Source organism: Ursus americanus, chromosome 14 (genome assembly GCF_024610735.1).
Source record: "Ursus americanus isolate L20-20 chromosome 14, mUrsAme1.1.p, whole genome shotgun sequence".
Taxonomy (NCBI): domain Eukaryota; kingdom Metazoa; phylum Chordata; class Mammalia; order Carnivora; family Ursidae; genus Ursus; species Ursus americanus.
Genome location: NC_142140.1, coordinates 22,724,940 through 23,301,655, shown reverse-complemented (window position 1 = coordinate 23,301,655; position 576,716 = coordinate 22,724,940). Strand labels below are relative to the sequence as shown.

General features: G+C 39.6%; 1 protein-coding gene and 1 non-coding gene across 2 annotated transcripts; both read left to right on the top strand.

Moving 5' to 3' along the window:
• Positions 1–181,308: 181,308 nt before the first annotated feature.
• On the top strand, positions 181,309–537,532 carry TAFA1 (TAFA chemokine like family member 1). The gene is made up of 4 exons (XM_087866864.1): positions 181,309–181,531; positions 427,179–427,319; positions 530,735–530,859; positions 536,412–537,532. The coding sequence occupies exons 1-4, from the start codon at positions 181,519–181,521 to the stop codon at positions 536,427–536,429; spliced, it is 297 nt and encodes a 98-aa protein (XP_087722990.1). The 5' UTR covers positions 181,309–181,518; the 3' UTR covers positions 536,430–537,532.
• LOC123777779 (U6 spliceosomal RNA) lies at positions 201,011–201,113 on the top strand. The gene has a single exon (XR_006775721.1). It is a non-coding gene; the product is annotated as a U6 spliceosomal RNA (small nuclear RNA).
• Positions 537,533–576,716: the final 39,184 nt, after the last annotated feature.

The window sequence follows — 576,716 nt, the reverse complement described above, 5'->3', positions numbered from 1 at the left end:
AATTTCTGTAACCTTAATGGAAAGGTCAAAAGGAGTATTGTACCTTGTACAGTTTAACCACTAATTATTTTAATTATTCCTTTAAATAGTCATTTAAAATGAGACTATTCATATTCATATGCAGGTCATGACTTTTCTGAACAGTGTATTTTAATCTTATGGGTGAAGAGCAAAGGGTATGAGCAGAATGTCTTTTAAACATGTAAGCCGTCTTTGGGGGAAGACCAAAAGATAAAAAAATCACCTAAAACAAATACCAAACAGTATGGAAAACACTAAGATCGCTAAAGAAAAGGAAACATTAAATGTAACTTTTCTTAGGCATTACCGTATTAACATGTTTAGCAACCTACATGGCTTTTAAGTTCCCAATGAATGATAACCAAAAGAAAAAAACCCCTGCTAAGTGTGTTATTGGTTCTGTTTTACAAATGAAGATATTGAAATCCAAAGGAATTAGAACAAATAATTTACCATATCACACAGCTAATGGTTTTCACATAAAGGATTCTAATTATTAAAAAATAGAAATGCCATTTTTTAACTGACATAGACATGCAGAGGAATTTAGCGAAGGCAAAGCGATCAACATAAATGAGGAAAGGGATTGTGATGACAGCAGGAAGATGTCCTGGAGGAAGTGACCTCAGCAAGCAAACTTTACATTAAAGGGATTCTTGGGGATATCTCACGACATTGAAAGCTTAAGGTTCAAATGTTGGAAGGTGATTCATACTTAGAAAGGAATATGAGAATTTGCCAAGACAGAAAAGATGTTGGCTCAGGATTGTAAGTTCTGTGATGAGAAGAGGAAGGCAAGCACTACTTAAATTACTCTTGATACATTTTTTTTATAAATAAATAAAACATTTTGTCTTACTCAGCTTGGGCTGTCATGACAAAATACCATAGACTGAGTGACTTAAACAAGGAGGTGCTGGCAAGACAGGTTCACTTCTGATGCCTCTCTTCTTGTTTTGTAAATGACCATCATCCTCCTGTGTGATCACACGGATTCTTGTTTGTGAGCTTGCACACAGGAGACGGACAGCTCTCTTCATCTTCTTAAAAGGCAATCCTAATCAATCCTAACAGATTAGGGCCCCACCCAAGCTATCCCTTGTACAGCTCATTTATCAATCCATTCCTAGCCCCTCGTGGTCAGAAGTAGCCCCATGGACATTACCTCACACTTCCAGAAATCAAGTGGCTTCTGGTAGGAATTTCATGACATGATGTCTCAAAAGTTTTCAGGAAGGAAGCAAGAGGGATATGAAGCGTGGCAAAAACTTCAGAAAGGAATTCCTGGCTACTTAATGATGTTGAAAGGTAAAGGATAAAATGTTAGAAAGGGATCCACCCTTGGAAAGAAGTGAGTCCCTGTGAACTTGTACAATCAAAACTTGGAAGAAACCATCATCATATCAGTGACTGGAGTGGAAGAAGGAGGATATAAAGTGCTGTAAAATAGGTATCACATATATTATCAGTGATTATATATATGTATATATTATCTCTAGATTTCATAAGAATATGACTATCAAAGGTGATTAGATGAGCAGAACCTGAGATTTCTAAATTAAGTCTGTGGGCCCTGAAATGTCTAAAGTCATCCCAGGCTTGTAGAATCCCCTGGCTCTCAGCAGAAGCGAAAGCAAATTCTCCATGGTGCATAGTATCCTCAGGGTAGCCACCCACATTCCCAATTGATTCAGATCAATCCACAGGAAATCATAAACCACCATAAGTGAGAGTCAGCAAAAGCAAGCAAGCAATCTAATTGAGATACCTAATTATTTGATATAGGGATATCAGATATAGAATATAAATTACTGTGTGAACACTTTAAAAAAATGAAAGATGCAATAAAATGAGTAAGCAACTTTTGAAGTTATCAAAAATAACCAGATATTTGATAAGTAAAAGTCTATTTTTGCCTCTGGTATGCCCAGCTTTTTAACATTGGAACTGTTCTAGAAGACAAAGGTACATGCTTTCTATGTATAAATACATACAGAAAAAATTATTTGAAAGTCTATTAGGAGAATGATATCACCAAGATGGCAATGTTGTTGCTCCTGACTTTGCTCCCCCCTCGCAAGAAGGACAACTAACAACTATTCAAAAACAAGACATCGCTGAAAGAATCCTAGAACACAGGGGGTGAGACTAAAGCACCTTGCATCACAGAGAACAAGGCAAACTGCATTAGAAGGGTAAGAGAAGCAGCTATATGTTGACCCCATTGTTCCTCCCCAGGCCAGTGGAGCACCATGTGGAGAGGTCTTCCTTGAGCCTTCCATGTCTCAAATTCAATTCAAAAAGAGAACCCATGGTGTACAACCAATAATCAGCATTGTGGCTTGCTTTCCAGCAGTCCCTACTCTGATCTTGCACCACAGGAATTGCAAGGGTATCTGCAGGGAATCTGATTGTGACAGAGAGGGGCTTACAAGTAACAGTACTTGGATCATACCTGCAGTACCCAAGTTATAATCCCAACCAGCAGCTTTGTTCATCTATAGAGCCAAGTTGAGAGCTCACTCTAACCAGGGAAGTCAGCAAAGCACAGACGTGCCTGATCAGCCCTGGAGGTTTGCCCGTGTCCAGGCAAGAAGCTGAATCCCAGCCCCATACACTGTGGAAAGTGTCTTCTGGCTCTCTCTCACTAGAAGGGCTGGCAACTTCTGAAAGCTGTGTGGTCCAGTGGTGCTTGAGCTAAGAGGTGGGAAGCCAGAGGCAGATTGTTCGAAGGGCAAAGCCAGTACTAGATGTGAAGATTTCCCATGTGATGCACAAACAAGGCAATTAATTCAAAGCCTAGGCAAGGCTTACACTCAGCTCCTGCTAACTGGAGACCCTGTCTGGGAAATTCAGAGTAGCCTGGAGTGGCCCTTCCCTCTTCCACCCAGGCAAGAGTACTGGGACATAGCCCCTACCTGCTGTGGTGTCCTTCACCCTATCTGACCAGAAGGTCTGTTGAGAACTCCTGGAAGCTGTCTGACCTAGTGACACAAGCTGAGAGAGGAGTGAGCAGAGCTCATGGTTTGCAGTGGCCATGTTTGGCTAGGGTACTGAGAGTGCAGTTTAACTGAGTTAAGACAGCAAACAAAGAGCTTTACCAGCTTTAGAGGGAACATTCCTCAATAAAATAAAGGCCATATATAACAAGCCCACAGTTAGGATTATACCCAATGGTGAAAGGTTGAGAGATTTCCCTCTAAGATCAGGAGCAAGACAAGTGTGCCCCCTCTCACCACTCTAACTTAACATACTACTAGAAGTCCCAGCTAGAAAAACCAGGCAAGAAAAAGAAATAAAAGTTGTCAGAATTGGAAAGGAAGAAGTAAAACTTTTTTCTATTTGTAGATGACATGATTTTATAAATAGAAAATCATGAAGAATCAACCAGAAAACTGTTAGATATAGTCAATGAATTCCATCAAGTTGTAGATACAAAAATCAGTAGTGTTTCCATGCACTAGTAATTAATTTTCTGAAAAAAGAAATAAATCAATTTCACCTGCAATAGCATCAAAAACAATAAAATGTTTAGGAATAAATTTAACTAAGGAGGTGAAAGATTTCTACTCTGAAAACAGTAAGACATTGATGAAAACACTGAAGATGCAAATAAATGGAAAGGTATCTTGTGTTCATGGATTAGAAGAATTAATATTGTTAAAATGTAAACAGTACCAAAAGCCATCTAGAGTTTCAGTGCAAGCCCTATCAGGATTCTGATGACATTTTTTATAGAAATAGAAAAAAAAGAATATTAAAATTTATATAGAACCACAAATGACCCTGAATAACCAAAGGAATCCTGAGAAAGAAGAACCAAGCAAGAGGCATCATACGTTCTGATTTCAAACTGTACTATAAAGCTATGGTCATCAAAACAGTATGGTATTGTCATAAAAACAAATAGTCCAATAGAACAGAATTGAGAGCCCAGAAATAAACCAAGCGTATATAGTCAACTAATATTTGACAAGGGAGCCAAGAATAATGAATGGAGAAAAGAGTCTTTTCAGTAGATGGTGCTTGAATAGTTGGATATTCATATGTAAAACAATTAAATGGCACCCATACCTTACACCACACACAAAAATTAACGTGGATTAAAGACTTAAATGTAAGACCTGAAACCATGAAATTTCTAGAAGAAAACATAAGAATAAAGCTCCTTGACATGCGTCTTGGTAATGATTTTTTGGATATGATAGCTAAAGCACAAATAACAAAATGAAAAAGAAGTATCAAGCTAAAAAGCTTCTGCTCAAGAAAAGAAAACATCAATAAGGTGAAAAGACAACCTATAGTATGGGAAAAATATTTACAAACCATATATCTGATAAGGGGTTAATATCCAAAATATACAAAGAACTCAAATAAGTAAATAGCAAAAACCCCCAAATAACCCAATTAAAAAATGGGCAAAGAAACTGAATAGACCTTTCTTCAAAGAAGACAGACAAATGGCCAATAAATACATGAAAAGGTGTTCACCATCACTAATCATCAGGGAAATGCAAATCAAAGCCATAATAGATATCACCTCACACCTGTTAGGATGGCTATTATGGAAAAAAACAAAACTGTTGGCAAGGTTGAGAAGAAAAGGGAACCCTTCTGCAGAGTTGGTGGGAAGGTAAATTGATGCAGCAGCTGTGGAAGACAATATAGAAGTTACTAAAAACTATTAAATATAATAACCATATGATACAGCAATGCCACTTCTGGATATATATCTGAAGGAGTTGAAATTGAGATTATCAAAAGCTATCCACACTCCCATGTTCGCTGCAGCATTATTCGCCATAGCCAAGACATGGGAACAACCTACATGTCCATTAACAGATAAATAGATAAAGAAAATGTGATGTGTTCATACAATGGAGTATTATTTAGCCTTAGAACGAAATCTTGCCATTTGTGGCATGGATGAAACTGGAGGACATCATGTTAAGTGAAATGAGTCAGACATGGAAGGCCAAGTACTACATAATACCACTTATATAAGGAATTTAAAATAGTCCAATGCATAAAAGTGGAGGTGGTTGTGAGGAGCTGGAGGAAGGAGGAAACAGGGAGGTATTAGTCAAAAGGTACAAAGTTTCAGTAATGCTAGATTAGTAAGTCCTCAAGATCTTGAGTACATCCCGGTCCCTGTAGTTAATGATGTCATATTGTATACTTAAAAATTTGCTAAGAGGATACATCTTATGTGTGTGGTGTTTTTATGACATATAAAAATAATAATAAAGAAAGAAGGTGTGAAGACACTTTTGGAAGTGATAGGTAGGTGTGTTTATGGCATAGTGATTTCATGGATGTACACTTACCTCCAAACTCATCAGGCTGTATGCACGAAATATGTAGAACTTTTTGTATGTCAGTATACTTCAATGAAGTGATTAAAAAAACACTTTATATAATTTTCCACATTAATGTGTTTAGGGATAAAAACCACATGATTTCAGTAGATATCAAATAAGCATTTAATACTTTCCACACTCATTTGCAAGAAAACTTTCATTAAATTATGAATAGAAAGAAATTTCTTTAATCTCTTAAAGTGTACCCGAAAACCCCCCCAAAAAACCTTACAGCAAACATAATTCTTAATTGTAAATCAGTAGAAGCATTAACTTTAAAACTAGGAAATAAGCCAAAGATGCTACTTTTACTGCAACTATATAATCCTATACTCAAGGTCCCAGACAGAGCAGCAAGAAGAGTAGAGACACCAAGAGAATAAGGATTGCAAAGGAAAAAAAAAAAAATGCTCTCATCGTTTTTTGGCATATAAATATAACAATACAATTTAGCAAGGTGGGTATAATACCAACAATAAAAATTTGCATTTATATACACCAGCCAAAAATTTATAAAACATAATTTTGAAAAGAAAATATTGCATTAGCAACAAAGAATATGTGGTTCCTAGGAATAAATTCAACAATAAATGTGCAAGACTCATGTGGAGAAAATTCTAACATTTTATTAGTTTATTTTAAAATGTAAATTAAAATATGTAATTATTTTATAAATAGGGTTAATACTGTAAAAATGTTAATTTCTTCCAAGTTGATCTATAGATTAAATGAAATTTTAATCCGAATCTCAACAGACTTTTGAGAAAAGCTTTACAAGCTTGTTTTAAATTTTAATGGAAGATCATATAGCCAAGAATAACCAAGAGACTTGTAAAGAAAAAAAAGAGAATGGTGAAAGTATTAACTCTACCAGATAGGAAGAATGATAATACATTTAGAGTAATTATCTTAGATTAATATGATAGGCAAATTGACCAATGGAACAGACTCAGAAGAGCCCCAAAAGAAGCCCAAATTTTTATGGCACTTTCATAAATGTTAGGGCCTTTGCAAATTAATGGAGAAAAGATGAACCTTTCAGTAAAGGGCGCTGGAACAATTCATTATTCAAACAGAAAAACAAACAAACAAAAATCAGCCCAGCAGGATGGGTTTCCTACACATGCCCATAAACAAAATCAGTGCTTGAATTAAAAACTTAAATGCAAAGGTAGTAGTATTTAAAATTTTAGAACATAATATTTAAAGTATCTTCATAGCTTTAGGATTTAAAAAAAAATTAACACAAAATTGTTAACCATTGTATTAGTTTCTCATGACTGCTGTAACAAATTACCACAAACTGGCCGGCTTACAACACAGAAATTTGTTCTCTTGCAATCTAGAATCTTGGAATCTAGAATTCTGAAATCAAGGCATCTGCAGAGCTGTATGCCTTCCACAGCCTCCAGGGAAGAATCCTTTCTTGTCTCTTCCAGTTTCTGCTGGTTGCTGGCAATATTTGGTATTCTTTGGTTTGCAGTGGCAGCGTTCTATTGTCTGCCTCTGTTGTCATGTGGTCTCCTTCTCTGTGCCTCCTCTCTTTCTGTGTCTAATTTTTCCTCTTATAAGAAAGACTAGTGACTGGTTTAGGGCCCACCCTAATCCAGTGTGACCGCATCTTAATTTAATCATATCCACAGAGACCCTATTTCCAAAGATGGTCACATTCATAAGTTCTGAGTGGACATGAATTTTGGGGAACACTATTCAACCCAGTTCAACCATGAAGGAAATTATTGATAAATCTTTTGACTATTTTCTGTAAAGAGAATGAGAAGATAAAAACTGAGAGAAGATGTTAATAATATAAATAATGGGTAACTTTATATAAATATACTATATGTAATATATAAATAACTGGTATGAATCAATAAGAAAGATAACACAATAGGAAAATTGGCTAGGGTCATGAATATGCAGTTCATAGAAAAGAAAACAAAATGGTAGATTGTCTAATGAATATATCCAAACCTTCTTAGTAAGCAAGGAATTTCAAATTAACATCATAATAAAATATTATTTTACTTATGGGATCTGACAATACCAAATGTTGGTGAGAATGCAGCATAATATATCTAGGAATAAACGTAACCAAAGAGGTGAAAGGCCTGTACTCTGAAAACTATAAAACATTGATAAAAGAATTTGAAGACAACACAAAGAAATGGAAAGACACTTCATGGTCATGGATTGGAAGAACAAATATTGTTAAAATGTCTTTACTCCTGAAAGCGATCTACAGACTTAATGTAATCCCTATCAAATTACCAACAGAATTTTCCAGAGAACTAGAACAAAAAATCCTAAAATTTAAATGGAAGTGCCAAAGACCCCAAATAGACAGCAATCCTGAAAAAGAAAAGTAAAGCTGGAGGTATCACAATTCCAGACTTCAAGTTGTATTGCAAAACTGTAGTAATGAAAACAGTGTGGTACTGGAACAAAAATATAGACATAGATCAATGGAACAGAATTAAAAAAAAATTCACACAATTATATGGTCAATTAATCTTCCACAAAATAGGAAAGAATATCCAATGTGAAAAGGACAGTCTTTTCAACAAATGGTGTTGGAAAAACTGGACAGCAACATGCAAAAGAATGAAACTGTACCACTTTCATACACCATACACAAAGATAATATCAAGATGGATTAATGACCTAAATGTGAAACCTGAAACCATAAAAATCCTGGAAGAGAGTGCAGTCAGTAATGTTGCTGACATTGGTGACAGCAACGTTTTCTAGCTACATCTCATGAGGCAAGGGAAATAAAAGCAGAAATAAACATGTGGGACTACGTCAAAATAAAAAGCATCCACACAGTGAAGGAAATAAACAATAAAACTAAAAGGCAACTTACTGAATGGGGAATCTTTGCACCTGACATGTATGATAAAGGATTAGTATCCAAAATATATAAAGAGCTGATAAAACTAAACACATAAAAAGCAAATAATCCAATTATAAAATGAGAAGACATGAAGAGACAGTTCTCCAAAACGGACATCCTGATGGCCGACAGACACTTGAAAAGATGCTCAACATCACTCATCATCAGGGAAGTGCAAATTAAAACTACAATGAGAAATTACCTGATACTATTCTGATGAATGGCTAAAATTAAAAACACAAGAAAAAACAAGTGTTCGATAGGGTGTGGAAAGATAGGAACTCTCTTGCACTATTGGTAGGAATACAAACTGGTGCAGCCACTGTGGACAACAGTACGGAGTTTCCTCAAAAACTTAAAAATGGAACTACCCTATGATCCAGCAATCACACTACTGGGTATTTACCCCCAAAATACAAAAACACTAATTCAAAGGGATCCATGCACCCCTATGTTTATTGCAGCATTATTTACAATAGCCAAACTATGGAAACAGTCCATGTGTCCGTCAATAGATGAGTGGATAGGGAAGATGTGGTGTATATATATATATAATGGAATATTATTCAGCCATAAAAAAGAATGAAATCTTGCTGTTTGCAACAATATGGATGGAGCTAGAGAGTCTAATGCTAAGTGAAATAAGTCAGTCAAAGAAAGACAAATACCATATGATATCACCATATGTGGAATTTAAGAAAAAAAAAATAACCAAGGGAAAGAAAGACAGAGACACACACACACAAACCAAGAAATAGACTCTATTATAGAGAACAAACTGATGGTTACCAGAGGGATGATAGGTGGAGGGAAGGGTGAGATGGGTGACAGAGATTAAGGTGTGCACTGGCTGGGATGCATGGAGTTGTTGAATCACTAAATTGCACATCTAAAATTAATATAGCATTGCATGCTTAAAAAATAAAATAAAAAATAAAAAGAATGTAACATAATAGAAACTCTTATACTTTACTAGTGAGATGGTTCATAAGAGCATTATTTTTAATAGAATGACGTTAGAAATAGCCCAATATTCTTTGGTGGGATAATAGCCATATGGTGATATATTCACTAAATGTACTATTGTACAACAATAAGAAATGAATTAACTGTAGGTACACATGACAGAAAGTTGAGGGTTCAACCATGCAAAACTCATTGATATGTACATATACAATCGATATGAGTTTTAAAAAGCAAGGGAATGATAAATATAAAATTCAAGATAATGGTAACCTTCAGGGAAGAGGCAGAAAGTTAAGACAGAAAAGGAACATACAAAGATATTGGTAATATTCTAGTTTTGGGTGGTAGGCTCATGTGTGTTCATTTTATTAGGCACCCTACAGGAGATGCATGTTACATATGCTTTGTGCGTAGCAAATAGTTCATGATATAAATAAAACAAAATTCGTATTTTTTTAAATGTTATGGTATGGGAACCCAGCTATATTCAACACTTTGTAACTAACCCCATTTTCACTGCAGGGTTGCTGGGCCAAGATTTAAGCAGTGATTAGAATGTACTGGCAAATCTTATAGCTCCTGGAGTCCCACTGTCTGTACCAGAATCCTGACCCTGCATTTATTAGCTGTAGGATTTGGGGGAAGTTTCTTAACTTCTCTTTACCTCCATGTCCTTGTCTTTAAAATGAGGATAAAAAGGAGCCCTGCTTTACAAGGTTGTTGTGAAGATTATGTGAAAGAAAGGGGCAAAGCTCTTAGTACACGGTTGCTTGAACACATAGTAAGTGCCTAGTGAATAGGACAGATGTAGATTAGATCAGAGGTCTAAAATGTGGTCACAAACCTGCTCTCTTGCACTTCTTTTTTTTTTTTAATGTTCAGTTAGCCAGCATATAGTACATCATAAGTCTTTGTTGTAGTGTTCAAGGATTCATTAGTTGTGTATAACACCCAGTGCTCAACCCAACATGTGTCCTCCTTAATACCCATCACCTGCTCACCCCATCCCCCCACCCCCTCCCTTCTGTAACCCTCAGTTTGCTTCCCAGAGTCCAGAGTCTCTCATGGTTTATCTCCCTCTCTGATTTCTTCCCGTTCACTTCTGCCATTGCCCTGAGCAGGCCTTGCCTGTAGGTAGCTGCTTTTCTCGTTGCATGGACTCCAGAATAAACACGCGAGCCCAATGCGTGATAAGGAGACAAGGTCAAGTGGGCCTGCAGTCTGAGGCAGAGCTGGCTGTCAAAGCCCAACCTAGATGCACCAATATCCATCCAATATGCAGTTAGAGAACCGAGAATAAGTGATTGTTTTTGAGGCTGGAATTCTTCGAGTATTTTGTTTGCAAAACTATGGGCATCTGGGTGGCTCAGTCAGTTAAGCATCTGACTTTGGCTCAGGCTATGATCTCAGGGTCCTGGGATCCAGCCCTTAGTTGGACTGCCCCCCTCAGGGGGAGTCTGCTGCTTCCTCTCCCTCTGCCCCTCCCTGTGCTTATGCTCTCCATCCCGCTTTCTCTCCCTCAAATAAAATTTTAAAAGTAGTTGACTGAAACGTGAGATACTATTATTGTTTTAGTAATAATTATTAAAGGAGTTCACTGATACATGCGATGCTACTGTTAAAATAATAATTATTATTGGTATTGAACATTTCGAAGATAGCCATCCCTGGATCTGCAGGGTTTATCTCCCTCAAGTTTTACCTAGACAGGTTCGATTTAGTGCCTTAAAACACTGGGAATTTTTAGTTTCTATCTTGAGCAGCTGCCTCGAGCATAAATATCTTGCGCTCATTGACCTTGTTCCCCTCTTGTAGCTCCAGAACGCGTAGACTGGGATCAGCTTTGCTTCGGCATGCTGCCATTGTCAAAAAGACCTGACAGTAGAGAAGAGACGCACCATCCCTGGTTCAGTAAACAGCCTTGTAACTAGCTCCTTGACATCTCTCGTATGAATGTCTCCGTTATTGTTAGAGCATCACACAGTTCATAAAACACCCGTGCACAAACTGTCTTACCGATCTGCATTGCACCCTGTCTGGTAGCCAGGGACAGGATTATGTTGCCTCCTGTGTAATGAAGGGCCCTAATCTCAGAGCAGTTACAGTGACTTGCCCAAGGCCACAGAGCTTTTAAATGGTGCAACTGGACTCAAATCTGCAACTTCTGATGCCAAATACTGGCTTTCTTTCCCTGCTTCATAGATGCCTATAATATGTCCAATTTTCTTGCTGGAGAATATACACTTTTCAACAGATTGTGTCACCAGAAGATCAGACCATTCTCTTATATCACACTGGGGCCATGGGGTTTGTGCTAAGGCAGAGGCGGCAGCAGCCTGGCCTTCCTGCATCAGCCGGGGGAAGTCAGATAAACATGCAGATTCCAAAGCAGTACCTTCTGAGACTCCAGGTCCTTGTTGATTTCTCAAAAGATCTGAAGGTAGGCTCTACAGATAGGGTTAGGGACAAATCCTCACCTAAAGTAACTTAGAAATACCTAAACTCATCAACTATCCCAGGCATTAATGAGAGATTGCAGAGTCAATGCACCGAGCCCTCTTTCCATAAACTTATTTGGAAATTAAGGTATCATGTGAAATGAATTGATAAATGAATTTAACATATTTTCTTTAAAACTTCGGCATGAGAAGGGGAAAAAAGTAATGGAGGCTTTCCAAGGGATTGCCTCTGTTAGAACGTTATCAGATGTTCTTGTTGGCGAAATTCTTTTAAGTAATGTTGCATTATTTTATATCATGCACCTGATTTTTACCAAGTGAGACCGTAAGAGTTTCTGAAACAGTTTTTTGTTGTGGGAAGAGAACCGGCTTCTGTGATTCAGTATTAGGGGTGAAGGCTTGGTCATTTGACCACCTAAACTGCTGTCTCATTTCCACAACTTGCTGGTTGAGTGACTTGAACAAGTGACAAGATCTCTAGACATAGGTTTGTTTGTTTGTTTGTTTCTTTCTTTCTTTTTTAAAGATTTTTAATTTATTTATTTGACACAGAGAGAGACAGCCAGCGAGAGAGGGAACACAAGCAGGGGGAGTGGGAGAGGAAGAAGCAGGCTCCCTGTGGAGGAGCCGATGCGGGCCTCAATTCCAGGACCCTGAGATCACGCCCTGAGCCGAAGGCAGACGCTTAACAACTGCGCCACCCAGGCGCCCCCATAGACATAGGTTTCTTATCTATGAAATGAAACAACTAATAAGACCTTCCTTGTAGTTTCTATGAAGATTAAACAAGATAATGCAAACACAGTGCTTAGAAAAGTAACTGGAACTCCTACGTGTTCAAATGCTAGCAATTTATTGTTCATTGTTTCTCAAGCAGACATTAGCTGAGTGTGACCTTTGCAAAGAGATTTTATCTGTGTCAGTTGCTTCATCTGAGCAGTGTATGATACAGATTGTTTTACCTGAATGTGATATGGTGGTTAAGAGACTGGATTTGAGTCAGATCGCTTCGGTTTCAGATTCCTTGGGCAAGTACCAGAACATCTCTAGGCTCTGATACCCTTTTTTCTTAAATGCTAAAAACAAGAGAATCTACCCTATACATTGTTTGGGAGATTGAATGAGAAAACGAATGGAAAACACTTAGAACAATGCCTTACAGGTGCCAATACTTAAAAAATGGTAGCGATAATACAGCAGTGAGGGAGTTGGAATAAAGAGCAGAAGTTTATTATGCTTGTCTCCCCTGGTCTAAAAAAGAGTTGACTCTCTAAACCTCTAATGAGAGTATTTTGGAATCAAGCCATTGACATCTTTGTGCTGTTAGTCGCCTGTCCCTGGGTTGTTAGTCTCTGGCTCCTGCTGTGTAGCTTGGCCTGCCCTTGGCTTCAGGCCCTCCCTCCCTAAAGGGGCATGTTTGGGGCTGAGCCAGAGTCCACACACACACACACACACACACACACGCACGCACGCACGCACACACACACACACACACACACACACACGGTCCCACAGCTCACAGCTGCTGCCAATATGTTGCTTAGAACACATTCTCCTTCAGAGAGTTCCTCTTAGCTGTCATTCCAGAGGTGTTTGGATGGAAGATGCCCCTCAAAAGCCCCTGCCTCCTGCATTAGAGTCTACGTTTCTGGCAATTCTGGAATTCCATTTCTGTGCCTCCCTTGTGCTAGCCCAGCCATGGTATTATCATCTCGAGCCCCTTATCTGCACCTCTTTCATCCCAGCCTGTAAAAATCCATGCTTATCTATCTTTAAAAGTCTAGCTAGAAACACTTCTTTCTTCACAATTAATCAGAATTTCTCTCCTGCACTGAAACTCATAACCTTTCAAAAAAAAAAAAAAAATCTGAACTCTCTACCATGACCTGTGAGATTCTATGTAATCTTGTGATCTGTTCTCGTCTCCTCTCTGGTACCATCTCCTGCTTCTATGCTTCAGTCAGACAAGCCTTCTGTCTGTTCCGTTAGGATTCCAAGTTCATGATCACCTTATTGCCTTAGTACTTACTGTTCAACTCTGCCTGGAAAGCTTTCTTCCAAAATCTTCATCTTTAAGCCCTCAAAAAGGACTTTCCTGACCTCCAATAAAAACCACTTTCATTCTGGTCACTCTTGCACAGTGGTTCAGCTGGAGGTGACTCTGCACCCCCAGGAGATACTTGGCAATGTCTGCAGGTATTGCCGGTTGTCCTAACTGAGAAGGTGCTACTGGTATTTAATAACCAGGGATGCGCTAAACACCCCACAACAAATAATTATCTGGCACAATATATCAGTCGTGCTAAAGTCGCAAAACAGTATCTAGCATGTTGTCTTGTTTTATTTTCTTTAAGGAATTTGGCATTCTTTGAAACTATCTTATTCACTCATTCTTTTTCTGGTTTTACCTATCTCCCGATTTAGGACACAAGCTCCATGAGAGCAGGAATCTTGTCTGTCTTGGTCAATGTGGCACCTCCAGTGTGTTATGATGCCTGACACTTGGTAGAAACTTTAAGAGTTTTAGTCGAATTAATAAAACAATCAGTAAATAAACTCTGGCAGAAATTTACCATGTATAGTACTTAACCACAATGGGTCATGCATGTGTGTGTCTGTGTGTTGGTTATTTGTGCTTGTTCTTAGATTACATGGTTAGTGGCAGGGATATGACCCCATAATGACAAGCATGATGAATAAACATAGGGTGGTTGAAATGAACTCATTAGAAGGAAGTACTCAAAGTAAGCATACTTTGCTTTTCCTGTATGTCTAAGTTTCTGTGTAGCAGGCCTCTGTATCATGGGCTGCGGGTTTTCTTTTCTTTTTTCTTTTATTTTTTAAATTTTATTTATGAGAGAGAGAGAGAGAGTGAACAGGGGGAGGAGCAGAGGGAGAGGGAGAGAGAGAATCTCAAGCAGACCCCATCCTAAGCATGGAGCCCGACGTAGGGTTCGATTCCAGGACCCCAAGATCATTACTTGAGTCAAAATCAAGAGTCAGATGCTCAACCAACTGAGCCACCCAGGAGCCCCTGGGCTGCTGGTTTTCTTAACTGTGCTCTGCTGAGTTTGCTGCAGTGTTCTTAGTACATTTAATTCTGATTTTATTGATAACTGTGTTTTTAGCTACCTAAAAAATTAATAAAACCCAACATACATTCTCATAATTTCTGAGAACACATTAGAATTCCCAACACCAAACTTTTGAAGCCAGGTTAACCAACAACTTTTATCCAGACTTTGGAATATCACCCCACACTCTCTGACCTACACACCCTACTTCTGTGCGTATGAGGTGTTTGAAATCCTGAGAACATGTTAATGAATTGGGATTAATTCTAAAGCATCATTGTATTAAAATTCAGAGGTGCACTTACCTGCTTTTTGACAACCAGGCAGGTGAGAGCAAGCTCAATGAAATGCCAGTGATGTCTCTTTGGTATAGTTCTCCTAAGAAGAGAATGGCACACAGTGTGGTGATAACAATGTGTGTAATATGCATTAGCACTGTCCTATTAAGCAATTATTTTAAGCGCTAGAGAATGTGGACTTGGGCTTTACTTGTTGTCATGGAATTGGAGCACTATGCACCCCTTGTCTGAAAGGCAGCCAGCCAAGTGTATGGCTGCGAGGCCTGATAAGTCTTCTGTGCGTTCATCACTGCTACATTTCTCCTGCAGTCTCTGTAAGCAGAAGACTAGATGCATTCCTGCATTCATAAAAACAGGGAGCTGCGCTGAAGGTTTCCCCCCTTCCTCTAGGAAGGAGGGCAAGGAATTCCAGAAGATCATGTAAGATCCTGGGTATATGAGATCAAGCTTGCTGATTGTGTTGTTTAACTTTTCTATACTCCTACTAAATCTTTCTCTGCTTGTACAAAAGGTACATCATCCTTTGCTGATGGTGATCTTGCCTATTTTTCATCTTGCCGTTGTCATTTTCTACTCTATGTATTTTGAAATTATGTTATTAGGTTTATACTAGTTTAGAACTGTATACCTTCTTAGTGAATTAAATTGTTTTTATGCTTAATATTAAATGGTTACTGTTTGTATGAAATTATTGTTCTTGTCCTAAAGGCTGTTGTGGCTAGTATGATTACTTCTATTACCCACCGTCTTTCAGTTAACATTTACCTGATATATCCTTTATCTTTTAACCCCTCTGAATCTTTAGATTTATCACCTATAAATGGCAGCTGCCAAAATTTTAGAAAACAGGCAATTTTGTATAACTAGACTAGAGAATTTGCTAGAAGGTTAAACCCATTTACAATTCATATGATTTCTAATATATCTGTACTTACTGCTGTCATCTTATTTATTCACTGTAAGTCTTGCTTTTCGTTCATTCTTTTTTTCCCCTTCTTTCTTCTCTTATTTTAGATTGATGAAATTTTGTTTCCTTCACTCCACTTTATCCCTTAATTTGTTTGGAACTTCTTGTCATATATTATTGTAGTAATGACCCATGCTGTTGTAACTGGCCTACCTATCTTAATGACATCTGAAGATAATCAGTATCTTTATCACCCTGCTGAATAACAGGAGCTTAGGGCAGTTTACTCAATCATCTTCCTCCCAACCTACATATTACCATTTTCTATGTTTTAGTTTTAATCCCTCCCAAATTAGACAATACTATTACATTCTTTACTGTTAATGATTTTTTATTTACCCACATATGTGCCAGTGTCTTCTCTCACATTTCTTCCTGCAACTTAGCCCTTCCATGTAATATAATTTTCCTTCTGCTTGATATACACCTATTAGAGTTTCTTTTAGTGAGAATCAGAGCCTTCAATAAATCACTCAGTTTTAGTGGTATGACTCTTACTCTCAGAAGAGTATGTGTGAGCAAACCCTTGATATTATTAATGATTATACCTTGAAGTAAATTTGACTGTTTTTCCATTTCAAGTTTTTGAATGCTGTAAACTAAAGAGAATGGAAAGATCACAAGTGGAGCTATTTAATAAACAGAAGCACAGTCATTACTATCAGGTTGATGGATGTTGTCATTTTTCTGATTAAAATTGGTCAAAATCAAGACCTTCTTATGGTTTATCCTAATATTATAGCTAGTCACATGTGACTATACAAATGCAGAGAAAACGAGACCCCAAGATTGGTGATAATCTTACTTATTTTTCAATATTTTAATTGATCCAAACTGCCTTTTTATTGGTGGACCTTACAAGAAAATATAAATTTGAACATAAAATTAAGCTAATAAAATATCACTTTAGTTCGTTTTACATTTTGAGGTTCTACAAAATATTTCATTTGAGAAAATAATTCCTTTAAACCGAACCAAAGGATGAAAGATGTATTTTATCATTACACATATAATCTTTACCTGTTTAATATTTTTTGCTATAGAACCTTAAACTATACTGTTATCATTTTGTAAATAAAGAGTAGGTATTCTCTGCTTATCTTAACTGACACAAACTTTTAGAAAAAACTTCTACAAAAATGTGAGTTAATGCAGACTTTTTCTCTCGTGGACCTATGCCTGACATTTCTCTCACCAAAAGTGAAGACTAAGTACAATTTACATTTTTAACTGCATCTGAAATTCTGTAACTCCTTTTACATACATACAGTGATGTACTCTTACTTAGAAGAGGATTTGATGTTTGCAATAAACCAGTCTAGACTAAGTGAATTATTATCAATCTGGTTAACAACAATAATTCATTGTTAAATTAATTGTTACACTGTTAGTTCTTAAAATTTCCTGTTTCCTGGTAAAATATAATATCTCTCTGGTTTACCTGCTTTTGACACAAAACGTTGGCATAATGATTTATTATGATAATATAGTCAAAATGACCTTTTTTGCCTATAATACACTTCCATTTCATATAGCTCCTGGAAATATAAATCATCACCCCTGTTATGCTTTTCATGTTACTTCCTTTATCTTTTCATGTATTTTTTAGAACTAAAGATCTAATTTTGATGAAAAAATAAAGAAAGGGCAACTGTTAAGCAAATTCAATCATTATGTAACTGGTCAGTAATTCTACTTTTAAAAATTTTATAATTTAATGATTCAACTAAAGCTTTATTTGTTAGAATTATTCTTTTATGGAAGGATTATTTAATATAGATTTTAGTTTAAAAAGAACAACAATGCCGATATCATTATCATTATCACCAATATTATCTTAAAAATAGTCATAGTCACTATTCTTTATATCGTATTCTTCTCTACAAGTTCACTTAAATTATTTCATTTAATCCTCAAAATCTGATGCAGGGAAGTAAATAGGACATGTAATACTCATCATCTTAGAGATGAGAACAATGAATTATATGCATTTTAAGTGACTTAATCAAGCTAAGACTTGATTCCAAGTCTTCTGTCTCTGCTTCGTGCTCTTCTCCCTCCCTCATGCAATCCCAATACTTGTGAAACCCAAACCTATCACCTGGAACAAGCAGTGAAATCTGTATAATGTATCGATACCTTATCGAAACAACCCTTGAATCTCAAAATAGAAGTAAATATGTGATTTTCATAGGTTCAACTCTTGTCACACCTTGGATATTAGCTATAGTTTGGATAGACTTAACCCTATACAGTCTGACGTGATAGTCACTAGTTATACATCACTGTTGAGCACTCGAAATGTAGAGTCTCAATGGTTGTAAATACCAGCAACACTGGATTTCAAAGACTTAGTATGACAAAAAGGAAGGAAAGTATCTCAATAATTTTTAATATCAATTACATGTCCAAATGAAAATATTTTGGATTTAATGTGATTAACATATTAAAAGTGATCTCACCTATTTTTTAAAAAATTCTTTCAACGTGGTTATTTGAAAATATACAATAAAATATGTGGCTTACATGCATGCTTCACATTATATTTTTATTGGACAATACTGTTGTAGAGTTTTCATTTTTCTTGGGTATGTTCCCCTGATTTTATTCTTTATTTAGTATGTTTTCCCTTTTAAAATGATTGAGACTTTTATGCCAGTATTTAGGCCTCATATTAACATAATCATCTGTTTATGTCCTGTATTTGGCACTCTACACTTTATTCTAGACCCTGTTATGCTACTTAAAAATTTATTAAGCCTTCCTAAATATTTGAAATGACTTTCAAATTAGAATTTCAGGTGTGTTCTAAAAATATAATGTGTTGTAAAAAAAAAAAAAAGTATAAAGGCAAAGAGAGAAGGTTAGATTACAAATCACTTTTATCCTGTAAAGATAGGAGAAAACTGAATGATAAAGTAAAATTAATGATAAGGTAAACTTAATGATAAAGTAAAATTTTACTGAATAATTACAGTAATCACAATAAGTTCTGCCTGAGTTTCTTCTCTACTGTAAATGTAATATACTTTCCCTATGTGTATATATATTATATATAATGTATAGTAAGTTCTCATATTAATTATAATTGTATGCTATATATAACAGGTACAATTAATATTAAACATATATAATATATATTAGGATCTTATATTAGGGAGAATATATACATATGTATAACTTTCCCAATATGTGTGTGTATGTGTGGGTTTATATACAAGTATATGCATATATCCCCGTGTTTTTCAAGGAACACTTGAGTTAGTGAACATACAACACTTAAAAGAGGGCCTGCCATAAGCAATAAGTATTAGTTTTTATTTTATTATAAATTTTGATTGAAAAAACCTCACATTTCAATATATTCCCAAATGAGCCATGGCACCAAAGAACTTCACAGCAAATATGATAGCAATTATTAATAAAAGAAAGTTGGAGAAACATGTCAAAATACTTTCTTGTCCTTCCTTTAACCTAAATATCCCTTCACTTTTGCAATCATAGTCTTCATATTTCTATTGTTCTTAAAATTTCACTACTGAAGAGGAAATGATAGATTATTACTTAGTCAAACTCCCTTACTTAACAAATGAAGAAGATGCCACCAAAAGAAGTTAAGAAATATGTCTTGCACTCAAATAGTAATTTAGGAGATGCAAGAGACATCTTATCAAGCAATTGCCACAGGTCAGGGCTGTGGAAAAACTTTGAAGACAGTATCTTATTTAATCCTCATAAGAGGCAAGCACAATTAGTACGTGTCCCCTCGCACAGGTTTGAAAATGGGAGCTGGAAGAAATTGAGTTGGTTGTCCAAAGTCACACATCAGGAAGACTGACAGCCAGTGGACAAACCTTGTCCAAAACTTGTGGACTTGAACTTGTGTTATATTGCTTCCCTTGTTAGTTATTTTATTTGTTCGTTTTTAAAGCAAAGTGACTAAACAAGGGCATTACAAACTAATTATCCCTGGTCAGTCTTGGATGAAGGTGAATTTAGGGCAGTTGTCCCCTCTAGACTCTCACTGGTAACAAATGACGACAGGGAAAGGAGGCAGCCCAAGACCCCTGCATGGAACTGCTTGACCTGTTCACTTCAGTGGGAATGAAAACACGGGATGAGAACTTAACAGGGTTATGATGGACAAAATATATAGACACACTTCCTTGAGGGACATGTAAATTGATATAAGGAGCAAACAGAGATGGAATGTGAAATAGGTTATGAAAATGACTTTCTGCTTCTTCCCTGTCTAGAGACAAAAAAGCTTAGCTTGAATTTTTCAACAGAATCATGAAGTTATAAAAACAATCTTTGGATCTTTAGTGTGACAGAGCCAGTGTTAATGGATTAAAATAATTTTAAAATTGGGTGAAGTCAATCAATTTAATTGCTTATTAAATGAAAACATCAACTTTTCCCTTTATTATTACACTGTTTTAAAATTTATCTTAAGTAATTTATCTGAAGTAATATGAGGTCTACTGGGCTTAAGGATTGGAACAGTCAAATTTGATTTTGGAGATGACATAAATTGTTCAGGTCCTTCCAGCTACCACAAATTCTCCACAAATAAATCATTCAATCCTAAAGTGAGGGAGTGGAAGGAAGAGTGGAAGATAAAATTTATTCAACCAAAAGTTTTCTTCTGCTTTACTGGATCCAATGAGTGCAAAATAAGAGTTCTGGAAGAGTCACCTAAGTGGCTAATCCTGGTAAGAGTGTCTATTCGTTTCCTATTCCTCTTACACCAAATTACCACAAACTTATGTTTTTAAAAGGGAAAGGTTTTTTATCTCACAATTCTGTACACCACAACTCTTACTGGACTGAACATCAAGATGTCTGCAGGACTGGGATGCTTCTGGGTGCTTTAGAGAAGAATCCATTTCTTTGCCTTTTCAGCTTCTAGAGCCTGCCTGCATTTTTTGGCTTGTGGCTCTGTTCCTTTATCTTGAAGGCCAGCAATGTAGCATCTTCAAATCTGTCACTAACTGTCTGTCTGACTGTCTTTCTCTTGCCTCCCTTTTCCACCTACCAGGACCCTAATGCAACCAGCCTTCACCACAGAAACACAATTGCCTTGGACCGTCCATTTCTTTCCTGTGACCAGACATTCCCCATCCCTCTCTTCTTACATCTCCTACCACCAAGTATTGGTAGCCACAGGTCCTACTTTAAATTAGTGTTGTTCTCATTCAGACAACATACCATTTTATTGTACACCATCATCACCCAAGAAACTTTATTTACCAGGAAACAGATTTTTCTGAGATATAATTTGTTTGGTCATCTGTCCTCTTGGATCTTTTGGTTAACCTGCACTCTTGGAATGATGCCTTTGGATTATTTCTCTTTATGATGGTTATGTTTTACCACTGGTGTCATTCATTCTACCCATATGCTATAATTTTTGCTATTCATAGACCTACCTGGCTGAATCCTAGTTCCTCATTTCCATCTTGCCACATGTATAATTGCTCACAATGTCTGTGTGTATACCAACGCATACAATAAATATCTGGGTGTATACATATGCTAACCATATCTGGGTACATGGACAGACACGCACAGTATCCGAATGTGTATAGAGATACACATACATGATTATATGTGGTGTATGGAGATAAGTCTTTGGCAAGAACACACTCACTTAAGTGAAGAATAATATCCAGGAATTGTACTATCTGTTCAGAAAATCTGAAAGATGAATTATGTGGAACCAGTTGTGGTCAAATTACATGGATAGTTGTTTTAAAAGACATTGGTTGACAGAGGACCAGTCTCTCTCTATAAATACCAAACCCTGGTCTCTGAGACCAAGACAGGTCTCACTGACAGAAGGTAAATCTTATCACAAGATCCGAGGGATATTTAATCACCAGTGAGTCAGTTCATAGAAGCATGTAGTCTTATATTAAAATGGATCACTACTGGTGAATTAATGGTAGACACTAGATATTATTTTATGTACTTAATCACTTAATATAAACCATGTTGTGAAAGAATTAAGCCTATAAGCATTATAGTCAGATTCAGTAAGTGGTAATTATTTTATGTTCAAATTTGGTAAATAATTTGATAAATCTCCTACCAGAATCCTGTGGAATTCCAAATAAATCAGTAGATTTTCAGTTTAGCTGTTTAGTACTCGTAATGAATTCTTAATGTCTAACAGCATCTACGGTTTACATTTGCCTGGGGTCTCTAAAACTTTATGAGATGAAATGATTTTTCTGGTCCATGGTGTATGGTTGTCATAGAATTAAAGTGTTTCATGAATTTCATATTTGAGTAAATTACTTCCATTCTTCAGTCTCTCGCGGGAAAGGAGAAATGGGTGGAGCTGCATTTAATGGTATGCTGTCTTGTCTAGATTGAATTTGTTATGAATTACAAGGGTCTCAATTGTACTCTCATGTGTCCTTAAAACAAACCACAAATTCTATGGGACACATATTTTGTTCTTTGCTGAACATTGAGTATATAAATGATGATTTAAGGGCCATGAAACTAAAGTCAGTATAAGGCTACAAATAGTATGTTAATTTTGTTTAGAAACATAAAAGACAGCTTGTTTTGAATATCCTTAAAAGTTTAATAAGAGTGCATTTCAAGGCACTATAGAAAAGCAGCTCACAGAAAAATAAATATGGATCCATTAGCTTTTGCTAAAATGTACCCAGATATCCAATTATGAAATTCTTGTAAAGTCAATGATTTTCTCCTTTTAGGATCACTTAAAACAAGTGGTAAGAATTATATTGTTATATAAATAGGGAGCATTCATGTATCTCAAATGGATTTCTGTCTAAACCTGGGAGATTGGAAAACTTAAGCATGAGTCTATTTGAATACTCTGGAGAATTCATCAGGAGAAATCAAAACAGCAGAGAAGAGTGAGTTGGCTGGCTGGCCTCTGGAGAACATTTTCTCTGAACTCAGATAACTAAGTTCCTTCAGCCAATCTCTACCGAGATCCTATTAGGACTATACTTTGTTCTAGGTACTGGGGCTGCAGTCCTGGACATGGTAGGCAATATCCCTGCCTGGTGGCGCTTATCCTCTTTGGGGTGACAGACAAAACTCAGAAACAATTTATTATGTAATATATTGTCACAGAGTTATTTATGGCGTTATGAGGAAAAATCAGGCAAGGTCAGGCCTCATGTTTAACTTACCTCACAAGGAACTTTATAAGTTCTATTTGCACAGGAATTTAAAGCTGCTTCTAAAAATACACAAAGCACAGAATAATCACATAAATACTTAAGGAAGTTGGGCATAAGGTTAAGAAAACTGTTATATTCTGGGGTTAAATTAGATTGTGGAAATGTAGATCTTATAGTCTGGTACAGTGGCTGCACGGGAGCCACACACTTGGTCCGAAACCTGTTGTTTCAAGCAAAGAAAAATATTCAAGCACTTTGTTAGATTGGCTATCACCAAAACGTGAACACCATCCAGGGGTTCATGAGAACATTTTGCTGACCGAGAAAGATTTTCTGGCATGGAATGGATACCATGCCATAGAGTAGATGACTCTTTGATATCACTCAGTGAAGATCGGTGGTTGACTACTTGAGACCAGCTTGACAACAGTAATTAAAGATCAAATTATCTCAGCCTCAGTGTTCATTTATTCTTGGACTTGGTGTGTGTGTGTGTGTGTGTGTGTGTGTGTGTGTGTGTGTGTGTGTGTGATGTGGGGAAATCTCTTAGACCTCTTTGAGAATTTAATGACAGCTGTGGACTCTGTCCCCTAAGTATGTCCGCCCATAATTTGGCACACAGTATCAGGATGTCAAGGAGTTTCTGAAGACCAAGCGAAAAATCCCAAGATGCCCATTTTCCTTTTATTATAATATTAGGAAAAAAGGAGAAACATACTTAGTGTTGTAGGCTCTGATTTAAACAAATTTTCATGTGCAAATATCATTTGGCCAGTTATTAATAGAACCATATGTTTTGAAAATTAAGATCTTCTAAGAAAAGTTAAGTAAGCAAGACACCGGCATCTCTGCCAGTATGTTAACAGGTTGGACAAGCCAACTCTCACATTGCACCTAAGTCCATTGCCATTTATGTCTACGCTGTCTAGGTGTCTCCTTTTTTCTTTCTATTTTATTCACTTTTATATTTTTAAGCAACATGGAAAGGATTTCTGTGACAGTGTGATATCTGCTTGTCAGTACGATTTCATATCCCAGGAAATTGAATTAACTAGCTAACTAATAGAATAGAATGGAACACAGTTTAACAAAATCCCTCTAGTTTAGCCAAAATTGAAACTCAAATCACAGAAAGATCTGTCATGGCAGTGAAAACAAGAAGACCAATCCAGATGGATAAATCTCTTAATTGCAAAGCATCAGTTTTTAACACTTTGGTGGGGCGCCATTAAGAGCATTTCAAATAATTTCACCTACAAGGACTTATTTGACCAAATCTACAACACTTACAGGCCTGACCTATCTAAACAAAATTAAATTAATCTGAATAAAAATGCTCATTGTGGCATGATATAACTTTACCCATTATTTTTTAGCAGTTCATTTTCTATTTGGTCTTGTTTTTCCATTTTCTTCCCTTCGGTATTCAAAACCTGTATTGGAAGCCAAAAAAACAGAGCGTGGAGGAGTCATTAGTTACCATGGAAGAGAAGTAAGGTCTCTGCATGGGGCACACAAGTCTTTGGTACTCGAGTGGTGGTACAAGTTAACAAATTGTAAATGCCTGCTTCTGTTTTAGAGTTCCACCATGGTAATACCCAGTAGGAGAGAAAAATACATTTTATTAAAAAACATAATTTCCTTTAGTGTAAATTCCTCTTCAGGTACATTACATAAGCCCTTGTTTTATGTAAGTGGATCTTTTGATATACAGCGGGTATGTTTCTTGAAAGTTCAGTACCCATGAGACATTTCTAACTTGAGCTCTGTTTTCACAGAGAATTTGACTACATGTTCAGAAAACTTTTAATTTGTGACTTGCTAGTGTGCTGATCATTGCTTAAGAGAATCATAAACTATAATCAAATAAATATATCATTGGCAGTACTAGTTTGGGAATATTCTCTAGGGTTGCCCATGTGTGAAGCAGCTTGAGGCAAATCAGTGCCTGAGATTCAAGGTGTCTTCCCTTATGACTGTTAACTTGGGCATGTATTCAAGCCACAGTTAATGTTCTGTCCCTTGGTATATTGAAATGTTGTCACTTCATTTTCCCAATCTTTCATTTGCATAGTATAACATGGGGTAAAAATAGTGCATGTGGCATAGAGCTGTGATAAGGATTAAATGAGTTGATGTATGTAAAACACACATGGAACAGCTCTGTATATAGACTGCACTCAATAGAGCTAGTAATCCTGAGGATCATACGCTTTCTCTCTCGATTGGCAAATTCATAGATTTCTCTTTGTATCTCAGCTCAGTCATAACTGCTTTGAAGGATGGCATCCTATCTTTCTGATGGGTCCCAATTTTGCACACATACTTTCATGAGTATCTTTTTTTTTTTTTTTCTGTAGTCCACCTGTGATTGCAAATGTGATGGGTGCTTCCTATGATGCTAAGGCTTCCTACCTAAAATGCCTCCAGGATCGCTCTGCTCTTCTGCCTCCAGATTTTTCCCAAAGCTCTGAACAGTTCTTAATATGCAGGGAAGGTAACACCCACGGCAAATCTCAACCACTGCAGGGTGAGAGTCTATATATAAATGTCTCAATCGCTCTGGTTTTGGAGAGACCCATTTTGAGACACATTCCATGTGGTTCTCAGGTGGTCCCAGGTAGGAACGAGCCTAGTTTCTTATAGCCATCTCCAGTTCAAAAATGCTGCTTCATTGGCTTTTTCTGCTCCCATTCTCCCTGCTTCCTGGGATCATCTCTCAAATAAATCAACCAAGACTTTGTCTCAGGCTCTTTTATGGCAGAATCCAACTTGACATGCAGAATGGAGCTTATATTTTCACTCAGGCCACCTCACCTGTAGTCTCGAAAATTGGTGAAAATTCGTTCTGTTCTTTTTTGTGTGCTGCAGTAACAAGGAGATAAACTGAGAAATCTAATTTTATTTATATAGAAAATCTATAAACCTAAGTAGATTTTCTTGAAATTTTTTAATGAATCTCCACATACTGAGTAAATACATTCTTAGGTATCCAAAAGATGCTTACTTTTTAATCTTATTAATCTTTCTATCAAAGAAAAAGTTCTATTTGTAATTTTAATTATATCCTCACTTGTCTATTTTCTAGGTTTGGGTATTGGGGCAGTTGTGATTTATGACCAATGAGTAATTTCATGTAGAAGCTGTGAATGAATGGAATCTATGGGAGAGATATAAACTGAAGGAAAGGAAAAGAAGATAAATTTTCACCCTGTGGCCAGGCTGATTGATCAGTCAGCCCAACGATGACTTCTGCTGTTCACCATTTGGCCAACTGAACCGACCAGTAATAGAGCATATCTTGACTTCGAGCTAGACAGTTCAAACCCCAGTTACCTACACCTCTTCTGCAAAATCAGTTTGTGTTGCTGCGTAGCTATTTTTCCATATCCTGTGTCTGTCTGTCTATCTTTGGCTATTATGAATGCTTTCTTTCACTTCTTCCTTGGAGGGACATGTATGAGATTAGTAGTTATTTTTCAATGAGCAAATTAATTAAGATAAGGATTCTTGCAACCCGATCCCCCCTTTATGGAAACTTTGATGCAACAATAATCCCCAAAGGGATGAATCTTAACCAGTATGGCTTTCATCATGCAAGCTAATAGCTTGTAGATTGGATTTAGCTGGAAGATATGTCAGTTTGACCTACACAGTGATGATGATGATTTTAGTTTTAATTACTTGTCATTTAAAGATCAAGGTGGGCTTTTTTATGCCTATTTTATTTTATTTTTTAATATTAATTTCAGTGTAGTTAACATACAATGGTATATTAATTTCTAAGGTATAGTGATGCAGCATTTCCATATAGTACTCAGTGCTCATCCAGATAAGTGTACTCTCAATCCCTTTCACCTACTGCACCTACCCCCCATGCACCTCTCCTCTGGTGACCATCAGTTCAAAGACCAAAATGTTTTAAACAAAAATGAATACTTCGAGCTTCTGAAATGTTGGAAACTAACACACCCAAGTCTCTATTCCTAGGATGCACACATAGCCTGGAGCTCAGTACCAGATGTCCTTCATCTGATGGTTTGACGTCACCACGGTCCCCCATACATGGCCACTTCTTGGTCCTTGACTTCTGTTTCCCTTGTTCATCTGCTTCACTCATGTATGCTATCAGCCTACCTCCTGAAAGATTTGAACTTGGGTCAAAGTTTTAATATTAGAGAGAACACAAATTAAAATAACTTTCCTTTTTTAAAGCCAACATAAATCTAGGATTCAGTGGTGCACTTTAAATCAGCTAATTCTAGAGCTTACTGGGACCTCATGATTTGGACCAAACTCCCTTAACTTACTGATATGGAAATCGAGAAACAGAGAAGTTAATTTCTACTTTAGGGTCACATAGCTAATGATAGAGTATGTCGGAGCTCAAGTGGTCTTCATTAGACTTGGAAGATGCTTCACTTATTCTCTTGCAGTAGAAAGGCCATAGGCTATGTCTCCAGGACTTTGGTTATTTTAAAAAACTATCATTTTTTAAGTCAAGGTATTTTTTAAAAACCCAATTACAAAACTAAGAATGTCTTTCAAACAGCCAAGAAATCAAACCATTATGTTTTGAAGCAGTCTGGGTAGATGTCATGAGCATCTTGTCGAGACGATAGATCAATAGGAAGGTGAGAGCACACCCTGTGTGAAAAAGGAATGTGTTAATAGAAATCAAATGTTTTAAAAAGGCTGGCTGTATTCTTCTCTTCTAAATATTACTTTTTTTGGTCATTATTAACCTTAGTATTTTGTTTTATTCTTCACATTTGAAATTTCTTCTACTGTAAGATTTAGGCTTTATATAAAAAGATAATATATTTTCTAATCTATTTTAAGACCTTCTTAAAGGTCACTCTGGGAATGATCTGAGAGCTTTAACAGGACATATGTACTCCAGTCCTCATTAGCTACTCAAGCAAAAACTCTTAAAATTCAAAGAATTCTGGGTTTGTATTAGGATAGAGGAAAGGGACCCTTTTCTATTTCACAAGCAATCCAAGAATTCAAAATTCCAGTGGATGGCCTGCAGAGCCCATTAAAAATTTCAAGATGTGACATGGCCTTGATTGCTGAATTGGCTGTGCATGGAGGTGAGAGGAGGGGAAGCTAGTGCCTCTCAGAGGTAATATAATCCATATTAAATAAGAGCTGTTCTCTAAGAATGCCAAGCTTTCAAGATACCAGGAAACTTAGGTCTCTTGTTTATGTATTTGTTTTCTGTGAACCAACCCACATGCTTCCCCTCCTCCAAAAAAACCCAAAAGAACAAAACACCCTGGGTCATATGTAACACATACTAGTTTATATCTAGTTTCAAATATGTGTTTCACATTATTCTAATACTCTCATAACTGGTCTCTCTGCTTCCACCTGTTAATTATTCTCAACCCATGAGCACAGTGTCCTGCTACAAAGGAGGTCATATCGTGTCACCCTTCTGCTCTAATCTTGCAATAACTTGTATCTTACTCAGAACAAAGATCTAAGTCTTTATGATGCCCTACAACCATGATTCTCAAAGGGTGGTCCCTGGACCAACATTATCAGCTTCAGAAACGTGTTAGACATGCATATTCTTAAGCCTGACTCCAGATCTACTGAATCAGAAAGGCTGGGGGTCTGGGAGGTCAACAATCTGTGTTTTAACAAGTCCTTCAAGTAATTATGATGCCCAGCTAAAGTTTGAGCACTATTGTAGTTACAAGACTCCATGGTATTTAGATCTCATTAACCCTGGACTTCATTACACTCCCACTCCTCACCCTACCCCAGCCACTCTGGCCTCCTTTTAGCCATGTGAGTATACTAAATCCACTCCTACTTCAGCGCCTTTGTACTTGTTGTTCCCTCTCCCCCAGACAGCCACACAGGTGGCTCTATCACTAACCTCAGGTCTTTTCTCAGATGTCATCCTCCTAAGTGAGGCACCATCCCAGCCCCCCACTATGTTAGTTTCCTAGGGGTGTCATTACAATGTGCCACAAACTGGGTGGCTTAAAACAGATATTTATTCTCCCACAGTTCTGGAGGCTAGAGGTCCTAAGTCAAGGTGTCAGCAGAGGCACGTTGCCTCAGAGACCCTGGATAGAATCCTTTCTTGCCTCTTGCCTCTAGCTTCTAGTGGTGGTCATAAATCCTTGCTGCCCTTTGGCTTGTAACTGCATCACTCCAACCTCTGCCTCTGTCATCACATAGCACCCACCCTCCCTGTGTGTATTGGCATTGTCTTCGTAGAAGGACACCAGTCGGATTGGATTAGGAGCCCACCCTACTCCAGCATGACCTCATCTTAACTAATGACAGCTGTAAAGACTATTTCTAAATAAGGTCACATTCTGAGGTACTGGAGGTTAGGACTTCAGTGTACCTTTTTGGGGGGATGTAATAGAACCCACAGCACCCAATCTATTAAAAATTGTGCACTGCCCACATCACTGCCTCTCTCATTTCTGTCATTGGTTTCTTGTCTTGCTGTTTATCACCTCTTAATAACCCTGTGTTTTAGTTGTCTATTTGGTTTACTCCTGACTCCCTCCTCTGGCAATGAAGTTCTGTAAGGTCAAGGACTCTTGTCTGTGTGGTTGGCATCCTCAGAGTCGCCACAGCTCTTACAACATTCATGGTACACAACAGGAGGTCAAAAAATATTTTTTGAATGAATGAAAATGAGGCTGTGAACATTTTATTATTAAGAAGTCTGATGATTTATCTTTAAAGCACAAAAAACAATCTCTGTTTTTTTTTTTTTCTCATCCCTTGGATGCTAAGTATGGAGAAAACTGTATGAAAGTATCATAAGAGAAAATCCATTCTGAAATTAATGGTAAGCTTGTGAGTGGACAGAGATTTCAATAAGGGGGGAAGAGCCAAGGGAAGCTTTAGGGCTGGGGGTCTTATTAGGTTATTAATTAAACTGGCAACCAGGAACAAGGCAATGGGCGGGTATCCAAAGTATAACTGGTGAAATCAGGGCATGGAGTGAAAGTCTCCTACACTGAGGTCTCTTGAAGTCATGAAGCCTCTATTCATTCATTCATTCATTCATTCATTCATTCAACAAATACTTGAATATCTAAGTGCCAACGTCTGGGCTTACAGCATGGCTGTAGGATTGGGTCTCTGAACTTATGGACACTGCCCTGTTATATGGGATTAAACATAAGTGAGAGCATAGTTGTACACATTGGCCTTTTCATGGGGCAAGGCCTGCTTGAACTGTCTTTGTACCCACCCCAAAGAAAATCAAGGTCTAGGCACAAAATAATACAGGCATTTAGTGGCCAGGTAGGAGGTCACCAAAATAGAAGCCTGGATTGGAATTTCAAAGGTAAGACTGCTCTTGCTCAGGACTTATTATTAAAGTCATTGCCAAAACTCCCCTAGAGTAATAGAATTAAGCGAAGGAGCTGATTAGTGAAGTAAGTTAAAATGTGAGGTTTTAATCTTGAACCCAGGTTTGCATTTCTGGTCTGCTTTTTATGAGTCATGTAACTTTGGAAAAGGTACCTACCTGTCTGAGTCTATTTTCTCATCTCTAAACTGGCTTAATCTTTCAGTGTTGTGAAATTAATACAGATAAAGAATATAAGCATTTAGCACAGTGACTGGTCCACAACAGGCACTAAGTGTTAAAGGAAAACACAAATCCAGATGTGGAATATTTAAATTTGGTGGATCTCTGCTTCCCTTTAGTGGCATCTGGGAATAAAAGAGATGGAGCCATAAACACACATGGAGCCAGAGATCTGAAAATGGAAAACATTTTCAAGAGATGGTCAATGGTGTCAGGAATGACATAGAAAATTATAAATTTCTCTTGTATTTTGTTTGTAGGGGAGTGTCTGAATTTGATCAGTTATAGAATTTGGAATGACAAATTTAAGGCGGGGTTCCTGACACACCACAGGGCCATGAACCATAATATTAAAGCATATATTTTCATCCTGGTATTGTTAAAATTAAGCAGAGTGGCTTTGGAGACTTTCTCTTTAGCAGCCTGCTTAACCATGTTGCTTACAAAAGACAGCAGTGAATTGAAACTGAACAGTAAGCTGTGCTCTCGCCATCTGTCTTGAAAGAAGTATGACATAGGAGAGGCTGTCATTCCCACTGTTTGTGAAGCAAAACCACTTATACATTTTTCCAGCCTTGGGTTGAGCACTCTGTGCAGAGTTGGAACCAAACAATTAAAAAGGGCTCCGAAGGTTATTTCCAGGGCTTGCATTTCAATAGGAATGCTTCTCCGGTGATGTTTAAGCTGTTTAATGGTAATTTACATTACTTTACTAGATTGGGCGAATTAAAACACTGAAGATAAGATACCCTCTTCCCTGCTCTCCTGTCCTCTGTTTTTCCTTCAAGTTTCCTCCAACTGATCATTGAAGTTTGAATAGGCTGTAGACGTGACCTGACCCACCAGTAAGTAACTACCATGGTCTTTGCTTTGCTAACGTGGTGACTTTTAAAAAACCAAACTGGTAGCCACAATCCAGTTTGAAGCTGAGAATAATAGCACTGTTTTTAAAATTCTGGACCTAGACCAAGTGTCCTTTTTTAGAGCAATTACGTCATCGGTATTTTAGAGATGGAGACAGGGAGTGAGTGAAAAGCCCAAGGACCCTCCATCCTCCTTTGCTAGATTCTCCAGCATGCTGTCAGGGTAGTTTGCTGGCCCCCTTCTGACTAAACGTAGAGATCTTTTCTTACAGGTAAAGCATTTGATATACATTTTTCCATTCTGGAAACATGAACAGTGGCCTTTTTAGGTCAGATATATAGGTCTACATTATGGATGGCACACAGTGCCTGCTTTTATAAACTGATTGCTGTTCTGTCCTTGCTTACCCTAGAGCAGAGGAGATGTTCAATCCAAAGAGGCATATTTCTGCTAAATAACCTTTGCTCAGCCTTACGTTCGTTATAACTTCACAGCATGTCTACAGCATTGGATTAAACCAAGTTTGGCGTCTATTTGGTAATTCCTTGAGCAGTAGATTTTTTTTTTTTTAATTTAAAGCAATACAGAAGAACTCTGCTTTAGTGCCAGTACCAGGGGGACTGTTTTATGAGGAGACATAATTTGACTTAGAATATTCCCCTTCTTCTAACAGTGTGCTGTATTTTAATAGCGCTCCCATATATTATGCAAACGAAACGTTTTACAGACTTGTCACAGATGGCAGTTGGAAGTGACTATTGGACGATCACTCCATACCACCCTCTTCTTAAAAACAACAAGCTTGATTTGCCTCCCCGTGGTCCCTAAGTTGAAGAGCATAAGCCACAGAATTAAGAGAGGAAAAAAAAAAACTTCTGAAGACTTAAGCAGGGGTGGAAAACAGAGTTCTTTAAAGAATGACTAGGAAAAATTGCCTGCCGGTGTGGTTCCTGAAGGAGAGAATTTCATGCCTCCACTAATAAGAATGATTATTTTTCACTATATATTATGCATTGTGCTCGGAGGAAGACGAGAGGACAGGGAAGCCAAGTGTTTGAAAGTGTTGGGGGCTATTTATTTCCTACAAAGTTGAGTGTTTCTCACTAACGAAATTGTGGGTCACATATTCCCATTCTAGTCTTTTCTTTTAGGCTTTCCCAGCAATTTTAGAGCACCCCCTAACAGCATGTTTCCTGGCATCCATTTTTGGCCGCGGGTGCCTTTCACACCTCCCCGTGCAAACAGCTCATGGCCTTCTGACCTCTATTTCCCGAAAGCAGAGCCTTTCCCCCATTTTTAAATATTACTCCTGTTTCTAAATCTGGTCACCATGATCATTTCCATGGAGTTCAGCTTATCTATTGAATGAGTCACACTTTGTTTTAGTGAATGCGATGCAGCTAAAAGAAATCCAGTTAAGCTAGTTCAAGTAGAAATGGGGGCTCTTGATAGCACACAGAAATTTCATAGACCTAGGGGACAGGAAATACTGTAATGTCAGGGCCTCATGGGAGATGAAACTGGAGAGTGAGTCTGGATCTAAACAGCCCTGGGCGACTCAGTAGTCATGGAGTTGACAGACTTCATTCAAATTCTTTGTCATCAAAATGCTTTGGCAGCCTTTCCCGTGTCCTTAATTTTTGGTCCTGCCGCCAACCCATATCATGGTTCACAGCCCCAAATCCAAATTCCTTGGAAGCAAATCTGTTGGCCTGACTCCTTTTCCCCTTTATTTCCCAGGTCAGTGGCCCACCTATGTTTGATCCTTCTTTGAGTTAGGTGTTTCTTTCTGGTCTAGTCAGATGCAGCTGGATTGGGGTGCACTGGGGTGCGGGGAGAGGATGGAAGAAGAGTCACATACTGTTGGAATATCAGAAGCTATGACCGGTGACAGGTAGTTTGGGTGAAGGGTGTGGGTCTATCTTCTAAGACAGGTAGTCACATTTGTTCCCAGGGATCATTGTGGGATAGACTAATAGACTAAATAGACCAGAGGTAGAGTTATCTGAAGAGGCTAAAGGTGGGCAAGGTGTTTTTCACTTATATCAAGAGCATATTGAGTAAGCATTTTTTATTTTGCTGAGTCTGTTCCTTACAGCAATTAAAAAATAAGAGACTTAATACACACATCTTGTATGTGTGTGTGTGTGTGTGCACGCGTGCTCACACATGCTTATACGTACACACATACAGTAGGAACAGAAGAGGAAGTAGTATAAACTTTTAGTGCCCAGAGAGACCTTACAGATTCCCTGACCGAACCCACACATTTCACAGATGAAGAAATCCAGACTCATAAAGTTTACATGGCTAGCTTAAGGGCACACAGCTATTAAATGGCAGAAAAGAAACAGATCTCTTGAGTCCTCACTCAATGAGCTTTATAACCCAGTTCTATTATATTTTTGTCTCCAGAAAGAAAGTCTTTATTAATTTAAACTGGCCTAAATATATATCATACCGTGTCATCGCATGGTTTGCTTATTACCTCTCCGGTCCTAGCTCAAAGGTCGTCACTGCAATGGTCTACCTGACAACTGCCTGAAGTCAGTCTCACTCTTTGTCCCCGCCGGGGTTTCTAGTGCAACATTGTTTTCATAGCTTTATTTCACTTACCCCAGTCTTTAATCACCTCATTGATTTGTTTTCTCATTTTTCTCCTTCACTAAAATAGAAGTTTCCATGAAGAGAAAGGTCATTTCCCTTCTTTACATCTGCATCCCCAAGTTCTGCAACCCTGCCCAGCATAGTAGACACACATAAATAATGAGTCACACCTGTATACATTTAATAAATATAAATAATTTTAAAAATAAATATTTGAGGGAAACACATAAACACTTTTCTTGTCTCCTGTTCCTGATTTTTGAGGTCATGCAAAGTTTAATATCTCTCCAAGATTAAATTTTTCTAAAGGTCTCTACATATTTTTGTATGCCATGTAACAATTTCAATCTGAAACAAAACCTGGAATTCATGGCAAAGGAAGCCAGCAACATCTGACTCAGATGTGACTTTACCTGTGTGGGTGTATTCCACATAAACTGTGAGTGTGTTCATGACAGAGTAACTTGGCTTCGAAATGCTGCACCCCAAATACTCTCTTTGTTTGTGAATGTTCCTGTGACTATCTGACAGTAAGAACTGTTCATTCTTATTTCTGGCTCTTGGCAGCCTACAGATGCTTCCTGTTAGTGCTCCTGGCAGGTTACTGGTGGGGCTTGTTGTTTATTGCCCTATCTATCAAGTCCTATTTATTTTTAAAATAAACTTTAAGTATACTGTAAACTCCCTTCACAAGCAGATTTTTCCTCCTCTTTTACACTTGACAAGACTCTAAAAGGAATAGTAACTCTGTCTCATAAATATTTGAACCTGAACCTTTTAGGAAAGAATTATACTTAAGATACTCAAGAACAGGAACAGTCTTCATCTAAAATCTCCCTTATAGCTACTCATTTTCTCCCTCTCTCTCCCTCTCTCTTTTCTCCCTCTCTCTCTTTTTCACTTGATCCCTTATTTTTTTAAATTGTATTATCTCATTCCTGCTTCTCTGTTGCACTTCCCTCCCCTCAGCATCCCACCCCAACTCCAATTCTCTAGTCAAAACCACCATCCATATCTTGCTTAAACACTGGTTATATATTGTAAATGTGTTTATCAAAAAGATTTAAATGCTTGCTATTTACAAGTTCATCAGGCCTACAACTCTTTCTTGGTCCTCCATCATGCAATCTACCATTCCTTTCATTGGTAAACTCTAATATTTTCTAGCATGAAGCTGATGAGAAAAGATAGTGACAAGGTATAACATAAAAGAGCTTGGAATTTAGAGTCATACTTACTCAGGTTCGATTCAAACACTACTACTTGTTAGCTGTGGCTTTGAGGATGTCTCCTAACTTCTCTTACTATATTTCCTCATTGAAAGGTGAGGACTAAGAACCCCTATCTGGGTAAATATTCCCAGCATTCTCTAAATATTTCCAGATCTTCTGAACACATTCCATCAGGGGCTTTTTTTTTTTTTTTCAATTTAGGCATAGTTATATGGCTTGTGTTGGCTTATAAAATCTGAATGGTAGTGACATGTTTCACTTGCGAACAGAAGTTTTTAGAGGCAGTGTGTCATTTACTATGGTCCCCTTTTTCAAGGAATCGAATATAGAGATATGTTGAGGAGGATCCTTTACTATCTGGGGCCTTGGCTGTCAACAATAAGCAGGGTCTTCTGCTGATCCATTGTGGGTATTTGGCATGAGATGTTGGGCTTGTTTATTACTGCAGCAAAACTTATCCTATCCTGACTGATACATTCGCTTTGCAAGGTTGTCTGGAGGATGAGTGACAATATCCCTAAAGTAGCAAGGTAAAATGCAGTCCATAAGTGGTAGCTGCCCTTCTCAGTAACATTATTATCCTCACTGTTACCACTGTTACTTTGTTAGATAATACGTGTTCTTTCTAATTCTGTGTTTTGATTTTTCCCATTATCTTACTGTGCTATAAATATGTATTTGCATTTCTGGCCATTCAGTAAAGTATAAAATCTTTGAAAAGGACAAGATATTTTATGCATCCTTGTTCAGGCATTCTCAGTGAGGTATGGCATCTGCTCCAACCACACACTACCATAGTAACCTAAGAGTAGCTACAGATAACACATTAAAAAAAATGGGTATATTGGTGTTGCAATAAAACTTAATTTATGAAAACAGGAAACAGGCTTCAGTTTGCTGACCCCTGATTTAGACTAGTCCTACTCTCCTCCTTCCTTTGGCTTTCCATCTCTCGTTCCTCATTTGTCTCTTTCTCATCTGGGTGGGCCCATACTACCTGCTGCCACAGGCAGATTTTTAGCTCATTGCAGACAGAAACAGCCGCCAGTAGCCACAAGCCTATGTCATATGGGAAGTCAATCTCTTTCTCCCTAGCATTCTTCTTGGGGAGTACGTCCAAGTCAGACCAATCTCTGTTGACGGGCATGGGAATTCCTGATAGGGCAGGCCTGAGCCATCTAACTATCCCTGTGATTAGAGAATGGTTGGGGTGCTGTGACTAGTGAGCCTTTCAGTACCAGCAGGGTTAGGGATGGGAGAAAGAGGGTGCTTGGTAGACACAGCAGGATGCTCCTTACAAGCCTCTTTTCACCGACATATGCAGAGAAGTAGGAAAGAACCAAGTTCGGAGGGCTATCCCTAACCGTTCCTCATTGTGTAGTACCCTTGAAACTTTATAGCCAGTCTCCCTGGTTATTCCTCAAAGACCTGTTGTGTGGTCCGGAAACAAAAGCACTGGTTGGGGTTTCTGAAGGATTGGATGTGAGAAGCAGGAAAGAGAGCAATCAAGGAAGACTCTTAAGTTTCTGTCATAAGCACTTGGGTGAATAGAGGTACCCTGCATTTAGATGGTTAAAAATCATTTCTTAAACTGTGGGAGGCAGGAGTTGGGGAAGCAGTAACATGGATAATCCCCAATTGGCTTGTAAGTATTTTTCTAATCTGAGAAAACTCACAAAACTTTATAAAAGGTAATAAACAAAGCAATAGGATGGTATATGAGTCAGGAGTCTCTGGAAGCTCTCCAAATTCCTCTCTGCAACATGGGGAACATCTGCAAATTCCTAATATGAGATGTCATAATAACGGAAAAAAAACCTTATTCTTATTATTCCTGGCCACATAAATTCTGCCTAAAAGGCATTACTGGCTACCACAGATACGTGTTGGGCACTCAAAAACTGAGTCATTTTGGTATACCCGTACTTCCTCTATTTTTACTTGGCTCAGAAAATTTAATGAAATTATACAAATCCCTGAAATCTAATATTTTTATGTGATAAGATTGTGTAAGAGGAGGGGGTGGAAGAGAAGTTTGGAAAATGTAGTGACAGATGGCAAGTGGGCTCAGGCACATAGTGTTCCTATATATAGGGGAGGGGACAATCTGGTTAATCAAGGGGAGGGGGGAGCATTTTTAAATTTAGATTCAAGTATTTTATATATTCAGCAACATAATTTACTGAAGCAGCCTAGCTGGATAGAACTTTTAAATATTTTTTGGTTGGGGGTGGGTTGTGTGATACATATTTTCAACAGTTTTACATATTCTTTTATGACGTCTGCATTTAAAAATCAGATGGTATCTACAGGTTTTGAGTATGTCTTTTAAGAGAGTGCTGAGAATATCTATTTCTAGAGAGAGTTCCTTCCAAGGAAATGTAATGACATTTTAAAAAATTAGGGTCATCACAGCTAATTTAGCAACACTGGAAAATTAAAGCAAATGCTCACAACGACGATAATTTTCTAGTTCAGTAGAATGAACAACTGATTGGCAATGGGGACACTGGTGATTGAGACCTAATTCTAGGTAACATAAAGCAAGGTAAGTTGTGTCACCTTGCACAAGTCATTTCAGTGCTTTGGGTCTTAATCTTATCTTTGGGATATTTTAAGTTTTGTTTCCATTGTTGGAGGCTGTCTCGTAATGCTAGGATCTTTTTGGTTCCACGTAACAGAAAGCCCTACTCAAAGGGCCTGAAACTATCACAGGGTAAGTCTAGTATGGGTTGGGTGGACTTTAAAGATGGTTTGATTAAGCGAAGGACATTTTTACCACTTGCACTCTTGGGTTTCCATGGCATCAGCCTCGTGCTAAGGCTGGCATCCCTTTAGGATCTCCCAGTGCCTGTCAATGACTTTGAGTCCATGACATGCTTCATTGTTCAGGTCTGGACAAAAAGAGAAAATCATTTCCTGAATGCATCTTAAAGGAATGGAGAAGTGTCTTTACAAACCTGTCCTCAAATATCGTTGGCACAAACTGACGTTTGTGCTCATCTCTGATCATGGCCAGGGAGTGGGGCTGCCCTGAGCCATAGAAGAGACTTCTCGAAACAGCAGTTAGCCCAAGCAAAAGGATTGTGTCTCACTGATTGAAAATCAAGAAGGGATGATGTATGTAAGGGAGGCAACCATGAAGTTTACTACCCATTTCTTGTTTAGAAAACCTAAGGTTCACCTAATCTAGACAGTTAAATAAGAACTATGAAAAAAAAAAAACACCCAAATTAATAATAGAGGTTTAGATTATAATTATCACATCAAGCACTTAGTAAGCATTCAATAAAGATGCATGCATTGGGCTAAACTTAAACTAGTTAAACACAGAGAACATGCCTCGTAGTTGGCAACTAATTAACAGAAACTGTAGGTATTTCTGGAGTTGCTATAGTGACCAGAGGTCTACTGCAGTAAGTTTTTGTTTTAGTACAGTCGTTTTCAAAGTTGGCTGCAAACTGGAACCACTTAGGGAGTTTTGAAAACTACCGTTGCCTGGGTCCCAGCTCCAGCAATCCTGGGTGTGATTGGTTTGGGGTGGAGGTCTGGACATTGAGAGCTTTTAAAACTCCCCAGTTTATTGTAGTTCGCAGTTAAGACTGGAACCTCCGGTTTGGGGCACCTAAGTGGGGGCATGCTCAGATACATTCTACCCCCTAGAGTCACATCCAAGTTTCCCTTGAACTCCTTTTTCTAATTCTCTTCTCTCCTACTCTAAACTAGTAACTACTAGATTCTCCTCTCTAAGCGGGACTCCCAGAGATACCACATGGTCCCCATTACAGTATGAAAAAACCTGAATGTGAGGGTGGAAACCAAGAGTGGGGAAGGCCTACTGTCAATATGGTGTGTTAGGAGAAAGGGACAAAGGGGTGGAAGAGAGAAAACAAGAAGCAGTGCAAAAAGCCTTTCTCTCTGGCACTGGGATGTGGTTGGTGATGCACATTTAGGCATTCTCAGACTCAGATTCCCACGCAAACACCCATACACACACAGACACATCATCTGAAATTCTTCCCTGCCTCCTCCCTGCTCAGCCCACTGCCAACCGCTTGCTCAGAATATTGCTGCAAATTCATAGAACACCTAAAACATGAATAAATGAGAAATGGCTATGTTTATTCATTCACTCACACTTTCATTTACTCATCTATTCTATAAATATTTATTGAGCACCTACTATGTGCCAGGTACATTGCCAGATGGTGAGTGAACAGCAATAAATAAAACAGGAGCTTATGGCACATACAAAGGCCCAGCATCTGGAAAGTATTCGGAACATGTGAGATGGCATAATGATTATCTTGTTCACCAGTTCTTGAGTTCTGTTCTTTGTGCCTTATTCATTGAATGGCTACCTGCTGGATGAATGAATACCTGAATGTATTACTGAGAAAATACCAGAGAGACTGGAGTTTGGTGAGTGTAGGAGTGGGTAGGGAGGACCAGAATGATATTTAGGTTGGAAATATGGGTATAACTTGGTTATGCTGGCCTACAGCCTGTGGTTTCAAAACAAAATCAGACATTATATTCTGTTCATTGGAAAACTATTGCCTATTTTCAAACAGAAAATGATAAAGACAGGGAGAGTCCAGAGGGATTAAAAAGAGCCATTTGGACAAAGAATAGGTTGTAAGAATATTGCACAAAGAGGGAACAAGATGTGCAAAAGCTGGGAGCCGAGAAAGGAGTGCTATGTCCGATGAAGAGAAAGGCACCATGCTTTACTTGAAGATATAGAGATGAAAGGTAGTCTAGTGGAGAGACAAACAAGTAGACAAATATTGCACAGAGCAGCAGATGCCGGAGCAATTACAGCGGGCACTGAATCTTCTGGGACTGCAGAGGAGGAGTGTCTAATCTAGACTTGGGAAGCCAAGAAATACTCCATGGAGAATGAAGTACCAAAACCGAATCTAAAAAAGTGGGTTGATTTAGGAGGTGGAAGGAAAAGAGGAAAGGTAGGTAGAAATGGAAGGAGGAACAGGGTGTTTCACACAGAAAATGTTGAATCTACAAAAGCATAGAGAACCACTTTAAAACTTAGAGCTTGGGGCACCTGGGTGGCTCAGTTGGTTAAGCATCCAACTCTTGATTTCAGCTCAGGTCATGATCTCAGGGTCCTGAGATTGAGCCTAGAGTTAGGCTCCGCCCACACAGCCCTGGGTGTGGAGTCTGCTGGAGATTCTCTCTCTCCCTTTCCCTTTGCCCCACCCCCCACTCCCGCTCATGCTCTCTCCCTCTAAATAAAATCTTTAAAAAAAATTAGAGCTAAATCTTAGTGATACATATAAATCAAAGGTAATTTTAAGAGTTTATACAGACTTAGTGTCAGGCACTCTGGTACATACCCTAACAATAATCTTTTGACTTAGGTATCAAGGAGGCGATTTAGGGGAACTTATTTGCATAAGATCTAACAATTAGTAAGTGGTGCGGCTGAAATCCAGAGTCTGTTCTCTTAGCTTTTCTATTATACTGTGTTACTGACAAAGTCAAAAAATAAAGAAAAGGAGGGAGGCCCAAGGAGATATGGATTATTTTTATATGTATATGTATAAATACACACACGTGCTTCTGTTTTTCTGTATTTTTTTTTCTATTCCTGGAAATTATCTTTTCCCCATAATTACAATTCAAACTAGAAAAAAAAGAGATAATCAGCCATATTGATACTAAAACAAAGACCAGTAAATAAATTTACTTGAAAACAGATTATATACAAACTTAGGGTGTCAAGAAAACTTAATGGGATTTAAGCCCATACCAGGAAAAGAGGATCTATGTTTGTCTGTTGTAATTAACCACTGGTACATGTAGGATTCTTTAGGAAAAAAACACAACATTCCTACAGTTAATTCTTTGTCTTGTATAGCAGGAAACTTACTGGTACAATAGTAAGATAAACCTAAGTTTACAAGCAACAAAGGGATGTGAAATATTTAGAAAAAGGAAAGTACTTTAGATTCATTATGTAGATTAAGATCATCTTTAGAGCAATAGTTACTGACACTGGAAAATGTGATATTTTCAAAGAAAAAAAGCAAATCATAAAACATACATTAAAGTACAATTTTAGAAAAGCAACAAAACCAAATAAGGATGTTTGGAAAAGTGCATGTACACTTAAATGTGAGTATTGGTAACTTTTCTGTGATAGGTTATAGATGACTTGGAAATTTTCCTATTTATATCTTGAGTTTTCTGCCTTTTAAAAATATGTGTATGTTACATTCATTAAAACAAAACAAAACAAAACAAAACAAAAAAACATAGACCCTGGATGGAGTCACTTACGCTAGGCCAAATCACCAAACCAGGGCTTAATACCTAACCTAATTGCAGTTTCAACCTTTCCCAAAAATGTAGTCTTAATGGAGTCAGAATTTTCTGGTCAGCACCAATGAGGTAATCTGTCACAGGGGTCTTCTCTATCCCCACCCCACAGGAAGATGAGGTAATCTACCTAAAAAGACCCCTGCCCTTTCCCTAAGGGAAGGTGACTTTGCCTGAAACAATCCTTCCTTTTCTTTTGCTAATAACTTCTTTGCCACCCTCCTTCTTATAAAACCTTCCATTTTGGACACCTCCTTCAAGTTCCCCTCCACTTGTTAGATGGGATGCTGTGAGATTCATGAATCACTTAATAAGGCCAATTAGATCTTTAGATTTACTTGGTTGAATTTTGTTGTGTAACACTTCATATGTAGAAAAAAACCCATCAAAGTACTTCAGTCCTAAAAATACATATGAAAAGATTATTAGCTTGAGTCAATGCTATAGTTGCTATAATTATGTCTTCAATTTCATTCCCTTTTTCTCATTGTCCTAATTTTTCTTTAGGGACCACACCTGCCTCATTCCATGCATCTCTTCTGGAGGAAGCTGATTTCTTTCTCTATCTGGGCATGAGCTATGCGGTGTGGCTCTAAGCCTAACAATGTGCTCTTGTCCCGCTGGCCAATGTAACCAGCTCAGCTGGTAACAAGAAGCAACAAGTGACCCAAGCTGAACTAAAAAGATATAAGAAGTGATTTGCTTGGGGAAGCTAAGAAAGACTCTTCCTTGCTCATCTGACAGAACTCAAAACATCCCTTTCTCTTGCTATTATGTGGATGAAGAAGCTCATAGCCCAGACAGCTGTTGGCAGCTATGTTTGATCCATGGTGGGGAACATGCCTTAGAATGGACAGCTTGAAAGGCAGAGAGAGAGTTGAAAATGAGCTAGGTCCTTGAAGGCTTAGTGGAGTTATTGAATCAAAGCCATGGAGTTTGGGAGGTGAGCCCCACTTGTGAACTCTCAACCTTTAAGAAATCATACATCTTCTTTATTATATACTCTAATTTGAACTGTTTTTGTTGTTATTTTCTGTTAACTGAAACCAAGAATATTCTACCTCCTTCTTTCTATGTTATCCTTGTCCTGGAAGGTTACTATCAGGTAATCAAGATCTTTCTTCCAACTTACTGAAAATTATTCGATGTCACTGGTTTTATTTTCCTTAACCTGGCTGGCATATTTTTGAACTGTGCTATCCAATACGGTATCTACAAACCATACGTATCTACTTAAATTGAAATTAATTAAAATTAAATTAAATTAAAAATTCATTGCCTCGGTTGTACTGGCCACATTTCAAATGCTTAATAGCTACATGTGGATAGTGGCTACCATCTTGGCTGGCACAAAGAAGATTTCCAGCATTACAGAAAGTGCTACTGGATAGTGCTGACTGAGAGAGAGAGAGAGACAGAGAGACAGAGAGACATTAAATGAAGAGACTTGTGTTCTAATGTCACCCAGGCACTAAACTCACCATATTCCCTTGGGTAAGCTTCTTCCCTTTCTTAAGTCTTATTTCCTCTAGAGCAGAGAGGTTGGACTAGGAGATTTTGGTGGAGGGTCTCTTCTAGGTTCAATATAATGAAATTCTAAGTGCTTTCTTTTAATTTTTAACATTTGTAGACTTTTCTTTATTCTTCAGGAATCAGCTGTGAGCTCTATCATCAGATGGTATTCGGATATCAAATACTGAAAACCAGGGCTAATAATTCAAGACGGTTTCATTTCTTCTCTTCTAGAGAAAAAAAAAAAGTCCAATACAAATTTAGAAGGCAGATGTGTATGGGTTTAAACAATGTATGGGCCAATTTTCTTGACTTAGTGTCCTAACAGTTGACCAACACAGGACAAGGCAGTCATCCAGAATATATCACCACTTTATAAAAACATGCTTTTGGCTACCAAAAGAATTGGCAAATGGTACTGGGGAGGGCACACCATCTACTTATTTCTAGAGAGAACAGTTCATTGTGCTTGCCATCTTGATAATGAACTCATAATTTACTTTTGATTGATTTATTATTATTCATTTATTTATGTAAACATTTGAGTGTATTCTATAAGTCAGATACCATATGTATGCTCAATTCTGAAGATAGAGTAGTAAATAAGATACTGGTTTCCCTTGCTGTCATGACTCTAGTAAGGAGATGACACAAACATCAAGCAAGTAATTCCAGAAATAGTAATTTACAATGGTGATGGAGGCTATAGAGATGATATCGTGAGGGCTACAAAAGCATGTACCAGGCAGACTTGATCTCTTTTGGGGCAGAAGACTACCTGGAAAAAGTTTCTCTGTCCCATTCAAAGGCCCAAGAGAAGACTGTAGTAGGAGACGAGAGTGAGAGTGTTATAAAAGATGAGGCCAGAGAAGTGGACCAGCTGATGCAGAGTCCTCTCAACCATGGGCATGAATTTGGGCTTTATTTTAAGCTCAATGGAAAGCCAATAAAAGGTTTTTAAATACAGGAGTGGCATAATCAACATGCACGTCAGACACATTCCCTCTCACTGCAGAGTAAGGACGGATGGGTGGGAAGTGAACATTTGAAGGCAAGTGAACTAGTTAGGAAAGTATCATCATAGTTCAGTTGAAAGATGATGGCAGTCTAAACAGCGTGTTTGAATGAAGAGGGGAGAATGGGCAGATGTAAGGCATAGACAGAAAGTCAAATTAATAGGAGGTGATAGGATGTGGGAGGTGGTGGAAAGGGAGAGGGGAAAGACAGTCTTCATTTCTGGCTTAAGCCATTGGGATTAGGCAACAGTGATGATGAACTATGAATGTGCAAGTTTTATGAAACACAGAAATCATGTTTTTATTTTTACAATTATCATCAAAGCAGTCATTTTCACGACCTTTATGTGCTTATAATATATGTTCATTTTCTTGTAATAGAGAGTCCACTTGGTCTCTAACACAACAGTTTATTACTTTGATTACAGAGAAGAAAGTGAAGCCGTTGTTTCAAACTTCTCTCCGTTCTAAAGAAGGATAAAGAGGATGAGAAGTGGAAGAACAAAAGAAATTACCTTATTCTTTCTTTCTCTTCTGCCTGGAAGACAGACAAGATAAGCATGAGGAATTATAATTGATAAAGTAATTGTAGAGATAGGCTGCTGGAGGTGAAAAATGAGACTGCAACATGAAGGTTATCTTTCCTTCCAGCCTGAGAAAAATTTTGTCTTCCATTTCCCTTTTCTTGCAGTTCCTGAAAATTCTGCCTTATGTATCCAGATCCAAATATAGAACAAAGTATCACTAGTTTTACAGAAAATGATTTAGCCTCTGTTCATTCTCTGTTACTATTAATGATTCTTATTCCCTCCTGAACAATAGCTTGGCTTTTTTATTTGTTTCTTTGTTTGCTTTTGTTTTGTTTTTTACCTTGTGGATGCTATGGATTTTTAAGAAATAGTTTTTCTCTTCTTAACTTCACTTGATAGTAGTAAAAGGAAGCTTAGAGTCCAAATAGTGCCTCCCATGTATCACTGGATGGTTTACATTTCATATTCAAACTTGACATCAGGCTCGCCTTTGTTTACTTGGTCTTTTCTCTTTATCACGTAAAATGTATTGTTTCTTGCTAATATTGCTTGCCTATAATTTCTTGATTAGAGTTTAGGTTCTGGGAATCTAAGAGAAGTCTGAATCATAGTCCTTCAACCTTATTAGAGGTGTGACATTAGCTCAAATACTTAACTTCTCTGAAATCTGAGTTTCTACCCATAAAGTAGAGATCACTGAAATATAGATCTATTAGCACTTTTGTAAGTGTTAAATGAGACACTGAATGTAAAGGCTCAGCCAGGGATTGATACATAGAAGAGCCCCCCCAAAATAGGTATTAATACAATAGCACCATTATCATCATCATTATATACTATTAATTATATTATTATTATATATTATATTATGTATTATATATATATCTCCTCAGTCATCATCAATATTATATATTATTATAACTCCTCCCTTATTGTACTTTATCTGCTTTCTCTTCATCATGCTTTTCTTCTTTTAGCTTAAATATATTTTGAAGCAATGCAGGTATAGACCAGAGAAATAAGGCAAGTATATGCACATCATTTAGGCCCCAAAGGTAAGACTGACAGGCTAAGCATATTGCTGTGTATCTGGTATAGGGCTCATAGGACTGCTTGTAGATTAGAAAATTTCAGGTGAGTCCTAGAAAAAAGAGTAAAATAACACAAATGATTTGCATACACAAATGGGAGAAAGATAGGGTAACATTATTACTTAGCCAGGGGAAAAGGTATATTGCCTTCTTATGAGCATGACTTAAAATAGGAGTTGTCAGCCAACTGATAGGTAGCCCCAATGACCAAAAAAAAAAAAAAAAAAAAGAAGAAGAAGAAGAAGAAGAAGAAGAAATTGGGCTTCAGTGCTACAGGAGGCATATAGATCAGAGAGAAGGTGCTGTGGCAATGATCCTTTCATCCCTGCCTCCATTTTCATTAGCCAATTGAAATGAAACAAGAAAAAACATCAGGGTTGGGAAATCACAAACCAAAATGTTATTTCAAGAATATGATTTAAATGGTGTACATGTAAGCCACTTTAATTTGCATTGGATTGGAACTTGGCATGTTTCTTAGTCCAGATGTAATTTATTTAAATTTCTTTAGTTGTTTTTCAATTTAGAAATATGCATAGACACAAAATGTTGCATGTCTCGAATTTTTTTCCTGCATATTTGTGAATTAAAATTAGCCAAATTATTATTAAGTGGACTGGTCTTAAGCTGAAGTAAGATGGCTTTTATTTCTTTTTTTAAAAAAAGATTTTATTGAAAGAGAATGGGGGAGCATGAATTGGGGGAGGGGCAGAGGGAGCCAGAGAAGCAGACTCCCTGCTGAGCATGGAGTGCCATGGGGCTCAATCCCAGGACCCAGATCATGACCTGAACCGAAGTTAGACTCTTAACTGACTGACCCACCCAGGTGCCCCTGATGGCTTTTATTTCTAATGCCAGGAAATGAGAAGTGTGGTAATCAGGAACACGAGGGATTTTCTTGTGGTACTTTATGCCTGGATGGGGGAGTTAGCCCCTTCAATGGGTTTCCCAGGTAACTTAATAACACAAAGTATCTGTGAGTTTTTTATTATTTTTTTAAAGACTTTTATGATCATTTGGAGAGGCAGGGAAGAGTCACACTCCATAGGATACAGTTTTCCACCAAGAAATTCACTTTGGGCATTTGTTCTTAGTCCTTCTCTTCCCGAGACACTAATATATTTCTGTCTCAGTCTCTCTGCCCACCACCATTTTCTTTTCCCCTCCTAGTTTTCTCCTTGTTACATCCTCTATCTCTATCTCACTTTTTATTATGCAGGATGATTTGCTAAATATTCTTGGCTATTTAAAGATTCTGAGTGTTTTGGCTTTTACCCCTAGTTATTTTCATTGGGCTTTTCTTAGGAATAGAAGTGGGTTTCTCCATGGGACAGAGTTCTAATGAATAGACTTTTCTCTTTCTTACATAAACAAATGTGCATATACACAGATACTGTGTTTGAAATGTGTATCTTTAGGAATTTGGCTTGAATCATGGTTCGAACGCCCAACTGCTTAGGTATCTTGAAGTAATGAAACTGGATGGGCTAACACAATAGTGCTGTAATCCTTCACCTTTTGAAATATTGTGCCTGCATGACAACATGGCTGAGTGGGACATAGCCGTAAGCCACATGAGTGATCAGTCTATAACCTCCGGCTTATAAGAATCCTAAGGGATTCCAGCAGCAATAATCAATGCTTTGGGTTTATTGTTGCTCTGATTTAAAAAACCTCCAATGGATTTCTATTACAAGGGGCTCTGAAAAAGCAGGAACTTAGTTTGATGTGCATACTGCTGTCTCCTCAGAGCTTAGGGCGGTGTATTGAATTTTTTATTCAATTAATACATGGATAATGCAATTTAAAGTCCTCATCAGTCAGCGTAGACTAGGTTATGCTGCAACAACAAATAGCTCCCACTTCTCAACGGTTTGAAGAATAAAATTTTTCTTATTCACTGTGTATATCCAATCTGGGTTGGTAGGGGGAAGGGGGGGCCTGTGCTCTTTGTGCTCATTCAAGGATCGAGGCTGATAGTGCTACTAGTCCCTGTTCTGGAGACAAAGGAGGGTGTTTCTTCAACAAGTAAATGCTCCAGCCTCAGAAAGACACCATCAATTCTGTGGATATTTCATTGGCCAGTACTTTATGGTCCACTCAACCATAAAGGAATCAGGAGACACAGTCCTACTATGGCCAGATGGTGGAAAGGCCACCTTCTTTCAAAGGTGTGATAGTAGTTTGCTGTCACAAAATAGTTGGGAGAAGAGACTACATCACCTTAAATGCCAATATTTCTTGATGCTTGTATTATTTAGGACAAATGGTCATTGGCTGCAGTACAATGGATTACAAGGTATTTGGAAGAAAAACATGGAACTATGTTGATATTCTGGTTCCATCACATACATATATAGAAAGTCATGTAAGCCTGAGAGAGCGAGTCTTTCTTCCGGTCTTTAAAAAAAAAAAAACAATGCTTATCTGAGTGCCTTGAACATAATCCTTTAGTACGTCTTTCAAGTTTATTAAATTGAATTAATTTGTAGATAAGTAACTATATTTGGCTTTAATTTAATCCTTAGAAAGGAAGAACATAATGGTTAGTTTTTCCAAAATGGTAGCCCTTATTAGTAACGTCCTTTTAATTTGAATGCATTAGGATAGCAAAACCAAAACCAAAAAAAAAAAAAAAAAAAAAAAAAAATCACAGGGCAAAGACTATCTTTCACACTTCTATATTTCAAAAGCCTGGAATGTACTCAATATATACCTATTGAATGAACAAATAATACTTTTTTGAGACTATCTTAATAGTAAAGAAATGAGAAAATGTAAGGGTTAATTTTGAGTGGTGGTTTTAACCATGAATTTTTTTTCATAATAATAGTTTTATTATATTGTTATTCACCTTACAGTACATCCCTGGTTTTTGATGTAAAGTTCGATGATTCATTAGTTGCGTATAACACCCAGTGCACCATGTAATACGTGCCCTCCTTACTACCCATCACCAGCCTATCCCATTCCCCCACCCCCTTCCCTCTGAAGCCCACAGTTTGTTTTTCAGAGTCCATAGTCTCTCACGCTTAACCATGAATTATTTTTTTAAGATTTTATTTATTTCTTTGAGAGAGAGGGAGTGTGTGTGTATGTGTGTGTGAGAGAGAGAGAGAGAGCATGAGCAGGGGGAGGTGCAGAGGGAGAGGGAGAAGCAGACTCCCTGCTGAGCATGGGATCATGACCTGAGCCAAAGGCAGATGCTTAACCTACTGAGCCACCCAGTCAGCTGCACCATGAAGTATTTTATATGAGCGTCTAAGACATGGGCTCTCGCACCAGATCATTGGAGTTGGAAACCTGCTCTATCACTTACAAGCTATATTACCCTGAGCAAATTTCTTAATCTCCCTGTTCCCCCGGGGTTCCTCATCCATGAAATGGAGATAAGAATAATAATATTTATCTTATAGGGTTAGTAAAAAGGATTAAATTATACCTTATAAGCAACATACTATAGAGTAGTGCTACTCATGACAAAGGTTTAATAAATGTTAGCTGCCGCACTGCTCTTATTTGTGTCTTGATACTGCACGGTCGGTGTACGATTTCTGCATGTATCACCAACACAACAGTGATGAACCACAGAAAGCAAACATGCACCACTAACTATAACTTTGGTGTTGTTATGTGTGTGATGTGTGGTGTGAAAGACCAGTGGGGAAGACTGACACAGCTGCAGGGGCTCTCACTCTTTCACTCCGCGTAACGTGATACAGGTGGTGGTTTCCAAAGTCGCACAGTGGCATCAACCGTTCTTTATTTTTTTTAAGATTTATTTATTTGAGGGGGGAGAGGGAGTGTGGAGTCCGACGTGGGGCTCAATCCCACCACCCATGAAATCGTGACCTGAGCCTACCCCAAGAGCCAGAGGCTCAACCCACTGAGACACCCAGGCGCCCCGCTGACTCTTCTTTGTAACGCCTGTGCAAGGCAGGGGTATCCTGAGGCATTTCAAAAGGTTTGTGAGGAGGGAAAATCATGAGAACCACCTTGATTTTGAAAAAAACATGAAAGACTAGAGCTATGACAGTGGAGATCGCATCGATCTTGTTCTCTGCCTTGTCCTTAAGCATCTAACACATAGTAGGTGTTTATAAGCAATTCATGAAACAACTGAATGAGTATTTCCGAGAATCAGTGCTCATGCCACCTGTAAGCGAAAACTAGGTCACCTTACGTGCATCATTAATGTTTAGATACAATCACACTCTAGTTCCAAAGAAAAGAGTGTCCGAACCATAGTACTAGAAACAAAATGTTCAGTTTCTGAGTGTTTCCTCTCACCACCCCAGCATGTTATTGGAGGGAGAGGAAGATTTTTAAAAAGCACTTTGAGCATATTTCTTTGTCAAAACCCAGTCTTCGATACTGAAAATGACATGTTTCTATTTATTAAACATGTTCAAAACCTCAGAAGGTTTTTATTGGGCTTATGCATATAAGCATCTATATTGTATTCCAAGTATGCCATATTCCCAGATTTAGCTGCCAAAACAATCGACAGACTTAAATTTGTATAAACCTAACGATATTTTTGGTTAACGTACTGGTTCAAAGAACATAAAGAGGTAAGAAATGGCCTGTAGTTCACTTTTGCATTTACTGTTAGAAGTCTAACACCCATTAACACTATCAGTATTTTGCAGAATGCTTTTTCTTTTGTTTCTCCTTCCCTCTTTACTCTTGGCAAATGAACGGTGTCAGTGAAAGCTCTAACATAACATACCAGGCAATATAGTGTTAAAGTGCTGCTTGAGTTGCTCAAGAGTTAGTGGGCAGGCATTACAATTCACTGTAGCTGTAATAGAGGGTAATGTCACTTTAAGACATGTGATACTTTACAGAGGAGGGATGTATTGAAACAGACTACTGCTACTTACAGCACCGTATAGCAGCCCTGCTCCTACATTTTGCTGCCTTACTCTGCCCCGAATGCACGGGACTGGGGATGGTCCGTCATTAACTGTAAACTGATTCTCATCAGGATCACTTCAAAGGTCTCATCAGGCAGAGGTGACGCCAGGAGATGATTTAAAGGTGAAAATGACAAGGTTTCCACCCCTCAAACCTTGGCTCCTTTTCTGACAATACAGTCTGAATGAACCCGATGTCTTCTTTACTGTGGAAATAGCATTGGAAGAGAAAAACATATTTTTTAATCCTGATAAAGAAGATTATTGGGAAGCTCTTTAAAAAAAAATCTCCAATTGTGCACAGATGGATTTTAGAAAGTGTTAGAGCTTTCCAATGAACACTAATAGAGTACTCTGCTCTTGGCTGGATTTTTCAGGTAAGAAGCCTCTTTAAGGATTTAAGATTCAGAAAGCAGATTTGTAACCTATTCAGTCATATCTAGAGAACTATATAAGGCTGGATGCATTATTTGGTGGAAAACACCTATTAACATAGAGACAACCTCTTGGTAAGAGAGTGAGCAATGAGAATGATATGCAGGAACCTTGGAAGTGATGCTGAGAATTAAAGAAAGTTAAATTAAAAAAGGAAAAAGAAGGAAAATACTGCAAATGTGAAGTCACAGTAATCTTTTTAAGTGCTAAAAGCTATGGGGGTGAAGAAATGAGCAAGAGAAAGCAGAGCCACTGAAAAACTGTTAAGTTTTGGTTGTGGTAGGCTTTTTTAAAGTTTAGATGAATTTCTAGTGCATTTTAACTGAAATTCACAAGTAGTCAATGCATGCCACAGTCACCTCTATTTTATCTTTCTATAATTTGTAGGGTATTTTGAAAAGGCCCCTAAACGCATTCATTTCAAGATTCACAGAAGGGGTGTTGCTATTTATCTCTACTGAAGAGAATGCATCTATGTTATACTGATAGTTCTGAAGACAATGAGGCTAGATCTGTTGTGTACCAAAGTAAACAGTGGGCAGTGAAACTAATTATAAAGTGAATGGTCCATCTGAATCACAGAGTGAGGCATGAAAGGCACCATGCTGTTGCAAATAATGTTTTCCTACTTTGCACTTAATTATGGTTGTCACCATTTGTCTATTATAGTCCTAAACCCCTCTTAAAGACTGCATCTCTCTCCTAAAGCCCATAAATTATCTTGTATTATGTCTGTATACACACACACACACACATATAATGTATATTTCTGCTTTCTGAATATCACAGTTTTTGAAAGAGGGCCAATTTCCATGAATAAAGAAACCACGCTGGAAGGTCACTAGCAGATTTAAATGTACAGTTGAAATACTTGTAGTGTATAATTTGACAGCGGAAAATTTTTTTAAAGGAACAATCTGGGTTCCAAAGCTCTCTCTAAGAGAAAAGAATATACTTAACTGGGTTCCTGTATAGAAAATGCTTCCGTATCACTGGCTGAGTAAGGATGATGCTTCAAGTTTGATTAATTTGGCAATATGAAATGCAGCATAAGGTGTTGTTTGAGAAATCGGACAATATGTAGCGCAGTTGAGCCTCTGTTGCTCCTAAGATCCTTATAGGTGCAGATAAGACTGTCAAAGTTTCAGCGCCTGAGGAAAGGTATCCGTTCATCCATAAATACATACACCACCTGCGTATGCACATTCATCACCACTACACAACAAATGCCACAATGGGATCTTAGGAGGCAAAGCAATATTGTAAATTATGGCTCGCTCTAGGATAGAAGCATAGATCTTGCATCTGAAACTCATTCTGGCTGAAGACAATTCCGTCTGATTTTAAGTCCAGCCAAAAAGACCGGTGCTATCAGGAGATTACAACATGCCTCTGAGAGATGATTACTTAGTTTAGAAGACAGCAGAATGATTAAAAATTCATGACTGTAGAATTAAAAAAAAAAAAAAGAATCCACTCTTCCCTTTCAGGCTTATGTCAGACTTACAATGAAGTTAGAACGAACAGGAGTATGCAGCTTTTCAATGCCTGAAATAACTATAGTTTAAAGATCATTGTGTAAAACAGGATGTATAGTCAGGATACTGTGTTTCAAACTGCCTAACTGATAGTCAAGAACTTTAATTTATTTATGTGTTTTGGCAGTCCTTGGAGTTTGGCTTTGCAGAATTTCACAAGGAATTCATGATCTCCTGGAGAAGGCTTTCCCTCAGTCCCACTTCATGGCATGACCTCTGCTGGGTTATTAATCGCAGCCAGCAAAGTAGCAAAGGGGACATGACGTCTGAGACCCTCCTTCTCTCATCAGTGGGACTGACTGAGCTGGGGGCTTGAAGCTGGGGGTAATCCTTGCTGTCTCATGTTCTCTTTAGAGAATGGCAATGGTCTCTGCGATGTCCTGGGTGCTGTATTTGTGGATAAGTGCTTGCGCAGTGCTCCTCTGCCATGGATCCCTTCAGCACACTTTCCAGCAGCACCACCTGCACAGACCAGGTAAGTCGGGAGCCGGCTACACTGCAGCCTCCAGTCTCACCGCTGTCACCTGAACAGATGGTTGAATGTAAGTGGCGGAAAGTGCTATAGAGTGTGGGCAGCTTGCCTCTGAATTCCAAGACACATACTGTTGGCTGGATGCTTTGGGGAAAGGTGAGGGGGATACTAAAACGCCTTAGAGGTATTGCTATGAATTTCTCAGGGAAAACACGGTTTTCTCTAAGAGTCTCCCTCCCCCCTTCCTCACACCTTAAAGAAGTGAAGTCATTGGTTTTTGGATACTTTGGCCAATAGCAAAATACTCTGCTGAAGGTGGGATAACTTGCCAGACTTGTTTTTTTATTGAGGCAAAATAGGATCTTTGCAACCAAAAAAATAATGTGTATGTATATCCCTGGGATATCTTATCTAGTGTAGATACTATAATCTCGGTGTGTACGGGGCTAAGAATTTTGTGGGGATGTCAGTGCCAAAATTAACTTTGGAAGTAGTTTGTTAATGAAAAAGAAATTTAAAAGTAACTTACTATTTCTCGTCTGGTTTAATTTGTCTCCTTTCCTTTCTCCCTTCCTTCACTTTCTGTTCTTCCAGTTTGTTCGGTGGTATTTCTCTCTCTCTCTCTTTCTTGGCACTTTCAGGAACAAGTTCCCTTTAGACTTACCCCCCCCCCCCAATTGAATTTTGATTTCCGGACGCATTTTGCTTTCTTCGTCTTTTTGTTTAAAGTATTACCCTTCCGTGGCCTCACTCTTCAGTCTGGATTTTTTCTCCTGCTTTGCCTTTCTAATTACTGTCCCCCAGCTCGATTGTCCTTACCCTCACCAGTTCTCTGAAAAGATTCCCTTCCATATTCTGTTTAGTTTCAGCCTTTGCATATTCGTTTACCCTCCACCTGCGCCCCCTCCCCCATCGCCAAGTCCGGGCTCTGGGGAGTAGTTGCGCGGCCAAGCTCCCGATCTTCAGTTCGGAAGTGCTCCCAGCCCTCCATCCCCTCTCCAAATTCCTTCCTGGCCTCCTCCCATACGTTCGGCTGGCTCCAGCTGCGCGGTCCAGCGTCCACGCCTTTGCCTTTTCCTGGCTCCGCAATCGGTCTGGGCACCAATCCTGGCTGGTCTGCACAATCGTCCAGCAACACCTCCCGGGGCGTTGCGTGCTGCCTCCCCAGGCTCTGCTTCCAGGCTGCGGACCGGACGGAAAGAGCGAGGGTGCAGCCCGGGGTCCTCCCGCGCGCACGCACCAGGCTGCGGGGGAGCGCGCGAGCGGGTTCGCTGCAGGAGCCCGGGCCACCCTCCATCCCAGGCGTGGGCTGGGGGGGGGGGGTGTCAGAGGGGGTGGGGGCGGGAGGAGGGGTCGGGCGGCCTCAGCCCCGGGCTGCGTCAGGGCCCCAGCCAACCTCACGCCCCACGCCCTGGGTCCTGGAGGGAAGGCGAGGGGGCGCTGGTGCCCCTGCAGGTGGGCATGGAAACCGCTCTGCAGCCCCTGCTGCGCGCTTTGTATTTCTGCCTCGTGGGTCCTCAGCCCCGAGAGGGTACCGCCAGACTCCGAGGCTTCGGTGCCCAGGTGGAGGGAGAACAAACGTGGGTTTTGGAATCTCCGATTTACCTCCAATCAGTTAATTACCAATCTGTTCAGGGAAAAATGTCTGATTTGTTACAGTCATACAAATAACGCGGGAATCTGCATTCATTGTAATACTTAACAGAAAGAATTCGTAACAAAAATAACTATTGTGAACGTTTCAGGCGCACTCTCACGTTGTCTTAATCCGTATACAAGTAGGTGTAATCGCCCCTACTCCCCCCACCCCCCGCACCACGCGCACCGCCCCCAATCCTTCTGTTGCCCAGGAGACTGAAGTTCTGAGGGATCGGGTGACTTGTGTGAGACCGCACAGCCAATAACTGCCATTGGAAGTCAGGTCGGTCTGATGTCACCTCCCTGGCCTGTTTCCCAAGGAGGGAATAATATCTCCCGGGGCACAGAATACTCACGCCGAGTAGTCTCTTGGAGGGGGTGTGAACCGGTTCCCATAATTTGTGAAAACGTCCAAGTTATGCTAATGCAGGGCCTCATTTCAACCGCAGACCCCTTCTAAAAGGGGGCCATGGGGGAACTTGGTGAGGGGTGGTGGCCCGTGGTGATGACAGAGCTCAGGACCGGCCCTCATCTCTGTTACTTAACCTGAAGTGGATTGACCTGGGGAAAGTCACCTTTCTTCTCTGGGCCTGGTTTCCCACTTAGAGATATTGTCCGGGTGTAAATAAAATAATTTTTGTGACAGTGCTTTGTAACCTGTGAAGTTCCTCATAAATATCAGTAATTCGGGCATCTGCACTTAATAGACTACAAAGGTATACGTTAAAGGTGCTGAATGAGTAAAGTTTTGCTGTTCACACAGTTAACGATCCACCTAGGACAAAACCTGGTTTTAATCCCGTGACTGTTTTTGTTTTTTTTTTTAATTATGCGATATCTGGTCGGAATATATCACTAACCGCTGCGTGTCTTATACACTCCACGTGTGTAGTCATGAAACGGGGTACACTTTGCAGTGAGCTTTCACTTAGACTATCTCTCTTAATCAGTTAATACAGGAGATTTGTTTTGGTCAGGGATAGTTATGGCTATGCCACTCGAAATAAGGAAACTCAAATCTTTATGGGGCTTGTTATCAAAATATTATAATTTCAAACTGAGGAACACATCATTAAGTTCTGACTAAAATTGAATTCAGTGTTTGTTTTCTCCACTGTCTACAAGTAGAAATCGCTTATTATCACCAATGCATGGTCGAGCTGTATGTCAGCTACCCCAAGAAATTGTAGCACCGAACCCAATTTCAGCCCCAAGGGTTTATACATTTGAGACCCATTCAGATTCATTGATGGAATTAAGAAACTATATGTACTCCTTTCTAGATGTGGAAAGATTAAAATGATATCAAACTGGGAAGTCCAATGGTTCTACGTAATAGGTCTATTCAACTTTCTTGGGTTTTCAACAATAGCTGCAAAGATTAAAGGGTTAGATCTTGGACACAGCAATATTCTAGATTATTGCAGTCAGAAATGCAATCTCCTTTAATGCAATCTGGTTTGATTTTAGGAGGAAATGTATGCTTTTTTTTGATGAGAATTGTGATGTTTCCCTTTGTGGGTCTTACATCTCCAGGGACACTAATGAAATGTGTATGGAAACAAGAGAGAAATCAGGGCCAGTTATCTGTGACAATCCACCCCTCAATGAGCAAATAAATAAATAAATAGCTGGATAAATGAGCAAAAAAGGAAAAACATAATCTCATTTTCTCAAATCAGTTAAAACAAGTGACATGATGAGAAAAAATGAGACACCAGGCAGACCCTGAGCTTTGCCACATTTGCCTAAGCTTGAAAAATCGCCTCTTTCATAAAGCAGGAGCGGGCGGACACCGCATGCATACCAAGTATCTGGGAAATGTGAAAAATGACAAATCTTTCCCTCAGAGCCCTGAATGGGGGGAGAGTGAAGGCTTTACAGCTGCCTCCTCACCTGCTTAGGAACGGCTGGCCCCCTCTTGCCGGCCTCTTACAGGCAGCTTTGCCATCCCCTACACAGTAAGATTGATGGTGTTCCCATCCCAAGCAGCCAATTTCAGTCTCTCAAGAAATAATCCACTACACTGACAGATGAGTGGAATTTGACGCGATGTTCCCCTCATCAGACTGAGACGCACCTGGATGGCACTAGCCAGCCGGGGTCCTGTCGGGGAACCGGTTAGAGATCTGGGCCAATTTCTGCTGTCAAAATGTAAAATTGGGACAATGTTTTTGTGAGGCCGTGAATCTGAGATCTGTCTTCTCAATGCAGTGGGTTAGTACACAAACAGAATGAGAATATGTTAACTAGAAAACAGACCCATTTTAATAGATTCCCCTGTAGCCCCTAAGTACTTTCTATTTTTCATATTTATGGTATTAGGAATGCACCATTTATTTTCACTTACTAGTTAAGAAGGATTAAACCAGTCAATCACATGGAAGTGAATTTTAAAATTGCGCAAATGAGTAAAACGTGCCGTAGATTAACAGATTTGTAATTTCAATAATTTAATATTTGGCTAAATCAAGTTTTTATTTTGGGAACGATGTAGGAAATTACCATAAAAACTTGAAGAATACTCGCGCCTTATATATATATAAATAGTAAAGCTAGAAGGGGACACATAATTTCAAAAAGACAGATTAAACAATGAAAACCCAAAAGCGGTGTGTTTCCTTGTTTCAGGTCATTAAAACAGACAGCTTCAACTCTTTAAAAGCATCCGGTGTGTAACAGGTGAAAAAAGATGAATGGTTTGCTGGATGTAACTTTCTAATTCAGAATGAGTTTTTCCCTCTTATGGATATATGAATTATGACAGTGATTTTAATGGTTACTTAATTTCGAGTGTGTGGGTATGTGTGTGCGTGGGGGGTTATTCTTGAAACTTAATAAAATATGGATCATTTCAAAATACTTTAGTAAGAAAAGATCCTTGGGATTCTTTAGTAATTTAAAATTATAAAGATAAATTACATGAGACAAGAAGTTATAAGTACCTAATGAATCATTTATTCTTGAGTTGCTGCTATTGTATTGACTGGTGTGTATGGAAATGATACACGGAAAGATTACTCTGAATAGAATTGTCTATGTAACTGTATTTGGCCTGATTTAAAACTATATTAAGCAAACTATGTATTTAGAGGTATTCATTTATGACTTAATTATGACATAATGAATATCACCATCCATTTAAAAGTGTGATTTTTTTGTTAAAATATTAAAAAGCATTCTTGTATATCTTATCTTTACCTTATTATTCGATATTACTTTATTGAAAGCTGCTTAAGGAATATGCATTGGAATACCAAGGCGCATTACAATAAAGGATTGTTTTACAACTGTAGTATAACAGAAATCGTCAGAACGACAGTGGTTGCATATTGGCTTTTTAAGAATTCTTACCAGTACTGGATTGCTAAGTGTAGTGAATTGACCTAAGGATTAGAGCAGACAGGTTGTTATTTGGTGTAAGCTGGTGCTAGTGATAATCCATTTATCATCTGATTGATGTTATTGACCTTGTCCGAGAGTCAGAGTGCAGCTTTGGACATTTGATAAGACCTCGAAGTATCAAAACCAAAGAGAGACGCAAATAAATATTTCCTGTCAATCCCCTGCATTTATAAGAGCATTATTACAACGCTATACAAATATTGTTACTTATGTGAGCCCGAGCCTATGGCCTCAATTGGTTGTTAAGGAAAATAGATATTACACCACACTGAAAACAAATATTTAGAAGTGGCACAAATGAACATTAGCCTTCAATTGTTAATTTCTTAAAGTTCATTTAAGATGGCAGCTTGAACTTTTTGAGAAACTCTTCCAGTTTTAAACTGTGTGAAAATCTCGGAGCTTGAGTATGTAAATTGGTGCACCATTTTTTGAAAACAGTTTGGCAGCGTCTCCCAAAATGTAAACTGTGCAAATCCTACGCAATTCCATTTCGAGACGCTTAGCCTAAGAAAGTGATTGCACAGGTGTGAAAAGTGTATGTAAAAGTCTAGTTAATTTAACGGCAAATAATTAGAGGGGGGTTTTGTCTACATCAAAAAGAGACTGGGAAAATAAATTGTTGTACACCGCACAATGGAATTCAATGTAGCCACTGCAAAGAAAGAGATGTATTTATGTGTACTCTTAAGGAAAGATGCCCATGGTACACTGTTGAGTGGGGAAAAGAAAAACAAAACACCAAGGAACAGAATACACAGTTTCAAAATAATTTTGGAAAACAAATATTAACACAGGAATAGAAAGATGTCAGAAGGGCTATAAACATCCTATACATAGTATCAGCTCAACCTGGTGGTAGGACTAGAATGACTTGGCCTTTTTATTTCCTATAGTTATGTGGTTTTTATTTTTTGTATTTTTAATTTTTTTAAGATTTATTTATTTATTTGAGAGAAACAGAGAGCGGGGGAGGGGCGGAGGGCGAGAATCCCGAAGGGGACTCCGCTCAGTGGGGAGCCACAGGTGAAGGGGGCTTGATTTCAGGACCCTGAGATCAGGACCTGAGCCAAAACCAAGAGCCAGCCAGTTAATCGACTGAGCCACCCGGGCGCCCCAATTATATGTTTTTAAGCTTTGTTTTTAATATGGGTATATATTACTTTTTCATAAAAAGCTGAAAATATTAACGATAATTTTATGGTAAAATTAGAAATGTATCAAACAGTGTTCTCAGTTTAAGGAGAAAGAAAGAAGAAGAGGTAGGAAAGTATTATGAGGCCCTTTTCCTTTTAAGAGCTTTAATCCAACAACATGTCTAGGCCAGCATTTTCCAGTTCAGAAAATACTGTACCCTCAAGATGCTGCTTGGAAAAAAGCTATTAAGTATTGGGGAAGTACTCATTGTCTGGTACGTTCTCCTCTTGGAGATCTGCAGTGCATGAAGTGTGTACAGGTTCTGGAAAGATTTGCAGATAGGAAACCTGATTGTGTTCAACTTAAATTTTCCAAACTTTTTTTTGTTGTTGTTTAATTTGGGCAATGTCTAAAGTGCCTATTTTTAGCATATGCATTGAGAAGTGTGAGCCACAGTGCTATCCATCTTCTTATCTCTCACTTTTAGTAAGGAACTTGACATATAATAGGGGCTCAAAAAATATTTGTTATGTTATTAAGGAAAGAAAGAATGAACGTTTTGGTAAAATCTCGAACTCTCCCTCATTAATTACTGCCTGTGTGTGGGTGCGTTTGTGTGGATAGGTGCCTATGTATCTGTGTGCGTGTTTATAACCTAGGGATACCACAAACGGAGGGTGGTATAAATATTAAATTGTCGGTAAAACATACGTATATATGTGTGCATTTGTGCAGTATCTTTGTGTAGCTATTTACTCTATTTACTATTTGACAGCAGTTCCGCTAACCAAAATAACCCAAAGAATATGTTTACAAATACAGTAAAAAGTTAAATCCCTAAGGTCTTCAGTCACCGCATGAGTTTTTTTTTCCTATAGATTTAGGAAATATTATAAGCATGGTCTTAAGGGACTGAAGAGAAACTTCTCTTAGCAAATAGGAAAAGGCTTTCTGCTTTCAAATTTTTTGATATCAAGAGAAAAATTTGCTTCATCTTTGTAGCAGGGAGAAATAACAACAGGCAGCAATTTTTCCTTCCTTTGGGGTAGCAAGAAAACGAATTATTTTGTTAACTAGTTGTGTAAACGAATTCGATTCTCTAAAGTTAATGTCCTCAAAACACTTAGGGAACCCTGGTGGCCTACTATTTCTTTCTCCTTCCTCATCTTTATATACAAAGGTCCAGAGAAAGAAAAGCGAATTGCTATAATCACAGCGATTTTCTCTCGGAAGATGGATAGATACGCTGAGTGATGGGACTATTCATTAAGCGGATTCTTCCTCCACTCAGGGAAGGAGTCAAACCAAACCTCACCCGGAGTCTAGAAGGGAGGAAGACCTCCATGCTCAGCCAAGGTCATTGTTCTGCTGATGTGATTACCTGTATTTACCTTTCCCTCACTAGACCTTCTCTTTTAGGCATGCTTCCACGTCACCCAAGAATAAATGCGAACTACCCAAGTCTGCATACATCCAAAGGATTTTTTGGTTCCCCCGTGGATAGAGAATGGATGGATTGAGTCATAGGCTTTGAAGTGAATCCAGAATGCCAGCTCCCAGGTTTAGATGAGCCACTTCACAGTGAGATGAAAAAACACTTCGATGCTCTCGAAATTGATAATATGTCTTAGATTCAGGTCAGCAGGCCAGTAGGTCACACTTCCCACTGAATGAATGTTGTGTAAGTATTCAATAAATATTTTCTCATCCACTGAGCAAGAACTTCACATCCTTTAAAAATGCAAATACTGGCAGAAAAGCACCACATTAAGCCTTTTTTATATCGAATGGCAATGAGGAAGGAGCATCACAGTAGGGGTAGGACACTGGGGCATTCGGGATCTGACATCAATTGTCCATTGCAAGCTTCCAGTAAGAGGGTAGAAGGAAGCGGTGGTTTTCATATTGTGCACAGAAGTTCCAAAGAGGCCATCTACGCATCCCGCAAACGTAAAGTATATTCTTGCCCATCATAGATGGACAAGGCAAATACCTTCGTGCGCCAGCCGGTTAACAAAGATGATTGGACCAGCCTGAGGACAACTCTAGCAGCTGAAGAGCCTGTGTGCATCGAGAGGGCACATGGCATCCTTAGCTATGCCTGAGATAGGCTCAGTGTGACCAGATCATCCCATGGTTCAAGGCAAGCTGGAGACTTTGAATTTTATACGTAATTTCCTTATCTTTTAAATGTCAAGTGGGCCAAACACAACTTGACTCAGACCTCTATCCCACCTGTGGGCTATTAGTGTGTGACCACAGACAAGATTATCTCCAGCTCCCACATTTTTTGATTTCCAATGAATTTATCAAATCCTTTTATGCAAGCAGGATAGAGAGAGGTGAAGGCAGTGGGGCTAAAAGGGGGAATTTTTGTGCACATCCTGTCTTGGCTTGTTTTAAAATTATCCCTGTGGTTTTGTCCCGTCCTGACTTACACCCCAAAAGCTGAAGTGCTGAGTGTCTGGGTATTTTGTATACAAGCTACTAACTGTAAACGGAGCTACTAACAGAGTCTGATAATCAAAGAGCATTTATATAATGAATCCGATGGCCTGAACAGAGGTCTCATTTGAATCTTAGTTAAAAATAAATTAATTTTCCTTTAAAGTTTGGCAGAAAGACTATACTATAAATGTAATGAAACAGAGGGAAGCATCAGGCAGCATAATGTTGCCTGGATAAAACCCTTAATTTAATACTTTATTAAAGTTCTCAAAATCTAGTCTGCAGTCCACTAGTGGGTTACAAATTTATCTTGAAACTCAACATTGTTTTTTTTTCTGTTCTTGTTCTTTTCAGATTTCACGTGCATTTATTTTGTATATGAGTACAGTCTACTTATTAGTATACCAACTGAATTATCATTCTATTAGAATGACATGTAACGAAGGTTTACTGAGCTTCCTTAATTCAGTATTCTATTAAGAAAACTGGCTGCCAGCTCTTGGAAACATTGCAAAGTGCCTGCATGCAAATAATTAGAATTCATGCAATTTTGGGAGGGATAATTTGTTACCAGTGTATCTTGAGTGTTGTTTGAGTTGTTGGTGATTTTGAATTGCTGTGGTCTCTGCGTTTTAATTATAAATTAGTGTTGGTTTAGTTTCATCATTATCAATTAAATTTGCTGTGGGCTGTTTCATTAACCCTATAGTCTATAAGGATGCATATTTGCATATTTTGAATTTTAGATTTGCGAAAGAATAGACTTTAAGACATTCCTGAATTGTGGTTCAGAAATGCTTTACCTCTATCCGTATTGGAAAACATGTATATGTAATCACTCTCAAACTTACTTCTATGGTGACACTTTTATAATGACACTGTTTATATACTGCCTGTGAACGTATGCAACATAATTCTCAAGGTACATAACATATTTGGTTTATTCTTATATCCATAGGGCATCATTTTATAGTATACGAACATGTTAATAGGCTCATCTTATTTTTTTTTTTAAGATTTTATTTATTTATTTGACAGAGATAGAGACAGCCAGCGAGAGAGGGAACACAAGCAGGGGGAGTGGGAGAGGAAGAAGCAGGCTCATAGCGGAGGAGCCTGATGTGGGGCTCGATCCCAGAACGCCAGGATCACGCCCTGAGCCGAAGGCAGACGCTTAACCGCTGTGCCACCCAGGCGCCCCTCATCTTATTTTATAAATATAATTAGTGATTCATAAATATATTTTTCCAAGTATTTATTAACTGAGCATTTTTCCACTGGGAAGTGGAAACAGATAGGAATTGGGTATTTTACCTCCTTGGTGTTCTATAGACAGAAAAGTTTGAATACCACTATCTCATGAAGAAATTGTAACAAGAGACCAGCCCTGATATAACTCTAAATTAAAAAATACGTGGCATGGTAAACAATAAAAATAGAACCATTTTTTTCCTGAAATATAATAAGATATAAGACAGGAGAAGGGGCTGTTTGGAAGCTCCTAGGATGAGGTCTTATTAGGTGAATTGTTTTTGTAGCTTCTTATATCTCTTTATCTGATGAAAATGCAAGATGCCGTGTACTTTACATGTGCTTGAGAAACTAGGTCACTGGGTGAACATTTGTAGGGCAACATTTTTGACAGCGACTCCCAGGATCGTTTGGAAGTAAGAGCAGATTTATGGCATACAAGCTGCCAATCTCCAGCCCTCCATCTATCACAGGCCCAGGTAATCAATCACAGTGATTGTTCCTGCAGAGCCAGATGTGATTTCAGAATCTTTCTCAGTCCCTCTCCAGGCCCCGCCTATCAATTGATTGACATTGGCGTGCACGTTCGGAGTCTTTGACCATCTCCATTGTGGGTTAATTGACTGACCATCTCCAGAATCTGTTCCCTATCCAAAAAAAAGTACACGCCATAAAATATTTCACTGAAAAATAAGAAAAGTGAACCAATTGCAATTAAGTGAAAATTTAAGTAGCCGCATGTGTCTCCTAACTACTTTTTACGATAATGCAGCTTTAGACAATTCTGTCCCCTTGTGAGAGTTATACAACTCTCTATTTCCTCTAGAATTTTTTATTCCTTTCTCCATTCTTCTGTATTTCTATGTCTAAGATGCAGAATGGCTTCTGATAGGAGCTCTAACAAAACAGGGTGCTCTGTGATCATAAAGCATGAAGCCACTTATTCTGAACAGAGTGGATTTGGGAAGCCCTCATGAAGGGGAGTGATTTTGTGTTGGGCTTCGTGTTGGATAGGAAGTCAGCTAGCAGGAGAGGATGGAGGGTGACTGGTTCAACCAAGGGGAGCAAAACACCTAAAGCTCGAGGCAGGTGGTAGGGGTACGGCAGGCTCATGACTTGGATGGCTATTGGCCTTAAGCCAGTTGGAGAAAGTTTGTATTATTCCAATTAAAGGGGAGGCAAGATTTATTTTCTTTGTTACCGTTTTGTAAACTAGGGGCTGCCTTATCAGTGTAGAGCGATGGTCGCAGGTGGAGAGCTGGGTACGATGGAAGGAAAGAGTCCCAGTATCTACAATTAAAATCTCTATGGAAAGCAAGTCAGCTAATTAACAAAAATCCAGCCACTGTACTCTGGCCAGATTCTCCGTGTCCCATAAGGTCTTTCACCCCTTTGAATTGTTGTTACCTTTGTGTAATAAAAGACAAAATATGTTACTACTGCCGACTTTAAAAGTCTGGTTATTATAGTAGAGAAAACCACATATCCCTAAATCAAAACCTGAGGATAATCATTTCCACTTTTAACATACAACAAATGTAATATTTGTTATTCGACAAATATTGATGGATCACTTAGTAGGTGCAGCGAACTACCCTCTCACACTAACGGTAGTGATGCCACTTTATTCTAATCACTGGTTTAACCCTGAGTTCCCCACTAGACTGTCAGCTCGGAAAGGGTAGGGAGCCAGCAGTGTTGCAGTGCCTGACACAGAGTCGGCCACATGGTGAGGGCCAAATAAATACCTGCCAAATGAATGAATGGACGAAGGGCCCTAAGCATTTGATGTTCCATTGAATCCTCACAATAAACGCGTGAGGTAGACCAGCTTTCCCTTTTGCCAATAAAAAATATCTTAAAAAAAAAAAAGTTAATTGATTTGTTCAAAGTCATCTAGCTTGAGGGGGTGCAAATTGAGAACTTTTCCAGCCTTGAATAACAGCTCAGTTTCCTGAGTGTCAGCGGTGGGTAGGCCCTAATATGGGCTGATTCTTATAACACGGCATATGATCTATACTACAACCCTACATGGGTGCTACTATTATCTCCATTGTACAAAACACCAAAAAATTGTGGATAATGGTAAGAAAGCTGAAAGGGAAACTTAGGTTTGGCATTGACTCTCAGTCAGGTGCTCTTTCCATCACAACCAAGTACTACTTTAGCACTTAGGAACATCAGCAAGCTAGTCCTGGTTTGTTTAGACTTTATTTTTATTTTTTATAATAATTTTTTATTATGTTATGTTAGTCACCATACAGTACATCATTAGTTTTTGATGTAGTGTTCCATGATTCATTGTTTGCGTATAACACCCAGTGCTCCATGCAATATGTGCCCTCCTTAATACCCATCACCGGCCTATCCCAATCCCCCATCCCGCTCCCCTCTGAAGCCCTCAGTTTGTTTCCCAGAGTCCACAGTCTCTCATGGTTCATTCTCCCTTCTGTTTACCCCCCTTCATTCTTCCCTTTCTTCTCCTACTGATCTCCCTGCTATTTCTTATGTTCCATAAATGAATGAAACCATATGATAATTGTCTTTTTCTGCTTGGCTTATTTCACTTAGCATAATCTCCTCCAGTCCCGTCCGTGTTGCTGCAAATGTTGGGTAGTCGTTCTTTCTGATGGCTGAGTAATATTCCATTGTATATATGGTGAGTTTAAATTACAAAACAAGGGATGCCTTGGTGGCTCAGTCGGTTGGGCAGCCAGTTATGATCCCAGAGTCCTGGGATGGAGTCCTACATTGGGCTCCTTTCTTAGCAGGGAGCTTGCTTCTCCCTCTGCCTCCCACTCCCCCTGCTTGTGCTCTCTCTCTCTCTCTCTGACAAATAAATAAAATCTTCTAAAAAAAATAAATTACAAAACATATTTCTATGTTGAGGGGCACTGTTCTGTGTTAGCAGGCAACTGTGTCTTGGGCACTTAGCTTGGCTATATCATGCAATAATTTTGAGTCGTGTGGCTGGCTGAGTAATGCTTTGTCTTAATGTTGCCGTGCAACAGGCCTGGCTGAAAACATGCTTTCTTTCCTTTTTGGGTAAGAGCACCTCATTTTCAAGTATTTTTTTTTTTTACAGTCTCCTGGTTTTCCTTTTTTTTTTTTTTTTTTTAGATTTTGGAGACCCTTTTTTGTGCTCCACATGACAAAGCAACAACATAGGATAAATCCACATTTATTAGACTCGGTCTTAGTGTAGATTTTCTGTTTTACTTCAAATGAAGTCACAAATCATTCACACTGGAAAAGAATTATCCCTAACTGCAATTTAACTTTTTGATAAGATTTTTTTGGCATTTATTATGTTGAGATGTTATAAATTATCTAGAATATTGTAAAGAGGGCTGACCTTTCTAGTAAGTGGTTTGATCATTTGCAGTAGTGTCTTTTTGCTAAAATATAGAATTTGCTGTCTTCCACATTAACCTGGCTAGTTTCATGGCCCAGTAACATGCTAGGTAGAAATTGCTTATAGAATCTGATCTGAAGTCTCCCTTTTAAATTTGTCTCACCAAAATAAATCTCTCTGTTTTTCCAGAACTATCCCTGTGGCTAGCGATGGCAAATTCCTGTTTCATAGCATAACTTTTCTTTGGTTATACCACTGCAGGCATTGCTAATCAACCCAGATTCAACCTCTGAATCCTTCCAGGTCTAACACTTCAGTCATTGAGTTGTTAAAGGAGATAGAGATGATTTCAAAAACAACCACAACCAGCCTGAAACAATCATCATTTAGCATCTATTATGTCGCATACTGTACAAAGTGCCTTATATGGACGTAGCTGTTTAATTTTGAGATGAACCATTCTGTCCGTTAAGGATCTAGGCTGTTTCTATATGTAATTTAATTCACCTCTCAAGGTGGGCCATGTTCTTCACGTAAAAATAATGATTTAAATAATTAAACAAGTTAATACACGAGGAGTACATGGAAAGTTTCCCGCAACAGGGTAAGTACCCTTTAACTCAGGGTAAGTGTAGTGTCTACATACATTTTTGAGAATTGGATAGAGTTGCCAATGGGTGTTTCACCTGACTTCACGCTCTTTGCCACCAGCTACTCTTGGCACAAAGAACCTATACAGATAGGAGCATCTTGGTGGTGATCTCTGATTTCATCTTATTTTATTTTTCTTTTCCCTTCCCCTATGATCCTCTGTTTAGTTTCTTAAATTTCACATATGAATGAAGTCATGTAATTGTCTTTCTCTGATTGACTTATTTCGCTTAGCATAATACCCTCTAGATCCATCCACATAGTTGCAAATGGTAAGATTCCATTTTTTGATGGTTGAGTAATATTCACTTGCATACACACACACACACCACATCTTTTTTATCCATGTATCTGTTGATGGACATCTGGACTCTTTCCATAGTTTAGCTATTGTGAATATTGCTGCTATAAACACTGGTGCCCCCTTCAGATCACTACCTTTGTATCTTTTGGGTAAATACCTAGTAGTGCAATTGCTGGTTCGTAGAGTAGCTCTGTTTTCAACTTTTTGGGGAAACTCCATACTGTTTTCCAGAGTATGGGGAACCTACATACTGTACCAGCTTGCATTCCCACCAGCAGTGTAAGAGGGTTCCTCTTTCTCCACATCCTTGCCAACATTTGTTGTTTCCTGACATGTGAATTTTGGCCATTCTGACCAGTGTGAGGTGGTATCTCATTGTGGTTTTGATTCGTATTGTCCTGATGCCGAGTGATGTTGAGCATTTTTTCGTGTGCCTGTTGGCATTTGGAGAGATGTCTGTTCGTGTCTTCTACCCATTTCTTGACTGGATTATTTGTTCTTTGGGTATTGAGTTTGATAAATTCTTTATAGATTTTGGGTATTAGCTTTTATGGCTAATCTCTATGTAATGGTTAACCATGAGTTCTAAGTCAGCAGGAACAGGTCAATACTTAGAGCACCCTTCCTTCCAACAGCATTTTCGTATGTAATCCATGATGAAGGGTCTGTAATCAGTAAGTTTAGTAGAGTCTGTGTGATGCCAAATAACGGTGAAGTTTGGGTAATTAATTCAAACATCTGTCCAATAACTCATTAACAGGAAATAGTCCAAAAGTCAGCATTGGTGCTCTGTGATTCTCAGAATGGATTATATCCTTATTATAACCATATTAAAAGAGCCATTGGTCAACTGAAATCTGATAGTATTTATCTATATTTCCTCAGGTGTTTTTTTTCTTTACATTAATTGTGTTCTTACAGTAACCTATGCACTCTTTATCACAGGGCCATTGACTACTGATAAACACAGTAGTACCTTAATGTTCACGGGCTTCATCCCAGGGGGCCATTTATGTGTCTCCATATGTGTACTCCATATTTTCTACTATGAATACAAAATATATCTTTGGGTATTAAAGATTGCCTAAGTATCACAAGGTCTGATATTCTGAGACTTAACAAAACAAACCAGAAAAAAAAATGAAGTGCCATGGTTAGTTTCTTGTTCGAAGACACTAGGGAATTCAAGTTAGTGTGAGAGAAGAGCCTATATGGTTAGAGACATGGATTAAAGATATTGTAAGATGATGATAAATTTGCAATTAGTGTTCCAGAGTCCCTTAAGAACTATACCCAATAGGCGAGAGCTCTCTTCTGAAGAGGTCAAAGCCTCACAGAAGCCTTGCTCTGTTATTTGATAAAACTGTATTATCTCTTTTTTACTGTCCTCATTAGCATACTTCAAAACTGCTGTTAAGTATTTCTTCTCTGGCAAGCAGAGCATGGAAGTAATTTTCCAATAGTGTAAAGGATTTATTAATTTTAATCTTTTCATGAGTCTCTTTATATTCAATTGTGACATTAATAGGTTGCCAAAACAAACTAGAGTTAATTGTATTTAATTAAATTGTTGAAAACAAGTAAGGGTAGTTTATTATTATTGTAAGCAGAAAGCTCTATTGATGTACCTGCTTGTGTGGATAAGATCTGGTGTAAAGTTCTTTCTTCTGGGTATTATTCATCCACACAAAGCAGGATAAAAATACTGATTAAAGAGAGTTGTCATTATAATAGAATATTTGGAGGGGAAGCTTCACATACTATCTATAATCTTAAACCCAGTGCTCAGTAAATGTACTGGGGTTCCAACCAAGGAAGACAGTCTTTTTACTAGGTTGCCTGAGGGGCTCCAAGACCATCTTTTCACCTCCCCATCTTTCCTTGGAGGAGTTGTTCGATGGTGGGAAGAGTCTAGGATCTGGCTCAAGGCTTTGGTGAAAAAAAAGTGCTTCAGATGAGACCAGAAGAAATAGGAAGAACTGTACCAACAGTTAGGGATGGAGTTCGGGCAGCAAAGAATTCGAGGCAAAGATAATAGCATCATGAAGGCAGACACATAATCCGAGGAAGATCGCAATATCAGGGAAATGGCACTCCTTTGTCATGGATTAATGCATGCAAATATTTTGAAGACAGAGTAAAAACTGACTTTGGAAGAAAAAAATATACAATTTAGCCTTAAAAAATTAACTCCTTAATTGTATCTAATGTATATATACATTCAATATAGATTTTTCTTTAGTAGTTATGATGTGCCTGGCATCGTGCTAAGATGCCATAGCATTTCATTAATCCTTACACTTAACCACCGTGAAGCAGCTACTCTTATTCTCTTTTTTCCACCAATGAGGGAAATGATGTTCAGAGAATTTAAATAACTTGCCCAAAGGGAGCAGGTAGTAAGTGTGAAGCCAGGATTTGAACTGAGGTAGTCTGGTTGGATTCCAGATTCCGAGCTCTTAATGACTATACTCCTGAAATTCTTAACTTCGGCCAGTATTGTTTTCATTGTGATGGAGAGCACTGAGATGGAAGTAAAGGCCCCTCAGAATTGGCCAGGTGATACTAGGGTAACCAGTCATCTCCAAATCTCAATGGCTCAAGGCAATCTTATATTTTAGCAAAGTTCATGTCTGACTCATGATGCTGTTGCCTGACGTGGTCTAGAAGCTTGTGCCCCCTGTTATCTTCAATCCAGAATTAAGAGCAACATCTATTTGAAATAGTATTGTTTCATGGCAGAAAAAAGAGAGAGCTTTGGAGGTAAGATCAGCAAATAAACCCTTCAGCCTGAAAGTGAGACATGTCATTCTGCTTACAGCTCACTGGGCAGCTCTGGGCATATGGCTCAACCCAACGGTAAGGGGCCACAGAATGGGCACCTATCACGAGCCCGGAAGGCCAATAGTGGGAGATATCGGGTGTACAGCATGCATGGCAACCAAAAAACGGCTTAGTGGTTAGGTCATGATATTGTCTTTGTTATAGTGCTCTTCCACTCTCAGATACCCAAGTTTAGATATCTTAGCTCATGTCAGTATTTGGAGAAGGCTTTGAAAAGTTCAGTCTCTCAGTCTAAAAACAAGAGGATGATTCCGTTAATGAGTCCAAAAAAAAAAAAAAAATCAAAACACAAAGTGACACCAAGCATCCAGTTTTGTTTTGTTTGTTCACACGGAGCGGACTTTTGAATAAGTGGGCGTTACCAGGCCCAGCTCCGTAGCTGAGTGAACGTGAGGCAAACCTTTGAGACGCTGGGAGTTCCTGACCTTTTCTTCTGCTGAGTCTCTTTCCCCCAGCAAACACCTAAGGTTCTCGCTTGCTCCTTCTCTCCTTCCCCCCCTCCACCCTCTCTCATTTGTATGAAGCTAATCTGTGAACTGATTTTCACTGCTAAGAATGGTCGCCTGTGAATAAAAGGTCACAGCGTTCACTACTACACTGTCTGGGAGGCTGTTGTTTTGTTCCAATGAAACTTTTATAGGGCATATTGAGTTAGTAGGTGATATTTTTACAATATCCTTGGTATTTTTTATTCTTATTTTCATTTTAGTACTGTATCTGTTTCTAGTTGTCGGGCACAGAAATCAGTTATGGATCAAATGCACCCATTTGTCAAGGATTAATGCATATAAATGCTTTGATGACAGCAAAAGACAAAGGCTTGTGAGGGTGGATGCTGACTTTGGAAGAAAAAAATTAATGAAGCTAGGAAAAAGTGATAGCAGGGAACATTGCAGTTTTAGGTGCTAAATGACTTATTTTCAAACCCTAGGAGTACAGTAATATTATTCCTCTCCCCCTTCTTTTAATAAAGCATTATCATAATCCATAGTGACCTCTGCTGAAGAAACATTTTAGGGTGAGTTAGGTTTCCTGAGAGCTGTTTTTTAAGGTGCAGGGTTTCTCCTTATTAGCTAAAAAATAAAAAAAGGCTGTGCTGATGGGAAGAAAGAGCTGTAATTCACTATTGTGAATCTAGAGAAAGAAAAGAAAGAACTAGGAAGACTAGCTTGGTCCATCAACACTTTATCTGTCACGAATGTCATTAACATGGATGGTTTAGGAAGACAACGCTCACATAGCAGGGTTAGTTTTGTGAAATGTGGTTTCAGTGTCTGACCTCCCACCTCTTGGAAGTGGGATAAGGCTAAGTCAATTATTTTGTCAAGATTTTAAAGGACTTTCTAGATTATCTCCTTGCCACACCTGCACACACACACACACACTCCCTCATACATCGTTAAGATATACTTAAGTAACTTAAGAGTTGGAAATTACTTTAGCAAACATCCAGACCAAGCTGTCATGAGACACTTTACTTGCCTCAAAATACCCCCTGCCAAGTGGTTGTTGATTCACTGGTTGAATCTTACCACCATACTGATTTAGGGCATGCTGAATTTGGACTTGTTCTCTGGCCTAGGTAAAATACTTTTTTTTTTTTTTAAAGATTTTATTTATTAATTTGACAGAGAGAAACAGCCAGCAAGAGAGGGAACACAGGCAGGGGGAGTGGGAGAGAAAGAAGCAGCCTCCCAGCGGAGGAGCCTGATGTGGGGCTCGATCCCAGACCGCTGGGATCACGCCCTGAGCCGAAGGCAGATGCTTAACGACTGCGCCACCCAGGTGCCCCAAATTCTTTTAATTATAAAACTGATCTACCCCTGTCCCAAAACCTCTTCCTTTCATAGTTTCCTTGATCTCAGTTCATAGCAATTCCTTCCTTCTGTTCTTCACATCAAAAGTTTTGGACTCTCTCTCAACTCCCTTTCTCCAGATTTCACACTTAATCTATCAGCAAAACGATTTCTCCTAACTTCAAAATATATCTAGACTCCAACCACTTCTCACCACCTCCACTGCTGTTCCTGGGCCAAGCCACTATTCCCCTGAGGTGGATTATTACAGAAACCTATCATGGTGTTACACAATCCAAGTTTCAGCTTCCTGTCACTAGAAAGATCATCAATCAAGAGAGGAGTTTGACTGGAAAGGAGTTTGAGCTTTATTCGGGACGCTGGCAACCTGGGGAGAAGGAGGACTCTTGTCCAAAAGCCAACTCCGAGGTTTCTGCCTGGCCCAGTGGTTTTTAAAGGGGTTTAGGGCAGTTAATCAGCAAAGGGAGTGCGGTGGCCTGCAGCATTTCTTGATCAACATGCCAGCTACAGACGTTATTTCGGTGCCCCGGGCTTATGTGAGGGGGTCCGGCTCTTGTTTCCCCGATGTGTAGGAGGACTGTTCTTCCCACAAAGGAGGGCAAGGTCAACAGATACACAAAGGGAGGTCAGGAAAATCATTTGTATGATCTAAAAGAAAGAAAAACATTTTGCTGAAAAAAATTGCTGGGCTGATCAGAAAGCCAAGGCCGCTTCCAACGGACAGGCTGGCCTCTGTGGCCTGGGAAAGTTCTGATCCTTCATTCCTCAAGGCCAGTGGTCTACAAATCTCAAAGAAAGTAAATTATTTCTGTTACATATCAAGGGCCTTAGGTCAGCAAGTAAGGAGCATGTTAGCTTGGAGTAAGTTAACCCTTAAGATAGGCTGGTCTGCTTTTACTTGTGCCCCCCTACAGAATATTCTCAATGGTAAGGTTAATAAGTCAGTCAGATTTTGTCACTCATCTGTCCAAAACTCTCAGTGGTTTCATATTTCTGTCAGGGAAAGTCCATGGCCCTGCACAATGTGCCCCCATGCTTTCTCCATTATTTTGGGGACAACTAGTACTGTCTTCTTTGCTATCTCTCCTGCATCCACACTGGACTCCCTGCTGCCCCTTCGAAGATACACACATCTATGTTCGTTGGCTCTTGTCTGCCTGCAGTGTGCTTCCCCAGATATCTGCAAGGTCCACATTCTCGGCCCCTTCAACTGTCTGCTCAAATATTGCCTGCTCTGTGACCTCTCAGCTGACCACTTTATTTATTTTAATTTCACTCTCCTCTCCGGTCTTAAGATCCCCCAACCATGTTCTACTTTCTCCAAATTCATTTGTTGACTTTTAACATACTATATCATTTGCTTATTTATTAAGTACAATGTTTGTCTTTCCCCATTAGAATGTAGGTTCCATAAGGGCAGAAATTTTCATCAGGTCTGTTCCCTAATGCATCAAAAGGCACAAGAAGTCTCTTAAGAAATACTTGTTGACTGACTGACTGACTGACTGAATGAATGAATGAATAAAAGAAATTTTAGGGCCTCATGAGTTAGAGACCATTTCCTCTGTTCCCCATCAAATGGTATATAATAAATATTCATTTTTTGCCCCCACAGCCTTCAGGTCTCCATCGAAAATGAAATTCTTTTCTAGCTTCAGTGGTCTGGTCCCCTGAACTGGCATGACTCTGTTGGCCATGGCGGTGAGCATGGGGGTTGGTCTGAAGCTCATAGCCTGTGGCCAAACCTTGTGACAAAAACCTGAGAAAGTAGGAACTTATCCTCATTTTTCAGATCAGGAAAAAGAAGTGCAGAGAGATTATGGAAATTGCCCAGTGTCATTTGGCAAATGACAGAGCTGGATTCAAACCCAAGCAATCTGAATCCACAGTCTGGGCTCCTAACCACTGTCCTATACTCTCACATGTGTGTACCTTGTTTCTGGAAAGGGGTATACAGTTAACTTGTGATATCACTCATAAGGAAAATTAATAACATTCTCAGACCCCATGGAAGGCACTTTCCTGAATTTCCTCTAAGACATAGAAAGTTTGTTGTCTTTTGTGTTAGTCTGTTTCAATACTGGGTAAGCTAAAATTATTAGCTAGATTTCTGCCCCTGATACTTAGTAGAATCTGGAGGAAATTGGGCTTAGGGAAGAATATCTGGATTGTTTTAAATTCTATGGTGGGAACAGAGCAAGCTCACTTTGTCTTCCATAGGAGAGCCTTTCGGATGTTTCTCCTTGGTTATTCTTTTTCCACACTAATTGATTGTCATATGAAATGGTGCAGCTGTGGGCTGAGATAGGACTATCAGTTGTGGAACCCCAGTTTTTATTTAAACAGCCCAAGGTCACAATAGCTCTTTCAGCAGCCCTGCCTCCCTGCCAGCTCAGATTGAATTTATCATCAGGAAGAACCCCCAGGTCTCTTTCACACATGCCACAGTGAAGACACATCTTCTTCAAGTCTCTGTTTTCACAGCTGGCTATTTGGACTCAAGCGTGGCCTTTAAATTTGTCCCTGTTACTTTCCATCTTGTTAGATTTCAACCTTCATTTTGTGTTATTGGAAACTTGAAACATTCCAGTTCTCTCATCTAGTACATTAACTGGACTTACCAGCTTAATGTTTTTGAATGAATAGAGAAATCTACAAGTTAAATATTAAAAAAATTTAATTTCTCACTGGTTGTTATATGCAACTGATGAATCATTGGACACTGCATCTAAAACGAATGATGTACTATATGTTGGCCAGTTGAATTTAAATTAAAAATACAGAAAAAAATTAATTTCTGTCCATCAACAGATGAAAGGATAAAGAAGATGTGAGATACACACACACACACACACACACACACGCACAATCAATATGGAATACTACTCAGCCATCAAAAAATGAAATCTTGCCATGTGCAATGATGCAGATGGAACTAGAGGGTATTATGCTAAGCGAAATAAGTCAATCAGAGAAAGACAATTACAATATATTCTCACTGATATGTGGAATTTAAGAAACAAAACAGGATCATCGGGGAAGAGAGAAAAAAATAAAACAAGATGAAATCAGAGAGGGAGATAAACCATAAGAGATTCTTAATCATAGGAAACAAACTGAGGGTTGCTGGAAGGGAGGGGGCTAGGGGAATGGGGTAACTGTGTGATGGACATTGTGGGGGAGCATGATGTAATGAGCACTGGGTGTTACGTGAGACCTCTACCTCTGAAGCTAGTAATACGTTATACGTTAATTAATTGAATTTAAATTCAAAAAATAACATTAATAATCAATTACATAATCAACCAGTATATTGCAAATAAACTTAAATTTTAAAAAATTAATTTCTAAACATAAATCAAGCACTACCACATTCCAGGAATGGAGATAGTATGCCACTAAGCCTTCATTTTGTGAATTTAAGATGGTTTTCAAGCTGCTTCTTCCACATGTGACCTACAAGATGGAAATTTAAAAATATTATTTAGAGTCTCTGATTGTTTTAGAGTAGTGGAGTGTAATAGAAACATAATGAGAACCACGTATATAATTTAAAATGTTCTAGTAGCCACATTTTAAAACATTTAAAAAAACAGGTAAAACTAATTTTAATAATACTTTCAACTCAGCATATCCAAAATCTTATTTCGTTGGTTTCCCGTGGTTGTGGTAACAAGTTACCACAAACTGGGTGGCTTAAAACAAAAGAAATGTATTCTCACACAGTACTGGAGACCAGATGTTCAAAATCCAGGTGTAGACAGAGCCACACCCTGGGAGCTCTTGGGGGAGAATTCCTCCTTTGCCTCCTCTAGCTTCTCCTGGTTATCGGTGTTCCTTGACTAGTGGCCACATCACTGCCATCTTTGTTTCCTTACTCACATTGCCCCCTCTTTGGTCTGTCAGACCTCTCGGCCTCACTTTTTACAGGGCACATGTCCTTGGATTAGGGCCTATCAGGATCATCCAGGATAAGTGCTCCTCTTGAGATCCTTTTTTTCTTTCCTCTCAAGAGTCTTAATCACATTTGTTTTGCCAATAAGGTACTATTCCCAGATTCTGGGGATGAGGACAAAGGCATATCTTTTGGGGCACCACCATCCAGCCCACTACAGTGATCATGCCCATATGTAATCAATATAAGGACTTGTTAATGAGATCATTCTTTTTTTCTGTACTAAATTTCTGAAATCTGGTGTGTGTTTTATACTCACAGCACATCTCAATCCAGGCACTAAATTTTCAGTGGACATAATTGATCTCTATTTAGATTTTATAAAATTTAGAGTTGAAAAAGTTGATTCACATACTTGAGTTCTCCCAAGCATATTTAAAAGTTTTCTGGTAAAGGGCACCTGGGTGGCTCAGTCAGTTAAGCATCTGACTCTTGGTTTCAGCTCAGGTCATGATCTCATGGGTGGTGAAATCAAGTCCCAGAGTTGAGATCCGTGTTCGGCAGGGAGTTTGCCTGTAAATTCTTTCCCTCTGCCCTTCCCCCCTCTCTCAAATAAATAAAGCTTTTTTTAAGAAAAGTTTTCCAGGGAGAAATCAAATATTAGTTTTAAAATTTAAATTAATTAAATTAAAAGTTTATTTCCTTGGTCTCACTAGTTACATCTCAAGCTCAGTAGCCAAATGTAGCTAGTGGTTACTCTGCTGTACAATTCAGGACTGAAGTTTACTTTAATTATTAAAATTTACTGATAATATATAATAGCTTATGTAATGTAATGCTGACTTAGCCTTAACTGGCATGAAGTGTTGTCATTTACAGTGCAAGTATTTGTGAGTACCTACAGTGTGTCAGGACCTGGGAACATGGTAATAAACAAGACAGGACCCCCTGCCCCCTCACCCCCCCATAGAAGTTCCTGTAGAACTCACATTGGTTTTCTTGCCTTGCCTATGCCCCAATTGTCAGATGTTTGTATGGGATGGTAGATAAGGAAACCAATGGGAAAATACATCTGAAGACATTTGGCCAAGAAGTCAGTTTACTTGGAAGTTTAGCACTCAGAACCTCAGCAGAACCATCAGGCATGATCTGAATACCCTTCTAAGTTCCTCCAGTTAACTTCTTTTCAGGGCGTTAACTTGGTGTTTTGTAAGATGAAGAAATAAGAGAATATATTCAAAATGTCAAGACAGTGACTGTAACTGGAAATAAAATGGATAGCATTATTAATAATGGCAAACAGTAATGTCACATCAGTAAAACAAGTTATAAAGATAAAACAAGTTCATGCTTTTTTTTTTTTTGACCAACACACAACTTAATGGAGTTTTAAGCCATATATCTTTTATATAGTGCATTTTGCCTGAGAGGTTTCCCAAATAAGATGCTGATTGTTTGCTCTTAATAGCAATCCTAGGCTGAAATGTACCCTTCTTAGGATGGGAAAGGATGTCCCCTTTTTAGTGGTTTTAAAAAGACCACAAGTCAGCTCATATATTACATTATAGCAGCTTAGATTCAATACCAGAAAGAACTGCACCAACAAAAAATACTGTGGCTGTTGAGATGGTCAAGTTACTAAAACACGTTGCTGATATTTGGCCAGCAAGTGTCAGTTCTAATCTTTGAAACTGTTTCCTCAGTCACTTCAGAAGTTCCCAACCAGAATCAAGTCCCAACAAATTTTTAAGAAAAAAAAAAATTAAGAAAAACAATTTTAAGAAGAAAAACATCCTTATTTAGGAGTAGAAACTAGCTTGTCTCCATTAGGAATATTTTAATACAATCATTCTTTGGAAAAAGATTAATATTCAGTATGGACTGGGGTCTGGAATTATCCATATTGAGAAATTGATGTTGAGGTCATTTTCCTACGATGTCTGGTGTGACGAGTGTCTTGTCCTACCTGGAAGGCTTTCATCCTCCCAACATTTGTGTGGTGCTGAGCTAGAGTTTTAGGAGCCAACAAAGAAGAAGAATACAAGTAGACCTCACCAAAGGTCTTATGATGTAGTGGGCAATGCCTAAAGAATGAACAATAACACCAGGCAAGGAGAAGTAGGTGCTGAATAAAGGAACGAGGAAGAGAAGAGTCATCATACTACCTGGTGTTGGGAGGAGAGCTCTTTGGTGGAGTAGATGGCAGGGGAGTGAGCCCGGAAGAAAGGTAAGAAGAATAATTCCATGTGTCAAGTTGTTCTTATTTGGATAGGCTTGCCATAAATCTGAATGCCTTGCACAGGGTGGCCAATAATTTAAAAGAGTTGTGAATAAATGAAACAGGTGATTTGAAAAGTTTTATTTAAAAAGACACTTTAGGGGATGCCGGGGGCGAGGGCTCAGTCGGTTAAGTGTCTGACCCTTGGTTTCAGCTCAGGTGGGTCATGAGATTGAGCTCCACATCAGGCCCCATGTGGCGTCTGCTTGAGATTCTCTCTCCCTCTCCCTCTGCCCCTCCCACTTGTGCCCTCTCTTTCTCTCTTTCTCAAATAAATAAAGGAATCTTAAAAAAAAAAAAAAAAAGACATATTAGGCTTCATTGTGTAAACGTCCATCCCAAATAATGCCGAGCTAAACTATTTTTGTCAGAGGGTTAGTTTCAATGACTTGTGTCTTCGGTTAGATTTCCCATGGCCTCTATTTTCAGTCCTGAGCTAAATACTGCTTGAGTCATATCCCATTGTGATAAACCGCGCCAGAATCGAGGAGCCACGGTTTTCATACTTAATCTCTAAATTATACCTATTTGTATTTTCTTATAGATTTTCCTTCTCTAAGCTCTAGGGTTTACTTACTCATTGTACACACTAAAAATTGAGTCTTGGTATTTTTTTTTCTCAGAGATTTCACTGTTTTTAATCTTAAGCCTCATGCAGGTACCTTTATGTCTTTTCAGATATTTGGGGGGTTCGAGCAGCCTCATCTTTGCAGAACAAACCGAGAACTTGCTCGGTCCGTACCTGAGGTTCATTAGTCGTAGCTCTCAAGATGCTTTCGAGTTTTTACAGTGCTTCAAAGGGCAGACAAGTGCTCTCTCTAAGTGACTAAGTGCACGGAATACTGACAGGAGATACGCAGGAAGATGTGCTCAAATTATCAAATGACAGCAGATTTAGTCTACTGTTGTTTTGACCTCTTGCTCTTCATCTGTCCCTCTTTCTGTCCCTCACCCCATGTGAGTTGTGGATATCTAGCTCCCACCCAAAAGCCCATCCCATCCCAGGAACACATCCCAAAGAAATACTGGTTGGATGGCAAAAGGTTTAGAAGGTAACATAGGCCTTTGCTGACATAGCTTTGGAGAGCTAATACAAAGGTAATTACACCTTATAAACACAGAGAGAGACTTTGCTAACATCTTCCTTTTCAGTGCAGTCCTCCCAAAAGCCATCTGTGTCCTTGTCCATGTTTTTCCAAAGCCCAAACCACTCCTCTCCCTGTCACCTGGTCTGCTTCCTTCCCCACACCCCTTGGCCCTCTCTTTCTTCTCCTTCCCCCATCCCGGGATCCTCTGTTATTTTCTTCAGGGCAACCTTAAGCCATTTCTCAGGTATAGAAATCTATTCCTCTGGAGCTTAACCCTCATACCCCCCTGCCCATTGCAGCAGAATGATCTTCCTCAAGACCCACACACATACCCAAGAACTTGGGGGATGTTAACGCTTGTTAATGAATCATTGGTTCTGTTGCTCTTCCTTCCTCACCTCTTCACCCTTATTCCTCTGTCTTCCCCTCCTGATTTTTCTTTCCACCCCTTTCCCTTTCTGTGTGTGGTACCTTCTCATTTCTCCCAAAATTTAGTCAGAAGAAAAAACATTTATATGTATGCTTTATATAGACAGTGAAAATATATATTTACTATAAAAATATATATACATACTAAATTTATACAATAATATGTATAATTATGTGTGTGTAATTACACAAAATACTAAATATATATGTATATAATACTAAATACATATACTTAACAGTCATTTAGGAAGGTAATGCCTGGTTGTGAAACACTTTTATGATAATGAAAAAGTGACTAAATTGCCTTCAATTTTCAGCAAAAATTGACAACATCTCTTGTAATTTTCCACATTTTTCCATTGACCTAGTTGCTGTTTGATTGTATGAAATTGGGGACTCGTACATTTTTCTATGTCTGAGCTTTCATACTCACTTCCTTTTCTGCCAACTTGCTCAGCTGTTCCAATCTTCACCTTCTCCCTGTCCTCACAGTTGGGGACTGTACTTTTACTTTCAACACCTGACATATCTGGAACAATCTATCTCAAAGTCATTCATCTTTATATCTTTCTTTTAGGAGCATTGGATTAGTAGTGGCTTATTTTTAAATTTTTTTTATTTTTCGCATGTGTGTTTTTTTAAGGCATTCACAATGCAAGTATTTAGCTTCTGACATGGGTATTGACTTTGCATAATATGTGAGATGTTTTTCTTTTAAACAAGAACATTCTCCATCCAGTTTTAATACTCCTTCTGATAGCATGGTGCTTTTCTATGCATATTAGCCAATACTAAAGAATTTTTCTTAAATAGACCACTTTATTCCTTTCTAGAGAAAGTAACTGGAATATGTTTCTTCGTCAAAACCTCTTTATTAGAGGACATCTTTATCAGTGTATAAATGCTGGAAATATAGTTTACAACCTCCATGGGGTTAGAGTAGATGGACAAATAGACATTATGTTTGGGTTTCCAATAACACCTTTCAATTTAGAGTTTCCTGTACTTTTCGTATCAGTCCTTTCACAGTGGGGTGGGCAGGTAACAGTATCACTGTCAAACAAATAAGAACATGACCAGACAAAAGAGGAGCAAAGCAATGTAGTCAGGAGCAAACATAGTCCTTGCGATTCCCCCCCCCCAACATAGTCTATAGACCTTTGACCTATAAACTAGAAGCAGAAATGACCTTTGGAGGTATAGCACTGCCTACTTGCTAACCCCTACCTACCTCTAGTGCCCATGACTTAATTTGTAAATTGAGCCAAGTAAATAGTACCTTGAACTTATAGCAAAAACGAAGCCTTGTGATTTTAGCATAAAAGAAGACTTAGATCCCCTAGAACTCTTCCTTTACTGGATAGATAATGATATTAATTGTGAGGATAACGATAATCAGCTTGAGAGTAGTAATAGCTAGCAAGCAACACTGATCATGTTCCAGAGTGCCAGCACAACTCTGATCTCCTTACTCGTGTACATTCATTTAATCCCCACCGTACGCTTACAAGGTACGACGGTTATTAATCCCATTTGACATAAAAGGATCCTGCAAGACGGTTCTTCAGATCTTGCCCAGCCACATCCTATGCCTCCTACATGGCGGGGAGCAGCATTTGAGCCCAAGTAGTTTGATTCCAGAGCCCAAGCTCTTGAAGATGACCTTGAATTGACTCTACTCCAGCTTGGCCTGAAAGAGTTTCTTGACAAAAGTGCTCCTTTCTGCCTTTAGTTCTTGTGTTCCTGGCCCTGGAAAATGAGAACGTCTCTACTATCCTTGTGTGTCCTTGATGAGTAAGGATTCCTTTTGTTGTAGGATCTAAGGTCCAAAGCTCTTCTGTCCCTGTGCACCTGACAGTTTGGAAGAGAGAGAGCCTAGGAACTCTATAGGTTGGGGAGGACAGGGATGCTGGAATGAATGTTTAGCTGCACGTGTGGGTGTGCAAGTATCTGATACTGTCTCTGAAAGGAAGAGTAAAAGAAAATCTATACTCCAAAGCAGGCATGGTAGTATCTATTCATTATTGTGTATACATCCATCCATACGGTGGTACCCAGCCTGGAGACATCTTAAGGCTTATTCACAAATTCTTTCTATATCTACCTGCAGATTATGCCTCTGGGTCACCCCTCCAACATTCACAGATAAGCCTGCTGAGACAGTGGACTTTGGCTTTCCCTTTATTCCACAATGACACTTGCTTGACTTGTTTTGTTTTTTAAGTCTTTAAGTATAATCCCATTCCCAGCTCTCATCTCATGTCAGACAAGATTTTCAGAAAACAAGCATCCCTTGGATTTGTCATCTAAAATCAGACCTTTCTTTCCAGAGATGCATGGTCCAGTCCAGCCTGTGGTCTTATCAGCCCAATGGCTGCAATTTCCTACATGCAATGTGGGGGCATTTCTCACTTAGCACGAAGCTTCTATTTCCTTTATAATCAGGTACTCTATTTTTAAACCCCAGACTCCCTTTGTATGTAATTTCCTCACATGTTTCCTTAAATTGACTATTTAACATATTTGCTAAAAAGAACACTGCCCATTATAACTATATCACCACTACTACTAACTTATTTCATCAGACCATCCATAATTTTTGTTTACCTGTTTAAAAGTCCCACCTTCTCTTTCCGAGCGTCCAGGATCAAAGAGCCTCTGACTAGAAATGACAAAATCCAAAAAAACCTGGCCATACCCAGTGCTGGTGAGAATGTGGAGCAACTCCATGGAAATGAAAAATGGCACAATTTCTTCAGAAAACAGTTTAGCAGTTTCTTATAAAATTAAACATCCGCTTTCTATATGACTCAGCAATCCGACTTCTAGGTATTTGCCCAAGAGAAATGAAACTTATGTTCACACAAAAACCATACATGAATATTTATAGACGTTCTCTTCACAATCATTAACAAGGAAGAAATACTCCAAACACCCGGTAATGAATGAGAGCACGTGAACAGCCCTGTGGCACGTACATCCACGCAATGGTAACGGCACAAGGCATCACGCCCAGAGAAAGAAGCCGGACATGAAAGGCACCATTCCTGCTTGATTCTGTTTATAGGACATCCTGGGATAGGCAGAATTAGAGAGACTGAATACTGGTCAGTCGTGTCCAGGCCGAGGCTTGGGAGTAGGCATGGACTATGCAGGAAATTTGGGGGACTGATGGAAATGCTCTATAGGGTGACGGTGGTAGTAGTTACTTGACTGGATTTGTCAAAACTCATAGAACAGTTCACCCAAGGGGATGAATTTTACTGTAAGTAAACTTTAAAATAATGAATAAAATATAAAGCCAAAAGATGTCCTGGCATATTTATAAATTGAATACATGTTCTGTGTGAAGTCATGGAGCCTGTCACCTCTTTATTTGGACCTTCTGTCTTTTGAGTTGGGTAAAAGTCTATGAGTCTACCAATTTGAGGGAGCGGCAGACGCTCTTTGGAGGTAGTTGACATTCAGATAGGGAGGGCGTGGCAGATTGCTGCAAGGTCAGGCTAGTTGTACAAGCATTGGTGAGGGCGGACCACTTACCTTTATTTTCTTCATCTATCTGTTCTGCCCCCAAATCTCATCCCTTTTCTCCCAACTAAATGTTAGAGCATGAAGTCTGCTTTGTGGATTCCCCCAAAAGGTATTGACTTCTAGGGCAATCCCTCCCATTCCTTAGTTGGTATGGTGTCCAGAAATCCAGAAAATTATATAACAAAACCATTTCTTCAAAGAAGAAGAACCTGGAGGCACCTGGGTGGTGCAGTCGTTGAGCATCTGCCTTCGGCTCAGGGCGTGATCCCAGCGTTCTGGGATCGAGCCCCACATCAGGCTCCTCTGCTGGGAGCCTGCTTCTTCCTCTCCCACTCCCCCTGCTTGTGTTCCTTCTCTCGCTGGCTGTCTCTGTCAAATAAATAAATAAAATCTTAAAAAAAAAAAAAAAAGAAGAACCTAGTCTGTTGTCATTCCAAAAGCAGTAAGATTTTGAATACTCGTCTGTCACATTGAATTTCGTTTTTATTTTTTCATTTGTACAATCATTCATTTACTGAGCACTTATCCAGCACCACTGAAGTGCCAAGTCCTGGGTCAGGAACTTAGGAAGTAGCACTAAGTCCTGCCCTCGAAGTCCACAGTCAGGTGGAGTGGACAGATGAGTGCCCGTTCGATGCAGCATGGTGACTGCAGCGGTGGCAGAGAGCTGGGAGGGGCAGTGATTAATTTCTGGCGGGGGGAGGTCAGGGAAGAATTAACAGAAATCACCGTAGCTACACTAAGTTTTGAAAGATGAGTATATTTTTTTTTACGGGCAGAGCAAGGTGGGTGAAGGGCACTCCCCGCAGAGGGAAGAACAAGTAGAAGGCACTGAGGCAGGAGCAAGCAGAGTGTATTCCGGGAAATGCAAGTAGCACAGAATTGCTGGAAGGTGACATCTAAAGGCGCTTGAGTCTGGAGATGATGCCGAAGACTTGATGGCCAGGTTTGCAGGGTCGTGTATACCGTGCCGAGGAATTCGTACTTTCATCTTGCAAGTCTGTGCTGGGTAACCCACAAGCCACAGGTCCCATATGACTCTACAGAAGCCCGCAATCTCGTTTCAGGTTGAAAGATTTGGAGAGCTACCCTCTTGTTGTTGTTTTTCAAAAACATCTAGGTATTAACTTTTTATGTGTAAACAGCTTCACCCTTTCCCGATGACATTCTTGTATTCAATAAAGGAGGTAATCCATTTTTGGAAGAATTTACAGTACTTGCATGAGATTTGCTAAAAACTATTTTCAGTGTTAGTGGGAAAACATTCAGCCCGTAAGTATTCTAATCTTTTCCTGTGGTGGGTGGAAGGGATCCTTTTAAATGGTTTTCAGAGGGGGAGAGACACAGTGAGATTTACATTTTAGAAAGATCACCCTAAAGGCAATGTGGAGAGGGAAGGTCTCTGGCAAGATATATTTTACAGCTCTGGAGTCTCAATTTTAAGCGAATCCTTTTTAAAACATCTTGTGGCCAGACAGGACAGAGGAAGAAAAACATATCCTCACTGTATGCCATTCTGGGCAAGTGGGAATGCAATCCCCACAAATTTGTGTGGTCTCTCTCCTTCTCTCTGACACAGACGAATAAGGAAAAGAAACACAAAGAAAACCACAAAGAACCTTTCCATATAATTGCATAAAAGCCTGATGTCACTTGAATTATTATATTATACATGACTGTCAACGGATTGTGCCATTAACAGACCACAGAAGCAGCAGTAGGAAATTCCAGAGCAATGCTGAATTTCGCCTACCGTATATTTAGCTTAATGTACTCTTGTTTTGCTTTGTGGAATACTTTACCATATTTTATCATAATTTTAAAGACCATCATTGTCACATTTAAGAACAATAGATCACGGAGTCTGAAAAGTCTTCCTTATGCCTTTTTAATGAGTCACTTTGGGAAGGTGATGGGAAAGAATCGTTTTGGAAAATTGAGACAAATAATTAAAAGCTTTCGAAAACCAAAGTTTTGCGTCACATGGCACTCCGGTTCATGTTGGGAAGGGCTAATTTCGGTATAAACAATGGGCAGGCCAATGAGCTCAGTGTAACAACTTATGAAATGCTTTGCTTTATCAGTCCTCTGTTCTGGACTGGAAGCTGTAGGAGGCCAAGGGCATGTCTCTCTCTCTACTCAGCTGAACCCACAGCTTTTGGACCAGAGGACGAAATCTAGCAGAAATACGGGAAGTAGAAATCACAGGAATGTATGATGCTGGGATGGCTGCAGTCTTGACCTAACCACTGGGTGCTTCAAAACACTGGTGAGATGAAGGAAGGGTCCGCTAGAAACTGCTATGGGTCAGAGGGAGATTGCTCAAACCTTCTGAGTTACAAGTCCTTTACAGTAGAGGCCGTCTCTTAAAAAAAAACATTGAAAACGACACACAAGGGTCACTGCTTACAGGGAAACATTTACATTAAATGTGGAAAAATAAACAACTCTAGTTTCTTGTTGATGTTTAACCAAGATGCTTTTGAATGAACCTCACACCCAGACGTCATTACTGTGGCCATTTCATTCTATAACCTCGCATCTTCGTTACAATGAGTTCATGTATTTGTTTTTGCGTTTTCATGAAAATGGGATGCTATGGTACCTACTTCTTCGTGGCCTAATTTTTTCTACTGATCTACAAATATCTGTCTACAGTTCACATATGACTTGCAGTGTGCAAGATTCTGCATTAGTATCTTACATCGACAGACTGTAAACTCTAGATGGGCAGGAACTATGCCTTCCTGGTCCTCAGCTCTGTAACCCGGGGCCTGTGTCAGCACTGGTTGGTTGATGGCTACTGTTTTTGTTTGGTTTGGTTTGGTTTGGTTTGGTTTTGTATTCTTTGCATGGTTTCTTATCTTCTGAATATACCATCATTCATTTGTTTAATCTTCTATAGTTAATCTCAAGCTTTTCAAAAAAACTTTTATGTGAATTCCGGTATAATTAACATACAGTGTTATATAAGTTCAGGTGTCCAATAGAGTGATTCAACATTTCCTTACATCACCAGGGGCTCATCATAAGTGACACCTTCATCCCCATTACCTATTTCCCCCATCGTCCCACCCACCACCCCCTTGGTAATCATCGGTTTGTTTCCTGTAGTTAAGAGTCTATTTCTTTACTACTGTCTCTCTCTCTCTTACTTTTTTCCCTTTTCTTGTTTGTTTCATTTCTTAAATGCCATACATGAGTGAAATCATATGGTATTTGTCTTTTTCTGTAGAGTCTTAAACCTTTTTTTTTTTTTGAGTCTTAAACTTTTAATGTTTTCACAGGAGCATCTATGAATCATTTCACTCATATCAGTATTAGGAATTATACATACAGAATAATACATAAATATATTCACCATGTAAAACTGGAAACATTACAAGTAAGGCCCAAGTACTCGTTACCAACCACGTTACCTGGCAGGGAGGGTCATAGTTAACAGTGGATTTGAAGCTTTCTAGATCACTTTCTCAGCCTTTCCATAATATATATGCATTCAGAAGAGTATATACTGTTGTCACATGAATGTATTTTATGTAAGTAATATAACGTTATTCTTATTATTCAACACATTTCTGCCCTCAATGATTATGTTGGATTTCATCTTTTTTTTTTTTTAGACTGTGTTTACTTATTTATTTGAGAGAGAGAGCACACATGAGTTGTGGAGGAGGGGCAAAAGGAGAGGGACAAGCATCCTCCCTGCTGAGCAGGGAGCCCACAGGGCATTTAGTCCTAGGACCCTGAAATCATGACCTGAGCAGAAGGCAGATGCTTAACCGACTGAACCACCCAGGAGCCCCTGGGTTTCATATTATACAATGATGGACAATTCATTTTTCTTCCTTCCTTCGTTCCTTCCTTTCTTTTTCTCCTTCTCCTTCTTCTTCTTCTTCTTCTTCTTCTTTTAATAATCCCTATACCCAATATAGGGCTTGAACTCATGACCCCAAGATTAAGAGTCACATGTTCTACCACCTGAGCCAGCGAGCTGCCCCCTCTTTCTTATTATTTTAAACAAATTTTTGGTGAAGAGCTGCATTCTTCCAGAAGCACACCTTGAAACAAGGATCGAGGGGCAGATATTTCATTTGGAGGTGATTGGTGATCTCATTGCAGGAAAGACCACTAGGAGAGTGGCGAAATAAGACAGGAAAGGGAGGGAAGCCAACAGTGTTGCTTCCATAGCAGATCATTGTTTGGGACAAGGGAGACTCAGTCCCATTGTGGCCTTTTGGGGGATTGTGTAGAGCATGACTTAGAGAAGTCCTGTGAGAGGTATGACGCTACCAACTCCAACTTCTCATTGGCTGTGGGTTACTCTTGGGGTACTGACCGCACAGCACTTCTGACATGCCCTGCGATTGGGCTGTGCAAGCCCCTACGCTCATGTCCATAGGAAGTTCTCAACTGGGGGCTCACCATAGGAAGCTGGGGTGTGCGAGAACATTGCTGAGGGTGTAGACAGGGAACAGAGAACATCTGCTACAAGATCCATGTGCCATCTTCTTGTGCATTTGTGTCCACATTTTAATAAGGATTTGGGGGGAAACAATTTCAAATTATTCTTTTAACACTTTTACCTGGGCTCTGTGTCTTAGTTCCTGAGTTTTCTTATGAAAAACGTTCACTGCAAGGCAATCTTGCTCACCTGCTCTATTGTTCAGTTCCACGCATAATTGTTTTATTCCTCTTAAGCGTCCTCTCCTGCTGAGTCAGCCATTCACTTTAATTGTCTTGAAACATTCTCTGGCTCTCCTAATAAACAATCCAACTCTGTAACATTTTCCCAGGGGAGGGTCACTGCTCCTATAGGTGGCTTTCAAGTGAATTAAGTGAAGAAACCCAGTCACTGCTTTAATGACTCTGAAGCTGAATGCAACCTGTGTGTCCAAGAAAATGTCTTTTTTTTTTTTTTTTTTTTTTTTTTAGCACTAAGCGGGATGTGTTTTTGCTGGTGCTCCAATGGTGGATTAATGATTTACCCATAGCTGCTACAGCTTCATCTTGAAAGGGTATGATGGCTTCCTCCAGTCCAGTGGCTCACAAAGCGTGGTCATCAAACCTACAGCATCAGTGTCACCTGGGAATTTGTTCAAGGTGCACATTCTCGGACCCTCCCTCCCTCCACATCTACCAAGTTGGAATCTCTGGGGTGGGACTTAACGATCTGTTTTAACAAGCGCTCCAGGAGATTTTGATGAGCACGAAATGTTCAGACCCACAGTTGTAGTCATTTATAATTTACATATGTCCAAGTGTTTGTGGCCAATTAATTTGTATAAGATAAAATTTCTTTTTTTGAGGAAAAGAGCAAATTCCTACCATTTTTAACAAGTTTTTCTTCTTTAATAACACATCACTAATGAAGGTGCCAGTGCCCTCAGTCTCTTCAAATTTATGGCTTATGCAACTCGGCAAATACAGAATATTATTTTGAAAATCATATTAAGTCAATGCCTCTGTTTCTTCCAATACATCAAGGATTATTGCAGTCATACAAATTGGTTATCTCATGATTATATCTTTTAAATTATTTTCATAAAATGGCATGATAATATTCGCAAGTATTATGGCTAGTAATTATGAAGGCATGTGTTTCTCTCTAAAGAAATCTATAATTCAAAACCAAAAAACTTTTATTCCAGTCCTCCCCTTCCTTTCCTTCCTATGTCATTGTTCACCCCATAGTGCCTTGCTGAGGTTCCCCTACATAACACACATTCTTCTTACTTGTAAAATAATCTGGTTAAAAAATAATGAAACTAACTTATTCGGTTTACCAAAATTCAGTTTGTTTCATTATTTTTTAGCTGGATTATTATAACTCATATAGATTATTTCATGCATCTTCACTCTATCTCTGTGAAGGACACATTTTTTTGTCTCCCATTTTCCCAATAGGAATAACCTAAATGTGGAGAGCTTCAGAAAATGAACTTGGATTGAAAAGTTTTGGAAGCTAACGTTTTGCTTGTTTCATCATTTGGTCTTTGAAAAACATGTATTGAGTGTCTGCTGGGTTAGGCATTATGGTAGGTGCTGGGGCTGTGTGGGGAAATAAGACAGACGCGAGCAAGCTTCCAGTCCAAAATGGGCAAAACCCGTATTCCCTGGTACTCTCTTCTCCGCAGACCAAGATTTTCCCAACGTTCTGTAAGAGTTGAACCTGTTGCTTCAAAATGTATCTTATCGGGAAGTTCAATATCTAGAAGATAAAATTTGAGTTACTCTAGTGAAAGAGAGTGTAGTGAACCCAAGAATGTATGGCCCATTGAACAGAGACATGGTTCGGAGTCTTCTAACCTAGCTCTGGACCTTTTATATAGCATGGTTTGACAGGAGATTGTAAACATCTATCACAGAGAGCTTTTGCTGGACACCATCAGTGTTGTCATCATATTCACAAATTTTGAATTATTTTCCAGTATTACAAAAATTCAGAAAAATCTAGGGCTCCAGCCTTTCCAGAAAAATTGGCAGCTCTGGTTACAGGTAACCTTCGTTTTCCCATAATTAGCTGGAATTTATCATAGACCCCACCACTCCCAGTTTTATGATTGCTCTTCTCTTATTCTAATTTATACCACCTGCCTTGAGTTTGTAGGATGTTTTGTTCATAGTCTTACCTTCCTATCTGAGAACCTAAACAACATGTACTATTCACACTTATTTGAGATGATAATAATCCTTTACATTCGTCTAGTTATTACATTCCTCTGAGTTATGCACAGTACATACTGTTTTCAATTCTAAATAATGGAAACATTGATTTTTATGTGTTTATATTTAAATGGCTATCCTAGTGCATAACCTAGATATAGGTGTATACTCATTTAATTCTCACAACACATCTCTAAGAAGAAAACTATTTTTCTCCTGCTTTACAGATGAGAGAGATACAGAGGCTGGTAACTTTGGTTCGAGTCTCCAAAACTTCAGGTGTACATGAATTCTCACTTTAATCACCACTTATATTGTGCTATTCTGAGTTTAGGTGTTAACAGGAGAGTGCAGTGTTTTCTATAAAAAAAAGTAGCAAGTTCTGACTTTTGCCCACCATTCACTCTGTACTACTTGCTGGAAGGGGAAGGCAGTGATGTGGAGGGAAAGAAGGGATGGCTAAAATTGTCTTGTCAAAAATTTCTCATTTTTGTTCACTTTAAATCCACCCAGTTCCCTCCTCTGAATCTCTTTAAATTCTTCTATTTGGGGTGAGTGAAGAAGTGTTTTTTTAAGAATTGATTGAAAGATTAACTTTACAAAAGAATTTCCCTTTAAAAGTAGAGAGCTCTCCAGATAGAATAGTCAACAGTATTGATTTTCTTTTTTTTAATAATAATTTTTATTATGTTATGTTAGTCACCATACAGTAACAGTATTGATTTTCTAAGAAATTATTCATAAATTTTTATTTTTGGTGAAATATGTATATATGTACTTTAATGTATTTTTATGAAAGATAATGAAGAGACAAGCCAAGCCAAAGCACACAAGCATTTAGTCTATTTCAAAAGCTACTCATTTCCTTTAATAAATATCAGAATTCTTCAAAGTAGGTTGGTTTTTCTTTTGCTACTGAAGAAAAAGCTGAATCTACAACATGAAAAATAAAAATGCAAGTTCATTATTCATAGAATTTTCTATGAGTTCTTTTTCTCTGGCCTCTAAAAGTAAGGCTAGAGTTTTGCTTTTCTTTCCCCTCTGAATCCTTAAAAGAGGCTGGGGCTGCTTGTAGGATTTAAACTATTTTTTTTCTCTCCTAGATTTCTTTCTTCTTGGGTCATTCTAATACATAGGCTCTTTGATGTTGCTTGCCAGAGTCAAAAGCTGCCTACATTGTTGCTGATGGAATTTATTTTAGAGTATGTTATTTCTGAGAGAAGCATATGGGAATTCTTCAAGAAAAATTCATTCCTGTTTTCTGATCTCGAACCCCTTCCCCCTCTTTCCAGCCACCCTTTTCACTCAGACATAAAGGTGAGAAAATTCATAGCCCTGCATTTTAGGATTCTGCTCTTTGAACATCCTGTATGACAAACATGTCATGCCTTAGATTTGGATGGGAATCTTTTTTATCAGTTTGCTAGTTCCTTCATTTAATAATTCATTCCATTTCTTTCTACTTCAGGTGCTCAAAGTGTTATGTACTCCTCCCTTTTGTCACTAATGCCCATTATATTTTTGACTTTATTTTTGGTTCTCTGATTACTACGTCATTCTTGAACCCTGCATCTGCATTGTAAAGTCAACAAGGGTAGGGACTTCTGTCCTTTCATTGCTCATTTGGAAACCCTAGTATCTAGTGAAGTGCTTATTAAATATTTACTGAGTGAATACAGGGGTAAGCACATTCTGTGCTCAGAATGTAAAATCTGGGTAAAATCTGAACCTTCTAGAGTGAGCTGGGGGGCCCTGGATAATACAGCCTCCAGTATTTTCCTTGACCTCATGTCCTACTATTTTCCTTCTGCCAACTTTCCTCTAGTTTTGAGCTGTGTTCTCTTATGGTTAAAGAAGCATACATACTCTCTTCAGGGAAATCTCATTATTTTACATTGATATTTTGATACTGACAGCTAGATAAGAGATAAAAAGGGAGAGGAAGTATGGTGTTTAAGAAACAACATGGAGTTTTGGAACTTAAAAGTTCAAACCATAGACCAGCCACTTACTAGGTGTTAGACTTTGAGCAAGTTTTTAAAACTTTCTGGATCTCATTTCTGAGTCTCTAAAATGGGAATAAAAATACTGTTGTTTTGGAAATGTTGTGAGGATTACACATAAAATGGCAAAATGCCTGGCATATAGAAGTTTTTGAGATAGTAATCATCATACTCAGCTAGTGCTGAGTACCAAATACCACATAATCACAAGGCATTAAATATTGGCTTCCCCCCCCCTCATGTTTCTGTGACTGGGGGCACCTTACAACTTATCTTAGCTGGCTCACTTATGTTACTAGGAGTCAACTGATCTTGGCTGGGAGATTTTCTCTGAGCTGTGGGACCAGCCAGCTCAGTTCACTATGTCTCACATGAACACTAGAGAGGGGAAAGATATCACGGGTGATTTGTATTTCTTTTGTATCATTTATTATTTATTATTCAGCTCCCAAATGATCTCTTAAGTCTTTTTCAACTCTCTAATTATTCATTTTATTAGTTTTCCAAGTCTTATTCCATTTTGAAAATGAAGTGCAAAATTAACAAAGGAGAACATTCTTGTCATGAGAACACCTTGTATCCTAGAGAAGGTCTCATTCACACATGATTATGAACTGTAAATAATCTGAATAGTGTTCTAGTGATATTGTCATAAATCAATTACTAAAGTTTTGGGAATTAGTTTAGTGACAGGTTTTAATTAACTTGCCCCATTGGCAGCATATTTTCCCTAATAAGTTTACAGTTCCTTTTAGATTTATAGTAATTCCTTCATTTTTTCTCTTCTCTCCATTACTTATGTAAGCTATATTCCCACGGAGGATACTCACTTTTGCAACCACAGTGTTGGATGGCATACAGTTATTTGGCAGTGGTTTTCAGGATTTGAAACAAATCCATATCTTTATTTAGTTTCTGTACTACATGAAAAACTGAAATGCAGGTCTAGATAATTTTTTGGACTTGTCACCTACGATAAATAAGTTTATATTTAAGTGACTGATTGCAGAGTATAAAATAATTCATCCTCAAAACAAAGACGTGGTAAATATACCCTTGAAAGTATTATAGCTTCCTTAATCCCAGAATTTACTTCTCCTTCAGATAACTCTGAAAGGGTGTGACATGGGAACTATCCCCTCCTTCAGCACAGGAAGCTTGTGTACACATTCAAGAGGGTGTCATCTGATGGTGACATCAACTCACATACCTAAACCCCGGTATGAAATAATTCTGAAACAATCTTCCAGTTGAAATAAAACACACAGAAAATACGAGGGAAAAAAATCAAGAATGGGCTCATCACAAAGAAACAACAGAGTAGTCCACTGATTTTTCCTGGAAGGCCACAAGGGAAAGTTTCTTTTATATGGGTAGCAGGTACTTTTAATAAAGACTGAAAACCCTCATCTCTGGAATGCACTAGAATTAACAGATTCTGGTCTTTCTTTTGGAGTGCCATGTAATTTCACAGGATTCAAACTGCAGTGGGAGAAATGTCCCTTTCTGGTAGCAGCCAACTGAGTTGTTTAAACAATTTGGTGACAAGGAACAGAAACTCACTCAAGTAATGGAGACAGGGATATATTAGATATATAGATATATTAGAAAAATTTACATATAAAGAACCACAGAATAAAACAACCAGGGTTCAGGAAGATACCAATTACTGGGTGATTCTGGATTTATAATAGCCCTGCAAACTTGAGAAACCTAAGATTCTGACTCCAACACTTTATTTCAAGAGAGGGGGACTCAGTTACTGCCAGGGCCACTCAGATTATGTGAACGCGTTAAGTTAGCCAGGTGTTTATAAGGGATGATGGCTGCAGCAGCCATCTTTTGACCATGAGGCAGACGCCAAGGTAATTGCAGAGAAATCAACCCAGAGCCTAGATGTCATAAAATCACTAAGGTAACAAAACTTTGACTGCCTTATTTCCTTTCTTCCCACTTTATGAAATATACCTGCTGTTTTTTGAGTACCCTGTTACTGCCAAATAGAAGCATTCTGGTACCTTCTCTCTGAAAATTATTAATACTGAATAATATTATAGTTATGGTTATGCGAATGTATTGGGCAAGACAGATACACATGGGATTTATGAACCTTGCAGATGGGCTTAAGGCAGGGCTGCCACTTACAGTTACATAGATTTTTCACTGAGCAATTCTAGGGAGTACCAATCACATGGTCCACAATGTATAACTCCTATGTGTTGACCCTGGCTTAGTTCCTCATTTTCTCTTTCTAACCACTCATATTCCCAGAAATTTCCTTTTTATAATACATAAGTTATTTAAAGAAAATAAACCCCAACTCTTTGCCTAAAGTGCCTAAGGTAGGAGCAAGTGGGGGTCTCTAATGAAGCAGGACTTTTCCCCTTGGGAGGAGCTTTTACTCAGCCACCAGGCAGGATGTATGCATGACGGGCAGTGTGATTTCAAGGCCTCTCATTATATGAGGACTGTAGGCTGCAGATGAGGAATTATGGTAGTGGAAGGTCAATCAAATGTATGGTTTTGTTGTTTGTTTGTTTGTTTGTTTTAATCCCTAAGAGAAAAGAGAATGGTAGTCTGTTTTTCTACACTGAAGAGGAATAGAAATGTGATTTGTGTTGGTGGGCACACAAGAATTCTGCATCTCAGTAATAGGATCTGGACAGAGCTTTCATATCTATAGAAGGCCTGGGGAAATGGTAATTCTGATTGTTTACTTGGAGCTTGAGGGAATACTTTGGGTAAAGGCTGGTAATGGAGCACAAGCAAAGAGAGTATATAGATGTTACTTTCTAAGACTAGAGAGAGGGAAGTTTTCCTCTGTCCTTCTCTCTTGGGTATTGGCACAGAAATTGAGTATCCCTCATAGATAGGGAGGGGAAGAAGCTGAGAGAAGGCATTGTGTGTGTGTGTGTGTGTGTGTGTGTCCCCTGAAATGACTTTTATCTCTCCCCAAATGAACTCTGAGATAGCGTTCATGATTATTTATTTCTCCTGCACCATAGAGAAAGGAGAGCAGAAATATCCAGATTCCCCCCAAATAGCTATTACTTTGGAGTGTTTTGTTTAAGAACGTGGACTCAGACCCAGATGGCCTGGTTCAAATCCTGACACCACCAATCACCAGCTGTGTGAATTTGGGGTAGTCACATAACCTCTCTGGGCCTCCGTTTTCTGCTAAGAAAAATGGCATATTTTGATGTTAATTCCCTCAAACACAGACTCTGACATAGTAATTCAAGTGCAAACCGTTTATTTGGGAAATGTTTCCGGGAAACATGGGTTGGAAGATGGGGAAGTAAGAGAAGGAAAGGAGAAAGTCAGTAAAGGATGCTTTATCAAAACACTGGGGGGAACTGGGGACTCAGGTTGAGTGCAGAAGAGACCTCAGATTTATCCCAGTCCAGGAGAAAACTCTAAGAAATTTATCACTAAACCTTGATGGTTGCTTATGTGTCATTTATTTCCTGGCACTTCCCAATCTCCCTGTGCTTGGGCCAAATATGTTCCCAAAGCAAGGGAAGAAAAGCCCTCAGTGTGTAGATGTGAAAGCCGAAGGAATATGGATATGGATACGGGCTGGATACTAACAGCATCTGCGACAGCGCATCCTAATACATAATTGGGTTCCTCTGAGCATTAGATGAGTTTACATGTGCGTGCTTAGAGGCATGCCTGGCACATAGTGAGCTCTAGCTCTGTACTGGAGCCGTTCCTATTGTTGTGCTCAAAACAGCCCTGTGGGTAAGAGCCAGGGTATGGAATTGGGCTGGATTCAAGTTCTGGCTCTAGCACTTACCACTTGGGAAGCCAGATTCTCAGTCTCTAAAGCAGGGGTGGGCATCAACAAACTTCTTGTGTAAAGTCTAGGTGGTAGTTTTTCATCTTGGTGAGAGCCCTATGGTGTCTGTCTTGACTACTCAACTTGCCTTTCTAGAGTGAAAGCAGCTTCCGAGAAGACATAAATGAATGAGTATGACTGTGTTCCAGTAAAACTGTACTTTCTAAAACAGGTGGTGGCTTGGATTTGGCCCATAGACCGTTGTTTCTCCCATGAGCCAAAGTGTCTGTTTCCACCGCTGTCTCATGTGAGATAAAGAACAGACCTTACTTCACAGGAGGCAGTAGAACATGGACATTAAAAGTAGAGGCTGTGTCAGTCTGCCTTGTTTCGGACCTCAGCTGGTGTACTTTTTGCTTTGGTGACTTTATGCAAAGCACTTATTCTCTCCAACCTTCATTTTTCTCATCTGCAAAATGGACATGATAAGAATATCTGCCTCCTAGAATTCTTGTGGGGATGAGATGAATTACTCCACATACCAGGCTTAGCATAGTGTGTGGCATATGATCAGAACTCAATAAATGTTTCACTACATTCATTTTGAATTCTTCCACTGCTCTGCTTTTTCATTGGAAGAATCCACTGGAATTCTAGGGAGGAAAGATAACAGGACAGTTCTTGAGATCCTTGCTAAGATTTGGATCTGGCACAAATATTGACTAGTTACATTTGAATAAACTATTAGAACTGCAAGGGCTTAGATCAGTAGTTCTTAAAGCTAGAGGTGATTTGCCTCTCGGGGGTCATTTGGCAATATCTGGGGATTTGTGTTTGTTCTAACTAGGGGAGAGGGGACTCCTGGCATCTTGTGGGTAGAGGCAAGGATACTGCTAAACATTCTACAATGTGCAGGATAGTTCTGCACAACAAAGATTTATCTGGGCCCAGATGTCACTAGTGCTGAGATTGAGAAAATCTGGTTTAGATTGGATATGTCACTTCTGAACTTTTACTCTCTAACATTTGGTACTGTGCATGTCACAATATTTCACATGATTTTTAACTTGTCATCATGATTTGTCAGTTCACAGGCTTCAAAAAGATGCATAGAAATATTTTGTCAAGATAAATAGATTTAGGTGTGGAGTATAATTTTTTTGAATGACACTATCGTTTTAAAAAATACACCAGGTGCCTGGGTGACAAAACCACATACTTCATTTTCTTCTAAAACAATTTTAACTGTTGAAGAATCTTTTTAACAATACAAATGATGTTCTTTACATTCTGTATCTTTCTATCAATCTAGGATAGCATTTGAGATGATAAAGGACAGCCTCCCAAATCCATCATCTTTGTTGTGATTTAAGGAAGACTTTTCTCCATAAATTACCAAGGTATCTGGCAATGAGAAGTGTGCAAGGCTATTATTTATACCTGTTTAACTCTCAATATTATGACAGCAGGATTTTTGAAATGGACTATCCCAATTCAAAATGCTTTTTGTTCTGAATTTCACCACATTGGAGTGATTGTTAATAGCTCTTCACTGTCGAGAAATCACCATGAACTCTTATTTTTAAGTGTTGAGATCTTCTCCCAACTTGACAGAGGAATCTGCTAGAGATTTTTTTATTTTAAAAAATCTACAGCTCTAAATAGGCTGTCTCCATCAATACATCCCTTCTCAATGACAGCATCTTGTTTTTGGCCTCAGCTTGTACCTGAATCTCCCCATATTTGCATGACCCCTTAGGCTTTCCAACGTCCTTACACTTTTCTAGCATTCTCCCCTAGTCCATGTGGAACCTTTGGGCTATGAAGAAAGGCATCTTTTACTCTGAGGAAATAATCTCCATAAAGCAGGACACAGAGTTTTGACTGGGAGATCTTAAAATGTGTACAATTTGTACACTCGTACAGGGCATTCCTAAAAGTTATGTCGTAACCAGACTTGTCCCCCAGCTTTCTATCCTGTGGGATCATCTGCATTTATTTTGTACGTTCACTTATTTGATCATTTATTCTTCCAGCCAACAAATATTTGTGGAGTTCCTTCTCTGTGCCTGACGTAACAGTGAACAAGACAAAGTCTCCTATCAGGTTCTGCATTGTGTCTAGCATTACCTAACTTTCAAAAAGGTAGAACCATGACTCCAACACAAATACAAAATGAACACACATCAAAGATTTTATTTAACTCATTAATTAATGAGGGAGCCAGTTATATTTAACAACTGGTTCAAGTGAGAATTGAATTTCCGAAGATTTATCATCTCCACTGCACCAGATTCATTTGTGTTGCCACAAGCAGGGCTCCTTTGCCTTGCTCTCTAAAGAAAACATTGATTTCACCAGCACCATCCATAAATTAACTTTTTCTTCTCAGAGTTGCAAAATAGACTGGTGAAAGACGATGAAAGGTATATACTCCCATAATTGGATTATCATTGGAGGATCCCTTAGACATCATCTAGCATTCTACAGCAGTTAGCTTTAGTTCATTAAAAGTCTTCACAATTTCCCCTAACCCTAGCCTAGACAACTTTCAAATATACAAACATTTCAGATAATGAGGACAGAAATAAATGACAGAAATAAAGTAGTGTGCTGTTGAAAGAGGGTGCTTGGGTGGTGGGTGGGACCTTCTTTAGACAGCAGAGCCAAGGAAAATCCCAAGGAGAATTGTTTCAAGTAGTACTCCGAGTAGATTGCCTATTTAAATTTAAACAGATGGGATAAGGACCTTATTCTACAGGTGACAGTGTCCATGTTTAAGGCCTGAGTAGGCTGCCAGTAGAGGTTCCTGGCACTTTTTCCAATAGCAATAAAAACAGAATCATATCTACCAACTAGTCTCCTACATCTCTGTGCATTCCTCCTCCCAAAATTTGCTGTCCCTATTTTAATGTATGTATTTATTTTACTTTTATCCAATGGAATCTGTTTCTGCTCTTTATTTTGCAAAATTTTATTTTACAGTAATTTGTGTGGCATAGGATTACCCAAATGGCAAATTAGGCTTTGAGCAACAAAGGGAGACCAAAAAGGAGAAATTTTTTTTTTTTTAAATAATATTATATTTTAAAAAGTAGCCATCAGATAAAAGAGAACTTTGTCTAGACTTTATCTATTTGAAGTTTTGGCATGATTTTAATTTTGATTAAGGTTTGCAAAGCCAGGGTTTGCAAACTACGGCTTGTACGGTTTGCAAACATGGGCCAAATATAGCCCCCTGCCTTTTTTTTGTAATTAAAATCTGATTAGGTAACAGCTACTCTCATTTGTTTACATATTGTCTGTGACTACTTTCACATTACAGCAGCAGAGGTGACCATTTGTGATGGAGACTGTGTGACCTGCAAAGCCTAAAATGCTCATTATTCAGCCCTTTGTGGGCAGAGTTTTGCCAGCTCCCGAGTCACAAAATTGGTCGGAATTAAGCATTTCATCCATTTGTTTGTTTGTTTATTTATTTATTTATTTATTTAACAAATATTTAAAAGTAGCTACAATGTGCCAGACAGTGTTCTAAGATCTGTAATCACAGCATAATGGGAGACACAGTTTTATGATTCAGAAGCTTTTAATCTGATACTAGATTATTTTGTTTTCTTCTTTAATTTTTAAGATGATAGGTGAAAGAGTGTGCTGCAAAATTTTAGTAGTGAGGTATTTGCCTCCAGGTTTTGGTCTGGGTGCTCCCAAAAGCCGACTCTCACGTAAGGATTTGGGTGTGAACATTTTATTTGAGCTGTCAAGGACACACCCCCAGAAAAGGAAGGGAAAGCGATCCATAGAAAGTGTATTCCTAAATCACCTGCCACATCGGGTGACTGGGACTTAATCCCAAGGGGAAACTCTGGGAAATGTGTAAAACACATACCTCAGAAATGGCCCACCCAAGAGACAAGAGAGTGGGAATGTTTGTACACAAACTCTCAAGAGTCATTAATAGTGGCATGCTTGTGTGTGTGTGTGTGTGTATGCGGAAGTGTGAAGTGTGTGTGAGGTAGGAGGAGGGAGTTTTAATTTCTTAGCATTTGTGGCTTTCCTCTGGTGGGATATGCCTTGATATCTAGAAACTCTCCCTCATCAGGGGTTTTATTTTGCTTCCCTCCCTTACCTCTCAAGAGCCATTACCAAGCATGTTTATCCAGTTCCCGCAGGTACTTATTAGTCAGGTCCTAAAACTCCATTGCCGAGTAATTCTTTTCTTCCTGAAACAAAGTTGGTACTCTTCAGTGACGCTTAGCGCTTGTTACTGACCCATGTGGGAAGATGGGGCAGGTCTCTAAGAAAAAAAGTATATCATCTTGCAAGGCCTTCTCCCAAGCGAGGCCTCTGCTTGGTCTCCAGGCAAGGAAATAACATTACCTTCTATCCATGGGACATGGGTGACTTCTGCATCCCAGAGGTCCAGAGGAATCAGAGAGTTCAAGTGTCTAGGGTGCATTTACCCCAGTGAACCTATCCCATATCTCATGGTCCCCCGTTTGCTCCATGAGCACCTGCCTGTAACAGAGCAGGCTTGTCAGGGCTGTGACTTAAACATTCCCTACAATGATTCTTTTACATCAGATCCTGGTCCTGATTTCAGCATGATCTTCCCTCAGCCTGCAGAAGATGAGTTTCTTTAAATGGTATTGGAGAGAGATTATGGCTTTCCCATTGTGCCTTGGCTTGGTGTTCAGCTCACTTGAACTCTGCCATTTTCTTTTTTTAGCTCACTCATGGTACCTGACACAACTACCCAATTCCACGGCCCTTCATTGGCCATTGCCACCATATCTCTCAAGTGTTTGAGACATTGTGCAAACCAGTGTAGCCTCTCTTATCTGTCCCATCCCAATGCATCCTCAAGGGAGACTTTTAGCAATTCTGGTATCACAGCACACCATTCCACTTGCTACCAGCAATGGTGATTGTGTTACCATTTTGCCACTGAACAGCAGAAGTCAGTTCCAGATTTGTTTCTTAAGATGACTTTGTGTTCTAACAACGGTGACAAACCCATCCCTGTTTGTCTAGCAGTGTCTCTGGTTGTAGTACTGAAAGCTCCATGTCCTGAAAAAGTCCTCAGTTTCAGGCAGATGTAGGATGGTTTTTCCTGCACTGCCTTAGTTTTAAAATTGAAAATCCCCCTAAATCCTGAGCAAACCAGTCTAGTTGGCCACCCTATTTCCAACTGTCTTATTGCCCCCCAGGTGGATCCTGAGGTTGATCCAGCTTTGTTTGGGAGATGCAGAAAATAATATGATATGTTGAAGGGCAGATAGCCAGTCAAGACAACATTAGTAAGCCGGGTACCACTGTGAGCAGTCAGATCCTACTTCCATGGGAAATTGGGAAATAGGGCAAAACACATGCACCAGCAATTTCACAGTAGAGAAGGAAGGACATTGGGAAGTTGACATACCAGTTCCTCAGAGTCCTTGGGAAGGGCTACTCCTGAAGTGTGTTAAATTCTGGGTACTTCTAGCCTGTTCGCCAGGGTCATGGTATTCTTATTGTAGTTTCAGAAAAACAAAAACAAAAAAACATTCCGGCCAGGGATGCAGAGGTTGGCAGCTGGTATTTGACTGGAGACACTGAAAGATCTGGAAGATACGTGAGGCAATTTAACATTGGGTCTTCCTACCCCTGGCAGTACTTGGATCCACTGATGACCCATGTTAAGTTGACTTCATCATAGTGAGGGGGTGGCTGGCCAAGACTCACAACAGGAGGTTGAATGGGGAAAAGCTACAGTCCTGTCTGTTAGACCTGAGCCACAATTTCTGTCTGTCATCTCTTCGCTCTATCGTCTATTTTAGATTGCTCTCACCCTTGGCCAGCAATCCTGTCAGTCTCTATTTTCCCCCCAATGAAGGTAGAGCATCCTTTCCTGGGTCAGAGTCAGCGTATAGTCTATAACCCTGAATTGGGAGCCAGGGATAGAAATGCATAGTTTGCAGATTTGCCACTGTGATAACTCACATAGTGTCTAATGTTTTATAGCTAGAGATGTTACAGTTAGTTATATCTTGTGGCCAAATCCCTTGAAACAGCTCCTATATCCACCCAAAGCCAGCGCCCTGTCATTAGTGTTGGAAGAGGTGATACCATGTACATTCCTCCCTCATTCTGTTGCTGACCACACATCGTTTTACTAGCTTGATGAAACAGCATCAATTTTGCCACCTCACTTAAACATGGATCTTTGTCCAGAACAGATGGTAAGGATGGAATCAATTTGCTCCCTTTCCATTTTTATATATTAGAAGCAGTTCTTTAGTTGGTTGTAATGTTATAACTTGGCCATTGCAGGTGTGGAAGGCAAAATAATTGCTTTCCCAAAGATGTTCGCACCCTAATCCCCGTAACATATGAATACATTTCCTTACATGGCAAAGGGAACTGTGCAGATATGATTAAGGATCTTGACATGGGGGGGGGGGGTACCTGGGTGGCTCAGCCGTTAAGCATCTTCCTTCGGCTCAGGTCATGATCCCAGGGTCCTGGGATTGAACCCCGCCTCGGGCTCCCTGCTCAGCAGGAAGCCTGCTTCTCCCTTTCACACTCCCCTTGCTTGTGTTCCCTCTCTCGCTGTCTCTTTCCGTCAAATAAATAAATAGAATCTTAAAAAAAAAAAAAAGGATCTTGACATGGGGAGATTATCCTGGATTTTTGGGTAGGCTCAGTGTAATCACAAGTGTCCTTGTAAGTGAAAGAGAGAGGCTCTAATCAGTGTCAGGGAAGGAGATGTGAAGATAGAAGCAATGGTCAGAGTGATATGATTGTGGCTTTGAAGATGGAGAAAGGAGCCATGAGCCCAATAGTGAGGACAGCCTCCTCCAGCAGGAGAAGGCAAAGAACAAATTTTCCCCAAGAACATCCAGAAGGAACACAACCTCTCTAACACCTTGATGTTAGTCCCGTAAGACCCGCTTCAGACTTCTGACCTCCAGAGCTGTAAGAGTATACGTGTATGTTTTTAAAACCACTAAGTTTGTAGGAATTTGTTACAACCACAATAGGAAACTAATACACAGGGTATAAGAGCTCGAAGCTATGGAGCTAAAGTGGAGGCACTGATGTTCGGAGCTAAAAGAAGAGGCATGGATGTTTCTTTTTCTGGTGGAATTCTAGTGCAGATATTAAAAATCCAGTAACTGAATTCACATTCCACGGCTCTACCACTTAATTGCAATGTGACCTTCAGAAAGTTATGTAACAGTTTCACACCATGGTTCCGTCATCTGTAAAACGGGCTTTGTAATGGTATGTCGCTTATGTCATTGTTATGAACATTGAACAAGATCAACTACATAATGCATTTAGAAGACTTCCTGGCATGTAGTAAGAGCTCAGAAGCATTGACTATCAATGTGGTGACATCATAAGGATGATTTTATGCTTATGATGATCTCATAATTCACAGAACATTCTCGTATGTATTAGTTTAAGCTTCAGTCAATCCTGTGAGATTGTTTCCCGCTTCTCTCCCTCACCCTTTTCTACATAGACTCAGAGGATCTGGGAAGGGAAAATGGATTTGCACAAGGTCTCCGAGTCATTAACAGGCACAGTTAAGAATACCTCATAGCCCGGTGCTCTTTTTCACTTCCGGTTTGATGTCGGGAATATCATGAAATGAGTGCTGAATTCCAGAGCTGAAGGACAAACATGTGTGCCTGAAAAGTGGTGTGTGCACAGCCTCGCAGGCTGAGTGTCTTAGAATACAACTGCGAACCGTGTACCGATACCTAGTTAGACTTAGAGACTTTAGAGTTTGATTACTTTTAAATGAAAAGCCCATTGGGGGGAAAAAAAGGCTCATATAATTTTCTCTGCTGCTCCATCTCGGAGTATAGTCACTGCCTGGAAAGCTAAGGTCTGGTGGCAGAAAAATGCCCCCCGTTGAGAAGTTTCGGGATCAGAGGCTACCCAGTGATTGCCGAAGCTGGAACCAAATTGGGGAGATGTTCACTATTATATCCAAAATCCACACGTGCTGAGTGAGTAATACATAATTGTGCCTGTCACTTTCAGGGTGTGAATGGTATCAAAGTGCCTCTTCCTGCAACCTCATATTTACTACAGGAGCTGAGAAAAAGTTTTGGGGAAAATTCATGCTAATGGCTTGAAGCACAGGACCATGCAATAAGGACTATTGGACTAGATGCCATTTCTAATCATAGCAGGAATAGCTAATGCTCGCTGAGTGTTTGCGAAGTGCCGGGCACTGTAATCCTGCTATGTAAATGTATATAAATACATTTATTCCTCACACCGACCTTGCAAGGTGGGGACTAGTAGTTATCTGGTTTCATACATGAAGAGATGGAGGCAGAGAAGCTAAGTAACTTGCTTAAGGTCACTGAGTTAGCAAGTGGCAGAAGTGGGATTTGAACCCAAGTGACCTGGCACCTTTCCTACTCACTAGGAAGTTACGTTGGAATGTAGAGAACAAACCTCAGAGACCTCAGAGAACAGCACGGAGGATAGATGAGGTTTTTGTTTGTTTCTTTTGTTTTGTTTTGTTTTAGAGAGCGAGCCCAAGCAGGGGAGGAGGGGCAGAGGGAGAGAGGGAATCTCAAGCAGACTCCACGCCCAGCACAGAGCCCCACGCAGGGCTCGATCTCATGACCTGGGGATCATGACCTAAGCTGAAACCAAGAGTCAGATACTCAACCGACTAAGCCACACAAGTGCCCTGAGGATAGATGAGTTTTGAAAGCAAGAAGAGAGGATGCTGGGTAGAGAGTACAGACCTGGTGAAGGTACCATCAGAGTGTCCCTAATCACTGTGGAAACAAGCGGCACTCGATATATGTTTGTGCAATGACAGAAGGGGGCCTGGGATGTAGGGAAACAAATTGAGAGAAAAGTTCCCCCGGATAATCTTTATTCCACAATTTACCAAGGGCCAGCCCTAACTAAATAAATTAAGATTCAGAGGAAATAAGGTCTTTGTAAAAAAATGTGCTTGTTTGATTTACTGACTCCGTTGGGAATTATTAACCTAATTGCCATGGTGGAGAGAATGTAATTGTTTTTACTTATAAGAGCACCTGGGCCTAAATTGCTGGGTGCAAATAAATCTATTTCTGTGAGGCAGCAGAGGGCTTCTCGGGCTTTGTTCCTGGCTTCCTCATCTGGGCACCAGGTGAACCGGCTACTCACATCCTATTCAGGAGACTAAAGTGGGAGAATTTGTTCTGGATACTTAAGAAAGTTTGCTCCTTTGCTCATCACGGCTTGCCCAAGCAACACCGGGAAAGGAAAGTTTGTCTTTGATGCCTCCATATTGTCCTGTAACCTACATGCTCCACTGCCTCAGAAGTCCATCACTGCAACCGTGTGTGTGTGTGTGTGTGTGTGTGTGTGTGTGTACATGCATACCACAGCTCAAATTACCTCAGTCTTCCTTCATCTGGGCTCTTACGCCTGCTGATTGGACTGCTCACGTGTAGACACTGGGTGTACAAATGGCCAATGCAGCTTCAAGTCGTTGTTACCCCCAAGATGGGGGGGGGTTTACTTCAAAAGATATTGTTTGAAGCTATGACTCCTTCCCTTAAAAGGCTGAAGCTGGAATGGTAGAATTTCAGACAGAAAAGCTGGAGGGTGCAGGAATATTCTGGACCAGCAGGTGAGATGATGGGCCTTTCACGAAAATGGAGGGGTTGTATTTTTATAATAAACTCCCTTTTTGCATATGAATAGTGTTTTCTGGCCCCTGTGAATGTGGAGAAAGCCTTTCACCAGGACTGCTCCTAGACCAGCTCTCTCTGGGGAGGGGGGGGCGTCTTTGTCATGGATGTCAGGCCCATATGCCTTAGAGGAAAGATAAAAGAGTTGGAGGGGCGGGCTGGAAAGAGACTGTATAATTTTATTGAGCAATATTTCTTCTTTAAATGGGCTCATGGATAATTCAATTAGCTGGCTTTTGATTGCTCTTCTTAGCAGGAAAGCTCTATATAATGAAAATGTGGATTCTTCAGGTCTTACTGTCACAGACCATCTTGTCAGGATGGATGATTCAACTTGATCCCTCAGTGCGTTTTGACACAGGTTCAAATTTGTACTGACTACATGTTTCTCTTTAGTGTGCCTGTGCTCGCACATGCTCTCTCTCTCTCTCTCTGGATGTTTTTTTCAGCTTTGTTTGGAGAGAGAGTTAACAGCTGTAGAAAATAAATGTCTATTTCAACTGAGTGGACAGTAGCCAGTGAAGAGACAGGGAGACACTTCCCAGCAGGAAGCTCCGTGACATGGTACGTGTGACTCTGTCATTCTCATCAATGCTCTGTACAGATGGCATATATCTAGAACTGCAGAATTGGAGGACATTTAAATAAATGTCTCCGGTGGAAAGAGGTTTTGCAACTTGATGATCAAAATGACCTAAGTAAATTAAAAAAAAAAAAAACCCAAAACAAAAAACGATGGTGCTTGATAAATTTCTCTGTTCATGTGGACTTTCCATAGCAAGAATTGTACATTTAATTCCATTCCTGTGCCTCAGGTGGGTAGGAAAAGCAGAATAAATCCTGAGAAAGGAGACTGGATAAGTTCAACGTGACGGGGTCGTTTCTTTATGAGAAAAAGTTACAGCGGCACGGTGGGAGTCAGCGTAGGGATACTAGTTCTGAGTAGAAATGGCATAGCCATGTGCCAAATTAGAAAGGGGCGAGGCATGATCCATGTGACTTGTTTATCACATCCTTGAAAACTGAGGGTTTTGCTCGAAGCTTGAAAGTGGTGACTTAAGACTAGAATAACGGATGCATTTTGCACAGGCCATGAGCACTATCGATCGCGTGCAGCAGCTTGGAAGAGAAGCAGATTCCAAAGAAGAGCAGATAAATAAGTGAAGAGTAAATGTAGTTGTTGATTAAAGTTACATTAAGAACATTCAGGAAACATCTCTATTTTTGAAGATGAGGTCATCTTTCTCCACAAAACACCCTTCAGGGAAGGAGGGGGAAGTGGAAGCCCTGTTACAGCAAAATTTCTTTCTTTTTACGTTCCCTGGATGTATTGCATTTATCCGTCATCTAACTGGCATTTTCCTCTTTATGGGCAAAGGTAAAAACGATACCTTCAGCAATATAGTCTCTCCTCTCAAATTCATGGTAGCAGTTCCAGTGCCTCCAGCAAACACATAGTAGGCACAAGAAATTGATACCTTATTTTGGAAGCTGCCAATTTATCTTTTGCTACTACATTTCTAACAGTCAAAACCCCTTGGTTGACTGTCACTTTTTTTTCTTGAACACTTCCGTCTTTGTGTAGATTGGGTGGTCTCAAACCAAGATGCTTCAGAACAGGCCAGGGAGGCAAGTCATATGGAATATTGAGATGAATCGAGGGGACTTCCTAGGGAATGGTGGGGACTGTGGCAAACTGGAGGTCATATTCCTTTGTGAAGGGAGGCTGCTGCTACTCACTTTCAGCCAATAGTTGCCATGTGGGGCTGTAGACCCAAAGTTGTGATTCTATACTAATATTTTCAAGAGATGCCAGAAATATGGTCAAAGAAGCAAAGGTTTCTGCCATTTGAAATAATGTATAGGCCCTGAAATACAACATTGTGACTTCTAAAGAATAATCTGTTGAGGGGGAAATCAATACCAAATAAATAAACAGCAACAGCAAAGCATCAGCAAAACAAAAAGCAGGTTCTTGACCCAACCAACTCAAATAAAATCAACAAGTAATTAGCGTCTTTCTGTATGTGTAGGCTTTGTCCACTGAAAAATCTAAACCATAAGGCAAAATATGTACTCACTTCTAGGCGCACATTGAGAATAGAGGCAAATATTTCAGTTTAGAGTAGAAAAGGATGATTCATAGTGGAGGTAATATTTGACTTATGATTTGAAATATGAGTATTATCTGGTTAAGAGCAAAAAAAAAAAATAAGAGGCAGTCCTAATGAGTTGAATGAAGGGAGGGAAAGCCCCATGGTACGAAAAGTTTCCATCTTCCTTCTTGAGACAATGGCAGAATTACTTTGATTTGAGTAAAAAGCTTATGAAAACAATTACTTGAAGGCACTAGTTTTTGAGAGTTTTAAATGGCAGGCAAACGTGTATAGGCTTTATCTTCTAGTAGGTGGTTGCCAACTCAAATGTCCACAGGAGCCAGGCAGGTAACCAAAAAAGAAAAAAATATTTCGGAGGTGGGGAGGGCACTGTATCTAGATGAGAAACAGACTCAAGTCCAGTGGATTACTGCCATGGGGAAATGCAGTGCCAGCCTTGCCCGTGAGGAGTCTAAAATCTGGGTTTTTATTGGAAGTTATGGTTTTTAAATGTTGGCAGCAAATTCCCATTAAAAAAGTGTGAATCAAAGCTTATTTGGAAGCTCATATGTAACATGAACCTAGAGCTGCTAGGTGTGGGGGTGAGGGGGATGAAGGTTACTCATGTCCCAGTCCTGAGTCTACATTCTTTCCCTTCTTGAGCCAAGGGTGGGTCTTTCACCTAGAGTGTACATTAAATATAAGTGCTATCTGTAATGGGAGACCATTGAAGATATAATAAACTTGGCATGCCCTATAATTACAAATATGTAAAAAAATGCATGCACATGGACAAGAAGCATAAAATGAAAATAGTTTTTGTGAGTAAAAAGATGATTTCATTTCAAATGTTTCCTAATTATAGTGTAAAATTTAAATTAGGAAGACATTAATTAAGAAATCTTTTTAGAAGTTTAGAAATTTTTTTCCTCCAAATCAGTAGTTTAAACCTAAGAGCATTCAGGAGGTATGTGAACCTGAAAAAAAAAACATAATTACATCTTTATTTCTATTATCCTCTAATTGAGGTGTAGCATTTCCTTTCATTATGAAATAGTTAACAACCACAGAAGCATAAGCTGTACCTCTGTGACTTTGTCACCAATCCAAATCCCAGGTATTTTCATAGTGTTGAAATGCCGATGGCTTGAAACGAAGCTTATTACTACAGATACTTCGAAATCACAGTTGTTAGCAGACCCGCGGCTGGATCATGCTCTTCAGTGCATTAATAAAGAAGCACATATACAATTCTACTATGTCACATGTTTATAATATAATATTTCACTATAATTAGTCCCCTTTTTAATCCCATATCTTATTTTAAGGTTTAAAAACCTTACTCTGAGCAGGAGTTCATTGGCCTCACCACGCTTCCAAAGAGGCTCATGACATGGAGAAAAGTTGAGAAGCCTTGCTCTAAACCAGTGTAGCCGTAGATAAAGAAGGGACTCAGCCTAGGAGGAGTGACGCTAGGACGGCTTTCCCTTCTGCAAGCTTTCCTACTTGGGATAAGGACAACCCTTCCAATCAGAGTTTCCTCATAGGAATTCAGGAGTAGTTGGAATCATTTATCCCTACGACACAGAACAAAAATGAATTTAAAAATAAAGCTTTTTGAAGACGTTACCGTACCGAACTGCGTTCTTGGGTTCTCTCAACAATGGAAATTGACAAGAGGTCTTAATGGGACCTCCAGGCAAGGCTTTGCTGGGACCTGTGCTTGGGTACAGGGAGCCAAGGGCGCAAAGAGAAAAGCCCTCAGGCTGCTTCTCCATGGAGAGCTCTGGAGCGGTCCTCAGAGGCCTGAGAGTCTTAGGCAGGAAAGGGTGCTGTCTAAACAGGTAGGGATGGGGATTTCTTTTGTGCTTGTGCACTTAAAAGCCAGGCTTCTTGATGCATCCCATGCCTCATTAACATGTTAAATCTCCACTCCTGGGTGTGATTTTTAGTGTTCTACTGAGAGGGAAAGTAGGTGAAAGGTCAGTGCTGGCGTCCATCTTGGCACAGACTGGTTTGGTCTGGCTTTGGCAGTCAAGGTTCCCTTTATGTGAATATCCTACTTCCACATTCCATGAGATCTATTACTTAGGAGGAAGGTGGCTCAGCAATTTCTTCTATCGACCTAGCCAAAGACCAGAGTCCAGTCCCTACTCTATCTCAATTACATTGCAATATGTAAAAAACAGGGTCAGGGACAAGTTGGAATTGTCTGTAGCCCATCAAAGCAAAGAGAGAAAAACATGATGATGTTGGACCTAAAGATGTTCAAGCTGGATCATGTAAAAACCATGTAAGAGCACATTTTCTCCAAAAAGAAAAGCATCAACATTCTGGCTAGTTGCTGGGGGACGGGGAGGACTCTCAGCTCTTTGAGAAAAACTATCTTCAGAAGCATGTGTTTTCACCTGTGTGGTGATTAAAGGACAGAGTTTCCATCTCCCATGGAAATGTACTGACTGTGACCAAATTAGCTCTGAATTTGCTATTATTTAAATGCAGTTTCTTGTATTTATTAAAATGAAGTGACTGTCATATTGAAATTGAAAAGGAGCAGTTGCACATGCAAATTATTTCTAAAGTTCAACTGCTGCTAAATGAGTCGCGGTGCTCCTAAACTTAGAAATGCTTAACATAAATTATGACCTAATTAACATTTGCATGGTAATCCGGACTTCCTACAGCTTATTCTGCTAATTAACACATGACAAATGAGCACACATTAATATTTTATTGTAACATAACTTGTCCAAGAAAGCTTCTTAACTCCTTGGAAAACGTTTTGTGTGGGTTTTTTTCTTTTTTCCATTTTTTTTTGCCTGAGAAGTATCCTATTGTGGTTTATGCCATTATATAATTTTGATGATAAAATGGCTTCGTGTTGTAAATTTCATAAGAGACACAAAGGTGCAAGCTCTAGGAGTGTCTTTTTTTTGTTTGTTTAAATTCTTTTTTCCTTACTCTCTGGAAATACCTGCATTTTGAGAAAAAAATTGCCTTGATATGTACCTCTTAGCTAGTTATCACTTGCCATGGTTAAGTGTACATTATATACTCATGATGTTGTCTCCTAGAGCTGGGGGGTCATGAGGAAATCCAGACCCATCAAGGGGAGCAAATGGATTATAAGGCTATGGATTTTGTACTTTGCAAGTGGCTTCCTGTTGGTCATATATTCAATGAGTTTGTGTCATCTTCTGTCAATTACAGTAGCCCTCAAATGAGTTAGGGAGGTGCTTTCATCTCCAATAGGGACAGAAAGCAAGTATCAGTGTCCATTGTAACCTTGATTGTTGTTGGGTTGCCGTTTTTCCGTTTTGATGAGTTTTCCTGGCATATTATAGGGGTTTTGGTTTGTTATAATTTCTTTTACTTAGGATTTTCCAAGAATGATTGCAAAGTGTCTTCTTACCTGAGCATGTAAATTTGAGCATGTGCTCTTTGAGCTCTGCGAGAAGATTTTTGAAACTAGAATGAGAGGAATGGCTGTGATGGGCAACGTCCTGAATGTTTTGGAAGCACATTACAAGGGCACCTCATAAGTGATTGAGAAGGTGCCTAGTGTCTTGCCCTCTGTTTAAAGATCTCTTTGAGGTAATTGAGTAACCTTTCCTGCTTAATGCTTGAATCATAGTCATGGTCTTCCAAACTTATTGCTTTTGAAAAAAAAAATTTAAGGATTCATTTATTTATTTTAGAGAGAGAGTGAACATGACTGGGGTGGGGGGGAGAGGGAGAGGGAGAGAGAGAATCCTCAGGCTGACTCTTCACTGAGGCAGAGCCTGACGTGGGGCTCAATCCCAGGACCTTGAGGTCATGACCTGAACCAAAACCAAAAGTCAGATGCCCAACTGACCAGGTGCCTCTACTTTTGAATATGTTTTTACCCACACTTCTGTGTTGGATATTTTCCCTCGCACCAACTAATTCTTCAAATTTGGGGGTGTCCTATAGTTCAATTCACTTCCAATGATAACTATCTAGAGTTAACACAGACCTCACAGGTTAAGGTAGGACTACCCCCACTTCACATACTAGTCGCAAGTTCCAGGCCTCCTGTACTTCTGATTAACTGGCTACAGGTCAGAGTTTCCTATGGTCCCCTCTTCCAGGATCCACAATTTGCTAGAATGGCTCACAGAACTCAGCGAAACACTTTACTTACTATTACCAGTTTATATACAAATGATCAGCCAGTTAAAGAGGTACTAAGGGTGCGTTCCAGAAGGTTCACAGACACAGGCGCTTCCATCCCCATGAAGTTGGTGTGCCCCACACTCCTGGCACAAGAATGCATTCACCAATTCAAATGCTTTTGAACCACGTTTTTAAGGGATTTTTATGGAGGTCTCATTACCTACACATAATTGATGAAATCGTTGGTCATTGGTGATTGAACTCAGTCTCTAGCCCCTCTCCCTTCTTTGGAATAGGGATTTGGGGCTGGAAGTTCCAACCCTCTAATCATGCCCTTAGTCTTTCTGGTATCCAGCCTCTATCCTAAAGGTATCTACGGGCCCTGAGCCACCAGTTATCTCATTAGCACACAAAAAGATATTCATCACTCTGGATATTTCAGGGGTCCAGGGAACTCTTGTTCCAGGAACGAGGGATGAAGACCAAATATATATTTGTTATTATATCACAATATCATGACTGTTGACTTCCTTCTACTTAGAACTCACAAAAGATCCAATTAAAGTGCTGGAGAATGCAAATTGTGAGTGGAGACGTGTATGTGTTCCATTTAATCTATTAATAATATGTATGTGTGTGTGTATTTCTCTTTATGTGTCGAGGGATAGATATAGACGTATATACGTACGTGCATATGTAATTATATAGATGCACATATATGTATATATCTATGCATCTATCTATCTAAACTGGAAACAACCCAAATGTCCATCAACAGGTGGATGGAGAAATAAACTGTTTAATATTCATACAATGGGATACTACTTAACAATACAAAGGAATGAACTATCGATACATGCAACAACATGGGTGAATCTCAAAATAATTGTGCCAGACAAAAATGAGCACATACTGTATGATTTCATTTATATAAACTTCTAGAAAATATAAACCAATCTACAGTGATAGAAAGTGGATCAATAGTTACTGGGGAGGGGGTTGTAAGGAGAGATTTTAGAGGGGCAGGAGGTAACTATCTTGACTGTGGTAATAGTTTCACAGGTGTGTATATATATGTATTAAAATTTATCAAATTGTACACTATTTACAATTCGTTTTATGTCAGTGAAGCCATATATGTGTCTGTGCATTTGCATGTGTGTGCACGTGTATTCCCATTTCTGCAAATAAAGAATATTAGCTCCTTGGAGACAAAGGATTTTCTCTTTTACCAACTCTTAAATTCCCATCACCTAGAATTGTCTCTGACACTTAGTAAGTGCTCAGTAAATATTTGTTTAAAAATAAATAAATGCAAAAAATAGGTATATACCTCTCTGTAGATATAAATATTCTGTTCCTTCTTTTGAATGTGTATTGTCTAAAAATTATTGTCATTTTTTTTCTTTCTCTCAATAGAGTAGGAACATTTCCAGGTGGCTCTGGAAAATGTAAAGCAAACAAACAAACAAAAAAACCCAGGTGATGAAGAACGGAGCAGCACCCAGTCACACGAAGTAAACAGGTAGAAGAAGAATCCAGCTGTAGGTTGAAAGACAAGATTAGATAAATATTTCATGAGAGGAGCTGACCACAGAGAGTTAAAGTCCAAGTTTCAGCAGAGGAAACCTCTGTGATTCTAGGAACTATGTAAGATTATAAAAAAGCATCAAGAGGTAATAGTAAAGGCAGGATAACCTGGGACCAAAATTTGATGGATTCAGGGCAGAGAAGAGAAGAAAAATACCAGGGAAAGAACTGGAACTGAGGAGGAAAACTCAGAGGGTGTTGACAAGCTATATGCCCTTCATGATTCTGGATTTCTGTCAGTGGAAGAGTAACAGGTTTCCTTGAGGCACGTGGTCTTAAAGGAAACTTAAATAAAAATAGTCATTGGTACAGAGTCTTCAATATGGTACCGGGCAAGATGGTCAACACCACATAGAATAATTGGGAAATAAATTTTCTGGTTAGATTTGATTTGGAATGAATGGCACAGAACTTCATAGTAAAATAATTTTTTTTCCCATGGTACTGGCCAGGATTCAGGTTTGAGGATCAACAGTGAGATTATTATTAACCCAAATCTACTTTCTTATGATATCTACATTTAGGTCCTTGTTTTACAATCTGTAACCATCCTAAATATGTCTTTTAAATGGGTTGCTCTGAGCCATGTTTCTTGTCTTATTCTTCTGCAGCTGAATTTGGATACTAAAGTGCGTGGGTTGGTAGGTAATAGAAGCACTTAGGTTTAGAAACAAACACATTGCCCAGCACATATTAGACATTTACACTATTTGTAGAAACAATGGTTTTATAAAATTGTTTTTATTGTGTTATTGTTGCAAGTTTGGAATCTGCATCAATATTAATCATAAATTGTTAAGCATTATGGTCATCCATGAATGAGCTTTCCTTCCTTTCTCCCCTCTTGCCTGCTTGCCTGCCTTCCTTCCTTCCTTCCTTCCTTCCTTCCTTCCTTCCTTCCTCCCACTTACACAATGAGCATTTATTGATGGACAGTTCTGTGCTACATATTGTGACACAAAGTTGAGTGAGATCCTGGCCCTGCCATTGAATCCCTGGCAGAAAGACAGATGAATAAACAGTTATAAATAGGAATATAATCCTTCTAATAAAGGAATTAGGAAATGCTTAAACTAAAGTGTGGCGATAGGAATGACTATTTGTTTGTGACCAGCATCACACTGTCTGTTGCTTCTTCTGATAGTTGCCATCCTCCCAACTCTTCAGATGGCAGCAATGCCTATGATAGCCAGGTGATACAACTCATTGCAGGTCTCCTGGCTCTGGTCACTGGCTACTAGAGATTAAAAGCTAACCTATACTAGGCAAACACTTCTGAATTAAAAATAGTTTTAGGGGTGCCTGGGTGGCTCAGTTGGTTGGGTGTCTGGCTGTTGGTTTTGGCTCAGGTCATGATCTTAAGGTCATGGGATTGAGCCCTGCATTGTGCTCTGTGCTGAGCATAGGGCCTGCTTGGGGTTCTCTCTCTCCCCCCTTTCTCTTTGCCTCTCCCCCACCCGTGCTTGTTCTCTCTCTCTCTCTCTCAAAAAAACCGAAAAAACAAAAAAAACCCAAAACATTTTAAATCGACTACTGGGGGTGGGGGCGCCTGAGTGGCTCAGTCGTTAAGTGTCTGCCTTCAGCTTGGGGCGTGATCCCAGGGTTTTGGGATCGAGCCCCATATCAGGCTCCTCCACTGGGAGCCTGCTTCTTCCTCTCCCACTCCGCCCGCTTGTGTTCCCTCTGTCTCTGGCTGTCTCGCTTTCTGTCAAATAAATAAATAAAATCTTTAATAAATAAATAAATAAATAAATAAGTAAATAAATAAATAAATTGACTACTGGATGTCAGGTAAGTTAAATAACTGGTTTCAATATGTGATGCATATACAGTAACACAGCATGGAAGGAGATTCGAGACTGTGCAATACCATGCTCACAATGTCATTTTGTCCATCAAGCACTTTAATGCACTCCCCATGCGGTTAACTTTATTGTAGATCTTCTTTTGTAGAATCAGACACCTATTTCTAGCACAGACAGATTCCTCTTGTTTATGTAGCTGGCTATTTCTGCTGTTCTGAGTCTTGAGACATCACAGTATGACGATGCTGATGGCTCTAAGCTTTTAAATCTTTAATCACTCCAATTCCTGTACTCGGGGTCATGTTACTTAAGTAGGCGCCACTATTCTCAGGAATAGAGCTGCTAAAATAAAAACGTATCTGTGTCTTTTCTTCCCCTGTGGTTTAGCCAAAACAAACCCCAAAGAACATGAAACTGGAAACCACAAACTTCTTATTTCCTCCAAAATTATTCTTTGCTCATGAAAGAACCCATGTGTTATGGTTTTAGTAACATGCTTGCTGTCTCCCTTTTTCCACCTTATTTCGTAGTAAATGGCAAAGTTATTCTTGTGTATTCTCTATGGATCAAACAATAACAAAGAAGCAATAAAGATAATAGTAGCTAACACTTTGAGCATTTCGCATGTGAGACTCTACAAGCTAAGTACCTTACACACATTATCTCATTTAACTCCCCCCATTGTTTCACCTAAGAATACACTATAGAGGTTGTCTGTAACGCAGATTCTTGTCTCTGCCCTTAGAGATTTCAAAACAGTAGGTCTGGGGTTAAGTGCAGGACTCTGCATTTTTTGGATGGTTTTAAGAAAAGGAGTAACTTGAACCCCAAAGTTTTTAACACATATGTTGGATCATTCTGATGAAGGTGTTCCTAAAACTGCCCTTTGGGAAACAATGGTGTATATGTCATATAACAGATAAATCGCTAGGATGGAAAATAAGAGCCTGGGTCTGCCAGTAACCGTGTCTTATTAGCGGAATAGGTAGGGTAATAACTGGTAAATCAGGGAAGGCTTCCTAAAAGAGGTGAAATGAAGTGGTAAGGAAGGGAATTCTGGAGCCAGGCAGCCTGAGTTCCCATCCCAGCTCTGCCACTTGCTAGTTGTGTTACCTTGAATAAGTTACTTTGTTTTTCTGTGTCTCAGTTTCCCCTTGTGTAAAATGGGGATAAATATAGTACTTGACTCATGTGGTCATTGGAAGAATTGAATGTGTTAATACCTGTAATTTGCTTAAAACGGTGCCTGGCACATTGCAAGTGATATTTAATTATTTCCTCTTGTTATATTTTTGTTATTCAAGGGTATAATCCTTGAGCTGAGGCTTAAAGGATGCGGAAGAGTCTACCAGGTGAATGACCAGATGTGGTATTAGCAGGTAGCGTTTCCAGCAGAGCAGACATTATGCATAAAAGCATAGAGATGAGAAACAGCCTCATGTTGCTAGAGGAGAAAATCTGGAATGTGAGGCTAAAGAAGGAGGCAGGGTGACGGGTCCCAGAGTCCCTGGGCTTATATTGTGGATTTTAAAGTGATAGAGAAGTTTCACAGAAGTATCACCGAGCGGTATTTTTGATAACACTGATGGCTCTGCAGAGTTCAGGTTTGAGGGAAACAGGTTGACAGTCGGGGTGTCTAGTAGGAGGACCTGCAGGGATCCAGGTGACAGATGGGGAAGAGATGGAACATAGACACTAATGAAAGGTTGGAGGGAGAATATTTTAAAAATATTTGGGAGATAATACTCGTCTTGATTTTATGGGGACAGTTAACAAGAGAGGGACAAAAGTCAGGTTTCTGTCTTGGGAATTGGGTGAACAACAATGCCACTAACTGAGATCAAGCAGAAGGGAGTGTTTGCAGATTCAGTGAGTTCAGTTTTGGGCTGTGGAGTTCGTGGTACCCATGTGATGTCCGCATAAAGACATGCATTTTCATCTAGCACATAGCATATAGCAGCTGGACATTGTGAGTCTAAAGTTTGAGTCATTGGTTTGGTCTGAAGCTTGGAACACATGGCTTGATACATACAGAAGCTCTGGTAAAGTGCAAAAAAAAAAATAAAATAAAAATAAAACAAAAAAACCACTATAACTGTAAGGCATTCAGAGCAGTGCTATCCTATTGTCATTTTCAGCAATAATGAGTTTACGTTAGAATACAAAGATCTCCAATGAAATTTCTAAAAAGAAACACAAGACTCTTTCCCCAGTTCATTAGAAGGATTTCTGAAGAGAAAACACTGTGTTCAGTGACATGCATTTAAATTCTAGACCTCCAAAGGAAATTCTCAGACAGACCATCCTTGTTCTTGGTTAATTAGAAAATAAGTAGATAAACCAGCAGAAGAGATCTTTGGGTAGACTTCTCCATTTAGTGTGGGCTTCTGGGAAGATCGCTTATACCTATGGCTTTATTATAAGAAGAAGGCATGTTTATGGATTTGCAGAATATTAGAGTTAGAAGCAGCCTGATATTGTATTACATGTAAAAAAAAAAAAGAAAGAAAGAGGTCCCCTGAGGCTGAGTGCTTTGCTCCAGATTTCACAGCAAATACATGGCAGGATCAGGTCCTATGAGTGAAATCCTGAGGACTGGGGCAGTGTTCCCTACAGACTCTCATTTTTCAATATTGAAATACATATATCTCTGTACCCTTTAATTCTGTTCTTCCGTTTTCCCATGTATCTTACAGCGAATGAGAACATAAATTATGAATAAATATAGTACTACTGGAGTGGATATGTTGGCTTGGGAAAGTTCTTCTCAGCAAAACATAGTATACTAGTTTTAAACTGTCCCATAAGATTTGGTTAGAAAAGTTTGTTTTGGGGAAGCGCCCAAATGGCTCAGTAGGTTTAACATCTGACTCTTGATTTCAGCTCAGGTCATGATCTCAGAGTCATGAGATCAAGCCCTGCGTTGGGCTCCATGCTCAGCATGGAGTCTGCTTGAGATTCTCTCTCTCCCTCTCCCACTATCCCTCCCCCTCCACTTTCTCTCTTTAAAATAAATAAACAAACAAATAAATCTTTTAAAAAAAAAGAAAAAGAAAATTCTGTTGGGTTAAAATGTTTCCATATTTAAAAGAGAAATGTCACATCCTCCTACACATTCTTTTCCTGAGCATGTATTAATTATAGTAGTGGTACTAGCAGGAGTGGTTAGTAGTAACTACAGTTGAATGGCCATAGTGGAATTCATAGTGACGGTGACAGTGATGGTGAGGACGATGATATACACTTACTAAGTGCTTTCTGTAGGCCAGATGCTATATACATAAGAGGCTAGACATATATAACTGAAAACTTAAACATTCAAATTCAAATTCCTGGGATTATATCCCAGTGCAATCATTTCCCAGCTATATGACTTTAAGCAAATACTTCAATTCTTGACATCTCAATTTCCACATCAGTAAAGATAAGGAAAATAAGAAGTGCCTGTATGACAGGGATGTGGTTAAGACTAAAATGGAAAAAAAAAAAGTATATAAAGCGTCTGGCAAAGCTTATAACCCTAACTCTATCAGGGAGGCTTTATTATTATCTCCATTATACATATTTGCAAACTAAGGTTCAGGGAAGTGAAACAATCCACAAGTCTGTCTTATGGTAGAGCTGGAACTCAAATCCAGGTCTATCTGACTCCCAAGCTTGTTCATAACCACAATTTACATTTTCTTTGGATAAATTATTTCAGTCTTGAATCTTGAGTAAGATCTACTTTAGGTTTCTCTGCATTTGTTATCCCAGGACATTTTCAACATCAGAATGTTCCATACAATGTTTCATTTATGAATCCTCTGGAATTGTTGCAGTCGGATGCCTTCGTTGTAAGGATTAGTTTTTTGGATCATGGGTGATTGGTCTTTTCTCAGGAAACTGACAGTCGACAAAAAGCGTGCATTTTGCATGCAAGACTAGATAAAGTACAATCAAAGAAGATAGATCCAGGGTCGATAACTACTGTTATTGGAGCAGTATTTAAAACTCTAAATTTCACTCTTTGTTTTGTTGTTGCTAACAATATTGCATTGAGACTGGCCACACTGGATCCTGCTTTATAAAGATTTCATAGTTACTATGTTTCCTACTAATTGGCACTGGGGTAAAATTGGCTGCTTTTTGACTTTCCACGGAAGTCTGGGACCCCTGTGACTCTGACTCTTAACTCTTAGGCTAACAGACTATTATAAGTCAACTTCAATGAGGTTTCTTCCTCTCTGTTCCCTTTCCATAAACTGATTCAGAAACCAACTTGGACTGATTCAGAAACCAACTTGGTAGTTTGTGATAAGAATATCGAACACCTAACTAGGATGTTACATTCAACTCTGTGATGAAAAGATTGCTTCATTACCATTGTAATGAATTGTTTTCATGTTACCCCATTTTAAGTACCAAAGACTTTAACAAGGGGGGTGTTAAAAGTAAATGCTGTTTTATTACTCACAGTGAAGAAGCAACAATTAAGATTTTGTCTAAGTAAGTTAACCTTCTCACCCTTAGACATATTCCAAGTGTCTCAAGCAGGTGGAAAGGTATAGCTGATGTCAACATAACTGTGGATGGACCAAGAACCGCTATCTTTCATTAAAAAAAATATCCTTTCCAATCATCTGAGAAAAGTCTCCATAAGCAGAATTAAATGATCATTATAGAAATGTGAGCTTTTTGTTGTGATTCTACTGCCGTTTAAATATTCTTGGTGTAAGATGAATGGAAAGCTAGGACTTGAGCCCGGGTGTTTGACTCTTGGTCTGCTTGTCTTTAGGGATCAGAGTTTGACAAAAGAGAGCAAGACTCCAAAGCAGCCCACACAAAAACCCAGAAGCCATAGGAGTCTTTGCATTATTCCTATTTCTTAATTAATTCCTTATTTTTTGTGACTGATGCAGTTTATGTAAATCTTAAATATAGGAAGCACATCAATGCTGTGGTCATAAACCTGAACTTTGCTGTCCGATAAACCTGGGTTCAAATTCGAAGCATGACATCGTCTAGTTTTGTGACATCAACTAAGTAATTCATCTCTTGAAGTCTTGTTTCCGCATCTGTAAACTAGAGCCATTGATAGTGACTCAACTCTTTTGGTTGTTTGAGGACTGAAAGATGGAATTCAAGTGAAGAAAATGAAACAGTCTTAGAGCATATTCGATGCTGCTGCTGATGGAGACGATGATGATGATGATGATTTCCTTTGTACAGTGTGTGCTGATTTGTTTCTGTCTGCCTTTCCCACTGAACAGTGAATGCCTTGAGAGTAGGACTGAATTATATCCATGTGTGTCCTCAGAGACAGTTTTGGCTATCTTGAAGGCAAATAAATTTAATACATACAGGAGTGAGTTGAATGAATTGAAATTTCAGAGCAAGCAAGGTCCAGCTTGTCATTACTGATTATGGAGCTGTTTGACACTGAGACCATCACTGCCCCTCCTGGCTTATCTATTTTTTTCCATATATAAAGAAGGGATATCCTACCTGCCCTTCAGAGATGCTGTAAAAATGCATTTAACACTAAATGCCAAATTGTACCTTAATTTGTGAAGGATTAATATTTAATATTGATGGCGTTCATAGCCTACCATTTCACTTTTTTTTTTTTTTGTAGTTACAAAGTGCTGCAGTATAAAAAAGCCCAAGTGAAAGAGTGTGAAGGTGATGCCCTATGTCATGTTCATACCCAATGAGAGAGTGCCTCTCAGATCAGAGCAGGGCTCTACCTAGCAAGAAAAAGCATTCCGAGCAGTAAGAAAATTAACTGAGGCACTTAACTGCACCAAGCCTCCAAACCTCACCTATTTCTAAACAGTTACATATTTTAGGTGACCCTTTTCTATTTGTTTGAATTATCTTGACTTTAATCACTTGTTTTCCATAGATTTTATGTGAAAATCATTTAAATTAAAATTATATGTCAAAAAGATTGGAGGTGAATACCCCACAATGATCATTCTTTCCACACTTAATGCAATGAATCTGCAGCACACATACACCCCTGCCTGAACAGATGTGGCCAACATGGAAAGCTCTAGCCTCAGGTCTTGATCTTTATTGCAGAAGCTGAGCAATAGTTCTGATATTTGAGAAAACCAACATCTGATCCTTGATGAAATTCACAATTCTCCCTACTGCCCTGAAGGCATTTTCTCTCTTCACAAGAGGCACAGCCCATTTATTTGCAAATACTAAAATGGCCAGTCATTAACCAAGACATCTGGAAGCAGCTGGATTACCTGATGTTCTGATTTGATTAGTAGTCCAGGATGAAAACTTTGGAAGGTCACTTCCTCTCCTATCCTGAAGTGTTTTATAAGCTCACAGACACTTCCAGAATGTGGCCCAGGTTGTTGAGGGCACTGGTCAGAGACTTCATCTAGAAGAGGGGCTTGACCAACGTCAGGTGCCCATGACTGTGTAGAGCTCCAGATCTGTTTGGAAGTTCTTGGCGATGTGAGTTATTTCCGGTGGCGGGTGGGGTGTCCATCACAATCAGCAGACCTTCGTGACTTTCTCTTTGCCTTTTCATTTCAGCAGTGTGAGCTGCGTATTTTATGTGTCTCCACGTCCTGATTGTTATGGGTGTTTCTGATTGTTGCCTGTTAAAACAGCATTCTTGCTTCTCATTTGCAGTTATTCTTTAGGAACTGCATAAAAAAGCATTCTGACTATAATTCCCCTTCAGATTTCAAAATTTATTTCTGACCTGGTGGCTTTTTCTTTTTAATTATTCTGTAATGAGAATTTGGAGAAGGGAAGATGAGATATCATTATTTACTTCTAATTTAGCCTCACGAAAAAGCGATGGCAGCTTGATGCGAATAATGATTTTGAAGTTGTCACACTTGTGGCCGCATAGTCTATTGTGACGTAAACCCATTTTCCCAGACAGTAGCCCAGTGGAGAGAATTCTTTAATGTTATCAGATAACAAAAGGCTTTAAGTAGTGTTCTCCTAAATGATTTAGAAAAGGAATGTTTCCCCTTGATCAGGACCATTGAGGTTAACACGAGGTGTTAGAGCATTATTTTGCTTACAAGATCATCCTTTTATCAAAATAAAAAGGGTCTTCAACAAGACACCCCACAAATCCCAAGACAACAATTACATTCTTGAAACTGGAAATCTTGCATGTTTGCAGACATTTTAGAGTTTGGCATTTGTGGCTTTTCGCACACTATGAAATATTTATGCATTGTTCAAATAACCCTGCTTAGTTACCATTGGATACCTACTGTTGTACAGGAATTGCATTTAGAAAGGAATTCAATCTGATTTGCAAAATCCATAAAGCTTTCATTCTCAGATACTTCAGTAGAAATCCTTTTGAGACAATGGTTGACAATGCTGGGAAATAGATGTTCATTTGCTTTGGAGGGCTTTTTGTTATTGTGGTCATAAAAGAAAATAATTACTCTCACTATTTTGCATTTCATTTAGAGGACATGACGTTGCCAATAAAATTTGACTCCGTGTGCTAGACATGTTTTAAAACAAGGATTGATGTTCATACAAGCAATTCATTTTATTAACAGAAAAACAGATTTAGAATTCCCTGGAACTCCCTAGTCACTCAGAGACTATGAAAGGGTTTAATATAACTTTAGGTGTTCTGTAGTTTTAGTAGGTTTTCAGAAACAAAAAAATAGATTATTTATAACTATCACCTCAAGAAAACGTCTTAGAAAAAACCCTTTTGGATTTTTTTGTCTTGTTTTTCTTTCTTTACATATCACCTTTTCATCCTTGCTTCCCTCCTTCTTTTCTTACTCTTTCATTCCTTCCCCTCTTCCTCCTGCTCTCCCTCCCTTTCTCCTCTTCCACCAACCATTTTCATATTTGAAACATAATATTATATTAAACATAAACTTTTCATGGTTTGTTTTTGTAATGAAGCAGCATAGTTTGACTCTCTTCCAAACCAGTAAATACATTTCTACTTCATGGGAGTTTTATTTCATTGTATAAATGTTCCATAAATTATGTATCAAATCTCTTACTACTGGGCATTGATATTGTTTCTAAGTTTTGTCTATTATAAACATTTTTGTGATAAATGGTGTTCATGCAATCATTTATTCAATAAGCACGTATTGTGCTAATACTACATGCCAGATTCTGGAGCTATAACGATAGTAGACACAGCTCATGTTTCTGTCTTCCTATGCTCCCATGATAAAAAAAAAAAAAAAAAAAAAAAGATTGTTTAAATATAGTTTGGAGTAACAATATTTATTTTGACTGGGGCAGTCCTGATCATCAGTTAGAAGGTCAATACTTTTGGTTATTATTTTCCAAGGTCATTAAAAGATATATAAATAACATTGTAATACAGGCCTCGAAATAATATGTACTCACAGGGCATCCATGGCTTATATTCACTTAACTAAAAAAAAATATAGCAGCTGTGTTATCTGACTGTCTCCACAGCCCGAGTCAAATGGTAAAATCGGGCAAAAACACAGACTTTATCTTTCCATTGATTTTGGTTTTATTGATTGCTTGTGGTTTTGACATATACAGAGGTTTCCACTCATAGCCACCAGGTAGGTGGAGACAGTGTGACATCATGTATATAAGGCACTGGCCAGGAGCCGAGAATTCTCAATATGATATTGAGCTCAACTGCTTATAAGCTACTTAACCTTTGGAGGTCGTCAGATATTCTTGAGCTTCAGTTTCCTGCTCTGTAAAATGAGAACATATTACTAAATAATTTCTCAGTTTCTATCAACCTAGCAATCTTTAGCCTGTGAGTTTTTCGATATTTCTGCTGGAAGTTACCACTGAAATGGTCTGAGCTCCTAATTGAATACTGGTTCCATCAATCCGAGCTATGCTGAGAGATAGGGATGACAAAATAATAAATACAAGGAGAGCTTTGAGCCAAGGAGTGATTTGATATTTTAAATTTTGAAAGATTATTATCACTATGGGTGTTTGAAGAGACGACAGAAAGTCGCATGTAGAAGTGGAAAGACCCTATGGAAAAAAGCAATTCTGGTTGACAAGGTGAGAGATTATAGTTGCATCACTGGAGATGGTGAGAAATAGTCACATCCTGGCTCCATTTTGGAACTAGAGCTGTTTGGATACATGGATGGCTAGCATGTAGGGTGAGAGGAAGGAGATGTTCTGGGTGACTCTGTCGTTGGCCTGAGCAACTAGAGAGATGCTGGTTGTCAGTCGCTGAGATGGAGGATACTGAGGGAGCAAAGGTTTTCATGGGGGTAGAGAGGAGGGTTGTCAGCATTCTGGTTTTGTACATTCTGTGTTTGAGGTGCTTATTAGACATGTAGCTGGAGATATTTAAGTGGGAACTGGATATATGAGTCTAAAACCAAAGAGAGAGCCCAGAACTGGCAATTTAAATTTGGGGATTATGAGCATGGGCTAAATGATCTTAATCAAGGCAATTATCTTGCTATGCCTCAATTTAATCATTTGTAAGATGGATATAATGTTTTTTTAAATAAAGATTGAGTGAGGTAATATGAATTTTATAAAATTTTCAGCACACTGTCTTGTATAGTAAGTAGCTGGTGAATATTAGCTCCCCCTCTTTGCTATGATGTTGCATGGATGGATGGATTGGTGATGAACTTATTAATCCATATGAACACTTTTAAAACCCAATTCAGAGGGTTGGCCCATCTTGGAGAAGATGGAAAAAATGTGTATTCATGTAGCTTCAGTGTAGGGTTTGGGGGATAGAGGAGAAAAGGCAGATCTTAAAATTTATTTAGATTAGAAGTTGAATAAATATGGGCTATTAATTACACTTTTTAGGGAAACCAAACCATGAATCCCAGGGTCCATATTATCATGGTTGACTGTGCCAAATCTAATCTTTGTGGTTGAAGTGCGGTCTTGACCCTCCTTGCCTAGATGGGAATGTTAACGAGAAAAGCCTTGTATAGTCCTTGACGTGCTCAGAGAGAATCATTTTAATAATTCAGCCAACTGTATTTACATGGTCCCTCGATGTCTGGGCTAGGCCTTGTTAGGAATAAAGGATAAAATATTAAAGAGAGAAATATAAACAATACTGGCTTGAATTACAATTTCTAGTTAAAAAAAACATGTTCATGACTCAGAGAAGCTATTATATGTGTGCTCTCTGAAAATGAAATTGGCTGGCTGACCTCTCAAGAACCCCTCATAAACGCTAAGTGAATATTTCACCACAATGACCAAGACTTTGGAGTTGAGATCAGCAGCCTGAGCCCATCTACTCACTAAGAATTCCCTCCTTCATTCAAACATCAAAGCTGCGAAGAGCCATTAATGGGAACCAGACATCCTACTAGCTGAGAATTTTAGTATTTTTGGAGTTGTGATGGCAGAGTTATTTGTCATTGGTTGATAACTCAAGAGTCTTCACTTTAGGGGCGCCTGGGTAGTGCAGTCGTTAAGCGTCTGCCTTCGGCTCAGGGCATGATCCCGGCGTTACGGGATCGGGTCCCACATCGGGCTCCTTGGCTGGGAGCCTGCTTCTTCCTCTCCCTCTCCCCTGCTGTGTTCCCTCTCTAGCTGGCTGTCTCTCTGTCACATAAATAAATAAAATCTTAAAAAAAAAAAAAAAGAGTCTTCACTTTAACACATGAAACAAATCCCTGCAAGACATATGTTTCATTTTTATAAATTAAACATTTATTTTGAGATAGTTATAGATTCACATACAGAGAGATCCTGTGTACCCATTACCCACTTTCCCCCAGTGGTAATATCTTGCAAAATTATAGTTAATATCACAGCCAGAATATTGACAATTCATTTTTTCGTTAAGATTTGGGATCTTAAGATTACATTGAGACTTGAATCATTGGAATTATAAATGTAAGATTTGAAACTACAACTAAGGACATGCAAAGACATCTTAGCTAATGCTGTTTTCCTATTTTTTATGCTATGCTGTTCTCCTCCAACTGTGACCCTATGGGTCTGGATAGGCCTCCTGTTTCTGCTCTGCTAGGATTGTGTACCTCTTCTTTGGTGACACTCAGCTCGCTAGTCACCCTTGTTCAGTATCAGCTTTCCTTTGTGACTATAGGCTCAGAGGGCAAAAATTGCATCTTCTATTCACAACTGTTTCTATGGCACCTGGCAAAGTGTCTGACAGCAGGCTAGGCTGGATGAATTTTATCTGGATGAGATAATCAGTTAATCTAATCAGCAACAGGTCATAGAAAACTAGGACATTAGTGGTGATGCTACGAAAAGTCGGTGTCAGCAAGACCTTTGCTGCTCTGAGCCCAAGTCTGTTCTAAGATGTCTATCCACCAAACAGCCAAAACTTGTACGCGCTCCGACACGTGGGAAAAATTAGTATTCTGTGGAAGAATCCAGTCTGAGTTAAATATCAATGAGCCAGTTCCTGAAATGTCTTAAAGTCCAGTCTGAAACAACAATCTACTCCAGAATAGCTTTCTTGATGAACACTTTTTTGGTTCTCTAATGTTGTTCTAATCAGCTGGACAATCGTAGCTAAATGACTTTCCCTCTTAAATGACAATATAAGTTAATGTTCCTTTTTTTTTTTAAGATTTTATTTATTTATTTGACAGAGATAGAGACAGCCAGTGAGAGAGGGAACACAAGCAGGGGGAGTGGGAGAGGAAGAAGCAGGCTTCCAGCGGAGGAGCCTGATGTGGGGCTCGATCCCAGAACACCGGGATCACGCCCTGAGCCGAAGGCAGACGCTTAACGACTGAGCCACCCAGGCGCCCCTAAGTTAATGTTTCTTGAACCCTTCTTTGTGGTCACCCAGGGCACCCACAGGCTTCTCTCTAGGGATGATGGAACATTGATAATTGGGCATTTTAAATAGCTTGGCAGGTTATCTGAACCAAATAGTCTGATTAAAAAAAAAAAAGTATACCCTAATGGCTAGAGCTGTTGACATGTGGTATATCTTAAAAGTTTTTTGTTGAAAAGTTTGATTTTTGGAGTCTGGACTAACTGGCTGACTTTTTATACGTTCTCGTGTCTTCACTGTTGCAAGCTATTAAGATTTAATGTAATGATCAGTGTCTGATTTGAGTGAGACCTTCCAAGATTTCTCATTCGGCTGGGTGCTTTGTTCCTTGGCACTGAACAGTCCCTTGGGATAAAATGATGAACCAGTTAGACATGGTATCTTTCTTTATAGAGCTTATTTTTCTAGTATAAGGAACAAATGAAATATCAAGCAAGCAGTCCACTTAATTAATTATCAATTTTGATAAACTACTGCAAATGAGAGAATAAATGACCAAACTGAGAGAAGGGAAAGCAGCCCTGAGAATTAGATTTTCTGTGTTGAACATAAGGAATTTCACAGAACATCAACATCAGGAAGGCCTTTCTGTGACTATAATTAGTCGAGACAATGACTGTAATCATTTTTGAACACAGACAAAAACATGAACAAACCACCAAAATGACCAAGTTACTATGACTGACTGTTACTCCTTTACCAATTAGTTTGAGGCTTGTACTGTGTTCTCATCTTCCAGCTAAGAATTATTAACATATCCATATCACAGAATTATCCCAGCTTCCTGGCTGTCCAAGGCAGAGCAAAGTCCCATTTCTTTTAACTATGTCTAAATTGCCTAATCCCAAATTCTTTAATAAGTCCTCCTTAACACCCTCCTCCCTCAACTCACTTACCCATGGTATTCCCCATGGAGTTCTCCCTCCTTGCAATAAGTCAATAAACTCAACATTTTTCAATTAAAGGTGTGTTCCTGTTGTTCTTTGGCTTGAAGGCATTGACAAATGAATGAAAGACAGAACATTTTTCTGATGCCTAAAGATTTCATCACTAATTGCTTTGCTGAGTCAAGATTCGGAGTAAGACCTACTAAAATGTAAATAAACATGAAGAGGGCAATAGCTTACTCAAAGTAACTTGTTACAGAGAAAAACAAAGTTCCAGAGGCCCAAGTGATACTCAGAAAGGAAGGCTCTGGGCAGATGGAGATAAGCATATGATTTGGGAAGAGGGCTACATGTGTCTAGGTAGACATGAAGAATAGGGACTGGCATGGGGAAAGATTTAAAATTATTCAAAGGAGAGTTTTAGGCAGATGAGTGATCTCTTGTAAATGGACAAGAAAAGAAGAAGCAAATTGAGCCATTTCTGCTAGTAAATTCTTCCTTCTATCTGAGGTCAATCTTTCTTTGGGCTTATTAAGCAGTTTTCCTTGAAGAGTTTATAGATGTATCAACAAACAAAAGAACACTTTTTCCTCCTCCCCGCGCAAAACAAACAAAAAAGCAAAACAAACGAAACATTAGCTCTCAGAAATCATAAATGGAAACTCTTAGGATCTGGACACCTACCAGCATAGCAATTGTACTCCCCAAATGTGCCAAAATGAAATCAGCTGGCCCCACGTGCATACAGGATAAAGCAGGATAAATCATAATTGCTGAGTCAGTAGCCCTTTTACCCAGGGATCAAGATTTATACCCGACAACTCAGCGTTATTGTCTCCAGCTGAACAAGGTTGCCTCGGAATAGCTTAATTTTAGGGATTTCATTCACTGCGAGTTTTAAGCAGTCTCTTTCAGATTAGCTCCATCTCTTTTGGATAAATATTCACAAATTAGTGGTTGAACGTCACTTTCATATATGTTTATTTTCTCTCAAAATTTTCCCTATCCTTCCTCAAAATCCAAGATGGCATTAGGTATAGATAAAAACCTTTTCTATGCTCATGGTGATGGAGGAAGGAAATCTGGAGTAAGTATGAGTAGCAGGACTGTCACCTGGGTTTTTATTTAGCTCCCTTAAGATCATTTTTGTCCAGCCTGGAGGCTGAACATCTTTCTTTATGTGTCTTTCAAGTTCACAGCTGGTGATGAGTGTTTTTCTCACCCGGTGGGTCATAGGGGCTGTCCTTTCTGCCTCCCATTTCTCATGCTATAAATTGGTCTTATTTGGCTTCTGATGGCTCAGGAGTTCTCTTTGCATCAGGCTCCCTCACTTCAACTATGAGAAACACCTTAAAAATTATCCTGATGTTTCTGCGGTGGTTTCTTTCAGGCACCATTTGTTGTGCCCAAGAGATACTTTCAGATTTTTTCTGTATCATAAGGGATCCATGAGGCACCATGGTGGATTCTAGGGAAGTGGGTCAGTGTGATGGAGCCACTTTCTGACTAACTATGCCATGTGGCCATTCATATTGTGTGGTAGCTTCCCCATATCAGAAAGGTACACGCTGCTAGCAGCACTTTCCTGAGCTACAGCTGAAAGGCTACTTATAGCACCCTGTGTCAATATATCTTATGCTTTTATAGCTTCCCCTGAGGTTTGATCACCAAAGGTGGAAAGGGCTTGATGAGAAATAAGAACCCTAGTTTCTGACCTCCCTGGAAGCATTCTCTATTCCCCCACTTAGATGAGAGCTTATATTCTATCTTGAGTTTTGTCTACCCTGGACATATAGAAAAGCCCTATGCATATGGTCATCAAACTTGTCTCTTGATATGGAAAGGGAGTATTGAGATTTTTTTTTTTCTCTTTTGACAGGGTTCTGTCAGAACTATTATCTTGTTATGGACTCAAAATAAATCTAATTTGACAGTCAACATGAAGCATGGATTTTGTTATTCTAGATGGTGCCTGCCCTTTCTCTGAGGCACTGAAACCCATTAGGGGAGGGGAGGGAGACCAGAGTATGGTGATTTAAGATGAATGAAAAGTACAGCAGTTTAATTTTTCAAAAATATTATACTTATCAAAACTCTCATTCATTCAGTCATGATTTCCAAATCTGATGGGTTCATGGGTGTTTAAATCATTCATCTCCTCTGGAGCAATGAATCTTTCTTGGACATCCTAAATATTTTTTTATTCAGTTTATTACTTATTTTCCTACTTCTTCCTTTAGAATATAAGATCCGCAAGGGCAGGAAATTGATGTTTCTTTGGAGCTGGGAACTTAGGAAGGTCTCATAACTGTTTGTTGAATAGATAAATGATGAATGGATAAAAGAAACAAACTCCCTTATGCCCATTTAGCCACAAATACTAAAAAGAGTCAGGTCTTGGTTATAGGTGAGAAAGTATGTTGTCTTAATAGTACTCATTGAAGAATGCTTAGAAAGCGTCAGATACTGGATTACAATGTGGAACAAACAGACTTGCGTCAGTTCTCATGGAAGGAGAGAAGGGGAAGACTAATTTTACTCCTGTGTCTGCCAGTTACTAGCTATGCCAATTTTTTAACTGTCATGAACCTCAGTATTCTCATCTGTACAATGGAGATAGGATTACCTATCCTACAGTGTTGTGCCTGGTGTATCACAGGTACTCACTGACTCTTAGTTTCCTTCTGTTCCACTCCCCCAGGTATGAATCTAGAAGGTGATATGGAAAATCAGAGAAAAAAATTGAACAAGGACTCTGGTCCTCAACAATAATTGGAAGCTGCTTTCGCTCTTGCTGACCATTTTTCTCTGGTTAATGAGGAGTCCCCTTGTAGAATAACCGTTGGTAGTCCCAGAGAATTACTCCTACAGCAGAGTGTACAAGGCCACCCATCACAAGAAATGGGCTGTGACCCTCTCAGAGGCCCTTACCCTTCAGTAGCTTGGCCTCAGGCAAGGGGCGTTCTGGTGCCTCATCTTTAAGCCAGAGAGATCTGACTGGCTGTTTTCCAAAGTGTGTTTCCAGCTCCCTGGATACTCCTGTGCTGCCCACATTTGATACAGCTCTTAGGTTCTAAACTCTGCTGCTTACACTTTCTCTCACTTCTCACTTCCCATGAGAAAAAATGCCTGGATCTTGATACCAGTTCAAATGGAAACATGCCTGAGTTAAAGTGACCTTACCATTAATGAAAATCTTTATCAATTCAAAGAGTACTATTCAGAAACATTTTTGCAATGAGATAACTTTCCCTGGTGCTATCCAAGCTTTTGGGCACTCACACTTGAAGAGCTTTTTATATTAGTCTTGGAACTCAGTGGCTTTTCATATCATGGGTATAATGTCTTATTTTTTAATATCAAATCCCTCCTTCCCTAGTGGCATGTTTTTACTCCATAGAAATTTCACCCTAAAATTTCTGTGATAGCTATCCACAAATATTAAAGAATTTTTAGCTCCCCAGCATCCAGGCTGAGAAAACATTTGTAAACCATGGTCCCTGACCTACAGCAGATTATCAGGTGGTGATGATGATGATGATGATGATACTGATGACGATGATAGTAACAACAACAGTACTAATAGGTAACATTTATTGAGGACTTACTAAGTCTTAGACACTAGATTAAATACTTTCTGTGCATTAATTAGTTGAATCCTGGCAAAATTGCCTATGAGTTAAGTACTATTAGTATCCCCATTCTATAGATGAAGAAACTGGGCTCAAAGAGGCTGAATGACTTGCCAAAGGACTAGCACAGACTTCAGAGAATTCCCTGCCTCTAACTGTGCTAAAAATGTTTTGGATACATTATCTTACTCTGTTCTTCCAGCAACTTTGTGAGGTAAGAGCACCAGCTATGTTTTCCAGCTGTGGAAACTAAAGCTCAGGGAGGTTAGGTAACTTCCCTAAGGCCACCCCTTTGTAAATGCCAGAACTGGGATTTGGAACAACAAATCCTCTACTTTTAAATTCCAGATTCAACTATTGCAGGAAAATGGTGTTTAACAAAGAAGACACTACCATTCACATGCCTAAATAATACACAAACATATGTATATACCCTATACCTTCAGAGAATTGTAATCACAAAGCACTTGTATATAGCTTAGAAGTGAGAGTTTGGAAAAGTTATTCTGAGAGATAATGGTGAAGAGCGATCAGATGGATTGGCAGGTTTTGATAACACCTAATTCCCATCTAGCAGGTGTCTGCCCGCAGGCACGCTCAGCAGGTAAAATGGTGTCTGGGGACCCACGTGAATGCTTCTTTCTGTAAATGTGCCTTTCTGTCTACACTGTGCTGAGGGATTCAATAACAGATGCTCTGAGATTATTCTTATTAAAACAAAATAATTGTCTTTTGTCGCCATAGATGCATTTCCCATCCCTGTGTTCACCATGAGCACATCCTAAGAAAAATGATCAGCTGATACGCAAGCACAGTAGAGATCATAATGGGGGTATAACCCAGGGTTGGGTTTCTCATGATTATAATTACAGAATCTCAGCCTCATTAACATAGGTTTTTGCACATAATGCTTCTTTCCCATAATAAACCTCATTTGAAATGAACACTTCTAAGCCTCAAGGCCACAACAATTATGTTCCGGTTGAAGAGCAATTAGTTTCTACTTAGGTTTGAGTAAACAAAATAAATGATTGTCTCTGTTTGTTTTCCTTCACAATCAGTGTTTGATCCTGTGTTCGTTGCATGGCATACCAATACTAAACATTTCTCATTTGTCCTAAAATAAGCATTGGATGAAATGTCTCATTGTGTATAGTTTGAGTTTGTATTCTGTTGTCTCACGACAATTATTCAGTGCTTTGAATCCAAGTAGATTTAATTATCTCATTTATGCAGTAATGATAGGGGAGGGAAGGCAAACATGTTCCCTGCCTTTATGCAGCTCACATTCTGACCAGAGGACAGGGTGGACTATTGTATCTGCCTTTTTCAGTGCTGTGCCCGGTGCCTGGGACTTAGTAAGTGCATAGTAAATGCTTGTCCTGTGAGTACATTCCCAGGGAAGTGTGGTAAGGGCTATGATAGAGGGACTACCGGAGAGCCATGGAAATGTATGGCACTAGACGGGTGTCCCCCGAGGAAAGGAATAGAAAGCTGAGATGAAAGCTCTCCCTGCCATTCTTGACAGCCTCCCTGAAAACAAAGTCTCACAGCATGGTGGTCCAGAACATGCCTCCACTGTCAGGTAAGTATGGGTCTATATCCCGTTTCCCTACTTGCTATGCATGAAAGTGTTGGCACGTATCTTTCCCAAACCACAATTTTCTCTTTTGTAAAATGGTAAACGATTCACGTGATGCTTTTAGTGACAAGCACATGTTAAGCAGTCGATAGCTGTGATTGCCATTAACCATGAAAGACTGGTTGGGTTCTCACTGCACAGAATTATGCTATTCCTCTCAAAGGAAACTTGGAAGTGTCTTAACAGAATCATGATGAAAGTCAATAATTGAATGCATCAAATAGAAAAAGGAAGAAAACATCCCAGCCTGCCAACTTAAGACATTTTAAATGTTGACTATATTTTAAACGTTTCTCTTACATTCATCCAAATGGCTAGTGCTAACTTAAGAAGAGCAGAATTTTCTATTACACTGGGCTACTTCCTCACTCATGACTTGGAGGTAGCTACTGGAATTCCAGGAGTTTCAGTTCCCAAAGCCATAAAATGAAAAGATTAAAAATAAATTTATAAAGGCATTAACTTCTATAACTCAGCGTGTTTTTAGGAGATCTATGTCTGCCTAGCGTCTCCTTCATTAGTTCATCTATTCACAAATAATTTTTGGGCACTAGTTACATGCAGTGCATCATGCCAGTCACGTGATGACATATAGACCTTGGAGGAGCACATGGTAGGGAGGTGTAGGAAGACAAGCACGTGCACAAATTAATGCAAGGGAGGATAGTGAAGTTCTATGAAGAGGTATACCAAGAGTGATAGGTATATGGCAGGAGTGTCTTGGGTTAGCATGGGACTGTCATGTGCACCAGATGGATCCTTGGTTTTCTATATAAAACCCAAATGGATCCTTGGTTTTCTATATAAAACCCAAATGTAGGGTTTTATACTGCTTGTCCGTAGGTTTGCTATGCGTGGTTAGACTGCATTCAGTTCAATTCAATGCTAACCATTCCTTCATAGGTCATCATTGGTGATTCCAGCTATCTGTTTACCAAGATCAATCTATTAATATGCAAAGGGATATTTCCTGATACTCCTTTCAATGAATCAATAAAGGGCTATTTCTTGAGCATGTGTTGTGTTTCAGGTTTGCAGCTCTGAAATCAGTAATGAGTGAGATTTCATCCATCTTTTTAAGAAGCTCCCTGTTTAGGAAGTGATGTAGGAAAAATGCAGATCACTGTAGCCCAAGTCAGAATACAGTAAAATCATAAACACAAAATAAGGCTGGGAATCAATGTATGCCTGAATTTTCACACCTTACCAGTACCATGTGTTTAGTTACCTGCCCAACCAGACCCTGGAGGCACGGGCACTGTTTTGGCTAAGGGAGAGGAGGCAGGTGAGTCCCTGAAGGCAGGTGAGATCTTCAAGGCCGTGGATGCCAGGCTGCAGAGGTTATCCAGTAGGAGGAGCCCCATACATTTTTGAAGCAGGGGGAAGGGGGGCACAAGCTAGTAGGCAGCCCTGCCCAGGGCTTGAAGGAAGGTGGAGACAGAAACACAAGTAGGAAGTGGTGTTGCTGCTAAGTTCTCCCGAGGCTGGTTTCTCTGAGGGGATCCCAGGCATTTCAGAGAAGAGTCATTTGAGGCTGCCCACTTCTCCCAACATCCAAGCCTCAAACAGCTCACGTGGCTCTGTCTATGTCACCAGTTACTCCTGAGGCATCCCTCCAGAAACCCAAGGTCACAGATCTCAAAGTGGATGTCTCTGAGGTAGAGAAACTTGCATCAGGAGTGCTAAGTGGGCCTACAGTTTTTTCTTTGTAGGGTCAGACGAACTTTAAAAGCAAGTGTTTTGTCAAAGACAAAGATGCATCCCAGACTCTATTTTACTTTCTAGGGATAAAAAGCATTATAGTACCTAGTAACTTTTTCTCTTCTATTGACTATATTCCCCATGTTGTACCTTTTATTCCCGTGACTTATTCATTCCATCACTGGAGGCCTGTATCTTCCCTTCACCTTCATTCGTTTGCCCATCCCTCAACCTCCCCCCTCTGGCAATTTTTTTTTTTTTTTTTGGATTCCACATATAGGTGAAATCATATGGTATTTATTTTTCTCACTCTTATTTTACTTAGTATAATACCCTCTGGGCCCATCCATGTTGTTGCAAATGGCAAGATCTCATCCTTTTTATGGCTAAGCAATATTACGTGTATATATACATAATACATAATATTATATGTGTATATGTGTATATACATATGCACACGTACCAATCATATTCATTCATCTATCAATAAACACTTGGGTTGCTTTCATATCTTGGTTATTGTAAATAGTCCTGCAATAAACATAGAGGTGCATGTATCTTTTCAGATTAATGTTTTCATTTTCTTTGAGTAAATACCCAGTAATAAAATTATTGGTTCATGTGGTATTTCTATTTTTAATATTTTGATGAACCTCCATCCTGTTTTCCACAATGGCTGCACCAATTTGCATTCCCACAAAAAGGGTACAAGTGTTCCTTTTTCTCCACATTGTCACCAACACTTGTTATTTCTTATCTTTTTTATTCTAGCCATTCTGACAGGTGTAATGTGATATCTCATTATGGTTTGACTTGCATTTCTCTCATGATGAGTGATGTTGAGCATCTTTTCATGTGTCTATTGGCCATCTGTCTGTTTTCTTTGGAAAAATGTCTATTCAGGTCCTCTACCAATTTTTAATTATATTATTTGAGGTTTTTTGGGTGTTGAGTTGTATAAATTCTTTAAATAATTTGGATATAAACCCCTTATCAGATATATCATTTGCAAATATCTTCTTCCATTCAGTAGATCGACTGAATGGATTTTTGTTTTGTTGATGGTTTCCTTTGCTGTCCAAACTTTTTTTTTTAATTTTGATGTAGTCCCCGTAGTTTATTTTTGCTTCTGTTTCCCTTTCATTAAGCCTAGTAACTCTGTGGCATTTTGAGTCTGGAGGTTATCATGGCTTTAGATGGAAGTGTTTCCTTTCTTTCCCTCTTTCTAATTCATTCTGGGTAGAAACATCAAGGTTGGCTTGAACTGTGAGACTGATGGGATCTCTTAAAGTTTAGAAGGCTATAAACTCTCCCATGATGAAAGTTCTAAAACCACTTTCCAATTCTGTAAATACCCTATGCTTAGGATTTAAAAGCCTGCTGTTTTACTACCATTTAATTATCTATTTCTCAGGTGACTGTGATATTAGTTATGCAACATCCTGTAGCTCTATCCAACCATTCAATTAGGTGTAAAGCAGGATTTTTACACAACCCTAATTAGTAGGAAAAGTGGGTAGAGACATTAATGTCAGTTAACTAATAATATGTATAGAAAGCTGGCTCTTAAAATATTTTGCCCATAAGAGATTGAGATATATATATATATATATATATATATATATATATATATATATATATACACACACACATATATATATACATATATATACATACACACACACACACACACACACACACACATAAAACTTTAGGTGAGGCTGACTCTTGGGTGAGTATTCATTAAAAAACAAGACAAACAAGGGGCGCCTGGTTGGCTCGGTCATTAAGCATCTGCCTTCAGCTCAGGGCGTGATCCTGGAGTCCTGGGATCGAGCCCCACATCAGGCTCCTTCGCTGGGAGCCTGCTTCTTCCTCTCCCACTCCCCCTGTTTGTGTTCCCTCCTTGCTGCCTCTCTCTCTCTGTCAAATAAATAAATAAAATCTGTAAAAAAAAAAAATCACATTCCTAGAAATCACTTTAAAGAAAATGAATTACATTTACATTTTATTTATTTTTACACAAATTGCATTGAATTTTTAGAGTTGGAGTAAGGAACCTTAATATTAAATCAGGGGTATGCAAGCCAGAGCCTGTAGTCCAAATCTGGCCCACTGTCTTTTATAAATAAAGTTTTATTGAAAGACGGTGAGGCTCATTGTTTACGTATTATCTGTGGCCGCTTTTGTGCTACAACATCACAGTTAAGTACTAGTGATGGAGATCATATGACATGTAAAAAGTGAAATATTTACTCTCTCGTCCTTTGTGGAAAATGTTTGGGGACTCCTGCTCTAAACAGTTGTATAAACTGAAATGTTGGTTGATAATACAGCTCAATAATTCTTTAGCGTTCCCTATTGTTGGAGACTTTCCAAATGGACAAAAGCACACCTGTGTCAAAACGATGTTTGGACTCTAAAGTGTTCAGCCAGTTAAAGAAACATGTTTTATTTTATTGCCACCTGAATTGTTTTGAAAATATTTGTAAAAATCAAGGTGAGTTATCTCAACCCTATGGTTGCTCTTTAAGCAAGAACGTCTATCAAATGTACTTACTAATGGGAAATGAAAGGCTAAGAAAACCATAAGAGGTTTTGTGATAAAACCCAGAATCAAGTATTTACTTTTATCTCTACAGCAGAATTAAAATGGGAAAAGATAAACACCAAAGTTCATGCGAGAAATATATTTTTTCTAAGTAAACAAACAAACGTACTCATACCTGTTCCCCACTAAGGTCCATTTGCAGAAGCCCATCTCTTGTATATAAGGGGACAAAGTGATGTTTTCCTATCTTGATTAGATTGTTGGGTAATGTCTTTGCAAGAGGCAGAATTTCCCTTGTGTTTGAGCTGCCTCCCTATGTAAGCCATCTACCTGGTGTTCACAGATTCATTCCCTAAGGCCTACTAGACAGGATGTCAGAAAAGATGTCAGTTCAGGAGACAAAGTACAGTAGGGAAAACAATTGTCACCTGGTAAATTTGGTGGATAATTCAATCACAGTATTGGTATGTAATATTTTAACCCCAGGTATGACTTTTTTTGAAAGGAATTTAAAAAATGCCAAAGGAATGCCTTTGTGATTAACTTTCACATACAAAAATTACAGGATAATAAAAATGAAAGTAGATTTTTAAAATGTTGCTGAAACAATTTGAAATTCATGTGCAAAAATAGAAACTCTACTCATACCTCGCACCATATACAAAGATTGACTTGAAATATATTAGAGATTAAAACCTCTGACTATAAAACTTCTAAGAAAGTGCTGTCCAGAAGGAACACTGTGCACTGGTGAGAATACTCAGTAGCTGCACTGGTGGATAGGATAGTCAGTAGCCAATGGGATTACTGAGCACTTGAAATGTGGTTCATTTTAATAAGGAAAAGAAGCCTTAACTTTATTTAATTTCAATTCACTTGAACTTAAATTTAAATAGCCACATGTAGCTGGTGGCTATTGTATTGGACATCTAAGTTTCAGAAGAAATTACAGGAACAAATATTTGTAACTGGGGTTAGGCAAAGACAGATAGGATGTAAAAGCACAAACAATAAAAGAAAAACATGACAAATTGGACTTCATAAAAAAATTTTTTAAATTGCTTTTTAAAAGATAGTGTTCAGAGAATGAAAAGACAATTCACTGGGAGGAAATATTTACAACCAAATATTCGATAAAGGACTTCTATCCAGAATATAGAAAAAAATTCTCAAAATGCAATAATAAGAAAACAAAATGGGCAAATTGTTTGAACAGACATTTCAACAAAGAGATACAAAAGTTAAATAAACACAAGAGAATGTGTTCAACATTAACCATTAGGGAAACTCAAAACCACCATGATATATAATATTACATACATAATGAAATGGCTAAAATATTTTTTTATAAACCTGAACGATAGCAAATTCTGGCTAGAATGTAGAGCAACTAGAACCTTCATATATTTCTGGAAGGAATACAGCACGTCACATGTATTTCGAACTCCATGTTTGCTAATACCATGTTGGAAAGCTTGAAATAGGCCAAGGTGGGAGTATTTACAGTACAGGAATAGACAAAGGCTACTAATAAGAGATTGGGGGGGCAATTATTAAATATTTACCATTATGGCTCTGCACATAGCCTAGCAATTATAGTCCTAGAGAAATGAAAATATATGTCCTTCCAAATACCTATACATTGGGATTTATAGTGGCTTTATTCATGATTACCTGGAACTGGAAACTAACAAGATGTCTATAAATTAGTAAATGAAATGAGCAAATTGTGGTACATCTATAAATGGAATACTACTCGGCAATAATGCAATAATATAGATGTATCTCAAAAGCGTTAGGCTAAATGAAAGCAGCCCGACATAAAAGATGACGCTTTATATGATCCCACTTATGTAACATTCTGGAATGGACAAAATTATAAGAACACAAATCAAATTAGTAGTTTTAGTGGCTGAGAGTGGGGGAAGAGGATTAACTACAGAGGGATACAAGGAAAGTTTAGGGATGATGAAACTATACTATATATACCTCTGTCAAAATGTATTGAATTATTCACTTAAAACAGGTGAATTTTATTGTGCCTAATTACACGTCACTAAGCCTCACTTTGAAAAAGACAGATTTCCTATGGGAAAATATCTGTGCTGTACTTTTTTGATCTCTTGCAGAGAGACTGTTCTGAAAACTTAAATGAGAGGACAGTTAGTACAGATAAGAGAAGTTGAGTGGTTGATAAGCGTTTCTCTCTCTTGCTGTCTTTGTCTCACTTAAAAATAAAACCACAAACATGAATTAAGCTAAATATTTCCCTTGGGACCCAAATCCACAATGTTTTATTCCAATAGGCTTCACATTGCTTCAATTCTTTGAGCGTGAAACTTACCAGGCGTGTTATAATTGCTATTAATCCATCAAGTGGGTTTTCAGGAACATGTCATATCTTATGTCAGACTAAAGAGCTTGGGATTTTCCTTCTTGGTCAAGTTCCTAGGAGTGGCTTGATTTCATATGATTTCTGATACTCAGACAATAGCATCAAATAACAAAGTCTAGTTTTAAATCCAGGTTCAAAGGGCTAAAGTCTTTTAGCACATAATTTAATGTCTATTCCAATTTACCTCTTGTGTTTCTATTGATTTTACTGCAGCTGTTGGATGATTCTGTCCTAGCCATTAGGGTACTAATTCTGTTAAACACTTATTAAGAACTAAATTACCTATTCATGCCTCACTTTGGTGACAGAGTGCTAAAATGTACGGGTGAAGAAATACAGAGATTAACAAGTTGGTAGGATTCTTTTCTAATCATATAATGTCCCAATATTTCTGGGCAAGTTTTTCAAGGTTTTTGTGTCATTGAAAGTAAAACCAACTTTAGTAGATGATTATTGTACAACTCTATAGGATGGATGTGTCAAATAGTGTATGATAGCTTATTATTTCTGTGCTCTAAAGTTTATTTTATATTATAAAAAGTAAACTTGCTTGAACAAAGGCTGTGAGAGCTGTCTTTGAGTGCAGTGTACCAGTTGAGTTGACTTGTAATAAGTAATATTATTTAAATGCATCAATAGTTCCTAGAAAAAAAAATAGGCCAAAATATGTTCAAATTAAGGAACTTTGCTCTCTGGAAAGTCAAGTGTGATAAAGCCAAGAAAAGGTAATGGGAAAAAATGTCTGATTTGAAGATTTTTTTTATGCAGTAAAGTTAAGCATTACCATATGCTCTAGTCACTGGCTGCTGTGCTTATCTGTTGGGCTTCATGTATCACAGCATTGTCTGGTAAGTGGTGAGTTTCCTGGCAGAGCTTGCCAGACTGGACTTGAAGTGAGAAGAACAAATTAATCTAGACAGCATAAAGATTTACAAGTGCATTGGTAATTTTTGACACCTTGAGAATAATGTCATTGCTGATTAGATGAAGATGTAAAAATACAGCTAAATGATTGACCAAATTAAATAGGATATAATTTTTAAAACTGAAGTAGTTTTGTTGGGCTTTTGCTACTATTCATAAAACATAATACATAAGTAAAGTATTAGAACATGGTAGGAATTTAGAAGGAGAAAATAATAGTCTTTACCCAATGCCAATTTCACTCTGTAGACACAACCAATGCATATATGTGTATATATAATGAGATATTTTAAAAATTAGAGCTTTGTCATAGTATACATCTATTTCTACATTTTTAATGGATAATTTATCATTCACTTTTTCCATAAAATACCTCTAGGTCTTCCTCAGGGCAGCATATAATTAGGCTTTAAGATACATTATAATGTACTTAACCCAATCTCTCTTAAAGAATATTTAGACTTTCCATTTTTCCCCCTTACAGTGCACATGTTTGTACCCAATTATTTGCTCACTTAAGTGACTATTTCTTTGAATATGTTGCTAGAAACAGAATTATTTTAGTTGACAAAGTGCTATTTTCTTGGGAAGGAAATAAATTGGGTAATATCAAATGAGAGGTTTGGAATGAACTATAAAAGGAGAGAAAATCAGGTTGCTATATGAAGGGTGAATTCATAAGGCCATGACTGGATTAATGATTTATGTGTGACATCCAGAGCTTTGTGTTTTCAGCTTCAGCAAATGTATTTAAAATATCTTCTATGTGCCAGCATTGTGTCACATGCTTTTATGTGTAATTTCTTTTTTGTTGACTTAGTTTTTTTATCGATTATGACATTCAAGCAGTCTCCTCTCTAAAAAAAAAGGCATTTTCACATGATTTTTGACTGAAGTTTGTTGCATGAAATACAAAGAATACTTTCTAAGAGTGGCAAATACTGTGAAAAAAATTAATGGAGTAATGCACAGGAGAGTCACTGAAGGAGGGGAACTTTCATTGGGATCTTAAGGACATCGTGGATGGGAAAACATTCAAGGAGAAATTGAATGACCAGGAGGAGGCAGCCATGAGATAAACCAAGGAAATTGTTTTGTTTTTGTTTTAGGGTTTTGTTTTGTTTTGTTTTTTTCTGATGGAGGAGACTATGAGTACAAAGAAACTAAGGAAGGAACTAATTTGGGTTATTCATAGACCAAAAATTACTCTAGTATGTCTAGAGAGACAGGCAGGGGCCAGACGATAGAATACCTTGAAGAAGTAAGAAGGTAAGAAGTTTGAATGTTAGAGAAACAAGACACTTCAAGTTCAGTGGGAAAGCTGTTGGAGACTTAAACTGGGAGCATCATAATCTAATTAATATAATTATGTGGCTGTGTTTTAAGTAAACTCTACCCTCAACGTGGGGCTTAAACTCAGAACTCCAAGATCAAGAGTCACATGCTCTACCTACTGAGCCAGCCAGGTGCCCCTATGTGGCTGGTTTTAAGTGTTTGGTGAAATGACTAAAGAAAGCAAATGTGGAAAGAATAAGACAAGATGGGATGATAATTGAGGTCATGCAGGTAAAAGGAGATGGTGGCATTGGAAACTGAGAGCAGTCATGAATTAAGGATATATTTTGAAGGTAGAATACAGGACTCACTGATAAACTGAATGTGGAGTATGATAGAAAGAGGTAAATTGTGGCTATCTTTCAGTTTGAAAGAGGAGGTTCTCAGACAGAAAAGGACTTTCAATAGCTCCTAGTACTGGAGAGATAGAAAAAGTTGGAGTCCAGAACCTACTAGAGGTAGAGTCCATTACAAACCCTTTTTGCCTTTTTGTCTGGAATCCTGAAAGGTGGCATCCTGGGAGTAAAGAGGAGACATAGGACAGGACAAATTTAAAGCATGTAACAGGAAGTAGGTCATTTTAACCGAAATATATCAATAATTGGATTAAATGCCCCAATTAAAAGGCAGTTACTTTTCAGATGCTTATTTCTATAAAATAACTGGCAGAGAAACTCTTTGAAACACTAACCAAATAAAGCTGATGTAGTCATAGTAATATCAGATAAAACAGCTATCAGGCAACATTACCAAAGACAAAAGGTGGAATGGCATCATAATAAAATATTCAATTCACAGAGAAGATACAGCAATTCTCAATAGGAACATGGCTCAAAATATAAAAGGAAAATGGTTACAATCATGAGCAGAAATAATTATATAATCATAGTGAGTGATTAGGAACTTGTCTCAAATGTATTTTTTTGATAATCCATGTCCTTTTCATTTATTTTCCATGCTATTGTTTCAATGAATACATCCTGTGACATGCCTATATTCTGTGCTTGACTCTTTGCTTCTTCCTAATGTTGTTTACCTTGTTTTTCTATCCCTCTTTACCCAGTAAGTCAGTAGGTAGTTCTGGAGATGATATGACTCAGGTTCAGTTTATTTTAGACTACATTTCTTCCTGGATGGTGCTATATACGTTTTACTACAACTTTTCCTGAGGCTTATGATTGATCAGTGGCTTCTGGTGAATAGTAGAAAATTTCAACACTTTTTGCTCAGTAATTAATATAACAATCAGAACAAAAATTGAAAACTCAGTGGATATATTTAATGTTATACCCAATAACTGTAGGAAACATATTTTTTTAAAGATTTTATTTATTTCAGAGAGAGAGCATGAGTAGCGGGAGGGACAGAGAGAGAGGGAGAAGCAGACTCCCCGCTGAGCAAGGAAGCCTGATGTGGGTCTCTATCCCAGGACCCTGAGATCATGACCTGAGCCAAAGGCAGACATTTAACCAACTGAGCCACCCAGGCGCCTATATATATATATATATATATATATATACTCTTTTGAACAGTTTCTGTTTGTTTATTGCCTATTTGTATCCGTCAGTTGTTGCCGAGGGACAAACTATTCCATAACTTAGTAACATAAAACAGACTCAAAGAGGAAAGTCTGAGCATTTAAGCATTAAGTATAATATCTACCAGTGTTTTTGATAAAGATGATGTATTAGATTGTAAACACTGTCTTTTTTGTTTCTTCCCACTCATTCTCTCAATCTCTCTCCCTCTAGTCCTCTCTCTCTCTCAAATAAATAAATAAAAATCTTTAAAAAAAGAGTATATATAAATGACCAATAAGCATATGAGAAGAAGCTCAATCTTGTTAATCATCAGAGAAATACACCACTACAATAAGACTCTTACCAGAATGGCTAAAATTAAAATTTAACAATGTCAAGTGCTGATAAAGATTTGGAACAACTTTAACATTCATATGATTCTGGCAGAAATGTAAAATTACACAAATACTTTGATAAACAGATTAGCATCAGCTAATACAACTGAAAATACAAATACCATATGGATCAGCAATTTCAGTTTCAGATATACATTTAAAAGAAACATGTCCATCTGAATACTAAGAGACATACACAGAACTTTTCATATCAGCATTATTTATAATAGTTTAAACTAAAAACAACCAATATCCATCAATTTATAAATGGATAAATAGTGATATATTCAGACAATGGAATACTATATAATTATGAAAAAGAAAAACAGCAATTAAAAACAGCAATATGATGAATCACATATGTTGGATATTACACAAAAATATATAAAGAATATATATTATATTATTAATTGTAATATTATAACATAAAGCTCAGAAATAGGCAAAGCTAACCTATAGTATAATTTATAGTTCACCTGAGATAAACGTATAAAGAAAAGCAAGGAGTCATAACTTAAAAAGTCAGGATTTTGATTACATTTATCAGAGAAGGGGGAGATTGTAAGTGCCAGAAGGCAGCCAAGAGCCATCTGGAATGCTGGCAAAATTTTATTTCTTGGCCTGAGTGAAGGTTACATGAAGGTTTGCTATATGATAATTTGTTATTACGGTTATGTCTTATGCACTTGCTGTAAGCATGTTATATCTCACAACGAAAATGTTAAGGAGACAGGCATTATGGGAGTTCAAGAATAGCAGTTGTGAAAAATACTACTAACAGTGTGAATCTGCTGCTGATAAGCCAACAAGCCTGTTACTGTTCCCCCTGCTATTACCGCTACTACTTTGTCTCTGAATCAATAGGCTGGTTGACCAGATGGCCGTAAGTCCTCCTTTATTAGCATTCCACAATGTTAAGTGTTAAAGTAGAATGTTGCTGCAGCAGCGTTGACACATAGTCCAAATAATGAGCCCCAGAATTGGTGAGAGATGACATCTGACGAACCAGGTTGAGGTTTTGATGCGATCTGAGTAGCAACCCACATTAGCTAAGGCACCCCTTTGAGTGCTTTGCTCCTTGCTTCCTGAGCAGCTTCAGCCATGCTGAAGGTTGTCCTTGTCCCTCAGTTTTACAGACTTGTCAGCAGAAAACACAGCAGGATGCAAATCAGGAGATGCCTATACCTTAGCAGTTTATTCCTATGTGCTGTTTCCATATCTCATTTTTTATGACAAGAAGATTGTGGGGGTTTTTGGTTTTTTTTTTTTTTTTTTTTTGTAATTCAAAGCCTGTTGAGTCTATCTGGGGATGATTCAGAATTGCTTATAATACTTGTGTAACATGTGTCCTATTGTTACCATAAATATTTCTGGTAAAAACAAAATTTGAGGACAAATTACCCTCTGGTATTGATATATAAAACAACCCTCTGATAAAAATACGTCAGTTTGAGAAATTCTTAAGGAATAACATGGAATTTATACCATACATAGAATGCAAACATATTTACTTTCTTATATAAAAGAAGTATAAGTATCCCATTTGCTGTGCTTCTTAAAAATGTATATTGGCCTTTGGGTGTTGAAGACCATAGTTCATTATTAGAACATTGATTCAGCTTTGTTATTTCTCTGTTTGTCTCTCAATGATATTAATAATAATCGAATTATTACCAATCATACTTGCAGAAACAAAGTTTGTTTGGCAGAGGTCTCACCTGAAGAACTTTTTAAAAAGTAACGCTCCCCAAGCTCTATCCTAGAGGTCTACCTAACTAAAAATTTTCCCAAGTGAAGCCCTATAATCTGAGTTTTTGACACATTTTTCTGACAATCTATTGAATTGCCAGATCCAAAAACCTTTAGTTTGGAAGATGTTGAAACAATCTGTCTTTAAAGAAAATAGCTTCATGTCACTTAATATCATCTGAAATGTATATATGTATGTATGCGTGCGTGTGTGTGTGTGTGTGTGTGTGTGTGTGTGTGTGTTTGTGTACTTCCCCCTTGCTTCTCTATTGGAAGGTAAGATTCCTGAAAACAAGTCCTCTGGGCTTACTTCAACATTATCTTCCAATATATAGAACAGAAATTAGCAACTATGGCTATGGGTTAAATCCAACCCACCTGTGTATTTTTTTTTTACAAATAAAATCACATTGGAACACAGAATTGCCCATTGATTTACATGTTATCCATAGCTGCCTTCATGCTACAGTGGCAGGGTTGAAGTGTTGGAGACAGAGACTGTCTGGCCTACAAAACCTGAAATATTTACTATCTGCTCCTTTTCAGAAACAGTGGCTGATCCCTGGTCTAGAACAGTGGCTACAATATAGTGTGTTCTCCATAATCATTGATTGTTGAATGAATGAAATAATCACTTATTAGTGTCTCTAAGCATCTCTCTTTTGCCCAAATAAGTTTCTTTTTGGCTGTTACTCCTAATTAACTGTTTTATTATACTGTGGTCTCTCTTTGAAAACTTCCTTCTCTCATTGCATTATTAAATGCCTTTCATTTTCTCTTGGCGCCAGTTTGGGGTTTGGGTTATGCTCAAGTACAATGTGATATGGAGTATGTGAATCGACTGAAACACAACCTCTCAGGAGCACATTAATTACATAGATGAGATTTGTTCCAGCTCTCTCTCATTCTCAGAAAAGTGGCGATAATATATCAGAGTATGAGTTAAATGAAAAGTCAAGTTAATAAGGATGGAATGTGGTATATTAGAGTGGGTAATATGATTTGTTATAACCCCCAGTTGGATTTAATCCTAGGTTATCAGCATTCAGGTATGAAAGTACACTACCTTTAAGAGATAGTTAACAGAAAGTATAGTGGACTGGGCAGTGGGCTCCTTCTCCAAGTTAATATTCTTCAGTTTCTTCTTTAGTAACTCAAAAAAGCTAGGTTACTTCATGTTTGTAGTTCGTTATAATTGTATTGCTTTATAAATACAAAACTTGAGAATAGGAAATATAGTAGAATCACCGTATAGTGTTAGGGTTTGGTTTCAAGGGTTTTCATTACTTCATGATGAAAATTTCATATAGTCAGAACTTTGATTTTTCCTTAAGTGACTCATCAATTCTTTTTTTAATAGTGGTAAAAGGCATATCACATAGAATGACTCTTCCTAACCATTTTTAAGTGTGCAATTCAGCCAAGTTAAGTATGTACACATTGTCGTGCAACCGATCTCCAGAACTTTTTCATCTTTCCAAACTGAAACTCCATACCATCAGCAACAATTCAGTATTCCCCTCTCTCCTCAGCTCCTGGCAACCATCATCTACTTTCTGTCTCTATGAAGTGTACTGTTCTTCATATCAGTAGAATTATATAGTGTCTTTTTGTCAATGGCTTATTTCACTTAGCATAATGTCTTCAACGTTCATTCATGTTGTAGCATGTGTCAGAATTTCTTTCCTTTTTAAGCTGAATAATATTCCATTGCGGGTATGTACCACATTTTGTTTATGCATTCATCTGTCAATGGATCCTTGGGTTGCTTCCACCTTTTGCTATTATGAAAAATGTGGATATGAACATGTTTGTATAAAGATCTCTTTTGAGACCTTGCTTTCAATTCTTTTAGGTATATTATACTCAGAAACTGGAATTGCTGGGTAATAGGGTATCTCATTTTTAATTTTACAAAGAACAGCCATGCCATTTTCCATATGATTACACCACTTTACCTTCCCAGCAACAGTGCCCAAGGGTTCTAATTTCTCTTGCCAATACTTGCTATATTCTGTCTTAAAAAAAAAAAAAAAAAACTAACTATCCTAATGGATATGAAATCATATCTCACTATGGTTTTGATTTGCATTTTCCTAATGAATAGTGATGCTGGGCATCTTTTCATGTGCTCATTGAGCTTCGGTGCTCCTTCTCGTGAATAGACGATATCTCTTCAAGTCTTTTGCCCATTTTCTAATCGAGTTGTTTTTCTGTTGTTGAGTAGTAGGAGTTCTTCATATAGTTTGAATGTTAACCCCTTACCTGATATCTAATTTGTAAATATTTTCTCCTGTTCTGTTGATTGCCTTTTCACTCTTGTCCGTTGATGCACAATTTATCATTTTTATGCGGTCTAACTTACCTATTTTTACTTTTGTTTCCTCTGCTTTTGGTGTCATATCCAAGAAATCATTGCCAAATACAATGTCAAGAAGGTTTTCCCTTATGTCGTCTTCTAAGAGTGTTGTATTTTCAGCTTGTATGTTTAGGTCTGATACACTTTGAATTAATTTTTATGTATGGTGTATGGTTAGGATCAAACTTCATTCTTTGTGCATGTGGATATCTAGTTTCTCCAACATTATTTGTTGAAGAGACTGTCCTTTGTACATCACAAAATCTTGGCAACCTGTCAAAAAGCATTTGACTATATATGCAAGAGTATTTCTAGGCTCTGTATTTTATTCTATTGGTCTATGTATCTGACTTCATGCCAGTACCAAACTGTTTTGATTACTGTAGCTTTGTAATACATTTTGAGATCAGAAAGTGTGAGACATCAGCTTTGTCCTTCTTTTTCAACATTGTTTTGGCTATTCAGAGTGACCCATATAGTTTAATATGCATAGTTTTTATAATCCTATAAAGTACCTTTATGTCTACTACAGTTAGAGGTTAAAAGAAAGGAAAAAAGGAGATCCATGTGTAAATGTCTGGTAGGAGTTTTCAATCCATTCTTCTTTTAAGAGAACTGTGATATCCTTAACCCCAGGGGGTGAGTGGAGAATATTCAAAGGGCCCTTTTTGCTTGCAAATTTTGCCAGTCAGTTTTCACAATGCCTCCACAGCCTTAACATTTATGTCTAGATCTGTTTACACTACCAAGAGTAACAGCGATGATATTGGCCTCATCTTACCTGAGGTAAGGTTTGTAACTTTTGGGTAATGGGCCATTTGAAGATACCACTGTCCATCTTCATGTGGCAGGTATTTATCGTGGGCTTGCTCTTTTATGGAAATTCATGGAAGAAACTTGTATTTCCGTGACTCTTTGGGGGTGATCATTCTAAACTACATCATAAAAGATATCCTCAGGAGACTCAGTTCCCCTAAGAGACTAAAAAGGATTACATGAAAAAGAGTTAATACACTTTTCTCAAGCACCTATCAACTTTAGGAATATGAGGGTCTGGCTCCATTTTTTATTGTCAAATGCCTGAAAAGTTATTTTTCTTTTCCTTTTTAGACAGAAACAGAGTATGTGACTGGGGCGGGGGGTGGGGTAGCTGCACTGCATGCTCAGTGGGGAGCCCAACATGGGGCTTGATCCCAGGACCCTGAGATCATGAACCAAGCCAAAATCAAGAGTTGGATGCTCAACCAACTGAGCCACCCCAGCACCCCTGAAAAGTTAATTAAATTGAAGAACGTTATATGTAGCTTGTGTTGAGAGCTAAATTGCAAATTCAAATCCTGCATGGAGTCAATAGTGTCTTCTTCTTCCACTAGCTTTTCTTTTTTATCTTAGCTATTTCCCATTACTGAGTCAGCAGTATTGGGATGACAAGCCAGGGTGTAAATTTCCCCAAGTCTTAATAAAGAAAAGTATATTTTAGTTCCCTTGCTAGTAATGTTTGAATATGGGCTGAAACATGCTTTTATAATGCATCTCATCCTAATTATTCATAGGACACAATTTGATTTAGAATTTTCAAATGTTGTACATGAATATAGATGTACAGAATGTAAATAATGACATTATATATATATCCTTCTCTCACTTAGGACATTCTGGCTAAGTAATTATTAAATGATAGAGAAGAAATAAGAATATTTTCCTCTGTTTTTAAAAACCCTAGCAGAACTCATTATTCTGTGTCAGTGGATCTTTCACATATTCAAGCTTATTTTTGGTGTTCCAAGAAATCTGAAGTTCACTAACAAGGTTTTTGAAGAACACTATTGAACTGAATGTACAGGCTGTAATTGAATAGGAACAGTGTGTGTCTGGAGTGTGAATGAACCAGCTGGGATACTAAGTTCTCCATGGTGTTCCTAATTCAATAATCATTTGTTTTCCAATTCTCCCAAAATGAAGCAGTGCTCATGGTTGAATATAAAAATTCTAATATAAATGGACATAATTTATTATTGTGTTCAATATCATGGCTTTGTCATCTAGATCAATTAAAATACAAACACTGTGATTTTTTTTTTTTCTTCGTCAAAGATTTTACTTATTTATTTGAGACAGAGAGACAGAGGTAGCAAGAGAAAGCACAAGCAGGGAGGAGAGGGAGAAACAAGCTCCCTGCTGAGCAGGGAGCCCGGACTCGGGGCTCAATCCCAGGACCCCGGGATCATGACCTGAGCTGAAGGCAGACACTTAACCGACTGAGCCACCCAGGTGCCCCCAAACACTGTGATTTCTAACAAAAAACAACAATGACTTAAAAGTAGAGTGTCCTTCCTTCCCTTCAGAAGCTTCAGTACGATTCTCGATATGAATTTTGTAGGCAGTCATCATTTGGAAGCATAGTGGAAGACTAATTGCGGGATGCTTACAACTATGTTTTAGTCCTTTGTAACCATTATTAATACCAGCTAATGCTTCTATAATACTCGACATGTGCCAAGCACTCTGCTAAGCCCGTAGGTATACAGTACCTTTATAGTCACATCTATCTCATGCAGTAGGTATCCTTTGTATCTCCATAAAGAAGAAAGCTGAGGCCTACTAATAAGTCATGTCCCTGGGCTTCAAAGTTCATTTCATCCAACTCCAAAGTCAAATTTTTATGATGCTTTTACTCTGTCTGGGGCTCCTGTACAACTATTCTCTATATTATTTAGTTCTGAGGCTTTCTGTATAGTTTAACTTTCCTAATGATTTTGAAAATTTCTTGTTCAATTATACAGCCAGTCTTTCATCTCCTCCAAGGCAATGACACCAATAACGGGGGGGGGGGGGGTTGTCCTTATAATGTATAGATTTCATATATATAAAGATTTTATGTATTTATTTTTGTGTATGTGAGAGAGGGAGTATGAGCGGGGGAGGGGAGGGCAGAGGGAGAAACAGACTCCCCGCTGAGCAGGGAGCCCAACGTGGGGCTCCATCCTAGGACCCGGGAATTATGACCCGAGCCGAAGGCAGATGCTTAACCAACTGAGCCACCCAGGCGCCCCTCATCATATTTATAAATGCACTGGCCCAGAGGGAGTTCTGTCTTCTATGCAATGTAAGTTACAAAAGATTAAATAATTACATATGTCCCAGGAGAAGTGCAGGTTGGAATGGAATCGTAAATGAGATGACAATAATAGAATGAAAAGATTATATGGAGCTAAACAGAATGTGCAGCTTAAGCAATCCACATGACAGGAACACTTGCTCCTGTATGAGGAGAGAAAATGAGTTAAATAGGAATCTAGGACCATGTTCCGATGAAAAACCAATGTCAAGATAAATCTAGTAGTTTGCCATTGGCGTATTTCATGTGTTCATTGTAAAATGCAAAGCCTGGAAAAAGCAAGTTGCTTAAAGTTCCATAAACAGCACTTGAAATAAATGAGAAATTTATTAATTTTTATATTAAGACTTCAGTTGCTTTTATTCACCTTAACTTACTTCATGGCATATATAAATATATATGTGTGTGTGTATGTATGTGTATTTTCATGACTCACTGAAATTTCATGACTCACTGGGTAGTGGGGGCTGACCCACTGAAATAGCAGTAAAGAAAATAATGACGTTTGGAAACTTCTTTTTCAAAAATACTTCTTTAGATTCCTTCCTGCCTCCTTTCCTCCCCTCCTTCCTTCTCTTCCTACCCCAGACAGCTCTCACATAAGAGTTTCCTCTTGCCATAGGAAAATGTGCTATTTCTCTCCCTTGGCAACTCTCCATCGTGCTCATTTTCAGGTTCACCTCCTTATATGCTTAGATGCATTTTAAGTGCAGAAAAGTTAAGAAGGTAAGAGGTACTCACTGGGGAATAAGGTTGACAAGAAGCAAAGAAAGAGTGGGCTGCTGCCTTTAGTATATCATTTAAAGGTTTGCCAAAGGCTGTTCTTTGCTTAAATATTTCCCAGAGTGCCTGAGGGGGATGTTGTCTAATAGGAAGAGATGGATGAAGGGACTCTAAAGGGGAAAAGGGAAAACAGTTATTTCTTCTCGCACAATTTACATAGGACCCCCTAGAGGGGTCCTGCCCAAGAAAATACAGAACTTTTCCTATTGTATGCCCAAGACAATATGGTGGGTGATCAGGTCTGCAGTGGGACCTCCAGGTCTGGTAAGACTTCTTCACTTGTCTGAAATGGCAGAGGTCTGTTCTTGATAATAGTTTTAATTAAATAGTTGAACTTATTTCATTCAGCATGAATTCATCTCTTCCCAATTAGCACAGTAGCTTGGTCTGGGGTTGGATTAATAACCAAGAGGCATAACAGTGTTTCTACTGGAATTATTTCTAAATCCATATAGTTGTTCACCTGAAATTTGGTTGTAGATTTAATAATAAGGAGTGATTATTTTTACTGATGCTATGGGTTACCTTTGCTTTTCTAACCAGCTATGCTATGAGAATATTTATACAACTTCTACACTCTAATAAAGAATAACACTTTTTTTTTAAGTGTGTTTGATTCACTGGAAGCTTCAGGAATCCTATCCTTGAGCTCTCTTGGGCTTTGACATAATTTCCTTACATCAGACCACTGGACAAGTCAATTGTGAGGGTCAGGAATCTGGAATCCTTGCAATATTTGCTGATTTGCTGACCTATGTTAATCACCATGCATAGAGAGTTGAGTTTTTTTTTTTTTCCTGCAATAAGCTAATGTTGCCTTTGGCTTAATTAATTAAAATTTTAATTGTGCTGGCTATAAGCTTCACCACTCAATGGTAATAGGGGTTTTATAATTAGTAGGGGCTAAAAAAAGGAGTGACGCTTCTTTATTTTATTTTATTTTATTTTATTTTATTTTATTTTATTTTATTTTCTGCTCCTACTGCTCTTAGCAGTTGATATAGCCTCTGGCCGTCTATGCTTTCTGAAATACTTCCTTGGGTAAGATTTTCTGTTGATTGGCTAATATGGGAGATACCTGCACAGACTCTGCCCAGAGATATCCCTATGTGGTCCATGGGGATGCCTAGTAGGTTGTGATGTCTCTGAGACTGTCTATAAAATTATGTGTATATGTGGATTTGTGAGGGAAGTCTGTTCACAGCCGCATGTACTTTTAAAAGGAACCCAACTCTCTAAGTTAAGAGCATGGGCTCCTTTCATAAAGGGTATATTGCAGTGGAGGAAATAATGGTAATAGCCAATGCTTTCCATGTTTAAGAGACTGTGCTGCAGACTTTACAAACATTACCTAGTACATTAGGCACTTTTATCATACCCATATTGTAGGGAAGAAACCCAATGCTTTGGAGAACTGATGAGAGTCAGGATTCAAACTGAGGAAGTCTGAATTCAGAGCATGTGCTCCTAGCACCTTCCCTAAGCAAAGGTTCTGGAACCTGCTCGATCACTAGCCAGCTATGGTGTACCACTACCCAAAGGAATGGGACTTTTGCTGTCTTGGAGCATCTGTAAATATGGGTAAGGGGGTAAGGACATGGGGGGGTGGGTTGAGGTTGGGGTCTTAGTGGATGAGCTCTGTATGTCTTTTCAGTTCCAGAATAGAAACAAACCAAGTCTGCCTCCACCAGGCATTGACTGAGGCTCTTAGGATCTCTGAATGCCTTTGACTGTGTGCAAGAAATAGATATGAAAAGGATGCAGATGATTGGAATGAGGGGAAAATGCTCAGGCTTCCACTAGGTTTAGAGAAACAGAATGACGTTGAAATCTGACTGCATGGGTTTGAATCTTCGCCTTGAGTCTCATTAGCTATTTCACCCTGGGCATATCGTACAACTTTAGTCACTTCACCTGTGTAATGGGGATCGCCATCCTCGTCATCATCATCACCATCACCACCACCACCATCATCATCATCATCCTACGTCATGGACTTAGTGTGAAGATGGAAAGAGATGATATATATAAAGCACTTAGAGCCTGGTACCTGGAGAGAGTCATTTGTGCTGCTATTGGTTTTTTGGGTTTTGTGGGTTTTGTTTGTTTGTTTGTTTTGCTGCTATTATTATTACTACCATTTTTTGTTATTGTTTTGGAAATGAACATTTAATATGCTGTGAAAAGGGACAGTGAGCGTCCTCACCAAAGCTGTTTGTTTGGTCTGTGGCTGTGGTCTGAAAGATGTTCTAAATGTGCTAGAGAGATGGGGTCCCTGCCTGAAGATGTGTATAATTTGAGAGTGGAAGCCTTTTGGCTTCTTAAGCTCACAGACAGGATCCTAACAAAGGGCCAGCTCATGAAGCAGGCCCTCATTAAAAGCTCCTTGAAAGAATGGCAGTCACTGGGTTTGGGTGTCCCACGCTGCATTTCCCCAGCTTACCTGTCGTTTTAGCCCCAGCTATGGTGCGCGGTGCCTCGGGGGCTCAGATTCCCTTCACGCTGGCAGCCCGTGCCGCAGGTGCGTTCGATTTTCCTCCTGCTTTCTGCTCCAAGGTCTTCTCCAACCCTGAGGGAGTCCACTCAGCCTGTGTGTAAGGGTCCCCCAAACAACCCTTTAGCCGAAGGGGATAGGGACTGGTAGGTAAACACTGCAGCCTTCCAACCCTCCTGGCTGACAATTCTAGAAAGTGCTCTGTGCGCTTCTCAGAGGCCCCAGTGGATTCTCAGCAGTCCTTATGGCCTACAGCAGAAACCTTCAAAACACACCCTGATATTTGACTTGCTCTTTATTGTATCACTCTCCCTGTCTCCTTGCTCTTGTCTCACCGAATTACTTTCACAATAAACTACCTGCAAATAAGTCTTTATCTCAGGCTCTGATTTCTGGGACCCAAACTGAGACACATATGTTGTTCTAAAACCCTAATGCCAAAGCCAATGTCATTGTGCAAATCTCCTGTAAATTCCATTTGTTTTTTTCACCGTTGAGCTCCTGGCGCCTAGCACACCCTAGGCACTCAGCCAATGTTAGTTGAATGACTCAATCAGTGAACAAATAAATAAACATGCTTCTTAGACCTTGATAATGAACAGATCCGTTGTGCACTGCTCAATTTTCTTTACTAAATGCTGTACCAGCAACAGGTTGTCAGAATCTTCCTTGGAGGGCCCTCATGTCTTGCCTGGTTACTTCCATCTTTAGTCTTGGCAAGTGTGCCGTTCTCCACGGCAATCCTGAAGGAAAACAAATGGTGAATTTGATGGTTATCTCTGTTTTCAAAAAATATATATTTCTAAAGATACACATGTTTTACATATCAGCAAATATCCACCAATTTTCTGTTATGGGCTCTGCCCCTGGCTGGGATAATAGAGAAGGATGAATTGCAAGAAGGAGCTTATAGATGGAATGCATAGTCAAGAATACATCATGAGACGGTATTTAGACACTAGGAGGTTATAATCTGAGGCCCAGCATGTTAGATGGCGGTTCCTTTGACTCCATACCTCACTCACTAACAATAGTGACACAGCAGTCCTCACAGGCTGACATGAGAATGTAGAATGTTCTTCACTGTGCGGTCATGTTCCTGTTTCATAACATAAGAGCAGTTTTTGTGAACTCTTCAATAGGATAGGCTCCTAATTTCTGCCTTTCTAAAAGGAGAAGATTTGAGTTTTAGAGATCTGATCCACAGAATCCAATGAACTCAGTGTTTTTGAATATTGGTTTAGAATAAGTATATCGCTACCTCTCCTGAAAATACAAAATGTGGACAACAGGGCTCCACTGCAAGAACAATTAATATAAACTGAAAACTCATGAATGAGCTTTATTAACTGATTTTTGCTGGATCAGACCACAAGCAAAATTCAGCAATCAGATTTCTGGAGGTCCTGAATCTGGTCACTAAAGAAGAGGAGGTCTTTACAGATAACTTTTCAAAAGCCAGTGAGTCTTATTTAGTGATTAATAAGAAACTATTAAGGCCATTGACAGTGTATGAGGGACAGAAAATGGATAAAAGGCAGAACATTTGAATGAAACTACCTAAAAGGGGCAACACTGGGAGGTGTTAAAGACCTCAGCTAGCTGCCACAATGGCTTTTGCTTAACTTCTTGTTAGTTTTAAAACTACTTTTACTTGGAATGTGAAAAACATAAACAGGTAAATTGGACTTGGGAGAAATGAAGGATGTCTGGATTCAAGAAGAAGTTAAAAAGGTATTAAGAGGATCTTGAAGAATTAGGTGAATGGGTTTGGGGGGACTATGACATTGTTGCTGCTGCTATTGATAGTGGTGATGGTGGTGGTGATGGTGATGGTGCTGCTGATAGTGGTGGTGACGGTGGTGATGATGATGATGGTCATGGTGATGGTGGTGACGATGATGGTGGTGCCAATGGTGGTGCTGATGGTGGTAATGGTGATGGTCCTGCTGGTAGCAGTGGTGATGGTGATAATGATGATGATAGTGATGATGGTGGTGACTGATGGTGGTGATGGTGATGATTATAATGATGATGGTGATGATGATGATGGTCATGGTGATAGTGGTGATGATGATGGTGGTGCCAATGGTGGTGCTGATGGTGGTAATGGTGATTGTCCTGCTGGTAGCGGTGGTGATGGTGATAATGATGATGATAGTGATGATGGTGGTGACTGATGGTGGTGATGGTGATGATTATAATGATGATGGCGATGATGATGATGGTCATGGTGATAGTGGTGATGATGATGGTGGTGCCAATGGTGGTGCTGATGGTGGTAATGGTGATGGTCCTGCTGGTAGCGGTGGTGATGGTGATAATGATGATGATGATAGTGATGATGGTGGTGATTGATGGTGATGATGGTGATGATGATAGTAGTGAGAATAATGATAACTAATGTTTATGGTCCAGGTACTCTACTTTTCCTTAATGTTCATAATCACTTACTGATGTAGTATAGAGATGATGATGATGATGATCGTGGTGGTGGTGGTGGTATTAAAGCTGAAGAGACAGGCTTAGAGAGCTCACAGTAAGTAGTAGAGCCAAGACACAAACTCAGACAGGCTGACTCCAGACACTTTATTCCACACAGTCATTATACTAATCTGAGATCCTGTGTTCCAATTTAAACTCATCAAGATCTGAGACCATCCAAATTCAATTCTGAGCAAGACCCTATATCTTACTGCTAAGAGACTTAAGAGTGTAATGAACAGAAAGCTGCGCTCAGATCCTAAAGTTAATGGCTAAGAGGCAGGACGTCAGCCATAAATTTATCAACCAACCAACAATTTTATTAAGTAGACAAGCAATTCACAGGGGGACTGTGAACAAGATTATATGGCGTTTTAAAGGTCAAAAACTGGTTTCTTGTAGATTTAACTAAGGCAAGAATAGGTGTGATTTTAGATTAATAGCTTTATTCATAATCAGAACAGACCCCCTCCACATACATGCACAAATATTCCTGATCGGCTACCATGTTCTCACAATCTGTTTTCTCCATGCTTGTCCCCTCCTGTTATTATGTGGGTACACTCCACGGAGAGGAAACCTGTGGTATTTAGAGCAATATCTTGGGAATCATTTAGACATCCAGAGTTAGACCTTTCTCTCTCACTAGGATTCCAATTTTCTTCAGATTGCTCAGGCTCAGTGAGTTAACTCCAATCTGAATACTCCCAGGAAAAAAAATAGTCTTTTACTCAAAGCTGATTTGTAGGAAAAGATAGTTTCCCTAGATTAAGTGAAAATGTGCAGTTTTTGTGCTTCGTCACTTAAACCTTGACTTTGTCATCAACATAAATCATGCTTATCAAAACTCTGAAAAGGGCAAAGTTTTTCCTCGTCTTTTGGTACCCAGCATCCCTTTAGGGGGTCTTTGCCCCTTAAAAATCCCAAGTTATGCATACATACTATACAAAATAATAAGCAAGGACAAACATTTAATAAGGACTCCTAACATGCCAGGAGCTGAGCTAAGTACTTGTATTGTCCCATTTCATCCTCATAACAAACCTAAGAGTGGATGGGGGCATTGTTATTATCTGTCCGGTGCAGATGAGTTAGGCAGCACTCAGAGAGGTTAGGTGACTTGCCTAACATCACACAGTTGGTAAGTGGGAAAGCCAGGATTTAAACCCCCGTGACTGTCTTGCCTTGCTCTCTGCTGCTCCTTGTGGTTAGAATTAGAACAGAAGCCACACTAGTCCGTTGTGGAATGAGTAAGTCACAGCATGGGGAATATAGTCAATGATATTGTAATAAAGTTTTATGATGCCAGATGGTAGTTACACTTGTGGTGAGCAGAGCGTAAGGTGTAGAGAAGTTGAAGCACTATGTTGTACACCCAAAGCTACTGTAACATTGTATGTCAACTCTATGTTGACACACACATATATGTATTTTTTAATGAGCCATTGGTATAATGGTTAGACATACACAGGTTGGTTACACATCAGTTGCATGAACTGATGCAGGTTACTCAACTTCTTCAGGCCCAGTTCTCTCATCTGTTAAATGGGGATCAAAATGGCTACTTCACAGGTTTCTTCTATGGATTAAGGGAGACCGCATTTAAAATGTCTTACTTAAGCATCTCTTTTCTTTTTATTGTGCGATCAGTATCTTATATTTTTGGTACCTAGGTAAGAGGCTGGCTCCCTAAACTGATAATTCTTCTCTGAAGCACTGATAATTATTAGTGTGAAATACATTCTCCTTGCTTGAAGATTCTGAATTTTAAAAGGTCTCCTGGTGTCTCAGTAATAGTCTTTTACATCTTTATAATACAGTGTTTGTCAAACTGGGTTCCATGGCAGTTGCAACCAGGTGGTCTGAAAGAAAAAAGAAATTCCTTCTTGAAATAATTTTGGGAAATACAGTGCAATATTGGCAGTTAACATACTCGTAATCATTAAAGGCTCTGATAAGTCCTGCAATATAAAAGCCTATACCTATTTGACTATGCAATGTTTATTTTCATATTTTTTTTTTGGAACAAACATGTTTTGGTTTGGGAAATATTGGCATGGAGGCTAGAAGACTTTATTTATTATTCATTAGTTAGTTAAGTCCTCACAATAACCCTGCCAGGTAGCCAGGGCAGACATTTCCCTTGGAATGTAGAATGCATTGCAACTCAGGCTAAAGAGTTGGCCTATAGCAAAGCAGCTGCACATTCAGGAAGCTAAAGCTGGAAGCAAAACTACCTAAAATCTCTATCTTGAATTAGTTTTGAATATAACCCATTATCTTTTTAAATTATTTAATTCCAGAAATTTCAGGTACTTGAATACCTTGCTGCTGACATTTGGAGCAGTGAAGCCTTTGGGCAAAAGGCACAAGTGGTTCTTTAAGATCAGCTCAAATCCTCCCACCTAACTCCATCTCTCGTTTTGTCACATTCATCTGAACCATGCAGGCCTCTACAGCAGCTTCTTAACTAGTCTCCCTCTTTCTCTTATTGCATTGAATACAAGCCACAGCACAGTGTGGTGCTCTCCCTTACAGTGCTCTAAAACCTTGCCTTTGCTTAAACTTGCTAAACCTCAAGTTTATACTTCAGCCTCCAAAGCTCTTCTTATCTGGCTCCTGTCCACTTCAACCTCTCCTTTCTCAGTTTTTCTATCTAGTCATATTTCTGTTCCTCGAGTATATCGAGTTCTTTTCTGCCTCAAGGCCTTTGCATCTCTGTTCCTTTTGCCTAAAAGACTCTCTACAGTAGATCTTTGTAGAAATGGTTGCTTCTCATCCTGGGTATCTCAGCCCAAATATTACCTCGCCATAAACCTTCCCTGTCCCCTCTCCAGACCATTCTAGCCCACTGCACTGTCTGTTTCCTGCATAGCACAGTTTTGTTCTTGTTCATCCATTGTTTGACTTGTTTGATGTCAGCCTCTCCCCATAAAAGGCAAGCTCCATGAACGCAGAGTCGTTTTCTGGCTGTTCACCATTTTATCCTTAGTTTCTGCATTATGCCTGGCACATAATGGGCTCTTAATAAATATTTTAGGAAAGGGCACCTAGGAGCTGCCGTCTTTTAAGCCTCTTACTCTCGGTTTCAGCTCAGGTCCTGATCTCAGGGTCATGAGATCGAGCTCCACATCGGCCTCCACACTCAGCAGGGAGTCTGCTTGGGATTCTCTCTCTCTTTCTTTGTCTCCCCCTCTGCCCCTCCCCCCATGTGCTCACTCTTTTTCTTTCAAATAGGTAAATAAATCTTGAAAAAAAATTTAGGAAATCAATCCATGTGGAATGAATGAATTGGTCAATCATGGTGTCTCAGGGTGATTATTTGTACCAGATATGACTAGTCACACATGTGATCTTTGAAACCATCGTGAAATAGTGGTTATTTTTTTTTTTTTTTTTTTTTTACTCATCAGTGCCTCTGTTAGAGTTCCTCTTGGGAGATCCCACATTCTCCCACACTCTGGTTATGTGTAATGTCATCTCTCTATAATCATCCCTGGACACACACTCATCCCCAAAAGGAGAGTCTGGCTCTAAGGTGACTGTCAGAACTGTTCGAGCTGGCCAATTAGTTGCCTCTGTTCTCCCCGGAGGAAGAGCGTAGGTTAATTGCCTTCACGTCTCACCCTTCCTGCATCTTTATTTTTATTTTTAGACTTCTCACCACCATGCTGCTGCCCTTCTTCAATCTGCTGCCGTACTTATTAGTGCTGCTCTGAGGTAGATTAAGCAAACTTTTTAGCTGTTGCTGTGGGCTGTTAAATCCATAAAGAGTGAGGACAGGATTCAGCTACAGGCTGAGTTGGGTGGTTTGGGAATCTTACCACATGGGGTTGGGCTGCAGAAAACCTTCAGCATTCAAGCTCATGCCTTCACATCACTGTAGCATTGTGGTTCAAGTCCAGGTTTTAGAGCCCCAGGGCCTGGATGGAATGACAAGGGATGGAGACATTTCTGATGTCATAGTGGTAGAATTGGACCCTTGGAGAGTGTAGGATTGGGACTGGACCTCAGAATACGAGTGGAAATTAGTTGAAATGACCAGAGCAATGATGATGACTGGAGAGAAAATTACTGATTGATTGATTGATTGATTGATTGATTGGAGTAAAGGGAGAGCTAAAATGACGGTCCCTGTGGAATTGATTTCTGATTGAGTCATACAGCCAAGGCCATCAATATTTACTGATTGAGTACATCTCATGAAGCTGATCCTATGCCAGGCTTATTAATCGATAACCTTATAGAATCTACCCAACAACCAGATGAGACTCCATTCTTTTACTCACTTAGCAGTGGGGGTACTGCTGCAAAGGAATGCCTTCTAGAATGGCGTATGTGAGAAGAAAGAGTAAGTATGCAAACTTGGCCCTGGGGTGTAGAGGAATTTGGAGATTTCAAAGGCAAATAGATCAGATGGTCTAAAAGGGAATAAGGACACAGTGAGTGTTATAGAGGGAGGGAGGAGCTAAATCAGAAGACCAACACTCAAGTTGCATTCAGACTCTGAATGAGTTGAATTTGTGCAAAGACCTCTGATATGTGTGTGTTTGTGTGTGTGTGAGTGCATGTGTGTGTAAAAAGCCATTTCTTTGCCAATTTAAATATCCACACACCTCCTTTGTTAGCCCCTGTCATTTAAAGAGGTAAATTGAATTCTGGGTTGTTGTTTTTACTTGTTGTCAGTCATTGTCAGTGGCCTGCTGGAATCTATTCAGAGTATATTTTCTTATAGTTAAAGTGTTTAAATTGGGTTTAGGTTTTTTAAAAAGAAAAAAATGACATCCAAAAAGTTAGACATTCCTTGGCTCTTCTAAAATATCCACAGTTTAAGTAAGCAAGTGACTATAGACACTGCTGTTTATCTAGAAAAGTTCTGGGCATTGGGGGAGACATAAAAGGAGGCTCGCCAACCTCCAGGAGATTATCATCTTATTGGGAAGACAAGGGCATGAATTCTGACTCCTTTTTCTTTCTTATTCTAACCCCATGGAGCTTTTAATTGGGGCCAATTTTGACTTTGTAGAACAGAAGCCCTAAATAAAAGTGACTGAAATAAGATACAAGATAATTTTCTTTTACATAACAGGAAACTAGGACTGGAAGGATCACTGTCTTCAGGTATGTGACGTTTCTTAGCCCATGGTTTCTGTCTTCTGAGCTGCTTGATGACTATGACTTGTCACTTGCCTTTCAGCCATCGGAAGGGGGCTAGGCAGTAAGGCAAGGCGGGCAAAAAGGACAAAAGACACATGCTAGCCAAATAACACCCTTTTAAAAAGCTTTGCTGCAAACCTTACCCAAAGCTTTCGATTACATCTCTCTGGCCACACCTATCTGTACGGGAGCCTGGCGAGTGTGGTTGCTTAGCTGGGCATGTCGCCACTTGTTAGTAAAGAGACAGGGAGAATGGACTTCGTATAGTCATTGAGCAATGCCTGCCATGATACATCTCCAGGTACCCAGTCGTGGCCAAACATATCCTATCATTTCTTCTCTGATATTGGTCCAGTACTCTGCGATGGGGCACATGCTTTGCATGGCTGAGGTCCTGCATTTGAATTTGGGCATTTCCTGATTTTCAGGCAGCATGAAGGAAGCAACAGAGTCTGCAAGGGTCTACAAGACCCAGGTTCGAACCCTCGATTTGGCTATAGTGTGAAGAACAGGCTTTGGCAGGTGGCCTCACCACTCTTGAGCCCTGTGTTCTTGTCTGTAAACCACCATGGAATTACTTTGAGGATCAAACACAGTTATGAATAGAAAGGATCTAGCCTTGTGCTTGGAACATAATAGATACTTAAGAAATGGCAGTGGTGTCTGTTGCATGCTCAAAGCTGGAAGCTGATTCTTGAATGATTAGACCATGTGGGCTTGCTGAATAGCAGAATTTATTTATTTAAACAAGTCTTATTGAATCACAACCACTGTTTCTTCGTTCCTTTCAAAATATCAAGATTTTCTTTCTGCTTTACATTTACATAACTGTAGGTATGACAGATGTGTGTTTCATGCAGATTTAGGGTATGGGGGTATACCTCATGTGCACCTAAATAGATTTCCTTTCCTTGAAACCTGGGCTGTTATGTTGAAATCTATTAGACTTCAACCTAAATGTTACTTACATATTCTTTAAGCAATTTTTAACCAGCAGAGAAAAAGCCTGGACTTCAGAAAGGTGAACTTGTATATATTCTTCTGATTTTTTTTTTTTTTTTTTTTTTTTTTTTGGCTAATGCCTTTTTTTTTTTTTTTTCTTCCAAGAATAAGAGAAGACAGAAAATGAAGGCAGCTCATGATGGACCTTTATTTTCTTCACCACAGGAGATGTCTGGAGTTAGAATTCTGTGGGTCTATCCAGCTCTCAGTAAACCCAATCCATTGAAACCTTATTTATGAGAGGGAAAGGCTTTAAACAAAGGATTTTCATTAGGGTTCTATTAAATGTGACAGCGTCTACATGCTTTTGAAGTACGCTTTGATTTCAGTCCACATAGCCAGCACACAGCACACAGCTCTTCAGGAAAGCAAGGCACACCCACCAAAGGACAGAGCCTTTCCCGAAGACCAGCAGAATCGTGCTGTATTTAAATTCGTGGGGGCAGAAATTACGATTGCTCTGGGTTGCTGCAGCATTTCTGCTGACAAGCCGCATGCCACTTCTCTGTAGTGACTATTCTTTACCTGGAACAGCTTCTCCATGGCAACCCCATTCACGGACTGCATTCATTACGTCTCTCTTTTGAAAATGAGCACGTTGGGAAGGAAATGAAATATCTATGTTTTGAGTTCCTAAATGGAGAAAGGGTGCAGGAAGAACAACAGACACGAGGGGGTGGGGGGAAAAGCAGAGGAATGTTTTTTCTTTTTCTCAATTTGCCTCCTTGGATGGATACACATCAAAAAAGGAGTAATTAAAAATCACCTGGTAGGTTGGATTCTCTCTTCCATCAGTAAGCATCCTGATGAGATATGGTTCGGATCGATTAATTTGTATGTCAGTTGATACTCAGTTTTGGCCCAGTGGTTTGCTGAAATTTCACAGGATACTTTCATTCTGCTTTTCACCGTTTGTTAAGGACTGCCATCAGCCACTCAGGCCCTGAGGATTTGGCTGAGGGGAAAATCTCATAATAGTGTTTTCAAGGATAGAAGTTTTCAAAAGAGAAGAGTGAAAGCACCAGAATGATTTTTCCATTATGTCAGGGGTTTATTGTTTTCTAAACTTGTTTCTCAAGGTCTAGAAATAAGAGTCCTTTGTAGGAAGATCTGTCTTTTCACATGGAATATGTTAAGAGACTCCAGAAGCAGAAAGAAACAAACAAAATAAACAAAAACCCTTAAGCAGTCACTTCAAACTATTTCATATAAATATCTTGCTTTTTTTCCCCTTCCAAATCTTCTGTTTTTCATTGTTCCTTCAATTTTATGATTAAATGAAGGAGCGAATGTCCCATCAGATTACATTCAGCCAGAGAGAGTTTGATTTTAAATCAAGAAAGCATATCCCACATTGCAGCATGCTTGTAAGTAACAACAGCAGTAGGACGTGGGACTGTGCCATCCTGCCCAGCAGAAAGCCTACACTACAAACTCCATGGTGTACATTCACTAGTATTGGTTATTGTTCTACTGTTGTTATTACCAATAGTTGGTTTCCATAATAGTGAGGCTGCATTTCATCCGGAACTGAATCATTGCAAATTTTTTCAGGTGCAATGAGGATGTATTAGACATTGCTGGAAGTTGCCAGGACTGGTCAAATTGAGTCTGTAAATGCCATCATCCAAGGGGGAAATTCTGAATGAACCAGGATGTGAAAACTCCTCCGCTCTGTGAATTACTGCCCTGAGTGTGACCATGTAGAACCAGATTGTATTCGTCCTATGTTTTAGAATTGCACTGGGATACCTTTAGAATTCTGGAAACCACCAACATATTTTAATTGTTAATGAGTTCCATTGGGAAATGAATTTATACTACGTTATTACATCTATCATTATATATATTTATTTATGTTAACACATGCAAACATTGACATACCAAATACCAGGTCAATTAACCTGAGAAATTAATTGTACATTTAAGTAGCAGTAAGAGAAGAAATATGCACTGCTGGAAATTAGAGTTGGGGATTGGTTCTGTAAAGTGAACACTGTTTCAATAATATGTGGGGATGAATAATTCCCCCTGAAACACCAAAGCAATAATGTACTGTAAGCATTGCTTTTCTCTGCAGAATTTGCCAGGAATTCAGTGGGAGACAACATTATGGGGAAATATTGATTCACTGTGGGCACAATGAGTCTTGTTATGATAAAGACAGAGTCTGTGGTCTTTTCTCAGCTTCTTTTTTTTTTTTTTTTAACTAAATCTATGGAGTTGCTAATTGTAATTGGGACATTTAGATTGCTTGTTTTTTTTTTTTAAGCAGTATGAACTAGAAAGTTTCTTGGGCCTCAACAATTTTTTCATCACCAGAACACCCTGAAAACAACAACAAAACAAAACAAAACAAAAACCTTGAGCTCCTACAGTTATGCCAGACCTGACTTCTGCATTTTGATAATGCCCGGAATCTGGTATAGGAATCCCTTCCAATCAATAGCAACCCTTGTCTTCTCTGCGCTTATCTCCCGTTCTATCTTAACTCCTGTCAATACAGGAAATTCACCCCTTAGTGGTTAAGAGAACAAGCTCTTCGTCAGTGGCTGGCTCTTCTGCTTCCTTGCTGTATGTGATCTTGGACATACAGCTCGTGTTTTCTTATTTGCCAATGGGGATAATAATGGTACTTAACCCCTGGGGTGGTTGGCAGGCCGAAATGAAGTAATGCATGTGAGATTCTAAAGAAGTCCTCCCTAAATACTAGGTGACAACCCACACTACTTTGCTGTGGAAACTTGGACTCAGTTTCACGCTTGCATCTCAAGTTGCAGCAAATAAAACATAGTAGATATGAGTGAAAGCAGTCTCAGGTTCCAGCCTATCCCATCATTTCTACTCACATCTTAGGTGGGAGAGTAATTTGGAGACAATAGCTCTTGACATTAATCATCAGAATTGATTGAAAAGATAGCAGATGATTTGGAAGCCCAGTGCTCTTCTCTGCTCATTGCGTAGAAAGGTGAGGGGCTCCTACAGCTTTGGAGGAAGAGGACAGGGCCTTTTTCGGAGGTGGCTGAATATGACACTCTTTTGATAGATTATCAAAGCAAATTTCCTCTTCCAGAAACCCTTTCCAGATGAAACTACTGCATTTTTCAATCAAGAATCATACCCTTTCCTCTTCAGTCATCTTGGATGTTCTGCACTCCTTTTGGATTGCTCATTTCTTAGTGGGGGAAGTGTATATACCACCAACTCTCCCCCACCCCAACCCATGAACAGGTTTTGAGTGCCTATTACTTGTGAGGCCCTGTGCTGAATATTTTCCTGCCACTTACTAGAATTGTCCCCTTGGTTGTTTCCGACCCTCTTGTGCTACCATCTGAAAAATGGAGATTATAATGGTACCTACCTCATGGAGTTCCGTACAAAGGTTGAGTGCATTAAGGTACATATTTAAAATAGTGTGGGGCATATTGAAAATGTGCAGTGGACTGTAGCTAGTATTACCATGATTACTATTTTATAGAAGAGGAAATAGTCTCAGGATAGTAAGACAATTTGCACAGGGTTTTAGAACCCATTCTGCCTACCTTTAAAATCTTAGCCTTTAGCCCCTTTACTGCTCTGCTTCTAGCATCCACTCTATACAACTGTGAGTCCAAGTCCTGTCATCCTTCAAAGGTTTTTACTGTCGGTTGGAATGACCCTCATGAGCTTCCGAAGAAACATACCAGACCTGTGTTCGAGAAAGACATTGCAGAACCATCCTAGAACAAGCTCAAATTTCTGCTTGTCCATGGGGTTATCCGACCATGGATTTATGTTTAGAATCTTACAGCCAAGCTAAGTCTCCTTTTTTTGCTTTGATAGAAATTAGCTCTATGGAGTCTGAAAATAACTTAAGTGAGGAAGGGGGGGGCAAAAAAAATAAAATAAAAAACCAAAGGGGAGCCAAAGGTGAAAGGCTAGCAGGAACTTGTGAGTCTACTTTTCCCATGTAGCCAGCCTGCTACATGAGAGATAAGCAACATGCAATATGGCACCTATTTCCAAAGAAGATATTTTTTTAAACAAACTACCCCCCACATGGTGTTAGAACTCATGACCCTAAGATGAAGAGTTACATGCTCTACCAACTAAGCCAACCAGGGGTCCCCAAGGAAGACATTTTTAAATGAGACTTAAACAGCTCACAAGAAACCTTTCCGTCTAGCTGTACATAATCAACTCTCATTTCAACGCTTGTTCAATGCAGTTCCATAACCAACCAAGAGTATAACAGGAGGGAAGCCCTTTATGAAGAAAGAGAACATAGGTGGTCAGCAAGTGCAGTGCATGCTGCTGTTTTTGCCTGACTGGCTCTATTTCTCGTTTCCCTGGTATATCTTCTGCCCTCTCCCTCTACCTGGTTCAGAGGTGTTGCCAGCCACAGGCATAGACACCCAGCCCAGCCTGACCAAAGCAGATGATAGCCTCAGCCTCAGTGATTGAGGAAGACATATTTTGGTCTGCTGGCCTTGACAGTGAGAGGATATATGTTTGGAGCTCCTGGGAGTCACCCCTGCAGAAGGCCTTCCTGAAAGTAAAGCCAATACAAAAGGAAAAACAAAGCCAAGAGAAGGAAAGACAGAGTCTCTATGGTCTCTTTTGACCAACTGGATCCCACCTGGCCTGAAGCTTTACACTGGGCTTCTCATCTGTAATGACCGTCCATAGATGTCTTTCTGTTTGTTCCTTTAGGCAGTTTTAGTTGACTTTCAATCACCTGCCATCGAAAGAGGTCAGTTCAGTGAAGTTTATCTTCACTTTGAGATGCCTGCTCTCCCAGGTCACTTTTACTCTCTTGTGAGCACTTGTGAGCATTATATGAGATTCCATCAGTTGTCCCTGAAGAAACTGAGGTCACTAAGCTTACTAACTCTTGAGTTCTGCCTTTCTATCTCTAGATTAACAGAATTCCCTAGATCCTGCATATCACATTGGAAAAAGATGAAAAGTTTTCTAAGACAAGGATAATAGAGATTATTTCCAGGATAGTTCTTTTTCATACATGAAGAAATACTAATAATTAATAGAAAATGTCTTTATATTTCATCCAATCCTCTCAAAATCTAAAAAGAGAGGTATGATATCAATGTCCATTGCATATGGGGAAAAGCAGAGCTTGGAAAAGTTAAATAAGTTGCCCAAGGTCACACAGTTAATGGCTGGTATACCTAGGATTCAAAACCAGATAATCTTATTTTCATGTGACAGAAAGAGGAGCTGGAACCTTGTAACCTTCTTCATACAGGGGCACCTTTAATCCAGACCCCTTATGCTTTGATGTGCAGCTCAGAGCTCTTCCTTCAATTCTGTTTCCATGGTGCACCCTGCATCTACACTTCTTGAATGTTCTTGCATTTGCTGGGGGTGGGAAGTCTTTCTCCAGACCTCAGCTTCAAATGCTGCCCACCCAACCATCTGTGGCAACAGATTTGTGTGTTATCAATTAAAGTCTAAAGGAAGTTTGTGAAACCTCCTACTCTAACAGGATGGGCTAAAGCAGTTCCTGTTAAAACAGAAACGGGTTGTGTCTGTGATATTGGTAGTTGGTAGGTTTCCAGGAGCACTTTAAATACACCCTGTGCCATGAATCGCTCAGCTCTGATACTCTTTAAGACTTTCCTTTCGGTGGTGGCTCTTTTCCAAGAAGTGGACCACTACATAACTAAATAGGGTTGCCCTTGTGGAAAGCAAAGCAGCATCTAGAAGTGGGAGAATCTGCCCCTACGATTTTCACTTTGGGATTCACTTTGGAAACCACAGTTACTTTTTATTCTACAAAATCTTCACACATATGGCACGCCATGCCCCAATTACAGTCACAAAGATTCCTTGGTTTCAACTATTCTGGAAGACTGTCCATGTTTTTGATATGCCTCACCCAGGGAATGCCAAAATATCAAGTACACAAAAGAACCTATGACTTCAAGAGAGACCACTTCTAGCACATGCCCTTAATGTTGTGAAAATCCATCTAGGAGTTTTTACATAACCAAATAGATTAAATTTTTACATAGAGATTTTCAGAACATATATTTAGCAACTACTATATACCTATTTCTGTGGTAGACCCTGGGGGAATAGAGATCAACCATATATGGTCTCTGCCATCATGGAATTTACTGTCCGATAGCAAAGGCTAGCCAGTTGGTAAAGGATGAATTCAGCCTGACTTTAAAGGGAAAAAAGAAAAAAGAGTTCTATATATCCTTTAAACGTCTTAAGAAGAAATGTGTGTCTGAAGCATAGAACTTTAGTGCCATTATGGGTAGGTACTTGTATGGACAAATATCATGTTATCTACCTATCCATCGATACTCTGACAGCAATATGCAAAGAATAATGCATATTCTTCCCTCTTCTGCAAAGTTTCTCAACTTCAGCATATTCAATTTGGGGGGAGATAATTCTTTGTCATGGGGCTGCCTTGGGGATCATAGAGTGTTTAACAGCATCCTGGGGCTCTACGTTCTAGCTGCCAGTAGTAAACTCCTCTCCAGTTTTAAAAACCAAAAAAAGCTTCCAGACATTGTCCCATGTCCCCTGGGTGAATGGGTGGTTGGGGAGGAGGGGGAGCAAAACACTTTCAGTTGAGAACCAAAATCAACAGAAGGTACATAAGAATGGAGAGGTGTTTTCATGTATTGATCCACAGAACCACCTGTTTTCCAATATTCTCTAAAATAGAATGATCTTGTTCTATTATGGTCCATATTAATGGAAAAAGGTGAGTCGTTCCTGGAGACAGAGGGATGGACCAACTGACCTCCCCAAATCCCTGCTGCCCCTAGAATTCTAGGATGGTGTTTATCCACGACCTGGCCTGATTCCTCTCTCTCCCTGTCCCTGTGCCTGTACTAATGACAGTGCTTGTCAAGCAGTCCCACTATCCACCAGGCCCTTTATGTCCATAGGAAGCCTGGAGGAGACTTTTTTCTTTCTTTTTTTTTTTTTGAGAAAGCTTGGCAGAAACATTTTTTTTTTTTAAAGAGAAAGAGGAAAAAAATCAAATTTAAGGCCTGTGGAAAAATAACTTTCTGTGCTCTTAGGTACCAGAATCAACCATTTGTTAGAATCAAATGTCTGCTAAAGTGTGAAAAATTGTTGGAAGGCATTTTCTAAATTTTGTTATTGTTGTTTTATCAATTCATTTCTGTAAGCCTTCTCATTTGCTGTCTGTCGGCTGTCCAGGCCAGGCTGGCCAACTGAGAAGGGGACCTACCATCTTTTATTCTTAAGGTCCTGACATTTATGGTTGGGAAGATGGCTACGCTGTGGTGGAAGGAGCTTAGGACTTGGAATTTTTAAGACCTGGTTTTGAATCGTATCACCGTCACATCTAGGTTTCGAGATCTCAGATTAAGTTGTTGAATTTCTGGGACTTACCTTGTCCTACACATGTAGGTGGTAAAACTCTCTCTCCACTGGACTACCCTGAGGATGAAACGAGGGAGTAGCTATTTGCAGATATTATAATGCCTCTGGAAATTATTTGTTACTATGATCAGACATTGTAATCATGTAGCAAATGCTGGTTTCACCGTTGTCTACTTGCACAGCGTTCTTAATTTTGAATTGGGCAAAACTAGACTATGTCTCCTAAGAACATAGTCTAGCCACACATTTTATATTAATCTCTCTCTTCAGATATGATCCCTAAACTCTCCTGTAATTTCCCACCTCAATAGTCTATCCTACAGATTTTTTTAAAAATCCAGTTTCTCTGTAGTAAGAGCATGGTGTCGGAATTAGATCTACAGTCCAATCCCAATGCTGTCAGTATCAACTCCTTGACCTTGCGCCTGACATCTTTTATAAACCCATAGCAACCACCATTTCATCAAAAAGTGAGGATAATGATAGATTATATCTTAGAGTGTGGTCATATTGATAATATAAAATAATGACTGTAAAGTGACATCAAGGTGCTACACTCTATTAAGTTCTCAAAAAGTGTTAACTAGTATCGATGCGCTTGAATCAATTAAAGCTCTTGGACAGAACTGATGTACGAAGTTGCTATACTGCACGTGGTATAGTGTCAGTTTTGAAAATATTTCTTTGGATGAACAACCCTCGGGGACAGTGTGACCTTTACGTTTTTCGTGACTGATGCCCCCTGGAGTTGTGCAGCCACAGTCTGAGCTTTCCCTGTCTGTGCGTGGCGTGCTGAAGGTAAACCTATGGTTGACACATGGTGAAGTTTTCCTCAAAGCCAGAATGATGAAACCCAACAAGGGTTGGAAAAAATGGTGGATTAGAGCAAAGGTTCTTAAATTTTAATGTGCATATGACCCCCTGGGAATTGTGCCAAAATGCAGATTCTGCTTCCTTGGGTCTGGGGTGGGCCCTGAGATTCTGCCTTTCTAATAAGCTCCCCAGGATGCAGTGGGGTCGGGGCAGGGACCACACTGTGTAGTGAGGCTCTAGACTAGGAAAGTTGTCTTGATCCTATCTTTCTTTAGATGCAGTCCTTTTCCTTAATAGGTGCCTATAGCTCCTGCTAGATGCACTTCTCTCCCAGAATTCATTAGATCAGTATGGAATAAGAGGCCCAGGAAATGTTCAACACCAAAAGCACTCTGGACTGAAAGAAGTTTGCCAAACACGATCAACTAGAGCTCTCCATCTTGAAGAAGCACATGATGCAGGAAGGTGTTAAAAATTCTGAGAAACCCTACTGTGAAAAAACAAACAAACAAAAACCTTTTACCTGGTTTAATGTAGAATTTTCCTTACATGTTTTCCAAGTGTCTTTAGACCAGGTCAATTACATCAGAGACTTGAGGGTGCAACCTGGGGATCAATAGTTTTTAAACTCTCTCCAGAAGATTCCATTGTATCATGGACACCAGACACCATTGGGTAGGAGGAGGAAGTTCTGCTGACAGAGCACACTTGGGGACAACTCAGCAGTTGAAATAGTCTATCTGAAAACACTTTGTGATCAGATGCTGAGCATGAGAACTCCTGGAATGGTTGGCCTACATTTATTCCATAGGTTTCTTGTTTAAACAGACTTACAAGACTTAAATCAGGCTGGGAAAGTCGGGACACTGGAGCTGACAGACTGGGTGGAGAAAGAGCGTGAGGACTTTTAAACACTCCCCAAACCATCCATGCTATTGAGTGCATGTCTCCATCTGTGTCTACTTTGGCTCAGACCTAAGAATTTCCTTGCAACCCTGGAACTATTTGAGAGAGAAATGTTTTCCATAGCTACATTGGACATAAGTTCCACTCCTGGCTCTTTTACACCTCAAGCTAGACTGTTAGCAAAGACAGTGAGCTCCTCTGGGTGTCATGTTCCTTGGGTATCAAATGGGGCTCACACCTGCCCTGTCTGCTTCTCACACCTGTTGTGCAAATTAAATGTGAGCTTACAGAGAAAACCCTTGGTAAACTATTATACCCAATGCAGATAGAAGATTACAAGATATTTTTATTGTGAAAGAAAAGTGTCATCTTCCTTTCTGAGAATTAGGTAAATGGTCTGGTATCTTGGGTTATATGCTGCAGAAATTTGAGGAAAAGCAGGACTCTGCACTTCAGTCTTCTTTAAAAAAAATCTTTTTTTAAAAAAAAGATTTTATTTATTTGACAGAGAGAGACAGTGAGAGAGGGAACACAAGCAAGGGGAGTGGAAGAGGGAGAAGCAGGCTTTCCGTCGAGCAGGGAGCACGATGCGGGGCTCAATCCCAGGACCCTGGGATCATGACCTGAGCCGAAGGCAGATGCTTAATGGCTGAGCCACCCAGGCGCGCCTGCACTTCAGTCTTCTTGTATTTGACTTCTGCCCAGAGCCTGGTGCAAACTGGCTCTCTGTGGAAGAGTCAGGAGAAACTTTGTTATCTGGCAGGTCTAATTAATTGCTGCAGATCGATTTGTTAATCATTGCTTCTCTTATAGATGACTTATTATTTCTAATGAACAGATCACACCCAAAGATGGCTCCATATGGTGCTACAAATTTACCCAACCACTGATAAAAATATGACCTTTTTATGACCATTTGAAGTAACACAGCAGTCTGTACCTTGCTGGAAGCCTTACGTACTTAACCTCCCGCTTCCTTGTGGTCCAATGAGCATTTTCTACCTGCTGGGCTCCTCATTAATGGGCAATAAACTTCGCCACAAGTTCAGATGAGTTTGTCTAAGAAATTTTATGTTGTCGTTACTGTGTATTTGCATTGTTCCTTTTTTTTTTTAAATATTTTTTTTTTATTTGACACAGAGAGACAGCCAGTGAGAGAGGGAACACAAGCAGGGGGAGTGGGAGAGGAAGAAGCAGTCTCCCAGCAGAGGAGCCCGATGTGGGGCTTGATCCCAGGACTCCAGGATCATGCCCTGAGCCGAAGGCAGACGCTTAACGACTGTGCCACCCAGGCGCCCCTATTTGCATTGTTCTGTCTTCCTAAATTTCAGTGATAGAAACCCACACCAAGGTAGACCCATGACTTCTCGTGTGTGAAATGAGGGGAACTTGAGAAAGTGCGTTCTGGGGAACGTTACAGAGCTTTCAGGTAAGGCTTTGGGCTGTGTCCCTGTAGCTTGCCAGCTCTGTCTCTGTCACGTCGTCTGCTGTGTCCCTTCCAACTCGGGCAGCCTTTAATGCAGCCTCCTTATTCACCCTCAGCAAGTGGCAAAGAATTCCGTGTGCATTCTGATTAGCCCTCTTTGGGGAGGTAAAGCTAAAACAATGCACAGGACATGTCTTTATAGGAGGGGTTTTTAGCAAGATTACATTTATTTGTGTCCAAGATACCTTGTAAAAACCTAATCCTGATGGTATCTGAATCAGAATACCCAAATGATAAAGAAAGGGGGGTAACCAGAAAGGGAGTGAAGCATGAGAGACTATGGACTATGAGAAACAAACTGAGGGCTTCAGAGGGGAGGGGGTGGGGGAATGGGATAGACTGGTGATGGGTAGTAAGGAGGGCACGTATTGCATGGTGCACTGGGTGTTATACGCAACTAATGAATCATCGAACCTTGCATCAGAAACCGGGGATGTACTGTATGGTGACTAACATAATGTAATAAAAAAACACTTAAAAAAAAGAAAAGAAAAAAAAAGAAAAAATAAATTAATTAAAAAAAAAAGAGTACCCAAATGAGAAAAAAAAAAATTCTTCTAAATAAGTTAGAAGCCCAAGATGGGATTTTTACACAAAATTAACAATATTAATTTATTTTGTCCATTTGAGGTAAAGTTGCTGTTATTACTATGTCTACTACTGGCTGGAAAGTTGAGTGTTTTTGTGTATCAGGAATTAAACTAGGTGCTTCACATGCATTATCTTATTGTCCTACGAAACATGTGTGACAGGCGATGTTTTTAACCCCATTTTATGGTTCTGGAAGCTGGGGCTTAGAGAAGTTAATGGTTAAGCATTCACTAAGCTTACTGCCAGCCATTACTCTATGCATTGTACATATAGTAACTCAGTTGGGGTTTTTTTTTTGTTTTTTTTTTTTAACTTTACTCTGGGACCGTAAGTTTTTGTTTCTTCAGTTTTTTTCTGGGATATCTTTTTCTTCCATGCAACGTCCTCTTCCGGTTTAGGAATAGTCTGCTCTTTGCAGTAAGGAGCATCTCCGAGCAGTAGGGAGAGCTCATGGATGCATTATTTCTGACCATGAACCCCGTGGGTTCCACACCGCGTCTTGGGGGTTTCGTTCACCTGGATGTGCTCAATGACCAGAGAATCTACATCTAAACCCTTCAGTTCAAGGGCATCTCAGTGGCTCAGTGTTTAAGTGTCAGACTCGATCTCCATTCAGGTCATGATCTCAGGGTTGTGAGGCCCCTGCGTCAGGCCCAGTGCGAAGTCTGCTTGGGATTCTCTCTCTCTCTCTCCACCTCCCCCTGCTCACTCTAAATAATAAACAAACAAACAAATAAAATCTTTAAACTAAGTTCAGCATGACTCTCTGTATTTATAAGCATGTGCAGTAAAAATTCAGCACTCTTTTTGGGCCACCGACCCTGCGTCCAGCCACACTGTTTGGCCTGGGCATGCCCACCAACTCCACCATTGGAGCGATGGAATGGCCCAGATTGCTCTTGCAAAGTGACATCCTTCAGACACTTGGTGGCTTTTTGGATATGCACACCCTTCGTGGCATGGGCAGTTCACGTTTGTTCTTAAAGTGAACACAAAGACTTGAACCTCTTGATTATTTGCGTGATTTGGTAGGGTTTTCTGGGTCAAGTGAATAGCGAACTATTTTCAAGGATCTCCTCAGGTCCCTTATCAGAAGAGATATATGAACTCCATCTGAATGAACTCAATCTAACCTAAGGATCTTGTGAGGTAGGCACTTTTGTTAACCCATCAACGGATGAAGAAACCGAGGCATAGAGTTTCTAAACACTTAGCTCTCGTTTCTAGATTTAGATAGCAGTGTCAGAATTGGACTCGGCTCCTGCGTTTCTAGAGCCTGTGTGTAGGCACACTTCCTTATTAACAGGGAGCCGGGAGTGGGAGGTGTGGGAGGTGGAAGTGGGGGCTGGGTTGTGTGCAATACTTTGGTCCTTTACCCTGATGTCCAGCCCCACCTAAAAACTATAATCTCTTTCATTTGAGATGCTGTATGACAAATGAAGCAACATCTCTAGCGCTGGGAGGCAAATGCTGTAATCATCTGCATGACTTGATTCTCTATTCCAGTAATATGAAAATTGTCAATTACGGATGAATTATGGATGCGACCGATACCTGTAATTTGCGGCTGCAGTTTCGTAAACACGTGCGGCTGCCTTTAATTTTATTTCACCAGGCGTGTGATTCATTAACACACACCTGTAGTTACCAAAGCTACAGAAGCACGTGAAGCCGGGTTCCGGTTTCCACTGTTGATGTTTTGTACACCTCTCTGTTCAATTACCACACTCGGAGTGGAGAAAGTGGTTAAAAACAGATGCATCCCAAGAAGGAGCCTAGCGATTATCCTTTAAAAACATACTCGAATTCCCACTTCAGCCATTGACTTCAATCATTGCTTTATCAGCTGAAACCCGGGCATTTTAGAAAAGGAAAAAATTGTAGAATTGATTTTTCTGCAACTGTTATGGCAGCAAAGGCTAATCAGTAAAACGTGGATTTTGCAGATAGCCAGTGGTGATGCTTAACATCCGTGGGTGCTGGTAGATACTTGCTACTCCACCATGTCCCTGGGCAAAGGCCACTCAAGTCCTCACCCGTGAAACGAGGGAGTGCAACACTGACAGACAGGAAGGGCTTGTTTTAAGCCTCCTTGTTCTTTTCCCCAATGTATTGAAATGGATAGGTTGGGTTGTATATGGTTATTACTCCTCCACACTGTCATGTTTGTGGAAATATCAAATGTTTTTTTCTGCAAAAACATCCTCATCTTGCCAATTATTTTTTAAACAGGATCTCCAGTAAAACCACAGAAATAATGATAATAATAATATTATAATGAATAAAAATAACAATGGCTACATTTTAGAACATAGATCATATGCCAAGCCTTCTATTAGACATTTTACACCGATGATTTCATTGGGTCCTCAACATAATCTAACAAGATTGGTTTCATTTTTTCGCAACTTCTACACTAGAGCCTGCTTGCTGTTTTCCACAGCAAAACTTATATACCCTATGTCTCATTGCTACAAGGTCTTCTATGCTGCTGGATTCTAAGTAGTCATAATTGGTTTATCTGAGAAGCTAACCCATGTAAATGAATTACCAACAGATACTATTTATTGGAGCCTTACTGATATAAGCTCTGTGCTAAATTCTTTACAAACATTATCTTGCAAAGCCCTTTATGATGGCTTTATTATCTTCATTTGTAAATAGGAAGCTGAAGCAAAGAAAGCTTTTGCCATTGTCCAAGGTATTGTTGGTAGGCAGCAGAAAGACGATTTGAAATTCATTTGTATATGACTTTAGTCCCTCAGTTCTGATCTGCTTGTCATAGTACTATTTCTTGAAATGTGGCTACCTGTATCAGAATCATCTAGGTTGCTGGTTGAAAATGCTGAATTGTGGAATGTTCGAAAGACTTCCTAAATCAGAATGTATCCACACACGGCTTAGGAATCTGAAATTTTAAAAAAAATGTTCCCAACTCTTCCTGGAATGCCTATAAATTTTATTCAGGTAAAAAAGCTCGTACTTTTTGGAAAGTCCCTTTAGAAGTAACTACTACTATGGTTACACTGGGTCAAGTTAGTGAGTGAGACAATTTTGGACAGCCAAAAGTAAATGACTGAATATACCACCTCCATGAAAATTTTTTCTCAGCTTCTACACTGGGAACCGGAAGCTAAGTGACTCATCAACAGGACGGCTCATCTAAGAAATGGGGTCTCTGTGATGTAAACCCAGCATGACTGGCCCTCCTTCAAAGCCTGTCCTCCACATCAGGATGCCATCCAGATTTACCCCTTATACAGATATCCTCTTTATGCCTTCTACCACGTTCACCGCTAACGTCCTTGGATAGCCATACCTGTTATACAAGGTGCAAAATGTTCTGTGATACTCTCCCAGTGTCATGATTTTACACTTGGTGCTTTTAGAGAAACCCAGTTCAAATAAGATGAAGCACAAAAGGGGATTCATTTGATCATGGGCAGTACAGCCAGACCCAGGTACTCAAACACGATCGCCATGAATCCCCTTCTCTCCATGTTTTGGTGCTCCTCTCCTGGTTTTGGTTTCATTCTTAAGTAGCTGCTTCCAAGTAGTGATGAGGTGGTCCTTACCACCTCCAGGCTTATATTCTGCCAGGTTAGAACTTCTGGTGGGGAGAATACATGTTTCAACGTGATTCCTCCAAGAACCCCAGGACTTAGACACAGATTACAACCATAACCTCCCTGAACCAAACAGAAGATAGCGGGGATGGCAGGCTCCTCAAGCTTGGCCAGACTGGATCCTGTCCACAGTCCCGAACCTGGGAGGAAGAGGCAATGAGAGGCAGAATCATCTACCCATGATCCACATGAACTGAGAGTGAGGGAGGCTTGGTTCTTAAAGGAACGTTGGGTCATGATCCTACAAGCAAGGGGAATAAATGGTGAGCGGGAAAATCAATGGATATCATTCTCGCCCCTGAATGGATAAAATGAGCTGTACTCTGTTCACGCTCAGCTGTCATTTTCTCCCAGATGATTAGATGTAGCATAATTTTCTTAGCAAATATTTTAAAATGTCACCAAATCTAACATGATCCAGTACTCTGTCAAGTATGTCTCCATATAGATCCATAGTGAACTCTTCACATCAGACCCAATTAGCGTTCTAATGGAATTTATCTCCCAGATGCTTCAAATCACAGAAATGGATAAAGTGGTTTATTACAGGTCACAGGACACTTTCAAGGACCAATTAGAAACCACTGCAGATTGGGGAGAACAGGAAGGTCATGATAAGAAACTGAAAAAGTGGGAAGATGAGTGGCTGGACAGAATGAGACCTTTGTTGGGAAAGCTGAAAGATACGGATAGAGATGAGGGTGTTTCTTAGACCTAATTTGAAAAGCTTGTTTACAGTTTTGAAGGACTTTGAAATTGAGCTCTCAAAGACAAGTTTATTTTGCTTGTTCATGTTTTATTTATTTTAAACCTCCAGGTATTGGCGTCATTCATATTTGCAGAGAGGACATCATGGAGGTCGTTAAGAGTCAGATGGTGGTCTGACCAATCTGGGGGCGTTCTCGTGGTGAGACAGCCAAGGGACAGTCATTCCAACCTTGTCATACTTTTTTTTTTTTTAAAGATTCCATTCATTTATTCGACAGAGATAGAGACAGCGAATGAGAGAGGGAACACAAGCAGGGGGAGTGGGAGAGGAAGAAGCAGGCTCATAGCGGAGGAGCCTGATGTGGGGCTCGATCCCAGAACGCCGGGATCACACCCTGAGCCGAAGGCAGATGCTCAACCGCTGTGCCATCCAGGCGCCCCATCAACCTTGTCATACTTCTTAATGAATCTTGTCATATGACTTCTTGAGGTAGTTAGCAGAACAACCCATGGTGTAAGATACTTGCCTTCTGTTATTCCTTTTGCCTACATACTACTTAGGTTGCTGCATGGAAATTCTAGCTTTTTGTAGTGATAAAGCCATGAACAAATTCAGGTATGAGTTGCACTCTATTCTTTATTTGTCTTAAATCAACTTGAATTCTCTTTTCCTATCCTCCAACTTTTAGGGCTGATGAGAAATTCTATGTCAGGCATTTTATTAATAAGAGTAATTATAACCTTTATTACTCAGGGATCCTGTATCCTTCCATCCATTCTCAGATTCCCTTACTGCATCCTATGCATGGAGTCAGCTAATGAACAAAAAGAAAGAGCATGACACATCACTTGAAGGGTTTTAGAGGCCCGGGAGTTGTATACATCATGTCTGCTCATTTTCCATTGGCCAGACTGAGCTGCAAAGGACCCACCTTAACTATAAGGAAGGCTGGTGAACGTAATTTCCCTGTGTCCAAGAAAAAGAAATAGATTAATAGTACTCAGCCACTTCCTACTATATAATCTTTACTGGGGCCTCCTTTTGCTTCTAGATTATAGTAAAATCTAGGTAACTGGTTGCAAAATGGGGCTTCATTAGCCTGTTATGATTGCAGCTACCAATCCTCCCATCCTCTTAAACTCTTGCCATTTCTTCGAGGCTCATGTTTTTCCTCTTTCGTGCCCCTGTGGGGTTCATGCTGAGGCTGGAAATCATGATGCCCTTGGTTCATCTTTCTCAGGGGAGCATATAGCTATCTACCTAATGTTTTTGCTAGTATTCTAGGCTTTACCGGAGAACACATGTAAATTTCCCTGCTCTGGAAATTCACAGACATCCTTTCTTTTTCCTGGCTGGGGGTGCTTCTCCTCTCTCTCTCCTTGAACTTTTGCCATTCTTGAATAATTTCTCCTCTGCAGCCTTCTCTCCTGCCTGCCCTCTGCCCCTGCCCCGTATTATCTCTCAAACCCACTTGGACATTTAGTTTGATTAATGTTTTCAGCCCTACCAAGATTCCTGAAGCAAGAAGCATAGAAGACCTTGGCTATCATGGAATGAAGCTAGGGGAAAATACCAGGAGAAAAAAATATAAATGATAATTCCACTTACTGATTTTGCCATAAAAATGTTAAGATGTCTTGCTAATATCATTTATGTATATCCGAGCCATGCCTGCTTGCACTTAATCATTGAAGCAACCCTATAAACATTTCTGTTTATTTGAAGATGTGGAAACTGAGATTTGAAGAAGTTAACGTTACTGGTTCCTGGACACACACCTCATTAGGTATAGCCGATGACAACAGCTCATGTACCACAGACTCCAAATTCTGAGTCATTTACAGCTATATCGCACTATAGTTCCTGGTCAGTGGGGGAGTTCTGTGACAGAGCCTCACTCGAAGGTTCGCATGTCTCCTGAACTTCGCAAAGGTTAGCAGGCACTGGCGGTGCGTGAGCGTTTATCAAGCATCAGCTTTATGCCAAACGGCGCAGCAGTGAATGCGTATGTTCTGTTTTGCTTCCTTTCTCCAGCATTAATAATATGCCTATTTTACAGATGAGGATGTGGAGGCAGAGGTTATCCCTCAGCCTGTTAATGAAGGGTGGAGCCAGAACTCCAACCCTCATCCCTACAGTCCCATTGTCCACAATCTACTGCACTGTCCTGTACCTCACAGAAGACCCATCGCACCATGGCCCCAGGGGGAGGCCCCCTCCCTTGTGGGCTAGGAGAGGAATAGCCTCCCTTTTCAGTCTTGGGCCACAAGTTAAAATTAACACATCGTTTCATTAACAGTGGGTAAATAGGACAGGTCGGCTGTGCACGTGATATATGAGGATTAAGAATGATCCAAATCTGAAGAAAATACAGAAACCTTATTCATTACTTTTTTTCTGCATTTGCGGCAGTCTGCCATATCCCAGGTTCCTGAAGTCATTTTGGGGGAGGGGAATTAGGCTTGAACAGGTTAAAGTTATGTAATTAATTGCAGTCAGCTTCAGTTACAATTACTAATTGATCCCAGCCTAGCACCTGGCAGCAGTCACGAGCTCACAGCGATGGCAGGCAGGTGGCTGCAATAATTAGGTTATTACTTTTTTTTTCCCCCCTGCAAGTACCTGGTTGGTCTAAACCCCAGGGTCAACCAGGGTGCGTTTGGGTCAAGGATACCATTTCTGATCCCGAGTTCTTTTGAAGGAACGAAGAGTGGTGGCAGGATAAGGTAGTAGCTGAGGGTAGGGTGAATAAAGCAGAAGCACCGAACTGGTGTTACTGACCCAGAATCAAGGAAGAGCATCCGGGATCCTCAGCTGAAGTCTGGAGGAAGGGAAAGACTGTTAGACCAGCAGCCATTGTATCTTCGAGGTTTGGACTTTCTGGCTTACTCTTGCTGACCGGAGTCTCCGGCAAACAAGGATGAAGAGCCAAGGTAGGCATGTATTCTGAATTTTTAAACCATGTCCTTTGTGGTCATAATCATTGGATTTGAAACCGGAGAGAGTTTCTTGTTTGTTTGCTTGCTTGCTTGTTTATTTTCCTCTGGATTTGCTTCTTACTAAGTGTGAGGCTTGGGGTAAATGACATGACTTGCAAGGCCTCAGTTTCCTTATCTGCAAAATGGATAATAGGACTGTCATGTCCACTAAATGAGAAAATGCATGAACGTGACTTGGGACGATATCTGCTGTACACTGAATTGATTCTTTGATGTTATCCCGTTTTATCTGTATTGTATCCAAAAGAGGAAACCGTTCAGGAACCTAGGTTTTGAGCTAGGATGTTTCACGATGAATAAGCTTTGAAATGATAAACATAATCTTCATTTTCATTTCTTGAGTAATAGTAGCTATGATCTTTTGAGTATGAATTATGTGCCCGGGAAAACATTTAATCCAATGCCAGCTTTATGTTTTCCTTCACCTTGAGAGAGCTACTAACATACCCATTTTTACATGAAAAACTGAGGCACAGAGAGATTGTGCAACTTCCATGAGTTGTATGCCTATTTTTAGCTAGTAAAAATAGGGAGTTAGAACTGAGATATATGGGTTCTATCATCATTAACCACTGTGCTCTTCTGACTTCATAAACCCTGAGGGAAATGTTCTCACGTGTTTTTTGTTTTTGTTTTTCACTATTAACAAACTTTTATGTTGCAGTGTTAGGTTATCTTAGCCTAGCCCTTTTATTTTCATTCAACTTGATGCATTCAAAGCATATTCGGAAAGGGCCTGGGAAAATTATTTTTTTATTACATTTATCTTTTATGTGTTAGCTTTTTTCTATTTTTGTTTGTGGTTTTTGTGCTTTAAAATATGTTCTTGAGCACCCCGTTGAAACCCATGCTGAGGTCAGTATTCAGTGGCAGGTAGGAAACTTTCCTAGGTCCATGATCTTAGATGAGAAGGTAGAACATTGTCAAGAGGTATTAAAAATAACTGCAATGATAACGTTCACCACTTTCTCAAAAATATCTGATAAACTTTTTTTTTTTTTTTTTTTTAACTGGAAACTAATTTCTGCCAACTGCTGTAGAGAGGAGGGGGAAAAGTCTTGCTTGGAAGGCACCCTAACAAGCGGGAGAAAAATATAGTTTGTTTATTTTTAAATAGTTTCGAGTCCTTTGGGACCTTTTTTCTAATCAATAGAAATGACAAAGAAATCCTATGGTCTCATCTCCCAGGTTTTATGTTTCCCATTTATTTAACCAAGATAATAAAAACTCTTATGTGCTCTCTTTAGTCATTTCCAAACAGGGCTGGCTTCTTTAGTTTATCTCCTCTTTAGAATACCTCTGCTGCAAATTTCATTTTAGAGCTGTGTTTAGCATCAGCCACTGCTGGGTGGATAGCCAGACATTACCTTTGGTTTCCTTACTAACAAAAATAAGGCTCTTCAGTTTGAAAGTCGCGAATGGTGATCATGAAAAATTGTGTTGTGTTTTTGGCTCACGGGGAACCCCTGAGAGCTGGGCAGCTTTCACATTGCGCCTCTCCACTGTGAGATCCATTCTCTCCACCTTAGACTTAACAAGTTCCAGGGATCAATCAATACCTTGCAGTAAGCATCAGCTGAAATTAATCCCTGTGATGAGCCTTCCCCCCAGCCCCCTTGCAAAGTCTGCCCTGAAGAGCCACCCACATAGCGAAGCCCCAGACAGACAGCTTTGCTGGATCTCTCTATTCTCCTGACAGCCTGAGATGGACAGGAAATAGGCTTCAGATTTCAGCGAATCTTTACTCCTGAAGTTGCTCTTGTAGCATTGCCGGCTGGGAAGTGCCTGCCGCTTTACTGCGTGAGCCCAGAGGCTGGCTTCCCAGCATTCCACGGGAGTCCCTACTTTTTATTGCTAACTGCGCCGCCGTCGAACGTGTGATGTGCACAGTCTCGTGGGCACGTCATCTTACACTAGGGTCGATTTCAAATTCAACTTGTCACGTGTAACTCGTATAAATAACTCATCAAGATGATGCAAATTTATCTTTAGTGAATCTTGACGACCTGGATACTGGATACATTGTGGTCCTATTGATGCCAGTTGGAGATGGGTATGAGGGCTCATAAATCCAAAATCTTACCTGCCGAGTTTTCGGGGTTAAAGTTTGTTTACTCTTTCTTGAATTCAACATAAGATGAAGTCATTGCCTTGCATAGAGGGTCATGTTGTGTGAAAATTACAGCGTTTAACCCTGGAATCATAGTCTGAGATGAGATGGCCTACATTTGAGAGGAGCCCCCCGAAATTTGCAATCAAATTATTCTTTCCCTTTTTCTTTTCCATTTGCACACTCCTTTTTTCTTTTTTTTTTTTCTCCAAGTAATCACTTTTGATTTCATATAATTTAAATAAATGTATGCTAAAACCTCATGTATGTATTTTGTATCAGGACAGGGCATTTTGCACATAGGTAAGAGAGAATCCTGCAGTTGGAATGGGGAATACCTGCTCCTTTACAAGTCAGCCAAGCCAGGGAAGAAATCTCAAACACCAGGAAAGGACCTCCCCTTTTTTGCTCAATCACCTATTCATTCAACAAGCAATTACCGAGTGCCTCCCATACTACCAGCATTATTCAGTTTGCTGCGAAGAAGTGAGACAGATACAAACTCTGGTCTCAAAGAGCTCCCGGTCTTGTCTGGAGAAGGGAAGGGTTGGTAGACAGCAAAGAAGCCACATAACTAAAAGGAACCTGGAGGAGGACTTAATAAAGGATGAGAGTAGACAGCCCAGGGGTGTTAGAAGAGCCCCTTGAGACCTACGGTTTTAGTCCTCTAGGGTAGCAGTCAGCCAACAATAGCCCTGTAAACCTTACCTGGCCCACCACTTGTTTTTGTAAATGAAGATTTGTTGGCACACAGCCACGCTCATTTACATAAGTATTGCCTATGAGCAGCTGCCTTTACACTAGAACAGAAGAGCTGAATAGTTGCAACGGTGGTTGGATGGCCCATAGGGCAGAAATTCTTTACTATTTGACCTTTTCTAGAAAATGTTTATCAGTCACTGATCTGGAGGCAACAGATATCTCACATCACTTTTGATTGATAAGGAGCTGAAGGAAGAGCCATTAACTTCGGTTTCATAACTTTGGTACCAAGGGTTCCCCAACTCTTGTCTGCCTGTGTTTCTTAGTGAACTAAATCAGTCTATTCACATTAGGACTATCATTTTTCCCACCTGAATCAGTAAAAGCTAAGTTTATTTTCTCCTTCCCCTATGGCTTAAAAGTGTGGATGCTATCAGTATTCTGACTATTAAATTACTTCATTTAAGTATTTTCTGGTCATTCTCTGCAAGTTCCATTAACCGTGTATATACCAATCTGACATAGTGAAATTCTGAAAACACTCCAAGAGGAATATTTTGAGCCCAGGCAAGAATCAAAGAAGGAAATATAATATACTCTTGCCTGAATGATTATGTTATCGGGGAAACCTAAAGTGCTTTATAGTAAGCTCTGTGTCCAGACTCAGAATGAGGAATGACAAAATTTTTAGATAAATTGGTTTGTAAAATATTTATGTGCACTTTAGTGGCATAGACAGGAGGTAATCTGTTTTGTATTGAATCAGCTTAGGACAGAAAAAAAGCAGAATGTTAATGAGATTTTTTAAAGCCACTTTTAAATGCATGTTGGCAAAAGACAAATAGTCAAGACTTTTAATTTCTATAAACTTAATGGCTAGAGAACAAATAAAGCTTTATTAACTTAAATAAAAGTAGCTTTTCTTTCAAGGGCATAGCAATTTATTTTTCTTTCTGTGTAATCTTCTGAAGGACTGCTCTCGTCTATGTATTGATCAGCCTTTTCCAGTGGGTTTAGTTGGATTTTAACTAAGTATTGTTGATTTTTGGAGGGGGGAAAAAAAAAGCATAGGATGACTATAGGGAGATAGAGTGGGCAAACATTGGATGTGGGAGTTAACCAATAAGCATCCTCATACCAGTGATGCTATGGTCTTGCTGTACAACCTTGGGTAGACACCACAACCATGAGGACTCACTTTCTTAATTACTAAAGTAAAAGTCGGTCACCCGTAATGTAAAACAATTCTACCACCCCTTCTGTTGCTGTCATTATGGCAGCCATCACTAGCTGATCCCTGTACCTTCTTTCTCAAATGAGCCAGTCTCAAAATTTCTCCCCATTCAGTATTCTGAACAACTAGTCTCAAGAAATAGGAACTGCTATATAAATTTAAATGATTTGCCAATAAACAAGTAGATGATGTCTGGGTTCTACGATGGTGTGTAGAATTGTAATGTCTTTTCTTATGTATTTTCTGTAGTTTCACCTTCTGGTAATAAACCTACATTTTAAAGTTTGCACATTGTTAAGATACGGATAGAATCCAGAAGAGTGAATAGTTACTGGTGGTTCTTTGGGGGGGGGGGGCAGGAGAACAATAACATTACAATGAAAGTTTTGATTTTGCCATATCCTGACAAAAATCTGGAAGATATGGGTGATAGAGCCATTATAGTTGTTAAAATATATTTAACATTGATCACTGCCAAAGTACGAGTCTTGCATGCAGCTCTACTTAAACACTATATATACTCTGCTTGAAACCCGGTGCATAATAGACAGCCTTGCCTAGTGTTCAAAAGATTGTGGAGATAAAGAATTCAATCCCCAGGTGTATTAGTCTTGGTATAATTGTTTTTATTATATAAGCCCTATTTTGAGATAAATATTTTTGTTTGTATTAGAGAAGAAAACAACTTTTTACTTGTCATCTTTAGAGATCTTGCTTTTCTCTGGTCCCAGTTTTTTGTGATGGGGAGTAGGTGGGTGTGGGGGGGGATCCCCTAATATGCAATGGAAAAACACAAGCAGATGTTCACATATCAGAAGGTGTCCCTGGAACTTCCTGAATTCACTGCTATGACCCAGAGGTGAAAGGCACAGCCTCTATATTTAGGGAATCAATAAAATTTGTCATTTCATGGCGAAAGCCTGGACTGGGCTATGATGTCACCACTATTACATGAGTATCGCGTGCTTCTCTTCACTGTTGCATGCTTTTCTACCCTGGTAACCTGAGTTAAAGAGTGTATTTGTGAACTGAAGAGGGAAAATTCTCTTCAGTTCTTCCCCATGGCTCTTGAGGTACATGCTTGCTGATTTTCCTGATTCCCACATTGTTCAGTGCTTATCTTGGAGGATTGTCAAGAGAATTCTGTGAGTAATGAACATAAGATCCTAGCAGAATACCTGGCAATAGTAAGTACCCAGTAAATGATACCTGTTACTTTTGTGATTTTGCTATTCCCATCTTTTTGTGTGTTTTAAATATATCTTCTGCAATGAATATTAGATGAGTATTTCAGTTCAGCTCAATTAAGATTTAATGGCTTCCTTTGCCCCTGGATCTACGATTTCTCTGGCTCACATTGACACCACTTACTAGCCAAGCTCCATCATGTTGAGAAAGTTATTTAAGTTTCCTCAGATGTGAAATGGAGATTGATAGTGGTATCTACTCCTCAAGTTGTGGGGGGAAATTAAATCACATGGTACAGGTACAGTGTCTCAGCATAAAGTAAGTGCTCAGTTAGTATTGATATTATGTATCCCCCCCTTTCTTAGATGAGAAAATGAAGGTTGTTAGTAGTATTCCAGTGGTCTACCAGTTGTCATTGTAACCACTCTCACCCTTGCTCTTATAGTTTCCGTTTTCCTGCTTGCTTCCTTTTGATGGCTTCCCTGATAACTCCACCATAGTGACCCTCCACTCATAACCTCTTTGGTATAAATTACTTTTTCACCTACTTTAAAAAGAGCTTTTCTTTCCTATTTGCTGTGTATGTCTTAATAAGGCTACAAAATATCACAATTTGTTTAAAATGAGAAACAGACCTTATACTTAGGTTCTTTTCAACTTCTAGAGCCTCGCATAGAGACAGCCTCCAAGAAAATATATTTTATTTAATTAATACCTCAGGGCCCTTCGGCAAACACATAGACATAAAATCAAAACCACTCAGTCAGAGGAATAGAGCAGTGGTTCTCACCATCTGCATTCTTAAGAATCATCCATTGTGCTTCATATCAATGCAAATTCTCATCATTCTTCCTGATGCACTGGGCCTGCAATGAGATCCGGGTAACTTTATGTTTGTTACCCTAGAATTGCGTGCCCTAATCCAGTAGCCACTAGTCACACACATGGTTTGTGTTAGTTTGTGATATTCTGACATAGCAGCCTGAATAGACTGAGTGGCTGAGAAATAACAACTATCTATTTCTAAGAGTTCTGGAGGCTGAAAGTCTGCAATCAGAGCACAAGCATGGTCAGGTGAGGGTCTTCTTCTGGGCTTCAGACTTCTTGTGGCTTCATATAACAGTTGGGGGCTAGGAAATCTCTCCAGAGCCTCTTTTATAAGGCACCAATCCCATTTCCTAGGGTGTCACCCTCATGCTTCCGGCACCTCACAAAGGCCCCACCTGCTAGTAGCATCATCTTTGGGGATTAGGATTTCACCATATGAATTTGGGAGGAGCATAAACTTGCAGACCATAGGTTACTTAAATTTTTAAATTAATTTGACCAAAAACCAAAATTCAATTCTTCACACTAGACAAATCTCAAGCGTTGAATAGCCCCACGGGGCTAGTGACTACTATATAAATATTCTCATCACAGTAAAAAGTAGATGAGAAAGTTCTGCCCAGGACTGCTTTGATGAACAAGAGCCTTCACTTATACATTAAGAACTGCAGGAATAAATGTAGAGCCATGAAAATTTTGTGCTATAATTATAATTATTAAACTATAATTATGTCTTAATAATATTGGTAATCACAGCAGCTACAAAACCAGAAGAAACACCGCAGCTGCCATTGTCTTGGGAATATTTTTGGTGCTACCAGATGCATTATACACATTATTTCCTTCAAGTCTCAGAGTTCATATGAGTTGCTATTACTCCTGTTTCATAGACACTGAGGGTGAAGTAACTGGCAGAAAGCCACTCAACTAGTAAATAGCCAGCTTGAAGGCTGGGCCTGATTCTGAGACCATACCTCTCTGCACGTCATCAGCTCGCTCTACCCACCTATCGGCATTAAACTGGCTTTAATGTCTGAAATTGGTGCTGTACTTTGACTATGTTAATCATTCTAGAAAAGTATGCTAAAGGCTGAGTCAACCTGATGATCCTTAAGCTGAGGCTTCAGTCTTTCATTTCATTGACGCCCCCAGCCTGGGCCGAGTATCTCATTTCTGCATTCCCGTAGTCATCTCTGCTTACTTATCTCTCTCTTGCATAATTCACACTGGGCTGAAATCACTTGCTGTGTTGACTGTATTTCCCTTATAAACGTTGACATTCTTGAGGATAGAAGCTGGATATCGGTCCTCAGCGTATTTTACCTGGTAGAGGGTAGATGCTAAATACATTTCCGATAGATGAGCTAATTAAAGAGACTTAATTCTTGCCAATAAACTGGGACATCTACTAGAAGGATGGGAATGACCATGTAAGCACTATCTAAATCTGCCAGGGGCTGTACTAAAGAAAATCCTTCTGGAACAAGTTAGGCATAAAGAGATGAATCCAGTCTGAAGTTCCATAGCGCAAATTCTTAGGTCTATAAACTGTATAATCCTTTTTAAATCTCCTGACCTTATCTCCCAATCTTCCATGTATGCAAATATCTCCTTTCTGCTGACCGCTGGTGAAATGTTTTAGCTGGGTTGCTGAATGCTCTTCTTCTTTTTTATTTTTTAACGGATATGCTAATCTCAGGAATGATGCATTTCAGCTCTAACACCATTAAATTAGTATCCCATTGCCTTGCTGCAACTTACTGCTGAGTCAGCACTTCTAGTACAATCTCTCTTTTCCAGGGTTTCTAATTTGGTCATAAAAATTCAGAGTAGAAACTTGTCATAGGAAGTCCTGCTTCTGAATGGCATTTTTTTTTCCCCAAACAATCTTAAAATACATTGTTTGATGCATGTCAACTATTGCGGAGTTTACAGATATTCAAGTGGAATTCTGCAAAGGGCCTTTGAGGCATTTTAACTTAAGTTGTTATTTGGAATGTTGACACTTCATCATGGGGGTGTCATCAGGCAAGTTTTGAATAGATCCCTTTGTCCTGCCTTGGGTAATTGCCCTGGGCATATCATGTAGGATATTTCCAATTCTTGTAAACAACAAATTCTCCTTTTGTGCAGCACTTCTTTTTTATTACATTCTCATTCCCCTTTCCATTCATTTTTGCTCTTGGTTTTTCACCCCACGATCTCATCTACCACATTCATTGTTTTTGCAGTGTGGGTGTGTGTGTGTGTGTGTGTGTGTGTGTGTGGTGCAAGAAGCGTCTCCATGGGGAAATTAATATCTAGTACTTATGGTCAGCTCGCAAATGTTCCCATAGACTTAACCGCTTTGTGGATTGTCTGTATTTCTCCTCTGATTCCACTTTTCCCATCCATCTGAAATACAACAGATTGACTCCTCTCCCCCGCTCCAATGCACAATTAATGATTGTAAAGGCCTTTGTAGATTCTCTGAAGTATAACCTTTTGGGAATGTATTTTGTTCTCCAAACGTCATAAAATATCTTTATAGCCAATTATTGAAATACTGCTCTACATACGCCCCTACCGTGAAGTACTAGGATCCCTTTCCTTTCATACTGTGAATAAGCAAAGAGTAGTTGTTTATACGTGAACTCTCTGTACACTTGTTCATAATGGATAGTGAAAAGGTTTAAGTTCAGGCCATAGTGCAGCAGCCTAAAAGAGAATGTGAGCACAGATGAGATCCCAGGAGTCTGTGCTATTTTGTACATGGAGACCCATCAACTGTTGGAATTTTAGAAGTTCACCTTCTACCTGATGAGTGACTCTCTGAATCAACCGAAACTGCTAACAGTAGAAAATATTGGTAAATTTGCAGCAACCTCTCTGGCATGAGGTGGGAACCCTCAACACCCTTTCTACTATTAGCAAAACTGAGTAATCAGCAGCAGGGAGACTCCCACACACAGATTCTGTCCCCTCCAAGCCTGTCTAAACTCCTGTATTTAGAAAAAAAACTTTTTTAAGGTAACACCTCGGTCTTATGCTGTCTCAGGATAAATAATTGTACAAGCTGGCCAACTAGCTTTTGAATATAAAGTGCATGGATGTAGCTAAAACAATCAGCTTAGTTTTTATTTATTCAAGAGCATCTGCTCTATGTCAGGTACGTGGCTCTTTTCTATAGATGCAAAAGGTAAAGAAGATGTGTCCTGTACTCTCAAATTACCTACAGTCCGTTATGCAAAACAGATTCCTGACCGGCAGCCTATAGTACATTTTAGAATTAAAACAAGGTCTATTGGGGCGCCTGGGTAGCACAGTCGTTAAGCATCTGCCTTCGGCTCAGGGCGCGATCCTGGAGTTCCCGGATCGAGTCCCACATCGGGCTCCTCGGCTGGGAGCCTGCTTCTTCCTCTCCCACTCCCCCTGCTTGTGTTCCCTCCCTCACTGGCTGTCTCTCTGTCACATAAATAAATAAAATCTTTAAAAAAAAAAAAAGGTCTATTTATTCAGTGAATATTCATTAAGTGTTTTCTGTGTGCTGGACACTATTCTAGGCTATGGGAATAGACTGATGAACGAAATAGACAAGAGCCCACCCTCCTGTCTCCCGGGAAAGACAGTCTGCACCAGTAGTCATGCTTTGGGGGCAAGTGGCTTTGTTTTGCTCACTGCCATATCCCCAGTACCTAGTACAGTCCCTGGTACATAGTATGTGCTCAGTAAATAATTGGGAACTTGAATAAAAATAATCATGCATAAAATGAGGCTACAAGTGCCACTTCGCATGGCAAAGTGATCATGAAGGACTAAGGAGGGACCAGTTCATTCTGTCTGTAGCAGCAAGAGAAGTCCAGCCTAATCTCCAGTTGTTCGTAGGAGGTGGGAGAGTGGAGAGAAGGACAGCAGTGATGCCAGATGGAGGAAGGAAAAATCCAAGCAAGGGCAGGTGAGACAGACCATAGTGCATTCCAGACCCTGAAATTCAGTGCAACCCAAGCTCAGAGACTAGACAGGTGGATTGGAACTTGACGGTGAAGGTCTTACTTGCCAGGGACAAGGTTTGGCGATCCTAAGGACTAGTGACGCCTACAGATTTTTAAGCAGAGTGGATCTTGAACCCGTCTGCATTTCAGAGTTCCTCCTTTCCCGAGCCACCTCTCCCACCATCGTTGGGAGTTTTTTTTTTTTTTTTTTTCCCCTTCCTGTTAGTACATTTTGTCCTTCACCTGTCAGCCAATCAGATGTGGCTTACCATTCCTTTGAGGTTTCGTCAGACCAGTCCTTTACAATGAACAGAGTTAGACCCCGTGTCTCCTTATTTAGATAGTAACTGAACAACTTGGCATTTTGAGACCGCTAGCAAGGAGGAGCCACCTTTCTGGAGCAGCTAAAGACATGCATTGCCTAGTGGGTGAGAGACTAGCAGCACAATCCGTAGCATAAAGAAAGGCAGCAGAATCCGACTTCCCACATTAAAAATTAACAATGTGCGGTATACAGCAAAGCCTGCCACACTCCTCCCTTGTGCAGCTCGAAACGGGAGAAAGCACCCTCCCCGGAGGATGAAAAGGGAACATTTTTATACAGAGGTGCCAATTTAATCATCAGGAAGAGGCTGGAGGTTTAATTGCCCATTTGTGAGTCCTGAAATCCCGTTATAGGCTTGTGTAAAGGCCAGGGGAAGTACATCCGCCACCAAGCCTTACGCAGAGTAGACATGCAGCAAATATCTTCTGAATGATAAATAAGATCAAGGATGTAAACTAGCCACCTCTGGCAGAGGCCTCAGCAGCGAGAATATTCTTAATATCCTTCGCAGAGGCTTTACAGTTTTAAAGGCCTTAAGGAATGCTGCCAGTTTTGTCTTCAGCACTCTCCAGCACAAGACAGCAAATTTCACCACGATTCACACGGGGTACTAGGAATGTTAAGGGAACCATTCAAGGTCACATGGCCAATTAGTGTTGTGGTTGGGTCTTGAACTCCAGTCTACTGAATCAATGTGTAGGATGTTCCTTCTGTGCTCTAAGAGCTTACGTCCCCTACAGCAATGCTCTCCTTCCCGAGGTGTGTGGTCTTAGATGACTGCTTCAAAATCACCTACGAGGAGTTAAAACACAAACTTGAAGGCCTCACCCAATCAACCTCTCTTGAGGTAGGAGCTTCAGAATTCTTACCACACAAGATTTTGAGAACCACTGCTCCAAAGAACACCTAATATAGGCTGAGATACTTAACGAAAGTTCCAGAAGTCTAAATGACTCCCTGGATAAAGCTTAAAAAACAAAGGAGAATCCATGTAAATATTTCTAAAATAAACTGCAGTGTCAAAGTTGGAGGTAGGACTAAAGGTCAGTTGCCATGTCACTGGTCAGTGGACAGAATCCTGTATTTGTTACTCAGTTTTTGACTGCAAATTTTTGAATTTTAGGGAAAATTGATAGCTATTATAAATTTGAAAGTTTTTGTTTATTTGTTATAATAAACTTTATCTTCAATTTTCCCCCAGTTTTATTTATTTTCAAATACAAGATAAAATAGGCTTGATTTGTTTAGTTCAATAGGAATCACTACACCTTGTTTTAAGTTCTATTCCTCTCAGCCTGGTTGCGTTTACTGTAACGATAGCTTCTTTAATCTCAAAATTTGATGACTAAGTGTGTGCCTGTGAATAGACTTAGCACTGTTAGAGAGAATCATTGACTGAAGTTTTAGAATGTTCAGCAGATAATGTTGTCAACTGCATATTCATTCCCAGTGTATATTTATTTTTTTTTAAAGATGTATTTGTTAGAGTGAGGGAGAATGCACGTGGGTGATAGTAGGGGAAAGGGCAGAGGAGGAGGGAGCGAGAGAATCCTCAAGCAGACTCAGTGCTAAGTGTGGAACCCAGTGAGGGGCTCAATTCCAGGACACTGAGATCATGACCGGAGCTGAAATCAAGAGTTGGAAGCTCAACTCAATAAACCACCCAGAGTCCCTCTGTTGTATATATTTGCCAAATTTCAAAGCAAGTAGTTAAAAACTTTACATTTCTGGAGAGACTCATTTAGTTTTTTAATTTATTAAAAAAATATTTATTTCCAACATTTTTTATATAAGTTTTTATTTTAATTCCAGTGTAGTTAACATACAGTGTTACATTAGTTTCGAGCATACAATACAGTGATTCAACACTTCCATACAAAACCTGGTGCTTATCACAACAAGTGCGCTCCTTAATCCCCTTCCTCTATTTAACCCATTCTGCACCCACGTCCCCTTTGGTAACCATATTTATTCTCTATAGTTAGAGTTTGTTTCTCAGTTTGTCTATTTCTTTGATCATTTATTTTGTTTCTTAAATTCCACATATGAATGAAATCATACAGTATTTGTCTATCTCTGACTGACTTACATTGCTTAGCATTATACTCTCTAGTTCCCTCTGTGTCTTGCAAATGGCAGGATTTCATTCTTTATGGCTGAATAATATTCCGTTGTATATATACCACATCTTTCTCCATTCCTCTATCAGTGGACACTTGGGCTGCTTCCTTATCTTGGCTATAGTAAATAATGCAACTACAAACATAGGTGTGCATGCATCCCTTTGAGTAAGTGTTTGTGTATTCTTTGGGTAAATAACCAGTAGTACAATTGGTGGATTGTAGGATAGTTCTCTAACTTTTTGAGAAAATTCAATATTATTTTCCACAGTGGCTGCACCAGTTTGCATTCCCACCAACAGTGCAAGAGGGCTCCTTTTTCTCCACATCCTCACCCACAGTTGTTGTTTCTTGCGTTTTTGATTTTAGCCATGCTGACAGGTGTGAGGTGCTATCTCATTATAATTTTGACTTCCGTTTCCCTGATGATAGGTCATGTTGAGCATCTTTTCATGTGTCTGTTGGCCATTTGGATGTCCTTTGGAGAGATGTCTATTCATGTCTTCTGCCCATTTTTAAATTGGATTATTTAGGGTTTTTTGGCTGTTGAGATGTATAAATTCTTTATATATTTTGGGTCCTGACCCTTTATTGGATATGTATTGCAAATATCTCCTCCCATTTAGTAGGTTGCTTTTTAGTTTTTAGTTTTGTTGATTGTTTCCTTCACTATGCAGAAGGTTTTTATTTTGGTGTAGTTTCACATCTTTATTTTTGTTTTATTTTCCTTGCCTTAGGAGACCGAGCTAGAAACAAGTTGCTATGGCCAATGCCAGAGAAATTACTACCTGTGCTCTCTTCTAGAATTTTTATGGCTTCAGGTCTCATATATAGGTCTTTGATCCCTCTTGAGTTTGTTTTTGTGTATGGTGAAAGTGGTCCAGTTTCATTCTTTTGCATGTAGCTGTCCAGTTCTCTCAACAGCATTTGTGAAGACTGTCTTTACCCCCATTGCATATTCTTTCGTCCTTTTCTGAAGGTTAATTGACCATATACTTGCGGGTTTATTTCTGGGTTTTCTATTCTGTTCCATTTATCTATGTGTCTGTTGTTGTATTGCTTTGATGACTACAGCTTCGCAGTATAACTTGAAGCCTGGAATTGCGATGCTTCCAGCTTCGCTTTTCTTTTTCAAATTGCTCTGGCTATTTGGGGTCTTCTGTGGCTCCACACACATTTTAGGATTGTTTGTTCTAAGTCTGTGAAAAATGCTGTTGGTATTTCGATAGGGATTGCATTGAATTTGTCGATTGCTTTGGGTAGTATAGACATTTTAACAATATTTGTTCTTTGAATCCATGAGCATGAAATGTCTCTCCATTTCTTTGTGTCACTTCAATTTCTTTCCTTTGCATTTTATAGTCTTCTACCTCTTTGGTCAGGTTTATTTCTAAGGATCTTCTCATTTTGGGTGCAGTTGTAATGGGATTATTTTCTTAATTTCTCTTTGTGCTGCTTCATCATGAGTGTGTAGACTTGCAGTCGATTTCTGCACATTGATTTTGTATCCTATAACTTCACTGAACTTATTTATCAGTTTTTGTAGCTTTTTGTGGAGTATTTCAGGTTTTCCGTGTATAGTATCATGTCATTCGTAAATGGTGTTTAAGTTTTACTTTTTCCTTAACAATTTGGTTGCCTTTTCTTTGTTTTTGTTGTCTGCTTGCTGTGGCTGGGACTTCCAGTAGTGTGTTGAATAAAACTCATGAGAGTGAACATCCTTGTCTTGTTCCTGAGCTTAAGGGCCAAACTCTCTGTTTTTCCCCATTGAGTATGATGTTTGTTTTCGGTTTTTGATATTTGGCCTTTATTATGTTGAGGTATATTCCCTCTAAACTTACTTTGTTGAGGGTTTTTATCATGAATGAATGTTGTACCTTGTCAAATGTTTTTTCTGCATCTATTGAAATGATCGCATGGTTTTTAATCCTTTCTCTTATTGATTGATGTATCAAGTTGACTGATTTATGAATATTGAACCACCCTTGTAGCCCAGGAATAAATCCCACTTGATTGTGGTGAATGATTGTTTTTATGTATTTTTGGAGTTGGGTTGCTAGTATTTCGTTGAGGATTTTTGCATCTCTGTTCATCAGAGGTATTGTCTATAGTTCTCTTTTTTTTGTGGTGTCTTTATTTCCTTTTGGTATCAGGATAATGCTGGCCTCATAGAATGAATTTGGAGGTTTTCTTTCCTTTTGTATTTTTTGGAATGGTCTGAGAAGAATAGGTACTAAGTCTTTTTTAAATGCTTGGTAGAATTTGCCCGTGAAGCCCTCTGGACCTGGACTTTTGTTTTATGGGAGTTTTTTGATTACTGATGGACTTTCCTTGCTAGTTATCAGTCTACCAAATTATTTTGATCGGTTATAAATGCTATGTGGCTAATCTCTATTCCAGTATAGGAATTAAATTCAGAAGACACTGGTTTTCCTCCAAATCCGGGTGGCAGATTATAATTATGGTTACTAAATTCTGGTATCAAGGGTTTAGCTAAAAATTATTTATGATATTTGAAGTTATTTTGCTACCATGAGGTTGAGAGTCTTTTTACAAAAACTTAGGTCAAGGAATCTAAATTTGCTTTTGACCTAAGTAATTCAAATAAGTATATTTTCCTTAATATCAGAGAAGGAATTTATTGGGACTAATCAATGGACAATTGTGTTCTAATTTCTGAGTCACAGCCAAGAGTCCCTATCAGTCCTGATCCCCTGTTAGGGATGTTGGATATAATCTCTACCTTTTCTTAATTCCCAGAGTATATAATCTTTCATTTATAACGTATCACTTGCAGTAGTATTGTCACTGGAATGTCGACCTCTTCCTCTATTGATAGATTTGTGCTTCTTTAAGGGAAGGGTCATGTTTTTTAACATTTTATATCTTATACAGGGTCTCAGGTAAAATAGATATTATAGTAGTGGACCTCTATCATGTTCTCAAATGATTCGTGTCTCCATGTATTTGTGCTCAAACAATCCTTCGCCCATTTGGAGTGGAACTGAGGCCTCTAAATAAAACCCAATACAAAGTTACTAGCTTTGTAATTGAATCACCTTGGAAGAGTCTTTTAGACCCAGTCAATAGCTGACTGCAACATAATGGAATCCAAGCTGGAATCACCCAACCAAGCAGTTCCAATTTTCTTTACCACAGAGACCACATGGCAATTGTTGCTTGATCAGGTAGCTCTGAACATCTGTTTAATAGATAGGATTTTTATGACTAATACATGATAATCATCGCTGTAAGTCAATAACTTTTGGGTAATTTGTTACCCAACAATAGAAAATAAATACAAAATTTTGTGACCGAAGGCAAGAGCATGACATGAAAGATTCAAATTATTGGATGCAGGCCAAATGTCATAATGATCATAGTGTATATCTCATTCTATTGGTTATATGAAGATTTTAAGAGGGAAATTAGTTTTTAACTAGACTTTAGAAGAATAGATTGTGGTGGTGAGGTAGAGAAAAACAACTCATATTTGCGGTAACTTCTTAAAAGATTGAAGGCTGGCTACCTTCAGTGGTTGGTCAGAAGATTTGATATCCTGGGAACGAGAAAGTATGTTAGTTGCAGAAATGGCAAATTTTGAAGGTTAAGAAAGACCTGTCAGGGAGCCCTTCCAAAATGGTGGAATAAGGACCTCTAAAAATCCACTTCTCCACAAAAGCAATAACAATTACAAAAATTCTCTAAATCAACTTCTATAGAAATTTGGAAATAAATGGAAGGCTTTTTAACAATTCCAGCAGCACTTATCCAAGGAAAGCAGATGAATATCAGTAAGAAAAGCCAGCTTTGTGACATCTTAAATCGCCTTATTCCCATTTCCCTGTCCCAGAAACATAGTAGCTGTGGAACCAATAACCTCACAACCATGGTGTTTGTGAAACGCAATAGTCTGTCAGGCACGGGTTGGAGCAAAAGCAGTTTGGGTTCTAACAACCCCATTTCCAGAGTATTTTCATTATTTTTCTTGTCCAGTAGCTCCTTCAAAAAACCAATTCTCAGGGCTTTCTTTTACATAATCTAATGCAGATTTGTCTGTGAAAACAGCCTTATCCCCAGAGTATTTGTCAAAACAATCAGCTGCAGTCATTTAATCCTGAGGCAGGAATACAAGTGACTGACGAAAAAACTTAAAAGGAAGAACTGAGAAATGAGATGTCCATTTTAAATGCCCCAGCATATTTAAAATGCTCCAACAAAGCCCCAGATGATAACACACATGTTCGGCGCTGTACTAATGTCAGAAATAAACTGAGAAGGCCCTAAACTGTTTAATCTCTGGCTCATAATGAGACTCAGCACAGAACAAGAAGGAAAAGCTAATTCAGAGTTATAAAATGCCAAAACACTGAAGGCAGGTCCCAAGACACACACACATACTCAGCAAAGACTGGGAGACTTACTGATTCAAGTTATTTAAGGAAATCTCCATCCAGTCACTAGCTGACAACTAAGTTAATCAAGCAGAGATGTGAATGGCTACAAGCACACACACAAAATTGAGACTTTACATAACTAGTCCAGGAAATTCATTAATTCATCACTAATAACAATAGCAGATGTTATGAAGGTGTGGTAGGCGGAACGATGTCCCCTCCCCAAAGATGTAGATGTTCTCATCATCAGGAGTTGTGAAATCTGTTATGTTACCTGGCAAGGAGTTAAATTAGCCAACAGTTGGTTTTGAAGACATTATCTTGGATTATCCAAGTGGTCCCAATTCAAACGTTCCTTGAATGTGGTAGAGGAAGGAAGAAGAGTTAGTGTCAGAAGGATAAAATGTGGAGAAGATTCAAAGAGCTACTATGCAGGCAGCATCTAGAAGTTGGGAAAAAAGAAAATGAAAGAAAACAGATTCTATCACAGAGCCTCCAGAAAGAATGTAGTCCTGCCAACACCTTGGTTTTAGCCTAGTGAGACCCATTTTGGACTTATGACCTGCAAAGCTGGAAAATAATAAGTTTGCATAGTTTTAAACCACTAAATTTGTGGTAATTTGTTTCAGTAGCAATAGGAAAGTAATATGGGGTCAGGGAAGACATGCTTTGCAAAGTTGCCAGAGTATATATTTAAAATGATGAGTTAAAAAAAAAAGAAGAAAGTATAAACCATACCCTGGAAGAGAGCCAGTCAATAGAAACTACCTCAGAGGAGGCACAAATGTTGGACTTAGTAGACAAAGACTGTAAATAAGCTTTAAAAGCTCTTAATGAACTAAATTAAAAGTGTTTAATAAAAATTATGTCTAAGGGATTAGTGAGAAGTATGAGAAAAATGTTTCACTGAATTGTCAATAAAGAGACATTGTCAAAGAAAGAAACAAAAAGTCTCCAGTTGAAAAGTACAAAAAGTGAAATTAAAAATTTACTTGGGGGTGGGGGGGTGCCTGTGTGGCTCAGTTGGTTAAGTGTCTGACTCTTGGTTTTGGCTCAGGTCATGAACTCAGGCTTGTTAGAGAGCCTTGTTGGGCTCCGTGCCAGGTGTAGAGTTCGCTCAAGATTCTCTCTCTTTGCCCCTCCCCACTCGCTCTCGGAAAGGAAAGGAAAGGAAAGGAAAGGAAAGGAAAGGAAAGGAAAGGAAAGGAAAGGAAAGGAAAGGGAGGAAAGAAAGAAAGAAAGAAAGAAAGAAAGAAAGAAAGAAAGAAAGAAAGAAAGAAAGAAAGAAAGAAAGAAAGAAAGAAAGAAAGAGATTCACTAGAGGGGATCAGCAACATAACTGATCTGGCAGAAGAGAGAACAAACAAAACTTGAATATAGGTCAATTTAAATAATCCAGTCTGAACAGTTTAAAAAAGAATGAGGAAAAATGAACAGAGCCTCAATCTGTGGGAACCCCATCACATGCACAAATATACAGATAAATGAGTCAAGTAAAGGAGAAAAAGAAAAAAAATTGAATAACTAATGACCTAAATATTTTCAAATTTGATTTAAAAAAACATCAATTAGTACATTAAAGCACTTCAGTGAATTCCAAGGAGGATAAACTGAAAGAAACACACACCTACACATATGTTCAAATTATCAAAAGACAAAGAATAAATCTTGAAAGCAGCAAAGAAAAACAACTCATCATCTACAAGCCTCCTTAAAATGATTAATATCCCTTCTCAGAAATCATGAAGCCTAAGGGTACCTGGGTAGCTCAGTTAGTTAAGCATCTGACATTTGATTTTGGCTCAGGTCATAATCTCAGGGATGTGAGATCGAGCTCCTCATTGGGCTCCACACTCAGAGGGCAATCTGCTTGAGATTCTCTCATTCCCTCTACCCCTCCCCCCACCCCTGTAAAATAAATTAAAGAAAAATAAATCAGGAAGCCTAGAAAGTAGTAGGATGATGTACTGAAAGGAAGAAATAGATAATTCAATAATAATAGAGACTTCAGTCTTCAATACCACCCTATTAATGGATAGAACAATAAGGAAATAGAAAATTTAAATATGCTATAAATCGGCTAGATTTAATAAGCATCTATAGAACATTTCAACGAACAATAGAATGCACATTCTTCTCCCAGGTACGTGTGGTACATTCTCCAGGATAAATTATATGTAGGCCCATAAAACAAGCCTTGATAAATTTAAAAGGATCAACAATCATAAGTTTATTCTCCAGCCATAAGGTAGTAAAATTAGAAATCAGTAACAGAAGGAAATTTGGGAAATCCACAAATAAGTGAAAATTAAACAACATAGTCATAAGTAGTCAGAGGTCAAGGAAAATAAAGCACTGATAGGTTAGACAGTAAATTGGGATAAATAAAAATGAAAATATAAAATACTGAAACTTGTAGAATGTCACAAAAGCAGTTGCTTAGAGGGAAATTTATAGAAATAGGTTTTTATTTAATTTAAAAAGAAGAAAGATTTAAAATCAACAGCCTAATCTTCCACTTAAGAAACAAGAAAAATAGTGCTTCCTTTGGCAGCACATACACTAAATTAGAATGAGACAGAGATTAGCCTGACCCCCGCACAAGGATGCTATGCAAATTTGTGAAGCGTCCCATATTTAAAAAAAATACATATATGTGCAAGTGAAACCAAGTTAAGTAGAAGAAAGGAAGGAAGATTATAGTAGAAATAAATGAAGTGGATAATAGAAAAACATGGGAGAAAATCAACAAAACTTTATTTTTTGAAAAATCCGCAAAATTGACAAACATTTACCTAGATTAACCAAGAGAAGGAGAGAAAGCTCGCATTTCAAGTTACCACAATCAGGAATCAAAGACGGAGGGGATATCACTAATGATATTACAGAGATGAAAAGAATAATGAGAAAATAATATGAATAAATATATGTAAACAAATTAGGTAACTTAAATAAAATGAAAAAAATCCCTAGAAGACACAAACTACTAAAACTGAAGAAATATTGAATATACCTATAACAAGTAAACATTTTAAATCAGTAATCAAATAATTTTCCACAAAGAAAAGCTCAGGACTAGATGGTTTCACTGGTGATTTAGTAAATCTTTAAAAAAAAAAAAAAAAAGAATACTACTAATAATACCAGTGGTTCACAAAGCCTTCTAAATATAAAAGGGAAGGTAATGCTTCCCAGCTCATTATAGGAGTCTAGTAGCATTATGATCCCAAAACCACACAAATCTCAATATCCTTAATGAGTATAGACATATCTTCATACAAAATACTCGTAAGCAGAATCCAGAAATATATAGAAAGAATTACACTCCATCACAAATTAGAATGTTTCCCTAAGATGCAAGGTTGATTTAACATATGAAATGCACCATATTAATAGACTAGAGGACAATGTCACATGATCATCTCCGTAGATGCAGAAAAAACATTTGACAAAAGTCAATACCCTTTGTAAAACCAATCAACAAACTAGGAACATAAAGCAACTTTCTAAACCTAATAAATTATGTCTGCAAAAATCCCACAGCTAATAGCACACTTAATGGTCCAACACTGAATGCTTTCTTCTCTAAGATCAGGAGTTAGAGAAGGCAGTCTATTCTCACCACTTCTATCCAACAATTGTTTTGGAGGTCCTAGCCAGGGAAGTTATACAAGGAAAAGAAACATATATCCAGATAAGTGGGAAGAAGTAAAACTGTCTCTATTTGCTGATGCCATGGTCTTGATATAGAAAATCCTATGAATACCAAAAAATCTATTAGAACTAGTAAAATATTGTTAAAACTAATAGGTGTTTGACAAAATTCCAGAATACAAGGTCAACATAAAAAGTCTATTGTATTTTTATATAGTAGCAATGAACTCTCAAAATTAAGAAAGCAAGTAAATTTACATTAGCAAAAAAAATAATAAATACTTAGGAATAATCTTAAAAGAAGTGCAAGACTTGTACCCTGAACATTACAGAACATTGTTGAAAAAAGTTAAATGTCAAAGTTAATTTGAAAGATCATATGGTCATGATTGAGTTAATGTAAAGCCAAAAATACTTTCCAAATTGATCTACACAGTCATTGTAATCTGTCAAAATTCCAGCTACATCTTCTACATTTTGAAAAGCTGATCCTAAAATTCATGTGGAAATGCAAAGAACCCAGAATAGCCAAAACAGGATCATGTGTTTCTGGCATGAGGATGGAAATTATTATATATAAAACAGATATAATTTTCATCCTTATGCTATATATATTTCATATAAATCCTGGGGGGGGTGTGTGTATGTATGCAATAGTAATGAGAATCCAGAACTAACTCTTACATTACAGTTAATTGATTTTGACAGGTGTGCCAACCCAGTTCAGTGGGGAAAACAACTGTCTATTCAACATCTGAATAGCTTCATGCAAAAGAATGACATTGGACCCCTACCTCACACCATATGAAAAAATAATTTATAATGGATTACAGAATTAAATGGCTAAAACTGTAAAACAGTCTGAAGAAAATGGAAGTAAATCTTTATGATCTTGTATCAAGCAATAGTTTAGTAGATATGACACAAAAAGCAGAAGCAATGAAAGAAGAAAAATTGAATTTGATTTTATCAAAAAACAAGAATTGGAAAGGATATTGAGAAACAGGAATCCTTAAACACCTATATGTTGCTGGTTGAATTGTAAAATGGTGCAGACCCTTAGTAAAATACTTTGGCAATTCCTCAGAAAAAAATATTGTTATCGAAGTATTATTGGCATACAATATCTTATTAGTTTCAGGTGTACAACAAAATAATTCGGTATTTTTATACACTATGAAATGATCTCCACAATAACTCTAGTTATCATCTGTCACCATACAAAGTTATGACAATATTACTGACCATATTCCCTATATTCATTAACATCCCCATGACTTATTTATTTTATAACTCTGTTTGTATCTCTTTGTTCTCTTCACCTACTTTGCCCACCTCCCCAGCACCTCCCCACTCTGGTCACTAAGTTTGTATCTTGTACCTATGAGTCTGTTTCTGTATTGCTTATTTTTGTTTTTAGATTCCACCTGTAACTGAAATCATATGGTATTATTTTTGTCTGACTTACTTCACTTAGGATAATACTCTCTAGGTCCATTCATGTTGTTGCATATAGCAAGACTGCATTTTTATGGCTGTGTAATATTCCCTTGTATATATGTATACCACATCTTCTTTATCCATTTGTCTATTGAGGGACATAGGTTGTTTCCATATTTTGGCTATTATAAATAATGCTGTAATGAACATAGGGGTGCATATATCTCTTTAATATTTTTGTTTTCGTTGGATAGAAAAACCACAGTTGGAATTGCTGAGTCATACTGTAGTTGTATTTTTAATTTTTTCAAGAATCTCCCTATTTTTTTCCATAGTGCCGACACCAGGTTGCATTCCCACCAACAGCGGATGAGAATTCCCTTTTCTCTACATTGTCACCAACACATTATTTTTTGTCTTTTTGATAATAGACCATCGGATGAGTATCAGCTAATATCACATTGTAGCTTTGATTTGCATTTCCTTGATAATTAGCGATGTTGAGCAAGTTCTCACATACGTGCTGGCCATTTGCATGTCTTTTGCAAAATGTGTATTCAAGTCCTCGGTCATGTTTTAATTGGGTTGTTTGTGTTTTAGTAAGTTGTGTAACTTCTTTATGTATTTTGGACATTAACCTCTTATTAGAAGTATGATTTGTAAGTCTTTTCCCATTTAGTATGTTGCCTTTTTGTTTTGTTGATGGTTTCCTTTCCTGCGCAGTAGCTTTTTAGTTAGATGTAATACCATTTGCTTATATAAGCTTTTGTTCCCCTTGCCTGAGGAAAGAATCCAAAAAATATTGCTAAAGCTAATGTCAAAGAGCTTACTACCTATGGTTTCTTTAAGGAGTTTTATGGTTTTGGTCTTATATTGAAGTCTTTAATCCTTTTTTGAATTTATTTTTGTATATGGTGTAAGATAGTGGTCCAGTTTCATTCTTTTGCATGTAGCTAACGTGTTTATTTCTGGCCTCTCTATTCCTTTGATCTATGTGTTTGTTTTCATATCAGTACCATACTGTTTTGATTACTTTAGCTTTGTAGTATAGTTTGAAATCAAGAGGCATAATGCCTCCTCCTTTGTTCTTCTTTCTCAAGATTGCTTTGGCTTTTTTGGGAGCTTTTGTGGTTCCATACAAATTTTATAATTATTTGTTCTAGGTTTGGTAAATATGTCACTGGTATTTTGATAAGAATTGCATTGAATATATAGGTTGCTTTAGGCAGTATCTACATTTCTAAGATATTCTTCCAGTTCATGAGCATGGTATATTTTTCCATTTGTGTTGTCCTTTAATTTCTTTCATCAAAGTCCTACAGTTTTCAGAGTGCTACATCTCACAGATTTTGGAAAGTTGTGTTTTCATTTTTATTTGTCTCAAGGTCTGTTGTGATTTACACTTGGATTTATTCATCACCCATTGGTTGTTTAGTAGCGTGTGGTTTCTTCTCCATGCATTTGCATTTTTTTTTCCTGGTTTTCTTCTTGTAATTGATGTCTACTTTCATACCATTGTCATTGGAAAAGATACTTGACAAGATCTCAGTCTTCTTGAATTTATTGAGACTTGTTTTGTAGCCTAACATGTGATGTGTCCTGGAGAAAGTTCCATGTGTACTTGAAAGAAGTGTGTATTCTGCAGTTTGGGAATGAAATGTTTATATATATATATCCAGTCCATCTGGTCTAATGTGTAAAGGCCAGTGTTTTCTTATTGATTTTCTGTCTGGATAATCTATCCACTGATGTTAAGTGAGGTATTAAAATCCACTAGTATCATTGTCTTACTGTAAATTTTTCCCTTAATGTCTGTTAATATTTTCTTAATATATTTAGATACTTATATATTGGTGTTACATAAATATTTACAAATGTGTTATCTTTTTCTTGAATTGGCCCCTTTATCATTGGTAATGTCCTCCTTTGTCTTTGGTCACAATCTTTGTTTCAAAGTCTATTTTGTCCGATACGAGTATTGCCACTGTAGCTTTCTTTTTATTTGTTTGCATGGAATATATTTATCCATCTCTTCATTGTCATTCTGTTGTTCTTTAGATCTGAAAGGAGTCTCTTGTAAACAGCACATGGTATATAGTTGTGTCTTGTTTGTTTTTTTATCCATTCAGCCAAATTTTTGATTAGAGCATTTTTTTCCTTTTACATTTAAAATAACTATTAATAGGTATGTACTTATTGCCATTTTGTTACTTGTTTTCTGATTGTTCTTGGAGTTCTCTGTTCCTTTCTTCTCTTGATCTCTTCCTGTGTGGTTTGAGAATTTTCTTTAGTGTTATATTTGAGTTCCTTTCTCTTTGTCTGTCTGTTGTAGATTTGGGGTTTGTGGTTACCATGATGTTCATGTATCTTGACCTACACATATAGCAGTCTGTTTTAAGCTTATAGTCACTTAACTTCAAATACATTCGAGAAGCACTACATTTTTACTGTCTACACACACACACACACACACACACACACACACACCTTTGTTATTGATGTCATATTTTGCATCTTTTTATTTTGTGTATCCCTAAATTACTTAATGTAGGTATAGTTGATTTTACTATTTTTTGTCTTTTAACCTTCATACCAACTTTTTAAGTGGCTAATCACTGCATTTGCTGTATATTTACCTTTAGTAGTGAGATTTTTTTTTTCTTTTGTATATTTTCTTATTTCTAGTTTTGGCCTTTTCTTTTTGCTTCAAGACGACCCGTTAACATTTCTTGTCATGCCTGTTCAGTGGTAATGAGCTCCTTTAGTTTTTGCCTGAGAAACTCTATTTGTCCTTTAGTTCTGAATGATGATCTTGCTGTGTAAAATAATCTTGGATATAAGTTTTTCCCTTTTAGCACTTTTAATATATCCTGCCACTCTCTTCTAATCTACAAAGATTTGCTGAAAAATCAGGTGATAATCTTATAGGGCTTTCCTTGCATATAACTCTGTTTTTCTCTTGCTGCCTTTCAGATTCTCCTTTAACTTGTGCCATTTTTATTGTATCTCAGTATGGATCTCTTTGGGTTCATCTTATTTGAGATTCTATGTGCTTTTTGAACCTGTATAACTATTTCCTTCCCAAGGTTAGGGATACTTCAGCTATTATTTCTTAAAATAAATTTTCTGCCCCTTTCTCTTTCCCTTCTCTTTCTAGAGCTCTTAAATGTGAAAGTTAGTATGCTAGATGTTGTCTCAGAGGTTTCTTAAGCTATCCTATTTTAACACTTTTTTGTTCCTTTTGTGGTTCTGATTGAGTGATTTCCACTATTTTGTCTTCCAGATCGTTGATCCATTTTTCTGTGTCATCTAATATGCTGTTGATTCCCTCTAGTGTATTTTTAATTTAAGTTACTGTATTCTGGTTCATTCATTTTTATATTTTCTAACTCTGTTGGAGTTCTCACTGTGTTCCTCTAATTCTTTTCCCAAATTCAGTGAGCATCTTTATGACCATTACTTTGAACTCTTCATTTCATTAGTTTTCCCATACCTCTGGGATTTTTGTCTCATTGTTTCATGGAGAACATAATCCTCTGCTCATTTTGCTTCACCTTCTGTGTTTGTTTCCGTGAATTAAGTGGTGAAGCTACCTCTCCCAGTCTTGAAGGAGAAGCCTTCTTAGGAGCATCTTCTCTGCAAAGTGTGTTCCTAGAGCTAGAGTGTGTGTAGGCTGGGGAGATCCCAGGATGCATTGCATTGGGGCCAGCCTGGTGGGTCAGCTGGAGCTGGTGCAGGTGCTGTCCGGGGGTTCCAGCTGAGCCACCCCAGTGCCACCCTAGCAAGACAGCTGGAGCTGAAGTGGGCACAGTCTGGGATTCCTGGGTCTCCCTTTGTTGGAGCCACCCTCACAAGATAACTGGAACTGGAATGGACAGGGGCTGGGTTAACCTGAAACATACTTCGTTGGGGTCAGCTTTGTAGGACAGCTGAAGCTGAAGTGGGTACAAGCTGGTGGGGTCTCTAGGCATGCTGCGCTGGGGTTGCCTTTGTGGGTAGCTGGATCAGGCACACTGTGCCAGGGCTTCCTTAATTGGATGGCTGAAGCTGTAGTGGTCATTGGCCCTGGAGGTCTTGGGATGACCATACCAGGGCTGCCTTTGGAGGATGGCTGGGCCTAGAGTGGGCACGAGCCAGGGGTTTCCTGAAGTGTGTGTTCTGTGGCTGCTCCAGTGAGACAGCTGGTGCTGGTAGAGACATGAATGAGGGGGCCCCAGGGTGTGCCATACAAGGCTTCTTTGGAGGGACAGCTGAGGGGGATGTAAAAAATGGTGCTCATCAGTGCCTCTGACCCCAAAGAGTTCCAATAATTTACTGGTCTCTGGCAGATGCTCTAGGGTTAGTAAATAGATTTCCTTCACTTATGGTCTAGTTGACTTTAAACTCCATTTTTTCCCCATCCCCCGTGGTGCGTAAGTACATGCAGCTTCCTCAGTGATATCTCTCCCTATTGCAAGTTGTTGCACTAGGGTTGGGGTTCCTATTACCATGTCGCCCTCTGTTCCAACCTTCGCTGTGTGGACCCTCTATCATTTGTTGTGCAGAAGCTATTGAAATAGCCCTCAGTTGTCTTCAGGGGGTATTGCTCAATATGTAGGTTCAAATTAGGTGTGTTTGTGGGAGGAAGTGAGTTCAGGTCTTCCTATACCACCGTCTTGGACTGCCCTCTGAAATGTTATACATAATGTTACTATGTGACCAAGCAACTTCGCTCCTAGTTAATACCCAAGAGAACTGAAAACACATCCACTCCAAATCTAATACACAACTATTTATAGCACCATTACTCATAATGGCCAAAAGTAGAAACAGCTCAAATGTCCATCAGCTGCTGAATGTATAAATATAATGTGGTTTATACATTAGAAGGAATATTATTTGGTCACAAAAAGGAATAGAGCGCTGCCATATGCTTGAACATGCATAAACCTTGAAAACATTATGTTAGATGAACATAGCCAGTCAAAAATGCCATATGATGTATGATTCAATTTTATGAAATGTCTAGAATAGGCAAATGCATAGAGACAGAAAATAGATAAGCAGTTTCCAGAGCCTAGAAGTAGGTAAGAATAAGGAGTGACTGCTACACTAATTTTTATGGGGCTTTTTATTGAGGTGGCGATACGTTCTAGAATTAGGTAGCACTGATGCTTGTACAACTCTGTGAAATATACTAAATACTACTGAGTTTTAAAATTAAAAGTGTGAATTTTATGGTATTGAATTATATCTTAATAAAGCTATAGTATATAAAAAAAAGGAAAACTTTTTGAATTATTAAGTAACATGTCATTAAAACTATAGTAATTTGGGTTAAGGGAAGTAGTCTTAATTCATGAACCAGAACAAAACTAGGAAATCATTGCCCCGATGTGTGCATTGGGAAACATACTTCAGTTAAAAATTCTCAGTAGACATACCTCCCTGCCCTATCAATTGGGGCAACTCAGTATCATGGTAGTGCACTGTTTCTGGACCAACAACAAGGAGAACCTAGCCTGAATTATAGTTCAGGTTCTGAGGGCAAGTGTACGTGAGCTATTCGACAAGTAATTTTATAGTTCTGGAGCAATATATAGGGTTCGAATTAGACCATCGTTTGAACAGTCTACCTCAGGGCAACGTCTTCAGGAGTATAAAAGATAGTACATGGTGGAATGAGTAGGAGAGTCTAAGAGAATAAAGGGACCCCAACCAGAGTAAATCTGATTTTATCTGTTTTATTTATTGTACTATGTGTTGCTCTACTAAAAAGTTTAAAATTCCCCAGACTAAATGTTTTGAAAATGTTTTTAAGCTGTATCACTCTAAAGGCTCTGTATAGGAATTTCTATTTAAATACAGTCCTCTGTCTTTCAAATATTTTCTTTGAAACCCCTGCATTCCTCCCCTCCCCAACAAAATTACATTGTGCCTGAAGGTAGACTATAAACTATCTGCGGTGCCACAAATTTTGAGTGCGTACAATTCCAATTAGGCTATGTGTTGCTATATTATTTGATTGATTCAAGTGTAGTTAACATGCAGGGTTATATTAGTTTCAGGTGTACAATATAATTCAACAATTCTATACCTTTCTCACTGCTCATCAATATAAGTAAAAATGCCATATCTTAAAATGTCACAGTCTTAATCTCCTTGATGTATGTCACCCATCCTGCCATCCACTTCTCCTCTGGCAATCCCCATTGTCTGTGTTTAAGAGACTCGTTTTTTGGTCTCTTGTTTGTTTGTTCATTTGTTTCTTAAATTCCACATATGACTGAAATCATACGACGTTATTCTTCTCTGACCGACTGACTTCATTTAACATTATGATCCTAGGCCCATCCACATTGTTACAAATGGCAAGATTTCATTCATTTTTATGGCTAATACTACGTTATGTGTGTGTGTGCACACGCCACATCTTCTTTATCCTTTCGTGTATTGATAGACACTTGAGTTGCTTCCGTATCTTGGCTATTATAAATAATACTATGATAAACATAGGGGTGTATGTATCTTATTGAATTAGTGTTTTTATTTTCTTTGGGTAAATATCCAGTAGTGGAATTACTGGTTCATATGGTAATTCTATTTTTAATTTTTTTAGTAACCTCTGTACTATTTTCCACAGTGGCTGCACCAGGTTGCATTCCCACCATCAGTGTAAGAGGATTCCTCTTTTTTTTTTTTCCCACATCCTTGTCAACACCTGTTGTTTCTTGTGTTTTTTGTTTTAGCCATTCTGACATGTAATGTGATATTGTGGTTTTAATTTGCATTTCCCTGATGATAAGTGATGATGAACAACTTTTCAGTGTCTTTGGGCCATCTGTATGTCTTCTCTGGAAAAATGTTATTCAGGTCCTCTGCCTGTTTTTAATCAGATTATTTATTTTTTTGGTGTTGACTTCTTTAAGTTTTTCATATATTTTAGGATATCAATGCTTTATAGGATGTATCATTTACAAATACCTCCTCCCATTCAATAGGTTGTCTTTTTATTTTTTTGGTGGTTTTCTTCCCTGTGAAAAATCTTTTTATTTCAGTGTAGTCCTAGTAGTTCAATTTTGCTTTTGTTTCCCTTGCCAAAGGAGACATATCTAAAAAAATGTTTCTATGGCTGATGTCAAAGAGATCACGATGTTTTCCTCTAGGAATTATACTATTTCAGATCTCACAATTAATACATTTTGAGTTAATTTTTGTGTATGGTATAAGAAAGTGGTTCAGTGTCACTTTTTTGGATGTAACAACCCAGTTTTCCCAACACCGTTTGTCAAAGAGATTGTCTTTTTCCTATTCTATATCTTTCCTTCTTAATTGACCATAAGAATGTGGGTTCATTTCTGAACTCTTTATTCTGTTCCATTGATGTACATGCCCATTTTTGTATCAGTACCATACTGTTTTGATTATTACAGTTTTGTAGTATGTTTTGAAATCTGAGATTGTGATACCTTCACCTTTGTTCTTCTTAAGATTATCTTGTGATTTTTTGTGGTTCCATAGAAATTTTAGAATTATTTGTTCTAGTTCTGTGCAAAATGTTGGTGTTTGGAAAGAGAAATTGCATTAAAGTTATAGATTGTTTTTAGTAGCATGGACATTTTAACAACATCAATTCTTCCAATCCCTGAGCATGGAGTATTTTTCCATTTGCTTGCATCATCTTCAATTTTTTTTTAACATTTTATAGATTTGAGAATGCAGATCTTTCACCTCCTTGGTTAAGTTTACTCCTAGTATCGTATTATTTTTGGTGCAGTTGTAAATGTGATTGTTTCCTCATTTTTCTTTAGCTACTTAATTATTGCTGTATAGAAATGTAAAGATTTCTGTAAATCTAATTTGTATCCTTTGGTTTTACTGAATTCATTTATCAGTTCTAGTAGTTTTTTTGGCAGTCTTCAAGGTTTTTTTCATAATATATTTTTTTTAAAGTCAATTCTCTTCCCAACATGGGGCTCAAACTCACAACCACAAGATCAAGAGTTGCATGCTCTACTGACTGAGCCAGCCAGGAGCCCCAAGGGTTTTTTGTTTTGTTTTGTTTTTTATATATTGTATTATGTTATCTGTAAATAGTGGAAGTTTTACTTTACTTTACCAACTTTTATGCCTTTTATTTCTTGTGTGATTGCTGTGGCTAGGACTTCCAGTACTATGTTGAATAAAAGCATCAAGAGTGGACATCCTTGTCTTGTACTTGATCTTAGAGGAAAAGCTCTGTTTTTTGCCATTGAGTATTACATTAGCTGTGGGTTTTTCATCTGTGGCCTATATTATGTTGAGGTATGTTCTTTCTAACCCTATTTTGTTGAGAGCTTTTATCATGAATGAATGTACTTAGTCAAATTCATTTTTTTTAATCTCCTGAAATGATCATATAGCTTTTATACTTTCTCTCGTTAATGTCATGCATCACGTTCATAGATTCGTGAATATTGAACCACCGTTCCATTCCTGGAATAAATCCTGCTTGACTGTGGTAAATGATTTTTTAACATATCGTTGGATTTGTCTTGCTAATGTTTGGTTGAGGATTTTTACATTTGGGTTCATCAGAGATATTGACCTGTTGCTCTCTTTTTCACAGTGTATTTTTCTGGTTTTGGTATCAGGGCAATGCTAGCCTTGTCGAATGAATTTGAAAGCTTTCCTTCCTCTTCTGTTATTTGGAATAGTTGGAGAACAGGTATTAACTCTTCTTGAAATGTTTGGTAGAATTCACCTAGGAAGCCATCTAGTCCTGGAGTTTTGTTTATTAGGAGTTATTTTATTACTAATTCAATGTCATTGCCAGCAATCAGTCTATTCAAATTTTCTATTTCTTCCTGATCTAGTTTCACAAGGGTGTATGTTTTGAGGAAATTATTCATTTCTTCTAGGTTGTCCAATTCATTAGCATATAATTTTTTATAATATTCTCATAATCCTTTGTAATTTCTGTGGTGTTGGTGGTTACTTCCCCTCCTTCACTTCCGATTTTGAGTTATCTTCTTTCATGAGTTTGGCTAAAGGCTTATCAGCTTTGTTGCTCTTTTGAAGAGCTAGCTCTTGGTTTCATTGATCTGTTATTTTTTAGTCTCTTTTTCATTTCTTTCTGCCATAAACTTATTTCCTTACTTCTGGTTTGGGCTTTGTTTGTTCTTCTTTTTTCTAGCTTCTTTGCATATAGGGTTAGGTTTTATTTGAGATTTTTCTTCTTGAGGTAGGCCTGTTTTGCTATAATCTCGCCTTTTAGAACTGCTTTTGCTGCATTTCAAAGATTTAGAACTATAGTATTTTCATTTACATTTGTTTCCATTATTTCTTGATTGATTAATCCATCATTTAATAGCATGTTATTTGGCTCCCATGTATATATGTTCTTTCCAGATTTTTTTCCTGGTGATTGAATTTCTAGTTTTATAATGTTGTAGTCAGAAACAATATGTGATATGACTTCATTCTTTTTGAATTTATCAAGATTTGTATCCTAATATGTGATCTATTCTAGAGAATGTTCTATGTACGCTTGAAAAGAATGTGTATTTTGCTGTTTTAGGATGGAATGTTCTGAATATATCTGTTAGGTCCATCTGCTCCAATGTGTCATTCAAAACCACTATTTCTTTGTTCATTTTCTGTCTGGATGATCTATCCATGGATGTAAGTAGGGTATGTAAAGTCCCCTACTGTTATTATATTACTGTCTATTTCTTCCTTTATGTCTCTTAATAGTTGGTTTATGTAATTGTTGCTCCCATTTCAGGTGCATAAATATCTGCAGTTGTTATATCCTCTTGTTGGATTGTTGTCTTTTTCATTAGGTCATGTCCTCCCTTGTTTCTTGCTACAGTCTTTGCTTTAAAGTTTATTTTGTCTGATAAAAGTATTGCTACACCAGCTTGCTTTTTCCTTCCATTTGCATGATAAATGTTTTTCTATCACTTCACCTTCAATCTGTGTCTTTAGCTCTGATATGAGTCCCTTGTAAGCAGCATATAGATGGGTCTTGCTTTTTTATCCATTCAGCTACCGTATGTGTTTTATTGGAGCATTTAGTCCACTTACGTTAATAGTAAGGACTGGTAGATGTGTACTTACTGCCACTTTGTTATTGGTTTATGGTGGTTTTTATAGTTATTCTCTGTTCCTTTCTTCCTTGCTCTCTTCCCCTGTGGTTTGTTTGTTTTCTTTAGTGATATGCTTGGATTCCTTTCTCTTTATTTTTTGCATATCTATTACATGTTTTTGATTAATGGCTATCACTAGATTACATGTATAACACGCATATAGCGGTCTATATTAAGTTGGCAGTCACTTAAGTTTGAGCCTTATATAAAAGTCATATATTCTTACTTCCCCCTTCCCCACATTTTATCTATATGATACCATATTTTACATCCTATTATTTTGTGAATTCCTTGACTGATTTTTATAGATATAATTGATTTTACTGCTTTTGTGCTTTATTTTTTATTTTATTTTTTTTTAAAGATTTATTTATTTAATAGAGAGAGACAGCCAGCGAGAGAGGGAACACAAGCAGGGGGAGTGGGAGAGGAAGAAGCAGGCTCATAGCGGAGGAGCCTGATATGGGGCTCGATCCCATAATGCTGGGATCACGCCCTGAGCCGAAGGCAGACGCTTAACTGCTGTGCCACCCAGGCGCCCTGCTTTTGTGCTTTAACCTCTGTATTTGTTTTATAAGTGATTAATCTAACACTTTTATTATGTTTGTATGTAGTTGCAATTTCTTTTTTTTTTTTTTAAGATTTATTATTTTTAGAGAGAGAGACAGAGAAAGTGTGCCTGCGAGCAGGGGGAGGAGCAGAGGGAGAGAGAAACTCTGTGCTGAGGCCAGAGCCCGATGTGGAGCTCCACCCCACAACCCTGAGATCACAACCACAAGATCACTGCCTGAGCCCAAACCAAGAGTCAGAAGCTTAACTGCGCCACCCAGGTGCCCCCCCTCCTTTTTTTCCTTTCCTAATATTCTTAGTCTGGCTTATGGCCTTTTCTCTTCATGGAAAGAACTTTCTTGAACATTTCTTGTAAGGCTGGCTTCACGGTGATGAACTCCTTTAACTTCTGTTTGCCTGAAAAACTTTTGAAAAGCTTTTTCATCTCTACTTCTATTTTGGATGATAGCCTGGTTGGGTAGAGTATTCTTGACTGCAGGCTTTTTGTTTTTGTTTTTCTTCCTTCTGGCATTTTGAATATATTATGCCACTCTCTTCTGGCCTGCAAAGTTGTTGCTAAGAAATCAGCTGAGTGGCTTATGGGGTTTCCCTTGTTTTCTTTTCTCTTGCTAGTTTTAAAATTCTCTATCACTACTTTTTGCCATTTTCATTATTATGTGTCTTGGTGTGGACCTCCCTGGGCTGATTTTGTTGGGAGCTCTCTGGGTCTCCCGGATCTGGATATCCATTTCCTTCCCTGGGTTAGAGACATTGTCAGTTATTATTCCTTCCAATTAGTTTTTTGCCCCCTTTTTCTCTCTTCTTCTTCTGCAGTCCCTCTGATGGTAATGTTATTATGCTTGATGATATTGCTGAGATCCCTTAACGTATTCTTTTTTACTTTTTTATCTGTCTTTTTGATATTTGGTTAGGTTGCTTTCCATGAATCTGTCATCCAGCTTGCTGATTTGATTTTGTGCCTCTTATAATCGACTATTGATTCCCCTAGTGTATTTTTAATTTTGGTTATTGAGTTCCTCATTTCTGAGCAGTTCTTTTTTATGTTTTCTATCATTTTGTTGAAGGTCTGAGATCCTCCTCACTTTTCTCAAATCCAGTAGGTATCTAAGACCATTAATTTGAAGTCTTCATGAGGTATATCACTTATCTCCATTTCATTAGGTCTTTTACTATGGTTTTGTCCAGTTCTTTCATTTGGGACATATTCCTCTGTCTCCTCAACTTGTCTAACTAACTCTCCATGTTTGTTTTTGTGTATTAGGGAAGTCATTTATGTCTGCTGATATTAAAACTAGGGACCTTACAAAGAAGAGGTCTCAGGGTGTCCTGTAGCACAATGTGCCCTGTTTAGCAGAAACAGGCACTTCAAGGATGTTTCTTCTTTGGGTTGCATGTGCCTTGCTCTTTGTCTGAGCCACATTTGCCTTCAGTCTGGTTGGATGCAATGGCCCCTTTGCCTTTTCTGGGCTGGGCTTGGTCCTTCTGTTGTGAAAGGACCACTCTGGGGCCATCATGGACTGAGAGTTGGGTGGTGTCAGTAGTCAGACCAGATGCCTGCTCTCAGCCTGTTTCCTGATGTTGCACTTGCACTGAACTGCAGGGTGCCCTCCATGCGTTGTCCTCTGAGAGGCTTTTGTTGGTGGGTGGCCTGCAGAGAAGCTATCTGTTGGGGCTATGGTCACACTGACCAATAGGGTTCTTTCCCTGCCTTGTCTCCAGAGAGGCTTTTGTTGGTAGGCAGAGACAGCAGACAGGCCAGATACCTACCAGAGCTGCAAATGCACTGATTGGCAGGCACTCTCTCTGTAGTGCTGGTTATAATTTCAGCTGCTGGGATGATAGTGTAGTGGTATGTGTGGTTATATTACCTTCTCATGGCAGGAGTCACTTTGAATTGGTGGCGGTTCTTTCCAGGGCTACTTGCAGGATGAGACTAGGCAGGAGTCAGTTTGAATGGATTCCTGCTAAACAGGATGGATTGGGTGGGACAGTCCACAAGAGAACACAGGGGCAGGGTATGTGGTATTAGCAAGTGAGGTGGTGAGTGTTCTTGCTGGTTCCTGCAGGTGTCTGGGTATCTAGGCTGGGAAGTTGGGAATATAAATGGTGCCCTCCAGCTCTTTTGTTCTTGGAGAAGTCTTGTAAAGATCCCTGCTCCTCCAGAATACATTCTCAGATGAGTAAATGAATCTCCTTTCTGTAAACCCCAGACACTTTTCAAACTATTTCTATGCTATATCTCAGTGGGGTTGTTATATATGTTTAAAGTGGTAACTCCATTTCTTGATGCTCTTCAGCTCTCCCAGAGCCAAGCCCACCCATTTTTAAAGTACCTGGAGTTAAGCCCCACTGGCTATAAACACTCATGAAGTTAAGCACCACTGGTTTTTGATGCCAATTGTCATGGGAACTTGTCTTCTCAGTGCAGGCCCCCTGTGTATGGGGTGCTTGGGGGTTCTGTTCCTCTGTGCAGGCCCCCTGTGTCTGGTTTGCATGTGGTGTCCCTTTTATTCGTCATTAGTTTCCCTGGGAGTTTGGTGCCCAATTGCATCTCTGCCCTTTCTACTTTTTTTTTAATTCTTTTTTTATTATTATGTTCAGTTAGCCAGCATATAGTACATCATAAGTTTTTGTTGTAGTGTTCAACGATTCATTACTTGTGTATAACACCCGGTGCTCATTACCACACATGTCCTCCTTAATACCCATCACCCAGTTACCCCACCCCCACCCCCTCCCTTCTGTAACCCTCAGTTTGTTTCCTGGAGTCTAGAGTCTCTCATGGTTTGTCTCCTCTCTGATTTCTTCCCATTCAGTTTTCCCTCCCTTCCCCTGTGATCCTCTGCTCTATTCCAGTTCTCAGGATGCAGAGAGAAAGAAGACACTGTCAAGAAGCCTAACCTCTGAAATTGTAGCCAGGCCTTTCTACTCTTTTTGATATGACCTCCTTTCTATGATTAGCAGAGGAAAGTCTCTTCCATTATTCCAGGGTTTGTTTTCTGAGTTCATTGCACTGATGTGACTATTTTCTAGGAGTGTCCGTGGAACAAGGTGAGCTTAGGATCTCCTACTCTACCATCTTCCCCATCCCTCTGTATTGCTGTATTACTAATATTTCATTTGATATCGTGTCAAAGTTGTGAATCACACAAGCCATTCAAGAGCCTCTTTGCAAATACTTGAGTGGCAGTTCACACATAGAAATATATGTGTTTTCTCAAGTTGGAGATGTAATTCATCTAGTAAATATGACCGAATATATATTCATTTCTATAAGGTGCTTAAGTGGCCTCTTCACTTTCCTGTGTCGATTGATGTTTGAATTTCCCAGTACAATGAAATAAAGATTCATATTTTGAGTAAATCCTGAAAGTTTAATAGCGGTCTTATGTGTCTATTGCTTTGCTTTGTTTTGTTTTGTTCTCAGAGTAGAAACTGGAATCTGTAGTCACAGAATGGGGCCTAACATCTTCTATTTTCAAATGAACTAAAAGTTCAAAAGTTATTGCTTTTGAGCCAACTCTCCTCCTTAAGATTTTCCTTAAAGGTGATGCAACATCCTCATGTGGCAAAAGAGCATAGTTGGTCATCTTAGGATACCAAATTTGAAACAAAGAGAACCGGGGAAATAGTATATTGTGAGGTTCTTTGTTTTATTTTTATCTAGATTTTAAATATAATGGGGTCTGTGTATTTAGGGGGTATATTTTGAAGTCCTCAAACACTTTAGAAACTTGTAGGATTCAAGTCTCCTTTTCCTATGAGAATACATTTAAAGAATGGGAGATTTGGGGGCGCCTGGGTGGCTCAGTCGGTTAAGCGTCTGCCTTCAGCTCAGGTCATGATCCCAGGGTCCTGGGATTGAGTCCCACATCGTGGGGGGGGGGGGGCTTGCTCAGCAGGGAGCCTGCTTCTCCCTCTGCCTGCTGCTCTCCTTGCTTATGTGTGCTCCCTCTCTTTCTGACAAATATATAAATAGAATCTTAAAAAAAAAAAAAAAAGAATGGGCGATGTAAATCTATAAATGTTGGCTTTCATGCTGCTTTTTGTCTTCGTAGCATTAACTTCTGAGCATTCTTTCCCTAAATTAGCAATGTGGTGTGTCATATTGGTTGTTTGCCTTTCTTCATGGTATTTTTAAGCTACTCCCCTCAGTTCCAAAGTCCTTGATTTTTCAGAAGCTTTTTGTTGTTTTTTTTTTTTTTTAAACAGTGCTAGAAGGAATAGTTAAAGAATGTTTAGATAACAAGTTACAGAATTTTTAATTTTTTAAAAAATCATATCTCCAACTTGTAAGAAAACACATATTTCTGGGTGTGAATCTGTTACCCAACATATTTTCAAAGTGATTTTGAATGCTATAAAAACAGTATAGTGGTAACCCAAATCTCTTTTAGAATTCATTCCAAATAAATAGTGATATGGACCAGCAGCTTGTGAAAAATGCATAATCCAAGGCCCTACTCCAGATATACCAAATCAAAATCTGAATTTTAACTGGATTGTACTGCATAAGCACATTGCATCTTGAGAACACTGGTTTTTATGGAACTGAAAAATGGTGGCTGTTACTTCAGTTTGAAAATCAAATTACTGCTGTTGATGACGATAGAGGAAAGAATATAAACATAAATACAGTTTATAGGTAATTTTTTCTCCTTTTTAATCTTGATACATTTTTAAATTGGGGAGATTTATATTATTTCAAGTGTCTTCTGTAATGGCAAATGCTATTGCCATTGTGATTTCATATACATTAAAATTAACATAATTCATATCTGCACTAAAAGCTACACACACACATCTACTAATAATCCATTCCAAAAATATCCCACTGAACCCTGACCAGTGTGTTTGTACATTTAGACAATGCTCCTTCTGGGATTTCCAGGCCACATAAAATAGCAAAGAGTTCATTAGAACGATGTCACCAGCATAGCGATAATTAAGGCTGTATCAGCAGTTTAGGGGTTTATAACTCTGCTGTAAAGTTGTGCTCTGGGATGAAAGTCAGCACAAAAGCTCAACCTGAGAGTAGGTTGTTTGCCAGATCTGGGAGGAATGTGGGGGAAATTGATTTCATTGTTTCTGATTCACTATCTGCTCATCTGATTCTTGGTGGCATTTGAATGAAGATGTTTTATGGACTGGTAATCATGGAGAACTGGTGTTTTCACTGATGTCTTCATAGACTTTACTCAAACTGTAACAATTACAGTAACTCAGATGGTGTCACTGTTTATATTACATAAATGGGGACAAATATGCATGGAAAGCTATTAAAAGGGAAAAGGAGTAATTCTAATTAGGCAGAAATGGTAACATATTTCATCAAAGGAGGATACAGCGGATTCCTAGGTTGCCTGTATATTTCTGCCAGGGAGACACCAAGGCATGCTCCTGTGAACTGCTCTGGGATACTTAATTGGTAAACAAACATTGATGCTCAGAAAAGTTTAGATCTAGCTCTTTTAGAAAACCGATACTCACATCTGATTTATCTTGAATGTATCTGAAGAGCCAGTGGCTAAAGGGATGTCTCACTAAGTGAAACAGTCCTGGAGCTCTAGGCTTTTCCAGCTCCTTTGCCGTCGCTTTGCTCTTTGGAAGAGAGAAACTTGCCATCCTGAGATTTCCAGCTATGGTAATCAAGAATATAATAGGAGTGAACTCCTATTATAGTCAATTTGTGATTAGATACATTGTCATCTTGGGTACACGTTTAAATGTGGTTTTAGGCAGTTATCTGGAATGTAGTCCCCGTATAAATAATTAGGAGCCCCCGATTTTCAACAGGGGATTTAATATTAATGGTGTGTGTCATAGTTACAAGCTGGAACTCCTGAGTAAGACAGAACTGGGTTCAGATACTGTTACTGCTCCCTTTACTATCTGTCTGGGCTTGGGGCAAATAGCTTCATACTTTTGAGCTTCTGTTTCTCTTTCTAAAATGTGGTGGTGATTATAGTAGCTACTTCAGAGGATTGTTATAAAATTTAAAAAGATATTCTTGCAAAGCACAGTGTCTGGTACATGGTAGCTATTACTACGTTAAGTAATGTAGTGGCCTAAACAAAAAGGCTTTACAATTTGTCATTTATTGATTGATTCACTTACTCATATTCCACATATTTATTAATTGTTTTCATGTGCCAGACACTCTGATTAGATGCTGGATACAACGGTGAACAGGGCAGCTAGAATCTCTTTCTCACTGAGCTAATCATCTGGTGGAAAGGATGCAATCAAATAACCATGAATTATAATAGGTGTCAGAAATGAAGCCAGTAAAAGTTTAAGATGAAAAGTAACAATGGGAAGAGGGGCATGATAATTAATTCAGAGTGTTCAGAAAAGGCTTCCAGCAAACAGTGTCTATAAAGCTAATAACCGAAGGACAAAGAGTGCTTGGAAGATGAGCTCAGGGAAAAGCATTTCTGTTGAAGAATCGTCAGCTGTGTATGTCTTGAGGTAGGAAAAGTTTGGTATGTACAAGGATATGAAAGAAGGCCAGCGGCTAGACCATAAGGAAAATGAGGTGGAATGATGAGATTAGCTCAGAGAAGAAAGCAAGGGCTAGGTAGCTCTGAGCTTTGTAACCCAGGTGAGAAGTTTTGAGTCCGTTTCCAATGTAGACAGAAGCCCTAGGAGAGATCATGTAGTCAGGTTGACAGCTTAGAAGGAGCTTCAAGCTGCCCTATGGAGAATGGCTTGAAGAAAATCAACAGTGTTTCTCTAAGCTTCCTCCTTAGTGATCAAAGGGAAAATTTCCAAACTTCCATATCTGGGGCTATTTTATAGCTGACGAACTCTGGGACATTACATGTTTTCATTGTCCATGCATCAGGGACTGGGGGAGATGGTGCTCAGAAGGCATTTACTTGGTAAGTAAAAGCAGCTTTTTATAGCAGAACCACTCGAGATCACATTTACTGTTGTTTGGAAAATCACCTCATCATTCATAATTTCATTAGGTCATAACTTACTTCCAGGAAAATTATATTTTACATCTCCCTACTTTCTTTGCACAAAAACACCACTTTGGGTATTTTTAAAATTTAAAATTCAAGGACATGTGCCAGATCAGCGTATTTCTCTGATTTTCTCCTCTCTAGGTGGAAAACATTTTTAGGCATGTTACAACAGAGTACTACCAAATGACCTTCAGAACTTAATTTGAGGGCATAAGCATCACAGAGTGAATGTGGGAGTCTCATTAGGATTTTTGTTTTGCACCATGTTTTTTCTGCTTATTTGGTTCGTCTTTCCTTTTTGCTCATTTTACTTGGGCATGTATTTTTAGAGAAACTGACTTGAGGGTTTTCTTTTTTTGCACTCCACGTGTTGCTGAATTATTAAATAATAATGTAATAACAAGCACTTATCTAGTGCTCTATTCAAGGACTTCTTATTTGCAACTCCGCCCCTGGAGAACACTGAAGATGGTTCCTCTGTAAACTTTCCAAAGTAACATCAACTACTCTGTCTCTTCTTGATGCACCCCAACGATGCTGGAGTTTGCGTTTATTAGTTATCAGCTAAAGGAGTTGGATGATACACATCTGTGAAGTAGAAAATTGTTTCTCTTGAATTGGGTTTGAAGTCTAATAAGGCAACTTTGCTTAAATGCATGCTTTTTAAGTGCGGAAGGACAGCCTTCTACGTGTCCTCTGTCTTCCTCACCCATTCATTTGTGTGTTTATATGAATGCAAATAGATTGTCAACCATGGGTAAACCCTGTAGGCAAGTGAACCAGGGCACGTCAAATTCTGGCATCTGATTACGACTCGTTCCTGCCTGGAACTGAGAACGTAGAATATCGTAACTATAAGACTCCGAGTGAGCGAGGCACACTGTAAGCAGAAATGGCAGAGGAGCTTGAAGAAAATAAAAGATGAAGATTACGAAACAAAAACCTATAAGGACGTTTTGTTTGGCCCACCTGTGTTGTCCCAATATTTGAAATTTAGAGGATTTTAGACAGAGACTAGGATTCGCATTATCCCTTGAAAAATGAGTCATTTGGCAAAAGTGGCTCCTCATTCCTGCTTAGCCCAGATCAGCAGGAACTAAGTAGTGTTTGCCTTTCAAAGAGGAGGCACACGCCCCCTTGTTTGCTAGGGTTCCTGCCTCTCATTATATCTTTTAGCATCTCACATGCTTTAGTTTTTTTACAGTCCTTGCTGTACACCTGTAGCCTTCTAAGTGTATGGTCATCAGAACACTAACATCACCTATGTGGAAGGTAGCTTCTGCATGACTTCCCCCATTGGCTGCTCTTTGTCATGCCCTCGTGTGATCCCCTCCCTTTGCACATGGGCTGGAGCTAATGACCATCTTCTGAAAAAACAAAGTTCAACAAAAGTGATGGGCCTTTCTGAGATTAGGTTATAAAAGGATGTGACTTCCATCTTGCTGGCATTCTCTGTCTCGCCTTCTTAGCTTGCTTGCTTTCATGAAGCAAGCTGCCATGGTGACAAGGCACACCAAATAAGGAAGCAAGGGTGACCTGCGGCCAAGAGCCAGTCAAGAATTAAGGCCCTCAGTCCAACACCCCATAAGCAACAACCACACAAGTGAGTGTGGAAGCAGATCCTTCACCCGTTGAGCCTTCAGATAAAACCGTCCTCCTGGATGATCTCTCAGCTGTAGCCTCAGAGACCCTGAAGCAGAGGACCAGATGAGCTGTCCCCAGATTCCTGACCTAAAGAAACCGTGTTGTGTTAAGCTGCTAACATCAGAAGAACGTGTTGAGCAGCAATAGATAGATAATATATCGTATTACTTCAGAGAAAGATGGTGCTCTGAGTAGCCCATATAAGAAACTTTCCTTGGGATTACAGAAATCAAAGCAGTGAATTTTCTAATCCCATGACTGTGATTTTAGCATAATGACTGACGTTGGAGGTACTCAGTTGCTATGAAACAAAAGGCTGCCAATGGTGAGTTAAGTGTCACAGGAGACTGTTATACAGGAACGTTGTTCATATAATATTACTTTCTCAATATCATTTGAGTAGCTCTCCTTTTAAGCCCCATCAGATGTGCTTCCAAATATTCTGATGACCAAAAGTATGTCTCAGATTCAAAAAGCTTGGACGCTATTGACCACACCAGGTTCTCAGAATGCCAGACTCCGACAGGACACTATTAGAAACTGCAGACATGTGGGGCAGGCTCCTCTCAGTAAGCATCAGGTGAAGAGCCGAGGTCGCAACTCCTTTATCTGTAAAGTAGGGTGAAATCTAAGTTATGAAAGAAGCAGGGCAGGGCTAAGGCACCGGCTTCACGGATCGCGTTGGGGTTATTTTCTCATAGCTGGGGTTTTAGTGGGATTAGTGGGTTACTCAGTATCACTTTCTCAGGTGGCAAACAGGGTACTGTGCATTTCTGTCTTCAGGAAGCTGTGTAAAAGCCCCCAAATGGTACCTGTTACCGTGTTCAGGTTAGAGATGAAAATTAGTAAGAGCGCTATGCGTGGCATCCTTAGCTTCTGAGATTGTGATATTTAGGTTTTAAGTGCTACAAACAGTGCAGCAGTATCTTACTCGAAACTATTTTGACAGGTTAACGTATTCAAATACCGGAGTGGAAATTAGGAATGACGAGTGCTGGGCTGTTGCTTCACCTTGTGCCTCAGTGATGTCTTCATTTTTCTGCTTCTGTATAATACTGATTCTTTTCAGATTACCCTGAACATCCTTTTAAAGTCCTTAGTAGTATTCACATACACATAGTTCAATGTGTGTTTTAATGTAATTTCTTGCAGCCCTTAAACCTTTTCTTTGTATAAACTTTGCATTCCTGTAAACTGTATGTAAAACATAATGCTTTATGCATTATATACATGTATTAGTAATGTTGGTGAATTTAATTTCTTATTGGGTAATAATATCATGTGTTATAAATGTTTACACTTTATGCATATGATGGTGATAAATGCCAGTTGGATTTAGTTGAAAATAAGAAGAAATATATTTTGTTATCTAGGTCCAAGCAGTTAATAGATAAAATGCTAAAAACATAAATCATCAAAATTACATTTCTCTATTATGTCTTGTTTCAATAAACCTTCCCAAATAATTATCCCATTATAAAATCTTTGCAGTATTCAATACATTTGACCTGAGAGATGTGTATGTAGTTTTATTATCAATCAGTAGCATCACCTGGCCCTTGCTTCTGGTCAAAATGGTGGTTTGAGACAGCTTTCACTCTTCAAAAAATCCATTGACTAATCTTGCCCAAGTTCACTTTTAAAGTTTTCCCAGGACCACTCATTGTCCGTTAAGCATGCAAAGTAGATCAAAGGTTAATGATTCTTAATTGGGCTTCATTAAGTGATAATATAAGATCTCGAGCTCCTCATTATGCTCCGGGATTGGACAGCAATGTCATAACATCAGGAAATAATGAACTAGAAGACATGCATTATCATGCATTAGAACACTCCAGCAACTGATTATGTTTCAGATACATTGTCTCATGTGAGATATAAAGTGAGGTGCATATTAATAGCTTGGTCAAGTTCCCATTTTGAGAATGAACTATAGTTTCAGTATAATGAAGACTTTCAGATATGAACTGTTATGATTTGGGAAGACTCTATTTGAGCCTGTTTACGCTTTGTTCCTATTTATTAGCTGCCCACAACCATGAGAGGCAAGGTTATTTGATCATTCCACCACTTGCGCAGTCCACTTGAAACATAGCTTTTTAATCATGCATCACTTTTGAATTTAAGTACTGTCCATTCCTTCTTTCCTGTGTGGCAATTTCAAACCCACTTTGGTAATATACAAGGGATTAAGATAACGTATTGGCTACTAAGCACATTTTATTTAGATCAGAATGAGTCCTGTAGTTTTCATTTTGCTCAGAGAATGGGAATCCATGCATACTGAACAGTCATACTGTAGTTAACATGTCAGGGAAAATGAATGCACAAATGCATAGTGTAATTCCATGTGCTTCAGAGATAACCACAATGAGGGATAATGAGCCAACCTTGGTCTTCTGTAACGCAAAGCTAATATACTCAAAAAGATATTGCCCTTCATCACAGTTTAATGTAATTGCTCCTAATCCGTAACCTGAACAATAAACTCAAACATCTTATCCAAACACTAACATTAAGCTCCCTGTCTCCAGGATGTCAATATGACATTTTACATTCATATGCCTCAGAGAAGAGCTGGAAAGCAAAAAGTACCTCCTATACAGTGTTCTTCCTGAGTTTTGCTATGAATTTCTGTGAATAAGGAATCAAATGACTGAGTTGATGCTAACACTTATAACTCAGATGATTGACAGAAGATGGCTATGGTGATGAAATAAATCACTTCTAGAAGATACATGACAGCAGTCTCATCCTAAATCCTCCACAAAAGCAAGTAACAGATTTGATGGGCCTTGCAGGGCTGGAGGCTCAGAAATTTGTTAGAGTTCATATTTTGGAAACACTGCGGCTAGAAGCTATATCAACATATTTTCCACATTTAAGCTGGTCAGTTTTGCGTGTGCACGCGTGTGTATGTGTGAGCCTGCGTATAAGAAAAACAGAATGAGAGTGATTTTATTTTTGTAAGTATAAAAATTATCTTTTACCCCAATAAAATAACCTGAAATGTTACAAACGTATTTTGGGGGATGTCTTTCCTTCTGTCTCCAGATGAGTACTATTGATTAGCTCCTATATATACTGGGAATCTGGAAGCTCCCGTTTGTTAACAAAGCAGGTGCTGAATAAATATTGGGTTTGAGTAAATGAGCAAAGATTAACTACTCACTCATGTGGAATTATTCTAGGAAAAGAAAGATAATAGGTTTAAAGGATATTGACTGTCATCTGTGTATACTTAACCTTTCTCAAAGTAACATGTGGACCACTATTTTACTTGTAAAAAATGTTGGTTCCTGAACCCAGTGTGATGAAACAGATTCTCAAGGGTGGAAACCTGGGAAAGTGTGTTTTACACATGCACCCACGGAATCATCATTCTGCATTCTTCATTTGAGTAACCAGTGGTATAAATTCAATTTCCTGTTTGGGATGCTCTCCCCCCCACCCCTTCATCAACTTGATAAATATTTAACTCGGATATGTGACAGGAACTCTGCCCAAACACTTTCGCATGAAGCCGCCAGACTGTTTGGGTGACAGATATCTGAACACACAGCACACGTGCACAAAAACTAATCCCTGTTGGGGCAGCAGGAAGGGCAGCCCTGAAGATGTGGCATTTGAAGGGCCCTTTAGGGATGTATAGGAGCCAGTCAGGGGAAGGCAAAGAAGGGAAGAGACAGAGAAAGGACATATGCAAATAAAGAAAATCCAGAGTCAATACAACCAGGGTGGATTTGAAACCTAGAAAGACTCAATGGCTGGAAAAGGGAGTGGAGGATGGTGGCATAGAAGGGGTGGAATGGAGGTGGGAACCACCTGTGTTCATGGGTCTTCGGTACGTTCATACCACTTTCATGGCTTTGCCCCCCTGGGCATGCTTGTACTGCCTCTATTCATTTCTTTTCTTAAATGTATTTGTTTTAAAGAAAGACTTCATACTGCTATGTGAATGCAGCACTGGCACATCGAACTTGATTAGAAGGTCACTTTTAAAATAAACTAAACGGAAACAGAGTTAGGTTGTTAAATTCTAACTCAGTGTTGTCACCATCTGAAGATATTAAGCAGGAAGACTGTTCTTTGTCAAAAAGGGAGGGGAGCCGGTATTAGGAAGGAGGTAAAGCTAGCCTAGCACCAATATGAGACTTTCTCCTTGTAAGAAGATTGAGAAACAAACTTTGTCATCAGGCAATCCATGGTTATTTAGTGCCTGAGCCATGTACCAACCCTTTGGAGTAGAATCCCTACCACCTTGACGGTCTTCTATAATACATTTCCTACTCTTTGGGAATAATTATTTTAAATCATAAAGATTTTGAATTTTGTCCTAAGGGCAATTAGAAACTGTTGGAGGACTGTGAAACCGTTCATGGTGTGCTTCCCTAACTTGTCCACTGAGTACCCGGAACAGCCTGGAGCCAAAGCAGGAAGCTGAAAATATCTTTGAGTTTTCAGGCTCTGTTTTCAATATTCAAGTGTGATTTTTGTGCTCTATAGCCTCCTACAACTGCCTCTCCTAATAATAATGGACCCTTGGGTAAAGCTGGTTGCACTAAGATGTGAGAGCAGCTACTAGGCTTTTCTTTATTTTCTTTCACCATCTGACCCCTCATCGCTCCCACTGGGATAGGCACATAGTAGTACACAATGAACGTAGGTTAATAAGCAGACACATCCACTGTGTTTATAGTGTGGCTTTTCGTGGCCTCCAACACATGCATTTTTAGGGTTGAAAAATCATAGATTTCATGTATTTCTTTCTTTCTTATACTGAAGGAAAATATGTTTGGGAATTATCAATAGATTGAAATTCCTATATTTCAAATATGCTTCTAAAAACTATCTGATGGCTTCAATTACTAAGGAAGCAGGGCTCTGCATTCTCATTACTCCATTTAACCAATGCAATTCAGGTTTTGTATTTTACAAGTTGGGCTCTGGGTCACATTTCCATTGCTGAGAAGAATCCTTGTCTCATCCCCACCTGGAGCTAGAAAAGATTGCTGCTTCTTCCATAGGTGTCTCTACCCTCCTATTGACCCTTCTTCGTGCAGACAGTCTGCCAGAGCTATTTCCTTCTCTCCTTCTTTTTTCTTTTTTTTTCATCCTTCCATTCCTCCCTGTCTTTCCCTTCCCTTTTTCCCCACTTCCCTCTCTTTCTCCCTGTTTCCAATTCATTAATTCATTCATTCATTCATCAAACATAATATGTGCCAGACTTTTTTACTAAGTGCTCAGGATGTATTGAATTGCTTTAAGCTGCCAGGGAAGCTCAGACTTTTGAGGATGACACATTAATTTCCCACATTGCTAGGAGGTGGCCCCTTAAAAAACACACGACTATGTTGAGTCCATAAAATACACTCCTAAAAATCATCTGTCCTACTTTCCTCTGTGGGTAATTAGCAGGTTTTTGAAAGCATGAGAAACTTGTTCAGACAATGAATCAAGCCAGTTTCCTTCATATCCACCCAATCTTCAGGTCTGCACTCTGTTTCAGGCCAAACTTTTATGGAAATTAGGAACATCTGTGCAATAATGAAGCCCTGAGTCCCATGCTAAATTCATCTTGCGTATCATTATTTGGTGTGGATAAAGAATAAAACATGAGCATTGCTTCTTTGTCTACTCCCCACATAACTTAAAATCATTTTCTGTGCATAAGCAGCCTTTCAAAGCATCTTTACGATTTTTATTTACGGAAGTATCACACACAAAGAAGTGCGCAAATTACACATGTAGAGCTTACAGTATCATCACAATGTGAACATAACAGATCCTTAAGGAAAACATGACCGGTGACTCAGAAGCCTCTCACGCCTCTCCTGTTTACCTTCACTCCTGGCCAAAGGTATGATCTTAACAATACCCTACAAGTTGGTGTTGCCTACTCGTGAACTTTTGATGATGGCCTAATACACTGTGGTCCCATTTGTTCCACAGTATGTTTGTGAAATGAATTATATTAACTGATATAGTTTATCACTGCATGGGATAATTGTATGCCCATTTCTAGAAATCCTCTGTACTACTGAACTTTAGTTTGGAGCTATTATAAATAATGATGCCATGAACTTTATTGTATGTGTTCTGGAAACATGTATTGCTCTTGGGTACATATTTAGGTGTGGGATTTGGGGTCACTATATGCAAAGCATTAGTTTAGTTTTAGTAGAAAGTGCCAAGCAGTGTTTCGACGTGTCTTACACATTTATATTGATGCTAGGAGCAGTGCATGATAATCCTCTGGGCTTGACATTCTTGCTAGCACTTGGTTCTGCCAGTCTTTTTATTTTTTTTACCATTTGGGTGAGTATTCCAGTGGCATTTTGCCTTTAATTTGCATTTTATTAATCACTAATGAAGTTGAACACTTGTTCATGAGTTAGTGGCCTTTGGGATATTCTGTTTTGTGAGGTATCTATTTCAATTTCTTGCCCATTTTACTGTGTTGTCTAGCTTTGTCTCCCTGATTTATATAAGTTATTTTATATTCTGGATATAAGACCTTTGTTATCTGTATTATGTGTTCTGTTCTCTAGACTGCCTTTTCATTGTCTTATGGGTATTTGCTTGCTTGCTTTTAAACTTAACAGAAATTTTTAACTTGAACATAGTCAAGTTTCTAAGTACTTTTTTGCATCCTGTTTAAGAAATTCTCAATTAGGGCATACCAAGTTTCATGCTGCCTAACTTTCTAGAACATTAGTAAGAGCAAGTTTGCACAGCGATTTCCCATATCAGAGCTTGCTTAATTATTTTAGTCATTTGGCTTTCATAAGGAATTTTTAAATGGATTGGACTTTCTCTAAATATTTTTCTGTGAGCCTTCTGAAACTAGTATCTGTTAGACCTGTATTAATGTTTACAGAAGCAATCCTGGCTCTTACAGTGCAGTCCTTGTGTTTCCGTTAAGCATTAAGTGGTTTAGAGAGAAAGGACAGTAGATTTTCTTAACTCCAAATTCCATGTTTCTTTGCATTGAGGATAGAACCATGGATAGGTAAGAAAAGTTGATATTTTGACACTGACCACCATTTCATATGATGGTTCTTTTAGTTAATTTTTATTAATCCATGTAATTTTGATGAAGTATATTCTTTGTGTCCTGTTGTTTCTATTTCCTTAATAGATAAGGGACTAGGTGGCATAAGAATGGCTTATGACCATGCTCAGGTCTTTCTAGATCTAGGCTGTAGTCATAAATTTTAGACAGTCTCTCAAGTTGGATCACCACTAGCGATTATATTCTCAGGGATTGTTTGCATCATTTGAAATCCATGGAGAGTGATTTAAAATCTTGGAATGTAAAATTGTAGGATGGAAGTTGTATGAAGGTGGGATCTATGTCTTATTCATCATCATCTTCACAATGGCTAGACAAAGAGTAGGTGCTCAATAAAAGTTACTCCAATGGAAGAAAAAAGAGAAAGAAAGAAAGAAAGAAAGAAAGAAAGAAAGAAAGAAAGAAAGAAAGAAAGAAAGAAAGAAAGAAAGAAAGAAAGAAAGAAAGATGGATGGATGGATGGATGGATGGATGGAGTAGACACAGTAGCTAGCTCTCTGTGTCCCAATCTTGGCTCTTTCAATTTAACATACTCAACCATATGCCACTGTTTCCTGGCACAAGAAGTCTTGCTCCAGAGAGCAAATTTGTTTTAAATGTTGCTTCATAATGACCTTTAATAACATTCAACCCTGCACTTGTTCTTATTAACTCTATTTCATAAATTCCTGGCTCTGTACTCCAGGTTTAAATATCAGCTCTGGGTTGGCAACCAATTTCAGTTACCCTTTTGCATATTTCAATATGGCTGCCCACTCACAGCCCCATCCAAAATGGTTTTCATGGCCTCATTGAGAGTGTCTCACTCCCAACACTGGCCCTGTAGAAGTTCACAAACTGAGCCCACAACAGTGACTCTATTAAGGGAAAGAAAATAAAATTAGAGAAGGTATATTTTATATTCAGATAAAAACAGCTTGAATGATGGCTGGTCCACTTAATTATTTATTATTATTATTATTATTAATTATTAATTATTATTTAATCCCCCGAGCCTCATCTCTCAAATGAGGGTAATAATTATACCTCCCTCATACGGAGGTTTTGAATATGAAATGAGACAATGCAGGACAAAGGTCTGGCACAAAGGGAGCTGCCATTGCTATTGCTCTTGTACTTCTGTAATTCTTATTGGTATCATTGGTGATACCACCAATCTACACTAGGAATTTCTCCTGGCATGTGAGTGAACTTTGGAGACCCATTTACAGAGGAGAAGGTTGCTTGGTGAGAATGAATAAGAACAAAGGAAACTGGTGAACTCCATAGATGTTCGTATCAGACCCCAGGGGTCAGATGAACTCCTTCTCCACTTGAAGGAGATTCTGTCAAGAGGACTGCTGTTGTATGGAATCAGCCTTCTTTCTCCTTTGAATGGTGTCAGAAAGAGAGATACTAACAAATTCTAACATTCTGTTTCTTTTTTTTTCCTTCAGTGTTCATTGTCAGTCATCAAAATCTTCTTTTATGGCTATATTATACTATAGTGAAAGAAATGATTAATTCGATCACAGCGTATCTAGGATTCACTACATTACGGCTTGGCAGTCTTTCTGATATGGGGAGGCTGGCCACACTTTTGGATAAGCTTTAAGTGATACCAACATGTCATTAGGAGAGCATTTGCAAATATTTCCTGAAGATGCTGCCGCTCACCCATCTGAACTTGATTTGTATGAGTTCTGTTTTCCGAAGACAAAGTATTGAGCTGGGAAAAGTGCCCTCTTAAAGTCCGTCACCCTAAATGAGTTGGAAGGGGTTTGTGAGAGCAGAATAGGAAATTCACCACAGGAGCTGTTAATAAATATTTTTAATATATCTTTTTGAGCCAGGAAAATATAAATTTTTCATTGATTCCTAATTTAATATGTATCTGGGACTTCCTCAAACAAAGTAATACAGACTTTGAATAAGACCAGAATTCAAATGCAATAAATAAAGCATATATCCCAAGACACAGTTTAAGCAAATACCTTTCACTTCACGTTGACACCTTAGTGCTTTCAGGTACTGCCCATATTGCGGTACTCATGTTTTAGAGACCTTAAAAATTCATCAGCATCGCCCGTTGAATTCAAAACCTTGGTTTCAGCCAGTGTGAGGTGTGGACTTCAAACATGCCCCTGGGAAACCCTATGTGAATGGTCTTCACGCTGCATTTAAAGAAGGGACTGGTGATGTTGTTTTATGATTAGTGTATAGTGTGTTTATCTTGTTGTCTAGTTTCTTTTGTTTTGTCATTCTGTTCATTGGCAAATACGTGATACTACTTTTTTTATCCATATGCTGTACTTTCTCTTCTAATATCCCTCCTTTGGAATCCCCAACTACTAGGCGAAGAGCTGAGTACACACTCAGGGTAGCATGCATCATTAATTTAGACCTTAAAAGTGTTTCTCCCAAGACACATAGGACTATTATCACGGAACCATTTATTAGCCTGTTCAAGCAGTGAAAAACCGTGATTATCATCAAAATAAAGTGAATCACTTGCACGGGTAAGTTGACGCTAAAACTTGTGGCTTCCCTAAAGACCCTAAGCCAAAATTGTACCCAGTTATTTTTGTCTTTGTGTCTCTATTCATTTGGCTTTGGTGTTGTTACCTGTAGAACTGATAGAGTGAGTCTCTGAGGAAATGCTATGGAGAGGTCAAGTTCCATATTAGTAAGTTGGACTTATCAGCTCAGCCTAATTCTGTAGTTGTCACAGATTTTTTTATTATTATAATTATAGCAAAGACAGTAGAATCAAAGAAAGGGAGAGAAGACTTTTTTTCAGTGGGGCCAATACTGGGCTTAAGGTCCCAACATGTCAGGGAAATTTGACATCATGCAGGTTGGAGGCAAATACTCATAGAACTCTAAGCCAAATGATAATGTGCATTTGGTTTTCACCATGGTCAATTTAGGGGTCCTGATTGATGTAGTCATTATCCAGGACCTGATCTGATGCTATTGGAGTAATCTCCCCAGTCATAATAGCCATCGAATGAATTACTTGCTTCCTCTTGATTCAACCATTAGGTGAATTGTCATTGTAAGGTTTCCTTCCATGTTCTTGGTTTCTCTCCTTTGCTTTGGTCTCCCTTTTGTTCCCAAGGCCCTGCATAAATATACCATTAGCTTTAATTCCAAAGTATTTGTTTTCTGAGCTATGAGAATTGTCATTCTAGCCCAACAACTATTTATTGAGTGACTAGTACGTGCCCTATGCAGGGGCTTTAAGAGAATAAGCAACAAAGCTGCTTTTCTCATTAATCACTACAATTAAAAGTAAACAAATGTCTGGGGTGCCTGGGTGGCTCAGTCGTTAAGCATCTGCCTTCAGCTCAGGTCCTGATCTCAGAGTCCTGGGATCAAGCCCCACATTGGAGTGTTCCCTGCCCAGCAGGGAGCCTGCTTCTGCCTCTCCCATTCCCCATGCTTGTGTTCCCTCTCTTGCTGTCTCTGTCTCTGTCAAATAAATAAATAAAATCTTTTTTAAAAAGTAAACATGTCTTTTAGTTATAAGATGAGTAATTTCTGAAGACCTAATATATCGCACAATGACTAGCATTAATAATACTGTATTGTATACTTGAAATTTGCCAAAACAGTCTATGTAAAGCATTCTTACCAAAAGAAAAAGAAAAGTAACTTTGTAGGTAATGGATGCATCAAATAGCTTGATTGTGGGAATCATTTTACAAGGTACACATATATCGAATCATCCTATTGTATATTTTAAATATATTACAGTTTTATTTCCCAATTATACTTTGATAAAAGCTGGAAAATAATAAACAAATGTTATTAAAATTATAATGAGGATTTTAGTAGGGAAGCAAAGAGCCTCCTTTGCTGGGGGCTTTATCTAGTCTAAGGAAATACAAGATGTTCTGGAGGGCACGGTGGATCATCTGAGACCCGACGCTTGACAAGGAGTTCACTCAGAGACAGAGGGACCTGGGATATAGTTGAACAGAGGGAACAGAGTGTAGAGGGACCCAGAGGGGTCCAGGATGGCTGAAAAGCAAATAGTACAAAATATGGTAGAAAGTATCTTTGGGATGAAATGGTAGGTGGGGACAAACCATTCAGGGCTTCTTAAGCCTCATTAAAGATGCTGAGCTTTATCCTGTGGGGAATGAGAAGACATTGAAGTGTTTTAAGTATGAGGAGTCAGACACAGGACCTATCTCTTGCTCCTAAATAAAAAATAAACATTAGTATATGTCAGGATAACAGAGGATTTGGAGAAGACTTAACTCTATATATCACACTATTAACTATGGTGCTTGGGGAGTGGGATCTGCCAGGAGAGAGATACCTTATTTTTATTTTAGATACCCTATCATTCAAATATAGATTACTTTTGTATTAAAAAAAGTGTGTTTTTTTTAAGATGTCAAGTTAAAGAGAAAGAAAACCATTGTGTCTTAGCTTCAACATTTTCAACAAAAATGTCAAGAAAGGCAACAGCAAGTTAAATAGAATTAAGGAAAGAAAACTTGTCCCAAACTGTTACCTTTGAAACTTAACCAAACAGCAAGAAAACAAACAAAACAAAAAAACAAACTATGTCTTCTTCCGATGAGACTTCTTCCCTCAGCACGAAGTGGTAGCCAATAGTTTCTTGCACTGTCAAGGACAGGGACTTTGGCAGAGTGTTATTTGTTGAGTCTGCTGCATTCTTGAGAGTGTGGCTTTCATTATTATTTTGAAGACAACATTTTCCCCCAGGCAAAAAGATCTCTGAAGTGATTATGTGAGTCACTAGGAAAATAGGATTTTATTTACAGAAATTCTGTTTTTCCCAAGTTTCTCGGGTTACCTAGGCTTTAGAGTTGGGTTGTAAAAAAGGGAATAGATCTTCTCTGTATCTGTTGTATATGGTAGCTGTGTTAGCCAGCTTTCCCTTCTAACACTGTGAAATAAGCAACCCTTTGAATCCCAGTTTCTTATGACTGTAAATATTTATTTATAGGTTCATGGGTGTACCTTTCATTATGATTCAGTTGGGCTAGGATGAATTTGGTTGTGATAGGCTGTATTTCAGGCTTTGTGTCAGGTTCACTTTGGCTTTGTGTGTATTCATGCTGAGACTCGGGAAAGATTGTTACCTCTCTGGGGTATGTTCTTCCTGTGGCGAAGGGCTAAAGCTCAAGCCAACTGGTGGAATCTTGCAATGCCTCTTAAACCCATGGCTTAGAATTGAAATACTATCATTTCTGCCCACTGCAAAACAAGTGAAATGGTCAAGCTCAAAGTCAGTAAGATAGAGATGCATACTCCGCCTCCAATAAGGGGACTCACTACCAGGTTACATGACAAAGGGCATGTACAATTCTATCACAGGGAGAAAGTGAGACACTGGGAATAATAATCCAGTCTACCTTGGTGGCTAAAGTATCATTAAATGGGAGTCACCTTTGCTTTCTCCACTTAGACTATGCCATTATACAAATTGGAACTCTTCAACCACTATGGAAAAAAAAAAAAAAAACTAGAGAATTATCTCTACGGATACACTAATAGCGGACTTGATGTCAGTTGATTAAATAGTAAATCCTGTGCTACCGTTATCAAAGATACATTGTACTCAAAGAAAATTAAATCATATGATTAAGCAGTTGTTTTGGGGTTTTTTTTTTTTTTTGCCACATAATATCCACTTAAGGTATTCTTCAGGGATAAAGAATAGTTGTAGGCAGTAAATCAGTTAGAAATTGTAAAACTAGAAAGGAATCATTTCCAGAAATGATACAACATCAGGAGCCTGTATCAAAAAACAAGCTTGTCATTTTTAGCTAATACAGCTAATTTCTTTTTTTACCAGGATTGAGGTTGAGTTAGAAGTAATAAAGTAATAAAAACAAAGTAATAAAACAGAATAATAAGTCAAGAGTACTGTTTTTGAATGGGAAAACATGGGTAGACTCTAATAGTACTCGATACATTTAGTTTTCAAGTTCTCATTAACAAAGTGATGCTGCTTTTAAAAATGGTAACAAAGTGGTCAGGACTAAGAGTCATCTTACAGGCTAACTGCGTTTAAAAAAAATGGTTCCATTGTGTACATGGACCACATCTTCTTAATCCATGAGAGACTATAGACTCTGGGAAACAAACTGAGGGCCTCAGAGAGGAGGGGAGGGGGGAATGGGATAGGCCGGTGATGGGTAGTAAGGAGGGCATGTATTGCATGGAGCACTGGGTGTTATACGTAAGTAATGAATCATGGAAATTTACATCAAAAACTAGGGATGTAGTGTATGGTGACTAACATAATATAATAAAAAATTATTATAAAAAACAAAAAAAAAACAAAGTGTACAGAGACTTTTTGGTTTCAAAGAGACTTTTTAAAAAGAGATTTAAAAGACAACAACTAAGTACAGTGAGTGGAACTTAATGTATATTTGGGTGAAGCTACTTAATAAAAGGATCTTTTTTGGACAGTTGGGACATTTGAATATGGACTAGATATTAAATGATGTTACTATTTTTGTTATGTATAAAAAGGACAATTGTGATTATATAAAAAAAATTCAACACATAAAATACCAGGGAAAAAAGTAAATGCCTTAAATGCGCTTTAAAACACAGAATGGATAAGTTGTGTTGTGTGTCAGCCATGTATCCCATGTACCTAGACGCCCTTTTATGACATTTTGCAGAAATATTATTTACCTGCAGTGACCTCCAGTTATGTCCCAGAGGTTTCGATTGTGATTTACAATTCACTGTGCAAATGGGGAAGTCAGGATGGCAGAGTGGGTAAGAGCCAGACTTGGGAGAACTTAGTTAGGATTTGTCACTCTCTGTGCCTCAGATGCCTTTTATGTACAGTGGGGTAATAACAGCACATGGGTGTCAGGGCTGTTAGGAGAATTAACAGAATGAATACTTAGAACACACCTAGATTATCTAGCACATAGTTAGTGTTTCTTAATAAATAAATGATTGTTAAATAATAGAGCTTATAGGTTAGGTGGAGGATGGAGATGGGTCCTAAGTGGGAGACCTCCTTTTGTCCTTTTCCTGCTGTAGTGGGTTAAATTCTGTCCTCCCAAAAGATACATTGAAGTCCTAACCCACAGTATCTGTGAGTGAGATTTTGTTAGGAAGCAGTCTTTGCAGATGAAGTCAAATTAAGATGAGGTCATACTGGATTAGAGGTGGCTCCTAAATCCATTGACTAAAGGGTATCGTTAAAAGGAGAAGACAATTTGGAGTCACACACACACACACACACACACACACACGGAAGAAGGCCATGTAAAGATGGAGGCAGATCTTGGAGGGATGGAGCTACAAGCCAAGGGATGACAAGCATTGGTGGCAAGCACTAGAAACTAGAAAGAGGCAATAAAGGATTCCTCCCTAGAGCCTTTGGAGGGACCATGGGCCTGCCAACAACTTGATTCAGACTTCTAGCTTCCAGAACTATGAGAGAATAAATGTGTTAAGTCACCCAGTCTATGGTTATTCATTATGGCAGCCGCAGGAAACTAATATGATAGTTATGCAACCAGGGGCAAAGTACTTCAGCGTATGGAAACTTCATTTTCTCTGCTTTAAAATGATAGTGGCAATGGTAGCTGTCCCATAGGGTGTCAGGTCTTAAATGTAAGGTGTCTAATACAGAGACTTGCGTATATCAAGTATTCATTACAGGTGTGGCTTTGTCGCCGTCATCATCATCAATAATGGTAATTTCCTTCTCCTAGATTTCTCTGCAATAGTCACTCTTTGAGTCCAGCCACTTCATTTCCTATAATCCTGTTTAAAGTACATGTGTTCCCTGTATTCTAATCTATGTCTGGGCCCTCGTGTGCTTTTCCAATGTTCTCTTGATGGCAGAGGAGGACGAGGGTGTGTTTGAAGGGGTTGGATTGGGACTATAGCCTGAAATAGCCCACAGCATTTGGAAATGTTCTTTCGAGCTTCTACTAAAATTGGGTTTGCCCTGTAATTTATGTGCATTTGCTTAGATATAAATATGGGTGCTCTGAATTACAACCTAAATTGCTTAATTTCCTTCTAAATCCTCAAGGGGAAAGTTTATGCCCTGGGAGGATATGACATAGGCTTCTTATTCTTATTTACTCCTCTAGTTTCAGTACACTGCTACAAACATCTGGGCTTGTTAACATTTTAGTTAAATAGAGTTTGAGAATTTCTTATGTAGAGATGCTTATGACTATTTCTTAGCTGGAATTCCACATATGATCTTTCCATCTTTAAATACTAGTACCTCGAGACCAGTAGTTCTCAACCAGAGGTGATTTGCCTGCCACCCCTCCCCCCCAAGGAAGATTTGACAGCTGGAGGCATTGTTAGTTGTCGTAACTGAGGATGCTACTGGCACTTGTGGCGAGAGGCCAGAGATGCTGTACAGCACCCTTGATGTACAAGACAGCTCACACAGCAAGAGATTATCTGATCCCGGATGTGAGTATTGCCAAGGTTGTGAAATCTTGCTCCAAGCCATGCCCAGAAGGATCATGTTGTGCTTGACTGTATCAGGCCATACAGATTTCTACTTTGCATTGAGGTCATTACCATATAACACTCGATTATTTTTTCCCCTGTGTCTCCCCCCACAGGTCAATATCTTTTGTGTTTTGTGGTTCCCTTTAGCTCTTAGCACTGACCCTGGGAAGTGGTAGATGCTCAATAAATGCTTACGGATGGGCTCTACTGCTATGAAAAAGTCTTGCACCCAAGTCACTCTGCCACTCAATGATTAAAAAATATGTATTTTTCTGTCTTCCTATGGTTCAAATAGCACCGGAAATACATAGGATTTCAGAAATATCATGGTTCTTAGAAGGTGAGTTATACATCAAAGAGCTGAGGGGAGGGGGGGATGATTCTCCAACAAGGGCAAGGGAAGCCAGTTTAGAAGCAGGGACCTGGTTCTGACCTTCTCACTTGTGTGTAAACAGTTCTCACCAGGCCCAGAGGTTGCTCTGTTCCTCATAACTTAATACTTTTCCCTAGGCTCTCAAAAGGGGTAAAATGGTAATGCATTCCTCCTATCAGTGGGTACCTTTAGTTCATTGTTCTGCACTCCCATTTCTCCTGGAACCATTCCCTAATTGCCTCAGCCTCCAAGAATACTCTCATCAGACCCTCAGTTCTCACACTGCAATTAAAGCTGTCATCACGTCTCACTGGGGTAGCTTTTTGGTATGTTTGCCTTTCTCTCTCGACCATGAACTTCTGAAGGGCTTGGATCTTACTTATCTTTATTCTCCCAAGTACCTGGAATATGGTAGGTGCTTGGAATGTATTTGAAAGGGTGAATGAAACTTGGTGATAGTAAATGTATGAATCAGTCAGTTTGGATGATACCTCTATGGGTCTGTATTTGTACTGACACGTCGGTTTCCCCATGTACCATCCCTGTTATTTTAGCTGAGGAAATGCAGTTGGTGTTAACTTAAGGAAAAAGCAAAGGGAGGTTTATCACCTCAAATATTTTCAAAGATCCAGAGTGTAGTTGCATATGGGGAGCAAAAATGATGTGGTGAAATTTCTGTCTTTCATTCTTCCTCCTAGTTCTGCTTTCCTATGTTACATTTCCTATATGATTGGAACCAGGTGTCACACCTGCTGTTTTCAGCACTCCATGTCTCTGTCCATCTCATGAATGGGCTTTCTCAACCTGGTGGGCAAGACAGCCACCATCGATCCCTGCTGAGTAATCACGCCCTGTACTTTCTTTAAAGAAGAACTTTAATTGCTTCAGTTTGGGTCATTTACCAGCAACTGAACCAATCACTCTGGCCACACGGGTTGGATCATTTGATCAGAGTTAACCATAGGACCCAATCTCTAGCTGGGGGAGTTAGAGAGAACTCCAGCCAGCTGCGTGGAATGGATTTCAGAGAAGAAAGAGGTATTTCATCACTAGGAGTAAGTGCAGAAAGAACCGTGAGACAAGAAAGCAGAGGGAATGCCCAATATATCAGATATCCTATCACAGATTCAACATGTGTTGCTTCTCTCTTTTTTCTGCAAGGCCTAGAATCAAGCTTTATACCCCAGCAGTAATTGGTGAGTATATATAGTCATCAACTGAAGAAAATGTGTGATAATTTACTATGTTAGGTATTGCCAACACTCTGGTTTATTTAGAATGATTTGCCAGCAAAGTGCATGAAAAATACCGTAGCCCATAAATAGAACATTTATGCTCTGCTGAAATGTTTCCTGTAGCATACTGCATTGCTTTTCTTAACAATACAATGGTAAAATTTAGGAGGACTAAGTGAGTATGGTATGGATTATATGCTTTCATTAGATCAGGTGTATTTTTGGAATTACCTGACTTTTACCTAGTACGTTCTATGACAGTTCGATCAGAAGGACCAGCTCCTTTGAGGTTGAGGGAATGCAATGAGCATTGCATCAGGCAACAATCGAAATTCAGGACCATGGTGACTTTATTCTCCATATCAGTGGCAACATCTAATTATAAAGAAGGAAATGTCAGTGCCTTTTTAAAAATAATTGCTGGCAGCATGGTTGTATTAAATCTAACTTCAGTTGACAGGGACTACTTAAAATTATTTTACAAAAATGTGCAATCAGACAAGGCATAAATATATCTTTGTCAAAACAGCAAGCAAGAGCTCTTGTTTAAAAACTTAACAAATATTGTACCTTCAGGCTTTGATGGTACACTAGGTTCCAAATGCACTGGTGAAAGAAAAGTATTTGGAGAACTAAGATCTGGAAGTTATATATTGTTATTTTGTATGCTGGGCTTAATTGTTCCTGAATATAGTGGATTGAATGTTCCCAAAACTTGAATTACGTGTAATTAAATATAATGTAACTGAAGTTTTGCTAGGATGTTAGCTCAGTGGGTGCAGGAATTTTTGTCTCTTTCGTTCAGTACTGCATCCTCAGGGCTTAGCATGTAAAAGTTATCCAATAAATATTCATGGAATGAATGAATGGTGATTAGTCTTTAAAAATCCTCATGTTTCCCAACAATGTAGACTTAAATATTGGACATACATTTCCTAGAACCATTCGTAACATATATCAATTTATCAACACATAATTAATGAGCATCTACTTAATTGCAGTATAGTATTCAGTTCTGGAGATTAAATAACGTGATTTCTGGAGATACTAATCAAAATTCAATCAGGAGCTATTCAAATTATCTTAAATGAAGAAAGGGAGCTTATTGGATTATGTTTTGGGAAGTCCAGGAAAGTAAATATGCCCTCAGGTATGGCTGGATCCAGAGGTCCTAAAGATAAAACCTGGATCCTGTCTCTCTTTCTATATTTTTTTATCTCTACTTTCCTCTGGGTTGCCTTAATTCTTATACAGTGTCTCTTCACCTTGTATCGAAGGTCACAGGAAGGCCCAGTTTCACCAGGCATTACAAGTAGCAATCCCAGAAAAATCAGTCCATTTCTCCATCCTCTACATCCATATGAATTCCAAAAGTGACTCTGGTTATCTCTCTTTCATGATATTGCTCATTTCTGTACCAGTACTTGGGTCTACAGGAAGAGAGACACTCTGACAGATGAGCTTGAATCCTGTGCCATCACTGGGGCAGGGAATATGTAATTGGGACTGGCAGCCTCTGGGACTACCATGAAGTAAAAAAGAGGTAGATCCCAGACAGAAGGACAAAGTAAAAGCAACAAGCACAGGGCAGGACAAGATAGATGTCCAGATGTCCACTACATTCCCTTAACAAGCTCTCTGTATAGAGTTTGATTTCAGTGGTGAACTTTTCCAGCTCCCTTCTGAGCAAGCTGAAATGGTCAGGCTGAAGTGATTTGCTCAAGGTCATCCAGTGAGTTAATGACTAATCCGTGAGATAACTAACATCTACAGTTTCCTGGTTGAGAGCCTGTTTCCACTGTATCATTTGGGCTCCCAGATGCCCTATAAACCCACTTCCTTTTTTCCCCTTCACTTCAAACATAAGTATTCCCATTTAGTAAATCATATCCTATTACAGAATTATAAAGTACATTGGTCAATTGAATTTCCACATACGGGATAAAACTGACCTCGTATGTCACGTGTGGGGATTCCGTAACTTGGGTAAGCCCGAGAAAACGAACCATGACTTGATAACACTGCAGTACAAGGATTATGTGAGAGAGGATTTCTTTGAACTTATTCTGTAAGATACGGGTGAGTTTTAGACATCACCCTCTTCCTGAGATGATTAAAATCAGTCCAATAACAAGGGTTTGTACTTGATGAGCTGGAACCCTTAGTCGATAAACCCAATGGAAATCATTGCAAGGATCGGGGCTCTGGCTGCGTTCATTTCACAGCCCCTTTTCACACAGCTAGTACCCTCTGCGATAGTCTATACTTGTGAAGAGGTGAATGACAGTGAAGGAGTATAGGAAATGGAAAAGAATATCGGGCTGGGAGTCCATCAGGGCTCTGTGACTCCGGGCAAGGCACCTTAGCTCTGAGTCTCACTTGCTAACTCTGTAAGAAGTGGGTATTTAAAGCATACGTGCTAGGTAGTTCCATCAGTAACTGGTAGTTTACATTGCTCTCATCAGGCAAGGGTGAACTTAGCCTGGCATTAGAGTCATGGAGACTGGAAAGGGTCCCTCGATAATCTTTTCTTCAAACCACTATATTTGTTGGTAATTGATGTGAATTTCCAAAGGAACAGATTATAAGTGAAATACAAATTATTACAAGCTGTGCCCCAGAAAAAATAAAATTACTGTTTACCTAAGCATGTATGAAGAAAAAAAACGGCAATTATTCCTAGAATTTGTCCCGCTAACATGAATAAGAAAATACTAGGTAGCAAAATACTAACCTGGAGAAAGGGGAAAAATTAGATATTGTTCAGATTTTCTCTTCATTTAAATTGAGCTTTCTGGAAACCTGTAAAACATTCCGTGGTTAAAATGCTCTGGAATCCTTCACAGGGGAAGTGAGAAGTGGTCGTCCTCACACAGCAGCCATATGATGAAGGGCATGGCTTCAAATTTCCTTTTCATTCCACATGCCACCTGGAGATTGGAGTGATTTTACATGTTTTCATTCTTTGTTCTGTGTTTTAATTTAAAACTGCAGATGTAGACATAACGAACCAGCCATCTTTGTTGAGTGGTAAAGAAATTTGGAGTAGGGTTTAAACTATGTCTAACATGATGAGGTAAGAAAGAGATACGCTGTGTGTTAAAGTAGGATAATGGCTGACTTGAATTTACTTCTCTGTCACCATAAAGAATATGATATTTTCTTGGAAAAAAAAGTGATATGACAACCAATGACAGATAATAGCTGGTTGACAGCCTTAACATAAAATAAATGTTAATTTTTCTTCTCTTTACTATGTCTCTGATTTGTCATGAAATGCTATAAAATATGTGTTGATAATAAGGTACTCATGTTTTATAAAAATACAACAATTTCCAAATGACATTATTCAGGGCTCTTTCAGTCTTAGATCGAAAAATCAGCTTAAATTGGCTTAAGCAAAAAAAAAAAAAGAAAGAAAAGAAAAAGATTTATTGATTCATATATATGAAAAAATATATATATCTTCAGGAACAGTTGGATCCAATTATTCAACATCACCATTAATCATGCTCCAATTTCTAAGCTCTGCTGTCCTCTGAGTTGGTCTTGTTGTCTGGCAAGGTCTTTCTGTGTGAAGACAAGAGAGCTACCTTCCAGCCCCCCTGTCCGGCCCCAGTTCCTGATTCACATCCTTTCACCTTAATTACCTTGAGCCCAAGAAAACTACTTCTTTTTCAAGTGGTTCCAAACACAATGCTGGCGTATCTCATTGGACCAACTTGGGCTACACCAATTCTAGTTTAACATCAACAAAATCCATAAATTTTGTGTACATAGTATGTAATAAAGGTTTATGGTCAAGGTTAATACTAAGGTGCATGACAAGGACTACCCTAATTGTTACCAACCTGCATGACAGTTTTTAGAAAACAGGTCTTTTTCAGCCCCATCTTAGCAAAAATTGAGGATACTGCCTACTAGTGAACACTATGGGGTGACTTCCTGGTAATCAAGATCCATAAATTTAATATAGTCTGAAACTTTCCTATTCTTCAAGCAGGGGTCCAAGATCCTACACATTATGATTTCTTTGTGTTTTCCAAAATAAATATTAAAATGTCACGGTTACTTAAAACCGGTTCTTTTTCTATAAACCAGCAAATAAACTCATAAGAGTAAAAAATATGTTCACATGTTACAGGGCTATCTATGCAGTAGAATGTCACTACCACTCGGATTGCCTTTTTTTCTTATTGCCTTTCTGAAATAGCAAACTCCATAGAGCAGACCATGGTCATGAGCATGTCATGCTAATTCTCAGGGCCCCACCCTAGACTTGCTGAATGCAGAACTGTGGAATAGCAGCAGTCTGCATGTAGTCGAGCCATCAGAATCAGTGTGATTCTGATACACACTAAGCTTTAAGAACTACCAATTGGGAACCCATAAGCGATTGGTTGTCATAGTTTTATAACAATAACAATTCCATACGAAATTTTCTTCTGATGGGACTAGCACTAGCAGCAGTAGTAGTGATTAGGAATCTCTTACTGTATGCCAGGCATAATGCATATCTCATTCGATGACCACAGCTCTTGAGTTAGGCACTCTTAGTAGTCGCATTGTATAGAAGAGGAGATTAAGAGAAAAAAGGTGCTTATTTAGAGTCATACAGCTAGTAAATAGCAACACTTCATTTTATCACCCATCACATTCTACAATTGTAGCACTTGGAAAGGTACTCTCTCCAGGTAGCAATGGAATAACTGTAGACTTCATACTCACTTTAATATAAACTCCGCCCATTTTTATTTTTAGCTGTATGAGAAAAGAAAAGATGGAATTATTATCATTTTTTTTATCTTAAAATATTTTCCATGGTAAGATACAACTTGCCAGTCACTGCTGTGCAGAAGATATGAAGCTTGGGAGCTATCCCTTCTATCTGTCTGGACCTGTGCACCAGTACAACCCAGTCATTTTACTTCAGTCACCGGTAGCCTCAGTAGAGCCCATCATGTATTGGAAACATTAGAGCACACCATGTTGATTGGCTCAATGGTGTAACCAACAAGGTGGTAATAGCAAGCAGAATCAAGACAATATGTCTGGGCACCGTTTTCCTCTTGGCCCCGTGTCCTTTCTGGGTCCACAGTCTGAGGGAACACGTTTCTGTGCAGGTGGGGTCCTGCCAGATTTGAGGGAAGAGCTGAATCCTTTCTGCATCCTGCCTTTCGTGACTCTTAAGTCACAGATCAGGAGAACCTACTCACTTAATTTGGATCCTTTCATTTAGGGAATGGCTGCCTCTTGAACTGAGCTCAGCCACAGAAAGGCCACATTCTTATTTTGAGAATAAAGCTGTGTCTGTTCTCCCTGAACAATATCATAACCCCTAACTTTCAGTGTCCCGGGAAGCTCATCTCCCTATAAGAAAAAAGAAGCAAGGCAGCTCTCCTGGTTTCAGGTACAAGCCTATATACCTGTGCTGCCCTTCTGTGCACAATGCCCTCCAACCTGTCTGCCTTTGTGGTAACCATAGTTGAAAGATGGCTCCCAAGATCCCCACTCCCCGGTGTGCATGACCTGAAGAAACTCCTGCTCTTGAATATGACTAAAACTTATCTCATTGGGTGACCCTTTAAAAGAGGGTGGAACGGTCAGAGACAGAAAAATCAGAAAAATCCAAAGCTGCAGGGACACCTCCTACTTTTTATGCCGTTTAATGGATAGGGCCTGAGAGTGACCTCCGGGGGCTGAGGTCCTCTACCAGCATGTAGGGAAAAAAGGGGGAGACCTCAGACATACAGCTGTAAGGAAATGAGTCCCATCAGAAACTTGAGGGTGCTTTGCAACAGATCTTTGCCTAGTCAAGCTTCCAAATGAGGGCATAGAGAGCCAGTACCTTGATTTCAGCTGTGAGAGACCCTGAGTGGAGGACCCAGCTGAAATGTTCCAGCCTCCTGACACACAGAAGCAGCGAGATGATACAGTGTTTTAAACCCCTGTGTTTGTGGTGATGTGTTACGCAGCAAGAGAAAACGAATACAGCCTGAAACATGCTTAGCCCTCCATCCAGAATATTCCATCACATAGCGGTGATTTCCAAGACTGTTACACAAAAACTAGATAATGTAGTTTCATAGCAAAGGAGAAGCAACACAGAAATGCTGCGATTCTCATAGACAATTAAGTTAAGGGGATAACACATCATTTTGTCACTGTCCCTTCTTGCTTCTTAACCGGTTTATTTGCCATCTCCTGCATGCGGTATTATCTGTTCTCTGCCATCTCAGCCCCTGAGTTTCTGGCTTCCAGTGTGTTCACACATTGATTCAGAACTGCAGTAGTATGTTTTGTTTCTGCAATTGTTGAAATATTTTCATTGTATCATTAAAACTGCAATATCCCATGGGGCGCCTGGGTGGCACAGCGGTTAAGCGTCTGCCTTCGGCTCAGGGCGTGATCCTGGCGTTGTGGGATCGAGCCCCACGTCAGGCTCTTCTGCTGTGAGCCTGCTTCTTCCTCTCCCACTCCCCCTGCTTGTGTTCCCTCTCTCGCTGGCTGTCTCTATCTCTGTCGAATAAATAAATAAAATCTTTAAAAAAAAAAAAAACTGCAATATCCCAAAGACCTTTTTGTCTTTGTTGTTCATGTTTGTGGTGTTGGAGAACGGAGTATTTTTGTTTCATAATACAGACACAACTAAGAGCAAAAGTATAAGCTCCAATACAATTTATATCTAATTTATTGTCTCAGATTGAAATTCAAGAATACACAGTCCAAATTAACGGATATGAAACCACTAGTAACAGAAATTCTGGGCCTGTCTTTTAAGCCCATATACATCAGTTTTAATTTTTTCCTGAAGTATTGACTTAAAGATGATTTGAAAGCACCAAAGTTCATCACAAAGATCTATTTTGTTTTTCATTTGCTGCCCTGGGTCTGTAAAGACCTTGCATTTGAGAGAAAAAGAAAGGGAGAAAAAAAAATGTAACTATCTCTCCTATTACCACCAAGTCCTATTTTGGAAGAATTGTCTATTATTTAACACCTTCCATTTGTTTTACCTTAGAAGTGTGATTCCATTATCAGAACCTGAAGAAATTGAAACTAACTTAGAAGGCTTTGTCACAAGTATCTTGACTCTAGTCAGGAAAACTAGGCTTGTCACGGGTCTTCATTTTTAGGGTCTTTCCTCTAAAATGAAAGGTGATCTATATAGATGACAACTCAGGGGACCATCCCGAGAGTCCAGGTATTATCAGCAAGATCATCGGCATTCACACACATTAATTAGGCCCTTTTGTGATCAGCTTTGCGTGCTGACTAATGCCTTCACTTTCACTTCTTTTTGTTTTCTTTCATTGTTCTAATGTGTCAACTGTATCTACCCTTTGGCCTGGCACAATGAAGAAAGCCACTTTTGATGCCCAGTGCGTCATGGCACAGCTCCCCAGGGCTCAGCAGGACAATAAATACCCACGACTCCCTCTCCATGCACATGCATCTATTCTTCTCTAATCCCATTCAGATAGCTAACCTGCTGTTGCTGCTACTAGCTGCCGTTAGTTACCATTTTTGTAGTATTTTTTTTGTTCCAGACCCTGAGATAGTATATTAGTTAGCTATTGCTGCCTAACAAATCACCCTGAAACTTAGATGCTAAAGCAACAACAAACATTAATTATTTCACCATTTCTGTGGGTTAGAAATCCAGAACTGAATTAGGGATTTCTAGTTCAGGGTGTCTCATGAAGTTGTAAACAAAATAGTGTGTAGGGCTGCAGTCATCTGAAGGCTTGATGGTGGATCCCATGCTGAAATAACCCACACACCCAACCAGCAAGTTGATGCTGGCTATTTGAAGAAGGTCTTAGTTCCTTACCACTTGGCTCTCTCCATGGGGCTGCTGGAGTGTTTCCACAACATGGCCGCTAGCTTCCCTCAAGGCACAGGGCACAAGGGACAGCAAAGCACTCATAGCTTTAGATTTTATAACATAGCCTTGGAAATCATACACCACCATTTCTGCAATATTTTACTGGTTGTGCCGGTTAGATTGACTCAATGAGAGGACTTAACAAGAGCATGAATCAGGTGGTAAGAATCAATGTGGAATCAATGTGGCCATCTTGGAATGTAACTATTAGATATAGGTATATCACATAATTTTTGCTTACAAAGTTTATTTTCTGTATGCTAGTCTCAACTACCAAGTATTTTTCCTGCCTTGAAAGATGTGACAAAGAGAATGGATTCTGAGCATATTGACTAATGCCTTAATTTCATGATGCTTATCTCTGAATCTGTCTGAATCTCAGTATTTAAAAATAATTACTTCCATATTAGTATTTGCCAGTCACCGTTCTGGGCACCAAGGATACCGTGGAGATTGAGGTAGGCAAAATGCCAGCCATCATGGAGCTTATAGCCTAGGCGGGACAGACCCTAAACAAGTAAATAGCTTTGTAATGAAAATGAATGAGCACTGAAATAGGAAATAACTGGAGAGTGGTGGTTATATAGGATAGGGTAGCCACAGATGAAGAGAGAACATTCAATCCAAGACCAAAAAAGCATGATTAAGGAACCTGTGATGTAAAGATAGGGAACTGTGAGGGGTGGGGGAACAAGTCCAAGGAAAGAGCGAAGGCAGAAGCCATTAGGGAAAGAATTTGGCCTGTTAAGGAACTAAAAAAAAAGATCAGTGTAGTTAAAGCACAGTGAGTGGGGAGGAGAGCGACAGGAGATGAGATTGGGGAGGAAAAAAACGAAAAAAGCCAAGTCACATGAGCCTTGTGGGTCACTTCTAAATGCAATGGCAGCCATTGAGCCATTGACAAATTTTAGTAGAGAAGCAAGGTGATCTTCTTTATGTTTTGGTTTGACCACTCTTGGCACTGGGTAGAAAATGGATGGTCCATCCCACCTGCTGTTACTTTTGTTCTTCTTTTTGTTTTCTTTCATTGGTTCTGCATGTGCACGCCCAGCCCTGTGGCTGAAGTAAACATGGAGCTGCTAGATGGGCTTGCAGCACACCATTCCAGCCACAGGGGGAGCTGTCATCTTTAGAAGCTCTTAGCCTATTCCACATTCTCTCTCAATTACCTTAGCGTTGAACAAACATAACTTTCTAAGGGTGGTATTTGTACAAAAGACATTTTAGGCAGAGAAACAATAGAACATAAACCTAGTGAGGTTACCAGTTTCTTTGCACTTCAATAGGTACATTGGTACCTGATTCTTTTAGATGGTATGACCAGTTATAATACTTTATTGTCAGTTAATTGAAAAAAGGCAAATCCAGCTAATATAAGTAGAAAATGAATTTACTGGATGACTACCAGGGGACTTGGAAAATTGAAGGGAATGTTGGAAAAACATCTTTTAGGAAACATACACACACACAGAAATCAGTACCTGGCCATGATTTAAGATGTAGGATCTAGTTCACAATTTCTTCACGTTGTCATTTCTGGAATGAATGGACTCCACCACTTTTTACTGTTTTTCTTTCTGCATCATTCTCCTTAACAGTAAAAATCTTGAGAGCTCATTAATGTGGCTTGATACTATGTAGTTCTGAGGAATAATATTCCAGAAGGAAATCAGGGTGTCCTTACCAAAAGTGATACTTTCCCTTTACTTTCCCTTCTTCTACCTCCAAGCTCCCTACAGGGTGAGGCAGGGGAGGATATTGGATGTATGGGAGATATTAAATCTTAGGGGAAATTAATCCTGAGATTCTATCAATCTCACACCCAGCGAAGGCGATGCCCAACTTACATGTTCAGGGTTATTTGATCAGTAAATTATGAAAAGTCATATACCACATCTTTCTGCATAATAACCTCCAGTGTAAGAATTATACCCATGGCAAATGTTTGAGACCAGCAGAGCCATCCAGAAAGTTTTGCTTAAATCTAGAAGAGCCTTTAGCACATTCTTCCAATATTGAATCAATTCAACCTTGACTTTAATAAAAAAGTATTTGACATTTGTCCATCCTTACCTCAGATGGGTATTATTATACAGAAAACATATGACATATAAAAAAGAGTTAACTTCAATGTAGATCTGTTGTTACCATCATCAGCTGTGTATGTATGTGTCTACTGTGCTACTCCTTTGGGATGGACTGAAGCTGTTTCTCAGTTGATTCTGACTCTCCTATTCAAACATATTAGCATTGATTTCTTGGATTAGCTTGTTAGAACAGATCTGTCAGGCTATCAGTCCTTTCCTTAGCATACATCGACAACTCAACATTCAGCATGGTCCAGATGCTTCTGTCTGTCCTTCTCATTCCTTTTAGTCATTTGTAGAATACAGTCAAACATACTGGGAGCAATATAGCTTAGTTACTAAACTGAATAAGAATCAAACTCTATGAATAGAAACCGTGATGCTTTGTCACTCTCCTGGCCACATGGCGTAAGTACAACTTTTGGGTTAGTCTTCCAAAATTTTCCCACCCAATGCCTTCGGTGCTTTGAGGTCTTTTCCTTTACAAGAAATTGGCATGATGAAGCTCTAGCCTTTTAACCACACAATTTCTATTGGGTAGAAGAGCTGTGTGCTTCGGAGCAAAGGCTCTGGGTTCAGTGGGACCAGAACTCAAATCCTTAGGTCATTCTTCCTCACTGTGTGACCCTATGCAATTAAGATAATATCTCTGGGCCTCTGTTTCCTTTAATTATAGTAAAAATAACTGAGGTTAAGTAATGTAATATGTGTTAAATTCTTGTTGCTGTGTCTAACACACAGCAAGAGATCAAAAAATGTTTTAAATTGCCAGCAGCAGCTTCAGTTTGTCCTTACAGTGCCTTGCAGGATGTTCCCAGGCTCCTCATACACAGGCCATCTTTGGTGATTTACTGCATTCATAAGAGAATCCGTTGCACCTGCCTTTTAAATAATAAATGCCAAATGTTTTCTTTTGAAGGTGGTAAGGAAAAAGAGACCCCAAAGAGCAAGTGGGGACTTCTCAACGATCTTAGCTCAAGTGTCTTAATAAGGGAGAAAGTTATAGTTTTGCTTAGATGTTCCATATATCATTGCTGATCTGTGAAATGAAGGGCACTCCGATTTCTGCACTATTTAATCATATCAATATAAAGCTCCATAAAACTACTTTATATTCAGTGCCACATCTTTAGTCCAGTATGCCAGGGAGGTTTCACTCTGAATTAGTGTGGTTAAAACTGAAATCAAAACCTGAGATAGTAAGCATGCCTAAGAGGAATATTAATAACAGCAAAACCAAAACAATAATAATAGAAAGATTGCACTCGACATGCCCAGAGTACTTTCCATGCATTATCTCATTTAATCTTCACACCAAATGACATAGTTCTAAAAAATTAAAAAAAAAAATGCTGAGAACATAGGGTTTGGGGGTCAGACAGAGTTGAAATTCAGGTTCTATGACCTTGGCCTGGTTATTTTTCACCTCGCAATTTTGCCATCTAAAAAAAGGAGCGTATAATTCTTGAAAAATGGAGACTTGGATAAAATGTAGATTGAGTTGGGTTTGATGGTAAGTTTTTAAATACAATACCAAAAGTATGATCCGCCAAAGAAAAGACTGATAAACTAAACTTTATTAAAAATAGAACTTTTGCTCTGGGACAGACTTAAGAGGATGGAAAGACAAACAACAGAATGGGCGAAAATAAATGTAAAACACCCAGTGAAGGACAGCAAGCCAGTAGAATGGCTTAAATCATAAAAACTGATAATAACGATTGCTGGGAAAGATATGGAGCAAATAGAATTCTCATTCGTTGCTGGTGAGAATAAAAACTGGTATAACCACTTTGGAAGACAGTTTGACAATATCTTACAAAGCTTAACATAATCTTATTATATGATCTAGCAATCATGCTTCTAGATATTACCCAACTGACTTGAAAGTTTATGTCCACACAGAAACCTGCAGGTAAATGTTAAAACAACTTCAATATGTGAATGCACAAACTATGGCATATCCATACAGTGGAATATTATTCGGCATAAAAAGAAGTGAGCTTTTTAGTTCTGAAAAGACATGAGGAAACTTAAATGCATATAGCTAAGTGAAAGACACCATTATGGAACGACTACAGGATGCATGATTTCAACGTATGGCGTTCTGGGAAAAAATAAAACTTTAGAGAGAGTTACCAGATCTTTGGTGGCCAGAGATTCAGGATTGAACAGATCACGCACAGGGGATTTTTTTAAAGCAGTAAAACTATTCTCTGATACTGTAATTGTGGATACATGACACTATGCATTCGTCAAAACCCACTGAAATTTACAGAACAAAGAATAAACTTGAGGGGCGCCTGGGTGGCACAGTCATTAAGCGTCTGCCTTTGGCTCAGGGCGTGATCCCAGTGTTCTGGGATCGAGCCCCACATCAGGCTCCTGTGCTAGGAGCCTGCTTCTTCCTCTCCCATTCCCCCTGCTTGTGTTCCCTCTCTCCCTGGCTGTCTCTGTCAAATAAATAAAAACAAAATCTTTAAAAAAAAAAAAAAAAGAATAAACTTGAATGTTTGCAAATATAAAAAAATAGTTCAGAGATCAAGGGAATCCCAGGTGAATGGAGACCGTGACAACAACAAAACTAATCATATTAAAATATATGAAACAACCTCATTGAAAAGAGTAGAGAAACACAACACTGACATGTAGTCCTGGAAATACATGGAGTTTGTAAAACAAAGGTAAAAGAAATTGTACGTAAATATGTACCATAGTTGATAAAGGTATATCCCAAAGGAGCAGGGGTTAAATGTGTATACATGTCGGTGGATAAACACATAAAAACATCCCTGCAGTAACAGTGAGCACACTTAGCGTCCAGATCTTGGTTGCTAATACTGTGATCTAATAAAAGGATCCAGGGCTCCTCGCAGAAGTGGCTCATTCAAGGACTGGGACAGAAAATAGACAAGATGAGCCTGGGGCATCTTGCAGTGCCAGAGAGCAAGCAAGTGCACACACAAAAAGTAAACACCCCACTCTGATGGGGTCAAAGGGACACAGGCACTAACTGAAAGAGCTCCCAGTGAAGAAAACTGGGAAAACAAAATACAGTGGTAGTGGGTTATAACCCAAGGTATAAAATAAGTATCCATGAACTCATTCTGATGTCAACCAATGAACACAGAGATAAATGGAAAGCAATAGACAAATCCATGCAGAATTCTAAGTAATTTATTAAGATGTTCCACCTTCAAGGAGCTAAGGCATAACTCCCCATTCTTTAAGGGTAGGTTGTGCATAGTGACTTCCTTCTAAAGTGAACAGTGTGAAAACAGGGGGCAGGAGGTAAGACTAACTTTGCCAGTGGTAAATCTGGCAAACGGTGCCTCAGCCAGGTGATTAAGGTTAACATCATCAGGGATGCCATGTTGATAGTAGGTGTCTTTGATGTAATGAGAGGAAAATGATACTTGGGCTCTGTGGTCTTCCTCTTTCAAATCTTAATCTCAGTCTAATCATGAGAAAGACCTCAGATAAATCTAAACTGAGTGATGCTCTACAAAGCATATGGCCAGTACTCCCCAAAACCGTCAAGGTCATCAATAACAAGGAAAGTCTGACAAATTGTCACAGCCAAGAAGAAACTAAGGAGTTAAGATGATTAAACGTAATGTATCCTGGGTGGTATCATGGAACAGAAAGGGGACATTAGGGAAAAAACTAAAGAAATGTAAATAAAGTGTGGGCTTTAGTTAATAATAATGTATCAATATGGAATCATTAATTAAAACAAGTGTACCACTCCAATGTAAGACATTCATAGTTGAGGAAACTGGGTGTGGCGTCTGTAGGAGGTCTGTACTATCGTCATCGTTTTACTGTAAGTCTAATATTGTTCAAAAAAAAGAATTTGTTTTAAAACTGGAGAACTGGTATGATAGTTAAGATAATGCATCGTTCAAACATTTTACATATATTGATTTATTTCATTCTTACAACTCTCGAGATAAGTGCACTTACCTCTTGTAATCTTCTCAATAATCCTTTGTGGTGCCTAATACGTGTTAGCTTTTATTATCATTATCATTTTTATTTTGAAGGGTATTTGGACTTGAAGACAATGAATACCCTTCAAGGGGATGGGCGAGCCTCAGAGATGATATGCCGAATGCTATGTACTTGCATGGCTTTCTGGGAAGAGTGTCCAAAGCACTCACCATGTCTTCAGGTCATGTGGCAGATGGCTCTTTACACAATATGTTCCCTGGGGATGTCATCCGCATCCCTCAGAATTTGTTGCTTCAATTTTCCAGCATTAATTCAATGTAAAACATTCTAGCCTTTCGGGCCCCAACTGTAGAAACTCAATGAAGGGTCTCAAGATTTCCATTTCTATTTAATTAAATACTTGTAGACTTCAGATTACCTTCTCCACATCAAATGACAAAATAGCTTTAAAATATTAATGGTGTTCTAAAGTCTCAGCTTAAAGGATGTCTTTAAGAGGATCAGATGTGACATCTTAATATACAGGTTAATTCATGACATTCTTTTAGAGGGGAGGTTTTATTCTTGATGATCCAGATCTCTGGTTTGTTGTGATTAATTCCCAAATTACCACATGTGGGTGGGGGAGGAGTAGCAGCTGCGCCTGTCAGTGGGGGCATTGCTCTTACCCCCAGTCTGCCGCAGTACTTACCACTCTCGTTGCCTTGAAGCTTTACATCTTCTATCTTTATGTCTTTGTTTAAATTTCATATACCCTATAGGTATCCGATTTATGAAAGTTAGAAATAGTAGGAGCTCCTGTCAAATATTGGAAGCACATCCAGATAGAAGAGAGAGAACTTATTCTCGGGAGTGCCAGAGAGTAAAACTTCCATAAAGGTTAACATTTACACAGAGCTAAATTTCTCCTTAATTAACCTGAGGAATGTGCTGACTTGTGGGGTGCTTAGATCTCTGCCTACGATCCTTGCTGAAGAGGAGTGTCTGAGTTGGGGTGGATGGAATGAATGGCCCCTGAATCTCTTTCATGCTTTAAGAGTGTACAGTTGTGTTTCTCTGGTACCTTTAGTTTCCTGCTGCCCATGACCATCACCAATACAACTTCATCTTCTCAGCTCTGAATGTGAAATCCTTTTGAGTGTCCTTGATATTGCTGAAGGATTTCTAAATAGTACTATTCAATTCCGAGGCATTCTTTTTTTTTTTTTTCAAAATTATTTTAAACCAAGATGTTCTCTAAAAGGATTTATAACTTACCATTAGAAATCCTCTTCATTGCATTGTAGCCCTTTAGGATTTTGTAGGGATTACTAAGGGGATTTCTTTTTATCACTAGGGAAATATGGCTGCAGCTATTATGTCTTAAAAAAATAAATCTTAGGCATAGCCTGACAGTGAGAAATGAATTTATATTCCTCTCCAGAACAGGTTTCCTTATAACCCAAAGACATCTTAAAAAGTATTTTAATTTGACGAGAACTATAGTAAAATAAAACCCAGAGGAGTTAAATCCACCTGCGAATGTAGTTTACTAATGCAGACATTATTGAACATCAAAACATAGTTTGGAATGTACAAAACTCAGTCTTTTGTGGTGCTCTGTCACTCTTCCTTTTCAGCTCTACCCACAGCAATTGCACACAAATACAGGTGTCTTCCTCTTGTCTCACTCTATCTAGTCCTGCCTCTACATGCAAGTCCATTCCACTAGCCCGTCTGCCAGGGGTCACTCTCAGGAGCTCCTCTCCTCACATACAAGGCTGTTGCGCTGTCTGGAAGTCCTGGAGAAAGCGATCTCTCATGCTCACCCTTTAAATGGCTCACCTGATTTGGTCAGGTTCATCCAGGATCCTCTCCCTTTTGCTTAACTCCAAGCCGACCGACGGATAACTTCATCAAGGGAAAGCTCTCCTATCATATTCACAGAACCTGTTCCCACTGAAAGGAGGAGAGTCCCTAGGGTGTCCACATCAGCGTGTAGGAACCTTGGAGGCCACCTTCAATACTGCCTGTCACAGACAGGTTCCAGTCGTGGCTTCGCATTAGTTATGAGTCTGTGGATCATAGTTCGTTACCAGAACAAAGAGGAGAGCTTGTACATGCTGGGCAAAAAGACACAAGAGCTACCACAGTCATCAAAGCATGAAAAGTTTTTGTCCTCCCCCATCATTTGTGGACTTAATATCATAAGCCAGCTTACAAGTTTTATAGAGCCCCACTTAATTATGCGAGTCACAGTAGGAACTCTGGCAGAGCACAAATTAGACCTTAGCAGCAAAACATTCTTAATTAGAAAAAAATGCCATTTAGCTTCTAAATTCAGTTAATTTATTTACTCGGCAAGACGAAATATTGCATGATCACTGGAATGGGTGCCCTCAAAGAGCTTATACGTTTGTGACCCAGTCATGCAAATATTGTCTGCAATACCAGGCTGAATTAAGTCTGTGCTCAAGTAAAGTGAGATCTGAGATGGCAGATGAAGAAGTGATTAATTCAGGCTGAATTGATTCCCACAGATATGGCGGCATTCGCACTGAGACTGGGAGCAGAGTAGGGTAAGACATTTAATGCTTGGTACAACTTGAATGTGCAGAGATGTCATTTCTTTAAATAATGTATAAATAATATGGTGGTCTTCACAAGTCCTTTATCCTGTCAGTAGTGAAGGAAAAAATAACTATGGGTAAATCTCCAGTCAAGATAACAGGTCTGTGATCTTTTAGTTCATACAGTCTCTTTAGGATGAGTTCAGTCTCATGTATAAGAATTATCTGGAAAAAAAAGGGCTCAGTCTCTCATTTTCACCACCACATCTGAGATATTCTCCAAGGTGGCACCTGGGTGTGTGGGTGAAGAGGTATGGCTTTCTCAGTCTTTTGGTGGAGAAGATGTTGAGGTCCTTGGGTCATGGATTTCTCTGGCTCCTGTCCACTGAGTAATGTCCCCTCATCTCTCTTTAGTTTATGCACTTTGGGGGTGGCTAATGGTATTGTTGACTTGGTCCCTTGGCATCAGTGGAGCTGGTGGTGCTTGCTGACTCAGCCTTCCTTCATCTCCACTGATAACATGGATGCCTGTGCCAACTGCCTGTAACCTCCATCTAGACCCAGCATCTGTGGTTTGCTTACAGCCCTAGTGACAGAGCTGCCTTCCTCTTCCCTGTCGGAAGCCCTCTAGTCATAACCTTAGCAGCTTCTAGTCTGATCTCTACCACAGCAGAATCAAGAGTGGATCAGGAAGGCTAAACCTCAGGACTTCCCTCTGTGTGCTCTGTGCGACACAACACAGCCTCAGACAGACATGGGAAATGGCTCAGAAGGCCATCTTGTTCCAGCACCAAATGCCCTTTCTCGTTTGCCCACTAGTTAACTCCATTCGTTGGGCTTTGGCCTAGAGTGAAGAAAATTGGGACCCAGCTTTTCTCTCCTTCTCCTCCCCTTCCTCCTTCCCATTATTTCCTTGGACCTGAAAAAAAAAAAAAAAGAAAAAGTGGGTTTATCCCTACTCTCTTCTTGTCTGGCTCTTCCTCATGTAAAACTATAACACAGAGAGACTAGATTGGCTGTTGATATGTTAAATGAGAAATAAAATAATTTTGCTTATAATTTCTCAAGAAAATAGCCTGGCTTGTAAGGCAATTGTTTTGCAACAGCATTGATTTTTTTTTTTTTTTTTGAGCTGTCAGAAGCAAAAAGTTACCTTTCTCCTTGTCTTGCTTCTGTCCCTACATTCCTAATACCCATTCTCTTCTACTCCAAAACAGGTGGATGCTCTGGAACAGCGGGGTAAAAGGAAAAAAATCAGTGATGCTTTCGAAAATCATTTCAAAGAAGGTTAAGTGGTAGTTGGGGCAGCAGAGTAGGTAGGTGGAATGGAATGAGCAAATACACAGTAGGGAGATTGTCGAGGGCTGTGACGCGCAAAAACAGGGTATGACTTTGCCATTTCAATTAGTTTAATCTCTTCAGATACGCCATTAAAAGTCATGATATTTGCAATAAATTGGAACACAAAAAAGAGTTACCTATGATGTAGTAGCAGAACTCACGGTGTACGTTGAAATGTACTTTGTCCAACTTTGAAATGTACCGAGAACGACACCTGGGAGGTGCTTGGGGGCCAACTCGGGAGCGTCTTTTCCCTCAAGATACAAAACTGCTGCTCTGGAGGAAACCAAAAACCCTCTGACTTTTTCATTTTAACTTTCATGATTTTATTGAGAGGGAGAGGAGTGTGGGAGAAAGCCTGACTCGTTGAAGGTTGCGCTTCTGATTCGCAGGTTGAAAGCGAGCGCATGCGGGGCCCTGTGTTTTAGAGCCGCGACACGCGGAGGGAATAAAGGTGGAGGTGGTTATCCTGCCGTCTAAAGCCGACTTTCTCTGGTGTCCTTGCGAACGAAGTCGGCCTTGAGATCACTGTGCTTTTCACAAGGTAAATTGCGCGCCAGAGAGGAAAGCACTGTAGTGTCTTTGCATCTTCTTTTCTGATAGTGTTTACTTGCAGGGTTTAAAGTAAGGCAATTTGAGTTGGTCTCTTACCTAATTGTCTCTGTCTGACAGCTTCTGAGTTCTGTGAAAAGTGGGGCTGTTTCCTCTACTTCTATACCTTTCACCCTCCCAGTGCCTCGCCTAGTTTTTGTTTTTTGGTTTTTTCCACCTGGAGTGTATTCAATATCTCTTTGATCTGTTAATTCGGTTGAATTAACTTCCCGGAGTTTATTCGTGCACGATTTTTCTTCCCTCTCAAGGTGGCGGATTAAACACTTCTGCTAACGGAGGAATCATTGTTCTAAGTCGTGCCTTAAGAATTCTTTCTCTCTCTCTCTCTTTCTATCTCTCTCTCTTTTTTTTTTTTTTTTTGAGGGCTAGGGAGTATCATTTTTTAAAATACAAATCACATTCTATTGAACACCCTTAATTATAGCATTTTCTCATCCTTCCAACCTTCATTTCCCTTTCGAAAGAAAGCAAGTCTTTCACACCCAAGTTGAGTGACTGAGGTAGGGGATCGGGACAGCCGGTTCTCTTTCTGGACCAGATAATCAGTGTGATTTCCTTGAGGGCCTATTAAAAGATTTTTAAGGCAATTTCAAAGTACTTAAGGGGGAGCTAACTTACCAAGCCTCTCAGTATTTCCACATACACTTAGAGGGAAATCTCTGCCAATAAGCGATCTGGAGTTCCCACCCGAAGTTTGTTTGTTTCAATAAATGAGCACTTACTATGTCCTGGACACCATGCTAAGCATTTTAAATATATTGTGTTATTCAGTCACATCATCCGGTATTTACAACCAAGGTAACTTAGCCCTAGAGATGAAGCACTTAGGACCATTGCTAATTTTCCTTAGTGTGTGTATATATACTTACATGCACATTTCTTATCACTGTCATGCTTCTGTAATAAAAATATGAGTCTTTGCAGAATTGCACCTACAGAGGGGTGGATAACATGCAATTCTTGGGAGACCCTCCAAGTTCCCTAGGTGATGCCCCAAGTATTTAGTCATCCAAGAGTTTTCCCCTTCCCTGTCGATGGGATGAGGAAGTTTAGACAAATGGCCATATTTTATCAATAATGGTTATTTACCCAGAGCCGTGACGAATGCTGGTCAGGGCAAATGTAATTCATGACACAGCTAAAGTTGTTAGCAGTTTTACACTGAAATTGGCGATTGATCAAAGCTGACTGACTGGGTTTCACCCTGCTGTATTTTAACTTCGGCATTTAACATGGAATGCCAGGCCACACGACCATGTTTATGTGAATGCCCCAACATCAAATATATTAATTTGACTAAACCTTAATCCATTGTTTTCTTTGTCCAGAATGCAGTTAATGAGAATAAAATTTATTGAGCACAAACTTTACAGCCATCAACCATGCGAATCTTGGCAAACTGCTAGTATTTTAGGGTGTTTTATGTCTCCCTCCCTGACCAATGTTTTCTGGTTTGCTGCTCACATTCAACATAAAATCTAAAGTATTTTAGAAAGGTTTAAATGCTTGTCTGAATCACCTTCAGTAAATAAAGGTAGCTGTAGGCAAATTGAGGACTAGCTGATACTGAAGAGTGAAGGCGAATACTGGCTCTGACCTCCTTCAGGTCGCGTCCCTGCCCTCACAGCACTCAGAACTGCCTGCCAGCTTGTTTTCCTTCAAACCTAAGAGCTTATCTGATCCCCCACTCTTTAGGGTCCAGGCTCCGACAGAGGAAATCCCAAAAAACTAAATAAACGTTAATCGTCTTGTTTTTAAAATTTTTCTAATCGAAACTGAAGGGCTACTAATTTAACTTTAGTTTCTGTGGCACACCCTTTGGGATTCTACAAATCCAGAAATTAGGTGTTAAGTTTGAGATAAGAGTTTGTTTCTTGAAAACTTTTTAGCCTGTGACTTTGGACAGGAGGGACCGTACCACAGTGTGGTAAAACCAACGAACAACCCACATGGGACAGACGGCCACTGGAGTCACTCTTCTGGATGAGGTTCATAGGCTTTTGTGTTGGGCAATTCCCTTCATTGCTCTGGTCCTCAGTTTCCCCTCCTTTGAAATGAGGCATTTAGCCCAATGACTTCTGAAAGACTTTCAGTTTATATGAATAGTCAGGAATAGAAAGAGGGGATTCCAGATTTGTAGGAGGTAAGAGAGTGTAAGACATTGCTGAGGGGGGCTGTGACGATCTCCGTGGTATTTTGCATTTCAGAAACCCTTGGCTCGTGGCACGATATTTGTTGTTGGGGTGGAATTTATTCCTCTGCATTTAACCTAGTGTAGTCTCACATGTAAAAGGAGGCACAAGTGGGAAGTTTTTCAACAACCTGTAATGTCTAAGCAGGATCCCGTGCCCGTATATACATAGCAACTAATACAGGGTCATCTATTTAAAATAAATTGACCCACACCAAAGGAACCATTGAGAGCAACAGCTCAGATAGATGGCCTTAGAGTTCCTGCCTGTGGTGGCAATATGGTGCCACAGGAGGAGGGCCAGCTGGCGACCTTGAGGAGGTCACATCTTTAAACATGTCCGCCCTCTCTGCCTCAGGGCGTGGACACCAGTAGAGACAGGACATACATAATCCCTGAGCACTTACTGTGTGCCGGGCTCTGCCCCAGGCAGCCAGCATGCAGAGTACATGGCGGCAGGGTCAAGAGAGTAGGTTGTGGACTCTGTCTCTCCAGGTTCAAGTCCTGCTTCTACTTTGACTAACGGAGAACTCCGGCAATCTAGTTAACAGTTTGAAGCCTGATTTTCCACATCTTGCATTCTTCTTTGTCTTTATTCTTACCTGGCAACTTGTAGAATCTTGAGCGAGTTTTCAAATGTCTCTGAGCCTCAGATACCCCACGTGTGAAAGGGAGGCACTAATTCTGCGTCTCCGAATTGCCGTGTGCATTGCATAAACATAATCCGTATGAAAATACTTTGAAAACCGTACGGCAAGATGGAAAGGGAAGATATTATTTGTTATGTATAAATTTATAGCATATAGTTGAGACATGACTGAAAAAGTCATTTTACAAAAAGGAGATCACAGTGCTTATTGGGCATGTAGTGAGTAGGAGAATTGAAATTCGGGTCCTGTTTTCAGAGTTCAATTTACTCAGGTTCAAAGAAGGACTGATTGGTAGAAAAATGTGATTTTTTTTTTTCCTTTTTGGTCTCAAGAGGTCTCCATTTTTCCACTATTTTTTATTACTTTTTGATCAGACAATTAAAAACAAAGGGTCAGGTTATAGCTCAAAATGAGATGATTTTGCATCGTGTACAAATGCTTTTTGCTCACAGGCAGGCTGATGCGCTCAGAAGTGTGTGACAGGCTTTCATGCCCATTAACAAAGGGAAAGGAAAGACCGTATTATCACAACCACAGGGTTTCTGTCCCTCTGTTTCATGTTCAGATAAATGATGCCATGCTTCTGAAGGACATCATTTTGTATGGGTTTGGGAATGATCGTTTCAAAATGGGTACTTGGGGGCACATGGGTGACTCAGTCAGTTAAGCGTCTGCCTTCAGCTAAGGTCATGATCTTGGGGTCCTGAGATGGAGCCCCACATCAGGTTCCCTGCTCAGCGGGGAGTCTGCTTCTCCCTCTCTCCCTCCCCCTGCTCGTGCTCACTCTTTCTCTTTCTCAAATAAATAAATAAAATCTTTTTTAAAAAAATGTTTACTTGGCCTCCTCAAGTATTCCCCCACCATGTCTTCCCATCTCTATCATGCCTTTCTGTGAGGTTCGAATATTGGAGACCCAAGTTTTATTCAACAAAAATAAAACCTGAGATCTATAGTCCTTGACGTCAAGGAGCTTGTAATTTAAATGAGAGAGGAGGCTTAATCATTTCTTCCCCCTCCCTTCCCATGACGTTCCATTGGACAGCCCAGTTTACAAGATAAGTAGATGAGTGTTCTATCCCTTACGACTCTCAATTGTCCTGAGGTGTAAGCAGAACATGAATTATTGTCTTTCTTTTAGAATCTAAAAAATTGAAGCTCAAAAGTGATTTGCCCCAAGTCACAGAACCAGTAATGCTCAGACGGGTCACTTCCCAGCTCAGCCCCTCCTGACGCCAGGGCATCTTCATTACACCACACCCGCCACGCACACACTGGGGAAAACAGTTCTTGGAAAAGGCAGCGACTGCCCATGAGTGCCCCCAGGAAGTGGACTAGACTTTTGGAGGAACGAAGGGTACCGGACTTCATCCGTAGGTGCTGCGGGGCACATAAGAGAAGCTGATCTGCTGTCCGTCACTTAGAGAACATTTATTGTGATGGGGGAGCCAAGATCCACACGTGTGGAACAAGGGGCTGTAAGCCTGGAGTCAAGTAGTTATTTTTACTGGTGAAACTTGGTCTTTAAGTATTTAACCAATTTTTTTTTTAACAGGAGGCAAACATTTCCAGTTGGTGTAGCTTACACGCAAACACTGCATGTGTCATATGATCACATGTAATACATCTAACAGAGGCAAATTTTGTGTATGTCATATAGAAAATAGATACTTTTTAAAAATGTAGATTAGCTCGTATCCTAGCAATCTCTGTTTAGGTATCATCTACTGGGGTAGAACTAAAAATAAATCATATGTCATTAGATAATCTCACAGTATATCCATTAATTTCCCTTCCTGCTAGAAAGCAATGAAATTGTGGTTTGAGCTTGTTAAGAACATTACATGAAAAATGAGGAGAGGGAATAAAGACAGATTAGAACATAATCACGGGCACTGGAATTCAGCCAGGTCCTTTTAAGCCTTGCCAAGCTGGAGACCGCCTATCTCCAGGTGAACTTGAAGCATGAGTACTTCAAGCTCAGAATGCCACCTCCCACATAGCAGGACTCCACACCACAGTATTGGGGGAAATACCGAATCAAAGAGGACCACCATATGCAAGGGGGGGGGGAATTAAATGAAAGTCTGAATGGAAATGGAAAGTAGAGGTGATCACTTCTGTATTATAGAAGAGAGTGTTGTGGTTTTGTTCCAACTTCGGTCAGAGATATTAACTTTCTCTCTGCAGATCTGGCTTAAATCCTTAGTGAATTCCAAACAGGGTGTGAATTTATCACTCAATATTGGGAGCATCTGGGGCTTTTCATTTTATTAAAATGATTCTTTTTTTTCCCACCACAGATGCTCCACGGAGCAAGGCCTGTACATTATAAGTGAAAAGTGATTCCCCAAAAGGAAATCTTTTATCACTAGCTGTAACTTAGAGTTGCACACATGCTTTATTTTGGAGGCTGCCTTGTGGAGAAAGCAGCAAAGGGTTGAACTTGGAGACAGGTTGACAAGTGAATAAGCATCCAGCTTGCAGGTGGACCTCCTGGATGCGGACTAGAACACAACCTAATCTAGCGGGTGAATTTGAGGTTGGCTCATTTGTAGAAAAGGGGACAAAAAAAAAAAAAGTAGTCACCCGTGTGGATAATTGTGAAGATAAAAGAACATCATGGATGTAAAGCATAATCACATCACCTGATAGGTTGTAAGCCCTTCATAAGTATTAACTAGTACTATATCTAGGTTGCCTCATAACCTGACCCAAAAACATTTCTATAGAGAGGGCACGTGATGGGATGAGCACTGGGTGTTATACACCACTGATGAATGATTGAATGCTACATCTGAAACTGATGATGTACTATATATTGACTAATTGAATTTAAATACATAAACAAAATTAAAAAATAAAAGATGAGGGGTGCCTGGGTGGCTCAGTTGTTGGGCATCTGCCTTTGGCTCAAGTCATGATCCCAGGGTCCTGGGATCAAGCCCCGCATGGGGCTCCTTGCTCAGCAGTAAGCCTGCTTCTCCCTCTCCCACTCCCCCTGCTTGTGTTCCCTGTCTTGCTGTCTCACACTCTGTCAAATAAATAAATAAAATCTTTAAAAAAATAAAAATAAAAAATGAAATAATATAGCAATGATTACCAAAAAATACATCATTAGGATATATTTTCTGATCTAAACAGCAGGACCATATGGCTCTGTACTTAACTACATTTTTTCTGGCTCCATTGGTATGTCAGTGTGTCAGTATACACACGTTTACTGGATTTGAAAGCAGCAGTTCTTGGCTTCTTGGTAAAACTTGCTGGAAATAAGCCAAAACTTGAATAAAACCGTCTGATCTGATCTGATGTCAGACTACTTGAAAGGGACTAGCCCAGGATGGTATCTCTCCTCCAGCTTCTCTGAGTCTTCCTCATAGATCTAAGGTTAATTGAAGTTTGAAGAAAAGAGGAGAATTGGGGAGAAGAAGGAAAAGGGACACTGTGAGGGTAAACGTGAAGGGATTGCCCCCCCCCAAAAAAAATTTTTGAGCAAGATACTCTCCCTCCTCTACTCTCGAGCCACCCACTCCCTGCCCACTCCAAATATGGCATCTGATACAATTTTTCAGGTGACTCGATATTCTTCACATTCTAGAGATCTTGGCTACTGGCTTTAGATTTTTTTTTTTAATATTTTATTTATTTATTTGACAGAGATAGAGACAGAGAGAGAGGGAACACAAGCAGGGGGAGTGGGAGGGGAAGAAGCCGGCTCATAGCAGAGGAGCCTGACGTGGGGCTCGATCCCGTAACACCGGGATCACGCCCTGAGCTGAAGGCAGACGCTTAACCGCTATGCCACCCAGGCGCCCCTGGCTTTAGATTTTTGACCCAGATAGGCACAATCATCTTGGCAACACTTTGTGTTAGAGTAGATTTGAAAGTCAGACTGAATATTTCCTCACTGGTCTTCTTCATTGGCAGTGAAGCAGATAATTAAGATTTCCTATTGCTCTTTCTGATTTTTTTCAGCGTTCAAAAGCAACAGTTTGACCTATGTGAAATAAACATGTATAAGAAATCCTTATATGCTAGCTGAAAAACACGTAAGTTCTTACTGAAATAGCTTACTCTAAAACAGGAAAAATGCCTGCTGCTCTATGGTCTGAAACATCTCCTAGTCATTCTCACTCATTTGTGGTTGAGTTGGGGACAAATACCCCACAGTCACCAAAGCAGTAGCACAAAATACCTTTTTTTTTTTTTCCAAATGATACCAAATGCTTTTCTGCTGTAGAAAATGTAGACACATAGGCTAGAACGACAGCATGGCCAAACTAATTGTCACGTAGACAGTTGAGTTTTGTTTTGTTTTGTTTTTCCACAGGAGGAAGTAGACTAATAAAATTGTAATCACTGTCATGTGAGTTGCTCCCAAGATAGATTCATTAGACCAGAATATAGATGTTCATTCTTGCAGGTCAGATCTGTGTCACGTTTGAACTCCTCCACTCACATGTGCATTTTAAAACCCGTAAGTCCTCAGTTTCTTCATCTGTATAATAGAGCTATTTATAGTACATGCTTCAAACAGCTATTGATGAAAACTAAATGTGGTAATGTATATAAAGTCCTTAGAATAACATAGGAGATAAGGCAGTGTCTTCATAAGTAATTAAGTATCATTCATTCATTCTTTACTGAGTGCCATCTCTAACCACAAGAATCTTACCATATTTAGTGTATTTTTCTCAAAAACAGTAAGGGGCTGCTTGTTTATATTTTTAACTTAAGTATATGTGTATGGGTGTGTTTGTGTATTTACACAGAAATATGCCAAGTGGAAGGTTCAGTGCTTTCCACCAAGCCCAGAGATAGCAACTTTTGTACACATAGATTTTATCTGACGTTTTATTATGAACATTTCAATATCCAGAAATGCAGGAAAATTTAACGATAAACACCCATGACCAACAACCAGCTTGCACAATTAACATTTTATTATATTTGCTTTATCGTCTATCAACACATCCATTTGTCATTTCAAACCATTTTATTTTTGCTAACAGTTTTATTGAGATTAATTTAATATACCATAAAATACACTCATTTTAAACACACGATTTAATGATTTTTAGTAGATTGACAGAGTGCACAGCCGTCACCATACTCCCAATTTTAGAACATTTCCATCATCTTCAAAAAGATTTTTCAGACCCATTGACAGTCACTCCTTCTTCTTACCCTCAGCTCCACACAACTACCAGTCTGCTTTCTGTCTCAATGCATTTGAAAGGCCACAGTTGTAGCCACCGTAGCATGGATTTATGGGGTGCTCCTATGCTATGGTTCCCAGGATTACAAAGCTTTTTGAAGAAACTGTCCAAGACCAGAGGGACCTTACTTTATTTTTCACGAAGCAGAGGTTATATGACACACAAAAATAGTCCCCTATAATTTTTGTTATCTTTCTGCTCATTCTAATTCCTTGTACCTAGAGCGCAAAATCATTCCCATTTTATGGATACAAAAAATAAGGCAAGAAAGAGGAGAAGGAGGAGAGACTGAAAATGGCCAGATAATGCTAAGTGAAATAAGTCAAGCAGAGAAAGACAATTATCATATGATTTCTCTCATCTATGGAACATAAGAACTAGGAAGATCAGTAGGAGAAGAAAGGGATAAAGAAAGGGGGGGTAATCAGAAGGGGGAATGGAGCATGAGAGACTATGGACTCTGAGGAACTGAGGGCTTCAGAGGGGAGGGGGGTGGGGGAATGGGATAGACTGGTGATGGGCAGTAAGGAGGGCACATATTGCATGGTGCACTGGGTGTTACACGCAACTAATGAATCATCGAACTTTACATCAGAACCCAGGGATGTACTGTATGGTGACTAACATAATATAATAAAAAAACATTAAAAAAAAAAGAAAAGAAAAGAAAATGGCCAGGAAGCCAGGAGAGTCCTGCTGTTCATCACTTCACTAGCTGCTCGGAGGCTGGTTTTGCTGAATATCGCTGTACCTGTGTGGAACGTCGCGGGGTGGGGGAACAGAGACTGATGATCCAGCAGCTGATATTTCTGTGGGTTATCAGCCGGGGTGGTAATTGCTTGAACAGATTCCCCACTATGGCATTTGAGAGTGCAGTCAAAGAACAGCAGTGGCAGGTGTTTGGAAACTGCATTTGGAATTGGCCTCCTACAAAAAGGAGCTAGATGCTGACTTCGTGGGTGATGCGGGAAGTCGAAGGCGTTCGCAGAGGGAAGTTTCTGCTGTGGCAGGCTTCCAAGCAAACAGATTTAGGTTTCTTTGACATTAAAATCCCCTAAAGATATACAAGGATGGGGAGCAGGCAATTGGAATGCCACCCTCACATGTTGAGAATCTTCTTTTTTGGAGATAAAATTGTCAATCCTCACCCAACACAGAGTATTGGGAGTTGTCAACTCTGAGTGCAATTAAAGTATAAGAAAGCACCGGTGCTTCCAACAGGCTGTATAGCCGCCGTTCCCATTTTTCTATTTCCAAAAAGATTGGCTTCTGACTCATTCACAAGTTGACACTGTTCTGGGCTCCTTTTTCATGGCTTTCACCTGGCCCACCAAAGTTCTGCTTGGCTTTCCAAGATCAAGTCTTCCTGGCTTAGGTTCTTCACCAATAGGTTAATTTTTCCCATATTTTATATTTTTTGGATGCTAGAAAAACAAAATGCAAAACAAACACAGTGTAATTGGTGTTTGCAGTCATTGTACTTAGATTTTCTCCGATGGTTCAGTTCCTGAAGAGCAAATGGTTAAGGGCAAAGTATTAGAACCGGTCCTTTTCATTTCACGTGGTGTAGCTTGAGTGTCTCTTTGGTGTAACTTGATTTGAATTTCGGATGCAGTGTCCATGCTCAGTAAACACCCTTGGATGAGTGAATGAATGAATGAGTGAATAGCATAGGTAAATACTCTATTGTCTTGAATAAATAACTGAGTCATTCCTGACTGTTCCCCACTGCACATACACACCTTCCTTGGAGTTGCGAAGGTCTTGCTCTGAAAGGGCAAGATGCATTTTTATCTCAGATCAAGGTGAAGGAGCTATTTGCTGCTTCTCTAAGGATCATAAGTATTCTACTGCCTCTAATATTGCTATCTTGTAGAAAGACTTTGAGTTCCGTTATTTAGGTAGAAATCTTACTCAAATCCAAATAAGTGAATTATTTTGAGTTAAACACTTCCCCCTCCTACGTCTTGCCATATTAGTCATGGAAAGCACTTTAGAGATCATGCCCTTACAGGCTGGGGCTCTTCAGGAGTAATTACTTTGTCTCTATTATATTGATAGCAACTCTAACACCTACCACCTATGAAATCCTGGGCATGTTAATTAATTTCTTTGAGGACCAACTATCTTATCTATAAATCACATATAATGATTCAAACAAATAGGTGTACCATGAGGATTAAATATTGGCTTATAGGTTAGTACTCAGCCAAAATAAATAGCACCTGCTGGAAATAGAGAACTTTTGTTTATCTCTATCCATTACCTATTTCCATTTTCCCCAGAGAGTCTGGGAAGTCCTTACAACTTAGTTGGTGCTGACCACACCCATGCTCTGTGGATCAAGCATTCCTGGCCATTGAAAGCTTCCTGTGACCCATAGTAGTCCACTAAGACTCAGACCTGGGATGTTCATACCATATACTGGCAAAGAGAAACTGCCTTTCAGCGGGAAGTAAAGCTGGAAGGATACAAATCTGGAGCTCCCAAGAACGACCTCACACAAGCTTCTTGAGAATGAAGTTAAAGCAGAGAAGAGTAGAGTTGAGATATGGCAAAGAGAAAGATGGAGTCCTTACTACATAGGTTGACTATCTTATAGCTGTCTCTGAAACTAGAACTATTCAAGAACTTTTCCATTAAGAGCACTATAAATTTCCCTCATTTGTATAAGTTTGTTTGAGTTGGGATTTGACTGCAATCTGCAATTGGGAGTCTTGACTAACATACTGCTGCAATTATGAATAGTGAAACCACCACAATATCACCCTCTTCTGCCAATCTCTTGTATAAGGTTGATGCTCAGTAACGGCTGAATACCTGAAATCTCCTAGTTAAGTAGAATAGAACCAAGGGAAAGGATCACTTCGTAAGAGAAATGAGAATTCTGAACCATCTAATATTCATATGTTTCACTCCTCAGGGCATGCTGGGTGGTAGTCTAAGCTTTTTGTTTAAAACACACACATGCTGGTGAGATTGTCTTGGTTATAGGTTGATCTCGATAATTCATAATTGTAAAAATATATTTCCATGAACTAGATCATTCAGAATGGAATTTTGAATTATCATTTTTGGAATTAGGAAATGGCATTCTTACCTAGGCCAAAATATGGGGCTAAGACCAGTTAAATTCACTCCCTTTCATTATTTGATAATGAGTGGCTGTGACCATAAAAATAAGATGTGCTGACAGCAGATATTCATGGACCCAACTGAGGAGTCTGATATTAACCAAGTACACGGTGGGGGAAAAAACAATAAGGCCGAGTTGTTTAAAGCATCTCTGTTGCACCAGATACTTCAGTTGAAGCCTCTTATATTCAGAGTGAGCTAATATTGTGCATGGGAAATTGTTCATCTTAAAGTGGATTTTAATTATTCCTGAAACTAAGTGTCAATTAGACCATCCCTGTCTGGTCACATAAAAATGGCTTCATGAAATGACATCACCACTGAAACTTCTTCCTTGGACCTCCCAGCCGAGTTGTGTTGGGAGAGGTAGCACCTTCTCATGAGATCATGATCAAGGAATCACTTGTGGGGGGAAATTGACAGCACAACAATAGGAGCTCCTAAAATGTGTGCTGGAATTACCATGGCCTCAACAGGAATCTCAGAGATGAATTAGCTACTCTAATCAAAATTAGGTTGTATTCACTAAACAGTAAACCATCAAATAATATCACAAGCATATGTTGGCATTGTGAGATGGGATATGTAACACGGACTATTGATCCTCAAGTAGCTAACGGATTGCCAGTTGGTTTATTTTATTATTATTTTTTGAAATTCTGCTATTTTTATTTTACATTCAAGTGTGAATATCCATAGTTGTTTTTTTTTTTATGTTCAGTTAGCCACTGTATAGTACATCATTAGTTTTTGATGTAGTGTCCAGTGACTCATTAGTTATGTATAACACCCAGTGCTCAACACAACACACACCCTCCTTAATACCCATCACCTGGTTACCCCCTCCACCACCCCACTGCTCCTCTGAAACCCTCAGTTTGTTTCCCAGGATCCGTAGTCTCTCATGGTTCATCTCCCTCTCTGATTTCTCCCCCTTCAGATTTCCCTCCCTTTCCCTATGGTCCTCCGTGTTATTGCTTATGTTCCACATATGAGTGAAACCATATGATAATTGTCTTTCTCTGCTTGACTTACTTCACTTAACATAATCCCCTACAGCTCCATCCATGTTCATGCAAATGGTGGGTATTCATCCTTTCTGATGGCTGAGTAATAGTCCATTGTATATATGGACCACATCTTCTTTATCCATTCATCTGTTGAAGGGCATCTCAGCTCCTTTCAGTTTGGCTATTATGGACATTGCTGCTATGAACATTGGCGTGCATGTGCCCCTTGTTTTCACTACATCTGTATCTTTGGGGTAAATACCTAGTAGTGCAATTGCTGGGTTGTAGGGTAGCTCTATTTTTAACATCTTGAGGAACCTCCATACTGTTTTCCAGAGTGGCTGTACCAGTTTGCATTCCCACCAGCCAGTATAAGAGGGTTCCCCTTTCTCCACATCCTTGCCAACATTTATTGTTTCCTGTTTTATTAATTTTTGCCATTCTAATTGGTGTAAGGTGATATCTCATTGTGGTTTTGATTTATATTTCCCTGATGGCTAGTGATATTGAGCATGTTTTCATGTGTCTGTTAGACATTTGTATGTATTCTTTGGCAAAGTGTCTGTTCATGTCTTCTGCCATTTTTTGACTGGGTTATTTGTTTTTTGAGTGTTGAGTTTGAGAAGTTCTTTATGTATCTTGGATATCAGCCCTTTCTCTGTAATGTCATTTGTAAATATCTTCTCCCAGTCCATGGGCTGCCTCTTAGTTTTGTTGACTGTTTCCTTTGCTGTGCAGAAGCTTTTTATCTTGATGAAGTCCCAAAAGTTCATTTTTGCTTTTGTTTCCCTTGCCTTTGGAGAAATGTCTTGAAAGAAGTTACCGTGGCCAATGTCTAGAGGTTACTTCCTATGTTCTCCTCTAGGATTTTGATGGATTCCTGTCTCACATTGAGGTCTTTCATCCATTTTGAGTTTATCTTTGTGTATGGTGTAGGAGAGTGGTCTGGTTTCATTCTTCTATGTAGTTGTCCAATTTCCCAGCACCACTTATTGAAGAGACTGTCTTTTTTCCATTGGATATTTGTTTCTGCTTAGTCAAAGATTAGTTGACCATAGAGTTGAGGGTCCATTTCTGGAGTCTGTATTCTGTTCCATTGGTCTATGTGTCTGTTTTTGTGCCAATGCCATACTGTCTTGGTGATCACAGCTTTGTAATACAGCTTGAAGTCAGGGATTGTGATGTCCCCAGCTTTGTTTTTCTTTTTCATCATTCTGTTGGTGATTCGGGGTCTTTTCTGGTTCCATACAAATTTTAGGATTGTTTGTTCCAGCTCCTTGAAAAATGCCAGTGGTATTTTAATAGGGAAGACACTGAAAGTGTAAATTGCTCTGGGCAATATACACATTTTAACAATGTTTATTCTTCTAATCCGTGAGCATGGAATGTTTTTCCATCTTTTTGTGCTTTCCTCAATTCCTTTCATAAGTGTTCTGTAGTTTCTAGAGTATAGATCTTTTACCTCTTTGGTTAGGTTTATTCCTAGGTATCTTATGGTTTTCGTTGCTATTGTGAATGGAATCGATTCCTTAATTTCTCTTTGTACACTTACATTGTTAATGTATAGAAAAACAACTGATTTCTGTGCATTGACTTTGTATCCTGCCACATTGCTGAATTGCTGTATGAGTTCTAGTAGTTTGGGGGTGGAGTCTTTTGGATTTTCCATATAAAGTATCATGTCATCTAAGAAGAGAGAGCTTTGACTTCTTCTTTGCCAATTGTAATGCCTTTTATTTCTTTTTGTTGTCTGATTGCTGAGGCTGGGACTTCTAGCACTATGTTGAACAATCGTGGTGAGAGTGGACATCCCTGTTGTGTTCTTGACCTTAAGGGAAAAGCCAATTGGTTTATTTTAAGTGCTGTCCACACATCAAGTGCAAATGGATAACTGGGCATGGAACTCATGTACTCATGAATGTAAGTCATGACATTCTGGGAATGCTACATCCTTGAGGCACACTATCATAATAATAAGCATGTATTTGAAATCTGTATTTTTCTTACCTTTTTTTTAATTTAAAATTTCTTTTTGTTGGTTTTTATTCAATTACAAATATATCTCTTACTCATTGTCAAAAAGTAAAAGTATATCCAAAGTCGTTGAATTATTCGTAGGGGTCCAATCAGAAAAGAGAAACCACACAGTAACTGGAACAGGAAGTTCAATATGAAAATATATCATCTGTAATAGGAGATTGGAAAATCAAGGGATTGGCTATGAAGATTTAAAGAAAACCCTAAATAATACTGGAATAGGAGATAGAATGAGCATTCACTATGCTTAGTGCTCAGATAGATCACCTAGGAGAACCTCTCTCCCGCAGGCCAAGATCTAGACCTTGTTGGGTTTCAAGACCTTCTTAATTTTACCAGCTAACTTTCCCTATTGATTACATGCACTGGGTAGAAGAGAAATTCAGAATTTGCTACGAAGAGGGACTGGCAACTTGATGCCAAATGTCAGGTCATGTGTTTCCTTCAGGTGAATGGCCCAGGAATAAAACTTTAATTTTCATATGCATAACACATTTCTATGATCCATTAATGCAGCTAATGTTTGAAAATTTCATTTTTCTGACAATGACAACTTGGTAGGGGGTTAAATGAGACTTTAATAAAATGCTGGCAGAAAGTGACTAAATACGAAAGGGAAGAGTGGAATTGTTTTGTTAATTCTTTCCTTTGCCAAATTGATGGCTGATGATTAAATATTTTGTAATATCTTAACAGAAACACGGACACTGAAGGCAACTATGATATTAAATCCAGTTTTTGGTCTCTCTTCTTTCCATGGCCCCAATCAATGCATACCTAATTTTATGAGAGAAATCTTACCCTGAAGGAAATGTTACCTTGTTAATGAGTATTTAAATCCATAGATGAAGGTTCATTTGCCTCCATGGATACTTTAGTTCGAAACATGTGAAAATTAATGGTCTATGGAGTTCTTTTGGGGTCAAAACTTTAAAGCATATCCCACTTTTTAAAAATTTATGCTTTATTTAGGCTGATTTCCAAGAAAGTTTTCCCAAATGGAAATACTTTAGCTAAACCTTGCCTTTTGCATATTACATTTTTGCTGGGGACTGACTTTGTGAGGCACGGACTGGGATCACAGTGAGAATGTGTATTTATACTTCTTTGAGCCAAAATTAACTTTTCTGGATACCATAGTTACATGGGAAGTAAGGAAATGCTCTTAGTGTCTATTCTCCCCTTTACCCCACTTTCCATTTGTCAAGAACATGATATTAATAAGAGGAATGAAGAAAAATTAGGGACCAAAAAATTACGGTATAAGCAAATATTAGAAAATGTATCAATAACTTATGGGAACTCAGGAGTCCTGAATCTAAACTCAAGTAGTTACTTACAGTTAAGGTGCTTGGGTTTCTATTTCTCGGTTAGCTGTGCTGAATTTCCGTTTTACGGTGAAACAGTTAACCATTCATTCTTCCTTAGTGTGTGGCAAGAGGATATATATTTTTTTCCTATTTGTTGCTTTTTATCCAGGAGAGGCACCTGCAATTCCATGTGACTTACCCCTCCCACCCAACCCTAGCTCCAAATAAAAACATTAACCCTGATGATGATATTACTAGTATTTGGAGTGGGGTCCAAGCCTTTCAGAGAGCTCTCAAGGCACACATAGAAGGGTTCAAGTAGTGTTTGGTGTAACTTCTAATCTCTCAGAGGCTTAGTTGCCAAAACAATTAGCAGGTTTAGTCAGGGGGAAGGAAGCAGTCCATCTGCTTCTTTTGTGCCATTTAGAGCAAACAGCCAACTGATCACTGAATCCCTCAGACAATTAGTCAGAACCATTTGCGGCCCCCATGTCCCCATGGCAACCTCATTGACACATGCAGAGATGAGAAGACAGATGGTTTTGTTGGAAATGAACTTGCCTTTTAAATATATAATAGCACCTTATAAATAAATAGTGCTTTACCACTAAAAGGCTTTCTCATGCATTCTGAAATCTGATGCTCACAGCAGCTCTTTCGTAAAATGAGTGATTTTACAAATGAGACAACAGAGAATTAAAGAGGTGAAATGATCACCCAAGTTCATACATGAGCCAGGATCAGAACTTTCCCATCCCTGGACTGCCAATCCCGTGCTCGCTTTACTACACTTTGAGAAACAATGGCAGGAACAGGTTGCTCTTGGATATTGTATGCCAAATGATCTAGGAATACTCCCTATCATCTCCTCAACTAGCCCACCCCGCTGTATGGTGTCCCTTTAAGAGACAGATGAACAGGGAAGTTGCTTAAGAACATACTAGCGCGGGCTTCACGGGCAGCCAAGCACGTGCAAATAGCAAGTCAGAAGTTTTATTCATTAGGGGCACCTTAGGGATTTTTCTTTCTCTTTTAAATACAAAAGCAAGTCTCAGGCTATTGTCATTGGTCCACTACCTGGGACACAGGAAAGTACAGCAAAGAGAGTGCCAGAAGATACATGAATGAGAACATCCCGAAGCTCTTCCTTCTTTGTTATCACTCCAGCTGCACGGAGAAACAGTCCACTCATGTCGTGGCACATCGTATGACCTTTTACTGCACAGCAACCCTGCCCACTGGTAAACAGGGACCATTCTGTGACCTAGACGTAGCATATCATAGAGTTTGCCCCATCGAGTGTGTATCACTCTCCTCTGGTAGGGAGCGAGATAGACAGGGAATCAGGAGAGACAAAATCTTGGTCTGATTACTCCTTTAGAGTTCAACATGCCTTCTGAACCTGATGGGCATTTCATAAAGAACTTTTTCCAAAGAATTCACAGACAGTCTCTTATTGATTTGTACTGCCAAGAAAAAAAAGCAGATTTGCTTCTATTTCTCAGTCTGGGCTTTGTTGCACAAAGACAAAGCAACTCAGCCATAAATAGAGAATTGTAAGAAGTATTAAAGACTTCTGAGTTTTGGCCAGCCTTATCTGTCAAAGAAAGCTTAGAGGCTCTAAAATCACCTCTGGGGGCGCCTGGGTGGCTCAGTCGTTAAGCGTCTGCCTTCAGCTCAGGGCGTGATCCCAGAGTCCTGGGATTGAGCCCCATGTCAGGCTCCTCTACTGGGAGCCTGCTTCTTCCTCTCCCACTTCCCCTGCTTGTGTTCCCCCTCTCACTGGCTGTTTCTCTCTCTGTGTGTCGAATGAATAAATAAATTCTTAAAAAAAAAAAAAAAACTTTTTTTAAAAAATCACCTTTCGTGTGGATATTCTCATATCCTTCTTTGGGGGGAGGGGGGGAAGATCTCCACAGATACAAACCATCACAGAATAATTTTGGCTTGCCTTCTGGAAATTATAGTACGAAATTTTATGTCTTCACAATGGTTAGGTCAGTTATGAGAGGTGTAAGGAAACGTTGGGGGTGAAAATAATACTTATATTTCTCATAAAATTGCCCATTAGAGTAGTTATTTCATATAAAAACTTTTGCTGCTTGACCCTATTAGAACACAGAATTGGTAAACTCTCTTTATTATAGATTTAAATAGAAGGAAAAGAATACAGTGATTACTTGGTGATTTTCTCTGTTATTCTTTCGGATACCCTGAGAAGACACAATTATCTTCCCTGGTTATTTTTGGAAAAATATTGTGATGTCCATGGGATTTTTGTTAAGGCTCTCCAGACTCAGTATGTCATGGGAGAAACTGTTAAGAAGTCCATCTCCACATGACTTTTAAAGAACTTTTTTTCAGCTTACGAATGAAATAATAATAGAAAAAGTAATAGAACTTTAGAGTGTGACCCAGAATACAACCCTAAACTCCAAATAGATGTGCTTCTCCAAGGATGTAATAATTCATTTCCCATACCATGGGTTGGGTGGGACGTTACTGTGTCTTCATTTCCTTTGAGCTGATTATTAAACTTCCTTATGACTCCCTCAGGAGCCAGACCCAACTTCATTCTTCTCTGGGGGGCAGACAGCTCGGTGAATGAATGAATGGACAGAGGAAAGGGTATGGCAGGCACATGGGCATTGCACGCAATTTAATGCTTGATACAAAGCTTTTATTTTTTTTCCTCTCTAGCAGAAGCCAAACCCCAAAAAGCGCATTGATTTTGGAGCCAAAGCCAAAAGCAAGGCCAACAGAAAGCACAGGGTGTGAGAAAGACATTTTTTTTAAAAAACTGGTAATTGGAAACTCCCACAGCCTTGGAAATTATCTGAGTAGTGAAAGTTTGGATACAATTTTTAATTTTAGAAATAAAAATTTGGATCCAGAGATTTTGTTTTGCCATTCTGTCATGTTAATTGTGTGGGGGGTTTTTTTGTTTTGTTTTTTTTTATCCTAATAGCCCTGGATTTGGGCCTGGCCCCTTTCTCTGTCTGAACGTGCAGTAATACAGGCTAAGGCTAGGTTAGTAGATTGGCAAGCTGGATGCATTTTAGAGTAGCAACTGGAAACTGGCAGATTTCTTTGGCATGAATGAGCTTAGAGGAATCTCTTGTTAAGGTCTAGTCTCTATCTGTACTCTATGTTAAGTGTCCCTATAAAGCAATGAATAGGTAAGAAAGTTGTTTGTTTGTTTGTTTGTTTTTAGAGAGGGAAGGGGAGCAGAGCCAGAGGGAGAGAGAGAACTTAAGCCCCATGTCCACTGCGGTGCCCTATGCAGGGCTTGGTCTAACGACCCTGAGCGGAAATCAAGAGTCGGAGCCTTAACCGACTGAGCCACCCATGCACCCTGATAAGAAGGGTTTCTAATAAACCCCTCCATTCTCGTGTATACACAAGAATTTCTAAAGTCCTCACTGATACTTTAAAAAGTTTGCTCTGTTCAAATATTCTTCTTAGCAACTTCTTTGCACAGTTTGTTTAGATAGCAAATCCCTTTTTTCTTAAATATTAAAATAGAGATATGTAAAGCAACACTCTAAGTTATTACAGGCTCTAAATTAGTGGAATCTAAATTGATGAGGTTTTACTGTACATTAAGTATAGTACATCTCTAGCACTTGTGCCTAATGAATTTTTGCTCTTAGTAATTAGGTGTTATTTAATTATAGTTAGAATCTTTAATATCACCTAGTTTAATCACCATATTAAAAACTATTTAGAGAGTTGACGTGCTTTGCTAACATCACAAATGTAGTTATAGAACCGAAAATGTGATTTCTTTTTCCTATTTCCACGTTACTGGTGAGAATTAAGTGCAGGCATATATTGCTACATAAACTGTAATTCTGATGAGGACTACATGAAATATATCACTGTGTTGTATGTAACACTTAGCATATGGTAACTCTTGAGGAGTGTTGGGAGACGTGTGTGCATGTGCAGTGGAAGAAGTGTGATGAAATAAACCTCGTTTTCCATGTCTTATTGCCTAGCAAGTATTTTAAATGACTCTCCTTCCCAAACAGCATGGGTATCCATGGGCTTCAGGTATCACACTGGAACTTTAGGTAAAGTGCAGGGGATACTAACACCAGCATAGTTTTCCTAACTTTCTATTTCGAAATAATTAGATTCACAGGAAGTTGTAACAAATTGTATGGGGACGTGTGATGCACCCTTCACCCGGCAGCTTCAGAGCATTAACCTTGTGCCTGGTTGTAGTACAATAGCAACACCAGGAAACTGACACTGGCGCAATTCACCAAGCTCATTCAAATTCCACCGGTTACACCTGCACTCATTTGTGTGCGTGCGTATGCATATGCGCATGTGTCCGTGCGCATGCGTACGTGAGCACGCATGTGTGTGTAGATCTATGTAATTCCATCAGATGTGTAGCTTCATTAACCACCACCACAATGAAGATACCTTATTGTACTGTCATCACAAGGCTGCCTTGTGGCCCTCCCTTATAGCCACACCCACTTCTTCCTCTCATTCCTAGCGGCCTACAAGTGCTAATCTGTTCTCTATTCTCTAGTTACGTTATTTCACAAATACTCTATAAGTGGAATCATGCAGTATGCAACTTTTCGAGCAAGATTTTTTCCATTTGGTATAATTTCCTTGGGGTTTACCCAGAGTGTTAGATGTGTCTATAGTTCGTTCCTTTTTATTGCCAGGTAATATTTGGAGATAGAGAAATGCCACAATGTAACCATTTTCCTGTTGAAGAACATTTGGATAGTTTCAAATTACTGGTTTTTAAAGATGCTATGCATATTCCGATGAGAATAATTTCTCATTTCTCTGGAAAAAAATAACCAACAATGCAATTTCTGGATCATATGGTAATTCCTTTTTTATGTTTTAAAGGAACTGCCAAGCTATTTTCCAGTGTGGCTGTACCATTTTACATTCCCAGTGGTAATGGATGAGCAATCCAATTTCTCTGGATCCTCACCAGCGTTTGATCTAATTACTGTCTTTTATTTTAGCCATTCTGATTGGTGTTCAGTGATACTTCATTGTGGTTTTAATTTGCATTTCCCTAATGGCTAAAGATGTTAAGTATCTTTTCATGTGCTCGTTTGCTGGAGGTATATCCTCTCCGGTGAAGTATCTGTCATACTATTCACTCATCTAGTTAGAGTGTTTGGTAATGTTGAGTTTGGGGAGAACTTCATCTATTGTAGATTATGTCTACTATCATATATGTGATTTGCAAATACTTTCTTTCAGCCTCATCTCCTTAAAGCTCCTTTGTAGAGCAAAATCCTCTGCTGAGCAAGTTTTTAATTTTGACGAAGTCCAATTTCACAGTTTTTTTGATGCCAAGTCTAAGCACTCTTTGCTACTCCTCGGTCCTGAAGATTTTCTTCTGCTTTTTCCTGAGAGATTTTGGTGTTTTATGTTTTAGATTGAAGCCCATGATCCACTTTCAGTAATTTTTATAAAAGTTATGAGGTTTATGGTTAGGGTCCTTTCATTTCCTGTTATGTCCATTTACTATGGCAAAAGTTTTCAATATCGTAGAAAAACTTAATCCTCATCCATTGAATCATAGCATGACTTTCAAAAAGATACGTTGTCCTTAAGTAAATTATGTGTCCCCCCATGGTAATAATTAGAAATTTTTTAGAGTTCACTCCATGCTAGGCATATTTCTAAGCATTTTACTTAAATTATTAACCATTTATTATTTTGCAATAAAAAACCCATGTGGGCAATATTTTTATGTCCATTTTAGAGACAGGGAAACGAAGGTTTGAAAACATTAACTGATATGCCAAGATCACAAAGGTATTGTAGTACAAAGATAGAATTAGAACCAGGTCTCACTGATCAAAACCCCATGTCAAGCTTAATACTAAAATGCTTCTTCCCCAGAGGAACCTCGGAATCAAGGTTTTTCATCTCACAAGCCCTCATTATGTTGTTCAGCCAGGATTGATGACTCCTTTAGCAGACCCTTCACAACATGTTTCTGTAGCTCAAGAAATCAGCTGGAAGTTTGGAGACCGGTCATGAAACTGAACCAGGCATTTGCTATATTATCTATAACCATTTTAGAAAACGAAATGATGTCTTCATCCAGAATCATTTTTTAAACAATACTCTTTACCCCACCACTAGTTAAAACCAGAGTATCTAACACATCTTTGCTCTTTTTTTATTCAGTTTGTATTTGACACAACTTCTTCCAGAGTCATTCTGATTTTTAACAAAGGTCACGTAGCTAAGGATGACTTCCTGTATTTATTGAGTCTCTAATTCCTTTTTAAAATCTTGATAGGCTATTTTCCTGGACATTAACCTGTAGTAATGATTTCTTTGTGATTTACATGTTACACCCTCAATTTACATATATTTCTAATGCGCCACTTTTCATTTCATGGAGGCTTGCTTAGATGTTGCCTATTAGAGTAAAGTGAACCAAAGGGTCACCTAGTGCCATATGTTGCTTGGGAGGAAATTGGTAGGAGGTTTTTTTGTTTTTTGTTTTTTTTTTTATTGTAGTTCTCCTTTTTTTCATAAACATTTGGTACTTGGTCACCTTTTGTAAATAGAAAATCTTGTGGGTAGAGCAAAGAAATCAGAAGATGAATTGTTTTGCTTCCTCTACTGATGACTTACTGAATGACCTTGAGCAGCCTCCAATTCTAAACCTGCCCATCTTGGCGAGTGCAGATCACAAAGGAAATAAATGCTTTGCTCTTGAGGGTTAGCTTTTATTGTTTTACTGCTTTGTGCAATGTATCGGCTGTTTCTTTTTTTTTTTTTTTCTTTTTTTTTTGGAAGCAAGAGGAAGTATGTGGGTCTTTTACAAGAGCCAAGGGAAAGCCCATGTAAAGCAGTAGGCAAGACACAGACATGGGTAAACCTTAACATGAGACAGTTTGCAGAAATGGAAGCTCTCTGAGGACAAAGAGTCCGTGTGTTTCATTCCCTGCCCTGTCTCCAGAGTCAGCAATGGAGTCTGGCATTCTCCTCTGTCTGCTCTTTCAGTTCATGTTTCCATACCTCTGTGTGACGCTGGGAAGGTAGTGACATCAGCCAAGGTGACTTGGAACCTCACACTCCATGCTAAGGCAACCACCCAAAGCCCAGCCATCTGTTGCCTTCCTTGTGCCTAAACAAGCCTCCCAAACGGTCCCAGCCTTCCTGGGGAAACAAAATTGGAACAAGAGGGAAAAAAAAAAAGAGTTTGGGATAATCTTGGTCAATCTGTTTTCCCTCTTTGGTCTCAATGTTCTCTCTGTAGGATGAGGTAATAACTGCAGATCTCAGTGGTCTGTTGTAAATATGGAATGAGATTATACGCAAAAGGACTTTCCAAATGGCAGAGCACTGTTCCTAATCTAAGGATCGTTACTGTTGCGTAACAGGGAGTGGTCCACAATTCTGCTTCTGCTCACATTGACTGGTTCAGATCTTAACTATAATTCAGGATTGAACTACTTGGAAAATGGGCAAGTCTTCATTTTTCCCATGAGGGAAAAGAACAGGGGAAAGAAGAGGTAACTCTGAGGATCCTGAAGGGTAATAAAGATGAAAACATGGCATTAGGAAAAACAAAACCCTGGAATTAGGCCACTTGCGCTCAAACATCAGCCCTACTGTTTATTGAGCTTCTTGTTGGTTCAGTTTCTCTGTCGGCTAAACACCATAGGACAATGACTCTTACCTCATGGGGTTGACATAAGAATGAAATGGAATTACATAAAATTATTAGTAAAATGCCTGGCACTTCATAAACTGCACTGCATCTGAGCTACTATTAAAGTTTCCAACTACCCTCTGTACCTCTTACCGGTTCTCTCTCCTTCCTCGATTTTCTGGATTGTGAAAGAAGGGTGTAATTAAAAACACAGAAAATTTTATTGTGTATCGTCTTGAAGAAAGTCCACCCGGAATACTCCCTCAGATACTAACGAAATCTCTTTGCTTCATATGCATCCTCTGGGGAAGAGTCTCTTTTTGCTAGGAATTGTCTAGTTCTTCTCCCTCTGCTGTAAGGACAAAAAAAAAAAAAAAAAAAAAAAAAAACCACAAAAGAACAAAACAAACAAAAAACCCCACAAAAACAAAACAAAACAAAAGCTGAAACATGGGAGGATTTTTTCTTGTCTCACATGTCACCAGAGCCAACACCTGTCGTGATTCCAGCCTTGGTGAACTCCAGCAGACCTCCTCACATTCGGAACCTTGTCAATTTCAGGGTGATTTTTGCCTGAAGCCACTTCAAGTCGCTGTTGCTACAGGTGCTGAGGGACCTGGAGGTGACAGGCTGGGCAGGATCCATGCACACTGGGGCCCGTGTTCTGCAGGGCTGCCAGCTTGGTGTGGGCAGTGTTTCATTCTCTCCCTAAGCCCTGCCCTCACCCTTTTAATTTGCATTTCCTGGATCCTTTCCTTTTTCCGCAAGTTCCTTTGAGCCAGTGATCCAAACGCAGCCCTGCCTGGGAGAAAGGAATGCCATCATGTCTGATTTAAAACAAAAACGCCCAGTAGCATGGCTCATGGCTCTCTACCACAGAATGTGAAGGGGAAATTCTTGCCACTGGATGATCGAATCAAGTTCTCGCGGGCAGCTTGCGCTCTGAGCTCTCTGCAGTGTTTCTGCACTGAGCCCCAGTCAATTAGCCTGATACTCTTTGTCTTCATTTGTGCGGAAATGTGTAGAAATTCTGTCATTGCAAATTATGTAGTGTAACTTTGGAAAGGTGACTTAAAGTCTCAGGCTGTGGTTTGTATCCTTTAAAAACTGAAGATAATTTGAATATCAAACTACCCTAGGCTGAAGGGCAGAATTAAGGGTGACCCCATCTGAAATACTTCGTTGCAAAACTGTTGGGGGAAAAAAACATGTCATTTTAAGATCCTTTTAAGACCTGGATATTCAGAATCAGCTGAATGTGAGCTTTGAACACATGACTTTTAATGCATGCTTGTCAAAAGAATAGCTATAATCACTGTGAAACACTAAAAATATTCATTGTCATAATTTCTAATAACATTTATACAGTGGTAATATCACACAAAGCTTAATTTGGAAAGTCTGAGGGTAGGGCTACTTGTTTTAGGGCTCCAAGAAATTCTCAGTTTGGTTAATACAAAGCCCTAACAAGAACCACTAAGTGCAAACACTTGATAAAGCTATGTAATTGCAGATCATTAGTGGGGAGAAGATTTCAATTTGCCTTCAGGCTTGACATTTCTAAGAACAAAATTAAATTATTGAGAAAAGATTAAGGATGAGATAAATCAGTTGGAAAGAAAAAAGTTTATAAAATGACTCAAACCAGACATCAAAATAAACATCTTATTAAATTTGGCATGTCTGGTTAGGAGATAGCCCCCACACAAGCCAGCTGCCTTCAGAAACCCAATTCACATTGGTTTAAGCACCCAAAAAAGAAATAAAAAAAGTAAAAATGTAGTAGCTCAAGTGAGTACAATAATCCAGAAATAAAACCAGGTCCAGGAACTCGGTGATGTCATTAGAACTTGGTCTCCCCCAGTCCCCGATTCTGCCTTTCTTACTTGGGTTTCACTTACTGGGCAGAACCTTGCTGTCAAGTGAAGATATTTCAGGAGCTCCAGGCTTCATGTCCATCAGCTCAGCACTTCCACTTGGGGGAAAATGTCTTTCACAGGTGTATCGGCGATAGCTCTGAGATGGAGTTTACGTTACCTGGTATGGGTCACACGACCATCCCTGGGAGCTTCACAATTGCCCGGGCTCGATGTCAACATTGCTTGTCCCTTGTATCAAACAGCATAAGAATAAAATAAAGGTGTTTCTCTGGAGGACATTGAGCTTCTGTTACCAGCAAAGGTGGACTGGCCACTCGGGAAACAAAAACAACATGGTGTTCTCAACCACCCATCTGCGGAGGCTGGATTTGAAAGGCATGGGGTGGAGGAAGGTAAAACTGAGCAACTTGACCCCAGAAAGGAAAGCAAAACTGAAAACGAAAAATGAGAAAGCCCCCCCTCCCCCGCCCCTCCAGACCCTGAGATCTACTTCACCACTAGACATAAAGCAGCCGAATTAAGTTGAGGCTGCCAAAGGCCGAGAAGGCACACCATCGCCCCAACATGAAGCCCTGTCTAGGAGCTCTGTTGGTATTCTGTGAGTGCTCTCTAGGGCCGGATGCCGAGCCTCCAGTCCAGTGTAGGCCTCCTGAATAGGATGCATGGGTTTCAATCCATGTCCTGCAAAGGCACGTACCTGAATGACACCAAACAATGAAAAATGGCTCTCTCAACGCTTTTTTTCAGGTTTTTCATCTCCTAAACACATATTGAGACTATGAATATGAAATCATACAAGCAATTCATTCTGGAGAGAAAGTATTTCAGTGAACAACCATGTCCTGTCATTACATCATTGCATATAGTCCTCTCCTTGCTTCATTGCTCAATGTAACGGTTCTAATCTGAACTTCTCAAGCTGTTAACTGGGTAACCCTGGGCAAAAGTGGCTCTCTGTTTGCTTATCCATTCCATGGGGATAATAATAACACATACCCCTTCAGAGATTTGTTACCTCAATACCCGACAGACAGTAAACACACTTTGTGATTATTGTTCAGGCATTTTGGCATCATTTGGAAACGGTCTCAGAATTAATGAGATGTATTTGCTTATAATATTCCGAGAAGGTATAATACACTGATGCTCAGTATTAGGGACCTGGAAACCAGACCAAGAGTTACACTACTCCTAGCTCAACCTGGCCTCTGGCATGGATTTTATCCTGAGGGTGACCCCTGCCTTGTCTATCCAGGCTCCCTAGGAATAATCCATAATACCTCCTATTGTCAAGGGACTAGCTCTGTTCCCAAAACATTGATGGACTTAGTAATATGTTATCTTGTATACTTTAAAATTCCCATCTCTTATTTCTTTTTCAGGTAGCCAGCCCCAAAGGCAAAATGAAAATTGCTTGAGTGGGGATTGAGACAGGGATTCAGAGAAGAAAAGGAATTTTCTAGCCAAACTGGGCAAGCTTAAGTGATCCCTTGGTCATTTTTCTGGCAGTTTTCTTCTTCCCTGGAGCCTGACCCGGCAGGACAAGGATCTATTTTCAAGTCAATTACTATTCATAAGGGGCATAATTACACAAAAATCAGAAAAAGAACCTTATTTCTCTTATTGTAATGGAATGGTAATTTTTGAAAGAGCTCAGTACATAAGATAGAAATGGCATTTGCTTTCTTTCGACTTCTCATTGCTCTTAGTTTAATACCATACCATGCGCAAATCTCCAACTTACCAGCAAAGCAGCGATAAGTGGCAGCTTATAGATTATCTTTAAGCAAGAGAACAAAAGAAAAGAAAATAGTAGTTTATAATACACCACAGTGGCCAATCAACTTCTCACCGAATTCAGATGATAGGCCCTCAAGAGTTTGGGTGGTGACAGTGGGTACAGACTGAGCTGCTCAGAAGCCTGTTTACCATCTGAGACTCTAAGCTCCAGGGCTCACCCCCAGTTCCCTGCCTATCTTGATACCACCTGTTTTTTTCAGCTACTTTTGTTTGTTTGTTTGCTATGGCTATGTGCTCAGTGCTTTACACAGACGGTCTCATTTGATCTACATACCACTTCTCTGTTAAAAGTTCTACTCTTCCCTTCTTTTGTCGCTTTCATTTCATTCATTCATTCATTCATTCATTCATACCCTCCAGTGAACATTCACTGGAGGCCTACTCTAGACCAGGCAGTATCCTAAGTACTATGGCTGTAATGATGAAGAAAAGAAACGCCTGCATTCTGGTGGGGCAGAAAGATATTGAGTGAGAGGAGAAGAGCTGGTGGTGGAAGAGGAGTCAAGAAAATGAAATCTGAGCAGAGACATAAGTGAAGCAATAGTGTGAGTGAACTCAGGGGAACGTGTTCCAGATGTAGAAACTGTCATGTGCAAAGGTCCTGGGGAAGAAACAGTGTTTGTGAAGAACAGAGCATGGTCTCTGTGGATGAAATGTGCTTAGAGAGGTAAAAATGCTAGGGCCCTGTAGGCCAGATTTCTTTCTGAGGACAATGGAAAGCCATATATGGGTAAGGTAGGGGAGTGATATGCTTTAACCTGTGAAAAACTGAAACTAAAGGGACGATACATAACTCACTGATAGGACACATCTGGGAAGCTCGTAGCCAGGGTAGAGGTTCTATGCAATTCCAAAGCCTTGATCATTTATAATCGCAGCATAGATTTTTAGTTACTCAACAGATACTTTCATATATATGTGCTCTTTAATGACTTTATTGATAAGCTTAGCTTGTGAAACTAACTTCCTCCTTCTGTTGACATCCTCTCACTCAAAATTTCAGCTGGCTTATTTCTCATCTGTTCCTTCACCTAACTTATCTTCCATCTCCCCCTCCAGTCACAGATCCAGTGAGTTATTCCCTTATAAAATTCACAGGCTATAGCCTTACTTTTCCATAGGTCCTGCTCTTCTATCAGCCTCTAGCTCTGTATACTCTATCTTCTCAAGATTTCTGGCCCGTCAGTAATCTGTTATGAGCCTACATTTCAATCCCATCCCTCCTTATTCCTCAGTATCTCAAGTTGTTCATCTGCAGTTGATATGTTGACCATGGCTCTTTTTAAAGATGTTTTTACATACAAATTAGATTCCTAGATTCTCTTTTAGAAGATCAAAACTTAACACCGTAACTATGTTCCCACAGGTTGAAGCAGAACAGTGAGTGGCTGCCCATTTGGTGTATGGAATGACCTCTCCAGGTCTCCATAGTCCACACTGTTCTCTCTAGTCAGCCATCCACAGACATCACACATAACCTGTCTGGTCCTTGTAGGCATTGACACTAATTTTGGCAACAGATAAAAATACTAGCTCTAAGTACTTTCTGGACTCAAAATACTAGGTTGAAATTCCAGCTCTACCACTTACTAAACTTAAAATGTTTACCGGTTACTTAATATTTCTTTGACTTCTCTGCAAAATGTAGGTAATAGTGGTACCTACCTCATACCCCTGGTGTGATGATTAAATGAATTAATACATGCAAAAACATTTAGAACAATGGCTGGACATAGAAAGCACTCAATAAAGGTTGACTTTTGAGGTTGCTATTTATAATTCTTGCTCTATATCAGTTAAATTGGCATTGTTGTCACATTGAATGTGCCTTTTACAGTCTCATCTCCCTGCTCTTGTGTACCTTCACCATCATTCTCTAATAGCCTATCCAGTCTACTGTGATCACTGACTCCTATCCATCTCTTATGGTCTACTGCCAATCTGACCGTTTGTGAAGCCTTCACTGGCCACCCTTGCTGGGCTTCTTTTCTCACTACTTCCCATTCCTCTGGCTCTGATTTTCTGTGCTACCCATTGTACCCTCATCTACTCCTTTGCATTGCTTTTTAACTGTCTTGTGTTGATGTTTTCTCTCTCTAACCAGATTGGAGAATCCTAATGGAGATGTATGCCTGGTGATGATTGGGTCATGTTTCAATCTGCTGGCAAGTAGTTGGCATCAATACTCTACAATACAACATTTATTTTCCAAAATCTCATGAGGAAAAATTTATCAGGATACTTCTCTTGGCCAGCAATACCAAGTTAGAAGTTCATGTTTCTCTTTAATTAGTGGAATGTTGAAATAGGTAGCCAGGTACAAATAACATGGTTGTTGCATTGAAATAATTGTTTCACCCCTACTAATAGAGGTTGTTGCAGGTTGGAGATCCTTACTGTGTGACACTAGGTCCAAACTGAAGCTACAAACCTAATGGGTGATTTTGTAAAAATGACCAGGGAGTCTGTTTATTTGGAGTTCCGAACATTATATAGGAAACTGTATATATACATACAGAAATGAGTGTGGCTTGTATTGGGCCTTGGTCTTCAACATGGCTAAAAGATACAATATGAGAATTCAAGATATATTAGGTTATGTGATAGAGATAATGAAAATAATTGCTGAGAAAGTGTGGAAATCAATTACGTCAAGATTGAACCATTGAAGATGACTGTTAGCAGAGATGGAAGATGCAAAGTGTATTTTTGCATAAATGTCAGTGAATTTCTGCCTAAAATTCAAACCTCAGAAGAATTTTTTAAACCTGGAGGGAGGATACTTATGCCATCATTTGCATAAGTCTCTGAAATAAAACACTATTCCATATGCCATCATGGAGGGGAGTAGGGCTATAATTACTGAGGCCACTTTCTAAATACTACCGCTGAAATCCATCCATACGGGAACCAAAGAGGTCCTTTGATGGATAGTTATTACCTCTGTGGAGGAAAGCTAAAGATTTGTAGGAATATTACAGATCATTCCAGGTTTTAGCAGTGAGTCTACCACAATCAAGTCCTAGTTTTCTGAAAGTAGTGACATTCTAAAATGTTCATGTCTTACTCTTGCAAGGACCATGGTGTCTGTCAGGCAGGCAGAAGAGAGTAGTGAGATCATTTGATTGATCACAGAATACCAAATTAATTCTGCTGGCAGCCAGGCAAACCCACAATGCCAGCCTACACAGTGAAATGAACAGAAAAAGTAATTTGATCCCCTGGCCAAAACTAGCCCTGGAAGTGGCAGCCACTTGACCCCGTTGAGAAGGTGGAGAGGAAAGGAATTTTGTAATGAATTACTTGTCACTCAAAGATATTTGGTTTTACAATAGGAAATAATAACTCCTCCAAAGAGTGGCCATTTTGCAAACAGGAAGCAATAAAGAAGTTATAGTGAAATAGGTGAAGAATATTCACGTGTCTTTAGGTCATCTACAACTCAAAACTATTAGATCAAAGTAGAGTGATTCAATCTGAGAAATGTGACTGCGTAAAGAAAGAATAAAGAAACTGTGTGGTTTTGAAGTGACCTTCTACTACATATCATTTTTGTTTTATGAGCTTTGTCTTACAAATCTATGTATTGTAAATCTGGTTTATGTCCAACTTAGAATAATGTAATCCATTTACATTTATTGGTTTGGTTCTGATTGCAAGTAATCATAAATCTGGGTAATGCAAAACATTGACCAACTCTTTGTTGTACCAAAGAAGTCTTGAGGACCTTTTTAAAAGGCTTGGTGTACAATCAGCAGTCACCAGTACTTTTCCTTAAATGTGACATTTATTGGGAAGGAACCTTTATATTCCACTTTATTTCTGGTAGTGCGAGGTAATTATTGTCTATAAGTCCATTCAGAGGATGCCGTGATCAATGGCTGCAACATAGGGAATGACTAAAGGAAAACTAAAACCCATGCTAGACATCTTTATAATTTTTTGTTTGTTCATTTGCCTGTTTTGTCAAAGATAATAATTCACTTGTTGAAGGGACCCAGAGCTTCTTGAGATTTTCTTTTGTCTAACATGTCTATAGCAGAGATGGTTGGAGACAAGCTGATAGAAAGTGAAAGACTACTTCAGTTTCTCTGGCTGGCAGACAGTTAAATATGACACAACTGAGATTTCTGCCTTAACAAACATGTTTTTATTAAGAGAAGTGGGGTTAATGAATCCATTTACTAATGATTCATTCGGTAGTGAATCTATTTACTAATAATTATTTCTTTCAGAACAGTAGCTTTAATTGCTACAGTACGTACTATTTATCAAAGCCAGAAAATTGAATTATAATATTTTCAGGATATTAGATTCTAATATCAGGCCAGCTGCCTACTCCTGCTACCTTTACCCAAGTTTTCTGAAAGTAGTGACATTCTAAAGTGTCACTACTTTCAGAAAACTTTAAGCTGGGGCATTATAACAACTCATTCAGTTATGGAGTAGAATACAAGAATTTTTATTCTCGCTTGGTCTCGAATGACCTCTGGCAGGACTTTTTGGGGCTTGGTTGTTAAAGAGTTTCTGCATTTTTAAATATACTTCTTCACTTCTTCCTTCGGCCCCAGGAGAAATGCCAAATGTTTTATCAAACCAAAACTCCCTTATTACTGAGGTATGTCATACTGGTTCGGAGCATGGACATTAGCTGTGAGACCAAGGTATTGATTGAGTACTTAACATGTTTGTACCTCAGCTATCATATCTATAAAGTGAGGAAGATAATTGTACCTATCTCCTCACATTGTACACATTTTTTTTTAAAGATTTTATTTATTTATTTGACAGAGATAGAGACAGCCAGTGAGAGAGGGAACACAAGCAGGGGGAGTGGGAGAGGAAGAAGCAGGCTCATAGCAGAGGAGCCTGATGTGGGGCTCGATCCCATAACGCCAGGACCACGCCCTGAGCCGAAGGCAGACGCTTAACCACTGTGCCACCCAGGCGCTCCCACATTGTACACATTTTAAATAGTGCTTGACCTGTGGTGTTATTTATGTGCTGTTACTGTCTCTTTAAGAGAATAATGTCTCCATCTGTTAATTAGCAACACTTGCTGTTAAAAGTCTGTGATGTCTGGGGGCACCTGGGTGGCTCAGTCAGTTGAGCAGCAACTCTCGATTTTGGCTCAAGTTATGATCTCAGGTCATGAGATCAAGCCCCACATCAGGCTCCACACGCAGCATGGAGTCTGCTTGAGATTCTCTCTCTCCCTCTTCCTTTGCACCCCTCCACCTCCACTCATACTCGTGTACTCTCTCTCTCAAATAAATACATAAAATCTTTAAAACAGCAAAGTCTCTTCTATCTATCATAAGAGATAAAGACATCATTGAAAGCATTTGTATAATTGTTTTTGAATGTTTTAATGTATATAGTCTTATATATAATTTAATGTATCTGGCCTTGGCATTGTAAAGAATGTTTTTTGCAGACTTTGGGACAGGAGGACAGCAAATTCAACTGGAGGGTTAGTTATAATATAAATCAAGCGGGGTAATAGGGGAAAAGAAGAAGATGGGAGGAGTTTTGATGTTCGTTTGTATGTTTATCAAGTAGGTACAACTACTTCTCCCTCTCCCTGCAGCCACCATCTCTCGTCCCAATTTTTACACTGGCTACATTGGTCACATCTCCCAAATGAATGCCTCTCCCTCCTCTAGTCTGTTTTCCACACTGCAGCCCACATGATTACTTAGGATTGTCTACCACCTCCTGTCACTCCCCTGCTTAGCGTCCTCACTGGTTGGCCTTTGGGTAAATAGAAAGCATCAAGCTCCTGCCTCCCTCTCTAGCTTCATCTCCTGTCCCCCCTCACTCAGTGTCTCTGACCATGCCATCCTTCCCCCAGTCGTTCAACACATGAAGTATTTCTAGCCACGGCACATGTGCACATGCTGTCCTTCTATGTGGGACACCTTCCCTTCACACTTCCTACCTCTCATTCCTGCTCATCCTTCAGATCTCAGCTAAAGATAACTTTCCTAGAGAGCACTTCTTTGAAGACCAGCCACCCTACCCCAGAATTTAAATTAGTCTCCTTCATCATTAATCTGTTTTTCTGACAAAGCATACTGACCTTTTCCTTTGTATAACTTACTTCAATTTGTAGTGTTACCCTTCTCTATGTGTTTGCTTAACATCTGTCTTCCCTAGGAGACAATTAACTCCACAAGGGCAGGGACTGTATATCTGTTTTTTTTTTTTTTCTTTCTTTCTTTCTTTCTTTCTTTTTTTCTTTTTTTGCTAAACTCTGTATCTGAATACCCAGGATAATGCCTCAGACATGGTTGGTGCTTAATGAATAGTTGCCGAATCCGTGATGCATGGGCAAATGAACACCCACTGTGTGCCAAGCACTGAGCTAAGTGCACAATACTCATGATTTTATTTTCTCCTCCAATAACTTTTTGAGTTAATTACCACTAGAATTGCCATTTTGCAAATGACGAAATTATTTATCTTCATAGAGTGGGCATAGAAGGGAACATTTGGTTCCTCTGAAAATCGGCTACCCTTCCCCTAGAATGTGGAGTGAACTGAATGACTTGCTTTCAAAGAATAAAGTATAAATGGAAGAAAAACAAGTAAAAATGGTATCTGTATTTACAGTGGATAAACCTGGAAGGCGCTGCCTTAACCACGTGATCAAGGTTAATATAACCAATGGCAAGGCATTGATATCCTGCACCCTTGACATAATGAGATAGGAAAGATACTTGACCTGGTTGATATCTGTCCCCAAAACTCATAATTCTAATTTAATCATGAGAAAGCATCAAACAGACTCAACTTTAGGGACATTCTACAAAATACCTCTTCCCAACTCTGAAAATCATGAAAAACAAGGAAAGATGGAGACATAGAGATAAGAGGAGGCAAAGGAGACATAGATACTAAATACAATGTGTGATCTTGGAGAAGGAAAGGGACAAAAGTGAGAAAAAACCTGGTGAAATTCAAAGAAAGTTCTAGTTTAGTCGATAGTAACGTACCAATGTTAATTCTTCAGTTCTAACGAACAAACGGTGGTTATATAGGATGTTAATATTAAGCCAAGCTGAGTAAAGGGTCTATGAGAGCTCTCTGTAGTAGCTCTGCAACTTTCTGTTAGCTAATATAATTCTAAAATTAAAAAAAAGTTAAGAGGCCAAATTGGGTTAGAAATCAGGACTGATGGTTAACTGGTATACCCTGGTTGTTTATATTGCCAAGATTTAAGTCGATGTGGCATGTTGGTCGGAATTGGTCAGAACTCCTGTATGGCACGTGATTGACTATTTTGAATATTGAGAGTATGTTATACCATCTCTGTTCAAAACAAAACAAAACAAACCTATCATGGCTTTCTGTTTTAGAGTATTTTCTTTAAAATATTTTATTTCAGAATAATAAGCTGTTTTGTGACTGTAGTCATTTTGTTTCACAGAGTGGTTGTCATGGTGAATCTAGTGTTCAGCAAGTATTTCCACATCAAAATTTCTGATAATGCTAATTCCACAGAGCAAGAAAGACCAGCTGCTGATGGCATGACTTCAGAGTCTTATAACTTGATACACTGATGCCTAATATTGGAAGCCTTCTAGTCCAGCTTCATTCAGGGCATGTTTTGCTTCGGAGATCATCAAAGATACCCCAGCAGGTTTCCATGCAAAATGCAGCCCCGACACCAGCAGCACCTGGGAGCTTTTTAGAAATTAGGAGTCCCAGATCCTACCGCATATTCACTGAGTCAGAATCTGCAGGTTATCAGTAAGGTCTGAGGATCTAATGTATAATGTAGTGATGACAGTTGATAACGTGGTTATGTATAATTGCAATTTGCTTAAAGAGTAGAACTTAAGCGTCTCACCAAGAAAAAAAATAAAGGTAGATAGGTGAGGGGATGGTTATATTAACCTGATGGGAGGAGTCCGTTCAAAGGGTATACACACACCAAATCATCATGTTGTATATTTTACATATCTTGCAATTTTGTCAGTTATACCTCAGTAAAGCTAAAAAAAAAAAGGCGTTAAGATTTTATCGATAATTATTAAGATCTGCTATAATAACATATGTCTCTTGTATAAAATTAGCATGTGATGTGAAAATGTGCATAAAATTTGGGGGCATTTTTATGTAATATTGAAGTTGGAAACTCATAGGCTGCTTAGCTGGCAATGCAAGAAACATGTTCAATTTAGTATAATTTCCATCATTCCAATTTTTACTTTCACCTCATCATGGTTCTATTTAACTTGAAAGCTTCTACAAAAAGGATCTCATCAAAAACCCTTTCTGAGGCTCTGTTCACTGAGATCTCAATCTCCTATTTAATTTTTCTCGACCATTATTAACATGTGTTGATTTCATTCTCTTCGTCTTAATCATTTCTTGCTAGGAAATCTAACCATAGCATTCTCGCTGTGTATTCCAAAGGGGCCCGGGCCCTGCTGCTTCCAGCATCAACCTAATTTGAGAGGCCTTTTCATGTGACAATGACTCCCCATCATCAAGGGCAACACGTTCGTTAATTAAAGATGACTTAGCCCACTCACCCAGCATCCTACCAAGACCAGCCTGTTGACTCCTGGCAAGGTCTTGGCCACATCATACTTGATGTTTCCAGTGGGAATTTCTATGAATTCTAAAATCTCGGAAAGAGGTTTTGATCTGTCCCTCTGGGGAGAGGAACTTTTCAGGGGCACAGATGTAATGTGAAGCCTGAGCTAACAGAGTTCATCGCCAGGCCTCAGAAAGATCACATGAACATGAAAAGCACGCTTTGCAGCCAGTTTGAAGGAGCTGTCCCTGTGAGGCTTGCCCAAGAACTGGCCCAAGACAGCCAAGTCCCTTCACTCCCATGGTCTGCGAGCACTGCTGAGGGACAAAGAAGCTAAAGCAGCCCCGTAGAAAAGTCTGGACTTGGCTGACGAAGGTGCCCCTGCCTGAGTAGCATTGGGCTGTCTCTCCAGGACACTTCCCATCTCTCACACCTCTAGTATGTCATCTTAAAAGGTATATGCCTGCAAGTCAAAGTTATGAATATCAAAAAGAAAAATATTACACAGTCAGTGGAATGCTAACGTGAGTTTCTAAATTGACTGGCGCCATCCGATGAATCTCTCTAAACACAGTCAGCAAGTTCTCCTTCCTTTTGCAAGGGCCAGGCTGCAGCACTTAAGGACCTAAACCATTTCCTTTGTGAGGAAGGATAACATTCAAGATAAGTGGTCACTGCTGGGGCTGAACTGAGACAGAAGCAGGACATCATCTTTCTCACGCGGCTCAATTTCATTTACAGCCAGGATGGTCATTTACGCTTTTATACCATGTCCTAAACGTGTCCCTGTGGTTGGGAGAGAGTGAAGTTTGATTTGGGGCTTAACAGAATGAGATGGAGATAGAAAAAAAAAAACTTTAATTGGAGAGATCTGTATCACATGGGTTGTGAAGTTGAAGGTTTTATCCGAAATGGAATTCATGTCCTTTCCTCAAAGAGGAGGCACGGATGGGCTGACCCTAAGTAAATCTCTACCTCCCTTCACAATCGCGGTTAGCGAGACTGACGTTCGACTCATTTTTTTGTGGTTTACAAAGAGCTTTCACGAACAGAAATGCGTTTTATCTTCATACCTCTCTGGTGTACACAGTATTGTTATTCTCCTTTACCAAACTTGTTCCAGGCTTGAAATTCGACTTTTCTAGAACACAGGGCTGCCAGTGATTGGATATGGATGGGGAGCAGGGGTCATTCCAGGAGACACAGGAAGGGACGACGCCCAGAGGTGGGGATGCAGTTTCTAGATGCCTGGGGAGGTGCAGAGAGTGAGAAATCAGTGCCGAAGAATCTGGCCACCTTTGTCGGGCAGCTTATCAGTCTTCTGCCACCATCCTCCCAGGGGATGCTGCCCGGCTCCCACGGATAAGAGTGTGGTTTTAATTGGCATTTTGCCATAATCTGAGGCTTTGTGTCCCACCTGACTGGTTTTTAGTGGGGCACATCCACTCTGGGGCTTAGTCAAGCAAAGGAGGCTTCTGTGGTTAGATATATGTAAGTTTCTCCTGTGAGACTTTATTGATGACATCGGGTACCAGTAAAGACAGATTTCCCAGCGACAGTCTTCCCACATGCAAAGGATCCTCCTTCCCAGGGAATACGTGAACAAAGAGAAAGCTGAGTTTCTCCTCACAGTAAACATTTGTTCCCACCCCTTTGTGTAAACTGGACCATTGGAACTCACAGATTAAGACTTATCTGTACCCATATTTATATACTAAGCAGTTTACATGCATTACTTTATTCAAACAAAATAGTCCCGTGTCAGGGTTCTGGTGGGTATTTTAGCCAGGGAATTTGAGTTCCAAAAGCTGAAGCAACTCACACCAGTTTTAGAACAAATCGAGTCTGAAAGCAAAACTTGAAGTGTAGCTGTGGGATCCTAGAGCCCGTGTACCTAGCCGTCTCAAGAACTGTCCCACCCTGTAGATGGAAAGCTTTCTATCACTGCCCGGATTGAAGTGGATTTGTGTGGTAAATTTCTGGGGCCTTCTCTTCATGAAAGGATCATCGATTATGGCAAGATTTCTCTGACAAGCCCTGGAAATTTTGTTCTACGTTGCACAGGTTGCTTGAAGGATTTCTTTTGAGTATTTAAGGGGTGGGGGTGGGGAGAGCCAAGGCTTACGTTTCTCTCTGTACTTAACTTTTCAATTCCGCCTTTTCTTTTCCTCTGAATGCTATTTCTATGTCTCCTCTTATTTCTTCAAATAAGTCGTCTGCCTTAGGAAGACTACTAGCATGTGCTAAATCTCGGCTAGACAATTGTCAGATGTTATTAAGGCTGCCAGATGCCACTATGAATACGAACTGGCAAGGATAACTCAGTTCTGGAGTTTTTCATAGTCATGAACTCATTAGAAGAGCTGTAGTCCCTTGCCGCCGGCCGTCCAGACAATGCGTTTCACTTGTTCTTTGTGCTGAAATTTTCTGACTCTGTGTACAAGGTAAGAGGTGAGCCATATTTTCAGAATCATTTTTTCGCTCACTTTCATGACACCGGATCCAAAAATAAAGTTCTACAGCATTTGACAGCCATAACGTGGCCTTCTTATTCTGAGAAGATGCCCAAAGTTTTGGCTCGAAAAGATAATGTTCTGTAAAAGGACAGCCAGGTCAGGATATAAGAAAATGAGAGGGGAGAGAGCACCGCTTCAGTTTCAACAAGGAGAGATATATTTTAAGGTGTTGCCTCAACATTGACATTTTGAGGTTTCGTAGATCCAAACCAGAGACCAAAACTGCCTGGCCCCAGTGACTCGCGCACTGTGGGTCTGAGAAGTGGAGGGGGGTGGGTGGGCAGTTCAATTGTCAGCTCAATATTAGAGTCCCTGAGATATTTTCTTCCTGTGCTACTTGACCTCTCTTTGATGGGCATTATCAGCATTTTCCCCCCCACTGGGAGAAGATACGGGAAGAAAATAAAAGGTGAAAGGGATAGAAAGGAAAAGAATGAATGAATAGTGGGAAGAGGCCAGACTCCCTGACAGTGGGAGAGGAGGGTCAAATGAAGCCCTTTGGTTTTCTTCCAGAAACCTAAAAATACCCACCTCTTGCCTGGTGGACATTTCTCCTCTGTTTTCCTTACACATACGCTGTAGGGGATGTTAATGTTGCTTAACTGGCTTGCTCCCAGCACTTTCCCTGCTGTCAGAAAGAAACCAGTCAGTTGGGTAATCATGATAATTAAAAAAGATGTAAACTTTCAGAGTGGCTGACACTAACTCATTACCCTAAGCTGTCTTGCCTGACTGAACTAACATCAATTCTAATACCCCATTACGTTAGGCACGTAAAAGTTTCCAGCTAATGTGAATATTTCTTCCTCCCTTGCCTTCCTCACCTTACACTTTCCTCCCTCGCTCCTTCCCTGCCCACCCCCCCCCCACCTTTCTTCTTTTCTTCCACATCCATCAGGCTCCCTCCCATTGATGTTCTTGCTGCCGGTCTAGGGACCGCACTCGAGTAACCTGGTCCAGACCAGTCTATTGCAAATCTGAGTATACATGTGCACCTGGGGGGCTTACCGAAATGCGGATTCTGATTCAGTAAGTCTAGAGTGAGGCCTGGGATTGCACTCTTCTATCAGTGTTCTTGGAGACGACTAGGACGCTGACTCCGGGATTACGCCCCGGCAAGTTTCAAGACAGGGGTCCACTCCATGCTAGTGCTGTTAGAGATAACCCATGTTTAACAAAGCCAAAGTCCCTGCCAGAACTTGTTGCTCAGATCGTCATTGGGTGCAATAGTTCCCATGTCAGCCCTGGGAAGTCTGAGCACTTGCCCCAGTGCTGAAAGGCCGGCTGCAGGGGGACCACATCCAAATGTATTCTTCCCCTCTGCTGTGATGCAGCAGTGAAGCGGCTCCTAGCCTCTCAGTTTTAGCAGAAGTGGATTTGAATCCAGTCTCGATGGTTTGCTAAGGTAACCTCTCGAAGCCCCAGCTTAACTAAGGACGAAACTAATAATTGCCTAGATGGGTTTGTGGGTGGCCTCAGTAAAGGCTTAGAATACAGGAGTTTGAAGTGCGACCCGTTAATATGTTGAGGTGATTCTTGTCACATTTGGTGTGCCTGTGTTCAGTAAGATGAGAGAACATTCCAAAATTTCTAACATTGTCTATACTTGGAGTCAGGAAATATTTAGTGTGATCTTATGTGCAAAGTTAGACAACTCTCAACGTTTAAACACGTGTCTTGATGTTTTTATGCAACACTGATTCTCCTGTCAGTACAATCATTTGGAACTTGATCTCTGTAGGTATAAAGGATTTTTCAAGAGGAACAGATTATCTGTGGGCCAAGTATGACAATAGAATCTGGAACTACTAAAAGATCCAACCAAAGTATCTTTCCACTTGGCCTGGAGCTTTTATCCTTAGTGTTGATCCTTTGGACGAAGACTCTAGAGGAAAGGTCAAAGGTAATTTCTTCCTGGGAGGTGTGGTAGACCCACCCACCAGCAGTTATGGGCCATGTTATGGATTAAACAGCAAAGGAAAGTCAACCCTCAATTCAAAATTCATTAGGGAAGCACATGGGAGCCTTTTGGCTTAGATGAGCTATTTAGAAAATGAGCTCAAAATGGTGAGAAAAGAACAGAACTTATTGTCTTTATCGAAGACTTCTTAAAAACATTGATTTTTTTATCTACGTTAATCAAGAGTCTGTTGAAAATAATAGAAACCCAAGCAAAACAACTTATGCCCTCCCCTACTTCCCCCCCAAAAAAATGGAGGTGAAATCTTTTGGGTTGAATTACTGCAGCTCACAAGGACACAGCTGGTTTGAGACATAGCCCGATGTCAGGCAGACAGTTCCCTCCCCATCTCTTGGTGTTGCTTGCTTGCTTCTGAATTGGTTTCAGTCTCAGGAAAGATCTTGCCATGGGTAGCAAGGATGGCCACTAGCTACTCCAGGTCTACTTTCTACCAGGTCATAAAATTCCAAGGAAACACAGAACTCCTGCTTCCCAAGAGAACCCATGAAAGTTCTGAGATCAATTTCTTTAGGCGTAGCTTTGTCACACACTTGTCCAGGAACCAATGATGTAGTCCCAGGAATGGAACTGTGTCCTTCCAATTGGTCAAGGCTGGGCCACACATACCGCATCCGTGAAAATATGATAAAGATAATGTCCCTGGTAAAATCAGGGTGTTATTCCAAGAACAAGAAAGAATGAATTGTGGGCAGGCAAGAGACTTGATTTCTAAGAACCAAAAGGGAATAAAGGCGATCTATTCCTTCAAAGAACTTGGAAAAGAGATAGAGAGTCTAAGCCTTTGAATGAAAGAAGATGAGCATTCCCCGATGTCTGTCAGAAACAAGGTATTTTTTGCAAATACTTGACAGTTTCCAAAGGGTTAAGAGTCAGAAGTTGGGAGTGGGGGATTAAACCCACCTGTATCTTGTCACTTAGAAGATTTTACTCCCACATAAACTCTGTGTGTGTGTGTGTGTGTGTGTGTGTGTGTACGTGCTTGTGCGCGCATCAATGTACACAATGATACAATGAGCTTATTCACCTCAGAAATGGGGATGTGATGGCAGCCAGAGGGTTTTACTCAAATGATTGAGATGTGGCTAAGTGATTTTCAAGTACATAGCTGTTTGCACTCCGTAACTATAAGTAGATGCTCAGGGGAAAATTCTCTTTCCCCGATCCTATTGACTTACGGAGATGTATGAGGAGATCCAAGCTCGGAGCACAGTGAAATATGGCTTTGTATTGCATTTGCTTTCTGCCAAAGATAAAAATCGCTTTACATAAAAAGAGCCTTATTCTCACCAGGTGATAAGCTGCTTTTTTGTCATAAAGCACAGCACTCTGGAAAACCATATCAGCTCCTATGGTCCACTGGAGTGCCCTTCCAGGAGGGACGGACTAGGGAGCTTAACACCATCTACTTGGCACCAGTATTCCCTCAGGTTGTTCTCTGGCTTGGGGGCCGGCTTTGCCTGCAAAGCCTCAGCTTCCTCATCTCTTCAGTGACGACAATAAAGTAACCTAAAGCGTGGGGAGTTATGGGGGCAAAGTAAGATTAAACCCATCATGGTGCGCCAGGGTGGCTCAGTTGGTAAAGTGTTGCCTTGGGCTCCCGGGGTCTGGGGATGGAGCCCAGCATTGGGCTCCCTGTTCGGCTCAGCGGAGTGGCTGTTTCTCCCTCTCTCTCTGCCCTTCCCCTGCCTGGTGCGCTCTCTTTCACTCTGTCTCTCAAATAAATAAAATCTTAAAAAAAAAAAAAAACTGTTAAACATATAACACGGGACATGGCATATTATAAGGACACAAATGATTGGTGATGGGTTAGTATGTGACTCTTCGGTGTATGGGAATGCAGTACATGGAGTATAATAATTCCATGCAAGTCAGGCAAAAGGTACCTTCATTCTATTTTTTGACAGACTGGATTAAAAACACACTACAAATTGGCTTAAGAGAATAAGCAGGGGTTTTTTGTTTCTTTGTTTTTTTTTCTTGTGACACAGTAACTCATCTGTTTTGACTACAGTTTCCTCTTCTACAAAATAAAAGATTCCAAGTACAGTCTTCAGGATCCTCTCAGACTTTAAAACACAGAGATTCTCAGTAAGAAAAATGTTGGTAACTTGCTTTGGTTTTTGTGCACTTTAAGAACACGGTGACTGTTTTTGAAACGGAGCTAAACTTTACACCAGGCTAAGCAATGATTTGGTAGTGGCTGAAACTGCTAAAATATTAAAATTGCATTTCCTCCTCCTATAGTTGGGTATGCATTGGGCCAGAGGTCAGAGCTTTGGATTTAAGTCACATTCATGTTTTTGTCCTACAAGGATGGACTCAGTGCCTGCTCTGTCCTTTGCTCTGTGCTCAGCACAGGGGCTATATTTTAATTGGGGGGAGGAGGTAAAAATAGGTGACAGGAAATAATAGCAAATTATACTACATGTTATGGAGGAAAGAAAGAGAGCAAGAGGAACAGAAATATTGCTAATGGGGGCAGCCTCATTTTCCTATAGCAAGGCTTCTAAAAGATGAGACCTAGGCTAAGATACAGAGTAAAAAGAATCCAGCCACACAAAGGACAGAAAAAAGGGCATTCCGAGCAGAGGGGAAAGCAAGTGCAAAGGCCCTGGGTTAAGTAAGGTCTGGATATATTTGAAGAACTGAGCAAGTATGGCTGAAGCAAGATGAGTCAGGGAGAGAAGATCATATGTGATTGCAGAAACGAAGGGGCCAGGTCATTTTGTAGTGTTGACAAGAGCTTGCATTGTTTTTTTGTTTTTGTTTTTGTTTTTTCATTGAGGCACTCTTGTTCCAAGGGACTAGAATGATCTCAGTTATTTAAAACCTCTCTTGCTACTATAGGGAAAGAGATTGGAGGGTGTAAGAGTAGATGCAAGCAGTTAGGAAGCTGTTAGAGAAATCCAGGGAGGAGACAAGGAGGGGCTAAGATAGAGGTGGTGGGGATGGGAGTTATGACAATATCATGCACAGGAAGAAATGTTTCAGTCTTAAGAGTGCCTATGTAACCTGTTTGCATTGCTTTCCGTCTCTGGAACTCAGTTTCACTATAACAAGAACATGTAGAATGCAATCTCTTAGGATTCTCCTAGATCAACATTTTATTCTAGCTTATAAATATCTCTAAGCCAGATGAACCCTTCCATCAAATCTGTTTGGCTTAGGTCAGATGCAGCGATTTGCTCTGACCAGTTTCCTAGACATTCCCCAAGGCAAAGATGTGGGAATATTGACGTACCAAAGAATAAGAAAGTAGTGTAGATCTTACTGAGAACTGTGGGGGTTGGATGGCCTCGGAGCGGTGTTATTTTCTTTCTTTTACAGTTGGAATGGCTTCAGAATGGTCCACTCAGGTGCACAAATGAATTTCCAATTCCAAATTCAGGCTATAAATTTCATAAGTCCAGATTATAGATTAATTACGTTTCACTCCATGGTGTTTAGAATGATGGTTTTCACGGAGAAGTGCAAAAGATTAAAAAGAGCTGTGATGCAAGTTTTATTAAACGAGAAATTAGAAAGAAAGAATTCTCTAAACCTCCCCCAGTGTTTTTTCTTTCTGGTGTTCAGATAAAAATGGTAAATTAATAGAAGAACAAAACAGGGTGCGATGCCAATACATTCAGGAAAAGCCAAAGTTCATTTCTGCTTGCAGATTCAAACGCTGCTGGCAGATCAATGTGAGCTGCGCGGTGCGCTTTGCAAAACTCATTCTGCAACTAATATCCTCAAGGACAAGGCACAGCCTGCTTTGCTGCTCCAGGAATTTGTCTGGATTGCTGTGGAAGGCAGTGTTTGGTACGGGGAGGACTTTGGGGGACTGTATAGTTACGCTCCCCATAAATCGTATCATCACAGACCTCCCAAAAGTAGAAAGGGTTTTAGCGTTTGCATTTTTCCCCACGTAGAACTGTGTGCTGTGTATGTCACCAGCCTTGGTCAGAAGTTCGATTAAGTGCTTCTGCTTCAATTTAATGAGATGATGACCATGTATGCATGCTTGCTTTCTCTTTTTTCTCTTTTTCCCTTTCTCTCTGGCTGAGTTCGACGCTCTGGAAGTGATTCTGTTAGCAAAGGACCTTTTTTTACACTTTTGGTTGTTATTGTAGAATTAACATTTACTCCACATGCAATTTGTAGAAACACAGTAGAGGCGGGTCCATAAAGTTAGTATTTCTTGAGAAAAGCAGACAAGGTGTTATTAAATATTAAATATTTTAAAACATTTAATATTTTAGGGACACCTGGGTGGCTCAGTTGGTTAAGCGGCTGCCTTCAGCTCAGGTCACGATCCCAGGGTCCTGGGATAACGTCCCGCATCGGACACCTTGTTCAGTGGAGAGCCTGCTTCTCCTTCTGCCTGCTGCTCCCCCTGCTTGTGCTTGTGCTCTCTTTCTCTCTGACCAATAAAAAAACAAATAAAATCTTTTTTAAAAATCTAAAAAAAAATTGTAAAAATGAATAAAACATTTAATATTGTAAAATAGTTTAAAATATGTATTAAATATTTTATTTCTTCAAAACCAGTTTTAGGGTACAGGATGGAGTAAGTTAATCCATCTAATTTGCTGAGCACATACATAAAGAAGGAATTATGGCAGGCCCTGCGGTGACAGCAGCAACTCGGAAGCCAAGGGTCCTGCCTTCGGGGGGCTCACCGTCAAAAGAGAAGGCAAGCAAAGGAAGCCAGTAATTCAAATGTAGTAAGTGGGAGAAACATGGAGGGCAACTTTGTGGATAGTGGAGGAAGTCATGCTTAAAGATAACTGTTCAGAATGAATAGCTGTTAGCCAGGAGGAGGTGGGAAGAAGTTTAGGCAGAGAAAAGAGAGTCCAAAAGCTGGAAGACAGCCTGTTCTTTTCTTTTTTCTTTTTTTTTCAATTTATTTATTTGAATATAGTTGACACACAATGTTACATGAGTTTCAGGAGCACAACAGAGTGATTGACCATCTCTATTCTCCATGCTATGCTCCCCACAGGTGTAGTTACCATCAGTCACCAGAAGATGCTATTACAATATCATTTGACTCCATTCCCTATGCTGTGCCTTTTATTCCGGTGGGGGGGGGGGCAGCATGTTCTGATGAAGGAGCAGAGCAAGACCAGTGTGGCTAGAAAAGAGAAAGAAGGAAGGCAGGAGGGTCTCCAGTAAGACCACCATGTCCTCGGCTGTTAAATCATCTGAGGCCTTGGAGAAATGTGAGACGTTTTTCCAAAAGTCATAAAAAGTCACCATTGGAGAGACAAACCCTACACAAGTGAGCAGGAAGAACATGAAACAGGGCAATGAGACACAGAAAGCTTAGAGGAGATAGTAGCTAGGCTAATCAGGAATGTCTCTACGAGGAGGTGACATTGGAACGAAGACCTAAATGGCATAAAAGATCCAGGAGAGAAGAGATACGAAGAAAGGATATTTGTCCAGGGGAAAAGTTAACAGTGCAAAGACCAGGAAGCAGGACAGTGCTGTTGGTTTAGTGGATAGTAGGGAATGGTTAGCTGGAATTTGGACCTGAGTCCAAATTAATCTCACTGGTCCCCAGGGCCATCACCCGTCTGGGCTTCCTGCTTCTCGAGATGTAGAGGTGTTTTCTCTTTCACCATACTGTAAACACCCGGGCATAGGAACCGTATCTGTTCATTCATTTCTATACACTCAGTGCCTGGGACAATGTCTAGGGCTTATTAGGCACTCAGTAAAAATTTGTTTCACAAAGGAATCTCTAAGATGAAGTGGTCATACATCTAGTATTAAAATTCTAAGCCTAGAAAGAAACAGTTCAAATGTTGGAAATCAGCCAATCTAATAACCCAATTTTTAAGAATCTAGAAGTCAAAGCAATCAAATTACTTGTATGGGGTAGATACAACCCAAGTAACAAGATAGGGGGGAAAATGACATAAAGCAGGGTTTCTGAACCTCAGTACTATTAGCCTTTTGGACTGAATGGTTCTGTTCTGTGCATTGCTTAGCAACATTGCCAGCCCCCGTTCACTAGGTACTGGCAGCACCCCTTTCATGGTGACAACCCAGATTGTTTCTATATATTGCCGTATGGCCTGGTTAAGACCACTGATGTAAAGTCTTAATGCCATGACACTTTCTAAGATGTTGGGGAAGTTGTGCCACCCAGAGGAGTTACAGTTGATTTGTGTGCAAAGTTTTCTCGAGAAGTATAAATGTGTCCCCTGAATTGAAATACTGTAAATCATACATGAATTCTTAGCAGCTAAACAAAGATGCTTAATTTTTTATTATTTTGTATGGTGAGTGTTCAGACATCCATCACTGTAAAAGAAACCACTTTCAAATTTTTTCTTTATAAATATGTAATATAATTGTAGAGTAAACCTCCTTTATCATTCTGATGGTGGATCAGACTAATACTCATCTTGTATATTGAGTTTTATCAGGATTTTATTCTATTTTTTAAGTAGTTTGGGGAGGGAGGGAGAGAGGAGAAAAAGAGTTGATTTGCAATGTGTTGTAATCTGTGGAATAACACAGTGCCACTTTATCATTAAGCTGTACCATACAGTTTTCCTGTGCAGTTTTAATAATTTTTAAAAAGACCTTTTTTCCCAATCTTAAATATTCAAAGAATATAGGCAAGTATAAAAAAGAAAATTAAAATCATCTATAATTCCCACAATCTAGAGGCAACTATGTATATTACTCTGTAATAGATTCATTTATTCCTTCATTAAACTATGTGCCAGACACTGTGCTAAGGCTAGAGATTCATGGGGGACCAGATGTACAAGGTACTTCTTTAGGGGAAGCCTATTTGCATATGTATTAGTATGTATGTTCTCCCTCTACTCGGACCAGATGTACCTGGACACCTGGCTTTGGCCAGGAACTGTTTGGCTTTAAGTGACAGAAACCTGAAAAATATTAAATTAACTAAATTAACATATTTATCTTATTTTTATAAGAAGTTTAAAGGAGAACCACTCTGGACCCATTCGGTGAGTCCACACTTCCACTGGGAACCTAGACTCCTTTGGTTTTGCATTGTGCCATCGCTAAGCATGGATCCATTGGTCCAATGCTCACAAAACAGCTGCTCCTTATTCAGCTATTCAGCCGGGTTTTGAAATGGAAGAAGGGCAAAAAGCCCAAGGAAGGGCCTTGTGAATCTTATCCCATAAGCAAGCTCTCTCAGAACTTCAGAATTTTCCTAGAGACCCCTCTTTCTGTCCCCTGGCTAGGACTGTGTCACATGGATCAAGATACAAAAGGTGAAAAGAGTTGTACAAAATTGTACGAAGTTAAAAGTGATACACGCCTTTCCAAAAGTAGATGTTTTCTTTTCCCGAGGTAAGCATTAACTGTTTAGAATTAGGCTTCTTTATGCTTGCTTACGTGTATACAAAGAGAGTCACACACATTAAAGCTTTTTTTTCTTCCCATTAAAAGAGTATGGTAGGCATTTTCATCTTCTCAACAGTCTAGCATTGGCAACCTTCCAGATCAGTATGTTTAGACTTAAGCCAATTAGAAATAATAATTGTACTGTAGTCCACATGGCAAACATATCACAATGATTAAACTGTCCCATCATAGTAGACAGACTTTCTCCAAATTGTTAATAAAGCCCCAGTGTATATCTTTGTACTATATCCATACACAAATGGATGACTTCTTTCGTACATAAGCTTTCTAGAAATAGAATTACTGGGTCAATATGTATGAAATATTTTTAAACATTCTAATATTTACTATCAAGTTGCCTTCTAAAAGGTCCTGATCATTTATACTCCCACCAACAATATATGAGAGTTTCCTTTCCCACATTCACATCAATGGATGTTATCAATACTATTAATGTTTCCTAACTACATAGGCAGTAATGTATTGCTGGATGGATTTAGTTTAAAACTTTTTATTATAGGGGCGCCTGGGTAGCGCAGTCGTTAAGCGTCTGCCTTCGGCTCAGGGCGTGATCCCGGCGTTCCGGGATCGAGTCCCACATCGGGCTCCTCCGCTATGAGCCTGCTTCTTCCTCTCCCACTCCCCCTGCTTGTGTTCCCTGTCTCGCTGACTGTTTCTCTGTCAAATAAATAAATAAAATCTTTAAAAAAAAAAAAACTTTTTACTATAAAGCATTTCACATATACTCAAAAGTAGAATGAACAGTTAAAAAAAAACAAAAAAAAACAAAAAAAACACCTCTCATTACCCATCATCCAGCTTTAACAGTTACCAGTATGCGGCCACACTTGTTTTATCTGCATAGGGTTTAATCCTTTTCTTGTTTTTCTTGTTTTTCCTGCCATTTCCCTCCTCCAACTTTTTTTTTTTTCTTGTTCATCTTTTAGTTCTTTTCCTAGTACTGATTTTGATTTCTTCAAAGTCTTATTATTTGGTCTTAAAGCATCCTATCCATGAGTCAAGTTTTCTATCTATAGCAGAGATAATAGACATGTGGCATGAATCTCATTACTTGTCCCTTTCTGTACCGTGGTAGATATTATTAATCGAGCAGTACATCTCTTTGCAGTAAGCCCAAGTGCAGCCTTACAACTCTTTAACATCGTGCTTTAGATCAGTGGTTCTCAAACTTGAGTATGTATAGTATTACCTGAAGAGTTTGTTAAAAAAAAACAAACACAAAAACAACAAACAAACATTCCTAGATCCCTCCTGCATAGATTTTCATTCAGTAGGTTTGGGGCAGCACCTAAGTTTTTGCATTTCTAATGCTGAGGGTGCCTGTCTATACATTTTTCTAGACCAAGCACTTTTTTCTAGACCTGAACATTTTTCTAGACCAAGCACTTCTATTGTGCATATGAATCACTGGAGATCACGTTCAAATGCAGAATTTTATTCAGTTGGTCTGCTGCATAGCCTGAGATTCAGCTTTTCTAACAGGCATCCAAGTGTATCGCTTGTCCTTGGACCAAATTTCAGTATGTGTTTCTTCAGCGGCCACACTGTCAGAGATGGCTTATGAAGTGAATCAGTGGTCTGTGCCTGAGCTAGCAGGAAGGGCTTTCTTGATCTCAGAGACCTGAGTACCACTACATAGACTAAGCCCAGACTGGCTGCAAAATAATCAACTGGGAGGCTCTTCTTCAAATTTAGATTCCGGGTCCCTCCAGTGAGAAACTGACCCACTGAGTTTGGAGCGGACCCTGGGAATTAATTTTTCAGACAGCTCTTTTGTCTATTTGGGGGCACAGGTAAGTTTTGGAGCTACTGCTTTCCATGCCATAGATGATCACACAGGTGTTCTTCCTTGGATTCATCTGGTCCCTTTCCAAACCATCCATCTTTTCAAGACACATGTATTTGCACTGACCTTTTACATGATGATGCCACCTGCTGTGGGCCATGCAGAAATGAATCAGGAGCTGAATCGGAACCGATCCTACCTCTCTAGATCTGAAAACCTGGTGAAAGATGCAGATATAATAACACATAACCTCTATAGGAAGTCAGAGAAGAAAAAGATTGCCTTTCTTTCTGTTTACTCCTTTTTAGAAGTTAAATTTAAACATCTACTCCACAGGAAACTCCCCTTTCAAGAAGAAATCTCACAAAAGCATAAAAATGCCAAGGTGATGGCTTTCCATGTAACATTAAGTCGTAATACGGGTTTTGCACATGGGCCATAGTGCTGATTATTAGCTAGGTTTATAAGTATAACAAAACATGTTGTTCATTACACAGTATATACGACAGTAGGAAATGAACACCACCTAGAGAACCATAACTTTGTTCATTCTTTGACTTTGGGGGAATTTCAATTTGTAGCCTTAATGATATACAACTGTAGTTTCTGCATTTTAAGTAATGTGCCAATTGCAGTCTTGTTTTCCGAAATTCTCATTCTATATGGCTTTCTATACAGGGTGTAAAAATTACGAAATGCTAATAATGTAAGTGATATGTTCACCATCTGCTGGGTGGTGCTGTTCACTGCCATTAAGATTCTGCAAGAACCGCTTGAGAAAACAGAATAATGAAGAGGAAAAAGAACTGTAATCAAGCATAAAAGGACTTTTCAAAGAGGGAACTGAGATATCTTTCAGTAGTGACCTTTCTAACACTGATGTTGGGCTGGGACTGTAATTGTCCATCATTCTTTTCAATGGTCAATACTCTGCTCACCGCAACTCATTCTTTCGATACCATCGATCCCTTTAACAACCTTGGCTGGCAATCACTCTTTGTAAGTTACAAAGTTAGTGGCATTCTTTCTGCCCCGTTTTGTGGTTCACTGTTAGACAGTCTCAGCATTCTGCGTGTTGATGAATGCAGCCGGATCAGTGAGTTAGGAAATTCCACAAGTGGTATAGAGTGGTTTTTAGGCAGGATATTGTACTAATTAAAAGGATGCGTGGATATAAACTGGCAGCCTCCCATCATTGCTAGAGAACCCGACCTCCACTTTTAACGGAGTTGGCCATGCAGATTCTCTGGATTTGGTCATCTCTCCCTGGTTGCACAGCAGGATGGTTAGAAATATTTCAAAGCTGCTGTGGAACTTATTTCTTATTCTTTTGGAGTATTCTTAAGGAATAAGAAACCCATACAGTTTCTACTAAAATGTTTTATGAGGTGTTAGCATTTTCAAGTTTATATACATTGTCCCCTTCAATTCTTACAACAGGTCTGTATGATAGGCGCGATAAATGTTTTATTTGAGGTTTCACAGATGAGTAAGTCGAGTCTCGAGAAGGTTAAAGACAAGAATGGTCCCAACCTGGCTGCCTTACGCATTACAAAACAACTTAAAGTGCCACAGAAAGAAATGATGTTAGGACACTAAAACCTTCATTTTCTGACTCGGTACTTTTCCTATTATACCATTTTGCCCTTGACATAATCTTTATACCATATTAAGGTTTGATTTTTCATGTTTTTTAAGTAAAAAATCCTGAAAATACGCTGTGACATCAAGCCCTGGAATCGGTTATTTACAATGTTTTGATTGGAGGGAACACCTATTTCCATGTTAACCATTCTAATGGAGCATTTATCTGCTGCTCTGAAAGGAAAACGGGGAGAATGCAATTATATTTAATTCTATTTATTTACAGGACAATAGTGATATAGGTGAATTGCAACCAACTTAGAGTTCACGTTCAGATTTTTCAATCCTCTGGGCCATTGTTCACACAGAATCTGTCATCGGCTTGAAAATTCAGTTACAGGCGTGGAGGCCTTGTATTTGATGTGATCGTTCTGTTGGAGCAGATGAATTTGAATTTGTTTTTCTTCCATGAGAAGGTTTTACTTGGGATGCCTTAAAGAGTGAATGCATCTGTGCACCAGTGTTCTACCTGTTTTATTTCCAGTAGAATACATTGTCAATACTTCTGGTCCACCCAAGTGGGTGAATTCACTTTGCTCTCTATTCCTGATGGTGATGATCACGGACCAGTACCGAGAACTCACTGTGAGTCAGACACTATTCCGAATACTCTATGTATACTTGTGCACAATCCTCCCAGCAGCCTTGCTGGGTAGTTCCAGTAATTATCCCCATTTTTAAACATAAGGAAACTGAGAATCAGGCTAGTTCAGTGACTTTCCCAAGTTTGCACAGCAGGTAAATTGCAGAACTGGACTTCATTCACTGGTTCTCCAGTTCCAGCACCCATCCTCTTAGAGACCAGATTATGTTGCCTTTCCTGGTATTATAAAGCAAAGCTGTGGACATCTCCATGTTTCTCTTCTGACCTTGGTGTCCTGTGTGAACTTAAGATCAGATGTCTGACATTACTTGGATTCCTTCTCATCAAAATCATTCTAGGGGCGCCTGGGTGGCGCAGTCGTTAAGCGTCTGCCTTCGGCTCAGGGCGTGATTCCAGCATTCTGGGATCGAGCCCCACATCAGGCTCCTCTCCAGGAGCCTGCTTCTTCCTCTCCCACTCCCCTGCTTGTGTTCCCTCTCTTGCTGGCTGTCCCTCTCTCTTCAAATAAATAAAAAAATAAAATCTTAAAAAAAAATCATTCTAAGCACCCCTTTGTGCAACAGGATAATGAAAACTATTTCCAGGGCATTTCCAATGTGTAGGCTACCTCTTAAACTCTAAAGATAGCTGTTTCTTAATAACGTAAGATGACAGGTTATACCCGTCTTTCCTACTTACTTTCCTAATTGTCTTTGCATCACATTTAACACTTACTAGGTACTAAGCACTCTTAGCATGTTATGTATATTAACTGACTCAATCTTCAGCATAGCCCTTGTGAAGTAGACGTGACTGTGTCCTCATTTTACAATTAAGGAGACTGACGTGGAAAGTCGAACTAGGTTGTCCCAGCTCTAACAGGTGGTTCAAAATAAAGCTGGGATTTAACTTAAGAAATTTGACTCTATTCTCTCTTCTTTAGCTTATCTTCAAAGGATTCATTCATGTTTACCCATTTAAAGTCCATCTTGGAGTACCACTGTCACAGGAATCAATGACACACTTTATAAAGCTAGAGGGTTTTGTTTGGTTTTGTTTTTCTTCTATTGAGGTATTGTTGACATATAAGATTGGGTAAGTTTGTACAATGTATTGGTTTGACACATTTATTATACTGCATTGTCACTTCTTTTTTATGTTGAGAACAGTTAGGATGTAGTCTCAGCAACTGTGAAGTTTATAATACAATATTGTTGATTATAATCACTATGCCGTGCATTAGATCTCCAGAACTTGTTTACCTACTAGCTGTAAGTTTGTACTCTTATATATCTCTCCAATTCCCCCACCGCCCAGCCCCTGGTAATTACTGTTCTACTCTATTCTAGCCTTGTTTTTACAAGTTCAGGGGTTTTTTTAGATTCCAGATATAAGTGAAGTTATACAGTGTTTGTCTTTCTATGTCTGATTTTTCCCAGCATAATGCCTTCAAGGTCCATCCATGTTGTTGCATATGGCAGCTCCCCCCTCTCTCTTCTTGAGCAATATACTTTTAAATATAAATCAGATCATGTTACTGACAAACCCAAAACCACTCAGCAGTTTCTTTCACTTCAGGGAAAATATAAAGCTAGAGGTTCTCAGTGCCCTATTAGGTTATGGATGTGTCACAAAACAAACAAACAGAAGCTCTAATAGCATTTCAAAGAGCCATTTGTGAATGATTCATTGCTTAATACAAAATTGAGAACTTTCAACATTCCCTGAGTCATGACATTTTAACGACCTTGGATTCTGATGCTTTCTCTTGAGTGTGAGAGAATGGAATATAGTTAGAGCCAACTCATGGAACCCAACCGGGTACATATACAGGCAGCATAGCCTGCTCCCTGGAAAGCACCATCTGTTAGGATCACAGCAGCATGAAGCCTGGAAAGAGCTGTCCCCAAACATTTCATCTTTGAAGGGGGTGTTGGTCTTCATTCTCTAGTGAGTGAAGTATTTGCCCAGTATACACGATTTCATGGGCAAGCTTCCCCACCTTTTCTTTCACTGGGTCAGTCTGAAGTATATCAAATTCCAGGTTAATTGATTCTGGGTCTACTGTGGCTAAACCATGGGTCAGCTGGTTCATGGAAAAAAGTCTTCGACTTTGAGCTTGGAAGTAGATGAATGGGTTCAGTTTGTTGTCCGGTATGTACTAGAGCTTTGGGCATATATATGTCAAATTTCTCTGAGCCTCAGTTATACTCATAATCCATAGGAATAAAAAAAAGTCATATTGTGTACACATTTTACCTTTTGGTTGATTTTAGAAGATAACCTTCTTCCTTACAGCTGTGATTCCACTATATTGTAAAATTGTCAGGACAGCAGACAGACGTAATTTACTGTATGATCGCGGAGGAGTAATGCTCAAATGAGCAAACCCTGCACATAAGCAGGAATGCTTGAGACTGAGCTGTCATACCTGTTTACCACTGGAGTTTTTTTTTTAATGTTTTTTATTATGTTAGTCACCATACAGTACATCCCCAGTTTCCGATGTAAAGTTCGATGATTCATTAGTTGCGTATAACACCCAGTGCACCATGCAATACGTGCCCTCCTTACTACCCATCACTGGTCTATCCCATTCCCCCACCCCCGTCCCCTCTGAGGCCCTCAGTTTGTTTTTCAGAGTCCATAGTCTCTCATACCACTGGAGATTTTACAACTAACGCAAAAGGTCAAAGAGTCCCGAATCTGTATATATCTTTCGTTCTTTCTTTTAGTCTAACATACTGATTCTCAAGCTTCAGTATACGTAGGTATTACTATTTAGGGTTACAGACACCAAGCCACTTTGCCCTACTCTGTGGGAAATGCAAAGGATTTTTATCATAATTTATGCATACTTTTAATATTATCTCTAAACTTAATAAAATCTCCATCCTCCTTGTAAGATAAAACTCCATGGCATTACTGTATTCCTGGGTGCATTCTGGCCCCGGTATTCACAGTGAAAGCTTCTAAATGCTTCTGAGCCTGAGTTTCATTTTCAGTAAAATGGAGTAACAAAACCCACCCTGTCCTGATCTATTTTAGTGATGGCTGAATTAGTCAAGACTATATCTACGTTAAGGGCCTTGCATACTACCTGACCCATTGTAGGTACTTGACCAGTGTTACTTGCCTTCCCTGCTCAGCCCTCCCTACCACCAGAAAGCAGGAATGAGTGTTCTTTCCTAGGTTTAAGGGCATGCAGCCGTTTTCATTTGCCACTAACTTGCTTTTATACATTGTGTAGCTGCATAATTGGCAAAACGCTCACTTATTAGTTGAATCTTCTTGGATGAATGGTTGTGCATTTTCACACATCTTGGTAGGTAAATACTGTAAGTACTGAGATTTTCCTAGAATACCTGTTGCTCCATGTGATGTTATCTGTAACTGGCCAGGTTGACATTAGGCTTTTGATATCAAGTCTTTATAGAGGCCCACATCTGCCAACGAATTTTGAAAGAGGGAAGAATTTGATGAGATTTGAGTCTTTCTATAATTTTTTAGCCCACCAACCTTAATTATACTTTATTGATGTCAGAAGACATCACTTGAAAGAGCGTGTTTCTACTGAAGTCTAAACACTTACAAAAGTTATTGGACTAATTTTTTTCAGCACTTTGGAATTAAAAATAAATGCCAGCACTGTACATTCATCAAGCCCCGCAACAAAATTTTCAGAATGGTCAAAACTTTAAAAATTGATAATATTAAGTGTTGGTGAGGATGTGGAATAAATGGAACTTTCATATTTTGCTGGTGAGACTGTCAAATAGTAAACCACTTTAAAAACCAGCAATCATTAAGGAAACCTATGCCTCCTATTACCCAGCATATGTTCGTAAGATATGGATGTCTATGTCCTCCAAAAGATCACGCAGATTTTTAGTATCTTTATTTACAATAGCTGATACTGAAAACTATCCCAATGTCTATCAACAAGAGAATGGGTAATCATGATATGTTCATATGATAGAAGACTACACAGCAATAAAAAAGAATAAACTACAAATACATTCAAAAGCATGGATGAAACTCAAAAACATTAGGATTTATGAAAGAAGTGAAGTACAAAATAGTCCATAATGTACCGATTCATTAACATGAAGTACAAGGACTGGTGAAACCAAACTATGCTGATGGCAGTCAAAACAGTGTTGGCTTCTGGGGGTAGCTGATAACTGGAAAGGGGCACAAGGAAATATTCTGGGGGATAAACATGTTCTAACTGGATGGTGCCAATATTTGACATACACACACATATGTGTGTGGGTGTGTGTGTATAAATTAATACATGTGTTAAAGATTTGTAGATCTTGTTATATTCCCTTATGCATCAAAAATTCCAAATAACCTATATATTGTCTTAGAAGAGATTTATTAATATATGTCACAGGAAATTAGTGACTTTTATGAAAAACTTTCTGAATAGCCTGTTTCTTCAACAAATATGTGACATGAAAAAAGGGAGTAAGAGGTAACTATTGCAGATTTAAAATTATTGAGTAGACTTATCAGTCAAATGCAATTTATGTGGATTTTGTTTGGGTCCCTTTTTTAACTGAAGGTATTTTTTGAGTCATTGGGGGAAAATTGAACAGGAGCTGGTTGTTAAATGATATTAAGGGTTTATATAATTTAGCAGGGTGGGATAATGGTATCATGACTCAAGATAAAATGGTAGGGTGTCTGGGACTGGCATTAAATATTTCACCCAGTAAAGTAAGAGCAAATAGTTACGAAACAAGAATAAGGCCCAAATGTTGAATTTTAGGAAATGAAGTCCACTTTTATGACTTAGGTGACTGAAACAAGTAGTATAAAAATAATTAAAAAGTGTCAGGATGGGATGAGGGCTGAGTTGATGAGTCTGTTTTTTGAACCACAACTTGATGTATCAGTGAGCCCTTCAAGAGGAGAGCGCCAGCTCTGTGGGCCAAGAGCTCATCGCTGAAACCTGAACCGGAGAGAAAGATGTAAGGATCTTCAGTCCTTCTATTTGCAGCTCTGGGTTGGAAAGAAATCAGACAAAGAGAATATTTTGAGTGAGCCAATGAGCTGGCAGAAGCTGAAGACCCTTAATATACAAAGAATAGACAAAGGGAATGGAGAGCCCTGAGCAGGCTAACAAGGATGAAGGAGGGTGACCTGGGAGGGGAAAAAAGGCAGAAAGCCCAGGAAATTGAGGAATTGCAAAAAGCATCTTTTGAATTTCATTCTAAATATTTTCAGAGCACCTCTTCTCTAGCCACTGGAATTGAACCATTGAGAGGTCGTTGCTGACACCTTCCCGGGGCTGTCCCCCTGGATTGTTAGGGGACCAGGGGGCAGACACAAAGTTGCAGTAATACAGGGCAATTGAGACACTGAGTACTACCTCTTACCAGAAGGGTAGGTAGGAGAGAAAGAAGAGTAAGCCCATGAGGAAAGTTTGAAGCACTCTCTACCCTTCATGCTGATAGACCAAGAGGACCCCATCTTCCTGGGAGAGCCAGGCACCCTGGTAGCACGCTTCTAACAGCTCTATTCTCCATGCTCTGCAATCAGAAAAGAGGCTCATTGCATTTCAAGCAGGAAACTCAGCAGTGGCGGGGCCCTGCAGTCAACCACACTGGCAAGAAAAATGCCAGGGAACAGCCATTTCTCTGGCCTAGACTTAAAAGTGACCTGCTTTCATATTTCCTTGGGCTCTGCACGCGCAAGTGGAGACCCTATTTGCCACATCTCAGCCCACAGTTAATTTACTTTCCTCTTATTTTTCCTGATTCCTTGAATTATCACCTTCCTGAAAACCCGTGTGCATAATGGAAAAGCTGACACCAGCCAGAGTGGAGTGTAGCAGCCCAAATGAGGTTCCCATTATTCCCCTATTACACGGGGAACAGGCTTCTCTTTGCCCTTCATTCATCACCTGCAAACTATGAAAAGCTAATCGAGCCGCTTTGTTTTAATGGCAGCTGTTCTGCCCTGACCTGCACTGGTCTCCCACTCGGCTCCAGGAGCAAACAGATGAGTTCCATTTGGAGCTGAAGTTATTGTGCATGAAAATCACAGTTAGGGGCAACGAGATTTTTTCTTTGCCTTCGTGGGGCAGGAAGCATGAAGCACTGTTCTCCTTCCCTTGAGGTCCAGACAGGACACCTGGCTAATGGGTGAGACCTGCGAGACCGTCTTACAACACTTTTCAGACTGAAGGACCTCAGCTTTGCATGGTCCCTCCAGCTAAAGTCTTCAAAGACCCCTCCTGATGTTCCCATGTGCATTTTAAGTGTGTTCATCGTCTATCCGAGGAAGTGATTTCAAGAGTGAACGCTTCCTAAGAAGCCCAGCTTCCCAGCCTGGTCACCTACTACATACACTTTAAATTAGGACTGTTTATCACCCCTCCCTCCACCGCGCCCTGAAGCAAGGCCCATTTGTGAGATCTAATCATGCCTACGTATTTGCTTAGATAAAGGACATCTTTGGATCTTGTACCGGGCACATTTCTCGTGTCTGTACGATTTTTGTTTGGTGCTGGGTTCTGTCTGATGTTGTTCGGGCAGGGGGGTATTTTCCTGAGGGCCCCAGGGTGGTCAGAGTCCTCTGATTCATTTATTTTTTTTAACACCAACTTTCAGAGGACACTGCAGCAGAGAGTGTAGACTCCCTTTCGTGAAGCTCTGTCCTTGGGTTCTGAAAGCTTTTGCTCTCATTTCCCATTACTTTTCTCTCTGGTCATGGATGATCTACCCTCTCCTTGCAGGGCTGAGAGTTCATGGCTGTTTCTAATTCAGAATTAGCAGATAGAGAAAAATATGCTCCTTGAGGTAATAACTCTCCCGCATTTGCTGCTGCTCCCGTGTCACGGTGTAAAACAGGATGTGGCTCTAGGCCCACGTGTGATGCCCGACATTGCCACAGGCACAAAAAGAACATTTATTTTTTTAAGCAGCTTTGCTAAGATGGAGCTATCCTTGGGCTCGTATTTGTGTGGCATCTAAAGGAGTTGGGGAAAACAGAAATGAGGCAAATAAAATGCAGATCGGCTCTGGGAGACTTCCATTTCGTTGGCTCAGCTTCCTGGAGAATTGGCCCATGGAAGATTATGTCGCCATTTGCGCCGAGTTAGCGTGGCTGTTTGTCAAGGGAGACTAGAATTCTTTGTATTTGTATTCTTACCTAGCTCCTGTTTTTAATGACGTCTCTTCTCATTTCTCATCCAGGCATTTTTCCCCGTCTGCTCTCAATGCTAATGTCTCCCCGTCCTGTTTTTCAAATTAAATATAGTACTTAAAATATTAATACCACTTGCTCTTTGATTCTTTGTTTATTCATCTTATGCAAAACGCAACAGTGAGCCCTCCATCTGTATTAAATGCTACTCTATGGGCAGATGCAATGACTTATTAATGACTGTTCCATGATACGGAGAGCTAGGGCTTTATGTAATCATGCAATTCTTATTCAAAATGCTCCACTGGTGCTATCCTGTAGGGAAAAAAATGAAATATGTCTATCTTTTCAAAGAAAGAAATGACTTGTCTTGTGAAGACCATTGTAGAGATAACGAAGTATTTAAACTAGGCCAAGTTACTTGAGTCCCTAAGGAAGTCAGCTCATGTCTTAAAGTATTTGGGTATGTAAATTGTTGTAACATTTATTGACATGGAAACCACATACCACAAACATATAGCTCAGTGAATTATCACTAAGTATATAGCCACTGCTGGGGCCACAAAATAGTCTATTTTTTAAGGTGTCATGTTCACGTCTCTTCTTTGGGTTGTTTCCACTTTTTTGTATGATTTATAGCTGTTGTTTCTATACATTCTTTGTAAGGACTAGATATGAATTCTCTGTGTACTCTATGTGCTAATAAAAGCCCACTCTGTAGGCTGAATTTTCTCTGTTTTATTGGTGTCTTTTGATGAATAGAAGTTCTAAATTTTATTGTGATACAATTTATCAAGATTTTCTGCTACGGCTAAAGATTTTTGTAGACTATTTTAAAAATCTCTCCCTATCCCAAAATCATAGTCTCGCATGAAGGTAGTCTTCACTTTTACTTCCCAGATTTACTGCTTGCCCTTCAGAGTGAGATCTAGGTTCACCCCAAAATTTATTTTGGGTGTTAGTGCGAGAACCATAGGAAACCACTAGCATATCCTTAGAAGAGGCTCAGCATGGCTAGTTTATATTGGATAAGGACCTTTTTGGCTTTTGTAGGGAAGATGGAGAAGAGTGGAAGGAGGGAGAACATTTTGAATATTCTGCCTCAATAGTTCAGGCAAGAAATGATGATGGCTCGGAGGTGAGCAGTAACAGTGAATGTGAAGAGGAGTGGTTGGATTTGAAATATGTTTCAGAAGGTGAGCCTTCAAGTTTCATGGGTGGTGAGGAGGAAAAAAAAAAAGAGAAATTAAGGATGCCTCCCTAGTTCTTGACTTGAGCTATTGGGTGAGTGATGGTATTACTGATTATGATTGTGCAAACAAAAAAAAAAAAGGAAGAAGGAGAAGAAGAAAAGGTTTGTAGGGCAAACAAAGTGGGGGGAAAAAAGGTTTTATTCAGGTTCTATTTGAGATGATTCATCTGAGTGGAAATGAATGAATGAATGTGTGAACCAGTAGACTTGTACCTGATAAGCTGGCAAGTCAGTGGTAGAACCAGAACACCCTACGTTCTAAAAACGTGTTTTGACCCTACGTTTAGGACTTTTCTCCATTATAGGAACATAACCCAGAGAACATACCAATGAACTTCTTTCAAAGTATTATAGGAAAACAAAGTAAGATCTTCTGGTCAAGTAATTTTGGATAGTTTTTATACTAACTCCCTTGATGACTTATTATACACATAACTTAAAATTTGAGGAAATTCTGCAAGGAAGCAATACTACTTTATTTAACTTCGTATTTCTCAAATTCATTTTTCCACTGAAGGGTTTTTTGAGGAAGACCTGTTAATATTCCTCAAAACTAGTATTGGTATTCTGTGGAACCATTTTCGGGAAAAGTTTTTCATCAGTCTGCTGTCATATGGACACACACGTACACACTGGAGCCTCACTGCAACACTGAAAAAATCAGCAACTGGTAAACATTATGCTTGATCAAATTTGTCTATTTCTGCAATCTTATGCAAGTGTTAAAATGTCTTTTAACTGCCCTTTGTGAAGGGCAGTTCCCCCGTGTCATAATAATTGAAAATTAAGAAGTTACAGAGTCATAAGTAAATTGTCCCCTTTGAACCTTTGTTGATTGAAGCTGCATATTAACCACATCCCATTCAGGCAGCAGTAGCAAGAACTATTCTGAATACCAACTGCTACAAGATAACATAACAAGCTTTGACAGCTTCCTAATTACCTGACTACCCAGTAGTTAAAAACACTTAAATACGGTAGTAATTCTCCTCTTTGCACATAAGTCAAAAGGGATATCTAATTTGCTTTTTAATTGATATCTATATTGCCGCTTTTAAAAGAATGTACACTCCCTGGTATGTTTAACTATTAATTTGTAACCTTTGATCTGCATGTGAGAAATAATTATAAAAAAGAAATTACTCGTTATCAAGCACATGGATGTCAAGCATAGATAAATCTCAAACTGCCACCCAAAATGGATTGAACCATCTTTTTTAAACAAGCTCTCCTTTTTTTCCTGAAGACCTAACTCACTTTCAATTTAATCTCAATTTCAATTACATGTTGTATTTCACCCTAAGCTTTTTTTTTCTCACCTGTAAAATAGGGAAAATAATGGTTTTAGGGTCATCATGAACATCAAATGCAAGTGATGCATGTAAAAGGATTAGAGCAGAATCTGGCCCATATAAAATGTTCAAGGAATGTTAGCTCTATCCATCTCAGTTCTAAAGACTTTTGGGCTTGACAACAAGATGGGCTCCACATACATTTGTCCAGTCGAAATAACATTAAACTCACATTGAAGTTTCCCTTATTATATTAGTAGACTAAAAGATATTTAGAACCAGAATCATACACCATAAGATACTATCTCATCTTAGACACAATTGGCAATGTAATTATGAACAATTAATGGACCTAAAGACATCTTTGAGAACAATGTTATAGCTTCCATGTATACAGTACTCTTTACCTGCCTAGTGCTGTGCTAAGCCCTTTATAGGCATGATCTCAGCTAATCCCCATAATAGCCCTATCAGGTGGGCAGTATTTTTGGTCCCATTTTATAAGAAAAACAAAATTAGGCTCAGAGACTCTAAGACCAAAGAGCTAGTAAGTGGTGGAGGTAGATTTTGACCTAAGTCTTTTTGCCTGCAGAACCCATACTCTTAACCACTCTAAGTACTACTGTTGAAAGAATCTCATAGAATACATCATTGTGTAAAGGAAGGAGTGAGAGCAGAGGAGGACCTGCATGTAAGGTAGTGCATATCAACGTAACATGTCCATTCCCTACAGGGAGAATCTGGATCATGTTTAAAGAATTTGCAAGGTATTATCACCCAAAAGGATGTTTGTGTCCCTAAAACCACAAGTCCCACTAGATCGAATACTTCCTTCCAAATAAATACATCTGTTTAGAGAATCCTGAGTTAGCTGCTCTACAAGGAATAACAGAATTAAAATGCTTCCCCTGCCTTTAAAATGCTAGTAGTCTAATGAGATAGTATGGTAGCAGGTGTATAGTATTTTTTCCATCAATATATGGGAGGTGGCTGCATGAACAGGGCATTTTAAACCAGAAAAGAATATAACCACTTGTAGAACACGAGGCAGCACAACCATTCTTAAGGGGAGTGAACTAGGAGAATGTAGACGTTTGTGGGAAGTGTGTTAGAAGAGATGGCTCTTCATCTGGGTAGGATTAAAATAGGTAAACGAATTGGACAGTTTAGCTACTTTTGAACACAAGAAGATGAGTATGGCATGTACTCATCATTCGTTCTAAGGAAACTCAAGGTAGTCAGCCTTTCTGGAGGTAGATCCACTAGGATGTGTGAAAACCTAAGTTCCCAGGACAGGAGTTTATATTTGATGGAAAGGAAGCTTTTCAAGATTCTTTAAGAAGTTGCACAATTCCTTTGGCCTGTGATTTGTAAGGGTGCTAACAATGGTTGCAGAGAAATTTACCTTTAAAATCTTTAGAACATTATTTCTGTGTTTTTGCAGATAGGGTTTCAACTTTCATTTGTGGCGTATACTCTTCCCTTATCATTTTCTCTCCCAGCCACAATCAACATGGGCATCAGTTATAGTTCCTTTCTGTACACATTACAGCCAATGTGGTATATTCTTACTGTTCAATTAAGCATATTTAGACCACATTTAGTTTATCTAGAGATTGGAAGAAGGACCAGGCATCTGTCCACATTTCCCATACCATCTTCTCTATGGCTTTTCTTCTTGATCTTCTTTCGCTCGTTTACCATACGTCTTTCCAGAAATGTTTCAAAACTGTTGAGATTCTCATATGCATGTAGTTTGGGTTCCATGTGTTTTCATGAACTTTTGCTTCTCTCTTTTCTCCCATCTTGTGAAAAGCTCCTAGAAACAATGATCACATCTCCATTCTCATCCACAGTTTACAGTAAGAGGCATTTCATTGACTAATTCCCTTCTCTTCCCTCATGAATTCCAAAAGCTACGTGTTCAATCTCATACCTTCTTTAAACTGTTAGCATAAAAGAACAGCTTTCTTTATTTTTTTTTTAAAGATCTTAGGTTTATACTAACAATTGTAACCTGATAGCTAAAAAATAGGAAGATTGAATTCTCTGTAGTCCAAGGGTGCTTAACTCTTCCTGGTTGATTGGGTGCTTTAATTGTATAATGAAAGTTATAGATCCCTCCCCGGGGCGGGGGAACCATATAGAGACAAAATATAGGAACAACATCAAAATCTTCATAAACTTTCTGATATTCATCCCCAAACCCCGGATTAAGAATCCCTATTATCAACCCCTTTCGTTTTCTTGGTATTAACTAGAATCTAGGTTCACAGTATATATTCAAAATCAATGGCTAAGGGCTCAAACCTCAACCATGTCTCTTTCTAATACATGATCGTGGGCAAACTGTCCACTCCTAGTCTCGTGGTTAATGTAAGCATCTACGTCTTTGGGTGTCTGTAAAGGATTAACTGGGATATTGCATATAACAGGGTATTGCTTATTGCCTGGCACAATGGGCTTAATCAATGTTAGCTATTATTCTCATCATAAAACTTTTGTATTACTTAGTATCTAATGATTTTCAGGGCAAAGAACCTGGTCTTTGGAGACCCTTGGGGGAAACTGAAGAGCAATTTCCAGGTTGAGGACTGGGGTGAGAAAGGGACCTTTCATTTCATTTTGAGGCCTGCCAGGGGATGCTCCCTTTAGCACTCTTATGAACCAGGTCAGGGAGAAAAGTGATCCTTGTCAAAAAACACGAAGAAGCAGATCTTGATCAAAACTATCAATTCAGGTTTAGGATTTTTTTGTTCATTTGCAGTGAAATATATTCAGAGAAACATTACCAAAATGTCCTCTCAGCAGTTAAGAAAATCGTCTCTAATTTGATTCTTGCTTGGGTCTTCCCTTCTTTTAGGGAATACCTTACAATACTTGTAATTGTCAAAGTATGCCATGAGCAACAAAAAAATTCAAATTTTAATATTCTACACCCAGTTCTCCCAGTGGTTAAGGAATGGATAGCACTGTGTAATCCAGAACATTACCTAAGATAAGTAAAATACAAGCCACATATGTCATTTTAAATTTTCATGTAGCCACATTTTAAAAAGTTAAAGTGAAATTTATTATATTTTGTTTCATCCAATTTATCCAAAATATCATTTCAACACGTACTCAGCATAAAAATTTGTTAATGAGGTATCGTGCATCCTCATTTTTACACCAAGTCTTGAAATCCAGTGTGTCTACTATAAGGAGTCTGTATTGTGATACTAAATTTTCAGTGATAAAAGTAAAATGCACTTCTGCCAAAACAATTAGCTTGTGTTTATTTTTATTTTTATTAGATTGTGTTTAGAGGGAAAATATTTTGTATTATTTTTATTTTTTAAGTTAAATAGAATTAGAACTCCTTTTGCTGAGTGACGTGGCCACGTTTCAAGGGCATACTGGCCACATGTGGCTAGTGGCTGCTGTATTAGAAAGCACAGATTTACAGGGAAGAATGTAAACTTAGAGCCAGAAGCTCTAGATTTGAATCTTATCTCCCATTTACTCACTGTGTGTCTCTGTGCGACTTGCTTACCTTCTCCAAGCCTCATGTTTTTTGGCTTCACACAGCCCCCTAAGTTGTGAAATTTGTTCTGAGAGTTGAATGAGATCATGTAAGAGAAGGAGCTATAAAATAAAATGTAAACATAAGGTATTTTAAATTTAATGATATGGAGACAGTTAGCTATTCAGGCATTTTAAATCAGATTCTACATTTGTGGGGGCTGAAGCAAATCATCCTTTCTATGGCTGAGATTGATTCTAAATCCCAACGTTAGGATTCTGTGAGTTGGTGCCTTTTGAAAGCAATTCTTTTTCCTGCTTCCCGTTAGAAAAATCAATGCTTTCATCTTGACTTTAAATTCTCAAGATATAGTTTTTAAATATAAAAGAAGACTTTCGAGGTTTTCAAAGAAGAGTTTAAGTGGTAATGTGGTCATAGTGCTTTGTGTGTCTGTGTGTGTATCTGTGTGTGTGTGTGTCTGTGTTTGGAGAACATACACATCTCACTATTTAAACTACTCCACAGATAGAGAATAAAAACAAAAACAGAGGGGCTTTTCTGTTTTATTTCAAAGGCTTCTCTAGTATTTCAGTTTTAAACAAAGAACATATATTATTTCCGTAATAAAAATCAGGACAGATGAAAAACAGCATTTGATATAAAGCAGAGGGCTCTGATTCTATATTCGCAAGAGATGAAATTAATTATCTTTGGAGAATGAACCCTATTAATGCTCATGGGAATTAATATGGAGAAATCAGTAAATCATAGCTGCTTTACTTCATGAAACCCAGCTCCATAAAGCAGTCCATGTGAGGCCCGTCCCCACCACACGTTCAGCACTGGCGCCTGGGATCACCTACCCTTGTAACTTTTTCCTTGGTTACGTATTTGGCACCTATGGTTGTTCTTCCTATCTTAAGCATTTTAAAACATGTGTATGTGTCTCTATGTGTATATCCTCTTGAATTTCAGTCTTGCCCTCTCTGAGGGATTATTGCCTGTTTGGTTGAATTGTTCCCCAAAGCCCCCTAAATGAATTTCTGTCACATGTACCTTGAAATCTCTACGTAGACCACAGAATCCCAAACATTACCTTGGATTTGATGAAAATCCATCTAGATGTTTTCATGCTAAGCAGCCAACAGAAGGATAGAATCAGCTTTACATATTTAAATTACCCTTAAAGAGAATACAAGATAACAAGTGATTTTTAAGGGCTCAGAAAGACATCTACTCAAAATAGCTTTGGCGTTAGCTTTTAGTCAACTTGCACTTAGGTCTCCGTTGAACAGACTTGTCCAGATGGAAGCACTTTCTACTTGAACATATGAGTTGCCCACCTGCGTGCCTTTATATTAATAGGACTCTATTAATTAAATTAATAATTATTGGATGCTTACTTTCTTGGTTTGGGCTGCTATGACAGAATACCATAAACTAGGTGCCTTAAACAACAGAATTTTATTTCTCCCAGTTCTGGAGGCTGGAGGTCTGAGGTCGGGGTACAAGCACAGCAGGGCTCCCAGTGAAGGTCCTCTTCCAGGCTGTAGATGGCTGTGTGCTCACTGTGTCCTCCCACGGTGGAAAGCAGAGAGAGCAGGCCTCTGGCTCACACCCGTTCTTACAAGCGTACAAATCCTGTCAGTGAGGGCTCTACCCTTGTGACTTACTTGTCTCCTAAGGGCCCCACCTCTCATTCTATCACAGTGGGGATTTAGGCCTCTGCATGTAAATGGTAAGGGGACACAAGCAACCAATCTATAGCATGTACCATGTGCAGACACTGTGCTCGGTGCTTGGGATAATGGTGAACAGACATGGCTGCTGCCCTCAGGAACCTTGTTATCCCTGGGGAGGCCTGTTCATCAAATAACCAGAGGGAACGATTTAACAACACCAAATAGTATATAAAGGTGGAGGACACAGTGAAATTGGAGGATTTAGGGAAGAAATAACCTAAGGGAAGGAGTCAGAAAGTCTTCTAAGATTGCACTAAGACCCAAAGTACAACAAACTGCTGACTTGACCATGAGAGAGAAAAGGAGGGTGGATCTCCCAGGTCAATGAAACAGCATGTGCTGAAGCTCTGAGGTGGAAGGTAGCATGAAACATTCAAAGAAACCAAAGAAAGCACATGTCACTGGAGCTTAGAGAGCAAGCATGAGTATAGCTCAGAAGGGGTTAGGTGGGGGCCAGACCCTGTCCGGCTTGGTAGGCTCTATCACAGATGTTGATAGACTAAGCCTTTAAATCTAATCTGATCTTTTTTCTAACACCCATTGTAATAGGGTATTCCTTTTCATTCATAAGATTGTTGGCACGATTTAGACCATCACTAGCCTATCTTCAATTTTTTCAGCAAGCCAAGAATTAGAGTGGAACCTTCTCCTTAAGTCTTGAGAACAGCTACTCTCAATTCTGCAGCTTCACCTGGAGCCACTGGCGAGATTTACAGCAAATTAGATGATGAGACCTCCTTCCCCAGTTCCTGGACATTCTGATTCCATAGATCTAGGGTGGGCATAGCCATCTTTATCTTTTAAACCTTCTACTAGCCAATCTGATGGGCAATAATGTCTGGGCAATAATGTCTGGGCAAAAATTCAGTTTTGTGTATCACCCTTTTATTTATAAAGAATATCAACCTCAGCATAATAGATGATATTATCAGTCACTGTTGGAAATTAGCTAATGGAGAAGAAGGTTTCCAGCAAGATTTTCCTCTTCTGATATCAGTGGGCTTTGTGATATTTTCGTTTTTTAATTTTCTGGGGTCTTCTATATTAAGAATATTTCTATTGGGGCGCCTGGGTGGCTCAGTCGTTAAGCGTCTGCCTTCGGCTCAGGGCGTGATCCCGGAGTCCTGGGATTGAGCTCTGCATCTGGCTCCCTGCTCTGCTGGGAGCCTGCTTCTCCCTCTCCCACTGCCCCTGCTTGTGTTCCCTCTCTCACTATCTGTCTCTTTCTCTGTCAAATAAATAAAATCTTTGAAAAAAAATATTTCTATAACTCATTCCCCTTCTTTTGCTTTCCTTGAAACACGTTGATTCTTTTTAAGTTTGTTTTTACCTTGAACCTAGATTAACTCCATTCTTACAATAAACTCAGTAAATCTGGCCTTTTCAGGTAGTGCCATTTTTATCTTGTTTCTCATTCAGTAGAACTTCCTATCATTCAAATACTTTGTTGCAGTCAGTACGGTTGATACTTTCTGAACACTTCAGAAGTAAGGCAAAGATGTTTCGTCTCAGACTAAATTAGTTCATTGGACCTGGAGATTTTTTTCCCCCTGTCCTTATCTGTCAGTCCTGTTCCATCTGTTATGTAGACTGGGGTATCTGCTCTTGCTGTAGCCTTCCCTGGACAACCAATGCCCACAGTCCCCGATAAGCAAAGCACGAGCCAATAACACAGCTGCCTTGGCAGCAGCCAGAGGCGACACCAGTCCTGGCAGAGTCACTAAGATGTTTCTTGCAGGAATTTGCAACAGGGGTCCAACATACCCAATTAGTTAGTTTGGACTGCTGGAAGTAAGAGGACGTGTAGGAATGGCGCTGGATGGGCTAATAAATAGCAGTGAACAAACCTGAGAAATGAACATCTGCTGAGAAACTGTTGCATGAGGGGAAGTCAAGGGAATGGGATGAAATGGAAAGAACAGGAGGAGACGGAAGAGAAGAAATTGAAGAGAATTGCAGCAGTGATGCATAATCTGGGAGCTGACATAGTGGAATTGGTAGAAAAAAGGACGAAAACACAGGAAAGGGGACACCTGTGTGGCTTAGTTGGTTAAGCGTCTGCCTTTGGCTCAGGTCAAGGTCCCAGGGTCCTGGTATCAAGCCCCACATGGGGTTCCCTCTTCAGCGGGGAGTTTGCTTCTCCCTCTGCCTGCCGCTACCCTTGCTTGTGTACTCTCTCTCTCTCTGACAAATAAATAAATAAAATAAAATAAAATAAAATAAAATAAAATAAAATAAAAAAGGAAGGGAGGGAGGAAAGTAGGGGGAAAAGGGAGATTGAAGGAAAGAAGAATGTAGAAGAGACGCTGGGGCAGAGAGACACAGGGAGGGAGAAGTGATGATACAGAGAGAAGTGGGCCAGAGAGGAGATCATAGGAAGATGGGGACACAGAGAAGTTGCTTTTACTCAGAAGTGTTGTATCTTATCCTGAGTCCTTCCAGCTCTCTTTCCTGCCCCTGAACATCAGATTGGTAGTTAGATCCACCCCTCACCCCTTTATCTTCCAAATGTTATCTATTATTTATCTTTGCCCCTTCCCTATTTCATTAGTTTTATTTGGAAGTTTATTTAGAAGGTTTGTTTTATTTCTCTTTTCCAGAATAGTCATTCTTTGCAATGCTCAACTAACTCCGTAACTTGCTTTGTTGTTGTTCTCTAAAAAAACAAAACAAAACAAAACAAAACAAAAAAAAAAAACACTTTATTTTGAAAGAATTTTAGACACTCATAGTTGCAGAAACAGGACAGGGAATTCCATCACCCCTCCCCCACTTCTCCCAATGATAACCTCATAGCAACCATGGCACAATTAGCAAAACCAGGAAATTGACATTGGTGCAATATTAGTAATTACAGATTTTACTTAGATTTCCCCAGTTTTTACACACACTGGTTTGTTTTCTTTTAGGTGTATAGGTCAATGGAATTTTATCACATATATATAGATTTGTGTAACCACCCAAATCTGTCACATCTTTATTAAAAGGTGATACATTTGTATGGTTAAAAAAAATCAAAATGATATTAAAAGATATCAAGTGAAACACTTAAATCACTAGTCTACCCTCCCCCATTCGTCTTGTCCCCTGCCTTATAAATGGTCACCTTCACTATTTCCTGTTTGCCTTCCATTTATCCTTCTTCAAAACACAAGCAAAATACACATATTATAACGTGTATCTTCCTTACATAAAAGGTCACTTATGTAAACTATTCTGCCCCTCACTATTTTCACTTAATCTACACTGGAGATCAGTTCATATCCTCACATGAAGAGTTCCTCGTTCTTTTATGAGTGCACAGTATCCCACTGTGTAAGCACTGTACCTTTAATTCACTTAAAGAATCTTTCAGTGGCTTTCTTCGCCAAAAAACAAGCCACTATATATATCCTTCTCTCAAAAAGAGTCTCAGGAAAAAGCTCAAGAGAAGCTTTCCAAATGTGCACAGGAAACTGGGGCACCGCTCTCAAGGGTGGAGGGGCAAAGTAGCCATGTGGCTGGTGGCAGGAGAAGTAAAGCAGAATTAAGGGCAGGAGTACACATCTGCAGGGCTGGAAAGGTGGATTTTTTTTTTTTTTAATCAAAGAGAACATCACCTGCACTATTTGAGATAACGGGGTCATAACTGAATTAAAAACTGGCATTGGAGACTCAACAGCACTGTACGAACTGAACTGTCAGAAGTCTGTCGGATGACTGACAGCTGGTGCTTGGGTGGAAAAGCAAGAAAGAACATCAGTTACCTGTCTTGGCCAAGTTGAAAGAATGATTGTTTCAGAATGATAGGATTAATTAAATATACATATTTTCAAGATCAACTTTTTTTGGTAAGCTTATTCAACTTTCTATTCTTAGTTCAGTTTCTTCTACTTCATTTTTGTTAATGACTCATTTATTTTATCTTTTGTGATAACCAAAAAGTATTCAGAACTTGTTCTAGAATTTCACTTAAGCATATGTGTGTGTGTGTGTGTATAAACACAAACATAACTAACTCCACTTAAGAGACATTCAGTGATCACCACCAGACATCAGATGTTTTCTTTTATAATAATTGAAAAGAAGGGATAAATACTCTTCGTCGGAGTTTGAGTCGCCAATGTAATAATTACATTAGACTTCCACTCATCGGTAAAAATACTAGAAATAGAGAGGTGTTTATTCCTCGGCCAGCCTAGTGATCTTTTAGTGCTTTAGAGATTCCAAGAGCTCCCTAGAAGGGCGGTTAAATTCATTGAAGAATTTTCGAGCATCTCTTATACATCGGCACTATACACATGTCCAGGAGAGAATTCCTTCTCAAAGAATCCCCCAGTCTCTCACATCAAAATATACCATGACTGGGACGCCAGGCTGGCTCAGTTGGTAGAGCACATGACTCTTGATCTCAGGGTGATGAGTTCATGCCCCATAATGGGTGTGGAGTTTAATTAAAGATAGATGTATGTGCACATATAATATCTATATTATACACACACACACATTTATCATAACCCCTCATGAAGAACCTTTCTAAATAACAGCTAACCACTTTGAAAAATGAGTGACATTCATGGACTGGTAGGTGACAATAGCAATAAGATTTCCCAGCCACTTACACATCATGTTTTTCATTTTCTTCTTAGATTTTATTTTAGTTTCTGTCCTTTTATTCATTCGTTTGCTTATCATTTACTCCCACACACAAAAATGAAAGTTCTAAGAACACCGAGTCGTCAGCTGTCTCGTTCACTGTTGTATCCTCACATCTAGGACAAGGTCGGGCTCAGAGGAGGTACTCTCTAAACCGTTTTCAATGAATGGGAACGGAGGCGGCAGGAAAGACCAGCTGACCAGAAATTGGGGAGCCCTGAATTCCCATCCCTGCCTTCACACATCCTCACTGCATAAACCAGCAGGGAAAATCATCTTTTCTAAGCTTCAGTGTCTCCATTTATAAAATGGGACTAATGGGGCGCCTGGGTGTCTCAGTCAGTTAAGCGTTTGCCTTTGGCTCAGGCCATGATCCCAGGGTCCTGGGATCGAATCCCACATCAGGGTCTCTGCTCAGTGGGGAGCCTGCTTCTCTCCCTCTCTTTCTGCCTGCCTCTTTGTCTGCTTATGTTCTCTCTCTCTTTCTCTGTGTAAAACAAATAAATAAAACATATATATTTTTAAATGAGACTAACAATTCAGGCCTGAAATTCTAGAGTCAGAGCACCTAAGTTCTATCCCAGCTCTACTCCTTACGAGCTGTGTATGACTTCAGGAAAGCTACTGAAACCTTTGCACCTCAGTTTTCTCATTTGTAAAATAGAAAAAAATATGAATAATCTACCTCATAAGTTTGTGGGGAGGACTACATATTCCTTTCACAGTGTGTAGCCAAGTGCCTGGTACATAGTAAATGCTCAGTTAGTATCAGCCTCTGCTATTACCAGCATTGTGAGAATCAGGTAAGGTAGTAAAGGAAGATACTTTCTCTGTATAAAGAGCTGTACAGTTGTAGATTTCCAGATTACCAAGTTACCTCCTTCAGACACACGCATTTGTGTTCCAGAAGGAAGTTCCTAGAACCACAGCACTTTTTTAAAAAAAAATTTGTTATTATGTTAGTCACCATACAGTACATCATCAGTTTTTGATGTAGTGTTCCATGATTCATTGTTTGCATGTAACACCCAGTGCTCCATGCAATACGTGCCCTCCTTAATACCCATCACTGGGCTAGCCCATCCCCCAGCCCCCTCCCCTCTGAAACCCTCAGTTTGTTTCCCAGAGTCCATAGTCTCTCATGGTTCATTCCTCCTTCTATTTACCCCCCTTTCATTCTTCCCTTCCTTCTCCTACCAATCTCCCTCCTATTCCTTATGTTCCACAAATGAGGGAAACTATATGATAATTGTCTTTCTCTGCTTGACTTATTTCACTTAGCATAATCCCCTCCAGTCCCATCCATGTTGCTGCAAATGTTGGGTAATCGTTCCTTCTGATGGCTGAGTAATATTCCATTGTATATATGGACCACATCTTCTTAATCCAGTCATCTGTTGAAGGGCATCTCAGCCCCTTCCACAATTTAGCTATTGTGGACAATGCTGCTATGAACATTGGGGTGCATATGGCCCTTCTCTTCACTATATCCATATCTTTGGGGTAAATACCCAGTAGTGCAATTGCTGGGTCATAGGGTAGCTCTATTTTTAACTTTTTGAGGGAGCTCCACACTGTTTTCCAAAGTGGCTGTACCAGTTTGCATTCCCTCCAACAGTGTAAGAGGGTTCCCCTTTCTCCACATCCTCTCCAACATTTGTTGTTTCTTGCCTTGTCAATTTTTACCATTCTACCTGGCCTAAGGTGGTATCTCAATGGAACCACAGGGCTTTTAACCAAATTCATAGATACAATGAAAATCCTTCCAAATGCTGGCATACTGACAGATGAGATTTTGGGGGAGAAAAGGAGCTTTTGATTGACCGTAACATAATGCTTAAAAGTTTGCCATTACTCTAACGAGAGGGCAAAGAAAATGCGTTTTGGTCCAACTCTCCTGGTTATAAAAATTCTCTGGAAGAATTAAAAGTATGTCACAAATAGGCAAAATTCTTATAGAAAGCTACAGGTTTGCTGACATGTATGAAAAGCAGTTAAAAAAAAACCACATCCTTCCCTTCATTAAAATTTTATTTAAGAAAAAAATTAGGGGCACCTGGGTGCCTCAGTTGGCTAAATGTTTGCCTTTGGCTCAGGTCCTGGGAGTTAGCCCTGAGTCTGGCTCCCTGCTCAGTGGGAAGTCTGCTTTTCCCTCTCCCTCTGCCCCTCCTCCTGTTTGTGCTCTCTCATGCTCTCTCTCTTTCTCTCTCTCTCTCAAATAAATACAATCTTCAAAAAGAAAAAAAATTAAAACTTTTTTATTTCCTTATGTTGCCCTGGGTACACTCACTAGAATTTCAAATACTGGGTCTGTACACGTAATATACTGCTTGCTTAACAAAGGTAGATGTTATATTAGTGGAAAATTGAAGTATACAGTAATAGTTTCATGCAGAAAAAGTGAGGCAGAGCCATTTTAAAATGATAGAAATCTGAACTTAGATACTTAAATATGGTAAAATGAAGGTGTGTAAAACCACGTGAAAGCACTCTAGCCATATTTTCATCCTGTCACATATTAAAGTAGAAAGTATTCAATATCTGGGCGATTTAAGTGATATATACCTGATGTGAGTGAATAGAAAGGATGAAGGTTGCATTTAGAATAAACTATCCAAAATTCAATTGCTGCTGAGTTTTATTTGTAAACTCCCAGGTCAATATAAGCAAATACCTAACCACAGTGAGAAACCTCTTAGAAGTTTTCTTTGTACATGGACTGAGCTAAAAGGTCTTCCTGGTTACCATTTTATCTTCCTGTTATTGCTGTGTTTTTCCATGTGTAACTCTTTTCTAAATAATATAAATGAGGGCTGGGACTCAGATCTGTAGCATGTCCTATGCCCCCTCCAGACACTGGGATGTCCATAGGATATTTGAGGATAATGCCTTATTCCCAGGATATGTGCTAATATCAGAGTGATAACCATCCCTGCGGTACCCAGGAAGTAAGATAAAGTAAAGCACTGTTTCAGTTTATTCTTTTCACACAGCCACCGAAACGTAGTAGAAAAATACTTTATTACGTACAGAAGTAGAAGAGAAACTTGGCAAGCCCACAGTGTCAAAATAGAGAACTGAGAAGATACAATTCCTTTTGATGCTAATGAGTTATTTGCTTTGTCCAGAAGAAGTAGTAAAAGTGAAGCGACTGGGGGAAAAGTTTGCTAAGGACGGTTTATTTGGTTGGTTGGTTGGTTGGTTGGTTGGATATTTTCATTTGTTTTGTGTGTTTTGGCTGGCCAGGCAGAGTCCGTGGAGTAGATCACGTAACTATAGAGTAGCTAAGCTCTATTAAGATGTGTCCATTTTGCCTCCCCTACCGTGAAGAGGACTAAAAATAGAAAAAGCAAGACCATGAGTTTCCTAGGACGGCCAAAACAAAGTATCATAAACTGGGTGGTTTAGCACAACAGAAGTGCATTCTTCACAGTTCTGAAGGCTAGAAACATAAACCCATTGTGTTGGCAGGGCCAGGACCATACTCCCTCTGAGACTCTGGGTAGAATTCTTTCTTGTCTCTTTCTAGCTTCTAGTTGTGGCCATCATTTCTGGCGTTGTTTGGCATGCGGTAACATGACTCCATTCTCTGCCTCTGTCATCGCCTGGTGTTTTTCCTGTGTGTCTGTTTCTTCTGGCGCTTTCCTCTTTTTGTAAGGACACCAGTCATAATGGATTAGAGCCCACTCTAATGACTGCATCTTAATTTGATTGTATCTGCAAAGATACCATTTCCAATTTCCAAGTAAAGTCACCTTCACCAACTCCCCACCTGTGAAGAGTTAGGACTTTAGCATATCTTTTTTCATGGGGTGGGGGTGGGGGGAGATAGCATTCAACACATAACAAAGACTTCGGAAAAAAGGAAAATTCCTTGAAAGGATATTTTTCTAAAAGAGAAGTGGTAGGCACATTAGATTCCTGGGAAATATAGGAACATACTAATACATCCTCCAGCTACAGCACATAATCATAATGATTCTTGAGACGGGTGTGGTGAGAGGGTGGAAACAAGGTGACTTCTAGGGTGTTTAGAAAGATCACCAAGGAGAAAAACGTAGGCAATCTTATAGATACTGACAGGTAGGAGGGGAGTGGTTAAGAACACAAGTAAAGAGCCAGAAAGGCTGGTTCCCATCTCGCACCACCATTTACTAGCTGTGAGAACTACAGCGTGTTATAGAATGTCTCCGTGCCTCAGTTTCCTCATGTAAATGGGGATAATAATAGCACAAGGCAGTTGTATTAAATTAGTAAATAGAATCCCTAGAGTAAAACCCTGTGTGAGGCATGGTTTTAATACATTTGGCCACAGTGAATTAGGGTAAGCTACTAATCAAAGCCCTTTGACGGGAGGGGAGAAAAGAGGAAACAGTGATTTCATTCAAGGACTAGGTGTCTGAAGTTGTTCTTGCAGAGAAAATATACACTAGTGAACTTCAGATTCCCAACTGTTGGAGCATGGCTTGTATCTGGTACTTGAGTTTCTTTGAAGTTGTACTACGTTATACTTCGTTTTTACTGGATGTTTTTCCCCAGTGGGCTTAGAGCCTAAAGGGAAATAACAAGTAACTATTTGGGTTTGACTTTGCGAAAATTTAACTAAATAACAATAATTATCAGGTTGCTTTGACTTTGAAACATGCAAGACTTAAATATCACCCAAGTTTGCCTGAGTTTAGATTTCAAACTTGTGGAAACGTTCTTTAACTCAAACATCCAGTGTGTGTGTGTGTGTGTGTGTGTGTGTGTGTGTGTGTGTGTGTTCAAATGTATAAAATGTATTTTGACTGAACGTTTTAAATTTGGTGTCGTATAAATTAATGGAGTCCCCCCACTGGATGGACCCAGACGTCAGAGGAGCTACGGCTGGTCTCTGGAACTCTCTTATGTGAACACCTGTCCCAACAACAGATATTCGTGTGTGACGTCCGAACAGAGTAGTAGGCTCCTCTGGACCAGGTGCCCAAGACAGCAGCTATACCAGCTGGGTTGCTATCGGTACTCAATCTTCAGGGCACAAGTGAAAGGATCTCCCTCTGGAATGTCCACATCCCAGCACAGGGCTTACCCCCATGCTTCCCCAAGAGACAAATTATGGCTTAATTTGCATATGTTCAATCAATTCCTGCCAAATATTTGCATGCCTTTTTCTGTGAATGTTGGGTGACATTTCAAGACAGTGTTACGTAATGATTAAGAACAGGACCGTTAGAGCCAACAAGGACTGGTCAAATGCCAGTTCTACCATATGACTTTGGAAGGCTATTGAACTGTTAGGGGCTTCTGTTTCTTCATGTAAAATGCTAATAATAACAGTATAATTGGGATACTGTACGTTAAATGTTGAATACGGCCCCCGACACATAGCAATGTGCCTCATCAACATTGCCAACTTTAGCTATTATTTCTCATCCCACATTTGCCAAGGCCAAAGTCCATTTTATAACATAGTGATGAAAGCAAATTATTTAGAATACTTATTTTTGCCTCATTACCCAAAAGTTAGGAATTATTTGGGTTAGCATTAGTAAGAAATAACTGTCTCATCTTGGAATTCAAAAGGAAAACGAAGATGGACAGTTGGAATACTTTCTCTAGTACTCCATCGCCAATCTAGAGTGGTCTTGTACGTAAATACACAATAGTTGCAAATTTCACAGTTCTAGAAATATGATGTTTAGGACAGTAACACCTACCACATTCAGCAGGAGCATTCAACTACACATATATGTAATAGGACTTTCTAATTGTCTCAGATTTACTGGATGTATGACTTTGTCCAGTTCTCATTTGTGGCTTTTATTGGGGGAATTTGCCTCCACTTTTCCTTGAAACAATTTTTATATTCTATCCTTGTTATCTGATGGTTTTCTGTGTTTCACTGAGCAGGGCAAAACATTTGAAAGGGCTGGAGATCTGAAGTGTATCCCAGACTTCTTTCTTGATTTGGCATATTCATTTCATCTGGGAATTTAAGAATTCATGAGAGAATGGCTTCCCTAGGACTAGAAAGACATAGTGAGCAGTGAATTCCATGCGAGCAGGTGAGCATGAGGTCAGGGTAAGAAATATGTAAAGATGCATAAGAAATGGATAATCATTGCACCAGAGACTCATAACTGCTCATCACTTCATTGGTTTCTAATACGACTATGTTAGCCTTCTTAAATGTTCCAAAATAATTATCTCCCTTCAAAGAAAGTGCTCATTTTTAATATTGCCCCCTGTTGATTAAACAGGCAAAATCACTCCCCAAAATAGCAAGTATAGTAGGAAATTAGGTGATCTGAATTGAAATTTCACTTCCTAAATTGAAAATGAGCGTCAAAATGTTGGAACATTCAGCTACTGAACACCTAGGGGGCGCCTGGGGGGCTCAGCCAGTTGAACATCTGACTCTTGATTTCAGCTAAAGTCACAATCTCAGGGTCCTGAGATGGAGCCCCGCCTTGGCTCTGCACTCTCCAGAGAGTCTGCTTAAGATTCTCTCTCTGTCTCAATCTCTGTCTCCCTCTGCCTTTCCTCCCCTTCCCTCTCTCTCTTCTAAAAAAAAAAAAAAAAAGAAAAAAGAAAGGAAAAAGCCTAAGATTTACTCACCAATCACATTGTGTGAATTCAGAGGCCCCAGGAAGGCTTCATACCTCGGTGATGCTCACATGCGCTGCTTGATATCCAAAATTCGTACCTACTTTGCTACATTCTGTCTTCGTGAAAATGCTCCCACCCCTTAAGTGGCCATACTCCAAAGTTACTGGTCTTTTTCACTTGTTGGTTTGTTTTTTAAGGAAGTACTTGTAGTACTTGGTTTGTTTTTTAAGGAAGTACTTATTTTGTAATAAAAAGAAATGCTTGGGGCACCTGGGTGGCTCAGTCCTTAAGCGTCTGCCTTCGGCTCAGGGTGTGATCCCAGAGTCCTGGGATCGAGCCCCACATCAGGCTCCTCCGCTGTGAACCTGCTTCTTCCTCTCCCACTCCCCCTGCCTGTGTTCCCTCTCTCACTGGCTGTCTCTATCTCTGGCAAATAAATAAATAAAATCTTAAAAAAAAAAAAAAAATCCTTTTCTATTTTCATTTTTTCTCTACACTCCCTCCTACCTTCCCTGTGAATTTGCTATCTCTTGGACAGACTGCATAAAATGGATGGTGTAGTAAGTAGAAGCTTTCATAGCAATGCAGAAAAGAAAAGCTTCTCCTTTGCCAGTTTGTTCATAAAAACCCCATCAACACCCTAAAATTTAAAAAATGGTGGGATTGTTTCCATCACTCCCCACATTGGCATGGGAAACAAATGATTCCATCAAGAGGATAATGCTCATTTATTTTGAGCATATGCTCATCAATGACACACACATCCACAAAAATGCTGGTAGAGAGTAGTAAATAGCCTGAACCAACACACACACACACACTTCTAGAAGTAGCAAATGGTTGAAAATCATTGGTTGTACTAAAATGAAATCTACATTAATACCAATACCCTAGCCTACATGGCTCTAATGGTCTTCTTCCTTCCTACAGCTCTAATTTTTATCACCTTGATTCCTCAGTATGGTCATTGTCATACCAGCTTTTTCCTATGCCTGGAATGCCCAGCCTGCTTCAGAGCCTTTGATCTTGACCTGGAATTGCCTTGTCATGGATCTTCACATAGCTAATTCTTCCTCATTACTTACGCCTAAAGCTCCGAGTCTTAACCAATTTAAGTTACCCCTTACTCCAGACACTCTAAATCCCACGATTTTATTTTACTGTCTTCATGGGGCTCATCACATCTTGGAGCTTTATTTGTTAATTTGCTTTCTTACTCATTTTTTCCCACTCTACCATAAGCTCTGTGAAAGTGAAAATTATACCTTGTCTTACATATCCTCAGTCCATAACATACCAAGAATATAGGTGGTGCTCAAGAAATTATTTGTCAGATATAATAATACAAAATTCAGTAGTAAAATAAATAATCAGAGTGCACACACAGATACCTAGTATCTTGAAGAGGAAAGGAAGAAAGGTTATCATTTACTGAGCACCTACTAAAACTAAGGTGTTAGGCTTAAATTATCCCATTTAACTCTCATATAATGAAAATGTCCCAGTATTAATAAATAGCCAAGATGGATTTGAACCCATGTCTATCTTTTAACAAAACAATGGCATTTACCATTATGCACAATTGCAGAAAGAAAGCCAGAATATGGGGCGCCTGGGTAGCACAGTTGTTAAGCGTCTGCCTTCGGCTCAGGGCGTGATCCCGGCGTTCCGGGATCGAGTCCCACATCGGGCTCCTCTGCTGGGAGCCTGCTTCTTCCTCTCCCACTCCTCTGCTGTGTTCCCTCTCTCGCTGGCTGTCTCTCTGTCACATAAATAAATAAAAAAATCTTTAAAAAGAAAGAAAGAAAGAAAGAAAGCCAGAATATGTACCATGAGGGACTCAAAGACAAATTTACCTACCTACCACTTTTCCCTCTGGCCACCAGAAATGATTATTTGTGTATGAACACTCCATCAGATTTATATACTTTAGATTTTTTTTGTTGTTAGCAGTGGTAGAAATCACTTAAATCTGCTTGAGTGAAAGTACAAACTAAGATAAAGAAATGTATCAACCCACAAAATTGAACAGATTGAAGGGACAGCTCTAAAGGAGGCTTGACCTAGTGCTTGTATTATGTTAGCAGGAGCCAGTTTTTTCTTCCTGATTTCCACACTCTACTTTCTCGGTGTTAACATGGCAGGTGGGTAGTTCCAGCAGCTCCAGACATTATGTATCCTCTCTCATGTCAGTGCGAAGAAGGAAGTTTGTTTCCCCATAGTCAAGGCTGCTGCCAGCCCATCTGGTACATTTGTACAAATTAGAAAAAGGTACCCCTCTCTTAAGGAAATTTCCAAAGTTGGTGTATGGTTTATCAATACTTATTGGAACCTACATGAGACACTCTTAAAAACAATGTGAATCATACTATTGAAAATAATAGAATAGGTACATTTTTAATCAGAAAAATTAAGAATCCAAAGACACTATGATACATTAATTGGTATAAAACAATTACAAGTCTTCCTTTCAGAGAAACAAGACAGCTTCAAAGATTATCTACACCAACAATAAGGTGGAGACCACAAGGTATTTCCATTTTAATTTTGAGATGCCAAGTTCTTGCCTAAAGATCAGTACTAAGTTAAATGTGTCCTATAAGTTTTAAAATGAAAGCCTATGGAAATATTTCTTGTGAATTATCACCATGAATATTTCAGTACTGCAACTAGAGTCATTCTAAATGTTAGAAACCTATGTGTAAATTGAGCTCTTCACCCTCGGATCTCCCCTCAACATCACATCCCTTACTATGTTCCTCACTCAATTTCAAGTTTATATTTTACACTATTGGAATAGTTCTTGTTCACTGCAATTTTTTAAAAAGATTTGTTATTTATTTATTTGTCAGAGAAAGAGAGAACACACAAGCCGGCGGAACAGGCAGAGGGAGAAGCAGGCTCCCCACTGAGCAGGACTTGATCCCAGGACTCTGGGATCATGACCTGAGCCAAAGGCAGACACTTAACCAGCCGAGTCTCCCAGGCGTCCTTGTTCACTGCAACTTTTCAAATGACATCTCAACTAGCAGTCTCATAAACTATTATAAACTTGTACTTTAAAGGTGATTATGTTAATGTAAAATATAGTGTAAGAAATGCATTTTAAAATTTAGTTCTGGATCACAGAAAGTAAGAATGGTTTTCCTATTTGAAATTAATCTAGTAACTTCTCTGCTCGACAATCTACGTTAATGCTAAAATATTTTACACTTATGTACCTTTAGTTGTATATATTTTTAAAACATCACTTCATTTTTCCTCGAGGAATTTATTTCTTTTCATGCTTTCAAGTGGTTTGTGCTGAATTTTGGTTGCTCATTACGTTGCTTATAACATTAATTTTGTTTACAACATCACACCAAATTAATACTAATCAAATATGTTTGAAAGTAAATAGTTTGGGGATTATAGTATTGTTTTGCATTCCAGAATCTGTCTACTTTTTAAGCTCTTTGCTTAGAATCACAAATTATTTTTGATGATGCTGGATTGGCAGAATATCTCAATTCTCCAACTTGCTTATCTTTCATCCAAACATAATAATCTATGTATACCCTGTCAGAATAACAGTCTTTACTTTGATTTGCTGGAAAATTGTCCTAATAGGCCGATTTTCTTAGAACAATGCATCTTAGGACCATCTGCCCCCAAAATTGTTAAAATAAATATATAAATCATCCATGCTGAAGTTAACAAAGTTATAAAATAAGAAACAAAATGTCACAATAACGATGTATCAATATGAACGGTAGCCCTCAGATCTAATGTCCTTCATCAGTGTACAACCTGGACAACTGTATACAACTACCTTGGAAAGGGGTGGGGGGGGAACAGTACTCACTCTATTTGACTCTAATAGCCAGACTTGGGTTGTTTGCCTAAATCAATCACTCCACACATGTGCATGGTGCATGGACTGTTCTGGTGGCTGGTGCTTGGACTATTCTGAAGTACCTTCCTTTTACTCTTAAGAACTAGGTTTAAAATTGTTTTTAGTAGAAGCCCATAGGTTGGGAGTGGAAGGATGGTTTTGCTTCCAGAAATGGCGTGAATGTCAGCCTGCAGAAATAACTAATGTGCTTTGCATGTTTGATTACAGAAAGAGGTAGAAATGTAGAAAGGAACCCATTTTGCAACATTAAGCAAAACCACAGTCTCCACTCCATTATGAGTGATAGCCCTGCATCGGGTTAAAATGACTGCAGTCCTCCTTGTTTATTTTCCTAGGCTTTGGAGTCTTGTTCCGCTTGGTGTTTGATAGTGGTTTTTCTTACGATAGCCCATGACTACATTTTCGGAAGAAACAACCCTGTATATTGAACACCTGGTCCAATTAGATAGTGATCGTTGACATGTGGGTAAGTAGGCAAGCGTACACTTCTTTATAAAATTCAAATAGGAACACCTGTTCCTGCTCATAGAGGAGTTGATCATATGTTCAGAGCTGAGCTTTATTTGGATACTTCTCCATAAAGAAAATTCACATCTGCCTTTTGTGGCAGAATTACAGTAACACCATTGCTGCTGACACATCATCATTCCTGTCAGTTCTTCGGTCCCCTGTGCTCTGATTCTCCTGCTATGAATGTTCCGCAAATTGGCATCTACAAATAATTCTTCCTCCATCAAACCACGTATCACTGGACAAAATGAAAACGATTGGCAAATTCTTCTTTTGATGGGATTGATTTTTGAAGAAGAGAGCATCACTCCTTAGTCCGCATGAGTGCGGGCCCATACACAGACACACACACATACACACACTCACACACACACACACACATACACACACTCACACACACACACACACACACACACACACACACTCACACACAGAATCACTGTGATGGCCACTAAATGCATGAGAGGCATTTCTCCCCTGGTTTGAGTATTTCCTTTGTGACTGCATTTAGCAAGTGCTTTTATATTCAAAATCTTAAAAGTTCTTTTTAAATGCATAACCTATAACAAGAGAAGCTCAGCCTGATTCTTCAGGTTAGTGAAACAGAGGAAGCCCCAGCACAGAAAGAATCCCAGTAATTTGTGAAGCAATACTCAGGTCCACAGTTTGAAAGAGTTGGCTAAGACTTGACTTACTCTGGTTGTTTTTGGTTCTCAGGAGAGTTATATAGGTAGTGATGGTCTTCGTGAGATCTATGTATATAAGTATCAACATTGAATAAAAGTATAAAATACATGAAGGAAATCATCAGTTAGCCATGAAAAAAAGAAGCTTTCTTCTTTATTAAATAGGACTTCAGTTAGTAAGATACCATGGAATATTCTTCCCTGGAAAGTATGAAAACCAGATTTTGCAACCGTTTTCCTCAAACAAGTTAGTTCCACTCTTCCTGCAGGAGGAAATGCCAACCCGCATGTCCTTTATCAGTTCCACTGAGCAATTAGAGTTTATGATTTCCGATTGGAAAGTGATAGGAGAGTGGTAGAATTAGAGAATTAAGTCAATTCCACACAAAACTGTCCAAAACAAGTTTAAATTCTTACCAGGTTGGTGAACACATGTGAATTCCGTCAAGTTCAGTCATCGCAATGGAAAACCGTTCATGTCTTCTCCCATGTTGCTGAGAATGGTATAACTGGGCCATCCAACCCCACTGAGCTGTGCATGGGAAGTGCGTGAGCTTTGCGGGGACAGGGAACGTGGTTTTCCCTGAACTTCTTTGGAATTGAGTTAATGATGAATCCTTACACCTTAAAACCCTAGTGATTTCTCTCTGAAGATGCATTACTCAATTTACGTTATTCTTCTTACACCATATGTGCGTGGCTCTAAAAATCAAAAATTTCCTAAAACTTCCTTAAATATCTTTACATACAAACTTTCAACGATCCTAGAATCTGACAAATCAAATCACTTTAATGAACCACAGCAAACAGCTCATGTTGAAACAGCTGTAAGCACAATATGCAAATCGTGTTTACTGGTAGCTTATGCTCCAGAGAAATAATCTTTATATGACTGCTTTATTATTTACAGTAGTTTTGAAATTTAATTTTTGTCAACATTGACAGATGCCATCCATGTTAATACTTGGACGGCTATATATGGAAAAGGCTAAACATATGCAGAGATCTCATGTTTGTGAGCTGATAATGTGGTTGACAAATGGGTTTAACAATATCCAGTCATTTCTGAGCAGTCCACGAAATTCACCTGAGGTCTGCAGGAACAGTGAGGAGGAAGGTCAGAGGAATATGAATGAAGAAGAAAGAAAGCCGTGGCTCTGGAGAGCCGTGCATATAATGAAAGCGTGACAGAGGATGATTAATTATATTTCGGAGCCAGATAATTCCCAGAGAATATGTGTGTACGATAAAAAAAAGTTTCTAACCTTTCCAGTTGTAATTAAATGAGGGATTCACTCCTCTAAGCTGAGTAAAGACTATTTTGCGCCGTCACCATGCTACTGCACATATTGAAATGGTTTATTTTAAATATGCATTTTACTGCTTGGCGTGTAAAGTTGACAAAACTGAACAATACCTTGGGGGTCAGGAGGAGGTTCAAACCTCATTAAATGGTTAAACAAATTACAGTGGCCTGGAAAATTCGCCTGCCCTAAACTAACTCAGAATTTACCCTCCGGTGAAAAGGAAACAAAACTAGTTCTTTACCAGTCCTGTCTCATGTTGCTTTAGATTTACCTCTCCGGCTGATTAATGTGTTTATAATGTTGGGGTTTTCCATAATGTCCTCCTTTGAGGTTGCTAACTTGCAGTGACCTGGTCTTTTCTCTCTCCTTCTTCTTGGCATTTCCTTTCACACAAGGCAAAGTAACGGGTCTAGAAAACATTGAAAAGCCTTATAGTTTTTGTGAGGTGGTTAGAGTGTAACTAAAGTCATTCGATTCCCTTTTTTTTTTTCCCCAACAAATTATTTACTGACCATTGTATGCGCCTGATGCTACCCTAGGCCTTGGGAGAAGTCCATGCCTACACGTGTCTGGCACATAGTAGGTCTCAGAAAATACATGTGGAATGATTCCAGGAAGTAGAACTACGTGCCAGGATTTGAATTTGGTGGCCTCGTCAATTCTTGGTCTGCTTTTCTAAGATATGCAGAAAAAGGAGAGAGGACGTAAGTAATGGATGAATGTTATTCAACTGTTGTGAGAAATGGAAAGATAGCCTAATGCCTCCATTAGTTCCTTTTCTGTGTTTTCTATTGCACTGTGATGGTAGCATGTCAACCCCCAAGAGCTTCTGAAATATAGGTGGTACTAGATAAGGCAAAAAATTAATCGAAGCTAAACACGTATTAATTAAAGAGTCAATAATTCGATGATGAGTTGTGGAAGGGGATGGCTAAAAATGTGATAGATAGGGAGTTGATTATTAGGAGAAAGGACGCCGACGCTCTGTTTCAAAATTATGATTTTCTGGAGATAGTAGAGACAGTGGTGTTTAAAAGTCTCCTCTTGGGACGCCACGGTGGCTCAGTTCGTTAAGCGTCTGCCTTCAGCTTGGGTCATGATCCCAGGGTGCTGGAATCAAGTCCTGCATCAGGCTTCCTGCTCAGCAGGGAGTCTGCTTCTCCCTCTGCTGCTCTCCCTGCTTGTGCTCGTGCGTGCGCTCTCTCTCTCTCTGACAAATCAATAAATAATCTTTAAAAAAAAAATTAAGGTCGCTCTCTCGTGCTTAACCTCTGGGGATTTTACAGAGCTGCTTCTCAAGTGAAATGGCATAAAGTGGTGGATTCATGAGAATGCCTTGGATTACGCTGTGTTAACAACTCCCCTACCCGTTACCTGTCACAATCTAAGTGGATTTCTTCATAAGGCTACATATCAGCTACAACTTTACTCTGTGTGGCTCCCCTCCCGGGACCCAGAGTAAAGAACCATCTTTTAAGAATATTGCCGGTCACTGCCCCGGAAGAAGAGACCTAGAGAACTATGTGCTGCCTCTTACAGCCCCTGGGCACAAGTGACAGAAAACTTTCCCTCACTTTTCCTTGGTCGCCGCAAGTGGCACGGCCATCCCGAGTTCCGACCAGGGAGAGGAGGTGTCTATCTGCCCCTGGGAGGGATACCTAGGAATGGTAATTAGAATATTGGATAAGCTAGGAATCCAATCTATCATATTGATCGTGCTAATGTCTCACCAGCATATAGTGAATGCCGTTTTTAAAATTTTTTTATTGAGGTGCAATATAGATACATAGTTAGAAGAATTGATAGGTTTTTTTAATAAATGAACACCCGTACATAACCAGCACCTAGATGAAAATATAGAAAAAATAACCATCACCCCAGAAATTTCCCTCATTCCATTCTCAGTTAATAAAGAACCACACTCCCAACACACAAGTTTTGCTTATTTTCAATCATCATGTAATTATAACCCCACCCTAAGAATGTCTTTATAAGGGGTCCTCACAAGGAGTGTCGGGGTGGAAGGTGGTGGATCAATGCTGAGGTCATTGAAAACTCCCCCAGGGCTAGAGCTTACATTGTTTTGCTCATCCGGGGCCCCATGCCTAGGATAGTACCTAGAACATGCCAGAAGCTCAGGAAGTGTTTACTGATTACAGAGGCAGCTACATTATTTGAACGGACTAGTGCAAAGTGAAAATATGGGGCCCTTTATTAAAAAAATAGGGGGAATAGACCATTAGAATTATGAAAATATATTTTCCCTTCTTCCTCTCCGTCTTTTGGTATCTCATTGCAAGCTTGCTCAGGCACAGGGACTTGCTGGTGAATGAGACCTGCACATGTGCCTCGAAGCTCTACCCCGAGACCCGTCAGCTGCCTGGTTCCCCTCCCAGCGGTCTTTGCACCCGACTCTCCTATCTTCCCGCTGAGGAGCTGAAACCCACAGACATAGAGGGACGTATCTGTGGTCATCTGCAGTGTATTGGTACAGACGTGACAAGAACTCAACTGTCGTGACCACCAATCTCATGTTACATTTTTTGCTTTCTGGTATCTTTTTCTTCCTTGAGTGTTTAAATTGCTTTTTGTTTCCAGTTTCCATTGGAAATTATGGGAGAGGTTAAATATTTTTCTTAAGCTGTTGGATAAATTTGTTTTACATGAAACCTAGTTCTTTTGGCATCTGAAGAATGTAAGTTTCCTTATGATGGCTTAAAAGATTCTAAGGTAATCTGGTCTAAGTAGGCTTATTTACCTGAGAATTAGTTGAATTTAAGCCTTTTGAATGATGCCCTCTTCCATAAAGATGAACCGTGTAATGCCCCCGCTAACACAAGGCAGGGATCCCAGTATTTAAATTCATAGCTGGAAAACAGAATTCATAACATGAATAAACGTCCACTTTTTAAAGGAGTGACTCTAATGCAGATTTCTCAGAAGACAGCATTTTATTTGAAGATCCCTCTTCCTCTTCCCCCCTTCCTTCCTCACCTACGCATGTTCAGTGAACATGTTGCTTAAGGTATCTTGGGTCCCCTCAGGCATGCTGCAACTGAAGTTTGGGTTCACTTTAAGGACACATAAGAGATAAGTTATAAAAAGATTTAATCCCACGAGGAGATTTAATCCTTGGGTATTACTTCTATACTAGTAGAATCCATTTCAACGTGCATGGATTTTAAAGCTGAAAGTTGAGCTAATTTAACAAAAGTGGCAGACAGTCACAACCAGCAATAGCATAAGTGGGATAAGTGTAAATCTCTAGAGCAGAAATTCTCAGCCACTGGTGATGTCCCCCCTCCCCCAGGGGACGTTTGAAAATGTCTGGAGACACGGTTGTCATGAGGCGAGGGATGCTCTGAAGCTTCCTGGGTCACAAAGGACAGCCATCCCTCCAACAAATAACCACCTGGGCCCAAATGTGACTTCTCTCAGGTTGAGAAATCCTGACCCAGCTGCTCCATCCAAGGCCTCAAGGAGGGGGGTCATTTTGTCCAATGTTATCCCATGGACACCCATTGGTTATGCCTGTCATTGTTACCAGTAAAGATTTTGACGAAGTTAAACTCATTCTGGGCTTTGTCCCTCAGGTAAAATCATTTTTTCACATTCCCATCTCAAAATTAATTCATCATCCTTGAAATAGAGTGAGAAGTATCTTTTTTTTTCTTTATAGTTCAGAAGAGACGTTTCCATATGAGAAGGATTAAATCCTTCATTCTAGTTTAGTATTCCTAAGATGGAAGGAACTAGCTAAGCCATGGTTGGATCTAATTTATCCTACTGAGCTATTTAAAGTCTTCATTATCATAAAAATAATTGGTATTTTCATAGTAACATTTGAATGGTTGTTAGCTTTGATAAAGCAAGTAATGAGAATACTACTAGACCAGAGTTTCTTTTAAAATAATGATTTCACCTGAATTTCACCTGAATACTTCATGTCCAATTTGAGAAAATAGATATACTTTATAAATATTATCAATAGAAAGTATAATATATATTTTACATATATACATATGTAAAAAAAAATCCTTTGGTGCTTATAATTTAACCATAAGTTGTTTGGGTTGGGGATGGAGGGAAATAATTAATCAAACCCTTTCTCTTCTCCCCCATATTCCACGTCAGTTGAAAGATAATATAAGTCATATAAATGAAGAGTATAATAATATTTTAGCTTCATTAATGATAAAGCCAGGTTGGGAGCAAGACTTAGGTAAGTGGCCATGATCTGGCTTCTTTGTGTTTTTCCTTGTCAGTGGAATACACCCACATGTGGGCCTGGAGCTCTCTGCCCTCAGATCTACCCGTCCCCGCTGGCCTCGTGCTGCCGTGTGCAGCCAGGCTGTCTGCTGCTGGCTGCACGTCCTTGGCTCCTGGGCCAGCTGGGTTCCGACAGTGGGGGCGCTGATGGGAGGTTGGAAAGTGTTAGAAAAGGAGAAATAGGCATCTCTCCCCCTTTGCCTCTTGGATGTCTTTGGCAGCTCTGTCCCCTCCATGGTTCCATACCCTGCCAAAGAGGCCCGCCATGGTTTCACCTCTCACTGACGGACTCTGGAAATTAACTCCCAATAAAAGCACCTCCTTTTGATCTCCTTCTGAGCTGGGACCACAGGTGGCTCTCTGATACTGCCAAGCCCCATCTCCTCTTGGGCACCTCACCTTTTCTCTCACTGCTTGTATGATGAGGAAAGCCATTTTGGAAGACTCTCTCCTACTCAGGCTCATCTAGAACTGGACGTGTATCTCTGAGCCGGAACTCAAGGTCGGACCCCAAGGGCAGGAAGTGGAGGACAAAGTGTACACCCTGAGAGCAGATTCTTCTTTGGTGGGAGCTACGAGTGCTCTTGCTCATTTTCTTCCCCCATGCTCTCCAGTCAGATAAGAGCCTCTCTTCCTTCCCACGGAGACTGAGAAGGCACTGGAGAGGAGCTGAAGAACGTCTACCCCATTGATCTCCCCCTGAAGGACGGAGTAGAAGTTTCCATGTTTGCCCTACACTGGGAACAATACAGACCAGGGTCACAAGAATGGGCTCCGAAACCTGACGGTCTCAGCTCAGACTTCTGACCTGCTTCTTGCTGGCTTTTCAATGCAGGGAAGCCAATTAATCTCTCTTTACTTGGTGTCTGCATATAAAATAGGGGATAATAAGGCCCACTTCATAGAATTATCATGAACTCTCTGTTGTCTAATAAACAAAAGTTATTAGAGCATTTTTTGGCACATGGAAAACTTACGCAATTAGCTGCTATTACTCTCCATCTTGGTCTGCCCGTGAAATGGAGATACAGAGAGCCCCTACTTCATAGGTTAGTTGTAAGATTTAATGGGATTAATGCCTATGCCTGACCAATAATGCGTGTTTAGTAACTTAACTATAGTCATCTCATTTGGGGATGTCTTTAATCAATCTTCCCCTAGGTGGTGGGGTGAAAAAAAGAGGGAAGTAAAAGTATGTTAATAAACAAATTAAAAAGTTTAAATACGTAAGAACCAAATCTTGAAGATGTTTCTTTTTACTTGTTTTACTTGAAAGGTAAGAAAATAGCTCAAAGGGGCACCTGGGTGGCTCAGTCAGTTAAGCGTCTGCCTTCGGCTCAGGTCATGATCCCGGAGTCCTGGGTTCGAGCCCCACGTCAGGCTCTCTGTTCAGGGGAGAGTGTGCGTCTCCCTCTCCCTCTGCTCCTCCCTCTCTTGTGCTCATTCTTTCTCTCTCTCACTCTCACTCTATCAAATAAATAAAATCTTAAAAAAAAAAAAAGAAAATAGCTCCAACTTGTATAAGAAGCATTAGGTAAGCCTGGCATACAATAATAAAGACTGCAATTATAAAAATGCCAGGGATTTTCAGGAAGCTGCACGCTCTCTAAATATTTGAGTAACAGGAAGCCATTGTTGCTCTTAAATACCTATCATGTCCTCCCTGCCTACCAGGGTCATTCCTTCTCTGACCCTCCCCTCCACCAGCCTCTCCCCCCATATTTATCCATCCCCATCACCTCCTCCCACCTGGCCTTCCACGTTTATCCCTCTGTCAGCCCACTCCCGCTTCCATCTAGACTCAGAGGCCATGAAAACCACAGGGGGACATTGTCTACCATTTTAAAGGAAATAGCCAACTACAACTCCAGGGTTTTCTACAGGGTTCTAAATATGAATAATTACTTTCTTCTCTCTGTGGTGAATGTCATTCATAACCGACATATTTCACTCCTAAAATAAATTCCCATGCATTTCACCTGTATTCATTCCTAAAGGCAGTGAGATCTTTTTCCACAGCCATGTGAACAATTGTTCCGGAACCTCACAGAATACTTTATAAATACAAAGGACCTTTATGAATTATTCCTAAGGGCAGAGGAGGCTACTTTTCTAATTTCATGGGCCTGGGGCCAATAAGCCAAAATTACCTACGTAAGGAAATATTGTCTGTGATTTTGTATTATGGCTAAATTTATGGAATGCATTCACGTTTTGCTTCAAAAAACTCTACAATTGTCGTAATACAAAAAAATAGTAGTTTAACATACTTACTAATTGAATTACTTAAAGGTCAATCTTTAAATAAAATTAAGACCTCAGTAAGACATGCTGAGTTTGTATCCTTCCTCTTCCTCTCAGGACCATCATATATTCTTAGAAAGACACACACATTATTCAAGAAATCCAGAGAGTCCTTATTAGTTAATTTTCACAATCCTACGTCAGTGTAACTGTCTCTAGTTTATTCAGATCCGCAGACTTGGGGAAGTGTCACGGCTTGCCCACTAGGCTCCTATAGAGACTAAGTTTGGATAAGAGTTAAGTTAGAGTGAGGTTAAGTCTCACTTTCTGCCGTGACTTCACACAGCCTCACTGCTTCTAGGAAAATCAGGGCCACTTGGGGTCTCTGGTCATAAACATAATCTCCGCAAAGTGGTGTCATTGCTTATCTTAGAAGATGTTTTGAAAACCAAATTGTGCATCACATCCTCACGCACTTTCTCCAACCATTGTCTCGTCTTAAACCCCGGTTTCGGTGGGACCAGGGCTGTGTGTCCTGGATGCAAGTGCACTAACCATGTGTCGGGAGAGGCGCTATTTCCTCCAGAAGAAGGGAATTAGGATTTATGCGGCCACCTGTATAATGTCAGAGCTCCCACCTGCAGACCTACCCAGCTGTGCAACATTCACTGAAATGAATAGATTCAAGGGGCCAGAACTTGGAAATAGCCTGAAGACTCAGGAAATAGGAGCCAACAGAACTGCAGAGAGACACTGGGGAGAGCTAGAAGCCAAACCAAATAAAATCAAATGAGTTTTACAAAGAACGGAGGCGAGAGCATCTGAGTTAACCACAGGTCAGTGGTTGACAATTTTCTGGCCAAAATTTATTCAACTGCCCATCTTTGTAGGGGTAACTAGATAATTTGGGCCATCAAAATTATCATTTTTTTTCAAGGCTGCAATGCCCATAGTTATCTTAATCTGAAGGGGAAGGGGGAAGAAACGCCAACCGTCAGAGAATGAAGTTGAGCCCAGTGATACTAACATTTGTTTATTCCTTTAGCCTGGGAGATCAGTTGGAATTCATTTCTTGAGAAATAATTCTCAGAAGCAGCATGACTTAAGGCATTGTTTACCAAATGCCAGCCCTTGGTGGATTTACTATGAGGCAAATGAAACTTTAGCTTTGGAGCCCTCCACTTGCGCAGAACCCTATATTACGTTCCGGGTGGGACCGGGAAGCCAGATTGCGATCAGGAAATCATTTCTGTCGAAGCATTTCTGATAAAGCATCTAAAGGGATATCAGAAGGAGGGCACCTACATCTCTTTTTTTTTTCATAATAATATTTTTATTATATTATGCTATTCACCATACAGTACATCCCTGGTTTCCGATGTAAAGTTCGATGATTCATTAGTTGCGTATAACACCCAGTGCACCATGCAATACGTGCCCTCCTTACTACCCATCGCCAGCCTATCCCCTTCCCCTACCCCCCTCCCCTCTGAAGCCCTCAGTTTGTTTCTCAGAGTCCATAGTCTCTCATGCTTCATTCCCCCTTCTGATTACCCCCCTCTTTCTTTATCCCTTTCTTCTCCTACCGATCTTCCTAGTTCTTATGTTCCATAGATGAGAGAAACCATATGATAATAGGAATTCTTGTATTTCCTTTCTCATTCTCGGTAGACAACAGCTTGTCTGCCTAACTTTGTATTTTTCTTATCCCCAAATTGTATAAGCTTTAGGCTTCCCAAAACCTAGATCTCTCCCTGGCAGTTCTCGTCCATGACAAAGGTGTTGCTTGTCCAAAATAGGAAAAATAACAATGTAGAGACTTTTTCATAGAGCCGAACTAATAACATTAATCATTCTTTTGTGAGGTTTTTTTTTTTTTTTTTAATGCAGGGAGCGGGAAAAAGCATTTCTTTACCATGTTTTGCTGATAAATGCACTTTGTTTTATGAATTTTGGCCATAGAGAGTAAATGGTCATTTTTTAAAAATGACCTTCAGGTAATAAAAAGTATATATAGATTTGAAAAGTCCATCTGTACAGCCCCAGGGCATTAAAGACTATCAGGAACACAACGAGAATACCAGGAAGATCCACAAGGCAGTAAAAGCAGGGCTCCTTGCCTGGAACGGCACACGCTGGAGGGGTGTAAGGAGCTGCAGAGAAACTGTGAGAAAGGGCTTGTCATAAGATTTGGTTTGTTAGGTGTTTGGGGGAAGCTTCGTGGTTTTGCTGTGGTGCTTTCAGAAACCAGGAACATTTCTGTGATTGGGTATCATGCACTCTTGTAAGTAGGTGGGAGGAACAAAGCGGGGCTAAAGCAGTAATTAGGAAAGAAAGGGCAGTCACTATTAGGCAAAGGGGAGGTTTGGTTATTTTTTGTGGCTTGGATCATGCTCTTGTTTCTTTCGGTGCTCAGATATGGTTAGAAGGTGGTCTCTCCCTCTTGTGCTTCATCATGGTCCCAGAGTAGCCTTATCTGATGTTGGATGGTATTCTGAGAAATTGCATTTAGCAGGAAAATACCATGGTCTGGCTGTTAGAGCCAGGTCTGCTCCATGCTGACCCGGGTACGCCAGTGAGGGGTATGTCTGTCTGTCTGTCTGTCTCTCTCTCTCTCTCATCTCTCAATATCACAACTATTCATGAGACCCAAATCTGGAAACCATTGCAATTGATAGAAGACTGGTCTTGGAAAACATGGGCTTGAGTTTCTAGATGTGTGACCCTTGGAAAACAGTGGCTCAAGGCGTCAGTGTCATGAGTTGTGGAAGGAAGGTTGGGTTAAACATACATTATTCCTTATCGAGTCCTGTGGTTAACAGTGTGGGGGGAAAGCCACACGGTTTACTTTGAATCTTGGCCCCCACGTGTTATGTGACATTTTGGGCTGGTTACTCAACCTTTTCCTCATCTCTAAACTGATGAAGATATTAGTATCTATTTCTAAGGACGGTTTTGATAATTCAGGCAACATATGTAAAGATTTTATTTTTTCAAAGATTTTACTTATTTATTTGACAGAGTAAAAGAGAGCACAAGAAGGGGAGCTGCAGACAGAGGCAGAGGGAGAAGCAGACTCCCCACTGAGCAGGGAGCCCAATGCAGGGCTTGATCCCGGGACCCTGGGATCAGGACCTGAACTGAAGGCAAACACTTAACTGACTGAGCCACCCAGGCGCCCCAATATATGTTAAGATTTTAGAGCAGTGCCTGACATTGAATAAATGCTCGGTATTTGTATCTCCAGCATCATGGTGAAGAGAAAGACCACTCTCATTATTGTGTACCTGTTACATTCCAGATGCTGGGCTGAGCATCCTGGTGAATTCCTCTCTGGGAGCTGCGATGGCAATGAGCTTTGAGATGAGCCAGTTGAGGTTCTAAGATCTATTATTGTATTAATCACATGTAGTATTTGACATTTTTTGACTTCTCCATCACTTTGTCTTGTTCTCACAGTTCTGTGAGGATCCTAAAATCTCCCCTAAGCTGAGCAAGGTGCCCAAGACTTGAGAGAGGTTAAATAATCTGCCCAATGATGCATACCTTGCTGGTGATAAAACACACTTGAACCCAGATCCCAAACTCAAACACTCCTCCGTAGTCATGGTGCCGCGACACAAAGGATTCATTATCGGGCAGGAGATAAAATGATTTTTTTGGTCTTAGCCATTGAAGAGGGTTATTTGAGATCGACTTAGGACAAGTTAAAATGTTGAGAATCCAAGAAGATGGCTATTCCTAAAAAAATACAAGTGAAGGGCTTAGCAGATTTTATTGGACTTTCAAGTCCCAAATGCTGTTTTCCTGAAGCTCCTTATATCTCTATTTTTTAAATTTTCACATGACAAAGAAGGAGTTGAAGTTTCCAGACTGGTAAAGAATACTGAGTTTCCTATTTGCCGATGTTGCGCGTGTCCCTTGTATCGCATGTTGGTATGAGTACCTGCCATCGTTTTCCGTGAGTTTTGACTGCTGCACCCTTTGGGTTGTGTCATTGACACTGACCTTGGGAAATGAAACCTGGGGTAGGGGAGGGATTATAGCAGAATAGAATAAGAACCACTGGAAATTTGTTGGGTTCACCAGTCCTATCTGTAACTTGTAAGTATTTCTCATTCAAATTATCGGTGTATTCACATCAGTCTTGGGTATGATTACCTAAGTATTTGCATTCACCACATCCTTTCTCCTGCCCTGCATAGCCCTGCCCCATCTCTGCCACTTTAGCTAACTGCCCCCCCTCCATGTGGCCGGTACATCATCAGAATCTGATGTTTGAAAAGATACATACACTTAATGGGATGCCTGGGTGGCTCAGTCGGTTAAGCCTCTGCCTTTGGCTCAGGTCATGATCTCAGGGTCCTGGGATCAAGTCCCTCATCAGGCTCCTTGCTCAGCGGGGAGCCTGCTTCTCCCTCTACCTGCCACTCCCTTTGCTTGTGCTCTTTCTCACTCTCTCTCTCTGACAAATAAATAAATAAAATCTGTAAAAAAAAAAAAAAAGAAAGAAAGAAGGAAAGAAAAGATATATACACTTTCACCATGAAGAATAAAAAAATAATCATGGCAGAATGAAAGCAAATGAGAATCTAAACAGCTGTTATTACCGGACACACACAGTTCAGAGATATTTATGTATTGTCTCATTTAATCCAACTTTGGGAAGGAGGTATTAACATCTCCTTTGAAAAGATAAAGAAATGGGGCTGAGAGGTGATATGTGAGAAGCCAAAACTGTAAAACAGAGTTTGGACATCTTACTCCAAAGACGTCCAATTTCTGGACACGAGGTTGCCCACACTGCTCCCTTTCCCAAGGGTATTTAGGAATGTTAGGCCTTAACCTTAGAGTTTCAGCAAGAAATAAATTTTTACAAACACGTGAAATAAAAATGGATTTAAAATTGAGGAGAGCTATATGAGTTAAGTATTGGCTATGATATTAAACCAACTTAGGCTCAAGTATGGGCTTCACCACTAATTAGCTGAATGAGATGGGTTAATTCATAGAAATCCTTGGCCCAGGGCTGGGCACAAAATTAGTACTCACAAAAGGATATGAGTTGGGGTGTTTCTTGCTCTGCCTAAAGTTCAATATCATTTGTTTGTAATGAACTAAAATGCATGAAGGTTTTTAGCCTCTCATTAATGATCGGACTTTTCACTGAAGAAATCTTTTCGAGCAGATGATATCACTCAGAGCAAGATGTGAGGCTGCCTTACTCCACTATCAGTCTCCATCAGGAGAAATACACGGACCAAGACAACCTATAAACTAGACATCCTCCAAATTCTTGAGAACTAGTGCTATAACTTGTTGATAAGATGAGGGAAGTTTTAAATAGAGCATCTGGATGTTGAGACAACGAACTGATTACAAGGTATTAACTTGTTAAATATGATGTCCTCAAGGGCATCTTCGTTAATACAGGTTATCGAACTATAAATCTGTTGTTATAAAAAGATATTCTTCTTTGCTGCTGCCTAGGATCTCATTTTCCTCATCCGGCTCAACTGGAAAGCTGTCCTCAACTTCTCTATTTTCTACATGTCTAGTTTTCATGAATCAGCTTGTTGGTGATCAACTGGGATTTTGTGCCGCTCTCACAAATGCGTTCCCCAGTGTCTGGCCGGGGCTGCGTGGAGTGTTGAAATTACCAATTTCATAAAATTGCTTTTGATGTTCGGTAAGATGCTATTTTTATTGAACACGGCAATTGCCGCCCCAGTTTCAGAAGGACAGTCTCTTCTTCTTGATGATCCTATTTAGTTTCAGATTTGTGTTTGGGGAAAGTAGTTATTACCCAGCTTTGAAGCCCCTTGAGCTGAAATTGCTGGGGATAGTGTCTGCTAGGCTGGGAAGCTAGTCTAAGCATTTCAGCTATTTTCTGAGAGGTATTAAGAAGCCCGTGTGGTTGCCCCACACACATTTCAACTTCTCTGGATTATCACAAACTATTCAGGGCATTCTCCAGGGACTTACATAAAACAGAAGGCTAATATGAGGCATGGATACATTACCCAGATTTTATTGTGTGCTTTACTTTGGAATCCACTCTGTCTGGGCATCAACTCACAGATAACACTGAGTCCTGTACACTCTTTATTTCCTCGTTTCAGAGAATAAGCTCTTTATATGTAATGAATGTGTACTTAGCATTACCGCTCCAAAGAGGAGAGACAAATGAAATTGAACTAGCAATCAGAGCTTAATGGTAGGGAACAGTGGCGTGGAAGTGAAGAAGAGAGAGGTAGTGGTAAACAAAGAGGGGAGACTGAATGTAATGAAATAAAATCCATATAGGAAAGTAAACATGGAATGGCAGGTTGGTCCCAAGCTATGTGCAAAATAGGGAAAAGAATAGCGTTGTGATTTGCTCAAGTGTTCTGATGCTGTCTGTGCCTTTCCTCATGTCTCACAAGCTTCCTTGGAGAAGTAGAACATCGTCTTACTGTGGCCACTCTATTTTTTTTCTTAAGATTTTATTTATTTCTTTGAGAGAGAAGGAGTGAGTGGAAGGGAGAGGGAGAGGGAACCGAAGCAAACTCCACACTGAGCTCAGATCCAGACGAGGGACTCCATCCTACCACCTCAAGATCATGACCTGAGCCAAAACCAAGAGTCAGATGCTTAACTGACTGCACCACCCAGGCACCCCTTGTGACCACTCTAAACAACTAATCGACCGTGTTTGGTGTCTCAGCTTCCAACGGCTGTCTGTCTTGGATCATCGGCGCCAGCACAGCCACACAAAGCAAGTTCTGTCACAGGATAAATCTGTACTAGGTGCCAATGGTTAACGACACCTTCAAGACTGGCTTCAAAGCTCTGAGGCCATAGTTGTTTAATACCAAAGCCTTTCTGCTTTGGTTACCCAGAACTCCCATGTGATTACAGTTTTGCTTTGCTTTAAATGCCCTCCTCTCACATGATGGCCACTGGCTTTCTCCAAGCTCCAGGCACGCATCTTCAGTACTAGCTGCTGGGAAACTCTTCTCCACTTTGGAAGAGTTTTACACGCATAGAGTGAAAACAGAACAACCGTAGACAGCCTGTGCCAGTATGAGTAACCTCCAAACTACCGTGTTTAAGATGATGCTCGGTGCAGAGAGATGGAGAAATCACAGGTTTTTCACGCCTCAGAAATTTAGAATTATGTCAAGAAGTTCATTTACCTGGTCTGTGTTAGATTTGCATTAGTTTTGGCTTCTTAAGTTAAAAGTGACAGAACCCCAATTCAAGATTCTTAAGCAAAATAAGTCTGTAAACGCATGCATTCATAAATTCCAGTAAATAAGTACCCGTTAGTACCTAATTGCAAATAAAGCTGGATCCAGAGGCTCAAAGGTGTCAATGAAGTTCCTCACTCCATCCGTCAGTACCACCTCCATGCACGTGTTGGACTAATTCTTTCTTCTTACCACTGGCTTTGTCTATGCAGCATGATAAAATGGCCGAAAGAAGCTACAGGTTACATCTTTGTTGTGGGTCTAGATGCTAGAGGGGTTTGGTTTGGTTTGGTTTTCTGCCAGAGTCCTCATTTAAAAAAAAGTTTCACCCTAGATTCCAGTTCTGTTTTGGTCACCTGCCATTCCCTGAAGTGACAGAGTCCTTGGACTGGCCTGGCTGGGTCAGGTGCTCTTTCCTGAGATGGGAGAGTCAGGCCAGCCTCACTGCACCACACAAAATGTATTAGTTACTGTGTAGAGAATTTTAGGAATCAAGTAAGGAAGAGACTCTGGAAAGAAAAGTATGCCAGGTCCCCTCTGTGTTTTCACTCTGCCTCGAGTAAGCCCATTGTTACTTCAAATGCATGTAATAGGAATGACCTCTTATTGAGTTCTTATAATGCTTTACATGTGTTATCGCATTTAATCCCCAGAACAACCCTGTGAAATAAGATATGTTCCTAATTTACAAAAGAGGAAATGAAGGCTTGGAGAAATTAAGTAAATTGTCCAGGGTCACACAAACAGCAAGTGGTAGAAGGGGGATTGAAATCCAGTGTAATTACCTCCTATACCTCCGAACCTTGTTTATTTGTTCTATTTAAGTTTGGAGATTTTTAGTCCTGCGATATTTAACTGAAAGCCGATCTTAATGGTCTTAGTCTAAGAGGCTCTGACATTTTCTACTTTCAATAGTTAAATGTCTTTTTCCCTTACTAGATTTAAATCCCTTGCCTACAGGGAATTTCATTCATGGTTTTTGTTTTTTCTTTTTTCAGTTTAAAAAAGTTTCCATACCCAAAAAGAATTGAGAACAGGCCTTCAGGGGCACCTGGGTGGCTCAGTCAGATGAACATCTACTCTTGGTTTCGGCTCAGGTCATAATCTCAAGGTTGTGGGATGGAGCCCTGAGTCAGGCTCTACGCTCAGTGTGGAGTCTGCTTCAAATTCTCTTTCCCTCTCCCTTCCCTTCTGCCCCTCCCTGCTCGCATATTCACTCTCTCTCTCAAATAAATAAATAAAACCTTATATAAAAAAGAAAACAGGTATTCAAACAAAAACTTGTACCGAATGTTCATAGCAACACTGTTCACAATAGCCAAAAGGTGGAAAAAACCTAAATGCCCATCAACTGAGGGCTGTATAAACACAATGCGATATATCCATACAATGAAATATTCAACTATAAAGAGAATGAAGTCCACATGACAAGGAACATACCTTAAAAACATTATGCTAAGTGAAAGAAGCTAATCACAAAGGACACAGAGTGTATGATTACATACTACGAAATAACGACAACAGACAAATTCATACAGACAGAAAGTAGCTTAGTGGTTGCCGGGGGCTACAGGGAGAGAAGAGTAGAAAATGACTGCTTGAAGGGTATGGGGTTTCCTTTCGACTGATGAATATGTTCTCGAACTGGACCGTGTTGAGGGTTGCACAACACTATGAATGTGTGAAATGCCACTGAATTGTGCACTTTAAAATGGTTGCACTGGTGAATTTTTGCTACATGAATTTTACCACAAAAGAAGATGAAGCACATAGTAGGTATTCAAAACAATATTTGTTGAATAAACAAATGAATGGATACTAATGTGATACCAGACCTTTAAAAAAAAATGAGTAATTTGGTCACGAAGACTCTACTCACCTCTTGCAGAGAAACATGCTCTTTGTGATAAACTGAAGCCATCTTGGAGGATGCCATGAAGACATTTACAGGAGTACGGCGATTTCTATGTGTTTCCCCCTCTTGATTCTTCAAGTCAGAAACAGAGGGCATTCATACTGTTAAGTATATTCGAAGCAGCATTGACACGCTATTTTTCAAATATTTCTTTGTTGCCTTTGTCAGATTTGTGAGACAGCTGCGGAACATGCTGAGGAAGGTCCTTAAGCAGAAGAAGGTCATAATTATTGGGGAATGCTACATCTTTCAAATGTATCTACATTGGACAAAATTACTTACGCATTGTATAAATCGGGATAGACTGTCGGTGCTTGTGCATACAAATCACCTGGAAATTTTATTAAAATGCAGCCTCTGATTTAGTAGTTCTTGGTGGGGCCTAAGATTCTGCATTTTTAATCTCCCAAGTGATAGCAATGCTGCTAGATCCTACACCACACTTTGAGGTTTGGTGTGGGAAGAAATTAATTCTGAAATCCCAGGGTTTTGACGCTTACGCTGTCAGGCTTATATGTCTTACTCATGTTATAAATCTGCTGAAGTTTTAGTGAGAAACTTAGCTCTGCATAGTCACTCAGGCACTTATATCAGGGTGAAATCTACCATCTTGTAGTCAACCATCAAGGATGGGAAAGAAGGTTGGAAAATTGAGCCCCAACAAATAAGCACTTTGACCTCGAGGTGTCCCATGTCACTTTTGATCGTATTTGGTTAGCTAGAACACATCCCATGAGCATGCCTAAGTTTAAGGGAGCACAGAAATGTAACCCTCTATGTACTGAGAAGTAGAGCAGAACCACGTATTAGTGAATCTTAGGAACTTGTCAAGTTGAGGGACTGGGCATGGGATTTCATCACGTGAACGTACTAGTTATTCACAAGTTTCAGAGGAAATACATTTGCCTTAAGGCTTTAGTTACATGCTCTCTGTTTTGGAGTGATTTTTCTTTCTCCTCATAGGATAGGCTAATAGGATAATTCTTCTAGACTGATAGAGTTTGGGAGCCAAAAAATTTAGAAGTTATTTCCAATCCTTTTATTTGCAAAGGCATAAAAAAGAAGGGTAATCACTTTTCTTTCCAGAAACACAATATGAAGTCTAGAATTCAGTTGTTTTGGCTTACACGTTGTGAATTTCTTTATGGCACCGCTGCCCATTTCTTACTCCTATAAATGGCAAGTGATGGATGGGTTAGCCGGAGAGCAACTTTTCCAGATCCACCAGTAGTACACATGATTTTATAAAGAATTTTGTGCCCTTTTAATTTTTAAAATAGTTAAATTAAAATGGAACTTAGATGCTGAATAACTAAATATTTCCAGGCCATTCCAAAGATTTTTAGGCACAATGGGATCAATTTTTTTTTAAATCAGAGGATATCCTACAAAATTTAAGGACAAATGATTTTATACACACACACACACACAGTAGACTCAGAAGGTGCATAATCACGTTCCAAATTTGGCAGGTCATTGAGTCCACTTACTGTAAGAATTTCCATTAATTCTAAAAATTACAGGATAAATAATAGATGATGTCAGTAGTGAGAACAAACACCAAGTTGTCTTCGAATTATTTGCTCAAACAAAAATGCCCTTAGAAAGGAAGAAAGTCACATGATATATTGCTGGCAACATGGAAGGTTGAGTTCTGGAAAACATTTCATCGTTGCTTTGTCAAGTTTTGATTTGTAACCCTTCTTTGCAATTCCTGAATCCCAGCCCACTGCTTTCAGCGTTTGTTGTGCACTCCCCTTTCTCCTTGATATACGGAGTTGGAAAAGCAATGGGTCATTAAGGAAGGGGAGCTTGCAGCCAGGCAGACCCGAAGCCCAGCATCGCCCTTTGCCAGCTGTGTGGCTTTAGGCAAAACATCTCATCTCTCTGATCATTGGTTTTCTAATCTTACAATAAAGAACATAATGTCTACTTTGCAGGGTGGTTACGAGGATTAGAAGCAATATACATAAAGCATATAGCAGAGGGTCCAACTCATGACATGTATGCTTTAAATGTTGGGTATGATTGTTAGAAGGCCATGTGAACTGGGCTCTCAGCCTGAGAGCCTTAGCTTTGACCTCCTGCCCTACCAGGACCATACCTGTGATCTCTTGCTTTCACGCTTTCGGGATCCTCTGGAAGGACCTCCCAGTTACTATTCCTGTCCAGTGTCCTTTGTCATTCAGAAGCCTGGCTTGGCCACAGAAACCTAGGCACTGCTATATCCACTTATTTTTTAAAGAAAATCCAGAAACCTATTTATGTGAAATTTCCTCCTTTTTGGCAACTACCAAGTAAAACAAATCTCTGAGCCAAAGAAAACACAAGTTTGGCCCATGGACTACTAGTTTGTGACCTCCTCTGAAGCTCAGTTCAGTAGTCCTCGAAGTCCAGTCCTCACCGTATCTGCTTGCTAATTACCTGGTACAAATGGGCAAAAAAGGAGAGTCCCAAAACATCGCTCCAGACTGCTGAATTCCAGAGACCGCTGAGTCAGGATATGAGTGTTGTGTTCAGCACAATGGACATTTCAAAGACATTTTCACATGATTTTATGCCCTCTAATGTTTGACACCTTAGACTAGTTGAAGTGCTGCCCTTTGAAAGTAATCGTGAGACAGTACCTGGGAGACACAGGGATGGGGCACATTGTGGCTTCTAAGAGGAATCACAACCACGTGAAGTGATATATGCAACCACCTAAGCTTTACATTCTTTATTACTTATCTATTTTCTCTCTTGCAAGTGAAAAAGAGCATTAGGGTATGTCTGAGACACTAAGTCCCCAACCAATTTCATTAATTCACTGAAGACCATATGGTTGAATTTTCTAACCACTTAGTGGGTTTCTGTCAAATTAGATTAGCCTCTGTTCAAGTACAAAGCTTAAGGTTCTTGGCTTGGAGTTCATTTAACGATGTGAATATTTGTTTTTGCTGTACAAGCTTATGTTGAAAACTCTCCTCCCTGGTGAGCTCTGGGCTACCGGTTATGGATATTTAGTGCCTGTTGTTAACAACACTTGGGTGAGGCCATTCCTTAATTTTTACTTACATAATGGAACCCATCCATCAGATTTTACAGAGACTTTTTGATATGGTCAGTGCTTAGCAGTGTTCAAAAAATAAATTCCTGTTCCAAGCCTGTGTTTAATTCTAAAGCAATTACCTTTGGCTGTGTTCTACAGTCAATATTAAATATGTTGTCTTGCAGGTGATTTTGTTTTATTAGTGATTTCTGACTCTACACCAAAACTGCTTTTCATTTCTCTTCCAGATTTCGGTTACTATTAGTGCTTTGGTCAACAGCAAGTGGTCAATAAATGCTATTACATACAAATAATACTGAGACCTATCACCTTTTCAGCTTTTATTCTGTGCCAGATTCTATATCAAGCCCTTTATAATGGATCATGCTATGGCGAGGATTCCCAATTCTTCTTCACCCAAACTTACAAAATAAATATTATTGTCCTCTTTTCGAGATGACAAAATGGAGGCTGGAGGGTTGTCAGTAATTGAGCCATGATTCAAAACTTTGCTTCCTCATCCCAAAACCTATACACAGCTGATTTATACAAACTGTCATAAGGAACGTTTCACATAATTTCTACTCCTGCCTAATGTCTGGTAGCCATATTAGTCAGCTACCACATGGCTGCATGCCACATTATTTCAAAACCATCAGCTTGTGGGGCTCCTGGGTGGCTCAGCTGGTTAAACATCTGACTCTTGATTTCAGTTCAGGTCATGATCTCACGGTCTTGAGACTGAGCCCTGCATCAGGCTCTGCACTGAATGGGGAGCCTGCTTAAGACTCTCTCTCTCCTTGGGGCGCGTGGGCGGCTCAGTCGATTAAGCATCTGCCTTCAGGTCCGGTCATGATCCCAGAGTCCTGGGATCGAGTCCCACATCGGGCTCCCTGCTCCACGGAGAGTCTGCTTCTTCCTCTGCCTCTGCCTCTCTCTCTCTCTCTGTCTCTCATGAATGAGTAAATTGGATCTTAAAAAAAAAAAGTCTCTCTCTCTCTCCTCTCACTCTGCCCCTCCCCCTGCTCATGCTTTCTCCTTCTCTCTCAAAAACGAAACAGAACAAAACAAAAACCCAAAACCTCATCAGCTTAAAATAAGCATATTTTTCACTCTTGGGTCATTGAGTTGCCTGGAGATTGGTTGATCTCAGCTAGTCTTCTTTTTTTTTTTTTAATATTTTTTTATTATGTTATTCACCATACAGTACATCCCTGGTTTTTGATGTAAAGTTCGATGATTCATTAGTTGCATATAATACCCAGTGCACCATGCAATACGTGCCCTCCTTACTACCCATCACCAGCCTATCCCATTCCCCCACCCCCCTCCCCTCTGAAGCCCACAGTTTGTTTCTCATAGTCCATAGTCTCTCATGCTTCATTCCCCCCTCTGATTACCCCCCCTTTCTTTATCCCTTTCTTCTCCTAGTTCTTATGTTCCACAGATGAGAGAAACCATATGATAATTGTCTTTCTCTGCTTGACTTATTTCACTTAGCATTATCTCCTCCAGTGCCATCCATGTTGCAGCAAATGTTGAGAAATCATTCTTTTTGATAGCTGAATAATATTCCATTGTATATATGGACCACAACTTCTTAATCCAGTCATCTGATCTCAGCTAGTCTTCTTGTCTGAGCTTGGATCAGGCTGTAGGCTGGGTTCAAGTCTGTGCTGTGTTTCTCAGTCTGGGGGTCAGGTTAAGGGATGGCAGGTTTCTAGGGTCAGTGGCAGGAACAGAAGAGAAATGAACAATGGCTCTTGAGGACTTGGGATAAGGAGAGATACACTGTGGGTTCTGCACACACATCCTGTACGGCCGATACCATCAGCAGTGCCGTGGGAAGTATGGGAAAATGAGTGTGGATACTGGCAGAGGGGCAGATGCATAAAGGATTACAGCAGTGATTGGATGTATCAGAACAACCTTTCCTTTTCTTCTCCCTGCCAAAGACATGGGATTGGAGTCTAATGAGCACAGCGTTAAAATAACTGTTCTTGTCTACAAAGTGTAACAGGATTTTATTTTGTGACTCTTATTAAAAGTTTTCTGTCATTTTATGGTGTTTTTACCACAGAAAAAAACTTAGGTGTAAAGATGTGGAGAATTGTATTATTAGAAACAGGGGCTTAGTGTACGTCATGATTACTGTTTAAAGATGATGACGGCAGATATGGAGGATAACGACCGACTAAATTTGACAGAGAAAGTAATTCAAGGTTCAATCATTATTGAAGGTATTACATATATGTGAGAAATAGGAAATTTGTGTATTAAAAAGGTATCTTATTAAAAGCTGTTTTGATTTTGGTGAAGCTAGGATTTATAATCCACTTGTTCTAGATAGAATCACACTTTCGCCCCGCGTACGGTTCTGCTTAGACACTGCCAGTGTTTTTGATACGTAGTCACCGGTCCTGCTGTTCACGTAGATTTTCGAGGAAACAATCAGAATATCTCAATCCACCTTTTTATTCTTCTCTGCAAACTACGACTATCCTAGTGCCTACTCATTAGTGTACTGATAAACCAGTTACCCTCCCTGCACCCCCCCCCCGAAAATTGCTAATTTCTGTGATGTCAATATTCCCATCATGGCTCCTTTCAATATGCCAGGGGCTTACAAACCAGCTCACAATATGCTGCTCTTAGCCAGCTCCCATGAACCTCTTCCTAGATAAATACTACTACTTGTTCCATGGAGGAGTTTCTCACCTCTTTTGTTTTCCTCTGATTATTCTCTCCCAGTGCCCGAGGTTGTTCTCAGACACTGTCCACACAATGCATCATGTGTAAGGGAAGATCAGTATGAAAATATTGTGCTGGAGCCTTGGAGACAGACCTCTGTGTTTTTGAGGTACATGCTAATTACATATTCTACATAAAGCCTTACATGATTTTGTAGCACGTTGCCCGTTACATGTTCCATGTGGTTTAAGAAAGAAATTAGTGTTTTCTTTGAATTTAAATAGTCAAGGTTTCAGTGAACCAAAGAGGACACCTCCTTTTCCATCTGCCCTTTCCATCTTCAATGGGCTACGTGAAATCCAGACCGGTAACTGCGGATTACACTGGGGGGTGTGGTCAATATGCGAGATAGCTGCGCCTTCTTGTCTCTTTCATGTGAACGGACATGGATTTGAATGGGGAAAAATGGTCCTTCCCTTGCCAGGTGCTAAGCAAAATAATTCAACTAGGTGAAGTGTAGCTGTCCTCTTTCCATAGTCCCTGACTCCGGAGTTGAGTGATGACCTCATATTCTATGTACGCTCCTCTCTTCTCTTCACACGAATATTGCCTTGCACAGAAACAGGAAACCTCAGTCACTCATACCTTAGATACATCAGAGTCTTTGAGGAATTTCGAGGGGAAAATGCATATCAATTATTTTCCCTAATTCACTTATTACTCATCAGTGGCTGGCTGGATGCCGTGCTTAGGTGCCAGGAAAGATGCAGAAGTGAATTAAATCTTTTAACGAGTTATAATGGAATGAGTAAAACATGGATCTGACCTATACCCCCATTTCCCTACTATCAGGGGGAGAGTGATGGGCACATGGGCATCAAAGCTATAGGTCCAGATTGAGTAAAACAGAGACTTCGTCAGCGGGGATGTTGGGAGCCATAGACGCCTTTCTAGAAAAGGTAGCATTAGTAATGGGTAAGATGCTACCATATGTGTTGACTAACTACGTTTTAGCTTTTATTTTTTTTTAAGATTTTTTTATTTATTTATTTGAGAGAGAGAGAGTGCACACAAGCAGGGGGAGGGGCAGAGAGAGAAGGAGAAGCAGACCGCACACTGAGCAAGGAGCCCAACGCAGGGCTTGACCCCAGGACCCTGGGCTCATGACCTGAGCTGAAGGCAGACGCTTAAACAACTGAGCCACCCAGGCACACCACTAAATAGATTTTAAACAGGAATTTGAAATAAAAAAAAATAATGGGGAAGATGTTAACGCATGGAAGTTTCGAAAGAGTGAGATAATGTTCCATAATAGGAAGGGTTGCAGAGATGGAGGAATAGAGATTATATACCAAGAAATGCTGGTTATTCAGTTCACCTGGAGCTTAAAAGGGAGAAAGGGGAGACATGCAACGAAAGTGTAACCCTGATTAAAAAGGCCTTGAGTACCAAGCGGTTTGAACTTCACTGAGAGTGGATAATTGAGTGAGGGCCTATTATGGGACGGGTATCTTGCTAAAGAAATTATCACCCAGTGGTTACCACCTTCTCCTAAGGCCAGTCCCACATGTAGACAGATGGATGGAATGTTTCCTTCCTTCTGACCAGTTCTTCCGGAAGCTGGGTGGCCTCCAAAAGAGATGACACCTGACCCTGGCAAAACTAGGTAAAGGGAATAAACCCACAAAATAAATGCTGCCCCTGCCTACCCAGGCCTTGGTAAAATGTCAGGCGAATTTGAGATCCAAGCCAGCTTTGCCACCTCAATGCGGAACAACAAAGCAGTTGCCCTGTTGACTTTTCTTTTGTTTCTCTTCTCCACTCCGGCTTAGAACTGACAAGAGCTTTACTCAGCTCCAAGAGGCTGCCGACTTGTTTACTCCCATACGGCGGCAGGAAGATGGAGTGAGTAAAATTCAGCTAAAACATTAGGTACCATTCAAGCATTTTTTTTCTCTTTTCTTAACTATACAAATCCCGTAGAAAATAAGATTTTCATGTCTTAATTGTGATACCGAAAGTGTCTTTTATTCTCAGCATGCTTGAGATAGCAAAGTAATTTTCAAGCTGAATGTGATTGTCTCAGACAGTCATGATTCAAATATTTAATCTAAAGAGAAAATTCCCAGAGTGCTTCTCTCATCATTTCTCAGTTCTGTGGAGAATAAAAGCCTCAACTTTATGTGATCTGATATTATTTCCATTATTGGTATTATGCTGTAGGCAAATATCCTTCAAGAAGCAAAGTCTACTTCCCCTGTGCTTAGCACGTTACCCATCACAAAGGCCCAATCTGGCCTTTACAATATGAGCTGCTGTTACCTTGTAATCTGTAGAGAATTTAATAACAATAATTTCACTTTATGCAGTGCAGCCTTTAAGATTTAATAGTAGATTCCTCATGCACTCCAAGTATCTTTTATCCTTTCCAGGCCTTTTTTTTAATGCATGGATCAAATTTCCTATAGGTTAGTTGTCTTAACAAAGTGCTATCAGGTGGCTAATAGTGGGAGTGGGTGAGAATCTATAGATTGATTACCCAGGGTACTGGATGAAAGAAACTTACTTAGCAAGCCACTGGCATCATTTTGAGCTTTCTCCTTAGCCATAATGAAGAAAATGTCACGGGTTAACTCTGTGCTCGAAATGCACTGGCATTTTCATGCTTCCCAAATAAATAAACATTACATCTCGAGCAGTTTTGGTTTTTTTTCCCCCAAGTGTAGGCTTCAGACCACCTACCTACAAGTCTGCTGGGGAGAATAAGAATGCAGATTCCTGGGGCACTCTCCACCCCTAATGAGTCAGCATCTCTGGGGATAAGGAACCAATAATTCACATTCAGAAAAAAAGAACTCCTGCAATTCTTATGCACACTGAAGTCTGGGGCCCACTGGTTTCTGTGCTTGGCAGTTGTACCACTGAATTTTAGCCCCACAAATCTGATTCTATGTATTAACCTCCCTACATTTGTAGGTAAGGGTAATGAGGATGGGCGGGGCTTAAATGCATGGTCCTCAAACTGGGTCCTGAGGCACCCCTGGACCCTACATTGATTCTGGCAGAGCCCTGCAGGATATTTTCAGTTTTTGAGACAGACACATGGGTGTTCGACATCTCTCTCTCTCTTTTTTTAAGATTTTTCATTTATTCGTTTGAGACAGAGAGAGAGCATGAGCAGAGGAGAGGGCCAGAGGGAGAGGGAGAAGCAGACTCCTCACTGAGCTGGGAACCCAACGTGGGGCTTGATCCTAGGACCTTGAGATCATGACCTGAGCTGAAGGCAGACGCTTATCCAACCGAGTCTCACGGGTGCCCCTCAACATCTCTTGAATACTGAGCCAGCTACTAGTTTAAAGTAGTTCATTTTCAAATTCCGTATCATTTGTACTTTTGGGTACATATTTTTGGTGATGTTATAGCTTTGTGTAGTTTCCTTCTCAGCAGTTGCTGTGATCAAAAGCCTATACCATGAGAAAATGAATCTAGAACAAGAAATAAGAGTGGTGGCATCTAATCTGATTCTGATGTCTAAGAAATTGTGCTGCAAATATTTTATAATATTTTGTAATATGTATATATTTACATGAATGTTCTGAATGAAAAATGCTGTATTTATATATAATATCTATGTATTCTATTTTGTATATCTTATATATAAATACAGTAAATATATTTAAATACATTTTATATTTTAAACATATTTCATATTTAAATATATCTATAAATATATCTTATATATATTTAAATATGTAAGTATGTAGAATATTTATATACTATTTTTCTATATATAAAATATAACTTTTATAATATTTAATCTTTTAGGTTATGTATATTCTATTTTCAAATGGTTGCTTAGCTTTTAGAACATAAATATCTATGAAATGTTTGTACTATCCACTTAGCTAGAAAGGTGACGTACTGGTTGGGCCTAGCAGGCCCCATGAAGGAACCACTGAGACACTGTGGATACCATATGACCCGACAATGTTCAGGAACCTCTGATTTCAGGCATGACCTTGTAGAAATAAACTGCGAACCCAAGTCTGCCTATCTCCACACGCCATGGCTCTTCACCACACTTCCTACATCATAATCTCATCAGGGAACTCCAGAGCCCAGGTGTGCATGTGAGCCAGCTCTCATGACACCTGCTTCTCAGGTCTGAGTCGTTAGTGTCAGCGTCCCCCTCCTAGACAGACAGTCACAGTGGACCAGATAGAAGTTAACCTTGGTTCTACCTTGACTTTGCCCCTAGCTAGCTGTGTGACCTAGGCTGGGTCACTCAACTTCTCTGAATTTCTAGGTTTTAGTTCAGTCTACCACAGCTAATAACAGAGATAAGAAGGAGAGAAGGAATAAATGCCTACAGGGCCTTTACCTGGCAGATGCTCTGCTAAGTGCATTGTGTTATTATTTCTATTTAATCCTTGAATATCCCTGAGTCAGGTTATTGTTCCTATTGAACAGATGGGCACACTGAGATGCAAAGAGGTGGAGGTGAGACGGGCTTTGCACCAGCAGAACTTGCACTCTGAATCACTGACTACAAGAGTGATGAATAAATTGATTGAAGTTCCATCACAGTCTTTAAAATAAAGAAGTAAAATCGAGTGCCCCATTCACGGGTAGATCTTAGGAGACTGCTATCACATGGAGTCTTATAAAACAGTAGCCTTCACTAACGGTCTACACCCTGGGCCTGGAAGAGACCATCATTTCCGACCTGACCCAGCTGTTGACCTCTCCAGACACTCTGTATGCTGTTAAATTCCACAGACTCGTCATCAAAGCAAGGGGACGGCAAGGGATTGAAACACAGCGCCCACCCAGGGTCAGATGTAATCTCCGTGGAAGTCCAGGCAAATAAGCCTAGAAGAAGAAATCTGAACCCGGGACCAGGCAGTTGCTGCCTTGTACTTCCCGTCTGCCCTTGGTCTCAGCACTGCAGCCTTTCTTTATACACCAGGACAAATAGAGAAAGGGAGCTGCTCTTTTACACAGGAAAATCCTCTGACTCAAGGAAAATAGAAAAGGGATTAGCAGTACTCAGAGTGTAAGAAGTCAGAGAAGAACGTGAGAAATCGGCAACGCATTGACGTGAATCGTAGAGTGACATTTCAGCTTGACGAGGAGACCCAGGAGATCCTGTTCAAGCATTTCGTTAAGGCAGTGAGATACCATCTTATTCAAGTTTTTGCTCCTGCCTGGAAAATAGTCTTACTACTAGAAATTTAAAAAGCAAAGCAAAACTAAAAAACAGGCCTTGGCAAAAAGTGTTGTGTGTACCAGACGATAGCTTTTGAATTTTTTTAAGGAAGGTTCTGGAAAGCCAAGGGTATCTCATTGGAAATTTGAACAGTATTTTGGGGGAGGGGAGATAGAGGGGAAAAGGGTGAGTCAGAAGATACTCTGAGGAGAGTTGATAATGAAATGTACATTCTTCTTCTTAGAGACAAGGATGGGAAAGACTGTCAAGAGAGCAGCTTGCTGAGTTACATACCTCACTCTACCAGCCAACTAAAAATCAGCTTAGAATTTTTCTAGAAGGAATGGCCGTGTGTTTAATGGCTCCTGTCGATTCAGTTTCTCTGGGACCTTACTACCTGAATATAGATCAAATTTGTCTAATTGAGAAGCAAAAGCATTTAAAAGTACTAAAAGAATGGGTAGCCTACCAAAATACAATTAAGCTTTATATGTAGATATTCAGCAGGGCATTCTCTTTACCCAGCATGTTCCTTCTCTGAGTCCAGAATTTCTACCACCCTCCTCACAAAGGGACCTCCCAGCATAAATATCTCCAAGGAGCAGTCCTTGAAGGGATTACGTTATGATTTTTATGAAGTCAGCAGAAGAGCTTGTTGCAAATGATCACTAACATGTTTTGAACCTCTATTTTGTGACCATAGTTATACACAGTGCCTGATAGACATTTTTTCATTTAAACACCAAAGCCGTGGTTAGAGGTTTCAATCCACAAAGCATCCCAAGTTTGAAATTCTAGCCAGAGTTGTTCCATAGCCTTAAATAATGAGCTGTACCAGCTTCCCAATTTCTTTCTCTCACATGAGACAGAAAAATATATATATAGATATAGGCTTTATACAGATTTTATTGTAAACATAATATATTCATGTATTATATATTTATGTTTTTATTATATTTTTATTATATAACATTATTATAGATATGTGTAAATATATATAAGCAACATACATTAAAATATAAGGATAGTAAATAAATACTAAAATGTATAAATATGTATGAATACATAAACACAAAACACATATAAAAACATCACACACACACAAAAATTACAGGCCAGGACACCTGGGTGGCTCAGTAGGGTAACTGTCTGCTGTTGGCTCTGGTCGTGATCGGGAATCCTCGGATCGAGCCTTGCAGTGGGCTCCTTGCTCCTTGCACAGAAGCTCCCGGATTCTGCTTCTCCCTCTGTCCTTCACCCCACTTTTGCTTGCTCTCTCTCACTCCCTCTCTCTCTCAAATAAATAAAATCTTAAAAAAAAAAATTACAGGCCAATATTCCTGATGAATATAGATGCAGAAATCCTCAACAAAGTATTAGCAAACCAGATTCATCAATATGTTAAAAGAATCATACACCACGATCAAGTGGAGGCCTGGATGGTTCGACACCTGCAACTCAATCAATGAGATACACCACATTAAAAAAATGAAAGATGAAAATCATGTGATCATCTCAATAGATGCAGAAAGAGCATTTGACAAATTCAACATCCATTTATAATAAAAACTCTCAACAAAGTGGGTACAGAAGGAGCGTACCTCCACATAATAAAGGCCATATATGACAAGCTGACAGCTAGTATCATACTCAACAGTTAAAACCTGAAAGCTTTATGTATAAGATCGGGAACAAGACACGGATGCCACTTTTATTCAACATAGTTTTGGAAGTCTTAGCCAGAGCAGTTAGGCAGGAAAAAAGATGAAAGGCATCTAAACTGGAAAGGAAGAAATAAAACTGTCACTATTTGCAGATGACATAATTGTATATATAAAAATTCTAATGACTCCACCAAAAAAACTATTAGAACTAATAAATGAATTCAGTAAATTTGCCAGGACACAATCAATAGAAAAAAAAAAAACTAATGCATTTTTGTTCATTAACAATGAAGTATCAGGGAAATTACGAAAAATAGCCCATTCTATCAAAAGAATAAAATATCTAGAAACAAATTTAACCAAAAAAGGTAAAAGACCTATACATGGAAAACTATAAGACATTGGTGAAAGAAATCAAACTAATTAAAAAGAACATAATCTGTGTTTACTGATTGGAAGAATTAATATTGTTAACGTGTCCATATTACTCAAGGCAATCTGTAGATTCACTGCAGTCTCTAGCAAAACTCCAGTGGCATTTTTCACAGAAATGGAAAAAACAAACATAAAACTTGTATGGAACAACAAAAGATCTCAAATGAAGCTATTTCTGTTCCTAATGCTGAGAAAGAAGAACAAAGCTGGAAGCATCACACTCCCTGATTTCAAACCATAATACAAACTTACAGTAATCAAAACAGTATGGTATTGGCATAAAAACAGACACATAAATCAGTGAAAAATAGAAAGCCCAGAAGTAAAACCATGCATATATGGTCATATAGATATTAATTTATGACAAAGGAGGCAAGAATATACAATGTAGAAAAGAGTTACTTTAATGAATGGTGCTGGGAAAACTGGACAGCCACATGCAAAAAAAATAAATAAAAACACTGGGCCACTATTATATAGCATACACACAAATTAACTCAAAATGGATTAAAGTGTTGAGTGTAAGACCAGAAACCATCAAATGCCTAGAAGAAAACACAGGTGGTAACCTCCTTGATACTGGTCTCAGTGATATGTTTTTGGATATGACTAGGGAAGCACTGGCAAGAAAAGCCAAAATAAACAAATGGGACTATACCAGAATGAAAAGCTTCTGCACAGTGAAGGCAACCATCAACAAAAAGGCAGCCTCCTTAATAGGAGAAGATATTTGCAAATCATATATCCAATAAGGGGTTAATACCCAAAATATATGAACTGCTACAACTCAGTAACAAGCAGAAATGGAGAAAAGCGAATGCTCATGCACTGTTGGTACAACCTGGTGCAAACCACAATGGAAAACAGTATGGAGGCCCCTGAAGAAATGAAAAATACAACTACCATATGATCAAGCAATGCCACTCCAAGTATTTATCTGAAAAAAGCAGAAATACCAGTTCAAAAAGATATATGCACTCCCCATGTTCATTGTACATTATTTATAATAGTTGAGATCTGGAAGTAACCCAAGTACCCACCCATAAATGAATGGATAAAGAAAATGTGCTATGTATGAAATAATATGAGTCAGACATTAAAAAGAATGAAATCTTGCCAGTTGCAACAACATAAATGGACCTCGAGAGTCTTATGCCAAATGAAATAAGTCAGATAGAAAAAGACAAATATTATATGATTTCACTTATATAGAGAATCCAAAACCAAAACAAATGGACAAACTTGGGGATAGATTTGGCCAATAGGACCACAGTTTGCTGATTCCTGCTCTAAGATCACTAGCTTTGGTATTATTGTGTATATGTGTGTGCGTGTGTCTGTACGAGCCTTAACCTTTTACTCACAATATATATACTAGCAATAGTCACTTTTGATCTACTTTGAAAGGGTCCACTTCGAGGTAGCCACTTTTATGCTCTGCAACTTGTAGACTGGTAACATCTCTGAATAGCTCTGCTCCTGTTGAGATTCTTTCTCTGAATCTCTCTCTCCTAGGAATGGTGGACTAGAAGGTTTGCTGGTGGGGAATGGTGTTGTGTTATGGAAAGGACACGAAAGTCAGAAGACCCTCAGTTCTATCCTGATGCTCCCATTCCCCAACTCCGTGGTGTTCACTCCTCAGAGCATTTAGACCTGTAATTATATATATAGTTTACAATACACAGTAGAGCAATCTGTACTTCTTGCAAGCTGTATCTAGAACGAGTTACTTAACCTCTCTACATCTCAGCATCACTGCACAGAAGGTAGGATGATACCCTGTAAGAATTAAAGAGATGATGCATGTACAGTGCTCACTCTAGAGCTGTACTAGTGTTTTTATTTATCCATACCCTTATGATGATGGAATGCTTCCTGAGTTCTAAGCCCAAGTACAGATTTAGACACAATGTATGTCTAACTGTTTTTCTTGCTGGTATGCTTGAAGTTGCTTGTCTTCGACCATCAAAGTATTTGACTCCTTGAATAACAGCTTATTTCATCACACGCATGCTTTTTTTGAGCTAGAAATTAAGGGGAGGGAACACCATTTGCAAGCTATTTAAGACCTCTCTTCCTAATTTTCTTCCTTGGCTGCATATGAGAGGGTGGAGGAAGGGAAATTTAGGCGGAAGACCCAAGTCAGGTCTTTTGTCTGAGCTGTTATTTAAGTTTGGCTCCTAAAACACCAGTGATTGTAGAGGATTTCCATCTTGCTACAGTTTTGAAATATTTCAACCCAAGCTTCTTTATGACCCTTGTTTTCTTCCTTCTCTCTTCTACCCCCAAAACCTCTGAAAGCAATTTTTAAAACTCAACATGAAATGTAAGAATGAATTACTGCAATCCCCCAACAGCCACAGGGATCACGTTCCTCCATGAAGAGTATAATGGTTGGAAAAACCGCAGTAGAAAAGATCAAGGACTCATATAAAATAGAGGGTTAAGGGAAAGCAATAGGAACAGCTTTTGATAATTTTAAAACACAATTCATAAAAGTTCTAGAAGGCTTTGCTTCTGAAATAAACTTTATTTCTGATGTTAAAACCTTCTTAGAAGGCTGGATGCCAACCTGCTTCTTGTTCTTTATAAGGGACTGATAAATTTTTCTTTTCGGAAACTTTTGAATCATTCTCTATATACTCAGGAAATTTTGCTCATTTTCCTAGGGCATCATAAAATTTGAGGTAGAGTCTCCCACAGTGGCTGTTATCTAGACTGTACCTTTTCTTTGGGGCCTTTTTTTCCCCCCTTAATTCTGGCTTCAGTGTCTTCAGGATCCTTTGTGCTTATTTTTTTCTTTGTTTCTACAAGCAAAATATTTTCTGACTGCCAAGTTTTTCCACCAAGTATCACAGTTCTTAAGTGCTCATTTCTCTGGACGTGACTTCATGAAAAGGTGTTACAGAAATTACTCCTCCATCTCTGCTCTGCTGTATCGAGTCATTTCTCACCCATACAGACCAGAGGAAGGGCTAACGGTAATGATTGTTCAGTTCATCAATATATCTGTTTTATTTGGACATGCAGTGGTTTTAGAATATGAGCTGCTGGGGCGCCTGGGTGGCTCAGTTGGTTAAGCGTCTGCCTTCAGCTCATGTCATGATCCCAGGTTCCTGGGATCCAGCCCTGCATCGGGCTCCCTGCTTAATAGGCAGCCTGCTTCTCCCTCTCTCCCCCTGCTCATGTTCTCTTTTTCACTATCTCTTGTTCTCTCAAATAAATAAATAAAATCTTAAAAAAAAAAAAAAAAAAGATTTTGAGCCGGCATTTAAAAATTTCACACATAACAAATCTAGGTCAGGGATCAGGAAACTCAAACTGTAAAGGGCCAGAGGGTCACTGTTTTAAGGCTTTGAGGGCCGTAGAGCTCAGTCACAAATACTTAATTGTCCTTGTAGGGAGAAAGCAGCCACAGATGGTATATAAATAAGAGTGTGGCTGTGTTCCAATAAAACTTTATTTGCAAAGGCAGATGAGGGGTCAGATTTGGCTCCCAGGTCTTAGTTTGCAGACTCTTGATGGTGATTCTCATCTTTTCTCAGGGGGTGGGATGGGGGAGCAAGATCAGAAAGATCAGCATCATAATAGTCCCCAGCCTAATAACAACTGTTCTTTTTAGATGCCAAAAAAAAGAAAAGGGTATAAATTAGCCATAGCCCCACTACCTCCCATGAAACTTCCAACCCAATTGGCTTGATGCATCAGTGGTAATTCTCTGGCCTCTGTAGGATTCAGAGTGTGTGACTGGTTTAAGGGGTGTAAACTGAGTCATTGACATGCACACACATTGGCATAGACGTAGCATGCATTATCTTAAAAGTCTGGTGAGCCCAACTATGGATGGTAAGACAGCAGCTGGGCAGAAATTTATATGTATTCAGTCAGTGATTAAATTGGCTTTGTTCGATAGAGCATTCCTTTAGAAGCTGTGGATATAATCTCCGATCTAGAAGAGCTGAGAGCTTAATGTTCTGCACAAATTTGGAAAAACAAAATGTCAAGTATTGTGTTATGTAGGATGAGAGCTGGATGCTGTTCTCATTTAAATAGTTTACACCAGTGTTTGGAAGCAAATGACAGGACAGGGCTTCTCAATGTCTGGCCCTGGACTATTTGCATCAGGATCGCGGGGAGGAGGAGGCATGTACATGTCTAATTAGGTAAGAACTGCACATGCTTAGGCCCGCCACTGATTTCTTCCATCAGCCTCTCAAGATCTTCACATTTAAAAGGTCCCAGTGTGTTTCTTTTGTGCGGGGTGGAATTTGCAGAACTACTGCAAGGAGGTAAGTACAGAGTATTTTCTGTTTGTTTATTGGACATAATTTAAACCTCCTTTTAACAGAAAAGCAGCAGGGTGCCTCTTCAGAACAGAGTCAATTACATGGAAGAACATTTATTCCAGGCACAATTAAGCACTGATGAAAGGTTGCTTATCTGTGGCAGAGAGAGCTTGGTGCTGGGTCTTCTAATAACTAGCTGTGTGGCCTTAAACCAGCCACTTAACCTCTCTGGCTTCAGAGTTCTAACCCAAGGGCAGAATGGAGGGCGTTGCTAAATGACCGCTGAGACCCCTTCTCGCTGGAACATTGACTTGAAAATTCTATAAACGAATTATTTTGCTGGAGCATATGGTGCCTATCACATTTTGCTAGTGAGTTAGAAGAAAATTATTCCATCTTATTAGGGAACTCACCTTTATTCCAGTAGAGCAGAGCTTCTCACCCATGCGGCAAGTGGCACATGGACATTAGATGCGAGCTTGTGAATCCTGATGTCCAGGCTGTGCTCAGATCAACTAAATCCAAATCTCTGGACATGGGACCCTGGCATCAGTATTTCTTGTTAAAGGTCCCCAGGTGCAGCTGAAGTTACCAACGATGTAGCTGAAAAGTGACTCCGTTTCAAGAGTGAGAGATACTTATTATAAGTGTGGGCTCTCGGGCCCCTGTCCCAGACATTCTAATTCATTGAGCCTGGGATAGGTCCTGGGAATCTGTGTTTTTAATAAGCAACTGATGTAATTGTTGTGATCTGGTCAACTTGAAAAACACCACCCAGAGAATTGCTTTAGTACGTTAAGCAGAATTCGGTGTGGAGGCAGGACTTCTAAGAGTATTAGGGAATCAGGGTTATATATAGGAGTAAGGATACATGCTTGTGGGAGAAGCTGGAGAAGCAAGGGTCTGAAGAAATTAGAAGATGTGATAAAAAGCTACTCGCCAGCCCTCACAAAGCTCTGGGGAAGGTGGACCAGTTGTCGCTTGCATGGGAATGTGGAAAGGCACGTGCCTTAGCCACTGGCAGAGAAGCCCACGGAAGGCTGTAGTCCCAGAGTCTAATGTTAGCCCTGAGGTCGCCGGAGATCTGCAGGGAGAGACTAGGACAACCAAGAGTCCGCGTCTTTCCTGGATCACCCCTAACTGTGTCAGACTTCAGAATCTCAGACTTCTGCTGTGTTAAAGACTGACCCAAAGTCACAAAGCAAAGAATCTGGAAAACCTAGATCCATGTTAGCCAAATGGACCCAGTAGTAAACCACAACACTTAGAAAATGGATTCTTTAGGGGCACCTGGGTGGCTCAATTGGTTAGGCGTCTGACTCTTGATTTCAGCTCAGATCATGATCTCGGAGTTGTGGGCTGGAGCCCCACATCCGGCTCCAGGCTGGGCATGGAGCCTGCTTAAGATTCTCCCTCTCCCTCTGCCCCTCCCCCAACTTCTCTCTCTTAAAAAAAAAAAAAAAAAAAAAGCTTCTTTGTCCCCTTAAAATTGTGCCTTGTCTCACTGAGGTTACTCCCTTATCAGCCCTTGAATTGTACCCAGTGGAGAAAAGAGCACACTCCACAAGTTTGTTGTTCTCCTTTGCTGGAATGGTCCTTTATCCCAGGCTCTGATTTTTCACTCGTCTCCCACCTGCTTTACAGAACTCACCTAAACCTTCTGGTCCATATTTGGACAAACGAGAAGTCTGTAGTCGGCTTTCTTAGTCCTCTCTGTTCCTTAAGAGTCACATGGTCAAGCTGGACTTGCCTGCAGGCGTCTCTTTGTTTCATTACTGAAGACACATACATCCTGTTGGCCATTTATAGGTGATCCCAGCCTTATAGTTTTCTGCTCAGTTGCACAAACGTAGAATGTGACTGGTGCGGCACCAGCTCTCTAGTAATAATTCTTACTTGGTGTGAAAATTTCTTGATGCTTTAATGGAAGGGTGTTTCTAAACTCTGTTTATGGATAAGCACATTGCTTTGTATTCAAAGCCACTGTTTGCGGAGTAATCTGGCTTTTCATGCAACAGTGGCTACAGGGAGGTAGGGAACAATAGAAGGAAAACTCTAAATATTCAGGAAAAGGCAATGAAGAGAAAAATCAGCCTGAGGCAGAGAGCCGGGAAAGAAGGCCAGCGGGGAAGTAGGAAGAGGAAGGACCTTCATCGCTAGCATGGTGGCACATTTCTGTCCCGTAACGTCTTACCACATGTGATGAACTTCACAAGTAAAATCCGTAAGGCTTGCTTTATTCCATGTGTGGACTAAAAAACAGGAAGTTCTATTACAGTTCCAGAATTAATCAGCCCTGGCCTGAGCAACAGGAAATAGGGTTTCTAGACAAAACATGTGCAACTGATCCATATGACTTTGAGCAAAGTGTTTTTGAGCTTTGGGCCTCTGCTTCCTTGTCATTAATGTACAAGTTACACTGGCTTAGAGATGGCCTATTAGCAGCCCAGGGGCTATGTATGTATCAACTGACCCTCCAGTTTGGTCCACAGGGTCTTTTTTCCCCCCAATTTTTAAAAAACTAAACCCCAGACTTCATTCAGATTTCATGTGTTTTTCTTTTAATGTCCTTTCTCTATCTCAAGATCCAATCTAGGGTATCACCGTGCATTTAGTACAGGAAGGTTTTTTTTATTATTATTGAATTCATTGTCAATACTTAACAAGTAAAAGATTTTACATAAAAAACCTGGATTTCACACCTCCCTTGAAAGCTCGGGGATTCTGATGACAAGAGTCCTGTGTGCAGAGCTTCATACACTTGACCATGGCAGTGAGAAGCAGCTGAGTCCCCACTGCCCCTCTGGGGAGGATGTGTACCCCTCAGTTTGCCACAGTGTCCCCTCCGCTCTCTACTTCCCCCCAGACAGTACGACCAGGTGACAAGCCATTAGCTCAGCTGGCTCCTCCAGGGGGAGTGCGGTTGATCAAGAGGCCGTGCACTCAAATCTCTGAACAGTGAGAAACTAAAAGACAACCTGAGAGCACAGCATGTAAAAGGAACACGGGCAAGAACAAATTTGAGAAAATCAAGACATATTTAAATAACCAAACCACTTCACTCGTTTTACATGAGCTTCTGGGGCTCTGTGGGTACCTGGGGTTGAAACCCCAGGCAAGAGCAGCTTTTCCGGTTCCTTCCATCGTGGCCATTTGAGGCAATGTGTTGGCCGGGCCAGGCCAGGATTCTGGGGGGAAATAAAAGGGTCCTGCAAACTAGATCTACCACGCTTTCTTTTGAAACCTTGTCTTACTGAATGCAGGAGTTCTGAGCCCTGAGCGCTCCATCCATGCGGTGTGATTTTCATGCCCTTTTAGTTCCTTTAATTTGGGTCTTGTGAAGCCAGATTGCAGTGTGGTGAAGAGTATGGGCGTTGAGGGGCACCTGGGTGGCTCAGTCGGTTAAGCGTCTGCCTTCGGCTCATGTTATGAGCCCAGGGTCCTGGGATCGAGCCCCGCATCAGGCTCCCTCCCTGCTCAGTGGGCAGTCTGCTTCTCCCTTTCCCTCTTCCTCTGTGTGCCCTCTCTCTCTCTCTAATAGATAAATGAATAAATCATAAAGAAAAAAAAATATGGGCTTCGAATTCAGGCTACCCAGTTTCAAATGTGGCTCCACCACTTTCAAGGGGTATGGCGTCAGCGCACGTAACTTCCCTTTGTCTCCGTTTCCTTTTCCTTAAATTGGGCTAACAAACAGGACCAAACCTGTAAGGTGGTTGTAAGAGATACCTGAGAGAATTTATATAGAGGGACCAAAACAATACCCAACATGTGGTATGTGCTTAGTACACCGTAATGATGACTATTACCATCATTCTATGATCATCATCCCAGTGTGCTGACTCCTCACAGTAGCCTCATAAACCCTGATTCCCGAAGGCTTTGCAATTATGAAGATTTGTGCGTGGTGAAGAGTATGAGGGGTTACTACTTTGTGGAACTGATTAAGCATACTTTATATAACTCCAGGGAAAAATTGGCACCAAGTCAGTAAAAGTTAGAGGGCAGCAGACATTAGTCCACCATCATGAAGGCCCACCTCTTACGTTCAGAGATAGAAAGCGATTGAATGGGCTGCTCAGCAGGTCATGAGCAACCTGTCACTTGGGTCATTCAAGCAACGACTAGACGATTGTCTGCCAGGGATGTGGAAGATGTGCTGTCCAAATCGATAGCCATGAAGTATGTGCATTTAAATTTGTTACTTAAAATTAGATGAAATTAAAAAACCAGCTCCTGAATCACACTATCCACATTTCAAGTGCTAAGAACAACAGCCACACATGGCCAGCAGCTCTTTTCCCGGATAGCACAGACTTAGAACATTTCCATCATCACAGAAAGTTCTGGTGAGCAGCACACTGTGGAGAGATACCCTGCACTGGCGTTCTGAATCTGATGACTTGGAAAAGGTCAATCCAGGAAGCATGGAACATATAGAAGGAACTGAGATACTGAATGGTATAAAGTTCACCTACCCATGGACCCGTGGATTTCAAACTCATGCATAGCCCCAGGCAAACGCTGTTTCTGAGCCTCAGTTTCCCCAGCTCTCTAATTAAAACTTGCCTCCGAGGGTGATTATGAGTATAAATGGATAAAATTCAGGCTTAGCGCCTGGTAGAAAGTGGGATGACACACGTATCCTTGGGTTCTTTCTTAAACTGAAAGAAAAGAACCACGTAAAGCCAGCAATCTGAAGTTTAGTAAAGCATACGCTTTGTGTCAGCCTCCCTCCCCCCCCAAAAAATGATAGCTGCCATCAGGGAGCACATAACCATGCACCTGGCTCCAAGCTAAACTCCTTGCATATAATAGCTCATTTGATTCCCACCAGTGTCCTGGGAGGCAAGTACTCATACTGTCCTGATATTGAGGAAACTAAAGTTTAGAGAGATTATGTGATCTGCCCACGGTCCTAAAGGGGGTGACTACAGAATTCAAATGCAGATTCTTTTTTTTTTTTTTTTTTTTAAGATTTTATTTATTTACTTGACAGAGACAGGCAGCCAGTGAGAGAGAGAACACAAGCAGGGGGAGTGGGAGAGGAAGAAGCCGGCTCCTAGCAGAAAAGCCTGATGTGGGGCTCGATCCCAGAACACTGGGATCACGCCCTGAGCCGAAGGCAGACGCTTAACGACTGAGCCACCCAGGCGCCCCTCAAATGCAGATTCTTTTGACTCACAATAATTCTCACTTAAAATGGTTAATATATAGAGATTATTGCATTTGACAGATGCTGTGCCAAGAACATTAATGCATCATCTCTTTAATTCCAATACCTATTTCATAGGTGAAAAGTTTTTTAAGAATTAAATGCCTTGTTTTTAACAGCTGATACAAAGGAACTGACACAACTTATTTGGACTCAAGTCTCTCTAGTTCTAGGTGTTTGACTTCTGCGCTCCCAGTCTAGCCTCCTTGTTCATAAGACAGATAAGCAGGATCTTTAAGGGTGATGTCACTGTGGCCTTTGTCATATAAAGATAAAGTTACCATATATTTCTCTCCCCTTCCCAATGCTACTATAAGCCCTCAGTGGACAAGAATTCTATCTGCAACATTTGTTTCTTCTGTGTCTCTCAGAACTGTACACAACACACAGGGACTATATAGAAGTATTGGCCTAATTGTGTGGAGCTAAATCTTCCAAAAGGACAAGACTGACCAAAAAATGTTTCTTATTTAGCAACTTACTTGAGTGGAAACATACCCATCTTCATGAAAGAAAACATATGCTCATTATGTATATATTTGTTATCACTTGAATGATTGATAGATGGCTGTTGTCAGGGTGAAAAGATCTTTTCTCAGAAAGGTAACTGGGACCATAAGGGAGGCAAAAAAGCATTTGGCTGATGCAGTACCCATCAGTAATTTTTTTGTTGTTGTTTTGTTTTATTGTTAATTCTTTAAAAAGCTATGGTGGCATTTGTTTGTTTAAGACAGTTTCACCTCTTCTATTTTAAGAGCTCTCCCCACCCTAGTCAGTTTCTCTGCTAAGCCAGCCGTGGAGGAAACACCAGTGAAATAAACAATTGGTTAATTACACAAGTGTTTGCCAGAGGCAGAGGGACAAAGCGGCTGTTGGCAACTGCATGCTTTCCAAGCTTTCAGATTCTTCCTGGTGCAAAAGGAAGCTTAAAGTGGAATTACCAGGCAATTTGATGTCCCTGTTGGAGATGTGAATGTTCTTTGAGTTTATGGATTTCCAATTACATTTGTTCTGGTCCCCAAGAAATTATGAGAAAGATGTTCCATTTTACTTTAGATTTTTGAATCTTGGAAATTGGAGAGATGATGGAATGATTTCAGATTATGAAAGTCTTCAAATGTTATGTGCAAGTGCTTAGATTTACTTAACATGTTACTTTATGTGCTTTGTTGCCGTTTTTACAAAAGTATTACGGATTTATTAAATAGACTGTCTTACCAGCAGGTTGTTTTGGTGATATTTTCAGGGAGCCAGCATTCAACAAAGCTGTTTATTCTTACCACGGTAATAAAGTTGAAAGTCAAAGATATCTGTATCCAGTCCTACTCCCAGCATTACTATTAACAGGTGTATTCTCAGACATTTTTCTATACTTGTATGAGCTCTCTGTGTACATAATTTTGAGTTGCTTTTACAAAAAAAAAATGGCATCATTCGAGTTCTATATCTTAATTGTCTTTACTTTTATATCCCAGATACTGTTCCATGCTTTCTTATTGAGCTAATAATAATATTCATAATTAAATTGCCAGGAACAGCCAATAATTATGAAGGACATGCCATATATCAGATTCTGTACTAATACATTTACGTTAACCATCTCATTAACATTTCAATTAACCTGAGGCATTATCCCAGTTATAGCATTATCTCCATTTTACCAGAAGGGAAACTGGAGCTTAGAGAGGCCCAGTAACTTGCTCAAGGATACACAGCTGGTAACTGATGGATCCTCACAATCACTATAAAATATGGCTCACTTACTAAACGGTTGAATATTATTCCATCCTATGGATGTCTCATTACTCCACCACACCTTCAACGGACCCAATTCCTATTGAGACTGCCCTCACTCCCACCCCACATCCCCAGATGACTCCCTGTCCCCACCACTGTGCTACCCAGAGCCCTCAGCTACAGTTAGTGCTGATGAATGAATGCTGTCCCTCTTTTTATAGCCCTCAGAAATATAGCCCCTTTGGCATATGTTAGTGATATTGTTATGGTTCTTAGATACAGTTGTAGAAAACTCACCATGGCATTACAGAGAAGACAATAATCCTTGCGTGACTGTTATCTTAAGCTCTTGGCACCCATTCAGTGATCTGAATTGATTTTCTGTTTCCACACCTAAATCTGCCTTTAATCTTGCCTAAGACAGAAGTTACATTCACAGGGGCACTTGGGCAGCACAGTTGGTTGATTTGATTTCAGCTTGGGTTATGATCTCGGGGTCGTGAGATGGAACCCCATGTCAGGCTCTGCGTTGGGCATGGAATCTGCTTGAGATTCTCTCTCACCCTCTGTCCCTTCCCCTGCTCACACAAGAAAGAAGGAAGGAAGGAAGGAAGGAAGGAAGGAAGGAAGGAAGGAAGGAAGGAAGGAAGGAAGGAAGGAAGGAAGGAAAGAGAGAGAGAGAGAAAAGAAAGAAAGAAAGAATCTTTTTTAAAAAGTTGCTTTAACATAAGGAATTAATGGGGTATTCTCTTCTCTTAAGATTATGGCGAATCTAGCACTAAATTATACCTGAGTCCTGCCACTTTAACAGGAAGTCTTTTTCTTGCCTGAATCTGGTTGGCAATATAAACTTGGCGTCCAATGCACCATTTCCTACTTTTGAACCAGATACATATCAATTATAAGGCCCCTCTCCTGGAGATGCCTCCTTTTTTCTTGTTCACACGTGGTGCATGCATGTGAAATTCTTCTTAAGTGTTCTGTGGCAGACGGCAAATATTCTTAAAATCACGTTTTTCAGAAATTGCCAAACGGATTCCAGGAATTCTTGGATTGGCCACTGTAGTAGGCAGAATAGTGCCCCCCCCCGCCAGAACTTCTACTTCCTAATCCCCAGAACCTGAGAATATGTTGCCTTAAATGAGAAAGGGAGACTAAGTTTGCAGATAGAGTTAGGGTTGCTAATCTTCTGACTTTAGAGAGATTATCCTAGATTATTTGGGGGGACAGCAGTCCTTAAAAGTGGAAAAGGCAGACAGAAAAGAAGAGGGAAGCGATAGGATATGATAAGGACTCAACCTGTCATTGCTGGTTTTGACGTCAGAGGAAGGGAGCCATGTGCAAGGAAGCTGCAAAAGGCAAGGATGGGGATTCTCCCCTGGAGGCTCTGGGAAGTAACACAGCCCAGTTGGCTCCTTGAGTTTTAGCCCAATGAGACCCATGTTGGAGTTCTGAACTACAGAATGTGAGGTAATAAATTTGTGTTGCTTTAAACCTCCACATCTGTAGTACTTTGTTACCATTGTAATAGGAAAGAAATATAGCCCCTAAATACCCTTTTGAAGATGACCGAATCATGGCTACAGCTAAATTTTATTTCATCGTCAAAGCAGAGGGTTTTTTCCAGCAAAGGAACCACCTATTTTCATAATGAGCCATTTTGTAGATTCAATTAATGGGGACCTTGATATAAGACCTATTAACAAAACATGGATAAGTGGAATGAGAAAATTCAAGTCTTTACTCCCTTATAAAGTTTTACATCAAGAGGGCTCATGGGCTTACCATTCCTGTTGGTAGTTGTGTATGTTTTTCTGACCCCAATTTGTATTTATCAGAATTCAGTCCATGCCCCTGTAGTATTCACGGCCACGCAACACTGGTACAGATTTCCCCCCTTGAACAATACGAGTAAATAACCAACTTCAGAGGCTCTTCAATTCCATGCCTCCTAATGCTAAATGACATGGTGATTTGGCAGAGAATATTTATCCAACACATCCTCTTGGAGGTCTACAACGTCCAGAGAATTCTGACTGCACCACTAATAGCAGCCGTTTTGAGCAACCACTTTAACAAATGCAAAGCATTTATGGTTAACAATTTAAATGCTTAGTAGAGCATAGGTGCTTATCCTCTCTGCAAGGCTGTTTGCCTGGTTACGGCCATAATATGTGACATGATATGCATCATGGAGTCCCAGCACTGTGGTTGGCATAACTAATTCAAGTTTTCCTCCCAGAGCAGGATGCCAACTCCACTTGTCACCCAACACATATTTACAAACAAAAAGGCCGTGGGTGGAAGGAAAAGGGCAAAATTCACGTTATTAGTTACTCAGCGGCTATGTCACTTAGTGCGGATTTTTAAAATCACAAATATTCACTCAGCAGGCTGAAAATTTCAAATCAGAATCACTAATATTGTCATAGTTAGTCATTTAAAATACTGCCGGTATACATAAGTATGACATATGCTACTATTTAAATTCACAGCTTGGCCCCATATGAAGACACAACAATGCTAAAATCACTTACTCATATGGAAATGCTTACACGTTCTGCTAAAACAGAAGTCACCGTACTATACATTAGCATGTTGACAACATATTGCAGCCCTGAAAAAGGCTTTACAGTACCCTAATGAAAACTAAAATTTATTAATATCGGTTATTATTCATTGAACATGAGAGCTGGTGAGAGTCTTTTAAATCAATAAGTTTAATGTTCACAAGAAACGATGTTTCCAGTCTTTTCTGTTATGATGATGGATAAAAGTTTGGTGCAATGTTATGCGAAAGAAGTAATTCGGCAAAATACAATTTTGTTGAAAACTCAAACTTGATTACTGATATCTGAAGAATGATCTCACATTAGTCTTCTTCAAGCGTTTGAATAATTGTAGGTGGTTAGTTAGTCTCCCCTGGCTGCCTCCAGGAAGTGTTGAGCAAACCAATAAACAGGGTTCAATTGCAGCACACCTGTCTTGGGTAAGACCTAAGAAAGCAAAAGAAAGATTCAATGTGTCTGTGCACTATTTGTAACCTTTAGTGTCCAGTGATTTTGCATATTATTTAATTTATTTGTGATGCAAAAGAAATCTGTGAGGTATGTATTATTATGCTGTTTTACACACGAAACCTGGTTTCTGAGGCCACAGAGTTACCTGAGTTACCAAGTTGGTGAGTTGCAGAGGTGGCTAAATCCAAAATCAATTTGGGTTAAATATTATGAAGTAGATAGTATTACCCAACTTGATGGCTGAGAAAACCCATCCTCAGAGAAGATGACTGATGTTTTTAAGGTCTCATAGCTAGTACAAGGACACATGGCACACTCTTGACCTCTAAGCTATGTTTATATTGTCCTACCCGCAACAGGACAAAGAAATCTTATGTCTTCTAAACATTTCCTGAGAAAGTAATTTGAAAGAAACATAAAAAAGAAAAAGAATTTGTAATTTTAGAAATGTCCTCTGCCTGCCTGACTTTCTTTCTTTCTTTCTTTCTTTCTTTCTTTCTTTCTTTCTTTCTTTCTTTCTTTCTTTCTTTCTTACCTGATTTTCTATAGAAGACTTATCCTGGTTCTTTTTTTTTTTTTTTTTTGTAAGATTTTCTTTATTTATTTTAGAGTGAGAATGTGCACGTGCGCTGGAGCGGGAGGTGGGGTGGGGGAGCAGAGAGGGAAGGAGAAGGAGGGGGAAAGAATCTCGAACAGACTCAGACTCCACGCTGAGTGCGAGCTCAAAGCAGGGCTCAATCTCACAACCCTGAGATCATGACCCAAGCAGAAACCAAGAGTCAGACACTTAACTGACTGAGCCACCCAGATGCCCCTTATCCTGGTTCTTTTTAAAGCATTGGCTCATTTTCTTGCCTGGAATAACCAGTGAGATTCTCCAGTGCTTCCCAAAAGAAAGGCAAGTGGTAACTTTTCTCCATATGCGTACCCAAACTAGGGTACAGGTACCTCACGGTATTTTTTAAGGTTACAAAAATGCCAGTGTAAGGTTTTTACCTATTTCCCTCCACTCCACAGTCTTGGGATTGAATGGCCTCTGTCTTGTTCAACATGCCATGAAAAGTGTTTCCAGCTGAGGGATTTGAAGGTGCTCTGAAAGCACAAGCTACCAGAAGTTAGGAATCCTGGAAATGAAGGCTACACAGTGTGTTTGAAAAACTTGCTCACAGGAATGAGCTGGGAAATGTACCCAATAGGGCTGGGGGGAGAGCGACAATAGAAAGTGAAATGAGAAGTGTAACTGGAGGCCTCGCTACTATTTCCCACCTCAGCTTTAGGTACCAGCCCATCAGCCTTAGGACAGAGGGATCTAGCAATCAGCATATCCTGTAGGGGTTGGTTTAAGATACAGATTCCTGGGCTCTAACCCAGACTTGCGGAGTTTGGCTTTCCCAGGGAGCGGCCAGGTAATCTGCATACTTCACCGCACTTTGAGTGGACCCTAACAGACAAATTCAGGAAACAGTGGTTCGTGGCAGTTGATACCCATCTCATAGCCTAGATAATGTGTGTGAGTCATGAGTCAGAAGGCCCACCTCTAAACTGTAAGAAAACAAGCTACAAAAAGAAAGAAAGAGGGATTTGTGGCAAAGACTTAAGTAAGAAGTTAAGGATAATAAAGAGAAGGATGCATGTCAAGGGAAACCTATTTCTAGGAATATATATTTATCTTATAAATTTACAGGCATATAACTTTATAAGCTCTAAGCAGGTTTCCCTAAAAACCTAGACGTCTACCTAAGAACGTCATAGAGTGCACATTCTTCAATTCTGTTTTGCCGTTGTGAATTTGGGGTGAACTCAACTGAAATAATAACAAAAATAGCTAACCCTGACATATTGCTTACTATGTGCAAGGTACTGCTCTAAGTACTTACTCACATGATAATTTTCATGTTACCTTTTGAATCTTCGTAATAACCCTTTTCTCCTTGTTTCATTGATGAAGAAACTGAAGCACAGAGAATTTAAGGAACTTACCAAACTTCACACAGAAAGAACTAGACAGGGATTCGAATCCAGATGTCTAGCTATGGAGAGTCAGCTACCTAAAACGTTTTTGTTTTTTTTTTTTTGGCTGACAACTAGCTTGTCTGTAAAGGAGCCTGTGCCCTTCACCTTGATCATAAAGCCGAAAGACTCTTTTATTGAGTAGTGGGGTGGGAGAGTAATGATTATTGCAGTTGTTTTCGCTGTAGCAGCTAACATATACTAAGCAAGTGCTGTGCTTGGCTCTGTCTTATGAATGGCCCAACGGAGCAAGTATGCTTTGGTCCTTTTTTGGATAGGGAAACTAGATTTCTTTCCTGAGGTTCTCAGTAACTGCTAAAATTGCACAGATAGCGAATGATAGATCAGGTTTCGAATGTAGGTCTCTCTGACTCGAAAGCCCCTTTTCTGGACGCTGTATTGCTGCTTCTTGTGGAATCAATATTGGCACTCACACAAGTTCAGACGCAAAAGTGACACCTGACTTCTAACACAAGGACCATGTCTGCTGAAGTCATGTCTACACTTGAAAGTCTTTGTGGAACTTCCAAATTACAGAAGAAGGCGAGGCAGTTTGGATGCTCAAAAAATGGAATGCAGGAAGCACTTTGACCAAGGAGAGAGGTGCAGAGGGGGAGGAGGGAAGATTCTGCAGGTGCAGGATGTGAAGGATGTGAATTACCATGTAGGACTTTTCCAGTAAAGATGGGTAATTGTCCTTTCCAGTCTCCCCTTGGGATAGTAGCTGAGCCTGGGGACTACTGCAGGGTGAGTGAGTGTACTGGTCTGAATGCTGACTTCCAGAAAGGGTAAGAGGCACTGACACTGGGATGAACACAGAAGCTCAGATACCTCCTTGAACATCCTTCCACAGAGTCCCTGTTTTCAAACCATTGTTCTTAAGCAGAAAGATTCAACATGGAGATGGGGACTTCATTGGGTAGAAAGGTAAAGACACAGGAAATAGTGTAATATAATGGATACAAATGTGTTTAATCCTTTCTTTATAGCCAGGTAGGAGTGGCAGAGTTTCAGAATTTCGAGGCAACACAGTGCAAACTCAACTTTGAGTTTTGGCCAAGTTCCTTAACTTCTCTAAGCCCAGATTTTCTCTTTTATAAGTTGAGACGAAGAGCAGTACTTATCTAGGATTGTGGGGATTAGATGAAATAATTAATATGAATTGCTTAGCACAGTACCTGATGATAATATGTGCTCAATAAATAGGACCTTCTGTTATTATTAGAAGCAAGATACAGAATGAAAAGCCAGGAAACGTATCTACGCTTCTAAAGTCAGATCGTATTCAAAGATACATGTATTCTGACCTCTCTTGTCCATTATTATACCCTGGACATTGAGTATGACTCATTCAATGTTTCCAGAGCTCATTGTTTACATCTTCTGTTTCTTCTAAGTCAATCTTAGTTTCTGTACCTCTTCGACAGGAATAATGATAGGGGTCATCTCTCTCCCAGGATTGCTTTACCTACCGAGTGAAGTGAAGTTCTATGTTAAAGTCCTTCAGGCAATGCCCACACATAAATGGTCAGGTTGTCATTTGTTAAGTCCCACCTGAAGCTTTAAGGGAGAGGTTTCTGGCACAGAAGACTCCCGGAGTCTAATGTCTTCCTTTTCCCCCTTCAGAAATTATAATTCCTGTAAGTAACCAGGGCCATTGTCAAGCAGCAACCCCTGCTTAACTTGATACAGTTGTCTGAGAAAGTGCTGCAAGATCTCTTTGGGTTTTAACAATGCTGCAATGGTGAGGTAAAATAGAGCAAAAGGAAACAAAACTTAGATCAAATGACCACCTAAACCTCTGGTCTAGTAACACTTGCGTTCTCCATCAAAGGTCAGAGCGGTGATGTTTCTCCATCAGGTGGTAAAGGATAGAGTTAAGAGCACCACAAGTCACCTGTAAGGGAGGAGACAGGGATGGAAGAGGTGTGTTTATATCCAGGTGATGCTCCTAAAATCTGAAGAAACTCAAGCTGGGGTTCCTCGGTCCACCATCTCAGACATATATTAGCATCGCCTGAGAAGCTTTTTAAAAACCACTGTAGCCCAACCATACCCCGGACAAAATGTAAGGCTCTCTGGGAGGGGACCCATGCATTTGTTTGTTTGTTTTAAAGCTCTCCAAGCATTTCCAAGGCTACAAAATGGGGTATAAAAGTTCTAATGGGGCAGATTCTAGGATAGTAACAGAAAAACAAAGGGCAACTGGCTGGGTGGAGGGAGTGGCTCTATTGTCTGCAAAACTAATGCTCAACATTAATGGCTCACTTAGCTGCTGCCTGTATCTAGGGGTGAAGCAAATTAACTCGAGTGCAAACAGTTTACTTATATGAATGCAGTCCGATCCATTTATTTGGATCCCAAGTGATGCTCTAAAACCTAATTACAATGAAAAATACACCCTCCTACGTGCACTATACATGCAATTCTGGCAGCTAGTTGCCTGGGATTTTCATTTTCTTCACCTTCCCAAGTGAAAACGCTAGGAATTCCACTCCCCACCCCCACCCCCCACCCCCGCCTTCTTCCCCTTTCCCCTCCCCTCCCCCCATCCTCCCTAGACACCCTCCCCTACCCCATCCCCAGGTACCAGACAACCTGCACGGCCTTTGAAAATGTACTTAATTTCACTATTTTCTCTTATAATCTCTTAATCTAAATTTATTGGATGAAACGAATCTAATAGATTGACATTAGCTTAATACAGGTTTTCTCTGGTAACCCAACCTTCTGTCTTAAGAGTTCGTGAGCAAGAGCCACACTGAGCATCATAGAATTTGGTTCCATAAGAACAGCTATTTCCCAGTTCCCACTGAGAGAGAATTTTGGGGACCCCAAGTACCAGTGACCTCGTTACTATACCATGAAATTATTTCCGATGGACCATAAAGCCCTGGCATCTCTATGTCCCATTAAGGTAACACAGTCAAAGGGAAGAAAACCCCATTATACTGAACATTGACAAAAGTGCCTCATAAAGACAGCCGGCAAGTCAATCTGATGAGTAACCTGAGACTGTCTTGAGATTTTTAGTGCTCTTTGCGATGAAAAACTGAGATTCTAAATTGTCTTCTCTATTCCCTCCTTCATTTCCTCAGCATAATTTTTAGATTTACTTATTTGCACAAGTAAGAGGGAAAGGGAACACCAATGTGTCCCATCTATGCCACCAGCGTCGCCCCCAGCAATCCCTTCACACAGACCCAAGGGAAATTGGGGCAACAAATCCTCAGAATCAGCTGCGATGTAGGAGCAGCTCCCCACCACACATGAATATAGCCTGAGTTCCTGGTTTATGCCTCTTCTCTCTTGTTCTTCTCTTCTATTTCTTCTGTGGGTAGCTTCATATTAGGACCAAGACAAATGTGTGCTGGAGAGTTAAGAAATCATTTAAGGAAAGCATTGAGTGAAGATAAAATTTATCGCGTAGGATGTTCTCTCTCTCTATATATATATATATATTCTACTTGATATAAACTTCTGATATTATCAGAATATATAGCGTGTGTTTGCTTATGGCAGAGACTTCTCCAAAACAGGTTTTGTTGCTCCAGTGTGGCCTAGTCAACAGAAGAACATTCTGGGCCATCAGCCTAGTGTGTGTATGTGCACACAACACACACACACACACACCCCAAACAAAAATAGAACTGAACAGTCTAGTATGGAAATTGTTTGGTGATGGAAGGCTGATAAAGCAACAACCATTGTTCCAGTTAAGGTGAGCTTTTGACAAATCCTTGAATCAGAATATCTTTTGTCATGGATGTGAAGAAAGAGGCGATGCATTGGCTTGCATTACATGGCAACACATTAACGGTGAAGTTCAACAGCATTGCCTCCTAAAAGTGCAATTTTAAGTTTTTTATTCTTTGCAAAGATACCATGCCTGTAGTGAAGATGTACGTATTTAAACAAATAATTTAAATCTGCAGAATCTTCACGAGAGCCAAATTTAACCTCAGTTCTGTCACCCACTTCACCCAATTGGTTATTAAACATCAGCAGTCACAGTTCAAAGACGATATTGTCCGATCCAGTCTCTGAGTGATCTTTCTCCCTTTGCCGATTCTATTTTTATAGCTCTTGTTCCATTTAAATCCTCAATTTCTTAGGGATTTGCCATCACTCCCTCTCACATTGTTTTCAATCTCAATATAAATTGGCTCTGCCTCTTGCGTTGTTTCTACAAATATTCTTCTTGTTAAACAAGAGCTTCTCTTTCTAGGATTCTTATTAAGAACCAACCCGTGTCCTTCTCAAAATCTTTTCCAGTGCTATACTTCCCAAAGACAGGAGAAATCCTCCCTTAAGACGAGAGAAAAGAAAATAAGACCACCCATATGCTTTTAAAACACGCAAGAGATTTAATGGTCGAATAAATACTTGTTTTAAATTGCAGAACATTCATGAAAAGGAAGGACAAGTTTTACAGCCCAAATTTAACCAAAGTGAAAGAAAGAGCTGAACTTTAATTGCAAAAATATAAATGACTTGTTGACTCCTTAAGGAAATAGGTGTTACAAATGCGATAGTAATTTTCTTTAAGTGTGAGGGGGAAGGAAAGTGATGTCAAAAACCTTATAGGAATTAGAAGCTGTCTTCTTGAAACTATATGTAAGAGCCACAAAACAAAAACAAAAACTCTTGGAAAATAGGAGAATGGCTGATATCCTTGTGAAACCTTCTTTTTTTGTTTGTTTTTGTTTTTTAATTGTCGGACTCCATAATCACTGGGTAGGTCGTGGAGTGTCAGGGAGAAGGTGGGGGCAGTCAGAAGTGATGCGCACACAGTCCCCTTATTTACTGTGTTAAGACACCTGCCAGTTGGTTCCAATTTCTAGCCAATGAGTGAGCAAACAGGGTGGTCTGGTCCAGTGGAGGGAGGAAAAAAAAAATCTATAACTTAATTAACTGTCACCATGTGGTTGAATCTTCCGGTTTCAAGAAAGTGTTTGCGGGTACAGTCTTTTTAGAACACTGATTTTTTTCCTCCCCTCCCCCATCCTTTAGCTATCTTTGGTTAGTTATTTTTTCCTTTTTTTTTTTTTAAGATTTTATTTATTTATTTGACAGAGAGAGAGACAGCCAGCGAGAGAGGGAACACAAGCAGGGGGAGTGGGAGAGGAAGAAGCAGGCTCATAGCGGAGGAGCCCAATCTGGGGCTCGATCCCAGAATGCCGGGATCACGCCCTGAGCTCAAGCAGACGCTTAAGGACTAAGCCACAGCAAACTAGTATAATCATCTAGAAATAAGTGAAGATAAGGCATGACTAGGTCAAGCAAGCCAGAAATACTTGATTTGATTTATTGCCTCTTCTGTTAAGGGAAGACTACAATTTTTTTCATCTTCCCAACAGATACCTCTCTGAACCTTTGTTTCTTCATCAGTGAACTGCAGATAATAATGATTTCTCGAGGTTTTTATGAAGCCAAAATGCTTGTAATCACCCAATGCAGGTGTTGGAACTTCAGTTGCGTACAGGATATAGATTTAAAAGTAACCAAAGTTGGGCTGCCTGGGGGGCTCAGTTGGTTACGTGCCTTCCTTCAGCTCAGGTCATGACCCCAGAGTTCTGGGATTGAGTCACGCATTGGGCTCCTCGCTCAGTGGGGAGTCTGCTTCTCTCTCTGCCTGCTGCTCCCCCTGCTTGTTCTCTCTCTATGTCTCTCTCTCTCTCTCTCTCTGTCTGACAAATAAATAAATAAAATCTTAAAAAAAAAAAAAAAAGGTAACCAAAGTAGCAAATTTGGAGACAGAAGGGAGTGGTGGGGAATTGAGCACATGCTACTTTTAGTTGAAATAGAGGTTACTAGTCAGCCTTAGTACCAGATAATTATTCCCATAGGGGCATGGAGACCCCATGTTGTTAAAATTCTGCTACTTTGCAGAGACTAGAAACCTAGGTTATTGCACGAAATTTGATGGTGACTCATTCAAACATTGGGAAAACTTGAGGTAGCCCAATATTTAATGGGTGATGTTTTGCAAGCTGTTGGACACCTGTGGTCTAACACATAGAAGATATTTAATAAAAATAACCTCCTTATGTTTCATACTGTAATCTAAACTATAGGGTAAATATTTAAGTTATTTAAGATGTCCCCATAAGTTGAAAATAAGTGATCGAAAAAACATAGAAATTCGGTGTCATTTGTTTGTTTTTAAAATACAACAGGAACAGTGCTGATAGATTTGTGGTCTGGCCAAGCCCAGAAGAACATAACTTTGCCCGACTTGGGGGTCGCCTAGAGCCTGGCAGCAACACAGTGGTTTGGTATCATGTACATGCAGGTAAACAGCAAGACTGTCAAGGAGGCTGATTCAGACCCTAGTGGAGAACAATCGGTCCCAGGAACCGACAGCATAAAGGCCCACACTCTGAGTTCGTGAGCACTTTGAGGAAGAGAGCCAGGTGGTTTGGGGTGTAGGGTCCCCCCAGTCTTTGGTGCTGCTTTGGGCATGTGCTCGAAATGCCATTTTGACTAACTGCTAAGCAATGACGAAGAGCCTAGCATGGAACTGGCAGGTGATACAAACATGCAGGGGAAAGGAATTTCAGGGCATAATACAGCAGAGCCCTGCTGTCAGAGGCAAGCGAAAGCTGAGCTGGAAAAATACAATTTGGGGAGGAAACTGCCAAGATCTGATTCAACAAAGGTTGAATTAATACAATGAAATGGCACAACCAATCAGATGGGAAGAAAAAAAAAATCCGGCACCGGAGAAATCAGTGATTAGAAAAAAGAACTAAAAGGCACAAAGGAATTGCTTCAACAAGGAAGTAAACCCAGGAATCGGTCAGAAAATACAGAAGTTATTTGAGAGACTGTCAAGGTTTGTAAAGGAAGCTGGTGTGTGCACGACCCCCAATCTGTCTGCAGGCAAATCTCACACTGGAGATGGTAATGGATTTATTTGGCCTCAATGGCAGTGGGGGGAAAAGTTGATCTCTCCATATGTAAAGTTCACAGTTACTACATCCTTGTAGTTTTAAACTACAAGCGTCCACAACCATTTATGGAGTACGAGGGTGCTGCTTATGGAGAAGGTAGAGATCATAGCCTTGCAAACTGTCTGCAAGAGAAAATGGCCCAAATGTCTAACCCCTCTTACAGGTGGTTGAAGAATGAGCATGAGGGGAAGAAGCCTGTTTATGCACATCGCATTTAAAATGATGGCAAACAGGGACCCCACAGGCTCAGACAGGATCTTGTTAGGGTATCTCTCCCTTGATGGGGTCTCCACATACCAAGAAGTTTGTTTAATGTCTCTAATGCCCCCTGAATTGTAAGCCTCTTAAAGACATGGCCATCACTTCTGTTCCCCAACTTAACATAGTGCCTGGGACACAGTAGGCACGGGGGAAAAAAAAAAAATATATATATATATATATGTATAAAAAAATATATATATATATTTGTGGAATACATGAATATATATATATATAAATATATATATATTTGTGGAATACATGAATAAGTAAATGAAGGAAAAAATGAATTCAGTAGCTTGGTCTCATAACCCCTGTGAGATGAATCACTACTGTGCACCTAGCTTTTACAGTATTAGTAGTGATGATTCTAGAAAGGCAGAGGATAGTCTGGTTTTCATTTCACAGATGAGGAAGCTGAGATTCACGAAGAGAGAGGAACTGAATTAAAGTCGCGTGACTATTAAGGGACAGAAGTGAGATTTGAACCTGTAACCGGTTCGTTCTAAAAGCAGACTCCTTTCTCTGCAGCCTTCTGTTAGTGTTTTTCGGGTGGGCTTAGGGGAAGTGGCTCCAGCTACACGAGGAAATGGAAGACTGAAATCCAGGCAGGTTATCTCCTCTAACCCGGCTGCTCTATCATACCACAGTTTCCATACCTGCTTTGTTTTCCTCCGCAAAGCCTTCGGCCAACAATACGTCTCGAGCGTGTTTTGCTCGTCAGCCACGAGCACACTGTGGCCGTGTAATAAATGTTGATGTCAGAGCTACCATAAGAGACAGAAGTCTTTTCATTTGACATCAAGACACGAGTCACCATCTGGAAGACCAGATATGCCAATCTTAATTTGAGGCCAGATTTTTAAATCTAACTCTGGCGTGAGAGAAATGCTTATCAGCATTCAAACTGAAAACTTGGGTCATTCTGCCTAGCAAACATTCATTTTGTTAGGCCCCTTTTTCATAAGTAAAAGCAAATGGATTCTGCAAACAGCCAGAGCCCATTTCTGTATTAGTTCAGACTCTTGTCTGACAGGAATAGAAACCCACTTGAGCAAGAATAACCCACAGGGAAGGAAATTTATTATAAGGATATACTGTGTCTCCTCAAACCTGAATGCAGGAAAGCATTTAAGATGCAGAAATAGACCAAAGACAAGGCCACTCTCCTTTCTGTGTCTCTCTAGCCTGCAAATTAGCTTTTTCTGCTTCTCAACCCCCATGGTGAAACATAGCCATCCACACATTTCGCGATTAAATCTATTTATTCAGGAGGCCAACCACATGAATGCAGGAATTCCAAATCCCTCCTAGTCCAACTTGGGTCAGTAGCTCCCTTCCCTCCACCCCCCACTCCCCAAGCCAATCAACTGAAACCAGGGAGACAGAGGTCATATTTTATGAATATGGTTGTATGCAAGAATATGGTAGTATCCATATGGATAAATATACACATCCATATGTTTATGGATACAACCATATGTAGAAATATGGTTGCATCCATAAACATATGGATAGAGCAGAGCAGTAACGGGCTGGTCTCTATAAAGAAGAGAGTGAGGGGGAGTAGGTTCTCAGCAAATCAGCAACTTTCCATTGTCCTCCATACTGTTATCTATACATACATATAAAAAGAAAAATGTCCCTGCCATGTACAATCTCCTACAGAGTAGAATTTGAACTGAGAGTTTATGGATTGTAAAGTTTTTTTTTTATTATTTTTTAAAATATTTTTTATTTATTTATCTGACAGAGAGACAAAGAGCACAAGCAGGGGGAGCAGCAGGCAGAGGGAGAGGGAGAAGCAGGCTCTCCACTGAGCAGAGAGCCCAATGCAGGGCTCAATCCCAGGACCCTGGGATCATGACTTGAGCCAAAGGCAGGTGCCTAACTGACTGAGCCACCCAGGCGCCCTTGATTGTCAAGGTTTCAATAGATTAATATTTCTCAAGATAAACTGGCTCTTTGAGCACTCTACAATTCAGTATGTGTAAAATGACTATTAAAAACTCGATGATCGGGGCGCCTGGGTGGCACAGCAGTTAAGCGTCTGCCTTTGGCTCAGGGCGTGATCCCGGCGTTATGGGATCGAGCCCCCCATCAGGCTCCTCCACTATGAGCCTGCTTCTTCCTCTCCCACTCCCCCTGCTTATGTTCCCTCTCTTGCTGGCTGTCTCTATCTCTGTTAAATAAATAAATAAAATCTTAAAAAAAAAAAAAAAACTCGATGACCATTCTGCATTATATAACCATACCCTGACTATTTCTAAAGATCACCAGGACAGGCCAGCATCTTGTTCAACATTCACCTTATGATTTGTACTGATGCAAGTCATTTCCTTCCAGGTCTGCTGGTTGTTAAGTTACTTACTATGTCTTCTTGAGAGATAAATGTCCCCCCATCCCTGCTAGGAACTCCAGCTCAGCCTTTTCATATTATCTCAATGATCTCAGGAGCTCTGCCTCTATGTATTCTTTATGGATCGCATTACTGCCAACGCCTCTTATGTTCCTGCCTGCAAAATCGTCCTCCAGTGGAGAAGTAAAAGAAAAGCATTATCTCCAACTACCTTTCTCTCTTGGTGGTGGCATCATGGACTCTCCATAGGCTAATCACATTTCAAAATCATTGTATTCGGGGATACATTTATCTGGCGCTGATCTTATCAAACCCAAATCTTTGTAGAAGAAGGTCCTCTTTTGACATGACTCTGCCAGACTTTTTCTCAGGGTTCTTACCTGAACGCTAATCCTCTCACACATCAATAGCCCTCTGGTCTCCTATTTTTCAATCTGTTTGCTGATCAGCCATTGTCATTGAAGGCAAGAGCTTCCTTTTTTTTCCCAAATAGGCTTGGTTTCCATTGCGCATCCTCCTCCAGACACTGATGTTATCATTTGATAATGTCTAGCAGGACTTTCTATTACCAAGCAAATAATTTCTAAACTGGTATCGATTAAAATATGGGTTCATTAAAACCACAGGTTGTGGCTTACATACATAAAGCACACTTGAAATCAGCTCTGTGAGTCTCTGTTGCATATGTTCCATACAAGTCACCGAGCAAAATGACTGGAGATGAATCAAATGTGGTCCTTGACCTTCAGCCAGCTATGATCTCTACATTCTGTATATAAATAAGCCCAATCAACTCCCACATCTGGGAAAAGTCAATGTCAGATTAATTTATAGGTGATTTCCAAGGACCACTATGAATCATTTTTCCTTGTGTAACTCAATTCATTAAAATGGACATAAAGCCTGCTCCCTCATTTTTAACCTTCTTAGCTAACAGGAATGAGTTCTTTTGAGTGTTCTCTATATCTCAGGCTCCGTACTAAGTAGTTTATGTACACAAGTGATTCACATGCGGTGGCCAAGTCCGAGAGCCTTGCTGTAGCCCACTCTTCCTGTACACATATGTAAAGGTCTGTTGGATTATTCACATGTGCACTTCAGAATGAGCCTCTGTGTTTAGCTCCACCCCAGTTCAAAACGCATGAGAATCTCTAAACAAGCAGCCCAGGCATCTATATGTTTTTATAGCCTACTCGACACACTCACCACTGAGTGTTCGAGTATCAGTATCTTTTTTTTTTTTTTTTTTAAGATTTGTTTATTTATTTGCGAGAGAGAGAGAGAGAGTACGCAGCGGGTAGGGAGAGAGACTCTTAAGCAGACTCCACACTGAGCATGGAACCCCATGTAGGGTGCAATCTCACAACCTTGAGATCAGGACCCAAGCTGAGTCAGGCATTTAACTGATTGCACCACCCAGGCACCCCAAGTACCAGTATCTTAATTAAATGATGTTTTCCATTGATCTTTCACTGCACATCAAATTGTATCTTTTTTTGTCTTCTAGTCTTAAGCAAGGATATGGACCTTTGAGCCCCAAGTCTTCAGTCTCCATCAATTATGTGACATTCCTGAGCTGAAAGGGGATGTTTTAGTGCAGAGTTTAATTGCCTCGATATTTTACCCTGGAATCTAATATCTTGGTGTTGTATCCTGGTGCTAGAATTTACTAACTAGGTGAGCTTGGGCAGGTTAACCTCTCTGAACCTCAACTTTCTCATCTGTGATAATAATAGAGCCTACCTTACTGGACTAAATGAGATAATGCCTGTGTCTAGTGCGTTACGAAGAACCAGGAAAGAACTGCATTTCTCATTATCTCCTGTAGAAGAAAAAATCTTTTGCTTGTTATTTTGAAAACGTTTCCAGTGACTGTTAAAACCACTGTGTTTCCTTAGGATAATTCCTGGTCAAAGAGTAAAGTTCTTGGTAAATCAAGTTATCATGTGTTTTTATTTATTTTTTATTTTTTTAAAAGATTTTATTTATTTACTTGAGAGAGAGAGCACATGTGTGCGTAAGCCAGGCGACAAGCAGGGGAAGAGGGACAAGCAGACTCCACACTGAGCATTCAACCCAATGCAGGCCTCCACACAGGGTTTGATCCCATGACCCTGAGATCACAACCTGAGTCAAAATTGAGTCTGGAGTTCAACCGACTCAGCCACTCAGATGCCCCAAGTCATTATGTGTTTTTAAATAAATTCTTGACTATAGTATGTTGTTTTTGCAAGTGGGTATACTCCATAATAAATCATTCTTAAGGTTCTTTTTGACCTAAATAATTTAGGTCAGCCCTACCCATCTTCATCAATATCATCATTAGTTTATTTTCCTTCAAATAACTTCACAGTGTTGACTTACCTGCAACTGATAGGAGAATGTGTTTCCAAGAAAACTACATAGTGATGGTAACAAAGGTAGAGCGAATTGAAATTCCTCTAAGTTCACCTTCTGTCCAATCTGGATCATAATTATGGATGATGTATTTCCTCAAAATTCAAATACATGAGAATTTTGTTCGAAGCTTAGTTGCAGAATGGCTTTCCCCTGGTGTATAGTTGCAATCTAACAGGAGTGAGTAGGTAAGCGTCAGTGCTTTCTGAGTGGCTAAGAGGATGAACTCGAAAGCCTGAGGACCTGGGTTCGAAACCTAACTTTTCAGCTTATTAGCTATGCAACTTTGATTGGGTTATTTTTTTAAGGTTTTATTTATTTATTTAACAGAGAGAGACAGCCAGCGAGAGAGGGAACACAAGCAAGGGGAGTAGGAGAGGAAGAAGCAGGCTCCCAGCGGAGGAGCCTGATGTGGGGCTTGATTCCAGAACGCCAGGATCACGCCCTGAGCTGAAGGCAGACGCTTAATGACTGAGCCACCCAGGCGCCCCTGATTGGGTTATTTAACATCTCTGGGCCTATTTAATTTTGCCAAATTGGTCATAATGATAGTTTCTACCTGATGACAACTGAGTAAGTTAATCCCTGAGAAGCCCTTAGCAGAATAGGTAACATCTTTTAAACAATTTCAAATATTTGTTATCGCTAGGTTTATTTAGAATGCTGAGATTAAGCATATCTCTAAACCATTGCATATTATAGCCCACAAGCCAAATTGAGCTCTTCTCCTGCTTTTGTGGATAAAGTTCTCTCAGAGCATCTTCGTACTCGTTCATTTATACACAGTCAGGCTGCTTTCATGCTAGAGTGACAGTTTGAGTGGCGATGAGGGAGACTGCTTGGCCCCTGAAGCCTAAAATATTTACTATCTGGCCCTTTGCAGAGAAAGGTTGCTGATCTCTGCCATAAGCAAGGCACTGTGCTAACTGTAATCCCCGTAGCGTGGAAAATATGTTCTGCCAGTAACACTAGGTAGGTACTGTTGTTATCCTTATTTTGCATAAGGAGAAGCAAAAATTCAGAGTTATTACGTAGAATGCCCAAAGTCACACAACTAGCTAATGGTAAAGATGATGGAACTGGAACCACTTTTTTATGACTCGAAATCCACATTTCTAACCATATTTCTCAGATTGCAGCAGGTCATTCTTTGATGATTAACAGTGGCTGTGGTGGCTACTATTCTTTTACTCTGTGTGTCATCTCATACATAGATGGCACAGAGAGTGCGTATTTGAACAGTCCATGTTTGGGTCAGTCAGCAGCATTGCACCTGTGCTGAGACCTCATGAAGGATCATATGCACTTGATCTTAGTTGACAAGCCCGAATAAAGCCAGCCTGGTGACAGGTCCATTTCCTCACCTCCATCTTTGTCGACAACTATCCTCCCCTTTCAGGAGGGAACTCTTCGCCTTCACCAACAGCGTGGCCTCCCCAGGGCCAGCTGTGTAGCTGATGAATTAATGTTACAGACTGTGGCTTTCTTTCCTATTGGCCTCTTGAATATCGCTCTGTAACTAGTAGGTGTGGAGCCAGTGGAGATGCCAAGGGTCTGAAGCTTTGCCTGCGAGAAGCTTATTTTGATTAAGAAGGTACCATTTTCCTTTGATTCATTTTTGAAATAAACGATATGCATAAGAATTAGGTCCTAGGAAAAATGTCCCATGAGACCAATTTGCAGGAACCTTTCGTTTAGAAAGAAAGGTCATTCTCTAGTGTGTATGTTGGTTTGATATGGAAATACATACACTTGCCCTAAATCTAGATTGCTGGTGTGCTCTGAATTTTCTTCGTAAAGTCAGGAATTAAGTCCATACACCCTGTGCCTTAATGTTCCTCTTTTTGCTGTCTGCACATAGACACTTTCCTAAGGACAAAGCCCCTAAGCACAAGGAAGGTATGATGGAATGAATCTCAAATCTAAACCTTCAAAAAGCTGTCTTTACTGTTGGCTGAAGGCAGGATTAAAAATTCTGTTGGCTCTGAATCCAGACATTGTACTTCCAGTGATAATTAGTTTCTTGCAGATTTCATACCTCTGTGCTAGACTCCAAATGACAGTCTGTAGTTCACTCTGCAATGGGGATCTACCTCGAAACCTTAAGAAAGACTTTGTGAGATTGTCATGCGATTTTTGGAATTTTCCAGTTATCTAAAAATGACTCCTTAAGATCATTTATTAAATAAAATTAGACTTAAAGAGCCTCGTTTGTACTTATTTATGCTTTCTTACATTAGGAGTAGTATCCAGACAACTTGTACGCATGGTCATTGGTGCCAGGGTACCATGGAAATTGTATGTCTCAGTGAAGAGTCTTGGTATGATTTTACCTTGTGTTTAATCTTCAACAAACACTTACTTAGAAATAGCTCTGTGCTTGACATTATGCTGATGCTGGGGAAATGAAAGAAAAAGGGTGTATGAGGTCAATCTATTTTTTTCAGATTCATGCAGGACGTCATTTCTCTGCCATATAGTTAAGGATCCCTATACAGGGTCATCAGCAGTACCTGCGGCTTTTAACAGTGACATGAAAATTTTCTTTCTCTCTCTCTCTCTCCTTTTCTTTTTCTTTTTCTTTTTCTTTTTCTTTTTCTTTTTTTTTTTTTTTTAGCAGAAGAGCTCAAGGCTGCTTTCTGAGACCACAGCCTTGGGAAGTTATTTCTAATATGCACTCCATTCAGCTCTATGTTTTCATACAAAACAGTAATTGTATTCCTTTTGGTATCTAAATCCTTTCTTGACTATATCATTAGAACTAATACTTGAGATTCAAGGTAACATTTCCCTATCTACCAAAGGAAATTGCATTATTTTATAAAAGAGTATTAATCATGGGTCATATAATAAGGATACTCTATATAGTTTGAAGAAGCATGTTCACTATTTCAGCACATTGTTATTTTTAGAAATCAAATAAAATTCCTGATGTCTTAACTGACATTATCAAAAGTTAGGGTCAAAGGAACCTTGGCTGGAAGAGATATGGGGGGAAAAAGATTCTTAGAAAGGGCTTAGGGGAGGATATGCCACCAAATAAATGCATATTACAATCACTAGATTTAAATCTTAGCTTTATAAAGAGGTAGAATGAATTTAAAGAAGAAAATGGATGGAGTCATTAAATAAGTACTAAACTTTTGTTAATGAAATCCAAAAGCACATTAGCAATTTTAGTGACCACATCACACAGAGGCCCCATTCTAAATTCATCATCAATTTAAACCTCTCTCTCTTTTTTAAACCATTGCTGTTGTTAAACGTCTCTTCCATCTATACTTAATGGACTTTTTTCTAATATTTCGTACCTAACATTTATCTCTATTACTTCCTTCTTGCGATATTCAGCTTGTTATCCCACCTATGAATTTCTTTTTGGATCTTCCCACCAGTGTCTTAATTTGCTCCCCATAATAAATCTCCATCACCTGTAGACATAGATAACATGCCAACTAGATTTTCGTTGTGCCACGTTCCTTTGGACTCCTTTGGTCCCGTATGCCAAAACTGCAAAACTGGCAAACAACTCCACTAGAGCAAATCAATCTTAATAAAGACATGCTCCTTTTTAAAAAGTTTATGACCATTTGACTTTTTTAAAATATAAACTTAAGCATCAAACGAAGCCTTCTGAATGGGCTTTCTAAAGCATAATAATTAGCCAACAATTCTATCACAATGGGGTATAGATCTCCATGTGATTAGCCATTGATGCTTTAGCTTTACTTCAAAAATCTGTTTTGTAGAAAATTAGGTTGTAATTGTTTGCATTGTTAAGTGATATTTATCTGGGAAACCGGCCCAAGAGAATCATTGTACATCGGTGGTTTGGAAAAGGGGTTTTTATTGTGCGAGTTAATAAGCCATAATACAAGTCAGTTTATTTGTACTTTTCGCATGACCTTTTTCTACAAGGAAAATAAGAAAAGTATTCCTGACCATGGACCAAAAGGTACAAATAACTTTTTAATTAAAAATAAAATTGTGGATTCTGCCAACTAGCGCCTAGTCTGTGTTAATAAGGACTGTTCTGTATTTTCAAAGTTTATGATTGTAGGTAGTGCAAGGGAGGAGACAATTTCCCTTCTTCCCTTTTCGGATGCTTTTGTCTGATCTCTTAATTAAGTTGACATAATACAAGTTAACAGAGCAAAACAAGTTGAAGTCTGTATATACAGGAGCCCCACAAAGATAGTCAGGCAACGGAAGCTTGGGTGCATCCCGAGCAAAGGAGAAGGGGGTAGGGGTCTGGGGCTGCAGGGGAGGAAGACAATTCACAGCAAGAGGGGAAGAGCAGACGTTTGGTAAATAAATATTTGTCTCGCCATGCAGAGACTGTGGGACTCAGAGAGGAATTTGATCTCCAGGCCCTTCCAAGCTTCCCCTAATTTACACCTGGCCCATCCTCCCTGTGCTTATCTCTTTGACCAGGCCCTCTGTCTACATTCTTAGAGGCAGTTAAGGGGGAGGTAAAACACTCTTCCTGAGTCTTTTGGGCCATGATTACCTTTGGCTCAAAATTATCCAGATGCCAATGTGGCACATTCTGGCAAGGCTCATTATGAATGTCTTCAGTAGCTATCCTGGAAAACATGCCTGAACAATCTCTACCTTGGATTGAGGAGATCTTATGTATAGTTGTAGGACTGGGATGTGCTTTGCCTTGATTTTTCAGTTATTCTTTCTAAGCCTATATATAGTAGGTGTTTGCCTGGGCTTTTTAAGCTCATGTTTGTGGGGTTTTTTTGTTTTTTTTTGGTTTTTTTGGTGTGTGTTTGTTTCAACCAGCAAAAACACACAGAAAGCTTTCATCAGCTTGGCCTCTTTGTAATTGAAAATGTTTTATTCATTTTTATATCATCTTCAATAACTCCCATATTTTTCTATCATGAATAAGGCTGCATTGAATATCTTTGTGCATAGAGCTTTGTAAACTTTTGCAAAGATATTGGTAGAAAAGACTTCTAGAATTGATGTCACTGGGTCAAAAGGGATGCCCACTGAAATAGTGATAAATGCCAAATTCTATTCTCTAAAAAAAAAAAAAAATGTCTGTTGATATTTCCTAATTGTGTTTGAGAAGTGTCCGTTCCTAAATGCCTTCGTCGCCTCTGGTTATCTGTCATCTTTATCATTTTTACCAAACTGATTAGGGGAAAATATTTCTTGATTAATGTTAGTTTTCTTGTTTTGAGTAAAGGTCTTTTTGTTCATTTATTTCTTTGTTTTTGTTCCTTTATGTCATTTATTTTAGAGTAAAAACCCTGTTGAGATGGGGAATCTTACAGTAAAGTCAAAGTTTCCAGTGTTTGCCTCTTTTTTAAAAAAAGATTTCATTTATTTATTTATTTGTTTATTTAATTTTATTTATTTATTTAAGAGAGAGAAAGTATAAGCAGGCTGAGGGGCAGAGGGAGAGGGAGAAGCTGGCTCCCCGCTGAGCATAGAGCCCGAGGCGGGGCTTGATCCCAGGACCCTGAGATTATGACCTGAGCCAAAGTCAGATGTTTAACTGAGCCACCCAGATGCCCCCAGTGTTTGCTTCTTTTTAAATAATTTTTAAAATGAAAACATAGCATACATTGATAGAAGCATACAAGTCATGAGTGAATAGCTCAATGAATTTACCTGAACTCATCCTTGATACTACAGTTCACATCAAGAAAGAGAAGATGAGTAGCCATTCAGAAGTATCCCTGGAGACCCAGTCTACTCACTGCTCCCTCTCCCAAAGTAACCACTTTTGTGCCTAAAACACACAAATAAAAAAAAAAAAGTCTTCATTTAAATTCATTAATATACTTGGGACCCCTGAGTGGCCCAGTTGGTTAAGCGTCTGCCTTCTGCTCAGGTCATGATCCCAGGGTTCTGATATAGAATCCTGCATCTGGCTCCTTGCTCAGCAGGGAACCTGCTTCTCCTTCTGCCTGCAGCTCCCCCTGCTCGTGCTTTCTCTCTCTCTGACAAATTAATACAATATTTTAACAAAATTTTAAAAAATTAAAAATAAATAAATTCATTAATATACGTATCCTCTTTGACGTCTGGCTGCTTTCGCTGGCTGTCTCATGCGGCTGCTCCTTCTCGTGGCTGTGTGGCTCTCCACCATAGAAGGTGCCACAGACTGCTTCTGCTGTTGGTGAACATCTGAGTTCTTTCCAGTTTGGGGCTACTATGAATAAGCTGCTAGGAGCATTCATGGACATTTCTCGGATGAATGCATTCATTACCCTTGGGTATATCGCTAGAAGAAGGATAACAGTGTTCTGTACAAGCTTAAACATTCTTTTCAAACACTGCTTTGACCATGTCATTTTGCTGCATGTCCTGAAGATAAACTGAGAACTTCTTTAACATGGGTTTTAGGAATCTTACACCAAGTTATCTTTTGACCATTTCCCTTATTCTCCTCTCTAAAGCACCTTCCCCCAAGTTGACCTCGGGAAGCTTCTGCCATACCAATTGCTTGCTATTTTGCTTGTAGCAAAACCTCTTTAAATGACATGCCTAGAAATCTTTGGCTCTTTCTTGCTCCGTTGGCTGAGAAAATCTTGCTCATCTTTCAGGTCTTAAGACACTTAGAAACCTTCCCCTTCCCACCAAATTGGAGTTAGGTCCCCTTTCAAGAGCTTATCAAAATCATAGCATTGACATCTGTATTGGATTTTTTTTTTATTTGCCAGTCTTCCCCACTGAACTGTAAGTACCTTGAGGATATTTGCGTCATTGTATCCTCCTGCCTAGCACAGTGATGGCAAACAATAGGTAGTCATCAAAATGCTTGTTGAATGAATTAATGATTGTGTGCTACTTACAAAATGGGTAATAAGAGAAACTAATTCTTAACTATATTGTAGGATTAAAAAAACTAACATCTGAAAGGTGAATCACTATGATCTACCAGAGTTGATGGTCACTATTGCTCTTACAACTTGAAGCACACTCTCTGAGATGAAGGAAGAATGGGACAGATCAGCCTTTTTTGACTTAGCAGCAAAAGTGTTAATTTCTAGGGCGCCTGGGTGGCTCAGTATGTTAAGTGTCTGCCTTGGGCTCAGGTCATGATCCGGGGCTCCTTGCTCAGCAGGGAGCCTGGTTCTCCCTCTCCCTCTGCCTGCTACTCCTTCTGCTTATGCTCTCTTACTCTCTCTCTGATAAATAAATAAATAAATGTATGTATGTATGTATGGACGTACGTACGTACATACGTATGTCGTTAATTTCCCTCTGTCCCTCACTCCACTTATCAGAAGCCTAAGGAAAGAGATAGAGTTTGAACTTAGCTACAGCCGAGATTGGCAAACTTTTTCTGTTAAGGGCAAGATAGAAATAGCTTATGCTTTGTGGGCCAAATGACAAACTTGAGGGTATTATGCAGGTACTTAAATTAAATGGTTGAGAGAACATAAAGTTCCACTAAATTCTTTTATTGCTGAAATTTAAGATAAAATGATAATAGAGTGAAATTGATTTTTCTCTCTAATCTTCCAAGACCTTGAGTGGGAGTGCCCTTCCACGTGCTTTGAACTTCCTCAGTTCAGCCGCTTGTGCTTGAGAGGGGGAGAGCTGGAGTGAAGGAGTAGCAGTTTACATGGTGCTAACCCTCACCATTCTTCTTAGGATTGCCCGGAGTGAGTGGGCAAGAGCTAGCAGTCCCGCGTCCCTTATTCTCTACTTCCTCTTAAATCTTGTTGCCTCTTACACTGTAGGGATCTCTCCGGTCTGATGAAGGCATTAATGATTTCCTAAGGCAATTGTGACTCAGTGCAGTTTCTGACTATTCCTCTCCATGGTTTTTAAAATAACCTCTTTTACCAGATATGGAAAGTGAAGGTGGGAGTCATTGACCAAAGATTTCACAGTCAAATACCAGAACTGGGAGTAAAACTGTGCCCTGAGTGATCCGAATCTATTCTCTTGTCTGCTTTTTTTTTTTTTAAACATTTTATTTCTGTATCGAGAGAGAGAGAGAGAGAGAGAGAGGGAGGGAGAAAGTGGGGGGAGGGGCAGGGGGAAGGTGAGAGAGAGAATCCCAAGTAGACTCTACGCTGAGCACAGAGCCTGATGTGGGATTCAGTCTCACCACCCTGAGATCGTGACCTGAGCCAAAATCAAGAGTCTGATACGCAACCAACTGAGTCACCCAGATGCCCCTTGGCTACTGTTTCATATAGCTTCTCTGAGCTTTCAAAAAAGATGTGCTGAAAGAAAAGAAAACGTGGTGGGTTTAAGGGTGAGAGATTAGAAGGTGAAAAGTGGTTGAACAGATGGAAACCATTCTAGGTGGACACAAATGTCTGAACAAATCTATGGAGAAAAATAGGAGAAAGGCACTCTTTCTGAAGGCTCTTCCCACAAAGACTTTACATGTTCACACGTATCACCTGGAAATAGCATTCTTCCAAATGTTTCTATGCATTGTTGACTCTAGCAGAAACTTGGCATGAGCCAACTAGGCCTTCTCAGTAGCTGCAATCCCCGTGTCGATCCATTAACCTGAATATAATTTGCTGTGAAGAAGAAAACTTTAGCCTTAGGTTGAAATTTATGTACTTTTTGGCCGCCTTTTCCCTAATGTTACTTCATTAAAATCATTAACTTACATGACTATTTCTTGAAGGAACTCAACACTTCAGTAACCATATTCTGCTATCTCAAATGATCACTTATAAAATATTTGCTGACAAACTGACATCTCACCAAAGAAGAATGATTAGGCTTCTCACTGCAGAGTCACTCATCCTTTCTGTATGACTTAATCTAAAAGAATAGTTTAGTATCTGAAAGACTGCATTCTTTTACATTAGGTGGGAAAATGTCTCTCTCATTTAGTATACATAACCTAAATGTTTAATCTATTTCTACATATTGCTTCTACACTGCTCAAATGACAGTTAGTCAATATTGTTTGACCATAAAAATGTTAAGGTCCCTTTGCATTGCTTTAGATTGAACTGGTTTATTCATATCAGTCAACATAATTAAAACATCAGAAGTGCTGATGCCTATGGTGTTGTCCAGTTTGACTCAGGCTTTATTACTCCATTGATTCCTCATCGTTACCTTATGGAGAAGGTGTTCTTATAACCCCATTTTACAAAGCTCAAAGTGATTAAGAAATGGATCTGTTTTACATGATGTATAAGCAGCAGAGTTGGGATTTGAACCCATGCTTGGCAGTTACCGAGACCGGGAAACTTTGCTGTAGTATTTTGCCAATCATTTCATGGCTGTTTGGGATTTCCTAAGACCAGAACCTTAACCATCCAGTTGACTATGAGTCAGTTCAACTGATTGCCTAACTATCAATTGCTAGGGATCAATACGGTGAGTTGTTTGGACTTCACCTGCAGTAGAAGTCACAGAAAATCAGTATTAAATTGCTTCTTGGGGCCCCTGGGTGGCTCAGTCGGTTAAGCATCTGCCTATAGCTCAGGTCATGATCTCAGGGTCTTGTGATTTAGCCCCACATCGGGCTCCCCACTCAAGGAGAGTCTCCTCCCTCTCCCTCTCTCTCTGCCCCTTCCCCTGCTTGTGCTTTCATTTTCTCTCTCTCTTTCTCTTTCTCTCGAATAAATAAATAAAATCTTAAAAAATTGATTCTTGCTCAACTGCTCTCAGTAAATTTGGAGCTATGCAACAGTACTTGTAGACCCATATGCGTATTAGTGTAATAAAATTCCAGTCACTTCATAATAAAGGATAGGATGATAGTTATTATTATAGTAACAACAGTAGCAACAAAAATGACTACTCACTCTGAGAGCTTATTACGTCCCAGGCACTGTGTTTAATACTTTCTGTGCCTTTTTAAATTTAGTCCCCGCAAAGACTCTATGAAGTATAATGTTAGAACCCTAAAACTTAATTCTTGTGGAATTCTAGAAAGACATTTCGTCCTTGCCTCTAGTGCCTGCCACACAGCTGCTAAAACCCTTGGAAATTGCCAAAGTAACAAGAGTGTCTTTTGTATGCTAATGAGATGACTGTTGGCTCAGGATCCTTAGATAGCTTCCAGGTGGGGGCTGGTTACCAGAAGGACTGAGTTCTTGATCAGATGGTTGGAACTTTCAATCTTACACCCCTACTTCTTGGGGGGGAAAGAGGGACTGGAGGTTGAGTTTGTTACCAATGGCCAATGACTTAATCAATCATGTGTATGTAATGAAAATTCCACAGAAACCCCTAAATGACATGGTTTGAAGAACTGGGTTGGTGAACACATTGAGATACTGGGCAGGTGCGTGGAAGGTCCACTCAAAAGCACCCTGTCCCCCATACCTTGTCCAGTGCAGCTCTTCCATTTGAAAATTCTTGAGTTGTACCCTTTATAATAAATCAGTATATGTAAGTAAACTGCCTTCTTGAGTTCTGTGAGCCATTCTAGCAGATTATTGAACCTGACAAGGGGGTCTTGGGAATACCCAAATTTATCACCAAGTCAGACAGAAGTGCAAGTGTTTGGGCATGCCATTTGTGACTGGTGTCTGAAGTGAGCTCATTCTTGGAGAACTGATCCCTTCAACGTGTGGGTCTGTGTGAACTCCAAGGAGTTCGTGTCAGAACTGCGTTGAATTGTTGGATATCAGTTTCTGTGGGAGAGTTGGAGATGTGATGTGAGAAGGAGACAACAGAATCTCCAATGGCCTAAGCACATACAATGAAAGGAAGAGGATGTATTGGCACACTGAAAAGGTTCAAAGTTAGAGCCAGCCATGTTGAATCTGGCAGCTCAAATGTGTCGTGAGGGCTGGGTCCCTTGCTATCACTTCTCTCCACTTCTCTTCTTGTCAGCTCGGTCTCACTCAGAATCTCCCCAAAGGTCAACTCACATCTTCCAGCCCAGCAGAAAGCAAGCTGCTTTTTACCCTGTACTTCTACAGAGCCCCCAGGTTTATACTGACTGAGCCAATTTGGATTACAGGCTCATCCTCAAACCTATCTTTGTGTCCGGAACAGACTATGCTGTTTGACCAATGCTAGGTCACAATCCCACCCTGAAGACTTTGTTCACCTGCACACCACGGACTGAAACTAAGGTGAGGTGGTCAGTCTCCAAACGATTTAATGCTGTTAATCAGCAGAGGAGGAAGTGAGTCATAGGCAAACAAGAACAGAGGGGTTTCAACTACAGAAAGTGATAGTCGCCATTATCCCCATTTTACAGACAAGCGAATTAAGGTTCAGGAAATTTAGAGTGACACGTCCATATCTGCCCATTAGTAAATATAAAACAAGCATTCCAGTCAAGAATTCTCAGTGTAGTCACAAAGCCACAGCACATTTCTAGAAACTAAATCTCTACAAGTAAAGAATTTCAAGAGGAGTTGGTTGCTTTTGCTTGTTATTCCAACCCCAATAACAAACCAGGAACAATTACCCTGGTCATTCGACATCCCTTTATCTAATCTTCACAACTTAAAGTAGAACAAAGAGTCATATTTAGGCATAGTAAAGTAAAATTACTAAGTACTATTCTTCCCTGAACAGATTCTTCAAGACCAAAACATATGTTTTCATATTCGTATAAATCTTATAGAGGCTGTTAATTCTTGGAAGATATTCTTGGTAACTGGAATCAAACACCAAATGTAACAGACAATTTTTTACCTGAAATTACTTAACTAATCCCTCATCATTTGTGGGAATATGTACTAGACAGGTATGAGATGACAGACACATAGACCCTCCACAGAGGATGCCTTGAGTAAATATCCACTCCCAACTTCCCTTAGGTTGTTGGCAGAATTCATCTCTTTGTGGTTGTGTGACATCCAGCCAGGGGTCCCTCTCAGCTCATAGAGGCCACCCTCAATTCTTTGCCATGTAAACTTCTTCAAAGCTAGCCATGGAGAGTCTCCCTAGTGTATACTAACAAGAGTCTACAGAGATAAAGGTAGAGATAACCATGGTGGGACATCACATTATCCTTGCCACATAATGTAGCCTAATTATAGGAGGAACACCCTATCAGCTTTGCCATATTCTGTTCTGAAGTCTCTATATTTTTTTAAAGATTTTATTTATTTATTCAGAGAGAGAGAGAAAGAGAGTGCAGGCATAAGCATGAGCTGGGGGGTGGGGCAGAGGGAGAAGCAGGTTCCCCACTGAGCAGGGGACCCAGGATCCCAGGACGTTTAACCAACTGAGCCACCCAGGTGCCCCTAACATCTATATTTTAAAAGTTCCACCCTCATTGGGGCGCCTGGGTGGCTCAGTCCATTCAGAAGCTGGGTCTTGATTTCCATTCAAGTCATGATCTCGGGGTCCTGGGACCCAGCCCTGTGTCAGGCTCTGGGCTCAGTGGAGAGTCTGCCTGAGGCTTCTCTCTCTCTCTCCCTCTGCCCCTTGCACTGCTCAGTATCTTTCTCTCTTTTCTCTCTCTCTCTCTCTCAAATAAGTAAATCTTTAAAAAAATTCAAAAATTTACCCTCACGGAATGGGAGGAGAATATATAGGGTATAAAAGGGGTCCATTCTAGAAATTCTCACTGTCCCCATCCTTGGCCCTTCATTCAAGTTGTCCTCACTACCAGAAATGCCTGTTTGCATTTTCTTTCAAATAACAGAGACCCTAACTAATGGGCAGCTTAACAGTTTGGCAGGTGGCTTATTTTTTCTCATGCAATGAAATAATTGAAAGTAGAGTTTTGTGACATTGGTTCAATGGCCAAAACCTCTCAAGGTTAAAGTCTCTGTGATTCTCTTGGCTTTCCTTTTTTTTTTTTTTGCCTTTCTTTCTCTCTTTGGCACATGATGGCTACTGTAGTCCAGCCAGCAAGACTGCATTTCAGGCAGGAAGCAGAACATGGTAAATAGGTAGGGGTAGTTAATATGTCAAGAAAGCAAAGTCTTCCTAGAGAGCCTCACCAGACTTTAATTTGTAGCCAGTTGATAAGATCTATGTCATGTTTCCATCCATAGCTAAAAGGAGAACAAAAATATTTTTGAATGTGTGGGCATTTGGCCACTCTGCTGAAAATTATTGTTCTAGTTCTCTGAAAAAGAAGAGAAGTATTGAGTTGGCAACATGATTTCCCCAGTTAGGCATTGTGCTGGGCATTTAGGATACCACAGTCAATGGAAACAGTTATGGCCCCTGCTTCATATAGCTTTTTACAAATCAGAGGACACAGAGAGTCATGAAAAGTATTTGTTGAACACATGTGAAATTCAGTTGTTAATATACGGAAGGGAAAAATGTCACAGTGCTCTGAGCGTTAAGAATGGGAGGGAGAAAATATGAGTGATCTAATTAGGGAAGTTAGGAAGGCTTCCCTGAAGAGGTGGCACTTAGGGTGGTATCTAGTTCAGTTCTAGTACCTAACACAGAGTCCTGCATATAGCAAAGTTCAAAGAAAGGAAGAAAAGATAATTACAGACGTAATTGCAGAGAATCTTTTGATGCCTGTATTATAACTGTACTTCATGATTCTTTTTATTGCAAGTAGAAGAAAATTTAAGTTAAACTAATTTTTTTTTTTTTAAAGAAGGCATGTACTGGCTAAAGTTCAGCCTCCACCTTCAGGCACAGTTGCATCAAGCAGCATGATCAACAGTGCCAGGTAACACTGTGCTTTTCCACTTGGCTTACCTCTGTGTTGGCTCCATTCATCTGAGGCTTTTCTATCATGATACTAAGATCGTGGTAGGCTCCAAATTGACATCTCTTTATCAGAAGCCCTTGTTGAAAAAATTTTCTTTTCCCAAGAATAACTGTTTTACAATTGGCTCTCATTGTGTATGGCTTAGGCCAGGTACCGGCCCTTATAGCAATCCCTTGGTCACTAGAGAACACAGGGTCCACTTTGCTAGTCCTAAGTTTTGTGGCTTCTCCTGGACTGGGGATAGAATCAACATCTCCAAAACTCTGAGATCTGGGAATAGGGAAGAAGATCATTGGCTTCTCCTGGAAAACCAAGAGGCATTCACCAGTAGAAGTGGGAATATCTGCTGGGCAGGCAGAAAGAACAGGGGCCTACCACAGAGTAGAAATGACTCATGGCCTTCGTGGCTCCCACAGCTAACAGAAGTATTAGTAGTAACACTAAGAAAAACCACTTATTTTCTAGGTGTTTATTATACCTACCCATACAAACTCATTCTACACTCCTGGCATGTTGAAAATCTATCCAGCCTGCTTTCCCCAACCCAGAAGGCAGAACTAGGCTCTGTGGTTTGGAATCTGTTAAGTATGGGATTTCCAGAGAGTGGGATTTTTAGTAGGACTGATACCCTTCCCTCAGCCCTCAGGTCCACACTGCATGCCCTGGTGCTCTCACGCTTCTGCACATATACCTCCCTTAGCGCTGACCTGCTCAGAGAAGGTCCATTAAGTGAAGCTCATTTCAAGTGCAGACGGCCCCGAGTAGCTTAACGTCTGCCTGGTGCCCAGACGAAGTGATTTCCGATGGCCTTAGACTTCTGATCAGATCCGTGCAGCCAGGGACAAAATGAAACCTTGTTTATCATCTTGATAAACAGTCCCTTTCAGTGCCTCTGGACGCTGTATATAACTCGGTAGAGTCAAATACTATTAAATTGTCATCAGTGTCAAAAAGAAAAGTAATAAGTTTTTCTACCTGAGTCATAGTTAATGACTTCTACAATGCGTAACACAAATCAGAGTTTCTGTTTGTCTTCTTTCCCTCCCAGTGTGTGTCTTCTGCTCTCTCTGGCTGTGAATGTGAGGCACAAGTTCATGATATAAATAAATACATACTTTTATTATTACCTCTCAGCTCACCCGATAAAATATCAAGATGGCAGGGGCCAGATTCTTGGCTCGGATAAGGCATAAGCACAGAGGAAGCTAAGCAGCTCTATCTTGTTCTGGTTCTCCAAGGAAGGTGAAGATTCGAAAGGCTGTATTTCACGGGTGAAATCTCCAAGCCTTGGAGATGCTGCCACCCTATTACCATTAAATATATTTATAGAAGTTATTTAAACACGCTTATGGGGGTAAAAGACGTCTTTGACTTTAATCATCTGAAAGAATAATTTATTAGGCAGATTAGGCTAACCTACAGATTGACCAACAAACCTCCCCCAAATCTTGTTGGCTTAAAACAACAAAGTTTTATTTCTTGATCGGGCACCCTGCCTGTTGTGGTTCAACAGGGGGGCTGTGTTTGTAGAAGTCACTCACGACTAGACTTGCTCAAGCAGCCACCACCTAAGACAAGGGAACGAGGGAGGGCAAACCATGGCCCAGAGGTCCTGTCTGGTCCATCAACCGTTTTGCACCACCAAGGACCTCAAGATAGCCTGCACCTCTTTAAATGGCTTTAAAAGAAACCCTCAAGAGAATATTGTGTGACACATAAAAATTACATGAAACTCAAGTTTCAGTTTCCATAAATAACATGTTACCAGCAGCGAGCCCCACTCATTTGTCTATGTATTGTTCATGGCTACTTTCGTGATAAAATCACAGTTTAGTAGTTAACCACAGAGACCAGATGGCCTACAAAGCCAAAAATATTTACTCTCTGGACCTTTACAGGGAAAGTTCGCCAATCCGTGATCTAAAATATTTCTGGGTTGTCCCACCAGCAGGAAGAGAGCTGGGGAGAGTCCTGCATAGGGAATTAAAAACAGCATGGAAGTGATAAGTGACTTCCCTGAGCGCAGAAATAGTCACATGGCCCCACCTCCCACAAGGGGGCTAAGAATACCAGTCAGCCCAGGAGGGAAAGAGCCAGAGACAGTCATTTAGCAGTTCTGATGGCTGCCACAGCTAAAACTAATAATAGCAAGAATATTAATAGCAGGAAATTGCATTATTCTTACACTTCAGGCGCTGTTCTAAGTGCTTTGCCAGCATTCACTCACCGATCCTCACAACATCCTCATCCTGAAAGTACGATCACCTTCCCCATTTTACAGATGATAAAACTAAGAATGAAAAGCTTACGTGATTTTCCTGAGGTAAATACAGTTAATGAAGGGGGAAGGCGGTTATTTCAGCTCAGTCAACAGAGCTCCAAAATCCAACTTGAACACTGTACGCTTAACCATTGTCCCACACGTGGACCCTCGGGGACTCACAGACATCCCAGCCCTCACTACTGCGGAGACCGCTTCCTGACAGGAGCCTTAATTATAAAATTCAGTAGATGCAAAATGCTAATTTTAATGTTTGTGGAACAGATTTCCATAACGCTTAAGAATTCAATTAGGAGTTGGGGAGTAATTAGCCCATGAATGGAAACGGATATTCCTGTGGTTTTCCTACGGATGCAAAAGCAAGAAGCTGCAATTTAAGATCCGTTCCTGACTCAGCAGGGGGACCCACTGGTGGGCATCGGAGCCGAAAGTGAGAATGCTTCCTCAGAGGAAAGTATTTTACGGCCACTTTCTTCCTTGATTGTCGCAAAGTGTATCTTAGTCTTTTTGTGTCTGCTTCTCAGCCAAATCAGAAATGATATTCCATGGGCATTTTGGTTGTTGTTGTTTAGCTTGAGGAAAAAATGGCAACAGTTACGGTTTAAAGGTGATGGGTCTGGAGTCATCGCATTGCCTGCTTTATTTTGTTGGCTACACTTTTATGTTTTCCTAGTGGAGTTTATGTATAATTACCACCCATGTTCGTATTAGCATCTACTATACTCACCTGCTAAGGACAATCGAAGAATCTCATTTTAAGAGAATAAAACAAGTTTATAATTGTTGTTGGACTTTGATCTCAGAGAGTATTCCTACTTGTATGCCATTAACTAAATGCCATGAGGAAACACAGAGAAAAATGAATAAAGACATAAGAGCAGAAAGGCAAGGATCCAGTAAAGAGAGCACATCAGACCCACAATTGCATGAACGGTTCAGACATTGGACATGAGGTGCTGGAGGCTGAAAGGTAAATTCTTCCATCTTTCAGCCTTTCACGATTCCATCCTTCCATCAAAACTCGTGCGGGAAGTAACTGCCTCCAGTGTCGTCTTTAAAACCGGGTTTCACTTTTTCATGTTAACCATAAGAATGTTAGATGTTATTTACAGTCTGACTACTGTGTGTTATTTGGTGTATTAATAGACAACTTTCTAATTCTATCTGGTAGAGTTGGGCATTTTCCTTATGAGGGACCAGAGTTTAGAGATTACACCTTGTTCCTAGTCACCCAGTTGGTAACCAGTTGGTAATACAGTTGGTTCCTAGTCACCCAGTTGGTAATACAGTTATCTGAAGTATCATTTCAATATTCAACCTTTAAGGTCAGTGTTTCATGTAATTTTAGGGAAATTAACACAGCCAGAGGAGTTGCTCATGTAAAATAGGGTTACCTGTCTCTCTTTTTTTTTTTTTTTTGATTAATAATTTTTATTTTGTTATATTAGTCACCATACAGTACATCCCCAGTTGGGTTACCTGTCTCTTTGCTAGAAATTGCTTCCATATCATTCCATGCCTTGAAGGCTAGCAATAGAGAAGAAAATCCTGATAACCTATCACTCAGCTGGACCAGGGATTTCAGTTTAGGCAAAAAGTTGGGGGAGATCCAAGTGGGACTTAGATGAATAATCCTGTACCTTCGAGGGCAGCAGTGGACATAGCTATTCCTCTAAAAGCCCCATTTCATTCTAACCTTGGCCTTCATCAGAATAGTAGAATACAAGGTATTTATTCTCCATCATCAGATATCCAAACCATCACTTGGGTTGCCCTCCCTAATGCTATCCAAGGCATCCTTGTTGGAAAAGCGTCAAAGTTCTGTAGTATTTAAAGAACACTAAAGAATCAAAGGTGTTCTTTGTATGAGCTCATTGGTGTATCTTTGGGTAAACTTTATTTCCATGTTGTTAGAGCAGTTCTTTAAAATGATTTCTACAGTAGAGTTTCAGCATATGCAATGTATAAGCCCTTTTCTTCCTTAAAGAAATAAAGGAGAAATCTGGGGGATGGGTGATAAGTGTATCGCAGTATTACATTACTTTTAGCGATCTCATTTAGGGAAAGAGCGGGGTCTAAATGTTTCCCAGTCATTGGCCTGGACTGAGAGTAGAAATACAGGTGTGAGGAATGGTCCATGTTAGTGAAACAAAAGAAAAACTGGAAAGGTTCAAATTTTTTCTCAGTCATAATCCTGATTTCAACGGTATTACTAACAGCAGAATACCTTTCAGAGTTTACTCCGAGAGAGGTATTATTATAACTGCCTCTACTTATTTAATTCTTATACTCTCTTAGTCCTCAGAACGACTGAAATTAATGTTATTATTATCCACATTTTATAGATGAGAACCTTGAGGCACAGCATGGAAAATGATTGGAAGCTACAGATCCAGCCTAACTCTAATTTTGGCAGCCTAACTTTAGAATCTGTGATCTTATTCATTATGCTATATTGCCTCAAACAGGGCTGCCCAGCCCCGAATTTGTTCTTTTTTCCTACATTCATCTGTTTTCTACATACCCCAGAGCCCTAGGAGAGAGGAGATGGTAATTTGTTTAATCTGAAGCATAAACAAATCAAGCAGCCATTTTGTCCTCCTTGACCAAAACATGCTTAAGGATCCATTAGTGTCTCTCTTGTCAGTGATTTACAGACAGAGACACTTGGAGCTTCCTTCCAGTCTACTGGGTCAATAAAGCATTTTTAACAGAGTCTTAAATATGCATTTCTAACATCCACTACAATACATTCCAAGAGAACTATTTATAAGGCCTTGATCAAAACATCCTATAAAAGTGAATCTCAAAAAAATCTGTGCTTTGTCTTAGACTGAACAGCTTTTAAAGAGAGGGACCATTTACAATGCAGTGAAAGTAGAAGGTTCTGAATAATGATGTCAGTCTTAACATTCCTTGATTACATTTTCTTCATTTTCTCCAAAAGTTGCCCTCGACTATAAGCAGATATATCCTGGCTTAACTTTTAATGAGGACTGAAGTTTCCTTATGGTTACTCTTAATTGCTATTTCATGTTCCAGTCATTTTGTGCAGAATAAAAAGCTTGTCTTTTGTACATTTGGCTGTACCCCAAACCAAATTTCCGAGAGGATTTTTCTAGAAGGTGTATTAAAAGGTCACTTCTTGGCAAAAGCTACATCTATCATTCAAGTTCATTTTCTTAAAAGATCACGTAACAAATCTTTAAATAGGAAAAGTTCCCCTAAAGAGAATTAATTTATATTTAGTCTTTCTTCTTTTCCCTCCTTTTATTTCCTCTTTGCTTACTCTTTCTCCCCCTCACTTCTTCCCTTCCTTCTTTGTTCTTCTGATTCCTTCCTGCCTTCCTTATTTCCTTCCTTCCTTCCTTCCTTCCTTCCTTCCTTCCTTCCTCCCTCCCTCCCTCCCTCCCTCCCTCCCTCCCTCCCTCCCTTCCTTCCTTCCTTCCTTCCTTCCTTCCTTCCTTCCTTCCTTCCATCATTCAGTCATTTAGCAAATGTGTGAATTCCTACTCTTATGCCAGGCGCTAGGGATAAAGAAGTAAACAAGATGTGGTCCCTACTATCATGGAGTGTCCAGCCCAACAGGATAGACAAGCAGTGAACCAAACACTCCTGTTGGGAGATATTTTACAAAAGAGGTTTGGCTTGTGAAGAGATCATACCATGGGGACCCAAAGCTAGTCTTCAGGGAAGAGGTTCATTCATTCAACAAATATTTACAGACCAAACATAGGTCAGATTCCAAGCTGAGTACTAGGGATAGAGTGATAAAAAAGAAAAATTGCTGCCTTTACCCTTTAGAGGAAAAGCAAAAGAGTATTTGAAAATGTCAAAATAATACATTGTGAATAATATTGTGGGAGAATGTGAGGTTGTAGAATCATATAGCAGGGGAATCTAACTGCCAGTATGGTTCAAGGACACCTAAAGACCTGAATGATGGGTATAGGGGCAAAAATAAATAAATAAATAAAATAAAAATAAAATATAGGGTTTAGACTTATAGTCTCTTTTTATTTTTAAGATTATTCTCGTCTATTTCAACTTTATACTCTTCCCTAGCATTTCCTTTCCCAGAAAACCTGGTGGTGTGATAATTTTGAATTGCTTAGCCATGGATTGTCTTTGACATGAAGCCATCAACACCACACTAAACTACTAAATGTCAAGTTCCCTGGCAGATGAAAAGGATCAGACGTTAGCAGTTTCCCGTCAGTGTCCATTCTTACATGGCTGACCCAGTTTGTAGCCCAGAGCAATCCAGTGGCTTGGCATGAGCTCTCTTAGATGACCATTCTGGGGGAAAACCCTGTTTCATGATGCCAGCCTTCAAAGTTTTAGCCATCTGCTTGCCAGTCATTTCTAAACTCATCATCTCTTTCTATTTTGACATATCATTGTCATCAGTGGGGACTTTTTTAAGAGAAACGTTACCCTTAGCAATTCATCTTCTTTGTGTTTCCTCGCTTGTGCTGGGCAAGACAGTGATGCATTGAGCTGGGAAGGAGGGATCATTGCTAGGAGCATATTGGGCTTGGCATTTTTTTAACTTCTCCAGCTCAGAGAGCGCTGCTGCTGCCAGAAATAATCTTGGAATGCTGTCTTTTTTTCCCCCTTTTTTGGATATTAGAAACTTTCTCTTCCTGTTAAAAATAGGTTTTGATAATGTACTCAGAGGACTGACAAACACAAGAGAAAAAGCAGAAAGGAAAGTGGAGAGCTGCCCCATGGAGCTTCCCTGCAGGGAACTTGGCCATTGCCACTTGGGTGAACATGGACAAAGGGAGTGAGAAGCAAGGCCACCACTTAGAAAATCTGTGGTAGAGGGGGAACAGAAATTGATGTTCATCTAACGTATCTAACATCTTTCAACTGACCTGTGTTAGCTGGGTAATTGCTGCATTTACCTTCTAATATAAAAGAACGATGGGATCCCTTATAAAATGCGATTTAGGGTATGAGGCTAATTTCTTATATTTTATCTTAGAGGTTTCCCATAGACAAAGTCAAGTGATGATACGAGCAATAATCTGGAAAATTTGAATAGTACAAACAACCTTTATACTTGTTTGTTCTTTATGCCACATTCTTTGTCATTAGCTAATAGGTTACCTCTCCGTTGTATTTGCTGGAGCTACAGATGTTGGGTGAAATCCAGAAAAGAAGCCATTTTCCAGATAATCCATAAGCAAAAAAGGGAAGCTCAATTTTCTGAGCACTTAAATAACTGCTTTGAGAGGCCATAGCTCATCTTGAAATAATTTCGACTTGGATTGAGATGAAATTTAGAAATGAATTGGCGTTGGCACCAAAGCAAAGTCTGAGAGACATTTACATGACAAATATTATCATTATGATTTTGCAATAACCTTGGCAGTTAGGTTTGAAAGGACAGTTCACTAGGTAATCTTTAAAATGCAGATAAAACAGATTTAAAGGAACAATTTTCTAGTTTCCGGAAAGGGTTATGACAAACCTTACACATCAGGGACGAAGCTGGGAGATGTTTTAGTTTCCAGTCCCCTTTTTCAAGCAGCCAGCTAACGAACACAATAGGTAAGTAAGATTACAGTTCCAGAGGGTCTTGAAAAAGTCTTTCCCTATGGTTATAAAAGAACTGAGCCATTTCCTGTCAACTGTCTAATATTTTTATTTCACCAACACAAGTCAGTGGACCACAGTTTCATGGTCTGGCTAGATTGAAAGATTAACTTTCTCTGGTTGACTATGGCTAGGTCAGTCACAAATATAAACCATTGGATTCAGGAGATTTGGCTATGACAGGTCTAATCAGACTTTCTAAATTTTAGGGTCCTATGGGCTCCAGGACCTGATTGCATATTCCACATTGGCATACCCAAGCAGCTGGTATAAGATGAAGCTGTAGTTGAACCTGTCAAGACCAGATGAGCTTGTTATTTACAGCAACACCTCTCTGGCTTCCTGTGTGCAAATCCATCATCCGTGAGCCCAAAGAAGACATGGTCTGGGGTCACTGACTTTATACACAAGGTTTTAATGAAAATGGAGCACTTGTCAATTTCCAGTCACTGAGTTCTCCTTCTCTTTTCAGAGAAATGTCAGCATGTATGCCAGGCCTGGGTGGGACTGGGGAAAGTGCACTGCAAAGGAAATCAGAGGATCTGGGCTGTGGTCCACATGCTGCCAGAAAATAGGTGTCTGGGTAGTTAAAACATGGGCTAGTTTCTTAGCTGCTCTTCATCTCAGTTGCCTCCCCTGTAAGATGGGGGTAATCATAACCTCATTGGGTTTTAGTAACCATAAAATGAATTAAAGGTTTATAATGTATCTATCATGGTGTCAGGAACATAATAAGTAGTCAAGTGGTTAATTCCTGTATAAACTGTAGTTATCACCACTAGTTATGTAGCTGTGTCACTTGTTAAACTCTTGTTAAACACTTGTTAAACTCTGCCGGACAATGTTTAGTAACTAAACAACAGGAGTCCCTATCCTTGAGGAGGTTATATTGGGAGGAGGAACATAGAGACAATAGGATAAGAAATAAATTACATACAGTAATTGAATATTACAGATTTTCTGGAGGTGACACAGGTAAGGACATGGAGCAAAATAAGGGGAGATCATGAATGCTTTCTAGAGAATTATGATTTAAATAGGGTAGTCAAGTGAGACTCTGAAAAATAAATGACGTTTGGGCAAAGATACGGAGAGAGTGAGGGAGGGAGCCATAGATTTGCTGTGTCCCAGGTGGGGCATAGTTCAACTTGTCAAGAAGACCAGATGAGCCTCTTATTTAGGGAAACACCTACCTGGTTTTAGAGTAACCTTGAGAGGGACCACGCCTGCCATGTTCAGGCAATAGCCTACAAGAAGACCAGTGTCCATAGAGCAGAGCGATGGAGGGAAGAGTGGTAGCTAATGGGGTCAGAATATATTTGGGGGAAGAAGAGTGAGTTGGATATTTAACCTTGATAAACTTTGTAAGCACAGCGTTGACTTCCTTTTGGAAGCTCTTCATCAACAAAGAATGACGGCTCGTGACAAGATGCACAAAGGCGAAATTTTGGAGTCCCGCAGACCACTTCACACTTGTGTAATTTGGGGAATGTTATTCAACCTCTCTCTGAGTCTCAGCTTTTCATCTGTAAAGAGGAGACAAAAGCTTTTACAGTCACCAGGAGGTTTGTAAATAACGTAGGCGAAGTGCCAAGCACAGTGCGCACATCCGATTGGAGTTCAGTAAATGTCAGGAGCACTGAGCCGACCCGGAACTGTTCCTTTGGCTCATCGACAAGAGTGCTTGACGAGACTGGCTTTGGGCCCCCAGGGGCCGCCTCATTGTTCACATTGTTTAACTCAGGGTGGTAATTTGGATGATTTGGCATGTCTGTCATTGACTTCACTGAAAATCAAATGAGATTCAAGGTATATCCTAGAAGCTTTTCTATAGCTTGTGCCATTTTCACTCATAAATATTGCTTCAGTCTTGTATTAAAGCCAAGTAGTAACATTAAAATTGGTGGTATTTTCATGAAGTATAGAACCAGCAATTACTGAATTGACTAAGGGTACTCAGAGTTGACGATTACAAGTTAAAGCAACCTGATTGCAGGTGTCTGGGTTGAGGAGTGTAATGTGTGATTAGCCCTATTGTTTCATTAACTCTCATCCCAGTGAAGGACATGTGGCAACAGTGTGACATTCTTCCCATGTTCCAAGTTTAAGCCCCCTTACTTTCTGCTCAGAATTTTGCGTTGGCCTTTGTTTCTTCTGCTTTGCCACCTTGCACTTCTCTAATTCCTCCCTAACACGGCAGCCAGGGGGGTCACTCTTGAACAGTATCTAGATCCTATCAGTTCTTGGCTTCAAAATCCCCATTAGTGCCTCACTAAAACAGAATCACACCAAGTACTCTTTCTGGAGAGGGAGGTTTTCTCCAATTTCATTCTATACCAGGTCCTTAGGTCCATCTCCTCTAACATCTTCTTTTAAACGCCCTGACCAACTCCTTAGAGAAATCTGGTTCTAGGACTGGGGTAGGACACATACAAGAACAGCCTGAGGCACCCTGTAGTGTCATAAAGTAAAGAAGTGCTCAAAAAAGGTCAGGGTAGGGGGCAGGACAAGGAGACAGGACGCAGAAACCAACCGAAGGAGCTCACAGCAGCCAGGGTAGGGCCATTCTGAGCAACAAAATAATGTAGTATTGAATTATAACCCAGTGTGTAAAATAAACATCTGTGAGTCCACACTGACATAAATGATTGAGCAAGTAAGTAGATGGGAGGGAGGAGACATATCTGTCATGCAGACGAAATCCCAGTACTTTTAGTCGATACTGGAACCTCAGAGAGACAGCATAACTCTCTACTCCCAAAGTGTGGACTGCACATAGTGACATCCTTCCAAAGAGGACAGTGTGAAAGGCAGGGAGGAGAGTGATGTTACAGTGGGGGACTCTGACGAGCACTACCTTAGCCAAGTGATCAAGGTCAGCTCCAGTAGTGGTAAGTCATGTTGATAGTGTGTACCTTTGATATGATATGATGAGAATGGCACTTTTCCTCTGTGGTCTTCCTCCAGAAACACATAACCTCAGTCTAATCGTAAGAAAAGCATCAGATAAATCCCACCTGAGGGACAGTTTACAAAATAACCCGAGCAACACTTCTCAAAACTGTCAAGGTCATCGAAAAGGAAGGAATGTCTGAGAAACTATCATAGCCAAGAGAAGCCTAAGGAGATAAAGTAACTAAATGTGATGTGGCATCCTGGATGGTATCCTGGAACAGAAAAAAAGACAGTAGGTACAAATAAGGAAATCTGAATATAGCATGGACTTTAATTAATGCAGCAGTGTTGGTTCATTAATTGTAACAAACCTAGCCTACTCACGTAAGATGTTAATATTAGAGGAATAAAAGTAGGAAATTATAGGGTGTGACATACAGGAACTCGCAGTACTATCCTCACAAATTGCCTATAAGTCTAAGACTATTCTATAATTAATTAAAAGGTTGTATTTAAAAAAATGCCCCAACCTTTCACATTAGTGAAATGCTTTTCTTCATCATGGCCTGTTGAAGTTGTCTTTCAACTCCCAATTTTAGAAGCCTTTTGAATTCTTCAGAAACAAATGGGTCTCCCTTTCGATCTATGTCCGCAGATCGGACATAAACAAGTACTTGGTACTTGTTTTGTGGTGTTAATTTTAAGTCAATGCACTTATTTCTTCATTCATTCCACCAACAATTGTAGTGTACCCCCAGCAGTGGTTGATAATAAGGCTGACCTTGACCCTGCCCAAGCTTTCAATATGCCTGTGGTCACAGACTTGTGGATATGCTTGTGTGAGGAAATGTGTAAAGTGCCAAGAGAACGAACATTGGTAGAAGTGAGATGTTCTCAGATGACCTTTGCGTTGAGTTCAAAGACTGGTTAGTGAGTGCGTTTGACTTGTGGGTGGTGGGTGGAAGGATGGGGAGTAGGAGGGAGTATTCTAGGAAAAGCTGTATTTGCCCAGTTACTTAGGCAGAGAGAAGGGTGACATTCCCAAGGAAATATATCATCATGACCAGATATTATCATAGGGAGCACATATGGACTCTCTAGCATGTATCAGGCTCAGTGCTAACCCCTATACATGTGTTATGTTGGTTTATACTCATGCAACCCTGTGAGACAGGTGTTAATATTATTCCCACTTTACAGACAAGGAAACTGAAGCACTCAGTAAGCAGCAGAGCTGAAATTCAGACTAGAAGAAGCTGGCTGGAAAGCCCAAACTCTCCCTTCCCATTGAAGGGAGGCAGAATTAGTCTGCCTTGAAGCAGAGATTCTTGTGTTTCTTTCCTATTAAACCAGGATGTCTCAACCTGGGCACTGATGACATTCTGGACAAGATACTTCTTTGTTGGGATGCCTGTGTGGCTCAGATGGGACACCTGGGTGGCTCAGTCGTTAAGTGTCTGCCTTCGGCTCAGGGCGTGATCCCAGCGTTCTGGGATCGAGTCCTGCATCAGGCTCCTCTGCTGGGAGACTGCTTCTTCCTTTCCCACTCCCCCTGCTTGTGTTCCCTCTCTCACTGGCTGTCTCTCTGTCTCTCTGTCAAATAAATAAATAAAATCTTAAAAAAAAAAAAAAGATACTTCTTTGTTGTGGGATCTTCCCTGTGCCCAGTGGGATGTTTAGCAGCGTCCATGGCCTTCAGAAGCTGCTAGATGCCAGTAGCACCTACCCTCCACCAGTAATGACAATTAAAAATGTCTCCAGGGGCGCCTGGGTGGCGCAGTCATTAAGCGTCTGCCTTCGGCTCAGGGCGTGATCCCGGCGTTCAGGGATCGAGCCCCACATCAGGCTCCTCCACTGTGAGCCTGCTTCTTCCTCTCCCACTCCCCCTGCTTGTGTTCCCTCTCTCGCTGGCTGTCTCTATCTCTGTCGAATAAATAAATAAAATCTTTAAAAAAAATAAAATAGTTTAAAGTCTTTCGGGGCGCCTGGGTAGCGCAGTCGTTAAAGCGTCTGCCTTCAGCTCAGGGCGTGATCCTGGCGTTCCGGGATCGAGTCCCACATCAGGCTCCTCCGCTATGAGCCTGCTTCTTCCTCTCCCACTCCCCCTGCTGTGTTCCCTCTCTCACTGGCTGTCTCTCTGTCACATAAATAAATAAAATCTTTAAAAAAAAAAATAAAAAAAAATAAAAATAAAAAAAATAAAATAAAATAAAAAAATAAAAAAAATAAAAATGTCTCCAGACTTCTCCAAATATCACTAGTGGGTAGGTGAATAGCAAAATCAGCCCATCCCCCACTCCTCCACCCACTCTGAGAATCACTGTTTTATATTGTGGATTCTCAGGATAGGATGAGGCTGGGTCTTAAGTCTTTCCTGTCTCCTCTCTTCCTTCCCTCCTCTCTTTTTTATCCAGTATTTCCTAAGGGCCCGCCATGTATGGGCTGAACACATGTCCCTGACAATTTATAACACAGTGACTTGTATATAGCGGTTGCTTGACAAATGCTTGCTGGATTTATGCCAACTGAATCCTAAATGTGCTGGGTCCATTCTTGTCAAATAAAATACATTCTTCCTGAACATAAAACTTGATATTGAGAAAGTTAATTTCTGGTTTCCGGTCACTTGGAGTATCTTTTGTGCCCCTGAAGAACTGTCCTACAGGCTGGCAAGAGCCACCTGAATGCTCACCAACATTCAGACAGACCAGCCGTGCACCTGTTAAGAACCTAGTGGAGAATGACATACATTAGGTTGCCCATAAATGTTGAACGCATGGCTGACCTGTAATAATTAAATGAAGCCAGATGCCTAGCTCTGTAATTTGAGATGCCATTTAAAGCACATACCTATTTTCTTCCACCAATTCCTCCTATCATTTTTGGATGAGATCTGGATTTGGGAATGACTCCCCAACCAGGTTTTTCACTCAGCCCCCCAGAGAGTGGGCAGGCAGTGGGAGGGAGAGCTAATTTCTGGGCAGTCTTCCTGCTGCTGCAAGTTCTGTATGACTGGCGTGTCAGTTGCTTGTCATTAGGGAAGGGAGCTCAGAGAAGTGTAAATGGAAAGACCACACAGGAGTGAGCTCCCAAAATATAATGCACTTAAATCAGGTAGACTATTTTGTGTTGGCTCTAGGCATGGTTTGCTTCACTGCTTCTCCGTATATACAGCCTAGAATCATCGCCACTTGAGGGCTATTCATTGGGGCTCTTTGTTGCATTTGAAGTATAGTGCTGTAATACCTGTCTTCTCCAGGGCTGTGCATACCTAGCCTATAGTCTTGTAGACACGTGTAAATAGGTGTTATAGAGAGTGGATGGGAGAGAGTCCCACACTGATCATGTCTCATAGAAACTATTTCTATATTTTCTCTCACTTTCCCCTACCCCTCCACACGTGCCCCCACAGGCCTTAATGGCCACTGAATTATTTCTAATCAATGTCCCTGTTCTTTCTCTCTTGCCAGAAGGAGGGACATGTGAAGTGATCGCCGCGCACAGATGTTGTAATAAGAATCGCATCGAGGAGCGGTCGCAAACAGTCAAGTGTTCCTGTCTACCTGGAAAAGTGGCTGGCACGACAAGAAACAGACCTTCCTGTGTCGATGGTAAGTAGCTGGTTTTACATCTCTCTTTAGGTGTTTATCTAGGTGTTCACTGTCTGTAATATACATATTTTCTTTGTTTCACCTATGCATGGTCCGGGATAATGAACAAGGTGCATCCAAAGCCCTGGAAGGTTGTACAAATGCCAGTCTTCAGCATAGTTAGAATTCTTGTTTCTCTGGTTGTGTGACTTTCACATAGCTTATTTTAATGTTTTTGAGAGAAGATTAAGGTAAAATAATTTCTCAAGAAATTGGAGGGTCCAGCTCATTTGGGAAGTGATTTTGGATTGAGGTTTTAAATAATGATGATGGTGTCAGTGGTACTAAAGACCTAACATTTATTCAGTGCATATTTGGTGAGCATTTACTCTGTGCCGGACTCTGCTCTGGGTGCCTCACATACATTCATAAACAAATAGAGGTGCTCTGGATGTTCGCCATGTGCCAAGCACTGTCCTAAACCCTTCTCACACATTGTTTTATTTACTCCTCCCAACAATCCTAGAACAGTTACCTATTGCTGTGTCACAAATGACCCCCAACAACGCAGCAGCTTGAAACAGCAGCCATTCTCTCATAGCTCCTGTGGGTCAGGAATTCCACTTAGCTGAGTGTGTTTGGCTCTGGGTCTCTCACGCAGTTGCAGTCAAGATCTAAAGGCTTGACTGGTGCTGGAGGACAGTTTCAAGATGGCTCGCTCACATGGCTGTGGGCAGGTGGACTCAATTCCTTGCTGTGTGGACCACTCCGTAGGAGCTCAGTGTCCTCGCAGGGTGGCAGCTGGCTTCACCCAGAGTGAATAATCCACGAGAACAATATAGAAGCCACAGTGACCTTCTTTTTTATAATCTAGCCTCAGAAGTTATACTTCACTGTTTCCACAACAACCTGTTGGTTATTTCAATCATCACCAGTCAGTGTGGGAGTGACCTATAAGGACTTGAAGGCCGGAAGACAGGGATCATTGCAGCAGATACGCCTTTCCTTCCATTTTAAACATGAAGAAACTGAGGCTCAGAAGGGTTATGTAACGTTCCATTGGTTCCATGGATGACATGGTTGACAAGCTGTAGCTTGACTGACTCTTAGGCCCAGACTAACTGACTGTAATACCAAGTCTTGACCACCATCTTTAAAACAACTTTATATGTGTTAATAGTGAGTCCACGGTTCAGAAGGACCACAAGTATCTCTCCCCGTCATTATCTTTCATAATTTTAGAGCCAGGTATAAGGTGAGATTCAAATTCTTCAGCAAGAAAATCAAGACTCTGATTTTCAGTGAGAAAATCAGGACTCAAGTGAGTCACTTGCTCAGGGTCACACAGTAGCAAATAGAACCTGAATCTCTTGGCTCAGGATCCATCATTCTACCTCTAGAAACAGATGGAGCAGGACACCTTCTAGATTGGCTTGTGTTGTATATTTCCATTATGAAGTATGGTAGATTAGAAAGAGAAACACACTAAAGCCTGACCAAGTAAAGTTATTTTTTTTAAGAAAATAGAATCCTGGGAGTCTAGTTACCAGAAACCTCATGGAATTCACAAATTCTTTCAGCATCAGCCATCTTGCTTTCTTTGTTCATGGGACACAGTACTTCTGATCTCTATTGCCCTCATTCTCCTCTGTGCAGACTGGTTCCCTTTTCCAAGATTTTAGCTTTTTTTTTTTTAATGTTTTTTTATTATATTGTTAGTCACCATACAGTACATCCCTGGTTTCTGATGTAAAGTTCGATGATTCATTAGTTGCGTATAACACCCAGTGCACCATGCAATACGTGCGCTCCTTACTACCCATCACCAGTCTATCCCATTCCCCCACCCCCCTCTCCTCTGAAACCCTCAGTTTGTTTCTCAGAGTCCATAGTCTCTCATGCTTCATTCCCCCTTCTGATTACCCCCCCCTTTCTTTATCCCTTTCTTCCCCTACCCATCTTCCTAGTTCTTATGTTCCATAGATGAGAGAAATCATATGATAATTGTCTTTCTCTGCTTGACTTATTTCACTTAGCATTATCTCCTCCAGTGCTGTCCATGTTGCAGCAAATGTTGAGAATTCATTCTTTCTGATAGCTGAGTAATATTCCATTGTATATATGGACCACAACTTCTTAATCCAGTCATCTGATGAAGGGCATCTCGGTTCCTTCCACGATTTAGCTATTGTGGACAATGCTGCTATGAACATTGGGGTACATATGGCCCTTCTCTTCACTACGTCTGTACCTTTGGGGTAAATACCCAGTAGTGCAATGGCTGGGTCATAGGGTAGCTCAATTTTTAACTTTTTAAGGGATCTCCACACTGTTTTCCAGAGTGGCTGTACCAACTTGCATTCCCACCAACAATGTAGGAGGGATCCCCTTTCTCCACATCCTCTCCAGCAATTGTTGTTTCTTGCCTTGTCCATTTTTGCCATTCTAACTGGCGAAAGGTGGTATCTTAGTGTGGTTTTGATTTGAATTTCCCTGATGGCTAATGATTTTGAACATTTTTTCATGTGTCTGTTAGCCATTTGTAAGTCATCTTTGGAAAAGTGTCTGTTCATATCTTCTGCCCATTTTATGATTTGTTTATTTGTTTCTCACATATTGAGTTTGAGAAGTTCTTTGTAGATCTTGGATACCAGTCTTTTATCTGTAGCATCATTTGCAAATATCTTCTCCCATTCCGTGGGCTGCCTCTTAGTTTTTGTGACTGTTTCCTTGGCTGTGCAGAAGCTTTTTCTCTTGATGAAGTCCCACAAGTTCATTTTATCTTTTGTTTCTCTTGCCTTTGGTGATGTGTCATGAAAAAGGTTGCTTTGGCCGATGTCGTAGAGGTTGCTGCCTATGTTCTCCTCTAGGATTTTGATGGATTCCTGTCTCACATCGAGGTCTTTTGTCCATTTGGAGTTTATCTTTGTGTATGGTGTGAGAGAGTGGTCAAGTTTCATTCTTTTGCATGTAGCTGTCCAATTTTCCCAGCACCATTTATTGAAGAGATTGTCTTTTTTCCACTGGATGTTTTCTCCTGCTTTGTCAAAGATTAGTTGCCCAAAGAGCCAAGGGTCCATTTCTGGGTTCTCTTCTGTTCCATTGGTCTATGTGTCTGTTTTGTGTCAGTACCATGCTGTCTTTGTGATCACAGCTTTGTAGTACAGCTCGAAATCCGGCATTGTGATGCCCCCAGCTTTGTTTTTCCTTTTCAACAGTTCCTTGGCGATTCGGGGCCTTTTCTGGTTCCATACAAATTTAAGGACTATTTGTTCCAGTTCTTTGAAAAATGTCCTTGGTATTTTGATTGGGATAGCATTGAAAGCGTAGATTGCTCTGGGTAGCATGGACATTTTAACTATGTTAATTCTTCCGATCCATGAGCATGGAATATTTTTCCATCTTTTTGTGTCTTCCTCAATGTCTTTCAAGAGTGATTTATAGTTTCTATAATATAGATCCTTTACGTCTCTGGTTAAGTTAATTCCAAAGTAACGTATGGTTTTTGGTGCTATTGTAAATGGGATGCAAATATCATTCTCAATGGGGAAAAGCTGGAAGCCCACTCTCGCCACTATTATTCAACATAGTACTAGAAGTCCTTGCAACAGCAATCAGACAACAAAAAGGGATAAAAGGTATCCAAATCGGCAAAGAAGAAGTCAAACTGTCTCTCTTCGCAGATGACATGATACTCTATGTGGAAAACCCAAAAGAATCCACTCCCAAACTATTAGAAGTTATAGAGCAATTCAGTAATGTGGCAGGATACAAAATCAATGCTCAGAAATCAGTTGCATTTCTATACATGAATAATGAGACTGAACCAAGATTTTAGCTTATGAATCCCTATAACTTAGGGGCTAGTGTGAAGCTTTCATTTCCATGGTGCCAACTCCGATCTCATATGGCATCACAATACAGCCCAAACATATGTGACTTGCTTCCTGTGTTTTAAATGTATTCTCCAAAAAGACCAAATATGACTGCTCAGCTTGAGTCACACGTTAAACTTTGCCCAATCAACCACAGCCAGAGAGCTGTACATGGGGCCTGTACAGCTGCCCATTGTGTACCATGGTATGGTCAAGCTTATTTTTCTAAAGGATGTGAAAAAGCCAAGTTTGGGAATATCCTATGGTCAGTAAATTCTCCCTTAGTGCATTGTCAGGGGTCATTTGGCACTATCTGGAGCATTTTTGGTCTAGACATCTCTTGCAATTAGGGGAATACTATTCACATCTGGTGGGTAAAGGCCAGGAACCCTACGAAACACCCTAATGCCCAGGATAGCCCCCACAGCAAAGTATTACCCAGCCCCACATGCCAGTGGAGCTGAGGCCGAAAACTTGCTCTCTGGTTATTTATTTGTTCCAGATCACAGTCGACATGGTAAGGCACGTCCAGTGTAGGAAACGCAAATAGTTAGGCTAGAACTGCCACTTCGCTCACTTGCAGGAGGAAGCTCTTGGCCCTTGAAGCCAACAAACATTATAAAGCCATGATAGTTTCGCAAGTTGTCTGCCAAAGAAAGCCTCGAGTCTGTTAATTATGAATCTCCATTTTGTTTCCAGTTCATTTTTATCTCTAATGATCTAGAAATAGCATTGCCTTCAGGATTTGGACGTAAAACACAAAGAGCAATAATACATTGTTTATTCTGGCAGAGGGGAAAATGGCAGCTGGCCCCAAGTTTCTATTGGAAGTTAAACCACATAGTGGGAATATTCTCTCAGAACAAGTTTGTTTGACTTTGGAAACTGTGAATCCTTCAGTGTGGTAGGTTCAGGCAAGAGGGCTGTTAGTCTCTTCCAAGCAAAAGTCAGTAAATTACAGGGTATTCTATAGTGTCAACCTGATGGTGTACAGTTTCTAGAGCATTCTACTCTTCTAAAATCCTTTTTTTTTTTTAAAGATTTTATTTATTTATTTGACAGAGATAGAGACAGCCAGTGAGAGAGGGAACACAAGCAGGGGGAGTGGGAGAGGAAGAAGCAGGCTCATAGCGGAGGAGCCTGACGTGGGGCTCGATCCCATAATGCCGGGATCACGCCCTGAGCCGAAGGCAGACGCTTAACCGCTGTGCCACCCAGGCGCCCCAACTCTTCTAAAATCCTTGAATCCACTGGCATGCATGAGAAAATCTCCGTGTTGCTGTGATCAAAATTGTTTTTATGGCCCAAAGCCCCACATGTGAATGAAAAATGAAGCATAGATATAAATTAATAATTCCAGTGTAGTTATTAAGATCACGAACTGTGCAATTAGACAGACATGAGTGGAACTCATCTATACCAGTTCCTAATAGAATTACCTTGGGCAAGTCACATATGCTGTTTAATTTGTTCCTTGGCTGTGAAATGGAGATGATAATTATTCCAACTTGTAGTGAGGATTAAGGAAGTCATGTGTACAGTGTGTTTTGCGTCATGTCTGGTTCCCATTAAATACTCGCTAATGTTGGTGTCTCTTTCCTATGTTACTCGTAAGTGTGGGTAATGCTTAGAAAGGCACACTGTTTTACAAAGTTTTGTTGCATTTTAATTGAACACAGTGGTATTTTAACTACCATCTTTTCCTGGAACTGCTTCTAACTAATTATCATGGATATCACTAACACTGGTGAGTCATCTTCAGGAATGCATGTTTCTTATAGGAATTTTGAAAACTACAGAAATAATCCATACATTAAAGTCACACATGATATCATTGCTCAGAGATTATCATTACTTTGTAAGAAAACATGTACATGTCCATTTAGGCTTAATCCATCATTAAAAAGAAACTCACATGGTAGGTATTTTATTGAACTGAAATGTCATAGTACTGTTTTATCGACAGCTTTTTTCATTTACCATGTGGCACACATTCCACAATTTAAAACATATTCTTCAAAAACATTGTTAATAGCTACGTAGGGTTTCAGGGGTGGATACACTTCCATTTATCTAACTATTTCCTCTACTTGGACACATTTATAGTGTTTCGTGCATTTCCCTTTCTAAGCCTAAAAATGGATAGAAACCAGCTTCTCTCCATGACAGCAATTGACGATCCATACACCATATTTGTCCTGACTTTATCCTGTTGTACATAGCGCATCTCCCATGTCAGTGTTCCAATTGCTGTTATTTACTTGCCTCTGAAATTACAGGTCACTTGCCTTCCACAGTGTTTTCAAAATTGGAGAAACAGCTATGATTTTAGAATAAGCATATATTCTATTATTTTAAGATTCAAAATCAGAGACCAGATGACTTACAATGGGACAAAAATTTTGCAGTGTAATCTTAGCAACTTATCCCAAAGTAGAACACCAGGATATTGGGAGAAATTTTTAAAGAGTGGGCTTTGAGTTTAAAAATGATCTTTCAGGGACGCCTGGGTGGCACAGCGGTTAATCCTCTGCCTTCGGCTCAGGGCGTGATTCCGGTGTTACGGGATCGAGTCCCACATCAGGCTCTTCCGCTATGAGCCTGCTTCTTCCTCTCCCACTCCCCCTGCTTGCATTCCCTCTCTCGCTGGCTGTCTCTCTCTGTCGAATAAATAAATAAAATCTTTAAAAAAAATAAAATAAAATAAAAATGATCTTTCATTGTCTAATAAGTGAAAATACCAAAAGGAGCACGCAACAGCATAAATTTTGTGATAGGTAGTTATAACTATTTTGAAAAGCGCTATACCGTTGCATATGTGCCCAGCACTATTCTGACCAGATACTAACTCATCGCACGGAGTCACAGCGTCTGGTGTTTTGTTAATTATTCTCTAATCCAGAAGGAGGGCTCCTTCCTTACTATCTTTGATAAAATGATGGCCAAAATGTTCTTGAAGGCTCACCCCGTACCCCTCTTTGAGGTCCTGCAAGCCTGTACATTCATTTAATTCTAATCCTAACTCCCAAAAGCATCTCCTATTATTCCATTTTGCCAGTCAGAAAATTGCCGCATAGGAATTTTGTGACTTGCTCAAAATCACGCAGCCAGTAGTGGCAAAGCCAAAAGTCCAGTCTGGGCTATCTGACTCCAGGGTCCTATTTACCAAGCGGGGGCAGACGAGGATGTAGCAAAAATACACATTCTATTCCAAAGCCTTTCGTGTAAGATAACAAAATCCCTGGGTGAGAAGGTGGAGAAAGTCCAACTGTGTGCATATTTTGAGAAACATCCGGTCTCGCAAGCCATACCTGCCCCTTCCCTTTCTGTGTTAGAGAGGACTGATTAATTGCCCTTTCTGAGGTCATGGACATGGAGTAATTAGAAGCATAATGGTTTCCATTATATAGAATGACTGAAGCGTCATTGTTGAAGGCATGGGGGGGGATAAAATGACTGTTTTATGGAGAAATTCTCATGCCGGTTTCTCTATTTAGGATTTTATTATCATGCAATTTATGTCTATTTGTGACTTAGACAAATATGTGAAAAGCATCCTTATAAGTACTGGTTGGTAGAGAAGTTCTTTGGGATTTGAGCATCACTCTAATTAAGAAAAGTCTACGTGATAAGTTCATAGGCCTTTCCTTTTCATTCAGTGTAAATTCTCATCATTTCTCTGATGGATTGCTTCAAACATTACCTGGTGTTCCTGTCTTTTTTATACTGGACACCAGCCAAAAGTGACTACTTTACATCACAGAACTTCTTAATGTTCACAACTATGGAAATCCCACATTTTTTGTTTGTCACTAGGATTAGTGTACAGGTAATATAATGAAAAAATCCTCATTCTCCGGCCTATTTCTGTGAAGACGAAACCCCACCATATAAGAGGATGTTTTGTTCTTGACTCATCATACATAGCCTATAAGGTAAGCAAGCAAGATACACAGAGACTCAGACCCAGAAAAACAGACTTACAAGGAAGAAGACAGACAGTGAGACAGGATATACAAAGAGAAACAAGGAGAGGCAGTTCAGAGAAAAAGAGCGATCAAAGAGAGATGAGACAATGAATGCTTAAAAGGTATATTAAAGGTATCTATCTATATAATGGCTTCATTTATTTTTTTTCCAAACAATTGTTTGTATTCACTTTCACAGTTTATAACTAATTTTAACAAAATAAGATTTTCTTGGTAGATTGAGACTTGGGATTTTTTTTTCAAGTTGCAGTATATGAGATTCCAGAACCCGAATATCTATACAAATTGCTTCTGGAAATTGCTCCTTTGGAAAATACATGATAAAATTTTCTTGCCCACATACCATCATATTCCCTAGAGATAGCCATGGTGGAGAAAAAAGTCTGAGAACTGAGGCAAATCTGAAATTCAGCAATAGTTTTCTATAGAATAGTATGAAATATATGAGAAATACTGCATATAATAGCCCCTTCTTAGCCTTCCAATATATGATTGCATATTAAAGGCTCTGAGAAGTTCTGCAGACAAGAAACTTGTTGAACATGGACCTATTATATCCCAGGCTTCTTTGACTAAAGAACCTTTTTCTCTGTAACCCTTACTTGTACCCTATAGACCCAAGGTTCCATTAAATGGACTTTGGGCCATGCTGGTATAACTATATGGACTATGTCTTTGTTTTTGTTTCCAGGAATGCACTTGAGGTCTTTTGAGACTGACTGATAATTCCTATGCCAATAGCTCAGTGTTTTTTCTTAAGACTGGCTAACCAAACATTGCACAGGGGGTTTTGGTAGTAATGTGATTTATAATATCTCCGTGACATGTCAGGCTCAACTGCAGTTTGGAAATCATCTAGGGACCTTCCAGAGCAAACACTGTATAAAAACACTTAGGCCCTTATTTTTATTCACAAATATTAGACATTTTAGAGGACAGGGAAGATGACCTATTTTGGTTCCACCATTTGTTACTTGTCCACACACAATGAAATACCAAGATAATGAATTGCTGTGGCGGATCAGGGATGCACGACACAGCAGCAGGGTCACTTCATTACCGTCTCTGTTCGATGTCTCCCTTGTTCTTTCAAGGCAAACTCTAGCTTGTTTAATAGACGGGATGGTGAGCTCCGTTGACTTCCTCAGGGGGCATTTCGGAAGAGAGATTCTATTGTTATTGAAGAGGGTCTCCTAGAGCATCACAAGTAAGATTGTGGCACATTCAGGCATAATTTCTGAATTAGATACAAATTTTCTTTTGCTCCCTTCCTTGGCACCTAATCCCACCAGGTATGTGAGGGATCCAAGTCTGCATTAGCAGAAGGAATGGGAAGAACTGACAAAGCTTTGCGTACTGTCTAATAAAGGCTCTGTCTCTATGTTTGTTCCTTTGCATAATAAAGAGAACAGGAATTCAGTCTTCAGATATTCCTATACTTCTGAAACTAAGAGTGGATGTCATTTATTTTTTTAAGTTTAAAGCAACAGTTGCCCACTGGCAGAAAGTACCTTCAGACCTATTCCTTAATAGGCCTATTCCTTGGCAGAGTAGTGAAAAAAATGGACTATGTGCCTTTGGATGGAATACTCCAGTATATACAGGCCTTGCCCCTTTCTATGACACATCTGGCTCTAGCCCATTCATGTGACCTGCCTGATCCCTAAAGATTGAGGAGTCCATGCCTCCTGGCTCAGAGTCATTTCCCTACTATTCTCAAGTTAGATTAAAAAATTAATGTTCTGGGAAAAAAATTACTTTTATATATATATAACCTGGCATAAATAGAAATGTACATACACAAAAAACAGCAAGAAAGGGAAATAAAGAGTAATTCTTATCCTCCCCTTTCCCCCTGATTCTCTCACATCTTCATTGCAGAAGCGATCACTGTCACCAGATTTGTGTGCGTCCTTCTGGAAAATATCCATGCACACACAGGATACACACACATGCAACCCGATCGATCAGAACGGTGTTATATAATTTAAAAAATGGCCTGAGCCTGTATTTTTTTGTTTTTTGCATAAGAAAATGGCTGGTAAACATGGGGAAAAAAAACGTTCAACATCACTCGGTTGAAGAACGGTAAATTAAACACTGAAATGTAATGTTTCATCAATCAAATAGGCAGAGATAAAAAGTTTGTAATACCCAGTATTAAGAAGGCAGGAGAGAAAAATTACATATAAATCATACTCGGTGATAAACAGCTTACAAACTCAATTAGTTAGCCACTTTTCTTTATTTGGTTCACCAAAAGAGAAGAAGATAAATAGGAAATTTTATAATGAGACTGGATGTTTGGGGAACGTAATACAAATTACATGCATTATTGCTGTGCACAGTGACTTTATTTAGGAATGATTCTTGTATACATAATGCCCTCCATTTCTTCAATAGGATCAGGTTCATGCATCTGGGTATTATCATCTAAGAAATTTTCTAACTGACCTCACTTCCGTGGCAAAACCCTATGTGAAAGTATGGTTAGTGCATGTACTTGGACATAAATATAGTAAGTCCCATTTTAATGTCAATTAATGTAGCCATCTGTGAGGTACAAAATTCTCTACACAGATATTCGTAGTGGTATGTATGTCGTGTGTGTGTGTGTGTGTGTGTGTGTGTGTGTGTGTGTGTGTGTAATCATGGTACAACACACCCCAGATTGTTGTCATCTTTCTAGTTGGGATGTACTTGGTTATACAGAATTCTCAATTCACTAAGGAAATTTCCCGAAAGTAGGTCCAAAGCCATTGGTTTCCACTATTTCCAAAAAGCTTAGGTGTTTTCAAATACCTGTTCTTGTCTGATATGAGAGCACTTTTAATCAATTCTTATTTTTTTTTTTGGAAAGGGGAAAAAATGTTCTAAATCTAAAGAGTCAGCTCCTCATCCCTTTCGCTGGGCTTCAGCCTAGATAAGGCAAGATTTCAGGGTCCTGTGTTATTAATGCACTGTCCATATGAATAACGAGCAAGCCTTGTGAATTATTTCACACTTCTAGGAAAATCTATGGCCCTGTCCTTCTGCAATAGCACTGGAAGCTGCTGAGGATATCAGTACCTCTCTTTGTGGAAGGTTCTGATAACTTCATCTAAGGATATGGTAAAACTTATGTCTCCTTCTGAAGCTTGTGTAGGAATTTATGCAGATGAATAATATTTTGAAAAATTAATGATGTATTTCTCAATCCACCCAAGCTACTGGGATTTTTGAGGGCCTACCCCCAACCCAAACAACAGAACATGAATCACCCACTAACCAGAGAATAGAGGCCCAAATATTTGGTGTTTAAGTTCAAAAGCCTTCCAAGACATGGAAGGGTTCATTTATTCCTGTCCCCAAAGTAATATGATGAGTCAGCTTAGGGAGGGAGAAAGTATGGAACACTGGGTAAGAAAAATGTGGTCCACTGGAGCAAAGGCTATCTGCCACTACCACCAGAGACATGTGTCACCCCCTGTAGACTCACCTAGCCAACCACCAGCCAAGAGAGCACTGTGCATGATAGCTCAACACACTCTCTTCATATCCTTTTGGTTGTCTTGCCAGGAAGACCATCCACAAACCGTAGCTAGGTGTTGTCCAACAGAAGTCAAAATCACCAGTGTCCTAAGGCCTCCTTAGGCTTCCATGCTGCAGAGGTGACCGCCAGGATGCTTATGAATTCTAGGAAGTGAGAGGAGAGACCTGGGTTCCCTCATGGGTGGAGGGGACATAGAAAGGAAATTTCATGTACCAACTACATAAGACTAGGTTTCTAACTGAGCTAGGACATTGGTGGGACATGCTCACCTTCCCCAACCTACCTATTTCACTTTAATCCTTGATATCATTTTGTACTTTTATTTTGCATCATTTATTTATTTTAATTTTGTTTCTTAAGTCATCTCTACACCCACTGTGGGCCTTGAACTCGTGACCCCGAGATTGAGAGTTACATGCTCTACCGACTGATCCAGGCAGGTGTCCCTCATTATTGCATCATTTAAAGAATTCAGTAGTAAATTCAATGGACTTGCATTCCATCCCAGCTAATATTACTTAGGGTGGTAAAATGATTGAATGGTTAACCAGCCATTCATTCAGAGTAAGGTCTCATTTCTTTAAATTTAGAATGGCCTGTATGTGCCTACTCAGAAGTTATCATTCATCATCTCCTTTGGTGCCTATACACCAGTTTTGCTTCATGCTGGGTACCTGTTCTCATCAACACTCTTCAGAGTGCAATGTATGTGTTCTGACTGCTCCACAGACCTACTCTGCTCCCCCAAATCTCTCCCTTTTCTTGGACCTCCTTATACCCCGAAACACAACAATATTGAAATTAGACTAATTAATAACCGTCCAATGACCTCTAAGTGTTCAAGCGAAAGGAAGAGTCACACATCTCTCACTTAAACTCAAGAGCTAGAAATGATTAAGCTTAGTGAGGAAGATGGGTCAAAAGCCAAGATAGGCAGAAAGCTAGACCTCTTGAATGAAATACTTAGCCAAGTTGTGAATGCAAAGGAAAAGTGCTTGAAGGAAATTAAAAGTGCTACTCCAGCAAACCCATGAACGATAAGAAAGCGGGACAGCCTTATTGCTGATATGGAGAGAGTTTGAGCAGTCTGGATAGAAGATCAAACCAGCCACAACATTCGCTTAAGTCTAAGTCTAATCCAGAGCAAGGCCATAACGCTTCAATTCTAGGAAGGCTGAGAGAGGTGGGGAAGCTACAGAAGAAAAATTAGAAGCCATCAGAGGTTGGTTCATGCAGTTTAATGAAAGAAGCCGTCTCCATAACATAAAAATGCAAAGTGAAGCAGCACGTGCTGATGTAGAGCTGCAGCAAGTTCTCCAGAAGATCTGGCAAAGATCACTAACGAAGGTGGCTACGTTAAACAGCAGATTTTCAATGTAGCTCAAACAGCCTTCTGTTAAAAGAAAATGCTATCTAGGGGGCGCCTGGGTGGCACAGCGGTTGAGTGTCTGCCTTCTGCTCAGGGCGTGATCCCAGCATTATGGGATCGAGCCCCACATCAGGCTCCTCCGCTGGGAGCCTGCTTCTTCCTCTCCCACTCCCCCTGCTTGTGTTCCTTCTCTCGCTGGCTGTCTCTATCTCTGTCGAATAAATAAATAAAATCTTCAAAAAAAAAAAAAAAAAGAAGAAGAAGATGCTATCTAGGACTACCATAGCTTGAGAGGAGAACTCGATACCTGCTTTTAATGCTTCAAAGGACAGGCTGATGGTCTGGTTAGGGGCTAATGCAGCTGGTGACTTTACGTTGAAGCCAGTGCTCATTTACCATTTCAAAAATCCTAGGGCCCTTAACAATTATGCTCAGTCTCCCAGTGATCTATAATTCCACAACTGGGTATTTGCCCAAATCAAAATACCAAAACAGTGATTCGAAAACATATATGCAGTCCTATGTTTATGGCAGCATTATTTACAATAGTCAAATAATGGAAGCAGCCCAAGTGTCCATCAATTGATGAATGGATAAAGAAAATGAGTTTATATTTATAATGGAATGTTATTCCACCATTAAAAAGAATAAAATCTTGCCATTTATAATGACATGAATAGAGCTCGAGGTTAATATTAAGTGAAATAAGTCAGAGAAAGACAAGTACCATTTGATTTCACTCATATGTGAAATTTAAGAAACAAAACAAAGGCGGGAACAAAAGAGAGAGAGAGAAACCAAGAAATGAACTCTTAACTACAGAGAACAAACTGATGGTTACCAGAAGGGAGGTAGGTGAGGGGATGAGTGAAATAGGTGAAGGGGATTAAGAGTACACTTAACAGAATGAGCGCTGAGTAATGTATAGAATTGTTGAGTCACTATATTGTATATCTGAAATTAATATAACACTGTATGTTAACTATACTGGAATTAAAATTTAAAAACTTTTAAAAATTATGTTAAATCTACTCTCTCTTTGTTCTAGAAATGGAACAACAATGCTTGAATGTCAGCACATCTGTTTGCCACATATTATTGAATATTTTAAGCTCACTGTTGAGACCTACTGCTGTAATAAAAGATTTTTTTCCCAAAATACTGCTCACTGTAAGGCACCTGATGGTCCGCACTCTGACGGCAGTGTAGAGTGAGATTAATGTTGGGTCTGTACCTGCTAACACAAACATCCATTCTGCAGCCCATGGGTCAAGGAGTAATTTTGACTTTCCAATCTTATTTAAGAAACATATGGCTATGGCTGCCATAGATAGTGATTTCTCTGATAGATCTGGGCAAAGTAAATTGAGAACCTTCTGGAAATGATTTACCACTTTAAATGCCATTAAGAACATTTGTGATTCATGGGAGGAGGTCAGCATACCACCATAATGGGAGTTTGGAAGAAGTTGATTCCAACCCTCATGAAAGACTTGGTGGGGTTCAAGTTGTCAGTGAAGGTAGGAATTGCAAATGTGGTAGAAATAACTGGAAATCTAGAATTAGAAGTGGAGCCTGACGGTGGGACTGAATTGCTAAAATCTCATGAGAACACTTGAACAAGATGAGGAGTTTCTTCTTATGGAGGAACAAAAAAAAAGGCGGGGGGGCTTCTTGAGGTGAAATCTACTTCTCGTGAAAATGCTATGAAGACTGTTGACATGACAAAAAGAATTTCGAGTATTACATCAACTTAGAGGCAGGGTTTGAGAGAATTGACTCTAATTTTGAAAGAAGTTCTACTGTGGGTGAAATCACTCGTGAAAGGAAGAGTCCATCAATGCAGCAAATTTCTTGTCATCTTACTTCGAGAAATTGCCACCACCACCCTAACCTTCAGCAACCACCACCCTGATCAGTCAGCAGCCACCAACAGGGAGCCAAGACCCTCTACCAGCAGCAAGATTACAACTCCCTGAAAACTCCCATGATGGGTAGCATTTTTTAGCCATAAAGCATTTTTAAATTAAGGCATGTGCATTGTTTTTTAGACATAATGCTATTGCACACTTAATAGACTACAGTATAATATAAACATAACTTTTATATGCACTGGGAAACCAAAAACATTATTTGACCTGCCTTATTGCGATACTGCTTTATTGTGGTGGTCTGGAATTGCACCTGCAACATTTCTGAAATATGTCTGTAATACTTTATGTAACTCTTACAACAGCAGCCTTGTAAGATGGTTACTATTCTTATCCCCAGTTTATTGAGGAGGAACTGGATGCCTTAAAGAAGTTAACTCATTTCTTCCAAGACATGGCGGCAGGAGATCCGGGACCCCAAATGAGGAGCTGCTAGAAATGACAGGTAGAAGATTGCCTGAGAAGCATGGGGAGCAAAGGTTCAGAGTATCTGCTCACTTCTGCATTCCCTTCCTTGGAGAACGACACCACCATTCAGGCATGCTCCGATTTCACTGAAGCATCCCCTCCAGCACACACTATTATCCTTCATATACCCTGCATCTCACATCCTTCAATTCCGCACCGTTCCCTAATGAAATGCCATAATCGAGACTCTTCTATTGACCCTGATTAATGTGCGCTCAACACCCATACCCTGCATTGCCCAATGCTGACTTTGTTACCCAGCTTGAACTACCAGCTCCATGGGTCCTCCCTCAAACTGCCACACTCAAAACTAACAGATGCGCTCCTCCGCATCCCTGAAGTCTCCTGTGCACCGTTTACCATAACTTACCGTATTGCACTCTATGCTTCTGTGGACTTGCCATCTTCTCTTAGAGAGACTCGCCCATTCACTCAACAACTATTTTCAGCACATCGACTGCATCCTAGGAATTATGCCAAATGCTTGGTCACATCATGATGAACACAGCCCTTGCCTACAATCCAGCAGGGAAACACACCTCAGTCTAATCATACATAAACATGTTCCAAGCAGAAACTGCATGTTCAGAAGGAAAAGAACTCAGTCCTTGGAGAGGGTGTTCTCACAAAGAATCCAAAGGAGGCCAGAAAGCCGAGACTTCTGTGAAAAAGTGACAGGAATTTGGAGATGGGAGGTATGACTCAAGCTAGCTGGGTGAAGAGCTTTCCAGGCAGAGAGCCAGCATGGGCAAAAGCCTTGGGTTTTGATCAGGAACTTCAGAGAAAGCCATTGTGGCTGAAACCCAAAGAACAGTAAGATCATATGCGAGAGGAGGCAGAAAAGATAGGCGGAGCCAAACGGTAATGTTATAATTGAGCTGTGCCTCTCCCGTTCCTAATACAGTTCTTTTTTGTTTAATTTGAATATAGTTGACACACAATGTTACATTAGTTTCAGGTGTACAACATAGTGATTCATCACGTTTATATGTTATCCTAAAATAATTCTTAAAACTGAAATGTGCTAATCAAATTCTTAGAGAAGGCAGCAATGTGGTGTCTGTTGTGGGAAATTGGATGGTAAAGGCAACCTGGAATTTTGTGCATGAGGAGATGGCATTGAGAGCCCTCTACTGAGATAAAAACCTCCTACTGTATACGTCTGACATCATGTTGCAAAACCTCGATACTCACACTTCAAACAATGGCAAAGCAAGGCAAATCAAATTGCCTTTTTGATATTGCCGCCTTCCTCCCACGCTGTAATCCACAGTGCTGCTGTCACCTGAATGTCTCACCCTCTCTCTGTTCCCAACCTCTCATGCTGCTGAAAGAATTCTCATAACCACCCCCAAATCAAGCAAACAAAAGCTTCTGATAGAAATTTTCAGTCGCTGCTTTTCCATTCTATTGTCTGGCATTAGATAGCATTTTAACTAGTAGTTTCTTTATACCAGGAGAGGCGTTAGGGCAAAGGGTTTATAATTAGGGATATATTTAAACATGGTAGCTAACTACAGGCTCGTGTCAGTTTATTTTCTTCCTGACTAACTTGTATCTTCTTTGACTCCATTTCCTTATGAATTGGTAATGCTGTATTCTATGTAGTCAGAAAAAAAAAAAAGTCTCTAAAATACCTGTACCAAAGGATGCCTGACCACCCTGTTCCTAAAATCTGGGACAGTGTGTAAACTTTAAATGGGTATCAGGCATTAATGAGTCTATTGGGTGAAGAAGAAGATTGTGGAGAAACTATTGTTTCTCACATTACCCAGTTCTGCTCCCTTCAAGCTATTCAAGCACATGCTTTTGAGAAACAATGTAATAAAGCCACACATACACTATAAAAATTCTTTACTGTACTTAACGGCCCTTGTAGGAAAATTATACTAATAACTACACAAATTGAAGGTGGTTGAGCACTATGTGTCAGACACCCCCCTGAGAACGCTAACATTTTCACATCACATCTCACAATATGAAATGGGTACTGTTACTATTGTCCCCATTTTGCCAACAAGGAAATCGAGGCTCAGAGCAAGAAGGGGTTTGCCAAATGTCACACAGCTTCCAGACAGTAGAGCCAGGATTTAATCTTGGACAGTCTGATAACAGCACCCAAATAAGATGTTAAGACTACATTAGTTCCCAAACAGACAGATGAAGCATTTCTGTGGCAAGACAGAATTGTGGCAATTGGCACCCATACCAGTGTGGATTTCAACCCTAGTTTTGCCCCTGATGAGTCAGCTTTCCTTCAGCTTGTTATTCTCCTGGATCTGCAGTTTCCTCATCTGTTAAACAGGGATGGAAAAAAAGTGCAATGTCAAAGATCTGATGAGAATATCAAATGAGATAATTCATAGAAACCACAAATCCGTAATACAATCTCCAGGCATTTCGTGAGTCCTCAATTATATTAGCCTTAATAAGCTCATGATTATTTTAAGAACACAATATTAAATTTATAGTTTCACTAATGAGTGTGCATCTAGATTTTGAGAAACCCTGAGTCAGAACTGCAGTTTTGATTGAAATACCAATAGTTATATACCTCTTCCTCATTTGATCACCTCCAACCATGAAACAAGGCTTTTGAGCTTCTAAAAATGTGTGCACAGAAACAAAAGCTGGTCAGATAATGACACAGAAGCCTGTCTCCAGAGGAGCATGAAGAGAGGAGGCCAGCTGAATGTGGTGGTTGTTTTCCATTCAGAAGGGAAGATATTGAGGACATCCTCTTCCAATCCCAGTCCAAGTAGGAGAAAACATCATTTTCCAAGTGCCTGTTGGTACATATAAGCATCTCTGAGATAAAAGATCTCAATAGACACGATCAGTTTCAGAAAGGAGCAGGGAGGGTGCATTCCGTCAAAGACAAGGTTCATTAGGTGTAGATTGACTTAGCCTTCACTTTGTTTTTTTCTCAGCATTCTCTTCTCCCTATAGACACTCTGTCTAGGTGACTTCATTCATTCACTCTTGTGGTTTCGGAAACTTAGATAGTTGCTATCTAACCTAATCCATTCTTCCAAACTCCAGGCCCTTTGTTCAGGCAATTACTAGACATCACCATTCGCATTTCTCAGAGACACCCCAATTCAATATGCTCAAAATGGAGCACATGTTTCTATCGGCCTAGTGATGCAAGCATGATCCCCACACCTGCATGGCAATGGACTGAATGTTTACGTCCCCCCAAAGTTCATACGTTGAAATTATAAGCCCCAAGGCAATGGTATTAGGAGGTAGGACTTTGGGGAGATAATTAGGTCATGAGGGTGGAGCCTTCACAGTAAGATTAGTGTCCTTATGAAAGAGGCCCCAGAGAGACCCCCAATTCCTTATACCATGTAAGGATACAAGTTGACCATCTGCAACCTGGAAAAGGACCTTCACCCGAACATGACCAATGCGGCACCCCGATCTTGGACTTCCAGGTTCTGAAACAGTGAGAAATGAATTTCTGGTTGTAAGTTACCCCATCTATGGTGTTTTATTATAACAGCCTGTAAGAATTAAGGCTTGCATCTACTCCTTATTCAAGCCAGCCTCTTGGGAAACATGTTTGCTTTTTCTCACTTCCTCATGGCCCACATCCACTCTACTAGACTTCCTTGATTCTACTGCCTAAAGATCTCTCCAGTCTTTTCCCTTTTTTCCATTCCCACTTCTAACAACCAGGCTCAGGCCATGGTCATCCTTTGCCTTGATTATTGAAAGGTCTTCTTTCTTATTGCCTGAAGGCTCTATCATACATGGCCTTCCGTAACTAATGTAATTCCTCCTGTTGCATGCCACCGGTGTGGTTTATTCTTCACCTTTTGTAACATAAGTCCCACTGTAAGTTGCATGTCAATATTATCTTCACGGCTATACAACGGATGCTGCATGAAGGTCTCGTTCAGCCTCTACTACAGTCCCCAGCACAATGCCTGGAGTAGGTGCTCAAATAATGTGTGACTTTTGCACCCAGGTAGTGGGGTAAGACAGATTTGTGTCTCTCCTATGATTCTAATCCTCAGTTTCCACATTCCTGAAAACAGGCATTACACTGAGACAACTTCATGGTGTGATCACGAGGATGGATTGAGGAAGGGCATGCTCACCACTTAACACAGTTATTCCCAATAAATATTAGTTCTAAGAGCAGAGAAGATTTGTAGAGAATAAAGATCCCCCCAACTCTGGTGGACTATCTGTGGGGCTTTCTCCTGTTAATATGGAGTTGAAATAAAGCCAACACAGTGATTTTCAGACTTATGCTTGAGTATGTGTGGTTTGGACATTCTTTTGGCCTCCATATTCTACAAATTCAACTGAAGTGTTGTACTCCTTTGATTTTTCGCCATGATGAGAGCAGAGGAAAGATGAATCCTTGTACTTGCTGGGGGCAATCAAATTCAGGTGGTTTTTAACTTCATGATAGGGATAATCACTACCAACAAGACTAAATTGACAGCTAACTCTTTCAAATATTTACTCAACCCAAAATAAATAAACTTGAGTTTGTATGTTGTGTTCATATTATATTGCTGGTGTTGTGTGCTGTCGTAACTTGGGATGCTTTGCACTAAGTTAGCTTTTGCATCAATTAAAGGATGGTGTTCTGTGGAAGGTTAGCCTATTCCTTGCTTCTGTGCTTCCCATATAAATGCAGCTTCTTCTAGCTACGCACTTACTATCAGCAGCACTTGTTAGAAGACAGTGTAAATATTCTCCACAATTTATCCATAGAAATTCATCAGATTCTGCACTTAAAATGATTGTTTTTAAAGTACGTTAAAGAGCTTGACATTACTTACCCCTTCCCTTATGTTTATATGGTGAGAACTTTTTGTTCCATTTTAAGACAAACAAAAAGACCTCAAGCAGAAATATATTCCATCCCTGGCCCTTCCTGTGTTCCAATGGAGACAAAACATATGTAAGGATGAAGTTTACACAGGACTTTTGATCAAAGGTAGAATTATTTTGTGTACTCAATGATTATTCAGACAGGTAAACTCTACAAATGGCCTTGCAGCCTGCTGGCTGACTGACTGACATATAGAATTTTAGTGTATCTTTTAGATTTAACACCATTTTTCTTCAACCTGTCATTTTTGATGATTTCATCTTGCAGGATCTGTAGAATTCAAGGGAAAAGGGCTTCATACTACCTCCTGTGTAAACCAAAAATGATACATAATATGGGCCAAGAAAATGCCCAAATCAGAAGGCCTATTCCATACATACTGACTCATCCTCTCTGATCTTAAGCATCAGAGAGAGAGTAAGTGATAGGACATGGACCCTGCTTTAAAGACTGAGATCCAGGGGAGACAACAATAAAGGGGTGATTTCAAAATTGTGTGATTTGTGCTGTGATGGGGATTGGCTCAGCGTACTCTGAGAACAGAGATGAGTGTCTTAACCCATGGTGGGGAAGGCTCTGGATAATTTCCCAGCAGAAGTGACATTCACCCTGAGACCCCAAGCATCTAGGTAAGATTATGTGAAAGAATGTTTAAGGCAGAAAGAACTGCACAGGCAGAAGTCTGGAGTCAAGAAGGGGTCTGATGAATCCAAGGATCTGACAGCAGTTAGGCGTGCCTGGGGAGAGAAGAACATAGATTAGGTGTGGAAAGAAGTGAGACCAGAGTGGTCACTGAAGTGAGCTCATGCAGCACCCTAGCAGCCATGCTAAAGTGGTGGCATTCTGTCCAAAACGGATGGAGTCGGGCTCTAAAGGATTTCGTGCCCGCACATGATGCAGTTAGAGGGATCTCAGAGTCTATCATTAGCTAGCAAAGGAATTAAAGAAATGGTTTCTACTAGAACTGCTCTTGATTGTGCCTGGGCCCGTATTTCTAACTGATAGAATAAACCCAAGAAAGGAATGCCAGAAAGGCTGCACATCAATTCTGATCTTTGGCTCAAAGCTCACTCAGCAAAGGTGCATCAAGTCTCTGCTGGTGAATTTCAGAGTGGAGATTACACAGGACAAAGTGACTTGCAGAGAAATCCTAGCATTTAACTAGACCAAGGACTGGAAAGCCCTGCCTTGTGCATCTTCAGAAGGTCGAGGATGGGATTCCAAGGTTCTTCAAGAAAACTTTTGGTAAGACTCCACGATTACTATGGCAAGGGGAGAGTTGGCTCCACTAAAGGAGCAGAAGTGATAAGGACTGGGATTATTGATGTTTTAACCATGGAAGAAAGAGACAACCCATTCTAGGAAGATTGAAGAATATTACGCATTGCTACTTAGCTGTACCTTAGAATCACCTATATATTCTTAAAAATACCAATGTCTTGACCACACCCCTAGGCATTTGTATTTAATTGGGCTGGGGCGGGGGTTGCTGGGCATTTGTATTTTCTTAAAGCTCCACAAGGGATATTAAATTGTAACCAGGTTCAAGAACCAAAGGTGTAGTGGCCAAAAACATGGGCTGTGGAATAAGGTGGTGTGAGTTGGAATTCCAGGTCTTTTTGGAAACAGAATTATTTTTGCTCTTTTAACTTTTCATTCGTGAACTTTCCATAATGCATTAAAGGTGGCTTATATATCCAACATAGACAAAACATCAACATGGAAAGAATAAAGCTCTTACTCCTCTGCCTTCAGTTTCCATATCTGTAAAATGGAAAAATAATAGTATCTACCTGATAGGATCAGCGCAAGGACTAAATGACTTAACAAGTAAGGTGATCTACAAACACCTGGCAGGTAAGAGCTAGATGAATATGAACTACTGTTCTTAACCCAGATGTAGTTAATAGGAGAAACAAGGATAGAGAGACAGAAATCACAAGGCATGTTTCAAGGGCACCAATTAGTTTGGCTGGTGCCTCGGGGAGTAATAGGAAAAAGCATTTAGAGAGGCAAGTTGGGGCCAAATTGCTTTCTTGAGTTCCAGGCTAATGTTCACATTTGAGCAAGTGTTCATTAATTGATCATCTAATAACGTGCTCCCCAAATGTGAGGCAAGCAGGTGTATATCGTACAAAACAGAATAAATTAAAGGGTGGCTCAGAGTCCATTCCAAAACTTGGGTTCTGATGTTTAACACAATGAGTTTAACGCAAATGTGGAACCAACAGATGTCTCTGTGAAAAGCCGAGATTAAATCAGCATAGAGCTTCGAAAATGAACAGCGAATTACTGGGTATTAATAATCCCTGGTGCTCAGGGAGACAGATGCTCATCTCTGTGACACCTTGGCTCTCATTCCCAGATAGAGCCAACTCCACGTCTGTTATCCAGATTCAGCCCACTTTATTAGGAACCTCTAAATGGTGCTGAAAGTGCTTTCTGTTCTTTTCATTTTTCATTTATGAATGTTCTGAAAAAGATGAAAGGTAATGTACAGGGATGCAGCCAACACAGCAGGGAAAGAGAAAATGTAACGTACACATGAAGAAAGTCAGGATCCAGGGAAAGCAAGCGTAGGAGACTTGAGAGGAGGCCAAGAGGGAAGTGAACACATCGAGAGAAGGTCAGAGGGACTATAAATACGCCAGCAGTGGGTTACAAATTGGCCTTAAGCCTTCTAAGCCTTGTAGGCAATGCAAAGAGGGAAACAAGATTGGTTACAAGATTGAGGAAGTTCCCAGCTTTATCCAGACAGTTTGGTTAGGAGAGGAGCAGCTATTTCTGGCACAGTAGCGAAGAGAAGCATCTCCAGGTTTGAATAAAGAGGATACTGTACAAAATAATATTACAGCACCCCCCCACACCCTAATAGAGTCTGTGACACATAGTGGCTGCTAATACAGAGTTCGTGAGTGAATGGAAGAAGAAAGGATGGGAGGACCTGTACTATCTATCCCCAAATTCATGGGATGCTTTGCCAACATTCCTTAGTGTGGGCTGATGGCCTCCCACAGTTCAATAAAAGTAGTTTAGTGGTTGTGTAATGCACAACGACCCGGTTCAGGCGTCAGTACTTGGCTAGTCTGACTGAAGCCAGAAATAGATTCAAGTCCTTAGGGAAGAGAACAGATTAACTATCCCACAAGCCAACTTTTCTCAAGACTGCTACCCTCCACCAGGCACCTCATAAGAATGGAGGGGCAGAAATTGGATGTTATACTCCTGTGTCACTCCAACTGCTTGATTCAATGGCTTAACATGACAGAAGTTTACTTCTTACCACACGAAAACTGATTCATGGATACCCGAATGGCAGGCTGTCTTCCTCCTTGTAGCTCTACCATGTATGGCTACCGGGAGCATCTACATCAAGTGAGAGACAGTAGAGAAGGCCCACCTACTTCTTATCCCCTTGGCCCAGAAATGGTCACATCACTTCTACTCACATTGTATTGGTGAGTGGCCCCCCTTTGTTGTAAGGAAACTGGAAAATAGAGTTTCTAGCAAGGCAAAGCAGCCTCTTCTTGGTGACATCTTTCCTTCATGAAAGAACATGGAGCTCTGGAAGGCAGCTAAGTGTCTCCTCAATACTTATCTCCAGCCACCAAGTATCTTGCCATACACGGAACACGCCCTTCCCTTCATCAGAAGAGTTAGCCCAAGGTCCAGAGTCTCCAGGTCGTTAGTAGTCTTGTCAAGTCTGGATGAGACTCCTCATTGTCTTGACTCCTAGAAACCACAACATGCCACCCATCCCAAATTAATAGGTGTTGAAGCAGGGATAGAAACAATGAAAAACTCCCTTTCAGGGTAGGAAAGAGCAGTCACCATTTCCTAACAAACTGAAATCCTGCCCTACAGGCATTGTATGGAAAAGACCCCGGTCCAAGTCCCTCCATGGCCCTGCTGTGCCCCATGGCAGGTTTTCCTCGTCCATCACCCCCCATGGCCTCATCTGAGTGGAGTGCCAGGCAGTGTGTCCTCTTGGAGGCTCTACAGCATTCACAGCATACACTTATTCATAGTAATTTGGGAACCCAAGTGTTGTTTCAAGCTCAGATGGCTAAATACTTTTTTTTTTTAATCTGAGCTTCTTGTTAGTGCAACATAGTTCTTTCAAACACTCAGAAAGCTACTAACCTATTTTCCTTCATAACCTCTACCTACCAGTAATCATTTCCAGTGTTATTTCTTGGAAACAATTATCAAGCTAACCAATCTACCTTCCTTCCTTCCTTCCTTCCTTCCTTCCTTCCTTCCTTCCTTCCTTCCTTCCTTCCTTCCTCCTTCCTTCTTTCTTTTCTTTCTTTTCTTTCTTTCTTTCTTTCTTTCTTTCTTTCTTTCTTTCTTTCTTTCTTTCTGAGAAAGGGAGAGAGTATGTGAGTGTGTGTTTGGGGGGGCAGAAGGAGAGAGAGTTTTAAGCAGACTCTATGCTGAGCAGGGAGCTCCACACAGGGCTTGATCTTGTGACCCTGAGATCATGACCTGAGCCGAAATGAAGAGTCAGATGTTTAACCGACTGAGCCACCCAGGCACCCCTCAAGTCTGTTTTAGGTCTTTGCTCTCTCAGCCTTGGATGACATGCATTATTTCCACCATGGGTGGTCACATGACCCTTTTTAAATGAAGGGAATCTGGGAAATACAGTCCTTGTTTGGGCTTTCTGTCATGATGTTATGCCATGGAAAGATACAACTCTTCAATGAAGAGCTGACCATTGAGCTGTATCTCCCTAAGAATATTTGTAGGAATATGAACACTCTGCTATGGGTGTGAAATGTAAATTGATGTTGCTGCTGCTAGCTCTTCTTTAAGATGAATTTGTGTTCAGTGCGCACCTTTACCATTTGCAATCCTCATAATCTCCAGCTTTACTCTACTACTTTTGAGCAACACCATTTTGTTATCTATAAAATATTCACAAGGTTATTGAATGATAAATTCATCTAATTTTACCAATAACTTCCCAGTAATTTAAAATGTGTGTGAAAAGTTATCTTGATAATTATAGTTACTATCTTTGTTTAGTTTTTGTCATAATCCAGTGGTAATTAGACAAGACGTGGACATGCTGGTATTTGCATCTTCAAGGCACTTCATACTTAACATACTTTCATTTTGAGCATTTTATTTCCTTTACTGGAAAACGTGCTGATTTACCAAGATACCTGCTTAGCAGATTATGTATAGTACATTGTCTATTTCCACCATTTCAAATTTTGCATTTTGGTAAAGTGATAGCAACCACTTCAGTCCAGTTGGAAGAAAGTCTTCTGACTGCACCAAACAGTGCATAAGTTGATCCCAATTTGTGTGGTGGTTGGCTGTGCACCTTTGTAGAATTTAGCACTGAAGGATTATCTGCTTTACAAGATTATTGTTTTAATCAGTCAGCAAATGAACAAATGATCTATGCAACGAAGTATGGGCAAACTAATTTTCTCAGAGGAATTCTCCACGGATAATTTATAGTGAACAAATATATAAATACTGATGCAGTTCCAGACATTAAAATTAGCATTCAGCATGAAATTTTTTGAAATGAGTTCTAGCTGTTAACTGGGTGGGAGGGAATTCTATCTGGATCAGACATATGGTCCCTGAGGCTAAAGCAGTGGTTCTCATGCATCAGAATTACCTAGAGGGCTTCTTAAAAGACAGATTTTTGGACCTCATCTTCAAGATTTCCGATTCTGTACATCTAGGCTCAGGAATGTGCATTTCTAAAGTCTCGTCAAGTGATGTTGCTGTTCTTGCTCTTGAGGTCTCACTCTGAAAACCACTACCCTAAAGCAGCGTTCGGCAAACTCCATCTTGCATCTTCGGTCTGACCTACCATCTGCTTTTGTAAATAAAGTTTTACTGGAACACAGCCACGATCACTTGTTTATTCATTGTCTGTGGCTGCTTTCACACTACAATGGAAGAGATGAATAGTTGTAAGAGAGACCATATGGCCTGCAAAGCCAAAAATATTTAATATCTGATCCTTGGCACAAGAATTTGCTGACCCCTGGCTAAAGAATAGGGAGTGAGTGTGTAAGAGAATGGGAAGAGACCTGGCCCCTTCCCTTCCGTCTCTACCTCATATAAAATCTCTTTATTGCCTTGGAATTAGGGATTACCTCTGTGCTCACCAACAGCACAGTCAATTGTAAAGACAAATCATTTATATATGCCTGTCATTAAAGAGCGAAAATTAAAAGGAATTGAATTACACACTTCAATACCCAATTTCTGCCAGATGGATAGAAGACTTACATCTAAAAAGAATCACAAAGTCAACTTTCATCTTAAACTCTTCACTCTTAGAAAAGACACAGTGGAAGCTTAATCTTTTGAGATGACAAAGGGGCTCAATGAGTGTGATGAATGGTTCACTGCCACGTCCATTTAATTAGACCTGCTCATCTGGACCTGAGGCATGAGTAACGAAACAAGGTGTCCATGGGACAGAAGCACATCATCTCAATGCTGTCGCTACTTGATGAAGTCGTCAGTGGAGTAGTCAGAAGAGAAGATCTGTGTCATTGTGCTGACTCCTTGGATCTGATCACTGTGCTTTACTTAGAGCCATCAATTATCTATCTGTTGCATTTTTTAGTTTATTCAACTGTAAAGAGTAAGCTGTCAGATTCTCTTGGGTGGTATTTGGTCATTTGTAGCCATTTGGATAAGAAATTTTAAAAGGATTTATATTGTATTGGGGTGACATCCTGTATTGGGGTGACAGCTTAGAAAAAAAAAAGGAAACTCACATTTGTCAAGTCTCCCTAACTATGCCATGTAGTGTTCTTATATGGATGCTTATCAGCTCCAAGACACATCATGGCAGCCTCATGATATTCATGGTAGCGTTATTCTATTCTGTAGATGAAAAACTGAGCTTTCAAGGGCTAAAAGGACTTTCTCAAGTTTACCCTACTACAGAATGCCATAGCCAGGATTGAACCGTGGACTAACATCCAAACTGTTGGCTACTCCACTCTGCCCACTGTAAATTCCCTTCCATAAATTTTCTGAGTGTGATAACTACATTCATCTCTAAGCATCATTTACTCTGGTCTCACCTATTCCCCTAGTGAGTCTCTTATCTACTCTACAGAAAATACCCTTGCAACAGGTTCCCGTGGCTCCCAAATTCTCTAGTTTCTGGTTTCATCATGGGTAAGCCAAAAGAGTTCATTCCAAAGATACAGTCAATATGTAGGAAAATGTAGCTGATTGTTGAAGTGTTTAAAAGTGTGTGTTTTCATAGGGGAGTATAACTCAAAAACCTGGGGAGGCAGGCCCAGGCCCATAAACTGAATAATTCCATGGCTAACAAATAATTTCCACCTCTTGAGTCACCTCCAATTAATTGTTAGTGGTTACTGCAGTGCTATATTGAGAAGAATTTTGAGACTGGGTTCTGCTGTAGAAGGAAAGACAATTATAAATAGTAATCAGAAGCATCAGCACATATTGCATGACTTGCTAGATACAGAACTGAACATTTTAAATATATTAACTTGGTTACTCCTACAACAATCCTATAAAATTGGTACACATGGAGGAACAAAAGCATCAAGGTTAATGATTTACCTAATTCGTATTCAGTATTATTAAGTAGCAGAGCCAGGATATGAGCCCAAGAAGCCTGCCAGAGTCTGTCAATGGTGTGATCATTTCTGCTAGAGAGAGCAGGGGTATGTATGACAGACTTTGTGTCCCTGAGGTACTCTCCTACTGAGGGACAACATAAGAAGATAGTCTCAGAGCTTCTTAATCTGCTTTGTGCCGTGGAGACCTTAACAGTCTTGTAAGATCCACAGACCCCCTTCTCAGAATAATGTTTTAAATGCATAAAACAAAACACATGAGATAACTAAGAAAGTCAAATATCCTGAAATCCACTTGTTAAAATATTTTTAGAAGTAAATTTGTGAGAGAGTAATAGGCATGCTCCTTTATTAATGCAGTAAATAACAAGATCCATCCGTGAGGCTAATAGCAGCTATAGTTTGAAATAATGAAGAACATAAACAATATTTCAAATAATCTGCAATAACTGTGCTGTGATATGAAAATCTTGATGGTTTCCATTTGTGACAAAGTCACAGGTCTTTCTAATTCTTGTGTGGTTTGTTACCTTCTTCTGTAATTGAAAGAGATGCTAAATTTCAGTTAAAGGTTAATGATAGTAAGGATGTGATTTTTGTTCTGTTGAAGGTCACGGACCCTCTTATTTCCATACACTGAAACTTGGAACTGCATTAAGAGTAGTTCTGATGTTGTAAAAGGAAAACTGGATGTGAGAGGCAGAAGAAGTAGAATTTAATAACTTCTTTATAACTATATAACCTGAATAAGTCTCCCAACCTCTCTGAGTTTCCTTTTCTCACTGTACAATGGGAATAAACCTCCGTCATACAAAAGATGGAAAGAAAAAATAGTAACATAATTGGAAATGGCTCTGTAAGGTGTAAAGCCCTTTATTAGCAAATTCTAAGATATCTTGATTAGGTAGTATAAGAATTTGAGTTGCCTGTTACTCAGCTTTCACTCATACTGGGGAAAAAAAACAAACAAACATCTTTTATTGACTGCCTCCCGTGTGTCCACACTAAGATAGGGCTCCTGCTGCTAAGACATGAATATGAATGGAACAATCACCTTCCCTCAAGACAGTTGGAATCTAACTATGGGAAAGACAGACACAGCTTCACAAAACAGTGAGGGAAGTGCAGCGTGAGTGAGGTGCAGGGAGAAGAGCCAGAGAAGACCCTACCATTGCAGGAGGTGATGACCAAGACTTAAGGTTTGAATACCTAAGTTGAATAGAATGAGGTATGATGGTACAGCCAAAGGGGGCAGCATAAGAGGTAGGACAGAATAAAATATGAGCCTATGAATGCAGGAAATGAGACTCATTTGACCATCTCCAGAGCATGAAGTAGTAGAGAGGAGAGAACTTTTGGAGAGGTAAGAGGGAATAGGAGGGACCAGAGCATGGACATTCTTACCTGCTGTGCTATGGCTCTTGGACGGTATTTTGTAGGGGATGGGAGACCCTAATGTCTTCTGAGTTAGTGATTTACATGATCTAATCTATGTTTTAGAGTGAGATTGCAAATCCATGACCCTCTGGAAAAATCTAGCCAACATATTTGTTTGGCCAGTATATTGAATTTTCAAAATTCTTCCTATATTTAAAAATCAGGAGATGACCCTCCCTCCGAAAAATGAAGAGACGCAGGATCTCTGAGTTCATATTGTGCATGGCGTCTATTGGCCATAGCTGACTAGTGACTGTCTCATTTAGACTGAACAGGGGTTCTCCAGGTGGTCTTGGTTCCACCACTCTTTGTTTCCTTACCAACACTGAGCCCAAATAACTGAGGCCATTTATCATCAGGCATATAGCATGTTTCCTAAAGAAGTATTTCTCTGTACTCATGTCTCTGTTCAAAGTGAAAAAGTGAAAGACCAAGAGGACCACATGTTTTAAGGAAAATGAGAGAGACAATATTTTCTTTCTTATTCTAGCATGCTTCCCCTCACTCATAATACCTGCCCAAGCTTGACGTTTGAGTTTGCAGCCCCTCTTGCCAGAGAGAGCATGGACTGATGGACTCCTGGGAGATGAATTTCATGGAGCAAACTGGAAGCAGGGAGAACAGTTGGGAGATTGCTATGATCCAGGCAAGGCAGGCTAAGAGTGAGAGTTAAAACTATGGTGCTGAGCTTGGGGGGAGGGGCGTGCAGTGGGGGAGGGTGGATTCACACAATCCATAAGTGATGGAATCACAGGGTTCATGATTATTGGCTTGGAGGCTAAGAGAAGGAAAGAATGATTTCTTTGGTTTCTATTTGTATATGGAGGCTGATCGCAGTTCCATCAACTAAGGGAATAAAAAAGAAAAAGGCAGATGTAGGGTGAAGATGAGATCAATTTGGAACATGTTGAGTTGGAGGTAAAGTTGGGACACACAGTAGCAATGTTGAGCAGAAAGTTGGATATGCGAGCATGAAATCAGCAGAGAGATCTGGGTGAAAAGTTTGGATTTAACTAGTGAACAGCAGATGGTTGGTAGGTGAAGCCATGAGAGTAAATTCCATCACTCAGCGAGAGCCTGAGGTTCAGGAATGGCTCATGGGCAGATGCCAAGGGAACAGTACATTTAAGGAATAGATCCCACAATATCGACCTGGGGGGGGAAAAAAAGACAAAACACAGTCAGACAAGAATAAAAAGACTCCAGACATGAGGGTATTATGGAGGCCAAAGGAATACATTTTTTTTTTTTAGAGGGGGGTTGCAGAAGGAGAGGGAGAGAGGATCTTAAGCAGACTCCATACCCAGCGCAGACCCAAATATGGGGCTCAATCTCACAACCCTGAGATCGTGACCTGAGCCAAAATCAAGAGTCAGACATTGGGGGCGCCTGGGTGGCACAGTGGGGTGCCTGGGTGGTACAGCAGTTAAGCATCTGCCTTCGGCTCAGGGCGTGATCCCGGCGTTACGGGATCGAGCCCCACGTCAGGCTCCTCCACTATGAGCCTGCTTCTTCCTCTCCTGCTCCCCCTGCTTGTGTTCCCTCTCTCGCTGGCTGTCTCTATCTCTGTCAAATAAATAAATAAAAAATCTTAAAAAAAAAAAAAAAAGAGTCAGACGTTGAACCAACTGAACCACCCAGGCACCCCAAAGGCATAGATTTTTAAGAAGTGTCAAATGCAATAAGAAGTGAAGAGAGAATGGCTCATTCATTTTGGAAATTCAGAGTTCATTGTCCATCGTAGTGAAAGCAAAACAAGTGAAGGTGTCAGGACAATATCAGATAACAAAAACAATTACATAGTACTTACTAAATTCCAGGCAGAGTCCTAAGTGCCTTCATTTTAACTCATTTAAAACAATAACCCTATGAGGTACCGTGGTTTTCCCCATGTTATAGTGAGGAAAATGAAGGACAGAGAAGTTACACAATTTTCACAAGGTAACACTGTAAGGAAGAGATAGAGCCCAAGTTTCAAACTCAGGCAGTCTAGCTCCAGAGTCCAGGACCTTGATTTTATTACTATTAGGCTCTTTTTTCACACCACAATGGGTAATAAATAGAGTGACCCAGTTTATGCCTATTGTCCCAACATCCTGGCAAAAAAGAAATACCCTCTCGATTGAGATGATATCTGATCACCCCACTCATGCAGTGAATGAGCATTGAAGAAACATTGTGAGCCTAGATACCTCTTTGAACCACAGTGTGTTAGGTTCATATAAGCTCTTAAGAAACATTTGTTAAATGAATGCATGAGAAATGTTGAATGTGAGTGGAGAAGGGAAATTGGCACCTAGAATGGTAAAAACTCAAGCATGTTAATAAGATTTAAAGGGATTTGAGAAACTTGTAGGAATACAGAAGAAGGTACATGACTGGTCCAGTCATGTCTCAAAAGCGGGAGAAAGAGATGGTGTTGAAGGCACTCCTGCATCACAAAGAAAATAAAGGCTATTGTGACCCTATCCGTGAATTCATATTCCTGTCATTTTCTCTATCTGTAAATTTGACACATACTTATTGACTCCTAATAATGTGCTAAGCGCAGAGAGGTTGACTCTGTTTTATTATTTTGTTTTTTGAGCATAGTTGACAATGTTGCATTAGTTTCAGGTGTACAACATAGTGATTTCATAAGTAAGTTTACACATTACTTATTTTCACCCCAAGTGTAGCTGCCATCTGTTACCATACGATGCTATGACAATATCATTGACTATATGTTCTTTATGCTGTGGCTTTTATTCCCATGACTTATTCATTCCGTTACTGGAAGCCTATATCTCCCACTCCCTTTAACCCATTTTGCTCATCCCCCCCATACCCCTTCCCTCTGGCAAATATCAGTTTGTTCTCTGTATTTATGTGATTCTGCTTTTTGTTTATTCATTGGGTTTTTTTTTTTTTAGATTGCACATATGAGTGAAATCATATGGTATTTGTCTTTTTCAGTCTGCCTTATTTTACTTCATAATACCCTCTAGGTCCATCCATGTTGTCACAAATGACACAATCTCATCCTTTTTTATCGTTGCACAATATTCCATTGTGTGTATGTGTGCATATATGTATATATGTGTGTATGTATATATAGTACATATGTATATGCATGTGTTTATGTGTATACATGTACATATATATATTTATGAAATGTATATGTGAATATATAAGAAATATTTCTATACATATGTAGACACACACATACACATATACACACGCCACATCTTTCTTTTCCAATCATCTATTCATGGGCATTTAGGTTGCTTCCATATCTTGACTATTATAAATAATGTTGCAATAAACATAGGGGTGCATATATTTTTTGAATTAGTGTTTTCATTTTCTTTGGGTAAATACGCAGTAGCAGAATTATTGGATCATATGGTATTTCTAATTTTAATTTTCTGAGGAAGCCCCATACGGTTTTCCACAATGGCTATACATTCTAACATTTTTGTAGATATGTCTCCTAAGGCAAGGAAAACGAAACAAAAATAAACTATTGGGACTACATCAAAATAAAAAGCTTTTGCATGGAGAAGAAAACCATCAACAAAACAAATAGGCAACCTACTGGATGGGAGAAGATACTTGCAAATGATATATCTGATAAGGGTTTAATATCCAAATATAGGAAGAACTTATACAACTCAACACCAAAAAACCAATCTGATTAAAAAACAGGCAGAAGGCCTGAATAGACTCTTTTCCAAAGAAAATAGAAGGGTTGACCACCAAAAAAAAAAAAAAAAAGAAAGAAGTAAAATTCAACCGCTAAGATGGGAAAAATAGAGGTGCAGTTGTATACAGACGTAAAAATGAATAAAGACACAGGATGGAAAGCTGAGAAAGACCACAGTGACGAATTAGGCTTGCTCTCTGAGGAGAGGTCACAGCCATTTGCTGAGAGTTGTGCAAGCTGGAGGAGAGAGGTTTGGGACAGTCGGTGACCATGGGGCAGATAGCTGGCTGGTAACAAATAAAAGGATTAAAGGGCAGGTCTGACAGCCTGATTGAGGTTAGAGACCAGCCATTGTACTGGGAGAACATGAGTTTGGTGTTGTGCCTGCATCAAAGTTATTCCGGACACGTGTGATGGGGGCATGCAACCGTGAAGGAATCCAGATGCCTTATGAGAAAGTGGTTCAGATGATCACCCAGAAAGGAGCAGCCAGGGCAGGGGGTGATGGGCTGGGAGAAGATAAAAGGACCAAGTGTGGGAGTGCCTTGATGATGGTGAAGAGTATGGATGGTGGAGGGAAGAGCCTGAGAAAGCCCAAAGGACAACGGGGAGTGGTCAGAGAATAGGAATTTACCTTCAAGGAGCCAAATACTCTCTTTTATACCCCACTTTTCATGGGAATGTAGCTCCTGCTATCAGCCACTTACTCAGCCACGGAAGGCACAGTGAACACTGAACTTGTACTCAGCTCCAAAGCATAGATTGTACTCTCCAGATAATGCCCCACCTTGTGTGCTGACAAGCCTTGTGAGTTTATAATACCCTGTACCAAAATGAAGACTTGGGAGTGGTGAGCCCCAAAGACGAAGTTCTTGTCTTCCATCAGGGAGACGGTCCTGGGCATGTGTGACATTGATTGAAAAATCACTTACTTTGTTTTCTACATACTGAACATGCCCATTTAACATATTTAATGTGTTTCTGACATTTACCAAGTGTCTAGCAAGCTTTGGACAATCATTATTTACAGCATTTTACTGAAAGTACCCCTGAGTAGTTCCTAAACACTGCATTCTTTTTCAATCGATTCTGAATATCCCTGAAGAGGGAATTGTAAATGTTGCATACTGTAGTTGTCAATCACGGGTTCAGCTCCTCTCCTCTTTGAATGATAATATGAATTCATTTGAAACACTACGTGTAGCCAGATACTCATTTTTCCCCCTCACTGCGATGGCATTGCTTTATTTCACTAAGATTGAAAAACCGGATTAATCTCTAGAGGCATAAGTGCTCGCTAACCTTGAGAGTTACCCGCTCAAGATTTTTGAATTCTTTTTAAGAATGATGGGGTTTGAGTGGGTCAGAGGTGGGGCCCAAAACCCTCTGTCTTGACAAGAGAGCCATTGCAGACTCCTCTCACCCTCATGTAATTTGTGCTGGGGAGTGACAGGTCCTATATTAGGATGTGAAAATGTCTCCAATCAGAAAATACGGCATGTTTCAAAAATGACAGAAATAGTGCACGTTATAAATGCAACTCTTCTTCAAGCCACTTTTCACCCCCGTTCTGATAAAAATGCAAGCTATAGTCCTGTCCTCAGTGGCTGGTGCATTCCGGATGCCCCAAAGAAGAGGATGAGAAGTAGGCTGAACCAGCAGGTGAGTGGAGATATGGAGTGGCAACAGGCATTGTCCGTGCTGAACACAAATACAAATCTCTTTGTCTTCAATTATATTTTGATACATCCTCTGCACAGAATATCAATGCTATCTAATGAGAAAATGTGCAGCTAGGCCATTTGGCAATGGGCAACAGATTTTGTATAAGCATCTGGCATCGGAATAATTTGACAAACAGCAATATGCCAAAATTGTGTTAGATAATTTTTAAGGAACTATTTGTCAAGCTGAATACTCATTATTCCTGGGGTGTTATTCATCAGCCCCATGATTTAAATGACAATTAGATACAAGTCTTTCATTGCAGGAGAGGCATTCACATTCCCTATAATCTTCTCCATAATCTTTATTGATAAAGATGAAGGAACTTCTGGGGCTTCTCACCTTGGCACTCTGCTGGAAATCTGAACTTAACTCGTGGGCACATCTGAGTAAATAAAGCTTAAGGAGAAGGACTGAGATGAAAAATTAATTCTTTGCACAGTCTCTGGAAGTAGAAGCAGGTTAACAGGTGTTTGTTATCAATGGGGCACCCAGGGCAACTTGTAAATTTATAACAACAGTGCCTGCAATTGTGTTGTTAAATGAGTGTGAGCGCTCTGCAACTTCAAATATGAACTCTACCATATTTGACCCAAGTGCAAAAGAATTGTGACAGCCTTTCCAGGCTTCCAGCATTTTCTTTATAAGAAATAGGGTCACCATATGTATTTCATCTCTTAAATGTTCTCTGTCTTTAAACCTTTGTGTGTTTCATCTACTCTGTTGCTTCTACTGAACTGGAATCTACGTACCCCTAGTGGAAACCCTGGGTCCCTCCTTATTTCCCCCATCTGTCATCCCCTAGTTGGTCCTCACGTTCTTCCTCTCCACCGTTAGATCTCAGTGTCAGATGTTTCAAGCAGCCTTGCGCCAGGGCTGTGAACCTGGCAGCCTATGACTGCATTCCCTCGCTGTATCCGATTTGATACAGCCCCTGTCTCTGGATTGGTAGAGGAGTCCATTACCTTCAGGCCAGTTCCTAAGCTTCTCAGAAGTCCTGGAAATCTTGGGCTGTTTGGACCTGATGTAAAACCATTTCATCCATCCTCACCTGAGCTCTCAGTGGCAATTCTTTGTGGCTCTTGTTGCTAATCCATAATGGCTGTGGGTTCAGACTCTTTTTTTTTTTTTCTTCCCTGAGCCCCCACACCCACCCCTATCCTGCAACCCTTCAGGTTGCATAACAGTTACCAAGAATGTCTACTTAAAATGCTCTCTGTCTAACGCCACCCCAGAGACTGTGATTCAGTAGATGGGGGTGGGGATCCAAAAATCTGCATTTTTAGCAAGTCTCCTGGGTCATTCTGATGAAGTTTTCCCGTGAATCATGCTTTGAAATAACTGACCGTATCACTCTTGGGTAAGGCAGTGAATCCATAAAATATTTTAATTTCTGGTTTTATTGTAAGAAAGAGTAGGGGGATATTCAATAATCCAAGGTTACATTTTGGTTTTTAATGAGGTAGCTTGTTCACTGTTTGATCATTCCCAAGAGGGTTCAGGAAAGTTAAGTGGTCCATCCAAAGACATCAACTCAGTTCAATACTAGGACAATACTAGTTAAAACTAGGGTTTTAACTCTAAGTTTATCATTCACCCCAGCCTTCCTAAGAGGCTCTGTAGGTTCTCAACTGGGAAGAGAACACATGATGGCAGCGACCACTGTGCCATTCCCAGATATCTCATGTGCAGACACTCCATATGTAGGTCACTTTGAGTTGCTTGGGGGAGAATCTTATATGGCTGGAGTAGATATCTTTGGAGTGTATCACTGCTCCTATAGGAAAGGGTAAGTCATGTTATATTTAGTGATATCTTAGATAAGTTCCCTGGAATACAGATTCTAAGACAGATTTGCCTGCAGAAGGTATGCAGAGTAACGGCCTCCTCGTCCGTACCTCTGGGAGGGGTGGCACAAAGTAGCAGGGATGACAGGAAGGAGTTGAGCTGTGATCCAGTCCCAGCACAGTCTCCAGCCATCCCATCATGATAACTCTTCAGGATTTTCTCCCTTAGGCAAGGAAGCAGGACTTTCTCTCCCCACATTATTGAATGCAGGGCGACCCCTGGAAGGGCACATGACTTGGGGCAAGGAGGCTCTCTTCAGCTGAGGGCAGTTCCTAGCAAACCATCAGCCGGTTCAGGAGCTGGGAGAATGAGCATCTTGCTCCAAAGTGGGGACCCACTACAAGTAAGAAGTTCCTAATCTTGAGGACAATAGGCTTCCGCAACATCTAAAAAGAAAAATAAGAGACAGGTTTAGTCTGAAAAACAAACTGAGGGCTTCAGAGGGGAGGGGGGTGGGGGACTGGGATAGGCCGGTGATGGGTAGTAAGGAGGGCACGTATTGCATGGGCCACTGGGTGTTATACGCAACTAATGAATCATGGAACTTTACACCGGAAACCAGGGATGTACTGTATGGTGACTAACATAATATAATAAAAAAATATTATCATAATTTAAAAAATAGAATATGAAGGATACTTGAAACTGTTAAAAAATTCATATTTTTATACTTTGATCTTGAGTTCAGAATCTGTGTCTTAGAAATAAAATGTTTAAAGCAGGGACTAATTTCAAACATGGTTTTTTGTTCTCTCCTTCTTTGAATGCACTAGGAGAAGTAAACAATGATTCAGACTTGAATGTTCATTTTGGCAAAATACAAGTTCTAAAAATTGAGTAAATATAACTAAATCCTGGTTCTGAGGACAAAATAAATGGAACTAATACTAGTTTTATGGGAGCTAAATGAAAGTGTTCGCAGTTGATAGAAGGTATTATCTCATCTTTGAAATGAGTGATAAGATCAATACAAAGAAATCTCATTGCTGCTTTTTCCCTAATTCCCTATTTGCCCATATAAGACTTTCATTTTAAGATGCCCCAGTCAAATGTCCATGAAGTAATATCATCCCCAGTGAAATAAAAGAAAATGATAAATAAAGGTAAACTTCTCATGTGTAATCCAAGATTCCTGAAGCTCTGGGAAACATAGTGAGGCTATGCTGCAATCATTATCTCTAAAATCGAGCCGTGTTATCAATATCAGTTTGTTCACATTCGTACAACCCTTAATCCCTGTTTTGTGGTACAGGAACGCACTTGCAGCCCTCTATTGTGGTTGGAGAAAAGAGCAACTCCTCCATCATCTCTGAAATGATGACTTTAGGGCCTTCCGCCCAGTGTCCAAGTTGGTTTAAAAAAATAACTTTTCTCAGTATCAGAAGAAAAGAGGAAATGAAGTTTGTTTGGTTTTTTTAATGTTTCTTCTTTCTACAGTAAAAATTTAACTGGAAAGTGATTAAGGTGGTATTAGTTAAAATGAAAAAGGGAAAAAAATAAAGAATCCAAATCTCAGAATTCAAATCTCAGAATTCCAAATTTGGAAGGAAATTTTAGCTCATCCTGCCCCACCCCAGCCCATCTGATAAATCAAGTTTATCCCTTCTTACATCATGAAAGAAATCGATAGAAGGATGATTTTCTTTTTCCCCTCGCCACTCACCTGTTGGGGTCTGATTCCTCCACAAATAAAGGATTTTTATTTTTCAATACCGTTACTCAGATCCAGGGAAGAGACAGACTTTTAGCATAAAAAGGTACAAGGTAGATGCCAGCAGGAACATAACCATTCAGTAAAAGAAGTTGAGCTATATTTTTAGAGCCTGCATTCAGAGGCAAGATCTCTATGAGGGTATCTTTCTCTTCACTACATTCCAGGATCAAAGCATCCCTTGCCCCCTTCCCAGGAGTGGGGCCCACAATCACAGAGAAAGAATACACACCCACACAGATGGCAGGGAAAGGAGAGGCAGGACTTCGTGTGGCTTGCTACCACACAGGTTGCTGAATCCCACTGCTAGAGTTTCTGACTCTATAGAGGGGGGCTGGGGCCTGAGAAATTCTAACAAGTTCCCAGGTGATGCTGATGCTACGGGTCTGGGGACCACACACTGAGCACCATTATACTAAAAACTTAGAAAATTTTTTTAAAAGTATATTTAAAATGAGGAAGATACCTTAAAGTGAAATCTTTCTTCAAACCCCAAGATGTAATACATAAAAAGATCTGTTCTCAGAGCCCACGATAGGGAACAAAAAGAATACAAATAACCTGGCCAGAGTATCCTGAAGAGGTCCACACTCATTATGCATATCTATATATGCATAAGCCGTGTACGGATTTTTAGTTAGTTGGAACGGGCTATATGACCCAACTGTTTTTTCCTAGAAGCGTCTAATCTGCTCTCAGCTTCCCTAGCTATTCTCACTGAGTTCTGGATCTGGGTAGGAGTGCCAGCTTGAAGAGGGATTGAAGCCTTGATCCTCACACCTCCCTCACTTTATTTCTATGCCCCTTCTGTAACAATGGGCTCTGTGGGTGTTGTGGAAACTCTAGTGTTAGAGCACAAGCTTACCACAGCATATCATCATCATGTCATTGAGAAATTCAGAATGAAAACCTAGCTCATGTATTATGTTCATCTACTCTCAAGCAGAAGACAGTTGCTCTTGTGGTCCCATTTGCCTTTCTTCCACTGGAATCACGGGTAATCTTAGCAGTGTTGTCCTGGGACTCAGGACAGGACAGTAGAAGCATCCTTCTCTGCTGGTTTTCTCGTTACTCCTCCCATGACAGAGAATTCTGGGGGCACTTTTGGTTGTAATGCATAATGGGTTAATACCTTGGAGAAAATAAATAATGCCCCCAAGAGCTGTTTTCTGGGTTGCCATGAGGAACCATGAAAACAAAAGTGGTAAATCATACCATGTAGAAGAAAGTTAGTGGTTGTGAGGCGTTGGTAAGATAGAATATATTTTAGCTGTTAAAGGTACACTTTTGAAGTCTTCGGGAAAATTCTCATTACAATAGTAGATAAAAAGGAGCTTAGGAAAAGAGAAGATTTTTGTTTCATTCCTTATATTTTCCTGTATTTTGAAGTATTCATGAATACATATACATATATACAAAAGCAATTTTAATAAAATATAATTTAAAAGGAAATCATAGTGAGGTTAATCTAATAGATAAAAGATCACTGATACATCTTGTGGAAAGTTAGATATTCTAGTTATTTGTCTTAAATTGTATCACAAGGAAAGTCCATTGTCTTAGAGTGACTGTTTAAGATTTGGGCTTACCCAATATGCTAATATCTTATGATAAATGGAATGATCTCCTTTGAGAGTAACCATGCATTTTTTTTTCAGATTAAATCATGACACTAAATCATGACTTCTTTTCATCCCCTTATGAGCAAATTAAATTCCCTCTCTCTCTCTCTCTCTCTCTCTCACAGACACACACACACACACGCACACACAGACACAGAAGCTCTTATTGGTAGAGAAAAATTTACCTTTTGTTATGGGCGTGGCTTATATACCATTTCATGAGTCCCCAAATTGGCAAGCACTAAGATAAACAGAACAATTCGAAAGGATTGTTATTTTCAATTTCAGCAGCCTCTGTAAAAATACGGACTAAGCTGTTGTAAGCAACTGTTGTCACGCTCTTGCTTCTTTGTATGGTACCTGCTTCTAAGTTCTTTGGTTTCTTGTGATTACTATAATTTTAGCTGAAAGGGCATCAAAGAGTTTTCTAGCACATGGGAGGAGGGCATAGATTCCCATCCGGGGTGACACATTGATTGAGTCAGCCAGTAAATTAACAGCATCAGAACACCATTAAATTTTAAACTTAATTGGCTTCTTCTCTTAATTTCTATGCACATAATCAATAGATGTCAGAAAAAAGTTAAAGGAGTTATTCAGCAAGCATCTATTTCCTGGAGCGTAATGAAAACACCAGTTTCATCTTGGAGTTAACACAAACAACTTGCATTTCAAATGCAGTCACTTAACAAGATTTTTATCAAAAGGTTTCATTTTGGTTAGTTCTCTGATTAGCCCTTTTTCTTGACAAGCAAATGCGAATTTTAGTTGTATACTCAGTTTGGCTTTTTCCCTGGATCTCCCCCCAAGTACCCCTGTCTGCTGAATAGTCTTGCTTATTTTCTTTATATTGGTCACTTGTAAACTCTCTTTCCATCCCAACATCGAATCTGTGTCCTGTGTTCTGGATTGACACAGAGAAGAACACCTCAAACCACAGTGTTAAGCATGTCCTCACGCCCAAGAACAACCTCTGCCAGTGGATGCTGGATACTGTATTGGGTCAAGTTAAAATCTCGTGACGTTTTTTGGGGGGGGGATTGACATTTAGTTTTATTTTCCTTGAGCCGTTTCTGCTGAATTATGGACCACAGCTTAACAGGCAATTTCATAGCCTCTGGAAGAGTCCTCATGAATAAGATACTTACTGTTACTCTATTTATACCAGGTTTAAGACAGATTCAGTGGGCTACATGGATTAAAACAGTGCTATTTATTAAGTGAGGGGACAGGCTTATGCTCTCCACTTCATTTCATGAATAACAACTGTGCTTCACCTGACCTTTCACAGATTTGAGTCAGTACACCTTTGAGGAGGTAGGATGTCATTTCACTTTGGGAGGCAAAGGAAACTCGATTTCATGCCATTTCTGGTAACCAGGTAGGGATGATCTCAAATACCACCACCATCACCCAGCTTTTTGTCTGTTTGTTGAACACCTACCATGTACCAGGTACCAGTCTATTTGCTGGAGCTATGTAGGCAAAGAAAACGTATAACAACCTGGCTCTCATTCACCTTGCAGTATAGTGGGAGTAAAACAGTAAATGAGGATGAAAAACACATAAATGTGTAAATGAGATAGTTTCTGATAGTGAAAATACCAAGAAGAAACCAAAGCAGGTAAAGGTACAGAGAGTTGAAGTGGAGGGAGCTTCTTTCCACTGGCTGGCCAGAGAAAGTTCCCTCAGGGGAAGTACATTTGAAGTGAGACCTGAATGAAAAGGAAGGGGCCTGTCAGGTAAAGTCTTATAGGGAGCCATGACAGGGGCTTCATAATCTCCATGGTGGGACTGAGTTTATAACATTTGAAGAATACTCCAAAGTGTCTTCTGACTGGACAGTGAAAAGAGAGAGTGACATGAGATGTTAGACTGAGGGAAGCCAAGGTCACACAACCCTGGACCTTGTAGGACGCGGTCAGAGGTGTGGATGTTTTCACCCACGCAGTGATAAGTTTTCAGTGGGTTTTAAGCAAGGGCAGTAACATATTATTTGTTTTAAAAAACAATGTAGCCAGCACCTGCTGCTTGAGAATAAGTTGGGTTGAAGCTGGGGGGATGGGTGATAGGTAGAGCAGTGCTGAGGTATCTTTTCTCTCTATCCCCTCAGGTTGTAGTTCTGTATATTTAGAATAAACATGGAGCTATGTGACTTGCTAAGCATAAAAGTAAAGGAGAAACTGGACAGACTCTTTGACTGCTCAGGCAGACCTTGCTCCCCCTTCTTTCTTCACCCATAGATTCCTGACTTGGAGCAGCAGTCTGCTCAGGGAAGGGCAGTAAATTCCCCAGTCCCAGGAGATGAGTCATGATGTCCTAAGCCATACGTAGGAATCCCAGAACCCTTTGTTAATGATTGGTTTAAAGGAGGGCATGTGGTTTTATTCTAGATTATGGAGAAGATTCTTGGTGGGGTGGGGTGGGAAGGGAGAGGAGCAGACAACTTCTTAAACTTCTATAAACAACATTGCTTCCCGGATAAATATTGAGATAATGGGAGGCCCCTGCCTCTTTATGCCTTAAGTGCGATTAGGAATAGCTAGCATCACACCAGCAGCCTTATCACTCTACAGAGACCAAATCTAACATGGGGGAGATCGTAGATCAGAAAGTCTATAGAGCATCAGAACTGTGGAACCATCCACATCTAGACACTTCTAGTTGTCTTTTATGCTTAAACCACTTTTGATGGGTGTTCTATTACTTGATACACTTGTGTATAAATTTGCTAAGCCCAGCCCACTTCTTCATAATTGACAGTAAAGTGAGGAGTAAAGTGCAAAATAGCAATGATTTAAACAGTGTAGCAGCCTGTTTCTCAGTCTAGATGTAGATATTCCAGGACTAGAACAGGTCTTTAATCTCATTCTGTTACCATTGGTGAACTCAGTTCCAAAGTGACCTTGTAGGACAAGTACCTGCTCCAGGTCCACTACTCAGTCCATTTACCAACAAGCAGAAAAGAGTAAAGAGAGAGGGATAAGGCTTTCCCTTTTAAGGACAACCATTTTCAGCAACGTTGCATTGCCCTTAGTCACATGAATACTCCTAGCTGCAAAGGAGGCTGGAAAATCTCTTTTGGCTTAAGAAGCTATGAGTCCAGTCAAAACTTGGAGAACCAAGTGCCAAAGGAAGAAGAAGGTAACATTGGGGGGGGGGGGGGGCAGGCAGTCTCTCTGTCACAGACAGCTGTATCCAAAGACCAGCAATTGTTAGTGTATTGAGAACGGATCTTATCGTGTATTGCTATGGTAATAGCTACCATTTACTGAGTGTGTCAGGCTCTACATTTGAACAGGCTGCCAAATATTCCACTTTTTGCTCCATGTCCACTCACATGGTAGATTTCTGTACTCCTGGGACTCTAGATATTGGGAAAGGCATGAGAGAAGTGACATGTTTCACTTCTCAGCAAAGCATTATCCACTTATACAAAACTACACAGAGTCTCTCCTCTTTCACAGTAGCTGGCAGTGTTCCACAGAGTGACTGCTCTGTTGGTCTAATTCCCACACTATAAGCGACAATGACATGAGGCAGACACACTGGCCAACCTGCTGGGGATGCATACGTGGGAAAATAAACCTTTGTTTTAAGCCGCTGAGATTTGGATATTGTTTTCATGGTGTAACCTAGGAATCTTGACTGACATATGTATATTCTCTTTAATTATAACAGCCCCAAAATAAAAATATTACCATTTCTACTTTTCAAATGGCCAGGGAGGGTGGGTAACATGCCAAAGACCACATCCTTGAAACACTGGATCTCGTTGAGGTGTGATAACTTGCGTCTTTCTTGTTCTCTGTGCTCCATTACAAAGGTTAAACTGTTTATCCCAATGATGAATGTGGTTGAACAAACTATATTTATATTTTTCAAGGTCTCCTGGACCCTCACAGTCCTTGATTTCACTAGTTTCACTAGCTTACTAACCACTGAACAGTCATACTAAGAACATACTTCTGAGTGGGTAAATAGTCCAAAATCTAGAGAGGTTCATAAATCTTGTATACAACATAGTAAATATTTAATAAGTAGTCTCCATCTTTGAAAAGTAAGGATAACGATATACCTTACTGCGATGTCAGGAGGGGATTATCCAGTGCCTCTTAAATTCTTTTAAATTTTCTTCCGGTGCCACAGGACATTTCCACTTTTTGACGACCCTGATACATAAATAAGCCAAGAAGTGTTAAGACAGGGTTTCAAAAATTATAAAATATTTGAAGACTTGTATTTAACAAGTTTTAGCTTTTAATGCAAAATGAAAGAAACATAGTATCATGGTGTTATTCACACCTTAGTTAAAGGAAATATACAAATTATTGATTCATGGTAGCTAATCCAGGAGACAGTGATCTAGAAATGGCCTAGAAGTTTCACTCTGTATGACAGACATATTTTTCTTCAATCCTACCTTGTGCCTCTGTGATTATGTGCAAAAAACTCTCCGGAGATATTTTCATAATTCTAAACTGGGGTTCTTTGTATTTATGAGACATGAGCCAATTCCACCCCCAGTGTCTCAATGACAGGCTTTGCTTCCTGCATTTTGCATTTTCAAGGCTGAGCACCTCTGCCGCTAGCTTGTGCCAAGACAGGAAGAAGGAGATGAAGCTCAAATCAGTCACAGTGACCACTTGCTATCCATTCCTGTCAAGGGTTTGGCCCAGGAGGGCACTGAAACTATTGGATAAAATGAAGTTTTTAGATTATCAGTGGATTTCAATTACAGTATTTGTGCTCTCCTAGACCCCTATTACCATCAATAGTGGAGAGTTGGCAATAGCGTTGAGATTTATGGGGCTTCTTCACTGGTTAGCTACATCCAGCGTGGAGCTCACATTAGCACTTTTCTATTATCTTCAAATCTGGTTTCTAAGAAAGACATATGCTTGCTGCCTGCATGACTTTACAAACTGCCAACTCATCAATAGCTCTATCATTTTTAGTGCAAAATGAATTCCTCAGTGTCAAATTATTTCTTGTCAAAGTGGTTGATCCACTGGAAAGTCACAGGGGGGAAAGAAGAAGAAGAAGAAGGAGAAGGAGAAGAGATGAGCAATGTGCACAGTGGCTCAAACTGAAGTTCTTTTCCAATCACGTGTTTAGGTCAGAGCTGGGAAAGGCTTAAAAAGTTGGAGAGAAGAATGCATTTAGAGGATTTTGTTTTGTTTTAGTTTTATTAGATGTTGGAAGAAGAAATTTGAAAGAAACATCCCGGGGACTTAATTACTCTTTAAATGGAAAGGAGGCACGTTAACGATGGAAGGCCATAATTCATCTATCATTTCCTGCCAGCTTTCAAGACTGGTTCTCCTGTTATCTCCTTTGAAAAGTCAGAAAGAAGTTGAGTCAGACGCTGGCAACTTCACTGGCTGTCTTCCAAGGGCAATCCCACTTTTCTACTGGGCCAGATGTTAAATAACTTGGACTCAAATTCTGCTTCTGATACTTTTTAGTTGCATAACCTTGGACCATTGACTTACACTATCTACACTTCAGTTTTCTTACCTGGAAAGTAGAGATAATAACATCACCTACAGATAATCATGGCACCTATGGGATTGAACTTTAAAACTACATATAAAGTCCTTGTGGTAATGGAACTAACTGTTCAGTACCTTGACTGTGGGGGTGAACACATGAGCCTGTAATATGTGTTGAAATTGTTTAGGACTAAACACACACACACACAAATACAAGTTCAACAGGGAAAATCTGAATAGGATCAGTAGATTTTATCAATAGCCATATCCCAGCTGTGATAGTGTACCATAGTTTGGCAAAATGTTACCATCAGAGGAAAGCAGGTAATGGGATCTCTCTATATTATTTTTTACAACTGCATGTGCATCTACAATTATCTCAATTTAGAAATAATAAAATGCGTATAAATCAATTAGCTCAATGTCTGGGACATCCTAAGTCCCCAGTGAATGATAGCTACTTTTAAGCTAAGTGCCCACTTAATCAAATGAATTACTTTGACTAATAAAATCAGTTTCTTGTATGGAACACAACATAAAAAATGAGGAATGGTGTATCAGTCAAGCTTTCAACAGAAAAAAATAGAAGCCACTAGATATTTTAATAAGATTTTGAAGCTATTCTCAACTTTTAATACAGGAGCTACAGGCTTAAACAATGGCTAAGAGGACTAAGTAGGAGAAGTAAAGAAATGGTTAGGAGACCACATTCAGGAAATCTTGAAGTAATTGCATACAAGTCAGAACCAATGAGTCCAGCTGCTTTCAAGACCGATATTTTTGATTTTCAGAAGATCCCACAAATGATAACGTAAGCCACTGTCCATTATCTCAGTTACCTTCCAAAACTCACTCAAATGCCTCTTATTGACTGTATCTAACCAGAAAACATAAGGGGAATAGGATTCTAATTCTCACCTCCTTCCCCATGACAGCGAGGGAATGTAGGAGGGGACAGTGAGGATTAATGATGGTGATCGTGCCAAAGACAATGATGATGACGACAGTGATGATTGTAATGATTGTGAGTCCATGACAGACAATCCAGCACAGATAGAAAATGAATTTTCTGTCATCTCTAGATGTATAAATTGCTAAATGGATTTTTTTCCTTAACTCTCCCATCTATTTTTGCGTTTAGCATTTATCACCGGACACTAAAGATCTAGTGGTCTTATTCGTGGGTGACATTGTTTCCATCATGAAACTTGCCACCAGGTAGCAACAGACGTACCTATTTGGTTTGCCTCCTTCTCGGCTAGAATTGACCAAAGGTAGAATGATTACTTGAGATAAGGACTCTCATGTCTGAAGTCTGTCTGCTGTGTGAGGCTAGGCAAGCAAGTAGCCCCCAGAAAAGGAAACGTTAGTCTAAGATTTGGTCACTGACTTCCAATTTCCTACAAGCACAGAAAAGCCTCGAGAGACCTCTGGACTTTTAAGTTAGCATACTCCTTCCCCGACCCCAGTGACTCTATCTAGTTTGTTATTGTTGTTGTTGACCTCCCTTAAGTTTACCACAATCTGTAATCCCTACATTTACTTGTGCGTTTATTTATTCTTTATCTCCTCTCCATTAGTATGTAATCTCCGCAAGGGCTATAACCTTTTCTAATTTGTTCTGCTTTAAATCACCAGTGCATAAGAGCACCTGAAACATGGAAGATGTGAGATTATTTCTATTTTTGTTGAATGAAGAAAGGCTTCACGGAGAAGGTCACCACGGGCAAAGTGGATTAACTTACAACTTAGTAAGAGATGGTGCATTTGCACCTAAATAAATAAAATGCTAAGCTACTATTTTAAGTCTTGACTACAATGTCAATGCCAAACCATTTCCTAGGCACATTACACAGGTGTTTTCTAATATCAGAATGCTATCAGGAAGATGTTATTGTTCCCATAGATAATAGCAAAACAAAGGGGAGAGAGATTAAGGGACTAAACCAAGGTTGCTAAAATTCCTCCAGATCTAAGTCCACAGGTCTGGAACCTGTATTTTCATCATGTTTCAGGCTGCTTCACTTCTTTGAAGGGCCTGGAAAGAGGGATTATAATAGGAATGAAGCACTGTCTACTCATCCATTTGAGAATCTGAGGGTTTGCCTTAGGGTTGATTTCCACATCTATGCCCCATTACTCAAAACTATGGTGAGTTAGCCATACCATCCACAGGAGCAAGCCAGAGCTACCCAGCTGTCAGAATTTACACCCAGAAGCTTTAGAACTTGTTTGGTGGAAGGCACCAGAACCAAGCTCAGTAAGGTGCGGATTCCCTGGGCAGCCCTTGGTCTCTAGTGATCAGTTAAATGCAGCTTTCAGAGAGCATGGTTGTCAAGAGAACCAAATTTACATAGATACATTGTGGGTTTGGCATCTTAGCTTCAGAAATCCCTGGAGATTACTTCCCTAACTATATTCCCAATCATTTCTGCTACTTTTCCACAGAAAGAAAATTTAGACAGAGGTCATACATAGAAAGGCATAGAAGAGATTAAGACAAAGGGACCCAAGTAAGTCATCACTAGGATATGGTCTTTAGCAGAGTGGGAAAAAATAATATAAGAAGGAGAAGCAAGAAAGTGGCAAAGATAACTTTGACTCCTGGGGTAAAGTTCTTGCTTATCACATTAGTGTAGCTGTGTTTCTTCACTGTGACTGTGTTTTTCCTCTTGAATATTAGAAATGTGCAGAGTCTCGCACAGCTGAGATGAGATCTGCTGAACCGATTAGCTAAGGTCCTACTTCCTTATCAAAGAAGCTCTGTTCCTTTGAGTTTACCATCAATGTTGAAATCGAAAATCTATCTTGCTCAAGGTCAGATGTGAGAAGGTTCTGTCCCCAACCTGTAGAGCCACTTTTTAAATGTTGGCTTCTCATTTCAAAGGGCTTGACCTTCAGCTGTTAGGTCCGAGATAACCACGGTCTTCAGAAACTAGCAGCCATTTGATACAGTGAGGAAGTGCCTGGAACCCGTCTTTTCTGGCACAAAGGCTACAAAAGAGAAGCATGGAACTCAGCTAGTCTTTAAAAATACAGGTACTGGGCACTGAAGAATTCGAGGTGACATACAATCTGAAGAATTCTGGTTTGGCCATTTAAAATTGACACCTCTTCTCCATTCACTGCATATTTGAAAGTATGGAGTAGGAATGAATATTTTCACATGATTAAGGAAACCCAGTAAATAGCATTTTTTCTAGATTGGGTTAGGGTGGTTTCTCAGTTAGACACCTGTTGAGGCTACAATATATGGTATGACCTAGGACCTCACCTAAATTAAGCTCAAGTGGATTATTTTCTAATATCTGTCTTTTCAAGGTCATGGGCATTTTTTCCATGACCAAATATTTTAAAAAGGAGATATAAAACACAGTAACCTGAAAGAAGTTACACCAATGTTATAGCTATTAAAAATGTCAATATAGGGACACCTGGGTGACTCAGTCAGTTAAGCATCTGCCTTTGGCTCAGGTCATGATCTCAGGGTTCTGGGATCAAGCCCTGTGTCGGGCTCTCTGCTCAGCAGGGAGTCTGCTTCTCCCTTTCACTCTGCCTCTGTGCTCTCTCTCTCTCTCAAATAAATAAATAAATCTTTAAAAAATAAAATTTTCAATATTGGTGATACAATGAAGTAAGCAAGTTCTATCACAATAGCTATTGTTGTTGTTGTTGTCTTTATCATTATATAACATACCTACTGAAAAGCTGCTGGAATTTGTACTAAGTGAACATACCCATGTATCTAGCACGTGATGAAGGAACAGAATATTATCAGCAAACCAGAAGTCTTCTTGTGTTTCCTTTTACCTTCTACTTTCCCTCACAGATATTAACTATCCTGACTTCTAACACTATGTATAAGTTTTAACTTTTTTTTGAATGAATGAAAAAATTTAAACTTTTTCCCAAGGAAATTATATACTGTTTACTCTTTTATATCTGTTTTTTAAACTTAATTTGTGGGTGAGATTCATCCATGTCATTGTGTACAGTAATTGTTTCTTCTTTCTCATTGTACAATATTTCACAGAATGAACACGCCACATTTTATTGATTTATTCTCCTTTTGATGTGTATTTAAGTAGCTTCCAGTTTGGGAGTATTTCAAATAGTACATTTATAGACATTCTTATACACCTCTTTTGGCAAGCATATGTGATTATCTGTGTTGGTTATAAACCTTAGAGTAGAATTTCTGAGTAAAAGAACATACATATTTTCAGCTTTAGAAGATACCATCAGACAATTTTCCAAAGACGTTCTACCAACTTATACTCTTACCGACAGTGTGTGAGAGTTCAAACTGTTCTACATATTTGCTGACACTTGGTATTATCAAGTTTGGCGGGGGGGGGGAGTATTAAATCCTATTGTTGATATATCTCATTTCATTTTAATTTGAGTTTTAGAATTTGAGTTTAAAATGGGGGGTAGGGACCATCAGTAACGTGGAAACAGTTCTGCTAATGGCTTGAGGGTCATTCATCTATTCACAAGACACTTGGATCTTGTGTTTTATTCACCAGAAAAGGGGGGCAGTTTTTAAATCACAGAATTTCAGAGATAGGAGGACTCTTGGGGATCAAGACTGAGGTTGGTCCTTGGAAGTATGAGCAGACAGAGCTCCCGTGACTCTTGAATTCTCACAGGTGATAGCAGCGGCATCTGTTGTCTTATCAGGTACTTCTCCCTTTGCTGCTTTTTTCGTTTAAGAAATCAGAACATGGTGTGGCAAGCTGACAGGAGAATTGAGGAGAATTCTCAGCCATGCTTGCCTCGTGCTTAGGACATCTGTGCATATTAAGCGGTCTGCTCATGCTCCTTAGCAAAAAAGTCAATGGGTTCGTCCTAAATGAGATCTGCAAGCCTTTCGGCAATCCATTTGAGAAAACATTTAGGGACTTCTATGGCCTGAAAGAGAAGTAAGAAAAAAGACAAAAATTATTTTCAGTAAGACTTATAGTCTCAGAAACATGAAACTCTTTTTCAATGAATATTTATTCACCTCCCATAAGAAGCTAACAGCTGAAATAATCATTCCCCCCTCAAATTCTAGAATCATATCTGTGCCATGGTAGTTTATAAGCTATGAGAAATGATGAATAAATATAAGTTTATGCAGATTGAACCTATCAATTCTAAGACATTATTTCAAATGGCACTCAACTTCTGTTTCACTTTGAAGAAACCAGCACATTTTTTTTCATTTACGTAAGGACAGCCTGAGCTCTAACGTACAACTGCACAGTGATTAAAAAGTATTATTTAAATGAGTGAATGTTTTCCTGGAAAATGCATAAAAGCATCATGTGTGCAAATACCAAGCTCTGTAGTTCTACATTCTAAGAGAAAAAGAAAATTCTAAAAAGAAAATAAAATTTGAGATAAATACGTATTACCTCATAGCAATCACATATGCATTAATATGTGACATAAAAATGTATATATATGTATATAATTATATTTAAGGATATATATTGCTATATGCTAAAAATGGTAGCTCTCTATACACATATACACTTACGTGTTGGTGTATATTGATATGAATACATATATTTCTATTCTCTATAGAAATAGTTGCTCTCAGTACTATGGTATATCTTTCTCTCACTTCTTTTTCAATGTCTTCAGTGAGAGTTCTGCAAGACTTTCAGAAATCAGCGTCAGTACATTTCTCTTATTTTTGGAAATGGCTACATAAGTTGCCAATACAGGCATATACCATAATTCAGCTGAACATTGTCTTCTTAATGGACCTTTTGATTCTTTGCTGTTTTTCCCCCATTAATACAATGCTGGAATAAATATCCATATTTTATATCTTTGTCTAACATGAGACCAGATTTGTAGGATAGATTCTGGAAAATCTACATGCTCAATCAGAGGGGTAACATAAATTCTGAAAATATTTCTAGGCTTTTTTCACATGTTTGTTTCTGCAGGGAGGCATGATAAAAACCACCCAAATATAGAAATTAAGAGCAGGGGAGGCATTGTGATGACCAGAAGAAGGAATAAAGGATGCTTTGTAGGCCAATAAGAACAACAACAATGACAAACAGCATATGCATCCATACATGTACGCGTTAACATTCACACACAGACACAAACACATAGACACACATCTCCACTTTAAAGAGGAGCTGACAAATTATTATTTGCCCCATTTTCAGCTGTGACATTAGCTAACCTGGTGTGAAACAGGTCATTCACTTCTCTGGTCTTAGATTATCTCAAAATTATATTGAAATAAGATACGTGGCTTACAAATTGTGGTTTGGATACCAGCAGCATCAGCATCACCTGGAAAGTTTTGAGAAATCTAAATTCTCAAGGTCTTCTCAGGACCAACTGAGTCAGAAACTCTGAAGGTGGGGCCCACTAACCTGTTTTAACAAAATCCTCCAGGTCATTCTGAAGTGTACTGAAGTTTCAGAACCATTGACTTAAATGATCTGAAATATCCCTTCCAGCTCATATGTTCTATGAAATTTCCAAACCCTCAAGACTCAAAGTATCTCATTCCCTCCTTTTAGATCGGGAGCTTTTGAGAGCAAGAAGTGCCAGAAATCCAATTAATGATCAGTAGCTATTGCTTCTCTTGGCAAATAATGAGGGCATATTATTATAAGAATACCTCATTTGCTTGGCCACCTTATCAACAACTATCTTTTGAACCTAAATGACTGAATTCTAGTATCTCTTTGATTACTCCATCTGATATTCACTCTCAGACCCTGTAACAACAAAGCCACGAGCTCTTTATTCGACTCCTGAGCATTACCTGAATTCTGACTTTACTGGGTGCTGTCAGGGAAATCTTCTGAAACCTTACATAATCATAGAACTTTGGGAGTTTATAAACACTGGGTGTTTTAATGTATTCATTTTCTGAAGAATATTACTATAAACAACTGATGGCTTGCTCAAATTATTAAAACTAATACAAACCCACAATCCCAAAGTCACTCATTTGGGGACATAAAAGAGTTTCAGAAGAATCAGGTCACTTTGCATATCCCTTTTGACCCTATCAGTAATGCAACCTTTAGAGGTAGGTGTTTATTCAGATCTGGATTCTACCCTAACTTACTGCATAACTTGGACAGCTTGCTTAACATTGCTGAAAGTCTTTCTTTAGCTCTGAAAATAGAATATCACTTACCTTAAGGGGTATTGAGAGGCTTCAATTTGTTAATTTCTATAAAGTAGATAGCACAGTGTTTAGTATGCAAGCAGGTACCAATAAACAGTAGCTTTTTAAATCGGTCTAGGCTTTGGATTAATAATTTAGAAATTTGTTTCCAGATGAGGGATTCAGAGAGAGAGACTTTCTAGTGAGTCAGAGAGAGAGAATTTCTAGTTCTCTACTGCATTGGTTCCACCCCTCCTGTCATCCCTCTTCATTTTCACTCTGGAACACAGTAAGGGTCTTCTAGCTGCAATGTTTCCAAATTTACCCTACAAGTCACTATCCAACTAATCAGCCTAAAATCCACCTTTGTTCACCTATGCCTTACTCAAGAAAACAGTGGATAAAGCACATATTCATAAACATTTGTTCAGCATGGATTGGGCTCCTCCTGTATACCAGGCACTGTGTTTGGACCCTGGGGATACAAAAGAGCAAAGTCCTGTTTCAAGAAGCTGGAAGCCTCCCAGGAGAAAGGCCAGTTAACCACTTATTACTATGTGGTGTGAGCACTGCTGATGTAGAAGAAAGCCCAGGATCATGGAAGATCAGAATGGGTATAGGACTCAGCTGGAACAGTGGTGAAAGAATCAGTGAAGACTCCCAAAAGAAGATGTTGGCATTTTCACCCAGACTTAAAGGACTGGGCAGCAGACATCCATGATTTTTATCATACAGTTTTCATTTCTTTTTTTTTTTTAAAGATTTTATTTATTTATTTAACAGAGAGAGAGAGACAGCCAGCGAGAGAGGGCATACAGTTTTCATTTCTTGATTCTCCTGGTTACAAGGTCCTAATTTTCTTTAGAAGATCACCTTCCCTACTTTCTACCTTCTGGTAGAACTGTCTGCAGACCTCATTCAGCAGACTGACAATTATCCTGGTTGTGAGCCAGTTAAAACAACACATTATTTGGCCAGGGTGATAGGTTCAGGCATGAACATATAGTTCAACTGGAACCAATTCAGTAACCGTCTCCCTGGGACCTCTGGAACCTTACAGTTTGGGGAGCTCTTGGAAGCCATCTTGAATCTAAGTGGAAAATCTGCCTGCAACTGGAGCCAAAACAGAGAAGAAAGAGCCAAAGAATGGAGACAAAGAAACCAGAACCTGTGGACATCATTTAAACCCTTGGGTCTGGCAGTGACTGAAGTTAATCCTATTCCGGATTATTTAATTAATGGAATCACTGAATTCAGCTTCTTTCTTAAATTAGATGCCATCATTTCTGTTGCCTCTTGCAACCAATACAGGGTTTTGCCAGAGGTAGGGAAGAAAGGTATTTCTAGCCAAGGGAACAAGTACAAAAGTGTACCCCTGAGGGATAATGGTGCAAGCCGTCCTCAGCATGTCGTCTGGCTTGGCTGCACCATAGGACGGGACAGAGGAAGTGACTTGAGAAGATACTAGTGAGACAGACAAAGCCCAACTCATAAGGGATCTTGCATAACTTTTTAAAAAATGTATAAGAGGTTGACATACTTTTTCTATGAAGGACCAGATAGTAAATATTTTCAGCTCTGTGGGCCAAGAGGCTACCTATGGTCTCTGTCAAAAATATTCAACTCCTTATTTGTAGCACAGAAGCAGCCAAAAAACAATTCGTAAGCAAATGAACATGGCTATGTATGTGGGCTCTCCAAAATGGGAGACATGTGGAGGCATGGGGGTAGGATTGGCCTGTTGGCCTTGGTTTACCAACACCTGATCTATGTAATGCTTCATGGGTACAAAACGCATTCAAGAATTGTCCATTGATCTATTCAATGAATATTTGCTGAGCACTTGCCACACCACAGGCTCTGTTTGTAATCTCTGTAGGTAAAGCTATATCTAGGACATACACCGCCCTGTTTTTTGTCCCAGTGGAGGTGAGTTGCAGTGGGGTAGGGAAAGAAAACAGAAACAAATGACCAACTAGATAATTTCAGAGATAATGGTTTGGAAAATACCTCTCCGAAAAAAAGGTTCTTTGGGGCGGAGACAAGTGAATGCCCAGGAGAGAAGCCTTCCAAGAAGAAGGAACAGCAGGAGCAGACTTTAAGGGGAGAATGTCTTTCAGATAATTTAAAACCACCCAAAAGATCAGTGTGATTGGAACCTGAAGTTTATAGAGGAGCCCAGAAAGAGGTCAGAGGGCAGGCCACGTAGGGCTTTATAGATCATGGTACAAAGCTTGGATTTTATGTCACGGGAAGTCATTAAAGGATTTTAAAGGACCACAATCTGATATTTAATAATAGTACTGTCCGATAGAAATATGTGAATCACACATGTGATTTTAAATTTTCTAGTAGCTACAGCAAAAAAAGGTAGAACAGAACAGGTGAAATTAACTTCTATGGTACTCTTTCTTTAATCCAAATGCATCAGGATATTATAATTTTAAAATGTAATCAATATAAAGAGTAGTAATGGGATGTTTCACATTCTTTTTTCTTTGTATTAAATCTCTGAAATGTAGGGGCGCCTGGGTGGCACAGCGGTTAAGTGTCTGCCTTCGGCACAGGGCGTGATCCCGGCGTTGTGGGATCGAACCCCGCATCGGGCTCCTCCGCTATGAGCCTGCTTCTTCCTCTCCCACTCCCCCTGCTTGTGTTCCCTCTCTCGCTGGCTGTCTCTATCTGTGTTAAATAAATAAATAAAATCTTTAAAAAAATAAATAAAAATTAAAATAAATAAATAAATAAATCTCTGAAATGTAGAGCATATTTCGCACTTAGAGTGTATCACAATCGCAAGTAGTCACGTTCCCAGGGTTTAAGAGCCACTTATGTCTTGTGACTACCATGTTGGACCTTGTTGTAGAGCTCACTTTGCTCTGTAGGGAATGGATCCTCCCGAGTTAAGGATGGAAGTCCCGGGACAAGCTAAGGGGCTGTAGCGGTGGTCTAGATAAAAGGGGCGGGTGCAGGGTAAGAGTAGCAGAAAGAGTAATTTGGAATGTGTTGTGGAGATAAGATCAAATGAGCTGGATGTGAGAAGTGATGCAAAGAGACAATTCAAGAGGATTCCTATGGGTGGGCATAAACAACAAGGTTGTTGGTTCCATTTTCTGAGTGAACAAACCTAGGAGAGAACTAAGCGAGGCAGAAGCAGAATGAGAAATTGGGTTTAGATATATTAAGTTCGAGATGCCTATTAGGCATCCAGGAAGGCAGTTAAACAGAGTGGTTCTGTCCCAAGGATCCATCATTAATCTTATAGGCAGAGATAGTTTCTCATATTTCAAAATCTTTGAAAAAGCAAGTTTTAATCTACATATGCTTGGCCCACATTCTGTCCTTCTCCCTTCTCCTCCTCCTATTTCTGAAGAGATTGATTTCACTTTGCATGAGATGCTACAGTATTTTCCATTTAAATAGAAACCTCACATAAATTGGATTTAAAATCTTCTGGGGGGGGAGGGGAAAGGAAACAATTTGCTTGCTGGGGTTTAATTTCAAGGCAAGAATCATAACCAGGGCCATGTTAACCCATCTCTTGATTACCTTCCATGGCGGCTCCTGCTCTTGCAAAGGTAGAGGGATTATTGGAATTTCAAAGATGTGGCCGGCTCTATCTACACAGGCAAAGACACCGTGAAAGGGCTCATTGCTTGCAGTCCCCAGCCCTCAAGCCTTTAGGGCTTCTAATCCACCCAGAACAAATGACTGTCTTTTCTCTTCTTAACGATTTCCACAGCTACAGGCTACAAAATCTCTCCGGTAGTCAGTGCCAACACTTTATCACGCGCAAGCCAGATGGGGGAGAAGGGTAAAAGCTGTCGACTCGCCAGCTGGCTTTACCAGATGTTTAATTGATTCCAGCCAGTTGTTTTCGAAATAACCACTTGTTTGAATTAAGCTGCCCTACCCCAAACCACACGACACGCAGAACAGTGGCCTAAATAAATCTGAATGTTTTTCTACTTTGCCACTGGCTTCCCTAGAGAATTGGGAAGAGTCAATCCATTCCTCCCCCGCCCCCGACAAAGTCCAGGTTTAGATAAGGCTGGTGCACCTGATGGAAAATTACTGAGCCACTCTTGGTACAATGTTGAAACCCAACCTATACTGGACATATTTACGGGGAACATCTGAGACATTTTCATTCTTCTCCTTTTCTTGACACTCTAATAAATATAAGTAAATTATAGTTATTGTAACAGGTTTTGTGTCTACCTAATAAAGAATTTTCTATCAAGTCAACTAAATTCAAATGCTCGGTTATTTATTCAGGTGATGCAGTCCCCCTCCCTGGTCACTTGCCCAAGGGTAGCTCACCACTGGGTAGCTACAATTTTTAGGAAATCTTCATACTGAAATGATCCTTTTGCTACAGTAAAATGCTAGTGTAAAGATTCAAGAGGAGAGCTTGAAATCACTGACGTCACTCCAGGCATTGCTTTAAAAAGTTTAACCTATCATCTCATCAAATTTGGTAACATGGAAGCCCTTCCTTCATCGCTAAGTTATTCAAACAGATTTCAGCTGCCTAACAACTAGTTGCTAAATTAAAAAAAAAAAACAAACAGTATTTGGGGGAGTTGTTTTGTCCACACTAGAGCAGTAAACTAAGTTATTGGGAAGACTGGGTGATTGTTCCGTTTTGCCTGCATACTCCTTTTCCGAATTTTAGATTTACAAGCTATCAGGCAGGGCATGCAATCTCCAGTTCATTGTGAGTCTGACCACTCCCTGTGGTCTGAAACATGACATTGTTCACAAATTCAGGCCCTTTGCGCACCCCTGGGAGCATTTCCATTTGCAGTCCCTAATCTACACCATGCCTTCACCATAAACAAATCCAGGGCTTTGAAATCAAACAGACATGAGTTCAAATCTCAGTCTTGCCATTCACTAGATCAGCAATTTGCAAAAAGTTTCTTAATCTTTCCAGGTCTCAGTTTTCTCATCCATACAATGAATTTAACAACACATCCTTTTAGTAGGGTGGTTAGAGTCAGAAATGATGCATTGTATTTACGCACGATGTGGCAACATAGAGAAGCATTCAACAATGGTGACCTCTCAGATCGGTGACCTGAACCTTTGTTTGATGTTGTCAGCATAGCAATAATCCTAATTAAAAGGCAATTGTTATGTTAATTACCCAGATGTCTTGATATCTGGGCATGTGGACGACTGAGTTACCTATTTCTCATCTGTCTGCTTGGCATCTCATCGTCATAACCAGAGTTGACGCTGCTTTTCAGAGGCAATCTGGCCTCTCCCTCTGGGTTGTGCTAAATTTTGAAACCATTTAACACGAAGTGTGAGTTTATTGTGATGCTTTATTTCCAGTAAATTTTGACAATAAGCCAAGGACAAAATGAAATAAAATACAAGAAATTATAGCCCTTTGGGATCAATTAACCCAAGCAAGGTCATTCTTAAACTTAGGAAAAGATGAAAATGTTATGAGGGGTCGGAGAGTGTTTGAAAACTTGAGAATTTAATTGCAAATAAGAGAGAATGTCAATTGCTCAGAAATGTGACCTAAGTTCAAAATATTATAGTGTCAGGAAAGGTTTGGGGAAACTGGGTGGTACTCTACAGCGAAGTTCACTTGGTTCTAATTACAGTCAGAAACCAGCAATATTTTTTTTAACCACAATATGAACTTCTTTCATTGTTTGAAACCTCTAGGTTTGACAAAAGAAAAAAACCCCGTGTTTGCAGTTTTAATTTTTCACAGCCAGTTAATTATGCTTTGTTATGTGATTCACAAATTGTGGCATATTTGTGAACGTGGAAGTATACATTTATCACTCTCAATGTTGAAACTTCTGTCTGTGTCAGACTGTTCTCTCTACCAAAAAAGGTAATGTGATATATGATAAATTAATCTTATTGAAACATTTAGCATCTTGTGGATGTTTCTGCGTTTTCTTTTCATTGGTGTGTGTTGGGGAATTTCCACAGGGGAAAGAATGTGATTTAACATTCATAAGCCTGAGTCAGTAGCACAGATCTCCTCTTTGTGGAAGCCCCCCACCCACTGATCATCATTGACCGGTAGAGATACATATGAGCCTATTTCAGCCCATGCCAGGATTCTAGATGGAAGTCAGGATTTGGGGCTTTTAAGGATAAAAACTTTAGAGCCCCCTGGGGCACCTGGGTGACTCAGTCGTTAAGCGTCTGCCTTCGGCTCAGGGCCTGATCCCAGGGTCCTGGGATCGAGCCCCACATCAGGCTCCTCTGCTGGGAGCCTGCTTCTTCCTCTCCCACTCCCCCTGCTTGTGTTCCCTCTCTCGCTGGCTGTCTCTATCTCTGTCAAATAAATAAATAAAATCTTAAAAAAAAAAACAAAACTTTAGAGCCCCATCCAGCTCCAAATCCAGGAACTACAATTGCTTTTGAGCAAATTCCTTGAATTCCCTGAGCCTCGTTTTTTCTGTCTGCGTAATGGCAATAAAATACCTCCATCAAAGTGTTTTGTAAAGATTAAATCAGATGTTCTTTATTCATTCATTCATTCATGGACATTTTGGCTGTTTCCATATCTTGGTTATTGCTGCAATGAACAGAAAAGGGCAGGTATCTTTTTAATAGCCTCTTTTCATTTCCTTTGGATATATTCCCAGAAGTGGAATTGCTGGTTTATATGGTAGTTTTATTTTTATTTTTTTTAGGAATCTTCACACTGTTTCCCATAGTCACTGTACCAATTTGAGCTCCACACCACCAACAGTGCACAGGGGTTCCCTTTTCTCTACATCCTCACCAACTGTTGGTATTTCTAGTCTTTTTGATAGTAGCCGTTCTAACAGGTGTAAAGTATCTCGTTGTGATTTAGATTTTCATTTCCCTGATGATGAGTGATAGTGAGCATCTTTTCATGTGCCTGTTGGCCATTTGTATGTCTTCCTTGGAGAAATGTCTATTTAGTTCCTCTGCCCATTTCTTAAATCAGAATATTACTCAGTCACAAGAAAGAAGGAAATCCTGTCATTTGCCGTCGAGGGTATTATACTCAATGAGATAACTTAGAGGAAGACAAATACTGTATGATTTCACTTATACGTGGAATCTTAAAAAAAGCTGAACTCGTAGAAACAAAGAATAGAAAGGCAGTTACCTGGGGCTAGAAGGTAGAGGAATTAGGAAGATGTTGGTCATTGGGTACAAACTTGAAGTTAGAAGATAAATAAGTTCTGAGGATCTAATGCACCACATTGTGATTATGGGTAATAATACTGGAGTGTATATTTGAAAGCTGCCAAGAGATTTCTCATCACAAACAATAAAGAATAAAAATAATGACGTAAGTGCTGTGATGGAGGTGTCAGCTACCCTATGGTGGTACAAGCCAGAGTACAATACCTGAATGTATCAAATCAGCATGCGGTACACTTTAAACTTACATAACGTCCCTGTCAATTATAGTTCGATAAAAAAGATTCACTGAGATAGTACATATGAGATAATTGGCGCAATACCAGCAATATGGGAAGTGCTCAGTACGTGCCGTTTGTTGCCTCACTGTTATTGGTGGTGGCACCAGAGCTGTGGCTATTTATCGATCGCCTTTCTTTGCCTCATTTTCTCCATCTCTAAAATGGGATCACGTATCTTATTGGGTCACAGTGAAGATTAAGTGAGAACACAGCTATGCTCCAACTGACATTGCCAACAGAACTAACATGTATTGTGCACTTAGGAATTTAGTAGACTCAGGACATGATCCCTTACTGTCATAATGTCATGTAAGTCTCACAACTTCCATATTATTATCCCCCTTTGGAAGACAAGGAAACTGAGATGAAGAAAGATTGAGCTAATTTCACAAGTCACATAACTACTGGGCAGAAAATGGAGATTTTTGACTCTCACATATCCAGTTCCAAAATCTTTTCTTTTCACCATTTTATCATAATATAAGGATTTACAGACTTAAATTGCTTTGTACCTAGGAGGATAAATAGAATGAATGAAATAAGCTGGGTGGAGACCATGGCACTAGGGTGGGGCCAGCCTCATGTAAATGGGTATCCAACGCTCCTTATTGCCATGAGGGATGGAGGATCTGTTGCCTATCAGATCTCTGATCCATCAGGAAGAATCTGGAACCCAGATTTTGATATGAAATCTCCTAATTATTAAATGGTTATAGCTAATTCAATTTATTTTTAAACACTGGTAGCCAAATATATATATATGTATGTATATGTATATTTATATCTGTAAGCCAAGTTCAGTTTGCAATGCTGACTCTTTATTATTCCCTAGTACAGTGGTTTTCAAAGTATAATCCATAGACTCCTGATGGTACCTAAGACACCTTTTAGGGAGGCTGCATGTTCAAAACTATTTTCACAATAATAATTAAGCATTTTTTTCCCATTATGTTAACATGTGCATTAATGGTGCAAAGGCCGTGATGGGTAAAACTGTTGTTGCCTTAGCACGAATTAAGACAGTTTCACCAAAAGGATACCAGTGACTATTATTTTATTCACTGCCACATACTCAGAGTAACATAAACAATGTCAGTTTTACCTAAGAACGTCACTAATACAGCAGTAAAAATTCTTCATTTATTTAATCTAAACCTTTGAGCATACATCTTTTTTATAGTCCACGTGACGAAATGGTAAACTCATGTAAAATCCTCTCCTGTAGGAGAAGGGCTTATGTAATTGATCAAATGGCAGGCTGAACTGGCCACCGTTTTTAGGGAACATCATTTTTATTTAAACAAAAAGTTGATAAACTATGTTTATTCAGAACTGGTATTTGACACACATTCTCTCAAAAAAAAAAAAAAAAAGTGAGCCTGTGACTTCCAAGTAAAGCAATTGATAATATTTGTTACCAGTGATAAAACTTAAGCTTTCAAGTAAAACATTAAAATTTTAGAAAACTTTACCTTGATAGATCCCCAGTACTTAAAGGCTTTCTGAAATGATTGGGAGTTATCCTAACAAATACGATTTATTTTATACAGTATAATGACATATGTCAACATCAGGAAAGTCTGTTTAACTCAGTGAACCAATATTTTCCAGTGAACAATTCATGATATTACAAAATCTTGCATGGAAATAAGATCATTCAAAGTGAAGAATAGATTAATGAATTCTTCTGTAACTGATCATGAGAAGTTCATTGCTATGGTTTCAGAGCTACATTACTGTTAAACTTTAAGAAAGGACTACTTCTGAAATAAAAGTAGCCACGATTACCTTAAAAGGCTCTTATGATTCTATATTATCGTATAATATAATATCCTCCCTTTTCTACCACATACCAATGGGAGGCCAGATTTTCTTCATATACTTCAAGCAAAAAACATATAGCAAGAAATTGAAAACAGAAGCAGATAGGAAGTTCCAACTTTCTTCTATTAAGCCAGACATTAAAGAGATTTACAAACTGTAAAATAAGTGATTTTCTTACAAATTATTCTGTGTTGCAAAATATAGTTATTTTCCATTAGAATATGCTATTTATGTTAATGTGAAGTTTTTTATTGTTAGGTTTAAATGGGTTAATAATTTTTTTCATTTCTCAGTTTAATTTCTAATTCTGTAAGTATCAATAGATACCAACAGATAAAATTATTTGGTATTCTCAACTTTTAAGAGTATAAAAGGATTCTGAGACCAATAAGTATGATAACCACTGCTCTAGAATAGTGCTATTCAAGGTGTTATTAATGAGTTCCATCAGCAACACCTGAGAAATTGTTAAAAATGCAATTTATTGGGCCCCCTCCTAGACCTACCAAATCAGAATCTCTGTATGTGGGTCCCAGGAATCCGCGTTTTAGCAAGACTTCCAGGTGATTATAAGGCTCACTAAAGATAAAGCATTGTTCTACATCAAACTGTGTTCATTACCTACCTCATTAGGAAAGAAAGAAAGAGAGAGGGAGGGAGGGAAGGAATGAAGGAAAGAAAGGAAAGGAAGGGAGGAAGGAAGAAGGGAAAGAGAAAGAAAGAAAGAAAGAAAGAAAGAAAGAAAGAAAGAAGGAAAGAAAGAAAGAAAGAAGAAAGAAAGAAAGAAAAAGAGAAAGAAAGATTTTTTTAAATTAAAAAAAATTGAGAGCATACCCTCTCATGTATACTTATTTATTTAGTCTGTATACAAGCACATCTGTGCTAATATACTATGAACACTAGACAAAAAACTGAAACACGCACACACACACATACAAATGATACCAGAGGATGAATGTTTTCTGTTCTATATTTTGCACCCATAGACACTGGTCCATGTGAGTCCCCAGTTATAATGGTGTTGTTCCAGAAAAAAGCTAAAGGCTTTGTAAAAACTCCCTTTCCTCCTGTGATTGAGCCCTGATAAATTAAGAACCATTCTCTCTTTCTGGCCTTATTCTATTTCAGTGGCCTTTTCTGCATCAAGCCTTTTCCAGAATACTCAGTGCAGGTTTCTATGTCACTGAGACTTTCTTTTATGAAAGTTAAGGCTGCAAAGCCCGGGGAAGCCAGACTACACAGAGAAGTTCTGAGTGAGTTGCTTCTCTGATAGTCCGAATAGCCTCCTTTCTCCTTGAGTTCATCTGATCTCTCCATGAATGAAAGAAGAAACCAGTGAATGAATCAGAAAAGAGTGTTTGTTCAAGTTCTCTGTTGTTTCACTGTGGACTTTCATTCTTGACTTTTTTTCATAGATGACTTTTTAATCGTGATGTTTCAAGATAAGTGACTTTGAAATTTGACCCATAGTTTGGTAGGGATTGTCTCCATATTTATTTTGTAGAAAACACAGAAGATCAGAAAGGAAAGGCAACATTTTGATTTTTTTGTTGTTGTTAGAAGAAAAGCCTTAAAAAAAAAAAAAACACTATTGGGAGAATGCATTTCCACCTTCAAGCTCTGTGTGAACTCAGCCTTTAAAAAAAAAAAAAGCCCCTTGATTCAACACGTAAAAGGTGTAGTTTCCACATTAGCCTGCTCATTGGGATGAGCTGGGGTAGTGTTTGAACATAGATTTCTTGGTTTTATCCCAGATCCACTCAATATAATTTCTAGGGAGAAGAACTGGGAATTCATTTGTTTATTTATTTTTTTGACAAATACATCAGGTATTTTCTATGATCAAATTTGGCAAATTTGGATACTGAGTGATTGGAAAGTTTGAAAACAGATTTAAGGATAATGAACCATATTGCTAATTGCATATTGTAAATGCAAGATATTTTCCTAAACTGAGCAACATTCTCTAGGGACGTCATGCACAGAGCGATGAGACAGTACTGAAATTTATGTTGACTCTTCCCTAAAGCACCTGATAAAGTCAAGTATGGTGTCATGGTTGAAAGCTCTCACTTGGGAATCTGATGAACCAGGATTCTATTTCTGTCTCTGATTTTACTTGCCATGTAATTACTTGTAGATTTAGCCACTCTAAGCTTGAGTTTCCTGAAAATTAGGACTGATATAAACCTTTCAGGGTTGGTGCTAAGGGTTAACTCTAACACCACATCTGGTATAAATTTCAGACCTGTCACTTACTACCTTGGTGATCAAGACCTTGACCTTGATAATTCTCAGTTCCTTCCTCTATGAAACAGAGACAGTAGGAAGAACTACCTGGGTCCTGGTCTGCTAGTTGATGCTCAGTATCTATTCTTTTTTTCATTCATGGAAGAACTCACATTTTATGCTGAGTATCAAATTGCACAGCTAAAAAATATATATCCCAACCTCCCTCATAGGCAAGTGTTGCCTTTACAAAGTAAGTTCTAGATCTTAGAAAAGTCTCCTAGAGAACTTTTCTCCTTTCCACCATTTGCTGCCAGAAATGTGAAGGCACCAATGGTCATCTTGGATTACACAATGATCTTGAAAATGGAAGTTACTCCCAATGAATGAATTCCTAATGATAGGACGCAAACCTTGGGCTAATACCATTCCAGTCATTTTTCCTACAAGAAGTCTGAACTTTTTAAGTCCCTGTTGCAACTACACTCGTGCTTTAAGGACATTCCTAATTGATCCTTTACCTCATGGGTCACCGTGAGGATAAAATTAGATAAAGCACGTGAAGCACTTTAAACAGCGCCTGGCACATAGAACTTGCTTTAAAAATGATAAATTTTATTTAAACTGGGCTTGGATTCCATACGACTTTCCAAAAAGATCATGTCGATTCTCCTCTGGACTGTGGACAATGTGGTTTTCAGTGGGGTTAAGTGATAGCCAGTGTGAAAAACAAAGGAACACAGCAGAAACCCCCTTAACTGACCTCTAGCCAGCACACCGGGTGAACTCATACTCTCTATTCTCTCTGGAAAAATCCCAGTAGAGGCCAACAGTGCAGTGAGAGTTTTCGCTGGCCGGTAGGCCATTTCCTGGTTCATTTGAATACTTGTGTTCTCACTAATTGAGTTGTATGCTTAGCAAGATTCAGTGTTTCCAAACTTGTTCATGCATATTGTATTTGCTATTGAAATGCATAACTTAATTAAATATTATATAAACTAATGAAATATAAGATGGAAAAGAAAAGACTTAAATGCTTTAAAAAGTTTAAGTGAGTAAGAAGCATTATTGCCCTTTTGCAGGTTAAAAAGTATTCTTGGGAAGTATTCTGGGCTCTGCCTTAAGTCCTCACTTTAAATAATACAAAACGTGGCATCAAAGATGATGCAAAATAAATATAGTTTATCCAAGGGTGGCTACTTGGAACCTCAAAATATGGACTCTGACTCTTAAGAAAAGTCCTTGGCCTTAAATTTTTTAATTGGCAAATAAATATACATTTAGCCATTTTAAGTTACACTGAAATGAATGTAAGGTGTATGTATCAACTTGTCAATTTATTATTGGGGCTTTTTTGGTCATTTATTGTTTTAACTGAATTTTTCAACTAATTTACCAACTATCATTCTCCATCATTTTGGATTAGGGAACTCAGTTTCAATCCCATCCACAGTCTACACTGCTACAGGCATAGCCTGAGGACAAATATCTAAAGCAACTCAGGGTTGATTGTGAGGGTACAGAAAGATACATGCTCCCCTGGCTCCCAAGTGGATCAAGAAAGAAAGGAAACCGAGGAAGGAATTTACATCAAAGTAAGTTAGCCAACTCCAAACTTCCCTCACAGGCTTAAAGGGAAAAGTGATCTCTATGGAGAGTGATTTAAGAGGCATCCTTTGAAGTGTTCCTGTTTGTTCTGTAGGATTTTCCCACTTGCCTCTTGAAATAGAATGATAGCGAACCTGCTTTTCCTCAAGGAAAAAAAAAAAAAAAAGCCAAACAGCAGATCTTCTTAAATCAGATATCACTGTGTCTGTGTTTTGTCTAAGAGACGCCTGAAGTTGTTCTCCTATGAGAATTGGAAGGAACATATATAGCAAGGCCTAGCTTCTTAGTCTGCATGTTCAGGGTTAAAGGGTAGCAGGTATGAATAAATTAAGGGAAAAGATAGCATGTTAAGGTAGATAGTTTCCAGGTGGCCTTCATCAATTTCTTCTCTGGGTGTGTATTTGCTTCTCTCCATGCTGAGTGACCGAGTTTGATTCCTTTCCCCTTTAACCCTGGATATTCTTAGTGTTTGCTTAACTGATACAATGTGACAGAAGTCAGGTTCTGAACTTCCAGATCACATGAAGTTTTGCAACTTCCTCTGGTATCATAGAATGTCCTGCTGGGATGATACTATCAAAATTCAGCTTTAGGGCTATGAAATGCCCAAGCCTCATGGAGTGCTCCTCCAGGCACCAGTCTCAGAAAGCTCCTAGCCATCAGCAGTGTCGGTTGTTGGTCCCGCAAGTACACCATCTTGGATATCCAAACCAGTCAAACCTATAGATGGCTAAAGACCCCAAATGACAACTGATTGCAACTTCATGAAAGATCTCAAGGAAGAACCTCATATCTGAGCCCATTCAACCCGCAAAACTGAGATTTAATATCGCTGTTTTCAGCTACTAAATTTTAAGCAATAGATAACTAAGAGATGTCGTCAAGCACAATGGTCAATTGCATGCACTCTGAATGTTAAGACTAGGTTGATGCGTGTCCTGATCTTGCCCTTATTATCTTTGTAAGTGTAGAGAATATTTACTCCTTCTGTGACACAGTTTCTTCATCTCTATGGTATGGGTAATAACATTCTCTATCTCATGGAGTGGTCCACGCATGATTATGCCCACATGATTATCATCCATTCCACACATATGTATTGAACCAGACACTGGGATTCAAAGACAAATTAGTGAATGTCCCCAGTCTTATAGATGCTTATAATCTGCAAGTGTTGGGTTATAAATCACAAGGATAAATGGGCAAAGAACAGTGCTGCATCTGTGAAAAATGCAAATACCAAATTAGAAAAGCACATTGTGGCTAGATGGGTCCAAATCACTGCATCTCTCTATAGCAGAATTTATTATTTTAAGAAAACAAGGCCAAGGTGACCCCTGATTGAAAATGTGGTCATTAACAGCCCAAGATGTCACTGGAAACGCAAGACAGCTTGAGGATGCAAAGATTGTTTTCTTTCAAAAGCTGATTCAAGTAGAAGATTTTAAAAAGCCTATTTTGGATCATAAAAATGCCTCCAGAAGTTTCTCGGTGGCTCTTTTTTGGGAGAAAAAACTATTTTAGTGGCCACCATGTAGAAGGAAACATTTGAAGTAGTGCCTATGTCTGGAGGATCGGCTGCCAGGGTGATTGACTTTGAAACGGTCTTCAGGGACTTTCATGAGTATAAGAGATATTTTTTTAACACTTACCGGGAAATAGAGCCTTGAAAGCCTGTCTCCAGCAAACGGGATTTTTGACATGTATTGGCTGGAGCCTAGAAGTAAATTTTTCCTCTTCTACTTTTGCAACAGACTTTTCCCTTTATCCTGATAGAAGTCAAAATAGTCAACCTGTCATTAAAATGTAACTATAGAAATTATCAAAGAGATACATTATCTCTCAACACTCATAAAGCAGCCTGGGTATTAAAATACCTTTTGAGATCCATGCAGAATTTTTATGTATACTAAGCAATTCATTTTATTTGTCAGGGCCAGACTGATAGGAATAACAATTATCTGGGGCAGTATTTTCCATGAAAACTCTTTATATGTTAATTCAAAAAAAAAAAAAACAAATGTTTATTGAAGCATTCAGTTGATTTTAAATGTGCTTTGGCAATGACATGACTTAACTGAAACTTGACTTCTCAGGAAGGATGCTACTTTTGTTTTTTGTTTGTTTGGGAGTTCTTTTTTCTTAGAATACACACAACTAAATTCTTGAATGTACATTTTAAATTTAGAACATAAATACCTTTAATTTACCATAAAAAATGTAAGCGTAGTAATACATTTTAAAGTTCTAATAGAACTAAGGGAGTATTTGGTAAAACCCCATTATTTTCATAGTCAGGGAAATGAATAGATGAATAAGGGAGGCGATTATGTCCCAGTTAGTTAATTGAAGTGAAAGGTTAGAAAATTTATATTTGTCAGGATTCTTTTGGTGACAAGTGACAGAAAGCCTAGTTTTAACGGGCTTTTTTTTTCTTCAAAGGAGAAGGGATTTTTTAGTTCACATACAAGTAAAGTCCCATGGTAAAACCTACTAGCTGGGGAACAGAAAAACACAAGGACACAGTGACAAGTAAACTTCAGGCTTCATCAAGGTATAGTCTCAAATGATGGCTTAGTGCTCGATTTCTTTTTTTTTTTTTTTTTAAAGATTTTATTTATTTATTCGACAGAGATAGAGACAGCCAGCGAGAGAGGGAACACAAGCAGGGGGAGTGGGAGAGGAAGAAGCAGGCTCATAGCAGAAGAGCCTGATGTGGGGCTCGATCCCAGATCGCCAGGATCACGCCCTGAGCTGAAGGCAGACGCTTAACCGCTGTGCCACCCAGGTGCCCCTAGTGCTCGATTTCTATCTGCCTCTTGGTTGTGTCTTCCAATGTGTTGCCTTTCTTCCTACGCTCTTTGAGATGGCCCTGGACATCCCCACCCTCACATTTTTTTGGGGTTCGAGTGCCAAGGAGGAAATGAGTCTCTTCATACAAGGCTTGAGATCAGCTTGGTTTGGGCTGATGAGTTTGGCTTAAGTCTTGTTGTGTCCTAAGCCAGGGCTTCTCAAGCTTTCCATTATGAAGGACTTTTTAATTGTCTTTTTTTTTTTAATCCAATCTGTCATGGCCCAATAACTTTGTGAAATACAATTAAAAATGAATTAACATAAAAATGAAAGCAAAAAAAAATAGACTTACAGGATACAAGCCCAAATTATTATTATATTTCACAGACATAAGATTACTCTGTCAAGCTGGTATAAATTTTTCTAAACACTTACTCTTAATTTCTATACTTACCTTGTTGCAGAACCATAACAATCACACTTTGAAGGAGCAGTGCTATACGCTAGGGGTCAGGCAACTACAACCCACATACCAAGTCTTTTCCTCTCCCAGTTGTTAGTAAAGTTTTATTGGAACATAGCCATGCCCATTTGTTTATATATTGTCTAGGCTGCTTTTATCATATAAAAACAGAGTTCAGTAGTTGGACAGAGACTGTCGCCTACAAGCCAAAATATTTACTACCTGGCCCTCTACAGAATAAAGTTTGCCAGTTCCTACATTAAGCAATCGCTGAGACCAGAAGACCATGGTTTATGATTGGAGAAGAAAAAGTAACATGCTCAACTCATGAAGCACATACAGGGACAGTAGGAGTGGGATGATTCTCCAAAGGAAATTGAAATTCAGTTACCAAAAGAAAGCGAAAATTATTCTTAGAAGCTAAGGACCTTTCAAGTGCAGAATTTAGATCTTTCCACTTTTCATTTCCTCTTTCCTTGATTCTACTTAAAATTTATTTCCTATATAAAATGAATGCACTTAAGGAGGGCACATGGTGTGATGAGCACTGGGTGTTATACGCAGTTGATGAATTATTGAACACTACATCTAAAACTAATGATGTACTATATGTTGGCTAACTGAATTTAAATATAAAATTTAAAAAAGTAGGGGCACCTGGGTTGCTCAGTCAGTTAAGCATCTGCCTTCAGCTCAGCTCATGATCCCAGGGTTCTGGGATGAAATCCAGCATTGGGCTCCCTGCTCAGTGGGGAGCCTGCTTCTCCCTCTGCCTGCCATTCCCCCTGCTTGTCCTGGGATCAAGCCCCATATCAGACTCCCTGCTTCTCCCTCTCCTCTCTGCTTGTGCTTTCTCTCGCTAGCTCTGTCTCTCTCACATAAATAAATAAAATCTTTAAAAATTTTTTTTAAATAAAATAAAATGAATGCAAAGTCAGAACATGCCTTAGGTGGAGTCAGGCCATTACCAAGACTGGATAGAATTTGTCATCTCAAATCTTTTGAGGAATGAAGAGGAATAAAATATGCAAAGGAATAAATAAATAATTTTAAAATGGTGTTATAATGCAGGAATTGATGATACCTACCGTGACAGTGTATAAAATGACCATACTTATAAAATACCTGGTAAACTCTAATTTCCAGAAGTGGAAATGAAAACTATTTAGAGATTTATACTTACTTAGAAAATATTTAGTAAATATATACCATGAATATCTAAACACTGTGCTAGAGATCGGCTTCTTCAAGTGACTTGCAAGAAGGAACAAAACTGTAGTCAGTGGGTAACTAAATAAAATAACTGCAGGTTTTAATTAGGCTATCATTTGACCTAATCACAAGGAGTGGAAATAGAGATCAAAAATGGGGAATCTCTTTTGGCAAGGAAGACATCCGTGAGAAAGTGGAACTGAAGCAAAGTTCCACAAAAGAGGAGCACCTAGCTGACAAAAATATAATGTACAAATATTCCCAGCTAAGGGAAAAGCAGGTGCCAAGTCTCTGCAGCAGGGAAGTCTTGATCTGTTCTAGGAAAGGAAGTGTGGTTGACATGGAGTAAGCAAGAATAAAAATAGTCCAAAAACCTTTGGAAAGTTAGAGCCTAAATTATTCAGGCAGGGTCTTAGTACATGCAAATTCTCTACTGAATAGTAAAGTGGAAAGATATTGAAAGGTAGTAAGCAGGTGGATGGCATGGTTTGATTGATTTTTTTTAAGTAACATTTTTGTTGATGTGTATTGAATGAGTAATAATAATGATGATGATAGTTGACTCACGTTAAGGGCAATGTTCTAAGCAATTTAAATGTGTTAAGTTACTTAATCCTTACAGCAAACCTGTCATTAATTCCGTCTTACAGATTATGATGATAATTACTTTCTTTATTGTCTGCTAGGAAAAATAAATTTGGGTCTTCTTGTGCTTTAAAATACATAGAAACAAAGACTGTCATCAAACACAAAATACTTGTTAATGGAACCTGGCCTACAGTGCCCAAATATCCTGATTTGTGATAATCAGTCCTAATCATTTCAGACAATCGATGGATTGCTAACCATTGAGTAACTGGATAGAAACTGAACATTTTCCTGGAAACACAGATGAACATAGACCATCAGACTAATCATAGGCAAGTAGATACAATCTCTACCACTACCAATATATGGCAGATGATGGAAAATTATATTTACATCAGAGAGGACCCAGTTTCCTTTGCCTGCATGCTTCTCCCTCCCTGACTTTGCTACTTGTGCTTACATTTGCCTCGTTTACCTTCATCCTTGCAAATCAAACAGCACCTTCTCAGAGCTGCCAGAAATAGAACATACAGGAAGCTATGGTGCTATTAGAATCAGTCTTGACCAGAGCAAAAGACTCAAAATCAAGCCTTCAAATCATTCCAAGACCCAAAAGAATTGAAGATTTATATTCAAACCCAAAGTCTTACATGAATGTTAATAGTAGTAATATTCATATTAGTCAAGAGGTATGCAAATGTCTTTCAATGGATGAATAGGTAAACAAAATGTGATATATCCACACAGCAGAATATTATTCAGCCATTGAAAAAGGAATAAAGTACTAATCCATGCTACAACATAGACAGATGAACTTTGAAAACATTATACTAGAGGAAGGAGCCAGATATAAAAGGCCACATATTATATTATCCATGTGTATGAAATGTCCAGAATAGGCAAGGCCTTAGAAACAGGGAGCATCCCTGTGGTTGCCAGGGGCTGTGGAGAGAAGGGAATGGGGAGCGATGCTTAGTGGCCACAAGGTTTCCTTTTAGGATCATGACAATGTTCTGGAACCAGGATAGTGGTGATAGTTATACATTGTGAATGCACTAAAATCCGCTGAAGTTTACTCTTTAAAATGGCTAAGATGGTGTGATTTAGTTTTGTGAATTTTGGCTTGATAATTTTTTTAAAAATTATTCCAAGAATCATTCCTGATAGAAAGGCCTTTCTGGCAAAAAGCAAGTATGTGTGCATTTCCCCAGAACGAGGCCTCATTTTCTGATAACACATATTTTGGAAAGGAAGCCAATGAAACAGCACTGATGGATTCGTTTTTGTGTTTGAACTAAGCGCTCGCTGCTGACAGACTGATTAAATAGTTGGTGGTGAGGATGATCCATGGCCATGGTAATCATCATCATCATCGTTATACCATCGTCATCATATCATCTGGATAAACTTGGTAGTCACAGAAGAAAATTTAATACACTGTATAGAAAACTCATTTTTAGTGCATTCTTGGCCGGTTTTTTATAAAGGGCTATATATTTAAAGTATAAACTTGAGATGAAGGAACAAGGAAAAGATAAATAACCACATGTGAGTCTCATTTGTGTACAGCTAAATAAAAAGAAAAGAATAGATCTTTCCAGCCGTGGAGTCTGTAAATTTCCTTAGTCTACCATAGGCATTTTTCTGTAAGGATCTTTCCTGTACAACCAAGCTTCTCTTGCCCAGCTCGTCAGGTTGAGCCAGGGGAAAATTGCTTGGTAGGCCTTTGTTTTGATAACCAGTAGAACTCCTTCGCTGCCATCCTCACCTGCGTTGCTCTAAGCACAAACTGTTCTCAGAGCTGGCATTATAGACTTGCCTGCCACAGCCCTGTGAGGGACCTCCTTTGACTCGGTTGTGTTCCTGGAGCCTTTTAATACGACTGTCACTAGGATCCATGAATGACAGCCATGTTGCTCTTGCAGTTTCTGCCACTGGGTCTTGGAGCTGACTTGATCAGCTGCACCTGAGCCATACAGGAGCACAATCACAAAAGCTCTGTAGCTGTCCCTGCCATGTCACCACGTATCAAGTGTCCTCACATCTGACTCCAACTCTTTAAAAGAAAAAGGAAATCCTCTATCAAATCTACATTGTGGTTATCAATCCTTTTCTTATCCCTTTGCTACAAATTTACCACCCAGCCTCTTAACATTTGAGGTAATGAGCTTTAAAATGTTCCTCATCTGCATTAATAAAAATACCAATGACCATAAAATCTCTCCAACGGTAGCAAAGCCGAAGGACAGTAGTTTCAACCTTGTGCTGTGGTACACAGCTCTACCACAGTCCCTTCAAAGAATCTAAATATGGTCAAGAAATAAATATAAATTCCTGCTGAAATGGAGGTGATCTACTCAAAAGCAAAGGTTATGAGAAAAGGCTGTCAGATTGTGAAATCTGTAGATGATGTGGAATGGTAAGAACAGAGTACATCTTGCTGCAAGTAAAAATAAGAAGGGTGGCATTCTTTGTGTTAAGCCAGACACCAAAGGCCAAATGTGTTTACTGAAACATGGGAGAGCTACCTCCTATGTACATAAAAGAGCAGAGTCAGGGCAACAAACGCTTCTACTCAAACAGCGACAAGGTTTTGGAGAGTGTCCCTGTGGTAAGGAGGTAACCGCAGAGGCAGAAACAATTTAATCCTTTCAAGTGTTTAACCACTGTGTTTAAAAGTGTTTAACAAACACAGCAAGTTTGGAATCATGGTCCAGGGTATAGTCATGTGGATGCAAGCTGTATTCCTCCTACATCTGCTTTTGTCTTTTAACAGGTTTTCTCACACTCATGACATTTGGGTATAACTTCATAATCACATTAATAACCTTATAATCGTACTACTCAAGTGTAAGGTCTTCATTATAAATCCTCCACCACTTTGTATTGTTTTTCTATTTCTGCATAACAAATTACAAATCTAGCGACTAACACACATGTATTAACTTGGAGCTTTTGTATGTCAGGCATTCAAGCATCGCTTAGCTGGGTCTTCTGTTTACTGTCTCCCAGAATCTTGCAGAATCAAAGTCAGCTGGCTGTGTCCTCATCTGGAGGCTCAACTAGTGAAGTAACCAGTTTCAAGCTTATTCAGGCAGTTGGCAAAATGTATTTCCTTGCAGCTGTCTGATGGAGAGACCTAGCTTCTTTTTGGACGCCAGATGGAAGCCACCCTTAGATCCTAGAAGCTGCTTATAATTCCCTATCACATGGTCCTCTCCATAGGCATTTGCACGTGATGGCTTGCTTCTTCAAGGCCAGTAAGAGAATCTCTCTCTGGTCTATCAAGATAGAGACTTGTATAATGAAACATAATCATGGGAGCCCCATCCCTTTTGCTATATTCTACTTTTTTAAAACCAATTTACAGGTCCTGCTTGCATACGAGCAGAAAATATTGCAAAAGGACATAAATAATTAGAAGCCACCTTAGGGTGAGTCTCCCACATACCATACATATAGCAAATATGACTTATCAATTTATTTTTTTAAGATTTTATTTATTAGAGAGAGGGAGGGCATTAGTATGGGGGGAGGGGCAGAGGAAGAGGGAGAAGCAGACTCCCCACTGAGCAGGGAGCCCGACTTGGGGCTCAATCCTAGGACACCGAGATCATGACTTGAGCCAAAGACAGACACTTAACCAACTGAGCCACCTAGGTGCCCTATGCCTTATCGATTTATACTCCAGGGTAGTTTCCAGTATCTGAGAGCTGGTGTAAACCTTAGGCAGGCATAATCAGGGCAATATTGAGCTCCATTGTTCTGTGTTTCGTTGTGGTCTGCTTGGTTCATTAACACCTGTTAATTCAGGGTGAAATAACTGTCCTTGCATTGACAAAATGTTTTAAAATTTGAAATGTTTGTCATGGAAGTTAATTTTTCAGGTTGCTCTAATTTAATACCTAATGGTGACCATTTCAGTGAATTGATAGATGAAATACTCCTAAAAATGTCTTTCACTTTGGAATGATTGAAATATACCCATTCATTTCATTTGGGTCATTCTCCAAAGCAGCCACCTTGCAAATGAATCAGAAGCATGTATTCCTATGGCACTAAAGTATCCTACATTGTTTTTTCTGGGCTGGAAGGGTATTTATTATGGCCACATGCCAAGCCTGTGTTCCAGGAAGCGTCTTGGATATTTACAGTTGTAGCCCGTACATAACAAATATATAGCTCTCATGCTGCCATTCTCTCACCCATGGGAGACACTAATAATCGATCAGAGCACTCTTTCTCCTCAAGTCTCGACCTTGCTTTAGAATCTTAAACATTGCACCCTAGGCAGCCACTACCAATGACTGGATTGAAACTTGAGTTAAAGCCTGTTGACCGTCATTGGTCTGGATAGCCACCTAACTTACCTTATCATAGAGCCACCTGGGGCCCTGAAAATGAACTAAAGATGAGATGATCTGCTCAAAAGCAAATAGCAACCATAGACTGATGAAGAACAATGATGTGATGGCAGAAGAAATACCTGCTACTGACCCTACTGAGATAAAGTAGAAAGAAGGTTTTGTTGAAATATTATGTATATTGAAAAAATGAGATATGTCAGTATGCTTTGCAAATTATAATCTAGGTAGTCAGATCAGAGCTGACAGTTCCGTTCTAACTAGTAAAATTAGCAGCTAGAATTCTTCAGCTCTTCTGCCCTTCGGTGTATCTGCTAACTATACTTACTCAGCTGAGCTATGCTGAGAAATATAGTATCCATACGAAGAAATGTATCTGTCCTACTAAGTGACTATGGGGCTTATCTACTGTAAGAGTAGATTCACTGTCCAGAAGCACTGGATGTGGTAAAAAAATACCTGAAGATCAAATACCCAGATTCTTATCATATCTCACGGTGTGACTTACATGAACCTCTGAATTCCCTGAACCTATTTCTCCGTATGTAAAATGGCAAAATACTCAGACTGGGCAGCTTCAACAACAACAACAACAAAATTTGTCACTGTTCTACAGGCTGCAAGTCCAAGATGAAGGTTCATATTTCTGGTAAAGTCTCTCTTCTTGGCTTGTGGATGGTTCACTTCTCATTATGTCCTCACATGGTTTTTTTTTTTTTTTTTTTTTTTTTGGTGTGTGCACATGGAAATGGAGGGTGGGGCAGAGAGTGAGCTCTCTGGTGTCACTTTTTTTTTTTTTAAGATTGATTTATTTAATGGGGCAGGGGGCAGGGAGAGAGAGAGAATCCTAAGCACACTCCCTGCTGAGCATGGAGCCTGACATGGGGCTTGATGCAGGGCTTGATCCCAGAACCCTGAGATCATAACCTCAGCCAAAATCAAGAGTCAGACACTCCACCAACTGAGCCACCCCAGTGCCCCTGGTGTCACTTATAAGGATATTAATCCTCTCATATCAGGGACCCGTCCTTATGACCTCAGTTAGCCTTACTTACTTCAAATACAGCCACATCGGGGGTCAGGGCTCTCATGTATAAATCTGGAGGTACACAACATTCAGTACATAACAACATGGAAAAATCCCAATTGTCCAGAAAGACATCTTGGGTTTACCTTTGTATCTTTTGTTAGCATTTCTTGAGCTTTCACTGGGTGTCGGCCTCTTCATTTTCTCAGTTAATCTTCATAGCAACCCTAGGTGGTAGGTATTGTCATTAGCCTCACTTTCTAGATGCTTCAAAAGGTCAAGCATCTGGCCCAGTGACCACATGACTTGTGACAGAACTATTCTACAAGAATACTTTAGTTCCTTTGTGCCAGGAACAGTCCTAAACACCTGAGATGCATACATGAATGAAACAGAAAAAGATCTCTGCCTTTGAAAAGCCTGCATTCCAGTGGTGGGAATTAGAGAGACAAACGGGAGGGAAGGGAAGGGAAGGGAAGGGAAGGGAAGGGAAGGGAAGGGAAGGGAAGGGAGGAAGGGAGGAAGGGAGGAAGGGAGGAAGGGAGGAAGGGAGGAAGGGAGGAAGGAAGGAAGGAAGGAAGGAAGGAAGGAAGGAAGGAGGGAGGGAGGGAGGGAGGGAGGAAGGAAGGAAGGAAGGAAGGAAGGAAGGAAGGAAGGAAGGAAGGAAGGAGAAGGGAGAGAGGGAAGGAGGGAGGGAGGAAAGAAAGAAAGAAAAACAATAATATGCTAAATTAGGAAATTATATGTTCATGAAAAAACAGGATAGGTGATATCAGATCCACAGTCCTGGGGGACAGGGAGGTAAGTAATAACAACAAATAGAGCTCACAGAGCAAGTCAGAATTGAGCAAGCACTAGGTGATGTTGGAGTTGGCCAAGCAAAGTCATGCGATAGGAGATGAGAAGCAGCAGAAAGAGCAAGAGCAGAGGCTGGAAGGCAGGAGCATGGTGGGTGCATCTGAGCATTAGCAGTGGGGCCAAGAATCAAACCCCACTCTGTCTGACCTCTGAATCACTGCCATATAGGCCTCTAGGTATTGATGTATCCCTATAAATCTCTACATACAAAAAAGAACTACTATTTATTGAACATCTGGTATGTGTTAGGCACAGTGCAAAGTGACTCATATACTCTTATGTTTAACTGTCACAAACAAATTACCAAAGGAATCTGGGGAGTCTGTGTTGTATGATCTGGTGTGAAAAGAAAGAACACAAGTTAATCAAGTGTTGTCAATATATGTGGCCTTGCTAGAGTTCATTTCATGTTCATTCTACCCTTTACAAAAGTAGAGAGAAAGACACTTGTACATTTAACTGAAGGCCACTGGCCAGATTTCCTTCATGATCTTACACAGATGTATCTGGCACCCTGTCTCTTAAATTCCACATTTCCTCTCTTCCACAAAGTTAAGCCATTATCAAGACAAAATGAATACATTCTCAGTTTTATATGAACAAAAAAAGATTCAAAGAATTAACAGAATTTCAATTTAAATCCTGCAAAATTTAGTTATGCTTGTGTGCAAAGACTAATAGAGATCATGAAAAATGGGAGACTTTAAAAAAAAAATCACTGTTATAATCCTAATTGTTTTTAAAACCCAAAGCCCCTTGAAAGGATAGCACATCTAGTCATTTTCAGCCATTACCACATGAAAGCAATTTATTGGTTCAATCCTTTTCAGAGAATGACAGACAACTACACAAGGAAAAGTAAAGGAAGGTTCCCAGAATATAGACACTGCCAAGGAGGCAGACCATGGAAGATAAACCAGAGGGAAATAAGACTTTGAAGGGAAGAATAAAATGAGGCTGAAGAGAACTAGACCATTTTACCAGGGCACCTCGCTCCAGAAGACTATTGTAACTGACTTATGTCCTTTCTGGACTTAATGGGGAGAGACCCATATTATATGGAACTTTGAGTCCCCGTTATCTTAGGATAAAGTCCAATGCCATTATCCGGCCTTATAAGATTTTTAATCATCTGTCCCCATCTTGTTATTTCATGTTTCCGCTCATGTTCAGGCATTTGCAAAATTTGATCTGTCTGCCTCCAGTGCTCTTTCCTTCCCTGTTTTGCATCACTGTCTCCTAACACAATTCTTCCTTAATTATCCAGGCTGAGTCTGGTGTCCCTCACCTGTGCTGCCTTCGTATCCACTGCTTCCTCTACGGTAGGACTTACTACACTAAAGCATAATTACCCATTAACTTGACTGTCACCTCTACTGCATTCTGAGCAACAAGGGAAGAGAATGAACAGTGCTTTGGCCACCCCTGCATCCCCAGGGCTTAGCACTTTGCTGAGTACTAGTAGACTACCAGGTGATCAAGGGATCACCTACCCCACCCCACCCCAACACATACACGTATACGCAGATACACACATAATAGCCCCCTTTGATATTTTCCCTTCCACTCAAGGATTCCAAAGTGAAAACTGACACCCAGTCTTACCACCTTGAGCTACAGGAAGCACGTTTTAACCCTCTTGTCTCCTGAAGAAGAGCCTGCTTCCTTGTTAACCCAGAGAGCCACACCTGGTTGCCTGGTCCAACATCACATTTTCCAGTTACACGTCTCAGGGCAAAAGCCCTCAGCCATCTGTGCTCCTACCTGTCTGTAAGATATTATCAAATTTTATATTACCTTTAAAATTTAGAGTCCATGTACTTCTTAGGGTAAAGAAATGGGGATTCACAAAAGTTGAGCGAGTCAAACAAAGTGACACAGTTCTTTACCGACAGAGCGCAGACGTCCACTAGGGAATTCTGACTCCCAGCTCAATGTTCTTTTGCATAAAGAGAGAAAAACATGAATAAAACAAAACTAAAAATGCAGGAAAGTGGCAGATTTATCGGGTTCTACAAAAAAGTAAAGGGAAGTAATAGGCAAGTTATTACTCTTCTTTGCCTATCAGGTAAATATAAGTTACAACTTTGCTCCCTGATGTAAATCAGCTTGTTAGGATACTTAAGATTTTATACCTTTTGATTTCAGTGTGGACTTGCTTATTCAGAAGAATAAGAAGGTCAGCTATCTATTGTATTGATTTTCCAGAGCATATATTAAGAAGACTCAAATGCAGATACATCTCTCCACTGTGTTAGCTATTTTCTGAAAGGGGGAAAAAAAACCCCCTCATCTGTGGTAATCATATTTCATTTGCATTGCACACTCAAGATTACACCCATTGCTGTTTTTAAATAAACATATAGTATAAATATCTGGGTAGCAATAAATATGGAAATAAGGCTCAGCCTCTTGCTATGATGAATTTAAACATGAAGTAATAGGTATGAAAACAAATGTGAAAATAATACTATTAGCAAATGCAGTTGCCATAAATGTTATTAACGTAATTATCTTTGTAGCTTCTGTAGGTTGTTAATCACATATTTCTACTGGCAGACAAGTTGAAATAACTTGTTCCTTCTAGAACTCGAGTAGAAATATACTGGAAAGGGTAACCATTGTTCTTATATCAACACAGTAAAACCTGAGCTAACTGAATAGAGGAAATAGGGTGCCAACTGGATAAATTACATGAGTTTTCATGCCATAAAATGATTCTGAAGAATCCTTTACTTACTCTAAGAAAGTAGATATCAAGGATTATTTAGTAAAAAGAAATACATAGTTTCAAATTTTAAAAGAATACTATTAAAATCAGTTGAATATTCACCAGACTTAACAATCTTTTAACCTATTCCTGGTAGTCTTAGTCACCATAGATAATTTGTTGGAATTATTTGCCTTTACTATAACTCTCAATATAGTTTACTTATTCAAATTAAGCAAATATATCATTGTAGAATTACAGTAGACAATAATAAATATATAAATGATTTCTAATATTTAATTAAGCACTTATCATATACAAGGAATGGTTCTAAGTAATGTAAGTGATGATGGCGGCCATCACCATCATCATTAATAACACATATTGCCCTTAGAGATGGCATGTCCTCTTCTAATTTCCTTCTATATTAACTGTTTAATACATAATCATCCCAACAATGCTACCAAGAGGGAACTATGATTATCCTTATTTGATGAAAGAGGGCACCAAGGTGTATAGAAGTGACATAATTTAATCAAGGCTACAAAAAACTCGGCCTCACTGACTCCCCATTTAAAGTTCTCAGCCACTTCAGAGCATCACCCCAATAAATAGGACTACCAATTTGTTTAAAAACTTCATTCTGTTTCTCCCATTATTTAGTGGACTTAGATGATTTCCCACAATATAGAACTGAGGCACTTCCAAAAACCTTACACTTTAGAAAGCATCATTCATTAACTTTTAAGAGTAGAGATTATTCTACCAACCAATGAAAAATAATGAGCAGCCAGCTTAAGAAAATGTATTTTTTAAAAAATCGATACTTGTATTGGGGCACTTGGGTGACTCAGTCAGTTGAGCACCCAGCTCTTGGTTTCTGCTCCGGTCGTGATCTCAGAGTCCTATGCATCTGAAATTTTGTTATTGTTTAGAAGTTCAATTAGAAAGATCAAAATGGCATTTGAATTGGGATCTTCCTCCATGGATCTAGCAAAATATTTTTAGATGTGCCTTTAGTTTGCGTCCCTTCATCCTTCTTTTAGTGTGACTCCACCATTAAACAGTGACTTTGATATTCACTTAAAATATACACACTTTGGGGCATCTGGGTGGCTCGTCAGTTAAGCACCTGCCTTCAGCTCAGGTCATGATCTCAGGGTCCTGGGATCGAGCCCCATGTCAGGCTCCCTGCTCAGTGGAAAATCTGCTTCTCCCTCTCCATCTGCCTCTCCCCCACCTCATGTTCTTTCTTGCTTGCTCTCTCTCTCACTCTCTCAAATAAATAAAAATAAAATCTTAAGAAAATATGCACACACATACAAATATACATGCATAGAGATACTTCATTTCATTGCTTGCAAACTTTTCCTTCTCGTTTCACCTTTCTCCCCTTAGTATAGCTTTTCTTGTTGGTGAGAAAAAATTCATCTAATTTAAACAAGGAGTTCATTTTGCCAGGAAATAAAAATCTAATGCTATGATTGTTTTCAGATATCACTACCCCTCACTCCATTCTCCTGTTAGTCTCTTCTCTGCTGACCTCAGTCTCAAATAACTGTTCCAATAGTAAAAAGATACCAAAACCTCCAGTTTTGTATCTTACCTGATCACCACCTAAGAATGAAAAGAGAGCATCTTTTTCCCAATTGCATTATCAAAACTCCTATAATGAATGTCATTGGTTGACTCAGGTCACAAGCTCATCTCCAAACCAATCATTGTGGCCAAAGAGATTGTTCTCATTTTTAATTGCTGCATAATAACCCCAAACTAAGTGGCTTAAAGCAATAATCATTTTATTACATGTTACTATTTTCTTAGTAATTTGTCTAAGTGTCCACAGAGTGATTCTTCTGTCTCACATGACATTACCAGAGGTCGTTCCATGGTATTCATTTGGTGACTGGGTTGGGCTGTCTGGAAAGTCAAAAATGGCTCATTTGCCCATGGTTAATGTGGATGGCTGGAAGGATGGACTTAGCTGGCATTACCAATGTACTATCTGCACCCTTTTTCACAGGGTACTCTCAGGGTAGTTGATTTTCTAACAAGATGGCTCAGCATTCCCAGAGAGAGGATTCCAAGAAGCATGGGTAGAAGCTACAAGGCTTTTTATGACCTACATTATGAAATCCTAGAACACCACTTCTGCTGTTTTGTTGCTCATGCAAGTCACTAGGTCCAACCCAGTTTCAACAGAAGGAAAATGATAGTTTACTTTTCAACAAGACTAGCAACTAATTTTTTGCAGCAATCACTAATCTACATAGATATGGATCTGATTGGACAACCCTGGTCATATGCATTCTTTGTTCCAAAGGTTGGAGTCAGCGCCATCCAAAGCATCTGATTGACATTTTGAGAAGAGTAGTTCTCCAAAAGAAAAATAGGGTATTATTGCCAAAAGACAAGGAAGCAGATGCTAGGTACATAGAAAGAGCAAGCTATGTTACAAAATGATGTTAGCATCACCAGATCTGTGATTCCAACGGCATTGTGGAATTAAAAAAAAAAATGCCAAAATTAAAAAAAAACATAAAAAAGAACATTAGGCTCATAGAAGCTTGAGTTGTATCCTAACTCAGCCATTAATTAGCTTGGGCTAATTACTTAAAATCTGAACCTTCCTGATCTATAAAATGTGGATTAATAATACATCCCAGGGTTGCTATGAGCATTAGTGAAGTTCTCTATATAAAATACTTGAGGTTTGTTCAAAAATTATCCCCTTCTTTTTGTTCCCTGATGAAACCTCTTAAACTGTAGCCATGAGCTCCTCTTGAAACTAACACCCCATTTGAGAGTAGGGCGGAATGTAGTAACCTACAGAGTTTCAAATGTGCAGAGACCAAGCATCTTTTACAGGTTGCTCTGGCCATCAGTTCGCCAAATCCAATCCACATCGTTCACTTTGATCAATACAAGCAGATACAGTTTGGTCTCTGTTCATCTCAGAGAGTGCCCCCATGCATCTTTTTCCTGTTTTATCTTCAAAATTCATTTCTCTCACAATCCTAAGCATTCAAGGCCATTGGTCTTTTAAGGTATGTTGGAGGTTTTTCAACCCATCTTAATAATGAAATTTAGGACCGAATTTACTTTTTTTTCTTTTATTGGTCATCACTGATAAAACTTGATTGCATAATATTTTTTCTCGACATTCAGGTACTGGAAACTGTTTTCTAAATCCAGTGATTAAATGTGTCTTAAAATACCAGACCGATGACTTCTCAGTCTGATGCTTTTCATCATGAAGACACAGCTGAAACTGAACTGTCCTTTAAGAAATGTTAGCCTTGGTTTATACATTTTTTTAGTATGAACACCAGCTGAAAATCTGAAGCTACTTAGGTTGCATCTTTTTTCATATTTTACAGTTTCACTTATTTATCTCTTCAATTAAAGTATCTAGTTCTTGGATTTGATCTCAAAAGTGGTCTTAGCTCGAAAGCAATCAGGATATTGTGTGACATCTAAGGATAGAACTAGTTCTTGCTACCTCCTGCTATTATATGAGACAAGAAAAGAAGATCAAGAGAGCCAGAACAAGAGAGAGAGAGATTGCTTTATTGTGTTTATTATTTGTCTGCCACCTTGAAAGAGAAGATCTCCGTTTGGTACTATCATGTCTTTAACACCTCTCTAAAATTTACTCATCATCAATTTTTTTAAACAAACCGAAGACTTCACCTTAGGACGACAGTATGTAACTAGATTCAGTAACCTTGTTTGGTTTGGTTTGGTTTAGACCTTACAACAAATACCAGTTTTTCATTTATAACAAGGAAGTAATGTTCATTTTTGATGTTGGTTTAAGTAAAGGAAGTTATTCCTAGAAGGAATACCCTGTGGCTTAAAACTCAGTGAAGCTCCTTAGTTGGGTCATGGCCTCGTCCAGTTACTTTTGCCCTGCCTCCTTGTTTATAAACCAAGAATCCCCAGTTGTTCTTGCAGCCTGGGTTCAGGGAACGCTCTGCAAGCCTGTAGTCAAGTGGCCTGCAATCAGAGGAGAGATATGAATGCTGAGCAAGCATCCTCCAGGCTCCCTCCAACAGGGATCTGGACAGAAGGAAATATTCAGTGAGGCCAGACTGCTTGCTTCTGTCAAAGGAATTAATTCATCCCCAGAACCATCTACTAAATTGCACTTTCCAAATGCAGAACCATGGCCCAGGAGGGGAAATCCATCTGATAGAGAAATAGCATCACCTGAGTTGAGAGAGCTTGTGCGGGATCAAAAGCTATTGTTTCCATTATCCTCGTGGCATCTTTGATTTGCCACATCAATTGCATTTTTGTAAAGCTCAGTTAATTAAGAAACTGTGATCAAATTTCACAATACCTAAAATACACCCAGCCTCACCTGCCCTCACTCACCCACAAACACGCACTTGTCCTCCAGAAATGCTGAGCCACCAATAGTTCTGGGAATACAGCATCTGGCTCACACTTCTCAGTTGTGCACAGTGTGACCTCCACTGAGATCACGCATCTCCATTTTGCTTACTTTGCAAATTACTCTTCATCCTTTAGCCCTTACCTCTGACATCACTTTTCTGACCTCTAAGCAGCCCTGAAGAAAGCTGCTTTGGCTAATTCACCCTTCTGCCTCTTACGAGCTGTGTAAGCATGGACAAGTTATGTAACGTTCTTTTGCTTTGATTTCCTTCTCCCTAAAACGGGCTAATAATGTTGCTCACATCCCAGAATTGTTACAAGGATTAAATTATAGAATCAATACAATTCAATGAGCTCATTGCCTGGCTGACAGTAAGTGCTCAATAGGTGTTATGATTTCAAAGTACTATGTACTTTATCATTGCGTTGACCACATTGATTGATTAAACTATATTTTATTAAACTGAGAGCTCCTTAGGCTTAGGGTATAGACCAAAATTAATTCAGTTTGTCCTTAGCCCCAGCATAGTACAGAAATGCAGTACATTCATGTTTAATAGAATTACATCTGGATGAGGTCAACTGATGCTTTCCTGTATAATAATAATTAAAAGTTAAAGTTTGTATCAGGCACTGATCTTGGGTTTTATGTGTATTAATCTCTTCAGTTCTACAATCATTTAATCTAAGTCCTATTATTATCTCCATCTTAGAGATTAAAAAACTGAGGCAGAAAGAAGTTCAGGCTTTTCCCAAGATCATACAGTAGCGTCAGGATTTAAAGCAAGGGAATCAGATTCCAAAAATTTCACTTTTAACAACTACACTTTAATAATTTGCTACGCAGGAAATTTGCATAATGGGTATAAGTCTACGTGGGTATGTGTAATAGATTGTTGTTACTTTATTTCAGATGATAAGCTTTTCAGTAAAACTCACATTATTACCACCATTTGCATCAAAACCGTGTACGAATTACATTAATCTGGTTCATGCCATTTGTCAGTTACAAAGACACCAGTCAAACTGACTTGAGCAAAACAAGAAGTTCAGTGGCTTCCTACTGAAAAGTCCAAATAGCAACTTGGGCGTATCTGGACTCAGACCATCAAGCCGTGCTCAAGACTTTGGCTCTTGGTCACCATCTCTTGGCTGTGATTTCCTGGGTGTTGTCTTTTTTCTCAAAGAGAACCATTTCATGTGGGGGTCCTGAACACTTTGGATTTATGACTTAACAGTTTAATAACCTCATGACAAAAAAGACCTTCTTTCAGAGCCAAAGTCTCACTACTGATTCATTGGGTAGTTTCATTCACAGTGAGCCAGTCACTGAGGTACGGGGGCGGGTATATGCTAAGAGGTTAGGGCTAGGTCCCATGACCACATGAAGTGAAAGAATGAAAGAAGTTTGTTTCCCCAAAGGTAAACTCAATTGGTAAATTTAGGAGGGAAATGAAATTATTGCTGGAGAGGCCAAAATAACAGACAAGAACAATACTGGTTTCAGATTAATTTTCATTTGTCCATGAAGCCTGCCTCTTGGGTCTTTACAGGACAACAGTTTTAGCAATGAGTATAAATAAGACTACATTTAATTTTTTTAATTTAATTTTTGAATATCAGTAATTTGTCTTCAAGTACCAAATAGTATGAGTTGACACATGTGTCTATATTTTTCAAGCTGTTTAGCTTCTTGGTTTTAATTACATTCTAGGAAGTGGTTGCTGATCACCTTACAGTTTCGTATCAACTACATTCTGTAGCGTGATGCATCTCAGAATTAATTTATATGAGGATATGGGTGTATTATGGATTTACATACTCTATATACTTTAACTTTCTGAATATAAGAAGAACATTATTCAAGAAAGTTTGCGTAATAAAAATCATAATTGAAAGGAAGTAGTTTTGGTATATTATTCCCGTAAAAAGAGGCTCTTACAACCTAACACAATTTTATGATACGAAGCAGAATGCCTTTACTCAGAATTCCATGTGAAGCCATGTTGCACTGGTGATCGTTTCTTCTTTGAGAAAAGTTGTCATCTCAGAAAGTGAAATGAAAATGGCTTTCGAGCTTGGCACTTGGACTAGAGCCAACTTTAAAAAACTCAGAGCATAAAATAAAAAATTTTCTTTAGACCTGTCTTCTCTCCAAATCATATCAATTCAAAAATATTTTCAGGCTCTGTCCCCATGGCTCAGACTTAGGTAGAGAGAGATTTCAGTTTGTTGCAGGTAAGACAGAAAATTATTTTAAACCAACAAATAAATAAATATTAGAAGTTTCTTTCAGTGCTATTTTTCCCCTTTTTTGATGGCTGATTTTCAGCCCTCTCCCAGTTTCTTTCTTGTGCTATAGCCAGCTTCAGAAAAAACTTCGCCATGAGAGCAATTTCTAAATGCTCTCTTCTTCTTGCCCAAATCGTAGCAGAGACAGCTAAATGAATCTTAATAGTTTAGTAAAATTGAATGTAGCTTCTCTAGACCATAATAGTTAGTATTACTCCATTGTGAGCGTATCTGGATTGTAATTAAGAAAACTCCACATTGCCACTGACACTGAAGTGCTCTGGGAAAGTGCCTAATTTACATAGAGCTATGCCAACTCTCTATCTTCAGCATCTGGTGCGTTGTGAAGGATGATGTGATTGTACATGCAAAATAGGGAGACACATAATGAGGACAGAAAGCCACTCTCAGGATTGTCTATAGGTCAATCAAATTTCTGAATTTTAATGCCCCCCCAAAAGAAATCATTCAGCTGTTGTGAATATCTAGTACTATGTCAATAGAAATGGCAATGATCTGGCTTTGGTACAAAGAAACTACCAGATTCATTCATTCATTCATTCATTCATTCAGTCCAAAAATATTTATTGAAAACCTTCAGTGTTACTTAGGATTGTGTTAGGTAGCAAGTAATAGATGCCCAATTGGAGTAGCTTGAATAATAATGCATTAATTTTTCTTGTATAACAAGAAATCCAGAGGCACTGGTTGGTGATATTGGGTCATTGATGACATAAGTACCAGCATTACAGTAGTTTTCCTGGTATGATAGCCACTGAAGTTGCAACTGTCATGTAAGAATTCAAGACAGGAAGTGGGAGGATTGAAGACCCGTCAGCAGTGACCTTGTGGAGCTAGAGTCAAGGATGACCTCAGTCGTATGTCTGATGGTTAGCAGGTTAATTAATCCAGGAAGGCCTCAGGTGGAATAGTAACTCTCTACTCCATGTGACCTTCCATTATGGTCAGCAGGGGGTTCCAAAGAGCAGCAAGCCCCAAGCACAAGCACTTTCAAGCCTCTTCTTTTGTCATGTTGGCTCATCTCTAATTGGTCAAACAAATCAAATGACCAAACCCAGATAGAAGGCCTGGGGAAAAAGCTTAAGAGACTCTTAACTATGGAAACAAACTGAGGATTGCTGGAAGAGAGGTGGGGGGGGGGGGGTGGTAACTGGGTGATGGGCATTAAGGAGGGCACTTGATGTAGTGAGCACTGGGTGTTGTATGCAACTGATGAATCACTAAACTCTATCTCTGAAACTAATAATACACTATACGTTAATTAAATGAATTTAAATTAAAAAGAAAAGAAGGGCTGGGGAAATAGCCTCCCCTTCTTTTTTTAAAAAGTTTTTATTCAAATTCCAGTTAGTTAACATACAACGTTACATTATTTTCCTGTGCATGATGTTGTAGTGATTCAACAATCCCATACATCACAAGTGCCCTCCTTAATCCCCATCACCTATTACACCCAGCCCCCCACTCCACCCTCACCCTCCCTACCCTGCCCTTGACGGGAGGAGAGGTAACAACATGTCGCAAAGGACTGCACGAAGAGAGAAGATTCTTTGGCCCTTTCTACAACCAGAAAAGTAGATATTAGTATCACCTGACATAAAGAGATGATTAATACGAAAATTACAAATGAGTCAGCATTACTAAATCACGATTGCTATTACATTGAGATTTTCAAACCACCACAACCAATACAACCATCCCCACCTCTGTTTCAGACTCTCAGCCTTCAGATTGAACTTTGGGTTTGCATTCCATCCTACTTCCAACTTAGCTCACCCTACAGCTTTTCAGGTCAGAGGAGGAGGGGATGTGTGGCTCAAGGCAGTACAACTTTAATTCTGAACTTTTTGCACATCACTGCACCTGAAACATTGTTGTATTTGTATTACTGGTTTCCTTTGATTTTCTAGCTTTCCTGATGCTATCATTCACATGAACAAAACAAATTGTGAAGGACCAGTATTGTGAGTTTTCTTTTCCCAGTATGTTGGCAGTTTCTAAAAGCTTCTTCTGGTTGTTTCAAACAAAGTGTCTGATTTTTTTTAATCACAATATAATTGACATACAACACCTTATTGGATTCAGATACATCATAGTGATTTGATATTCTTACATTATAAAATGATTCCCGTAATTAAGTCTAGTGACCATCTGTCACCGTACAGAGTTGTGACAATATTACTGACTATATTTCCTATGCTGTACATTGCATCCCCATGACTTATTTATTCTATAACTAGAAGTTTATACCATTTCATTCCCTTTACCCATTTTGCACCTCCCTCCCCCCTGCCCCCCCCCACTCCCCTTGACGAGCAATGTGTTTCCTATTTCTAGGAGTCTGTTTCTGTTTTGTGTTGTTGGTCGGCTTATTCTGTTTTTTAGATGTTAGATATAAGTGAAATCATACAGTATTCCTTTCTCTATCTGACATATTTCCCCTAGCATAGTAGCCTCTATGTCCACCCATGTAATTGTCAATGGCAAGACTTCATTCCTTTTTATGACTAAGTAATATTCCATAGTATATTTACCACGTCTTTATTCATTTATCTATCAATGGACATTTAAGTTGCTTTTACATCTTCGTTCTTGTTAACTGCTGCAATGAACATACAGGTGCATATCTCTGTTCAAACTGGTGTTTTCTTTTTTTCTTTTTGGATAAACCCTCAGAAGTAGAATTGCAGAATCGTATGGTAGTTCTAATTTTTAATTTTTTGAGGAATCTCCATACTGTTTTCCATAATGGCTGCACCAATTTACATTCCCACCAACAGTACATTAGGGGACTTTTTCTCCAGATCCTCACCAATACTTGTTATTTCTTGTCTTCTGAAACTAGCCATTCTTACTGGCATAAGGTGATATCTCACTATGGTTTTGATTTGCATTTCCCTGATGATTAATGATGTTGGGCATCCTTTCATGTGCCTGTTGGCTATCTGTAGTCTTCTTTGGAAGCCCTCTGCCCATTTTTCAATTGGGTTTTTGTGGATTTTTTTTTTTTTTTGATATTAGGTTTGTACATTCTTTATGTATTATGGATATTAACCCCTATTAAGATGTATAACTTGCAAATATCTTCTCCCATTCAGTAGGTTACCTTTTTGTTTTGTTGATGGTTTTCCTTACCATGCAAGAGCTTTTTAGTCCAATGTAATCCCATTTGTTTATTTTAGCTTGTGTTGCCCTTGCCTGAGGAGACTGATCCAAAAAAGTATTGCTCAGAATCCTGTCAAAGGATTTACTGCCTGTTATCTTCCATAAGTTTTATGGTTTTAGGTCTTACATTCAAGGCTTGAAACCCTTTTGAATTATTTTCATGTATGGTATAAGATGGGGGTCCAGTTTCATTCTTTTTCATGTAGCTTTCCAGTTTTCTCAACACCATTTGTTGAAGAGACTGTCTTTTCTCCATTGTGTATCCTCGCCTCATTTGTCATAGATCAATTGACCATATATTTGTGAGTTTATGTATGGGTTCTCTATTCTATTCTACTGACCTGTGCACCTGTTTGCATGCTAATACCATGCTGTGTTGGCTACGATCACTTTGTAGTATAGTTTGAAATCAGGCTGCATGATGCCTCCAGCTGTGTTTTTCTTTCTCAAGATGACTTTGGCTATTCTGGACTTTTTGTGGTTCCACACAAAGTTTAAGAGTCTTTGTGAAAAATGCCTCTGGTATTTTGATGGGGATAGCATTAAATCTGTAGAATGCTTTGTTCGGTGTGGACCTCTTAGCTATATTAATTCTTCCCATCCATGACCATGGTAGTATTCTTTGCCAGGTAATATTCTCAGTTCTAAGTTTTTCCCTTTCAGCACTAAATGTTCAATGCCAGTCTCTTCTGGCCTGCAAATTTCTGCTGAAAAGTCAGCTGATAGTCTTATGGGCTTTCCCTTGTATGTGACTATTTGTTTTACTCTTGTTGTCTCTAAGATTCTTTCTTTCTCTTTAACTTCCGTCATTTTTATTATAATGTGTCTTGATGTGGATCTCTTTGGGTTTTCTTGTTTGGAACTCTGTACTTCTTGAAGCTAGATCTCTGTTTCCTTTCCCAGGATAGAAAAATTTCAGCCATTATTTCTTCAAATAAGGTTTCTGTCCCCTTTCTGTTTTTCTTTGGGGGCCCTATAAAGTGGATGTTAATACCCCTGTTGTTTTCCCAGATGTTTCTTAAACTAACTCCATTTTTTAAAACTTTTTTCTTTTTGCTCTTCTGGTGGGATGATTTTCATTGCCCTGTTTTCCAGATTGCTGATCTACTCTTCTGTGTCACCTAATCTGCTATTGATTCTCCCTAGTGTATTTTTTATTTCGGTTATTGTATTCTTCAAATCTGACTGGCTCTGTCATACTTTTTAACACCGTGTTGAAGTTCTCGCTGTGGCCCCTTCTTTGGAGAGTTCAGTGAACATCTTTGTGACTATCACTTCGCGCTGTCTAGCAGGTAAATTATTTAGCTCTGTTTCATTATGGTTTTCTTCTGGAGTTCTATCTTGTTCTTTCATTGGAAACATACTTCTCTGTCTCATCGTCTTGTTTGACTTGTTGTATTTGTTCCTATGAATTAGGCGGAACCACTACCTCTCCCTGTCTGGAAGGAATCGCCTTGTGTGGGAACATCCCCTATGTAGACTGCATGTGCTGGCGGCTTTGATAGACCTGCTGGAGCTGGAGCTGGTGTGGGCCAGGGAAGTCCCAAGGTGCACCACACCAGGGCCACACTGCTGAGAGAGCCTCAGTTGATGCGGGCATGCACAGGGTCCTGGGGCCTGTTACAACAGAGCCACTTTGGTGGGACATTTGGAGCCAGAACAGGGGTGGGTCAGGGGATTCCTGGGACTCACCACATCAGTGCCACCTTGGTGGAATGGCTGCTGCTAGGGTGAGCTGGGCGCATGGGTTGCCCTAGAAGGCTGGCTAGGGTGCCAAGACCCCTGCTATCAAGGCAGGGGGGAAATGAGGAAATGGAGCTTGCTAGTGCCTCCCCCTCCTGAAAGAGTTTTAGCAGTTCCCACTTTTTAGCAATCTAAGGTTAGTAAATGGATTTCCTTCACTTATAGTCTAGTTTGCCTTTAAGGTACTGTTTTGGTTTGGTTTTCCCTGTGTCCCAGGATAGGCAAGTTGGTGCACCGGCCTGTCAGTGATAACCTTTCCTGCTGCAGATCATCACACTGGCTGGCATTCCCATCATTACCACTTATCCATCTACCCTACCCTTTGTTATGCGGTCCCCCTATCGTTTGTTGTGCGGAAACTGTTCCTAATTGCTCTATATTTAGGTACAGATTTGGCGTACCCATGGGACGAGATGAGCTCAGGGTCTTCCTATGCTGCCATCTTGGACACAGCTTCTAAGTGTTTGATATTACTGAAAGTAAATATTTAGAAATGAGGACCTTATAACATTTTGTATTTCCTCTTCTACTTTAAAACTCATGTGAAAACTCTGGCATGCTTTTGTGTAACTCAGACTGCCTATAGTAAGTGGTGCTAAGCGTAGAGCAGATAGTCTATAAATATTTTCTGATAAGGAAAACTAAACTCTTCCAAACCATTCAGGCATTTCCACAAAAACAGCCATGCTAGTTGTGTGGTGTTCTCTAGTGGAAAATAAAACAGTTGATTGTGTTATTTTCCACTTCTCAAGGATCTGGCAAAAGAACGTATACGCTAAAGAGGTTTGGGGCCGTTCTTCCAAATTACAAAAATAACCAGTTATCAAATTATTTTGCCATTTGAAACACATGAATCAGATTAGATCCAAGAGTGTTCCATGATCAAGGTTTACACATTTCGTCCTCACATGAAAGTTAGGTTATGTTTTCTGAAGTTAAATTAATTATAATAAACCTGAAGGTATCAAAGTCTCCCACAGAGGCTGTGTGAGCATAATCGCATTATAACATAATGTTCTCTTTTTTTATCATACATCTATGAGACAGACATATAAAGCATTGAAAGCCACAGGCTTTTCATCCAGGACTCACCCCTCCCAAGATTTCCATGCTCTCAGTTGTAATTTACTCAACCACCATGACATCCTAATAAAATAAGAGAAACAGTGTGTCTTGTTCAATTCCCCAGGATTTGGCTTCTCAGGCAATAGGTGAGTTCAGGGTTAGAGACACCTCTCTCCTACTTGCTATCAATTTTATAGATCTGAAGAGGCCTAAGAGGTTTTATGTGCCCTGTTCTTTCTCTCCTGTCTAAAGTCTCCGTCAGTGCCAAGAGCATCTCACTGGGAGTTTGAACTTTCCTTTAATCTAATCCATTTAGAAAATGACTCACAATTTATTGAATAAAGTAGAGAAAATTGATACCTTTTCATTAGGCTGACAAAGTCTCTTTCACTGTTGGCATCTGAAATGTGTTTTCTATTTAAATTTTATTTATATCCATCTTCTCTAGTGGGAACAAGATTAAAATGAAAGATCTTACAATCAGTGTACAACTTTCCCATTACTGCCAAGATTTCAAGCCCTAGTTTTGCAAAGGAGCTTGATGCCAAGAATTTTCTGGGAATAATTTAATATTTGGGATTAGTTGCAAAGTAGAATCAACCAAAAGTGATATTTTAATGTATCAATAACAGTAAAAGTGATTACTTTACATATGAAAAGAAGAAAATGTACTTAACTGACATTATTTGATTATGGTAAATCTGTAGCAATTTTAGCAAAAACTATATTATAGAATTTAATAATAACCTCACAAAGTACTTTTTCAAATTGGGAAAAGAGTTGTTTACAAATATATTCCTCCAGTGAGCCATTCCTAAGTTGTAAGAACACAGAGAGCTAGCACTCAAAAGATATATACATATGCATGTGGCTTAAATGTTTATAAGGGGTGCCTGGGTGGCGTAGTAGGTCGAACGTCCAACTTTTGTTTTCCACTCAGGTCGTGATCTCAGGGTTGTGAGACTGGGCCCCACATCGGGCTCTGTGCTCAGCACAGAGTCTGCTCGAGACTCCCTCTCCCTCTCCTTCTGTCCCTCCCACCCCTCCCACCCCACTCTCTCTCTAAATAAATAAATAAATCTTTATTCAAAAAGTTGCTTATAAATATCTTTTTTTAATCTGATTTTCCCTTCGATTTAAAATATAGAGATTTTGGAGTTCTCTATACCCACATCCAGGTAACAGCCCCCCTCCCCATTCTGTTACCATGGATGTAAATGGACCAAATAGAAGTTTCAAAGGGACAAACACAAATGCATGTTTTATTCTGAAATAGCAAGATTCTCAATGCTGAGTTTGCTAAACCTATGGTGTATGTGTGGAATAAGTACATCCCATTCAGCAGGGACTTCCAAGAAATATCAATTTACACTAAGGAATGTAATATTCTTTTGGTCCTTGTTTCTGTTTTGGCTTAGAGCCTTCACTCTGTTTGACCTCATGATTCTCTCCTCAGGTGTTACAGCCCTCTTGGTTAGATTTCCTCAAGGAGGAATTATTCACAAAGAAATTGAGGTTTTGCTGTCACTGTTGTTTTACTATGTTAGGTGTACCCCATAGAGAGTCAGCATGGAATGTGAAGACGGAGAGTGGGCTGGGTTCCCTAGCTGGCTAAGAACACGTTTCTGTACCCCCCAAAGACAAACAAAATCCATGCTTTCCTGAAATCATTAAGAATGCTAGCCAGTATTTTTGAAGCTGTGCAGAGAAATGGGTATTCTGGTGAGAAATAGTGTTAGTACAATTTTTTTTTTTTAAAGATTTTATTTATTTATTCAACAGAGATAGAGACAGCCAGCGAGAGAGGGAACACAAGCAGGGGGAGTGGGAGAGGAAGAAGCAGGCTCATAGCGGAGGAGCCTGATGTGGGGCTCGATCCCATAACGCCGGAATCACACCCTGAGCCGAAGGCAGACGCTTAACCGCTGTGCCACCCAGGCGCCCCAGTGTTAGTACAATTTCTTGACAGTTTATATATCACAAATGCTAAACTTTTTTTTTTTTTTTTTACCTTTTGACTCAGAAATACCACTTTTTGGAATTTACCCTGGGGAAATAATTAAATACATTTGCAACGGTATATGTGCAAGGGTGTTAATATAAGCATTCTTACTAATAACAGGCAACCAGCCACAAAGAAGACAAATTTCCAACACTAAGGGATTGGTTAAATAAGGTGCACCTTAATAAGAGATGTGACGTAGGCCTTAAAATAATGATACATTTCATTAATTTAGAGACATGGAAAAATATTTATGATTCCATGGTTAGATTTTAAAGGATAATAGACGGTATGGGTGGAATGATCTTACTTTTATTTAAAAAAATTGTATATGTTGCTGTATACATTTTTTCAACCGTTTAAAAATACATGTATTGATGAGGTGCTATATGACAGCACCCTTCTAGCCACTTGGGAATGTAAAGTCCACACCCTCATGGAACTTACAGCCAAATGGGCGGAAAGGACAAATATCCACATAAACTGAAAATGTTGTGTGAATTCAGGAAGTAGCACATACTATGAGGAAAATCAAAGCAGGCTATAAGGGGAAAGTGTCAAGGTCAGGTGGGTATGGATTATTTTTGATAAATTATCAAGAGAGGCCACTCTAGAACAAAACAAAGCAAAACAGTTGAATTGAGGCTCAGCTGATGTCAATTCTGGAATGAGCATGGTGAGCCAGACCAGAAGAGAGATTTACATGTTTGCAGAAGAGCTAGACGAGTAGAGAGATGGATCCAAAGTGGCGGGTGGAGGTGGGGCAGGTAGAAAAACACGCAGGACACCTGGGAGGAGGCAGGGAATCTGGATCTTTGAAGGCTAGAATAAGGCGTATAGAATTTAGTCCGTGTGCAGGCACCCGTGGAGAGTTTTAAGCAGGGGAATGATATGAACTGATTTGCATTTCAAAAGATCACTCTGGATGCTGTGTCAAGAATAATCAGAGAAAAAGTCTGGAAAATCCATAGCCAAATGTAGCGGTCTGCTTCTGCTTAATGTGATTATGTTTACTTTCCTTTTGCTAATTATCTGTATGCTTTGAATTTTAGAAAAGAATATATGTTACTTTTAAAATTAAGGGGGAAAAACAAAGGTTTCTATGGTTGGCAAAAACAAGAACATCAGAATGCATGGGTCTCAAAAAATTACAAATCACATGCTACAATAAACTTTGGGGTTGCTCTTAAATGTTTTAATCACAGAATGTTAAATTTGAGAATACAGGAATGTTCAATAGAAAATTTATTTAATAATCATGATTCTTTGTGTTTCTTCTTAAACATATATTTAAAATGATGTATACAAACAAATGAAAAAATACAGTTGAATTTAATTCTAAAATAAAACCACTGATTTAGTGAAAGCAAGACTAACATGCAGTGTTTAATTTATAAGTGGGCACAAGGACAGAGTTATCATGTATTGAAAGTTTACGATAAGCCAGGGACTCCAGCCTTGGTGTAGAGCGCTCAAAGAAGAATATTAGTATTGTCAGGAGTTAGGAGCACTCCCTTGAGTTGATAAAAAGTCTCTGAATATTCCCTGTCACCAGAGCAGACAGCTTTTTTCAAAGCGGTAGAAACTATACCCCTGCATTCTGATAAGACAGCTTGGAACAGCAGACAAGTGAAAGATTTATGTCTTGTGTTTTATCTTAAATTTCATGTGAAGTTAGACTTCTGCCTCATAATACGTATACTTATTTGCTTCACTATGGAAACAATTTTGTTGATTACTCAGTTATAAAATTACCTCTGCAATGAAGACTTTCATTTTTTGAGTGTAGTTGACTCACAATGTTACATTAGTCTTAAGTGTACAGCATAGCGATTCAACTTCTGTACACTTCATGTTATACTCACCACGAGTGTAGCTGCCATTCGTCATCTTACATTGCTATCATTGACTGTATTCCCTATGCCTTGTCTTTTATTCCCAGAACACTGATTCCGTAACTGTTAGCCTGTATCTCCCACTCCCCTTCACCCATTTTGCCCATTCCCACCTCCCTTCCATCTGGCAACCATCAGTTTTTCTATAGGTATAGGTCTGATTCTGTCTTTTTTGTTGTTCTTTTTTTATTCAGTTGTTTTGTTTTTTAGATGTCACACATGAGTAAAATCATATGGTATTTATCTTTCTTAGTCTGACTTCTTTCACTTAGTGTAATACCCTCTAGGTCCATGTATGTTGTTGCACATGTCAAGATCTTACTCTTTTATGGCTGTGTAATATTCCAGTGCGTGTGTGTGTGTGTGTGTGTGTGTGCACATGTGCATACCACATCTTCTTTATTCATTCATCTATTGACGGACACTTCTGTTGCTTCCATATCTTGGCTATTGCAAGTGATGATGCCGCCAGCAAAACAAAAAGGCCAGCTACTAAATGAGAGAAGATATTTGCAAGTGATAAATCTGATAAAAGATTAATGTCCAAAATATATTTAAAACGTATACAACTCAACACCAGGAAAACAAACAATCCAATTTAAAAATGGGCAGAGGACCTGAATAGACATTTTTCCAAAAAAGACATCCAGATGGCCAACAGACACATGAAAAGATGCTCAACATCACTCATCATCAGGGAAAATGCACATCAAAACCACAATGAGATATCACTGCACACCCGCCGTCAGAATGGTTTAAAAAATCACACACACACACACACACATACACACAAGAAATAACAAGTGTTGGTAAGAATGTGGAGAAAAGTGAACCATCATGCATTTTTGGTGGGAATGTAAATTGGTGCAGCCACTGAGTATGGAGATTCCTCAAAAAAATTAAAAATAGAAATATCATATGATTCAGTAACCCCACTACTGGGTATTTACCTAAAGAAAATGAAAAGACTAGTTTGAAAAGATATAAGCACCCCTATGTTTAATGAGGGCTCTTCTTACTGCCATCACTCTGACAATCCAAGGCAGATCCACTCATTTGTTTCCCCAGTATCCTTTACATAATTTGTCCGTATGTATTATCACATCATTACAATTAGTGCATATCTCCCACAATAGATTATAAGCCACTTTAGGGTAGGAACTGTGTCTGTTTTATATTTATTTATGTCATTAACAGCAGTTAATGAATAACTTTTGAACAGATAAAAGATAACTTTTTTCTTCAAATACCTTGAAGGAAGATAAAATTGTCCCGGTTTGAAAAGCACTGGAATAGAATTTGTAAAAAGAAAGCAATACTAATCAATCACATCAATAATACCATTTACGTCTCCGAAATATATTGTAGACCCTACAAATAAATATGGTCTAATTAGCAAAAACTGAATATATGCATCCCACAATTAGTATAAGCTTGCATTAAAGATAAGGCATTAACTCTCTACACAGATAATTGGATGGATGCATACATAGCTGGAGAGAGGACACACGGACAAATAACAGAATAACTGCCACACGTTGAGTATAAAGTTTATTATGTATGACACTAAGATGTTGATCTCATCTAAAATTTACTATAACCAGTTTGATTTCTATTAACTGCAGTTATAACTCAAGAATTTTAGACTTGGGGAGCCTGGGTGGCACAGCGGTTAAGCGTCTGCCTTTGGCTCAGGGCGTGGTCCCGGCGATCTGGGATCAAGCCCCACATCAGGCTCTTCTGCTATGAGCCTGCTTCTTCCTCTCCCACTCCCCCTGCTTGTGTTCCCTCTCTCGCTGGCTGTCTCTCTCTCTCTGTCAAATAAATAAATAAAATCTTTAAAAAAAAAAAAAAAAGAATTTTAGACTTGACCTAAGCAACTTTCCAAAGCCATACTACCAGTGAGTAGTGGGTTTAAGATTCAAATCCAGGTTTCTCTGTTCTATATTCAAGAGTTTAGAGCTTAACCATTACATAATGCTTCTCCACCCTGGATCCTATCCTTAAATGTGGGCTCACAGGAAAGAGGGAGTTTGGAAAGACTGCAGGCCACAGTATTCGATGCCTTTAACTTTCTGTTTACTTTGATAAAGACAATAACACAGAGGGAGTCACAGACAGGCCCTTCGAAGAAGAGCATTGGAAGAGCTGTTCCAGCAACCTGCCTCAAGGAAGGCAGGAGAGCTGTCCCAGTCCTCTCATGGAGTTCCAGCCGTTGCCTAAACTGCATGACAGGTTGCACAAATATGAGCCTGAAAATTTGTCTTGATTGATGTACTTATAACTACTTCTGGGAACATGAATGAAATCACATGTTCGGCCATTTAATTTATGCTCAAACTCTCATAAGTCATAGAAGCAAGCTGAGAGTTTGGCATAATATTGAAGCACAATGGTTCACTCTCTCACTTTGCGAAGAATTGCCTTTTCTGTTTTGGAATGATTTTATTCTTTAGAGTAAGAAAAATGATGACGCCGATGATAATAATAGCTAATATTTATTGAACATCTATTGAATGCCAGACACTCTGCTAAGTGCTTTGAACGCACTTTCTCATGAAATTCCCCCAATCCTTTGATATAAGCAAGATTTTTTCCCCTCTATTTCTTTTTTTTTTTTCACTCATTCATAAATTCTAAACCTGTCTTGAGTTACTCTGTGCCGTTCAAAGATGAATGCAGTAGGATCCCTGCACTCCAGAAGCATGTTGCCTGGTGAATAGGCAGGTATATGAGCTAATAATTCCAGTCCATTGTAGTTAGGGTTATAGTTGATATAGTTGAGTTATTGGCCATATGGTTTCCTCAGTTGTTCCTAACATCGCTTTCAGCTCTGCCCTTCTTCACAATTCTGCAGTAGGCAACGAAATCAAGACCTATCCCTTCTGTGTGAATACAGCCATGCTTACGTAAGAGTTCAGCTGCTTGCTTCTTCCTTCTACCATCTCGTGCATCACTGACAAATCCTTCTTTCCCAACCACCCCATTAATCGTGTCTTCCCTTTGTATACAGAATCTGGAATATTCTGTGACTTACCATTCCTTTAAGGCGGAGGGAAAAAAGCCTGAGCTTCATGCTTTCAAGAACTTCCACAATCTATTTTCTCTTCCCATTCCCCAGTGCGAGCCTCCTCTTCCAGCACAATAACGTACTTACTGCCAAGGGAGCACTTTGCTCATTTATAACCCCTTAGAGTAATTCATGCCAAAATGCCAGTTGTGCCCATATTGAGAAACTCTGAGCTAAACTGTAAGCTCTCAGGGCAGAGACTATGTCATGTTCTTTAATTTGTCCATCTCACTAAATCAGGTAGTCCTTTGACTCCAGAAAGTACTCAAAGAACGTTTACTGAGTTGAGACCCAAATATTGTCTAATGAAATGATAAACAGGGACTGCAACTCTTCAACAAAATAATGCATATTTGCTGTATTTATTAAGTCCATTGTTTATCAGTACTTTGTTCTCTTTACATGGGAAAATGCCTCAAAGTGAACAATAATAACAACAAAAAAAGAACTTCTGGTCTATTTAAGATTTATCACTGAAAGATGGATTGATTCTCCTTTGACAGTCTCTCTTTTGCTCTGTAGCAACATGACCTGGTATAAGGGCCAAATCAAAACTCATGATTAAAGTAGCTTTAGTGATTTTAAGAATCTCTCAAGGAAAGATGAACGTTCTTAAAAAAGTTGAAGATCAGATATTTTCCTGAATATGGCACATTCGTAAAGCAAATTCCAGAACCCCGGGGTTAAAAGGGAGCCTCTTTCATAATCACCAGAGATAAGAAAGAGTTGGTTTTTGTAGCTGATGTTTAACTAACTCAGTTCTTCTAGGGGATAAAAAGTCCTCTACCTCACAGATTTCTTGTGGCTGCAAAAATTGTTCACTACTGGGACTTTCTACTAAAACACTAGAAGTAGTAAAATCAAGCAACACGTAGCTCAGTCTTCAAGAAACAAGAGTGATATAAACTGGCTCTTACCCAAAATAGTTTTTTTATGTTAACTTAATTTTATAAGAAACTAAATGTTTTATGTTTTCCTCAAGTGTTTTGTTTGTGTGAAATTTATTTTCAATAATCATACACCAGAGAGAATCCATTCATTCACTCAGCAGTCAGTAAATGCTTTTGAAGAGTTCTGTGAATCCTGAACACAAACTAGAATATGTCTGCACTATTATGATGCAAAAATAGATTTTATCATTAAGCAGGCCTGCGTTTTAGTGTTAATACCTACACTTCCTTCCTGTTAAGCATGGCAAAGTTATTTAACCCCTCTGGCCTTCAGTTTTTTCATCCATACAATAGGTTCAAAATAATACCCACCTTTAGGGTTGCTGTGAAGATTAATACGTTTAAAGTACCTAACACAGAAACACAGAAGAGGCCATCAAAGATGTCAGTTGTCATTTTTATTACTGCACTGACCATTATAATTCAAGATATTTAGAATTACTTGTGTTTACATTCTTCTTATTATAAATGTCGCCATCGGAAAAATTATAAAAACAGTTAAGTAACATTCATATTAGCATACTGTGTTTAATCAATCATTCCTCTTTCAATAATCTGAAGGTTTTAGGTAGCTTCCAGGATGGACGAAGAGGGAGCAATTTATAAATCCTCTCTGAATTTTCTTAAAGTTACTGCAGGAAATATGAGTATATGGAAAAAAACTAGGAAAAAAGACTGTAGTTTGACCTAGGACATGAAGTGACATACATTAAAATGACTGTGTAATGCATGAATCAGAAGCAAAATCAGTCTAATAGCATCTTTAGAAAAGCAACACCAGGAGAATGAAGTAGATTCTAATAAACCAGAGAGTAACATCAAAGCATCAAGCTCTATTTAGGAGAAGCAAGGGTAATACGAATTTTAGAGATTATAGGTGTGTCTGGGGACGTTTTTATTCTTAGAAAGCCTTTCGTTTTTCCCTGTGAGCCAGTGGACCTTTACTACCTGGAACTAAAGGTGATCTGTGGGTTTGGAGATGCCTTCTTTTTCCTATTGTCTGCATTTTCATTTAGAAGATATTAACACTTAAGAGAAAGAGAAACTGCTTTGTTGGCTTGCAGCAAAGTGGGTCAGCTCTGAGAGGGCAGAGAGCAGCCAAAGGAAGAGGGCACAGCGTCCTTTCGAAGGAAGTAAAGACGCTCGAGCTGACCTAACTGGCAGTTGTTCATCATTTGTGTCCCTCTGTGGGAAAAAAGGCACAACCGCTAAATGGGAGACTGTCAGGAAAGGCAGTTTCCCCTCAGAGCTAAGATCACAGCATTTCCATTCTCGGTGTCAATTCAGGGCAGCCATAGTGAGATATTAGGTGGGATTTCAGGGGACAAGTGTGGCAAATGTCACCAGCCTGTTGCTGACTGAGTGCTGGCCGAAAGGAAGTTCCAGACTGTGGGCTCTCAATAAACACGGCCAAACCCGGACTTTTATCTATATCACCGGAAGCCTTGCAATTTATTTTTGTCCCCTTTCACCACTACATGTGTTTTTCTTGCTGCCAAAACACACACATCTCTTATTTACTATTGTCACCTATTAATTCACATAAATAAGGTCTCTTTTACCTGTGACTGGAATCCAGCCCTATTCCGCATCCTCATACGGAGCCCTGCTATTGAAAAGAAGAACACTTCTGGGGCACCTGGATGGCTCAGTCAGTGAAGTGTCTGACTCTTGGCTGTGGCTCAGGTCATGGTCTCATGGGTTGTGAGATCAAGCCCCACATCAGGCTCCGTGCTCAGCAGGGTGGGCTTGAGATTCTCTCCCTCTGCCTCTCCCCCACTTACACTTGTGCACTTGTGCTCTCCCTCTCTCTCTCCCTCTCTCCCTGCTCTCTCAGATAAATAAATAATCTTAAAAAAGAAAAGAGAAAAGAAAAAAAAAAAAACCCTTAACTCTCATAATCATTTTATACCCTGTGGAGCATATGTGTCTTCTGTTACTACTCCATGTTTTAGCAAAATATCACATTGTCTTACATACGGATAGCCTATTTACGAGATTTTACTTGCTATACTTGCATGCTATATTCCAATGGAGATGCATTTTATGTCATTCAGTCTCATCTGCACATAAGGTATGAATCAAACAGAGGCAAAATTACCCTTGGAAAATTCCTTAAATTGACTGGATAATAGAGTAGACATGATTTTGCATGTAACATCAAAATTTGCAATCCATACACTAGATTCCAAAGGTGGGAAAATCTGAAGTCAGGGAAGCACAGAAAGAGGAAAACTTGAATGCAGGCAGATGGCCGGATGTTTAAACCATTCTGCTTCTAAATTGGCAATGTAATCCCTCCACAGAACGCCTAATGATGGATGGGTGGAGAATTTCAACGTGCTCCTCCTTCACTTTGGGGAGGGGGAAGTGTGACTCCATTCTGTTTTAATACGAACCCTCTGTGAGGTTAACAGATGTCCTCTGACCTCTTTGTCATTGTGAGGAGGAAGCATCATGGTGGGGACTCTTCTTTTTTGGGGGATAAGAGGCTGAGGGGTGAGTATCTACCGAACTAGGGTCTCAGTCCAGTGTGCAAACAGCCAATCGGAAAGTGCCGGAAAGAGACACTGGCAGACATTTTGAGCATTTTGGATGGCAGAAATAATCCTTCAATCATTAACGCATTAAGGAAGATGTGGAACTTCTGGATTTGTGTGGAGTGTATCCAGTCACTATTTTATAAAATCCTATTATCAAAACAAAAACAAAAACAAATCTGTTCTATAAATACATCTACTAAATTCACTGCCAGCTTCCTATTGTGGTCATCTTTGATTTCACCCTGAAAAGCGGGACTTTTTTTTATCAGAGGCTTAACTTTTGAAAGTTCCATCCACATCATACCAAACGTCAAAAGGAAACTCAGCTCACATCAAATATACCTTTGATTGTAAACAAATACTTTTATTTATTATTACTCTTAGTTTTTATTTTACAGGTTTTCTTTTATACTTTCAGTCATTTTTGTTTTTTTTCTCAAAGGCATTAGCCTGTGGGATAAACCCTAATGCGGAGTGGATAAACTGGCCTTTCTGAAGGAATAGCTCTGTCATTCTGAAGAGTAGTTAACACTTTTGTCCCCTTCCCTGAAAAGAAATAGTACAGGTCCTTGGTTTGTGAAAACTAACAAAGTTTCCTCCAAAATGTATGCCTCCCCAATCCATATGTTTTCACCCTTCATCGTCTGAGGAGATTCTTGACAAAACGTTGCTTGATCAAACCAGTCAGCATAAAATTATATTTGCAATGTAAGACTGATACATGAAAATATTACTCTTCTTCAGAGAGAATTCTTAGCCAGTCATTGAAGCGTAAAGAGAAACTAACGTGCTTGCAAGAAAATTGACACTTCTAGAGGGTCACAGAACCCGGGCCCAAGTTGTTTGGATGAATGCAAACACACTTGTTTCCTTTTTTCATGCAGCTTCCATAGTGATTGGGAAATGGTGGTGTGAGATGGAGCCTTGTCTAGAGGGAGAAGAATGTAAGACACTACCTGATAATTCCGGATGGATGTGCGCTACAGGCAATAAAATTAAGACCACAAGAGTAAGTTTATTTCTATCAAATGTCTCATGCATGTTACCAACTGTACTGTTTGCCTTTGTGTTCTACAAACAGTCCCCAGAGAAGCTTTGAACAGGAGACAAGAAGGCCTTTTCCCTGACAGAAAACATTCTTAACCATTCATATCGGTGTCCATCCATCAACAAGAAGTTAGAGATTGAACTTGACTTTTCCATACTGAGCAGTTCAGTGTTTCTGTGACTGGCTCATAAATAAGGCTGGGTTGCCCTAGCCAAAGGGAAGAGGAACAGTAATTATTCAAAGAATTCAGCCAATAACTATGGTGCTCAACAGAGATTATAAAATAAGAGTCTTGCCCAATTCGTCCAGATGGCTTGCTGAAAAGGACTGCATTTAAGTACAGCCATTTTCTATAGGTCTTTCAAAGAATTATCTGATGATCTTTTAAAGAAATGAGAGGTTTTTGTGATGTGAATTATCATTCCTTGGCTTCTATGGTAAAATAAGGAGTTATCTTCAAAATATGTAACAACCTGCATAGTGAAGCCATCCAACCCATCAGAATTGGGGTTATAATGGCAGGTTGGAGAGGCCCCACTAGGCCAGCCATCGACCCTGTAGAAACTAGATCATAGGAAAGTGTGGGTGTCCTAAAGGGGACAGGATGGAGGGGGTTGCTCAGAGCACTTAAGACAGTATTTATTCAAATGTACTACAGAACTATGTTACTATTTTAACAACAAGTAGGGTTACACACATCTGTATCATGCAACGTGTGTGTGTATTTTAATGCATTGGGTATTGTTGAAAACAAGCTCCACCATTTACAAATCCCAAGATGTTGAACTTGTAGACTTCCAAAAGGGTGACTCAAATTTAAAAGGGCATCTCTGATTCCCACCCCTGTATAATGAGGCTTAAGTTGATCTTTCTTTTCAGCATTATCTTTTCAAGAAATAAAACTGATACTTGCAGCCTTGTGATGCAGAAAACATAATACCTTATAAAACATATTTTTATATAAAAAATAAGTAGAGACTCTTTGCGTATCAAATTTAGTTGCCTGTATTGACCACAATAAGCAGTAAACGGCTATACCTCCTTGGCTCATGGCCAGGAGAGATTCCTGAGCACCCCAACCCGTTAGCATGCATTTTCATGCACCTGAGATGCTCAGCATGGATTGTCGTATTTCAATTCAAAGAAACCCCCTCAGGAGAGCTTATTCAAAAATGAACCCAGTTCATGACATTTACCTCCAGAAACCATCTTCATTAACTGATGGAGAGTGAATTTCAGGTTTCCCTTTGGTTACATTTTGCCTGAAACTAATTCTAGCAAACAATCTGAAAATGCCCTCAAAAGTCGGTTTTCAGCTACTCTGAGTCATGGCCGGTATGATTTCAAGCAGGTTGCTGATATATTTCCTGCCAAATCTCCATTTCCTCTTCCAAATGATAACTGATCTCCCTTTATTGAACATAAGCCCTGCTCTCATGGTTCCTCCAGACCTGAAACTCAGTAAAGAACAATAATACAAATCAAATTATTTCAGGATTTAAGTATATGAAATTCCAAGGGTAGCAACTAGGAGACTCTTTGGAAGACAGAATATAAATAAAGCACAGAAATATTAATGCTACTTTTTATGACTGTGTAACTTTCTTTGATTTGGCCTCTGTAGAGTGTATTTTAAAACATATTGTAAATACCTCCTAGACATTTTCTGTTCTTCCAGAAGTACAGTGCAGGTCTGATCATAGTAATAGACTAGAGCACACTGTGTTTGCTGCTGTCCTGAGTGGGCTGAATGTGACCAAGATCGTTGAGTGTACAAGAGAAATAAATCGCCCATGTGGTTGGTTTGAAAGCACAGGATGTCCCTGTTCTAATGTGTGTATCCATTTCAAGTGAGGAAATAAGAGATTGCTCTCCAGTCATGTGAGCAACACATCACTCAACTAATAAATCTCCACTCTGTCTTTAGAGAAGGAAAAAGGAAACACTAGGAAAAGCTGTACTTTTTTACACCTTGAGAGGACTCAGACGCTACTACTGACTTAATTTTCTCCCCACTTCCTTACAAAGAAATTCACAGTGAAATACATGCTTTTAAATACAAAGGCACAGTTAAGTCCAGTTGATACATAAAGGAACTTTCCATTCTGTATAAATGGCATGCCAATGCCAGTCTTTAGATGATATGTTCCAAAATAGATTTTATATTAATTTTTCTAGTATACCCTATGTGTTTTTCCCTGTCAGAGTATAAATATGCCTACATACTTCAAATATTGTCTGTGGCAGTTTAACTTTTAAAACAGTATAATAGACAGATTTGCTTTAATTATGAGTCATATGTTTTCATTGCTCTGTTCTTATCCAAAAGGTAATATTTAGGATAAAAAAATTCAAGTTCTTAAAGTAGTAAGAAAAAGAAAATCACCTCTTTGGTTTTATGTGTAATAATGATTCCAAGAGAGTATTCTCAGAAAAAAGAAAAACAAAAACATAAAAGCAAAAAACAAAACAAAACAAAACAAAACAAAACAAAAAAACCCCAAAAAACAGAAGAAACATGCCCAGGTTGTTAATGGCAATTAAGAATTTCCTTCATACTGTTAATTTTTTAAAGTAACTCCAATATGAAAAGATTTGCAAGATAGAGTCCTGAGATGTCATTTTTCCTTATATAGGTTTTTTAAAAACCTTGCTATTATGAGTTATTTCCCAAATAATCATCCCAAGTCAAAATTCTCAGCAGTCTGTGAATTGTAGATAAACAAAAGCTATTTCAAAGTGTGATCTAATTCAAAAGTTCATGATGCTCATTTTTTAAGGAGGATGGAGAGTAGAAATTCATTGTTTCATTTAAAGGACCAGACACCACAGAACGGGAACTAGCTGGGGTAATAGGCTACAGTCTGAAGGAAAACATTGGGAAAATTAGTTCTAGGTGATAATATAACCTACAGAGGGAAGGGCACAGGCTTCCCTTTTGGGAGATTGGAGAGAATAAACCTTAGGCAAAGAGGAAGCTTCTTGAATGTCATTTTACAGAGAGAAAATAGTCACCCCTGAGAAGTTTTCCAAAATCCAGCAGGGGGTACAATAAAGCTGGTGACAGAAACGCTCCCGGAGAGAAGTCTGGTACATCTGGGTGAAGTCTCAAGGCTAAATTTTAACCCTATTCCCACTTAACCACAGCTTCAGTTGTTTCATTAAATTGCTTTGTTGTTAGTCTGCAGCAAGACACACCAATCCAGATAGCGACAAGAGATCTTTTCCTATGGTTGTAGAAGCCTATGGGTTTATTTCTTTTCTTTAAACTTATATATCAAAAACATACTTTTGAAAGTTGGTGACGTAATTGGAAAATTGGCTCTGTAGATTCTGGATTTGCTAATCTCCGTAATCAGGTGAGCTAATTCCCTATAACAAATATTGTCTTATATTTAATATATATAAAATGATATGGCATATTATGTATTTTTAAAAAAGAAAGTTGGGGATGCTATATCCAGTGCATTCAGGAAGAAATGTATACTCTGTGTATTCAGGAATGATGCCTTAATTTAGAAAGATAGATTTCTCCCTGGAAAAAATAAGTTGCTTGACAATGCTGTAATAATTCACATGTAAAAATTGAATATTCATTGTTTGGGGAACATAAGGAGGAAGGGAATAAAATGAGGAGAAAACCAAAGTCACTTGGAAGGAAAAATCGGCAGGTTAAAACAGAACATAAACTGGTATCACACCTGGGGACGTATCAAGCAACTTTGGATTTCCTTCAACTCAGTATGTTAGTGTCTTTCAGACTAACGAGAAAATCAACAGTTAGATTTACGCAGTGTAGAGTCAAGTTTCCTTCCCTAAAAGGCGGACTTAGCAGACCTCAGACTGCACACCTAACCACAATGGTTATCTTGTCAAACTGATGTTTTACACAAATCCATTGCAGTCATTTGTCCACACCCTCCTGGGCCCGTCCTCCCAATGGTGACTCTGACCTTGCACATCTCCATCCATTCTCATCGGCCAATGCGTTTCATATTACAGACGGGTCAAGTACCGGCTTTGGCATATCTCAGCTGTGTCACTCAAAATTCCACCGGGTCTGACGTGTTACAAAAGCCTTTATGATCCTGCGGTCCAGACCATTTTGCATGAACTAACCTTTAAGAGAGAAGGGTAGGAAGGAGGGGTGGAGGTGGGGGGTGCAGGGGGATGGATTTGGAAATTGCAGGAAGGAAAAATAAATCAATTTATGCTGTCACAATTGCCCCTGGGTTAGAGTGAACTCATTCATTTCTTTAACCAATAAATATATTTAATCCTCTTCTATCTAAAGTTAGTGAATTAAGGTTTTGGGGATGGGATGGTAGATATGACTGATCTCCTGTTCTTCGGTGGAGGATAGGGCCTAAGGTTGGGGGTGGGGGTGGTCGATAGAGATAAAGAAAGGCAATTCCAGTTTGGTTTTGTAAATGTCACTCTCCCCCTCCTTTTGATGAAGAAGAAGACAGTGGAAACAGGAGGTGATAAACACTACTGGAATGTAGGAAACCAAAATTTGGAAGAAACTGTTATTCATATGGAGAGGATAAAAAAATAAATGTGTGAAGATTTCTCATACGTGCTGCCCCAGGCACAACCAAATTTTCAAAGCAAACTTTTATTACTGTTCCCACCCAACCCTGAAAGCTTTTCATGGACTCCACCCCTGGACTCAGAATACTCAATTCCTAAGACTATAAAGAACTAAGAGATGATGAAGAAAAATGCGTATGTCCTAGAACTCTAAAGTAGAACCTTCAACTCTTAGAATCATCATTTCCGCCCCAAACCGGTGGCTCTCTGTGCATGCATCCTTTTGAACATAGAGTCTTTGGGACCATATTCAAATATATTAAATGGCACCAATAGTGGTAGGAGTATGCTCATGGTTGCCCTTGAGTCCTGTGTCATTGAGAGGAAGAGGGCCTCATCCTGCAAGGGTCTCCTATGTTCCTGAGAAAATGTGTTCTAACCTTGGCAGTGACTTATGTCACCCCTCCACATGTTACAGCAGGCCAACTTGACAAGGCTGTGGAATGACCTACTCAGTTCAAATTCTCATCAAACAGACACAGGACTAACTACATAATCTGAAGGACCCAGTGCAAAAATGAAAACACAGGCCTCTTGTTCAAAAATTGGTAATAATTTCAAGACTGCAATAGCAGGTCATGAAATGAAGTGCAGGGCCCTATTCAGCATGGGGCTCTGTGCAACTGGATAGGACATGTGCCAATGAAGCCAGTCATGGTTATTCATTGCTCCCAGAGTCTAGCTCCTCAGCTGTGGCAAAACAAATGTAATGAATTGATAAAAATACGATGGCCTGTCAGTGTGCTTTTTGATCACCATTTGAGAACTACGGCTCTAGACTAACATTTTTGGCTTCAGAGCACTTGAAAGAAGCAACATACCATAAATTCAAGATGTCCTCATTTTCTGCCTATTCACCTTTCTTTACGCCTTCATTTTGTTCTTTTCTCCCTGAAATTTCTTTCTTTCTTTGGTTTCAGATTCACCCAAGAACCTAATGGAAGCATTTGTTATAGTAGCAAAGGAAAACCACCTCTGCGGAAAATACGTTTTAAGAATTTAAAACATCCTACGCATTACAAGCCAAATGGATTTCTTATTTGCACTTTGACTGGTTACCAGATAATCACAGTGCTTTTACTGTGTCTTACGAAGTATCCTATAGTGAGAAGACCCCGCGCTTTTGGCAACACCATGGAAAGTGGGTTTAAAAAAAGGGTTTTCTCAATGAAAATTTTTGGGATTACGAAGAACGATCAACTATCTTCTAATTTGGATCTATAGTTACTTTGTACCATTTTAAATATATGTATATATATAATATTTTGAAATATTATATATTATCTTCAAGAAATGAACAATACCACAGTTTGAGGCGGCTGGTGTACCTCTTTTGAGTTTGGATGTTCTGTTTTGTTTTGTTGCGACTTCTTTTTTTATTGGCAAGGAAGAAGACATGTGCCCTTTTGAAATTTCAACATGGCACTCACACTGGAAGGCCAGCTACAGGTGGACTCCTGGAATCTGAGGCATCATAACAATACTGAATCGAGAGCTTCCTTCTGTTTCTACCAGATGGCCCAAGGAAGCACAGCGTCCTGTTTTATTGCTTTCTACCCTGTGCAATATTAGCATGCAAGCTTGGCTTACATAACCATACTTTATATTCAATTGATATATAATAACCATTCTAACCTCTTCCAGGAAAGTATTTTTAGAACTACTAGCTTTTCCACAGATAAGACAATGAGGATTCTTGAGGGAGCTACTCCACCATGCTATTAAGACTCTGGCAAAATTATGGTAGAATACAGATCCGTGTATTAATAAGTTCTGTAAATACAATGTCTTAAGGCTTTGTATAGCTGTCCTAGACTGCAGCAATGTCCTCCGATTAAATCCAAAGTCTGGCATCATTAAGTACATAGTGCTGTAGCAACAAGTCTTATCATGGCACCTCTTTCTGTGTTTGATTTGCTTTTTCCAAGAGTATTCAGATCTCTTCTGGTGAGACAGGAAGACCATTAAAGCAATTAGGTTTCAGAATGATCTATGTGACCAAATGCTGGACAGCCCTATTAAAGTGGTAAATAACTTCTTTCTAACCCTACTTGTCCTCTTTATTCGCCATGTTTTTATCCTGAGTCAGCTTTAGCCAAATCCAGAGAACACCCTGCTTAGAGACTTGTCGTCAGCCAGAATTTTTTCCGTGAGGTCTTTGCTGCCATCACAGCTGATATTTCTAATTCCAGTATTTTGAAAATCATAAATTCATTACTATAACTGCTGTGTTCTTGGCCCAAAAGTTGAAATGTCAAATCCCATCATTGGGTTTTTGTACTGGTCACTTGAATGATACATCTGGGGCTCACTTCCCAAAAAAAGAAATTTTTGTCCATCTTCTCTTTTTAAAAGTTACTCAGATGATGATTATAGAAAGAAAATATCTATGTATTATCTACCTGGGATAGAATAATAGTACTGTACATTCCTGTTATTTAACCTATCATATTGCAAGTATATCTGTTTTTTCCCAAACCCTTCTCTTTAGAATACATGTTGTTAGGGCCTTTTATTAGATCACCAGCACAAGTGGTCCCCTAGTGTGGATTTTTAAAGTTAAACCTCAGGTAAAATCCAGAGGTTCCTTCATGTCTACCAATATAGCTTGAAGTCTGATTGAATATGTAAATACTCTAATCAGATAGGTTGATTCTGTATCTTGAATGCCTATAAAAGCATCTAGAAATGGAAATGGAATCCTAATTGCAAAATCCAGGCTTTCTGAATACTTTCACAAATATTTGCCAGAAGATAGCATAAAGTTCATACAACCAAATCGGAATCCCTTGAATTTATGGTCCATATTCATGTACCAACTAATATATTAACAATTGACTTTCACTTGTAAACTGGAGAGTAAAACCTGAAATCACGAATGCAAAGAATTATCTGGAACGGTACTTCCCAAAATGAGGAGGAAAAAAATCTCCATACTCAAATATATTGGGGAAAAGTTCTTAAATAAAATAAAACAGAAATATTTACTGAGGAAATTTTTAGAGCCTATAATACACAGAAAGTGATGTATGTCTTCAAGAAAGACTAAAGCATGGGTTGCCAAGTATAGAGCTTCCAGAATCCAGACATATAAGATGGTTACTTGACTAATGGACGGTACATCCCTGCCTAATGAGAAACTACAAGAAATTATTTCTGTGTGAGGATACATTGACTGCCTTGTCACATCTTCAATTTTTTCAGTAGCACCAGAAATCGGGATTTTTATATAAAATCTCCTAACATTCTTAAATAAGATTAATATGAGATGTTTGCCATTACAAACTCTGCAAACATTATTATTGCCCCCAAATTCTCTGATCATGTGGCCTTTTCTAGGAGATGAATGTTTCCTGGAATACCCTTTTAAAAGCATTGGTCCTGAGTGAAAACCCAATAAGAAGAAAAAAGAATATTCTCTTTTCTATGGCCTCACGCATACAGACCCTTTTTACAATGTACAATATGTGGATTTCACAGCTTCTCCTATTCTGTAACCAGAGCCTATAAGTCAATGAAAGAGTTAGTCTAGAGGCCCAGGTCTGTCAGTTCATTTCCTAGTGGTCACTTCATGAAATAACCTCCCTTGGAAAGACCTAGAAGAAGAGAGAAGGGGGGAAAAGACCACATCAGAATCAGGCAACCATCCAATAAAACAGTGCAAACATTTGTAAATGTCATCAAATTCAATTTGGATTCATCAAGGCCCTTATACAAATGTGTGAACCCTCAAGTTGTATTTAAATTGGACCCACCCCAGTTAGGGGGATTCGGTAGCTACCCCGTGCCTACAGCTGTTGTTTCAAAACTTTTATCATGTATTGCTGGTAATAAAGAGCTCGGTGTGGTATGACTAATAATGATTTTTGGGCTTGTACATCAGGTGTGATAAATAATGTTCTAATGTAATTAGAGCAAATGGAAAGAGTTTCATCCAGAACCCAACTCTCGGTAAAAAGGAAAATATGGCTCATTTCATAAGACAGATTTTTGAGTTAGGTAAAGCTTATTTGTTGACTTATTTGTGTGTGTGATTAGATTTATCTATTAATGGATTTGGCAAGCACACTGAGAAGTTTTACTACAAGGCTTTTTTCCGTTATCGAATGATGAAGAATGTTTTCACCAACACACAATTCAACATCATTTTCTGATCAAATCCAGTGTAACTTTCCCAAAGCAATATAGTGATTTTATATAGTGCAGTATATAATGCCACCTTGCCATTGTCACTGATGTAAGTTATAAAGGGTATAAAAATTGCTTACGTGAGGAGATCCACTCATTCCTCACCTACGTAGGATATGCACTCCATCCTAGAAGGTTAAATGGCAGGTCATAATATGAGTTTTTCTTTTAATTAAGCTTGACACTTCCATTTCAAAAATCTATTAAGGTTTGCTTGACAAAAGAAGTATACCATTTCTCTTTTGGTGAGCTGTCTGCTTTCCAAATAAAAGATTTAGTGTCCAGTAAATTCTAGGGCTCAAGCCACATCCATCTAGCGTGTAAATATAAGAAAACAAGATATAAGGCGTACTAAGAAAAGCGAGGACTCAGGACTAGAGACAGCAGCGATAGAATCGGATGGCCTTGTGCCCACGGTCATCGTACAAAGTGATAAAATAGAATCATGTTCACACTTCAAAATAAATTAAAAAGAAAACCATTAATTGCATGCACGCACGTGCACACACACATGCACATATTTCCCATTAAAGATTTCAAACTTTTAGCTTGCGTAGACAGGTTGTTTTTTTTCCTTGTAAAGATGTTGTGGCATGCTCTCACATCATTGGTCTGCGAGTGGCTCTCATTTATTTATTTATTCATTATTTATTTTGCTTCACTTTTTACCAAGCGTTAAGCTCTCATTTTTTTGTTTTGGCAGCTAGTTGCATTATTTTAAAAAATAATAACAACCAATCATCGAACATGAAAGTCAGGACCCCAGCCATAACTGACTGTGTTTATAGACGAGGCAGTGTACATCCAGCCCTAATTCCTACCTGTTCAGAGAAGCTGTAACCAACCCAAGAGTAGACTCACGTGTACGTGCCGAGGAAAATGTGAGGCCAGACTTGCCTTAAGACAGTGGTTTTCGGGAGCCTGGGTGGCTCATTTGGTGAAACATCTGCCTTCAGCTCAGGTCATGATTCCAGGATCCTGCGATCGAGTCCCATATCGGGCTTCCAGCGGAGAGCCTGCTTCTCCCTCTTCCTCTACCCCTCCCTCCCTGCTTCCCCCTGCTTGTATGCTCTCTCTCAAATACATAAATAAAATCTTAAAAATAAAAAAGATAGTGGTTGTCAAGCATTTAGCCACGGTACATGGATGCATGGCCATACATTCCGGAGTGGGCTGGAAGTGGCTTCTTACTATTAATAAAGTCTGCAAATGCATCTGAAAAGGAATTATAATTGGCTCAAGGGTGGTTCTCAAACAAGGCCTAAGAGGCATATGTGCCTATAGGTGCTAGCCAGGTAATAGTAGTTAGTTAACCAGGGTCACCTGTTAAAGCCTAGGCACCCAGTGATGAGGCTGGAAACCTGACGCGACAGGGTTCCATCAGCCAACATTGGGTCCCAGACTACTGTGGCCTTGCAGCATTAGGGAGCCAGTGTGGCCCAGTTCTGTTTTATCTGTTGTTGTTGTTGTTGTTTGGGGAAAATCCAGAAACACAGAGGCTTGTATGAATTCTCCAAATTTTGGATATTTATAACCCATTGTATTTGCATTAAAAGAAAAGGGTATTTCCATCCATGAAATACCAGTTTACAAGTCTGACCTAAAGTTACATTATTCTCATAGATTTGCATCCTTGTGCTCATCCTCTGGTGGTAGAAAAAGCAGTGGAGTTAGAGCTCGTTTGAAGTTCATTGCACTTAACCTGCAGACTGTCTTACTTTTCCACTGAGAATACTGTGGGTGCAGCAACAGATCTCAACTGTCCTCGATTGGGGACATGCCACGGTTGCAAAAAGGGGTCAGCCACTGACTAGAGTGGAATTAATTGATTGAACTTCTGTAGATTCCAACCTGGGGGTCACAAGGTGATGTGGAAGCAAAATTTAGGGACTGGAAGGAGGCAGTATCAAATCAGGAGAACCCACCAGTTGGTGCTAATAGATATGAGAAGCTTGTACATTTAGGATAAAGAATGTTACAAACTGGCTGCCAGATCAGAATGGCCTCTTCCCTCTGCTTCCATGTTCCACACCCACACATGCAGATTCTTGGTTTCTTTGTCCCCTCATCTGGATCCTCCTCCAGACTGATAAACCCTAAAGGTTTTTCACCCCTCTACTCCCCACCATTCACTTCCCCAATGAGACATTTCTTCTCTCTTTCATATTTCAGGCTGATAAAGCACTCCATCCATTGAAAAGAGCCCCAAGATTGTAAGCCAGAAAAGCTCCCCCAAACATAAGAACTAGGAAGATCGGTAGGAGAAGAAAGGGATAAAGAAAGGGGGGGTAATCAGAAGGGGGAATGAAGCATGAAAGACTATGGACTCTGAGAAACAAACTGAGGGCTTCGGGGGGGGAATGGGATAGGTCGGTGATGGGTAGTAAGGAGGGCACGTATTGCATGGTGCACTGGGTGTTATACGCAACTAATGAATCATCGAACTTTACATCAGAAACCAGGGATGTACTGTATGGTGACTAACATAATATAATAAAAAAAATTTAAAAAAAAAAAGAAAAGAAAAGCTCCCCCAAAGATTCAAGTCCTTGTTCTCCACTTATAACCTAGAAAAGCCTGTACCCTCTGAGTTTTCATGTCTATAAAATGGAGATTGTGCCCAAATTTTAAAGGTTAGGGGAGGATGAGGAAAATAGAGAAAATGGAAAGGTTTTATAAATGGAAAGCAGCAGGTAAGCTGTGGTGGTTGTGGTCTTCCTCTCAGATTCCTACGATTGCGTGTCGCCTAGGTGCTCCCTGTGCCAACGCTAGCCCCACTCAAGGCAAACAAACAAAAAGAAGCCTAGGTAACTAACAGCCAAGATACGATTTCATATTCTCTTCATAGAAAGCTCAAGGACTAGACTGATCTTGCTCAACTTTGTAGGATTTGCCGTTTGCCATTACCACTGCTAATGTTTTTAAGCCACTGGAAAATGTCAATATAACTTACATTCAAGCATTGGCATTGGCACAAGCAAATAATTGCATGTTAGAGAAGGCACCTTGCTGGTGTCCAGAATGTTCATCCAGAACTTGAACTGCTGATGACCCGAGTCATCTGCTGTGTAAGACAATTTTCAGCAACTACACATCATGTCATTACCTGGCTACTTTGTTCCCACATCCAGCCTCTTGTCATTCAGGCTATTGTCCTAGCAGATTCCTACGTGACCCTTGTTATGGCAGAAGCATGACCTTCCATTATCCACTCTTATAGCTACCGCACTGGTAGAGACTGCTTACATTCATTCATTCATTCATTCACTCATTCATTCAGTTACCAAGTACCCATTGAGTAGTTAGTACATGTTAGGGACAGTACTAGGTACTGGAGATAATTTCAGATTTTACATTAATCTAGGGGAAACAGACAAAAGACAGTGAACAAGTAATCATAAATCATGATAAAGAAATGCAAAAGGAGCCACGAAAGTAAATAATGGGATGGAAACACGAGCTTGAGGAAGGATAAGCAGGGAGTGTCTCTTGGAGGAGGTAAAATTTAGTCTGAGAACTAGAGGGTAGCAGGAAACAGCCATACAGAGAGCCAAGCGGGGAGCGAGGGTGAGCAGGGTGAGTGTTGCAGGTGGACAGATTAGTATATGCCAAGGCCTTAGCCAAGGAGGACTTCTATGTGTTTGCAAGACTGAGAGAAAATCTCTTTCAGTTTGCTGTCAAAGCGGAGTAGTTAGAGCAAAGTGGCATGAGTTTGGGGAAGTAAACTTAGAGTCAGATCATGGGGCCACACAAAGAGTTTGAGTTTTATCTCAATTGTGGCAGGAAGAGATGAAAAAAGGTTTTTAGACAAAGAGTGACACAATCTACTTTATAACTACACCAGACACTATTGGTATCAATCCGAATCCTCTCCTTGTCCTATACACATACAGGGCAGACCAGATGTTTCAAGGATTTAGGAGGGCAACCATCAACCACTGGCAGATGAAACTTGATGAACAAATTTCCTAGCTTCCTCATTCCCATGTGGGACAACTCTGAGGCGTGTTCTCTATCATGATTGTCGAGTAGAACTTTCTATAGTGTGAAAATATTCTTTATCTGAGCTGTCCAATATGGTAGCCACTAGCCACCTGTGGCTATTGAGCACTTGAAATGTGTCACCTGTGACATAGAAAATGATTTTTATTTTTATCTAATTTTATTAATTTAATAGACAGCAACATATGGCTATTGACTACCCTACTGGACAGCACAGTCTCTGAGAGATGCCAAGTAGGACTGAGGCCCAGCTGCCCAAAACCTGCTCATAAACACACATTTTATTGGGTTTCCTTCATTCCTGTCTCATGCTCTCATTTCCTTCCCAGCACTGCCTAGATTCATCTCTCAAATAAACTGCTTCCATTGAAATCCCTGTCTCAGGGCCTTCTGTGGAGAGACCCACCTAAGGCAATGTTAAGGTGACCACTCTATTCCAAAAAAGGAAAACAATGGGAAGGGCACACAAGTGGTACTGAAGGGACCGGTAAGGAGGTTTTTCAACTATTTGGTAAACATAGGTGGAACACTTTCTTGTCACAACCTGGGCAGAGATCAGTGAATTCTGCTTTTCCTTTTATGGAGAAATTGAGAGCTTACATTCAGGTCTCAACTACATCCATAGATTCCATTTCATAGGCTTAGTTATCCAAGGCCATCTTGATAAGCCAAGAGTAAGGCTCGGGCACATCTCATAAGAGTAAGTCAAAATGAGAAAGCTTTTGGTCCCTTCTGATTTGACCTACCTCATTGTCAATGAGCAAAGTTTAAACTGAATTATTAATGAGAAAATTTCAAATTTGTCTCTAATCCTAGTATTTTCTTTCACCAAATGGTAAAATAAGTATGGCATTCTAGAAAATGCATCAAAGAACCTTAATCTCTAGTCCTCATTTAGAGAATCATTAACACTTCTTGAAGCGGTTCTCAGAAATGATACTCTGTGCAGACAACACCAAATCATCCCAATAGGAGAAAATGATGGCCTAAAGTGCCAGTGTGGAAATTTAAAGGACATAAGTGAAAGATCTAGGAAAGTTACATAATCAGGAAAGGCGGTATAAGAATGACAGAGACCTCTAAGAATATCATTACGAAGGCTAAATGAATTAAGGACTAAAATTGACTTCCAGAAATAGTAAGATCATCCTAAAAAGCATCTCATAGCTATGTTCAAAGCAAGTAGGACAAATCTGCCTAAAGCCAGGAGTGTATAATTGATAGAGAATTCAGGTTTTTCTCAAGCAACTATTTTGTTTCTCTTTTCTTTTTCCTACATTAATAAAAATTACCTTCCACCCAAAACATCTGAAAGGAATGTTGTTCAGAAAGAAATAAACTCAAGATAGAAGAGATTTGTAAGACAGCATCTAGCTCTCCTCAGGGGTTCAAGTACCCAGTGTGCAGTGATCAGGGGAGGGGGATAGCTCTGCTTTGTGCCATTTATTGATTTCTTTAGTGTAAATACTCCCACCACGGCTGATTTCAAGCTATCAACGTGAAGTAGGGAAGAGATGGGCGCTATTGACTCCCACAGCCAGTGAGGGCCAGCTCCAGCATATCGCCACCTCTGTGAGAGAAATCACAAAACTTTCAGATCACCAAACTATCAAAAAATGACCACACTAGTGACAGGGAATTTTGAGGTGTCTGGGAGAGGCACCTAGTCTAGTATTGGTTAATTATAGCTACAATTGTTAAAAGAAGAAGTGAATTCTAAAAAGTACAGACCGGTGACCCTGAGGTCAGCCCAGGGTAAGATTCTGCAATAGATGATTTAAGGGATTTCTGTGAATAATTAGGCAAGCAGTGATCACCAGGAACCAACTTGTGTTCACCAGGAAAAAAGTCATGCCAGACACCTTTTTCATTGGCCTGTTTTCTTTAACTAGTCTGAAGGATTTCAAGACATTGATGAACATAGTATGTCCAGACTTTAGCAAGGTATGAGTTCTTGGCCAAGAATTGGCAAACTATGGCCCTTACAGTAACTCTGTCCCACTGTCTGTTTTTATAAATAAAGTTTTATTGTAACACAGCCACGTTTACATATTGGCTATAGCGGCACTTGCGCTACCACAGCAGTTGAATAGTTGCCGCAGCAGAGATCTTACGGCTCAGAAAGCCTAAAATATTCACTGCTGGGCCCTTTATAAAGTTTTCTGACCCCTCGTCTGTTATGGAAAAGGCTGGATGATAGCAAAAGTTCACGTGGGCTCATAACCACAATGAATAGCCATATTCAAATGTTTCTAATTCATGGAATGATATATCCTGGAGAAATATGCCTAGTAGCAGAAAAGTGAGTTCTGTCCTGGCTGTGTCCTGTGCTTTGTTTTATTATTAACCACATGAAGGAGGGTATTGACATAGCATGCAGGCCAATATTGCAGATGATCCACAGTCGAAATGGTCACTGAGGATGTAGGATGTTTAAATCTAGTTCCATCAAATATGCAGGTGGAGGAAAGCAGTTTTAATGGTTAGAAACAGTTGAAGGACGTGCTGTTTAGATTTGTCAGAAAGAATAGGCAGATCAAGAATGAAAAGCTGTATTTAAATATTGGAAGTTCTGTCATTTAGAAAAGGGATTAAATTAGTTTCTAAAGAGTGCATGGGATTTTTTTTTTAAGATTTTATTTATTTATTTATTTATTTATTTATTTATTTATTTGAGAAAGAGAGTGAGAGAGTATGCACGAGTTGGTGCAAGGGGCAGAGGGAAAAGGACAATTGGACTCCTTGCCCATCCCAGGACCCTGAGATCATGACCTGAGTCAAAGTCAGACACTTAACCGACTGAGCCACCCAGGTGCCCCAGACTGTGTGGCCATATAATGAAATATATTTCAGTTAAAATAAGAACAATTTACCCATTAGATTTTTCACAGTAGGTAGTGATTTGCTTGTTGTGAAGGGTGTTCAAACAGACAAGAACTCTTGGGAGTTCTGTAGGAGGATTTATGCCTAAACAATCTTGTACTTCTCAGAATTTGGGACAATCTGAATCTGCTTTCTTATTGATAGAGTGGAAATAGAATTAGAGATCATTGGTTATATTCAGATTCTTATGATACAAGAAATTCTTAAGCTCTCAAGAGCAACTCACACTGCCTGTATCCAGATTGCTTGGTTCAGATGTACAGATGTCCCATAACTGCGCCCGAAGTAATGCTTACCAGCAAAAATAGGTCCTCCTTCTCAGTTTCAGAGGCATCAGTTTATTCAAAGCAAGCCAGTTAGCAAACAAATCCGCTCCATCACTAACCAGCCAGTTACAGCAATGATGAGGTGATGATGGAAATGATTTGGAGTCAGAGGATTTTTCTAAGAAATGAGCAATCCTTTGTTAGGGAGCTGGGCCAAAAGTTCAGTCAGGTATAACCTCAACTGCAAGGATGAACTAGTCAGCAATTTGATAGCGGGATGCAGATGAAAAACAAATCCGCCAAAACCAAAATGATTGAAGGCGGTAATTGGTTCAAAGATGTGAAACTGAGCAAGTCACTCAATATTTTAGCCAGGGATGTCTCCACTACATTTACAATGGTTTGGTAGATTATAGTTATCATCTCATTACAAATGAGAGTTTTAGAGGCAATAACACATATGAGTAGTGGGATATTCAATAAATGAAAATTCATCTGGACAAAAATCTCAACTCTATTTCACTTTCCTGTTTTAACGTGCTGCTTATGATCTCAGCACTCTTTCCAGGAATATCTAAATAAAAGACCATCAGATATTCCTTTGCTCTGGGAGGAAGTTTTGTTTTGGGAGAAAATTGTTAAATGGGAATGATCAGTGCTAACTCAGAGGTGCCACGTCCATTGTTAATTAGTTTTTCACTGTGGTGCACTTACCTAGAGTCCAACATCAAAAAGTCCCAAATACCCCAAAGTGCTGAACAATGCTGCCTGCATGCAGATGCCATCAAAGAAATGTGGGGCCTGAGCCAGCGAGACTTTACCCTACAAAATCATCTCTTTATAATCCTGCCCTGATATGGTGATTGTCAACCCTGCAAGATCCAATGCCCCCTCTGGACATCATCTAAGCCTCCTGAAATGAAATTCAAGGATAATATGACTTCCCTATACATGTAATTCTGAAAAATTCACAAGTATAATATAAAAGAGAACTGCAAGAAAATTGACTTATAATAAAATAATCTTTATTTTAATCTGACAGTGCTCTAGCACATAATGTTAGAAGACGTAATGAAATACTTAAAGATTTGAACACACATATGATGACTAAATCTGATTTAAGAGAAGTAAAATTTATTCAGATACTGTCAACGTATTATATTTTAAATTACAGACTAAGCATAGGGTGTGTGTACAAATATTTTAAAATACAGATGAAGTAACAGAAAAGGTGTATTTACATAAAGCCAACAATGCAACATCCGTAAATAAAAAATGAAACAAATGGGTTTATTGCTGACTCAAATCCACAATCCATGTTCCTATTGCTAATATGATTTTTCCAAAATGGTGACTAATTCTTGATCAAGTTCAGAACAAACCAGGACAGTCTTTCCCCATGTACATGTTAGTTACACTCCTGAGTGATTTTAGTGTATATCAAAATCACGCCTGCACAGATGTCTGTCACTTGATGAATGGATAAAACAAAATGCGGCTCATCCCGACAACAGAATATCACTGAGCCGTAAAAAGGAAAGCAGTGCGGATACATGCGCCAACATGGGTGAATTCTGAAAATATTGTGCTAAGTCAAAGAAACCAGACACCAAAGGTCAGGTATCCTATGATTCTATTTATATGAAATGTCCGGAATAGACACATCTCTAGAGACAGAAAGGAGGTTCGTTGGTTTCCAGGGGCTGGAGGGAAGGGGGAGGGGAGAGTGACTGCCAGTTGGTTGTTTGGGGCTGATGAAAATTGTCTGAAACTAGATAGTGTCGATGCACAACCTTTCTCTTTTCTTGTTCCTTTCCTTTCCATTTATTTATTTATTTATTTATTTATTTATTTATTTATTTATTTATTTCTATGGTGGACATACAATGTTACATTAGTTTCAGGTGTACAGCATAGTGATTCAGCATCTCTAAACATTATGCTCTGTTCACCATAAGTGTAGACTGCAATCTCGATATACAACCTTTTGAATATACTAAAAACCATAGACTCGTTCACAGCTTTAAAAGGATGAATTTGGGGGCACCTGGGTGGCTCAGTCAGTTAAGCATCTTGCCTTTGACTCAGGTCATGAGCCTGGAGTCCTGGGATCGAGCCCCGAACTGGGCTCCCTGCTCAGTGGAGACCTGCTTCTCCCTCTCCGTCTGCCCCTCTCCCCAACTCATGTGTGCTCTCTCTCTCTCAAAATAAATAAATAAATTTTTTTAAAAATCTTTAAAAGGGTGAATTTTATGGAATATTAATTAGGCCTCAGGTTTTTGAAAGCATACAAAAATTTCTCTTTTTGTGTCTGAATTCACTTCCTGGCTCAGATCATTTAAAACGGATTTTTCGCTTACACTAATGTTCACTGCGACATTAATAATTCTTTGAGACAATAATTCTGCCTTGAGCAGAAAGATCTCATGCATTTCAGGCATCTAGCGTCTGTCCCTGCTCACCACGTAGGAGTAGCAGCCCACGACCCCTATAGCCATCAAGAAATCACTGCACAAATTTCCACGTGGCCCGTGAGGGTGAGGGATTGCTCTTGCTGAGAACGACAGCCATAAACGCATGCAAAAATAATTAAGACGTGTAAATACTTGGCACCACGCTTTGCTGGATTTCCATCTGACAGCCAGCACTTACCGCCACTCAGAGACCACTTCAGAGGCCTGTTCAAGCTGCTTTTGTTGGTCCTTTCACCTGCCTCTCCCTCCTATTCCCCCCACCTTTTAAGACAGCAGTGCAAAATATACTCCTATCCAGTGCCCCGGGAAATGTTTGCAGGTTTCCGTTTGGATTTTTTTTCCTAAATACAAATTATTTGAACGTGTGGAATTTCTCAGAATTTGCAGCATCTCTTAAGATTCAGTAACGACAGGTTTCTTAGAAGGACCTTAACAACTGTATAGTTCTGTGGTGCTTTGAGGTAGAGGGTGAAAAGCAAAAAAACAACAAAGCTTCCAAGCCAGTTAGGATTTTTTTCATGTTTCTGAAAGATTTTTTTATTCTTGCTTGTTTTTCTGCATTTAACACAGCAGTTAGGAGAGCCTCGAGCCATGGGAAGGGCTTCAGATGTCCAACTGAGGAGCTGACTGCTGGCAGGGGTGACGCAGCACGTGGACTGCTGGCATCACAAAAAGCAGCCAAGAATCTTTCTAGTTTTTCTGTCTTGAGCTGGCCACTTCCAAGTGCTGAAGGCATAAAACCGGAATCTAAGTCCGTGATTCCTAAACCGAGTTTTGGTACCACAAGGATGTCTCTAACGGTTTTGAGGAGAGTCCAAAATTCTCAAAATACTTTATTTTCATTTACAGTCTTTTTCAAAATAAAATATGCCCCCAGACTAACGTAGAAAAGGTGAGCAATTCAACCCAGACTTTCTCAAAAATAATATCCCAGCCTGCTGGTCACAGGCTGATATCGCTGTGAGCGTGCTTCCTGCAGGCTCCCATGAACCATTCCCTCTTATGGGCTGGGATTTTGATGAGATAATTATTCAGCTTACGCATTGACCGTAGTCTCAAAGAGAGGAGAAATGGAGGCATTTTAATAAAAAATGTCCTAAATGCCAAAGACAATTTTTAATCCCAGAGTAGGATTAGAGATATAGCTTGTATTTTTTAGGATCATTCCATTTGGCCTCCTAACATAAACTCCACAAATTCTACACATGGAAATAAAAACTTTTTGTCAAATATTTTAATCTGAACATGAAATTAATTTTCTCTTTGAATAAAGTGAAATCTAGCTTTATGTTCACATTTATTCAAGGTTGTATCTAAGAAGCAAAATTGATTGTTTGTTTTTTAATTTTTTATTATGTTATGTTAGTCACCATACAGTACATCCTTAGTTTTTGATGTAGTGTTCCATGATTCATTGTTTGTGTATAACACCCAGTGTTCAATGCAATACATGCCCTCCTTAATACCCATCACTGGCCTAGTCCCATCCCCTCCCCGCTGAAGCCCTCAATTTGTTTCCCAGAGTCCATAGTAGCTCATGGTTCATTCCCCCTTCTATTTACCTCCCCCCATTCATTCTTCCCCTCCTTCTCCTACTGATCTCCCTGCAATTCCTTATGTCCTATAAATGAGTGAAACCATATGATAATTCTCTTTCTCTGCTTGACTTATTTCACTCAGCATAATCTCCTCCAGTCCCATCCATGTTGCTGCAAATGTTGGGTAATTGTTCTTTCTGATGGCTAAGTAATATTCCATTGCATACATGGACCACATCTTCTTAATCCATTAGTCTGTTGAAGGACATCTCAGCTCCTTCCACAATTTAGCTAATGCTGCTATGAACATTGGGGTGCATATGGCCCTTCTCTTCACTACATCTGTATCTTTGGGGTAAATACCCAGTAGAGCAATTGCTGGGTCATAGGGTAGCTCTATTTTTAACTTTTTAAGGGACCTCCACACTGTTTTCTAAAGTGGCTATACCAACTTGCATTCCCACCAACAGTGTAAGAGGGTTCCCCTTTCACCACATCCTCTCCAACATTTGTTGCTTCCTGCCTTGTCAATTTTTGCCATTCTGACATAAGGTGGTATCTCAATATCATTTTCATTTGAATTTCCCTGATGGCTAATGATATTGAACATTTTTTCATCTGTCTGTTAGCCATTTGTATGTCTTCATTGAAAAAGTGTCTGTTCATATCTTCTGCCCATTTTTTGATTTGATTATTTGTTTCAAGTGTATTGAATGTGAGAAGTTCTTTACGGATCTTGGATACCAGTCTTTTATCTATAGTGTCATTTGCAAATATCTTTTCCCATTCTATGGGTTGCCTCTTTGTTTTGTTGACTGTTTCCTTTGCTGTGCAGAAGCTTTTTATCTTGATGAAGTCCCACAGGTTCATTTTTTCTTTTGTTTCTCTTGCCTTTGGAGATGTGTCATGAAAGAAGTTGCTGTGGTCGATGTCAAAGAGGTTACAGCCTATATTCTCCTCTATGATGTTGATGGATTCCTGTCTCACTTTGAGGTCTTTCATCCATTTGGAGTTTATCTTTGTGTATGGTGTGAGAGGATGGTCAAGTTTCACTCTTTTGTATATAGCTGTCCAATTTTCCTAGCACCATTTATCGAAGAGACTGTCTTTTTTCCTCTGGATATTTTTTCCTGCTTTGTCGAAGATTAGTTGACCATAGAGCCCAGGGTCCATTTCTGGGTTCTCTATTCTGTTCCATTGGTCTATGTGTCTGTTTTTGTGCCAGTACCAGTGTCTTGGTTATCACAACTTTGAGGTATAGCTTGAAATCAGGTAACGTGATGACCCCAGTCTTGTTTTTCTTTTTCAACATTTCCTTGGCGATTCGGGGTCTTTTCGGTTCCACACAAATTTTAGGATGTAAAATAGATTTGGCCAAAAGTCTATTGGAGATTGCCTCCCAATTAGCAAGGAAACAATGGCCATTATGTTGGTTGTATAACTTCTGAGATATTTAACAGATTTCAGTGATATTTGAGATGTGTATAAATGTAAGACATGGATTTTACAGAGGGGGCTTTAAAGTTCTCTGGGTTTCGGAGTTGGCAACTCAAAACCTAATTTAAGCATTTGATAGAAAAGTGAGTCTTTGAGGCCCTCCCCCTAGTCTCTCTGCTCTGAGAACCACCAGCTCTAAGGCCCCAGTCCTTGAACAGGAATGAGGATGTGGAGGTCCATTACTTGTTGTATACTGGAGCAATTGGTTTTTTTCTAAGTTTGGATTATAGAAAAGTTCAAGCATAAACAGAAGTAGATAGAATAGTATGATGAAAACTTGTTTACCCATAACCTAGCTTGAACACATACTACTACATAGTCCATCTTTTTTTTTTAGCCACATGCCCACCAACGCTCCCCACCCAGGTTATTTTGAAGCAACTCATGTCATCTCATCTGTAAATATATCAGACTGTAAAAGATAAGGCATCTTTTAAAAAACATAATCATGATATGATTATCAAAACTAATAAACAATTAACACTGAATTATTAGTATCACCAAATGCAAAATCAGTGCTGCCTGTGCTCTCCTGTCTTATAATTTTTCAGAAAATTGCTTGAGTCAAGATCCAAATATGAATGTGAGTTCCATAAATAACAACAGACTGATATCTTTCCTCAGTCTTACAGTTTTCCCTTCTGTCTTGCTTTTCTTTTATATTCCTCAAAAAAAATTTGAAACAGTGGATTGCCCCTGTCCTATAGAATTTCCCCCAAAGTCTTCACTTTGTGGATTACATCTCCATAGTATTGTTTAAAATGATCATGTCCCTTGAATTTCCTGTAAGTAATTAGATCAAGAGGCTGGATCAGATTCATATTGTATTTTTTTATTCTTTCTTTGTTCAGGTAGGACTTCTTCAGCAAAGTTGTCTACCTTCATCAGGAGGCATATAATGTCTGGTTGCCTCTTTTTGTGGTGTCATTGATCATTAATGATTGATTACCAGTCATTGATGAGCACTACTCATTCATTAATTTCTTAACAGTTGCAAATAGTGATATTTTTAATTCTGTCATTCCTTCTTTATTAACTGGAATACTTGTCTTTTTTTTTTTTGCAAGTTAAATTTTTTTTCATTGAGAGTCTTTTTTTTTTAATTTGAATTCAATTAACCAACATATAGTACAGCATTAGTTTCAGACATAGTGTTCAGTGATTCATCAGTAGCATATAACACCCAGTGTTCATCACATCATGTGCCCTCCTTAATGCCCATCACCCAATTATCCCATTCCCCCACCCACCTCCCCTCCAGCAACCCTCAGTTTGTTTCCTAGAGTTCAGAATCTCTCCTGGTTTGTCTCCCTCTCTGATTTCTTCCCATTCAGTTTTCCCTCCTTTCCCCTATCATCCTCTGTGCTATTTCTTACATTCCACATATGAGTGAAACCATATGATAATTGTCTTTTTCAAATTGACTTATTGCACTTAGCATAATACCCTCCAGTTCCAACCACATCATGTACATGGTAGGTATTTATCCTTTCTGATGGCTGAGTAATATTACATTGTATATATGAACTGTATCTTCTTTATCCATTCATCCATTGAAGGACATCTTGGATCTTTTCATAGTTTGGCTATTGTGGACATTGCTGCTGTGAACATTGGGGTGAAGGTGTCCCTTTGGATCACTACATCTGTATCATTGGGGTAAATACCCAGTAGTGCAATTTCTGGGTTGCATGGTAGCTCTATTTTTAGATTTTTGAGGAACCTCCATACCTTTTTCCAGAGTAGCTGTACCAACTTGTATTCACACAAACAGTGTAAGAGGGTTCCCCTTTCTCCACATCCTCGCCAATATTTGCTGTTTCCTATCTTGTTAATTTTAGCCATTCTAACTGGTGTAAGTGGGTATGTCCTTGTGGTTTTGATTTGTATTTCCCTGATGACAAGTGATGTGAAACATTTTTTCATGTGTCTGTTGGACATTTATATGTCTTCTTTGGAGAAACGTCTGTTCATGCCTTCCACCCATGTCTTGGCTGGATTATTTGTTTTTTGGGTGTTGAGTCTGGACCATTCTCTTACACCATACACAAAGATAAACTCAAAATGGATGAAAGACCTCAATGTGAGACAGGAATCTATCAAAGTCCTAGAAAAGAACACAGGCAGTAACCTCTTTGACCTCAGCTGCATCAACCTCTTGCAATACAGGTCTCTAAACGCAAGGGAAACAAAAGCAAAACTGAACTATTGGGACTTCATCAAGATAAAAAGCTTCCACACAACAAAGGAAACAGCAAAACTAAAAGGCAACCTATGGATTGGGAGAAGATATTTGCAAATGACATATCTGATAAAGGGCTGATATCCAAGATCTGTAAAGAACTTATCAAACTCAACACCCAAAAAACAAATAATCCAGTAATGAAATGGGTGGACTACTTGTCTTGAAGGAGTTTTTCCTCATTATTATCTAGAGGTACATATTTCATAAGAGGCATGATAAATGGTTGATTCTCTTTGTCAGCTTTCAAGCTATTGAGATGTTTTGCCAGCATCCTCCAAAGTGACCAGTGCATTTTTTGGTATCATAATGATTTTGTGGAAGTCAACGTATTTGATGTGTTTTAATTCTTTGCATGCATTATCCTTACCGAAGCTCAAATTGCCCCCTCTTCTGATATTTGAAACTTACTGATGTCTTTTCGGGACTTTTAAGGCAAACCAGAAAGGAAGTTCAGTAGGAATTCCAAGGGCTTCCTGAGCAGCAGATTAAGAGCGCCTTCCCTTTGTAGAGTGCTTTACAAAGTGCTACACTCTTTCTCTCTTTTGGACTCATCCACAGTCATAGTAATGTTGGGTGTGGGTTCTCAGACAGCACCTGTTGGTAACCTTGTTGAATAGTAGAGGACACACAGCCCAGATAAATGAGGCAACTCTGCTAAGGTCACCAGGGATTCTTGATGGTAGAGCTATGATGAGATAGCAGATCTTCTGATTTCAGGGCTCTTAACACGTATCTTAATAAAGCTAACCATATTATCTTTGCTAGGATTATTCACATCACACTCTTGAGAACAGTCTTAGACCTCTTCTAAGATACTTGAAGACACAAATATGTGATTAAACCAACAGTTACTCTTTTCCACAGAACACTTTCATACTATGGGCCAACATGGTGGATGATAGCATGTTATATTTGCTCTTGGTGAAAATCACAGTCCATGAGGTTCATCAGAAAGTCCATTTTCCAGGATGGAGGAAGATTGAGAAAGTATTGCCGCATAAGAATTTGGAGAGAACAGATCTTATTTTAACAAGTCCTTCTTGGTCAAGCAGGGGTAGAGAGAAGCTGAAGTTAAAAGAGGAAGCTCAAAAAAAAAAAAAAAAGAAAGAAAGAAAGAAAAAGAAAAAAGAATTTCAGGTTGGACTAGCTTTTCCTGGGAAAGATGAAGCCCCGTGATAGGTATCTTGCTACTATCAAGCATTGTGCTCTCAGCCAGTAAACCAGTAAACTGCATCATTTTCCTGCTGACTGGAGACCTAACATAAGCACAGAATGTTAAACATGTGTCAAGTAAATTAGCTGCAATCATAGTGTTTAAAATGGTCTAATGATACCCAACCAGTAGTGTTTTCCTCCATCACAGGTTGGGCGTAAATGGGAATTTACTGAAACATCAGGCAATGATTTTGTTCTCCTAGATAATAAGATGAAATAAATTTTCTTAATGACTCTTTCAACAGTTGACTGAAAAACAAGTGACTGTGACTCAAATTAATTTGAAGGCAAAGTTTCTCAGTGAAAGAACAACCATGGATTCTAGTAACATCTCTCCATGTTTGTTCTGTGTTACTCAAATTGCTAGGTTCTCGTAGATAAGCAGGGCCCTCCGGGTTGCTTAGTGGGGTATGTGGAAGTAAGTAGATGCCACAATAATATGAAACCTCTAAATGAAAAGCTAAAAATGAAATCAGTCTGGTTTTAGCAAATGTATAGATACATAAGTTTCTTACATCAACTAGCTAAATCATGGGTTAGCAAACTTTTTTTCTCTAGAAGGTCAAACAGTAATTGTTTTAGACTTTGTAGGCACCTACTGAGCTCTGCCATCACCACTTGAAAGAAAGCATAGACAATACATAAACAAATGGACAGGGCTGTATTCTGATAAAATTTATTTACAAAATTATATACAAGAGTAAGAAACAGGCTAGATTTGGTGTATGACCCATAGGTTGCAGACTTCTGATATAGATGAGGACAGAATAGTTTGTTTTCATGTGAGAATTTAACACTGAGTGGCAGGTATGAGATGAAAGGTGTAGATTATGGAATATTTTTCTAAAACAGTGTCTCCAGTAGGAGATCACAGATCAAATGTCCAAAGGGTGAAAACTTTCAGTTACATGAGAAACATATATGTGTACAAGATGTGTGGAAGTGGCGAGATTATAGTTCAGCCAGAAGGAACTGGCCCCTCCTCCCACCCCACCAATGTAAAGGGACCCTGGTACTCAGCCATACCTGACTGTCGCCATGTGGAAATGTCCAGTGTCTCAGTCTTCCCTAATAATCCGGTGAAATCTCCCTATTTTTAAAGGTTGGAAAATAATTGAAAAATCCTAGGGCAATACAGAGGAAAACCAAAACAAATCTCATGGATCCAGGAAAGTATCCATCAAGTACATAGTACATTCTCAATAAATATGTTAGAAGGGAAGAGGAATGGAAATAGGGAAAGAGAGAGGGATGGAGGCAGAGAGGCTGAGAGGAAACAAAAATGAAAAGTTAAAAGTCAGAAAAAATGAAAAAGAACCAAATGGCCAAAACCATTCCTTAAACTACCAGTTTTCAAACTCCAAGCAAAGGCTGTGCCCATTCAACCGTATTTGGCACCAACACTGCTCTGATGACATGGTATGTACTAGACGACAGGAGGTGTTGTATATTTATGTAGCCAAAATGATATGTGCCATTTTCAACCTAGCAAAAATGAAACAAAGGGAAGACCAAGACCCCGGAGAAAGAAATCTTGATTTTCATTCAAGCCCCCATTGTGGAATGCAGGTAACGTTCATCTCCAGCTTCACTGCGCAGAGAAGTGTTCCCTCCCTTATTGTGCATGAGATCATCTGGGAGATTTGTGAGAATGCCAGTGCACACACTTAGAACCCAGAGATTCTGACTTAATGGGTCCGGTGTGAAGGCCTTGATGTTTTTCGTTTTTGGATTCTCTCCCTGTTATTCTAAGGCATAGCCAGGCTGAGGAACCATTAATTTTGACATTAAGGACATATGGGTTATTAAGATGATATTTAGCTTTACAAAGAGTAAACAATGAAGAATTGCTTCAGATGGCCATTGAGGGATATGTCCAATAAGGGATACAATGTTGCATTCAGTCATCCAGCAAGTTGAACAGTTACCCTCCCCAGCCCTTGCAGAAGTACCACCTGATGGGTGTCCTAGCTCAGGGGGTGGCAAACTTAGTCTGCTTTTGTATAGCCTGTGAACTAAGAATAGTTTTTACATATTTTAATGGTTGAAAGAATTTTAAAGAATAATATTAATGACATTCAAAATGATAAGAAATTCAAATTCCAGGGCCTATAAATAAAGTTTTATTGAAAACTACTCATGCCTGTTCACTCATATATAGTCTGTGGTAGCTTTTACACTACAATGGCCTACAGAGCCCAAAATATTTACTATCTGACCCTGCACAGAAAAACTTTGCTGACCCATGTCTTGGAGGGTATAGACCCTTTTATTTGCAAAGATTTAACAAATATAACAAACAATTTCAAAGTCTCAGTGAGTTAACCCAACAAATGTTTATTTCCCCTTCATGTCACAGGCTCCTTCCATGGAGTACTGAGATTCTTAACCTTTTTGTGCCCTGGATCCTTTGGGCAGTCTGGTGAAGTCTGTCAACCCTTTTTCAGGATAATAGTTTTCAGATATATAAAATAAAATATATAGGATTCAATGAAAATTATATTGAATTCAGTAATCAAAATATTCTTTGACGTGATGTAGTAATACATGTGCCTCTTTATTAAAGCCTTAAATAGTAAAATCCAGCAGCAGTTTTAATAACTATCATAATTTTAAAACAGTGTTAAATGCAAAATATGTTGAAATATCTGCAACTATGATGTGACATGAAATATCTATGATTTCCCTAGGTGACAAAGTTATAGAAAGTGCTTCAACCATTGTGGTTATTTGCCTACATTCATAATAGAAGAAAATGCTAAATTTAAGTGCAAATAGAGATGTAATGTTTTTTAACCAAGCAGAGTTTCATGAAAATAGAGAAACTGTTTTTCTAATCAAACTCATGGACTGCTTGAATTTTATCCATAGGCCAAGGCTCATAGACTCAAGGCTAAAAATACCTGAGAGTCTTTGCCATTTCTGGGCCCATGGAAAATTCCATTTGAGCCTCTGCTTCCGATCAGCAGAGAGGGAAGAGGATAAGCACAGAGGACCATTCTAGAGTTGTTAAGGGACAGCTCTGGAAGTGGTATAAAATACAACAGAAATCCAGTTTATGGCCCCACCTACCTGCAAGGGATGCTGGGAAATGTAGTCCAGCTGTGTGCTTGGGAAGGAGAAGTGACCCAGGTGGTGAACTCCCAGCTGGTGAAGACCACAGCCTCCTCTCCAGACCACTACACAGAGTACCTGTGGAAACTGCATTTCTCTGCTTTGGCTGCCATAACAAAACACCACAGAGTGAGTGGCTTAAATAAGAGAAGTGTGTTTTCTCACAGTTCTGGAGGTTGGAAGTCCAAGATCAAGCTACTACCAATTCGATTCCTGGCAAGAGCCCACCTCGTACCTAGTAGATGGCCGCCTTCTCACTGTATTCTCATGCGGTAAAGAAAGAGAGTAAGATCTCTGGTGTCTCTTCTTATAAGGATGCTAAAGCCATGGGATCATGGCTCAACTCTTAAGACTTAATGTACACTGAATTACTCCTTATAGGCCCTGTCTGCAAATACAGTCACACTGGGGGCTAGTCCTTTAACAGGATGGATTTGGGGAGAACACGTTTCAGTCCATAGCAGAAGCCATGTGTCAAGTTCTTCTCTAAGACTTGGCGAGAGGAGGATATTTTTTTCAGCACCTTCCTGGTTGCTTGATCCTAATATGGTAAACAACTCCACATTTTTCCATTTTCACGTTTTATCCCAAAGCAACAGAGCATTACATTAATTGACTTGTCTTATTAATTCAATAAGCCGCTTCCAGGATGAAACGCTTAGCTATGCTTGTTTGTTTTGGGTCCTTTTTGGTAGTTGGGAGAAAGCTTCAAGGCTCGAATCATTCTGTTTTTCGCAGTCGCTGAAAATTTTTACGCACGGGTGAAGATTTGCCGCATTTGGAATTACTACAACCCACTAGTTTCTCATTATAATTTAATTCGCGCTTTTTTAGGACGATAAGAAAATATTAGGTAGTTCACATATTGTAGCAGGACATTTGCTCACAGACAGTTAATATTGTATTTTAGCATTTATTTTAAATGGCATTCAGTGCAGTAAATTTGACAGCATCAGTTATAGCTGAAGGAAGCTCTTGTATGACAATGGTAACTCTAAGCCTAGAACAGTGAAATATGGACCTCAGCAAATATTTTTTTGAAAATAAAATTAGGAAATCAACTGAATAGTGAAGACTTCCTACAAACAAAGGGGGGCAGTCTAGATATTTCATTATCAAATCCTCACATTCTACACTTTAAACTGACATAATGTTGTATGTCCATTGTAGCTCAATAACACTGGGGGGAAATCTAGATATTTAAGAGATGGAATTCTTGCAGGATTAAAATCAATCTTGATAGTGACTTTTAAAGGACTCCCCAGACTTACACTGTTGGTTTTCTTTTTCCCCAAATCATTTGATATGGTACCCAGACAGTACAGATGGGTGCCTAATGTGTGTTTTTAATGAGATTTATGTTGATGATGATAAATATGCTATTTTGTGAAACCACATGGGATAGGTACTAAAGCACGGTGAGATGTTTTAAACAATTGCTAGCAATTTAGACACTAATCTCAAGGACAATATGAAATTTACATTATTAGTATAAAAACAGCATTTTAAAGAAAAGTAGACAGTCTCCTGTCTCCACAAGGACACAGACGTGCATGTTTCATTTTTGCTTCTTTGCAAAGAGGCCGTTGAACAACAGATTTTTGCAAAAATCCAAGAAGGTTTAAAGTGCTTATTCTAAAAAACTCTTTGATATGTTGAGCCTGCAAAGCAGCTCATACCTAGACAAGTAGGTTTAATATGAATAAATATTCGTGGCCCAATGCCCACTTAAGCCTGGAATAAAATGTGAAGTAACCAAATATTATTTTAAGCTTTCCTCTGGTGTATTGTAGCAGAACCTGATACAAATCAAAGATGAATGCATTAGGCAAAGGGGTTTTCATTGCAAAGAATTGACTTTTTAACAGGTTTTCCTGTACTAATATTATGGAACTGATAATGATGGAAAACATAAAATTAGTAGTTTATGTGATCTTACATAGCACATGCTCTGTTAGCCCTAGGATTTCACAAGCAACTTCCTTGCTTCCACACAAAACATAGGAAAAGGGCTGGAAGCACATGAACCCATGCATTCATTTATTCATTTGAATATTTAGTTATTCATTCATTTAAAATTCATTCATTTATTCAGCAAATAATCTTGAATACCTACTATGCACCAAGCTTTTTCCCATTCATTTATTTTATCACACATTAGTTTTTGCCCATACATTTCAGGAATACATTCCTGGAAGAAAAAAAAATTCAAACAATAGAGAGCATATAAAGGGGGAAAAAAAAAAAACCTAAAATCTCTTCCCAGGGCCACTGCCTTCACCATAACTAACCAAGCCCCAGATTAGGAGTCAACAGCCAGTAAGCCCACAGGCTAGATTTTATTTTTGTACATTCCATGAGCTAAGAATCTTTTTACATTTTGAAAGGGTTATTTAAAAGTAAAAACATGAATAATATGCAGCAGCAACTGTTATAGGGCCTGCAAAGCCTAAAATATTTCCAGTTTGGTCCTTTACAGAAAAAAAAAGTTTGAGTGCTGGCATAGACTTCAAACTTTTTTCTAGGTATGAATCTATGCCTGTACATACATAAACACACAAATAGACATATAGAAACCAGTAGTTTTGCATATTCTTATTTCTTCAATGCTCTGCAACTTGCTTTTTTCTAATAGTATATCTTGACGATTGTTCTTCGTCAGTATATTTATCTCAACTTCTTTTTTTTTTATAACTCCTAATAGCATTTCATACATGTTGCACGTTCCCTGCCTCTATATAGTCATTGCCCCCTCTCCAATTGGGAGCAACCCTTGTCTGAAAAATCTCCCCCACGTGTCCTCACTTTAGCCCTCAACCATGTGTCCCTGGCTTCCATTTTAAATATTCATCCATTCATTTGTTTATTTTACAAATCTTTTTCGGCATGTACCATGTGTTGGGTATTTGACCAGCCCTTGAGGATTCAGCATAGTGAAATAAACAGACCAAACTTCCTGTCTCATAGAGCTTGCATTCTACTAGAAGGAACAGAACCAATAATACGAAACAAGGAAGGACAACATGAAATGCTAGAGAATGGGGCCTGAAATTGAGGTCAAGTGGTTCTAGACAGCCTCAGTGAGAAGGTGACTCTTGAGAACAGACCCTTAGGAAATGAGGGTGCTAACCATGAGAATATCTGAAGGGAAGCATTCTGGACAGAAGAAGCAGCACGTGGAAAGGCCCTGAGGTGGGCACGTGCCTGGTGAACCCAAGGAAGGCTGGTATGGCAGAAGCAAAGTGAATGAGAAAGAGAGTAGTGGGAATGAGGTCAGAAAAGTAAGAAAGACCTGTATTATGTGGGACCCGTGGGCTGTCATGAGGCAGCTTTTAATCTAAGTGAGATGGGAGCCATGGTAGGGTATTGAGCACAAGAGTGACATGCCCTCATTTGCTTTTAATAAAATAATTCTAATTGCTGCTTTGAAAACAGATTATAGAGGCAGAAATACAAAAATAGAACCAGCTAGACCAGTTCTAGGAGACTGTGATCACAAGCTAGGTGAGATAGGTTAGCAGCCCAGAATTGGGGGTGGATGTGTGGGTGTGTTGTGGAGTGAAAGTTCATGTCCTCCCAAATTCATATGTTGAAATCTTAACCCCCAGTTGTGATGGTGTTTGGTGGTAGGGTCTTTGGGAGGTAATTAGTGTTAGATGAGATCATGAGGTTGAGGGGCTTATGATGGGATTAATGTCCTTGTAGAATGAGGACGAGATTCAGGATCTCTCTCTCTCTCTTCTCTCTCTCTGCTCTCCACCCTCTGAGATTCAAGGAAAAGATAGCCATCTGCAAATTAGGAAGAGGATCTTCCCCAAAACAAGATCTGCTGGCACCTTGATCTTAGACTTCACAGTTTCCAGAACTGTGAAAAATAAATGTTTGTTGTTTAAGCCCCCTCATCTATGACAATTTGTTGTAGCGGCCTGAACTGATTAAGACGGGGTAGTAAGAAATGGGCGCTGTAGAAAGCCAGAGGAAAGGAAAACCAGTCTGGAGACTCCAGTACATTGATCAGTAGGTAAACCCCCTCATTCCAAAAATGATGACACTGCATTACAGGACAGATCTTCAGACCAGGGAAAGGCAAGGGTCAGCCTGGAAAGTAAATCTTAACATCTGAGATCACATCTTACATGGGCTAAACACGCTTAAGGTAACGTTTTATTAGTTATTTTAAGAACAAGTCCGTGCTCTCATTAAGTGTCACCTTAGAAGGTTAGTTGTCGGCCCTGTTGTGAAACCAGTCAAACTGAGGGAAGGAAACAATGTTTGTCTTTGCAACTATTCCAAGAGAGAATGTAATAACATGCGTAATTTCTTTAAAACAGAAATATAAATAGAGTCGGTAGGCCAAAGCACAAGGAAGTTCCCAGAAAGTGGGAGGATGAGGACAGAGCTAAGGAAACAATCAGCTGTGGTCCCACTAGGCTCCTGGCCAGATACCAGGGGTCAGTTTTCAGCAGGCTGGGACAGCTCTGCTGGTCACTCAGTCTTCTCTTCTTGGGGGCTTGCTTATGGCAAGTTCTCGCTGGAGGCCACACACCAGCGTTCCTCTGCTTCTCCAACCGAAGAGGTGTTGCCTTCCTCTTTCTCCCTACAAATCCCAGTAAGTTGAGGTGAATTCTACTGAGTTGAAATGCTTTCTCAGAAATGTAGTCTCAGGGGCAAGTTCCAAGTCAAGAGTCTCAAGACCACTGTGTGGGAAGAATCTAAAATCCAGAAGGTTCTATGATTTTGTTAGGGCTTTACCTACACTTTAAACAATAATGATCCTTGGATATGGAAATTGGGCTTAGTGTTTGCTGATGCATATAAGATCATTTCTCCTTTAATGTGAGGCTCAATGAGATTGGAAAATATTGGGATAATTATTTAATTTCTGTTCCCAAGGGAGAAGCCTTGGGAGAAAAGAAACTTAATAATAATTTCAAATATAGCAACACTACTTGTACCATTATATTGATGGAATTCTTTTGGTTACAAGTGGCAGAAACATGGAGCACCTGGGTGGGATAAGTGTCTGACTTCGGCTCAGGTCATGATCTCAGGGTCCTGGGATCTAGTCCCATGTTGGGGTCCGTGCTCTGCACAGAGTCTGCTTGTCCCTCTCCCTCTGTCCCTCCCTCTGCTTGTGCGTTCTCCCTCTCTCAAAAAAATAAATAAAAATCTTTTTAAAAATAAATAAACAAATGAAACAAATGGCAGAAACATGACCCAAACTAGCAAAAAGAGAATATATTGGCTCATCGAGCTGTGAAGTCTGGGAGTGGAGTCAAGCATAGAAGATATTGACATGCTAGGCATAGCAGGTTCCAGGGGCTCAGATGATGTGTGGCTGCCTTTCTTCCTCCATCTCTAGTTTCACTTCCAGTAATACATTGGCCTCATTTTCATTCTCCTGTCATGCAATTGGATAGACGACAGCCAGGAGCCCCATGTATAGTCAGGGTTTCTGATGATTTATTATCTAAGCAAAGGGGATGCACCTTCTTCAGATTTCCAGCAGAGATGTCCAAGAAAGACTGTTATTGGCCTCCTTGAGTTGAGTATCCATTCTCACATCAGTCACTGCAGCCGGAAGAAGGGAGTACATTGGACAGAACCGGATTACAGGATTATCCGTAGGCTCAGGGAGCCAAAGTCATAAAGACAGTAGAAGAAGTGATCCCCCAAAGAAAGTGGCGTAGAGAAGACAAAGATCTATGTGTCCACTAAAACCACATTTTTTTTGTTCTAACAGAAACATACTTTCTGATTACCTATATTAAAATAACCACATTTTAATATTTGAAAACAACGGATGCATAAATTTTATGTGGAGACATCCCTTTTTTCAAGCTAGCAAATTTTAACTTTTTATCGGAGTATAGAATGTATACATATCTATACAAAAGTAAACCTTTCATGAGTGTCAAGCTTAATGAGTTAGGTGGTAGTATTTCATTTCTTCTCATCAGGTTAAGGAGTGTTCCCCATGTTCAAAACCAGCTATACAGCTTAGTCTAAGGAGTGAGTAGTATGGTATAAATGTGAGGAAATATTCCAGAAGGTAGGATGAAGAGGAGATGGGAGTCAGACCTGCCGACTGATGAAGGCAAGTGGGCCTTGTAACTTATTCAGCATGCTTTTTCCGAAGCTGCGTCTGAATCTGGGTCTAGCTCATGCACAACAGTAAAATCTTTGTCACCAAGTATATATTAGGATGAACTACTGGCTTAATAAGAGAGAAGAAAGACTTATTATTTCTTTTTTTTTTTAAAGATATTATTTATTTATTTGACAGAGATAGGGACAGCCAGCGAGAGAGGGAACACAAGCAGGGGGAGTGGGAGAGGAAGAAGCAGGCTCATAGCAGAGGAGCCTGATGTGGGGCTCGATCCCATAACGCCGGGATCACGCCCTGAGCCAAAGGCAGGCGCTTAACCGCTGTGCCACCCAGGCGCCCCAAGACTTATTATTTCTTTTAATAAGAGACCACTGCCTGATTCTCTACAAACAGAAGACGATGCCACCAAGGAGCTAAGTTATCTGTCCTAGTGTGATACACAGGTTATCAGATGACTTCATCTAGCCCTGTTACTACACTAGGGACTTGAGAGTCCTTTCTCATTATGACACTAAGATTAACTTTTCCCCACAGTGTTGTAGATGTCTCACTTTTGCCCTTCTTTTTATTTTTTTAAATTTTTTAAAGATTTTTTAAAATTTATTTGAGAGACAGAAAGAGAGCATACACAAGCAGTGGGGAGGGGTAAAAGGAGGGAAGGAGGGAGAAGCAGACTCCCCATTGAGCAGGGAGCCTGACACGGGGCTCCATCCCAGAACCCCAGGATCACGAGCTGAGTTGAAGGCAGATGCTTAACTGACTGAGCCACCCAGGCGCCCCTTCTTTTCCCCTTCTTTATCTACTTTTCACCATATCTCTGCCTCCAGGCAGACCTGTATGTTTGACATCATGAGCTTCCAAATTTCCTGGCTGTCCTTTTTTGTTCAACCAACAGAGAACACAAGCAGAGAATTGGAAGGAGGGAGAAAACTGAGGTCAGGGATCAATCTCCAGATCCTTCCCTGCAAGGTTGCATGGGATATAATGGACCAAATGTCACCTGTTTGCTAACCCCAAACTAGATAAGCTACAACTTCCTATGTCTTAAAGTCCATAAATACATATTTTTCCTTTTCCTTTTTCTTTTTCCATTTCTACTTTTTCAACTTACATTACTTATTTTGGCATAGGAACCGTAAGTGTTTTTCATTGGCTTTGAAGTTGCTCTTCAATTTCTTTTGGCCTTAAGTTTGCAACCTCAGATTCCATACTATCCTTTCTTGATCTTGCTATCTGGGGGTTTGGAAGCAGTCAGTATTTAAGGGTATATGACTGAAGTTGGGCAAGTTCTCCCTGACAATCCCTAATAAAGGACATCTCATACAACTCCCATAACCTGAGCTCCTTCCATCAATCTCCTTCTCACCCATTTCACATAAGGAAAGATACCAAGTTGGTATCAGAACATCTTCTGCACCCCAAGAGGCAGATACTGTCTCTGATGCACTTTCAGAAAGCAAAAGCTGATTATATTTATTTCCTCTACCAAGACAAACAGCAGTCTCTGTCACCAGCAACAGTTATGATAGGGTTCATTTCTACCCAATGAATTTAATTGGCTATATTTCTAGAGTACCAGCATCAGCAGTGCTTCCCTGCTTCATCAATGGTTGTTATTTCCTCTGCTGAACACAGAGAAGGGCATAAATCCACAGCCATAAAGATGTTCAGTTGTTAAACAGTCTCTAGCATATAGGAGTGCTAGATTGAAGAATAAGCTCATAGAGAAACTATTATACTGGCAACTGGCTCTTGTATGGATCACATAAAATAAGATGGGATAGATAGGGTGAGGGTCCTTCATGGAGCCCTAATTTGGTTTTCAAGGACCCAAGGATTTCATCAAAAGATGGCTTCACTTATGAGATGGCCCCAGAGTGATAGAAGTGAAAAACTACCCAGCAGGTAAAAGAGTAACCTTTGGCATTTAAGTAGCTTGGACTCAAATCCCCTTTGTCCATTTTACCTCTTGGGTAACTTGGGCAAGTCAGTTAACTTTCTAACTAAACTTCCTTGGTTCCTTCTGTATATTGAGGTTAATGATGTACTAAGTTATAGGGCTGTTGGGATCACTAAATTAGATTACCTTTGGAAAATATTTAGCGTAGTGCCTAGCATAAAGTAAGTACTCACAAAATACTTGCGTTTTGATGATGATGACGATGATGACGATGACGATGACAGTAATCATCATCATTATTTGTAAGACGGCAAGGCACTCTACATTATTTCCCTTAAACAAGTCTCTATTTTTATATCTATTTTTTTACCAACAAAAGAGCTACCTCTCCAAATACCCAAACTCATCGTGACCCTCCCTCTCTTAAAGATCACTCCTAGTCAACCAGATAAAGCTAAAACTCTCTAAGGTACCATACAAGGCATTCACTATCTGTTTTCTTTCATACTCCTGCCTCATATCTGATTTTTCCCACCCTGCATGTTTTACTGAAGCCAGAACAAAGTTTTCACTGTATCTCAACTGCTCATGATGTGATGATGTCTTGCATGTTCTCTTCCCTTTGCCTGGAATGTTTCTGTGGAGGTCTCAAGGCTTTAATCAAGGATCACCTTGGTAGCTCGTATTTGTTCAATGCATGTTGCAGGCCCAGTACCGTGACGATCAACACCCTAGGACGTTGTGCCATTATTAGGCATAGGAAGGAACATGGGAAACAAAGTGGAGCTCAACAAAGTGACACCATTCCAAGGATGTATGCCCACCAGCAAAGTGACACCCATCCAAGGATACTTGTCCATTGGCAAAGGGACGCCCATCCAAGGATACATGTCTTGCAAATGGCAGAGTGAGAATTCTAATCGGGACATTCTGACTCCAAAGTAGCTTTATCAGTCTTCTATTGCTGCTATAACAGACCAACACAAATGTATTATCGTATAGTTCTAGAGGTCAGAAGTTTAAAATGAATTGTACTGGGTTAAAAATGAGGTGTCAGCAGGCTACATTCCTTCTGGAAGTTCTAGTATAGAATCTGCTTCCTTGACATTTCCGGCTTCTAGAGGCTGCCTGCATTCCTTGGTTCATGGCCCTTCCTCTATCTTCCAAACCAACAGTGTTGTACCTTGAAATCACTCTCTGTCTCCCTATCTCTGTCTGTCTGTCTCTCTCTCTCTTTCCTCTCTCCCCTTCCCTCCCTCCTTCTTTCTCTCTGTCTCTCTCTTCCCCTCTCATTGGGGGGACTCTGCTTCCTCATTCACATCTCTAACTTTTACCTTTTTGCCTTCTTCTTAAAAAGACTCTTATTATTACATTAGGTTCGCCAGGATAATCCAGGATAATCTCTCCATCCCAGTTCTTAATTTATCACATCCTCAAAGTCCCCCCTGCCATGTAACGAAACATAGTCACAGGTTCTGGTGATTAGAAATGGATATCTTTATGAAGACTACCACACTAGTGCTCTTAATTTCTATAATATTTTGTCAACTCTTTCTGGAAATTCACTCTCTTTAACTTTTCCAAGAACATTTCCATGGACCAGAAGCTACTCCTTTCTTGGGTTCCCACAGCCTTCTATACATACTTCTCATTTTGTACTTATCATATTACATTGAAATTAGTTCTTTGCCTTTCTGGCTCCCCCAGTTGAATGAGAGCTTCTCAAGGGCAAATTTTATGTCCCCAGAACATGGCTCAGAATCATGTATGCAGCAGGCATTACTGAAAGTTGGGTGGATGAATGAAGGGTGAAATGTTTGGAAATCATTGATATCCCTATTCAAAGATGATGACATCCATGGTCATTTTGAACAAATACATGAATATGGCTAAAAGTATATATCCAATGTTTGTATATCCAAAAATAACACTATTCTGTGAGAGTTGAGGATGCCTTCGGTTCATAGAACCTCTTCCTATTGATGCTTGATTTCTTCAGTCATGCAGCACTCGAGTGCTACCTACCTACTAAATGCCAGGCCCCAGGGATATGATGGTAACTTACATTCTTGCCATTAAGGAACTAACAGTTTTAGGGGCAGACATATATGAACCCAACAATAGATCAGTGCTGATAGGTGTTCTTCTCACATATGAACGGGTCATTTGCCAAGTCTTACTGGAATCCATAAAGACTCTTTGCAAAATCATGTTTCTATTTTAAAAAAAAAGAAATATGGGTTGTTAACATCACGAGGGTGGTAGTATCATTTAAGAGTTAAGGGCACTTGTTAGAAAGCCAGAAACTTGGGATTAAGCCCTCTCTCTGCCACATAGTTAGTGGTCATGTGATCTTGTTTAAATTATCCCTTTTAATTTTCTCAACTTTCTGCCCCCTCATCCAAAGCAAATGAAATTAGTAACTCAATGAGATATGAACATACATTCCCATGTTCATGTGAGCATTATTCATAGCTAAGATATGGAAACAACATATCAATAAATGTTCATCACTAGATGAATGAATAAAAAATGTGAGATATAGAAATACACACACACTGGAACATTATTCACTCTTGCATAAGGAGGTAGTTCTGATATTGTAACATGGATGCACCTAGAAAACACCATGCTGAGTGAAATAAGCCAGACACAGAAAGACAAATACTATATGATCTCACTTATGTGTGAAATCTAAAATAGTCACTCATAGAAACAGTGGAATGGTGTTTCCCAGGGACTGGGAGAGGAAATGAGGACACCTTGGTTAGGAGTACAAAGTTTCATTTATACAGAATGAGTCAATTCTGGAGATCTAACACAGCATTGTGACTATAGTTAACAATACTGTATTGTATACTTGCCATTTGCTAAAAGAGTGGATCTTATGTACTCTCACTGGAAGGAAGGAAGGAAGGAAGAAAGGAAGGAAGGAAGAAAGGAAGGAAGGAAGGAAGGAAGGAAGGAAGGAAGGAAGGAAGGAAGGGAGGGAAGGGAAGGAGAGGGGGAGAGAGAGTGAGAAGGAGGGAGGCAGGGAGGAAAAAAAGAGAAAATGCCAAGAGATGGGTGTGTTAATTACCTAGAAGGTGGTGAATGTTTCACAATGTATACATACATCAAAACATCAAGTTGTACACTTTAAATATATACAATTTTTGTCAATTATACCTCGTTAAAGCTGGAGAAGAAAGAAAATTTTAACTTTGTAAACAAGTGCTAATTATTTCTGTGATGGGAGGAAAACAAAAATTGTATCACGATAGATTGTTTTGGTCTGCATTGTATTTGTCTATGAATAATCAATCTTAGCTATTTATTAAGCTACAAATATATTTTCTAAGTCTGGTTGACATTTACATATTTTATTAAGCTCAATAAATTCCACAGAAAATTGAATTTTAAAAAAGTCATCCCCTCCTAAAAATGAGGATTATGAGACATCTATTTCATAGGGATTTTTGAGAATTAGATGAGGTTTATGAATTGTTTTGCTTAAGGTCTAGCCTATTCTTTGCAGACAAGAAATGCTAACTTTAATTATCAGTTAGGATAATCCTTTGTCTTTTTTTGGATGCCAAAAACCACCTCTTATTCAGTGTAGCAAAATAAAATTTTGAAGTGTTAACTGAAGTACTACTTCCTACCTCCCAGTGTAGCAGCTGACCATTTGTCTTAGCAACCAAATGGATGAACACCAATTTCAGGGGACAATCCACAGCTGAGAACAAAGGTAACATCCTTAGCCTCCAAAAGGAAGAGCGAGCAGGAAAAGATGTTTTCTCCCTGTCCCCAGATTATAAGGTGTAGTTGGAGTAAAGAATTTGGATGAGAAGAGAGAAGACACATTGCAGGAGACATTTACTCTGTCTCTTTTTCTTGGAGCCAACCCTGGTGATGGAGAAAGGAAACCACCTCACAACTGATTTTAATTTGAAGATCTAGGACTAGAGAGGATTGGCATCCTGCCAATTCATTCTCAAACTCTAGTCATTAGTAGTCTCAAAGAGTTGCAAACAAGGTGTGAGAGAAAAGAGTAATTCTTTATTTCTTGTGGACCCTGAAAAGATGAAGGATAACAATCAAACCTATAGGAGAAACCCAAATGACCCAGGTTGGTCCCAAAAATCTGAATGAAATTGGGGGCAAGAACGTGAAGGATGGAGAATGACCCGAAGGCCTCAGGATCAGAGCTAAAGCAAAACTTTGATCATCTCAAGGGGCAGAGTAGCTCGGAGCCGATGACCCTAAGCCGTGAAGGGTAAAGCGCCACCTTATACAGGATAGCACAGTCAAGACTCAGGCAAGACAAGTTGTGCAGATATTAAAAAATGTGTCCCCCCCTCCAAAAAAATTCCAAGTATGAAGACAGAATAAGACCAGAATCTATACTTGTGTCCCCAGTGGCATCTTGCAACTATTGTCTTAACCCTGGAACATTTAAAATCAGGAGTGAATTAGGCAGAAGAAGAGAACGTCAAGATGATTCTGTGAGATCTTCTGAATGAGTCTGAGTTTTAACCCAAAGGTAGCAAATAAAAATCTCTGGACTGGACTGAGACAATCCTAGGAAGGGCTACGTTAATTTTTCTCTCTGGGGGATTCTTGAGTCATAAAATCAAAAGATTTCATAGGAATAGAGTTAATTTTTACACACCTGAGATCGTCACTTTAGGTTCATAACCCACCAACATTTGCCTTACAGTAACTCATTCTCTCAGGCTGAATGTGGGGAATGTCAATGAGTTAATCATACTAGTGACAACTGTGTTTAGAAGAGCTCAGGGTGCATTTTATATGAAGTATATTCCATTAGCAGTACCATGGGCGCCAAGCTACTGTCAAGATTCGCTAGAGGGTTTTGTGATTTAATACAAAGTTCTTGCGTGAGGAAGTATGACAAGTTGAATCTGGAAGTTAATCACCATTTGTTCAGGTACTCCTCCTCGCATGGAGGTCTCTGGGAGAGAACAGATAAAGAGAAAGAAGGGTTGAAAATAATATTTCTTCACACGCTATCTTGGAACCTAAGAGACAACATCTTGAAGTCCAACAGGGGTCGGCAAATTGTTCTCTGCAAAGGTCATGTCTTCGTTAGTTTAGGCTGCTGGAACAAAATACCATAGACTGGTGGCTTGTAAACAACAGAGGCTTATTTATCACGGTTTTGAAAGCAGGAAATCTGAGATCAGTGTGCCAGCATGGTAGAATGAGGGCTCTCTTTAAGGTGGCAGATGTCTTCTTTTATCTAATCTGGCAGAAGGGGCTGTGGAGCTTTCTGAGGCCTCTTTTATAAGGGAGTTAGGATTTCAGCGTGTGAGTTTTGAGGAAACACAAACATTCAGACCATAGCAGGCCAGATAGTAAATGTTGTAGGCTTTGTGAGCCGTAAGATCTCTCTTGCAACTACTCAACCTCGCTGTTACAGCATGAAAACAGCCGTAGGCAACAAGTTAGTAAAGGAGTGTAGCTAGGTTCCAATAAAAGCTTATCTGTATACAACTGTGAGCAGCTGGAGTTGGCCCAACCTCTAATCTAGCTTATCTGCATCAAAGAAAGTTGATCTGGCCACTAGATATGATGCCTGGCGCCTAAAACCTGAACATACTAATAGACTTGCCTGTTGTATATAGCAGACAGAGGTAGTAGTGGTCATTGTTGATTTTATTTTCTGGGTTACTTCGGATTTATTTCCCTTGGTGTCATTTGGGAATCATCCTCACCCCACTCTCAGTCCACATGCATTTACTTTGGCTGGGTTCTGGCTCCAGGAGTAGAGAATGTGATCTAAATCTAACCAGTGAGCACACCAACCTGCCAAGCCACAGTGACTGATGCAGGGATGGGGTATGGTCCCAACCTGTCCAATCAGGATAAGGTTTATGATATGTTCAACCGGAAGGAATCTCCCAGAAGCAGATCTAGAGATAAAGATTTGAGTATAAATGGCTTATTTGAGAAGTGATCTCAGGAAATATTGTTTGATGTTATCAAGCAAGGTACAATGGAGGGGAATTGGAGCTTCATCTTGGGGGACACAGAGTCAGTGGGAGCAGGAACCTCCAAATTAGTCCACCAGAGGGGTACACATCAGTCCCTGTCGGTCACTGGTAGAGGGCTGCTCCTTGGGCGTGTTCATCCCTGTTACCTCTGGCCTGCCCTGAGCACCACAGAGCGGATGTTTCAGTCACAGAAGGATACCGTCCAGCAAAGTGGTACAGATGCTAGAATTTGGAAGTCAGATTCTGCTGGTCTGAAATAAGACCCAAGGAGGATCTGAGGAAGGCACCTACAGATTTTGTTACCACGGAACTGGGGTAGTCTCCCTAGTAGGATTCTGGAGAAAGTGGGGGCTTATTTGACTCAGTTTGAGCTCTTGAATCATACTGTGCCTACATCATCCCACACACATTTTAGTTAGGTGAGCCAATGAATTTCCTTTTTGCCGAAACCAGTCTGAGTCAAGTTTCTTACCACATGAATCAACAAAGACTAAATAAAGCATATGGGAAGCTGGAATTTATTTTCTACCGATACTGATTCATCACAAACTCTGAAAAATATTTTGAGGTATATAAATTCTAAAAAGATGGTAGGTATAGATATATAGATAGAAATATTATATATCATCTCGATTGTAAATACAGATCACATATATTATTTGATAACATCTGTATCTGTGTCTCTACCTAGATATGGGGGTGTGGTACTGCATTCAGGAAAGAGGTACATAAATATGTTGGTTTTTAAAAGGTACCCAAAAGATTAAATAAGAATATCATGAACGGGGCGCCTGGGTAGCGCAGTAGTTAAAACATCTGCCTTCGGCTCAGGGCGTGATCCCGGAGTTTCGGGATCGAGTACCACATCGGGCTCCTCCGCTGGGAGCCTGCTTCTTCCTCTCTCACTCGCCTGCTGTGTTCCCTCTCTCGCTGGCTGTCTCTGTCAAATAAATAAATAAAATCTTAAAAAAAAAAAAAAGAATATCATGAAGGTTCTCAGAGAAAATCACCAGATCCCCACAACCCTTCCATGCATCCACAACACGTAAGCCCAGGAATATCTGCTTCCATGAAGAGAAGCAAGTGTGCAAGGTTGCCCAGCAGACTCTCCGGAGTTCTATCATAAGAGACAAATGTCTAGTCCTCATAATAACTTACATTTGTGCACAATCTCTGTGCTGGAGGTTTATCTCTCTTTTTCATTCTTTCCACTCGTATTTGCTAAATGGAATTAAAGGATTAGAATTGAGATGATCTGGACAAACAGTAGAGGATGAGAAGATGATAAGACCAGGAAAACCAAAAGTAGTCATTTCCGGGAAAGTCAGAGAGTCAAGGGAGTAAGCAAAGGACAACACATGCTCTTAAGTACAAGAGAGGGTCAGAAAAAAGATTAAATGAAATTATTTGTAATGTCTAAAGCATGCACTCGCATTTTTGTGTGTGTTCTCGAAGGAAATGGAATCTATTTCTATTACATTTTTGTTCAGATTGCTATTTCATTCAATGTGATTCGGGGCCGACCCACACTTACACAAGCTAAGTAAGTGTGTGAAACCGTATTGAATCTGTGACCCATGTGGTCAGTCTATGGTATCTTATTCGGGAGGCACAGTTCAACAGGCCAGGAATAAATTAAGATGGATTCCATTTGTTTATTTACCATTTCTTTCGGATATGTTCTATGCCAGCCACTATTCGTGCCACTAGTGATTCAACAGTGAACAAACTAAAAACAAGTGTCTTCTCATTGATTTTATAGTGAGTGGAAAAGGACAGATGATACCCCAAATAAAATGTGTAACCGGTTAGATGATGATAAGTGATATGCTGAAAACACAACAAAAGAGGATTGGGTGCACCAGGCCACTCTGAAATGATGACTTTTGTCCAAAAGTGTGGAGGGGGTGAGGAGAGAAGCAGTTGTCTGAGAGAAGAGCAGTCCAGACAGAGAGAACAGGAAGTGCAAAGGCCCTGAGGTGGGAGAGCACTGGGCCTTTCTTAGAACTATAAGGAGGCCAGTATAAGACTAGAGCAAGGGTCAGCCAACTTTTTCTGTGAAGGACAAGATAAGAAAAGATTTCAGTTTTGAGGGCCATACAGCATCCACAACTCGGCTCTGCCATTGCTGTATGAAGGCTGCCACAGACAACGGGCCATAGTCTGCTGGCCCCCAATCTAGAAGAACGAGCAGGTACAGTGATGGCTGAATGTGTAGGGTCTTGTACATCATTGCAACAACTTTGGATTTTAGTTTGTATATTAGGGTTCCCCAGGGAAACAGAACCAATAAGGGGTGTGTGTGTGTGTGTGTGTGTGTATGCATGTGGGCAGGGGGAGAGGGACAGGGAGAGATTATAAGGAATTGGCTCATAAGATTCTAGAGGCTGACAAGTACTGAGATGCACAATTGCCAAGCTGGAAACCAAGAAAAGCTGGTGGTAGAGTTCCTCTCTGAAGACCAGCAAGCTCAAAACCCAAAGAAAGCAAATATTTTAGTTTGAGTCTGGAGGCAGGAATAAACACGATGCCTCACCCAATTTGAAGGCAGTCGGACAGGAGGTCTTCCCTCCTATTCAGAGGAGGGTGAGTCCTTTTGGTCTATTCGGGCCTTTAACTGATTAGATGAGGCCCACCCCCACTGGGGAAAGGAGATCTGCTTTACCCAATCTACCAATTTAAACATTAAGCCCATCCACAAATACCTTCACAGAAACATCCAGAATTATGTTTGACCAGATATCTCGGTACCCTGTAGCCCAGTCAAGTTGACACATAGAATTAACCATCACCATCACATTTTGTATGGGACAGAGAGCTACTGAAGGATTTGGGGCAGTGACATGCCATGACCTGATTACATGTTGCTGTATCACTCTAGCTGGTGTGATGGGCAGATGTAGGGTGACCAACTGTGAGGCTATTTTGATATTCTAGGCAAGAGGTCATAGTGGTTTGAACAAGGTGGTAGCAGTGTAGGTGGTGAGAAATAATCAGATTGGTTTTTGACAGTGGCACTGACTGAATTTTCTAATCATGTGATATTAGTGTGGGAGAAAGACTACAGCAGTGTGGACTCTAAGACTTTGTCCTGAGCAATTTAAAGGATCACATGGCCCCCAACTGAGATAGGAAAGATGATAAGAAAAGCTGGTTTCCGGAAAAGTTGAGGAATCCAGTTCTGAACAGGTGACGTTTAAATGCTTACTAGATGTCCAAGTGCCAAGGTAGATGCAATGGTCTGAACATGTGTCCCCCTATACCCATCCCTGCCAAACTCCTATGTTGAAACTCTAACCCCAAATTTGATGGTCTTAGGAGGCAGGGTTTCTGGGAGGTGCTTAGGTCATGAGAGTGAAGCCCTCATGAGTGGGATTGGTGCTCTTACAAAAGAGACCCACAGAGACCCCTCTCTCCTTCTGCCATGTGAGGATTCAGCAAGAGTACACCAGCCATGAACCAGGAAGAGGGATCTCAGGAGAAAGCAACCATGCTGGCACCTTGATCTTCAACTTCTAGCCTCCAGAACTGTAAGAACGGATGCTTTTCTAAGCACCCTGATCTGCAGTATCTTGTTAGAACGGTCTGAATGGACAAAGACAGTGGACCAAGCAGTTGCATGTACTTGTGTGAAATTCAAAGGGAAAGTCCATCCCTACCTAAATTCATGACATAATTCAAGAGGTCCAATTCAAAAGTTTCAACATTTACTATATTCCCTTTCCTCTTCTCTCTACGTGCTTGAAACACTTTGGAGATCTCATTTGTTCACGGTCTCCCCCCGCCCCACCCTGT

Excerpts from the sequence above, each read along its gene's own strand:
- TAFA1 (XM_087866864.1), top strand. Across the intron at positions 427,320-530,734 it reads CAGACCTTCCTGTGTCGATG|CTTCCATAGTGATTGGGAAA; the intron begins GTAAGTAGCTGG and ends TTTTTCATGCAG.